The sequence below is a fragment of the Trachurus japonicus genome, chromosome 23, assembly GCF_045865225.1.
Source record: "Trachurus japonicus isolate A0001 chromosome 23, Traja_1.0".
Classification (NCBI taxonomy): domain Eukaryota; kingdom Metazoa; phylum Chordata; class Actinopteri; order Carangiformes; family Carangidae; genus Trachurus; species Trachurus japonicus.
In genome coordinates, this window is record NC_140929.1 from 435,001 (window position 1) to 875,000 (window position 440,000).

Genomic DNA, 440,000 nt, shown 5'->3' on the forward strand with positions numbered 1-440,000 from the left:
CGAGCCCCGGTCCTTCCCCGGAGAGTCTCCATCATCATCACATCCACAACAGATAACACACTGATCATTTACCTTTAAAGGGTTATTAAAGGGTCATTCCCCCACATTCTGCAGCAGCAGCACCGACGCGGAGCTCCGGTGATGCGGAGGCAGCGGCCGCATCACCGGAGCTCCGCGTCGGTGTCGCTGCATCCGCCGCAGTTCCCCGAGCCGAGCCGAGCCGAGCCGAGCTAACGCTTCAGTCTGTCGGATCAGAACCAGAACCAGGACCAGGACCTACCTGCCATCCTGGATGCGGTGCAGCGCGTCACGCCTCTCCACAGCCGCGCGGCGCGCTCCCTGCAGATCCACCTTCCTCCCCCTCTGTCCGCAGTCTTCCTCACTCCTCTTCCTCTCCTCCTCCTCTTCCTCCTCTCTCCTCCTCCTCCTCTTCCTCACCTCCTCCTGCTCCTGCTGGGCGCGGTGCTGATCCGGATCAGTCAGCGGTCTGGTGACGGTACCAGTCCGAACCGGCGCCGCGTGCTCAGCATCAGCATCACCGGGTCCAGATCTTCTTGTTGTCTCCCTCCGCGCGTGCGTACACACACACACACACACACACACACACACACACACACACGGACCGGGTCTGCAGGATGAGAGTCAGGACTGATCCGGTCCGTGAACAGAACCTGAACCTGAACTGAGGGTTCTGGTGGAGGGGCTGGTCCCAGGTCGGTTTGACTTTTCCTATTTTTTATCTCTTATATGATCACAATTAGTGCATATTTTATTCATAGGCTATTGTTATTTATAATGACGCGTCTCTATGTGTTGTATGTTTTTACCTTTATGTGATTCTATGAGCTGCAACACAAACTGCCCTTTGGGACAGGAAATACACTGAACTGACTCTGAGACACTGGACCTGAAACCAGAACCAGAACCAGAACCGGGAATTCATTCTAATTAAAGCTGCGACCAGAACACCTGAACATCAGGAACACGTTGTCATGGAGACAACCAGCATGTAGGACCCGGTTCTTCTGGACCCGGTTCTTCTGGTTCAGATACTAAACAAAGATGAATTCAGACAGAGACGTCGTTATGGACCAAAGAGATTTTTATTGAAGCTTCAGATCCAGAACCACAGATACACGTGTAAACCTCCAGATGTGGACCAGGTCTCCAGATGTGGACCAGGTCTCCAGATGTGGACCAGGTCTCCAGATGTGGACCAGGTCTCCAGCTGCTGGTCTGAACACTGCAAAAACTCAAAATCTTTCCAAGAATATTTGTCTTATTTCTTGTCAAAATGTCTCATTTCTAGTCAAAACTAATCTCTTTCCACTTAAAATAAGACTCATCACATTAAAAATTAACTTGTTTTTAGATCATTTTCACTTGTTTCAAACTAATTTTCACTTGAAATAAGTAGAAAAATCTGCCAGTGAAAGCAAGTTTTTTTGTGTTTGTAATAAGAAAGAAAAACTTGCTCCACTATCAGATTTTTCTACTTATTTCAAGTGAAAATTAGTTTGAAACAAGTGAAAATGATCTAAAAACAAGCTGCTTTTAATGTGATGAGTCTGATTTTAAGTAGAATGAGATTTGTTTTGACTAGAAATTAAATTTTGACTAGAAATAAAACAAATGTTCTCAGTAAGATATTTGAGTTTTTGCAGTGCAGCTGGCGTCTGTTTTTCAAATCTTCATATTTACATAATTAAAGATGGCGGAGTGATGAAGGTGGTCTGTCCGACCGTCAGACCAGGTGGTCTCCATCAGGTCTTCATCAGGTCTTCAGACTGAGGATGGACAGTGAGATATACTGTAGTCCAGGCAATTCTAGCTCAGTTTGGACCCAAAATAGAACTAATTGTAACAGAGTGTTTTTCACCATCCATCATTTCTATGAGGTGTCCAGAACAACATACTAAAAGTCCTAAGAAATCCTAGTTGGGGAAATATGTTCAATTCTCATCAATCCAACATTGATTTACTGTATAAAGTCTATGGTGCCAATAAGGCCAGACAACAACACACCACAATGGGGTGTTCATCAAATTTCAGATGAACTCGTGCCCCCCCCCCCCTTGACAAAACGTTTTTTCATTTTCAACACATCAAATCTGTTCAGCAACTTCAGACCTATCCATAAATATAACGTGTTTTATTAATTTTTGAAATGTTTTTATGCACTTTTTTAAGGAGAAAAAAACAAAGAAAATTCAATATTTACGAAAAATGAGGTGCAGAGTGGATCACTCCATATGAGGTTATTAGAGCTGTGAATATGTCAATAATTAATAAAAACATTGATTTTGAGGCATTATTATTTTTGGAGTAATTAGCATTTATTCAAAAAAGTTGCAATAAAAATCTCATATAGGCTAGGCTATGAATATTTTTTTTCACTTTCAACACATCAAATCTGTTCAGCAACTTCAGACCTACCCATAAATATAACATTTTTTTTTTATTATTATTCTTACTTTAAAAAAAAAAATGTTTTTATGCACTTTTTGTCAGATGAATCCCTGATTTTTTAAACAAAGTTACATAAAACACAACGTCTGTGAGACAGTTGGTTTGTTGAGAAGCAGCTGAAGATCAGACTGGCAGGTCGTTGCTGCCCCCTGCTGGACTTCACACTGAACTGCAGCCTGAAGACTGGAGCGAGGAGGAGACACATCTGGACACATCTGGTCCATCCAACAGGAGATACAGATTCCTTCTAGCCAGATAGACTGAGGAACTCTTTTATTCCTCAGTCTGTTAAAGGGATAGTTCAACATTTAGTCAAATTGGCCCATCACCATAATCCCTATCATAGCAGTAGGTTCGTTACCTTTAATTGTCGGTGCAAGCTATTTTTAGAACGGTGGAGCAGAGCCGTGAGCTGCTCAGAGCTACGCTACGGAGGCTCATTATGGGATGTCTTGGTTTCCCTCATCAAATACACAATCCAACAACTCCACAACGCTCTGGTGGACAAGTTGTGAGCTGCACATTCACCACGCTATGAGACAATAACACAACGTTACCACACAGAGTTGTTTTAGAGGGAAATACAGAGACTGTTGATGAAAAACTGTCCCTGAAGGCAACGTGCATCAGTGGTTTTACATGAATTTCCCTGACTATAGGGGTTATGGCAATGGGCCAATTTGGCTAAATGTTGAACTATCCCTTTAACATGTTGACTCAGTTGGGTTAGTGTCACACGCCTGACGTTTGTCTCCTGTTATATTTCTCTAATGTTTTTGTTATTGTCTGGTGTTTGTTTGGTGTCATATTGTGTTATATTTTATAATGTTTTTTTGTTATGAGAAATTTCAGAAGAGATTCTGACAAATAAAGTTCTCAACTCAACTCAACTCAGTCGCAGCCCGCAGTGTTTTACAATATTGTGTTTTATCATATTGCAGTATAATTGCAAATGTAATGACTCATTCATTATCCCTGTGTGCATGTGACACTTCACTCACCTTTTGTTTCAACGTCTACAGTTTTTTTCTCAGCTCGCTCCCCTCTTTAAAAACTCTGGCGCCCCCCAGTGGAAGGCGCCTTCACAGTTTGAAAAACGCTGCTTCAGACCCAAATGAATTTATTTTGATAATTTCATGCTGATATTGGAGATATTGATACAAAACCTATAAGGCCATCTTGAAAAATGGCCGCCATATTGAATGTTCTGAGTTTTCCAGAAGAGAGACATTTAGAAATTTAGAGTATTTGTACCAAATTTACTGCTTCACAAAGGAAACGATTCTTGCCATAATCATTAATCATTAATTCAGTATTGGAAAGATTAGGAAATATTTATTTATGATTCATTCCCAATGTATATACAGTATTTTGTAGGTAATTATCAGAGTACGGTTGAATATAAACTCCCATTGGCCATTTAGATGATATTTCTATTTTCTTAGATAAAAGATTCTCTTCAGTGATTGGTCGTTCCTATGGACTAATGGAAGTGACGCCTGATAACCGACCTTTAACTGCAGCTTCAGACCAGAAGTCGCTTCTTAGTGTCGTCAGGAGCGACTCTAAGAAACTGGAGGTCCAGGTGTGTTTCCTGTCAGTGACATCAGAGCAGAAACAGGAAGTGGACTCACCGTGGAACCTGCAGCTCTTCCTGATGAAGTGCAGACAGATGTCATCTGGGCATCTGGGTTGAGGCTAGATTTTTTTTTTCTTCAATGAAAATCTTTATTTCACAATTGAAAAAGTTCAAACGTAATATAATATATGTATTGTGTATGTAATAAAGCAAAAATAAATATATAGATAAGACACTTATTATTCTGGGGTAAGTAAGTGAAAATGAGTTCAAGTATTTATTTTTATGTATTTATTTAAAAGGGACAATACACATTAATGAACTTCAGTATGGGTGTTAGCTGCTGCTAATTTGCATCCACAGTCCCTCGGCAGGTAGAAAATACACCAAGAATTATACAGTGGCTCACATCAAAACATTCATATATATACTGTACATTAAGTGCATGTCAGCATGGGTTCTATAATGTGCCAGTTTTTAAAGTGCCAGTGCAAGTTTAAATAGATAAAGTGCATGTCTAAATGGATGAATCTAGATGTGTATAATAGTGTGCGTTCACTTTTCTTGTTTAGCATCAGTGACAAGGTTTTTATATAGACATTACAGTAATAAAGTATCTTTAACTAACTTTAACTTTATGTGAAGACATTAAAGTTAGGAAGGGACTTCCTGTGGTATTTTCCTTTTAAAATCATGAGGTTTATTATGAAGCAGTTTGATTTGTCATCATGCTCAAATGTTGAAACAATATCTACATAGAAAAAAATAAAACAGGACAAGGCAGTTAGAAATAAAAAGTTAGTCAGAGGTTTCAGGGAAAAACTTTATCATAATTACTTCTTGTTTAGAGATTTAAAGAGAGAATTTAGTTCTAGTAGAAAATGGGCAAATTTAGGAATCAAATTTGCAAATTTTCGTTTGTGAATAAAGAATTTTGCATAAATAATGATAAAGTTCATTAGGTGTTCAAGAACGCGATCTTTTGGATGAGCAAAATAGCAAATAATATCTTTAGTGTTAAGCGAATAGAACCAAGCCTATTTTTTAGGCCTTTTCTCAAAAATTGCATATCCATAATAAAATGAGAATATCTCTGCAACCACAAGGTCTAACTATTCCTGAACGTGTTCTTAGACTGCAGAACTGTTCACAGCTGAGTCTTATCATCATCATCATCATCATCATCATCATCTTTATATAGAAAAGGTAAAATCATTAAAATATTTGTAATTTCATATGTGAAATGGGAAAAACCCTGAGAAGCTCAAGAGCTTTTAAAAAGAGGTCCAGACACAGAAAATGACAGAAAGACATACACAAGAAGGAGACATACAAATATACACAGACATACACATAGCTACATAATACATTTTGCGTGAAATGAACCCAAAATATATTCCAAACACTCACACTCCAATACTCACATTCTCACGCCACAGGGTAATCTACATTTCCACTCACACACTCACATACAACCCATAACCCCCCCCCCCCCCCCCCAAAGGAAAAGAAAAGAAAAGAAAGGAGAGAAAAAAGAAAAAAAAAGAAAGAAAAAAAAGAAAAAGAACTCCTAATCCTAACAAGTACCAAGTAGCCTGGTCAACATCAGTCATCATAATTGTAAACATGAGAAAATGACATCACAATCATGCATATTTCATATTTCAGCAGCAGTTTCCTCTTCAATCTCTTTTTGAAAACAAGTGCAGTTGAAGATGTTTGTAGGTCTTTGTCATCATCGTTCCATAACTGCAGACCTTTACAAACTATACTGAAACTAGTACATTTGAGTTTCCGTTTTTTTCCCTTAATATGATACTTTTTCCTAGTCTGATAGGCCTGTGATGGAGAGGAAATTGGAATAAGGTCACAAAGTCTGTCATTAAGTATATTGACAACAGAATACATGGTGCAGACATTATGAAAAATGTTGAGTTCAGTAACTTTTAGAAGACCATATTGATGAAAGAGTGGATCAGAGGAGGCATCAAATTTGGACCAAGATATAATATGTATAATTTTCTTCTGTAGAATCAGCAATTTGCCCAGATAACTGGGAAATGTATTGCTCCAAATTATATTGCAGTAAGTAAGATGGGGTTCAAATAATGATCGATATAATGTTAGAAGTGCTTCATTGAATCATTGTTGAAAGCGTCTCCTCCTGAGTTGAGAGCGTGTGCTGTGATCCTGATTACCACCGCTCCTTCACCACGATGAGAGAGGTTCGTTTGCAACTCGAAAGGCAACGTGACATAAACGCATACCCTCTATAGGTGTACATCGATTAACGCACAATAGTGTACATCGGTTACACAAATCTCTCTCTGTCACACACAGTAGCGTGTGAGGACGACTCGTTGCTGCTCCAACCTGTTTGTTCTGACGGTTCGGCTCTGAAAGAATAAAGATCCTCTAAGCTGCTGGTTGTCATGGCGATCATCATCATCCAACCGCCCCCAGCCGACCTCACCCAGCTGCACAAGGCCTGGATAATGATGTGACATTTCATTTAGTAACAACAGACCAAATAAAAAACTGCTTCAGACTCAAATCAGTCACAGATAGTCATCAATTAAAGGGATAGTTCACCCAAAATTGAAATTGAGAAGTTTCAGAGTCCTCCGTGGCTTCTCTGAGTTACAGGGGGTCTCGGCGTAGCAGTGCATGTCCATATAACGGTCGCAAATGGATACCAACTGTCTTCGTAACAAAAAGACACACCAAAAAACATCCAGATACCTCCATGCTGCTCCATGCTGCTCGTCCAATTTGACGAACCGAGAAGAGAAGCTTCCGCTACAAACAAGCTTGAAATATAGACTCATTTAATTTTTTTCGGGACAACTTCTCATGTCGGGGCTTCAATACAAGACGGACATTACATACGAGCAGCATGGAGGTATCTGGATGTTTTTTGGTGTGTCTTTTTGTTATGAAGACAGTTGGTATCCATTTGCAACCGTCATATGGACATGCACTGCTACGCCGAGACCCCCTGTAACTCAGAGAAGCCACGGAGGACTCTGAAACTTCTCCCAGCCCTTAGTCCACATGAGGGGGGGGAGATCATGAGGGACATTTCAATTTTTGGTGAACTATAAATATATCAACAAAAGATGTTTTAGTTTTTTAGTAACTTGAACCTGAATGTCCTACAAAAACTATTAACAGCCTCTTTCAACAATGGTTCCATTCAACAATGGAACCAGCATGTGTGCCTTCATCTCCAGGCTGTAGACCTGCATCTGCACACTGAACCAGAACCAGAGACCAGACCAGCACAAATAAAAAAAGAAACAACAAGTACCTGCCTGGCGTGTCGGGACCTGGAGCTGGAGCTGCTGGTAGGTGTTTATAATGTTTGATACCAGACTGTTACACGTCTATAATGTTTGATACCAGACTTTTAGCTGCATGTGTCTATAATGTTTAGACTTGAGTTATTATATACAGGACAAAGGTTCAGCAGTACATTTACATCCTGATGTTGGTGTGATGGGTCTTATCTCCTAGACGGAGCGCCGTCCTGGAGGAACGACCGGACAACAGCAGGTGACCGCCTTATAAGGCCTGGAGCGCTGTCCCGTCGCTGCTGTCCCGTCGCTCCTCCAGGACAGCGCTCCAGCTGTGTGACATCCGATAGGGCGGCCTCGATAACATCAGCTGATACCGTTGAAACATGTAAATGTACTGCTCAACCCTTTTCTATGTCCATATAAGAACTCGTTTAATTAGAACACAGACACAATGAACCCCTTTGGACTGTTTATAATGTTGAATAACAGACTGTTGCACATTTTTTAATGTTTAATACCAGACTGCTACACATTTATAATGTTTAACAACAGATTGTTAACAGATTGTTACACATTTATAATGTTTAACAACAGACTGTTGCACATTTTTAATGTTTAATAACAGACTGTTACTTGAACATGCAAGGTTGTGAACTGGTCTTGCATTGTTGCAGCATCCCACCTCTCACCACTCAACCTCCACCCCGATTACATTATTGTTCTTCATAGCACTGAAGCACCTAAGGTTGCACAATTGATTGATTTGTTGTTGTTATTATTATGCTGTGATGGCTCTATCGCAATTTTGTTGTTGCAGGTGACAATGACAATAAAGTATTGAATTGAATTGAATTATAATGTTTAATACCAGAGTGTTGCAGATTAATAATGCTTAATACCAGACTGTTGCAGATTAATAATGTTTAATACCAGACTGTTGCACATTAATAATGTTTAATACCAGTTACACATCTGTTTAATAACAGACGTTTAGCTCCATGTGTTTATTTTATCTATTTATTTGTTTATTAATACACATGGCCGAAAGGGAAAGCGGGAGAAGCAAAAGCTTATCTAGTCCCGCCCCCGTTACCCACAGAATGAAATCTTCATCTTCTTCTGTTTATGTTTGAACTTGAGTTCTTATATGGACATAGAAGGTTCAGCAGTAGCCTACATTTACATGTTTCAACGGTATTCTTTCATCTTCTTCAGAAGTGCAACATGATGTTGGTGTGACGCCAGACGGGTCTTATCAGCTGATGTTATCGAGGCGTGACCGCCCTATCGGATGGAGCGCTGTCCTAGAGGAGCGACGGGACAGCAGCAGGCCTTATAAGGCGGTCACACCTGCTGCTGTCCGGTCGCTGCTGAGCGTCTGTCTCTGATTGGCTCCTCTGACGGGGCGTGGCCTCTGCAGACAGGTGGCTATATAACTGAGTCTCATCCTGCACAAGAATTGGGGACCTGGGTCGGACCGGACGTTCTCCCCTTTCAGCTTGTTGCCATGGTGATTGGTGAGTTGATTGACTTATGTGTAACAGTCTGTTATTATATTATTATATTATATTATGTTATTATAACATTATTGAACATTATAACAGTGTAAGTCTATACATATAATATGGAACACTTGCACAATGTAGTGTGATGTGCCTCCGCTTTACCAAGTTATATTCCGCTCACTTTATCAAAGCGCAAGCGCTTGCTGTATTACATAACACCTAACTTTCTCATTCTTCATAATTATTTTTGTACATGTTGTGAATATTATAGTCAGTTCAGTTTGTATTTTTATATATAGCCTAGCAGTCGAAGCATTTTTGATCATTTAATCATTGATGGCATCTTGCCGTTAACTTAGCCTGCTGGCTAAATAAAAATTAATGGATAAATAAAATTACAGACAAAACTTCCATTCTTCATTCATGTTTGTACATATTGTTACTATAGTGTAGTCTGTTCAGTTTGCATTTTTGTTTATAGTGGTCGAAGCGTTTGATGATTTAATCATTGATTGCATTTTGCCGAGTCACTCGGCTAACCTACTGGCTAAATAAAAAAACCCACTGTTGTGTTTATGAAGAGGGCAACCAGCTCTACGGAGTTTATAAGGACTTTGGGTTTTTCAGCCCCTCTTTGCTCTTCATGTCTTCGTTCTCCTCCGTGAGTTTTCACTCATTTTCGGCTGAAGTTCAGCTGAGAGCTTAGTGGCAGGTTAAGCTAACGCTACGAACTACTAGTAGATCGATGATTTAAAATAAATTCAGAACACTATGTAGGCCTACAAAACTGAACCGACTAACGTTATAACAATGTGTACAAAAATAATTAAAGTGTTGTATGTAATTTTATTTAGCCTCTAATTTTCATTTAGCCAGTAGGCTAAGTTAGCCGAGCGGTTAACGGCAAGATGCGATCAATGATTAAATGATAAAAAACGCTTCAACCACAATATAAAAAAACAAACTGAACCGACTATACTAAAAATAAAAACTAACCTATGAAGAATGAGAGAGTTAGACGTGATATGTAATTATAGCATAGACTGTATATAAAAATACAGCAAGTGCTATGATAAAGTTGACAGCCGGAAGTAAGCAGACCGTAACTTCGTAAAGCAGAAGTAGCCTATGTCACACTACATTGTGCAAGTCGTCCATTGTGTAACGCTCACAGTATAAACTTTGTGTTTTTAACTCTGAAACATCCTGGAAAGACATTACTATCCCATCACAGAGCGCCTGCTCTCCCCGCCACAGAAACTAACACTTTGTCCTTGTTGTGATGATTTCTTTACTAAAATAAATGGTGGAGCAGTGCAGTGGTAATGTCCATAATATCTCTGACCGGTTATTTTAGTAAAGAAATCATCACAACAAGGACAAAGTGTTAGTTTCTCTCTGTGATGGGATAGTAATGTCTTTCTGGGATGTTTAAGAGTTGGGCTATCTGAGGTGAGTGGCTACATGCAAAAACATAAAGTTTCTACTGTTTCTACTCTACACTATATGAGTTCAGTGGTCTCTTTAAGGATTCCAGTCATGTACCAGAGATATTTGATTGTTTTCTGAGTGTTTGTTGTGGTTGAAAGAATTGCCCCCATGGGTTAGCATTGTGGCTATCGCTAGCGCCGGGTGGCCATGGTAACTCCGGTTTGCCTGCATCCATTTTAGTTGTAGTTTTTTGCTCCCCCCAACACTGGGTGACCATCAGGACAACGATTTAGGCGTCAAAAATGGACGAAATTCTCCTTTAACCACCAATAAATGAAAATAATTACAGACTAAAAGGATTGTAAATTAACTGCTAATGCAGACCAGGCTAGAAAAGTCACATTTCTCTAATCACAATTTTGCCTCAGTGTCTTCTAGGGGTGTTCCAACAAGGGTACCTCATGATTCGATTTGATTTCGATTATGGGAGCTTCGATTCTTCGATTATAAAGATTGTCTATTTGATTTGATTATTGGTGCCACAATTCTTATACATACAAGATTGATTTTGTCTTCATCTGTGGCTATATTTGTAAGTAAATAGCCAATCAATTAATTAAGTTCCTCTAAAAGTACACTCATTAAGAAAATAACAAGGTTTTTTTAACATTTGACTTGTATTTCTCAAAGACACAAAATATTGTATTTTATGTAAACATTTGCACTTTGACCTACTTAACTTTGACGTTAGCTTAGCTACTGCCATTAGCTTAGCTACTACTGCCGTTAGCTGTCCCACAGCCACTGATGCTTTCTCTGGCATAAACTTTGTTTACATGTGTTACGTAAATTGGCAGGGCTAACTGTTACCTGTTTAACTCATGGACTGTATAACATTAATAGCTCAGTGGCCGCTCAGCTCCGTTTGTTGTGGTCCCACTCACTAAACAGTCTGGGCTACAAAGCATCAACGTTAATTAATCGTTGCCAAATCGTCACGTGACGCATCGCGATGCATCGCCACATCGATGAATTGCACCCACCTCTAGTGTCTTCTCCCATCTGCTAGAGTTTGTTGAAGTGTGTCTCCAGGTAGCCACATTGTTTCTCAAGTACAGCTTCCGCTATAGAGAGCCGAAGCGGAAGCAGGAAGTAACGGCGCCATGGGTCCTCAATTCGAAAAAAGTCTTCATACAAATGAACGGGAGTCCAAGTTTTATTTCGTGATCTGTTTGAATTGTGTCATGAGAAAAAAATCTGTCCTCTACCTGTTTAAAACATCACGTTTCATGAAGAGAAATCAGCAGTTTGTTGTAAAACTATTGTAGAATAAAATTCAGAAGAATCCGTAACCAGAAAGACTACAGGTCGCGTAGGTGACGTTACCAAATGCCGCCCTTTCCTGTGTCAGTTGGTGACATATTTTTAGTGGGACACAGATCTGTAGTCTGCAGAGCGTCGTCACACTAAATACATTCTTCTGTTGCCGTTTTACGATAAACTGCTGATTTCTCTGCATGAAACGTGATGTTTTAAACAGGTAGAGGTCATATTTTTTTCTCATGGCGCAATTCAATCGGATCACGAAATAAAACTTGGACTCCCGTTCATTTGTATGGAGACTTTTTTCGAATTGAGGTCCCATGGCGACGTTACTTCCTGCTTCTGCTTCGGCTCTCTATGGCCTCCATGTCGGACATCCCTCTCATCTTACAGCAAGGCCTGGCTCAATTCAATTCAATTGACCCTTCGCGTAAGCCCCGCCCCCTTGGTTACTGTTGCTACGCCGGGCAAGCTTTCACTCCCAGCCATGCTCCTGGCAATATTTGGTATCGATTTCAAAGGAAATATCAGCAATTTTCTGGATAAACTGTTCTGAGATAATAGAGAGAAGAAGTCACAAAGATCATTCAGAGTTTTCAGTGACGTGACTCGCGCAGGAGGATAAAACATCTGTTCAACCACACGACTGGACAATGTACAGAGCAGCAGTAAGGATCGGTCATTTTACCGTCTATCAACCCACCAAGACTTAGGTCATCTCACTGGTCATGAAACGTTGTCAAACTAAAAGTTTTTGGGCGATTGTGAACCACATACAGCTTTGGCTGCTGTTTTTTTTCTCCCACCGCTGTATCAGTCAGTGAAAGCAGTCCCTGCCTGGAGGATCCCTCGCCTGAAAGCCCAGGTAAAAGCCCTAAAAGCCCTAGAAGCCCAGGTAAAAGCCCTAACAGCCCAGGTAAAAGCCCTAAAAGCCCAGGTAAAAGCCCAGGTAAAAGCCCTAAAAGCCCAGGTAAAAGCCCTAAAAGTACAGCTGTCATTTCGGAGGTGAACATATGGTTTTCCCCATATTTACACTTGCTCAAGTCGAAAAAAAAGTCCGCTCGTATCTGAACATCTCTATATTGCTGCTGCCGCCGCCGCCACCGCCGTAGTAGCAGCAGCAACAACAACATCCTTCTCTACAAACAAATGTTTTTCGTCCTAGTCTCAAAATGTGTCCACAAAAGCAAACGTAATGACTCAACTGCGGAAAGCTTGCCAGGCCTATAGTTACGGTTGCTAACGTAGGATTGGACAATAGCCGTTTGTGGGAGAAGTTGGCGAAGGGTCAATTCAATTCAATTCAATTCAATTCAATTCAATTCAATTCAATACAATATACTTTAATTGTCCCCGTAGGGAAATTCGTTGTGGGCTTCACAGGTGGTCCGCAGTTTGACAATAAAAACAATCAAACAAACAAACAATAAAAATCGAGCGATCAGTAACCCGTACTGCTACAGTACACATCATCATAAAATATACATCAATCAATCAATCAATCAATCAATCAATCAATCAATCAATCAATCAATCAATCAATCAATCAATCAATCAATCAATCAATCAATCAATAACCTGTACTGATACAGTACACATGAAACAACTACGTTACCCATACCAACACAGCACACAGCAACAAAAAATGGCAGTTGGCAGTTGCCCAACCGTTAAAATACAGTACACAGTGTTTTATCAACTGTACAACTACATATGTGCATTCAGAATATTAACAGATGTTGGAATAAAAGAATGTTTGTAGCGGTTCAACCTGCTCCGGGGAACTCTAAATCTCCTCCCAGAAGGAAGCAGTTGGTACTCTGAATGGAGAATATAAGATTGATCAGACAAAATTTTGCATGCGTGTCTCAAGGTGGATTGTTCGTAAATGGATTGAAGAGAAACATGATCTTTAACGCCCATGATTTTCATGGCATGTTGTACCAGGCGATTAATTTGTGTCTTTAGTTGAACAGACAAGTTGCCATACCAGGCTGTAATTCCGTACCTTATGATACTCTCCAGTACGGCATGATAAAACAACAACATAAATTTCTGCTCAACACCAAAAACTCTCAATCTGCACAGAAAATACAGTCTCTGTTGCAGTTTGGAGCAGAGACTCTCCACATGTGCCCTCCAGCTGAGTGTGTCATCAATGTAGACTCCCAAGTACTTATAAGAAGAGACCTGAGCGATGGGTTCATTGTGGATGACCACCGGCCTCAGGTCGTCCACAGCTTTAACATGAACACCATCTCTTCAGTTTTCTTTACATTTAGCATCAGATAATTAGAGTCACACCACTGAACAAAATTACAGATCTCAGAATGGTAAGCTTCTGGACTGCCATTCTTGTGCAACAGCCCCAGAATGGCCGTGTCATCTGAAAATTTGATGATGTAGTTATCAGCTCACATTTCTTGCTCGAATCAGTCATGGTGTAGTAATAGTTGTCACAATGGTGAAAATCAATAAAAATAGCAATGCTGTGTTGAGCAGATTCGACCTAAGCCGCCATCTTCTCCAGCTGATCACGTGACTCCCCTGAAGGATGAGATTAACAACCCACCAACACCAACACACACACACACACACACACACACACACACACACACACACACACCCTCCCCTCAGCCCATCTAGAGCAGGTATCTCAGACAGCAGGTTTCACCTTGTTCTTGATTCTCTGTTTCAGTGTGACTGTCCCTGAACGCCTCACTCCACCACTGACGCACCAACGCCACAGGGTCCTGGTCCTTTTCCTGGTCCTGGTCCTGGTCCTGGTCCTGGTCCTGGTCCTGGTCCTGGTGGTCACAGGGTGATCAGAGCTCCAACATCTGACAAGACTGTGCAGTTCCTCTCCTGACCGCTAGAGTGAGTCTCCAACAGTGAGTCAGTCTACAATGTCCTTAAACTTTACAGCAGAAATAAACATGTTTACAGTCTGGTACAGAAAAGCTCTGGTCTCTATAGCGACTGTTTCTACAACTCACCTATTTGCACTTTATGAAACAATAAAGGTGTGGAGACTGTAACCTCAGTGTGTCTCCTACAAGCCATCAGTACACATTGCAATTTAACAACATTCTTACAATTCTTTCTTCTTCTTTAAATTCCTCATGTGCAATTAATTAAATTAATTAATCAATTAATTATGTTTTAATATTTTGGGGGCTTTTCTGCCTTTAATTGATAAGGCAAACAATTTCCCTTAGACCCTCACAGTAACTGAGGAAAAACTCCCAAGAAAATCCTTTTAATGGGGGAAAAACAGGTGAAATCTCAGGGTGAGCAACAGAGGAGAGATCCCTCACCCAGGATGGGCAGACATGTCTGCCTTTCTGACCCATGGAGAGAGCTGGTTCCACAGTAAAGGAGCCCGGTAACTGAAGGCTCTACCTCCCAGTCTGTTTTTAGAGATATAGTAGGGAGGTTAAGCGACATTTGACTTCAAGTCATGATGCAAAGGTCCCCTTTGGCATGGAAGTACCTTAGGGTCATACAAATAAATCTATCCAAAGACACAAGTGAGATCACACTTTGTATCCCAAATAAACACGTTTTTAAAATGCCTTTTTTTAATTGAGAAAACGCATGTTAAAAGCACATTCCATTTAGAATGTCCATAGAAACTACAATGTTTTCAGCTCCCGGATGTTATCTACAGCTTATTTGTGATGATTACAATATGTCAGGATTGTTTCTCAATTTGAATGATGAACAGGGATCTAATGCCTTTCAATCTGTAGGGTGGACTGACATAGGAAGCCTAAAGTCCAGTCATGACATTTCATTATGGCTCATTTGAAATAAGAAATAAAGATACTATAACATCATGAGATTGATAAGATGAGCATTAACAAGCATTCACAAAAGTAAAAATCTACCAAAATAATGAAGCTTACCAGTTTATCAACATTACTCTAAGAGAGGATCTTAGCCAGCTATACTGCGCAGGTGAAATAAGTCAGTCCTAATCATATGCTTTATGTGGGAGCTGCGAACCTAAACTTCCCTACATGTATATAAAAGCTGAACATGGCTTATTAAGGGCGTTCTACACTAAAATCTGTTAGTTTACTTTAGGAGCACAATGTAAAATGATTTCAGTGTCAGGTTATATAAGCCTTAAATAATGTACAGGGTCCAGTGTGACCCATTTTTACATTTGAGAACAGTAAAAACATTTTTCCTTTGACTTTAAGTTGACTTTCTAACATGACCCAGAATGGGTCATACATGTAAATTCAACTTTTTTAAATCAACATACACAAGCAGTAACTAGTTCTAGGTAGGCCTATATTTTGACCAACACAATATTCGGCTAATTGGTCTTTCCTGACACTACTGTGATATGAATTACATCTTATTATTTAATTACTTGTAGGCTATATTTGTTGCACTCCGTCTGATTTTTAACAAATCAGTATCAGTATAGTTTTATTAATGTTTTTACATTAATAAAGCCCAATATCCTGTCACACAAGCAGCTCCATGTTGTCTCAGAAGCTGTAGATCTCATCCAGGAGATGAAGGCATCAGGGGATCTGCCTGAGTTTATATGGACATTCTAAATGGAATGTGCTTTTAACATGCGTTTTCTCAATTAAAAAAAGGCATTTTAAAAACGTGTTTATTTGGGATACAAAGTGTGATCTCACTTGTGTCTTTGGATAGATTTATTTGTATGACCCTAAGGTACTTCCATGCCAAAGGGGACCTTCTCGTCATGACTTGAAGTCAAAGGCCTATTTTTTGGGCTTAACCTCCCTACTAATACCGGGAGTCACTAACCGACCTGCATTCTGGGAGCGGAGTGCTCTGGTAGGACAGTAAGGAATGATTAGTTCTTTCAGATAGGTTGGAGCTTTATCATTAAGAGCCTTATAAGTCAGCAGAAGGATTTTGAAGTCTATTCTAAATCCTACAGGAAGCCAGTGGAGAGAAGCTAAAGTGGGAGAGATGTGCTCTCTCTTCCTAACTCCTGTCAAAACCCTTGCTGCGGCATTCTGGACCAGCTGGAGACTCTTTAGAGAGTTTTTCGGACATCCTGACAGGAGAGAGTTGCAGTAGTCTAGCCTAGAAGTGATAAATGCATGCACCAGTTTCTCAGCATCACTCTGGGAGAGGATATTCCTAATCTTAGTGATACTGCGCAGATGGAAGAAGGCGGTCCTAGTCACGTGTTTTATGTGGGAGCTGAAGGAAAGGTCCTGGTCAAAAATGACTCCAAGGTTCCTCACAGTTGTACTTGAGTTCAGGATGATGCCATCCAGAAATCTGATAGGATAATAGTTCTAGAGGATGTGGAAGGCAAGGCATGGCAAGGCAATTTCATTTGTATAACCTGTTTTTACAAACCGTTTTTCTCAAAGGGCTTTACATGGCATCATAACAACATCCTCTGCCCTTAGACCCTCACATCGACTGAGGAAAAACTCCATGGAAAACCCTTTTAACAGGGAAAAATTGGAGTGTGCAATATCATGAGGTAGGCACGTGTTGACGTGGGGGAGGTTTCTGGCTCTGAATCAGTGCAAACACTCCAGTATGGTCTCACTTTCACATGTCACAGGTTGAGGGGAAGTTCATTATATGGCAATTCGCTCTGCCTGTCAGTGGTTACCTTGTTTTTTTTAGTTCAGCCTGTTTAACCTGGTTTAACTCCCAGTAGCTTCAGTTCCTCCCATCTGGTAATACAGTGACTGTTATGTCAAATGTAATATGTTTTTTTTTATGTTTCTCAGAAACAGGCTGAACGTAAGGGTCACTAAAGAAGTCAGCCACCATGGGGAATGCACCATCAGAGAGCAACATGGGCGACCGGCTCAGGTGCTACAGGTGTAACGTAGTCCTGCCCCCGTGCAAATCTTTCTCAGATCTCAACACTATATTCCATGAGGGGAGGGAAGTGTACACTTTCAATCAAGGACAGTACTACAGAGTAAAAGGTCGCCACAATGAGTACAAATGTCAGAGATGTTTTCATACGGAAAAGAGAGATAAAGAGAGGAGACAGGAGGAAATGCGGAGGAAAGAAAGACAAAGACGACAAAGAGAGGAAAGAGAAAGACGACAAAGAGAGGAAAGACAAAGACGACAAAGAGAGGAAAGACAAAGACGTCAAAGAGAGGAAAGACAAAGACGACGAAGAGAGGCCAAGAAGGCAATGGAAGAGAAACTTAAAGAGTCAGAACAGCAGGCGAAAGAGCAGCGAGAGGCTCGAGAGGAAGAGCAGATCCAAGCTGAACAGAGCAGGAGACGAGTCCTCGTCAGCCACCTGGACGAGGTCGATGAAGGACCAGATAAAGACCAGCTTCTGGAAACCATCTCATTGAAATGCAGCATCCCTGTGTCAGAGCTGAGTCTGGACCAGCTGACTGCCGACCAGCTGGGGAGCATCACAGGTGCACTGGAAGAGTTCCTGTTCAAGGATTGGCTCGATGATCCTCCATCACTCAGCACTCTGCAGCACACACAGGTGTTCATCACAGAGCTGTGTGTCATGTCCCTGGAGATCCCTGAGGGACTCTCCCTACAAACCATGTCCAACCATGTGCAGTCACTGGTGGAAACCATCAGCCAATCAGCATGCAATGTTTCTGAGACTCTCCTGCTGACTCAAGCCCTGTACCTGAACCTGTTGCACCTCCTCAACACCCACGACAGTGAAGACTCTGATGCAGTTCTCATCGCCAAACAATGGGCTGAGGGCGAACTCTCTGCTGATGACCTCTACGTGGTTGAGTTCCTCAGCACCCTCATGTCCTCGCTGCAGAGGGCAGTTGAAAGGGCCTCTGTGGTCATTTTGGATGCAGAGGTCCAGTGTTTGAAACTGCTGCTTTCCACACTCACATACCTGAATGGCAGAGAAAGCCATCTAGAACCCACGGAGATGCTTGTCCAACTGGTGGAATCGAACCATTGGACCTGCACAGAGGCAGTGACTCTGCTCAAAGCACTGTCAGAAAAATACCAAGATGATGCTCAAATAACAGAAGTGCTCATGATGATGCAAGTGTACAACATCTCACCAGAGTGGACAAACGACTCTGGACACTCCCTCATCCAGGCTCTTGACTCTATTGGCCCTGAGAGGTTCCTACCTGAATTTCTAAAGACTCTCAGGAAGCAAGATGAAAACAATCTGGATTCAATTCTAGAAGAACTCAAAAGAACAAAGAATCTGGACGATTCTGTTGTTCAAATGATGAAAAACATTGTCATTGGTGTCCTACGGTATTCAGAGAACGCCCCAAAAGATGAACCCTTCCAGAAACATTTATTCAAAGGTGCAAACATGGATGAAAATGACATTCAGAACTCTGCGAATCAGCTCTGCAAAGCAGTTTGTAACACCAAACACTGGTGGCCCACAGCAGAACAGATCCTGGCATGGTGTGGCTGGTTTCTCCCTGTAATAAATGGGCCGGTACAGCAAGTTGGCATTGACGAAGACCCATGTGTGATCGCAATGTCAGTGGCCTCACAGGTGTGCATGGGAAACAAAGTGGACATGGTACTGAACCCTGATGAAAACTCACATGAGAAAATAGAGGACTGGTCTGACTTCTACAAGCACCTTGGGATTTCTATCAAAGCAAACACAAAGAAAACAAATGCATCACGAAGAGATGTTTACAGTGCAGACATAGTGTACGGCACCATTGATGACTTTGTGTCTGATTACCTCCAATTTGGCTTAGAAGCCTTGGAAACTGGGAACTCACAGATCAGCCGGGAATTTATAATAGAAGAAGGAAGTCTCAGTGCATTCAACAATCTGGATCTGTCGAGGTTCAAGGAGAGCGATGCCTTGATGTGCACAGCAGAGATCCTGCAAAACCTTATGGGTAGTTTTCATAGGGAAGATGTGGAGCTGAGACACAGATTCATGAAGGCTCTTTTTCAAGCTCTCCACACTCAGCTCAACAAACACACAGACACTGGCAGTAACATCATAACCATCTTGAAAAGATGTACTGGAAAGGAACTGTCCACCAGCGAGGTCTACGCCTTGATGCTTCTGGAGAATCTTCTGACAGAGTTCACTGGAAAAGCAGAAGGTGAGAGAAACACAGAACTTCTGGGAGGCAGATTGTGTCTGGAGGGTTTACTTGACTGCACAGTGAAATTCCAGACCTCAACGGAGAAAACCAAAGACCTCTTCCAGATGATGTCCAATATTGTTCGAGAAGGGCTTTGGTCACCAGCAGAAGGTTTGAACCTGCTTGGAACATTAACCGATCACCATCACGATAGAGACTATGTCTCCATCATGAAGATTTTACATCTGATACAAACATATCAGGTAACTCCTCGGTGGACAGATGAGAAGAACCAGTCTCTCCTGATGCTTCTAACCACATCTGAAACTAAGAATCTGACTCAACATCTAGAGCAAAGTTTAAGAGATGAGGGAAAAAAAAGCATTGATTGTCTTTTTGATGAAATACGGCAGATGGAAAACATTGATGAGCAAACACTGCAGAAATCATACGCTGTGGTGACAGCTGTCATGAACCTGATTGAATCAGGGGAAATCAAAAACCACACTGATGTGGATGAGGCCAGGTCTTGCAGTCAAAGCATGGATACAGAGGATCTTCAGCGTGTCCTGGCAGTCTTATGCAACGCTGTGCACCTGAAAATAGGTAAAGAGAAGTGGTTTCCCAGAGCCACTCAGATGATAAGCTGGTGCTTCCTGGCCTTGTCTGACAATGGAAAGCTATTGGAGATGGGAACGGGGGAGGGGAAATCTTGTGTCATCGCAATGTTTGCGGCTCTGCGAGCACTCAAAGGTGAAAAAGTAGACGTGGTGTCCAGCTCTTCTGTGTTATGTCAACGAGACGCTAAGGAATGGGAGGAGTTCTACTCCTACTTTGACATCACTGTTGACACAAACACGAATAAAGTCGAAGATGAGGAGAGAAAAGAGTGCTACCAGAAGGACATTGTCTACGGGACGATCGAAGCCTTTGCAGCTGATCACCTCCGCCAAATATTTGAGATGAAGGATATAAGACCCGACCGAGTTTATCACTGCATCATTATCGACGAAGTGGACTCACTGCTTTTGGATCAGGGAGTGCAGCTGACCTACCTCTCCAGTCCCATGGTCGCCATGCAGCACCTGAATGCTCTCCTGGCCATGATCTGGGGCCACATCTGCCAGTACAGCTTCTTGTCCACAGGACACCAGACCTTTCTCCAGGGTCCCCCAGTTTCATTCTTCAAGGCCACCTTTGACTCTATTGAATCAGAGGAAATCAACGACCCCATGGATGTGCTGCATATTGCAGAGGATGCAAAGATTGTGCCAGAAGGATTTACAGATGACTTTTTTGAAAGCGCACAACAAGAACCTCTGAGTGCTCACACAAAACTGAAAACTGTGAGTCAGGATTCAATGGTACAGTTCTTTCATGAGATTGAGAACTATGTCCCCTATGGCTTCACTGTGTACACTATAGATGAGAATGGATCACTCTGCCTTACAAAATCCAGCCCATACGCAAATCAGGAAGCTCCAGAACTCACATTTCTTGTTTTGGGGGAAGGCTTGTGTTGTCCACTCTATGAGTCTGAAGACGGTCTTGTCAATCCCATTGCAGAGTTCCTCTCAGGGAAGATTCAATACACACCATGCACTAATGATGAAAAGAAAATCAGCATCCCTGGATTCCTGAAAACTCTGATAGAGAAGAAAATGTCCTTGTGGGTGGAGAACGCCTTCCTGGCCAGAACACTGAAGCAAGGGCAGGAGTATGTCATAGAAAACGACAACATCTGTCCCGTAGACTTCAAATCCACTGGTATTGTACAAAAGAACAAGAAGTGGGGTGATGGTCTGCAGCAGTTCCTTGAGCTCAAACACCAAATCAAACTGAGTACGATTTCAATAGTGACAAACTACATTTCTAACCTGTCCTTTTTTGGAAAATATGATGGGAAAATATATGGAACAACAGGGACGCTTGGGAGTGAAGCAGACATGCTGTTTCTGCAGGACATATATCCAACTCTCTCTGCCTGCAAAATGCCACCTTTCAACCGCAAGAAATTATTTGAGGTTCCTGGTGTTCTGAAGACGTCAGTTGAAGTGTGGAAATCTGAAATAAAAGATGTGGTCATGGCTGAAATTTCCCCAAATTCATACAGAGAGGGAAGAGCAGCCCTGGTGATCTGTGAAACCATCAACACAGCAAAAGAGCTCCATGAAGAACTGAAAACAATCGTCCCAGGTCAAACCATCCTCTACTGCCGCAGTGATAAAGACAGTCTGAGCAGAATAGATGAAACACTGAATCCTGGTGATGTCATTGTTGCCACAAACTTGGCTGGTCGTGGCACAAACATTAAAGTCTCTGACCAAGTGAACAACAATGGAGGATTATTTGTGATCCTCTCCTTCCTCTCTGACAACAGTAGAGTGGAACGTCAGGCATTTGGCCGAACTGCACGCAAAGGTAAACCTGGATCTGCACAGGTGATCACGACCACTAGTAAGATGCAGGACGTCTTCAGAACAGTGTCTACTCTGGATGAAGCAAAAGACACAAGGGACAAACATGCAGCAGACAGGATAAATGACATGATGAACAATATCACCGAGATGAAACTCCGGGAGGACCTGTTTTCAGAGTACTGTGACACCCTTCAGAGAATTTACCGGCACGTTCAGGACAATGACGATAAAGTTGATGTGGACATCATGAACGAGTACTGGGGGATTTGGTTGCAAACTAATTCAGAAGAAATTGTCCAGTTGAAGGATAGTTACTTGAAGAAGAACTTGAGATCTAATTTGGGGAATGCAAGAAAACTGGTTGAAGAACAGAAATCACCAAGTTCTAGCATTTACCATTACATCAAGTTTGGCAATATCGAAATGGGTGAAGAACACTGGAGTAAGGCCATGGCGCTGTTTGCCAGAGCTATGGAGCAAGATGGAAGTTGGGCAGCTATAGCTTATTACAGCCATGCATACTGCACCATAAAGAACCAAGAGGAAAATTACTTGGATGTTGCCATAAATGATCTTAAAGAAGCACAAAAGTCTCTGAAGTACCTCAGCGAGGAATGCATTATCTCCCTGCAGTTTTCAAAAATGTTCACTGTTGACCCCGACACCAAAGAACCAAACAGCCTTGAAAAGCAGTTAACAACCAAGTGCAACATGTTCAGTTACTTTGAGAAAAACATTGGTGAGGCTCTCCAAAAGCTGGAGGACATAAAAGCCAAGGACAGGGATGCAATTGCCAAAAGAGCAGCCATTATCACCCTGGTGTCGAGTGGAGATGATGATCTCCAAGCACAGGCCGACGATCTGTACAGTCGAGGTCTGCAATATGTCTTTTCTGTGGAGGAGGCACCTCGTTTCCCATGGGAAGCTCTGGTGGTGTTCTGTCTGGGAGTTTTGCAGATTGTTGCAGGGGCAGTGATCACTGCATTAACATGTGGAGCATTAGCCCAAGTTGGCATTGGGTTGATGGTGGAAGGAGTTTCAGACTGCTTCACTGGAGTGGAGTCAATGATAACAGGAGAGTTCAGTTGGAAAACATGGGCTATAGATAAAGCGATTTCCATTGCAGTGTCTCTCATTGGGTTTGGAGTTGGAAAGCTGCTTTCAAAGGGATACAAAGCCACTAAACTGTTGGTTAAGGGGTTAGGCAAACAACTGAAGGCATTGCCAAAGTTAGTGTCCAAAGGGACCAAAAATATTATTAGCAAGACTACAACGACAAGTTTGAAAAAGGGATTAAAAGAGTCTGCAAAACAGCTGGGAAAAACCATTGTTTTCAAGGGACTTGAAAGGGCAGAGAAGGCAATACTGGACGAAATCCTGAAAGCCCTCAAGGAACAGGTGAAAAGGGGAATTACAGAGAATGTGAAAGCCCAGCTGGAAGCAGAGCGCTTTGTCAGATCAGTCAACTCCATTGTGTTTGCACACATTAATGATGACCAAAAGATTTCTGATGTCCTGGATGAAAATGGAAAGAAAGGACTTCTGGCTATTTTCACAGAATTGAGCAAGTCTTCGTTAGAGCCTTTCTACACTGACCTCACCTGGCAGCAGAAACTCAACAAAGCTCTCTTGAATGTGATAGATAAAGTTAAAGGCGGGGGGGACAGGGGGGACTTTACACGTCAGGTTCTAGTAGCCATCAAAACGGTTCACCTGACAGTACTGGCAACAGATGCCGTCCATGCAGTGGTCACACTCTCAGACAAGTTTTATGAAAACTTCTATGATGAGTTGAGTGAATTTCAAGAGAAAATGCAAAGGCAGAAGGTGGTGAAGGTCGACGAGCTGTCCAATGAAGAGCGCAGGTTGCTGAAAGAATTCAGGCAGGAATTAGCCAACAGCCTCAGTGCTTTGGTAGCTGACGCCTTGGTGGAAGTGTTTCATCAAAAGTTCTCCACTCACATCGTTTCCATTGTCCAATCCAAAGCAAATGCTGTCATAGGCAAACATGTAACCAAACATGTACCCAAACTCAAGAACGCTGCCCAAACACTGAGAAAAAAAATCAAAGTTGGACCAAACGAGGGGCAGAAGCAGAATCTTGCAGTAAAGTTTGGAAAACGCTCAGAGTCGCATGCTGCAAAGATCAAGGACCCCAAAACAGCAGGCAGTGTGGTCGATCTCATGGTCCTGTCAGAAACCACCAACACTAAGATCGTCATCCTGAGAGAGAACGACAAAGGCAAGTTGAGCAAAATGCAGGAGATTAACACTAAAACTGCCAGTCTGACCGTGACCCTGGTCTACAGACCAAAGGGTGTGGAACACCCAGACGGCCATTATGATGTGCGAATCATTAACAAGATAGAGAGAGTATGGACTGACAGCAAGAGCAGCATGTTTCATGCATTGGCACGAGGCATGAGACCAGGAGCCAGTGATGCAGACGTCGCCTTGGAAGCACGCCGCCTCCGAACTGAGGAGGCCAACGCTCTGCGAAGGAACCCCAGGCGATGGGAGTTGCTCATCACCCGCAAACAATGGACAAACACACTCAGAGGAGGGAGCTGGTACAATGTAGAGGGAGGTGGCCCAAGAAATGTCATAAAAGAAAACAGACGTATGTTTGAGAGAAAAGTCAATGGAGAAGAATTCAGCAGAAAATGGATCAGACAAAAGAGAAATGATGACCCAGAGGAGTTCATCAAAGCAGACCAACAACCTCCACTGAACATCCTGGTGCTTGCTAAAAAGATGAACCAGAGCAGCAGATTAGCTGATGCCATGCTTGACAAGGCAATGGAATACAGGGAAACATACTTCCCTAAACTACCCATCACCTATGCACCAGGAAACAAATTGTTTTCCAGTTCACAAATGAAAAGCTTCAGCAACGTGCTGGCTTCCAGGATATGCCAGGATGACATTGTGGGCACAATTAAACTGGCCATTCTTGGTGCGATGCCCAGAATAAAGTTCAAGTGGCAGAAGAAAATGAAAGTGAGCGTGACCAGGTTTAAGAGTTTTGAAGAGTGTTTTTACCAAAGTGCAATAGAGATGTTGATGGAATGGGAGCGAATCCTGAGCCACATGGGCCTGATGGGAAGGGAGCATCGCCAAAACTTGGTCAAGTGGGTCAACAACCGCAGCTACGACGACAAGAAGGACCCACACAGGATGGAAGTCTCCAGACTGAAGTGACTCTCAGGTAACGACACAAGTCATTTTTATTAACAACTTTTTATTGTTTTGAAGTGTTAACAAGTACAGCAGTGAGACAGGTACATTGCAATCAAAAGAAAAAGAAAAAGTAAGTGATAGAGGGAAAAAAGGGAACCTCATGGCGACCCCTCATAAATCTCTTGCAGGACATGAGAGACAAAAAATGCAAATTAGTACCAGCTCCAGCACTGTGCATTCTCATAGCTCCATATTTATTATGTCAATGTAAGTGTTAAGCCATTGAGGCTTAGTTACTGTATGTGGAGGTTTACTGACCACATGAGTCTTGTACAACAGCAGGGTCCAGTTCTATAGAGTCAGTAATAAAGACACAGTGTGATCTGAGTGTGTTTTGTGTTTGCAGTGGAGCACCGACCCCTGAGGTAAACCAGAGATCCACCACCATGAGGATCACCTGGAGGCTCACCTGACTGGACTTTCTTTATTATCTCTGACATAAACAGCAGCAAAGATTGCGATGTCAAAGTTTCTACTTTACTTTTAATGTTTCCATTTGTACTTTTTATATATTCAGTCATTTTAATCTTTCTTTTTTGCTTGCTCAAACATATTTTAGCAAAAAAAACAGCTACTTAGCATAATTACTTCAGATGTTGGATACCTTCACTCCACCAGGGGGCGATGTTTTATTTTCTTTAATATTCAATACATGTTACTTTAATGTTTTTAATCATTTTGATTTTTCTTTGTTGCTTGCTCAGATATGTTCGCAAAACAACAGCATCAGTGACCACATGTCAATCAACTTTGTTAGATTAGATTAGAAAAACGGTATTGTATTTTTATTTTATTGCAAAAAATAATCTTTGGCGTGGCACATTAAAAGAAGACAGACATTCTTCAGACACGCTAAAAAAATGAAATAAAATCAGGCGTTCATACTGAAAAGAGGGGAAAACATACTGCATACTGCATATTGATTAAAGTGCTGACAAGGTGATCAGTTGTGTGGTGCTGGACAGATTCAATCACTGACTTGTATTGTAGGTCTTGCTGTGTCTTCTTGTGGATGGAGTCAACATGTTGGGAGAAAGTCAAGATGGTGTCAGATATCTGAACACCTCAACCTGCTCCACCTTATCTTGATGAGTTTGAACTTTTATTATCTTCACTTTTTTAACGACAGAAGAGTTTCCTCCTGATCTTTTTCTTTGTTGTTCAACTTTCAATCATTTTATGGCAGGATGTGAAATGTTTCAATCTTTGTATTTTACCCTTTGTATTTGTGCCGAATAAACCTAAGTAGATTCTATGATCTACTGAAAAGACAAATTCCCCTCCCTGTGTGTGTGTGTGTGTGTGTGTGTGTGTCTGTGTGTGATTCATTCCAAAAGCAGGTTGAGTCGTCCTCTCTCATTCGCCCTCAGCACTGGGAGAGCGGAGGGAAAGAGGGCGGGAAAGGAGTGGAAGAGATAAACTGAACGCACTTTGCCCTTGTTCATTAACAGCCCAGACAGTCACGGGACAACCACAAGTTGTAGGTGTAGCACTATACTACTGCCTCTTATAATAAGAAATACCTGCAGACAGTGATGGACTGAGCCACAGGACCAGAACGGCCGCCACTCCTCATCAGACCCTGTAACCATAGAAACAATCCTGATTAAAATACCTTATTAAACTACACATCACAGGCACCAACTGAGAATATATGAACATGAAACGTCAGATAAAAAGGCTCTTTTTTGTGATGGATAAGTTATTCTGTATTTGCAGTTAGACTAGTAAATTGTTTGCTCTGACATGTTGCCACTGCTGAAGTCTATTTGAGTATTTAATGGCTCCTTTCATTCATTTTCTCCTGTTTCGGTGGTGAACTCACTTTGGTTTCTGTGATGTGATTCAATAAGTTCCAGATAATGCAAATAGGCTAGTTGTACTAAAGTATGTGCTTGTGTAACCCTGGTAACAACTTGCTGCAGGTTCTGTGCTGTGTTCTTCTGTTCAATACAAACTTTGTTCACATTAAATATGGTTTAGATTTTACATCAAATCATCTTTTCTTTGTAGCTGAGGAGGCAAGGCAAGGCAAGGCAATTTTATTTGTATAGCCCGTTTTTACAAACAGTTTGTCTCAAAGGGCTTTACATCCCATCATAACAACATCCTCTGTCCTTAGACCCTCACATCCACTGAGGAAAAACTCCATGGAAACCCTTTTAACAGGGAAAAATCGGAGAAACCTCAGGGTGAGCAACAGAGGAGGGATCATCACCCAGGACAGACAGACGTGCAATAGATGTTGTTACAGACAAGAAAACAGTTTACATTTTGTCACAGAATGTGCGAAATATGGAAATGTAAATATCAACACACATGGTTGTTATGACAACTGGGACTGGAGACAGTGGTGGACTTGATCACGGTCTCGCGTTGGTTTGGTCTTGACTCGGTCTGGGGTTAGGTGGTCTTGACTACAACACTAATGTTAAACATCTGGTGTCAGTGTTAAGGTACACGTGTACATCAGTTACACAACAACACACACACACACACACACACACACAGAAACGTGTCAGGGCGAGTCTGTTTGTTCTCACAGTTCAGCTTTGAGAGATTAATGATCTTTGATGCTGCTGGTTGTCATGGCGATCATAAAGCTGTCACCACCACTCTGTTCACGGAGACTGGAGCCTCAGGCTGTAGACGACCTGCAGCTGCACACTGAACCAGAACCAGGACCAGAACCAGAACCAGAACCAGAACCAGAGACCACCTCACTGGAGTCTCTCTTCACAGCCTCCAGGTCCTGGTCCAGGTCCAGGTCCAGGTCCAGGTCCTGGTCCAGGTCCTGGTCCAGGTCCAGGTCCAGGTTCTGGTCCAGGTCCAGGTTCTGGTCCAGGTTCTGGTCCAGGTCCAGGTTCTGGTCCAGGTCCAGGTCCACAGTGGAGCTCTCAGCCTGTCTCTCTCCTGTCATCTGGATCTGGATGAGTGACAGAGAGGTGGAGTTGGTACCTGAACTGTACACAGGAGTGTGATTCCAGTGAAGTCGCTCTGTTATTGTAAAGCTGCCAGATGCTGATGTCAGCAAAAAATACATTGTTGCCAGTTTCTTTTCCTCCAGACTCTGCGTACGCGTTGGTCAGAGTTTGCTTAGGGCTGAACATATTCTCCCATCAAGTTTGTTTTTTATAGATCACGACCTTTGTTTGGAAAGTGACGTACGCCACTTTCAGGACCCGTTTTGTGTGTGCGCCACACAGATTTTAGATCAAATCATCTTTTCTTTGTAGCTGAGGGGGAATAATGTAAATATCAAGACACATGGTTGTTATGACGACTGGGACTGGAGACAGTGATGGTCTTGATCATGGTCTCGCATTGGTTTGGTCTTGGTCTTGACTCGGTCTGGGGTTAGGTGGTCTTGACTACAACACTAATAAACTCTGATAAACATCTGGTATCAGTTTTAAAGGGATAGTTCACCCTAGAATGATATTTCGCTCATTATCTACTCCCCCTCATGTGGACTAAGGGCTGGGAGAAGTTTCAGAGTCCTCCGTCCCTTCTCTGAGTTACAGGGGGTCTCGGCGTAGCAGTGCATGTCCATATAACGGTTGTAAAGGGACACCAGAGCTCTTCGTAAAAAAACACACACAAAAAAACATCCAAATACCTCCATGCTGCTCGTATGTAATGTCCGTCTTGTGCTGAAGCCCCAAATTGCGTAATTGTCCAAATCTCGCGTGATTTGCGCCGGCGTCAGTGCGGTTACTGCGAATCACGCGAGATTTGGACGGACCAGGAAGAGGAGCTTTGAGAAGCTTCCGCTACAAACAAGCTTAAAATATAGACTTTTTTTTTTTTTTTCGGGACAATTACGCAATTTGGGGCTTCAGCACAAGACGGACATTACATACGAGCATCATGGAGGTATTTGGATGTTTTTTTGTGTGTGTTTTTTTACGAAGAGCTCTGGTGTCCCTTTGCAACCGTTATATGGACATGCACTGCTACTCCAAGACCCCCTGTAACTCAGAGAAGCCACGGAGGACTCTGAAACTTCTCCCAGCCCTTAGTCCACATGAGGGGGAGGAGATCATGAGCGAAATATCATTCTAGGGTGAACTATCCCTTTAAGGTACATGTGTATAGGTCACACACAACAAGTGTAGGCCTACATCAGTTACACAACTCTCTCACACACACAGTAACGTGTCAGGACGACTCTTGTTCTCACGGTTCAGCTTTGAGAGAATAATGATCCTTGATGCTGCTGCATGCTGCTGGTTGTCATCATCATCACATCAATGTTGGTGCTGTCATGGCCCTGAGTTTGCCGAGTTGGCTCGGTTTTTAGTTGTTTTTGGTCTTTTGTCTCTTGTATTGATTCTGTTTTATTTTGAAGTTCTGTGTTGTCCTTTGTCATGGTCTGTGTATGTTGTTTCCTGTCAGGTTCCTGTTTTAGTTTGAAGTCCTTGTCCTGTCTTCCTGTGTGTCTCCCTGCCCTTGATTACCTCATGTGTCTCATCTGTGTCTGATTGCACCACCTATGTCTCGTTCCCTCGTGTGTATATAACCTTTTTGTTTCCATTGTCTCTTGTCACTTCATTGTCAACCCATGTCCACCTGAGTGTCAATCCAAGTGTTAAGATCCCGTGTTCGTCCTGGTTCCGTGTGTACCTGTCCTTCCTGTGATCACTTTGGTGTGAATAAAGATTTGTTTGGTTCATCCTGCTCCCGAGTCTGCATTTGGGTCCTCCTACTTCTCTCAAACCCTGACAGGTGCTGCAGCTGATAATTTCTTACGATTCAGCAAATGATTAATAAGGTTCCAGGTTGTCTTGATGTCATTAGAGGCCTGGATGAATTTATCTGCATAATACTTTTTTGTTTTTCTTAGAACAGCTGTAAACTTGTTTTTATATTTCTTATAGGTTTCAATATTATATAGGGGTGGGATTCGGCAAAGGTTTGATATACCAACTTGCTGATTGGCTGAATCGGTTGTCTGTCAACGCTACTACTCCCGCCCACCCCAAACGCTCACAGTGGGGATGAGGCCAGACTCCCCCTCAGAAATGAAATGAAATGCATTTCCCGGAGAAGCTGTTTTACGAGGCTACGTCAGTTAACCATGTTTCAGAAAAAGCTAAGACTGAAAAGGAGTGAGTCAGAGTTGATACATAAGATTTCTGGATCTGGATGAGTGACAGAGAGGTGGAGTTGTTACCTGAACCGTACACAGGTGTGTGATTCCAGGGAAGTCGCTCTGTTACTGTAAAGCTGCTAGACGCTGATGCAGCATAAATAAACAGCTTCCTGGCGTGTCGGGACCTGGATCTGGACTTGGACCTGGACCAGGACCTGGATGACCTTATTGTTTCAAGGGGGTGGTCCCTCCAGGCTACAGAGAGTCTGTTTCTGATTGGCTCCTGTGAATAAAAAGGGGCGGGGCCTCTGCAGACCGGTGGCTTTATAACTGAATGTCAAACGGCACAGGAACCGGGGACCTGGGTTGGACCAGACGATCTCCCCTCTCAGCTTGTTGCCATGGTGATTGGTGAGTTGATTGACTTATCAAACTTCATGGGGGGGGTCTGAACTTGGACTCACCTTGATGGTCAAAGAGTGAACACTACTAACCAGGGGTCTCATTTATAAATCTGTATAGGATCGTGTAATAGGCAACTATATACTGTTTTTACTTTTACCACTTTTTTTTCTTTTGAAATTTCACCACCAACTTTTACCAGTTTCTTCTAAAATTTCAAAAACTTCTTTTTTTTCAGAAATTTTACCTGATTTTTCCTAAAAATGTTTGAACCCTAACCCTAACTTTTTTCTAAAAATGTTTGAAGTTTTTTGTTTTGTTTTTTTTTTTGCGAGAATTTTTACCACTATTTTCTAGAAATGTTTCAACTTTTCTGTGAGAATTTGTACCACTTTTTTCCCAGAAATTTCTCTATAATCTTTCAAAAATGTGTGCCTAATTTAAATGTACATTGATTGTTTGTGTATTTCTGGTGTCCAATGGGGGTTCGTGGTCTAATTTGTGTCAATTTTGGGTCCTAGATATAAAAAAGTTTGAGAACCAGCGGTCTATGTGATACAAGTATGAACAGTTTACCACCTAAAAAGCAGAATACCCACTACACAACATTAGACTACACCACTGGACTGTGCCAAACTTCAGCTTCACAGAGTTAGTTAGCGTCAGGTCTGAACAGGTAGGACACACACACACACACACACACACACACACACCCCTCAGCCCATCTAGATCAGGTATCCCAGACAGCAGGTTTCAGCTTGTGCTTGATATAAGTAAAATAATGTTATATCAAAATGCAAAAAAAAAAAAAAAAAGAGGACAAAAAGCAAAAAGAAAAGATTATGATAAAGATTTTTATTTTTTATTTTTTATTCTGTGGGTAATGGGGGCGGGACTAGATAAGCTTTTGCATCTCCCGCTTTCCCTTTCGGCCATGTGTATTGTATTATTTGAACTAAGATGAAGTGTGATGATGATGATTTAAATTGACATGCCCGAAATAAACAAATTGATTGATTGATTGATTGATTCTCTGTTTCAGTGTGACTGTCCCTGAACGCCTCACTCTGCACCACTGTGACTCCGACGCCACAGGGTCCTGGTCCTGGTCCTGGTCCTGGTCCTGGTTCTGGTCCTGGTCCTGGTCCTGGTTCTGGTCCTGGTCCTGGTCCTGGTTCTGGTCCTGGTCCTGGTCCTGGTCCTGGCTTTGGTGGTCACAGGGTGATCAGAGCTCTAACATCTGACAAGACTGTGCAGTTCCTCTCCTGACCACTAGAGTGAGTCTCCAACAGTGAGTCTAAAATGTCCTTTACAGTTTGTTTTTTGACAATTGTTACTGTAAAACACAGATTTTTCACACTTCATTCACAAAACCTCTGGTTCTTTTTGCAAAACCAAACCATCACCTCAGAACAGTTTAACCTGTACTCAAAATTGAACAATGTTGTCAGATCTTGCACTAAGTGGTCAAAATAGAAACACTGCTGAGCTGTTATCACACACTACACTAGAAAATTTGTATTCGTCGTGTGACTGTGTGCACCGAACCGTGACCCCCGTACCGTGACGGCACGGGACGATTACATATACCGTTACACCCCTATTATTTTTTGATCCAGCCTGTTTAATTAGCTACATATAGCCTATCTACGAGGTTGCTGGTTTAACTCCCGGTAGATTCAATTCCTGCCACCTGGTAATACAGTGACTGTTATGTCAATTAAATTGAATCTTTTTCTTTATCTCTCTCAGAAACAGGCTGAACCTAAGTGTCACTAAAGAAGTCAGCCACCATGGGGAATGCACCATCAGAGAGCAACATGGGCGACCGGCTCAGGTGCTACAGGTGTGACACAGTCCTACCCCCGTGCACATCTTTCTCAGATCTCACCAGCTTCTACTATGAAGGGAGGGAAGTGTACATTTTCAATCAGGGACAGTACTACAGAGTAAAAGGTCGTGATACTGAGTACAAATGTGCAGACTGTTTTCATTCGGAAAAGAGAGATAAAGAGAAGAGACAGGGGAAAAAAAGGAAGGAAAAAAGACGAAGAGAGGCCAAGAAGACAATGGAAGAGAAACTTAAAGAGTCAGAACAGCAGGCGAAAGAGCAGCGAGAGGCTCGAGAGGAAGAGCAGATCCAAGCTGAACAGAGCAGGAGACGAGTCCTCGTCAGCCACCTGGACGAGGTCGATGAAGGACCAGATAAAGACCAGCTTCTGGAAACCATCTCATTGAAATGCAGCATCCCTGTGTCAGAGCTGAGTCTGGACCAGCTGACTGCCGACCAGCTGGAGAGCATCACAAGTGCACTGGAAGAGTTCCTGTTCAAGGATTGGCTCGATGATCCTCCATCACTCAGCACTCTGCAGCACACACAGGTGTTCATCACAGAGCTGTGTGTCATGTCCCTGGAGATCCCTGAGGGACTCTCCCTGCAAACCATGTCCAACCATGTGCAGTCACTGGTGGAAACCATCAGCCAATCAGCATGCAATGTTTCTGAGACTCTCCTGCTGACTCAAGCCCTGTACCTGAACCTGGTGCACCTCCTCAACACCCGCAACAGTGAAGACTCTGATGCAGTTCTCATCGCCAAACAATGGGCTGAGGGCGAACTCTCTGCTGATGACCTCTACGTGGTTGAGTTCCTCAGCACCCTCATGTCCTCGCTGCAGAGGGCAGTTGAAAGGGCCTCTGTGGTCATTTTGGATGCAGAGGTCCAGTGTTTGAAACTGCTGCTTTCCACACTCACATACCTGAATGGCAGAGAAAGCCATCTAGAACCCACGGAGATGCTTGTCCAACTGGTGGAATCGAACCATTGGACCTGCACAGAGGCAGTGACTCTGCTCAAAGCACTGTCAGAAAAATACCAAGATGATGCTCAAATAACAGAAGTGCTCATGATGATGCAAGTGTACAACATCTCACCAGAGTGGACAGACGACTCTGGACACTCCCTCATCCAGGCTCTTGACTCTATTGGCCCTGAGAGGTTCCTACCTGAATTTCTAAAGACTCTCAGGAAGCAAGATGAAAACAATCTGGATTCAATTCTAGAAGAACTAAAAATAACAAAGAATCTGGACGATTCTGTTGTTCAAATGATGAAAAACATTGTCATTGGTGTCCTACGGTATTCTGAAAATGCCCCAAAAGATGAACCCTTCCAGAAACATTCATTCAAAGGTGCAAACATGGATGAAAATGACATCCAGAACTCTGCGAATCAGCTCTGCAAAGCAGTTTGTAACACTAAACACTGGTGGCCCACAGCAGAACAGATCCTGGCATGGTGTGGCTGGTTTCTCCCTGTAATAAATGGGCCGGTACAGCAAGTTGGCATTGATGAAGACCCATGTGTGATTGCAATGTCAGTGGCCTCGCAGGTGTGCATGGGAAACAAAGTGGACATGGTACTGAACCCTGATGAAAACTCACATGAGAAAATAGAGGACTGGTCTGACTTCTATGAGCACCTTGGGATTTCTATCAAAGCAAACACAAAGAAAACAAATGCATCACAAAGAGATGTTTACAGTGCAGACATAGTGTACGGCACCATTGATGACTTTGTGTCTGATTACCTCCAATTTGGCTTAGAAGCCTTGGAAACTGGGAACTCACAGGGATTTATGATAGAAGAAGGAAGTCTCAGTGCATTCAACAATCTGGATCTGTCGAGGTTCAAGGAGAACGATGCCTTGATGTGCGCAGCAGAGATCCTGCAAAACCTTATGGGTAGTTTTCATAGGGAAGATGTGGAGCTGAGACACAGATTCATGAAGGCTCTTTTTCAAGCTCTCCACACTCAGCTCAACAAACACACAGACATGGGCAGTACCATCATAACCATCTTGAAAAGATGTACTGGAAAGGAACTGCCCACCAGCCAGGTCTACGTCCTGATGCTTCTGGAGAATCTTCTGACAGAGTTCACTGGAAAAGCAGAAGGTGAGAGAAACACAGCACTTCTGGGAGGCCGATTGTGTCTGGAGGGTTTACTTGACTGCACAGTGAAATTACAGACCTCAACGGAGCAAACCAAAGACCTCTTCCAGATGATGTCCAATATTGTTCGAGAAGGGCTTTGGTCACCAGCAGAAGGTTTAAACCTGCTTGGAACATTAACCGATCACCATCACGATAGAGACTGTGTCTCCATCATGAAGATTTTACATCTGATGCAAACATATCAGGTGTCTCCTCGGTGGACAGATGAGAAGAACCAGTCTCTCCTGATGCTTCTGACCACATCTGAAACTAAGAATCTGACTCAACATCTAGAGCAAAGTTTAAAAGGTGAGGAAGAAAAAAACATTGATTCTCTCTTTGTTGAAATACGGCAGATGAAAAACATTGATGAACAAACACTGCAGAAATCCGAGGCTGTGGTGACGGCTGTCAAGAACCTGATTGAATCAGGGGAGATCAAAAACCACACTGATGTGGATGAGGCCAGGTCTTGCAGTCAAAGCATGGATACAGAGGATCTTCAGCATGTCCTGGCAGTCTTATGCAACGCTGTGCACCTGAAAAATAAGTGGTTTCCCAGAGCCACTCAGATGATAAGCTGGTGCTTCCTGGCCTTGTCTGACAATGGAAAGCTATTGGAGATGGGAACGGGGGAGGGGAAATCTTGTGTCATTGCAATGTTTGCGGCTCTGCGAGCACTCAAAGGTGAAAAAGTAGACGTGGTGTCCAGCTCTTCCGTGTTATGTCAACGAGATGCTAAGGAATGGGAGGAGTTCTACTCCTACTTTGACATCACTGTCGACACAAACACGAATAAAATCGAAGACGAGGAGAGAAAAGAGTGCTACCAGAAGGACATTGTCTACGGGACGATCGAAGCCTTTGCAGCTGATCACCTCCGCCAAACATTTGAGATGAAGGACGTAAGACCTGGCCGAGGTTATCACTGCGTCATTATCGACGAAGTGGACTCACTGCTTTTGGATCAGGGAGTGCAGCTGACCTACCTCTCCAGTCCCATGGTCGCCATGCAGCACCTGAATACTCTCCTGGCCATGATCTGGGGCCACATCTGCCAGTACAGCTTTCTGTCCACAGGACACCAGACCTTTCTCCAGGGTCCCCCAGCTTCATTCTTCAAGGCCACCTTTGACTCTATTGAATCAGAGGAAATCAACGACCCCATGGATGTGCTGCATATTGCAGAGGATGCAAAGATTGTGCCAGAAGGATTTACAGATGACTTTTTTGAAAGCGCACAACAAGAACCTCTGAGTGCTCACACAAAACTGAAAACTGTGAGTCAGGATTCAATGGTACAGTTCTTTCATGAGATTGAGAACTATGTCCCCTATGGCTTCACTGTGTACACTATAGATGAGAATGGATCACTCTGCCTTACAAAATCCAGCCCATACACAAATCAGGAAGCTCCAGAACTCACATTTCTTGTTTTGGGGGAAGGCTTGTGTTGTCCTCTCTATGACTCTGAAGACGATCTTGTCAAGCCCATTGCAGAGTTCCTCTCAGGGAAGATTCAATACACACCATGCACTGACGATGAAAAGAAAATCAGCATCCCTGGATTCCTGAAAACTCTGATAGAGAAGAAAATGTCCTTGTGGGTGGAGAATGCCTTCCTGGCCAGTACACTGAAGCAAGGGCAGGAGTATGTCATAGAAAACGACAACATCTGTCCCGTAGACTTCAAATCCACTGGTATTGTACAAAGGAAGAAGAAGTGGGGTGATGGTCTGCAGCAGTTCCTTGAGCTCAAACACCAAATCAAACTGAGCACGATTTCAATAGTGACAAACTACATTTCTAACCTGTCCTTTTTTGGAAAATATGATGGGAAAATATATGGAACAACAGGGACGCTTGGGAGTGAAGCAGACATGCTGTTTCTGCAGGACATATATCCAACTCTCTCTGCCTGCAAAATGCCACCTTTCAACCGCAAGAAATTATTTGAGGTTCATGGTGTTCTGAAGACGTCAGTTGAAGAGTGGAAATCTGAAATGAAAGATGTGGTCATGGCTGAAATTTCCTCAAATTCATACAGAGAGGGAAGAGCAGCCCTGGTGATCTGTGAAACCATCAACACAGCAAAAGAGCTCCATGAAGAACTGAAAACAATCGTCCCAGGTCAAACCATCCTCTACTGCCGCAGTGATAAAGACAGTCTGAGCAGAATAGATGAAAAACTGAATCCTGGTGATGTCATTGTTGCTACAAACTTGGCTGGTCGTGGCACAAACATTAAAGTCTCTGACCAAGTGAACAACAATGGAGGATTATTTGTGATCCTCTCCTTCCTCTCTGACAACAGTAGAGTGGAACGTCAGGCATTTGGCCGAACTGCACGCCAAGGTAAACCTGGATCTGCACAGGTGATCACGACCACTAGTAAGATGCAGGACGTCTTCAGAACAGTGTCTACTCTGGATGAAGCAAAAGACACAAGGGACAAACTTTCAGCAGACAGGATAAATGACATGATGAACAATATCACTGAGATGAAACTCCGGGAGGACCTGTTTTCAGAGTACTGTGACACCCTTCAGAGAATTTACCGGCACATGGACAATGGCGAAACAGTTAATGTGGACATCATGAACGAGTACTGGGGTATTTGGTTACAAACCAATTCAGAAGAAATTGTGCAGTTGAAGGATAGTTACTTGAAGAATAACTTGAGATCTAATTTGGGGGATGCAAGAAGACTGGTTGAACAACAGAAATCACCAAGTTCTAGCATTTACCATTACATCAAGTTAGGCAATATCGAAATGGGTAAAAAACACTGGAGTAAGGCCATGGCGTTGTTTTCCAGAGCTATGGAACAAGATGGAAGTTGGGCAGCTATAGCTTATTACAGCCATGCATACTGCACTATAAAGAACAAAGGGGGAAATTACTTGGATGTTGCCATAAATGATCTTAAAGAAGCACAAAAGTCTCTGAAGTACCTCAGCGAGGAATGCATTATCTCCCTGCAGTTTTCAAAAATGTTCACTGTTGACTCAGCCGACAACAAAGAGCCAAACAGCCTTGAAAAGCAGTTAACAACCAAGTGCAACATGTTCAGTTACTTCGAGAAAAACATTTGTGAGGCTCTCCAAAAGCTGGAGGACATAAAAGCCAAAGACAGCGATGCAAGAGCCAATAGAGCAGCCATTATCACCCTGGTTTCGAGTGGAGATGATGATCTCCAAGCACAGGCCGACGATCTGTACAGTCGAGGTCTGCAATATGTCTATTCTGTGGAGGAGGAGCCTCGTTTCCCATGGGGGGCCCTGTCAGTGTTCTGTCTGGGAGTTTTGCAGATTGTTGCAGGGGCAGTGATCACTGCAGTAACATGTGGAGTATCAGCTCAAGTTGGCATTGGATTGATGGTGGAAGGAGTTTCAGACTGCTTCACTGGAGTGGAGTCAATGATAACAGGAGAGTTCAGTTGGAAAACATGGGCTATAGATAAAGCGATTTCCATTGCAGTGTCTGTCGTGTCGTTTGGAGTTGGAAAGGTGATTGCAAAGGGATACAAAGCCACTAAAGTTTTGGTTAAGGGGTTAGGCAAACAACTGAAGGCAATGCCAAAGTTAGTGTCCAAAGGGACCAAAAATATTATTAGCAAGACTACAACGGACAGTTTGAAAACTGGATTTAAAGAGTCTGCAAAAGAGCTGGGAAAAAACATTGTTTTCAAGGGACTTGAAAGGGCAGAGAAGGCAATACTGGACGAAATCCTGAAAGCCCTCAAGGAACAGGTGAAAAAGGGAATTACAGACAATGTGAAAGCCCAACTAGAAGCAGAGCGCTTTGTCAGATCAGTCAACTCTATTGTGTTCGCACACATTAATGATGACCAAAAGATCTCTGATGTCCTGGATGAAAAAGGAAAGAAAAGACTTCTGGCTATTTTCACAGAATTGAGCAAGTCTTCGTTAGAGCCGTTCTACACTGACCTCACCTGGCAACAGAAACTTAATGCAGCTCTCTTGAATGTGATAGATGAAGTTAAAGGTGGGACGTCAGACTTTACACGCCAGGTTCTAGTAGCCATCCAAACGTTTCACCTGACAGTACTGGCAACAGATGCCGTCCATGCAGTGGCCACACTCTCAGACAAGTTTTACGAAAACTTCTATGATGAGTTGAGTGAATTTCAAGAGGAAATGCCCTGGGAGAAGGAGGTGAAGGTCGACGAGCTGTCCAATGAAGAGCGCGAGTCACTGGAAGAATTCAGACAGGAATTAGCCAACAGCCTCAGTGCTTTGGTAGCTGACGCCTTGGTGGAAGTGTTTCATCAAAAGTTCTCCACTCACATTGTTTCCATTGTCCAATCCAAAGCAAATGATGTCATAGGCAAACATGTAACCAACCATGTAACCAAGCTCAAGAACACTGCCCAAACACTGAGAAAAGTCAAAGTTGGACCAAACGAGGGGCAGAAGCAGAATCTTGCTGCAGAGTCAGGAAAACGCTCAGAGTCGCATGCTGCAAAGATCAAGGACCCCAAAACAGCAGGCAGTGTGGTCGATCTCATGGTCTTGTCAGAATCCACCAACACTAAGATCGTCATCCTGAGAGAGAACGACAAAGGCAAGTTAAGCAAAATGCAGGAGATGAACTCAGACACTAAAGCTGCCAATCAGACCGTGACCCTGGTCTACAGACCAAAGGGTGTGGAACACCCAGACGGCCATTATGATGTGCGCATCAATAACAAGATAGTGAGAGTACAGACAGACAGCAAGAGCAGCATGTTTCATGCATTGGCACGAGGTATGAAACCAGGAGCCAGCGATGCAGACGTGGCCTTGGAAGCACGCCGCCTCCGAACTGAGGAGGCCAACGCTCTGCAAAAGAACCCCAGGCGATGGGAGTTGCTCATCAGGCGTAAACAGTGGACAAACACACTCAGAGGAGGGAGCTGGTACAATGTAGAGGGAGGTGGCCCAAGAAATGTCATAAAAGAAAACAGACGTATGTTTGAGAGAAAAGTCAATGGAGAAGAATTCAGCAGAAAATGGATCAGACAAAAGAGAAATGATGACCCAGAGAACACGCGAGTGACACTGAAGTGACTCTCAGGTAACGACACAAGTCCTTTTTTTAACAACTTTTTATTGTTTTGAAATGTTAACAATTACAGCAGTCAGACAACAATAATATACATTGCAATCAAAAAGAAAAGAAAAAGTAAGTGATAGAGGGAAAAAAGGGAACCTCATGGCGACCCCTCATAAATCTCTTGCAGGACATGAGAGACAAAAAATGAAAATTAGTACCAGCTCCAGCACTGTGCATTCTCATAGCTCCATATTTATTATGTCAATGTAAGTGTTAAGCCATTGAGGCTTAGTAACTGTATGTGGAGGTTTACTGACCACATGAGTCTTGTACAACAGCAGGGTCAGGTTGTATAGAGTCAGTAATAAAGACACAGTGTGATCTGAGTGTGTTTTGTGTTTGCAGTGGAGCACCAACCCCTGAGGTAAACCAGAGATCCACCACCATGAGGATCACCTGGAGGCTCACCTGACTGGACTTTCTTTATTATCTCTGACATAAACAGCAGCAAAGATTGTGATGTCAAAGTTTCTACTTTACTTTTAATGTTTCCATTTGTACTTTTTATATATTCAGTCATTTTAATCTTTCTTTTTTGCTTGCTCAAACATATTTTAGCAAAAAAAACAGCTACTTAGCATAATTACTTCAGATGTTGGATACCTTCACGGTCCACCAGGGGGCGATGTTTTATTTTCTTTAATATTCAATACATGTTACTTTAATGTTTTTAATCATTTGGTTTTTCTTTGTTGCTTGCTCAGATATGTTCGCAAAAAAACAGCATCAGTGACCACATGTCAATCAACTTTGTTAGATTAGATTAGAAAAACGGTATTGTATTTTTATTTTATTGCAAAAAATAATCTTTGGCGTGGCACATTAAAAGAAGACAGACATTCTTCAGACACGCTAAAAAAATGAAATAAAATCAGGCGTTCATACTGAAAAGAGGGGAAAACATACTCCATACTGCATATTGATTCAAGTGCTGACAAGGTGATCAGTTGTGTGGTGCTTTTGAATTGTTCAGTTTTTGTTGAGAAAGTTTATGGCTGTGGGAATAAATTAGTTCTTGTGAATGTTTTTCTCCTGATGGAGGAGCTGGAAGGACTCGTACGGGGGGTGGGCGGGGGCTTAGCTCTCTTTGTGACCACTTGGGTATGGAGTTCTGATAGTGGGGTTTGGGTTTGGCCTGTTATTTTACTTGCTTGTTTGATGATCTGAGAGAGCTTCGACTTGATTTTTACTGAGATGAGTGTGGACCAGGATGTGATGATGAAGGTCAGGACAGATTCAATCACTGACTTTGTTTTTCAGTAATTTTCTTCATCTTTGTATTTTACTATTTGTATTTGTGCAGAATAAACCTAAGTAGATCTACTATGATCTACTGAAAAGACAAATTCCCTTTCCTCTGTGTGTGTGTGTGATTCAAACTGACTGTGGTAGATTCAGACAGAAGTCTGATCCTCAGACTCTGTGGCTGCAGCTTCTAAGAAGATGAGACAGGTGACAGCAGGTAACATGATGACATCACCAATGGGTCAGGGTGGGGGGGTTATGCTGCGTTCGAGACAAGTCAGAACTCAGATCTTTCCCAGTTGAAAAGTTCGGGTTCTGACTTAAAAGCATTCGCTTTTAAGATGCACCACGCCAGAATAACCAAAAACATGGCGGACGGGGACAATGTTTGCATTCAAAGTGCTTCATGTAATCACATTTTAATGTATTTTTTAGCATTTAAATGCATTTGAATTTATGTTTTGGTGACGTGGTTCTGCAGGGCTGCAGATTGTTGTGTGACGTCAGACAACTGATTTTGGAAGAAGTCAGGGTAGATTTTTTTCTTCCACCTCGCCATGTATTTTTTAGCATTTAAATGCATTTTAATTTATGTGTTGTTATGTTTAGTTCAGTGTGCATAAAAAAAAGAGTCAACAAAGAGAAAGTAAACGTCTCATATGCACCTTTAAAATGTCGGATTAATGCTTCAGCATTAATGTATTTAGTGTGTCTGCCTTGATGCTAATTAGCACCGGGAGCTAGCGCTCCGACATTAGCTCGTATGCTAACGGTTAGCTCGTGTCGCTATTAGCATTAGCGATTTAGCATTTAACATTTAAAATCGGTTGCTCACCGATGCGTTTCTCCTCCAACTGCACTCACGCAGGTCCTGGTCATCCGGGGGATCTTCTCCAACTGTTTTCTCCGTGTTTTTTATTGTTTCACCGTCCAAAAGTGTGTTTTTCGTGACTCGTGTCGACTCGTGTTCAATGCAGCTTGCTCTCTTCCTTCTAGCAGCTTCAAGAGGAAGTGAACCTGCTCCGATCGGGTGGGAGCTTCTCCTCCGATTGGATGAAAGATCGGCTTCTCCACCCAGCTCTTTCAAACTAAAACTCCACGTAACTTTTTTGTTACAGTTCTATTTCTCTTTTTAAGTGAATATCTGTTTTTTTTTAATCATTAACCAAACATTATATTTAATTAATCTATTTTTCCACTATGAATTTCACTGTTTTTAATTCAAACATCTTGGTTTTTAATATACAATGAACTCATTTAGGCTACTGCTTTTAACTCAATTATGTCTGTTTTTTTTTATACACAATGAAATATTTTAATTACACATTTTTAACCTGGGTTACACTGACTGTGTTGTAAATTCCTAAAGTTAAGCAACAAGTGGGGGGTTTAGGGACACATCCGTTGAGTGTTGCAGCCTGATGGTTTTATTACCTCTGTGAGCTCATCTTATGGCTGGGACTGAAACAACCAGAGTATAAGAAGGAGCTGCATCCTCTGCTCAGTGGACACAAGGCTGAGCTACTGGACGGCCGTGTGGTTCTGTGTTGTGTCCCGTTCCTGCCTTATACCTCTCTATAGGGAATCAAATCAATGCACATTGAAAGTAGAGAGAAAGTAGTCCCCATAGAGAAACCCACTGAGGCAGGGGTGCCGATCCGATGTCAGGATTCGGGGGGACACAAAAGTGATTTCTTTTTTTTTTGGAAGTGACCAGATTTTAACCGCCAGTGGGCCGATTTTGATGGATTTCAAAATCTGGTCACTTCCGGTTTAGACAGCCATTTTGAATTTTGAAAATGTCAGAAATGGATTCAGCATCATCAATAACCCCTAAAACCACTCCAATATTGCCCAGATCAGCCAAGTCAATTTTGTTGAAATATTGCCCATATATGCAATTATGCTAATTTATGTTAATTATGTCAATTATGCTAATTGTCCAATATATATAAGTTAGCATCCGACAGTTTCTGAATACTAGGGACCCATACTATATATTTCTAACATAAAACTTTGGGGCACTCAACATTTCCGGGTACTCATTGTTGGCAATTTGCGTCGTAGTGGAGGAGACCAGAGATGGGATGTGGAGTCAGAAATATTTTTGTCAAATATTATTTGTTCCACCTGAAATGGTGGAACAAATAAAAAGTGTTTTTTATAGTATTTTCTGTGGTGGCCCTGAAGTGCAAAACACAACGGCAAATCACACAACAACGGCAAAAGAGAAAACACAACACAAACAGAGAAAACACAACGGCAAAAGAGAAAACACAACACAAACAGAGAAAACACAACGGCAAAAGAGAAAACACAACACAAAAAGAGAAAACACAACACAAAAAGAGAAAACACAACGGCAAAAGAGAAAACACAACACAAAAAGAGAAAACACAACGGCAAATCAGAAAACACAACCACAAATTACTAAACAACGGCAAATCAGAAAACACAAAAGCAAAAGAGAAAACACAACACAGAAAGAGAAAACACAACGACATTAACCAAACCGGAAAAGGTAGGTACCCTCGGGCTGGTTTAGGCAAAGACGGTTGGTTTAGGCGTGTGAAGGGAGTGGTTAAGGTTAGGGTAAGATGCAGGGATAGGCTTAGCCTTGCAGAGGCAGCCAATCAGAGGCAGAGTAAGGCGGGTCTTGGCGTGGCCATAGTAGGAAAAAAATGTATCGCAAGCGGGACTAGCACAGAGGCCGCTATGTATTGCCCAAAATGTTTGGCTTTTGTGTTTTCTCTTTTGCCGTTGTGTTCTCTCTTTTTGTGTTGTGTTTTCTCTTTTTGCGTTGTGTTTTCTCTTTTTGTGTTGTGTTTTCTCTTTTTGCGTTGTGTTTTCTCTTTTTGTGTTGTGTTTTCTCTTTTGCCGTTGTTGTCTGATTTGCCGTTGTGTTTTGCACTTCAGGGCCACCGTAATTTTCAGACTTCACATTCTTCACATCTAAAAAGAAATGATTGAAATATCATTTCTTTTTGTGAAGAATGTGAAGAATGTGAAGTCTGAAAATACATTTGTTAAATACATTTGTTAAATTTTGAATAGTTTGGGGTATTTTTATTGGGGGGGACAGTTCATGTTTTTCAGAAACTGGGATCTGCAGCCATGCAGTGAGGGGCGTGGCAGCAGGAACAGGTGTGTCCAATCACACCGTGAGTAAGTGCAGCCTCAGCAGCAGCACAGTGATCTCCATGAAGCTCAGACATGAGGCTGTGTGTGGTGTGTGTGCTGTCGCTGTGTGTGTCCACGCGTCCCACAGGTGAGACTCTTCCCTTCGTCCTCAGGTCTGATGTTCCACTTCCTGCTTTTCACTTCCTGCTCCTCACCTGTGGTTTGTGTCTGTGCAGCTGAACTGGAAACACCAAACTCCACGGCTGCTGCTGCTGCTGCTGCTGCTGCTGCTGCTGCTGTGGAAGGTACCAACACTTTGTCATTTCATTTCGATTTATTTCATTCATGGTTTACATTCTCACATGGTTGCACATATTTACATAATGTAGCTGTCACCATGAATGAAAAGGAGCAGGATGAAGAAAACTTATAGTAGCTGCCCCTCTCTGTTGTTAGAATTACATTGGCTTACTATCAACACCAATATTATACTCTGTTTCAAAATATTAAAGATGAAACATAGTAATGACAAGAAAACAAACAAAATAATGGTAGACACGGTCAGTGTATCTATCTTTTCTTTTTTCCCTTCTTTTTCTCTTTCTCCTTCTTCTTTTTTGTAGATGCTTATCTTTTATTTTTTAAACATTTTCTTAAAACTGAGACATACTTGTACAACTTTTCAGTTCCTTGCTTTGTGAATGCCATAGTTTTACACCTGCAACAGAAATACACATTTGTTTTAAGCTTAACCTTGCAAATGAATGTTTAAAACCAAGCTTCAGTCTGTTTTATCCTCTTCCTCCAATTTAAACAAGCTTTGTAAATGTTCTGGTAATGATCTGTTCTTTGCTTTAAACATTATTTTTAGGGTCTGTAATTCCATTATATCGGCCATTTTCAACAAACCTGCAGAAATAAAATAAAAAAATCTATTTGAGGGATCTCTATTACCTGCCTTGTGGATAACTCTTACTGCTCTTTTTTGTAGCAGAAACAGACTCACACTCAGCTGCTTCACACACTCTCAGGTTCACTTTCTGTGCTTTGTCTCCAGGAGGAAACGAGACTCTGAACGTGAGCGACGCTCTGCGGGAACATGGAACCTTCTCCGCCCGCTTTGGATTCTCTGGTTTGTCCATGAACGCATCACCTGACGTTACTGATCAGATCAATTTACAGACATTTAGCCGTGTCCACACTGTTCCTCAAAGGGCTGCGGCTGCTGGTTTTCAGTCTGTCAGTCAGAAAACTGTTTTATCTAGACATTAGAATACACAAATGGGTAACAAACAAAAGGAGTTCTAATACCTTGGGAGGAAAGCAGGGGTTGGGGACGTCTCAAGTGATTAAAACAAAGGAATATTCAAATTTACCATTACAAGTGCTGTCCTCTGACCTTGTTGACCTCTGTTGACCTCTGACCTCTGCTGGTGTCGGCTCAGATGTAGCCGGGGTTCGGTTCTTCGGTCCGGATGCGGAGGCGGAGGCCCGGATCATCGGAGGCCAGGAGGCCTGGGCTCACTCGTGGCCCTGGCAGGTCTCAGTCTGCCTGGCCTCCATGCCGGCCTGTGGGGGGGCCGTCATCAGCCCCCAGTGGGTCATCTCTGCTGCTCACTGCTTCAAAAGGTCAGAGGTCACAAGCTCAACCACACACACACACACACACACACACACACACACACACACACACATGCATGGTGAAGTAACTTGGCGTCTGGTAGAGCTCTGTAACAGAGAGTAGTGACAGCATTGGTCCAATGGCAGCGCCTCCTGGTGGAGGAATATGGGTTTTGAACTGACATCTCTGCATTGTTGGTGAATGAGCAGTGTGGTGTTTTCAATCATTTAAGGACATTTATAGATCACCCACGTTAATAGCAGCATTGAGGATCCTTTACAGATAAACATTAACACATAGGAGAGTAAAAAAAAACAGTTTTCTACATGAATGTTTCAATCTACATTTTATAATAAACAAATTCTAAGTATAATCTGATATGACCAAGACACCTAAAAACAAAAACACGACCGTTTTCATCAATTTACCAGCAAGTGGGCAACACACATACATTGGAGTGAATGGGTTTTCTGGGCGCTGTTGCAATACCCATATCCTGCCACTAGGGGGCAAAACCCTTAAACCCTTAAACCCTTAAACCCTTACCACGGGAGTCAATGGACGTGTCTTTACTCGTCTGGGTGCTGGTGGCCCTGCCTCCTTGATTGATTGATTGATTGATTGATTGATTGATTGATTGATTGATTGATTGATTGATTGATTGATTGATTGATTGATTGATTGATTGATTGATTGATTGATTGATTGATTTGGATCCCCATTAGCTATGGCAACACCAAAGCTATTCTTCCTGGGCTCCATACAACATATTTCCAATGTATCAATGCCGTTTTTTTTATGTCCCATACAACACAATCCATGTTCAAATACAACATAAAACACAAGGGAATACAAATACACAACACAACAATACACAGACAATACAAGCCAGCTCCCGAGGTCAGCAGTGGTACGTAGTAGAATTTACATATGTCTACATATATTATATATATTGGTCACACAATTAGAACTCCAGTTTCTACAGCCCATTGATCCAGTGCCATCGAAACTCAGTCCCAAACTCAGATTTGACAGAATTAAAGCAGATTTGACAGTATCCCCTGCTTTTGGTGTAGATCTCCAAGAACTGTTTCTGATGCACAAGATGTCATGCTTGTACTTACAATTATCCTAAATTAAATCTGAAATTTCTATGGCGAACAGGTGTTTCTTGACTAACTTATTAAAAATGAATTTACTATTTTCTTGTGTAATGTTGTCTGGTAGTTTGTTCCATTCTTGCATAGTTCTGTACATAACCATTAGTTTAACTGTGTTTGTTGTTGTCTGCAGGTACACCAGAGCTTCACTGTGGAAAGTTCTGGCTGGGAAACACAACTTGGATAATCAAAATGAAAACGGCCAACAGGTGAGACTCACTGTGTCTCAGTTCCCAGAGGAGACGGAGGAGGAGAATCTTCTTCCCATTTGAGATCCATTCCCTCCTTTCATTGTTTTAGGTCTTTATTCTCTCATGTCAGAATCACCTGTTCATGTTTTTAATTTGAGTGTAATTTAATTTATGTATAATATTCAGTGTATTCTCTTTTCTCCGTACACCATTTGAGGATAGGGGTTGTGGGTGGGAGGGGTGAGCTGAGTGCAAGCATATGTTTTACCTAACTGTTGTTCTTTTTGTTTGGTTTGTTTGGTTCTTTTTGTCTTTTACCATCTGTTTTGTATTATTGTGTGTTTGTATGTTTGTATGTATTGTACTTGGGACCCCCTTCCATCTCAAGGTGCTATCCCTCAATGAATTCAATTAAATTCTGTCCAGCTGGTGGGGGTGTCGGCCATCGTCCGTTACCACGGCTACAACACTCGCACCAAGGAGGGGGACTTGGCTCTGCTGAGGCTGCAGCGGCCGCTGGTCTTCGACCGCTCGGTCCGGCCCATCGACATCTGGATGAGTCCGCTGCCTCTCTTCAAGAGCTGCACCATCACCGGCTGGGGCTCCACCCGGGAGAGTGAGGAGCCAAACAGAGTTCTGGGGCCGTATTCACAGAGAGTCTTAGGGTTAAAAGTAGCTCCTAAGGGACGAATTTAGGAACGAGCAACTCCTAAAAAAAGTGGGCGTGTCAGTCTTAAATTTAGGACTCCTAGTTTTTTAAAATAAGAGTAATTCACAAAGTATTTTAGGCCTAAAAGTAGCTCCTAAGTCTGGGAGAGCTTAAAAGTCCTCGTGAGGACTCCTAACTCAGTAAGACCTATTCACAAAGAATTGGAAATGGCTGCACACTGCAAAACCTCAAAATCTTTCGTCTTATTTCTAGAATATTTGACTTATTTCTTGTCAAAATGTCTAAATTTTAGTCAAAACTAATCTCTTTCCATTTAAAATAAGACTCATCACCTAAAGATGAACTTGTTTTCAGATAATTTTCACTTGTTTCAAACTAATTTTCACTTGAAATAAGTAGAAAAATCTGCCAGAGAAAGCAAGTTTTTTGTGCTTGTAATAAGAAAGAAAAACTTGCTCCACTATCAGATTTTTCTACTTATTTAAAGTGGAAAATTTGCTTGAAAAAAGTCAAGTGTATAAAAATAAGCTGCTTTTTAAATGTAATGAGTCTTATTATAAGTATAATTAGATTTATTTTGACTAGAAATGACATTTTGACTAGAAATAAGACAAATATTCTTGGTAAGATTTTGAGTTTTTGCAGTGAGACTGTGGAACGTGGATCTGAACCGACCGGTGTCTTCTGTCCCCAGACGGCCCGCGGGTCCACCGGCTGCAGGAGGTGAACGTGACCATCCTTCCCTCCGAGGTCTGCAACCAGTTCTACTCCGGCAGGATCAGGTCCTCCATGTTCTGTGCTGGGAAGGACGAAGGAGGAGTCGACGCCTGTCAGGTCAGTCCTGGACGCAATGTTTTTTTTCCCAGGATGGTAGGGGAAGGTCCCGCCTTTTCTGCCTCTGATTGGCTAGATGAGCTCTCCTCCGACTGGTTGTTTCAGGGTTCCTACGCATGTATGGAAAGTATGAAAAAGTTTGGAATTTGATTTTATACATTTCCAGGTCTGGAAAAGTATGGAAAATGGAAACTATTGTATGGAAATATATTTATCTTAATACTCATCTGGGTTTGGTCTTATCTGAAGTTATTTGGGTTAATTATTTTGTATGTGCTATTATACCTAGCTACAATCTCCTGGAAATTACTTGGTTACATAATGGCATACACATTCAGAATAATGAAAACAAATGATTAATTGCATGCTTTTTTTTATATTATCCACATCTATTTACTCAAATATCACAAATAATTAGATTTTTCTTTACCGAGAAGTCTGGAAATTAGGGTCTGGAAAAAGTATGGAATCTGGAAATTTCAAATGTGTAGGAACCCTGTTGTTTGATTTGGCCGCGAAACATCATCTCAGTACTGCAAGTAAACTGAAATACGTACAAACCTAGGATGTTGTTGTCAGTGACGCCTTGGCGTAGTGGTTTGTGTTTTCGCCTGTGGTGCAGCAGACTTGAGTTCGATCCTCGTTGGTTTCACATTCCGATGAATTTATATTTTTAATTTATATTCCAGGTTACATTTTGAGTTTGAGAGAAGTGTAATTGTGCCATTGGTTGGGTTTAGGCAATGAAGAAAGGAGTTGGTTAAGTTTAGTAAAAAGACCAGGTAGAGGCTAGACAGGCCAGATAGATCGGGTTATGGCCTGGACCTGCATCTTGGGCCTAATCCCAACCATTCCCCCTGATCCTGGCAGATCCAGGCCCTTTGCCTACTGTTGCCTAACCGGTTTTCAACAAAATGACTGTCCAGAAAGTAGCTAGGAGCACATTTAAGGTGATTTGTGGTCCATCAATCTGACGGCGCACACTTCATCATCACAGATTGTAGATTGCTGACAGCCTGCCTGCATGAGAGAGCCCTTCCAGCCAATCAGAGGAGAGCCCTTCTAGCCAATCATAGGCGGAATAGGAGCTCTTCTAGCCAATCAGAGGCGAAGAAGGAGCTCATCTAGTCAATCAGAGGCGGAAAAGGAGCTCATCTAGCCAATCAGAGGCGAAGAAGGAGCTCATCTAGTCAATCAGAGGCGGAAAAGGAGCTCATCTAGCCAATCAGAGGCGAAGAAGGAGCTCATCTAGTCAATCAGAGGCGAAGAAGGAGCTCATCTAGCCAATCAGAGGCGAAGAAGGAGCTCATCTAGCCAATCAGAGGCGGAAAAGGAGCTCATCTAGCCAATCAGAGGTGAAGAAAGGCGCTCATCTAGCCAATCAGAGGCGGAATAGGAGCTCATCTAGCCAATCAGAGGCGGAAAAGGAGCTCATCTAGCCAATCAGAGGCGAAGAAAGGCGCTCATCTAGCCAATCAGAGGCGGAATAGGAGCTCATCTAGCCAATCAGAGGCGGAAAAGGAGCTCATCTAGCCAATCAGAGGCGGAATAGGAGCTCATCTAGCCAATCAGAGGCGAAGAAGGAGCTCATCTAGCCAATCAGAGGCGAAGAAGGAGCTCATCTAGTCAATCAGAGGCGGAATAGGAGCTCATCTAGCCAATCAGAGGCGGAATAGGAGCTCTTCTAGCCAATCAGAGGCGGAAAAGGAGCTCATCTAGCCAATCAGAGGCGGAATAGGAGCTCATCTAGCCAATCAGAGGCGAAGAAAGGCGCTCATCTAGCCAATCAGAGGCGGAAAAGGAGCTCTTCTAGCCAATCAGAGGCGGAAAAGGAGCTCATCTAGCCAATCAGAGGCGAAGAAAGGCGCTCATCTAGCCAATCAGAGGCGGAAAAGGAGCTCTTCTAGCCAATCAGAGGCGGAATAGGAGCTCTTCTAGCCAATCAGAGGCGGAATAGGAGCTCTTCTAGCCAATCAGAGGCGAAGAAAGGCGCTCATCTAGCCAATCAGAGGCGGAAAAGGAGCTCATCTAGCCAATCAGAGGCGGAATAGGAGCTCTTCTAGCCAATCAGAGGCGGAATAGGAGCTCATCTAGCCAATCAGAGGCGAAGAAGGAGCTCTTCTAGTCAATCAGAGGCGGAATAGGAGCTCATCTAGTCAATCAGAGGCGGAAAAGGAGCTCTTCTAGCCAATCAGAGGCGGAAAAGGAGCTCTTCTAGCCAATCAGAGGCAGATAGGAGCTCTTCTAGCCAATCAGAGGCGGAAAAGGCGTTACTTCCCCTACCATCCTGGGAAAAAAAATATTGCGTCCTGGACATAGACGGAGACCATAAGGTTCAGAATCTGGTCCCTGAGCATCAGAGGACACTGAGCACTGCTCCTGGTCTTCAGGGGGACTCTGGAGGTCCTCTGTCGTGTTTCACCGGCAGCCGGTTCGAGCTGGCCGGTCTGGTGAGCTGGGGCGTCGGCTGTGGCCGAGCCAGGAAGCCGGGAGTCTACACCGACCTGCAGCGGCACGCCGAGTGGATGTCTGACGTCATGAGTGAGTCACACACGTCCAACACCTGTAGTCCTGTCGTATTATACACACTCACATCACACTTTGATGTGGTTTAGGTTCGTACCAGCTCCCAATGTAATAGTCTCTTCAACAAGAAGATGCCGACCTTCAAACACGTCATATAAGTGAACTAATCCTCAATCTAATATTCTAACATTCAATAGACTTAGCAAAGTATGAACATTATATTTACTTGTTTGGATAAAAGGTGTCAGAGTTGTGCTGCAGTGAGAACAATGACACTCAGATGAAAAGCTGCACGTGTTGAGTTTGTCCCCATTGCTTTTAAATCTCCCAGCGCGCTTGGCCACTTCATACGTGTTTGCACTATATGGAAATGTACTTTCACTGAGCAAGACGTCACCAAAGTGTGTGCGTAACCAAGCGCACTCAGCAATAAAATCAAGAAAAAAGGCCACAGACACAACACACACACTACACAGCCACTACAGCCTACTGCCATCAGCACGCAGATACAGCTCACTCCCACTCCGGACAAAGAGAGCATCATCCAGTTTCATTCCCACCTCAATCCGACTTCTGAACACCCAACTCCCACCAGAACTTTTGTTTTTTTCTTTTCAATTAACCTGTTTTTAACTCACTTTTATCCTTGTATGTGCCCTTTTTTTAACCTTTGCTGCGAGTACTCGTACTTATGTGTGGCTGTAGGAATGTGTATTATTATTGTGTTGGGTATGTCTGTGGTATGTAGGGATGCGTGGATCGTTGTTTTGCACCTGCACTTAACGGAAGAATAAAGTACTTTTGATTTTGATTTGATTTGATTGAAGTGTGGAGGATGGGACAAGGTCTGAGTCTGGAACTGTAGTGGACGTGTCCTCGTGTTGTTTGTCTTCCAGGTGATGAGAACCGGGCGCATGGGGATGACACCAGCGATGGTAGGTGTCCTCTAGACAGGTGTCTTCTAGAGCTGAAGGACATTTCATTTTCTTTATTTATTGAATTGGGACAGTGCACATTCATCAACACTGACGCATTAAAGGGGCAACCAGGAGTTTCTATTCGGTTATAAAAAAGTCTGATATTAATGTGGATGAATCTCCGTTACCACTTGTTAATGGTCCATTTTAGATAAATCTATGGTTTTGTCTCTATGGTTATTTTGTTATTATTAGTGGTGGTGGAAATGCTGGGCGAGCCGACCAGCGTTTCTTTACTTTCGGTTTCGTGGCGAGTCATGAGAATAACGCCGCCGTATGAATCTCCGTTTATGGTGGGAACTACGACGGTATGTGATCGTCTTCCAACCTCTGACTTTAATTCTTGATGAATGAAAACATGAGTCTGTCTTGACCCGGTCAAAGAATTTCACGGTGCGGAGGCTCATAAATGTAGTGTGGAAACACTTCGCTTTAACAAAACTCCTGGTTGTCCCTTTAAGCATCAATGTAAATGTGCTGGACTTAGCACAGCTACTACATTTCAGCCGCAGTCCCAAGGTTGACGCTCTGCTCCTGTGTAACGGTGTTGTTACGTTGTGTAACGGTGTTGTTACGTTGTGTAACTGTGTTGTTACGTTGTGTAACGGTGCTGTCCACCTGGCCGACAGAGGACCGGTGCGGTCTGAGGACGAGTCCGGGCTGTGATGACGCTCCACGGCGCGGCGGTCTCTCCGTGTCCCCGGACGGCGGCGAGGTGTCGGTGGACAACGTCACCGAGTCCTGTCCCTCCTTCTGGCCCTGGCAGGTCAGCCTGCAGTCGGCCGGACGCCACTACTGCAGCGGAGCCCTGATCCACCGCCGCTGGGTCCTCGCCCCCAAGCACTGCAACGTCAGGTAAGGTCCAGTACTGAGGGTAAGGTCCAGTACTGAGGGTAAGGTCCTTTACTGAGGGTAAGGTCCAGTACTGAGGGTAAGGTCCAGTACTGAGGGTAAGGTCCAGTACTGAGGGTAAGGTCCAGTACTGAGGGTAAGGTCCAGTACTGAGGGTAAGGTCCATTACTGAGGGTAAGGTCCAGTACTGAGGGTAAGGTCCATTACTGAGGGTAAGGTCCAGTACTGAGGGTAAGGTCCAGTACTGAGGGTAAGGTCCATTACTGAGGGTAAGGTCCATTACTGAGGGTAAGGTCCATTACTGAGGGTAAGGTCCAGTACTGAGGGTAAGGAGTCGTGGTGCTGTAACGTCAGGTAAGGTCCAGTACTGAGGGTAAGACCCATTACTGAGGGTAAGGAGTCGTGGTGCTGTAACGTCAGGTAAGGTCCATTACTGAGGGTAAGGTCCATTACTGAGGGTAAGGTCCAGTACTGAGGGTAAGGTCCATTACTGAGGGTAAGGTCCATTACTGAGGGTAAGGTCCAGTACTGAGGGTAAGGTCCATTACTGAGGGTAAGGTCCAGTACTGAGGGTAAGGTCCATTACTGAGGGTAAGGTCCAGTACTGAGGGTAAGGTCCATTACTGAAGGTAAGGTCCATTACTGAGGGTAAGGTCCAGTACTGAGGGTAAGGTCCATTACTGAGGGTAAGGTGTCGTGGTGCTGCAACGTCAGGTAAGGTCCAGTACTGAGGGTAAGGTCCAGTACTGAGGGTAAGACCCATTACTGAGGGTAAGGAGTCGTGGTGCTGCAACGTCAGGTAAGGTCCTTTACTGAGGGTAAGGTCCATTACTGAGGGTAAGGTCCATTACTGAGGGTAAGGTCCTTTACTGAGGGTAAGGTCCATTACTGAGGGTAAGGTCCAGTACTGAGGGTAAGGTCCATTACTGAGGGTAAGGTCCAGTACTGAGGGTAAGGTCCAGTACTGAGGGTAAGGTCCATTACTGAGGGTAAGGTCCATTACTGAGGGTAAGGTCCAGTACTGAGGGTAAGGTCCATTACTGAGGGTAAGGTGTCGTGGTGCTGCAACGTCAGGTAAGGTCCAGTACTGAGGGTAAGGTCCAGTACTGAGGGTAAGGTCCAGTACTGAGGGTAAGGTCCATTACTGAGGGTAAGGTGTCGTGGTGCTGCAACGTCAGGTAAGGTCCAGTACTGAGGGTAAGGTCCAGTACTGAGGGTAAGGAGTCATGTTGCTGCAACGTCAGGTAAGGTCCATTACTGAGGGTAAGGTCCATTACTGAGGGTAAGGTCCTTTACTGAGGGTAAGGTCCATTACTGAGGGTAAGGTCCAGTACTGAGGGTAAGGTCCAGTACTGAGGGTAAGATCCATTACTGAGGGTAAGGTCCAGTACTGAGGGTAAGGTCCATTACTGAGGGTAAGGTCCAGTACTGAGGGTAAGGTCCAGTACTGAGGGTAAGGTCCATTACTGAGGGTAAGGTCCAGTACTGAGGGTAAGGTCCATTACTGAGGGTAAGGTCCATTACTGAGGGTAAGGTCCATTACTGAGGGTAAGGTCCAGTACTGAGGGTAAGGTCCATTACTGAGGGTAAGGTCCATTACTGAGGGTAAGGTCCATTACTGAGGGTAAGGTCCATTACTGAGGGTAAGGTCCATTACTGAGGGTAAGGTCCATTACTGAGGGTAAGGTGTCGTGGTGCTGCAACGTCAGGTAAGGTCCAGTACTGAGGGTAAGGTCCAGTACTGAGGGTAAGGTCCAGTACTGAGGGTAAGGTCCAGTACTGAGGGTAAGGTGTCGTGGTGCTGCAACGTCAGGTAAGGTCCAGTACTGAGGGTAAGGTGTCGTGTTGCTCTTACTTGAATACATTTCCAAGCCAAATATTAGTACTTTTACTGGAGTTAATTAGTAGGAAGGCTGAAAAGTACTGGTTACTTTCAGGTCTTTTTCTAAAATCCTATTGGACACAAGCTGTGTTTGTCTGTGAAGGAAACCCTGACCCCTAAAAGCAGCACATCAGTGCAGCTGAGCAGCAAAGAGTTCATTCTCAAGAGTTAAAAGCTCCTTACATTCATTTACAAACTATTAGAGTCATTCACTGATGTGAAGACATTTACTCTGACTCTTACCATCTACTCCTCCTCCCTCAGGCCTAACGTGGATGTAGTTGCTCTGGGACTCCATGACCTGCGCTTCCTTCCTGCTCAGACCGTCCCGGTGGACAAAGTCTTCCACTTCCCTCAGGACGGCAGCTTCCCCCCGAGGTCGGACTTGTCTCTGCTCCGCCTCGGCGTTCCCGCCAGACTCAGTAAGAACATAGACGACACTCAGCAAAATTAAAAAAAAAAACTGCACCTCTTCTTCCACGTGTGTCTTATTGACAGGTGGAGCCTATATGAATAATGATATAAATGCATAGTGAACGGTAAGAATGGAGAGTTGGACTCAGTAGTCGAGTTGAGGGGGGATGGGGGGGGATGGCATCCCCCCTGAAATAAAAACGATCAAAATCATCCCCCCTGTAAAAATGCCATCCCCCCTCTCCATCCCCTTTTTACATTAAATGTTGGACATAACTATAATTATATTAAGGCTGTCGCCTGGCCTGGGCATTCCCCCCGAACATTTCTTACATAGCCCAGGTCCAGGATGTTTTCTCAGACGGAGTTAAACAGAAGCGCACATTAACTGAGAAGGTAGTTTTGTAATTTCCCGGTCACAGTGAATGCAACACAGGCACGACGCCACGACCAATCAGAGAGAAGTGTTGTAGAAGCGAGAATCCTCCTAGGTGACAATCTGAACTCTAGCGATAGATAGCGTTCCGAGCGGTTCCGAATCACGGAAAAGGGGAGAAGTTTCTGCAGTTGTGGTGACTCGCGCCAGCAGGGGCAGACCGCCGGTGGGTCAGTGGACCGGCCCGGTCCGGTCCGGCGTGGTGCTGCAAGTGACCCACTGATGTTAGTGTGTTTACATTTTGTGTTTACATCAACATCTATGAGCGCGAGGAGTGACTATTCTCGGTCAGAGTTTTGTTTTTGCTCTCCAGCCACAGCTCCACACTAGACCAGTTCTGAGTTCACTTTCATACACTTAGCCATTATTGTCATTACAATGAAAGGAACCTTAGTCAGTAGGCCTACTAAATGGGCTTTTTTAAATGTTTTATCTGAAGCAATGTTGTCTTTTCCCTTTATTTCCTCCTCAGAGTACACCAGAATGCCTTATTTATGTGTTAAAAATCACAATTTTTTTCTGGGGGAGTGCCCCCAGACCCCCCCTACAGTGCTTTAGATAGATGTCAAATCAATTAAAGCCCAGCTGAGTTGGTACTAGTGGAGAAGCTCCATAATAATAATAAAATATATATATTTATATATAATTTATAATTTTATAATAATAAATTATATAATATAGTTTACATGAATTACACTGCCCCCCCCCCCTTTTTTTTAATAAGGTGAAAAAAATTGACCATCCCCCCTGAATTTTTTTTACAACTCGACTACTGGTTGGACTAATGCTAACTAGTTCAGTTCGAACTAATGAGGACCTCCCATTAGTTCCAACTTTCATTACTCCGATTGTCGGACCAATGGGAGTTTGAACCAATGGGAGTTCGAACTAATGGGAGGTCGGACCAGTGCCATGGACCCATGTGGTCTAAGGGCTGCTCCATGCTGCTCGTATGTAATGTCCGTCTTGTATTGAAGCCCTGAAATTCGAAATTGTCCCGAAAAAAATTAAATAAGTCTATATTTCAAGCTTGTTTTGTAGCGGAAGCTTCTCTTCCCACTTCGTCCAAATTTGGACCATTTCGGGGCTTCAATACAAGAGGGACATTACAGACGAGCAGCATGGAGGTATCTGGATGTTTTCTGGTGTGTCTTTTTGGACGAAGGAAAGTGAGCTCTGTTCTCAACCGTCATATGGACATGCAGTGCTGCACGGAGCCCCGCTGTAACTCAGAGAAGCCACGGAGGACTCTGAAACTTCTCCCAGCCCCCCAGTCTCCCAGAGAAATTTCAATTTTGGCTGAACTATCCCTAACTAACTAACGAACTAAAAATCTGCATGAGGTCCAGTTCCCCCTGTGTCCTGTGTCTTGTCCACTGGGTGAAACGTCCCGTGTCTCTGTCTCTAGGCTCCATCGTGTCCCCGGTCTGTGTCCCTGAGGAGGACGAGGAGTTGGACGACAGCTGGAGCTGCTTCAGCTGTGGCTGGGGCGCGGCGGCGGGCCGAGGTGACGCCTCTACGTCTCTATGTCTCTATGTCTCTACATCTCTTCACACTGCAAAAACTCAAAATCTTACCAAGAATATTTGTCTTATTTCTAGTCAAAATGTCATTTCTGGTCAATACAAATCTCATTCTACTTAAAATAAGACTCATATTAAAAGCAGCTTGTTTTTAGACACTTTTTACTTCTTTCAAGCAGATTTTCACTTGAAATAAGTAGAAAAATCTGATAGTGGAGCAAGTTTTTCTTTCTTATTGCAAACACAAAAAACTTGCTTTCACTGGCAGATTTTTCTACTTATTTCAAGTGAAAATTAGTTTGAAACAAGTGAAAATGATCTAAAAACAAGTTCATTTTTAGGTGATGAGTCTTGTTTTAAGTGGAAAGAGATTAGTTTTGACTAGAAATGAGACATTTTGACAAGAAATAAGACAAATATTCTTGGAAAGATTTTGAGTTTTTGCAGTGCAGGTAGAAGCAGAGATGCTGCAGCGACCTGACTGACCTTTAACGCACCGTTGTGTCTTTGTGACGTAGCGGACCTCGATCCGGATCGGCTGCACCACATCGGGGTGACGCTGGTGAACGGGACCGTCTGCAGGGAGAGGTGGGGGCGGGGCCTCATCAGCGACTCACACTTCTGTTCACACGCTGCCAGCTCCTCCTCCTGCATGGTAACCACCACAACGTCTTCCTTAAAGGGATAGTTCAACATTTAGTCAAACCGGCCCATCGCCATAATCCCTATAGTCATAGCAGTAGGTTCGTTACCTTTAATTGTCGGTGCAAGCTATTTTTAGAACGGCGGAGCAGAGCCGTGAGCTGCTCAGAGCTACGCTACGGAGGCTCATTATGGGATTTCTTGGTTTCCCTCATCATCAAACTCATCAAATACACAATCCAACAACTCCACAACGCTCTGGTGGACAAGTTGTGAGCTGCACATTCACCACGCTATGAGATAATAACACAACGTTACCACACAGAGTTGTTTTAGAGGGAAATATAGAGACTGTTGATGAAAAACTGTCCCTGAAGGCAACGTGCATCAGTGGTTTTACATGAATTTCCCTCTAAAACAACTCTGTGTGGTAACGTTGTGTTATTATCTCATAGCGTGGTGAATGTGCAGCTCACAACTTGTCCACCAGAGCGTTGTGGAGTTGTTGGATTGTGTATTTGATGAGTTTGATGATGAGGGAAACCAAGAAATCCCATAATGAGCCTCCGTAGCGTAGCTCTGAGCAGCTCACGGCTCTGCTCCGCCGTTCTAAAAACAGCTTGCACCGACAGTTAAAGGTAACGAACCTACTGCTATATGGCAATGGGCCAGTTTGACTAAATGTTGAACTATCCCTTTAAAGGCTCTGACCTTGTGTGCAGGGCGATGCCGGAGCGTCTCTCTACTGTCGTAAACGCGGCGCCTACTTCCTGTCTGGTGTGGTGACGTGGGGCAGTCGGCGCTGCGACGCCGACCGACCGGCCGTGTTCACCAGAGTGTCGGACTACAGCTCCTGGATCAGCCAGGTTACCGAGGACGACTGAAGAGCTGCAGTGGAAATAAAAAAATAAAAGTGTTTTGACTGAAGCTGTTTGTGACCTGACGCCATGTTTTCACTGAAGTGAAGAAAGAGCTAGCTCGGCTTAGCTAAATTATTCTAATAAAATAGGGTTTTACTGTTTCAGCTGTTCATGGAGTGGGAGACTGTGGGTTAAACACAGAGCCGGCTCAGGGTGTAGGTGAAGTAAGCACCTGCTTAGGGTCCCAGGACTACTGGCGATTAACTGCTTTAAATCTATAGTGCGTAACTTCTGTCGATCCTATAGAGAAATTCTGTGTAATAACACCTAAAATTGATGTTTCACATTGCTGTCGGAGTTTCTTTAAAACACAAAATAAAAAACAGATAAGGTGTTAAAGCAGAAGTCAGCGATCTGGTGGTTTTGGCTAACTTCCTGTCAGCAGATGGAGTTAGCAGCCCCCGCCCTCGTCATGGATCTATTGGTCCTCGTCCCTACGTCACCACATTCAGGCGCATCCCTTGGCTGCACACACAGAGAGGACTGCCCCTTTATGCCGTTCTCTCTCCTCATTGGATAAAGGTTGTAGGATACAAGGAAAGTTTTCTCCTGGGCTCAGAGCAGAGCAGAGTGACTGACAGACCCGTGTTTCAGACCAAACACTGCCGCCATCTTGCGGCGGCGCCATTGCTGCGGTGACATGTGTCAGTCATAGTGAACTGATTCTCTATGACAGCATCATAAATAGGCTGCATTGGTGATGTTTAGTGCCCCCCAGTAACTGATTAAGGTTTCTTACATGAATACCAATATTCATTTAGGAATTAATCATTTGTTTGAGCGATTAGCAGGAAAGATTAGAGTAACAGGGAGATAAGAGACTGTATCATAAACAATAACATACCGGTACGTTGTGCGTGCTGACGTTAGCAAGCCAGCAGCGGGATATTTAATCATATGGACAGGCTACATGAATAAAAACAACAACTTGTGCTTTGTTTTAGATATTCAAGAATATTTTATTGATCAGCTGGCCTCCGATGATCAGAAAAAACATCAATTACAGGACAGGTCTCTGATTGATGGTCAAAATGACCTGAGCTGCAGATGGGTCGGACATATTTTACACCGACTTAGACGACCATGATCACATCATATCGAAGAGATCAGTGAGACATTCTGACTGGGAGCTGTCACCGCAGTAATGGCGGCTGCTCGACTAACGGTTATTTCGCCGAATTCGTGTATAGAAGTGATTGCTGTCGGAAGATAGAACTATTTAAGACTTATATTAACACAAACATTCCACTTACTTCTGCTTTAACAGTAAATGCATTACCTATTGGTTTATTTTGTTACTTTAAGAGCAGGCCTAGATGACATTCAGTATCCCACTTTGTATTATATCACTTTGCATAATTCAGATTTTGCCAATAAACCTTGACAATTATTACACACTGCACCTTTAAGTGTAGATCAACCCCAGGCTGCACTTTTAGCTGAATCTGGTTCCATCTCTGATTAAAAACCATAGAAGGGTAAAAACATGATGATTCATAATGTTTGAATTCTTATGGACTCTAATGTTTTTTATTGTTTGGGTTAGCACTTTAAATATTATTATCATTAGCATAGCTTAGCTTAGCTTAGCTTAGCCTAGCCTCATTCACCACAAAGAAGGAGTCGATGCTGCAGTGAGGGAGGTTTCATCTTTCTGCCTTTTATTTATTTATTTAAACTCTGGAAAAAAAAACACACATTTTCAGACCAACAATGCGTAAAACGACGGCTGCAGAGATTTAAAGCGCCTGAACGCATCATCGACGTCTGTCTCTGGAGACGAGAGGGGGGAGGGGGAGGGGGAGGGGCTAGGAGGAATGATCCCTCCTCTTCTCTGGACCAATCAGAGGAGAGAAGAGCAGCGTGAAGCCGAGCAGCGAGGTTCAGTCGTCCTGCAGCAGGTCGTAGGCCCCGCCCCCCACCACCTGGTGGGCGTCGCCCTGAAACACACCATCATCATCACCATCATCATCATCATCATCATCATCATCATCATCATCATCACTATGGCAACAGGATTTAACATTTAAAAGCTAAGTTTGACTCTCCAGAATTAACATTGTAGATATCAACAACGTCTTTCTGACTGGTCCTAACTAGGCTACATTTTGATAGATAGATAGATAGATAGATAGATAGATAGATAGATAGATAGATAGATAGATAGATAGATAGATAGATAGATAGATAGATAGATAGATAGATAGATAGATAGATAGATAGATAGATAATTGGTCACATGCAAAGCTAAAACCAAGGTTGAAAAACAGTGTAGTGAAATGCAAAAAACCCAAGCTCTCCAATGAAACACAGAAGTAAATTTAAAAAAATATCATACGTTCACATACTCTCACACACGCACACACACACACACATTTTAAAATAAAACAATTGTAGAAACATTGCTCTAGATAAAAATAAATATATTAGTTGGATTTTTCATTCCAGATCTCTGTGATTCAGTTTTGCCTCTAGTCAAAAAGAACATTTTAGATCCACAACTCCGTTCTTCCTTCACTGTAACCATTCATGTGTATGGGGTTTGTTATTACAGATATCTACAGTTCAGTTGCAGATATCCACTATGTGAATTACAGATATCTGGAACTGAATTACCACTAGTACTAATTCTAGTTACAGATATCTACAACTTGATTCTGACTAGTTATAATTCCAGTTCTAGATATCTTTAATTCACCTCAATTACAGATATCTACATGTCCCTGTTCAGATATCTGTAATTAAGTTTTGACTAGGAGAAATGACGTTGTAGATATCTGTAACTGGAATTAGTACTAGTGGTAATTCAGTTCCAGATATCTGTAATTCACATAGTGGATATCTGCAACTGAACTGTAGATATCTGTAATGACAAACCCCATACACATGAATGGTTACAGTGAAGGAAGAACGTAGTTGTGGATCTGAAATGTTCTTTTTGACAAGAGGCAAAACTGAATTATAGAGATCTGGAATAAAAAATCCAACTATTTAAAATGTAGTTAGGACCAGTCAGAAAGACGTTGTTGATATCTACAATGTTCATTCTGGAGAGTCAAACTTAGCTTTTAAATGTTAAAACGGCTCGCCATACACACGTCAGCGGCTCGTCATCATCTGAACAGAAACATCAGCTCTGACTCACGGTGACGTTACTGGACTTGGACTCGGTGGGTTCGGGTGCGGCTTCATAAACCGGGTTACAGATGCTGCGGCTGCTGTCAGGGGGCGGAGCCACATCCTCCTCCTCCTCCTCGCCAACGTCCTCCTGTCACAGAGGTCAAAGGTCAGCACTGGGTCACAGAGGTCAAAGGTCAGCACTCAGAGCTGACGGTAAAGATGTTTTCATGCTTGAACCAACATTAACACACACACACACACGGCAAAAACTCAAAATCTTTCCAAGAATATTTGTCTTATTTCTTGTCAAAATGTCTCATTTCTAGTCAAAACTAATCTCTTTCCACTTAAAATCAGACTCATCACCTAAAAATGAACTTGTTTTTAGATCATTTTCACTTGTTTCAAACTAATTTTCACTTGAAATAAGTAGAAAAATCTGCCAGTGAAAGCAAGTTTTTTGTGTTTGTAATAAGAAAGAAAAACTTGCTCCACTATCAGATTTTTCTACTTATTTCAAGTGAAAATCTGCTTGAAAGAAGTAAAAAGTGTCTAAAAACAAGCTGCTTTTAATATGATGAGTCTGATTTTAGGTAGAATGAGATTTGTTTTGACTAGAAATAAGACAAATATTCTTGGTGAGATGTAGAGTTTTTGCAGTGCACACACACACACACACACACAGCAACGCACCCTGAAGTAGTGGAACCTGAAGGGTTTGGCGTTGCGGCGGTAGAAGTGATATCCCACCAACACGACGGCGGCCGTCAGCACCACCAGCAGCACCACGCCCACGCCGAGCCCCGCCCGGTGGGCCATGTGCATCTGCAGGGACCAGATCAGACCAGATCAGACCAGATCAGACCAGATCCACCGTTACCTTTCACTTCTCATTTAATTTCATTTATTAGTTTATTTGTAACGAGACTCTGCGTATTCATGAACATACAACATGTAAATAACCAGATTTAGCTCTAAGGCTAATTTCCATCTGCAGTTCACACAAAAACAACATTAGACAAGAACAAGAACAAAGCACAACATGGTACAAATACCATATCACAATTTATAAAAGGTAAAGGTGAAATCCTGCGATCTGATTGGTTGTTAGCCGTGGTATAATGAGCAGTTACCACGGCTACTATTCTAAAGCCTTATCACAGCGTAGGCTATCACTCCGCCTCAGGCACGTATGACTGGTATGAATGGAAGTTGTTGTCATGTATCCATGACAACGGACTGTTGCAGTCCGTAGCAACAGACAGCTGATGTTTTTACGATGTTAAAAATGTAGTAAAGTAGTGTAATTGACATGTTGAAGGTGAACTTTGACCTCCAGAGGGTTAACAACGGTAGAGGGGACTGAGCAGTGACAGAGCTACTTGGAGCTAACGTCTGGACAGCTGGGAACAGAAAACTACATGTCCTCTTTCATATTGTCATTATTGGTAACCGGTTTATAAAGTGCATCTGTAATAAAGTGCTGGTTTTTAAAGTGCAAGGAGTAAAGTCCCTACTATTTTTCGTAATCTAAGATAAGAGAACTACCTTAGTGTTCACAGAGCTGGTTATCAGTCAGCCGTGTTTTCAGCTGTTTTTTAAATGCTACATATGTTGAGTTTTCCCTTCTGACCAGCGGTAGCGTATTCCATGTTGAGCAGCCATAGATTGATAAAACCTTCTGTGTGAATGCTGTTCTCCTGAACTGAACCTCATAGCCCCCCCTGGTGGCTGCTCTTGTTATTGTGTTATATTGTGTTATTGTATTATTGTATTATTGTGTTATTGTATTATTGTGTTATTGTGTTATTGTATTGAACGAAGTGGTGGCGTTGCTCACCTCTTGGCGGGGGGGCGGGGCCTTCAGCGGTCCCTGGAGAACGTGAATGATCCCGTTGGCGGCCAGGACGTCGCCGCTGGTGACGAAGCGGTCGTTGACGTAGCGAGACGCCTGAGGAGACAGAACGCTGACGTCAGCCAATCACAGTCCAGGAGGACGGAGATATATAATCCCTATAGTCATAGCAGTAGGTTCGTAACCTTTTTTTTTTTTTTAATTTATTTGATTTAACCTTTATTTAACCAGGAATAATCCCATTGAGATTCAGAATCTCTTTTGCAAGGGGGTCCATCCTGGCCAAGAGAGCAGCACAGTACATCCACATGAAGTACACACTTAGACAACATCAACAAAACAAACATAAAAACAGCTGAAACAGTAACAGACATGTGCATTCAGCAGTCAAATAGTCCTTGATCCTCGCTTTAAAATCTTCCATACTTGGGAGATAATCCAATTTAAGATGACTGGCTGCTCTTGTTATTGTGTTATATTGTGTTTATACCTTTAATTGTCGGTGCAAGCTATTTTTAGAACGGTGGAGCAGAGCCGTGAGCTGCTCAGAGCTACGCTACGGAGGCTCATTATGGGATTTCTTGGTTTCCCTCATCATCAAACTCATCAAATACACAATCCAACAACTCCACAACGCTCTGGTGGACAAGTTGTGAGCTGCACATTCACCACGCTATGAGATAATAACACAACGTTACCACACAGAGTTGTTTTAGAGGGAAATACAGAGACTGATGATGAAAAACTGTCCCTGAAGGCAACGTGCATCAGTGGTTTTGCATGAATTTCCCTGTAAAACAACTCTGTGTGGTAACGTTGTGTTATTATCTCATAGCGTGGTGAATGTGCAGCTCACAACTTGTCCACCAGAGCGTTGTGGAGTTGTTATTCACCACGCTATGAGATAATAACACAACGTTACCACACAGAGTTGTTTTAGAGGGAAATTCATGCAAAACCGCAGGGACAGTTTTTCATCAACAGTCTCTGTATTTCCCTCTAAAACAATAGAGGCTAAGGCGATGCAGGGAGCAGGGAGATGGAGCTCCGGTGTGAGACACCGAGAGGCCAGACTACAGAGTTTGGTGAGGACTGACCAGGGCCGAGGGGTTGAGCAGGTCTGTGACTCCCAGCACCGTCAGAGTCCCGACCCGGGTCCTGATCTGGGAGCCGTTGTTGAGCTGGCTGAGCGACAGCGCCTGACCCTCGGCCAGGTGGAACTCCAAGTCCCTCTGAGACAGAGTCTGCAGGGACACGGGGACAGAGACAGAGACAGAGACAGACAGGTGAAAACCAGGGCAATCAGCACTGCAAAAACTCAAAATCTTTCCAAGAATATTTGTCTTATTTTTTGTCAAAATGTCTCACTTCTAGTCAAACTAATCTCTTTCCACTTAAAATAAGACTCATTACCTAAAAATTAACTTGTTTTTAGATCATTTTCACTTGTTTCAAACTAATTTTCACTTGAAATAAGTAGAAAAATCTGCCAGTGAAAGCTAGTTTTTTAATAAGAAAGAAAAACTTGCTCCACTATCAGATTTTTCTACTTATTTAAAGTGAATATCTGCTTGAAATAAGTAAAAAGTGTCTAAAAACAAGCTGCTTTTAATGTGATGAGTCTTATTTTATGTAGAATGAGATTTATTTTGACTAGAAATAAGACAAATATTCTTGGTAAGATTTTGAATTTTTGCAGTGAGCAGCATCTAGAATCATAGAATAAACTTTATTGTCCCACAGGGGAAATTTGTTACCACACTGCAAAAACTCAAATATCTTACCAAGAATATTTGTCTTATTTCTAGTCAAAATAAATCTCATTCTACTTAGAATAAGACTCATCACATTAAAAGCAGCTTGTTTTTAGACACTTTTTACTTTTTTCAAGCAGATTTTCACTTGAAATAAGTAGAAAAATCTGATAGTGGAGCAAGTTTTTCTTTCTTATTACAAGCACAAAAAACTTCCTTTCACTGGCAGATTTTTCTACTTATTTCAATTGAAAATTAGTTTGACTAAAATTGAGACATTGTGACAAGAAATAAGACAAATATTCTACGAAATAAGAAGAAAGATTTTGAGTTTTTGCAGTGCATGCACTTGAGTCCACAACAAATTTCCCCTGCAGGACAATAAAGTTTATTCCATTCTATTCTATTCTATCTGTTCTATCTGTGGCTATCTGTCACCTGGTTGCCGGGCAGGCCGTCGTTGTCGGGGACGAATAGCGTGGACCGGAGCGTCGGGTCGCTGAGACGCTTCACAAACTGTTTCCCCGACTCGGTCGACTCGGACAAGTTCAGGATTTGCTAAAAAAGAAAAGAAAACATGATGAGAAGTGACAGTGAGACGAGGCGACGGGGGCTCAGTGGGACTCAGGGCCGGCTCTAGGATTTTGGTGGCCCCCTAAACAAGGTTTTTGTTTGTGGCCCTGCACTCTAAGCACAAACACCAAATCACTGGTTAAAACTGAATACAGACGTGTTTATCCCTCTGAGGTCTGAGGACATTTTCTCAACTTTTACATATTTTCTTACATTGATCTTTTTAAGATACTTGCAGATGTAACAATACTCCAGTGTTTTATGTCTAAATATTAGAACCTCCGCTGTAAGCACACTAAGGCCAGTTTGTCCTAGAACACTGTAGAAAGAAATAATTTAGGACAAATGCTGGAAATTTGAGGTCTGCTTTTTGAAAAATGTCCAATCCCTTGTGAAAACACTCCTTCAGTCATGAGAATGAACTGTTTTGGTGCTTGAAATAGGATATGAATACAGTAATAGATACGTGTAGAAAACAAGTCTAAAATGACATTTTGTCAGATTGCTTTTTGAGCACAAATGTTGTCATTCTGCCGTTCTATTTTCACCAAATGTCTCAAATGTGAGATAAAAGAAGCTGAATATTGACTTCACATTCCATATAAAGCTCATAGCTGCACGTGCAGACCTCAGGATGTTTAAATGACTTGATGAACCCCGGTACCTTTCTGATCATGTGGCCCCCCACCTAACGGCTGTGGCCCTAAACAACCACATAGAGTGTTTATGCCAGCGGCCGGGCCTGACAGTGGGACTGGTCCGGGTTCGATGCTGTAAAAGCTCCAAAGGAAAGTAAAGTAACTCACGGTCAGGAAGTTGGAGAAAGTGGGCGTGGCTCTGAGCACATGCAGCAGGTTGCCCGTGCAGCTGAAGCCGTCGCCAACGAAGCCGGGACGACACTCACACTGGACCTCTGACACACACATCAACACACACATCAATACACACATCAATACACACATCACATCTGATCAATAAACACATCAGTCATAGCTACCTAGATATACGTATATTTTTTATAATTCAACGAACCATGTCAGACACATCTGTATAGATATATATATTTTTATATTTCAATGAATCATGTCAATTGCAACTTACTGTATAGATACATATATTTTTTTATAATTCAACGAATCATGTCAAGCACAACTGTATAGATTTATATTTTTATATTTCAATGAATCATGTTAATCGCAGCTATATAGATTATATATAGAATCATGTCCAACCCTGTAACTATGTAAATGTTATTTTCTTGTTATCTACGGGTCCTCTGTCTTTTTGGACTTTTCATGTTAACTGTTGTATTGTTTTGGGGACTACGGATGTAATTTAGCACATGTGCTAAATCCGGTGTATTTACTGTGGGTACTCTGGTACTCACTGTTCATTAATATGCACTGTCCCGACTAAATAAATTAATAAAGTAAAGTAAAGATCGATCATCGCGGCTCATTCAGGTGAAAGAAAACATCTGACATCTTGACCATTTTGTCCTCTACTGAATAGAATAGAATAGAATAGAATGCTTTATTGTCATTGTAAACAGTGAAACAACGAAATTAGTTTAAGATACCCAAACCATAGTGCAACAATATGACAAAATATAAGACAATAAATAGCCTATACATTTATATAAATCTAAAAGTACTGTCCCACACTTCAGTCCAGGAGGTGAAGGTAAGGCAGCTTCTAGTTGGTCGCCAACCACCAATAACTTATTGCTTCTTACTATTTATTATTGATATTTATATCCATTCGTTACAAATGCACTTTATTGCCGTGTCTTTGCTGCCTACATCGTGAACATCTTAAATGTTTTTACTGTGTGTGTCCTATGTTGTTTAAATGTGATGCCGAATGTCTGTTGCAACCAAATTGCCCTACAAGGGACATTTAATGTTACTTATGCTTTCCATTCATATCGCTGTTATTTCGAGCAAAAAAGAAAAGAAAAAATGTAACCCCCCCCCCCACCTTTCATCCTGTAGCAGAACGAGTCCCAGGTCTCGCTCAGGTTCTTGCGGACTCCGTAGTCCACGATGCCGACGTGTCCGAAGCCGCAGTTGGGGTTGGAGTAGGTGGTGGGGTAGGCCACCCGGGCCTGAGCCAACCAGCCGGCAGCACACATGTTCAGCCCCCCCTACAGGAAACACACAGCATTACACCTTTAAACACATGTTCAGCCCCCCTACAGGAAACACACAGCATTACACCTTTAAACACATGTTCAGCCCCCCCTACAGGAAACACACAGCATTACACCTTTAAACACATGTTCAGCCCCCCCTGCAGGAAACACACAGCATTACACCTTTAAACACATGTTCAGCCCCCCCTGCAGCAAAAACACAGCATTACACCTTTAAACACATGTTCAGCCCCCCCTGCAGCAAAAACACAGCATTACACCTTTAAACACACGTTCAGCCCCCCCTGCAGGAAACACACAGCATTACACCTTTAAACACATGTTCAGCCCCCCCTGCAGGAAACACACAGCATTACACCTTCATTGTAGCTACCAAATAAATGAAGTAGTGAATCTACCAAATAAATGAAGTAGTGAATCTACCAAATAAATGAAGTAGTGAATCTACCAAATAAATGAAGTAGTGAAGCTACCAAATAAATGCAGTAGTGACCGGTGTAGCTACCAAATAAATGAAGTAGTGAAGCTACCAAATAAATGAAGTAGTGAATCTACCAAATAAATGAAGTAGTGAAGCTACCAAATAAATGAAGTAGTGAAGCTACCAAATAAATGCAGTAGTGAATCTACCAAATAAATGAAGTAGTGAATCTACCAAATAAATGAAGTAGTGAAGCTACCAAATAAATGAAGTAGTGAATCTACCAAATAAATGCAGTAGTGAATCTACCAAATAAATGAAGTAGTGAATCTACCAAATAAATGAAGTAGTGAAGCTACCAAATAAATGAAGTAGTGAATCTACCAAATAAATGAAGTTGTGAATCTACCAAATAAATGAAGTAGTGAATCTACCAAATAAATGAAGTAGTGAAGCTACCAAATAAATGAAGTAGTGACCGGTGTAGCTACCAAATAAATGAAGTAGTGTAGCTACCAAATAAATGAAGTAGTGTAGCTACCAAATAAATGCAGTAGTGAATCTACCAAATAAATGAAGTAGTGAATCTACCAAATAAATGAAGTAGTGAAGCTACCAAATAAATGAAGTAGTGAATCTACCAAATAAATGCAGTAGTGAATCTACCAAATAAATGAAGTAGTGAATCTACCAAATAAATGAAGTAGTGAAGCTACCAAATAAATGAAGTAGTGAATCTACCAAATAAATGAAGTTGTGAATCTACCAAATAAATGAAGTAGTGAAGCTACCAAATAAATGAAGTAGTGAAGCTACCAAATAAATGAAGTAGTGAATCTACCAAATAAATGAAGTTGTGAATCTACCAAATAAATGAAGTAGTGAATCTACCAAATAAATGAAGTAGTGTAGCTACCAAATAAATGAAGTAGTGTAGCTACCAAATAAATGCAGTAGTGAATCTACCAAATAAATGAAGTAGTGAATCTACCAAATAAATGAAGTAGTGAAGCTACCAAATAAATGAAGTAGTGAATCTACCAAATAAATGCAGTAGTGAATCTACCAAATAAATGAAGTAGTGAAGCTACCAAATAAATGAAGTAGTGAATCTACCAAATAAATGAAGTAGTGAATCTACCAAATAAATGAAGTTGTGAATCTACCAAATAAATGAAGTAGTGAAGCTACCAAATAAATGAAGTAGTGAATCTACCAAATAAATGAAGTTGTGAATCTACCAAATAAATGAAGTAGTGAATCTACCAAATAAATGAAGTAGTGTAGCTACCAAATAAATGCAGTAGAGCAGCAGCCTCAATAAATGTGTCCGGTCGCGGCTTCTGGAAACGTTTTTTATTTGACCAGTGAGTCACTATATTGAATTCACTATATAGTGAGTAGGGAGGAGGGAATGAGGGAATGAGGGAGGGGTTTCAGACACAACCTCCGACTCTGACACGTAGGAGCCGCGGTGCGTTCACTGACCTGCTGAGCGTAGGACAGCTGAGTGTAGGAGGCCAAGCTGCCGCCCACGGCTGCACAGGCCAGCTGGGCCGAGGAGAAGTTCAGTCGGTACTGACCGAGGTCGGAGCGCAGGTGGAACACACCCAGAGTGGAGTCTACACACACACACACACACACACAGGAAATGAAGAGCAGAGGTTCAGTCGTTCATGTCTCTCTCTCTAACCATGTTTCCTTCCACAGGTCTTTATTCACATGAAGCAATATCAAATTAAAAACACCTGAATACGGTCGAGCTGTTTTATTTCTGGCTGTAGCGCTGCTGTTATTACGTCATTTTGTTAAGTTTTAATATGTTTTCATGTGAGAAAGTAGCTGTTTAGATCCCAATGTGCGGTGGGTTTATCCACATGAGGCTGTTTAGACGTTTGCGCCCATGTTTTTGGGAGAAGTGAAGCTCCACCTGTGGAGCAGATCAACGGCTCATCACGGAGACACCACCCGTCCAGAGAGCTGGTCAGCCGGCCAACCTCCGTCCTCATCCCGGGGGAGAAAACCATCGCTAATTAACTTTTTTAGAGGTTTACCACTGGGTAGTTACATTCTTTTTAGGAGATAAATGTTGGTCTCAGTGATGAAATCTAACAGCTGTATCAGTAGCATTAGTTAGTCTGAATGTAAAGTGAAGCTTCCTGTGTGTATTGGACAGAAGAGCAGCGCTGCCTCGAGGCTCTGGAGCCTACGGACACAAACCACCACATTTACATCAAGAAATACATGTTTTACTATCAACACATCAGTCTGCATTACATTTTATTTTATTTTATTAAGTTAACGTGGTTTTGAATACAGGATTTGTGGTAAAGCTCGTCACATCTGCTTATGTGAATGCTTATGTGAAAGCAGCAGAGATGACTGATGACGGATGTGACTGTTGAAGGGGCGTCCCAATTCGTAGGGGTTGACTTTCAACCTCTATGAATTGTAGCTCCGATTCAAGGGGCAAGGGTTAAGGGCTAGGGCTAGGGGTAGGGGTGAAAACTAGAATTGGAATTGGGCAAAAGATGAAAAACACAAACTATAAAATAATGAAATTCAATCTAAATCTCAGTCTCTTTCTACATTATGGCTCCTCCACCGACGTTATGCACATTCATGTTTTTATGAAAGTGAAGTGAAGTGAAGTGAAAGATGGAAACCCGGCGTCTCTCTCTCTCACCTTCGAAGTGCAGGTCGGTGCACCGGGCGTCCTGGTGACACTGTCCGTTGTCACGGAGACAGCGGCTGACGGGCAGCTGCTTGACATCACAGGTGAGTCCGTCTCCGACGAAGCCGTCCTTACAGCTGCACCTCCTCTTCCCCTTCACACACACACACACACACACACACACACACACACACACACACACACACACACACACACACACAGCTGTTACTCCAGTAAGAGTAAAAAAGTACATGCTTTTAAATGTACTTTAAGTAAAGATAAGAGTCAGAGTAAATGTCTTATTCTTCACATCAATGAATAACTCTAATATGGTAACACTTTACTGTAATAGGTATTGATCAGATTGACATAACAGCTGTCATAACCATCAATGAATACTTCTGACAGCTGTGGTTAAGTGTCATTCGGTAAGTTATGTCACTTTTGATGCAAAGTTGACATTGTTTGAGATGTTTTTGTTCTGACAACTTGACATCATTGTTAAAGTTTGTCCATTAGGTCTGCTATGACAGTTTAAATTGTCTTTATGTCAAGTTGTCAGAACAAAAACATCTCAAACAATGTCAACTTTGCATCAAAAGTGACATAACTTACTGAATGACACTTAACCACAGCTGTCAGAAGTATTCACTGATGGTTATGACAGCTGTTAAGTCAATCTGATGAACACCTATTACAGTAAAGTGTTACCATAATAGTTAGTAAATGAATGTAAGGAGCTTTTAACTCTTGTTAGTGAGAATGAACTCTTTGCTGCTCAGCTGCACTGATGTGCTGCTTTTAGGGGTTAGGGTTTCCTTCACAGACAAACACAGCTTGTGTCCAATAGGATTTTAGAAAAAGACCTGAAAGTAACCAGTACTTTTCAGCCTTCCTACTAATTAACTCCAGTAAAAGTAATTTGTATATTTGTATATGTATACATATATATATTTATTTTTCCCTGTCTCTGTTTAGTTTTTGTGTTGCTTTTTTTAAATTTTACTTTTGAAGAGTGTATATATGTTTGGGTACGTATAATCTCTTTTATTTCATTTTTTTATTTTCAAATGAATCCCCTTCATCCGTCTATTTTTCATCTTGAGATAAATAAGTTAATACAATTTAAATGACCCTTTAGATGTAAACATGTGCGTGTAAATGTGTAAATGTGTAAGATGTCTGTTGTGTCTGATGTGTTCTATTTTCAAAATGAGAAAAATCAATAAAAGAGAGTTGGAAAAAAATATTTGTCTTGTAAATGTCTTCAAGTAGAGTAATAAGTACCAAAGAAATCTAATACTCAAGTAAAGTACAAATCCTCTGGATATATAGGCTACTGAAGTACAGTACTTCCTCCTCACCGGCGCCGTCATGGTGCAGGCGGCGTGCTCGTGGCAGCCGCCGTTGTCCCCGGCGACGCAGGGGTCTATGGGATGGCAGCTGAAGCCGTCCCCGCTGTGTCCTCGGGGACAGACGCAGCTCACCGTCTCTCCGCTCTGGGAACATCTGGCCCCGCGGGCGCAGCCGCCGTTCCAGATGTTACACATGTCGGCCACTGAGGGGGCGGGGCCACAGCACAGTGACGTCATCGATTGATTTGATTGAAATTCTTTATTCAGTCACATCACACTATAGCAAACAGTATTGACAAAATAGTGACTGAAAAGGCAGAAGTATAATGCTGATATTAATGCCTGTCCTACATACCAATTTAAAGCAGAAGTAAGCGATCCGGTGGTTTTGGCTAATGCTGCGTTCCAGGCAGGCTTTTGAAACCGTAAATTACAGCTTCAAGTCACAACTTACGACTTTGTAGCGTTCCAGGCAACACACTCGTGTTTCTCCGACCTGTTTTACCGGTGAAAGTCACTATAACGGCCACTCGTAACTTCTGACCCGTGAACTCGTACCAGATCGAACTGGTACCACTTCACAGGTCGGAAAAACACCAGTTACGAGTTGCCTTGAACGCACCATAACAGTCCTCGTCCCTACGTCACCACATTCAGGCGCGTCCCTTGGCTGCACACACAGAGAGGACTGCCCCTTTATGCCGTTCTCTCTCCTCATTGGATAAAGGTTGTAGGATACAAGGAAAGTTTTCTCCTGGGCTCAGAGCAGAGCAGAGTGACTGACAGACCCGTGTTTCAGACCAAACACTCTATAGAAGTGATTGCTGTCGGAAGATACAACTATTTAAGACTTATATTAACACAAACATTCACCTCACTTCTGCTTTAAGAACAAAATTCTTATTTTCAAGTGCAGCCTGAAGGGGAAGGGGGAGGGGGAGGGGAGGGCTACAAGTGAAAACAAGGTTAATAAATTATACAGAAATTCTATATAATACGATACAATATAATACAATACAATAAAACAGTTGATCAACAGGGCAGGACAAGAGGCCTGTTAGCTATAAGAGCAGCAGTCGACTGTGATTTGTAGCAGATGTTGTTTGAAGACGGAGAGAGGTGAAGACAGAAAGTTTAAGGTGTTTTGTAAACTTTTGTGTGTGTGTGTTTACCTGTGCAGGTGAACCCGTCTCCCTCGTAGAAGGGACGACAGACGCAGGTGTTGTTGTCCTTGCAGACGGCTTTAGGAGAACAGGACGGAGAACACCTCAACACCTCACCTGGAGGGGGGGGGGGGGGGGGGGGGGGTCATAGCTGGGTTTCATTCTCAGGTTTCCTCAAAATAAAAGTGAAGTTTCTAAAAAGTCCAGTTTCTATTTGCAGCTGTTTCCACTGAAAGTTGTTTTGTGAATGAGCCGTAACTCTGGTAAAGTCCAGTCTCGTGATATCCCATAATTCTCTTATATTCCCGTCCCGCAAGACTTCACTTTGAGGAAGACGATCGTAAATGGTAAATGGTAAATGGTCTTGTATTTATATAGCGCTTTACTATACCTGAACGATACCCAAAGCGCTTTACAGTACATCACATTCACCCATTCACACACACATTCACACACTGATGGCGGAAGCTGCCATGCAAGGCGCGAACCACGACCCATCAGGAGCAAGGTGGGTAAGGTGTCTTGCCCAAGGACACTACGGCAGCAACCGGGACAGAGCGGGATTCGAACCGCCAACCCTCTGATCATTGGACGACCCGCTCTACCACCTGAGCCACTGCCGCCCCCAAGCGTCTTGTGTTTCCATGGTGATGGGACAGTGATCTCAGCTGCTGCTGTCATTGTTTTAACAGAAGACGAAGGAAAAGCCCTTATGTATATTATATAAAATATGAATTATTATCATTATATATTATTTACTATATATATTATTATCATATATACATATTTTATGTGTGGCAGTGATTTCTGGGAGAGGATGTGAACGAGGATTTCACAGACATCCATAACACCAACTCTCTCCCTGTTTTCAAAACAAAACTCAGAACCCACCCCAACATCCCATCATTTTTATTCATTGTTGTACATTTAATATTTGCTCTTTTTTATTTTTTATTTTTAATAAATGTATGTTTCTTGTGTTTGGATGTTGTTTATTGATGATTTTATCTGATGCACTCCTTTGTAAAGTGTCATTGAGCGGCTTTAAAGGCGCTTTCTAAATAAAATGGATACGTTCAATCCCGTGTGACGTTCTCCAACCTAAATAAGTGTTTCCATCACAACTTTTATATCGATACGTCTGAAAAAGAAACACCTCATGAGAGATTAAAATGTTTTAGTGATATTTGAGAGGTTTATTGAAATGTAGTAGTTTCAATTCGCAGGTTTTTATTGCGATATTTAAGTTAAGTTAAGTTAAGTTTATTGTTGTCATTGCATAAAACATATACAACGAAATTTCGTTCAGCTTTCAGCAAAGAACTTCAAACAACGACATAGTGCAAAGTGTCAGTGTATAATTGAGTATTTCACATATAAAGAGCAAAGTGTCATCGTCGTCAAAATAATAATTATGTATCAACATTAAAAACATTGCGTGTTACTCACTCAGCTGGACGTCGCAGCGCTCGCCGCCCCACCCGTCCTCACAGAGACACGCGCCGGTCCCTCGCCGCCCGTCGTCACATGACCCGTGTTCTGAGCAGTTACAGGCTGAGACAGGACGACACGGCGGCGGTGGTTAGCTCTTAGCTCCGCCCACAGGTCACATGACATCATGACATCACCACACAGAAACACACACTGCAAAAACTCTACATCTTTCCAAGAATATTTGTCTTATTTCTTGTCAAAATGTCTCATTTCTAGTCAAAACTAATCTCTTTCCACTTAAAATAAGACTCATCACCTAAAAATGAACTTGTATTTAGATAAATTTCACTTGTTTCAGACTAATTTTCACTTGAAATAAGTAGAAAAATCTGCCAGTGAAAGCAGGTTTTTTGTGTTTGTAATAAGAAAGAAAAACTTGCTCCACTATCAGATTTTTCTACTTATTTCAAGTGAAAATCTGCTTGAAAGAAGTAAAAAGTGTCTAAAAACAAGCTGCTTTTAAAGCAGAAGTAAGCGATATTTTTGTGTTAATCTAAGTCTTAAATAGTTGTATCTTCCGACAGCAATCACTTCTATAGAGTGTTTGGTCTGAAACACGGGTCTGTCAGTCACTCTGCTCTGCTCTGAGCCCAGGAGAAAACTTTCCTTGTATCCTACAACCTTTATCCAATGAGGAGAGAGAACGGCATAAAGGGGCAGTCCTCTCTGTGTGTGCAGCCAAGGGATGCGCCTGAATGTGGTGACGTCGGGACGAGGACTGTTATGGTGCGTTCAAGGCAACCCGTAACTGGTGTTTTTCCGACCTGTGAAGTGGTACCAGTTCGATCTGGTACGAGTTCACGGGTCAGAAGTTACGAGTGGCCGTTATAGTGACTTTCACAGGTAAAACAGGTCGGAGAAACACGAGTGTGTTGCCTGGAACGCTACAAAGTCGTAAGTCGTGACTTGAAGCTGTAATTTACGATTTCAAAAGCCTGACTGGAACGCAGCATTAGCCAAAACCACCGGATCACTTACTTCTGCTTTAATGTGATGAGTCTTATTTTAAGTAGAATGAGATTTGTTTTGACCAGAAGTGACATTTTGACTAAAAATAAGACAAATATTCTTGGTCAGACATTAGATTTTTTGCAGTGCAGACAGGAAGCAGCTTGTACCTTTACAGGTCGGTCCGTGGAAGCCGGCGCTGCAGAGCTCACAGGCCACGCCCCCGAAGCCCGCGGCGCAGCTGCAGGTGCCGTTGCCGAGGTGACCGTCATCGCATTTACCACGGTTACTGCAGGGAGCGCCGACGCCACCGGGGCACACTGGACACACACACACACACACACACACACACACACACAGGTGAACCAATCAGTGATGCCATAGTTGCACTGCAAAAACTCAAAATCTTTCCAAGAATATTTGTCTTATTTCTTGTCAAAATGTCTCATTTCTAGTCCAAACTAATCTCTTTCCACTTAAAATAAGACTCATCACCTAAAAATGAACTTGTTTTTAGATCATTTTCACTTGTTTCAAACTCATTTTCACTTGAAATAAGTAGAAAAATCTGCCAGTGAAAGCAAGTTTTTTGTGCTTGTAATAAGAAAGAAAAACTTGCCAATAAAGATGTCTATCTATCTATAGTGGAGCAACATACAAAGATGAGATTCAGATTTTTCTACTTATTTCAAGTGAAAATCTGCTTGAAAGAAGTAAAAAGTGTCTAAAAACAAGCTGCTTTTAATGTGATGAGTCTTGACTAGAAATAAGACAAATATTCTTGGTGAGATATTTCAGTTTTTTTTTCAGTGTGTGTGAGTCTCACCCAGACAGTCCCGTCCGTGGTAACCGTGGCAACACTTGGGCTGCCAGAAGTGGACGGCGCAGACGCTGCGACAGCCGGAGTTCTTAGCGACGAACATGGAGGGAAGGTCGCACTTCTGCATCTCCTGCACATACACACACACACACACACACACACACACACACACATGGTCACACCTGAGGAGGAAGAACGCGGCGATGACCTCACGGCGATGACCTCACCTTGAGCTTGGACCCTCGGGGACAACGAGACGCTGACGACGTGCACAGACCACAGCTCATCTACCACAGAGAAACAAACAGACACTGAAAAACTAAAGTCTGAGTTTTACACCAAAACCTCAATAACCTGTGTTCCCTGAACGCACCACAGTAGACAGGCTGTTTTCAAAACTGCATACTACTGTACTGTATACTACACACTGCATTAGTATGTACTGTATACTACATATTGAATGTAGGATTCAGTATACTACTTCAGCAGACTAACACCGTTCACACCGCAGTAACAGTATACAATAGGGGTGGGTATTGCCAAGGACCTCACGATACGATACACATCACAATACTTGAGTCACGATACGATATGATATTGCGATATCCACATTTTGCGATATATTGCGATATTCTACATAGTTCACTGAAAAATGTAAAAGGCATTATGCATCTTAAAATCTGAGCTGTATGTACATCAGATGATAGTGATAATTCATGGGACAAACTGAGTCAAAACAACGTAATTTAAATGATCCGTGCCATTTTATTGTAACTATACAAGCGCAAGTTACAACAACATGTTTGCATGAACAACAACACACTGTCTGAGGCAGCAGCACAGTGACACCTCGCGGAGCAGAGGTGCGGAAGTTGTACTGGATTTACGTCTGAAACATGATTTATTATTTGAAAAAATCGATATATCGAAATATCAATATATAGATATTCGAATTTTGAATATCGATATCGTATCACGATACAAAATATCGCGATATATTGCCGTATCGATATTTTGGCCCACCCCTAGTATACAAGTTTCCCAGAATGCATTTCACAGCAACCGGTAGCAGTATCTGTAAAACAGGCTAAAAGCTGTTTTATTTCCCGCTCTAGCGCTGTTATTATGTAACTTTATTAAGTTTTAATATGTTTTCATGTGAGAAAGTAACTGTTTAGATCCCAAATCTACGGCCAGTTGATCCAAACGACGGCTGTTTAGAAGTTTGCTCCGATGTTTTTCAGAGAAGTGAAGCTCTGCAGCGACCGGGACATCACAGAGGCAGCAGCCGGTCTGCAGAGCTGCTCGGCCGGCCAACCTCCGTCCTCATCCCGGGGGAGAAAACCATCGCTGATTAACTTACCCACAGGTTTTTAGAGGTTTACCACTGGCTGGTTAAGTTATTTCTAGGAGATAAATGTTGGTCTCAGTGATGAAATCTAACAGCTGTATCAGTAGCATTAGTTAGTCTGAATGTAAAGTGAAGCTTCCTGTGTGTATTGGACAGAAGAGCAGCGCTGCCTCGGGGCTCTGGAGCCTAACGTTACGTACAGAAATCACCACATTTACAAAAAATAAATAAATATTTTACAATGAACCGATCAGTCTGCATTAAGTTTTATTTTATTAAACGGTACACGGCTACACTACCGTCTTTGGTTACGGTTAGACGTCAGGGGAGCATTGCATTGTGGGATACAGGACACAATGTAGACTGGTCAGATACATTTCCCGAATCAGTACGACATCCAGGAAGTTTTCTCATACTGCAGATTTAGCTTTTGTTTGCATACTGCATACTTTATATTACATTTTGGCCAAATCAGTACGTACTAGCAGTATAGTATGCGGTTTAGAATACAGCCAGTATGGTTCTCTAATGTTCCCTGAACGCCTCACACAATATCAGTAGACAGATGGTTCACTAATTTTCCTCAGTACCTTCTGCAGTTGCGACAGCTTCAGCAGATGCTGGTATATATACTAGGGCTGGGCCGATATGCTTTTGTGCCGATTTGATTCTCTAACAATTTTTGGGTCCCGATTCGATTTAAATTGCGATTCTGATTAAACAAGTATTGCGATTCGATTTTACCAAGTATTGCGATTTTATATTTCAATTATTGTGATTTTCTGTCCTTAAACAAGAGCAGGTTGAACCAAACACTTGACAATACGAATATTTACAGAAAACAATACACACATCTACGGAAGCCGAGAACGGCCAGGTCCGTATACATTTTTTTTATTACCGTTTTCTCGTGATAACGACTTATTATTTCGTTATCTCGAGATAACAAAGTCTGTTTTCTCGTGATAACGAATTAATTTATTTCGTTATCTCGAGATAACAAAGACCGTTTTCTCGTGATAACGAAATAATCATAGAATGTGTCGTTGACATGGTTGCCTAGCAACAGAAGGCTACTGTTCAGCTCGAGCTTGGGGCAGTTAACTTTTCTACTCTAGCCTACTCACTGGTGTGATTATTGTCCACACCAGCTGTCAACAATAACTTACCAGTAAGTTACACGTTAGTTTGTATAACGTCACTGTGCTGGGTTTATTTAAGGGGCTACCGGCCGGTGGTCCCATCTATCCTGTTTCAGCTAAGCTAACGTTAGCTACTGGCTGCTGCTGCTGTCAGAAATCACAGCCTTATCTCGAACCATCAGACACCTGTTGCCTGCGACCACTGACATGTAGGCTAATGTTAATTTGGCAAGACAGCAGTGTTCATGAGCTTTATCTGAGCAGCAACTAGCTAACATTACCTTAGCTGAAGCTGCCATAACGTAGTCTACTCTCATGTGTTTATGCTAACCTGTAGCCCCTTAAATAAGCCCAGCTCAGTAAACAAACTAACGTTAAGTGTAACTTACCGGGTACTTCATTGTTGACAGCTCCTCAGAGCAGACTAACGTTAGTGGCAGCTCTTGAAGGCTGAAATCAGGATGATGTGATCACATTAATCAGCTCACTGATTTGAGTTCTACACATGGTTTTGGGCAATTATCCCACGAAAAACATCTCTTCTGTTACGTTAGATCTGTAGATGTGTAGTGTTTCCAACAGACTCGCTTTAGTAGCCTCCTCCTGCTACGAACATACAGCGGCTAACCAGCTGCTACCATGGATGTATTATATAAACCGTCTTTGATTATATTAACCCCGTAAACAGAAGCGATTGCACCGGGGAAACATGTTGCTAGGCAACCATGTCAACGACACATTCTATGATTATTTCGTTATCACGAGAAAACGGTCTTTGTTATCTCGAGATAACGAAATAAATTAATTCGTTATCACGAGAAAACGGACTTTGTTATCTCGAGATAACGAAATAATAAGTCGTTATCACGAGAAAACGATTATAAAAAAAATATTATGGACGTGGCCGTTCTCGGCTTCCGTACACATCACATCAGTTTGTCTGTTGTGTTCGTTTGTTCACATAGATATCTGTGAACAAACGAACACAACAGGCCGGTTTGACTTTGTCGAGTGTAATGGCACAGAAAGAATACATGATCGTACAATAAAGATTGGTCTTCCCAAAAAATAAAATAAAATAAAATAAAATAATTAAAATTGAAAAAAAATCGCAATTAACATAAAAATCGCAACCCTAATATAGTATATGAACAGCAGGGGGCGCTGTAGAGGGGCAGAGTGACGATCATTTACCTGGAGGTCAAAGGTCGTCTGTGTATCGCAGCGTCCTCCCAGACTGGGCGGAGTCAGCAGGCAGTCGATGCCGTAGGCGATGCCGCCGGTAAAGACCAGGTGTCTCTGAACGACTCGACACTTCCCTTCGTTCACGAAGATTTCTCCCTGTTCAAAGACAGCGTGTTAATCACAGCGTCGCCTCCTCGTCTCGCGCTCCGGCGTCTGAGTGTCGTACTCACGATGTCGTCGACGCCGCCGCAGCTGAAGGAGAGGGAGGAGCCCTGCAGCGTCCGAGCAGAGTCATGGTGGACGAGGCCTTCAGCGTAAATCTGAAAGTTCACAATCAACAGGACGTTCGTTTCAGTGTTTCCCAGGTTGCTCAAACACATTTCTTAAAACAACAAACAACAACAAAACTGTAAACAGCTGGTATTTAGACAAATTAACGACACACTGCTGATCTAAACGGCTACTTTCTCACCTAAACATGTTTGAAATGTGGATAAAGTGATATATTTACAGAGTTTAGAGCTAAAATGAAATCAGCTTCTGACTCGGGTAGGAGGCAGGCTAACACTACCCATACACTTCCAGTGTTTGAGCTAAGCTAATTAGCGACTTTAGGTAGGAGGCAGACTAACACTACCCATACACTTCCAGTGTTTGAGCTAAGCTAATTAGCGACTTTAGGTAGGAGGCAGGCTAACACTACCCATACACTTCCAGTGTTTGAGCTAAGCTAATTAGCGACTTTAGGTAGGAGGCAGGCTAACACTACCCATACACTTCCAGTGTTTGAGCTAAGCTAATTAGCGACTTTAGGTAGGAGGCAGGCTAACACTACCCATACACTTCCAGTGTTTGAGCTAAGCTAATTAGCGACTTTAGGTGGAGGCAGGCTAACACTACCTATACACTTCCAGTGTTTGAGCTAAGCTAATTACGGGCGATACGGCTCTATCTCCCTTGTTACTGCACGCACAGTGGAAAGGATGGTGTCTATCTGCTGGTCATGGACTCTGGAGTGAGGCAAGACATGAAAACATTTTTTTTGGCGTATCCCTTTAAGTGTTTTATCCACTGTAACATGATGAGCTCAGGTGAGGCTGCGTCACCTTCTGAGCCAGGATGACGTGGTACTTCAGGTATTCCAGCAGCTGAGCTCGGTTGTCCGGGTGGAACAGGAAGTCCTTCTGCTCCTGAGGCAGAGTCGCCATGGCGACGTCGGAGGGCAGGAAGACCGTCACCGGCTGGTGCATCCCATCATTCACCTGGTCCATCACACCTGTGTCCTGAAACACAGCAACACATCAGTGGGTCTGAGGGAACATCTGGAGGGAACATCTGGAGCACTGCAAAAACTCAAAATCTTACCAAGAATATTTGTCTTATTTCTTGTCAAAATGTCTCATTTCTAGTCAAAACTAATCTCTTTCCACTTAAAATAAGACTCATCACCTAAATATTAACTTGTTTTTAGATCATTTTCACTTGTTTCAAACTAATTTTCACTTGAAATAAGTAGAAAAATCTGCCAGTTTTTTGTGTTTGCGATAAGAAAGAAAAACTTGCTCCACTATCAGATTTTTCTACTTATTTCAAGTGAAAATCTGCTTGAAAGAAGTAAAAAGTGTCTAAAAACAAGCTACGTATTAATGTGATGAGTCTTATTTTAAGTAGAATTAGATTTGTTCTGGCTAGAAATGACATTTTGACTAGAAATAAGACAAATATTCTTGGTAAGATTTTGAGTTTTTTGCAGTGAGGGAACATCTTACCTGGAGGAGTTTGAAGAAGGTTTGGTATCCGTGACGTTTGGCCACATCAGTCAGGTTCATCTGGAGAAAACAAGTCAGGTCAGATCAATACACGATCAGGGATTAAACACCGATCAATCCACAGATGAGTCATTGTATCCAGGGTGCAAAATCCCAGTTTTTTGGAAATCAGACAGGGAGCGTTGTAAAAGGTTTGACAGCAGAACTTGAAGGATTAAAACCTGGGTGGACAACCTGGTCAACTAGCTGCTGGAAAGCTACAGGGGACAAAACCCCTTTCTGGGGTCATTCTGCTGGAGAAATGATGTAAATGCAAATATTTAGGTACTACAATGGCATAAATAGTCATACAACTATAACATTTGGCAGAGAGTATCTTGACACATAGGGGGAGGCAGGAAAAAAAGATTCTGGGGTTTGTTGCAACTCGATTTTAAGATATCACCCTCAACATCCCAAAAAAGACAAAAAAAAAGTACTGTTCGCCTGACAAATTCTCAAGAAAATTATTATTTTTCAGCACTTTATGGAGAATATCTATGCCTAACATGTATATAGAAAACTTCCTTAATTCATAAGCTTCCATTTGAGTCCCAGATAGCCTTTCTATCTCCAAAGCTCCACTTGCTGTGGCCAACGGTCTCCTCTATCGCTCTGTTAACATGGAGTTTTTCACAATAGGTGTTGCATTGTTTGGAGGCAGCCTGTAGCTTTCCAGTAGCTAGTAGAAAGGCTATCTGGGACTCAAATGGAAGCTTATGAATTAAGGAAGTTTTCTATATACATGTTAGGCATAGATATTCTCCATAAAGTGCTGAAAAATAATAATTTCCATGAGAATTTGTCAGGCGAACAGTACTTTTTTTTGGTCTTTTTTGGGATGTTGAGGGTGATATCTTAAAATCGAGTTACAACAAACCCCAGAATCTTTTTTTCCTGCCTCCCCCTATGTGTCAAGATACTCTCTGCCAAATGTTATAGTTGTATGACTATTTATGCCATTGTAGTACCTAAATATTTGCATTTACATCATTTCTCCAGCAGAATGACCCCAGAAAGGGGTTTTGTCCCCTGTAGCTTTCCAGCAGCTAGTTGACCGGGTTGTCCACCCAGGTTTTAATCCTTCAAGTTCTGCTGTCAAACCTTTTACAACGCTCCCTGTCTGATTTTTTGCTTTGCCCCCTGGGTATTGATGAGTCATTGATGAGTCGTTGATGAGTCATTGATGACTGACAGCGACTTCCGGCTCGTCCAGGTCTGGAGGAAGGAGGATCTGGTTGATTTCGTGGAAGATGCCGTTGCTGGCGACGTTGTGGCTGTAGGTCACGTTGGCCTCGTTGATGAAGATGTGGCCCTGAAAACAAAAAACAAAACAGTTTCACTCGTCACTTCGTTTACATCAACTTCTTCAACAACACAGTGAACGTCTGTGCTGTGATTGGTCACCTGGTTGGAGCTGGTCGTCAGGACGACCCCGGACAGAGCCGTGAGGTTTCGGGGTCGACTCAGGTCGGCGGGAAGCAGCGTGTGACACATCACGATGTGGTTGCGCATGATGGAGGCGAAGCGCTCTTTGCTTTTGTTCTTCCTCAGAGACTTCATCTGACGACACAAACAAACAGCAGCTGTGAGGAAACAACTAACACACCGGTGGTATAGTCTATGTGATACTCAGGTAGGCTATTATACTATATACTCTATATACCAGTGGTGTAGTCTGTGATACTCAGGTTTACTCAGTCTGCAAAAACTCAATATCTTACCAAGAATATTTGTCTTATTTCTAGTCAAAATGTCATTTCTAGTCCAAACAAATCAAATTATACTCAAAATAAGACTCATCACATAAACATTTGCTTGTTTTTAGACACTTTTTACTTCTTTCAAGCAGATTTTCACTTGAAATAAGTAGAAAAATCTGGAGTGGAGCAAGTTTTTCTTTCTTATTACAAGCACAAAAAACTTTTTGATTTTTCTACTTATTTCAAGTGAAAATTAGTTTGAAACAAGTGAAAATGATCTAAAAACAAGTTATTTTAAGTGGAAAGAGATTAGTTTTGACTAGAAATGTGACATTTTGACAAGAAATAAGACAAATATTCTTGGAAAGATTTTGAGTTTTTGCAGTGTGAATGTCAATGGTTCTCAAAGTGGGAGAGTTGACAGGGTTCAAGGCCGTCCACAACTTTTTATTGACATTTTACTACTTTTTCTAGAATTTCTTTGATAAATTTTACCAGTTTCTTCTAAAATTTTTAAAACCATTTTTTCTGAGAAATGTTGCCAGATTTTTCTAAAAAATAAAAAGCAACATTTTACCACTTTTTTCTAATAAATTTTAAACTTTTTTGTTTATTTTTTTGTGAGAATTTTTTTACCACTTTCGTCTAGAAATGTTTCAACTTTTTTGGAGAAATTGTACCACTTTTTTTTCCAGGAATTTCTCTATAATCTTTTAAAAATGTAGCTACGCCTAATTTAAACGTATATTGATTGTTTGTGTATTTCTGGTGTTTTGTCCAATGGGGGTCCGTGGTCTAGTTTGTGTCAATTTTGGGTCCTTGATGTAAAAAAGTTTGCGAACCAGCGTCTATGTGATACAAGTATGAACAGTTTACCACATAAAAAGCAGTTTACCCACTACACAACATTAGACTACACCACTGCGACACACTTCACCTTGGCGGCGGTGATGCTGTCGGGCTTGAAGGCGGCCATGGACGGGGCGAAGACGGTGAACGGGCCGCGTCCCTTCAGAGAAATGTCCACGATCTGAAACAGAGATTTAACATGTGTTACAGCTTTTATTAACTGTTAAGACACATTTCTTGAAACCTTCCATCCACTACATTCACAAAACCTCTGACTCTTCCTGCAAAACCAAAACAGTTAAAACTGGGGTCAAATCCAAACACTGACAGATCAGATCCCGAGTCAATCAAAATGAAAAACACCACTGAACCGTCTGAATACACACAACACAGAAAAAACACAATGATAGGATCATAAAGCTGTAGAAATAATCTTTAGTGTTCAGAATAGGGAAATGCTTTTTGCAAAACAAAACAAAACTGTTTAGCACTTGTAGTAAAAAATAAAAATCACATTACAACTACAAAAGTGCAGCATACAGTAAAAGCACAAATTCTATCGTCATGGTTTTCTGTATGTAAAGGGAAACGGGTGTTTTATTTTGTGAAAGTAACCGGAAGTGCGTTGGTCACAACGGCTAGCTTGAGTAGCGCCGAATTCGTCGGAACAAAATTGTAAACAGCTGGTATTTAGACAAATTAACGACACACTGCTGATCTAAACGGCTACTTTCTCACCTAAACATGTTTGAAATGTGGATAAAGTGATATATTTACAGAGTTTAGAGCTAAAATGAAATCAGCTTCTGACTCGGGTAGGAGGCAGGCTAACACTACCCATACACTTCCAGCGTTTGAGCTAAGCTAATTAGAGACTTTAGGTGGAGGCAGGCTAACACTACCCATACACTTCCAGCGTTTGAGCTAAGCTAATTAGCGACTTTAGGTGGAGGCAGGCTAACACTACCCATACACTTCCAGTGTTTGAGCTAAGCTAATTAGCGACTTTAGGTAGGAGGCAGGCTAACACTACCTATACACTTCCAGTGTTTGAGCTAAGCTAATTAGCGACTTTAGGTAGGAGGCAGGCTAACACTACCTATACACTTCCAGTGTTTGAGCTAAGCTAATTAGCAACTTTAGGTAGGAGGCAGGCTAACACTACCCATACACTTCCAGTGTTTGAGCTAAGCTAATTAACGACTTTAGGTGGAGGCAGGCTAACACTACCCATACACTTCCAGTGTTTGAGCTAAGCTAATTAGCGACTTTAGGTGGAGGCAGGCTAACACTACCCATACACTTCCAGTGTTTGAGCTAAGCTAATTAGCGACTTTAGGTGGAGGCAGGCTAACACTACCCATACACTTCCAGCGTTTGAGCTAAGCTAATTAGAGACTTTAGGTGGAGGCAGGCTAACACTACCCATACACTTCCAGCGTTTGAGCTAAGCTAATTAGAGACTTTAGGTGGAGGCAGGCTAACACTACCCATACACTTCCAGCGTTTGAGCTAAGCTAATTAGCGACTTTAGGTGGAGGCAGGCTAACACTACCTATACACTTCCAGTGTTTGAGCTAAGCTAATTAGCGACTTTAGGTGGAGGCAGGCTAACACTACCTATACACTTCCAGCGTTTGAGCTAAGCTAATTAGTGACTTTAGGTGGAGGCAGGCTAACACTACCTATACACTTCCAGTGTTTGAGCTAAGCTAATTAGCGACTTTAGGTGGAGGCAGGCTAACACTACCTATACACTTCCATTGTTTGAGCTAAGCTAATTAGTGACTTTAGGTAGGAGGCAGGCTAACACTACCTATACACTTCCAGCGTTTGAGCTAAGCTAATTAGCGACTTTAGGTAGGAGGCAGGCTAACACTACCCATACACTTCTAGTGTTTGAGCTAAGCTAATTAGCGACTTTAGGTGAAGGCAGGTTAACACTACCCATACACTTCCAGTGTTTGAGCTAAGCTAATTACGGCGATACGGCTCTATCTCCCTTGTTACTGCACGCACAGTGGAAAGGATGGTGTCTATCTGCTGGTCATGGACTCGGGAGTGAGGCAAGACACGAAAAAAAAAATATTGGCGTATCCCTTTAAGGTTCTGACAAAAGGGCGACCAATTCAATAAATGGGTTCTGACAGCAGGGTTCAGTGTTTTACTAGTTGAGAGAAACTGAACGGTGTTTGACCTTTGACCTGCAGGGGGCGACAGAGATGCCTCGTCACTCACCATCAGAGACAGGTAGAAGTCCCTCAGACTCCTGGTCAGCATCTCCTGCAGAGAGTGAGGTCAGAGGTCAGAGGTCAGTGGTCAGTGGTCGGACATACGTAGTGACGTAGTGTAGTCATGGTTACGGCTGCTCACCCTCGCCACGGTGCCTCGGCAGACGAGTCCGTCTCCCAGGAAGTCTTTGAAGCAGCTGCAGGTGCGAACGCCCGGGCCGGTCATGTTGCAGCGGGCGAACTGGTGGCAGCCGCCGTTCTTCTGCAAACACCCGGGGAAGAAGCTTCAGTTAGCTCTGTCAGCGCCCGATCCGTACCCGGAACACCATCCGTACCCGGAACACCATCCGTACCCGGAACACCATTGCGCCCTTCCCCCTTTCTTTAAAGAGGAACTAAACCCCTAAACCACTTTTTTCTGCTGAAAACAAATGTATTTGGGTGTGAAGTAGTGTTGTCGGTTGATTCTGGTCCAACTTTTGACATTTTAGTCAAAATATTGGTGTATTTTGTAGTAAAAATGTAGAGTGACTGCCCTCTATGGGTTGAAACACGGCTATTACAATCGAATGTTTCTATTGGCTGAGATGGAGGCAGATGACGGTTTGGAGGCAGCTTTCGTCACCGGCCACCAGCTCCCCGACCAATCAGCACCGGCTGCTGCCTGCCGCTAACGGTTGCTAGGCACTCTAGCTGCTCTGCTGCGGCTAACGGCTGCTAACAGCTGCCTGGATGGGAATCGTTAGTGCGGCCGGCGCTAACGAGCCGTTAACGAGCTAACGAGCCGTTAACGAGCTAACGAGCCGGCGGATCAGCTGTAGATGCTGTGTCACGGCTCTGGCGTCCTCTCCTAGTAGTGTCCGCGCTACTAGTGCTGTTAGAGTAGCTCGTTAGTAGCTCGTTAGCGCTAGCAGAAGTGTCGATATGTGTTTATTACTTTTTTTTTCTCTTTTGTGTGATTTCGCAGGTGTGAATGGGGTGCGGGGGGGGGGATCGGAGAGTGCTCCTGGAGTCCCGCCCATAATCAAGGCATTTTTTGAATTTCAAGCTTAGAGCACGTCATCCAAAACTGAGGAGTTTAGTTGCTCTTTAAGTTTACGGGGCAGACACGGCGGATATGCATGAAAACAGAGACGTTCTTTGGGAAAAACACAAGCACGTCGCAACAAATTTGCCTCTGTCTGTTCTATGGAAAAAATGAGGGGGGAGGGTGAGTGCTGCAGAGGCCAAGGGAAAAAAGGTGAAAAAAATGTGTAGAAGAGCTCAAGGTGCTCTTCAAGGGAAAATAAGTGACAATAAACTGAGGAAAAAACTGACTAACTGACTGTCTAAGGATGGTGGTGCAGTCAAAAAAACACACACCCCTGATGAAGACAGCGTCGAAACGCATTGGGTCCTTTTTTATTTATTATTAAAAAATCTCTGCTAAGCCATGAGTGCCTCAGGAAGCTCCTTTTTTTGACTGCACCACCCTCCTTAGACATTCAATTTATTCCCTCTGTTCTGTATCTGATTAAATTAAATGTAATGTGACCGATCAGTTAATTGTAAAACATTTATTTATTGATGTTAAATGTGGTGATTTCTGCTACTCTGACTAGCTCCTCCTGAAGCTTCACTTTTCATTTACACAAACTAATCAATGAGACCATAAATCAATCTGCTCCTTTCTCCACCAGCGTGACGACGTAGTCTGACCGGTCGATCACAGGTTCGATCCCCTCAGCCGGCCGGCTGCTGCCTCTGAGATGAGCCGAGCAGCGAGCTAACGTTAGCTCCCGGTAGCTGCTCCCTGTAGCTCTGCACTTCTCCCAAAACGTCGGAGCAAACTTCCAAACAGACGTCAGTTGGATAAACTGACCACAGATCAGGACTCTAAACTGTCACTCGCATAAAAAAATATTTATAATTAATAAAGTGACGTTTTAACAACGCTACGGCGACTTTTAGCTGCTCTACCGCTAGGCTAGCAGTTAGCATTGCTGCTAGGCTAGCAGTTAGCATTGGTGGCACATGCACAGAAGCGTCTGGAACGGATCTTGTTCCGGGTACGGATCGGGCACCGACAAGCACTTCACGCTACCGTCTTATACTGTCGCAGTGATGTCATCATCATCTTCAGGTGCCATCAGGCGTCATGTGACAGGAAGTAACCGCACTCACCTTGCGACACAAGTTGATCATCTCGCAGGTGTTTCCATCGCCTGAGTAACCATCACTGCAGGCACAGGACGTCTGCAAGGACAACAACCGTCAGCGCCAGGCGGGAACAGGTGGGAACAGGTAGGAACAGGTGGGAACAAGGCGGGAACAGGAGGGAACAGGTGGGAACAAGGCGGGAACAGGAGGGAACAGGTGGGAACAGGTGGGAACAGGTAGGAACGGGTGGGAACGGGTGAGAACAGGTGGGAACAGGTAGGAACAGGTGGGAATGGGTGGGAGCAGGAAGGAACAGGTGGGAACAAGGCGGGAACAGGAGGGAACAGGTGGGAATGGGTGGGAACAGGAGGGAACAGGAGGGAACAGGTGGGAATGGGCGGGAACAAGGCGGGAAGAGGAGGGAACAGGCGAGAAAAGGCGGGAACAAGGCAGGAACAAGGCGAGAAAAGGCGAGAAAAGGCGGGAACAAGGCGAGAAAAGGCGGGAACAAGGCAAGAAAAGGCGAGAAAAGGCGGGAACAAGGCGAGAAAAGGCGAGAAAAGGCGGGAATAAGGCGGGAACAGGCGAGAAAAGGCGGGAACAAGGCGAGAAAAGGCGGGAACAAGGCGAGAAAAGGCGGGAACAAGGCAAGAAAAGGCGAGAAAAGGCGGGAACAAGGCGAGAAAAGGCGGGAATAAGGCGGGAACAGGCGAGAAAAGGCGGGAACAAGGCGAGAACAGGCGAGAAAAGGCGGGAACAAGGCGGGAAAAGGCGAGAAAAGGCGGGAACAAGGCGGGAACAGGCGAGAAAAGGCGGGAACAAGGCGGGAACAAGGCGGGAAAAGGCGAGAAAAGGCGGGGACAAGGCGGGAAAAGGCGAGAACAAGGCGGGAACAAGGCGGGAACAAGGCAAGAAAAGGCGAGAAAAGGCGGGAACAAGGCGAGAAAATGCGGGAACAAGGCGAGAAAAGCCAGGGAACAAGGCGAGAAAAGGCGAGAAAAGGCGGGAACAAGGCGGGAACAGGCGAGAAAAGGCGAGAACAAGGCGGGAACAGGCGAGAAAAGGCGGGAACAAGGCGGGAAAAGGCGAGAAAAGGCGGGAACAAGGCGGGAAAAGGCGAGAAAAGGCGGGAACAAGGCGAGAAAAGACGAGAACAAGACGGGAACAGGCGAGAAAAGGCGGGAACAAGCGAGAAAAGGCGGGAACAAGGCGAGAAAAGCCAGGGAACAAGGCGAGAAAAGGCGAGAAAAGGCGGGAACAAGGCGGGAACAGGCGAGAAAAGGCGAGAACAAGGCGGGAAGAGGCGAGAAAAGGCGGGAACAAGGCGGGAAAAGGCGATAAAAGGCGGGAACAAGGCGGGAAAAGGCGAGAAAAGGCGGGAACAAGGCGAGAAAAGACGAGAACAAGGCGGGAACAGGCGAGAAAAGGCGGGAACAAGGCGGGTACAGGCGAGAAAAGGCGGGAACAAGGCGGGAACAAGCGAGAAAAGGCGGGAACAAGGCGGGAACAGGCGAGAAAGGAATGGAAACATTAGCTTTTACTTTGTTTGGTCCAACGTGGATGCACTCTGCGTTGGCATGGCAACCTCCGTTTCCCGTCAGACAGGGATTTATACCTGCGGTTGGGACACACCACTGATATTATGACTCTGTTGTTGTAATGATGTGTTGTGATGTGGTTGTGATGTTGCCGGGGCTGACCGTCACCACACTGAGACTGACTCAGGTTCACCTACCGACACACACGAGTCCGTCTCCGTGGTAACCGCTGTTACACACACACTCTCTGCGTCCGGGTAGAGTGCGTTTACACACAGCGTACAGGCTGCAGGACCCGTTGTCCTCCGCACACGCGTCCCTTGCTGCAGATGGCGACGACATCATCATCATCATCATCGACATCATCATCATCATCATCACCAGTTCATCAGGAAAATTAGAGAATTACATTTAAAAATACTGCATAACATATAGGGGAGAGCGGGGTAAGTAGTGCCAATTTTTACTTAAACTGCCTTTAAAGCAAGGGGATTATAATAATGCCCCCAGCTAATATATGTACATATAGTTTAGGATGTTGTGCATCACTGGGAACAATCACTTTGAATCTTAAATAAACTGATTCAGAAATATAGCTTTAGAAAAAAAAGTGGTTTTGTGGCACAACTTGCCCCCGGTGTGGGGTAAGTTGTGCCATTAGAGAGAATACACTGGGGTAAATTGTGCCATTGATAATTGAAGTAAAACAGATCATTTTAATCTCACAATGATAATGCTATATAAAAGCAAGACATTCAATACAAAATTAAGAAGCGGCGATGATCGGGTCCTCGCTTGTCCCCATGCAGTCGCGGAGACCTGAGCCACGCTGGGGGCTGTGGCGCAAAGAAACTCAATGTTTTGTTCATCCACCAGGCTACAAGCACAACCAGACTGGGCAGGTGTGTTCAGGGGCGGTCCCTCATCACACATGTTAAGTTTCAAGCAAATCAGTGCCACTGCCATGTTTCTCCTATACACAGACAGCACTGCCACTGGCACAACTTAACCCAGGCCCTTTGGCACAAATTACCCCAAGCCCAGCATTTTGAGAAAAAAGGATTCCCCAGTTGTTGACCTTGATCATAGAAATTTTACTTTGGAGGGCAAAAACTTGTGATTTGAACATAAATGTGCTTTCCTCTCAAGCCATGTGTCTCCCTTCTTGATAGGATGAGTGAAATGGATGCCCCTTCAAAAATATGTGATCACATGACCAACTTATTCTATGGTTTTCTAGATAACAGGGGTGGAACTACTTGCCCCATGGCACAAATTACCCCACTCTCCCCTACCCATCTAAAATGTATATTTCAAGATTCCTTGACATCGATAACAAATGTACCTTTTGTAAAATTGAACTTGAAAATGTAACCCATCTGTTTTATGGTTGTTCATATAGTAGTACATTTTGGAAAGAACTTGAGAATTATATATTGTGTAAAACAAAACACAAAATCAACATTGAGGGGAAGAACGTTATCACTTATTTTGATTTCACAAAAAAAAAACTATGTACTATAGTAAACCTTTATATTTTATTGGGGAAGTTCCATATTCATAAATGTAAATTTCAAAATTCTTCACCTTCATTTAAGTTGTTTTTGATTGAAGTTGATTATTATTTTAATTTAGTTACAAACCGGAAATGTATAGCAATAATGACCATACATTCAGAGATGTTTGGTGAATGATCTTGTCACAATGGCCATGATTGTGGTTTGCATGGGATACAAGGTCTGTCATTGTTTTCCTTTATTGTTAATTTGACTGTTTTTTATTTTTTTTTGTTTTTTTATTTTAATTTTATTTTACTCAACCTTTGTTGTGCTGTCATAATTGTAAATGTATTGTTGCTGTTGTAGCGAATGTGGGCTGGAAAGGCTGAAATGTTGTTATTGTTGTTGTTACAACTTGAAATAAAACTTCCTACCTTGACAGTGAGTCCCGTTTCCCTGGAAACCTGCTGCACACAGACACTTAGATCCCATCGGTCCGATCACACAGCTGAGGACAAACAGACAAACATCATCTGAGCTGCTGATGTCACAGCTGAATGTCAGGATTTAACATTTAAAAGCTAAGTTTGACTATCCGTCTTTCTGACTCGTCCTAACTACATTTTGAATAGTTGGACTTTTTATTCCAGATCTCTGTAATTCAGTTTTGCCTCTTGTCAAAAAGAACATTTCAGACAAATAACGTCACTGTAACCATAATAAGTGGATTTAACATTTAAAAGCTAAGTTTGACTCTCCAGAATTAACATTGTAGATATCAACAACGTCTTTCTGACTGGTCCTAACTACATTTTGAATAGTTGGATTTTTCATTCAAGAATTTCATTCTGTAATTCAGTTTTGCCTCTTGTCAAAAATAACATTTCAGATCCACAACTCCGTTCTTCCTTCACTGTAACCATTCATGTGTATGGGGTTTGTCATCACAGATATCTATAATTCAGTTGCAGATATCCACTATGTGAATTACAGATATCTGGAACTGAATTACCACTAGTACTAATTCCAGTTTGAGATATCTACAACTTGATTCTGACTAGTCATAATTCCCGTTCTAGATATCTTTAATTCACCTCAATTACAGATATCTACAACTTCATTTCGTCTAGTCAAAACTTAAGATATCTGAACAGGGACATGTAGATATCTGTAATTGAGGTGAATTATAGATATCTAGAACTGGAATTATGACTAGTCAGAATCAAGTTGTAGATATCTGTAACTGGAATTAGTACTAGTGGTAATTCAGTTCCAGATATCTGTAATTCACATAGTGGATATCTGCAACTGAACTGTAGATATCTGTAATGACAAACCCCATACACATGAATGGTTACAGTGAAGGAAGAACGTAGTTGTGGATCTCTGAAACAACAATTGTGGATAGGAAGAATGTAGTTGCAGATATAAGTGTGTGTGTGCACTGCAAAAACTCAAAATCTTTCCAAGAATATTTGTCTTATTTCTTGTCAAAATAGATAATTTCTAGTCAAAACTAAACTCTTTCCACTTAAAATAACTTGTTTTTAGATCATTTTCACTTGTTTCAAACAAATTTTCACTTGAAATAAGTAGAAAAATCTGCCAGTGAAAGCAAGTTTTTTGTGTTTGTAATAAGAAAGAAAAACTTGCTCCACTATCAGATTTTTCTACTTATTCCAAGTGAAAATCTGCTTGAAAGAAGTAAAAAGTGTCTAAAAACAAGCTGCTTTTAATGTGATGAGTCTGATTTTGAGTATAATTTGATTTGTTTGGACTAGAAGTGACATTTTGACTAGAAATAAGACAAATATTCTTGGTAAAATTTTAGATATCTGAAATATTCTTTTCGACAAGGCAAAACTGAGTTACAGATAACACATCCAGTCTGGTTTTTAAATGTTAAAATGGCTTGTTGACATATGAAGGAGGAGGAGTCTTACTTTGCACTGGTGTCACACCTGACGGAGCCACACAGGTCGTCGGCCGTCGACTCCACCTCTGTGAAAACACATCCACGCTAAAGTTATGTTGAACTTTAAAAACTTTATCCAGAAAGATTTTTTTACACGAGAACGATTTCTAAAAGAAGCTCTGAAGTGTTGATTGATTCATGAGTTGTTTCAAACTGTTGAACCTCCGTCGGCTCCCGTGTTCTTACTCTCGTCACAGACGACTCCTCTCCAGCCGGCGTCGCACTCACACGTCCCGTCACCCGACACACCTTCACTGCAGCGGCCATTTTGACACCTGCAGTCTGGAGGAGGAGGTCACAGCTCAACACATTTCATACTACACTGCAAAAACCCAAAATCTTATCAAGAATATTTGTCTTATTTCTAGTCAAAATGTCTCATTTCTAGTCAAAACAAATCTCATTCTACTTAAAATAAGACTCATCACATTAAAAGCAGCTTGTTTTTAGACACTTTTTACTTCTTTCAAGCAGATTTTCACTTGAAATAAGTAGAAAAATCTGATAGTGGAGCAAGTTTTTCTTTCTTATTACAAACACAAAAAACTGGCAGATTTTTCTACTTATTTCAATTGAAAGGGTTTGTTTGAAACAAGTGAAAATGATCTAAAAACAAGTTAATTTTTAGGTGATGAATCTTATTTTAAGTGGAAAGAGATTAGTTTGGACAAGAAATAAGACAAATATTCTTGGAAAGATTTTGAGTTTTGAGACTAAATTAGCCCCAGTGGAGCGGCGTGTATATCCATATAATGCGAGTACTCGGGGCACGCAATGCAGCCTCTAAATAACACATTATCTGCAGAGAAACTCCTTCATTTCACCAATATTTAGTTCTGATAGGCTAGTGCTATTCCCCTGGGTTAGTTGTTATCAACATCCGGGGTCTCAGAGATGACATCATCCAGGTCAGAGGTCAGTAGGTCAACCTACAGACCCCGGATGTTGATAACAGCTAACCCCGGACTCAGAGGGGAATAGCACTAGCCTATCAGAACTAAATATTGGTGAAATGAAGGAGTTTCTCTGCAGATAATGTGTTATTTAGACCCTGTAGACTCCATTATACGGATATACGCGCCTCTCGGCTGGAGCTCATTTCATCACAACCACTTGGAATTAGGGTTGGGCATCGTTTGGATTTTAACGATTCCAATTCTCTATTCGATTCCGGTTCTAAACGATTCTCGATTCCGATTCTTTGAGGTGCAGGTCAACAGGTCACAACTTATTTCACAGGATATTTTTTTATTTGACAAACTCTTCACACAGGCTGCATGCATGCTTGGACTTCAAACATACATCTTACACAGCTTGTAAGACCTCCAAAAGGCCTCCAAATATAGATTTTGCCAACTATGGTATTCAATTAAAAGGGAGGGTCCAACTGTAACTATAAAACTGAAACTTGGCAAGCAGTCTAACATACAAAGAGCTGCAGAACAGGTGAATGTATATGCAACAAAATAAAACAAACACTGGAGCAGTCATGATGACAAATCAAAACCAGGCTGAGGAGGTCTGTACACTACTTGGAATGACACCAAAGTTATCTGGGCGAGGAAATGATCGGAGTTTATGATAGAAATAAGGTCCAGATTGTAAAAAAAAACGGTATTTCTCCTTTAACTGCCTGCTAACTGACTGCAGGTCACCCACCCTGGTCACAGTGGACCCCGTATCTCCCGGTCTGGCAGCTCTCGCAGGCCGTCCCGTTGAAGCCCGCGTTGCACCGACAGACCCCGGTCCCGGTGGTCCCGTCCTCACACACTCCGTTCCCGTAGCACGGCTGAGCCTTCGGACCGGGACACGGCTCGCAGTGCTCCCCGAAGAACCCGCCGCAGCACCGCAGCACCTGGGAGCACAGCAGGAGGGCTTTTATTGTGAAGGCACTTCCTGTGTGTGTTGTCTTATTGCTCTAGAGCAGCGCTAGTCTTATTTTAGTCTAGTCTTAGTCTTTAGTCTAGTCTTATTTTTAGTCAAAATGTCTCATTTCTAGTCAAAACTAATCTCATTCTACTTAAAATTAGACAGCTTGTTTTCAGACACTTTTTACTTCTTTCAAACAGATTTTCACTTGAAATAATCTGATAGTGGAGCAAGTTTTTCTTTCTTATTACAAGCACAAAAAACTTGCTTTCACTGGCAGATTTTTCTACTTATTTCAAGTGAAAATTAGTTTGACACAAGTGAAAATGATCTAAAAACAAGTTCATTTTTAGGTGATGAGTCTTATTTTAAGTGGAAAGAGATTAGTTTTGACTAGAAATGAGACATTTTGACAAGAAATAAGACAAATATTCTTGGAAAGATTTTGAATTTTTGCAGTGTGGGGTCCAGTACATTTAAACATAGGCTACATCTACAATCACAACACGAAAAAGACAAGACAAGTCAACAAAAACTTACATTAAATCTTCACAATCGGATTGTCATCTACATCAAAGAGCATATCAAAGAATGTACAGTGGTTATAACATAAAATAAAATAAAAAAGGATAAAATAAAAGGGTAAAACAAATGAAGAGAGACCCTACTACCCCACATAAAACCCTGTATGTGTGTATGGGTGTGCATGTGTATGTGTGCATATGTTATTTTACAGATATGAAATTCCAAGATATTTTTTTATTTGCTTTTTTAATGTTAGTTTGTGTGTGAGTTTAGTTATTGACAGTGGTAAAGGAGGAGTTCCATGTTTTTATTGATCTATATTCTATTGTGTGCTTCAGAAAGTTGGTGTTTGGTTTGGGAAGCGTGAACCGGCCTCGTGTTGCCCGTCTGGTGGCTTGTGTACTGTAAATGAATCATGATTGTGTTTTGTGTGTGCACTGCAAAAACTCAAAATCTTTCCAAGAATATTTGTCTTATTTCTTGTCAAAATGTTTCATTTCTAGTCAAAACTAATCTCTTTCCACTTAAAATAACTTGTTTTTAGATCATTTTCACTTGTTTCAAACTCATTTTCACTTGAAATAAGTAGAAAAATCTGTCAGTGAAAGTAAGTTTTTTGTGTTTGTAATAAGAAAGAAAAACTTGCTCCACTATCAGATTTTTCTACTTATTTCAAGTGAAAATCTGCTTGAAAGAAGTAAAAAAGTGTCTAAAAACAAGCTGCTTTTTATGTGATGAGTCTTATTTTGAGTATAATTTGATTTGTTTGGACTAGAAGTGACATTTTGACTAGAAATAAGACAAATATTCTTGGTAAGATGTTGAGTTTTTGCAGTGTGTGTGTGTGTGTGTGTGCGTTGATGCAGTGGACGTACGATGTTCTTCTGGAGGCAGGTGGCTCTGCAGCCGACCGTCAGCAGCTGCTGCCCCTCAAACATCCGCGTGAACATGCACTTCCTGACCCGCGACGGCTTCTGCACAGACACAAGACACAAAAACAAACACAGACACAAACACAAACACAAACACAAACACAAACACAAACAAACACAAACACAGACACAAACACAACCAGGTGAAGACGATGATGAATCCACGTGCATCAACTCAACAGGAAGTGAACGGCGGCGGCGGTCAGGTCTTACCGCTGGGACGGAGGCGTTGGGGCAGATTTTGCCCTGAGGGAACAAACAGTCGACACAGTTTCCCTGTTGGGGGGTAAAGGGGGAGGGGGGGGGGGGGGGCAGCGTTAGTGTTGGTCAGCAGCTGAGTCAATCAATCAAATCATCAAAATAAACTTTAATGTCCCCGGAGGGAAAATTGTCTTGGACAATCAATGCTGTACATCAGGGGTCTCAAACTCAAATGAGCTGGGGGGCCACTGCTGGCCCTGTCATCTCAGTGGGGGGCCACTAAAGTTTTCAAGACGAGTATAAAAAAAAAAATCACAAATATTTCTGAAAACTGGGTTATTTTCAAATATTGTATGATAATTAGGGCTGTCAAACGATTCAAATTTTTAATCGCGATTAATCTCAAAATTTCCTGAGTTAATCACATATTTTTCTTTTTTGCTTGAAATACCAGCAAGAGGAATGGAAAGCATAAGAAACATCCAAATCTGGACGTTTATTATGCTTTCCAAATACCATTTGATGTGGCCCCCGGGCCGGGAGTTTGAGACCCCTGCTGTACATCCTGCAAAACAGATTTTAAAACCATACACCATCTGCCCCTCTGTTTCTGCTACAGAAAAAGAGCTGTAAGAGTTATCCACAAGGCAGGTAATAGAGATCCCTCAAATAGATTTTTTATTTCTGCAGGTTTGTTGAAAATGGCCGATATAATAGAATTACAGACCCTAAAAATAATGTTTAAAGCAAAGAACAGATCATTACCAGAACATTTACAAAGCTTGTTTAAATTGGAGGAAGAGGATAAAACAGACTGAAGCTTGGTTTTAAACATTCATTTGGAAGGCTATAAGCTTAAAACAAATGTGTATTTCTGTTGCAGGTGTAAAACTACGGCATTCACAAAGCAAGGAACTGAAAAGCTGTACAAGTATGTCTCAGTTTAAGAAAATGTTTAAAAAAGAAAAGATAAGCATCTACAAAAGAGAAGAAGGAGAAAGAGAAAAAGAAGGGAAAAGAGAAAAGATAGATAGACGAGTGGTGTCTACCGTTTTGTTAGTTTTCTTGTCACTACTATGTTTCATCATCTTTAATATTTTGAAACAGAGAATAATATTGGTGTTGATAGTAAGCCAATGTAATTCTAACAACAGAGAGGGGCAGCTACTATAAGTTTTCTTCATCCTGCTCCTTTTCATTCATGGTGACAATGTGTAGCTACATTATGTAAATATGTGCAACCATGTGAGAATGTAAACCATGAATGAAATAAATCTAAATGAAATGAAATGAAAAACATACTCACACACACAACCAACAGAGATCACAGTACGACTAAGTTCATAGTTCATACAAAGTAATAAATAATTATTGCACTTTCTACTGTAGCCTACACTGCAAAAACTCAAAATCTTCCCAAGAATATTTGTCTTATTTCTTGTCACAATGTCTCATTTCTAGTCAAAACTAATCTCTTTTCACTTAAAATAAGACTCATCACCTTAAAATTTACTTGTTTTTAGATCATTTCACTTGTTTCAAACTAATTTTCACTTGAAATAAGTAGAACAATCTGCCAGTGGAAGCAGTTTTTTGTGCTTGTAATAAGAAAGAAAATCTTGCTCCACTATCAGATTTTTCTACTTATTTCAAGTGAAAATCAGCTTGAAAGAAGTAAAAAGTGTCTAAAAACAAGCTGCTTTTTAATGTGATGAGTCTGATTTTAAGTAGAATGAGATTTGTTTTGACTAGAAATAAGACAAATATTCTTGGTAAGATTTAGAGTTTTTGCAGTGTATATATTGCATCTTGCCTCAGTGTTGCCACAGTCTCTGAGTCTAAATTGCACCATTGTGTACGTGTGGACTCGACCATCAGCATCAGTTTAGTGAGGTGATTATGGTCTGTAGCTGCAGGTGAGGGAGGCGTTACCGTGACGCTGGGGTAGGTGACCTCATCGCAGCGGTTCCTGTTGATCGGCAGGACGGCGGCGAGGCCGTGGACCACGCCGTCGCCGCTCAGCAGGTTGGACGTCGTCAGCTGGGCCTCGTTCACAAACAGCTGCAGACACACACACACACACACACACACAGACACACACACACACACACACACCGCGTTTACATCCACACGCTTTTATTCACATTAAACAATATGGAATCAGAAATGTCGGTAACTCTTTACTTGAATAGGTATTCATCAGATTGACGTAACAGCTGTCACACTGCAAAAACTCAAAATCTTACCAAGAATATTTGTCTTATTTCTAGTCAAAACAAATCTCATTCTACATCACATTAAAAAGCAGCTTGTTTTTAGACACTTTTTACTTCTTTCAAGCAGATTTTCACTTGAGATGAGTAGAAAAATCTGGTAGTGGAGCAAGTTTCTTATTACAAGCACAAAAAACTTGCTTTCACTGGCAGATTTTTCTACTTATTTCAATTGAAAATTATTGTGAATTATTGCAGAAGTGAAAATGATCTAAAAACAAGTTCATTTTTAGGTGATGAGTCTTATTTTAAGTGGAAAGAGATTAGTTTTGACTAGAAATGAGACATTTTGACAAGAAATAAGACAAATATTCTTGGAAAGATTTTGAGTTTTTGCAGTGCATAACCATCAATGAATACTTCTGACAGCTGTGGTTAAGTGTCATTCGGTAAGTTATGTCACTTTTGATGCAAAGTTGACATTGTTTGAGATGTTTTTGTTATGACAACTTGACATCATTGTTAAAGTTTGTCCATTAGGTCTGCTATGACAGTTTAAATTGTCTTTATGTCAAGTTGTCAGAACAAAAACATCCCAAACAATGTCAACTTTGCATCAAAAGTGACATAACTTACTGAATGACACTTAACCACAGCTGTCAGAAGTATTCATTGATGGTTATGACAGTGTTATGTCAATCTGATGAATACCTATTCAGGTAAAGTGTTACCAAAATGTCTTATGGAAACTGTAAAATTCGATTAAATGTCATGAATATCGATAAAAAGTTAATCTCATTGGATTTTCTCTTGATCGATACAAAGTTCAGGCAACAGATTCTGATGGAAACAGTTGTTTGTCTGATAAATGCGAGTTGTGATCACGTTTTATGTGGATTCGTCTACGTATTCCAGCTGTTAGAGTGAACACAGACAGATGCAGGTGAACAGGACAGACTGGCTTCATGTGGAGACTCTCCACACTGCAAAAACTCGTCTTTCCAAGAATATTTGTCTAATTTCTTGTCAAAATGTCTCATTTCTAGTCAAAACTAATCTCTTTCCACTTAAAATAAGACTCATCACCTAAAAATGAACTTGTTTTTAGATCATTTTCACTTGTTTCAAACAAATTTTCACTTGAAATAAGTGGAAAAATCTGCCAGTGAAAGCAAGTTTTTGGTGCTTGTAATAAGAAAGAAAAACTTATCATATGTTGCTACTTATCTAATAAGAATTTTGTTCTTAATTAGCTTGCCTGGGTAAATAAAGGTTAAATAAAAAATTAAATTTCAAGTAAAAATATGCTTGAAAGAAGTAAAACGTGTCTACTTTTTAATGTGATGAGTCTTATTTTAAGTAGAATGAGATTTGTTTTGATTAGAAATAAGACAAATATTCTTGGTAAGACTTTGAATTTTTGAATTAAGTAGAAAAATGAATGGAAACACCTTAAATTACTAGAAAACAATTCGATAGCCTACACCAATGTGATCGCAAAACAGCACATGACGTCATTACTCACGGCTTTTTTTTTTAATTCAAAGGTCTGAGATGGAAACGCACTTGAACCGGCGTTATTCGCATTAATATTTTTTATGGATCTTGAGATAATTAACTCAACGAGCCGATGGAAACACGTAGTTCTGGTTCTGACCTTCCCGTCTCGGGGGAAGAAGCCGAGCTGGAAGGAGAAGCCGAGCAGCGTGGGTCTGTATCCGCCGGGCTGCAGGTCGGTCTTCAGCAGCCGCTCCGACATCACCACGTGGTAACGAGTCGTGTTCACATCCTGTTTTCAAAATAAAAGCGAAAAGAGACTGTGACAAGCTGTCTGCTCTCAGCTCTCTCACTGCAAGAACTCAAATATCTTACCAAGAATATTTGTCTTACTTCTAGTCAAAATGTCACTTCTAGTCCAAACAAATCAAATTATACTCAAAATAAGACTCATCACATAAAAATTTGCTTGTTTTTAGACACTTTTTTTTTTACTTTTTTCAAGCAGATTTTCACTTGAAATAAGTAGAAAAATCTGATAGTGGAGCAAGTTCTTCTTTCTTATTACAAGCACAAAAAACTTGCTTTCACTGGCAGATTTTTCTACTTATTTCAAGTGAAAATTAGTTTGAAACAAGTGAAAATGATCTAAAAACAAGTTATTTTAAGTGGAAAGAGATTAGTTTTGACTAGAAATGAAACATTTTGACAAGAAATAAGACAAATATTCTTGGAAAGATTTTGAGTTTTTGCAGTGAGAGCACAGTTTTGTCTTATTTCTAGTCAAAACTAATCTCATTATACTTAAAATAACACTTATCACATAAAAAGCAGCTTGTTTTTAGACACTTTTTACTTCTTTCAAGCAGATTTTCACTTGAAATAAAATAAGTAGAAAAATCTGATAGTGGAGCAAGTTTTTCTTCCTTATTACAAGCACAAAAAACTTGCTTTAACTGGCAGATTTTTCTACTTATTTCAATTGAAAATTAGTTTGAAACAAGTGAAAATGATCTAAAAACAAGTTAATCTTTAGGTGATGAGTCTTATTTTAAGTGGAAAGAGATTAGTTTTGACTAAAATTGAGACATTTTGACAAGAAATAAGACAAATATTCTAGAAATAAGACGAAAGATGTTGAGTTTTTGCAGTGCAGGTGTTTGGCGAAGCAGCTGGACTCGTACCAGCGCCGTGGCGGCCATCTTCTTCAGGTAGTCGTTGATGGCGTCGTCCGTCGGAGCGAAGACGGTGAACTCGTTGGCCTGTTGGATCTCGTCTGTCAGGTTGTACTCCTGCACCGGAAAACAACAAACAACAAGTTGTCAACAACACCACGATGCAGACATACACTGCAAAAACTCAAATATCTTACCAAGAATATTTGTCTTACTTCTATCAATCAATCAATCAACTTTATCTATATACGTAGCACATTAAAAAAACCACAGGGGAAGCCAAAGTGCTTTACACTGGGACATAAAAAGATTGAGGTAAAAGACATAAACACACAGACTAGTCAAAATGTCATTTCTAGTCAAAACAAATCTAATTCCACTTAAAATAAGACTCATCACATTAAAAGCAGCTTGTTTTTAGACACTTTTTACTTCTTTCAAGCAGATTTTCACTTGAAATAAGTAAAAAAAAAATCTGATAGTGACACAAAGCACAAAAAACTTCCTTTAACTTGCAGATTTTTCTACTTATTTCAATTGAAAATTAGTTTGAAACAAGTGAAAATGATCCAAAAACAAGTTAATCATTAGGTGATGAGTCTGATTTTAAGTGGAAAGAGATTAGTTTTGACTAAAATTGAGACATTTTGACAAGAAATAAGACAAATATTCTAGAAATAAGACGAAAGATTTTGAGTTTGTGGCGTGCGGCTGCCGGTTGGCGGTCGGTGTTCGTACGATGAGGTGCGATCTGAAGAGAGAGAACTCCGGCCGGGTGGCGAGCGCCGCCAGCAGCCCCTCGCTCAGCTTCCGGTCCGGAACCAGAACCTGCAGGTCGACACAGACACAGAGACACAGAACCGTCAGAGTCAGAGTCAGTTTATTTGCCATTTGTGGAGGAAAACACATTGGAAAAGGGTTTGCGAGAGCTCAAAAAGAAACACTTAAGACAATAGAACAATAGACAACCAATAAGCAGATAAATACAGTTTTTCTTGATTGTTTACACACATTTTCTGAAAGCATGCCTCATACTCTCAGAACTCTACACACAAATCCAAAAACACACACACACACAATGGGCAAAACCCCTCACTGCTCCTGCAAAATGAAACTTTACATTCAAAACAATGTTATTTCTTCTCAAAATGCTGTTTTAGTCTCAAATGACACAAACCATCATATGACGAGACATTTATAAGAACCAGTTGAACACTGATGTGCTCAGTGTAAAACACGAGGATGAATGGAAAACACTTCTACTCCATTCATCATAATGACTTAGGTTTTGTTTTTACTGTAACTACAGACAGTACATATATATATATATATATAAATGTGTTGTAAAATTTTAGAATATTGTTTTGATACTCAGAACACTCAAATACACGGTAACAAATGAAATGTGTGAAGACGCGACCGAGGTGGTCTTGTGACTATGCAGCCGTGCTGATCTGACCACAAAAGAAAAAAAAAAAGAGTCAGTCGGGGTCAGCTGGTTCACGGCCAAACAATTTTGAAAGACTGAACACATAATTTTGACAGGATGAGACTGTAACATGTAGCTCTCCTAGTAGAGCATCAATGCATTTTCTTTTCTCCTCATCATTACAGTAAACAATCAATAAACAGATAGACAATAGATAAAACTAGAACATTTCCTCTGGGGAAATTTTGAAAGGGCCACGGGGCTACTGCCGGTTTTACCATCTCTGTCAACATGGGAATCAAACCCACGATCTTAAGGTCAAGACAGAGCTGATCAGACAGACACATGATCATCTTTCTATAAGCACTGATATGGAGGAGCTGTAACCACATTAGGTTAACTGTGTGTGTGTGTGTGTGTGTGTGTGTGTGTGTGTGTGTGTGTGTGTGTGTGTGTGTGCCAGGGTTCCTACAGCTTAAGCCAAGTTAAATTTAAGACTTTTTAAGACTTTTTTAAAGCCACTTGAAATGAAATTTAAGACTGACTTCATGATAAACACAAATGCAGAAAAAAAACACCACATCAATTACATACGTAGGGTTAGGGACAATTTGACCCACTTTCCTATGTGATCCAAGGTAAAGTGACTGCTACATGAACATTGGATTGTGTCTCTTTCCAGCTGTCCTTTCAAAATAAATGTCTCTTTCCAGCTGTCCTTTCTAAATAAATGCATAAAAAGTCCGAAAAAAAAAAAAAAACTGACTCTGGAGCTGGTGGCGGTGAGAAATTTAGCGTTGACAGCCGCCACTAACTTCTCTATGTCGGAATGTTACCAATTATTTTGAGATTTGAGACTAATTACAACCATAAAATACCACTCACCATGTGTTAACATTTTTAAGACTTTGAAAAATTGATTTAAAACATTTTAATGCCAATTAAGGCCTTGTTTTTAGATGAATGAATTCAATGCCTTTTAAGACTTTTTAAGGATCCGTAAGAACCCTGGTGTGTGTGTGTGTAAACATTTAAACGAGCGCCAGGTGGATTGTTTATGAAGTTAACGAGCTCTGGCCTGAGAATCAGACATTACCACGGCAACTCGAGGTGGTTACTACGGCGATAGGGCCCCCCCCCAGGCTGAGGCAGACAGAAACGTGGAGAAAAAGAGTGATTTTCTGCCTCTGCACCGGTCTCACATTTAGGCTTAGGGTGAGAAAACGGTAACTCCTATCAGAACAAAACACAGATCAACGTTGCTCTAAGGACTTACTGAAAATTTCGGTACGATTTGGTGTTTCTACAGTAAATATTTTGGAGACGCTGGCAGTTTTAAAACATCAGGCCGTTCTGCTCCTCTCAGAAAATATTTGTATTGGAGTCAATGAGGAGCAGAGACAGACGTGGCCGCACTCAGAGGCTGATAATTCTAATTCTGTAAGTCTCTCTGATATTTTGAGCACATGATGAGAAACAGAACAAGTTTGTCTTACAAATTCTGAAAAAATTATGTGTGTAGAGTGTAAATTGTGGCCGGGCCGAGTTTGGTCCCTACGGGATCAGTGCCCGGTGCGATGGCCCGTGGCCCTAATAAAATGGACAATTTGCCCCCATGGTCAGTCCGTCTGTACGGTTTTCCAGGTGCCGTTACCATCACCATGGCGACCTTCTCACCTTGTCGACGATGTGGATCACCCCATTGGTTGCGGCTAAATCCGGCGTGGTGATGGAGGCTCCGCCCACAGCCGTGACCTGAGAACAGACGGGTCAGAGTCAGAGGGAACGGACCTCGACTGCTCTGGCTGGTTTAGAGTCTAGAGTTTATTTATTTATTTAGCACACAAATTTCAATGGTGCAAGGAGGGAACGAAGCCGGTTGGCTGGTACATAGGCTCCACCCCTATAACAAATTACAACAAGACAAATTTCAATGGCTAACAAATAAACATAAAAAAAGAGATAAAGTGCTACATAATCAATGTTATATGAGCAAAAATGAACAGAAATGAGAAAAAAATAAAGAAATAAAGTGCAAAGTGATTCGGTATCAAATAAAGACAATAGAGATAATATACAAAAAATTAATTAATTGAACTCATAAAAGGACAGAGTAAGGATGCGGGATATGGAGAGAGCGAAAGAGAGAGAGAGAGGAAAGAGAGAAGTTGAGATGTATTTTTAACTGCTTTTTAAAAAGTGAGTAAGAAGAAATGGATCTTAATGAAGGAGGTATAGTCCATTCCAGAACATAGGACCTCTATAAATCAGATTAAACTGATGGTGTGATGTGTGGGTGAAGGGTAGATATAGAGTAAGATTATTACTGTGTCTAGTGGTGGCGGCCTCACACTGCAAAAAATCAAATATCTAACCAAGAATATTTGTCTAATTTCTAGTTTAAAATGTCATTTCTAGTCAAAACTAATCTCATTCTACTTAAAATACGACTCATCACATTAAAAAGCAGCTTGTTTTTCTACACTTTTTACTTCTTTCAAGCTGATTTTCACTTGGATTAATCTGACAGTGGGGCAAGTTTTTCTTCCTTATTACAAGCACAAAAAACTTGCTTTCACTGGCAGATTTTTCTACTTATTTCAAGTGAAAATTAGTTTGAAACAAGTGAAAATGATCTAAAAACAAGTTCATTTTTAGGTGATGAGTCTTATTTTAAGTAGAAAGGGATTGTTTTGACTACAAATTAGACATTTTGACAAGAAATAAGACAAATATTCTTGGAAAGATTTTGAGTTTTTGCAGTGCACCTCAGCCCCTGTGCTACTGCTCTCACCTCATTGGCTGTTGAAACAGGAAGTGCTGTCTGAAGCAGTGATGTCACCGAGGAGACGGCGCTCAGGCTGGACGACGGAAACCTCCCAGAGATCACGTGGTTCCTGTTTAAAACACGACACGAAGAGACACAACAGAGTCTGTTAACGCTCTGCACTGCAAAAACTCACATATCTTACCAAGAATATTTGTCTTATTTCTAGTCAAAATGTCATTTCTAGTCAAAACAAATCTCATTATACTTAAAATAAGACTCATCACATTAAAAAGCAGCTTGTTTTAAAGACATTTTTTACTTCTTTCAAACATATTTTCACTTGAAATAAGTAGAAAAATCTGATAGTGGAGCAAGTTTTTCTTTCTTATTACAAGCAGAAAAAACTTGCTTTCACTGGCAGATTTTTCTACTTATTTCAAGTGAAAATTTGTTTGAAACAAGTGAAAATGATCTAAAAACAAGTTCATTTTTAGGTGATGAGTCTTATTTTAAGTGGAAAGAGATTAGTTTAGACTAGAAATGAGACATTTTGACAAGAAATAAGACAAATATTCTTGGAAAGATTTTGAGTTTTTGCCGTGTGACTGGTCCAGGTCCAGACCACTAATACCTCTTTTCCACCAAACTGGTTCCAGTGCTGGTTCGGTGCTTAAAGGGATAGTATCATATTTTTTTAAAGTGGGGTTGTATGATCTCCAAATAGCCCCTAAGTAGTTTAATTGCAGTAGAAGACTCTCTGCACTCCTCCCGTTAGCAACGCCAGCCCATAATAGCCCTGCCCAGAGATTTACAACATACAGTGTTGTGAACAGAGCCAAAGAAACGGCCTATTTTCACGGCCTACACTGCAAAAACTCAACATCTTTCCAAGAATATTTGTCTTATTTCTTGTCAAAATGTCTCATTTCAAGTCAAAACTGATCTCTTTCCAATTAAAATAAGACTCATCACCTAAAAATTAACTTGTTTTTAGATCATTTTCACTTGTTTCAAACTAATTTTCACTTGAAATAAGTAGAAAAATCTGCCAGTGAAAGCAAGTTTTTTGTGTTTGTAATAAGAAAGAAAAACTTGCTCCACTATCAGATTTTTCTACTTATTTCAAGTGAAAATCTGCTTGAAAGAAGTAAAAAGTGTCTAAAAACAAGCTGCTTTTAATGTGATGAGTCTTATTTTAAGTAGAATGAGATTTATTTTGACTAGAAATAAGACAAATATTCTTGGTAAGATTTAGAGTTTTTGCAGTGTGGCTTCGAACCAGCACCAGAACCAGTTTGGTGGAACAGAGGTATTAACTGGTGCGTGTGTAAAAGTGAAAGCTCAGACGTCTTTAACCTGATGAGACTCGGCAAGTTTCCCTTCAAGGTCCAGAAGGTTTTGTCGTCCTGAGACATTTTAGCGACGGCAGCTGAGGACGGCACCAGGACGGTGATGTTCTGCTCCGACAGAGACCGGCTCAGACCAGAGTCCTGAGGAGACAGACAAAGGGTTAATTCCAATCCCCCCTCAGCCCTACAGTAGCCCTTGGTCCTAACTCTTCGTTTTGCGTGTTCACGTGAAGTGGTGTTGCCCTGGTTCTGGTCCAGACGAGGGTTATAGTCTACTTGCCAACAATGAGTACCCGGAAATGTTGAGTACCCCAAAGTTTTATGTTAGAAATATATAGTATGGGTCCCCAGTATTCAGAAACTGCCGGATGCTAACTTATATATATTGGTCAATTAGCATAACTGACATAATTAGCATAAATTAGCATAATTGCCTATGTGGGCAATATTTCAACAAAATTGACTTGGCTGATCTGGGCAATATTGGAGTGGTTTTAGGGGTTATTGATGATGCTGAATCCATTTCTGACATTTTCAAAATTCAAAATGGCTGATGATGAAACCGATGACCAGATTTTGAAATCCATCAAAATCGGCCCACTGGCGGTTAAAATCTGGTCACTTCCGGTTTAGACAGCCATTTTGAATGCAATTATGCTAATTTATGCTAATTATGTCAGTTATGCTAATTGCCCAATATATATATAAGTTAGCATCCGGCAGTTTCTGAATACTGGGGACCCATACTATCTATTTCTAACATAAAACTTTGGGGTACTCAACATTTCCGGGTTCACAATGGGGCCCTATGGGCTGGCAAGTAGACTATTAGGGGGAAGTGGTCTGGCTATCTGGACCTTCAAACAGAGATTTTTCAGAGGAACACTTCAAACCGAGGGCTATGACAAGTTTCCCAGAATGCATCTCGCGGCAACCGGCAGCTGTTTTATTTCTGGCTGTAGCGCTGCTGTTATTACGTCATTTTGTTAAGTTTTAATATGTTTTCATGTGAGAAAGTAGCTGTTTAGATCCCCAATGTGCGGTGGGTTTATCCACATGAGGCTGTTTAGACGTTTGCTCCCATGTTTTTGGGAGAAGTGAAGCTCCACCTGTGGAGCAGATCAACGTGTCGTCACAGAGACACCACCCGTCCAGAGAGCTGGTCAGCCGGCCAACCTCCGTCGTCATCCCGGGGGAGAAAACCATCGCTAATTAACTTTTTTAGAGGTTTACCACTGGGTAGTTACATTCTTTTTAGGAGATAAATGTTGGTCTCATTGATGAAATCTAACACCTGTATCAGTAGCATTAGTTAGTCTGAATGTAAAGTGAAGCTTCCTGTGTGTATTGGACAGAAGAGCAGCGCTGCCTCGGGGCTCTGGAGCCTACGGACACAAACCACCACATTTACATCAAGAAATACATGTTTTACTATCAACACATCAGTCTGCATTAAATTTTATTTTATTCTATTAAGTTAACGTGGTTTTGAATGCTTATGTGAATGCTTATGTGAAAGCCAGCAGAGACGACTGATGACGTATGTGACTGTTAAAGGGGCGTCCCAATTCGTAGGGGTTGACTTTCAACCTCTATGAATTGTAGCTCCGTTTCAAGGGGCAAGGATTAAGGGCTAGAGGTATAGTCTAGTTGCCAACAATGAGTACCCGGAAATGTTGAGAACCCCAAAGTTTTATGTTAGAAATAGATAGTATGGGTCCCCAGTATTCAGAAACTGCCGGATGCTAACTTATATATATTGGGCAATTAGCATAAGAGACATAATTAGCATAAATTAGCATAATTGCCTATAAGGGCAATATTTCAACAAAATTGACTTGGCTGATCTGGGCAATATTGGAGTGGTTTTAGGGGTTATTGATGATGCTGAATCCATTTCTGATTTTCAAAATTCAAAATGGCTGTCTAAACCGGAAGTGACCGGATTTTAACCGCCAGTGGGCCGATTTTGATGGACCAAAATCTGGTTACTTCCGGTTTAGACAGCCATTTTGAATTTCGAAAATGTCAGAAATGGATTCAGCATCATCAATAACCCCTAAAACCACTCCAATATTGCCCAGATCAGCCAAGTCAATTTTGTTGAAATATTGCCCATATAGGCAATTATGCTAATTTATGCTAATTATGTCTCTTATGCTAATTGCCCAATATATATAAGTTAGCATCCGGCAGTTTCTGAATACTGGGGACCCATACTATCTATTTCTAACATAAAACTTTGGGGTACTCAACATTTCCGGGTTCACAATGGGGCCCTATGGGCTGGCAAGTAGACTAGTAGGGGTAGGGAGGAAAAATAGAATTGGAATTGGGCAAAAGACTCAGTCCTCCTAGAACCAAACACAGATTCGGTGTGACCGGGTGTGACCGGGTGTGGGAAGCGACTCACCGTGGCCCAGCGGAGGAACTCGGAGGCGTCGGTCAGAAGCAGCAGCTCCTGGAAGGATCAAGGATCAGAAACAGACTCAGGTTTGGTGGAGAGAGGCTGAACTCACCTGGTCGTCACCACCACTCACCTGATCCACCGAGCCGAAGCAGATCTGCCCGTCTCCGGAAAACCCCTCGTCACAGACACACGTCCACCCAGAGGACAGCAGCTGGCAGCTGGCCTGAAGATACAACACACACACACACACAAACACACACCGAGGTCATGTGGGTCTCCTCCTTCCTTTACCGGTTCTAGGAGGACGCTGTAGTATATTATCCACCTTAACTTTCTTGCTTTAATATCTTGTATTACTGTACCTTATGTTCTTCTTTGTGTGTGTGATTTTTTCTGGAATTCAAGGAATGTGTGAATCGATGTCCTGCTTAGAAGTCATTTAATTTCATGGAGTCTGTCTGGATCAATGTGAATGACGGGTTCTTTTGTTTTCTCTTATGGCTAAGTGTTGTGGGAGACAGGACATGGTGTTTTCGTTGAGCCTAAAGGTTAAAGGGTAGGCCAAAGGTCATTCACCATTCTGATAGGGGCTCCTCTCAGAAAGGTATATAAGGTTAGAATTTTGGGCCAAGAAAGAGAACTTCTCACATTGGCACCAGAGATGCTCCAGGATTCGACATTTTTTGTACACTGTTCTTCTTCTTGTTAATAAACTCCTTTTTGAATACAAGTGAAGACGTGTCGGCCGTGATCCCTTCTTTTCATCAGCACATCAATACACCACAACGCACCTCACTGATCCTTCGTGGCCTCCCGTATCCCAAGATTCTTTGCTCGCCGTTATTAATAGCTACCTTGCATGCTAGCTATCGAACGTTGAGGGGGTTCTGCACAGCGAGGAGCTGATGTAAAAATAAAAGCCACTTTCAAATGTTTAACGTTAGAACTTAGATTACATTCGGACGGAACTAGGAAATGCTCCGAAGGCGAGACCGTTCACCTCACTTCCAACGGTTGATGCGGCGGTCGGAGGAGGAGGAGGAGGAGGAGGAGGAGCCTCCATGTAGACCGGGTCCTCTGAAGGCTCATGTACGACTCACTGAGGTCATGAGACCAGTGGTGTGTCTCAAATCGCATACTTCTCTTAGTGCACTGCCTTGTGCCTTGTGCCTTACAGTGCACTGCCTTGTGCCTTACAGTGCACTGCACAAGGCAGTGCACCGTAAAGGCCCATTTATACCCTACGGTAAAAACGGATATGGACACTTTCGTCCGTATCCGGAGGTTGTTTCATCCGTCAGTGGATCCGTTGCCTCTGAGCTTACGAGTCCGGAGTGCTCCGGATGAAACGGAGCAATACCACCAGTAACCGTGGTGGCAGTATTGAGTCAGAAGCAGAGAAAAGTCACTCCATTACAAAAATCGGCGAAGAAGAGAGTAGTTGCCAGAAATCCAAAGAAGGAGGAGAAGACGAGAGTAAATATTGAACATTTTAAAACGGTGCACAATTTGAAGAAGACATGTGAGTTGGTGAGAGGGAACATACATTTAATGTTGATGCTGTAATTAGACACACACTGCCGCCTAGAGGATAAGTTGCGTTACGTCCATAAAAACGGTGAAACCGGACGGAGGTATGAAGGCCAGTTACGGAGATAACGTTTGATACGGACGGATGAAATTCATCCGTATCCGGAGGTATAAACCAGCCTTAAGGCAGTGCACTGTAAGGCACAAGGCAGTGTACTGTAAGACAGTACACTGTAAGGCACAAGGCAGTGTACTGTAAGACAGTGTACTGTAAGGCACAAGGCAGTGCACTGTAAGGCAGTACACTGTGAAGCAGTCGCTGCCGTTTGAAAAGTAGTGACATGTTTCTGCTACGTCACTAAGATGACGGCTGTTGAGGGTGGAAAGTGTCCATTGATCCACACTCAATTTTCTGGCCCCTTGAGTGCACAAACGGCACAGCGCACTACATTTTCGCACACTGCTCAGTGTGAACGCACTTCTGTACTCAAAGTATTAAGTGTAAGTGCAGAAGTGCAGCGATTTGGGACACACAACAGGACTTACCAGGAAGTGACAGCCTCCGTTGGCGATGGCACACTGGTTGGCGGGTTCACAGTCTCCGCCCGTCCCCTTGAACCCGGGTTTACACCTGCAGACGCTCTGTTTGGTGCAGAACAGACCAGAACTTTAGGACTCGAGCAGGTTCAGAACCAGAACCACCACACGTGTGAATCCAGATGTGTGACCAGGTGTGAGGAGCTCACCTGTCCCGGGCCGATGTAGGTGCAGGTGGCGTTGGCGTGACAACCTCCTCTGTCGGCGCCGTCACAGTTGTTGATCGGTTGACACTCGTCTCCGTCCTCTCTCCATCCGCTCAGACACCGGCAGGTTCGAGTCCCCGGTCCCGTCCGCACACACTCAGCCTGCGGGGGGCGCCGAGCGGCCACGGGAACGGGGTTATACAATAACACCGCTACTTTGTTCAGTAACAGTAATCCAAAAAGTTCCTGCTTCCCCGTTATAACACACTGCAAAAACTCAAAATCTTTCCAAGAATATTTGTCTTATTTCTCATCAAAATGTCTCAATTTTAGTCCAAACTAATCTCTTTCCACTTAAAATAAGACTCATCACCTAAAAATTAACTTGTTTTTAGATCATTTTCACTTGTTTCAAACTAATTTTCAACCGAAATAAGTGGAAAAATCTGCCAGTGAAAGCAAGTTTTTTGTGTTTGTAATAAGAAAGAAAAACTTGCTCCACTATCAGATTTTTCTACTTATTTAAAGTGGAAAATTTGCTTGAAAAAAGTAAAAAGTGTCTAAAAACAAGCTGCTTTTTAATGTGATGAGTCTTATTCTAAGTATAATTAGATTTATTTTGACTAGAAATGACATTTTGACTAGAAATAAGACAAATATTCTTGGTAAGATTTTGATTTTTTGCAGTGCACCGTTGACTCAAAAACTAACCAACTCACTCAGTATCCCTCCACGCTGTGTGAGTTGGTTAGTTCCAGACAAACGACCAAATATTTGATATATTTGGTAAAAAAAAAAAAAAAAGGAACACAATGGTTACTTTTCCTGGTAATTAGTTACTTTTATAAAGTAGTAATTCAGTTACTAACTCAGTTACTTGTTGGGGAAGGTAATCTAGTAACAATAACTAATTACTTTTTTAAAATAACGGCCCAACACCGGTCAGGGGTCTGGACTAGAGCAGTGTAAAAGAGAGTAAGGACAGCATTGGTCCAATGGCAGCGCCTCCTGGTGGAGGAATATGGGTTTTGCAAAAGAACTGACATCTCTGCATTGTTGGTGAATGAGCAGTGTGGTGTTTTCAATCATTTAAGGACATTTATAGATCACCCACGTTAATAGCATCATTGAGGATCCTTTACAGATAAACATTAACACATAGGATAGTAAAAAACAAAACAAAAAACAGTTGTCTACATGAATGTTTCAATCTACATTTTATAATAAACAAATTCTAAGTATAATCTGATATGACCGAGACACCTAAAAACAAAAACACGGCCGTTTTCATCCATTTACAAGCCAGTGGGCAACACACATACATTGGAGTGAATGGGTTTTCTGGGCGCTTTTGCAATACCCATATCCTGCCACTAGGGGAACAAAACCCTTAAACCCTTAAACCCTTAAACCCTTAAACCCTTAAACCCTTAAACCCTTAAACCCTTACCACGGGAGTCAATGGTGGTGTTGTTACTCTCTTTTACAGCGCTCTAGTCTGGACCCTTTAGCCTCACATCACTCAGGTCATGTGACTTACGTTCTGGCTGCAGCCGCCGCGGTCGGGCGGAGCGCAGGGGTCGGACTCCACGCAGGTGATGCCGTCACCTTGGTAACCAGGTTTACACACACACCTGGAATGTACAGAGCACAGGTAATCAGATTACCAGGTAATGAGCTCTTCGCAAATCTGATTCTGTAGAAGCCGCTACAGGTGAACTCAGGGGCGTAGCACCAAATTCTGGGCCCTGTACAACTCGTAATGTCAGTGGGCCCCTGTCTCTATCCATCTATACTGGCTTTGCATTGGCTCGAAAACAACTCGTAACGTTCTGTTATTATCTCATATCACATCTCCGCCGTTCTAAAAACAGCTTGCACCGACAATTAAAGGTAACAGATCTACTCCTAAAACTATAGGGATTATGGCATTGGGCCAATTTGCCAAAAGTTGAAATATCCCTTTAACAGTTGCTTCCCCTAATTCTTCCTTCTTTCTTTTTCTTTCCACTTTTTCTTTTTCTGATACCCCGATTTATGTTTTATGGGTGGCATGCTGAAAGCTACTGTAGCCTCATTCAGTCATTGACGTTACACTTGTCGCCGGCAGCTGTCTATGGGCGGACTAAACCATTTTACACTTTGACACAGAGTTCATTCTCTCAGTTGATGTTATCAATATATTTGAAATAAATTATGACGCCAATTAATTGGGGGGGCCAATTCATTCAAAATAAAAACATCACACAAAAAAATTATAATTTCAGGATTTTCACACTGCAAAAACTCAACATCTTTCCAAGAATATTTGTCTTATTTCTTGTCAAAATGTCTCATTTCTAGTCGAAACTAAACTCTTTCCACTTAAAATAAGACTCATCACCTAAAAATGAACTTGTTTTTAGATCATTTTCACTTGTTTCAAACTAATTTTTATTTGAAATAAGTAGAAAAATCTTAGCCTGATGCATCAGCCGCTTATTTCATTACATTTCATATAGCGTCTGAACACCAGCCATAGGGATTCGTTTGCTTCCGGGAGGCGGTTGCTTACATTTGCTTCAACTAATCGCTGCTGCTTGGTGGTCACGTGTGCTATACACCGGTTAAGCTCATAGGTTAATCTTGAGCGCTTGAGTTCAACGTCATCGCCTTCACTTACCCGTCTGTTCGCTGATTGGTCTGTCCACTCTGGAAACGCATTGCTAGCTAAACCGAAACGCATTGCTAATGTCCTGACTACATGGTTGAGGCAAATGAAATTTGCCGGAACCAGTAGGCGGCGCTAGCCTGGCTAGAAAAATCTGCCAGTGGAAGCAGTTTTTTGTGTTTGTAATAAGAAAGAAAAACTTGCTCCACTATCAGATTTTTCTACTTATTCCAAGTGAAAATCTGCTTGAAAGAAGTAAAAAGTGTCTAAAAACAAGCTGCTTTTAATGTGATGAGTCTTATTTTAAGTAGAATGAGAATAGTTTTGACTAGAAATGAATTTTCTGACTAGAAATGAGACAAATATTCTTGGTAAGATTTTGAGTTTTTGCAGTGCATGGGCCCTCTCCCTACTCGGGCCCTGGGTAGTAAGTCCCCCTTTCCCCCACTACCACACCCATGGGTGAACTCACCTGGTGGTCCCCCGGCTGAAGTCACAGTCGGCGTGTGCGTGACAGAACTGAGCCTGAACGCCGCACGGCGCCGTCCGCCGCTCACAGAGACGCCCGGTGAAACCGCTCAGACACGAGTCCTGTTTGCAGCGGCCGTCTGAGTCCGGACGGTTGTCACACTGACCGTGCACACAGGGACAGTCTGGGGACGCACGGCACAGCGGGCCAGGTTACAACAACACAACAATAACAACAATACTCCGCTGCCGCCCCCACCCTCTGGAATTCACTCCCCCAACCCATCAGAGACTGTACAGACCCCCACACCTTCAAATCACTTTTAAAAACCCACCTTTTTAAACTGGCTTTTAATCTATAAATTAAACTTGTGTATTTTGTTCTTGTATTTTAACTGTGATCATTTTCTGCATTGTATTTTAAATTGTGTTTTTATGTAAGCGTCTTTGAGCACTTGAAAAAGCGCGTTACAAATAAAATGTATTATTATTAATACAAACTTTATTGTCCCTGCAGGGAAAGTTGTCATGGACAGTCATGTGCCGCAAGTAACTGCATTACATAAGTACACAAAACAGATTAAAAAAACGGTACATTTGACATTCCTCGCACAATTCTCACATACACACAGATACATATAAATATGGTAGATAAAAAGTACTGATGAGAACTATTAAAAACCCAAATAAAGTGCAGGAGTGTCTGGAGCATTAAAAAGATTTTTAAAAAATAAATAAATATGAACTGGAAAGAGGTAAAACCACCAACTATATAGGTCAATGCACTGCAAAAACTCAAAATCTCAGCAAGAATATTTGTCTTATTTCTAGTCAAAAATGTAATGTCTAGTCAAAACAAATCTCATTCTACTTAAAATAAGACTCATCACATAAAAAGCAGCTTGTTTTTAGACACTTTTTACTTCTTTCAAGCAGATTTTCACTTGAAATAAGTAGAAAAATCTGATAGTGGAGCAAGTTTTTCTTTCTCATTACAAGCACAAAAAACTGCTTCCACTGGCAGATTTTTCTACTTATTTCAAATAAAAATTAGTTTGAAACAAGTGAAAATGATCTAAACACACGTTAATTTTTAGGTGATGAGTCTTATTTTAAGTGGAAAGAGATTTAGTTTGTTTAGTTTTGACTAGAAATAAGACATTTTGACAAGAAATAAGACAAATATTCTTGGAAAGACTTAGAGTTTTTGCAGTGTGGACCCAGAGACTGAAAAATGTATATATGATGGAGCGAATGACAGCTACTCTCCAGCTCACAATGGCTCACACTTTCATGCAAAGATGGACTTGTATTTCAAGATACCTGGGTGTAGCTATAATAACGGGAATATGCGACGGAGTAATTTTGGGAGTTCCTCTTTGGAGAATCCTGCTCAGCTACTATCTGTAGATATCTGCTTTCCTACCTATTAATGTCAGGGTTGTTACTAATGTTTATATCATAACTATGTATATTTTCTCATTTACATTACCTTTCATTCTCTTGTACAGTCTAACACGCATTTTCAAAGTCATACAGTATGTCAGGACATGTTTTGTAAAATGTTTAAAATGTCTAAATAAAAGGTTCAAAAAACAAATAAATAAATAAATAAATAAATAAATAAATAAATAAATAAATAAATAAATAAATAAATAAATGAAAATCCCAGTCTCAAGAAAAAGAATGAAAAGTAGGGATGACAACCCAATTAAAATTTTGCTGGTTTGTTTAGAAGGGAAAAGGGATGTAGGGAGGAAGCTGAGTTTGTATCGGCTTGCTCTGTACCGTCTCCCTGAAGGCAACAGTTCATATTTAACTGAATACAGAATATGTGAGGGGTCATTTAGAGTTCTACACTGCAAAAACTCAAAAGCTTTCCAAGAATATATGTCTTATTTCTTGTCAAAATGTCTAATTTCTAGTCAAAACTAATCTCTTTCCACTTAAAATAAGACTCATCACCTTAAAGTTAACTTGTTTTTAGATAATTTTCACTTGTTCCAAACAAATTTTCACTTGAAATAAGTAGAAAAATCTGCCAGTGAAAGCAAGTTTTTTGTGTTTGTAATAAGGAAGAAAAACTTGTTCCACTGTCAGATTTTTCTACTTATTTCAAGTGAAAATCTGCTTGAAAGGAGTAAAAAAGTGTCTAAAAACAAGCTGCTTTTAATGTGATGAGTCTTATTTTAAGGAGAATGAGATTTGTTTTGACTAGAAATGACATTTTGACTAGAAATAAGACAAATATTCTTTGTAAAATATTTGAGTTTTTGCAGTGTATGTGCCAGGTTCACCACGATGCCTTCGTAAACTGACTGAAGGGTCGGGTCGTCTTTGTTGCCAATTATTTTCATGGCCATGGTTACGTCACTGTGATGTCACGCCTGTCTGTGTGATGTCATCAAGACGACTCATCAGACTCACCGGCGTCGCAGTTGGGTCCGTGTTTGTTGGAGGAGGAGCAGTACTGACAGCGAGAGCCTTGGAAGTTCGATTCACACGCACACAACCCGCTCCCTTCAATGCCGTCTGTGCACTGTAAAAAATACAACAACAACTCTTCACTCTTTTATTTACCTCTGTACACTGTAAAAAAAAAAAACTCTTCACCTTCCTTTATAGGACGAATCTCCTTGTTGTTTACAACTACTTCCTGGTAGAAAACCAGCATGAGAACAATAGTGACGGACGAGAGTTTCACTATATTTATCTAATTTCTCATGTCACTATATCACCGTTTAGACTAATCTGATGTTTGTAAAGTTTATAAAACCAATGATTGGACAAACATTACTATTTCTGTGTGCACATTTTTGTAATTAGTCATGGTTATCATAGATTAGCCGGGCTAACGGTTAGCTACCTGTTTAACTTTAATAACTCAGTGACTCAATAAACGCTCCATGAAAAAATATTTTCTCCAGCGGATATCTGAGTTCCAACATGACTGAGCTAACTGGAGTAGTTTCATGTCGTGTCCCACAACGGGAGGGTTTTAACAGCTGACGTCCTGCTGTTAGCTTAGCTACCGCCGTTAGCTTAGCTGCTGTTAGCTGTCCCTGTCAGCTGAGCCACTGATGCTTTCTAGACACTGTGATTCCCCCAAACTGAATAAATACAACACATAGCAACACAAAACACACACACAGAAATAGTAATGTTTCTTCAATCATTTCAGATTTGTCTAAACGGTGATAGGGCCTGAAAAATATGATATATAGCTAAACTCTCGTTCGTTACTATTGATCTCATTCACATTACAGCTGGTTTTCTACCAGGAAGTAGAATGTAAACAACAAGGAGATTCGGTCTATAAACCTCTGTACACTGTAAAAAGACAACTAGGTCTTGATAACGGTGTGTGTGCTGACAGTCTCACCTGACCGTGTCCCGAGCAGGGAGTCTGGAATCCTCCTGGACAGGGAGAACAGTCTGGACCGTAGAAGCCTTTACAACACGCGGGGGTCTAAACACACACACACACACACACACACACACAGGTAGACGTCAGGTAAACACACACTGCAAAAACTCAAATATCTTACAAAGAATATTTGTCTTATTTCTAGTCAAAATTTAATTTCTAGACAAAACAAATCTCATTCTGCTTAAAATAAGACTCATCACATTAAAAAGCAGCTTGTTTTTAGACACTTTTTACTTCTTTCAAGCAGATTTTCACTTGAAATAAGTAGAAAAATCTGATAGTGGAGCAAGTTTTTCTTTCTTATTACAAGCACAAAAAACTTACTTTCACTGGCAGATTTTTCTACTTATTTCAAGTGAAAATGAGTTTGAAACAAGTGAAAATGATCTAAAAACAAGTTCATTTTTAGGTGATGAGTCTTATTTAAAGTGGAAAGAGATTAGTTTTGACTAGAAACGAGACATTTTGACAAGAAATAAGACAAATATTCTTGGAAAGACTTGGAAAGAGGTAGTAACAACTGGTTTTGAATGGACCCAGACGTGAACAGACTGTGTGAATGGTGTTCGTTCGTTACCGTTACAGTTGCGTTGCAGAGCGGTGAACAGCCAGTGGAGCGGATACTGAACCCGTTGGAGAGGGGGCGAGAATAAACACATCCAAACATGGAGGAGACCTGATCACAGAGAGACGAGCAACACAGTGACTCACAGTCCACACAATAAACAAATAAATAATAAAGTCCCAGAGAGAAAGAGAAAGTGAAGCAGAGTGAGACGTCTCACCGCGAGACCTCCAGACGGACACGGGAACAGTCTGAGCGTGGAGCACGAGACACAGTCGCCCTGGGAGACAGAGAGCACGACGTCACAACAACACCTCAACAACACGTTAATGTGTTCCCATATAGTACTTGCCAGCCCATACACTGCAAAAACTCTAAATCTTACCAAGAATATTTGTCTTATTTCTAGTCAAAACAAATCTCATTCTACTTAAAATAAGACTCATCACATTAAAAGCAGCTTGTTTTTAGACACTTTTTACTTCTTTCAAGCAGATTTTCACTTGAAATAAGTAGAAAAATCTGATAGTGGAGCAAGTTTTTCTTTCTTATCACAAGAACAAAAAATCTGCTTTCACTGGCAGATTTTTCTACTTATTTCAATTGAAAATTTGTTTGAAACAAGTGAAAATTATCTAAAAACAAGTTGATTTTTAGGTGATGAGTCTTATTTTAAGTGAAAAGAGATTAGTTTTGACTAGAAATGAGACATTTTGACAAGAAATAAGACAAATATTCTTGGAAAGATTTTGAGTTTTTGCAGTGTAGGGCCCCATTGTGAACCCGGAAATGTTGAGTGCCCCAAAGTTTTATGTTAGAAATAGATAGTATGGGTCCCCAGTATTCAGAAACTGCCGGATGATAACTTATATATATTGGGCAATTAGCATAACTGACACAATTAGCATAAATTAGCATAATTGCCTATATGGGCAATATTTCAACAAAATTGACTTGGCTGATCTGGGCAATATTGGAGTGGTTTTAGGGGTTATTGATGATGCTGAATCCATTTCTGACATTTTCAAAATTCAAAATGGCTGTCTAAACCAGAAGTGACCAGATTTTGGTCCATCAAAATCGGCCCACTGGCGGTTAAAATCTGGTCACATCCGGTTTAGACAGCCATTTTGAATTTTGAAAATGTCAGAAATGGACTAAAACCACTCCAATATTGCCCAGATCAGCCAAGTCAATTTTGTTGAAATATTGCCCTTATATGCAATTATGCTAATTTATGCTAATTATGCCTGTTATGCTAATTGTCCAATATATATAAGTTAGCATCCGACAGTTTCTGAATACTGGGGACCCATACTATATATTTCTAACATAAAACTTTGGGGTACTCAACATTTCCGGGTACTCATTGTTGGCAAGTAGACTAATAGCCTATGTAGTAACTAGATAGTTAGTATAGGCATTGAGTATTCTGTCATGTATTTACTTATATGTAGTAACCAGATAGTTATAGTGATGTGTTTAATGAATCCTGTTCCTTAATACTATGTATTGCTGAAGCCCTGTGACGGCAGCACTAACAACTGATTATATTAGAGCACTAACGACCTTGTGCCACCGCAAACGTGTGTTATGGCCTCACAAATGTATATTTATTAATGTGTCTTTGGTATTTTACCTCATTGTTGCTTTTTTTAAAGGTTGCCTTTCATCATCAGGCAGAGGGACTGGTGATGAAAACTGTTTGTTTTTTTGCTAACTCGGGTGCATTTACATTTGTTTTTTACAATGTTTAACCGGGACAGTTCAACATTTAGTCAGATCCTCCTCTCACCATAACCCCTCTCTAGTCACAGCAGGAGGTTCATTCACCACGCTGTGAAATGATAACGTATAACTGAAAATTTGTTTGAAACAAGTGAAAATGATCTAAAAACAAGTTCATTGTAGGTAATGAGTCTTATTTAAAGTGGAAAGAGATTAGTTTTGACTTGAAACGAGACATTTTGACAAGAAATAAGACAAATATTCTTGGAAAGACTTGGAAAGAGGTAGTGACAACTGGTTTTGAATGGACCCTGTGAATACACTGCAAAAACTCAAAATCTTACCAAGAATATTTGTCTTATTTCTAGTCAAAACAAATCTCATTCTACTTAAAATCAGACTCATCACATTAAAAGCAGCTTGTTCTTAGACACTTTTTACTTCTTTCAAGCAGATTTTCACTTGAAATAAGTAGAAAAAATCTGATAGTGGAGCAAGTTTTTCTTTCTTATTACAAACACAAAAAACTTGCTTTCACTGGCAGATTTTTCTACTTATTTCAAGTGAAAATTTGTTTGAAACAAGTGAAAATGATCTAAAAACAAGTTCATCTTTAGGTGATGAGTCTTATTTTAAGAGAAAAGAGATTAGTTTTGACTAGAAATGAGACAAATATTCTTGGAAAGATGTAGAGTTTTTGCAGTGTAAAGGACAAGGTCTTGTTGTACGATGATGACGTCTGAATGTCACCTTGACGATCTTGGTCTCTGTGATGTCACAGCGATGAGGAAGCACCGGTTCGATGGAGGACGGAGTCAGAACTCTGTCGACCACGTAGAGACGTCCGTTCCTCGCCTCCACCGCCGCCTCCATCACCGCGGCGCCGCCCACCAGGACCTGACCCTGAGAAACCAAACAGAACCGACAGAGCAAAAACTCTAAATCTTTCCAAGAATATTTGTCTTATTTCTTGTCAAAATGTCTCATTTCTAGTCAAAACTAATCTCTTTCCAATTAAAATAACTAGTTTTTAGATCATTTTCACTTGTTTCAAACTAATTTTCATTTGAAATAATCTTTCTACTTATTTCAAGTGAAAATCTGCTTGAAAGATGTAAAAAGTGTCTAAAAACAAGCTGCTTTTTATGTGACGAGTCTTATTTTGAGTATAATTTGATTTGTTTGGACTAGAAGTGACATTTTGACTAGAAATAAGACAAATATTCTTGGTAAGATGAGGTACCTACAGACCGACAGACACAGGTGCACTGCAAAAACTCAAATATCTTACCAAGAATATTTGTCTTATTTTTAGTCAAAAAGTCATTTCTAGTCAAAACTAATCTCATTATACTTAAAAATAAGACACTTTTTACTTCTTTGAAGCACATTGTCACTTGAAATAAGTAGAAATATCTGATAGTGGAACAAGTTTTTCTTCCTTATAACAAGCACAGAAAACCTGCTCTCATTGGCAGATTTTTCTACTTATTTCAAGTGAAAATTAGTTTGAAACAAGTGAAAATGATCTAAAAACAAGTTAATTTTTAGGTGATGAGTCTTATTTTAAGTGAAAAGAGATTAGTTTTGACTAGAAATGAGACATTTTGACTAGAAATAAGACGAATATTCTTGGTAAGAGTTTGAGTTTTTGCAGTGAGGTAGCTACAGACCGACAGTACAGACACTAGGTGAGTAGTAGTCTAGACCACACTTACGTTCTCCGTCACGTTTATCGTCAGAACCTGATTGGCCATGGTCACGATCCGGGGGCTGGACGCCACGTTGAAGACCTCCAGCTGCACACGGGACAGTGACATCATCAGAGACAGGTCAACAGGAAGTAATGATAAGTAACAGGTGAGGTATGAGGGGAACTACTAAAAGGTAATGACCAATCCAAAGTGTAAAGGCATATTCTCTTCAATCTGGTAGAATTTGATATTGGTTCTGCTAAAATGTCCAGAGTTATTGAGCTGTTTTATTTTGCTGTCCATCCAAAAAAGCTCTGTGAAACCAAGGCAACGTGCAGTATCTGCAAAGAGTAACTGTACTAACTACATTCTATACTTTACTCTAGTTCCATTGGAGTAAAACCAAGGCAAAAGTGCAGTAAAATGGTCAAAATTGGTCAGAAAGACAAACTACAAACTACATTTAATTCAGTCCACCTTTATCTAATCAATGATAGACTTGGTAGTTATTCATCATTTGACGCTTAAATCTGACAATGAAAAACACAAACAGCTGTTTTTCTCAGTTTTACATTTTTACAGATACTTTGTGGGACAGAACAGGTGTGAACTCACGGCGGTGGACGGGACCACGTGGTTCCTCAGCAGCTCCACCAGCTTGTTGTGGCCCTGGGGTTCGAACAGTCGATCAGATCGGTTCAGTGAAATCAAAAACACTGCAAAAACTCAAAATCTTTCCAAGAATATTTGTCTTATTTCTTGTCAAAATGTCTCATTTCTAGTCAAAACTAATCTCTTTCCACTTAAAATAAGACTCATCACCTAAAAATGAACTTGTTTTTAGATCATTTTCACTTGTTTCAAACTAATTTTCACTTGAAATAAGTAGAAAAATCTGCCAGTGAAAGCAAGTTTTTTGTGTTTGTAATAAGAAAGAAAAACTTGCTCCATTATCAGATTTTTCTACTTATTTCAAGTGAAAATCTGCTTGAAAGAAGTAAAACGTGTCTAAAAACAAGCTGCTTTTAATATGATGAGTCTGATTTTAAGTAGAATGAGATTTGTTTTGACTGAAATGACATTTTGACTAGAGATAAGACAAATATTCTTGGTAAGATATTTGAGTTTTTGCAGTGAAGACATGTAGTAAAACCTGGTTTCTATGGTAACTGACAGGCCAGGCGTGTCTCACCTCGGCGCTGCTGAGGAAGGACAGGTGTCCGTCCGTCATGGCGTCGAAGGCCGCGGTGGTGGGAGCGAAGACGGTGACGGGACCGGGAAGGTTCAGCACCGAGGCCAGGTCCGTTTTCTAGAGGAGCAACGACAGGACAGGAAGTCTGGGAATGTTCTCATCTGTCCACGTCATCGTTGTCCCCAAAGAAGGTTAAATCAAACGCAACTGGACTTGGTTATTTGTCTAGGAAGACGTTTCACCTTCATCCAAGAGGCTTGTGCTCCATGTGCCAACGACAGTCGTTTGAGTGACTGTCTTTGGTGGGAAGTTGGTTTCGACTTTGTTAGTGCGCTATAGAACGAATCTCCTTGTTGTTTACAACTACCTCAGGGTAGAAAACCAGCATGAGAACAATAGTGATATATATCAAAATTTTTCATGTCACTATATCACCGTTTAGACTAATCTGATGTTTGTAAAGTCTATTAAACCAATGATTGGACAAACATTACTATTTCTGTGCACATTTTTGTAATTGAGTGTATGTAAAGTGATGAGCCCTGTCAAAGACAAATTTCTGCTACCCTTTGGGGCAGACAATAAATCTATCTATCTATCTATCTATCTATCTATCTATCTATCTATCTATCTATCTATCTATCTATCTATCTATCTATCTATCTATCTATCTATCTATCTATCTATCTATCTATCTATCTATCTATCTATCTATTAGTCATGGTTATCATAGATTAGCCGGGCTAACGGTTAGCTACCTGTTTAACTTTAATAACTCAGTGACTCAATAAACGCTCCATGAAAAAATATTTTCTCCAGCGGATATCTGAGTTCCAACATGACTGAGCTAACTGGAGTAGTTTCATGTGGTGTCCCACAACGGGAGGGTTTTAACAGCTGACGTCCTGCTGTTAGCTTAGCTACTGTTAGCTTAGCTACCGTTAGCTTAGCTACCGTTAGCTTAGCTACCGTTAGCTGTCCCTGTCAGCTGAGCCACTGATGCTTTCTAGACACTGTGATTCCCCCAAACTGAATAAATACAACACATAGCAACACAAAACACACACACAGAAATAGTAATGTTTCTTCAATCATTTCAGATTTGTCTAAACGGTGATAGGGCGTGAAAAATATGATATATAGCTAAACTCTCGTTGGTTACTATTGATCTCATTCACATTACAGCTGGTTTTCTACCAGGAAGTAGAATGTAAACAACAAGGAGATTCGGTCTATTGTGTAGACGTTGGAGTCACAGCAGACCGTTTGTGAACAGTTGTTCCAGTGACAGCATCACCCTTGTGAACGCCCTCCCAGAGGTTAAATACTGGGTCACCACACCAGATAGTTGGACCAGTCTCAGCCTGGTCAGATGCTACATGAACTGATGAAGGTGAAACGTCTTCTAGACAAATAACCAAGTCCAGTTGCTTTTGATTTAACTTCTTTGGGGACAACGACAGGAAGTGACTCATCACAGCAGGTCGACAGGTGTCAGGGTGTCAGGGTGTAGGTACAGGTACAGGTATAGGTACAGGTGTAGGTACAGGTGTAGGTGTAGGTACAGGTTGTTCCCTCTCACCTCCAACAGAGACTTGAACTTGTCAAATTTTCCGTAGTCAGAGATGATCTTCATCAGGTTCTCCTGAGAACGACAAGAAGAACCAGGAGGTAAACTCACAGTGTTGGAGAAGCTTCTGCTGGAGGAACTCGGTGAGGTTTTTCATAACCCCCAAAATAAAATCAAAACAAACAGGACACCAGACCCAATGCTGGAGACAATGTGGACAATTAATGGCAGACGATACTCATATTTCTTGGACCCGCACTGCAAAAACTCAAAATCTTACCAAGAATATTTGTCTTATTTCTAGTCAAAATGTCATTTCTAGTCAAAACTAATCTCATTCTACTTAAAATCAGACTCATCACATTAAAAGCAGCTTGTTTTTAGACACTTTTTACTTCTTTCAAGCAGATTTTCACTTGAAATAAGTAGAAAAATCTGATAGTGGAGCAAGTTTTTCTTTCTTATTACAAACACAACAAACTTGCTTTCACTGGCAGATTTTTCTACTTATTTCAAGTGAAAATTAGTTTGAAACAAGTGAAAATGATCTAAAAACAAGTTCATTTTTAGGTGATGAGTCTTATTTTAAATGAAAAGAGATTAGTTTTGACTAGAAATGAGACATTTTGACAAGAAATACGACAAATATTCTTATAAAGATTTTGAGTTTTTGCAGTGTAACCTCAGTTGACCTTAGTGTCGCTCTCCACAGTCGGTGAAACGCTGTCCATCAGCTTATTGATCAGGTGGATCATCCCGTTGGATGCCACAACATCTGATTGGACGATGGTTCCTCTCTTCCTGCTGCCATGGATACGGATGTAGGTCTGCAGGTCCTGGGAGGAGACAAACACAGAGTCACATGAGACCTGATGTGGAGATGGTTTTTAATATCTAAAATACTTCACATGTAGTTAGAGCCTATAAACCACTCATTATTATTCTGGGAATGTCATTTGGTGTTAAACAACTCCCAGCATTGTTTCCTCTCCTATAGTCTTATCATTGAGAAGGAGTTACTTCTCGTGCATCGGAAAAAGAAGGAAACTGGAGAAATTTGGTCAATCTGTGGTTTAAAAGTTGATTTTTCTTTTATCACGCTGTACTTGGGTAAAATCCCAGTTGGACTTATGGCTCAGGACAACAATCTATCTTTACAAAGTGCTCTTGGCTGCAAGAAGAAGGCCATTACACAGAAATGGCTGAAGACAAATTTGTCATCAAGGAACGACTGGATCACCATTGTCAATGAAATACAGTGCATGGAAAACCTGACCTTTGTCCTAAGACTACGAGCTGAACAGTTTACTAAGAACTGGGGAAAAGAAAAGTGGACTTCATATTCTATAACGTGTAACTCATTATCTGTGTGAATGATAAGCTGTTATGCCAAGCTGTCTGTTCTGTCTATTTTTATTCTTTCCGTGTTTGTCTTTATTGTTGAAAAAAAGAACTGAAAACTTAAGTAAAAATTAAAAGTTTCAAAAAAAAGAAAGAAAAAGAAAGGAGCACCCACCACAAAGATCTGGCTTAGTGACCCGACTAACACTCTCCACTGAGAAAGAATAAAATATACTCTTATGGATAAACTCTCCCTCTCATTCATTATCTCACTCCTCGCAGCAGAAATTACATTTTCCCCTTTACGCTAACAAAGTAGAGAATAGACGGAAGGGTAAGGCTGGGGAGGGTGGGGGGTGGAGGGGGCTTGTTGACATTTTAGTTAATTTTTTTTCTTCATTTGTGTTTTGTATCTTACATTTATATCAGTTCTTTCATCTACTATTGTTGTATGTTCTAGGACACCGTGACCTGACGGCTGGATGACCATCACACACATAGAGATGTGCAGCTGTAAACATGTAACTACAGTTACAACACCCTGTTCTAATAGAAACATTCGACCCTATTGGCTGGAGATGACCTCACCCCTCCCGTCGTGTCCGTCTCAGCTGATTTTCCCGTTAAGGTGTAAAACACGTCGCTCTTCTTCAGGGAGTCGAAGGGCATCACCCCGGCAACCAGGTGCATCTTACACAGGTACTTGGCCTTGGACGGGTCAGAGGTCAGAGTCCTCACCTGGACAAAACACACACACACACACACACACACACACACACACACACACGCTGTGACGATCAGCTACTTCCTGTTCACAGGCGATCGATCAGCTGTGTGTGATTCATAGATATATATAGCTACTGACTAGATGCTGCGTTCTCAGGCAACTCTATTGAGTGGAATACGTCAACACGGCGGCCATCTTGGTCAGGGGGAAGCCGTGTCTACTTCCTGCACTAGAGGTGTATCAACCATTAACATCACCACAACTCACTGAATATTCAACCGATTCTCAAGCCGTTTGGTTTATTATAAATGTCAGACAGATATTCATGATACAACAACAACAAAAAAATTTATAATTTTAGTTTTTATGTATTAAACATACATTTACATACTCAGACACACACCCACATGCATAAACACACTGAAATGTGTTCTACACTGCAAAAACTCAACATCTTACCAAGAATATTTGTCTTATTTCTAGTCAAAATGTCTCATTTCTAGTCAAAACAAATCTCATTCCACTTAAAATAAGACTCATCACAAAAAAAATAACTTGTTTTTAGACACTTTTTACTTCTTTCAAGCAGATTTTCACTTGAAATAAGTAGAAAAATCTGATAGTGGTTTCTGTCTTATTACCAGCACAAAAATCCTGCTTTCACTGGCAGATTTTTCTACTAATTTCAAGCGAAAATTAGTTTGAAACAAGTGAAAATGATCTAAAAACAAGTTAATTTTTAGGTGATGAGTCTTATTTTAAGTGGGAAGAGATTAGTTTTGACTAGAAATGAGACATTTTGACAAGAAATAAGACAAATATTCTTGGAAAGATTGTGAGTTTTTGCAGTGTACAGGGTCTGACTGCTGGTCAGACGTTTATATGTCTATGGTCAGAAACCCCGGACCAAGATGGCCGCCGTGTTGACGTACGCTGAGAAGCAGAAGGCGGTGTACATCTAGTCAGTATATATATCTATGTGTGTGGTTGATCCTCACCGAGGTTCCTCTGAAGCCTTTGTTGATGGGGACGAACACGGTGAAGGGGCCGAGGTTCTGCAGAGGCCACGACACCGAGCCTGGAACACACAACATGAACACACAACATGAACACACAACACAACACAACACTCCTCAGGGTCAGCTCCACAAATTCATCTTTTAAAGCACTTGTTAAAACATTTCTATCATATATAATAAGACCAGTTCTGACGGCTACAGTTTATAAGCATGCCATGATATTTTCACACATTTTCACACATTATTGCTTTACAACTTGGACACACACAACAGAAAGTAGGCTATATTATGTTAAAAACCACCAATGGCGTGAATTTGTGAAAATATTGTTAGAGAAATTTCTGGAAAAAAAAGTGGTACAATTTCTCCAAAAACGTTAAAACATTTCTAGAAAAAAGTGGTAAAAATCCTCAAAAAAAAAAAGTTTTTTTTTAAAAAAATCTAGAAAAAAGTAAGATTTCACAAAAATAAAATGAAATAATGTTAAAAAGTTTCTATAGAGAAAAGTGGTAAAATTTCTCTAAAAACGTTAAAACATTTCTAGAAAAAAGTGGTAAAATTAAATTTAAATTTAATAATATAATTAATTTAATTTAATAATAGTTGAATTATTATATTCTAGAAGAAACTGGTCAAATTCCTCAAAAAGTTTTAAAAAAATTCTAGAAAACGTGGTAAAAAAAAAAAAAAAATTCAAAACCACTGATGTTTAATGCACCAATGTGGATGGATGTGCATTGTCCCAATTCAATAAATAAATAGGCTAAATGAGGTCAAATCAATACTTAATCTATAATCTGAATTTCCTTCGGGATTAATAAAGTATCTATCTATCTATCTATCTATCTATCTATCTATCTATCTATCTATCTATCTATCTATCTATCTATCTATCTATCTATCTATCTATCTATCTATCTATCTATCTATCTATCTATCTATCTATCTATCTATAATCTATAATGGGGCCGGTACCAAACAGCGTGAGGGCGTTGCTCAGCTGCCCCGTCCACTGGCCTCCGGGCTCCGTGTTCAGCTCGTTCAGACGCTGCACGATGTTCCCGTAACACACCTTCCCGTTGCCAAGGTAACCCTGGAGACAGGTGCACCTGAGGGACAGAGGCACAGGTGACACACCCCCTCATCACCATGACAACCCCCAGTGGTGTAGTGGGGATTTTGACGCCATCGAAATACAAAATATGTGACGTCATTGAAACACCACACTGCAAAAACTCAAAATCTTACCAAGAATATTTGTCTCATTTCTAGTAAAAACAATCTCATTCTACTTAAAATAAGACTCATCACATTAAAAGCAGCTTGTTTTTAGACACTTTTTACTTCTTTCAAGCAGATTTTCACTTGAAATAAGTAGAAAAATCTGACAGTGGAGCAAGTTTTTCTTTCTTTCTTTCACTGGCAGATTTTTCTACTTATTTCAAGTGAAAATTAGTTTGAAACAAGTGAAAATGATCTAAAAACAAGTTCATTTTTAGGTGATGAGTCTTATTTTAAGTGGAAAGAGATTAGTTTTGACTAGAAATGAGACATTTTGACAAGAAATAAGACAAATATTCTTGGTAAGATAGTTGAGTTTTTGCAGTGCATCCACTGCCACAGAGAGTTTAGTGTGACTGAACAAGACTGTGATGTTTAATTGTTATCCAGCCTAATGCCACTGTCACTATCATTCACTCCAAAGTGTTGAAAGTCCAAGACAAAGTTTTATCATCTCTAGACCAGGGGAGTCAAACTCAGATACGCTGTGGGCAAAACTTTACAAATTGGTAGCTACAAGTCCCGGGGTAAGTAATTGTTTATTGAGAACATTTACTTTATTGAACCTAAAACTAACAAAGCCTGTAAGTTAAAGCAGAAGTAAGAATGTTTGTGTTAATCTAAGTCTTAAATAGTTGTATCTTCCGACAGCAATCACTTCTATAGAGCGTTTGGTCTGAAACACGGGTCTGTCAGTCACTCTGCTCTGCTCTGAGCCCAGGAGAAAACTTTCCTTGTATCCTACAACCTTTATCCAATGAGGAGAGAGAACGGCATAAAGGGGCAGTCCTCTCTGTGTGTGCAGCCAAGGGATGCGCCTGAATGTGGTGACGTAGGGACGAGGACCAATAGATCCATGACGAGGGCGGGGGCTGCTAACTCCATCTGCTGACAAGACGTTATGGTGCGTTCAAGGCAACTCGTAACTGGTGTTTTTCCGACCTGTGAAGTGGTACCAGTTCGATCTGGTACGAGTTCACGGGTCAGAAGTTACGAGTGGCCGTTATAGTGACTTTCACAGGTAAAACAGGTCGGAGAAACACGAGTGGGTTGCCTGGAACGCTACAAAGTCGTAAGTCGTGACTTGAAGCTGTAATTTACGGTTTCAAAAGCCTGCCTGGAACGCAGCATTAGCCAAAACCACCGGATCGCTCACTTCTGCTTTAACAACATCAAAATTAAATACATTTTAAAAGTCAGTTGCATTCATTCCTAATGGCTCTATCTATCTGCAGCTTTCCATGGTCATTTCTAGAGGGAAAAAACCCATTTCTATTCCGCTGTTTTGACACCGCTCCGCCTGGCCATGTGGATTTGTTTACAACGAAGCCGGTGAAAAATCAATAGGGAGCGGTGGATAACGTTACGATGTTACAACGTGTCCGTCACCATGACAACCCCCCCCCCCCCCCCCCCCCCAGAGAGAGAGATAAACACTGACTCTATCTGTCCCGGAGCCACGGTGCTGCAGTTGGCGTTGGGGTGACAGCTGTCTGGTCGACACCCGTCGGCGAGGCCGCAGCCGCCGCCGGCCAGCGAATCAAAACCAGGAAGACACTCACAGTGGGACTGAGGACACACACACACACACACACACACACACACACACACACACACACACACACACACACACACACACACGGGGTCACAGGTACAGCTGAGTCATCCTCATCCTGACTTCATCACACTGCAAAATCTCTAAATCTTACCAAGAATATTTGTCTTATTTCTAGTCAAAACAAATCTCATTCTACTTAAAATAAGACTCATCACATTAAAACGTATCTTGTTTTTAGACACTTTTTACTTCTTTCAAGCAGATTTTCACTTGAAATAAGTAGAAAAATCTGATAGTGGAGCAAGTTTTTCTTTCTTATTACAAGCACAAAAACCTGCTTCCACTGGCAGATTTTTCTACTTATTTTAAGTGAAAAATAGTTTGAAACAAGTGAAAATGATCTAAAAACAAGTTAATGTTTAGGTGATGAGTCTTATTTTAAGTGGAAAGAGATTAGTTTTGACTAGAAATGAGACATTTTGACAAGAAATAAGACAAATATTCTTGGAAAGATGTAGAGTTTTTGCAGTGTACTGATCCTGATCCTAATCACTCCCCACCACTGAATAAATTCATTCATAAAAAAAATAATGAAGGACGAAGAACCAGAGCCTTAACAAGAGGTGACTGTAATGTACCGAGGCGCAGAACAACATTTAGTCAAATGGTTGTTTCTGTAAGAGGAACTCAGTCCTGGAACAAGTTACTACAACACATCAAAAACTGTGAAAACTTCTTACTCTGTAAAAAAAAATCTCAAACATTGGTTAAAAACAAATCAGACATGTCCTCATATAGCTTAAATACTGTCTAATCTGATGTCTGTCCCGGGGCGTGTATGGTATATTGTTCTTTAACTGTGGGTTAAAGTTGTCTGTTCTTATTTGTTTTGCCTTGATATCGTCTGTCTGTGTTCTGTCTTGTAATTGTCCAGTGTATGACTTGTCATCACAAGGTTTTAAAGTCTTCTGTGTTTATGTCTTTTAGAAACCTGCCTTGGGACTGCGGCTGAAATTTAGCAGTTGTGCTAAATATAGTCCGGCACATTTACACTGATGCTGTAATGCGTCACACTGCAAAAACTTGAAATCTTTCCAAGAATATTTGTCTTATTTCTTGTCAAAATGTCTAATTTCTAGTCAAAACTAATCTCTTTCCACTTAAAATAAGACTCATCACCTAAAAATTTACTTGTTTTTAGATCATTTTCACTTGTTTCAAATTCATTTTCACTTAAAATAAGTAGAAAAATCTGCCAGTGAAAGCAGTTATTTTGTGTTTGTAATAAGAAAGAAAAACTTGCTCCACTATCAGATTTTTCTACTTATTTCAAGTGAAAATCTGCTTGAAAGAAGTAAAAAGTTTCTAAAAACAAGCTGCTTTTAATGTGATGAGTCTTATTTTAAGTAGAATGAGATTTGTTTTGACTGGAAATGACATTTTGACTAGAAATAAGACAAATATTCTTGGTAAGATGTAGAGTTTTTGCAGTGCAGTGTTGATGAATGTGCACTGTCCCAATTCAATAAAGAAATAAAGAAATGAAATGAAATGATCCTGATCCTGACCTTTCCCGGTCCGTCGTAGACGCATCTGGAGGAGCCGGGCACGCAGCCGCCATTTTGGCTCTGACAGGGGTCGACGGCGGCGCAGACGCGTCCGTCCCCGGTGTAACCTTGGTGACAGGCGCACAGGTGCTGGTTGGGACCGGTGTGGACGCAGGAGGCCTGGGCGTGGCAGACCGGCCGCACACACGGGTTAATGGCTGAGGGAGAAAAACAACACAATGTGATTAAGGAAGATTTCAATTTTGAGGAGTCAGGTCGTCTGGCCGTTTTTGGTCATTTTGTTTTGTTTGTGGGCCACACAGTTTCATCCAACATGGTTATTTGTATTAGGTTGTATGTTGTATAGACCAGTCTGCTGTCATCTTAATATGTGAAGCAGCAGGTTCTGTCAGGTTCAGATGGCCTGCAATGAAAATACTGATAATGGATAGATATCACGTGACGTCACACAGCGTTCGCAGCCGGTCACAGCGCCATCTTGGGTACCGACTTCCAAAGGCAGTCTATGGGCTGTGACCAAGGGGGCAGTTGTCAGTCTGAGAAGTGAAGCTCACTTCCGCGTTCAAAAAACTGCAATCCCCTCTTCTTCCTCTGGGGGCTGGTGTCAGAAAGCAGCATTCTCCATAGACCCCCATGTTAAAATCGCCGACTTTACATCCTCAGTAAACATGTTAAAAGCCTGGTGTCAGAACGTTTTTTCGTCTCAATCGATAGTTTCTACCCCCGCACACACTCTGAGGGGGGTGAATTTTTTTTTAACTCTATAGTTTTACTGTTATTAGGTTAAAACTCTGACCAATTAGGGCGCGGAAACATTGAGTGACAGGTCCGAGCAGCTCCGGAGACAGGCTGCTTCGAGGCCAGTGGGCGGGTTCTTGGCCGGCCAATCCAACATGGCGCTGTTCAGGCCGCCATATTTGAGTCACAAAAACGACTCCCCAAAACCAATGGGTGACGTCACGGACGCTACGTCCATTCTTTTTACAGTCTATGGCTGTGACCTAATACATCCATGGCTGTGACATCAAATCTCACAAAAATAGTGGATAAACCTTTTTTTATTACATGGCTCTATTGAATGTCGTATTCCGATAATTTATTGATATTTCTGATATTTATTTACATCTTGATTTTGCATTTAACAGTCTGTTATTCCTGTTTAACAGATCGTTGCTAAGTAAAATACACTAGGTAGGGACGCCGCTCTGATCAGCGCAGCACAGAAAAGAGAAACGATGCAGGATATTTACTTTCTGTTTCATTTTTTACCGTCATTAAACAGCTTGGGAGACATGTACGCCAAGGGAGGCTGCCTCACTCTACTGAGTGTGAGCAGCACGTACGTTCACGTTGCTTTCGTGAATTGTAAATACACAGACGCCCCCTCGGTTTTAGCGTCCAGCAGTTTAGCGGCTAATTCAACAGCAGTGATGGATAACTGTACCGGAGAGGCTCAACATGAGCTTCATTTGAGGAATAAACAGCAGCTTTTACCTGACGGGAGACCGACGCCTGAGCTACGGTAGCTAACAGCTAGCAGCTAGCAGGCTTTTACCTACTTTTCCTCTCTCCCTCCCTCCCCCCTCCTTTCTTATCGCACACACACGGCCCAGGTTGTCTGTCATATCTGTTGTAAACCTTGTAATAACAGCTTGTTGAGTACAGTTAACACTATTGTTGCTTCGGTTTGAGTGTGGATTATTAATTGTTAACGGTTTGTTTAATGTGAGTGGTGGTCATCGCGTCCTGATGAGTTGGGTTTTAATAACAGCTGATAACATAACTGTGTAGATGGTGTGGATTGTGATGAGAAGGTGTTGCGCATATTAAGACTTATTTGTGCAAACCATTGTGCAAAACCTGTTTGTTGTGACTTTTTGCGTGATAAGATGATTTGCCGAATTCTTCTTCCATTCCTGCAGCCTTTTGTCTCAATGTTAACGGTGGCAAAATGTCCAGATATTTTATTACTTTATGAAAATAAATGTCTGTGAGTTAAAAAGAAGTGGGCTACGCATTTCTGATTTGATTTGGCTTTTCGTGTATTTGGAGGAGAGACAGAGCGAGCGAGAGAGAGAGAGAGAGAGAGAGAGGTCCGCTGGGTGAGCTAGATTAACTTTTAACAGGAGAGAGAGCGGCGCACCGCGCTGTCAAAGATCGTCTCAGCAGAAATGGTGTGTGCTTTCAAGGCAAGGCCATCAAAATGAGAAATATCCATATCCAAACTACATCAGGCAGCAGTCATTTCTGGTCAGAGAGGATGTGGCTGCACTGAGCTGAATAGAGGTTAACTCAGTGTTCGGTACCCAGCATGGCGGCGGCCAGGTGGAACACACCGTGACGTCACCTACTGATAAGTATCTATAAGAAGAATAAAAAACTTCAACTGGTCTTGTTTCATGGCATTCTTAAATTGAGAAATTGTGCAAATGGTCTTACTCTTCAAATAAGGCAAATAATCTTGTTGCTCCACTGGGTTTTATTGTAAAACATTTTTATACTCTGTTTCTATTTCATTCTAGCTCAAAATTAGCTGGAATATCTTATCAAGAAAAAGTAAGCCACACTTTCTTAAAATGAGATAATTTTTCTAATGCAAAACATGCTTGACAAGATTAATATTCTTTTTGGACAAAAAATAAGACTTATTTCCTTGATACAAGGCTTTTTTTTTACTTTCTTGAAATTCCTTTTTTGCAGTGCAACAACTCAACCAATCAGAGATCACAACAGAGATACGACCTGCGAGACTTGAACTCCATGTAGTTGAACTACTACCAAGATCATCGGTTGCAGTAGACTCCCCTCACGTACATCACTTTACTCAACAAGACTCATCAGGAAGACCAATAAGATGATAGCAGATCACTCTCACCTGTACTGTACTGTCCTCCTTGTATATTGTATTGTATGGTATCGTGTGTAGCTACTATTTATTGTGGTGTATGTGGTGGGAGTATTGTATTGTATTGTTTCTCTGGGAGAGCAAAAAACCAAGACACATTCCTATCAACTTGTTTCTACTTGTTGACATGGCAATAAACTTTTGAATCTTGAATCTTGAATCTTGAATCTACAGAGCTTCACTACAACCTGCTGGTAGCTGGTCTGTCCTCTCTTCCTATGAACCAGTCTGCCATCCAGTCCTCCATTAAGCTGGTCTGTCCTCTATGAACCAGTCTGCCATCCAGTCCTCCATTAAGCTGGTCTGTCCTCTCTTCCTATGAACCAGTCTGCCATCCAGTCCTCCATTAAGCTGGTCTGTCCTCTATGAACCAGTCTGCCATCCAGTCCTCCATTAAGCTGGTCTGTCCTCTATGAACCAGTCTGCCATCCAGTCCTCCATTAAGCTGGTCTGTCCTCTATGAACCAGTCTGCCATCCAGTCCTCCATTAAGCTGGTCTGTCCTCTATGAACCAGTCTGCCATCCAGTCCTCCATTAAGCTGGTCTGCTCTCCCTTCCCATGAATTGTACGTTTACGTTTCCAATGGTTTTCAGTCGTTGTCATAGTTGCGGTAAACGCATGGATCTATTAACGCTGGCTTTTAACAATGGATGTCCATTTGTGTGATATCCATTGTTAAAAGGTGATGTGATGATCCATGCGTTTTACAGATTTTCATTGAAAAAAAAATCGGAAAAATGGTGGATAGGGGAGCTTCCCCAATACTAGAGCGCTGTAAAAGAGAGTAAGGACACCACCATTGACTCCCGTGGTAAGGGTTTAAGGGTTTAAGGGTTTAAGGGTTTAAGGGTTTAAGGGTTTAAGGGTTTAAGGGTTTTGCCCCCCTAGTGGCAGGATATGGGTATTGCAAAAGCGCCCAGAAAACCCATTCACTCCAATGTATGTGTGTTGCCCACTTGCTGGTAAATTGATGAAAACGGCCGTGTTTTTGTTTTTAGGTGTCTTGGTCATATTAAATTATATTTATAATTTGTTTATTACAAAATGTAGATTGAAACATTCATGTAGACAACTGTTTTTTTTACTCTCCTATGTGTTAATGTTTATCTGTAAAGGATCCTCAATGATGTTATTAACGTGGGTGATCTAGAAATGTCATGTCATGTCATGAATCAGGCCAATGCAATTAAACAAATTATAAAAAGAAACTGGGAAATTTTGAGAAGTGATGGCTTCCTTAGAGAAGTTCTCCCAGATGCTCCCACTGTCAGCTTCAGAAGAGCTCCTACCCTTAATGATAAACTGGTGAGGAGTCATCTTACTTCAGCTCCCCGTAAGACATGGCTGAATATGAGAACACTAGGGAATCACAAATGTGGCAATTGTAATCATTGTGATAACATGGTCAATGCTAACTCTTTCACAGACGTTACTTCAGGTTGCAAATATGATATCAAATCATTCATAAACTGTAACACTACGTTTGTTGTATACAGACTGGAATGCCCGTGTGGCCGGTTTTATGTTGGGAGAACGAAGCGTAAATTTACGGTACGACTAGCTGAGCATAAACATGCCAGTAGGACAGGGAACCCCCAATATCCTACGGCTCTACACTGTAACGAGGCCATGCAGCCACAGTTGTAATACCTTGAAGATCTCAGGTATAGAGCACATTGCCAGTTCAGTAAGGGGGGGAGGCAGGTTAAAACGGCTCTTACAGAGGGAATCCTTTTGGATATATACTCTGAAAGCTACACAGTATCCAGGCCTGAATGGTGAACTTGACTTCTCCCCTTTTCTTTGTCTAGGCAGGATCCAGCTCCTAATATGTGTCTTCCTTCAGCTTCCTGGATGAGAAACCCCTGTTTAGTTAATTAACCTGATGATTTATAATGTTAATTAACCTGATGATTTATAATGTTAATTAACCTGATTATTTATAATGTTTGAAATGTTCTCTATTGTTGATTGCTTGTATATTTTGTGTTATTCTCCTTTCATGTCTGATTGGATGTGGATGTATATTGTATTCTGCTGATTAACATCACATGTGCCTCTACCATGGGGCCCGCCCAGTCATGTGACCTCTCCCTATATATACAGGTTACATATGGGCGGCCATTTTATACCAGCCCTGATGAAGGCCTGTGGCCGCAACGCGTTGGCTTGGTTTTAATTTGTTTGGCCACGCTGCAATAAAGGCTTTTTAAAATCACCTTCCTACTCTGAGTGCCTCAGTTCCCGCTACCACCTGGTATCTGGATCCTCACACTGAAGAGCAGCAGAGGTAGAGACAAGAGACAAAGACAGCTGACACCCATGCAGCACTCCATGCAAGTTTTTTGATTGATCTATAAATGTCCTTAAATTATTGAAAACACCACACTGCTCATTCACCAACAATGCAGAGATGTCAGTTCTTTTGCAAAACCCATATTCCTCCACCAGGAGGCGCTGCCATTGGACCAATGCTGTCACTACTCTCTGTTACAGTGATATAACAAGTTATATCTATCGCTCTACCCAACACCGTCTACGTTGCTACGGTAACTCACACAGACACTGGTCCCCTGACTTCTGGTAACCAGGTAAACACTGACAGACCAGCCGACCGGTCAGCGCCTCCTCCATGCAGCGAGCGTTCTGCTGACAGCGCAGCGCCACGCAGTCCGCTGACTCTGCAACAGGGGAGGCACAGCAGGTAAAGGGTTAATACGTGATTATTGATCATAACTGATTATAACTGATTATCAGATCGGTAACACTTTACAATAAGGGTCCCTTAATTAACGTTAGCTAGTACATTATTAAGCATTAATTAACTGTTTACAGATATATTATAGATCATTATTATGTATTACTTAGGATTAGGAAACACATTAATTAATGTAGCCTATTAGTAAGCAGTTAATTAATCTTTACTACTCAAAGTTAGTTAATAAATGATTAAGTAATAATACAAGTTGAATAATGTAATTAGTTATCATTATGTACACTGCAAAAAATCTAATATCTTGACAAGAATATTTGTCTTATTTTTAGTCAAAATGTCTCATTTCTAGTCAAAACAAATCTCATTCTACTTAAAATAAGACTCATCACATTAAAAAGCAGCTTGTTTTTAGACACTTTTTACTTCTTTCAAGCAGATTTTCACTTAAAATAAGTAGAAAAATCTGATAGTGGAGCAAGTTTTTCTTTCTTATTACAAGCACAAAAAACTTGCTTTCACTGGCAGATTTTTCTACTTATTTCAAGTGAAAATTTGTTTGAAACAAGTGAAAATGATCTAAAAACAAGTTCATTTTTAGGTGATGAATCTTATTTTAAGTGGAAAGAGATTAGTTTTGACTAGAAATGAGACATTTTGACAAGAAATAAGACAAATATTCTTGGAAAGATTTTGAGTTTTTGCAGTGTATGCATTACTCAGCATTAATTAACACATTAGTTTATACATTAATGCTTAATAATGTACTAACTAATGTTAATTCCCAGCGGGTTATATGCAATATCTCTTTTTTTGGTGGACTAATGTTCCCAAATGCTTTTATATTGATATTTCATTATGTTTTTATAGGTTTTATGTTTTGTATTTATTCTGTCTTGTGTGTGTTGTGTGGTATCACAGCGGGGAAGCAACGTGAATTTCGTTGAATTCTTTTTTCAATGACAATAAAGGCTAATCTAATCTAATCTAATCTAATCTAATCTAATTAAGGGACCCTTATTGTAAACTGTTACCATCAGATATCGTATTAATAAACTGACCTTGATCACAGTTTGGACCTTTGTATCCAGAGAAACAGGTGCATCGACCGTCACCTGTCAACCCAGAGTCACACAGACCGTGCACACAGGTACACACTGCACACACACACACACACACACACACACACACACACACACACATGGAACAGATCAATAGCCTGAACATTTACAAAGCTTGTTTAAATTGGAGGAAGGGGACTGAAACAGATTGAAGCTTGATTTTAAACATTCATTTGCAAGGTTAAGCTTAAAACTAATGTGTATTTCTGTTGCAGGTGTAAAACTACGGCATTCACAAAGCAAGGAACTGAAAAGTTGTACAAGTATGTCTCAGTTTAAGAAAATGTTTAAAAAAGAAAAGATAAGTATCTACAAAAAAGAAGAAGGAGAAAGAGAAAAAGAAGGGAAAAAAGAAAAAGATACATTGTTTGTTTGTTTGTTTTTCTTGTCATTACTATGTTTCATCATCTTTAATATTTTGAAACAGAGACTAATACTGGTGTTGAAGTAAGCCAATGTAATTCTAACAACAGAGAGGGGCAGGTATTATAAGTCTTTTCTTCATCCTGCTCCTTTTTGTTCATGGTGAAAATGTGTACACAATGTATATGTGCAACTATGTGAGAATGTAAAACCATGAATGAAATAAATCAAAATGAAATGAAATGAAATGAAATGAAATAGGAGTGAACGTCTGTGAGTCGTTTTATTGAGAGTCAGTCAGAAGTTACCTGAGCTGCAGGTGGAACCGTAACGACCCGGTGCACAGTCCTCACACGCAGTACCTGCAAAGCCCACCTACACACACACACACACACACACACACTTTACTCATCATTGATAAGCACTAACTGTATTTATAAACTACATATGAACAAGTATTCATGTGTTAGAAATGAAGAATTCAGTATTTATTATTGGTTAACTAACACTCAAAGGGATAGTTCAACATTTAGTCAAATTGGCCCATTGCCATATTAATCCCTATAGTCATAGCAGTAGGTTCGTTACCTTTAATTGTCGGTGCAAGCTGTTTTTAGAACGGCGGAGCAGAGCCATGAGCTGCTCAGAGCTACGCTACGGAGGCTCATTATGGGATTTCTTTGGTTTCCCTCATCATCAAACTCATCAAATACACAATCCAACAACTCCACAACGCTCTGGTGGACAAGTTGTGAGCTGCACATTCACCACGCTATGAGATAATAACACAACGTTACCACACAGAGTTGTTTTAGAGGGAAATACAGAGACTGATGATGAAAAACTGTCCCTGAAGGCAACGTGCATCAGTGGTTTTACATGAATTTCCCTCTAAAACAACTCTGTGTGGTAACGTTGTGTTATTATCTCATAGCGTGGTGAATGTGCAGCTCACAACTTGTCCACCAGAGCGTTGTGGAGTTGTTGGATTGTGTATTTGATGAGTTTGATGAGGGAAACCAAAGAAATGAGGGAAACCAAAGAAATGAGCCTCCGTAGCGTAGCTCTGAGCAGCTCACGGCTCTGCTCCGCCGTTCTAAAAACAGCTTAAAGGTAACGAACCTACTGCTGTGACTATAGGGATTATGGCAATGGGCCAGTTTGACTAAATGTTGAACTATCCCTTTACTTGTGTCCAGGTGTGTTACCTGACAGCTGCAGGTGCCGTTCCCTCCCAGGCCGTCGGAGCAGACTCCTCGGCTGCTGCACGGTCTCTCTGGCTGCTCCGGACACTCTGACACACACAAGACAGGAAACAGCTTCATCCCTCCATGTGTGTGTGTGTGTGTGTGTGTGTGTGTGTGTGTGTGTGTGTGTGTGTGTGTGTGTATGTATGATGTACAGGGCCGTTGTATAGGGGAGAAAGGTGATGATAACTCTAGGGGCCCAGCGCCCAGTGGGGCCCATAAAAAACCCCAGTAGTCTAATCTTTGTATGACTGATTTATTCTGTGCAAGACCCTGACTAATACTCATAGTACACTGTAAAAACTCTACATCTTTCCAAGAATATTTGTCTTATTTCTTGTCCAAATGTCTCATTTCTAGTCAAAACTAATCTCTTTCCACTTAAAATAAGACTCATTACCTAAAAATTAACTTGTTTTTAGATCATTTTCACTTAAATTCACAATAAATAGAAAAATCTGCCAGTGAAAGCAAGATTTTGTGCTTGTAATAAGGAAGAAAAACTTGCTCCACTATCAGATTTTTCTACTTATTTCAAGTGAAAATCTGCTCGAAAGGAGTAAAAAGTGTCTAAAAACAAGCTGCTTTTAATATGATGAGTCTGATTTTAAGTAGAATGAGATTTGTTTTGACTAGAAATGACATTTTGACTAGAAATAAGACAAATACAAAACAATTGTAGCACTTTGAGATCGTGCCGATGAAAAGTGCATTACAAATTAAATTTATTATTATTATTATTATTATTTATTATTATTATTATTATTATTATTATTTATTATTATTATTATTATTAAATATTCTTGCTAAGACTGAGTTTTTGCAGTGTAATGCTGCATTAGCATAAAAACAAAGAAGGCTAAATAAAAAACAATAATACATACGTAGTCTAAGAAAAAAAAAAGGAAAAGTTAGGGGGAGGGGCCCACTTTAGTATTCTTTAAGGGGGCCCAGAATTCATAGCAACGGCCCTGTGTGTGTGTGTGTGTGTGTGCGTGTGTGTGTGTGTGTGTGTGTGTGTGTGTGTGTGTGTGTGTGTGTGTGTGTGTGTGTGTGTGTGTTGAAGTCAGTGTCAGCACATTTGATTTGATTCCTGGTGCCTCAGAGGAAGGAAGTCCAGGTCCTGCATCCTGCACCGAGCGCGGCGACATCATGTGACAGAGTTACACCGGTGTGTTCACATGTTGGGAAGCGGAGCTGGAATACCGACCCTAACCCTCCACTCAGATGCCCAATTCCAATTCTAGTTTTCATCCCTACCCCTACCCCTAGCCCTTAACCCTTGCCCCTTGAAACAGAGCTACAAGGAATTGGGACCCCCCTTCAACAGTCACATACAGTCCAGGCCAAAAGTTTGGACACACCTTCTCATTCAGTGTGTTTCCTTTATTCTTCTTCTGAAGGCACCAAAACTATGAATGAACACATGTGGAATTAACAAAAAAGTGCATGTGAAATAACTGAAAACACTTTTTCTTTTCTTCTTTGTCTTGTCTTTCTTCTTTTCTTCTTCCTCTCCTTCTTCCTCCACCTCCTCTATCTCTGCCCCCACCAGTTCTAGTTTCTTCAGAGTAGCCCCCCCTTTGCTCTGATTACTGCTTTGCACACTCTTGGCTTCTCTTGATGAGCTTCAAGAGGTGAACCTGACCTGAACATGGTTTTCACTTCACAGGTGGTGTTGCCTTGTCAGGTTCATTAGTGGAATTTCACTGAGAATCTACAATGTAAATAGTCATGAAAATAAAGGAAATGCATTGATTGTGTCCAAACTTTTGACCTGTACTGTATGTCATCAGTCTCTGCTGGCTTTCACATAAGCAAACGTGACGAGCCAGAACCAGAACCAGAACCAGAACGAGGGCTAGGGCTGAGGGGGGAACTGGACTTCACCCAGAGAGTTTCCAGGCCTGAAGCTCCAGTTTGTTTGATCAGCTCCGAGGCTCCACGTGTTCGTAGCATCAGAGTAATGCTGCGTTCACATGGAGTCCGGACGGAACGGTAAAAACAAACAAACTGTCGGACGGCACGGCAGCACAACGGCAAGACGCGTCACCATGCTGCTATGGCAACGCTATGGCAACGTCAACACACTCGTTGAGTTTACCGTCGCAGCAGACGGCAAAAGTGGGCGGCTGTGGCTCAGGAGGTACAGCGTGTCGTCCACTAACCGGCAGGTCGGTGGTTCGATTCCAGGCTCCTCTAGTGTCGACATGTCAAAGTGTCCTTGTAGTGGGGCGGATTAGCTAAACAATCGTTCACTTTGTGATAAAAGCATGAAATTTGGTGGATGTGTTGGTGAATATGTTTCAAACAAATCTGGATATCGGGCCACCTCAAAAGCGCCCCCTAGTGGCCGTGGCAGCCATTTGTTATGCGAATAAATGAATGATGAATATAAACTGCCCTTTTAATAATACCAACTGGTGATGTATTGTATATTGTTGGAAAGCCTGATTAGTCACCTTTACAACGAGGTACAGCTTGTAAGGATCGTGCGTTCATGGAATGACTAACGGGGCTAAACGTGTGGGTAGCGCCCCCCAACAATGTGCATCCCCTATGGGGCAGATTAGCTCAATAAATCACAAGAATTGTTTATTTAACAATTGTTTATTTTTGCTTGTTGCCCGGGTCAACTACAAGCAAAAATCTTAAGTAGACATCTTAAGGGTCCTTAAAAACCAAAAATGTTTGAAACATATCCACCAACACCTCCACCAAATGTTGTGCTTCTACCACAAAATAAACAATTCTTGTGATTTATTGAGCTAATCCGCCCCACAGGGGATGCACATTTTTGGGGTGCGCTACCCACACGTTTAGCCCCGTTACTCATTCCATGAATGCACGATCCTTACAAGCTGCACCTCGTTGTAAAGGTGACTAATCAGGCTTTCCAACAATATACAATACATCACCAGTTGGTATTATTAAAAGGGCAGTTTATATTCATCAGTCATTTATTCGCATAACAAATGGCTGCCACGGCCACTAGGGGGCGCTTTTGAGGTGGCCCAATATCCAGATTTGTTTGAAACATATTCACCAACACATCCACCAAATTTCATGCTTTTATCACAAAGTGAACGATTGGTGTAAAATATTGAGCTAATCCGCCCCACTATTGGGCAAGACACTGAACCCACACTTGCCCCTGTAAGAATGTGTGTGAATGCTTAGTTCCCTGCACTATGCCCAGTGCTGTATGTATGTGTGTGAAAGGGTAAAGTGCTTTGAGTGGTCCAAGAGACTAGAACAGCGCTATATAATTCCAAGTCCATTTAAAATATTTGAACTCGGGACCTCGTTGCCGGCGACGGTATTTTTTGCCGTGCTTCCCCAAGTTTTACCGTCATTCTCTCGTTCACTAACATGGAGTCCGGCGTGCCATCTGCCATTTACCGGACTCCATGGGTGAATTCCAGTCCCCCCTTAGCCCTAGAGCCCGTGGCCCTAACCCTTCGTTTTGCGCGTTCACATGAAGTGGTAGGGGTCCCAATTCTGGTTCAGACGAGGGTTAGGGGGAAGTGGTCTGGCTATCTCGCCCTCGAAACGGAGATTTTTCAGGGGCACACTACGGACCGAGGGCTATGGCAAGTTTCCCAGAATGCATCTTGCGGCAACCGGCAGCTGTTTTATTTCTGGCTGTAGCGCTGCTGTTATTACGTCATTTTGTTAAGTTTTAATATTTTTTCATGAGAGAAAGTAGCTGTTTAGATCCCAATGTGCGGTGGGTTTATCCACATGAGGCTGTTTAGACGTTTGCTCCGGTGTTTTTGGGAGAAGTGAAGCTCCACGTTGGAGCAGATCAACGTGTCGTCACAGAGACACCACCCGTCCAGAGAGCTGGTCAGCCGGCCAACCTCCGTCATCATCCCGGGGGAGAAAACCATCGCTAATTACCTTACCCACACGTTTATAGAGGTTTACCACCGGATGGTTACATTATTTTTAGGAGATAAATGTTGGTCTCATTGATGAAAATGTAACAATTGTGGCATTAATTTGTTTGAATTAAAAGTGAAGCTTCATGTGTGTATTGGACAGAAGAGCAGCGCTGCCTGGGGGCTCTGGAGCCTACATAAAGAAATCACCACGTTTACATCAATAAATAAATGTTTTACAATGAACCGATCAGTCTTCATTACATTTCATTTTATTTTATTAAGTTAAAGCAGATATCAGTGGAATGTTTTTGTTAATATAAGACCTAAATAGTCCTATTTTCCGTCAGCAATCACTTACATGAAGTATTTCAGCCTAAACACGAGTCTCTCCGTCACTCTGCTCTGCTGTAACCCGAGGAGAAAATTTTCCTTGTGGGATACAAGTGTTATCCAATGAGGGGAGAGAACGGCATGAAGGGCTGTGTGTGCAGCCAAGGGATGCGCGTGAATGTGGTGACGTAGCACGAGGACCAATTGATGCCTGACAAGGGCGGGGGCTGCTAACTCATGGTGCGTTCAAGGAAACTCGTACTTTGTGTTTTTCCTTCCTGTGAAGTCATACCAGTTCGATCTGGTACGAGTTCACGGGTCGGAAGTTACGAGTGGCCGTTATAGGGAACTTTCACAGACAACAGGACGGTAAAAACACAAGCTAGGGGTTACCTGGAACGCTACCAAGTCGTAGTTGTGACTTGAAGCTGTAACTTACGGTTTCAAAAGCCTGCCTTGAACACAGCATTAGCTGAAACGGCCGTGCCGATGATATCTGCTTTAACGTGGTTCTGAATAGAGGATTTGTGGTAAAAGCTCGTCACATCTGCTTATATGAAAGCCAGCAGAGACTGATGACGCATGTGATTGTTGAAGTGGTGTCCCAGTTCGTAGGGGTTGACCTTTAACCCTTGCCCCTTGTAGCTCCATTTCAAGGGCAAGGGTTAAGGGCTAGGGATGAAAAATAGAATTGGAATTGGGCACATGTGAACGCAGCTTTAGTCTGACTGTTATGTGGATAGGTGTGGACAGTGTGGACATTGTGGATAGGTGTTACGTAACAGATGTGGACAGATGTGGACAGATGTGGACAGATGTGGACAGGTGTGCGTCCTCACCGAGACAGTCCGGTCCCCAGTAGCCGGGGCAGCAGCTCTTGATCTCCAGCTGCCTGTAGCACTCTGAGGAGCAGCCGCCGATGGCCAGGGTGAGGCTGGCCGTCCTGATCTGGTACTCGCAGTCCTTGGCGGTCGACCCGGGGGTCAGTCTGTACCCGAACGGACACGGGATCAACAGGCTGACGCTGCAGGACCGGCACATGGTCCGAGTCCTCAGGACCGTCTGGTTGGAGCAGAAGTTCTGACAAAACACAACACAACAACAAACAACACACGACCCAGGTTAGGGTTAGGGGTTTTTAAAGGGATACACTGCAAAAAATCAAATATCATACCAAGAATATTTGTCTTATTTTTTGTCAAAATGTCATTTCTAGTCAAAACTAATCTCATTCTACTTAAAATAAGACTCATCACATTAAAAAGCAGCTTGTTTTTAGACACTTTTTCCTTCTTTCAAGCAGATTTTCACTTAAAATAATCTGATAGTGTCCTTATTACAAGCACAAAAAACCTGCTTTCACTGGCAGATTTTTCTACTTATTTACAGTAAAGTGAAAATGTGTTTGAAACAAGTGAAAATGATCTAAAAACAAGTTCATTTTTAGGTGATGAGTCTTATTTTAAGTGGAAAGAGATTAGTTTTGACTAGAAATGAGACATTTTGACAAGAAATAAGACAAATATTCTTGGAAATATTTTGAGTTTTTCCCTCATGATCTCCTCCCCCTCATGTGGACTAAGGGCTGGGAGAAGTTTCAGAGTCCTCCGTGGCTTCTCTGAGTTACAGGGGGTCTCGGCGTAGCAGTGCATGTCCATATAACGGTTGCAAATGGATACCAACTGTCTTCTTAACAAAAAGACACAACAAAAAACATCCAGATACCTCCATGCTGCTCGTATGTAATGTCCCTCTTGTATTGAAGCCCCGACATGAGAAATTGTCCCGAAAAAAATTAAATAAGTCTATATTTCAAACTTGTTTTGTAGCGGAAGCTTCTCGAAGCTCCTCTTCCTGGTCCGTCCAACTGGGAAGAGGAGCTTCGAGAAGCAAGCTTTGAGAGCTTCGAGAAGCAAGTGAAAATCTGCTTGAAAGAAGTAAAAAGTGTCTAAAAACAAGCTGCTTTTTAATGTGACAAGTCTTATTTTAGGTATAATGTGAATTGTTTTGACTTGAAATAAGATAAATATTCTTGGTAAGATTTATTGTTTTTGTGTGGGAGATAAAGTGCATAAGTGCTGGGTTAAAGTGACGAGTGCTGAAGTGCAGCAGTGCATAGCTACCAGGTTGTGTTGCACGATGCCCTATATGAATATAAGTGCTAGATAATACTGCATAAGGCCCTAAAGTGCACATCACACAAGCGGAAGCGGAAGCTTCTCGAAGCTCCTCTTAGCTTCCGCTACAAAACAAGCTTGAAACAGACTCATTTAATTTTTTTCGGGACAATTTCTCATGTCGGGGCTTCAATACCAGACGGACATTACATACGAGCAGCATGGAGGTATTTGGATGTTTTTTGGTGTGTCTTTTTGTTACGAAGACAGTTGGTATCCATTAGCAACCGTCATATGGACATGCACTGCTACGCCGAGACCCCCTGTAACTCAGAGAAGCCACGGAGGACTCTGAAACTTCTCCCAGCCCTTAGTCCACATGAGGGGGAGGAGATAATGAAGGAAATTTCAATTTTGGGTGAACTATTCTTTTAAAAAAGTAGTTAGTTATTGTTACTAGATTACCTTCCCCAAAAAGTAACTGAGTTAGTAACTGAATTACTACATTATAAAAGTAACTAATTACCAGGAAAAGTAACCATTGTGTTCCTTTTTTACCAAATATGTCAAATATTTGGTTGTTGTCTGGAACTAACCAACTCACTCCGTATCCCTCCACACAGCGCGGAGGGATAGATAGAGATAGAGAATACTTTATTTATTTATTCATCCCTAGCAGGGAAATTCAAGTTAGTCTAGGACACTGAGTGAGTTGGAGTCTCGGCTCGGACTCTGAACCATCAAAGTGTTTGTGTGTGTGTAAACAGGAAGTGGCTGATGGTCAAACTGTTATCAGCTGCATCTGAGCTGCAGGAAGCTGTCACACACACACACACACACACACACACACACACACACACCGGTCCTGGACCAACGTGGACCAACTCTGTCCTGAGACGTCCAGCAACTAACAGACTATTTAGTGTGAAACAGAGGATTGAAATCTCCATTCACAGCTGATCAATGAAGAAACCATTGATCACTGATCAGATCCATAACAAATGTGGTTTTGTTTCTGACATTAAAGGGGACATATCATGCAAAACTCACTTTTTCACTGCTTTAGTAGCCTATAATGTGTATTTGCGTATCCGGAGTGCCTCCTAGTTTAGTTTAGTTTATTTATTTAAAAAGGACAGTGTGCAGTGACATTAATTATTGAGACAATAAAAAGATGGCTGCACCAGATTTAGCGGAGCCGCTAATTTCCATCTGTAGTCCTGTCTTACGTAAGTAGCCACATAACAATTTGACAGACAAACGGTTGCGACAAACATGGCAATTAGTAATCCTACATAAGTAGGCTACATAACAACATGACAGTTTTAAAAGCCTAGCTGAAGTGCGCTAAGATGTTTCTAAGTAATTAAAGGAGTGAAGTATTCGAGTGAAATAAATAAGTAATCAAATGGCACTGAGGCGAAGGGGACATTATTCCATTGTATGTGGCAATGCAGTAAGATACAATCTTTTTGGGAAGAGGTTAAAAGAGCAATAGGAAAAATGATTTCAAAAAACATTCCAATGGATCCTACATTCTTTATCTTAGGTCTTTACCCAAAAGGTCATAAGTACAGTAAAAGTGAACGAATAATAATAGATATGTGTCTGTTACATTCATTTCATTTCATTTATTGTTTATTTGTGACGGGACTTTGCATATTAATGAACATTATAAAAAATGTAAATACACCAGATTTAGCTCAGGGCCAAAAGATCCATTGCAATGTTTTGGAAAAAGATCAGCAGACCAAGTGTTACGTATTGGGTGAAACAGATGCTGACAACCTTTCCTTTGGAGAGAGTGATATGGAAACCGTTTAATGTGTTTGTTAATTGTATCGATTTAGCAAATGACAATGAAGAGGAATAAGTAGTCATGTAAACCTTGTAACAGAATTAATGAGTTCAAATACGCGCAATTGTATTAAGCCCTTAAATTATGTACAAAATGTTTTATGGCTGAGAAGTGGATGTTTGTGATGTGTATGTAATGTTTGTTTGTTCGGTTTTGTTCTTTCTACAACACTTGTACCATAACAGGTGCCTTCATTAATGGAGCACAGATCTACATATTGATATAACTGCATATGTAATACAAGTGTATGTGTATGTAAGAAAATGTTAATAAATATATTGTTTAAAAAAAAAAAAAGTAATCAAATGCATGAGTTTTACATAAAGTGCGGAATATTCAAGTACATAGGATATCACAAAGTGCTTATTGATCAGTGCAATTACGATGCGAAGAAGAAGAAAGGAAGTTGAGCTCCTCGCCCCTTAAACGTCAGTTCTGACGACTACGTCAACATTTTGTAAACTGCCATAGTCAGAAAATGTGTCTCTTAACAAGCCGTTTTCATTTCACCCGGCTTATTACATCACAAGCCGGGTGATTTGAATATCCAAGCCCTCGCTACCATGGTTACCTCAGATACCAGAGCTAAGACTCTAAACCGAGCGTTTAGAGCAGGGCTGTGAAACTGGTGTGTAGAGAAACCTCAGTCTGTTGGTTTTTCTGACCGAAGCACGTTACTAACATGACTCTTAGACATCAAGGAGCAGAAATGAGCAGCTATAATACGTATGTTCCCTTTAACAACTGAAGATCAACTTCCTCCACTGATCTGATCCGTGATTGATCTGATCACATCAATCAGATCACTCAAATGGAAGCTGATGAATTAAGGAAGTTTTCTATATACATGTTAAGCATAGATATTCTCCATAAAGTGCTGAAAAATAAGAATTTCATGAGAATTTGTCAGGCGAACAGTACTTTTTTTTTTGTCTTTTTTGGGATGTTGAAGGTGATATCTTAAAATCGAGTTGCAACAAACCCCAGAATCTTTTTTTCCTGCCTCCCCCTATGTGTCAAGATACTCTCTGCCAAATGTTATAGTTGTATGACTATTTATGCCATTGTAGTAGCTAAATATTTACATTTACATCATTTCACCAGCAGAATGACCCCAGAAAGGGGTTTTGTCCCCTGTAGCTTTCCAGCAGCTAGTTGACCGGGTTGTCCACCCAGGTTTTAATCCTTCAAGTTCTGCTGTCAAACCTTTTACAACGCTCCATGTCTGTTGTTTTTTTTGCTTTGTCCCCTGGGTTCGAGTTCATAGTTTGTAAAGTCGGTCTTCATGCACTGCAAAAACTCAAAATCTTTCCAAGAATATTTGTCTTATTTCTTGTCAAAATGTCTAATTTCTAGTCAAAACTAATCTATTTCCGCTTAAAATAAGACTCATCACCTAAAAATTAACTTGTTTTTAGATCATTTTCACTTGTTTCAAACTAATTTTCACATGAAATAAGTAGAAAAATCTGCCAGTGAAAGCAGTTTTTTTGTGCTTGTAATAAGAAAGAAAAACTTGATCCACTGTCAGATTTTTCTACTTATTTAAAGTGGAAAATTTGCTTGAAAAAAGCAAAAAGTGTCTGAAAACAAGCTACTTTTTAAATGTGATGAGTCTTATTTTAAGTAGAATGAGATTTATTTTGACTAGAAACGACATTTTGACTAGAAATAAGGCAAATATTCTTGGTAAGATATTGAATGTTTGCAGTGTGAAGCAGTTTTGTCCGGTGACACTGAACCTTTAAGACCAACTGAACCTGAATCTTCATCTTACACAAACAAACATCAGCTTCAGAGCTGGGATGGATGTCATAAAATACAGGAACATCTGTCTGGTCTTTAAAACCCTGCATGGTTTAGCTCCTCCACCACTGAACTCATTCATAAACCAACACAACAACACTGGTCTGATCACTAGAAGCGCCACTCGTGGTGACTCAACAGTCCCATTCAGGAAAAGTACATTTGGCCAGCTATCATTTCCTGTTAAAGCATCACAACACTGGAACTCACTTCCCACCCATATTAAAGAAACACATACACTGCAAAAAACTGAAAATCTTACCAAGAATATTTGTCTTATTTCTTGTCAAAATGTCTCATTTCTGGTCTAAACTAAATTCTTTCACTTAAAATAAGACTCATCACCTAAAAATGAACTTGTTTTTAGATCATTTTCACTTGTTTCAACATATTTTCACTTGAAATAAGTAGAAAAATCTGATAGTGGAGCAAGTTTTTCTTTCTTATTACAAGCACAAAAAACCTGCTTTCACTGGCCGATTTTTCTACTTATTTCAAGTGAAAATTTGATTGAAACAAGTGAAAATGATCTAAAACCAAGTTCATTTTTTAGGTGATGAGTCTTATTTTGAGTGGAAAGAGATTAGTTTTGACTAGAAATGAGACATTTGGACAAGAAATAAGACAAATATTCTTGTAAAGATTTTGAGTTTTTGCAGTGTACATACTGTACATTTACATCCAAACTAAAAACATGGCTCGCTCATAACTACACCTGTACCCACTAAGATATTGTGCTATTTGCGTCATGATCATGCTGCCTGTCTGTGTTTTATCTGTCTATGTGATGTCTGCATGCAGCCCTGTCTGTCTGCATCCCAGAATGTGTAGTACAGTAGCTATGTGCTGATGTACAGTCACACTGCAAAAACTCTTCATCTTTCCAAGAATATTTGTCTTATTTCTCATCAAAATGTCTCATTTCTAGTCAAAACTAATCTCTTTCCACTTAAAATAAGACTCATCACCTAAAAATGAACTTGTTTTTAGATCATTTTCACTTGTTTCAAACTCATTTTCACTTGAAATAAGTAGAAAAATCTGCCAGTGAAAGCAAGTTTTTTGTGTTTGTAATAAGAAAGAAAAACTTGCTCCATTGTCAGATTTTTCTACTTATTTCAAGTGAAAATCTGCTTGAAAGAAGTAAAAAGTGTCTGAAAACAAGCTGCTTTTTATGTGATGAGTCTGATTTTAAGTAGAATGAGATTTGTTTTGACTAGAAATAAGACAAATATTCTTGGTAAGATTTTGAGTTTTTGCAGTGTAGCCTATTGTGTGTGATTACTGGTATGTTGCATGTGCTGCTCTTGTATGTTTCTATGTGCTGTCTCTGCATGGTTGTACTGATGCCTACCTGTTCTATCCTATCTGTAGTGATTCTTTTTAATCATTGTGTTGTAATATATTGTTATTTTTTAGGATGCCCATTGTCATGTGGCCGGGGACTACAGCAGGATATTAACCTGCTGGCTAAAGCTAAAGCCCTTTTTACTGTATCTGATGCAGTTGATTATAATTGGGACTGTCCACGCACAATAAAACAATAAAGTAAAGTAAAGTAAAGTAAAGAATCCACGTCTGAATGAATGAATGAATGAATGAATGAGTGACGTTACCTGTGACGCAGCTGAAGCCTTGGTCATCATCATCATCATCATCATGATGAGTGAAGCCAGCAGCAGCTTGGACCTGCAGCCGTCGTCCATGTCTCCTCCTCTGGTTCCTCTGGTTCCTCTGCTCTGTCCTCGTCTCTCTCTGTCCCACTCTTTTCACTGCCCCCCCCTTCCTCCCCCCCTCTCCCCCCTCCTCTTCCTCTTCCTCCTGTGTTTCCTGTGACCCCCCCCGCCCCCCAATTAAAACTGCTGACTCAGTTGTTCTTTTACTCCAGTTCAACATTTTTGTCAAACCGGCCCATTGCCATAATAACCCCTATAGTCATCGCAGTAAAGGTTCATTACCTTTAATTGTCGGTGCAAGCTGTTTTTAGAACGGCGGAGCAGAGCCGTGAGCTGCTCAGAGCTACGCTACGGAGGCTCATTATGGGATTTCTTGGTTTCCCTCATCAAATACACAATCCAACAACTCCAATAAACATTGTTTCAGAGGGAAATGCAGAGACTGATGATGAAAAACTGTCCCTGAAGGCAACGTGCATCAGTGGTTTTACATGAATTTCCCTCTGAAACAACTCTGTGTGGTAACGTTGTGTTATTATCTCATAGCGTGGTGAATGTGCAGCTCACAACTTGTCCACCAGAGCGTTGTGGAGTTGTTGGATTGTGTATTTGATGAGTTTGATGAGGGAAACCAACCGAGAAATCCCATAATGAGCCTCCGTAGCGTAGCTCTGAGCAGCTCACGGCTCTGCTCCGCCGTTCTAAAAACAGCTTGCACCGACAATTAAAGGTAACGAACCTACTGCTATGACTATAGGGATTTTTTAAATTTCTTTTATTTATGTGTTTATTTAGACGGGACAGTGCATATTAATGGACACTGAGTACATGAGTAGTACCCAGTGTAAATACACCGGACTTATCACTGCTGCTAAATTTCATCTGTAGTCCCCAAACAAGACAACAATGGACATAAAATTTTTATTTCTATTATTCTGAAACATGCATTTAATTTAATTTATCTTATTTTCTTATTTATTTGTTTACTATTATTATCTTTTTTATTCTATTTTAATTCACCCATTCTTTTCTCTATTTTATCCCACTACATCTGCTTATTTTTACCTAGTGTCTTTCTGGTCTTCTCTTTTTATCTATTTTACCTCATTTGATATAGTATCTCTCTTATCTTCTCATTCTATCTATCTTATTTCATTTTACCTAGTGTCTTTCTCGTCTTCTCAATTTTATTTATTTTACTTCATTTTATTTAGTGTTTTTCCCCACTGCAAATGAGTGAGTATTAGATAAAATCCAATGTTCTAAAATGATTGTGTGAATGTGTATGTGTTTGCGAATCTATGTTTGTCTCCCTAACATGTGTTCCCTATGTCTCCCAATATGTGTCCCCTATATTGCTTGTTTTTAACATGTAAAGCACTTTGAGCTGCCATGGGCATGAAAAGTGCTATACAAATAAAGCCTGATTGATTGATTGATTGATTGATAAAAAGTCCATAAAGACAGAGGACCGATAGATGACAAAACAAGTAGATTTAATGACTGCAGGAGGACTGGAAACACGCTGAGACTAGATACGCTGCTGTAACCAGACTGAGCATGGTTACATGTTGCACCCTGACTACACTATAGCACACGCACCGGCCATAGACAATAGACACACAACTGCACACACAAGAAAGACCCAGATTAAACACGTATGTGCGATCTATAAATCTCTACACGGCCCTGGAAGAGAATATAAAGAAACATCCAGATAGGAATATACAGTATAGAGGGAGCAGAGCTACCACAAGACGGGACTGTGAGGTACAATTTAGACGCACAACATTTTCTCTAAACGTGTTATCAATCCTAGGATGTTTAGAATGGAACAAGCTACACATTATTATTAGAGAGCGTCTGACTTTTAGGACTTTTAAAGCACAACTTACAGACTGGATATTAGACAAAGAAACTTGTGAGCACCTGTAGTCGTGTTTAATCTGGGTCTTTCTTGTGTGTGCAGGTGTATGTCTATTGTCTATGGCCGGTGCGTGTGCTATAGTGTAGTCAGGGTGCAATCATGACTACAGGTGCTCACAGGTTAGTTTGTCTAATATCCAGTCTGTGAGTTGTGCTTTAAAAGTCCTAAAAGTCGGACGCTCTCTAATATTAATGGGTAACTTGTTCCATTCTGAACATCCTAGGATTGATAACACGTTTTGGGAAAATGTTGTGCGTCTAAATTGTACCTCACAGTCCCGTTTTGTGGTAGCTCTACTCCCTATACTCTACTACTATACTATCTGTATGTTTTTATCTAGTCTTCCAGGGCCGTGTAGAGATTTATAGATCACACATACATGTTTAAAATACTTAAGATGGTCCAAACATGGCGATGGGCCAATATGACAACATGTTGAACTATCCCTTTAAACTTTATTTAAATTTAAATTTAACTTTATTAAATAAATAAATAAAAACCACATCATCACAAACTGAGTCGACTCAACACAGTAGAAATGACAACGAGTTTACAACAACACAGCTTCACTCTGTAATGACCTGCTGTGTGTGTGTGTGTGTGTGTGTGTGTGTGTGTGTGTGTGTGTGTGTCTGTGTGTGTGTGTGTGTGTGTGTGTGTGTGTGTGTGTGTGTGTGTGTGTGTGTGTGTGTGAATAGCAGGAAATCCTGGACTGTAAATAAGAATCTGTTGCTCTTTTCTCTTTCCTGAAACTTTCTGCTCTGTCATCACACACCGCTGATAAGACACACACACAGACACACACACACACACACACACACACACACACACACACACACACACACACACACACACACACAGACACACACACACAGCAGTTTGTGCTGACTGTCGGTGTGAACAGGAGTCGTCTTTGTTTTTTGTTCCAACCTTCTCATAAATCACATGTTCACCATCAGTCCAGACAGATGTGACACTGTTCAACATCTGGAAGATGAACCCACTCTGACTCGCATTAGAGCAGACACACACACACACACACACACACACACACACACATATATATACATATTACAGTTTTTCTCGATTGCTAAGACACATTTCTCGAAAGCTTCTCTCCTTTTCTCTAAACTGTGAACACAAACCCCAAATTTTCAAGCTACATTCACAAAACCTCAGACTCTTCTTGCAAAACCAAACTTTCACCTCAAAACAGTTCAATCTGGTGCCCAAAACTGAACTATGTTGTCAAATCAAAATTAAAACCACTACTGAGCAGCCACTAAACACTACATAGACAAATAGAAAACACAACGCTCAGCACATGAAGCTGTAGAAATAAATGTTTATTGTTCACTGTAGCTAAATGTTGCAAAACAAAAAACCTGCATTTACACTGTAGCACTTCTCTCCTTCCCTTTCTTTCACCCTCCTCCTTCCCTCCCCACGTCCATTTCATCCCCTTTTCCTTCCTTCTTTTTTCTTCCCACTTCATCCCTCCCTCCCTCCCTCCCTCATCCTTTCTTCCTTCACCCTGTCGCCTCTCATCTTCTCCTCTTGCAAAACAAAAAACCTGTGCATTTAGCACTTGTACATAGTAAAAAAAAAAAAGAAGTTCAAAAACAGAAATCTTGTGCATTTAGTACTTGTACACAGTAAGCCTACGTAAAAATAAAGTACAAAAATATAGAAATGAGAAGTGCACAACTCAGCCACAGCATCATTTCTCTGTACTGGATCAGGCCACAGGACTTCATCCTGAACTAGCTACAGTATATGTGCCCTCACATCATTGGACACAAGTGTTATCAATTTTGAGTTGTTGTGTTCAACCGGTGAAACTTGTGCTTTACTTGTGTTTGACTTTTGCCACCTGTGCTCAGCATTATGCAACACAGGTGCATCACAATGAAAATGTGTTGATAAGTTGTGTCTAAACAGGTGAAAAGTGCTGATGGTTTTGCCAAAAGAGACTGATTCAATCAGTGGGTTCAGGCAACTGAGAATTTGGTTCAGACAACAGGGTTTAGTGTTTTAGCAATTGAGAAAAACTGTAAACGTATTAAAAGAAATGATTCTCCAACAAAGTAAAGATAGATGGGCATCAGATATTTGGGGTAAACCAAAGCTGTGTACTTACTGTGAAATAAAACAGGTATTTATTTGACCCAGAAAACTATGTTTTGTATAATTTGTCTAAAAAGAAAAGATCCCTGTGTGCTCCATGTAGAGCTGTATTCTTGGGCCCAATCCCATTTCCCCCCTCGGCCCTACCACTTAACCCTACCCCTCCGTTTTGCACGTTCACGTGTAGGGGTAGGGGTGTCCCAATCCCCGTTAGGACAGAGGGGTAGGGGCAAGTGGTGGGGCTACATACCCCTCCAAACGGAGACTTTTCAGAGGCACACTCCAAACGGAGGGGTATGAAAAGTTTCCCAGAATGCATCTTGCGGCAGCCGGCAGCGGTGGCTGTAAAACAGGTGAAAAGCTGTTTTATTTCCTGCTCTAGCGCTGTTATTACGTCACTTTATTAAGTTTTAATATTTTTTCATGCGAGAAAGTAACTGTTTAGATCCCAAATATACGGCCAGTTGATCCAAATGACGGCTGGTTAGACGTTCTTTTCAGAGAAGTGAAGCTCCAGGAGGAAGCGGCTCCTCACAGAGGCAGCAGCCGGTCTGCAGAGCTGCTCGGCCGGCCAACCTCCGTCCTCATCCCGGGGGAGAAAACCATCGCTAATTAACTTACCCACAGGTTTTTAGAGGTTTACCACCGGCTGGTTAAATTCTTTTTAGCATTTAAATATTGGTCTCATTGATGAAATCTGACAATTGTGGCAGTAGCAGAATGAAAAGTGAAGCTTCATGTGTGTATCAGACAGAGGAGCAGGCAGCGCTGCCTCGGGGCTCTGTACGTACAGAAATCATCACATTTACATCAGTAAATAAATGTTTTACAATGAACCGATCAGCCTGCATTAAGTTTTATCTTATTTTATTAAGTTATATGGTACACGGCTATTTGATTTCTGGCAAAAGCTCGCCGCATCAGCTTACGTAAAAGCCAGTGAGACTACGTGATGATGTATGTGATTGTTGAAGGGCGTCCCAATTCGTAGGGGTTGACTTTCTACCCCTACCCCTTGTAGCTCCGTTTCAAGGGGCGAGGGGCAAGGGACAAAGAGAAATGGGATTGGGCCTTGGTCTTCATATGGAGACCAGAGGCAGATGTGTCGGCACAGCAGTAGACCATAGAGTTTGTAATTTATGTGACATCCAAGAGGTGGAGAATGAAATTCATTTAGTGTTCTACTGTCCTTTCTATGACTCTATAAGACACAAACTGTTTAGTAAAGTAGATCCAAATAATGAGTTTGTGTGGTTAGACGATGCTGAGAAGCTCAAACTTCTTTTTCATTTGAATATTTTTGCATTTTCTTTATTTCTTGGGCAACGAGACGAAGAGCGATATATAGTTGAGAACTGAAAGTAATGAAAGTGTTTATGTGTTGCACCTGTGTGGCAGTAACACCAACAGGAAGGACTGTCTTGGCTTTTTTCTTCTACTTGTCATTAAATGTGTCTTGTAATCCCATATGGGATGGACCATGGTGGTGGCATGACACGAAAATAAAAAAAAATGCATTCATTCATTCATATACATAATACTATTAATCAATTATAATATCTGACTTTTATAGCGATTTTTATCCTTTACAAATGTGAGCTGCTGTTGTTGTTGTAGTTATTAATGAAGCAGAAGAATGTGACAGTTATAACTGACCCTCTCTGTGTCTGGTGCTGTTCTCCCTCCGTCCACCAGGGGGCAGCAGAGTCTCAGAGTCTCAGACAGAAACATCTGGATTAAAAACTCAACACGCTGGTTTTCATATAAATTATGTTTATTGTTAAAAATAAAATACAAAACATTTACAGCTCGTCCTCTGCTGCAGCAGCCAATCACAGCTTGTCTGCTGCTGCAGCAGCCAATCGCAGCTCGTCCTCTGCAGCAGCCAATCACAGCTCATCCTCTGCTGCAGCCAATCACAGCTCGTCCTCCGCTGCAGCAGCCAATCGCAGCTCGTCCTCTGCTGCAGCAGCCAATAGGACGAATCTCCTTGTTGTTTACAACTACTTCCTGGTAGAAAACCAGCATGAGAACAATAGAGAGCCTAAGCGGAAGCAGGAAGTAACGTCACCATGGGACCTCAACTCTGAAAAACTCGCCATTCAAATGAATGAGACTGAAAATTTTATTTCGTGATCCGATTGAATTGCGCCATGAGAAAAAACTCTGTCCTCTACCTGTTTAAAACATCACGTTTCATCCCGAGAAATCAGCCGTTTATCATAAAACGGCAACAGAAGAATGTATTTTGTGTAAAGACGCTCCACGGACTACAGAGCTGTGTCCCACAGAAAATACGTCACCAACTGACACGGTAAAGGGCGGCATTTGGTCGCCATGGTGACGTCACCTACGCGATCTGTAGTCTTTCTGCTTACAGATTCTTCTGAATTTTATTTTACAATAGCTTTACAACAAACTGCTGATTTCTCGGGATGAAACGTGATGTTTTAAACAGGTAGAGGACAGATTTTTTTCTCATGGCACAATTCAATCGGATCACGAAATAAAATTTTCAGTCCCGTTCATTTGAATGGTGAGTTTTTCAGAGTTGAGGTCCCATGGTGACGTTACTTCCTGCTTCCGCTTAGGCTCTCTATAGTGACGGATGAGAGTTTCACTATATTTATCAAATTTTTCACGTCACTATATCACCGTTTAGACTAATCTGATGTTTGTAAAGTTTATAAAACCAATGATTGGACAAACATTACTATTTCTGTGTGCACATTTTTGTAATTAGTCATGGTTATCATAGATTAGCCGGGCTAACGGTTAGCTACCTGTTTAACTTTAATAACTCAGTGACTCAATAAACGCTCCATGAAAAAATATTTTCTCCAGCGGATATCTGAGTTCCAACATGACTGAGCTAACTGGAGTAGTTTCATGTCGTGTCCCACAACGGGAGGGTTTTAACAGCTGACGTCCTGCTGTTAGCTTAGCTGCTGCTGTTAGCTTAGCTGCCGCCGTTAGCTTAGCTACCGTTAGCTGTCCCTGTCAGCTGAGCCACTGATGCTTTCTAGACACTGTGATTCCCCCAAACTGAATAAATACAACACATAGCAACACAAAACACACACACAGAAATAGTAATGTTTCTTCAATCATTTCAGATTTGTCTAAACGGTGATAGGGCGTGAAAAATATGATATATGGCTAAACTCTCGTTCGTTACTATTGATCTCATTCACATTACAGCTGGTTTTCTACCAGGAAGTAGAATGTAAACAACAAGGAGATTCGGTCTATCACAGCTCGTCCTCTGCAGCAGCAGCCAATCACAGCTCGTCTGCTACACAGGTGAAAGGTGAACAGTTTCCACCTTCACTGTCTCATGGGTTTGTCTCTGCAAACGGTTTATAAACCCCGTCTGTCCTCAGGTGTCCTCTGTCTCTGTGTGTTTATTTACAGGTGTGCATGTCGTTCATGCTCTCGCAGCGCCGGCACTGGACGTAGCAGCACCAGACGAACTTGCACTCGCAGCGCTGGACGTGTCGGACCAGGTGTGTGTTGTATCCGCGGCCGCAGCAGAGCAGGTTGCAGCCGTCCGGCCCCGTGGACGCGCGGCTGCAGCGCCGGCCCCGCGTCCCCGCCACGCCGCGCCGCCGGTCCGCCACGCAGTAGTTGGGCGACTTGTGGAGGAAGACGAGCCGGTGTTTGTCCACGGGGGCGGGGACGGGGCCGCGGCGCCGCTGCTGCTGCTGCTGCTGCTTCTTCCTGCGGGAGCGGTCGGCCACGTGCACGCTGTGCTCGTAGCGCTCCTTCAGGTACACGCCCACGCGCTCGAACGACGCCATCGTCCTCCAACACGTCTTCACCGCGCACGAGCCGGACACGCCGTGACACCGACAGTCTGTGGACATCGTCCGGTCCACGGCCTGAGGGACATGAGGAGACGGTTGTTAAAGACGTGAACAAAAAGGTCGGTAACACTTTACTGTAATAGGTGTTCATCAGATTGACATAACAGCTGTCATAAACATCAATGAATACTTCTGACAGCTGTGGTTAAGTGTCATTCGGTAAGTTATGTCACTTTTGATGCAAAGTTGACATTGTTTGAGATGTTTTTGTTCTGACAACTTGACATAAAGACAATTTAGGTCGCTTTCACACCTGAAAGTCCGGACCACGGTCCGGACCAGAGGGAAGAAATGATACATTGTTGCAATGAAGTTTTGGTCCGGTCTGTGTTCACACTGTCCCTTGTCAAAACGCACCTTTTTTGTAAACAAATGACATGTGGTCTACAGGTCGTTCAGCTATTGGTCAGAACATTTGTGAGGGAAAATCACTTTCATCATGTCATTTTTTTCCTATTCATCAACAATGGGGAGCAGCAGCTTTGACAGTTCTCCTTTGCAAGGAGACTGTGGCAGGCTTTCACCGCCCTGCTGTCCTGCAAGCACACACTCTCTCTCTCTCTCTCTCTCTCTCTCTCTCTCTGTGTGTGTGAACGGCAATAACGGAGAAAGAGTGCTATGCGGACATGAATGAATGAAACGATATTGCGTTGGTCAAGCCAAAAGGCGAAAAATATACTCGTGGTTGACGCAATTCATTATGGGAAACACTGCTGTTTTGGTTTGCTTCCTGTATTTGGTCCTATTAAAAGTCCGATTACGTTCTCACCTGAAGCGAACCGGACCATGGTTCACTTCGAACCGGACCGAGTCCTGACTGTTTTGGGGGACCATGGTCCGCTTGTTTGGTCCGACAAAAGTCCGGACCGTGGTCCGGGGGAGTGTTCACACCTGAAATTTTGGTTCGGACCAAACTGAAAAGTCCTAAAGTCCGGACCAAAGGAGGCTAGTGTGAAAGCGACCTAAACTGTCATAGCAGAACTAATGGACAAACTTTAACAATGATGTCAAGTTGTCAGAACAAAAACATCTCAAACAATGTCAACTTTGCATCAAAAGTGACATAACTTACCGAATGACACTTAACCACAGCTGTCAGAAGTATTCATTGATGTTTATGACAGCTGTTATGTCAATCTGATGAATACATATTCACGTAAAGTGTTACCAAAGGTCCTGACTCACCGGGAACGTGACCAATAAACAACATGAAATCGCACAATATTTGGCGGCAAATATTTTGCCTCAAGACCGTTCACACCGGCTGTGATGCAAATATGTGACGCATGCAACAATTATAAACCAAAGTTTCTCTTTGTGTCAGGTGGTTCTTCTCCTCCACGTCAAGTCTTAAAGGAGAATTAGCGTTTTTTACAATCTCCTTTGAGATACTATGACCTGGACAAATGAGAATATGCACACAGGCTTATCAGAACTAAATATTGGTGAAATGAAGGAGTTTCTCTGCAGATAATGTGTTATTTAGAGGCTGCATTCTGCTGCCCTGTAGACTCCATTATACGGATATACGCGCCTCTCGGCTGGAGCTCATTTCATCACAACCACTTGTAAAGACACCAAAGTTATCTGGGGGAGGAAATGATCGGATTTTATGCTAGAATAACACTTTACAATAAGGGTCCCTTAATTAACACTAGTTAGTACATTATTTAGCATTAATTAACTGTTTAAAAATGTATTAACAATCATTATTATGTATTACTTTGCATTAGGAAACACATTAATTAATGTAGCCTATTAGTAAGCAGTTAAATAATGTTTACTACTCGAAGTTAGTTCATGAATTATAAAGCATAATGATGTGATTAGTTATCATTATGTATGCATTACTCAGCATTAATTATACATATTAATGCTTAATAATGTGTTAACTAATGTTAAAGGGATAGTTCACCCAAAATTCAAATTTCACTCATCATCAGTGTTGTGGGTAACGCGTTACAAAGTAACGCGTTAGAGTACTTTAATTACTTTTTTCGAGTAACGTGTAACGTAACGCGTTAGTTTCGTGAGTTGAGCAATCAGTAACTTAGTTATTTTTTTTAAAAAGTAATCCGTTACTTTTCGCCGGATAAGGAAATGAAAATCCCGACTGCAGCCTGCTTTTTGTCAGACAGACTACTGTGCAACCTGCGGATGTGTCAGCCGAGGCGCAGCGCTGTGATGCGTCTGTGTCCTGCCGACCTACGTTGCCTGTGTGTGTGCGTTTCAATTCGCCGGCGAAAAGGACAAGAACATAACGGTAAAAACACTCTGCGTTGGTGATAAGCTTCTATCGACCGCAAAAAAAATCCACATCCAATTTAAGGGCCCATTTACATGAATCAGCTCCACGTACGGACCTGCTTCTCCAGCAGCAACAAGCAGCCCGGGCCGGCTCTCAGTGCTTGCTGCTTTCAGCAGCTCCCTCTTGGCGAGCGGCAGCTCAGTTCTCCCCCGGTCCAGCCCGGATCTCTACTCCATAGCTGCCGTAGCAGCAGTGTGATACCAGTACAACTTTTATTACACACAAGGCAGGACGTTCACGTCTCGCCAGCCTCCCTCCTCTCCACACGTGAGTCCTCCATTCAAACTGACAGACAGATCGAGCAGTGAAGCCGCTGAGAGGGATTCACGGCAACTCCTGAATTTTGATCAGTTCTGCGATCAAAAAAAAAAAAAAAAACACGCTATGTTGCATATTTCTGACTGTCTTTCCTGTTATTGTTATCCTGTAGAGTTAATTTGGTTGGATGACTATTCGTCAGGACTCAGTGCATTTAAAAGAGGCTGTGTGTCTGTCTGTTAAGTTGCAGCATGTGCGAGGCGCTGCAAAGGGCTTTTAATTTTTGGTAACGCATGAGTACTCTAACGCGTTACTTTTATTCATAGGTAACGCAGTAACGTAACTGATTACTTTTAACTGATGGTAACGTTGTAACTTAATTAACTACTTTCAAAAGTAACTATACCCAACACTGCTCATCATCAATGGTTGTCAATGGATACCAACTTTCTTCGTCCAAAAAGACACACCAAAAAACATCCAGATACCTCCATGCTGCTCGTCTGTAATGTCCCTCTTGTATTGAAGCCCCGACATGAGAAATTGTTCCGAAAAAAATTAAATAAGTCTATATTTTAAGCTTGTTTGTAGCGGAAGCTCCCAGTGTCTCAGTTCACTGCTCTTCCTGTGTCAGTGCACTGACTGGCGGGACAATTTCTCATGTCGGGGCATCAATACAAGAGGGACATTACATACGAGCAGCATGGAGGTATTTGGATGTTTTTTGGTGTGTCTTTTTGTTACGAAGACAGTTGGTATCCATTTGCAACCGTCATATGGACATGCACTGCTACGCCGAGACCCCCTGTAACTCAGAGAAGACACGGAGGACTCTGAAACTTCTCCCAGCCCTTAGTCCACATGAGGGGGAGGAGATCATGAGTGACATTTCAATTTTGGGTGAACTATCCCTTTAATTAAGGGACCCTTATTGTAAAGTGTCACCTTTAACCTCTGCAGCTGTGTCTCACCTGGCGTCCGGCCTCGGCGTTGTGCTGGTTCATGGTGACCAGCGTGTAGCCGCCTCCTCTGCTCGCCGCCGCGGTCGTCGTCGTGTTCTTCACCGTGTTGTCGATGAACTTGCGGCTGAACCAGGTCCCGTACTGGATGTGGTCGGAGCAGCCGCCCCAGTGCCAGCCCTCGGCCGCCGCGCCGCCGCCCCCGCCGCCGCCGCCGCCGCCCTGCAGCCGCGTGTCGCAGCCGCACTCCGTCAGGTTGCCTTGACTACAGGACCGCGTGACGGCGTGAACCAGCCCCGCCGCCATCACCGCGTGGATAAACGCCGTTTCTTTGGTTCCTGTAGTGGACAGAGAAAGACAGAAACACATTGAAGATCATCAAGTCTTAAAGGCAAGGCATCTTTATTAAAGGGATACGCCAACATTTTTTATTTTTTCGTGTCTTGCCTCACTCCCGAGTCCGTGACCAGCAGATAGACACCATCCTTTCGACTGTGCGTGCAGTAACAAGGGAGATAGAGCCGTATCGCCGTAATTAGCTCAGCTCAAACACTGGAAGTGCATGGGTAGTGTTAGCCTGCCTCCTACCTAAAGTCGCTAATTAGCTTAGCTCAAACACTGGAAGTGTATAGGTGGTGTTAGCCTGCCTCCACCTAAAGTCGCTAACTAGCTTAGCTCAAACACTGGAAGTGTATGGGTAGTGTTAGCCTGCCTCCTACCTAAAGTCGCTAATTAGCTTAGCTCAAACACTGGAAGTGTATAGGTAGTGTTAGCCTGCCTCCACCTAAAGTCGCTAATTAGCTTAGCTCAAACACTGGAAGTGTATGGGTAGTGTTAGCCTGCCTCCACCTAAAGTCGCTAATTAGCTTAGCTCAAACACTGGAAGTGTATAGGTAGTGTTAGCCTGCCTCCTACCTAAAGTCGCTAATTAGCTTAGCTCAAACACTGGAAGTGTATAGGTAGTGTTAGCCTGCCTCCACCTAAAGTCGCTAATTAGCTTAGCTCAAACACTGGAAGTGTATGGGTAGTGTTAGCCTGCCTCCTACCCGAGCTGAAATCAGCAGTCAGAAGCTGATTTCATTTTAGCTCTAAACTCTGTAAATATATCACTTTATCCACATTTCAAACATGTTTAGGAGAGAAAGTAGCCGTTTAGATCAGCAGTGTGTCGTTAATTTGTCTAAATACCAGCTGTTTACTATTTTGTTCGGACGAATTTGGCGCTACTCAAGCTAGCCGTTGTGACCAACGCACTTCCGGTTACTTTCACAAAATAAAACACCCGTTGCCCTTTACATACAGAAAACTATGATGATAGAATTTGTGCTTTTACTTTGAAATAGGAAGCTAACCTACCCTCGATGTAGCTAGCTTGAACCAAAATAAAGCGTCTTTGCTTGAACCCTCCGTTTTGACCGATCTGGTCCCGTTAGCGGCATTTTACCGCTCAAGATGCCTTACCGGAGAGTTTTGTCAGCTCTGAGACCAAGATCGGCCCGCCAGTTTCCGTTTAGAGTTGCTGAAGAGTTTCTCTGATGACTTTAGGTGGAGGCAGGCTAACACTACCCATACACTTCCAGTGTTTGAGCTAAGCTAATTAGCAACTTTAGGTAGGAGGCAGGCTAACACTACCCATACACTTCCAGTGTTTGAGCTAAGCTAATTAGTGACTTTAGGTGGAGGCAGGCTAACACTACCCATACACTTCCAGTGTTTGAGCTAAGCTAATTAGTGACTTTAGGTGGAGGCAGGCTAACACTACCCATACACTTCCAGTGTTTGAGCTAAGCTAATTAGCGACTTTAGGTGGAGGCAGGCTAACACTACCTATACACTTCCAGTGTTTGAGCTAAGCTAATTAGTGACTTTAGGTGGGGGCAGGCTAACACTACCTATACACTTCCAGTGTTTGAGCTAAGCTAATTAGCGACTTTAGGTGGAGGCAGGCTAACACTACCCATACACTTCCAGTGTTTGAGCTAAGCTAATTAGCATCTTTAGGTGGGAGGCAGGCTAACGCTACCTATACACTTCCAGTGTTTGAGCTAAGCTAATTAGCGACTTTAGGTGGAGGCAGGCTAACGCTACCTATACACTTCCAGCGTTTGAGCTAAGCTAATTAGCGACTTTAGGTGGAGGCAGGCTAACACTACCTATACACTTCCAGTGTTTGAGCTAAGCTAATTACGGGCGATACGGCTCAATCTCCCTTGTTACTGCACGCACAGTCGAAAGGATGGTGTCTATCTGCTGGTCATGGACTCAGGAGTGAGGCAAGACACGGGGAAAAAAAATATTGGTGTATCCCTTTAAGATCAAGTCCAACAGGTCCAACACTAGAACCTGTCGTTTTATTTTGGCGGGGTGAGATTCTACATCCCACTCTTTCCTGTTTGTGTGTGTGAGTGTGAACAGACAAAGAGTGAACTGAGGAGAAAGTGTCCTCCATGTCCGTCCGTCTCGCCTCACGTGTCTCTAACATCCTGGTTTAAAACATGTGATCCTCTCAATTTAATTAACATACACATCCTCACATGTCCTCACATCTAATTCACATCTACTCACACATTAAACTGTGACACTAAAGACGAAGAGGGAAACTGAACTCACTCAGCCTCACAACACAAGGTCCCAAACATCCCATAAACATCCCTCAACCCCTCATGACAGCTGAGATGTGATGCTGCTGGTAGAAGGGCCGACTGAGGACTCACCTACCCGTTTAATGTCAGCAGGAAGATACAGTCTTGCTCTACGAGTCCTTTATTGAAAGAACTTTGACTTTCATTTTTCATTCATCTGTTGGTACAACAGCTTGTGTGTTAAAGGGATAGTTTAACATTTTTGCAAATTGACCTATGCCATAATCCCTATAGTCATAGCAGTAGGTTCGTTACCTTTAATTGTCGGTGCAAGCTGTTTTTAGAACGGTGGAGCAGAGCCGTGAGCTGCTCAGAGCTACGCTACGGAGGCTCATGGGATTGGATGGGAGGTAAATACAGAGACTGATGATGAAAAACTGTCCCTGAAGGCAACGTCCATCAGCGGTTTTACATGAATTTCCCTCTAAAACAACTCTGTGTGGTAACGTTGTGTTATTATCTCATAGCGTGGTGAATGTGCAGCTCACAACTTGTCCACCAGAGCGTTGTGGAGTTGTTGGATTGTGTATTTGATGAGTTTGATGAGGGAAACCAAGAAATCCCATAATGAGCCTCCGTAGCGTAGCTCTGAGCAGCTCACGGCTCTGCTCCGCCGTTCTAAAAACAGCTTGCACCGACAATTAAAGGTAACGAACCTACTGCTATGACTATAGGGATTATGGCAGTGGGACAATTTGCCAAAATGTTGAACTATCCCTTTAAAGACAAAACTTGTCTGAGCAACATAGTGAAGCTGTGCTCCATAATAATGGGGCAGCAGCAGCAGCAGGACCTGTGTTCCCTCTGGGATGGATGTGTGATGATGAATCAGAGCGACTACATCCTGGTGTCGTCTAATGGCGCTTTTCCACTACACTTTAACGGCACGGCTCGGCTCGGCTCGGCTCGGTAAAGGTGCCATAAGCTTAAAATAGCTTCTTGGGAGACCTGGCGCTTCACACATCTGCTTCTGTTCTTTTCTGCTCTGTCTACTAATATCATGTGTGTTGTGCGAAATAAAAATACTGAAAAAAAAAAAATAAAAAAAGGTGCTTTTCCACTACAGCTGAGTTCTTCTAGTTCCTCCTCAGTGGGGGCGGGGGCGGCGCGGGGGCGATCACCGAGGCGATCGAGGGGTCGCATCGTCCGTGTCTCTTGTTTCTCTGGTCTCGTCAGCTCCAAACTGACTGGTCTGCAGCTCGTTAACAGACCTCAGTGGTTTTACACAGCAACATTTAACTCAGGTGAAGGAACAACAACAGTCTGATACAGATCAGCTGCTGTTGCTGCTCTGTTTTTGAAATTTCCAGGTTTGATTCTCATGTTGGACGTAGTGCTGCACTCTTCCAGTGACGACGCTCTGTCCAATCAGTGGAAGGCAGTCGGCTGACGTCACGTTTTAGTATCGCTTCGGCTGCTTGGAACCAGGAGGAGGAACTAAAATAGTTCCTGGTACCAGGTACTAGGGCTAGTGGAAAAGAAAAAAAAGCGTGCCGTGCCGTGCCGCGCTAGAGGAAAAGCGCCATTAGAGCTCAACCACGGAAAACTAATCGCTATTCCAGATTATTCATCCTGTCTGCTGTCAGACTCTTAAATCTGGACACAAGATTATGGAAATTAATGTTTGACTTTTTCTTACAATTGATTAAGTTCTATTTATCAATGTATTTATCTGTTCATTCTGTCAGCTTATACACTGTGGACCAGATCTATTCATTAGTGTGCTCTTCTTGGCCTTAGGGTTTGCACGTCCTGTATGGGTGAGTGAGTGCACCTCCATTACTGTGCTGCAAAAATTCAAAATCTTACCAAGAATATTTGTCTTATTTCTTGTCAAAATGTCTCATTTCTAGTCCAAACTAATCTCTTTCCACTTAAAATAAGACTCATCACCTAAACATTAACTTGTTTTCAGATAATTTTCACTTGTTTCAAACTAATTTTCAATTGAAATAAGTAGAAGAATCTGCCAGTAGTTTTTTGTGTTTGTAATAAGAAAGAAAAACTTGCTCCACTATCAGATTTTTCTACTTATTTCAAGTGAAAATCTGCTTGAAAGAAGTAAAAAGTGTCTAAAACCAAGCTACGTTTTAATGTGATGAGTCTTATTTTAAGTAGAATTAGATTTGTTCTGACTAGAAATTACATTTTGACTTCTCTGTGGCTGCTCCCAGACTATGGAACAGCCTGCCATTACATGTTAGACATGCAGGATCCATGGAGAGGTTTAAGTGCGCCTTAAAAACGCACCTTTTCTCCTTGGCCTTCGGATCCATAAGGACTTCTGATCCTGGCTAGTTTTTTTTTTTGTTTAAATATCTATGTGCACTGTTGTCTATGACTACTGTAGCTGTGCACATTTGCATTTGCGTATGTGTATGTGTATGTATGCGCATATGTCCGTGTACGTATATGTACATACATCTGTGTGTGAGAATGTGTGATAGTACGCATGTCATTTTGTTTCTTGCACATGCATTTGTCTTTGTTTCTGTCTCTGCTCTGTGAAGCTCTTTGGACGACTGTCACAGGTCTTTTTAACTGTGCTATACAAATAAAAGTGAACTTGAACTTGAACTAGAAATAAGACAAATATTCTTGGTAAGATTTAGAGTTTTTGCAGTGTGTATTAGTCTCAGAGGGAGACACAGTGGACAGCAGAACAGAGCTGTCCTCTGGGATTAATAAAGTTGATCAAATCAAATCTAATCATATCCTCTGCGTCTCTGTGACCCGGGGTCGGGGTCGGGGGGTCGGGGGGTCGGGGCTCAGACAGGAAGTGGACTCACCGCTGGTCAGCTCGGGTCCGAACACGGCCGGCTCGGTGCTGGTGGAGCAGTTCCAGCGCTCGTGTCTGAACTGGCTGTGACACTGGGTGACGGCGAGCCGCGCTCCGTCCTGCAGGCTGGGCAGCAGCAGCGGCTTCTTCCTGCACAGCTCCCGCTGCCGGGGGCTCAGAGGGAGGTTGGAACAGCCCAGCTTCTCTGGAACGCCGTCCGCCGCCACTCCCAGCCACCTGGAGGAGGGAAACACACCGTTAATGCTGCTGTATAACAGAACTTCTCTAACGCTTTTACATCAACCACCCTAAACTCAAATAAATATTCAAATTCAAATCAACTTTTATTTGTCCCGGGAGGGAAATTTGTCATGGGCATAATATTACAGCTGCTTTGTACTTGCAAAAAACATACATAGGCTACACCATCAGGGCCGTTGCTAGGAATCCTGGGCCCCCTTAAAGAATACTAAAGTGGGCCCCTCCCCCTAACTTTTCCTTTTTTTTTTCTTAGACTACGTATGTATTATTGTTTTTTATTTAGCCTTCTTTGTTTTGATGCTAATGCAGCATTACACTGCAAAAACTCAAGTATCTGACCAAGAATATTTGTCTTATTTCTAGTCAAAACAAATCTCATTATACTTAAAATAAGACACATCATATTAAAAGCAGCTTGTTTTTAGACACTTTTTACTTCTTTCAAGCAGATTTTCACTTGGAATAAGTAGAAAAAATCTGATAGTGGAGCAAGTTTTTCTTCCTTATTACAAGCACAAAAAACTTACTTTCACTGGCAGATTTTTCTATCTATTGTGAATTTAAGTGAAAATGATCTAAAAACAAGTAAATTTTTAGGTGATGAGTCTTATTTTAAGTGGAAAGAGATTAGTTTTGACTAGAAATGAGACATTTTGACAAGAAATAAGACAAATATTCTTGGAAAGATGTTGAGTTTTTACAGTGTACTATGAGTATTAGTCAGGGTCTTACGCAGAATAAATCAGTCAAACAAAGATTAGACTACTGGGGTTTTTTATGGGCCCCACTGGGCACTGGGCCCCTAGAGTTATCACCACCTTTCTCCCCTATACAACGGCCCTGTACACCATACATACATTACAGTAGTAACACTGGCCCACATATCAAAGAGAGAAAAGAAAAAAGTGCAGGGAGTGCAATAAATAGTTTAAAATACTCGTAAGACAAGTTCAAATAAAAAACATACTAAAAAACACTGACACAAATTAGACCACGGACCGCAAATGTTGAAGCAAACACCAGAAATACACAAATATTTGTTCTGAGACTGTAGAATGTGACTTTTTTAGTCACTGCAGGCTACGTTCAAATTAGGACCAATGGCGTGAATTTGTGGAAATATTGTAGAGAAATTTCTGGAGAAAAGTGGTACAATTTCTCCAAAAAAACGTTTAAACATTTCTAGAAAAAAGTGGTAAAAATTATCCCCCCAAAAAAAGTTTTTTAAAGAAAATTCGAGAAAAAAGTGGTAATGTTTCTAAAAAAAATAAATAAAAACTGCCATTTGTGATTAAAAAAATTAAATAATCTTTAAAATCAATGGAAATATTTGGTCTAGATGACAAATAATCACTGAAATAATTCAAACATTTCCCCTGGAGGATTAATAACTGGTCCTTTATGTATAGATACTGAAAAGATTGTGTAGGCTATATAATAAATAATGTAAGTATATCTTGACTGTATTTGATTTTTACACATTCATACAGTACGTTTACATGGCCCTTTAAAAAAAACTAATTATGACCTTAATCCAACTGGACAACTGAAGTTCATGTAAACACATTAGTCCAACTAATAACACTAATAGACTTCTCCAGATCTGATTGATAATGTGTAAACTGCTTTTCTTCTGCACGTCAACGCCTCAATCTGACGCCAACTGGACGACGTGCGTGAGCTGCTGCAGAAACGACCCGAGTCATTTGTTTTGCATAGAAAACTCTGAGTTATTAACAGTAGTGGAGTTGAGGGGGGATGAGGGAGGATGAGGGGGGGTGGCATCCCCCCTGAAATAAAAACGATCAAAATCATCCCCCCTGAAAAAGTGCCATCCCCCCTCTCCATCCCTCCCCTTTTCACATTAAATGTTGGACATATAACTTGTAATTATCGGCTGTCAAATCAATTTTAACGGCGTCAATTTCTTTTTATCTATTGATAGTTGATTTCATTAAAAAACATTTGCACAAATCAAGCCTATCCACTTTTCCATGTTGATAAAAGTATTAAAATGATAATTCAAGGGACATTTAGGCGATAATAGATAAAAATGTGAGTTAAGTATGACATTCATGAGATTAATCGGGATTAAATATTTTAATAGATTGACAGCCCTAATTATTTCATCATTAGAGAGTTGAATAAAAGAAATAATAAAATCTGAGGGCACAAATAAAAAAATTCAAATAAACTTGGCTTGATTTGATTTGAGAGGATTAAGAAGTCTTATTTTCAGTGTTTTGTTTTGATATCGAATTTACATGAATTTCTGCCCCGTTTTTTTTAAGGTGAAAAAAATAGACCATCCCCCCTGAATTTTTTTTACAACTCGACTACTGGTTATTAATATCCAGTTATTTACTCAGTGACAGGACAGAGTCTGGATCAACCGGCTGAAACGAGACGGCGTCAGTCAGTAGACCTGGACCGGGACCAGAACTGGACCGAGCCGAGACTGAGACGGGAAATGAATTAATGCAGAATAATTATAATATAATAATAATAACAGAGTACTCGACCCCAGTAAGAGTACAAACACTACTGGTCAAATTTAAGTAAAAGTAGCTCAGTCGACAAAAACTACTTGCTTTTAAAGGTACTTAAGTATCCAAAAGTAACATCCACCCAAAGCCTCCTCCTGGATGAAGGACCTGATTCTATTCCTTAAGTTGGAAAAGATAAAGTATTGCGTTAGGGGGTCAACCCAAAAATTCTATGAAGCGTGGGCCCCTCTATTATCTTATTTTGAGAAACTTGCAGTTCTCCCACAAGATTAAAAAAAAAAAAAAGGGCAAATAGCCTATCTGTACTGTCTTGATGCCCACTTTTTCTCTTATTGATTTGTTTTTATTTGCTTTTTTATTTTTATTTCATTTATTTTTCTTTATCTTTATTTATTTTGTATTACAGTATTATTTTAACCTTGTATATATTTTCATACCTGTAACTCTTTGTATAACATTTGAGGTGTGCTTCTCACTCACCAGTTTATTTTAATTATATATTTAATTTATTTTTCCATATTGGCAGCACGATGGGGATGGGTGGGGGGAAAGAAAATAAGAAAAATGTTGTATGTTGAATATCTGATCATTGTTCATTTCTTCAAATAAAAACATGTTTAAAAAAAAAAGTATCCAAAAGTACATGCTTTTAAAGTTACTGTAAGTCAAAGTCAGAGTCAGAGTAAATGTCTTATTCCTCTAATAGTTTGTAAATGAATGTAAGGAGCTTTTAACTCTTGTTAGTGAGAATGAACTCTTTGCTGCTCAGCTGCACTGATGTGCTGCTTTTAGGGGTTAGGGTTTCCTTCACAGACAAACACAGCTTGTGTCCAATAGGATTTTAGAAAAAGACCTGAAAGTAACCAGTACTTTTCAGCCTTCCTACTAATTAACTCCAGTAAAAGTACTAATATTTGTCTTGGAAATGTATTCAAGTAAGAGTAATAAGTACCAAAGAAATCTAATACTCAAGTAAAGTACAAATCCTCTGGATATATAGGCTACTTAAGTAAATTTACTCCGTTATTGTCCACCACTGGGAATTATGATGATATTAATATCCTTGATTCTTTCTCTGACAGTTATGGCACCAAGACAATCACATCTATAACCGTGGGGGGGGGGGGGGGGGGGGGGGCTTCTAGCTTTGGGCCCCAGGCAGCTGCCCTGTTGCACCACCCCTGTGTGTGTCTGTGTGTGTCTGTGTTGGCCTAAACACACACACATGACATGTTGTCACCGCCTTGTTAAAATGTGTTGATGTGGATCAGAGCTGGTTTGTCTCTGGTTCAGGTCTGAGTCTAGATCTGGGTCTGGGTCCAGGTCCAGTTCCAGGTCCGGGTCTGGGTCCATGGTCCGGGTCTGGGACCGGGGGGCGAGGTCGAGCACGTGCGGCTGATTAGCGGAGGGATCTGTGGATGCGGCGGTGACGCGGTGATTAGATCTGAAGGTGAATCCGCCGCTCGGTCACATGATCACAGACATCCAGCTGCTGCCGCGGCGCCGCCCTGGTCCTGGTCCTGGTCCTGGTCCTGGTCCACATCTGGATCTACAGCTTCATGTTAAAGCAGCTTCGGTTCTGGTCCCAGTAAACCCTGATCCAGGTCCAGATGCTCCAGGTCCAGGTCCAGAGAAGCCGAATTAAAACTTTTTAAGTCCAGTTGTGATGTTTAAAGTGGTTCTGATCTCTAGGACCTGATACCTGGATCAGGAGTATTATGGGATGGATGGAACAGACGCGGTACCGGGAGCTGGTTTCATTGACTCCGTTGCGTAAAGACCGGATCAGACCCGGACCCAGTTCGACTATTAAACTATTAAAATCTGAACTAGAACTATTAAATCTGATCTGATAGTTCAGTATCTGATCTGGACCCGCGGCTCCGAGCAGCAGCAGCGGACTCTCCGTACCGGGTTCGAATCCGACGTTGCTGCGTAAAAACAGTCCAGTCCGGTTCCACATGAACCCGCAGAGACCGAACCGGGTCCGAGCCGCTGCTGCAGAGAGAGAGAGCGTGTGTGTGTGTGTGTGTGTGTGTGTGTGTGTGTGTGTGTGTGTGTGTGTGTGTGTGTGTCCGGTGGTTCCGTGGACTTACACCCAGGTGGCTCCGCAGCGCAGCGGCCACGCGCACACCACCACCAGCAGCAGCAGCGTCACCGTGCACGCGCGTCCCAGTCTCAGTCCGCAGGTCCGAGTCTCCATGGCTCCATCAGGTCCAAAAAACCCGGTCCCGTTAGTCCCGGTCCTGGTCCTGGTCCCGTTAGCCGGTCCTGGTCCCGTTAGTCCCGGTCTCAGTCCATGTCTGTCCCGGTCCCGGTTCGATCCCCGCTGTGAGCCGCTGCTGCTGCGTCCGACCCGTTTTATCCCGCGGACGGAGGATCCTCATTGGACGTCACAGCTGCGCTCCAATTGGACGGACGCGTCAGAGGGACATCTGACGTCATCGGGGTGTTTACCATATAGCATGTTGACACACACACACACACACTCATATCCATAAATGTAAATTTCAGAATTGGTGAGGTTGTTTTTGATTGAAGTTGATTATTATTCTAAGTCTCTTAATTTAATTACAAATAAGAAATGTATCACAATAATGACCACAGGCTACATTCAGAGATGTTTAAAGCAGAAGTAAGTGATATTTTTGTGTTAATCTAAGTCTTAAATAGTTGTATCTTCCGACAGCAATCACTTCTATAGAGTGTTTGGTCTGAAACACGGGTCTGTCAGTCACTCTGCTCTGCTCTGAGCCCAGGAGAAAACTTTCCTTGTATCCTACAACCTTTATCCAATGAGGAGAGAGAACGGCATAAAGGGGCAGTCCTCTCTGTGTGTGCAGCCAAGGGATGCGCCTGAATGTGGTGACGTAGGGACGAGGACCAATAGATCCATGACGAGGGCGGGGGCTGCTAACTCCATCTGCTGACAAGACGTTATGGTGCGTTCAAGGCAACTCGTAACTGGTGTTTTTCCGACCTGTGAAGTGGTACCAGTTCGATCTGGTACGAGTTCACGGGTCAGAAGTTACGAGTGGCCGTTATAGTGACTTTCACCGGTAAAACAGGTCGGAGAAACACGAGTGGGTTGCCTGGAACGCTACAAAGTCGTAAGTCGTGACTTGAAGCTGTAATTTACGGTTTCAAAAGCCTGCCTGGAACGCAGCATTAGACAAAACGACCGGATCGCTGCTTCTGCTTTAATGAATAATCTGTCACAATAACTATAATTATAATTTTCATGGGATACGAGGTCTGTCACCTAAATGTATTTTCCTTTATTGTTAACTTGATTGTTTTTTTTCTTTTGCTTAACCTTTGTTATACTGTCATAATTGCAACTTTATTGTTACTGTTGTAACGAATGTGAGCTGGAAAGACTGAAATGTTGTTGTTGCTACAACTTTAAATAAAGTTTGAAGAAAACAAAAACACAACAAACACTATGAACTAACACACACAAACACACAAACACACAACCAGACTCAACAGGTGAAAAGTTCTTTCACTTTATTAAAGTTCAAAGGTAGAAAACAGATTTAAAAAAACAGAATTTCACAGTCGGAGCCATAAAAAGATACAAACAGGAGCTGATAAATATTTATATATATTTATATTTATATATATTTATATACTATAGAGACTCTGAGTCCAGCATGTAAACATGTCCAGAGATAATAATAATCAATAATCAATAAACATCTGTAGAAAAATAAAGATCAGAGGATTAAAGACGAGACGGAGTGAGGTAAAACACATCGATGACATCATTGATCGATCTCTGACACGATCAATAGCTTAACGTTAACGATCAGATGTTAACTTTGGATCAGATGATGAAGATGAAGATGAAGAGGTAACACTACAATAAGGTACACAACATTGGAGTAGTTACAGAGGAAGTAGATGTCTCACTTTACTTTAGGTTACAAAAAGAGTAACTAATGATTAAGTAATAGTTAGTTCCTCAGTAATTTGATTTACTGAAGAACTCACCATTAACTAATAGTTCATCATTAGTTCCTCACTAACTACTCATTAGTTGGGGCCACGGGGCAAGCGCACCGAGCCCTATTGTTATACTGTGGATTTTTTCTTATCTTTACTCTTCTTCCGGACACAAGTTCGAATCGCTACTTTCACCTAGAGACTCCATTTAAACTTTAAACAGTAGACACAAGTCTTGTGTATTGGCGTATTAATCCACGTTTTGATAGGTCATATAGTTTTTGGTCAATCACTGTTCAATGACCATGATCCATTTTTGGAGAAATTATGAGATTATAATGGGTGTGTATTGTATGTGCGTGACATCATCGGTTAGAGTGAGAGAAAGCCCCCCAAAAAATTCAGATTTTTTTCTCTTTCCACACTCGGCCCGGCCACAATTTACACTCTACACACATGATTTTGTCCAAATTTGTAGACAAACTTGTTCTGTTTCTCACCATGTGCTCAAAATATCAGAGAGACTTACAGAATTTGAATTGTCAGCCTCTAAGTGCGGCCACGTCTGTCTCTGCTCCTCATTGACTCCAATACAAAGATTTTCTGAGAGAAGCAGAACGGACCGATGTTTTAAAATCGCACGTTTCTGCAAAATATTTACTGTAGAAACACCAAAATCACACCAAATCGTTCAGGAAGTCCTTACAGCGATGATGGTCTGTGTTTTGTTCTGATAGGAGTTACCGTTTTGTCAGAATAAGCCTAAATGCGAGACCAGTGCAGAGGCAGAAAATCGTTCTTTTTCCTCGACGATTCTGTCTGTCTCAGCCTGGGGGGGCCGCTATCGTCATTGGCAACCAGCTCAAGTTGCCATGGTAACGTCTGATTCTCAGGCCAGAGCCACAGTTCATCTTCCAGAGGAAATTTTCTAGTTACTAACTAGTTCCTAAGTAACGACTCTAATCTTGTGTCCCATATTGTAAAGTGTTACCGATGAGGATGATGAAGATGATGACACACACACTGGTTGTAGTTCTGGTCCTGGTTCTGGTCCTGGTCCTGGTTCTGGTTGTAGTCCTGGTCCTGGTCCTGGTTCTGGTCCTGGTTCTGGTCCTGGTCCTGGTTCTGGTTCTGGTTCTGGTCCTGGTTCAGGTTTTGGAGCAGGTTCAGGCTCTGGTTTTGGAGCAGAGGCGGCTCAGCAGGATCTCAGAGTACACCTGGTTGACCGGTCCTCTCACGTGATAGGTCCAGGAGTCCTTAGGCCCCGCCCCCTGCTCCGCCTCCGGCCCGGCTGATTGGCCGCTGCTGTTGCCTGGCGACGGCCTGGAGGACCAGAGCTTCTCCACCTGTGAACAACAACCACAGAAGAAGAAGAAGAGTTTGTAAACGAGGCCTCCTGATTGGCCCGTTGGTTTTCTCCCTGCTCGTCAATGATTGGCTCGTGGTTACCGTGGTTACCATGGTTACCGTGGTTACCTCGTGGAAGTGGCAGGCGCAGCGTCCCTGCAGGAACTCCTTGTAGCGACCCATCGTGATGCTGAACGTGTCGATCGCCTCGTACCCATGATGCTTTGCAGCGGCGATGATGTCGTCGTTCTCCTTGTCCAGATCCTGGATCTCACTCTGGAAACAGACACACACACACGGTTGAGGCTCCGCCCCCTCAGAGATGTATTTATTTATATATATATATTTATAACATTGTTGAGACAAAACACAAAACATTTGAGGCATTCAATGAACACATCAGAAATACAAATACTAAATAAATTCAGCCTTCAAACAGACAGTCATTTCTCTCTAAGGCGGCCATCTTGGTCCGGGGTTTCTGGCCATAGACATATAGTATACTGTGTCTAACCCGGTCAGACCCTTGTAGAACACATTTCAGTGTATTTATGCATGTGGGTGTGTGTCTGAGTATTTAAGTGTATGTTTACTACATAAAAAAAAATTATAACAACCCCCCCCCCAAAAAAAAAACATTTAAATATTAAAGCAGAAGTAAGTGATATATATATAATATATATATTTGTGTTAATCTAAGTCTTAAATAGTTGTATCTTCCGACAGCAATCACTTCTATAGAGTGTTTGGTCTGAAACACGGGTCTGTCAGTCCCTCTGCTCTGCTCTGAGCCCAGGAGAAAACTTTCCTTGTATCCTACAACCTTTATCCAATGAGGAGAGAGAACGGCATAAAGGGGCAGTCCTCTCTGTGTGTGCAGCCAAGGGATGCGCCTGAATGTGGTGACGTAGGGACGAGGGCGGGGACTGCTAACTCCATCTGCTGACAGGAAGTTAGACAAAACCACCGGATCGCTGACTTCTCCTTTAAATATACCGTTTAAATATGTGTCTGACATTTATAATAAACCAAACGGCTTGAAAATCGGTTGAACATTCAGTGAGTTATGGTGGTTTTTTCTCTTTCCACACTCCTCCCGGCCACAATTTACACTCTACACACATGATTTTTTCCAAATTTGTAGACAAACTTGTTCTGTCTCTCACCATGTGCTCAAAATATCAGAGAGACTTACAGAATTTGAATTGTCAGCCTCTGCCCCTGCTCCTCATTGACTCCAATACAAAGATTTTCTGAGAGAAGCAGAACGGACCCCTGTTTTAAAATCGCACGTTTCTGCAAAATATTTACTGTAGAAACACCAAAATCACACCAAATCGTTCAGGAAGTCCTTACAGTGATGATGGTCTGTGTTTTGTTCTGATAGGAGTTACCGTTTTCTCACCCTAAGCCTAAATGTGAGACCAGTGCAGAGGCAGAAAATCGCTCTTTTTCTCCACGTTTCTGTCTGCCTCAGCCTGGGGGGGCCCCTATCGTCATTGGCAACCACCTCAAGTTATGGTGGTTTTAGTGGTTGATAGACCTCTAATGCAGGAAGTAGACACGGCTTCCCCCTGACCAAGATGGCCGCCGCGTTGATGTATCGTTCCAATGTACAGCAGCATCAGAGACGGCATCTATCTATCTATCTATCTATCTATCTATCTATCTATCTATCTATCTATCTATCTATCTATCTATCTATCTATCTATCTATCTATCTATCTATCTATCTATCTATCTATCTATCTATCATCTATCTATCTATCTATCTATCTATCTATCTATCTATCTATCTATCTATCTATCTATCTATCTATCTATCATCTATCTATCTATCTATCTATCTATCTATCATCTATCTATCTATCTATCTATCTATCTATCTATCTATCTATCTATCTATCTATCTATCTATCTATCTATCATCTATCTATGCATGGACACAGAAGAAGGAGAAGTAGAAGTAGAACATGGTACCAGACTGAGGGAGCGGATCCCATCGACCTGCAGGTGGAAGCCCAGACCCAGAGACTTCACCACCACCATGACGTCGCCCAGAGACTCTCTGTGGGGGGAAGGGGAGGGGTCTGTTGTCATGTTGTCATAGTAACCACCGTCTGCATCATCCTGTCTTTGGTATTTTACCTCATTGTTGCTTGTTTTAAAGGTTGCCCTTTAACCTTTACCATCAGGCAGAGGGAACTAGCTTTTTTAGCTACGTAACCCGGGTGTATTTACATTTGTTTTTTACAATGTTTGTAATGTACATTGTCCTTCGTCAAATAAATTAAACTGAAACTGAATCATCCTCATCAACTCACCGGTCCAGCACCTCCCTCACCGTCCTCAGGTGCTCCGTGTTGAGCCACTGGACTCCTCCCACCACCAGCACCGTCCGCTCAGAGTTCACCAGAGGTCGCGACCTTTAGGAGCACAGGTCGAAAGTTAACCTCCAACCTCCAAAGTAACTACGCTACGTTGTTATCTCTAACCAGCCGGAGCTTTAGTGAGTCCAGGTTGAGGAGAGGAAGCCTGTGGAAGCTGAACTTCATCCAGCTGCTCATTTTGTTCTGACAAGTCAGAAACACACAGAAACAAACCGTAGCATTAGCGGTAGCAACAAGCTCAGAGATGACATCATCCAGATGTTGATAACAGCTAACAGTGTGTGTGTGTGTGTGTGTGTTTGTGTGCGTGCGTGCGTGTATGACTAGCGTGTATGTAGCTATTTGTTTGTGTGTGTGTGAGAGAGAGTGTAAAGTGGGTTTCTCCAAAATAGCCTATCTGCTAAATCTAGTGTGTGGGAACCAAAAATAAATATGTTGAGCAGCAACTTCCATGTCTGGAATGGATGTATTCTATAAGGTGACAATAATATAAAAATAAGATAACCATGTTTGAATTGTGAAATTGGTTTGACTAAAAGAAAAAATTGGTTTTGTCTATAGTTAGGCTACTATACAAGGTAATTATACTATATTAACTGGGTTGAATAGAATTACATTACTAGAACGAGATTAAAATAATTGACTAAAACTAGACGAAAATAGTCATGGGTTATTCTGACTAAAATAAGACTGAGATGCTGAACGTGGGTCTCTGCTCCCTGTCCAACCAGAACTGGGGGTAGTAGCTGTAGCTGACCTGCCCCCCCCCCCTCACCTGAGCAGCAGCTGCAGCAGCGCCTCTCTGAACGTGGGTCTCTGCTCCCTGTCCAGCCAGAACTGGGGGTAGTAGCTGTAGCTGACGAGGCTGCGGCCCCCGTTCAGGGCACCGTACACCTGCGTGTCGTGAGCTTTGCCCCAAACGTCCAGGCTGGAGTTGACCCGCTCCATCAGGAAGTACATCATCCCCCGATTGGTCGAGTCCCCGATGAACAGCACCTAAAATGTACATTTTGAGGAAAAATGTATGTTAGATGGTATTGATTTAACAGATAAAAAATGCACCAATAGTAGTAACAATAGAAACTTTCCCAAGAAATGAATACCCCAGCAGATAAACTGTTGTGGAACTCAAAATCTGTGGACATAGATATAAACTGGAACTCAGTATGGACTTCAAGTAACAAATACTGTGTCACGAACAAAATTAAGCACGTTTCTTTTAAAATTATACACTCAATTTACCCGGTCAATCAGGCCATCTCTAAATTTAAAAATATTAATATCCACTGTACTTTCTGTGAACAGGAGGAGGAAAATATTTGTCATCTGTTTTTTGAATGTCGTTATACTCATTTGTTTTGGATAGAACTAGAAAACATGTTTGAATGTTTGACAGGCATCAAGATTAAACTAAAAAAAAAAGATATAATTCTCACTTAAAACTTAAGGGAAAGGAATTGTTTTTGTTGAATCTTTTTATTTTACAAGGAAAATATTATATCCATAAATGTAAATGGTCATCTAAAAAAACACATTTGTATGAGTTTAAAATAGAAATCAGATATTATATGCAGCTATTACAAAATATGAAAGACAGAAAAGCTATAAAAACCTTAGAATATTATAAATTATTGCAAACAACTATTTAATAATACCTATAATATATAATAATATAGTGTTGGTACCCCTTTCAGTGTATATATGTATAGGCTACTGTATATTTTTTGTTTATCTGTTCATTGTATGTTTATTGTTTGAATATTTGTATGTTTGTATATATAAATGTTTAATTAAAAAAAAAAAAAATGAACAGCACCTGAGGGGGGGGGGGGGCTCACGCAGGTCAGTCACCGTGGTAACCAGACAGCTCACCTGTCGTCGATGGTCACATGACCTCTGACCTATTTTTCATCACTTGTATTGTACCTTTTTTTTTTTTTTTAATCCTTTTATTGCGCTAGACACTCCTGCACTTTACTTGAGTTTTTAACAGTCTCTCATCAGTATTTGTTATCTACTATATTTATATTTATCTGTGTGAATGTGAGAATCATGTGTATGTGAGAACTGTGTGAGGAATGTGGAATGTACTGGTTTTTATCTGTTTTGTGTATTATTCTGTTTTTGTGTAGCAACTTGTAGCACATGACTGTCCATGACTAATTTCCCTGCGGGGACAATAAATAAAGTTTATATTGATATTGAGCTCACCTTCCTGTCGGTCATACAGTCCTGCAGCAGGGGGCGGGGCACCGGCCGGTGGGAGCAGCCGTCTGGTTGCCAGGCAACCTCCCGCCAATCACACGTCCTGTTGTCAGAACAGCTGAGACATGGGACCACCCACCGCCCTGGGACAGGTGAGACAGACAGGTGAGACAGACAGGTGAGACAGGTGAGAGGACAGAGACAGACTTATATTTAGAATACTGGGAAAAGAAAAGAAAAGCTCAAAGCAGACTAAATTGTTATTTAATCTAAACAGAGAATATAAATTGGCCGAATACCTCCACTCTGTTAGAGACATAAAACAAAGACTGATCCTGACCAAGTACAGGCTGAGTGACCACCAGCTCGCTGTAGAGAAAGGACGACACCGACAGACATGGCTGCCCAGAGAGCAGCGGCTATGTGCTCACTGCTCCACAGGAGAGATAGAGACAGAGATGCACTTCCTGCTCCACTGTGAGAAATACTCTTTAATAAGAGACGCTCACTTTAAAGAAATAAGTAAGAAAATCACAAGATTCCACCTGCAAACACCAGAGGAGAAAATGTCAGTCCTGCTAGGAGAAGGGTCAGCAGCTCCTCTGGCAGCTAAATATGGAACTGCTTGCCACAACCTGAGGGACTCTTTAACATCTTAACTTTATACCAATAAAGCTGTTTGAACTGAATTGACAGACAGGTGAGACACAGACAGGTGAGAGGACAGACACCTGGGACGTGTCCTGAGCTGCAGGTCTGTTGTGGACTCTGAGTCCTGGTGAACGGCTGGAGACCACAGTCCTGACCGGGCCGGACCAGCAGTCCACAGTCCTAGAAACACAACACACACACACACACACACACACACACACACAGGGTTAGGTGCACTGTTTGGTCAGTGTATCGTATCGTTTGGTCCGTGCATCGTTTGGTCAGTGAATCGTTTGGTCAGTGAATCGTTTGGTCAATGAATCATTTGGTCCGTGCATCGTTTGGTCAGTGAATCGTTTGGTCAGTGAATCGTTTGGTCCGTGTATCGTTTGGTCAGTGAATCGTTTGGTTCGTGTATCGTTTGGTCAGTGAATCGTTTGGTCAGTGAATCATTTGGTCCGTGCATCGTTTGGTCAGTGAATCGTTTGGTTCGTGTATCGTTTGGTCAGTGAATCGTTTGGTCAGTGAATCATTTGGTCCGTGCATCGTTTGGTCAGTGAATCGTTTGGTCCGTGTATCGTTTGGTCAGCGAATCGTTTGGTCAGTGAATCATTTGGTCCGTGTATCGTTTGGTCCGTGTACCATTTGGTCAGTGAATCGTTTGGTCAGTGAATCGTTTGGTCAGTGCATCGTTTGGTCCGTATATCGTTTGGTCAGTGCATCGTTTGGTCAGTGAATCGTTTAGTTGTTGGATTTTCTTTTGACGAATGGGAATTAAAAAACAAAAATCATTGGTTTATTCAATTTTCATTTTGAAATACAGAAAATAAAATTGAAACACAAAGCGTTGTTGTTTCAATGCTGACATGGAGTCCGGCAGACGGTAAACATCAAACACCGCTGGACGGAACGGTGAAAACAAACAAACGGTCCGATGGCTGAATGGCAAGACGCCTCACCGTGTTGCTATGGCAACGCCAACATGCTCGTACTCGTACGTCACGGCAAAAGTTAAAGTATTTGAACTCTGGGCGGCAAACGGTGACGCCGCCCCTTCCCCAAGTTTTACTGTGGTTGTCTCGTCCACTAGAATGACATCCGGTCTGCCGTCTCCATGGCAACGCAGCATAAGGGTCAAAGAACAATTAACTACATTTTAAAAACAGTTTGATTTTCATGTTCTAGTTCACATAACGAAAAATAAAATAAAACCAGTCTCTCTACAGTCTCACCTTGTAAACGACGACTTCCAGGGTCAGAATATGAAACAAACCCTTTGTTTTCTAGTGATTTTATTTTTGTTACATGAACTAGAAGATGAAAATGAACATTAAATGTAGCTCATTGTTCTTTGACGCTCAGAAATAAAAACGCTTTGTGTTATTTTTTGTTTTTCAAAATGAAAAACCAATAAACCGATCGATCAGTTTTTGTTTTTTATTCCCATTCATCAAAATAAAATCCAACGACCAGAAGACAAACCGACCTCTGACCTCTGAGCTGAATATGTTTTAACCCACTGTCAGCTGGTATAACTGCTATTTCTTCATAAAATTCTGACTATAAACATAAAATAAATCTGGACTGAAATGTGGAATAAATGTAATTCACTTTTGCAATGCAACACTATTTTACAATATTTGTCACATATTATTTTGGAGAAAAGCTTTTTGTTTTTACTGCCCAGTGTCACTAAAATGCATTAAAATCAAATTATAGAAACACAGAAAAAATCTATTTCAATGTAATGTTTCCAGAAAAAAGTATATTTTTACAAGTACACTTATAAATCCACTGTAGGTGGATAAAATATTCAATCTTTATTATTCTTTTGTGGTTACAGAGGTTTCAGTCTTAAAAATGTCATTTCAAACGACATAAAACCAACATGAACCAACATGTACATTTCAACAAATCTGATGGTTTTGAAACACTTTTTTTTACTTATTAATTTTCATTTATTTACTGTAAAACTTTTTTTTTTTTTAATTTGTCACTGACCCTTTAGTTTGTCGTGTGAGATTGAAAAACTAAAAACTAAATAATCAGTGAAACAGAAGAACAGAGAATAGAAAGAAGGAACGAGTCACAGATTCAAACTGCACCAAGTAAAAACAACTGGTCGGCAGCGAAGCAGCTGAATTATTATGGGATGTCCTCCCCTACCCCCCCCCCCCTCCTCCCCCCTCCTCCTCTGTCGTCTCGTGGTCAGAGGTCAAAGGTCAAATAAACTGAACCAGCTCAGATCCTCATGAGAGACGAGTTCAGAGACGCCGCCGACACACACACACACACACACTCAGGTACGTGTGTGTGTGTGTGTGTGTGTGTGTGTGTGTGTGAGACTCCGCCCCCTGTCAGGACCAATAGCGGTGAAGCAGCGAGTCCAGTTCCTCTGGTCTCAGTCAGAACCAGGTCTGAGACTCAACAAACAAACTTTTCATAAACCTACAAACCTTAAAACTCAATGATATCGTGGACGATAAAACTGTTCAAACGATGTAAGAAGTCAATAATAATCTGGACTGGAGCCAGTAGATATGAACTAAGAGGGACCTATGTGTATATAAAAGCAAAGGTACGAACAAATGTGAAACAAAGATGTATTTTTTCTTTTTCTTTTCTTTATTAGGATCCCCATTAGCACCTGCCACAGCATCGGCTATTCTTCCTGGGGTCCGTATATCAATTAAAGGAGTCAATCAATGGAAAAATCTAGAATTAGAAATCAACTGTGCAACACACTTAAAGGGACAATAAGGAGTTTCTATTTGGTTATAAAACAGTCTGATATTAATGTGGATGAATCTCCGTTACCACTTGTTAATGGTCCATTTTAGATAAATCTATGGTTTTGTCTCTATGGTTATTTTGTTATTATTAGTGGTGGTGGAAATGCTGGGCGAGCCGACCAGCGTTTCTTTACTTTCGGTTTCGTGGCGAGTCATGAGAATAACGCCGCCGTATGAATCTCCGTTTATGGTGGGAACTACGACGGTATGTGATCGTCTTCCAACCTCTGACTTTAATTCTTGATGAATGAAAACATGAGTCTGTCTTGTACCGGTCAAAGAATTTCACCGTGCGGAGGCTCATAAATGTAGTGAGGAAACACTTCACTTTTACAAAACTCCTGGTTGTCCCTTTAACAGATTCAAAAAGTGTTGTTTAAAAATAATATTATTAATAAATATAAAACTGAATTATAAATAAATACCAGTGTGCTCATGAACTGCTGTATGGAGATTAGAATACGCAGGTTTTTTGTTCTGTCAAAGTGAATGAGTGAACGGAAAAAAGGTTCATTTACAGTAAAAAGGCAAAATAAGCCGCTGCTTATAGATAGCTTTTCGGTCAAAGTGTGTGTGTGTGTGTCATCTGGGCTGAGTTCAGACACACACACACACACACACACACACACACACACACACACACGCCCTCTGAGCTGCAGGTTTCTCTGGGCGCCGTCACATTCCTCACCGCGCCGTCGCTCCTGGCGACAAAGTGCGATGAGAAAACTTAACAGGGATTTTCTTGTTCGTACCTGAGCTCAGTGTAAAGCTCAAACACGCGGCGCTGGTCCGAGACCCGGTCCGAGACCTCAAACGGGCCGCCGCCGTCGCCGCCGGCAACCGCCTTTCATCCCCGCCCAGCGTCTGAGGCGCCGCCACGTAGGCAGAGGTGGACAGTAATGGAGTAAAGTTACTTTGAGTACTGTACTTATCTTACTGTACATATCCAGAGGATTTTATGTCAACTGTTATATTATTATTATTATTATTATTATTATTATTATTATTATTATTATTATTATCATTATTATTATTATTATTATTATTATTATTATTATTATTATTATTATTATTATTATCATTATTATTATTATTATTATTTATTTGGGTTTTATTATTATTTATTTGGGTATTATTAGGGTTGCAAAGGGGCGGAAAATTTCCAGTAAATTTCCGGTAAATTTCCAGAAACTTTCCATGGGAAGTTAAGCTGGGGAATTTTGAAAATATTCCAAATTGGATACTTTCCATGGGAATTATGGGAATTTATATAATTTAATATATAAAAAAGTCTCATATCAATGTGGATGAATCTACGTAACCAGACTTGTTAGATATGTAGTTTTGTCTTTATCGTTATTTTGTCATTATTATTTAGTGCTCAGCTCGCCCAGCATTTCCTAGTTTTGGTTTCGCGGACGCTGCCCGGCGGGTACGATACGATGGTATCTGACTGGCAAATGTTTTCGCTTTTGTCGTCTTGCGCCGGTCCAAGAATTTTACCGTGCACACCGAGGCTCATGGGAAATGTAGTAAAAACACTTTGCTTTCCATAGATATTCAAGTGTAGGTTACTTGCATTAAATCTGGTTGTTTTAGCCAAGATTATGCTACAATATGTATTTTTCACAACTATATTTAAGTTCCCTGTTGAGGGCCAACCTTCAATTTTGTAAATTTCTGATTTATTCCCATTTATTCCCGTTTATTCCCATATATTCCCGTAATTTCCCATATATTCCCGTTAATTCCCATGGAAAGTTTCCAACTTTGAAAATTCCCGAAATTTTGCAACCCTAGGTTTTATTTACCCACTTACTTTATTTGTTGCTCTGTTCATGTTACTTTCAGTTTGTCTTTGTATGTATGAACGTGTTTGTATATGTTTTTATATGTATATGACTATATAGAGAGATAAAGATTAGTAATCATATGTTAGAATAAATCTATATGTATATAAATATAATAATATATTAGAATAAATCCAGTTAAATAACTCATAAAGTAATTTATTGTATAGACTATAATGACTAGATAACTTGATAGATAATTTATGAATAAGGGGTGGGAGTAAATAAGTTTTACCTCTTCCCACTCCTTTTCGGATATGAAGAAAAAATCTTTATTTTCAATTTATTTATTTATTTTTTGTTCATATGTTGTCTTTGCAAAGTTTTTTATTTGTTATGTCTGTCCATTTCTGTATTATGTTTTATTTCTTTTAACATGTCCGAAATAAACTTAAACTAAACTAAACTAAACTAAAACTGTTAAAGATATTCTTCTGAAATACACAAAAAAAAACCAAATACAAAACGAAATTGACCCTGGTTTAATAGTAATCTCTGGGAGTTAATGAAAAAAAGAGATGCTTCACTCAAAAAGTTCTTGAAATCAAAATTAAGTACTGATCACCTGATTTTTAAAGGTCTCAGAAATAAAAAAAAGTCATTTTGATAAGAAATAAGACAAATATTCTTGGAAAGATGTAGAGTTTTTGCAGTGCAGGCGTCTTCCCACAATGCACCAGGGCAGCAGGACGCTCTGACCCCGGTCCTCTGAGGATCCTCCTCTGAGATCAAAGACTCAGCCGGACTCAGACCTGATCCGATCCGACTCCCGCTCCCTAATCCGGATCAGGACTCATCAGATCACATTCCCTCACCGAGCCAGAACCACCGGCCGGACCGAGGCCAGAGACCAGTTCAACATTTAGTCAAACTGCCCCATCACCATAACCCCTATAGTCATAGCAGTAGGTTCGTTACCTTTAATTGTCGGTGCAAGCTGTTTTTAGAACGGCGGAGCAGAGCCGTGAGCTGCTCAGAGCTACGCTACGGAGGCTCATTATGGGATTTCTTGGTTTCCCTCATCAAACTCATCAAATACACAATCCAACAACTCCACAACGCTCTGGTGGACAAGTTGTGAGCTGCACATTCACCACACTATGAGATAATAACACAACGTTACCACACAGAGGGCCGGATTTACTAAGATCCCAGATAGTGGGCGCTATATTGTTTGCGCCCGCTAAAATATTGCGTGTTTGGTTAGTGCACGCAAAACAGGTGATCTACTATGAGTAACCCGCTAAATGAAAACACGTGCAAACCGCAATATGTAAATGAGGGTTTTGTGCGTGGTAATCGTTTCCGCCATGGAGAGAGTGGACAGAGAGCTGGACGGACGAAGGGACAGAATGACATTTGATCCGATGCTACAATGACAGCATGTGTGTTCATCTCTCTCGCGCTCTGTTTAGATCAGGGGTCTCAAACTCCCGGCCCGGGGGCCACATCCGGCCCGCGGCCCCCCTACATCTGGCCCGCGTCTTGACGTGAAAAGTAGGAAAGGCTGTCAAAGTTAATGCCTTAATGCAAAATGCTTTTAACGGCCCTATTTTTTTTATGCGCAATTAATGCGCTAACCTCGGGCCGCTCGTAGTTTGGGGAAACAGAGAAGCTGCCTTCTCCAGACGTGATCACAGGTAGGCTGTGTGTGTGTCTGTGTGTGTGAGTTACTACGGTTAGCGCGACGCTCCCGTCCCCCGGATATTTCTGCAGCTGGATTCACATGATCCGGTCTGAGACATGTAACTCATGGACTGAGGAGTCGTCCTGCTGCTCTGCACGTCACACCGACCACCGTGCATTTGCACTGTGAGGAGTCGCTCTGCTCCGTGGTCCCGGTGTCTCGGTGTCTCATACACAAACACTGATAATCCACTGCAACATGTTGCTGTTGCTGTTGTTGTGGTTGTGTGCGACGTAGAGCGGCCGCTTCGACTAGCGAGTTGTTTTTTTTCCCCCAATCTCCCGTTCATTCAGCCTGGTGAGGGAGGGAGGGGTGGAGGGGGGTGGTGTGTGTGTGCGTGTGGGAGGGGGGGGAAAACCTGCATATGTTTTTTCTCCTCATGTTCCTACACTAGAGAACTTGTTCTTCTTGTCACCAAACGAGGCTGCTCTCTCTCTGACAGCTGATAATACCAAATACCATGAAAATGGTATTTGGAAGCATGGAAAGCATAAGAAACGTCCAGATCTGGATGTTTCTTATGCTTTCCATTCATCTTGCTGGTATTTCAAGCAAAAAAGAAAAATACTATGTGATTAACTCAGGAAATTAAAGGATTACAAATTTTAATCGTTTGACAGCCCTAATTATCGTACAATATTTGAAAATAGACCCCGTTTTCAGAAATATTTGTGATTTTTTTTTATATTCGTCTTGAAAACTTTAGTGGCCCTCCACTGAGATGACAGTGCCAGCAGTGGCCCCCAGCTCATTTGAGTTTGAGACCCCTGGTTTAGATAAATAAACACAAATCGCTACAGCTCACAACTTGTCCACCAGAGCGTTGTGGAGTTGTTGGATTGTGGATTTGATGAGTTATATATTTATTAGTTCTATTTATTTGTATGTAAATTAGCTCTCTCTTTAGCAACTAGAAAACATAGGAACTGGACTTCACCTCTATTGGTCCTGACAGGGGGAGGAGTGTGTGTGTGTGTGTGTGTGTGTCTGTGTGTGTGTGTGTGTGTGTGTGTGTGTGTGTGTGTGTGTGTGTGTGTGTGTCTCACCTGTACGAAGCTGCAGGTCACGTGGTCTCCGAACATCGGCAGACTCGGCCGGCTCTCGCGGGTCACGTGGACGGTGTAGATCGTCATGACGACGGGCTGCGGCCCCGCGTCGTCGTCCGTCACCAGGATGCTGATTCGGCTGTTGCCGAGGCCGACCGGGTAGTTCGCCATCCTGCATGAGGTCACAGAACGCCGCCGGTCAGGAGCCAATCAGGAGCCAGTCTGGTGGTCTTCACATTTTACCACTTTCTTCTGGAATTTGTAAACTTTTTTTTTGAGAATTTTTGACCACTTTTTCTGTAAACTTTTTTTTTTTTTTTACTTTTTTTTGAGAATTTTACAGAACAGGATTCGAGTCGCTGTGGAAAATAAGTGAGTTCTGACTTTTTTCTCTATTTTTCTCTCAATTCTGAGATTAAAGTCAGAACTCTTTTACCAAATTTTCTAGAATTTGTAAACTTTTTCTTGTTCTGAGAATTTTTTACCACTTTTTAAAAAAATTATTATTATTTTATTTTATTCTATTTTATTTTAATTAATTAATTTTTTTGGGGGGGGATTTTACCACTTTAGCCCGCTAGAATTTATTTTATTTTTTTTACTTTTTTCCCCCAGAATTTTTACCACTTTTTTCTAGAAATGTTTAAACTTTTTTTGGACAAATTGTACCAGTTTTCTTTTTTCAGAAATGTCTCTACAATATTTCCATAAATTCACCCCACTGGACCTAATTTGAACGTACATCAACTAAAGAAGTAACGTTCTTCAGTCTCAGAACAAATATTTGTGTATTTCTGGTGTTTGCTTCAACATTTTGTCCAAAGGGTCTGTGGTCTAATTTGGGTCAATTTAGGGTCCTTGATGTACCGTATTTTCGCACTTTTTTTTAGTAGTTTGGCTGGCCATGCGACCTATATTTAGAAGCAACTTATATATCAAAAATATACGCTATGTCATCCATGACGCCGTACAGTATGGCGACTTTCCAACCCCTCTTGGCGACTTATATATGTTTTTCCCTCTTCATGACGTATTTTTTGACCGATGCGACTAATACTCCGGTGCAACATATAGTCCGGAAAATACGGTAAAACAGATTTTTTTACCACTTTTTTTTTCTTTTTTTCTTTTGCCACTTTTTCTGTAATTCTTTTAAAAACTTTTTTTTTTTTGAGAATTTTACGGAACAAAATTCTAGTCGCTGTGGAAAAACAGTGAGTTCGGACTTTTTTCTCTATTTTTCTCTCAATTCTGAGATTAAAGTCAGAACTTTTTTACCACTTTTTTCTAGAATTTGTAAACTTTTTCTTGTTTTGAGAAATTTTTACCACAAAATTATTATTATTATTTTATTATTTTATTTTTTGGGGAAATTTTACCACTTTTACTCAAAAAAGATTTTTCCCAGAATTTCCGACACTTTTTTCTAAACAATTTTAAAAATCTTTTTTGGGAGAAATTGTACCAGTTTTTTCCAGAAAGTTCTCTACAATATTTCCACAAATTCACCCCAGTGGCCCTAATTTAAAAAAAGTAACGTTCTTCAGTCTCAGAACAAATATTTGTGTATTTCTGGTGTTTGCTTCAATGGGTCCGTGGTCTAATTTGGGTCAATTTAGGGTCCTTGTTGTAAAACAGTTTGGGAACCACTGGTCTGGGACCTGGTCCTGGTCCTGGTCTGACCTGGGTCCGTGGTGCTGGTCCAGGTGGACTCGGCAGGCGGCGCTGACCGGTTCTGGGCGGATGCGGACGGTGGCGGTGTCGAAGGTCACCTCGGCGTGGTACTCCTTCACCGCCGGGCTGAAGGGCGGCGAGAGGGGGAGGGGCGGCGAGGTGTAGATCTGCCGGAGCCGCGGCTCCACACACCCACCTGACACACACACACACACACACACACACACACACACACACATCAACCGACCAATCACAGGGCTGCACACTAGAGCCAAACAGAACAGAATCTAATTATTTTAACAATGAAACATCTGAAGGTGAAACTGAACAAAACTAAACACATTGATGAAACGAACTATGTTGTTGTAGTCCAGGAAAAATTGTGTTTAGTCCGACAGACTAATAGTAACAATGTTTTTCACCATCCATCATTTCTATGAGGTGTCCAGAACAACATACTAAAAGTCCTAATGAATCCTAGTTGGGGAAATATGTTTAATTCTCATCAATCCAACATTGATTTACTGTATAAAGTCTATGTTGCCATTACAATACACCACAATGGGGCTATTTTGTACCATAAGTCAATTAGTGTTGAGCTCATTTGCATATTTAAAATAAATTTTCCAAGAAACTTGAATACAGAAAATGTTACTTTTCATGTATACTTTCATTGTGTAAAGTTTCATTGTGGTAGGAGTAAAGGAAAAAAAACAAAACAAGCCTATTCGGGTGTATTTTGGGCATATTCCATTAGTATATTGCTCATTTGCATATTAAAATTAATTTTTTTTTAAAAACTTGTAATACAAAAAATGTTACTTTTCATGGATACTTTCATTGTGTAAAGTTTCATTGTGATAGCAGTAAAGGAAAAAAACAGCCCCATTGGGGTGTATTGTATTGGCACCATAGACTTTATAGTCCAGGCAAAATAGCGTTTAGTCCGACAGACTAATAGTAACAATGTTTTTCACCATCCATCATTTCTATGAGGTGTCCAGAACAACATACTAAAAGTCCTAAGAAATCCTAGTTGGGGAAATATGTTTAATTCTCATCAATCCAACATTGATTTACTGTATAAAGTCTATGGTGCCGATAAGGCCAGAAAACAATACACCACAATGGGGATGTTTTTTTCCTTTACTGCTATCACAATGAAACTTTACACAATGAAAGTATCCATGAAATGTAACATTTTTTGTATTACAAGTTTTTTATTTTTTTAATTAATTTGAATATGCAAATGAGCAATACACTAATGGAATATGCCCAAAATACACCCGAATGGGCTTAATTTTTTCTCCTTTACTCCTACCAGAATTAAACTTTACACAATGAAAGTATCTATTAAATGTAACATTTTTTGTATTACAAGTTTCTTTGAAAATTAATTTGAATATGCAAATGAGCCACACACTTATCAAATATGCCCAAAATACACCCAAATAGGCTTAATTTTTTTTCTTTACTCCTACAACAATGAAACTTTACACAATGAAAGTATACATGACAAGTAACATTTTTTGTGTCTTTTTTTGTTTTTTTTGTGTTTTTGTCGTCATGGAGACGGTGTCGACAGCAGCGTCTCACCTGCAGCTGTGGCTCCGCCCGGCGACGAGGAAACAGCCGGCTGCTGATTGGTCGAAGAAGCTCCAGCGTCATCGACTCTGTCACAGACAGGAAGTTTAAGGTTTAAGGTTTTTACGTCTGCTGAGTCGCCGCAGCAATGAATTATGGGATGTTTCCTGTTACCTGGAGCTCAGGTTCCTCTGGAGCTCGTAGTGACGGACGATGGAGACCAGGAGGTCGGACACACTCAGAGGAGAGGAGGAGGAGGAGGAGGAGGAGGAGGAGGAGGAAGAGGATGAAGAGGATGAAGAGGAGGAGGAGGAGGAGGAGGAAGAGGGGGGGTAGAGCTGCACAGAAACAATAAACAGCATCTTACTTTGTGTCTGTGTGTAGCAGCCTATGTGTGTTGGTGCAGCAGCTCCACCTGCTGGTTCTCAGCTGAAACTGCTGTGACTCCTCATGTTTCCATCCCTCAAAGCCACAGACAGCGTCAGGTGGAGACTCAAACATGCACCCACAAGTTTATTTACTTCAAGCTTCAAGTCCAGAGTTGATATTCCTGTGTTTATGACCCAAACGGGAGCTTCCCACTGCACCTGAACACACCGAGCGTCAACTTGGGTCTCGACTCCGCCAGACTTTGAATTAGATCTAGTTTTACAAACATGTCGGCTTGTTGAAGTAAATAAACTTCTGGCTGCATGTTTGAGTCTCCATCTGACGCTGTCTGTGGCTTTGAGGGATGGAAACAGCCTGAGCAGCAGAACTTCAATCCGCTCCCATTCATCGCTGCCGTGGCGACGCGGGGACAGACCATAACTACCACAAAACAGGAGACATTAAACTGAAAACCTTCAGATTCCTTCTGTTAGCAGGGTTCCTACGCAAGTATGGAAAGTATGGAATTTGATTTTATACATTTCCAGGTCTGGAAAAGTATGGAAAATGGAAACTATTGTATGGAAATAATAATAATCTTAATATATATCTGGGTTTGGTCTCATCTGAAGTTATTTGGGTTAATTATTTTGTATGCGCTATTGTACCTAGCTACAATCTCCAGGAAATTATTTGGTGTTTTAATGAAAACAAACGATAAATTGCATGCTTTTTTTTATATTATGCACATCTATTTACTCAAATATTACAAATAATTTGAATTTTTTTACCGGGAAGTCTGGAAAAAGTATGGAATTTGGAAATTTCAAATGTGTAGGAACCCTGTGTTAGACCTAAAATGTTAGGAACATACAGCCTGAGGTGAATTTGCCCGGAATTGTCCTTTAAACCCTGTTCAGGTTCTGAGACACAGTTTACTAAACTCATCTGCTCTTTTCTGCAAAACCTTCAACATGCAACACGTTCTCATTTCATTTCACACAGCGATACACACCTGTTGTGTTGTAAAACTGTGAACACAACTCCAACACACTGTCGTCTTTTACACACAACAAGTCAAACGTGAACACACACACAGATGTGTAACTTTGTGCTCAGAGCTCAGGTTGGACACTGAACCAGACACAACCAGACTGTTACTGAGGAAACAGACGATCACGGCGCGTTAAAGGCTGAATATGGAGAAAACAGCAGAACAGCTCCGTCTGCTGGTCACAGACTGGAACTACAACTACAGGATACTCAAGTGGGTTCACCACGCTATGAGATAATAACACAACGTTACCACACAGAGTTGTTTTAGAGGGAAATACAGAGACTGTTGATGAAAAACTGTCCCTGAAGGCAACGTGCATCAGAGGTTTTACATGAATTTCCCTCTAAAACAACTCTGTGTGGTAACGTTGTGTTATTATCTCATAGCGTGGTGAATGTGCAGCTCACAACTTGTCCACCAGAGCGTTGTGGAGTTGTTGGATTGTGTATTTGATGAGTTTGATGAGGGAAACCAATTAAGAAATCCCATAATGAGCCTCCGTAGCGTAGCTCTGAGCAGCTCACGGCTCTGCTCCGCCGTTCTAAAAATAGCTTGCACCAACAATTAAAGGTAACAAACCTACTGTCATGACTATAGGGATTATGGCAATGGGCCAGTTTGACTAAATTGAACTATCCCTTTTAAATAAGACTCATCACATTAAAAGCAACTTGTTTTTAGACACTTTTTACTTCTTTCAAGCAGATTTTCACTTGAAATAAGTAGAAAAATCTGATAGTGGAGCAAGTTTTTCTTTCTTATTACAAGCACAAAAAACTTGCTTTCACTGGCAGATTTTTCTACTTATTTCAAGTGAAAATTAGTTTGAAACAAGTGAAAATGATCTAAAAACAAGTTCATTTTTAGGTGATGAGTCTTATTTTAAGTGGAAAGAGATTAGTTTTACTATAGGGATTATGGTGATGGGCCAATTTGCCAAAATGTTGAACTGTCCTTTTAAAGTTTTCCTTTAATCCTCTTTTCTTCCTCTAACTCTTCTTTAAACTCTCTGAATGTAAAACATAAAACATGATCCCTGAATAAAGAGCGACGCCGTGTGGACGTCCGACCGGACAAAGACGCGTCTCACCAGCTGGAAGGACGATGACGTCATCACCTGGCGCCGAAACCGCAGCAGCAGAAGGAAGTCGTCGTCAGAGAGACACAGACTGTCTGTCCCTCTGCAGCCGCCGCCGCCGCCCGGTGTCGTCCTCTCTGTCCTCTCCGTCCTCTCTGTCCTCTCCGTCCCCTCCGTCGTCTCGGAGGACCGGTGAGGGAGCGTCCTCAGCAGGAAGTGCAGCGTGTCCTCCAGGATCAGGTCTCTGGTCACCTGTCCGTCAAACGTGTCTTCACTCAGAGCAGAGAACGTCAGGTCGGTGTCCACCTGGAGGAGACAGAGACAGAGACAGAGACAGGTGAGTGTCCACCTGTAGTCCAGTCTTTTTATGAAAAAAGGTTGAAGAAATTGCAACAGAATCAAACTCAACTGGTTTTGTATCCTCAACATGTCCTGAGTGATGGGAAAAAAACCCAGAAGAATCCCACTAGGGGAAAGTTTAGAAAAAGACTAAAATATAGTAGTGGGGCGGATTAGCTGAACAATCGTTCACTTTGTGATAAAAGCATGAAATTTGGTGGATGTGTTGGTGAATATGTTTCAGACAAATCTGGATATTGGGCCACCTCAAAAGCGCCCCCTAGTGGCCATGGCAGCCATTTGTTATGTGAATAAATGAATGATTAATATAAACTGCCCTTTTAATAATACCAACTATGTATTATAGTGTCATAATTATTGGAAAAGTGTGTTCATTTGTCTTTGTATGATGTCTGGTTTAGGAGTTATGAAAATTGGCGTTTTCGCCATTCGTGCGGACATAAATTCAAAATGGCCACCGAAAAAACCCCCATGGAACATTAGTTGACCCGGGCAACAAGCAAAAATCTTAAAGGGATAGTTCAACATTTTGGCAAATTGGCCCATTGCCATAATCGCTATAGTCATAGCAGTAGGTTCATTACCTTTAATTGTAGGTGTAAGCTATTTTCAGTACGGCGGAGCGCAGCAGCTGGCTGCTCAGAGCTACGCTATGGAGGCTAAGGGAATTTCTTGGTTTCCCTCATTAAACTCATCAAATTCAACATCCCAAAACTCCACAGCGCTTTTGTAGACAAGTTGTGAGCTGCACAACCACCACGCTATGAGATAATGATGGAACGATACGAAACGGAGCCGTTTTCGAGGTAAATACAGGGTAAATACGGAGACTGCTTGCTGAAAAACTGTCCCTGAACGCAACGCGCATCAGCGGTTTTGTATGAATTTACCTCGAAAACGGCTCCGTTTCGTATCGTTCCGTCATTATCTCATAGCGTGGTGGTTGTGCAGCTCACAACTTGTCTACAAAAGCGCTGTGGAGTTTTGGGATTTTGTATTTGATGAGTTTAATGAGGGAAACCAAGAAATTCCCTTAGCCTCCATAGCGTAGCTCTGAGCTGCCAGCTGCTGCGCTCCGCCGTACTGAAAATAGCTTACACCTACAATTAAAGGTAATGAACCTACTGCTATGACTATAGCAATTATGGCAATGGGCCAATTCGCCAAAATGTTGAACTATCCCTTTAAGTAGACATCTTAAGGGTCCTTACAAACCATGTTTCAAAAATGTATCCACCAACACCTCCACCAAATGTTGTGCTTCTGTCACAAAATAAACAATTGTTGTGATTTATTGAGCTAATCCGCCCCACAGGGGATGCACATTTTTGGGGTGCGCTACCCACACGTTTAGCCCCGTTACTCATTCCATGAACGCACGATCCTTACAAGCTGTACCTCGTTGTAAAGGTGACTAATCAGGCTTTCCAACAATATACAATACATCACCAGTTGGTATTCTTAAAAGGGCAGTTTATATTCATCATTCATTTATTCGCATAACAAATGGCTGCCACGGCCACTAGGGGGCGCTTTTGAGGTGGCCCAATATCCAGATTTGTTTGAAACATATTCACCAACACATCCACCAAATTTCATGCTTTTATCACAAAGTGAACGATTGGTGTAAAATATTGAGCTAATCCGCCCCACTATAGCCCATTCATACATCTATTATTTTTCTCATGTGAATAGGGTAACATTTTTAACCTTTAGATATCTCCATGAAAATTACTGAGTTGATTACTGACATTAAGACAAACAAAAAATGTATTACAAGTTTTTGAAAATTCTTTGTTAACATGAGCAAATTTGCATACATTTGCATAAATTCCACCATTTTGACGGCACATGTACTATATATGAAGGTGCTGTGGTGGTCAAAACGGTGGAATTTATACACATTTACAGTACAGTATATACAGTTTGATTCTGTTGCAATTTGTTCAACGTTGACCCCTTTTTTTTCCTAAAATGACTGGACTACTGGAGAGACAGAAACAGAGACAGAGACAGACAGGTGAGACAGAAACAGAGACAGACAGGTGTCCTCGGGGACGTGTCTTACCTGGAGGACGACAGGTGTGATGGAGCTGCTGAACATCAGAGTGAAGGTGAGCAGCTGGTAACACAACACACACCTGAAACACACAACACACACCGACCAATCAGCTGCCAGTACTCTACCAACAACCAATCAGCTGCCAGTACTCTACCAACAACCAATCAGCTGCCAGTACTCTACCAACAACCAATCAGCTGCCAGTACTCTACCAACAACCAATCAGCTGCCAGTACTCTACCAACAACCAATCAGCTGCCAGTCAGTACTCTACCAACAACCAATCAGCTGCCACTATCTATCAACAACCAATCAGCTGCCAGTAGGCTACTCTACCAACGACCAATCAGCTGCCAGTAGGCTACTCTACCAACAACCAATCAGCTGCCAGTACTCTACCAACAACCAATCAGCTGCCAGTAGGCTACTCTACCAACGACCAATCAGCTGCCAGTACTCTACCAACAACCAATCAGCTGCCAGTAGGCTACTCTACCAACAACCAATCAGTGATCAGATGATTGGTCGATCGTTTCACCTGTCGACCGTTCCTGTCGTCTGATTGGCCGATGCCGCTGCCTGCAGGACTTCACCAATCACCTTCTTCACCTGCCCCAAGGCATTCTGGGAGTCTGTCGGTCCCAGCTGCTGCAGCAGGAAGTCCCCGAGCTGAGGGGGCGGAGTCAATTAAAGGGACAGTTCAACCACACCTGTACAGGTAAACAGTCACTCCTCACTTTAATCTGAAAATCCTCCTCCAGTGCTTTTATTTTGAAGGGGCCTGGTTTCAGACATGACTGACCTTCGTGGGCCGTCCGCTCGCCTCCTGATTGGTCGTCACCACGCTGATGTCATGCAGGAACGATGTCAGTGGTCGGACCGAGGTCACCAGGACGTAAACGTTCACCATGGCAACCAGGCCAGGGGGCGGGGCTCTGGTCAGAAAGGAGGAACACGTACATTTTTGAAAGATTATAGAGACATTTCTGGAAAAAAAAGTGGTACAATTTCTCCAAAAAAGTTGAAACATTTCTAGAAAAAAGTGGTAAAAATTCTCACAAAAAATAAACAAAAAAGTTTAAAATCTTTAAGAAAAAAGTGGTAAAATGTTAAAAAAAAAAAAAAAATTTGAAAAATGTGGTAAAATTTCTAAACAAAAAAATTTTATTTTAGAAGAAACTGGTAAAACTTATCAAAGAAATTCAAGGAAAAGTGGTAAAATTAAAAAAAAGTCAAACAATAAAAAAAAAAGTGGTAAAAGCAAAAATAGTATATAGTAAAAAGTTGTTTGTTTTTTTTAATTGTGAAGAAACTGGTAAAATTACTCAAGAATTCTAGAAAAATGTGGTAAAATTTCTCAAAAAAAAGGGGGGGGGCAAACAATAAGACAAAAAGGAGTAACATTTCTTTGAAAAAAATAGTAAAAAGAAAACAGAAAAATTGAGAAGAAACTGGTAAAATATCTTGAAAAAATTCTAGGAAAAGAGGTAAAATTTCAAAATCAAAGAAAAAAAGAAAAGAAAAAAATTAAAACAATGATTAAAAAAGTGTTTCGTAATATTTGGCCACGTTTTGCCATGTTACATTTGGCAACGTTTTGCAACGTTTGGCCACGTTTGGCAGCGTTTGGCCACGTTTGACCACGTTTGACCAGGTTTTGCCCATTTGGCCACGTTTTGCCACATTTTGCCACGTTTTGCCACATTTTGCCACGTTTGGCAACGTTTTGCCACGTTTGGCAACGTTTTGCCACGTTTGGCCACATTTGGCAACGTTTGGCCACATTTGATAAATACTTTATTTATCCGTAAAAAGAAAACAGAAAAATTGAGAAGAAACTGGTAAAATTTCTCGAAAAAATTCTAGGAAAAGAGGTAAAATTTCAAAATCAAAGAAAAAAAGAAAAGAAAAAAATTAAAACAATGATTAAAAAAGTGAAGGAATTCTAGGAAAAAGTGGTAAAATGACATTTACTTTAGTTAGATAGTTTTGTTGTACTGGGTATACTTAAGTATTTATGCAGTACTACACCACTGGTCCACACACAGTTTGGTTGGTGACTCGACAGGTGAGCTGACTCTTACCTGTCCAACGACAGCGGCGGCCTCTGATTGGCCGAGCCGCAGGAGAACGGCCTTCTGGGTAAATCTGGAGACAGAGACAAGCGACAGACTCCTCCCCCCGTGTCGGAGAACGCCGCCATCAGCGCCGGGATGAGGTTTACCTGAGGGGGCGGGGCCACAGGCACAGTGAGGTCACACAGGGAGCTGTGCTGTGATTGGCTGAGCTTTGAACAGGTGAAGAGGTGAAGAGGTGAAGAGGTGAACAGGTGAAGAGGTGAAGAGGTGAACAGGTGAAGAGGTGAACAGGTGAACAGGTGAAGAGGTGAACAGGTGAACAGGTGAAGAGGTGAACAGGTGAAGAGGTGAACAGGTGAACAGGTAAACAGGTGAAGAGGTGAACAGGTGAAGAGGTGAACAGGTGAACAGGTGAAGAGGTGAACAGGTGAAGAGGTGAACAGGTGAACAGGTGAAGAGGTGAAGAGGTGAAGAGGTGAAGAGGTGAACAGGTGAAGAGGTGAAGAGGTGAAGAGGTGAACAGGTGAAGAGGTGAACAGGTGAACAGGTGAACAGGTGAACAGGTGAACAGGTGAAGAGGTGAACAGGTGAACAGGTGAACAGGTGAACAGGTTTGAGATCGTGCCGATGAAAAGTGCATTACAAATTAAATTTATTATTATTATTATTAACAGGTGAAGAGGTGAACAGGTGAAGAGGTGAACAGGTGAACAGGTGAAGAGGTGAAGAGGTGAAGAGGTGAACAGGTGAAGAGGTGAACAGGTGAAGAGGTGAAGAGGTGAAGAGGTGAACAGGTGAAGAGGTGAACAGGTGAACAGGTGAAGAGGTGAACAGGTGAACAGCTGAACAGGTGAACAGGTGAACAGGTGAAGAGGTGAACAGGTGAAGAGGTGAAGAGGTGAACAGGTGAACAGGTGAGCAGGTGAACAGGTGAACAGGTGAGCAGGTGAACAGGTGAACAGGTGAAGAGGTGAACAGGTGAACAGGTGAGCAGGTGAACAGGTGAGCAGGTGAACAGGTGAACAGGTGAAGAGGTGAACAGGTGAACAGGTGAACAGGTGAAGAGGTGAAGAGTCTCACCATCTGATGAGGATGCAGCCGGGAGAAAGAGACTCTCCTGAGGCAGCTCAGCTCGGCGCCGCTCAGACACAGCAACAGGCTCCACCCACTCACTCCTGTCGCCACGGAGACGCACACAGACGGACAGTTAGAAACAGACGTTTCACCTGGTGGGGACTCGAACCACTGGACCGGTTCAGACCAGACAGGTGAGACCAGCTGGGTTCACCTGAGACAAACCCAAACATCTGTCTCATATAAAAACTCATTATTTTTGTTTCCTCAAACTTCAAATTAAAGTTTGAAGAAACAAAAATAGTCTGTCTCATATAAAAACGACTATTTTTGTTTCTTCAAACTTTTAAAATAGTCAGTAAAATAGTCTCATATAAAAATAGATGATTTTTGTTTCTTCAAGCTTAAAAAATAGTCTGTAAAATAGTCTCTCATATAAAAAGGACTATTTTTGTTTCATCGTACTTTAAAAATAGTCCATCACACATAAAAACAGACTATTTTTGTTTCTTCGTAAAATAGTCTGTCTAATATAAAAACTGACTAATGTTCGAAGAAACAAAATAGTCTGTTTTTATATAAGACTTTTTCTTCTGAGGCCTTTTAGTTTGACGTCTGACAGGTTTTCCTGAGACCTTGTTCCTTTTCATCTCATGTCTGGGGGGCATGTGGGCTGGCCAATCAGATTACAGGAGGGAGGGAGGGGGGTGAGGGGGGGCTCATGGGCTGGCCAATCAGATTACAGGAGGGAGGGAGGGGGGTGAGGGGGGGCTCATGGGCTGGCCAATCAGATTACAGGAGGGAGGGAGGGGGGTGAGGGGGGGCTCATGGGCTGGTCCAATCAGATTACAGGAGGGGGATAGGGAGGGGGGGGGCACCAGACTAGAAACAGGTTTTATCTCAAACAGGAAACAGGAAATGGGTCGGAGCAGAAACAGGAAGTGGCTGAATAAACAGACTCTGATGTGGCTTCAAGGACCCGGCCCCCCCGACCCCCCCTCTACCCCCCTCTACCCCCCCTTCACTCCCCCCTCCCACCACATGTTTACCGCGGTGGGCTCGCAGCAGGCTGCTGGTCTCGGCGTATCTGGACTGGTGGACCTGGTAGTCCGTCTGCTGCAGCACCTGCTGGTACAGCTGCACCTCGGGGTCCGAGACCGGGAGTCGACCCGTCAGAACCACGGCCCCACGGGGGGAGCGGGGGGGCCGGACCTGGACCTGCACACAGACACAGAGAGATGGAGACATAAAGGGACTGTGCACGAAAAAACATATACAGAAATAGACATGATAACAATAAGAAAAACAACAACAAAAAACAACAACAAAAAGCAGACAAACATTTACATTGCAGTTGCGTAAAATGAAAAAGAAAAAGATTAGTACATTATGGTGGGCTATGTGGCAAATGTATACATGATGTTAAGTAGTAAAAGTCCATTACATCTGGGGTGCATTAAGAAAAGAGGAGAATTAAAGCCTATTTCTAATGTAGTCCATGGATGGCTTCGTTTCTCCTCTGATCCAAGAGGCTTCATCAGTTCCTACGCAACAAGTCCCACTAGTCCAACTAGCTGGACACTAGTGAGACTGTGAACTGATGAAGCCCCTTGGATCAGAGGAGAAACGTCTTCCCAGACAAATACAAGTCCAGTTGTCTACCATTCAATTTGCCCAGAAAAAAAAAAGAGTTTAGATGTGAATATTCTACATGAACATGGTTCCTTCATCTCTGGAGACAAAACCAGGACCAAGACCTGGTTCTGGACTCACACTCTCATTTGAGATGGTTAGAAGAAGAAGGACCAGGACCAGAGACCAGAGACCAGGACTGTGAGGTCGTCCTGAACTCTGTGTGTCGACAGACAAACTCACTAACGAGGTCTCATTCCACTGACTGATGAACCGTCACCACACACACACACACACACACACACAGGTCACATGACAGAGTCAGTCAGCTGATCAGAGCATCAGGAGGACAAACTGTCTGAGGAGACAGAGACCAGGACCACCTTACTCCTGTAGTGAGTGGATTCAGACAGTTGGGGGCGCTACACCGCTAGTTGGGTTATTTGGTGATTATTTGTTCCGCACCAGCAGTAAAACTTTGGAGCTACAGACCGCAGTCTGGTCCGCGTTCACAACCAAACCAACCAAAACTGGTCTGAATGACGTTTCCTCATCTTCCAGTAGAAATAAATGCTAGTTTGGACTTTCACAATGGAGACAAGTTCATACACTGTTGCCTTAATCTAGCATTGCTCAGGAGACCGGTCCTGGCCTTTCTCCCTCAACCGTTATATTTCACTATTCTTGTGGGTTGATGACAGCTGTTCACTAATGTGTTCATCCGACCAGACTTCAATGAGGGCTTGGATTTCTTGGTTAGCCCACGTTTGGCAACGTTTGGCCACGTTTGGTCACGTTTGGCCACGTTTGGCAACGTTTGGCCACGTTTGGTCACGTTTGGCAACGTTTGGCCACGTTTGGTCACGTTTGGCAACGTTTGGCCACGTTCATGTTTGGCCACGTTTGGCAACGTTTGGCCACGTTTGGCCACGTTATGGTAAATGGTAAATGGTCTTGTATTTATATAGCGCTTTACTATACCTGAACGATACCCAAAGCGCTTTACAGTACATCACATTCACCCATTCACACACACATTCACACACTGATGGCGGTAGCTGCCATGCAAGGCGCTGACCACGACCCATCAGGAGCAAGGTGGGTAAGGTGTCTTGCCCAAGGACGTTAGCCCACGTTTGGCCACGGTTTTGCCACATTTGGCAACGTTTGGCCACATTTGGCAACGTTTGGCCACGTTTTGCCACATTTGGCAACGTTTGGCCACGTTTGACCACGTTTGGCCACGTTAGCCCACGTTTGGCAACGTTTGGCCATGTTTTGCCACGTTTGGCCACGTTTGACCACGTTTGGCCACGTTAGCCCACGTTTGGCAACGTTTGGCCATGTTTTGCCACGTTTGGCCACGTTTGACCACGTTTGACCACATTTTCCCACATTTTGCCAGGTTTTGCCGCGTTTTGCCACGTTTGGCCACGTTTGGCCACATTTTGCCATGTTTTGCCACATTTTGCCACGTTTTGCCACGTTTGGCCACGTTCATGTTTGGCCACGTTTGGCAACGTTTGGCCACGGTTTTGCCACATTTGGCAACGTTTGGCCACGGTAGGCAATGTTTGGCCACGTTTTGCCACGTTTGGCAACGTTTGGCCACGGTTTTGCCACATTTGGCAACGTTTGGCCACGGTAGGCAATGTTTGGCCACGTTTTGCCACGTTTGGCAACATTTGACCACGTTAGCCCACGTTTGGCAACGTTTGGCCACGTTAGCCCACGTTTGGCAACGTTTGGCCACGTTTGGCCACGTTTTGCCACGTTTGGCTGGCAACGTTTGGCCACGTTTGGCAACATTTGGCCACGTTTTGCCACGTTTGGCTGGCAACGTTTGGCCATGTTTGGCCACATTTGGCCACGTTTGGCAACGTTTTGCCACGTTTGGCTGGCAACGTTTGGCCACATTTGGCCACGTTTGGCAACATTTGGCCACGTTTTGCCACGTTTGGCTGGCAACGTTTGGCCACGTTTGGCAACATTTGGCCACGTTTGGCAACATTTGGCCACGTTTTGCCACGTTTGGCTGGCAACGTTTGGCCACGTTTGGCAACATTTGGCCACGTTTTGCCACGTTTGGCTGGCAACGTTTGGCCATGTTTGGCCACGTTTGGCAACGTTTTGCCACGTTTGGCAACGTTTTGCCACGTTTGGCTGGCCACGTTTTGCCACGTTTGGCTGGCAACGTTTGGCCACATTTGGCCACATTTGGCAACGTTTTGCCACGTTTGGCTGGCAACGTTTGGCCACGTTTGGCAACATTTGGCCACGTTTTGCCACGTTTGGCTGGCAACGTTTGGCCATGTTTGGCCACATTTGGCCACGTTCGGCAACGTTTTGCCACGTTTGGCTGGCAACGTTTGGCCATGTTTGGCCACATTTGGCCACATTTTGCCACATTTGGCTGGCAACGTTTGGCCACGTTTGGCCACATTTGGCAACGTTTGGCCACGTTTTGCTACGTTTGGCCACGTTTGGCTGGCAACGTTTGGCCACATTTGGCCACGTTTTGCCACGTTTGGCCACGTTTTGCCACGTTTTGCCACGTTTTGCCACGTTTGGCAACGTATGGCCATGTTTCTCACCAGAGGGACCAGGTTGGCATTTGGTGCGGAATCAAGCAGACCGAGACCCCTAACCCCTTTTTTGAGGTCTGTTTTATTAGTGTGCGGTTGCTGTTTTGTTGTTTTCTAAGTTAAAAAGCCTCTGGTCCTGGACCCGGAGCAGCAGCTGAGACAACAGACAACAGAGTCGCCTGTGGAGCAGCTGTCAATCAAACACCGGTGTGATGACGTCACAGCTCTGAGTGACAGCTGCAGCTGAGATCGTCGGCCAATCAACTGTCAGCTCCTCCTGGACCTCCTGGACCTTCAGGACCTTCACTGAGGTCTGAGGACTCAGAACCGGGTCAGTCCAGTAGTCTGGGTCTGGACTGAGACCAGGTCCTGGTTCTGGTCCCTGGTCCTGGTCCCTGGTTCCAACATGGCCGCTCCCACAGAAAGGTTTTACTGCTGCAATAAAACGTCACTGATGGTGAAACCAGCTGACACACACACACACACTGACAGGCTGTCAGCGTGTGCGGGGGCTTAACGCTGTCTGTGTGTGTGTGTGTGTGTGTGTGTGAGTGTGTGTGTGTGTGTGTGTCTGTCAGCTGCCACTTCACACTCTGTTATCCGTCAGGAACTGGATCCTCAGCTGATTCATGACCCTCAGGTATTTAGAGTGTGTGTGTGTGTGTGTGTGTGTGTGTGTGTGTGTGTGTGTGTGTGTGTGTGTGTGTGTGTGTGTGTGTGTGTGTGTCTTAAAATACACTCTGGCTCCTGATTGGTCCAAGCAGCTGTCAATCATCCTGCTGTGAAGAGTAAAAACTAAACAATGTATAGTAATGTATAGTTGGTCGGTTGTTATGGAGGAATAAACCCCGACAGGTTGTATGGAACCCCGATAACGACGGTCATTATACAGAAATAACGGACCGTTATTTTGTTTATTTTGTTATTATTAGTGGTGGTGGAAATGCTGGGCGAGCCGACCAGCGTTTCTTTACTTTCGGTTTCGTGGCGAGTCATGAGAATAACGCCGCCGTATGAATCTCCGTTTATGGTGGGAACTACGACGGTATGTGATCGTCTTCCAACCTCTGACTTTAATTCTTGATGAATGAAAACATGAGTCTGTCTTGACCCGGTCAAAGAATTTCACGGTGCGGAGGCTCATAAATGTAGTGTGGAAACACTTCACTTTAACAAAACTCCTCGTTGTCCCTTTAAATGAACAATGTTAATTTAGTAATTTAATAAACTGAAGCTCCAGCTTTTAGGTCAGTGTGCTTTGTGTTGCTTTGTTGTGTTGTGTATCTAAACTTTTATAGTTTGTCTCTTGGACTTGTCTTTACAAGACTGAAATAAACCCACTGAATAAAATAAAACCTAATTATTGATTCATTACAAAAGAAAAAGACAAACATCTGAAGAAACAAACACACACACCTGAGGGTAACTAAAGAGGTTTAGTGTGAAAGTTCAACATCGGCTGAAGCAGCAGCAGAAATGTGAACATTAACTTCTCTCAAGTCTTTGTCAATACAGCACTTTACTAATGTTTAATGTTAAATTTAACTTGTAGCTGTGTTTATTTATTCATGGTACCTATTCACTGTATTATCCACTGTATCTGTATCATTGCATTTATTGTATTCAGTAGGCTACATTTGATCCTATTCTACAGCCTGACCAGGGACAAAGACTGCACATTATAGCTGAACATAGACGTCTTTATGCATCTGTTGTACTGTCCCTGTTAAATAAACATTAAAATAAAATATTAGACTTGTTTTTACAAGACCGAGATAAACCCTCTGAATAAAATAAAATAAATATTGATTATTGATTCATTAAAAAAGAAAAGAACTGTTGAACTGACCTGAGGGTCGGTCTTCTCCAGGACGGAGATCAGCTTCCTTGTTTCCGTCATCAGGAACTCATCCCAACTCTCTCTGCTCCGGACCGGGACCGGGATTCGAACCTGGTCCTGGTCCTGGGCTGGAGGCTTGGGTCCGGTGCGGTCCAGCATCAGCATCAGGGTCTGGTAGCAGAGGCAGAGCGCCACGCCGAGCAGCAGCAGCACCGGACCGGAGCAGCAGCGGCGCCGCAGCAGCAGCAGCAGGGTCCCGGTTCGAATCCCGGCTCCCCGCAGCAGGACGCCGAGGCCCGGGGGGCGGGGCATCACTGGACCGGCACCGGTACCATCCGCTTCATCTTCACCATCCTGATGCTGGGTGCTGCTCGGTCCGGGACCGGGACCAGGACCAGAGCTCTGCACGGAAAAAACTCACAATCTAGTCAAAACAATCTCATTATACTTAAAGGGATAGTTCAACATTTTGTCAAATTGGCCCATTGCCATAATCCCTATAGTCATAGCAGTAGGTTTGTTACCTTTAATTGTCGGTGCAAGCTGTTTTTAGAACGGCGGAGCAGAGCCGTGAGCTGCTCAGAGCTACGCTACGGAGGCTCATTATGGGATTTCTTGGTTTCCCTCATCAAACTCATCAAATACACAATCCAACAACTCCACAACGCTCTGGTGGACAAGTTGTGAGCTGCACATTCACCACGCTATGAGATAATAACACAACGTTACCACACAGAGTTGTTTTAGAGGGAAATACAGAGACTGATGATGAAAAACTGTCCCTGAAGGCAACGTGCATCAGCGGTTTTGCATGAATTTCCCTCTAAAACAACTCTGTGTGGTAACGTTGTGTTATTATCTCATAGCGTGGTGAATGTGCAGCTCACAACTTGTCCACCAGAGCGTTGTGGAGTTGTTGGATTGTGTATTTGATGAGTTTGATGATGAGGGAAACCAAGAAATCCCATAATGAGCCTCCATACGTAGCGTAGCTCTGAGCAGCTCACGGCTCTGCTCCACCGTTCTAAAAACAGCTTGCACCGACAATTAAAGGTAACAAACCTACTGCTATGACTATAGGGATTATGGTGATGGGTCAATTTGACAAAATATTGAACTATCCCTTTAAAATCAGACTCATCACATTAAAAAGCAGCTTGTTTTTAGACACTTTTTACTTCTTTCAAGCAGATTTTCACTTGAAATAAGTAGAAAAATCTGATAGTGGAGCAAGTTTTTCTTTCTTATTACAAGCACAAAAAGATTTTTCTACTTATTTCAAGTGAAAATTAGTTTGAAACAAATGAAAATGATCTAAAAACAAGTTCATTTTTAGGTGAGGAGTCTTAGTTTAAGTGGAAAGAGATTAGTTTTGACTAGAAATGAGACAAATATTCTTGGATAGATGTAGAGTTTTTTCAGTGTGTGTGTGTGTGTGTGTGTGTGTGTGTGTGTGTGTGTGTGTGTGTGTGTGTGTGTGTGTGTGTGTGTGTGTGTGTGTGTGTCTAACCTGGAGGAAACTTCACTTCGGGTTGTTGCGACTTCACTGACGGAAACACACGAGTCTCAAAGTGTTTTGGACTCGAGTTAAAAAAAAAAAGGAAGAAAAAGAAAGAAACTACGCAGAAGAAGTTTAAATAAATCCAGACGGACTCTTTAAACGGAGCTGGTTCTGGTTCTGGACGGGGTCTGGTTCTCTCCTCCTCCTCCTCCTCCTCGGTCACGAGCTGCACACACACACACACACACACACACACACACACACACACACACACACACACACCGACTCACTTCAAAGAGAAAAACAGCGTCTCCTCCGTTAGTTGGTTATTATCCTCTGACACGTGAACGCACCACGGACCAACTAACTCCGACTCTTCTGCTGCTTCTAGTATCTGGTAAAAGGTACTAATGCAAATGAGAAAATAAACATAGTTATGATCTAAACATTAGTACCAACCCTGACATGAACATGAACAGGTAGGAAAGCAGATATATAGACAGTAGCTGAGCAGGATTCTCCAGAGAGGAGAGGAACTCCCTAAATGACTCCGTCGCATATTCCCGTTATTATAATACAAGTCCATCTCTGCATCAAAGTGTGAGCCACTGTTGAGCTGCAGAGTCGCTGTCATTCGCTCCATCATATAAACATGTTTCAGTCTGTGGGTCCATTGACCTGTAGGTTAGTTAGTTGGTGGTTTTACCTCTTTCCACTTCACTGTAGTAGGGTTAGTAGGTGACCGTTTCCTTCGCTGCCAGTGAGAGAATCCTCAGTGTATCGGTGCTCTGCAGTGTGTATAGGCTGTAGCCACGTATCTGTGGGTTTTGTAGCTCCCAGCAAAAATAACATAAGTAACATCTATATCCAGGATAGTAGGCTACCGGCTCAGTCCGTCCAGTTCGGTTCGGTTCTGGTCCAGAGAGAGAAGAGTCTGGTCTGGTGGTCTGACAGAAGAGACTCTGAGGCGCTGAGGAAGAGGAGGAGGAGGAAGAGGTCCAACATCTGGACCCACTTAGACCTCAGGAGGAGGAGGAGGAGGAGGAGGAGGAGGAGAGACCGTTTCCTGTCCGGCCTCCTCCTCCAGAACCAGAACCAGGACCAGGACCAGAACCAGGACCAGAACCAGAACCAGGACCAGGACCAGGACTTCACCTCTTCCTCTTTTCCTTCTGTTCGTTTTTCTCCTCTAAGTTTCTTCTCTTTCTTCTTGTTGCAGTTCAACAGTTGGACAGAACTTCTTCCTCCTCCTCCTCCTCCTCCTCCTCCTGCTGCTGGTAAACCACCGCTCTGGAGTTATTTCTGGAGCGCACACACATGCACGCGCACTCACTCACACATGCATGCACGCGCACACACACACATACACACACAGAAACACACACACACACGCTGCAGCCACTCAGCTATAAACAAACTTTAAAACGTCCTTGTTCTGACTGAGTGCAGTCTGGTGCCGACCCCCCACCACACACACATAAACACACACACACACACACACACACACACACACACACATATAAACATAAACCCTCTCTCTCTCACACACACACACAGTCTTGTGTTAGTTTTCTGCTCCATCTATGGTGTTCGGGTTTTAAATCAGCTGTAAATAAACCAAAAAAAAATTTTTTCATCCATTTTGGTTTTCTGTTCTTCTCTAGGCTTCTTTATCCATGAAAATATTGGTTTTAATATTTTTTGCTGTGGGCCCCTTGGCCTTTTTTATGTCAGTAAACCCCTTGTCTTCAACTGAACCTTCCTCTTGTAGCTTTCTGCTCCATCTATGGTGTTAAATAAGTCTTCAACCAGCTGTAAAACACAAAAACTATTATTTATCATCCCATTCCCATTAGTTTCTCATCTCTTGGTCACGTTGTTAGACTTCTTTGTCCATGAAAAGGTTGGTTTTGTACTTATGATTTCACTTTGAACTCTCATTACTGTTCTTATCGTTATAACCGGGTCAAAATTGACCCTAAAAACACAAATGTCATAATGTTTTTATAGAGGTTCCTGACAAAGTCAAAAAGCCTTGATGCTATAAACACATTTATATGGTACTTGTACGCATTTAAAAGCTGAAAACGGCTCAGTGGAGACCAGAGGAAGGTTAAACCATGAGTTCAGTCTTTAAGCTGAGACACCACAGGTGAATAGGGTAAAACATTTAACTAACAGATTTCACCATGAAACTTCCCAAGTTTATCATTCACATTAAGACAAATATCTTTTGTATTACAAGTTTTGTCAAATTTTATGTTTAAATGTGTAAATGAGGCTATATCTAATGAAATATGTGCTAATTTGCATATATTTCCAGAACAGAAATCTGACCAATGGATAAAGCTGCTTTGTTTTATCTTGTTGACATATTAGAGTCTTTAGTTTTTCCAGAGGAGGATTCTGGATATCTCTTTTTATCACTCTGTAAAAGAGAAAATACTGTCACCAGCCCTTTAAAACATCTAATGTCTCCATGTTTGTAGTAATAAAATGTTGTATAAATGAGGCTGTGAATGATATATCAACAATCCCCTCTGTAAAAACCTTCAGAATGTAGAAAGGGGTCAAAGTGGAAGGTTTGGTGTCTTAGGAGAAATCTACCGACGAAAGAGACAAAATGAGGTAAAATAAAAACCTTAATGTGGATTTTCTATTATTTCTTTTAGATTTTTCTGAAGGAATACATGTTAAGGAAGAGAAATAGCCCAAAATCTCAAAATTGAACAGTGCATGAAAGTATCTGGCCTTAAATAAACAGTCTGGACCCTCGTGTAGTTGTGTAGTTGTGTAGTTGTGTAAACCTCTGGTCACATGACACAGATCACAGATCAAGTGATCGATCAGCTGAAAATCTATAAATAACATGAGATGAGTCACGGGATTATTTTGTTGTTCAGGAGGAAAAATATGAAACAAGTTCAATCACAGAACTGAAGCTTTTATTGGACCTTAAAGGAACAGTTCACCAAAAAAAATGAAATTCAGTGATTATTGACTTGGGAGGTTCGTAGTCCCACAAAATCTTTATATCAATAGGGCCCGACACAAAAACCTCCATAAAACTACACAACAACCCTTTAATATTCCTCCACACTGCTCGTCCACTGCAATCCAAGTGTCCTGAAGGGAGATAGTCCAGAGTTTACTGGAAACTACCTCATTTAGGACATTTTTACAGCCTCAACCGTCCTGTAGTGAATTTGACACAATGCAAAGAATCATGTCTAACCCTGTAACCTGTTATCTACTAGTCCTCCGTCTTTTTGGCCTTTTTATGTTAATAGTTGTATTGTTTTGGGGACTACGGATGTAATTTAGCACATGTGCCTAATCCAGTGTATTTACTGTGGGTACTCTAGTACTCACTGTCCACTAATATGCATTGTCGCAACCAAATAAACTAATAAAGTAAAGTGAAAGGTGACTGGACTTGCCTAAATGAGGTAGTTTCCAGTAAACTCTGGACTATCTCCCTTCAGGACACTTGGATTGCAGTGGACGAGCAGTGTGGAGGAATATTAAAGGGTTGTTGTGTAGTTTTATGGACGTTTTTGTGTCGGTCCCTATTGATCTAAGGATTTTGTTGGACTACGAACCGGCCTCCCCAGTCAATAATGACTGAATGTCATTTTTTGGTGAACTGTTCCTTTAAACATCTCTCACACACAGTTCATTAAACCATGAGAGCAGGGCCGTTGTCTAGGGGAGAAAGGTGATGATAACTCTAGGGGCCCAGCGCCCAGTGGGGCCCATGAAAAACCCCAGTAGTCTAATCTTTGTATGACTGATTTATTCTGCGTAAGACCCTGACTAATACTCATAGTACACTGTAAAAACTCTACATCTTTCCAAGAATATTTGTCTTATTTCTTGTCCAAATGTCTCATTTCTAGTCAAAACTAATCTCTTTCCACTTAAAATAAGACTCATTACCTAAAAATGAACTTGTTTTTAGATCATTTTCACTTAAATTCACAATAAATAGAAAAATCTGCCAGTGAAAGTAAGTTTTTTGTGCTTGTAATAAGGAAGAAAAACTTGCTCCACTATCAGATTTTTCTACTTATTTCAAGTGAAAATCTGCTTGAAAGAAGTAAAAAGTGTCTAAAAACAAGCTGCTTTTAATATGATGTGTCTTATTTTAAGTATAATGAGATTTGTTTTGCCTAGAAATGACATTTTGACTAGAAATTAGACAAATATTCTTGCTAAGATACTTGAGTTTTTGCAGTGTAATGCTGCATTAGCATCAAAACAAGGTAAGCTAAATAAAAAATGATAATACATACGTAGTCTAAGAAAAAAAAAGGAGAAGTTAGGGGGAGGGGCCCACTTTAGTATTCTTTAAGGGGGCCCAGAATTCCTAGCAACGGCCCTGCTAATACTCATAGTACACTGTAAAAATTTAACATCTTTCCAAGAATATTTGTCTTATTTCTTGTCCAAATGTCTCATTTCTAGTCAAAACTAATCTCTTTACACTTAAAATAAGACTCATTACCTAAAAATTAACTTGTTTTTAGATCATTTTCACTTAAATTCACAATAAAATCTGCCAGTGAAAGTAAGTTTTTTGTGCTTGTAATAAGGAAGAAAAACTTGCTCCACTATCAGATTTTTTCTACTTATTCCAAGTGAAAATCTGCTTGAAAGAAGTAAAAAGTGTCTAAAAACAAGCTGCTTTTAATATGAGTCTTATTTTAAGTAGAATGAGATTCGTTTTGACTAGAAATGACATTTTGACTAGAAATAAGACAAATATTCTTGCTAAGATACTAGAGTTTTTGCAGTGTAATGCTGCATTAGCATCAAAACAACGAAGGCTAAATAAAAAACGATAATACATAGTCTAAGAAAAAAAAAGGAAAAGTTAGGGGGAGGGGCCCACTTTAGTATTCTTTAAGGGGGCCCAGAATTCCTAGCAACGGCCCTGCATGAGAGTTCAGTCTTTATAGAAACAGTTGGGATCATTGTGTTGTGTTGTTGTGTTGTGTAGTTGTGTAAACCTCTGATAACATCGATCAGCTGAAAATCTACTGATCGGTAGAAACAAAAAACCAAAATGAGGAGCTGAGTCATGAGATTATTTTGTTGTTCAGGAGGAAAAATATGAAACAAGTTTAATGACAGAGTTACAAACAACTGAAGCTTTTTATTGGACCTTAAACATCTCACACACACATTAACACACACACACACTCCGTCACACACACACACACACACACTTTGTTCTGTACAACGTCATCAGAGATCCCAGTTGTAGTCCACAGCCTCCATTTGTAGTTCTTCTTCCTCTTCCTGTTCCTCTCAGGAGGCAACAACCAATCAGAGCAGAGCATCAGAGGGTTCGACAGATTTTCACAATAAAAGTCTCAAAACGTTAAACCAGAATTCATCATCTAAATCTGTCGATAAATCAATCAATCAATCACCGGATCAATTAAGTCCAAGTGGAGTTTTTTCTTTTTTCTTTCTTTTTTTTTTTTTTTAAACTGTATTGAATCGTTCAGACTCCGCCTCCTCCAATCAGACGCCACGTTGAGACGACGACATCCTGGAGTGTGTGTGTGTGTGTGTGTGTGTGTGTGTGTGTGTGTGTGTGAGGGGGCGGAGTCAGTCCAGAAAAAACAAAAAGAAAAAGAAAAAGACAAAAAAAGTTCATGTTTTAAATCTCAGTTTAGTGTCGAGACGTGTGTGTGTGTGTGTGTGTGTGTGTGTGTGTGTGTGTGTGTGTGTGCGTCCCCGTCCGTCTGCGTCGGTTCATGTGGCTTCTTCTTTTTTTTTCTGTTTTATTTTTTTTTAGTTTTTTTTCCGAGGACGATCAGGAGGTTCGATTCCAGCGCGGCGGCGGCGGTGGACGTTGCAGCTGCTGGTGGTGTTGAGTCTATTTGTGGCGGCTGCCTCTCCTCTTCATGGCGGCCGTGCACTGAGGGCAGTACCACTTCCCCTTGGGCGCCTCCGTCAGCCCCACGCAGCCGTAGTGGAACCACTCGATGGGACACTGACGAGGAAACACCGATGATCAATGATCAATAATCAATGATCAATACGTCACATACAGACCATTTGGTAACTAAACGATAACATGGTTTTTTGGATACTCACGTCTGTGTTGTCACATCCGACCATCTCGCCGTACGACACCTGCAACACAACACAGTCACCTGTTACCACCTGTTACCATCCTGTGAGTCTCTTAGAGCTGCAACAATTAATCGATCAATCCAACAATAATCGATTATTAAATTAATCGTCAACTATTCTGATAATCTAATAATCAGTTTGAGTCGTTTTTTTAAAGAACAAAAGTCCAAATTCTCTGATTCCAGCTTCTTAAATGTGAAACTTTAGAAAAAAGATGTAAAATTTCTAAAATAAATAAAGTTAAAAAGTATATAGAAAAAAGTGTTAAAATTTCTCAACAGTAAAAACATTAATCTGGTAAAAAGAAAAAAAAAAAAAAAGGAAAATGATAATTTAAAAAATGGGCAAAAATTTCTCAAAATTAAAAATATTCTAAAAGAAACTGGTACAATTTCTCAAAAAAGTAAAAAAAAAAAATATTCTAGAAAAAAAAGTGGTAAAGATTACTCAAGATTTAAGAAAAATTCCCAAAGAAACTGGTACAATTTCTCAAAAAAGTAAAAAAAAAAAAAATCTAGAAAAAAGTGGTAAAAAAATTCTCAAAGTAAAAAAAATTCTAATAGAAACTGGTACAATTTCTCAAAAAAGTAAAAAATAAGAAATATTCTAGAAAAAAGTGGCAAAAATCTCTCAATGTATAAAAATCTAAAAGAAACTGGTACAATTTCTCAAAAAAGTAGAAAAAAAATCTAGAAAAAAGTGGTAAAAATTTCTCAAAATTAGAAAGATTCTAATAGAAACTGGTACAATTTCTCAAAAAAGGAAAATAATAATAATAATTCTAGAAAAAAGGGGTAAAAATTTCTCAAAATTTAAAAAAGTCTAAAAGAAACTGGTACAATTTCTCAAAAAAGTAGAAAAAAAATCTAGAAAAAAGTGGTAAAAATTTCTCAAAATTTAAAAAATTCTAAGAAACTGGTACAATTTGTCTGGTACCTGGTTGCAGATGCAGTAGCGCGGCTCGTTGGGGTCTGTGTGTGTCTCAGTGTGTATCTGTGTGTGTGTGTGTCTCTATGTGTGTGTCTGTGTGTGTCTGTGTGTGTGTACCTGGTTGCAGATGCAGTAGCGCGGCTCGTTGGGGTCATAGGTCCAGTCCACCTGGCTGTTGGCCTCGGCCTCGGGGAGAGCCGACGCCTGCTGGGACAGTTCCTGAGCCAGGGCCGAGGAGGAGGAGCAGGAGGACAGGGAGGAGGAGGAGGAGGAGGAAGACGACTGGTGGTTGGACGACTTGATGCTGCTCCTGGAGGAGGAGGAGAGAGGGGGAGAGAAGAGGAGGAGGAGGAGGAGGAGAGAGGAGGAGAGAGGAGGAGGAGAGAAGAGGAGGAGAGAGGAGGAGGAGGAGGAGGAGGAGAGAAGAGAGGAGGAGGAGGAGAGAGGAGGAGAGGAGAGGAGGAGAGGAGAGGAGGAGGAGAGAGGAGGAGGAGGAGGAGGAGGAGGAATACCGTTACTTTCCAAAACAGATCATGTCTGAACCATATCGGCAGATCAGGTACGTAAGGATCAACATAACATTGAATAGGTTGGTTAAATGTTAGCATGTCATTGTAAAAAATATATATTAAAATAAACTAATATTTGGTCTAGAAATCTCTCAAAATGTATAAAAATCTGAAAGAAACTGGTACAATTTCTCAAAAAAGTAAAAAAAAAAAAATCTAGAAAAAAGGGGTAAAAATTTCTCAAAATTTTAAAAATTCTAAAAGAAACTGGTATAATTTCTCAAAAAAGTACAAAAAGTAAAATAAAATTCTAAAAAAAAAGGGGTACATTTTCTTTTTGAAAGTTCTAAAAGAAACTGGTACAATTTCTCAAAAAAGTAAAAAAAAAATATAAAACTCTAGAAAAAAGTGGTAAAAATTTCTCAAAATTAAAACAAAATTCTAAAAGAAACTGGTACAATTTCTCAAAAAAGTAAAAAAAAATAAAATAAAATTCTAGAAAAAAAGTGGTAAAATTTTTTTTTTTAATTCTAAAAGAAACTGGTACAATTTGATCAAAAAAGTAAAAAAAAAATAAAATAAAATTCTATAAAAAAGTGGAACATTTTTTTAAACAATTCTAGAAGAAATTGGTACAATTTCTCAAAAAAGTAAGAAAAAAAAAAAAGAGAAAAAAAAAAATCTAGAAAAAAGTGGTAAAAATTTCTCAAAAAAACTTTAAAAACTCCAGAAGAAAGTGGTAAAATTTCAATAAAAAGTTGAGGACCCCCTTGCGGACCGCACTTTGAGAACCACTGGTTTAAATAATCGACAGATTAATCGATAATGAAAATACTTGTTAGTTGCAGCCCCTAGTATCTCTGTGTGTGTGTGTGTGTCTCACTTGGACTTGGATTTTGTAACTATAATTGATTTTCACACCTTCATAGTGTTGTGACATTAACTAATTAATTAATTAATGCATAAAAAAAATTTCTAGAAAAAAGTGGCAAAAATTTCTCAAAATTCTAAAAGAAACTCGTACAGTTTCTCAAAAAAGTAAAAAAAAAGTCTAGAAAAAAGTATCAGTATGTGTGTGTCTGTCTGTGATTTTTTTAAATTTTGAGAAATTTTTACCACTTTTTTCTAGATTTTTTTTTTTTTTTACTTTTTTGAGAAATTGTACCAGTTTCTTCTAGAACTTTTCAAAAGCTTTTTTTTATTTTGTCTTAGAAATGTTAACACTTTTTTCTATAAACGTTTTAACTATTTATTTTAAAAATTTTATGTCTTTTTTCTAAAATTTCTAAAAAAAAAAACTTTAAAAACTCTAGAAAAAAGTGGTAGAAATTTCTCAAAAAAACTTTAAAAACTCTAGAAAAAAGTGGTAAAAAATTCTCAAAAAAACTTTAAAAACTCTAGAAAAAAGTGGTAAAAATTTCTCAAAAAACTTTAAAAACTCTAGAAAAAAGTGGTAAAAATTTCTCAAAAAACTTTAAAAACTCTAGAAAAAAGTGGTAAAAATTTCTCAAAAGAAGTTTGAACTAGAAAAAAACTAAAGAAAGTGCAGCCCTAGTATCTGTGTGTGTGTGTCTCTCTGTGTCTCACTTGGACTTGCGGCCGCGGCTGTCGGATGCGGCGGCGGCCGGGGTGAAGGTCTGTGTGAGCGTGTTGGCGAGGGCCGAGGTCGAGTACCCGGCGGCGGCGGCCGCGGCGGCGGCCGTTGCCGTGGCAGCGTTGTCCCGCGACACAGAGAACTCTCTGCTCAGCTGGAAGTCGTTGTTCTTGATCGCCTCGTAGCTCGCCTTCAGACTGGACGTCCTGCGGCCCTCCTTCATCTACACACACACACAGGGTTACCATGACAACGCCACGCTCCACACTGAGGCAGCGGGTTACCATGACAACGCCACTCTGAGGCAGCGCTGAAGTTTCCTACGACGCCTGAAGGGAACACCACACTTTGTCCTCGTTTCTTCTTCCTTCCTTGTTTGATCCAATTGACCCGATCTGTTCCCTCCCTCCTTCCATCCCTCTTTCCATCCTTTTTCCTTTCCTTTCCTTCTTTCCCTTCGTCCTTACTTCTTCCTTCCTTTTTGACCCAATCTGTTCCCTCCCTCCTTCTATCTTTCCTTCCTCTTTCCTCCCATCTTTCCCTTTGTCCTTCCTTCTTTCCCTTCATCCTTCCTTCCTTCTTTCCCTTCGTCCTTCCTTCATCCTTCATCCTTCTTTCTTTCTTTCCTTCCTTCCTTCTTTCCCTTCATCCTTCCTTCCTTCCTTCCCTTCATCCTTCCTTCCTTCTTTCCCTTCATCATTCCTTCCTTCTTTCTTTCCTTTTCTCTTTCCTCCCTTCTTTCCCTTCATCCTTCCTTCCTTCCCTCTTTCCTTCCTTCCTTCCCTTCGTCCTTCCTTCCTTCTTTCCCTTTGTCCTTCCTTCCTTCCCTTCGCCCTCCCTTCCTCTTTCCTCCCATCTTTCCCTTTGTTCTTCCTTCTCTCCCTTCATCCTTCCTTCTTTCCTTCCTTCCCTCTTTCTTTCCTTCCTTCCTTCCCTTCGTCCTTCTTTCCTTCCCTTCGTCCTCCCTTGCTCTTTCCTCCCATCTTTCCCTTCATCCTTCCTTCCTTCTTTCCTTCCTTCCCTTCGTCCTTCCTTCTTTCCCTTCGTCCGTCCTTCCTTCCCTTCGTCCTCCCTTCCTCTTTCCTCCCATCTTTCCCTTTGTCCTTCCTTCTTTCCCTATGTCATTCCTTCTTTCCCGTCGTCATTCCGTCTTTCCCTTCGTCCTTCCTTCCTTCCCTCTTTCCTTCCTTCCTTCCTTCCCTTCGTCCTTCCTTCCTTCTTTCCCTTCATCCTTCCTTCCTTCCCTCTTTCCTTCCTTCCTTCCCTTCGTCCTTCCTTCCTTCTTTCCCTTCATCTTTCCTTCCTTCCCTCTTTCCTTCCTTCCTTTCCTTCATCCTTCCTTCCTTCTTTCCCTTCATCCTTCCTTCCTTCCTTCCTTTCCTTCCTTCCTTCTTTCTTTTCTTCCTTCCTTCCCTTTGTCCCTCTGTAAAAACTTCTGTCTCTAACATGTCAACAATATAAAACAAAGTAGTTTTATCCATTGCTCAGATTTCTATTCTGGAAATATATGCAAATTAGCGCATATTTAATTAGATATTGCCTCATTTACATAATTTAAACATAAAATCTGATTAAACTTGTAATACAAAAAATATTTGTCTTAATGTGAGTGATAAAGTTGAAGTTTCATGGTGAAATCTGTTAGTTAAAATCTTTACCCTGTTCACCTGTAGAGTGTGTGTGTGTCTCAGTGTGTGTGTGTGTGTGTGTCTGACCTGTGTGTGTGTGTGTGTGTGTCTGACCTGTGTGTGTGTGTGTGTGTGTGTGTCTGACCTGTGTGTGTCTCAGTGTGTGTGTGTGTGTGTCTGACCTGTGCCGTGGCCTGCACGGCCTGAGCTGCTGCCATGGTGATGGCCCCGGCCCCGGCCCCCGGTCCGGCCGGCAGAGAGCTCAGGTTGTAGGAGGGAAGAGGCTGAGACGAGTTCACGCTGTACACGTTGTTGGTGGACGAGGACGTGCTGTTGGCACGGCAACCTGCAGGGGAAACACGGGAGAGGAGAGGCTGCTGTGATTGGCCGATATCGACTGATGGTGCGTTTCTTTGCCAATAAAACATTAGTGAGACGTTTAGAGCTCGTTATCAACTCCAGTCGATCAGAGGTTTATAAACTGTTTAAAGGCTGTAAACCCTGAAGAGCAGCAGGTTAATACGCTGTGTTATTGAATCGAAACCCCAGACTTAAAGGGATAGTTCAACATTTAGTTAGATTGTCCCATTGCCATAATCGCTATAGTCATAGCAGTAGGTTCGTTACCTTTAATTGTCGGTGCAAGCTGTTTTTAGAACGGCGGAGCAGAGCCGTGAGCTGCTCAGAGCTACGCTACGGAGGCTCATTATGGGATTTCTCATTGGATGAGAGTTGTTTTAGAGGGAAATGCAGAGACTGCTTGATGAAAAACTGTCCCTGAAGGCAACGTGCATCAGTGGTTTTGCATGAATTTCCCTCTAAAACAACTCTGTGTGGTAACGTTGTGTTATTATCTCATAGTGTGGTGAATGTGCAGCTCACAACTTGTCCACCAGAGCGTTGTGGAGTTGTTGGATTGTGTATTTGATGAGTTTGATGATGAGGGAAACCAAGAAATCCCATAATGAGCCTCCGTAGCGTAGCTCTGAGCAGCTCACGGCTCTGCTCCGCCGTTCTAAAAACAGCTTGCACCGACAATTAAAGGTAACGAACCTACTGCTATGACTATAGGGATTATGGTGATGGGCCAGTTTGACTAAATGTTGAACTATCCCTTTAAGAAACCAGACCCAGGTGTAGTTGAGGTTGTGTTGTAGTTGTGTAGTAGTTGTGTAGTGGTTGTGTTACCCGGTGTGTTCTCCTTGGAGGCGTCTGACGTGAGCGTGGACAACAGAGCTTCAGACTTGAACTTCTTCTCGGGGACGTGCTCGGTGGTGTGGTGGGCCGGGGCGCTGTACTTCCTCTCTACACACACACACACACACACACACACACACAGGGACACACACACACACAGGGACACACAAACACACCTGGTCATCCACAGCTCAGACCGACCGACCAATCAGCGATCAGATCACTCAGCTCTACTTACTCTCGGCGGCGGTGTGAGAGTGGACGTGGTGGTTGTTGACGGGCTGAGACGGACTGTCCATCTCCAGAGAACCTGGAAATGTTTTGAAAATGGCTTCACTGTCTTTCCATTTACCAAAGTTAGACAGTACTACATCATTAATCTTCTTATCCTTTTATCCAAATGGCACATTCATAAATGTAGATACACAAATCAAAATCCCTTTTTTTCTTACATTTAAGAACGAAGTCAAGCAGTAGCTATATTAAAACCATTGAAAAATCTAGTAACACAAAAGCTATAAGACCTTGAACCTGTTTCTCTCTACAACATCTTTTCTATAATGCTTTTTATAATCTGTAAAAGCAAAAATCTTCACACATCTATTTCTTTGGCAGGTGCGTCGGAGGGTGACAATTAAGTCCAAATTAGAAAAGAAGAGTTCCCGCACACATGGCCAACTTGCAAAGTTTATTGCATTGCAACGTTTCAGTACCAGACCTTTTTCAAGCAAAACTTGAAAAAATTTGCTTGAAAAAGGTCTAGTACCGAAACGTTGCAATGCAATAAACTTTGCAAGTTGGCCATGTGTGCGGGAACTCTTCTTTTCTATAATGCAAATCTGTAAAAAATGCCTTCATGTATGTATGTATATGTAGGTAGTCTTTGTTGCTGTGTTGAATTGTTTTGTTTTGCACAATTCTTGATAAAGTTGTGGGGAAAAAAAGGAGGAGGACAGGAAGTGGTGTCAGCTGTGCTATACTTAATTGTTGCCCTTTTTTTGGCTTTTAGGCTGCCTTTAACATCTGGCCAGGGACAACGGAGGAAAACTAGCCTTGTTGGCTAACTCTGGCCCACTTACAGTTTTCTTTTAACTCTGTTGATTAGTGGTGCACTGTCCCTATGAAATAAACTAATAAATGAAAAATTAAAAAATTAAAAATGTGACTCACGTCTCTCCAGGATCTCCGTGATGCCGGCGTTGTCGGCCTCCAGCTCCATCTTGAACTTGGCCAGTTCCTGGTCCAGTTTCCTCAGGTGACGGTCCACCTGTAGAGGGGAGGGGGGGGGGGGTGAAGAGGGGGGGGTGAAGAGGGGGGTTAGGGGGTTATGCTGCGTTCAAGACAACTCGGAAGTCTGAAAAAAAACGAGCTCCGAGTTCTCAAAAACTAATTGAACGAACGGCGTCGAACTCGGAAATTACAGGTCAGAAACATGGCAAAACATGGCGTCATGCCCTCGTCTTAAACGGTTGGAATTTAGACATTTTAAGTTATTTGTTGAGGTTTTAATGCGTAGTTTTTGTGTATTATTGCAGTATATGAAATACGTTTATATTAATTAACCCTCCCTCCAATCTGTTTCCTTCCTCCATCCTTCCTTCTTTCCTTCCTTTCTTCCTTCTTTCCACAATCCTTTTCCCCTTCCTTCCTTCCTTCCCTTCGTCCTTACTTCTTCCTTCCTCTTTTGATCCAATTGACCTGATGTGTTCCCTCCATCTTTCTTTCCTTCCCTTTTCCCTTCCTTCTGCACAATTCTGCACAACTCCTGCACAATGTTTAATTTGACAATTTTCATGGTTTATACAGGTTTTATAATGTGCAAATAAAAACTAACTAACTAACTTTCCACAATCCTTTCCCCTTCCTTCCCTCCCTTCGTCCTTACTTCTTCTTTCTTCCTTTTTGACCCAATCTGTTCACTCCCTCCTTCTATCTTTCCTTCCTTCTTTCCTCCCATCTTTCCCTTTCTCCTTCCTTCCTTCCTTCCTTCCTTCCTTCCTTGACCCAGGAGGACAACAGGAGGGTTAAGCTGTGATTGTTGTATTGTGTGGAATTGTGTTTCCTCGTATGTGACGGAAATAATGTTTAACGGTTATCTAGGCTATAATGTTATATGTGCACTTGTCTCCTCTTCTCTTCATTCACCTCCAAAATAAACATCATTTACTGCTGCATTGATTTTTCATATTCAGCTCTGAGCCACAATACGACAAACTTCCTTCAGGTATCCAAGTTTTTTCTCCTCCGAGTTCCTGCAGCGTGAAGTCGGAAATATTCGAGATGGGAACTCCGACCTCCGAGTTGTTTTGAACGCAGCATGACACACACAGACACACACAGACAAACACACACACACACACACACACACACACACACACACAGACACCATGTGACTCACCAGGTCGTAGATCTGATTGGCCAGCTGAACCTTCTCGTCTGCATCTTCCAGAGCTTTGTAATAATCCTGTTCACACAAAACCAATCAGTCAATCAATAATCAATAACACAGATCAACAACCATCCATTGTTTTTTTTTTTTAAAAATACACATACACACACAAACACTTATACACATATATACAGAGTTCCTACACATTGAAAATGTCCAAATTCCAGACGTCTCAGTAAATATTTTGTGATGTTAGAGTACATAGTTGTGTATCATGTAAATGAATCATTCTGAATGTGTAGAGGTCGTAGCTCGGAACAAAATAATATGAACCCAAATAACTTCAGATGAGACCAAACCCAGAGAAGTGTTATTATAAATATATTTCCATATAATAGTTCCCATTTTCCAGACCAACTAGAATAAAATCAAATTCCATATTTTTCATACGTGTAGAGTTTTTACAGCTCTGTCTTTCATGTGTTTGGTGCAAGGAAAGGCTGATTTCTATTTAGAATTGATGAAAACTTGGTTTCTTTGGCTCCTTTTACATGTGTGGATGTAGTATTTTATTTTCTTTGCAAAATTAAAAAGATTGAACAAAACCTGTTCTTTGCGCTTAAGCTTTTTTCTTCATCAAAGGAGAGAATTATATCTTTTTTAAAGGTATAAAGTTGAAGCTTCATGCCTGTTCAGGTTTAATTAATCAAATTAATCCTTCTTTATTGTCCACAACATGGAAATAAAGAAATTAATTAATTGTTTTTAGATTTGTTAATTAGAAGATGAGGGATGTTTCCCTGCTCCTGTTCACAGAAAGTTTAACATTTAACATTAACATCTTTAAATCTGGAGATTAACAGGATCAATTAAATGTTTAATCTAGGGCTGCGACTAACGATCATTTTCATTATCGATTAATCTTTTGATTATTTAAACGATTAATCGATTAGTTGTTTGGTCAATAAAATGTTAGAAAATGTTAAAAACATCAACCAGTGTTTCTCAAACCACCAGACGACATCGTCCTCAAATGTCTTGTTTTGTCCACAAACCAAAGAGAGACTCAGTTTATTGTCATAAAGGAACAAAGAAACCAGAAATATTCACATTGAAGAAGCTGCAATCAGAGAATTTTGACTTTCTTTTCTTAAAAACTACTCAAACCGATTATTCTATTCGATTATCAAAATAGTTGACGATTAATTTAATAATCGATTAAAGGACAATTCCAGGCGAATTCAACTCGGGGGTGTATTTTCATATCATTTTAGGTCTAAAAGAATGAATCTGAAGGTTTTCAGTTTAATGTCTCCTGTTTTGCGGTAGCTGCGTCTGTCCCCGCGTCGCCACGGCAGCAATGAATGGGAGTGGATGTAAGTTCTGCTGTTTAGGCTGTTTACATCCCTCAAAGCCACAGACAGCGTCAGATGGAGACTCAAACATGCACCGAGAAGTTTATTTACTTCAACAAGCCAACATGTTTGTAAAACTAGATCTAATTCAAAGTCTCCCGGAGTCTCGCGCGAGACCCAGTTGCCGTGCTCGGTGTGTTCAGGTGCAGTGGGAAAAGCTACCGTTTGTGTCATAAACACAGGAATATCAACTCTTTACTTGCTTCAAGTAAAAAAAACTTCTCGGCGCATCTTTGAGTCGCCACCTGACGCTGTCTGTGGAAAAAAATGTAGACTTGAAGCAAGTTAAGAGTTGATATTCCTGTGTTTATGACACAAACGGGAGCTTTTCCCACTGCACCTGAACACACCAGCACTGCAACTTGGGTCTCGCGCTAGACTCCGCCAGACTTTGAATTAGATCTAGTTTTACAAACATGTCGGCTTGTTGAAGTAAATAAACTTCTGGCTGCATGTTTGAGTCTCCATCTGACGCTGTCTGTGGCTTTGAGGGATGGAAACAGCCTAAACAGCAGAACTTACATCCACTCCCATTCATTGCTGCCGTGGCGATGCGGGGACAGACCATAACTACCGCAAAACAGGAGACATTAAACTGAAAATCTTCAGATTCCTTCTTTTAGACCTAAAATGATATGAAAATACACCCCCGAGTTGAATTCGCCTGGAATTGTCCTTTAATTGTTGCAGCTCTAGTTTAATCCTAAAATAAACCTCCTTTATCTAATCGCCCACTGATGACATCATAGCTGTGACATCATAGCTGTGACATCACGGCGCTCTGACCTTCTTGATGACCTCCATCTGCTCCTCCCTCCACTCGGGTTTGTTCTTCTTGGCGTTGACGAAGAACTCGATGACTTTCTGCTCCAGCTGATCGGTGGCGTCTGACACAAAAAATTTAAATTAGTGATGTAATTACCTGTTACCTGTTCTCACAATTAATCGGGGCATTAAACGACTGTTTAAAAGTTACAAAAATAAGAAAAGTTTGGTGTGTGTGTGTGTGTTAAACGTGACTGTGGTCAGTGGGTGTGTTTACGTACTCTGAACCTGCAGGTCCATCTCCCTCATTTCCGTGAATCTGTCTCGCAGATCCATGGGAAGCTGCTCGATCACTGCAGAGGAGGGAAACAAGAAGTAACGCGTTACATAGATAGATAGATAGATAGATAGATAGATATACTTTATTGATCCCAAGCTGGGAAATTACAGTGCAGCAGAATCACACTGAAGATCGACTCAGATTCTTCTTTAGATTGGAACAATAATGTACTTTTTGGTGTCCACGATGTTAATAAAAGTAAGAAACAGAAAGAACTCTATGTCATAAACTTGATAATAATATTAGGGAAATATAATATCACATACACAAAGCTAAATGTAGTCACTCTAAACCAGGGGTGTCAAACATGCGGCCCGTGGGCCAGAACCGGCCCTGCAGAGGGTCCAGTCTGGCCCTCAGGATGAATTTGTCAAGTGTGAAATTTGAAATTGCACATATTTTTATCAAGAAATTTCAGGTGGTTCATAATATGTTTTATAAAAGGATAGTTCAGTAACTGTAAACATCTTATTAATGTACTAAAACAGAGGAAAATGTCTATATTTTAAATATATTTAAAGGTTATTATGCTATTATTTTACTGGTCCGACCCACTTGAGAATAAATTGTGCTGTTGGTGGCCCCTGAACTAAATTGAGTTTGACATCCCTGCTCTAAACCCTGTTTTGTGGCATCCCAAAGGGAAACGGAACAGTACATGCAAAGTATAGTGACTCGAATAATAATAAGAAAGCTATGAAAACATCTGATTTCTGCTCTTTATTCTCTGTATTTATATTAAAGCAGCAGGGAGAAGAGACCAAAATAAATGAAAAACATCTTCAGGGTGTCCTACACAGAAAGAGCAGTTTAAATCTATATCTTTTTAAAATCGTTGTAAAAAAAAAAAAAATTTAAGATGGGTAAATTCTGTGAATTATTTTAAAAGATACTTATTTTACCTTATTATTAACTATATATCTAGCAGGTAAATGTTTGTTGTCGTGTTGAATTGTATTGTTTTGCACAATTTTTAATAAAGTTTTGGAAAAAAAAAAAAAAAAAAGGACGAGAGGAGGAGGAAGAGGAAGAGGGAGAGGAGGAGGAGGAGGGAGAGGAAGAGGGGGGAGGGGAGGAAGAGGGTTAGCATGGCTAGGCTAACAGGCCGGTAAATGAGACTCTTTCCCCCCGGTAACCGGCTCGGTAACCCCCCCCCCCCCCGCGGCGCCGCAGCCCCCTACTCACTCTCCAGGTAATCCTCCAGGTACAACATGGCGCCGCCGCGAAGCTTCAACGCGATAAAAACCGAAAGATTTTCTTCTCTTTTTCAATATGGCGCCGTCAGCCGCTCGTCTCTCTCCGCAGAAAAAAAATACCGACTGACTGCTGAGGTCAGCGGGGGTGACGTCAGCGGCTGGCTGCGCTCTGATTGGCTGAGCAGGCTGGCAGCGGCGGGAGGGGGAGGGGGGAGGGGGGAGGGGGGTTGTTGTTGACTTGCGTCGATTTGCGTCTCCAGACGAGAAGCATCATGGGAGTTGTAGTTCAAACCGCGTTTCTCCTGTTTCTGTCCCCAGATGTTTTTATTTTACGTATCGATTTATCACATTGTGACTCTAAATGTTTTTATTTTGACAAATAGACATAAAATAAAAGAAATAAATATTAATAAATTAATATAATATAATATAATATTTAGATTAATATGTATTCATATATATGTATATTGATTGATTGATTGATTGATTGATTGATTGATTGATTGATTGATTGATTGATATCTTTATTTCAATCATGTAAACGACAATGTAAAAAAAATAATAAGATAAAATAATGAATGAATGAATGAATGAATGAATGAATGAATGAGTGTTTATTTCGATCACAGCATCAAAATTTCAACAAAACAAATTCAAGGTAGTAACAAATACTATACAGCTGGTCGAAAAAAAAAATATATATATAAAATATATTATATAATAATATAATAAGGAAATAAGTGAACAGCAAAAATGTATACACAAAAAAAGTAACATCTCATAAGCAACGCAGTTTACATGAGTGAAAAGGAGTAGGAAGAAGTATAAACTTATCTAATCCTACCCCTATAATTTTAACTAGGCTACCATATATGTTCTAATTAAACATTTTACACATTACACATTTTAATCCAAATAGTAAGTAAGCATACATATATGTGAATAAATATGAACATATATTAATTTATTCATATTTATTTAGTTTATTTGTCAAAATAGAAACATTTAGAGTCACAATGTGATAAATCAGTTTATATATTTGAAGAGTTATTGATCTGACACATTAAAAATTGAGTGATGTAATTGGAGGTGGGTGAAGGTATGTATGTTCGTTCTACATGGTTTGGAGCAGGAGCATTATGTCCCAGTGGTTATATATGTGTGTTAATATGTATGGAAATAAATAAAGATATATTTGGGGGGGGGGGATCAATTATTTACACCAGGTGACATCAGTCAAACCAAAGTTGAGTGTCTTTGACCAAGGAGATGAGATGTACAAAAACAGTTGTAACTCAAAAAAATAAAGCTTTATTGAAAACAACACTCTGTAAAGAATAATTCAAAAGCATTAGCTCTTTTTTTTTCAAAATGGCACTTATCTGCTTTTGCAAATGAACTCTTCATATAGCCTACACATATACTGTATGTGAATACATATATTAATTTATTCATATTTATTTAGTTTATTTGATATTTGAAGAGTTATTGATCTGACACATTAAAAACTGAGTGATGTAATCGGAGGTGGGTGAAGGTATGTTCGTTCTACATGGTTTGGAGCAGGAACATTATGTCCCAATGGTTATATATGTCCAGTGTTTATATATGTGTGTTAATATGTATGGAAATAAATAAAGATATTGTTGGGGGGAAAAATGATGAGGTGAAAAGGATCAGAGATATGATAATAATAGTAATACATTTATTACGCCTTTCTGTCACTCAATTAATAAAAGAAAGTACAAAATAAACAATAAAAATCATAGAAGTATACAAAATGAAAAACAGGTTAAGATTAGATTAGTGCAATTGAATCATTTAAAGGGAAAAGGCAAATAAATTATCTTAGTGTTAAACCACCAGGATGTGATGAGATCTTCACCTCTGTTAATTTATTCCTCTCTTTTTATTCACATTTGATTCAGAAATGAAACGTGTCGGTTGTTGATTTTCATTTATTGTCGTCGTTATGTTTCGTTATTTCACGTTATATAGTTTCTGAGAAGAAGGTCACAGCATCACCAACAGTGTGTTGTCGACTGTTGTTGTTGGTCATTTTAATGACAGTGACATCAGAACATGTGCTGAACATCTGCTGCTTTTTAACGACAAACACAGCTGCTCTGGAAACATCTGCACATTCCTCACACTCTGTTATTCAGAGGAATGACAGATAAGATATGATATGATATGATATGATATGATATGATATGATATGATATGATATGATATGACATGATATTACATTATTAGGGCCACGGGGCAATCGCACCGAGCACTGGACTACTACACTGCAAAAACTCAAAATCTTTCCAAGAATATTTGTCTTATTTCTTGTCAAAATGTCTCATTTCTAGTCAAAACTAATCTCTTTCCACTTAAAATAAGACTCATCACCTAAAAATGTACTTATTTTTAGATCATTTTCACTTGTTTCAAACTAATTTTCACTTGAAATAAGTAGAAAAATCTGCCAGTGAAAGCAAGTTGTTTGTGCTTGTAATAAGAAAGAAAACTTGATCCACTGTCAGATTTTTCTACTTATTTCAAGTGAAAATCTGCTTGAAAGAAGTAAAAAGTGTCTAAAAACAAGCTACTAAGTCTTATTTTAAGTAGAATGAGATTTGTTTTGACTAGAAATTAGACATTTTGACTGGAAATGAGACAAATATTCCTGGTAAGATTTTGAGTTTTTGCAGTGTAGCGCTCGGGGGATTCGCTACTTCTTATATATCGATACGTTATCAAAACGTGCGGTTCGATCGGGATCGGTGTGCTCTGTCTTTTCGCTAAAGAATATGAATTTTTCACAACGTAAGTTTAAAATTTTGCATTGAAGTCAATGGGACGGGGGGAGAAAAAACAAGCGAAAAAGAACAATAATTGGAGTTTTTCAAACGTCTTCTTCTCAGGCATACTTTCACCTAGAGACTTCATTTAAACTTTAAACAGTAGACACAAGTCTTGTGTATTGGCATATTACTCCACGTTTTGATAGGTCATATAGTTTTTGATCAATCCCTGATCAATGACCATGATCAGTTTTGGAGAAATTATGAGTCAGAGTGCGTGACATCATCAGTTAGAGTGGGAGAAGTTGTCTGAAATCTTCTGAAACTTTTCTCTTTCCACACTCCTCCTGGACACAATTTACACGATTTTTTTCCAAATTTGTAGACAAACTTGTTCTGTCTCTCACCATGTGCTCAGAATATCAGAGAGACTTACAGAATTTGAATTGTCAGCCTCTAAGTGCGGCCACGTCTGTCTCTGCTCCTCATTTTCAGTGATGTCACTTATGAACTGGTTCACTTTATCAGAATTTATCCATTAAATAACAATATGAGACGAGTCCAGTCTGTTTTACATTACATTATATTAAATTACATTATATTATGTTATATTACATTACATTACATCATATTATATTATAGTATATTATGTTATATCACATATTAGATTACATAAAATTATATTATGTTATATTACATTACGTTACATTATGTTAGTTTACATATTACGTTACATTATGTTAGATTACATGATTTTACATTATGTTATATATCATTATATAAAAGACGGTTTATTAATATATATACATATATATATGTATATTGAATATCTTTGATTATATTCCATATTACATGCTGCCTGGCTCTGTGTCCTGTGCTGGCCTCTGCTGTTTGAACTATGAAGCTTCTTAACAGATGATAAGTTGTTTTTATTTTTTATTCAAAACTTTGTTTCACAATACAAAAACAGTTTTTCATGGTAAAATGCAATTAATAAAGCACATTTATATTATACGCCAGGGGGAATTTATAAGTTTTCACATAGGCTATATTGATAGTCTTAATCGCTTTCTGGTTGTTTGAAAATTTGATGGAGGTTATGTATTGCTATATCATATATTATTCATATATTGTTATGTATTGCTATATCACAGATGATAAGTCTCGGTTTTCATTTCCGAGCCGCTGCCTCATGTTTTTACCGTAATGACGTAATGACGGAGAGCTCTCACTCTGACGCACAGTCACACGCTGTCACTCTTTAATCTTATAAATAAAGTTTCATGGAAGTTTTATTCACATTTCCAACATTTCCAACTTCAACTGTTGGGATAAATTAATGTAATTAGTTGCATAGACATGTATGTATGTCTATGATTAGTTGATTAGTGTTTGATGAGTGCGCTCAGTTCGTCTCTACTCGGGGTTTTACGGTAACGCAGCTTCTGGTTCTGGCCACGCCCCCCTCGGTGTGACGCCGCCGCTGATTGGTCGGCGGCTGTCACGTGACGCAGACGCAGACCGGAAGAGAAGCACTGGGCCGCGGAAAGAAGGTGAGGAAATAAACAAAACTCAACATGAAGCCGTTTTTAACCGTTTAAACCGTAAAAACGGCGTCTTTTCTCCGGTACCGACCCAACTCCCGGACCTGTTCTCCACCGGACCCGGTTGGGCTCGTGCGCTGCGGCGGGTTTCAACGGGTTTTAACGGTTTTAACGGATCGTGTTTCTGACGGACTGAAAGTGAAAACACTGCGGGTTCGATTCCGCACCGGAAAAAATCACCGCAGTTTCCCGGTAGAACCAGAAACCAGAACCCCCGGTACCGACAGAGGTTCGACTGTGTTGACACGGACTGGACCGGCCCGGTTCTCAGGTTCGAGTCCCTGTTAGTGGTGGAGGTCTGTGCCGTCATTTGGCTCAGCGGTTCTGGTCTCGAACTCTGGCAGTTCTCTCTCCTCTTCCTCCGGTAGAACCGAACCGGGACCGACCGTACGGGACCAGAACCAGAACCAGAAGCTGCCGAGGCTCCGTGACGTCACGGTGAGTCTGCTTTGCTGCTCGCGGCTCGAGGCCTAAAATTAAAAAAACGGGAATTTCCCACCGGTGACGTCACAGCGCCGAGGTTAAAAAAAACTTTATTTACAACCGACACTTCCGGGTTCACACCGACTCTCTGATATAATAGATATAATAGATAGATATATAATCAATAATCAATAATAACAGCAGCGTGTGGGCGGAGCTTCAGCTGTGACCTCAGACCTCAGGTCAGATCAGTGATAACACCACTCACTGTTTGTTTGGGCTCCCTTACCTGAAGAAAAAAAAACAAGGAAAAAGCGACATAACATAACCTTTATTATCAACCTTATTATTTTAATGGCAAAATTTCATATTCACAAATGTAAGTTCATTAAAAAAAAACCTTCCTTTACTGCTTTTAACGGTGAGCTCAAGCAAAAGGCTACATAACCTCCATAAAATTTTCAAACCACCAGAAAGCGATTAAGACTATCAATATATGTGAAAACTTGAAAAAAAATTTGTAAACTTATAAATTCCCCCTGGCGTATAATATAAATGTGCTTTATAAATTGCATTTTACCATGAAAAAATACACAGTTTTTATTTGGACCTAACCAACTCACGTATCCCTCCGCCCAGGGTTAGCGCCCGCCAATCAGCAGTTGGTTAGGTCCAAATAAAAACTGTGTTTTTCCTGAAAAAATTATATTATAGTGAACAATGGAACTGTGTATTTATTTTTCAGGTAAAACCTCTTTTAGGCCGTGAAAATAGGCCGTTTCTTTGGGTCTGTTCACAACACTGTATGTTGTAAATCTCTGGGCAGGGCTATTATGGGCTGGCGTTGCTAACGGGAGGAGTGCAGAGAGTCTTCTACTGCAATTAAAGTACTTAGGGGCTATTTGGAGATCATACAACCCCACTTTAAAAAATGATACTATCCCTTTAACCCATTGATCAGTATTGATGGATATTGATCTGTATATTGATCGGTATTGTTCAGTATTGATAGGCATTGATGGGTATTGATACATATTGATGGGTATTGACAGTGTTGGGAAAGTTCACTTTCTACATGAACTAGTTCAAAGTTCAGTTCACAAATTTTAAAATGAACTAGTTCAGTTCATAGTTCATTATTCAAAATTTTGAACTAAGTTCACGGTTCCAAAACTGAACTAGTTCATAGTTCTTTTTTCTTTTCTTTTTTTTTTTTCCAATATGTTTCTACAAGCTATTATTTTTCAAAATTATTGCCTCAGCCCATATCGAACCAGACAGCTATTATTTTAGCAGTTTTAACCAGTATTAGTTATAGTTACTACTTTACCCAAAAAGTAACTGAGTTAGATGTGTCTAATGTGTGTACGTTTGTAGCCTATTTGTGTTTATTAATCTAAAAACAGAGCGTGAGAGAGAAACACACACACACACACACACAGCTGAGGGGCAGAAGCGCTTCTCGACCGCGCGGAGAAGCGTCTGATGTGAACAGGAGGACCACGGCGCGTCCGGTGTGGCCCCAGCGTAACCCCCGTTTATCTTTTACAAAAGACGGTTTATAAAATAAATAGAGTATCTTTGCTTTTACTAACCAACTGGGTCAGTATTCCTCCAGACAGACAGACGGCTCCGCGACACGCTGTATCACTCCGCCTCTTCCATGCGCCGCTGATCCAAACAGCTGATAGGTGTTGCCAGATTGGGTGGTTTTTCCGCTACATATTAAGGCCTGTTTACAGTGTGTTTTAGCTGGGTTTTCTATGGAAATCTGGCTCACTCCTGAACGGAGTCGAGAGCGGCGTTCACAAACGCCAGAATGAACGCGTTCACAATAACGTTCATCAAGCAGAAATACCCACGTTCAGTTCACGTTCAACCAAAATATGAACGAGTTCATGAACGATCGTTCATTGAACGCGTTCAGGCACAACACTGGGTATTGATGGGTATTGATCAGTATTGATGGGTATATTGATGGGTATTTATCGGTATATTGATGGGTATTGATCAGTATATTGATGGGTTTTTATCGGTATATTGATGGGTTTTTATCGGTATATTGATGGGTTTTTATCGGTATATTGATGGGTTTTTATCGGTATATTGATGGGTTTTTATCGGTATATTGATGGGTATTTATCGGTATATTGATGGGTATACGCATTGATGGGTATTGATGGGTTTTTATCGGTATATTGATGGGTTTTTATCGGTATATTGATGGGTTTTTATCGGTATATTGATGGGTTTTTATCGGTATATTGATGGGTATTTATCGGTATATTGATGGGTATTGATAGGTATATTGATGGGTATACGCATTGATGGGTATTGATGGGTTTTTATCGGTATATTGATGGGTTTTTATCGGTATATTGATGGGTTTTTATCGGTATATTGATGGGTTTTTATCGGTATATTGATGGGTTTTTATCGGTATATTGATGGGTTTTTATCGGTATATTGATGGGTATTGATAGGTATATTGATGGGTATACGCATTGATGGGTATTGATGGGTTTTTATCGGTATATTGATGGGTTTTTATCGGTATATTGATGGGTTTTTATCGGTATATTGTTCAGTATTGATGGGTATTGATCAGTATTGATGGGTATATTGATGGGTATTGATGGGTATTTTTCAGTATTGATACTTGTATTGATCGTATTGATGTTCTGTGTGTTCAGGACCAGTGGCCGTCAGGATGCAGAGCACCACCAACTACCTGTGGCTGATCTCAGACCTGCTGGGTCAGGGCGCCACGGCCAACGTCTACCGAGGCCGACACAAGGTGGGTCAGAGGTCAGAGGTCAGAGAGCCAATCACAGGGCGCCGCGGGGTCGCATCGCCATGGAAACAGCCTTTCACCTGTCCATCTGTGTGTGTGTGTGTGTAGAAAACGGGCGACCTGTACGCGGTGAAGGTCTTCAACAACCTGAGCTTCCTGCGGCCGCTCGACGTCCAGATGAGAGAGTTCGAGGTTCTGAAGAAACTGAACCACAAGAACATCGTCAAGCTGTTCGCCGTGGAGGAGGAGGTGGGTCACATTTCATTTCATTTTTCTTTTTCCTTTATTTGTTCGAGAGGGACAGTGTACATTAATGAACATTTTAAAAAGATAAAATGTAAATGCACTCAATTATAGCCAATAGGCTAACTTCCGTTGGCAGTCCCCCTGCCGGATGGAGCACGGCAATGAGACCTGTAATAAAGGAGCAAATTACATTAAGACAAATAGCACAATATCTACAACAGCAACATTACACTTTAACCCCCCCACCCCTCCCACCCATACGCACACATGCACAAACACTATCCAATCCACAACCAGTAGCCTACTCCCTTTACCCCTCAACCACACAGGAATGTAGACATCCTCCATTCAGACAGGGGAATATTCATATCAACAACAAGAACAACAAGTACATGTCAAATTACACTTAATTAATGAAGCCATGTACTACAGGGGATTCAGGGACTAGTGTTCACAGATTTGGTTTTCTATTAACCATTTCTTTAGATTGGCTTTAAATGCACCGTATGAAATGGACTCTCTTATGTTTTGTGGTATTGTATTCCACTCTTTGCCTGACCTACAGGAAAACACTGACTGACCAAATAAAGTTTTTCTAAATGGGATCTCGCAATCTCCTCTAGCCGCCGCTCTAGTACCACTTGTTGCAGGTGATCTGAATTGTATAAAGCCAGTCACACATGACCAGTCACATGACCAGCTGGATGGGGGAGGGGGGGGGGTCTATGGCAAAACATTTTAACATTTAGAAGCCAGACTGGATGTGTTGCAGATCTCTGTAATTCAGTTTTGCTGAGTCAAAAAGAATATTCCCGATATCTACAACTCCGTTCTTCCTTCACTGTAACCATTCATGTGTATGGGGTTTGTCATTACAGATATCTACAGTTCAGCTGCAGATATCCACTATGTGAATTACAGATATCTGGAACTGAATTACCACTAGTACTAATTCCAGTTACAGATATCTACAACTTGATTCTGACTAGTCATAATTCCAGTTCTAGATATCTTTAATTCACCTCAGTTACAGATATCGACATGTCCCTGTTCAGATATCTGTAATTAAGTTTTGACTAGGAGAAATGAAGTTGTAGATATCTGTAACTGGAATCAGTACTAGTGGTAATTCAGTTCCAGATATCTGTAATTCACATAGTGGATATCTGCAACTGAACTGTAGATATCTGTAATGACAAACCCCATACACATGAATGGTTACAGTGAAGGAAGAACGTAGTTGTGGATCTGAAATGTTCTTTGTGACGAGAGGCAAAACTGAATTACAGAGATCTGGAATAAAAAATCCAACTATTCAAAATGTAGTTAGGACCAGTCAGAAAGACGTTGTTGATATCTACAATGTTAAGTCCGGAGAGTCAAACTGAGCTTTTAAATGTTAAATCCGTTCACTGGGGGTGAGTGGTGTGGTCACATGTCTGACTTCCTCCTGAGGGGGAGTTGTGGATTCTCCAAGTGAAGACCACTTCCACGTTCAAAAAGCTGCAGTTCCTCGGCTGGGACCAGAAGAGACCAGTTCTCCATTGACCGCCATGGTAAAATAGACTTTACAGCTTAAAGGGATAGTTCATCCGAAATTTAAGTTTCAGAGTCCTCCGTGGCTTCTCTGAGTTACAGCGGGGCTCCGTGCAGCACTGCATGTCCATATGACGGTTGAGAACGGAGCTCACTTTTCTTCGTCCAGAAAGACACACCAAAAAACATCCAGATACCTCCATGCTGCTCGTCTGTAATGTCCCTCTGGTATTGAAGCCCCGACATGAGAAATTGTTCCGAAAAAAATTAAATAAGTCTATATTTTAAGCTTGTTTGTGGCGGAAGCTCCCAGTACTGCTCTTCCTGGTCCGTCCAAATCTCGCGTGATTTGCATTGACCCCCAGTTCACGGCTCTGCAGAGCAACACTGGGAGCTTCCGCTACAAAACAAGCTTAAAATATAGACTTATTAAAATTTTTTCGGAACAATTTCTCATGTCGGGGCTTCAATACAAGAGGGACATTACATACGAGCAGCATGGAGGTATCTGGATGTTTTTTGGTGTGTCTTTTTGTTACGAAGACAGTTGGTATCCATTTGCAACCGTCATATGGACATGCACTGCTACGCCGAGACCCCCTGTAACTCAGAGAAGCCACGGAGGACTCTGAAACTTCTCCCAGCCCTTAGTCCACATGAGGGGGAGGAGATAATGAGAAATGAGTGAACTATCCCTGTAATGCTGCCTGTTATTGTTGGGATGCTGCTGCCCAACTCCTGCTCCTCAGGCAAACGGAGCGAAGGCAAATACGTCTGAGGAGTTTACTGTAATAACCTAAAGAAATCGTAACTAATTAGCTTGCTCGTCTTCTTCCCTCCTCTCTCTCTCCCCCCCCATCCAGTCCAACACGCGTCACAAGGTGCTGGTGATGGAGTACTGTCCCTGTGGGAGTCTCTACACCGTCCTGGAGGAGTCGTCCAACGCCTACGGTCTCCCCGAGGACGAGTTCCTCATCGTGCTGCACGACGTCGGTGAGCAGCAACACGTCTGTCTGTCCTCTGTCTCTCAACTTTCTCAACTAGTTCTCAACTAGTCTCACTCTGGGTCATTAAGTCGTGACCCACTTTTATAGAATTCAAACCAAGAATCCATTTTTTTTAAAGCCTTTAAAAACTCATTTATCTCTTTATTGAGCAAAGTGCATTTCAGAGCACATGAATGAAACTGAGGAGTTACCATGACAACTGCATGTACGGAAGTGAATAAAAATAATATCAAACTGCACAAAACGGAGACCAACAAAACGATATATTTGACTTCTAATGCATCTCTGCATTCAGAGCATGTTCACTAAAGTGAATAAATATCAAATTGCACAAAATAAAGACCCACAAAACAAAACCAGATTCACTGCATTCAGGCCACATTAAAGGTGTACAGAAATGGCCGTTTGTCCTGTTTGTCGCGCCGAGCTGTCACGAGCTGCAACACGAGTTTACCCGAGTAAGGAAAATGAATTTGATTGGTCGTTATCGAGCGGGCGGGATATTCAAAGTTTGGGGCGAGCCCGAGCTCCGTGTGTGTGTGCGTGTCTCAGACGTTTGAATGACGGATGACGGATCCAATATCAGTGGCTAGTGAATCGTGTACAGGCTGACGTATAATCCGTGCGCCTGCATTATCTAATACGAAAAAAAAACTACACTAAAATACACACTTTCATCACGGATTTACTCAAAAATAGAATTTTGCACAAAGTTTGGCCTACATCGTCTGATAGATGAGTTATTACACTAATTTTATGACCCAGAGTGGGCTCAAATTCAATTTTCTTTTCTGTACACCTTTAATAAGAAACTGATATCTTTGCATTCAAAGCAAATGGAGCAAATAATAAGAAAGTGTCTCGTCTGCCTTTCAAAATAAGTTATTTTTCAAAATAAAAGACATGTCCAACATCAGATGTGCATTAAATATTAGGGCTGGGCCAAAACATTTATTTTTATATTAATCGCGATTTTTTTTCTGGCGATTTTTAAAAATCGATTCTCATATTTTTTTAATTTATTTTTGGTGGGGGGGCGACCAATCTTAATTGTACGATCATGTATTCTTTCTGTGCCATTACACTCGACAAAGTCAAACCGGCCTGTTGTTGTGTTGGTTTGTTCACAGATATCTACGTGAACAAACGAACACAACAGACAAACTGATGTGATGTGTGTATTGTTTTTTGTAAATATGACGTATGATGTATTGTCAAGTGTTTGGTTCAACCTGCTCTTGTTTAAGGAAAGAAAATCACAATAAATGAAATATAAAATTGCAATACTTGGTAAAATCGAATCAATGCAATACTTGTTTAATCAGAATCACAATTTAAATTGAATCGGGACCCAAAAATCATTAGAGAATCGAATCGGCACAAAAGCATATCGGCCCTGCCCTATGAATGAATGAATGAATGTTTTATTTTCGTGTCATGCCACCACTGTGGTCCATCCCATACGAGATTACAAGACACAATAACAAATACAAAAAACAAAAACTAGACAGTCCTTCCTGTTGGTGTTACCTGCCACACAGGTGTGACATAAATAAACAACTTAAGATTACTTTCAGTTCTCAACTATACATCGCTCTTCGTCTCGTTGCCCAAGCCTTTTCAAGAAATAAAGAAAATGCAAAAATATTCAAATGAAAAAGAAGTTTTAGCTTCTCAGCATCATCTAACCACACAAACTCGTTATTTGGATCTACTTTACTGAACAGTTTGTGTCTTATAGAGTCATAGAAAGGACAGTTGAACACAAAATTAATTTCATTCTCCACCTCTTGGATGTCACATAAATTACAAACTCTATCGTCTTCTGCTGTGCCGACGTATCTGCCTCTGGTCTCCATATGAAGACCAAAAATACCCTATTAAATATTATTTACTTTTTTGACCAGTGGTCCGCGACCCATCCAGAACTTTTGGGTCCCGACCCACCAGTTGAGATTGAACCACTGTGTTAGTGTGTGTGTGCTGCTCTCTGATTGGCTGCTGCCCCCCCCATCCCCTCCACAGTGGCCGGTATGAACCACCTGAGGGAGTACGGCATCGTGCACCGAGACATCAAACCAGGAAACATCATGCGTGTGATCGGAGAGGACGGCTGCTCCGTCTACAAACTCACAGACTTCGGCGCCGCCAGAGAACTGGAGGACGACGAGCAGTTCGTCTCTCTGTACGGGACCGAGGAGTATCTGGTAACCACCGATCAATAATCAATAACCAATAACCAGTAGAGAGGAGGAGGAGGAGGAGGAGAAAGGAGGGAGGGAGGAGTATCTGGTAACAATCAATAATCAATAACCAATAACCAGTAGAGAGGAGGAGGAGAGGGAGAAAGGAGAGAAAGGAAAGGGAGAAGGAGAGAGAGGAGGAGGGAGATGGAGAGGGAGGAGGAGAGGGAGGAGGAGGGAGAAAGGAGAGAGAGAAGGAGAGGGAGAAAGGAGAGAGAGAAGGAGAAAGGAGAGAGAGAAGGAGAGGGAGAAAGGAGAGAAAGGAGAGGGAGAAGGAGGGAGAAGGAGAGGGAGAAATGAAAGGAAGGAGGAGGGAGAAAGGAAAGGGATGAGGAGGGAGAAAGGAGAGAGAGAAGGAGAGGGAGAAAGGAGAGAGAGAAGGAGAAGGAGAAAGGAGAGAGAGAAGGAGAGGGAGAAAGGAGAGAAAGGAGAGGGAGAAGGAGGGAGAAGGAGAGGGAGAAATGAAAGGAAGGAGGAGGGAGAAAGGAAAGGGATGAGGAGGGAGAAAGGAGAGAGAGAAGGAGAGGGAGAAAGGAGAGAGAGAAGGAGAGAAAGGAGAGGGAGAAGGAGAGAGAGAAGGAGAGGGAGAAAGGAGAGGGAGAAATGAGAAGGAGGAGGAGGGAGATGGAGAGGGAGGAGGAGGGAGAAAGGAAAGGGAGAAGGAGAGAGAGGAGGAGGGAGATGGAGAGGGAGGAGGAGGAGGAGGAGAGAGAAGGAGGAGGGAGATGGAGAGGGAGGAGGAGGGAGATGGAGAGGGAGGAGGAGGAGAGAGAAGGAGGAGGGAGATGGAGAGGGAGGAGGAGGAGAGAGAAGGAGGAGGGAGATGGAGAGGGAGGAGGAGGAGAGGGAGGAGGAGGGAGATGGAGAGGGAGGAGGAGGGAGATGGAGAGGGAGGAGGAGGAGAGAGAAGGAGGAGGGAGATGGAGAGGGAGGAGGAGGAGAGAGAAGGAGGAGGGAGATGGAGAGGGAGGAGGAGGAGAGGGAGGAGGAGGGAGATGGAGAGGGAGGAGGAGGGAGATGGAGGAGAGAGAAGGAGGAGGGAGATGGAGAGGGAGAAATGAGAAGGAGGAGGAGGGAGAAGGAGCGGGAGATTTAGCTTCAGCATTTAGCTTCTGTTTACCTGTGTGGATGTGGGCGGAGCCTGCTGTGACATCATCATCATGGTGTGTGTGTGTGTGTGTGTGTGTGTGTGTGTGTGTGTGTGTGTGTGTGTGTGTGTGTGTGTGTGTGTGTGTGTGTGTGTGTGTGTGTGTGTGTGTGTGTGTGTGTGTGTGTGTGTGTGTGTGTGTGTGTGTGTGTGTGGTGTGTGTGTGTGTGTGTGTGTGTGTGTGTGGTGTGTGTGTGTGTGTGTGTGTGTGTGTGTGTGTGTGTGTGTGTGTGTGTGTGTGTGCAGCACCCAGACATGTATGAGCGCGCCGTGCTGAGGAAGGATCACCAGAAGAAGTACGGCGCCACCGTGGACCTGTGGAGCATCGGAGTCACCTTCTACCACGCCGCCACGGGAAGTCTTCCCTTCAGACCGTTTGAAGGACCGAGGAGGAACAAGGAAGTCATGTGAGGAGGGGGGGGAGGGGAGGAAAGAGGGGGAGAGGAAGAGGAGGGAGAAAAGAGAGAGAGGAGGAGGGAGGAGAAAGGAGTGGTAGGAGGAGGGAGGAGGAGAAAGGAGAGGGAGGAGGAAAGGGAGAAAGGGATGAGAAGAAAGGAGAGGGAGGAGGAGAAAGGAGAGAGAGGAGGAGAGGGAGGAGGAAAGGGAGAAAGGGATGAGGAGAAAGGAGAGGGAGGAGGAGAGGGAGAAAGGGAGGAGGAGAAAGGAGAGAGAGGAGGAGAGGGAGAAAGGAAAGGGAGGAGGAGAGGGAGAAAGGGAGAAAGGAAAGGGAGGAGGAGAGGGAGAAAGAGAGAAAGGAGAGGGAGAAAAGAGAGAGAGGAGGAGGGAGAAGGGAGAGGAAGGAGGAGAGGGAGAAAGGGAAGGGAGGAGGAGAAAGGAGAGGGAGGAGGAAAGGGAGAAAGGGATGAGGAGAAAGGAGAGGGAGGAGGAGAAAGGAGAGAGAGGAGGAGAGGGAGGAGGAAAGGGAGAAAGGGATGAGGAGAAAGGAGAGGGAGGAGGAGAGGGAGAAAGGGAGGAGGAGAAAGGAGAGAGAGGAGGAGAGGGAGAAAGGAAAGGGAGGAGGAGAGGGAGAAAGGGAGAAAGGAAAGGGAGGAGGAGAGGGAGAAAGAGAGAAAGGAGAGGGAGAAAGGAGAGAGAGGAGGAGGGAGAAAGGAAAGGGAGGAGGAGAGGGAGAAAGGGAGAAAGGAAAGGGAGGAGGAGAGGGAGAAAGAGAGAAAGGAGAGGGAGAAAAGAGAGAGAGGAGGAGGGAGAAGGGAGAGGAAGGAGGAGAGGGAGAAAGGGAAGGGAGGAGGAGAAAGGAGAGGGAGGAGGAAAGGGAGAAAGGGATGAGGAGAAAGGAGAGGGAGGAGGAGAAAGGAGAGAGAGGAGGAGAGGGAGGAGGAAAGGGAGAAAGGGATGAGGAGAAAGGAGAGGGAGGAGGAGAGGGAGAAAGGGAGGAGGAGAAAGGAGAGAGAGGAGGAGGGAGATGGAGAGGGAGGAGGAGAGGGAGAAAGGGAGAAAGGAAAGGGAGGAGGAGAGGGAGAAAGAGAGAAAGGAGAGGGAGAAATGAGAGAGAGGAGGAGGGAGAAAGGAAAGGGAGGAGGAGAGGGAGAAAGGGAGAAAGGAAAGGGAGGAGGAGAGGGAGAAAGAGAGAAAGGAGAGGGAGAAAGGAGAGAGAGGAGGAGGGAGAAGGGAGAGGAAGGAGGAGAGGGAGAAAGGGAAGGGAGGAGGAGAAAGGAGAGAGAGGAGGAGAGGGAGAAAGGAAAGGGAGGAGGAGAGGGAGAAAGGAGAGAGAGGAGAAAGGAGAGAGAGGAGGAGGGAGAAGGGAGAGGAAGGAGGAGAAAGGAGAGGGAGGAGAGGGAGAAAGGGAAGGGAGGAGGAGAAAGGAGAGAGAGGAGGAGAGGGAGAAAGGAAAGGGAGGAGGAGAGGGAGAAAGGAGAGAGAGGAGAAAGGAGAGAGAGGAGGAGGGAGAAGGGAGAGGGAGGAGGAGAAAGGAGAGAGAGGAGGAGAGGGAGAAAAGAAAGGGAGGAGGAGAAAGGAGAGAGAGGAGGAGAGGGAGAAAGGAAAGGGAGGAGGAGGAGAGGGAGAAAGGGAAGGGAGGAGGAGAAAGGAGAGAGAGGAGGAAAGGGAGGAGGAGAGGGAGAAAGGAGAGAGAGGAGGAGGGAGAAAGGGAAGGGAGGAGGAGAAAGGAGAGAGAGGAGGAGAGGGAGAAAGGGAAGGGAGGAGAAGAAAGGAGAGAGAGGAGGAGAAAGGAGAGAGAGGAGGAGGAGGAGGAGGAGGTGTACATCAGACTGACCCTCTCCCTCTCTCTCTCTCCCAGGTATAAGATCATCACGGAGAAACCTTCTGGAACGATCTCCGGACACCAGAAGTGTGAGAACGGGAAGATCGAGTGGAGCACGGAGATGCCGGTGTCCTGCAGCCTGTCCAAGTAGGAGGCCCCGCCCCCTGGCTATGACATCACCACCATCACCTCCTTTTAGTCTCTTTTCTAGCTTTTTGTACAACAAATTTACAAACATCACGCAAATTATATTTTGACTCGATTGATTGAGAAAAACCTTTGTACACAGACAGGGAGTAACTTTATATATATTTCTTTATTTCAGACTCTGGGTCCATAGCAAAAAAACAACACAAGACGTAATACAACACAACAACAGACAATAAAAAAGCTAAAACATAGAAACAGAAATTTACACCACTGATATCAAAAATAGAATTACTATAAAGTTAAAAAGAGGCAACTGCACCAGTGTCTCCAGAACAGAGATTGATACCTGATGGAGCTACAGTTGATGTGGGTCAGACTGTTGATTATCTGGTTTTCTGAGGCATCAAGCTGACACATACATCTATACATCATACCCAGGGGGCAAAATCCCAGCTTTTTGAAAAACGGACAGGGAGCGTTGTAAAAGGTTCAACAGCAGAAATGATCTCTAGGAACTTGAAGGATTAAAACCTGGGTGGACAACCCGGTCAACTAGCTGCTGGAAAGCTACAGGGACCAAAACCCCTTTACTGGGTCATTTTGCTGGAGAAATGATGTAAATGCAAATATTTAGGTACTACAATGGCATAAATAGTCATACAACTATAACATTTGGCAGAGAGTATCTTGACACATAGGGGGAGGCAGGAAAAAAACATTCTGGGGTTTGTTGCAACTCGATTTTAAGATATCACCCTCAACATCCCAAAAAAGACCAAAAAAAGTACTGTTCGCCTGACAAATTCTAATGAAAATTATTATTTATATAAAATATCTATGCTTAACATGTATATAGAAAATTCCCTTAATTCATAAGCTTCCATTTGAGTCTAAGATAGCCTTTCTACTAGCTACTGGAAAGCTACAGGCTGTCTCCAAACAATGCAACACCTGTTGTGAAAAACTACATGTTAACTGGCCTGATCAGAAACCATTCTGTTTCTGGTTTCCCCAAAGTGAACAGATAGATAGAGGAGACCGTTGGCCACAGCAAGTGGAGCTTTTGAGATAGAAAGGCTATCTTGGACTCAAATGGAAGCTGATGAATTAAGGAAGTTTTCTATATACATGTTAGGCATAGATATTCTCCATAAAGTGCTGAAAAATAATAATTTTCATGAGAATTTGTCAGGCGAACAGTACTTTTTTTGGTCTTTTTTGGGATGTTGAGGGTGATATCTTAAAATTGAGTTGCAACAAACCCCAGAATCTTTTTTTCCTGCCTCCCCCTATGTGTCAAGATACTCTCTGCCAAATGTTATAGTTGTATGACTATTTATGCCATTGTAGTAGCTAAATATTTGCATTTACATCATTTCTCCAGCAGAATGACCCCAGAAAGGGGTTTTGTCCCCTGTAGCTTTCCAGCAGCTAGTTGACCAGGTTGTCCACCCAGGTTTTAATCCTTCAAGGTCCTAGATGTCATTTCTGGTGTCAAACCTTTTACAACGCTCCGTGTCCGTTTTTTTGCTTTGCCCCCTGGGTATCAGGTTTCTGATACAGCATTAAAGGTGTTGACACGTGCATTTACAAACATTTCACTTGCACTTAACCATCGAGGTCTTTTAAGTAGGATTCTTAATGCATCATTATACGCAACCTGTAACTTTTTCATGCTTGCTGTCTTGTAGTTAACCCACAGGTATGCGGTGTACAGTGTAATTTAGCTTTAGATACATTATTTGCATTGTTTTATAATAAACCTTATCATTAAATCGCCGTGGTTACAGGGGCCTGCAGAGCCTGCTGACCCCGGTGCTGGCCAACATCCTGGAGGCCGACCAGGAGAAGTGTTGGGGCTTCGACCAGTTCTTCGCCGAGACCAACGACATCCTGCACCGCGCCGTGGTCTACGTGTTCAGCCTGCAGCAGGCCACGCTGCACCACGTCTACATCCACGAGTACAACACGTGAGCACGCCGCACGCCGCCGTCACCATGACTACCACCGCTACTTCCTCCTCTGACATCCCCCATAGCCGCTGTTGTCTGTGTTTCCTCTGAGGCCTAAACTGTCCTACAAAGGCAAAGTGCAGTATCTGTAAAAATGCCTAAAAACTGAGAAAAACAGCTTTTTACCAAGTCTATAATTGATTAGATAAAGGTGGACTGAATTAAATGTATTTTGTAGTTGGCATGGTATGGCAAAGTGGCAGATACTGCACTTTGTCTTGGTTTTACTCGAATGGAACTAGAGTTAATTATAGGATGTAGGAAATACAGTTACTCTTTGCAGATACTGCACGTTACCTTGGTTTCACAGTGCTTTTTTTTGGATGGACAGCAAAATAAAAAGCCCAGTAACTCTGGAAATTTTAGCAGAACCAATATCAGATTCTACCAGATTGAAGAGAATATGCCTTTACACTTTGGATTGGTCAAAAAAAAAAAAAAATTGAAAAAATGCAGATACTGCACTTTGCCTTTGTAGGGGAGTAAAGTCCTAAAGAGGAGGTTACGATGCAAATGACTAAATGTCGCCCACGAGTCTTAAAACTACACTACAACAACAAATATTTCTTCTCAAACATTATTTTGATGATGCACGGTGAACAACAATGGTGGCGTTTCCACTGCAGCAGGAACTTCAGAGCAGTTTCACGAGGCCGAGGCCGTTGGTGTGTTTCTCCACTAGAGCCGTTAGAATGAACTTCACTGTTCAAACAGAATTCAAATTGTTATAACAATGAGAACATTTGAAGGAGGAAACTGACGGAACTTCCAACGTGTTCTTTACGCAACAACGCAGATTTAACGTTGTGCATCGTGACATTCAGGTAATATTTTAATCAATCGATCTGTGGATCATTTGTTGCCGATCACAGATCAACTGTGATCTGTTGCTCCACTACTTATAATATTTAGATTTCCCCTCCTGAAGTTGTATATTGAGTTGGTAAAACTGATGTAAAAGTGGATGAGGGATGTAATAATAAACTGCTATAGGTTTATATATAATGAGATAAAAAAAAACATTAAATGTTCTAATATAATTGAATATTTAACATAAGAAGCGTTAGAAATTTGAATCTGAAGACTGAGACAGCCCTTGTCTCCACTGCAGGCTGCAAAGCTGCAAAAAAGCATCTACACGGCCGGAAAAAAGTTAGTTAGTTAGTTAGAAATCAATAGGCGATCGGGTGATTACGCAACGATCGAAACGACTATTTTTGATCAAGGTATTTATTATTATTAAGTTATAGTTTACAATTTAACATAAGTCCAACAGAACACACAGGGGGGGGAAAAAACCCAACCGTAAATCCCATCCACCCCCCACAAATACCAGACATACAGAGTTCACAGTATGAAATACATAGTTCAATATACAGAACTCACATAGCCAGATAACAAAAAAAGAAATACAATAATAAAGATGACTGAGGACAACAACAGAGGTTTACAGTGATATATTGTCTGCCTCCATATCTTCAACAAACATTAAGAAAGGCTGCCATATGTTATAACATTTTCTAGTAGACTCCCTGATTGTGTATCTTATCTTCTCCAACTTGATATGGTGCATGATTTCCCGAACCCAATGACTGTATGTTGGAGGTGCTGGGTCTTTCCATTTCAATAATATCAGTCTCCTAGCTAGGAGAGAGCAGAAAGCCACCATTATTCTTTCCCACATCTCCAGATGGGAGTCTATCTGAGCTACACCAAAAAGTGCAATGAATGGATTATCATTATTCGTTTCTTTTCTTTTCTTTATTATTATTACTGTCACTATTATCATATTATATACCACATTGTATATAAGTAATAGCACTCCATTAAAGGGATAGTTCAACATTTTGGCAAATTGGCTCATTGCCATAATCGCTATAGTCATAGCAGTAGGTTCGTTACCTTTAATTGTCGGTGTAAGCTGTTTTTAGAACGGAGGTGCGGAGCTGTGAGCTGCTCAGAGCTACGCTATGGAGGCTAAGGGAATTTCTTGGTTTTCCTCATCAAATACACAACCCAACAACTCCAAAAGGCTGTCGTGGACAAGTTGTGACCTGCACAATCACCACGCTATGAGATAATAATGGAACGTTACGAGATGGAGCTGTTTTAGAGGTAAATTCATGCAAAACCGCTGATGCGCGTTGCGTTCAGGGACAGTTTTTCAGCAAGCAGACTCTGTATTTACCTCGAAAACGGCTCTGTTTCGTAACGTTCCATTATTATCTCATAGTGTGGTTATTGTGCAGGTCACAACTTGTCCACGAAAGCGTTTTGGAGTTTTGGGATTGTGTATTTGATGAGTTTGATGAGGGAAACCAAGAAATTCCCTTAGCCTCCATAGCGTAGCTCCGAGCAGCCTGACGCTCCGCTCCTCCGTTCTAAAAATAGCTTACACTGACAAATAAAGGTAACGAACCTACTGCTATGACTATAGCGATTATGGCAGTGGGCCAATTTGCCAAAATGTTGAACTATCCCTTTAACCTCTCATCCACGCACACACACGCACACACACATACACCTAACACTACATTTATGTATCAACGTGGCATGTCTTTTCCTGTTGTTGTCTGTACTTATGTCAATTGTTCGTATGTTTGTCTATGTGGTTGTATGTGCTTATAACGTTTTTTTGTCACGTCACCTTGTCTATCACTTTATCACCAATAAAAAGAAAAAAAAAGTGCAATGAATGGAGACGGTGCAAACCTTTTGAAACGACAATTTAAAAGCCTAGTTTTATTAGAAAACGTCGGTCTATACTGCTGGAAAAAACAACGACTGCACGATGATCTAAACTGTCCTTGTCCTCGTCGTCCTCCTCGTGGCGTCCACAGGGCGGCGCTGTTCCAGGAGCTTCTGTCCCGGCGCTCCAGCATCCCGCTGCACCACCAGGAGCTGCTGTACGAGGGCCGGCGGCTGGCGCTGGACCCAAACCGCCAGGCCAAGACCTTCCCCAAGACCTCCAGAGACAACCCCATCATGCTGGTCAGCCGCGAGTCCGTCGCCACCGTCGGCCTCATCTTCGAAGACCGTACGTCGTTTCATTTCATTTCATTTCTTTATTTATTTATTGAATTGGGACAGTGCACATTCATTCAATCAACACTGCACTGCAAAAACTCTAAATCTAACCAAGAATATTTGTCTAATTTCTAGTCAAAATGTTATTTCCAGTCAAAATAAATCTCATTCTACTTAAAATAAGACTCATCACATTAAAGAGCAGCTTGTTTTTAGACACTTTTTACTTCTTTCAAGCAGATTTTCACTTGAAATAAGTAGAAAAATCTGATAGTGGAGCAAGTTTTTCTTTCTTATTACAAACACAAAAAACTTACTTTCACTGGCAGATTTTTCTATTTATTTCAAGTGAAAATTAGTTTGAAACAAGTGAAAATGATCTAAAAACAAGTTCATTTTTAGGTGATGAATCTTATTTTAAGTGGAAAGAGATTAGTTTTGACTAGAAATGAGACATTTTGACAAGAAATAAGACAAATATTCTTGGAAAGATTTCGCACGACGACCACAACGTTATATACACTGTGTTTCCCTCCACAGCCAGTCCTCCCAAAGTTCAGCCGCGCTACGACCTCGACCTCGACGCCAGCTACGCTAAGGTAACGCTGCCGTGTGATTGGCTGCTGGCTCTGTGTGTGTATAACAAGCCATTTTAACATTTAAAAGCCAGACTGGATGTGTGTTGCAGATCTCTGTAATTCAGTTTTGCCTCTTGTCAAAAAGAACATTTCCGATATCCACAACTACGTTCTTCCTTCACTGTAACCATTCATGTGTATGGGGTTTGTCATTACAGATATCTACAGTTCAGTTGCAGATATCCACTATGTGAATTACAGATATCTGGAACTGAATTACCACTAGTACTAATTCCAGTTACAGATATCTACAATTAGATTCTGACTAGTCATAATTCCAGTTCAAGATATCTTTAATTCACCTCAATTACAGATATCTACATGTCCCTGTTCAGATATCTGGAATTAAGTTTTTACTAGGCGAAATGAAGTTAAAGATATCTGTAAATGGAACTATGACTAGTCAGAATCAAATTGTAGATATCTGTAACTGGAATTAGTACTAGTGGTAATTCAGTTACAGATATCTGTAATTCACATAGTGGATATCTGCAACTGAACTGTAGATATCTGTAATGACAAACCCCATACACATGAATGGTTACAGTGAAGGAAGAACGTAGTTGTGGATCTGAAATGTTCTTTTTGACAAGAGGAAAAACTGAATTACAGAGATCTGGAATGAAAAATCCAACTATTCAAAATGTAGTTATGACCAGTCAGAAAGACGTTGTTGATATCTAATCTACAATGTTAATTCTGGAGAGTCAAACTTAGCTTTTAAATGCAGGGTTCCTACGCAAGTATGGAAAGTATGGAATTTGATTTTATACATTTCCAGGTCTGGAAAAGTATGGAAAATGGAAACTATTGTATGGAAATAATAATAATCTTAATATATATCTGGGTTTGGTCTCATCTGAAGTTATTTGGGTTAATTATTTTGTATGCGCTATTGCACCTAGCTACAATCTCCAGGAAATTATTTGGTGTTTTAATGAAAACAAACGATAAATTGCATGCTTTTTTTTATATTATGCACATCTATTTACTCAAATATTACAAATAATTTGATTTTTTTTTACCAGGAAGTCTGGAAAAAGTATGGAATTTGGAAATTTCAAATGTGTAGGAACCCTGTAAATGTTAAATCCTCTGGCCATAGTGTGTGTGTGCAGGTGTGTGCAGGTGCAGCAGCTGTGTCACTTCCTGTTTCCTGTTGTTCAGACTTTTGCAGGCGACGTGGGACATTTATGGAAAACCTCCGAGTCTCTGCTGGTTTATCAGGAGCTGGTGAGGAAGGGAGTCCGCGGCCTCATGTAAGTCTGTCTGTGTGTGTGTGTGTGTGTGTGTGTGTGTGTCTATGAGCCGAGCGGCTATTTTTCTAAAAGGTGGAGTGGGGCCTTATCTACCCAGAATGCATCTGTGCACCAGCGTGCTGTGGAGTTTACTGAGTAGACTCCTTCAGAATAGAAACAGAGAAGTCATTTAGTTTTGTATTTTCATGACGGTGCAGGACAGGCGTCGTCTCAGGGCGCTTTCACACCGCTAGTTCCATTATTTGCTCTGGTCCGCGTTCACACAGGCAAACCAACCAAAACTGGTCTGAACGACGTTTCCTCATCTTCCGGTAGAAATAAGCGGCAATTTGGACTTTAACAATGGAGACAACACTGTACAACACTGTACAATTAGCGCAATACAGCTCATAGATGTAGCCTACCGTTTATTAGTGGCCAAGCACGACCTCCCTCCCTCTCTCTCTCTCTCTCTCTCTCTCTCAAAAATTAGACCACGGACCCTCATTGGACAACATTTTGAAGCAAACACCAGAAATATGCAAATATTTGCACTTTTTCTAGTCAATGTACATTCAAATTACTGAATTACTGAGAAATTGGAAAGGATTGATGACAGTTTGGGGAGCCGGTCTGCTCCGTTTTGTCTCTTGGTTCAAAAATAAAACATTTTAAATGAATAACTTCTGGTCTCACTGTGTTAAAAACTAAACCTTAGCCTTATTGTCTTTGTTGAGTTGGGTTGTTGTGTCTTTTTAAAGGGATAGTTCACCCAAAATTCAAATTTCCATGCAGCAGTGCATGTCCATATAACGGTTGAGAACGGAGCTCACTTTTCTTCGTCCAAAAAGACACACCAAAAAACATCCAAATACCTCCATGCTGCTCGTATGTAATGTCCCTCTGGTATTGAAGCCCCGACATGAGAAATTGTTCTGGAAAAAATTAAATAAGTCAATATTTTAAGCTTGTTTGTAGCGGAAGCTCCCAGTGTCTCAGTTCACTGCTCTTCCTGTGTCTGTGCAAATCAATTCAATACCAGAGGCACATTACATACGAGCAGCATGGAGGTATCTGGATGTTTTTTGGTGTGTCTTTTTGTTACGAAGACAGTTGGTGTCCCTTTGCAACCGTCATATGGACATGCACTGCTACGCCGAGACCCCCTGTAACTCAGAGAAGCCACGGAGGACTCTGAAACTTCTCCCAGCCCTTAGTCCACATGAGGGGGAGGAGATAATGACGGAAATTTGAATTTTGGGTGAACTATCCCTTTAAATTAAATTAAATGAATGAAATGAATCTGTATTTATGAATGAGCAACTCTTGATTGTAAACCTGTCTGTGTGTGTGGTGTGTGTGTGTCTCTATGTGTGTGTGTGTGTGTGTCTGTCACTGTGTGTGTGTGTGTGTGTGTGTGTGTGTTGCAGAGAGCTGATGAAGGAGGACTACAGTGAGATTCAGCACAAGAAGTCAGAGGTTTTCCACCTGTGTAACTACTGCACTCAGATCCTGGAGAGAACCGAGCAGCTGTGAGACTCACACACACACACACAGACACACTGACACTCACACACACACACACACACACTCACACACACACACACACACACACACACACACACACACACACAGTGACAGACAATGTGAGCTGTGTGTGTGTGTTTCTGCTGCAGGTTCGAGGTGCTGATGCAGGGCAACATGCTGTCGACTGAGTACGACGAGATCTGTGACATGCACAAGAAGATCCTCAGAGTGAGTCCTGCTGCTGCTTAAAGGAACAGTTCACCAAAAAATAGGAAATCCAGTCATTAGTGCATCTGGAGACCCGGGAGGCCGGTTCCTAGTCCAACCAAAACTTTATATGAGAGTAATAATAGGGCCCGACACAACGAAAACGTCCATAAAACTACACAACAACCATGTAATATTCCTCCACACTGCTCGTCCGCTGCAATCCAAGTGTCCTGAAGGGAGATAGTCCAGAGTTGACTGGAAACTACGACATTTAACCCATCTCTTTAATCTGGTTTTTATGTTATAGTCTCATAGTTATTTTATTCTTCTATTTTATTATGGTACTTTCCTCTGTCTTATTATCTTTTGAGTTTTTTTATACTTTGTCATATTTCTATCCTGCATTTTATTCTATTTTATTAAAAAAAAAAAAAAAAATATATATATATATATATATATATATATTTTTTTTTTTTAATATTTTATCATATTTTATTGTGTTTTTATTTTATTTTTTACTATTGCTATATTTTATTGTTTTTGTTTCACTTCTTTTTCAATCAAAATGTAAAGCACTTTGAACGGAATTATTTGATTGATTTAGGACATTATTACAGCCTAAACAGTCCTGTATTGCACTTTGACGTTCACGCATCCCAGGCAAATTCAATCCAGGACTGTTGAGGCTGTAAAAATGTCCTAAATGTCGTAGTTTCCAGTAAACTCTGGACTATCTCCCTTCAGGACACTCTCTAACTCCTTTCCCACTGGTCAAAAAACCTGTTTAAACCCGCTAACAATCGGCTTTTGGTGTCAGTGGGAAAGGCACCGACCCAGGTCAAACGACTCGGCAAGCGACGCGGGTTAAAATCGGCTCCGATCGGCTCTCAGTGGGAACGCCAGACCCGGGTCAACCCGCTAATTCGAGACTGGGATCAAACATGGATCTATTACATCCATGGGATCAAAACATCAAACAACACCGACCAAAAACGATTGAAAAACAAAAAGAAGCGACCGTCTGTTTAACTGACGTGTTGTGATGTCGTTGCGGCCGCGGCAGACTCTCTGTCCTCCGCGGTCCTGGTGCTCCAGGTCAGCCAGACGCCTCATCTGACTCAGAGTGGACAGACCTCAACACTCCGCGGCGGCGGCTGTGGCAGGACACGGTGTTTCTTGCACCGCGGATGAGAGCGGAGCGACTGGTTTATGGTCTGTCCGATCCTCCAGCGGATTTTGGTCAATGGGAAAGGGGCCAAATGCCGATTGTTAGCCCACGTCGACCCGCTAATTGGTTGGACTAGGAACCGGCCTCCCGGGTCTCCAGATGCACTTTGAGGAATAAAAAACTACTCTGGAGTATTCATCAGCATGAGGGGGAGGCAATTTCATTTTTTGGTGAACTATTCCTTTAAGTGAACCCTGTGATTACTTTAATTGTTTCTGAAGATGAACTTGTGCTGTGATCTCAATAGACAAATAACCAAGTCCAGTTGCATTCGATTGAAACCTCCTTTGAGATACTATGACCTGGACAAATGAGAATAAGCAGAGGCTTATGCTGCGTTCATTACAACTCGGAGGTCGGGATTCCCAACTTGGAAATTTCCGACTTCCGACATCATTGCGTTCACGCTGCAGGAACTCGGGAGAAAAAAACCATGGATACCTGAAGGAAGTTTGGCATATTGTGGCTCATCGCTGAATATGAAAAATCAATGCAGCAGTAAATGATGTTTATTCTGGAGGAGAGGAGACGCTGCAGATGAGTGCACATATAATGTTACAGCCTTGATAACAGTTAAACCTTATTTCATCACATACGAGGAAACACAATTTCACATCATACAACAATCACAGCTTCATATAAACGTATTTCATACAGGCTACTGCAATAATACACAAAAATATGCATTAAAGGGATAGTTCACCCTAGAATGATATTTCGCTCATTATCTACTCACCCTCATGTTGACTAAGGGCTGGAAGAAGTCTCAGAGTCCTCCGTCCCTTCTCTGAGTTACAGGGGGTCTCGGCGTAGCAGTGCATGTCCATATAACGGTTGTAAAGGGGCACCGGAGCTCTTCGTAAAAAAACACACACAAAAAAACATCCAAATACCTCCATGATGCTCGTATGTAATGTCCGTCTTGTGCTGAAGCCCCAAATTGCGTAATTGTCCCGAAAAAAATTAAATAAGTCTATATTTTAAGCTTGTTTGTAGCGGAAGCTTCTCGAAGCTCCTCTTCCTGGTCCGTCCAAATCTCGCGTGATTTGCGCCGGCGTCAGCATGCGTCAGTGCGGTTACTGCAAATCACGCGAGATTTGGACGGACCAGGAAGAGGAGCTTCGAGAAGCTTCCGCTACAAACAAGCTTAAAATATAGACTTATTTAATTTTTTTCGGGACAATTACGCAATTTGGGGCTTCAGCACAAGACGGACATTACATACGAGCATCATGGAGGTATTTGGATGTTTTTTTGTGTGTGTTTTTTTACGAAGAGCTCTGGTGTCCCTTTGCAACCGTTATATGGACATGCACTGCTATGCCGAGACCCCCTGTAACTCAGAGAAGGGACGGAGGAATCTGAAACTTCTTCCAGCCCTTAGTCAACATGAGGGGGAGGAGATAAGGAGCGAAATATCATTCTAGGGTGAACTATCCCTTTAAAACCTCAACAAATAACTTCAAATGTCTAAATTCTAACCGTTTCAGACGAGGGCATGACGCCATGTTGTGATGTTGTCGTGACGTCAAGTCAGAAAGTCGGGGCTCTGATATGATACCCCGAGTTCCCGACCTGTAATTTCCGAGTTCGACGCCGTTCAATTCGTTTTTTACAACTCGGAGCTCGTTTTTTCCCGACTTCCGGGTTGTCTTGAACGCAGCATATGACCTGGACAAATGAGAATCTGCACCGGCTTATTGTGCTGTGATGTCATGATGACGTCATGATGATGTCATGATGACGTCATGCTGTGACGTCACAGATCTCCGGGTCCCTGGAGCCGATGGAGAGGACGAGTCAGGACGTGAAGAGTAAGTTCCTGCAGGGGGGGCTGCTGACGGACAGCTGGACGCAGCAAGTAGGGACACACCCCAAGGACAGGAAGTAAGGCTCTCTGTGTGTGTGTGTGTGTGTGTGTGTGTGTGTGTGTGTGTGTGTGTGTGTGTGTGTGTGTAAGTGTGTGTTGACAGACTGTGAACCTTCTGTGTGTGTGTGTGTGTGTGTGTAACAACTAGGGATTTGAACGACACGGGATTTGGAAAATCGATTGTCGAGGCCCATGTGTCGACTTTTTGTCGAATTGTCGGCCCTTTTTTTTTTCTTTTTTTTTTTCGACTTTTTATTTATCTACATCAGGGGTGTCAAACATGCGGCCCGCGGACCAAAACCGGCCCGGCAGAGGGTCCAAGCCGGCCCTCAGGATGAATTTGTCAAGTGGAAAAATTTGAAATTGCACATATCTTTATCAAGAAATTTCAGGATGTTCATAAATGTTTTGCAACAGGATGGTTCGTTAACTGTAAACTTCTCAATAATGTATTAAAACTATTTTTATTTATAGACTATCAAGTTATTATTTTACTGGTCCGGCCCACTTGAGATCAATTTGTGCCGTTTGTGGCCCCTGAACTAAAATGAGTTTGAGACCCCTGATCTACATGAACAAAGAACATGAGATCATCATGGGTGGTCCAGTTAAAATTAAAATATTCTATTACACATACATACATACACATACATACGCATACATCATAGTCAAATGTCACACTATTCAAGGTGCATATTCGATCCATTTTTCCCAGCGTTCCATACATTTCTCCAACTGAAGTCTTAAAACAAAAGTAAAAGTCTCTTCATACAGTGAATTTCGTGAATGATCCCGTGCCACTGGATCAGTGTTGGAGGATCTAGTTGCAACCACCTTCTGGTTATGGCTTTAATTCCTACCACCAGCCAGAAGAATCTTCAACAAGTACCTGTCCTTATTATGCAAGACTGTTTTCTGAATTTTACCGAGATATAAAATAACAAAAGAAAAATCTAAATCCACCCCTATTACTTTATTTATCTCAGTTGAAACCTCCTTCTAAAATAACTGGATTTTTGGACAGGCCCAAAAAACATGATCGGCCCTTTTTTTTTAACAGCAGCAGCAGCAGATATGCGGGGGTGGGGGGGGGTGGGGGGGGGGGGGCTGCACGTGCTTTTGTTGTGGTTTATTGTGGTTTCAGTAGAATGAGGGTCAAGTAGCTAGCCTATCCCATTTAGAAAAAGTGGATTTGTTTTATTTAAAATATTGTATTTCATCAGGGGAAAAGTGGCACTTTCTGCTGTTTATTTGAATAGGAAATATTATAAAGACAAAATGCAGTTTACACATGGAAATCCCACAAGCCCCTCAAGCCCCCTCCACATGTCAACACTCTGGTTTTTTTTGTCAAGGGGAGCGTGTGTCGAATGTCGGTCGTTTTGTCGACAAAAAGTCCCATCCTAGTAACAACTGTTGTGTGTGTGTGTGTGTGTGCAGTGTGGAGAAGATCAAAGTTCTGCTGGACGCCATCACGGCCATTTACCAACAGTTCAAGAAGGACAAAGCAGAGAGACGTGAGTCACACACACACACACACACACACACACACACACACACACACACACACACACACACACACACGGTTCATGTCACTGTGTTTCAGTCTCAGCTCAGCGTCTCCTTCTCAACACCAGGAGATGGGAGTCGTTCAGTCGATGAGTCTCGTTGTGAAGACACGTTTGTTGAAACCTTCCATCCTTTTCTTCTAAACTCTAAACACAAAACACAATTTTCAAAGTACATTCATAAAACCTCTGACTCTTCCTGCAAAAACCAAAACAGTTCAAACTGCTCCAAACCGACACACAACACTGTTGTCAGATCAGACCCCGATCAGACCCCGAGTCATTACGCAATGATAGGATCATAAAGCTGTAGAAATAATCTTTAGTGTTCAGAACAGGGAAATGCTTTTTGCAAAACAAAACTGTTTAGCACTTGTAGTAAAAAATAAAAATCACATTACAACTACAAAAGTGCATCATACAGTATCTACGGTTCAATTATTCATCTCCAGCATCTTGGGTCAAGACACAGGACCTCATACTGGTTTCTACACATCATTAACCTGAAGTGTGATCAGTTGTGAGCTGCTGTGTTGAAGTTCAGACTCCTGTGCTTTAACTGAGTTTCTCTTTTGCTAGACCAAGCTGGTTTTATTCCGGGCCGCCTAGCTGCTAACAATATGCGCAGGCTTTTTCATGTTTTGCTGGGCGCTGATTCTCTTAATGAGCCTGCAATAGCTGCATCACTTGATGCAGAGAAGGCCTTCGACAGAATTGAATGGCCTTACCTTTTTTATTCTTTTGAAAAGTTTGGTTTTGGTCCGAGGTTTATCAGTTGGGTTAAGGCCCTTTATTGTAATCCAATCTCAGCTGTCAAAATGAATGGCCTTATTTCTGATTTTTTCCCCCTGCAACGTGGAGTGAGGCAGGGATGTCCGGTCAGCCCTCTTCTTTTTGTCATTTCCCTGGAACCCCTGGCCTGTGCAATTCGCGCTTGTTCAGACATACATGGTGTTAATTTATTTGATTATGATTATAAACTGGGCTTGTACGCTGATGATATTCTACTGACATTGTGCAGACCAAGGTCTTCCTTACCTGCTGTTTTAAACTTGGTTAATACTTTTGGTGGTTTTTCAGGGTACAAAATAAATTGGAAAAAAAGTGAGGTGATACCTCTTAATTCTAACACATTCAAGTCTGATCTTGGGGATGTACCGTTTTTGTGGCAGTTAAAAGGAATGAAATATTTAGGAATTACTATTAAAGCCCCAGTTACAGAGATATTTAGTTTGAATGGCCCATCTGTCCTGCGTACAGTAAAAGATGACCTTGAGAGATGGTCCAGCTTACCACTGTCTTTATGGGGCAGGGCTGAACTTTTGAAAATGAATGTTTTGCCTAGACTTACATATATAATCTCTTACATCCCTCTTAAATTCCCTGATTCTTGGTTTATAGAGTTTCTCTTTTGCTGCCTGTGCTTTACTATTAGCTATGCAACACAAGTGCATCACAGTGCACAGTGTGTTTTAGTGTCTAACGAGGTGAAAAGTGCTTAAGGTTCTGACAAAAGGGTTCAGTTTAATAAATGAGTTCAGGCACTGAGCGTTTGGTTCTGACAGTATGATTCAGTGTTTTACAACTGAGGAAAACTGTTATACAGACTCTTGTCCTGTTGACTTTTCTGTCACTGAGTAAATAACTTAGAGTTCTCAGCTTTCATGCAGAAGAAAACCAGTTTCCAATTGGACTGGCACCTTTAGATGAACTTCAGTCGTCCAGTTAGAGACGGATTAAAGACATAATTATTTTTATTCCTCTGTCGTGTGAACGTCCTGACTGTCTCTCCTCGTTCCTCCTGGTTCAGGTCTTCCCTACAACGAGGAGCAGATCCACAAGTTTGACAAGTGAGTCGACGGATCAGAGGATTTCACTGTTTCTACTGGACTTTTATTCTTTCTTTTATACACACAACATACACATACACATTTCACATATATACATAAGAAACACCGACCCCTAATAATGAACAAACCACAGAAAAACATCTGACAGACATTTAACAGACAACACAGACAGACGTCACCATGTCTCTACTCAGATTCCATTCAATGCTTCAATACCTTGAGTAGCTACAACCGCAAAGTAAATGAATAAAAATAAATAGATCAGGGATGTCACGATTACTTGTTTTCACAATTAATCGCAGTATTAAACGCCACAATTAATTGATCGTACAGATTCCTATATACTGTCACTATGTCTGAAGCGTATCAGCAGATGTGGCGCCAAAGTAAAGGAAAATGTAAGAAATACTGGTCCATTTACCTAACATAACATACGATTGGTAGGAATTTAAATGTTAGCCAGTAATTTGTTAAACTTTTGGTTTATTTCACTTCCCCTGGAGGATTAATAATTGGTTAATGGTTATATATTAATAGCAGAGACTTCAAATATTTAGTATAAATAATTAGTATTGTAATTATATTTTACACATTCATTGATGTAAATGAATTAATGCAGAATAATCGTGATAATCGTAATACCGTGATTATTTCTCCGACAATAATCGTACAAAGAAAATCTATAATCGTGACATCCCTAGTCTGAAGCGTATCAGCAGATGTGGCGCCAAAGTAAAGGAAAATGCACAGATACTGGTCCATTTATCTAACGTAAAACTGAATTGGTGAGAATTTAAATGTTAGCGTGTGATTAAAATAAACATTTGGTGAAGATGACAATGACTTAAATATTTCAAACACTTCCTCCGGGGGGATTGATAACTGGTCCTATATTATATTAAGACATTAGTAATGTCATTATATTTTGACTATATTTGATTTTACACATTCATGGTGTTGTGAAATGTATTGATGCATAATAATCGTGATAATACCGTGATTATTTCTCTGACAATAATCGTACCAAGAAAATCTATAATCGTGACATCGCTAAAATGGATCATATAATAAGCATCGACTGTCTGAAGTAGTTTAGTTCAGTGTGTTTATTTCGGTCTCATAAAAACAAATACAATAGGCAAATATAAAGGTATAAATACAAAACAAAACAAATCAGAACAAAAACACAACAAGCAAAACAATTTACTTTGACCGAAAAGGTGTAAGAGGCTGAAGCATCAGCTTATTTTGCCTTTACCCTTCTTAAATTAACATTTTCTGTTCACTCAATTTAAACATTTTTTACAGAGCAACAACAAAAAGAAAAGAAACAAAACCCTGCATATTCTACATACAGCAGTTTATAAGCACACTGGTATTTATAAATCAGTTTTATATTTATTAATAATATTATTTTTAAATAACTTTTTGAATCTATTAACTGTGTTGCACAGTTTGATTTCTAATTCTAGATTATTCCATTGATTGACTCCTGTAATTGATTAATACATCTCTGTTTCACATTTGTTCGTACTTTTGCTTTTGTAAACACATGAGTCCCTCTTAGTTCATATCTACTGGTTCGGGTCTGAAACATCCTCTGGAAGCAGATTATTATTATTTACTTTATACATAATTTGAGCAGTTTTATAGTCCACAAGATCATTAAATTTCAAGATCTGTAGGTTTATGAAAAATTTGTTTGTTGAGTCTCGATAATCGGCCCTGTTGATTATCCTTATTGCTCTGTTTTGTAATATGAAAATTGGTTTTGTAATTGTTTTATACGCATGCCCCCAGACCTCTATGCAATAAGTCAGTGGTTCCCAAACCTTTTGTGGCCAAGGCACACCAAAGGACAAGTAAAAATCTCAAGGCACACCTATTGTTCAAAATAGCCTTCATAACACGTGTTATCACTTATATCATGTAAAATATCTGTAAATGTGCATAATTATTTAATAATGCCAAATAAAATGTGACAAAGAAAACTAGGCTACATTACTCACAAAATCATATTTATTAACGAAATATTTCAAAGATTAATTTGAAACTTTATCAAATTAGGCTTCATCAAAGCAGCAATACAACCATTTAAACCACACAGGTCACAATAACCGTCCATGGTCCTACAGATTGATCAGCATTGAAACATATTGTGCGAAATATGGGGTTCTCTCTGAGGATTTTTTTTTTAAGAATTGTTTTTAGGTATAGAGTTTGCCTCTGTATTATGAAATGAGCGCATACAAAGTACTGATAGTAAATTAAAAATAATTATTTTTTTGTGTAGTTGTATATTGCAATAATAATGTATGGTTGTCACAAAATCCCACGGCACACCTGGACTTGCCTCACGGCACACCAGTGTGCCGCGGCACACCGTTTGGGAACCACTGCAATAAGTAATAGTAACTGCGACCATGCACTTCAGCTACTCTATGCCAACTTTTATTCTGAAATCCTGACTTCCTGTGTGTGTGTGTGTGTCTCTGTGTGTGTGTGTGTGTCTCTGTGTGTGTGTGTGTCTCTGTGTGTGTGTGTGTGCGTGTGCGTGTGCGTGTGCGTGTGCGAGGCAGACAGAAGCTGGTCCTTCACGCCAGTAAAGCTCGCTCTCTGTTCACCGAGGAATGCGCCATGAAGTATCGTCTGTTCATCTCCAAGAGCGAAGAGTGGATGAGGTGAAGCCTTCATCATCTTCTTCATCATCTTCTTCATCTTCTTCAGACTGCTGTTGCTAGGCGACGGTGTGACCAGTGTGTGTGTGTGTGTGTGTGTGTGTGTGTGTGTGTGTGCAGGAAGGTGCACCACGTGAGGAAGCAGCTGCTCAACCTGTCGGCTCAGCTCATCAGCATCGAGAAGGACGTCACCATGTTGATGGAGCGAGCCATCAAGGTTACCCACAATCCTCTCTTTCTAACTTTATTGTCAATTCAAACACTTACAAAGGCTCAATAGGAATGTATATTGCATTCTTTTTTTTTTTTCTTACAAGGCATTGATTTCCATAAATCGTCACCCTATTAAACTACACCCTAAAAGTCATTTTTTCAAGTTTTTGGGAAAACACAAAAAACTTCACCAAATTCAGAGCATATGATATTTATTAATCGTTACAATCAAAAAGGCCTTGACAGTGGATGACTGTTGACATACATAGAACGTTGTGTGTTAATCATGTGACATTAAAGAATAAAGTGACTTAGGCCATTTTCCAAACATTTTCGGGTGACTTAGGCAACTTTAAACCTGGCTTAAACTGCCCTAACATTCCATAGTACAAACTCAAAACTGAAATTACCCTGAGTTAAATTAAATTGCCTAAGTCAGACATTTTATCCTAAAAAATCTAAACATTTTGACTTAGGCCAAGAATAAAATGGCCTAAGTCACCCTCTTGACATAGGCCATTGTCTTATAGGGCATAAAAAGCATGATCCTCTCAACTAAGGATTAAGATTTTTTTTACGAGAGGTGGCCAGCATTATCAGGAGATGATTGAGGCCAAAAACTAATTTTCGTCAAAAAATGACATAGGCCATTATTTTAATAGGGCGACAAAATAAAAGTTACAAGGCTTATACAGAATTTAAAAAAATATATATATACAGTATATAAGAAATAAAAGAATAAAATAAAAAGTAAACACAAATCCAAGGCACTTTAACTCAACTTAAGCAGTTTCCACCATTTTCATTAATTTTCTCGTGTTCATGTGCTGATAATGTTAAAGAACTGAAGTGTTTGTTTAGCTCAGTGGTTCTCAAAGTGGGGTCTGGACCCCCCCACTGTTTCTCAAATTTTTACCACCTTTTTCTAGAATTTTTAAAACCTTTGTTCGAGAAATTCTTTTACAACTTTTCTCTAGAAATTATATGATGTTTTTTTCCAGAAATGTTAAAAAACGTTTTCCAAAAATGTCTTCAAAATCTTTCGGAAAATTCACGCCATTGGCCCTAATTTAAATGTACATTGACTAAGAAAGTAACGTTCTTCTGTCTCGTAACTAATATTTATATATATCTCTCTCTGGTGTTTGTTTCAACATTTTGACAAATGTGGGTCCGTGGTCTAGTTTGTGTTAGTTTCGGGTCCTTGATGTAAAACTGGTTTAGCTCATTGTTAAACCAGTGTTGAGGGAGATTTATTCTTCCATTTGCAGAAGTGAATATGGTATTTGCCCAGAATTATAACTATATTTATCCGATAGGCGTGTGACGAGATTAAACTCAACGATATTTCTCGTCACGTTAAAAATCTGTCTCGTGAGATTTTTTTTTTTTTGCCACTACTTAAAAAAAATCCTAGAGGAAGCACTGCAAATAACATTGTTTGCACTTAAAAAAAATAAAGGAATATTTAATTGTAGGCTATTCATTTTTTTCACACATTAAAACTTTTATAAGTTTTAGTTTTAGTTTCAATTTGTGGAAGAAGACATTTATTTAAAGCTCATGCTGACATCACGCATGTAAAGAGTTATAATAAAACATTTCCAAATGCACGTGCAGCTCGGTTAAATAAAAGTCTGTTGGTCCAGTCAGAGATTTAGTCGTTGTAGTTTTATTAAAATCTCGTCTCGTTCTCGTGAGCTGAGTGTATCATCACACCCCTATTATCAGATTTAACATTTTTTGGGGACGTTACCTGTTGAATAGAAGAATTAGTTCTTTATTAAAGGGTGTTACAGATGTTTTCATGTTTTCATGTTGTGTCCAGCTGCAGGAACATCTGCCTCAGAAGGTTCTTCCTCTGGTGTCCAGTGGGATGAAGCCTCAGGCCTACCTGAGCCAGAACACGCTGGTGGAGATGACGCTGGGGTCAGTCTCTTTTACTTATTCATTTATTTATTTATTTATTTATTTAAGGAGGACAATGCACATTAATGAACATAATAAATGTAAAGGTGCCAGTGTTTCAGGCTGTAGTCCTCCTGGTGAGGTGGTAAAAGCTGTTAAAATAAACACAAGGACATGACAACATGATTCATAAAACAGGAAAAACACACACATAAACCAACAGACATAAAAACTACAGAGAGAGACAATTAACATGACAGTAGGGATGTCCCGATTATACATTTTCTTGGTACAATATGAATGTGTAAAATCAAATATAGTCAAAATATAACTACATTACTCATTGTTTACACAAAATATTTCAAGTATCTATTAATATATGACCAATTATTAATCCCCAGGGGAAGTGTTTGAAATATTCAGGTCATAAATTGTCATCTAGACCAAATGTTTGCGTTTATTTTAATCGTTTTTTGTTTTGTTTTGCTTTTTTTTTTCCAATTAAAAATGACACACTAACATTTAAATTCCTACTAATTCACTGTTACGTTAGTTAAATGGACCAGAATCTGAGCATTTACCTTTAGTTTTGCGCCACATCTGCCGATAAGGTTCCAACATCAAATTTTTGTGAAAGTGACGGTATTTAGGAATCTTTACGATTAAATAATTGTGGCGTTTAATACCGCGATTAATTGTGAAAACAAGTAATCGTGACATCCCTACATGACACTATTATAAAACAAAAACAGAAACAAGGAGTAAAGTGCAATTTAGTAGATTTAGGTGAGATGGACTGTTTATGATGGATAAAATGGATGAAGATGCAACAATGCAAAGACCAGAACAGAGTTTCTTAATGAAGTTGTGCTATTAACACAACAAAACCACATATAATACAGTGTAATAAAGTGCTACAGTGCTCAATAAAAAACTGTCAGGGATGGATGGATGAGATGGAGGTGCAGCAACACAAGAACCAGAGTCTGTGATGAGGATTTATTATAAAAACACACAGTTTATAGACTAGATACAACGTGTCACAGATGTGCAGGAGAAACCAAACTAACCCCAGAGGGCTCTGGTCTGCTAGAGACAAACACTTAACATAAAAATAATGGGAAAACATTAAAGGGATAGTTCAATATTTGGTCAAATTGGCCCATTACCTTAATCCCTATAGTCATAGCAGTAGGTTCGTTACCTTTAATTGTCGGTGCATATTGTTGTAAAGTAAAGAAGCAGTTGAGCTTGTTCTTGTAAATACTCGTCCAAATAATACTACAGTCTGAAATGAGAGGATAAATCTCCAGTACTTTTAGTTTGATAATGGTCACTTTACATCACAATGTTCTTATAGAATAGAATGGAATAGAATAGAATAGAATAGAATAGAATAAAACTTTATTAATCCCCCATGCACACCTGCAGTAGTAGTATTTATATTATTTATACTTACAGTATATTTATATCATTGTCACTTACGTTGCAATATTTTTACACCATACAGTAGTCACTTTACATATCAGTACTTTTATATCAGGCTATATCCTCAGTACTTGTTTTGCACATTGCCTGGTTGAAGGTTGATTTGTTTTATTGTTTTATTGTTTTATTGTTTTATTGTGTCTATATTTTCTGACTGTTGAGCTGTGTTGTGTTTGTCTTTTTGTTTTTTGTTTTTTAGCCCTCTCTACTTTCTTTCTTTCTTTTTTAACTTGGCCGATGTAGCAACTAAAATTCCTCATTGTGGGATGAATAAAGTTCTTCTAATCTAATCTAAATGAGTGTAATATGACTGATGATGATGGGTCTGTGTTGGTCTCCAGGATGAAGAAGCTGAAGGAGGAGATGGAGGGTGTGGTCAAGGAGCTGGCAGAGAACAACCACTTCCTGGAGAGGTCAGAGGTCACGGGGTTCAGTCTCTCTAGTGGAGATGTGTTGTGTTGATGTTGAAGCTGAAGCTCATCTCAGAACAACGTCTGCAGAGCTGCTCAACAGGAGCTGTCCTCCACCAACCAGCTTCTCTCTGAACGCTCCGTAACCACGTCTCTAAAACCCCTTTCCCACTGGTCAAAAAACCTGTTTAAACCCGCTAACAATCGTCTTTTGGTGGCAGTGTGAAATAGGGCTGGGTAAAAATATCGATTCAGCAATGCATTGCAATTCTTTTCTCTGCAATTCAATATCGATTCAGCAATCTTCTGAATCGATTCAAGCCCCTGGCCAGTGGGGGCGCTGCGAGCAACACCCTCGTGTGATTCGCGCTGTACGGACGGGGGCCGCACTAGACCAAACCATAACAATATGGGAGTGAGTAGCAGCAGCAGCAGCGTTAAGCCAGCACCTTCAAACCTGAAAGCAGACGTGTGGATTCATTTTGTATTTATAGGCGCCGATTCCGTGGGTGCTCCGGTGCTCAAGCAATTGCAATTGTGTGCGGGGGTAGAAACTATCGGTTGAGACCAAAAAACGTAATGGTACCAGGCTTTGATCATGTTTATTGAGGACGTAAAGTCAGCGATTTTAACATGGGGGTCTATGAAGAATTCTGCTTTCTGGTACCAGCCACCAGAGGAATTCGAGGGGATTGCAGTTTGTTGAACGCGGAAGTGAGCTTCACTTCTCAGACCGACAACTGCCCCCTTGTGATAAGCACACGTTGTTATTGATATTGTAGCGTCAGACCCGACGACAAGTCAACCACATAACACAAACTTATCTGACAGCTGCTCTCACTTCTTCCCCTGCTCCTCCTCACTCACTCACCTACACACAGACAGGACTCTGTCTTCCTCACACTCACCCCAGCCCCTCAGTTTCTCATCCCACCTGCCCGTACCATACACATTGACAGTCAGTCAGAAATCACAGAACTTAAACATCATAACAAGAACATTACTGCGGGGTCGCTACAATATTTTCAGTTGTGCAGTCAACTATTATTAATAATATTGTTTTGTATTGTTTTATTACTCAAAATGTTATGAGTTATTTTCCAAGAGGAAAGTATCACATAGCCTAATTTAAATTTAGCTGCACTGTAGTTCAGTGTTAAAGCAGTGTCATATTTTGTTATGCTATGAGTTATACTATGGCTGTTCATAAGGCATGAAACTAAACAAATAATTATTAAAAAAAAAAAAATCTGGTACTCTTATTTGTGTATTTCTGCTTGATACTGAATCGATATCGAAGCATTTCAATCAATATCGAATCGAATCGATATCGAATCGAATCGTGACCTAATGAATCGAAATCGAATCGAATCGTGAGATTCTCAACAATACCCAGCCCTAGTGTGAACGGCACCGAGCCGTGTCGACGCGGGTCAAACGTCTCGACAAGCGACAGGTTAAAATCGCCTTCAATCGGCTCGGCTCCGATCGGCTTGCAGTGGGAACGCCAGACCCGCGTCAACCCGCTAATTTTTTATTTTTATTTTTATTTTTTATTGTGAAACACAAGACAAACAACATAACGGACATACAGCAATGGATACACAAGATGTGCGTGTGTAGTTCGAGGACGATGTGGCCAAAGCTTCAAGAATCAATGAAACAAAACAAATACAACTCACAGAATCAAATATATATATAAACAGGGTTCTTACGGATCCTTAAAAAGTCTTAAAAGGCATTGAATTCATTCATCTAAAAACAAGGCCTTAATTGGCATTAAAATGTCTTAAATCAATTTCTCAAAAGTCTTAAAAATGTTAACACTTGGTTAGTGGTATTTTATGGTTGTAATTAGTCTCAAATCTCAAAATAATTGTTAACATTTCGACATAGAGAAGTTAGTGGCGGCTGTCAACGCTAAATCTCCCGAGTCAGTGTTTTTTTTTTTTTTCCAGACTTTTTATGCATTTATTTTGAAAGGACAGCTGGAAAGAGACATTTATTTTGAAAGGACAGCTGGAAAGAGACACAATCCAATGTTCATGTAGCAGTCACTTTACCTTGGATCACATAGGAAAGTGGGTCAAATTGTCCCTATAACCCTATGTAATAGATTTATTATGAAGTCGGTCTTAAATTTCATTTCAAGTGGCTTTAAAAAAGTCTTTAAAACAGGGTTCCTACGCATGTATGGAAAGTATGAAAAAGTTTGGAATTTGTTTTTATAAATTTCCAGGTCTGGAAAAGTATGGAAAATAGAAACTATTGTATGGAAATATATTTATCTTAATACTTATCTGGGTTTGGTCTCATCTGAAGTTATTTGGGTTCATTATTTTGTATGTGCTATTATACCTATAGCTACAATCTCCAGGAAATGACTTGGTTACATAATGGCATACACGTTCAGAAACAAATGATTAATTGCATGCTTTTTTTGTATTATGCACATCTATTTCCTCAAATATCACAAATAATTTGATTTTTTTTAACCGAGAAGTCTGGAAATTAGGGTCTGGAAAAAGTATGGAATCTGGAAATTTCAAATGTGTAGGAACCCTGTTAAAAGTCTTAAATTTAACTTGGCTTAAGCTGTAGGAACCCTGTATACAAATAAAATGAAAATATAAAGTATATTTACTCTCTCCCCCCCCCCCCCAGGTTTGGGACCCTGACCCTGGAGGGGGGTCTGAGGGGCTGAAGGTCTGAGGGGCTGAAGTCTCCGCTGCTCCGCTGTGTTTGTACAGACGCTGTGTAAATACTGAGGTGTGATGAACTCAACGACGTCACTCAGCTTTAACTCCTCCTCCCACCTGGTCGCCACGACGACCACGATCCATCCCACCGGTCCCACTGACTCCTCCTCCTCTTCCTCCTCCTCCTCCTCCACCGGGTGTTTGGTCGTCAGTCCGAGGCCTTGATGAGGAAGTTATTTATCAGTCAGTAATATCAGTAATATTATCAATATTTGTCCCCAGATCGATGAGAAACGACAGATTTATTTACTTTTAAAGGGATAAAAACGTAAAATGTATAAAAGAAAACATCAGTTCTGTGTTTGTTCACCGATAATGAATCAATAACTGATCAGTTTTTAATGAGTTAAAACTCCCTCAGACTCGTTAACTGATTTAAAAACAAGCGTATGGAGCTACGTTTCCCTCTTTATTATTCAATTAAAAAAAAAAAAAAAGTTGATTTAAACAAAAAATATATTTTCAATCAAAACAAACTTCACTTCAATCAAAAAAAAGTGTTTGATCCCTTTTTTCTTTGATTGAAAAGGTTTTTTTTTTGTGATTAAAGTGAGTTATTATTTGATTGAAAATATATTTTTTGTTTAAAGCAGAAGTAAGCGATATATTTGTGTTAATCTAAGTCTTAAATAGTTGTATCTTCCGACAGCAATCACTTCTATAGAGTGTTTGGTCTGAAACACGGGTCTGTCAGTCACTCTGCTCTGCTCTGAGCCCAGGAGAAAACTTTCCTTGTATCCTACAACCTTTATCCAATGAGGAGAGAGAACGGCATAAAGGGGCAGTCCTCTCTGTGTGTGCAGCCAAGGGATGCGCCTGAATGTGGTGACGTAGGGACGAGGACCAATAGATCCATGACGAGGGCGGGGGCTGCTAACTCCATCGGCTGACAGGAAGTTAGACAAAACCACCGGATCGCTGACTTCTGCTTTTTTTTGATTGAATAATAAAGACACAAATACCCATAATATGGCCCAAATACAAAAAAGACTAATGACTTTAATCCAAAAATATATATTTTCAAGCAAGTAATAACTCACCGCAATCAAAAAAAAAACCTTTTCAATCAAATAAAAAAAGTGTTCGAATACATTTTTCATTTTTTTTTGCATTCGAGCTCTTTTTTTTCTTTGATTGAAATGTTTTTTTTGTTTTGTTTTGTTTTTTTTTAGTATATTTTTTTCCTTTTTTATTTGATAGCACATAGTGAGATAGAGACAGGAAAGGGGGAGGCAGGGAGAGGGGGAATGACATGCAGGAAAGGTCCGCCCGGCGCGGGATTCGAACCGGGGACGCCTGCGTTGAGGACTGCAGCCTCTACATGGGGCGGCCGCTCTAACCACTGCGCCACGCACCGCCCCTGAAATGTTTTTTTTTAATTAAAGTGAAGTAAATTGAATAATAAAGACACAAATGTACAGTAGCTCCATACGAGGGACTCGTTAACGTCTCCATGACGACGTGTGTTTAATTAATTAAAGGTCAGATCGAGGCCCGTTTCAGTGTTTTGAGTTAATTAACGTTGATTAAAGGACCGACTTTATTTATTGTTCTGTTTTAGTACCAATCAATAATCAATATATCAGCTCTTCTTCTTCTTTACGTCGTCATAGCAACAAGCATCTTCCTCTTCAGATGGTGAAGTTTTTTTGTTCATGTTTCGTTTTGTTTTGTCAATAATCAGCATCAAAACGCCCCGACTGTTTGGAAAACTGTAAATAAATAAACAAATAAACAAACAAACAAACATTGTGTATCTGTGTGGTTCCACCTTAAAAACACAAACAAACATTAATCAATGTTAATTAAAGGGATAGTTCACGCAAAAAATTCAAATTTGAAATTGAAGTGAAATTTCAATTTTGGGTGAACTATCCCTTTAATTATAATTTGATCAGAAATAATAAAACCACTGATTTGTTTCTGTTATTGATTTATTGATTCACATTGACGTCATCATGATTAATCACAGTAACGACTTCCTTTTAACGTCTTTAATCTTTAGATAAGAAACACACACACACTCTCCTCCTCCTCCTCCTCCCTCCCTCCCATCCATCCCATCCATCCATCAGCACCATTGTTGGTTTCCCATGGCAACCAACCGGCCTGTTGGAAAATCACCCGTCTCCTCAGCTGTGGTTGCCACGGCGACGCGCTGCTGCTGCGACATCATCAGCCCCGTCAGCATCAGAGCAGGAGGAGAGAGAGACACACACACACACACACCTCACTTCTTTTTTTAACTTCTTTTTTTAATATATATATATTTAATTTATTTATTTATTTATTTTTTTACTTATTTATTCTATATTATTACTAATTAATTAACTATATGTATTTGTATCGCTGCCCCAATGCTTTGGCAATATTGTACATCACAGTCGTGCCAATAAAGTTTATTGAAATTGAAATTGAATTGAATTGAGAGAGAAACATCTAATAAGTGTTTTATATCATAATTTAATTATATTACATTATCACATTACATCATTAATATATCATTAATATTCTATAGGCTGCACATCTTCCTCCTGCTGCCTCCTCTTCATCACTCTGACAGGTGTCATGGCCGCTCGGACTTCCTCCTCCTCCTCTTCTTCTCCCTCAGTTTCAATTTCAATAAGCTTTATTGGCACGACTGTGATGTACAATATTGATATACAAAGCATTATGGGAAAACAAATACATTTATACATAGTTAATTAATTAGTAATAATATAGAATAAATAAGTTAAAAAATATATATATATAGAAAAAAAAACTTCTTCTCCCTCCCTCCTTCCTTCTCTCCCTCCTCCCTCCTCTTCTTCCTCACTCCTCTCCCTCCCTCCCTTTTCTCCCCCCTCCCCTTCCTTCTCTCCCTCCCTCCCTCCTCTTCTCCCTCCTCCCCCTCCCTCACTCCTCTCCCCTTCCTCCCCTCCCCTCCTCCCTCCCTCCCTTCTCTCCCTCCTCCTCCTCTCCCTTTTCTTCCTCCCTCCTCTTCTTCCTCTTCTCCCTCCCTCCTCCTCTTCCTCCTCCCCCTCCTCCTCTTCTTCTCCCCTCCTCTTCTTCTCCCTCCCTCCCTCCTTCCTTCTCTTTCTCCCCCCTCCCTCCCTCCTTCTCTCCCTCCCTCCCTCCTCTCCCCTCCCCTCCCTCCCTCCTTCCTTCTCTTTCTCCCCCCTCCTCTCCCTCCCTCCCTCCTCTTCCTCCTCCCTCCCTCCCTCCTCCTCTGAATCACGGTATCCCTCCATCATCATGAAGCAGCGGCGGCTTCTCGTCGCTTCTTCTCCGCCGGTGAGTTTCCGTCTAAAAACGGCGCCGTTTCCCCCCAAAAGACTCTCGGTCTGGGTCCGAATCCCGGACCCAGACCTAGACCAGGTCCTGGTCCAGGTCTAGGTCCGGTTCGATCCGGATCAGCAGGTTTGTGGTCCAGTTTCCCGTCGCAGGCCGGATCAGGATGCAGCTGCTTCTGTTTCTATCTGGTTGATCAGGGATCGATGATGATGACGTCATGAAAGGGTTAATTTATCAGTGATCATTAATAATAATAATAATAATCATCTGCAGCAGCTCGGTGTGTGTGTGTGTGTGTGTGTTGTTTTTGCTGCTGTTGTTGTTGTTGTTGTGCAGCATCAACAACAACACAACAACGGTGTAGGCTATCGACAGACAGTGACGTCACGGTGACGTCGATCGGATCGATTGAACGTTTTAATTTCCTGATTAATTTAATTTAAAAAAAAAACCCACCAAATAATCACGAAGCCTCGACAACAACAAACTGAAACTGTGTGGTGATTGGCTGCTGCGTGTGACGTCATTTACCTGGGTAGCGCGTCACACCGGTGGATGACTGAAACAGCTGATCGTTAACAACACGGATCAATGAGTCTCATCAATAATTTATAGTTGATCAAAGTTCAGATTTTAACAAACAAAACGATAAATTGATGAAATCATCGATTAAATATAAATGTTTAAAGATTGAATGAACTATTCTCTATTCTATTAAACTGATCGATCGATCACAAGATTTAGATTTCTAACTTTAAACTGTAGGTGAAGTCAGGTAAAATGGGCCACTTTTTGGTAAACGATTAATAAGACCATCAAAAACGCTATGCATGAAATCCATTGATATTTTTAAAAATCGACATATAGGCTAGGTCTCTTAAATGTTTCTGTGTGAAAAATAAATTAAAAAGTATAATTATTTTGGAATTATGAGAGTTAAAGTATCGGGATATTCCCTCTCGAGGTACGATGAAGGTTCAGGTAAATTGGGCCAAGAGAGAACAACACAGTCATTTTAGCAGAAATCATTTAAATTTTAATAATTAATTGACACTACTACTAAACTACAACACTAAACTTAAAGGGATAGTTCAACATTTTGGCAAATTGGCCCATTGCCATAATCGCTATAGTCATAGCAGTAGGTTCATTACCTTTAATTGTAGGTGTAAGCTATTTTCAGTACGGCGGAGCGCAGCAGCTGGCTGCTCAGAGCTACGCTATGGAGGCTAAGGGAATTTCTTGGTTTCCCTCATTAAACTCATCAAATTCAACACCCCAAAACTCCACAGCGCTTTTGTAGACAAGTTGTGACCTGCACAACCACCACGCTATGAGATAATGACGGAACGATACGAAACGGAGCCGTTTTCGAGGTAAATACAGGGTAAATACGGAGTCTGCTTGCTGAAAAACTGTCCCTGAACGCAACGCGCATCAGCGGTTTTGTATGAATTTACCTCGAAAACGGCTCCGTTTCGTATCGTTCCGTCATTATCTCATAGCGTGGTGGTTGTGCAGCTCACAACTTGTCTACAAAAGCGCTGTGGAGTTTTGGGATGTTGAATTTGATGAGTTTAATGAGGGAAACCAAGAAATTCCATTAGCCTCCATAGCATAGCTCTGAGCAGCCAGCTGCTGCGCTCCGCCGTACTGAAAATAGCTTACACCGACAATTAAAGGTAATGAACCTACTGCTATGACTATAGCGATTATGGCAATGGGCCAATTTGCCAAAATGTTGAACTATCCCTTTAACATTAACAGTGAATACATAAGAGGTTGAAGGTCTTAATTAATCCTTTTGATGAAAAAGTTGTAGCTATAACCTTTAAACTCTGATTATAGAATAAAATAGAATAAAACTTTATTAACCCTTTGCAGGAAATCAGTGAGTCAAAGCAGCTCCAGTAGAATAAAAACACAGACTCTAGCGATGATAATGATAATAAAGGATGTGTTATTGATCGGTGATCGAAGTCGTTATATATGATGATGATATGAAGTCGCTGCTCAGAGGAAACTCGGTCCCTCAGGAGTTCCTCTGAGCGTTAACGAGCTCGAGGCCTCGGGGGGCGGAGCCTCAGGGGGCGGAGCCTCAGGGGACCGAACCATGTGACTCGTTAATGAAATTAACCCCGAGCAGCCTGGGAACCGTGACGTCACGTCACTGTGTTGGTGTGAAGACGAGTCGATGACTGGTGATAGGTGAGACTCGTCCTCGTTAGCTGAGACTTTATTCATTAGAGATGTTTTAAAGGAATAGTTCACCAAAAAAATGAAATTCATCAGTCATTGTTGCCTCCCCCTCATGCTGATGAATACTCCGGAGTAAGATAAGATTAGATAAGATTACACTTTATTGTCAGATCACTCTGAAATTTGTCTTGCGTCCCATGACGTCCGAGGTTTCACACAAATAATAACAAAATACCAAAAACAGACATTTACAAAAAAGCATAAATGTTACCCTCAAACATTGTTGTAGTTTGCCACTTGTTTACATAGAGGCTTGTTTATGCCGTTTCGTGCAGCGGCTGTCGTCCGTCTGCCGTCTGCCCAATTTCACGGGAATGCAGCATGAAAAATACGATTGGGTTGCTTGAGATATACAACCACAACGCTAGATGGGAGGAATTCCTACACAATGGACCTTTAAGGTGGAATGATAATAATCATCTGAGACTTAAAGTAATAGTTCACAAAAAAATGAAATTCATCAGTTGTTGTTGCCTCCCCCTCATGCTGATGTTTTTTATTCCTCAAAGTCATCTGGAGACCCGGGAGGCCGGTTCGTAGTCCAACCAAAACTTTATATGAGAGTAATAGGGCCCGACACAAAAACATCCATAAAACTACACAACAGCCCTTTAATATTCCTCCACACTGCTCGTCCACTGCAATCCAAGTGTCCTGAAGGGAGATAGTCCAGAGTTTACTGGAAACTACCTCCTTTAGGACATTTTTACAGCCTAAACAGTCCAAACTCCGGACTATCTCCCTTATATATTATATATATTTATCTAAAATGGGCCCATTAACAAGTGTGGGTAGCGTAGATTCATCCACATTAATATCAGACTTTTTTATTGTCACGGAATTTTTCGTTTTGCCGATGGAGAAACTCCTCGTTGTCCCTTTAATAAAAAGCTCAAATATGTCAAATTACTCAATCCCCCAAACCTCCTGTTGATCTGAAACTAACTCTGGTTTTCAGTTTTCTTCCTCACCTGGACAGATTAACGTCCAATAGGATTTTATAAAAAGACCTGAAAGTAACCAGTACTTTTCAGCCTTCCTAGGAATTAACTCCAGTAAAAGTACTAATATTTGTCTTGGAAATGTATTCAAGTAAGAGTAATAAGTACCAAAGAAATCTAATACTCAAGTAAAGTACAAATCCTCTGGATATGTACTTAAGTACAGTACTCAAGTAAATTTACTCCGTTACTGTCCACCACTGGTGATGAGACATTTTGAGTCAAGTAACTGAGAGTTTTATGGTGCCTTCATGTGCTATGGTAATTATGGTAAATACCAAAAGACGAGGTGAAAAGTTTCACATGAACACCCTCTCATGTGTTCATATTTTCCACTGGGAAACTCGTAGAATGTTTTGATGCCCGAGCTGCCGAGATGAAAATAACCTCTGACCTTTTCAACATGGCGGCGAGCAATTAATGCAAGATTTGTTAATGGTAAACAAGGCAAGCCTTTAGAAAACAGTTAGCAGCTATTCACCTTATGTATGCCTGCATGTACAGTAAAAAAAAACTCTTTCAAAAAGCTAGCCAAATAGCCAGTGCTACATCTCCATGAATATTAAAGCAGAAGTAAGCGATCCGGTGGTTTTGGCTAATGCTGCGTTCCAGGCAGGCTTTTGAAACCGTAAATTACAGCTTCAAGTCACAACTTACGACTTTGTAGCGTTCCAGGCAACCCACTCGTGTTTCTCCGACCTGTTTTACCTGTGAAAGTCACTATAACGGCCACTCGTAACTTCTGACCCGTGAACTCGTACCAGATCGAACTGGTACGAGTTCACAGGTCGAAAAAACACCAGTTACGAGTTGCCTTGAACGCACCATAACGTCTTGTCAGCAGATGGAGTTAGCAGCCCCCGCCCTCGTCATGGATCTATTGGTCCTCGTCCCTACGTCACCACATTCAGGCGCATCCCTTGGCTGCACACACAGAGAGGACTGCCCCTTTATGCCGTTCTCTCTCCTCATTGGATAAAGGTTGTAGGATACAAGGAAAGTTTTCTCCTGGGCTCAGAGCAGAGCAGAGTGACTGACAGACCCGTGTTTCAGACCAAACACTCTATAGAAGTGATTGCTGTCGGAAGATACAACTATTTAAGACTTAGATTAACACACACATTCACCTGACTTCTGCTTTAGCTCAGTCATGTTGGAACTCAGATATCCGCTGGAGAAAATATTTTTTCATGGAGCGTTTATTGAGTCACTGAGTTATTAAAGTTAAACAGGTAGCTAACCGTTAGCCCGGCTAATCTATGATAACCATGACTAATTACAAAAATGTGCACACAGAAATAGTAATGTTTGTCCAATCATTGGTTTTATAAACTTTACAAACATCAGATTAGTCTAAACGGTGATATAGTGACATGAAAAATTAGATAAATATAGTGAAACTCTCGTCTGTCACTATTGTTCTCATGCTGGTTTTCTACCAGGAAGAAGTGTAAACAACAAGGCGAACGTTCTAAATAACTACACTATTATTTAGTGGTGAAACGTTTTGATAGTTTTTATTACTGTCAGTATCAGTAACGACGTTGTGTTTCCTCCCCAGCTCGTCCCCCCCGGCGCCGCAGCGTAGCGATGGTTTACGCCCAGCAGTCGAACACCGTTGGAGTCGCCCCCTCCCTCCTCTCTCCGTGCTACTTCTATTACATGTCCTTCAACTTCTCCCAGAGGGAAAACTCCACTGAGGCCCCGCCCCCCACCGCCACGGCCACGCCCCCCACCGCCGCGCCCAACGCCACCGCCACCACCGCCGCCGCCGCCTCCTATGAGCTGACTGCGGGCGAAGTCGCCGCGCTGGGATTGGTGTTCGCGCTGCTGTGGCTGGTCTCCATCCTGGGCAATGCTCTGGTCTGTCTGGTCATCCACCGCAGCCGCCGCACGCAGTCCACCACCAACTACTTCGTGGTGAGTTGTGGTGGAAATTTCCTTTAAAGGGATTTTTTCCGTGTCTTGCCTCACTCCCGAGTCCATGACCAGCAGATAGACACCATCCTTTCCACTGTGCGTGCAGTAACCATGGAGATAGAGCCGTATCGCCGTAATTAGCTTAGCTCAAACGCTGGAAGTGTATAGGTAGTGTTAACCTGCCTCCACCTAAAGTCGCTAATTAGCTTAGCTCAAACGCTGGAAGTGTATGGGTAGTGTTAGCCTGCCTCCACCTAAAGTCGCTAATTAGCTTAGCTCAAACACTGGAAGTGTATGGGTAGTGTTAGCCTGCCTCCACCTAAAGACGCTAATTAGCTTAGCTCAAACACTGGAAGTGTATGGGTAGTGTTAGCCTGCCTCCTACCCGAGCTGAAATCAGCAGTCAGAAGCTGATTTCATTTTAGCTCTAAAGTTCTAAACTCTGTAAATATATCACTTTATCCACATTTCAAACATGTTTAGGTGAGAAAGTAGCCGTTTAGATCAGCAGTGTGTCGTTAATTTGTCTAAATACCAGCTGTTTAATATTTTGTTGGGACGAATTTGGCGCTACTCAAGCTAGCCGTTGTGACCAACGCACTTCCGGTTACTTTCACAAAATAAAACACCCGCTGCCCTTTACATACAGAAAACCATGACGATAGAATTTGTGCTTTTACTTTGAAACAGGAAGCTAACCTACCCTCGATGTAGCTAGCTTGAACCAAAATAAAGCGTCTTTGCTTGAACCCTCCGTTTTGACCGATCTGGTCCCGTTAGCGGCATTTGACCGCTCAAGATGCCTTACCGGAGAGTTTTGTCAGCTCTGAGACGAAGATCGGCCCGCCGGTTTCCGTTTATAGTTGCTGAAGAGTTTCTCTGATGACTTTAGGTGGAGGCAGGCTAACACTACCCATACACTTCCAGTGTTTGAGCTAAGCTAATTAGCAACTTTAGGTAGGAGGCAGGCTAACACTACCTATACACTTCCAGCATTTGAGCTAAGCTAATTAGCGACTTTAGGTGGAGGCAGGCTAACACTACCCATACACTTCCAGCGTTTGAGCTAAGCTAATTAGCGACTTTAGATGGAGGCAGGCTAACACTACCCATACACTTCCAGTGTTTGAGCTAAGCTAATTAGCGACTTTAGATGGAGGCAGGCTAACACTACCCATACACTTCCAGTGTTTGAGCTAAGCTAATTACGGCGATACGGCTCTATCTCCCTTGTTACTGCACACACAGTTGAAAGGATGGTGTCTATCTGCTGGTCATGGACTCAGGAGTAAGGCAAGACATGTAAAAAAATGTTGGCGTATCCCCTTAAGCGTAATCATCACAAAATAACACAGCAGAACAGGTGCAACTTGCACTTTCTCCGAAGTTCACCTAAAGTTCATACGTCTTGAAAGTTCAGTCGAGGGTTGTAGGTAAATAAACATCATCGTTTCCGTTGCAGGTGTCGATGGCGTGCGCCGACCTGCTGCTGAGCGTGGGCGGCGCTCCCTTCGTGCTGCTGCAGGTGGCGTGGGGCGGCTGGCCGCTGGGCGCCGCCGCCTGCAGGGCCGTGCGCTTCCTGCAGCACCTGTGTCCCGGCGTGCAGGTGTGCGTGCTGCTGTCCATCGCCGTCGACCGCTTCTACACCATCGTGCATCCGCTCAGCTTCAAGGTGTTTTATCCCTGTATACTGTTGAATTTGTCTTGTTACTGTGTTCAGGGTTCCTACAGCTTAAGCCAAGTTAAATTTAAGACTTTTAAAGACTTTTTTAAAGCCACTTGAAACAAAATTTAATACCGAATTCATAATAAACACAAATGCAGAAACCCCCCCCCACAAAAAAAAAAACCACCACATCAATTACATAGGGTTACAGGGACAATTTTAGCCAGTTTCCTATGTGATCCAAGGTAAAGTGACTGCTACATGAACATTGGATTGTGTCTCTTTCCAGCTGTCCTTTCAAAATAAATGTCTCTTTCCAGCTGTCCTTTCAAAATAAATGCATAAAAAGTCCGAAAAACAAAACAAAACAACCACTGACTCTGGAGCTGGTGGCGGTGAGAAATTTAGCGTTGACGGCCGCCACTAACTTCTCTATGTCAGAATGTTACCAATTATTTTGAGATTTGAGACTAATTACAACCATAAAATACCACTTACCATGTGTTAACATTTTTAAGACTTTTGAAAAATTGATTTAAGACATTTGAATGCCAATTAAGGCCTTTTTAGATTAATGAATTCAATGCCTTTTAAGACTTTTTAAGGATCCGTAAGAACCCTGTGTTTTGTATTTTTGTGACCTGCCAAGGGACTACAGATGCAAATTAGCTTAAAGCTACAATCTGGTATAGTGCATCAAATGGCAACATTTATGTTTTAACTGTACACTGTCCCTTTTAAATAAATTAAAATTGAATTGAATTGAAGGCTAAAATACAGTGTTTCATTTAGATACTTGAAAATATCAGAGAGTGAAGTTTAAAATGGCACCTATAATTACTGTCAAGGAAATAATACCATATTCCAGACAATTGGTACCCTGAATGTGCATGCCACTGTTACTATAGTGCTTATTATGATCCAGAAAACACTTTCGGCACACCTTGATTTCCATCTACCGTCCCTGAGCCAGGCATATTTGGGGAGTAATTCTTCCATCAGCTTACTCAAACCATCTTGCTCTGCCAGAAAGTCCAAAAGCTCCATTTGAGCGAGATTCATTGAGATTAATTTCCATTTTTCACAATCAATAAAGGTGTCGCGGGAGAAGGCCAAGAAGATGATCGTGGCGTCGTGGCTGTCGGCCGCCGCCTTCGTCTCGCCGTGCCTCTTCCTCTACGGGTCGGGTGGCGACCACGGCGACTGTGACTTCTTCCTCCCGGCCGGCAGCTGGGGCGGCGTGGCCTTCGCCGCGGTCCACTTCCTGCTGGGCTTCGCGGTGCCGGCGGCGCTGGTGGCGGCGTTCTACCGGCGCGTGGTCCGCCACATCTGGAGGATCGGCGCCGACGGCCACGCGGTGCGGCGCACCACCAACATCGTCCCGCGGACTAAAGTCAAGACCATCAAGATGTTCCTCATGCTGAACTCCGTCTTCTTCCTCACGTGGACGCCGTTCTTCGCCGCGCAGCTGTGGCGGCCCGGCGGCGGCGGCGGCGGCGGCGAGGCGGCGGACGGGCCCGACCGGCGGCGCTCGCTGCTCTTCTTCGCCGCCGTGGCCTTCGTGTCCTTCAGCTCGGCGGCGTCCAAGCCGACGCTCTACTCCGTCTACAACGCCAACTTCCGGCGCGGCATGCGGGAGACCTTCTGCATGTCGTCCATGAAGTGTTACCGTAGCAACGCCTACACCATCACGGCGAGCTCGCGCATGGCCAAGAGGAACTACGTGGGCGTGGTGGACGTCCCCGCCAAGACGGTCGCCAAGGACGCCGCCGTCTACGAGGCGTTCGACCGCGACGCCAAGGAGAAGAAGGTGGCGTGGCTGACCAGCGCCAACCCGCCCAACACCTTCGTCTAGAAACTCTGAACGATAAAAAAACTTTATTCAACTCACAGAAACAGAATGTGTTCAGTTTGTACAAAGGGCTTCTTCTTCTTCTTCTTCTTCTTCTTCTTCTTCTTCGTGTCCCGGCCGGCGGCCATCTTGGAAGTTCTCAGCTCGCCAGTTTTCTACTTCAGATTTGAACTCTAGTTTCTTTCTGTGCCGTGTTTTGACTATAACGTCCGGCTGCAGCCTGTAGGACACGGCCAGACGGCCAGGTGCTGTCACGTGACCTCGTCCCTCCACTTGCCACGCCCACAAACTGCCATTGGTTGGGTTTAGGCAATGAAGAAAGGAGTTGGTTAAGTTCAGTAAAAAGACGCGGTAGAGGCTAGACAGGCCAGATAGAGAGAGAGAGTCCAGTAGGAAACTTGGAATATAAATTTAAAAACTAAATTTTTTCGGAATGTGAAACCAGCGGGGATCGAACATGGATTCACCACACCACAGGCGAAAATGCAAACCGCTTCACTATGGCACCAAAATACACTTAAACTGTCAGTTTGTTCGTATTTTAGGTTACTAGCCAATCAGAGGGGGGAAAGGTGGGACTTTCCCGGACCTATCCTACGAAAACCCCCCCCCGAAGAATTACGATGGCAAGTTAAGTCGTCAAAATGTACCGGAACGTTTACTAAAGTTCAAATAATAATAATGTTCAATCAATAAATATTCAGTCCTACAGGCTGCAGCCAGACATTACTCTGTTTTGATGTGACTGCGTCGCCATGAACGCATCAGAGTCTGTGTTTTGTTTTGGTAGCTTGTTGGCTAGCTTGTTGGCTATAGCTTGTTGGCTAGCTGACCGTAGCGTGTCAGTGCAGCGCTGCAGTGGTCGATGCATGTGGTAGAAGCTAAGCTAAGCTAACGCCGGTAGCCGTTCGTCAACACCGACATCATCTGCTTCGCTACATTGAGTCTCGTGGTGAGTTGGCGAGCTAACGAAGCGCTAACGAGGCGCTAACGGGACGGTTTGTCCTGGTTTTAACAAAACTTATCAAACTGACGACAGATTGTTGATGAAAAACCTCCAGATAAAACACTGGAGAGGAAACCGTCTGCAGGGACACGGGCGCTGCGCCGCCATTGGTCCAATCCAAACAGGAAGTCGCAACAGGAAGTCGGTCTTTTTCATGTGTCTTGTTACTTATTCGGTGCTACAATTGGATTTAAGGATAAATGTCTTACTAATCCTTTAGCCAAATTCTTTATTCACAAAACCAAATATCTAAAAACTCCACCCATCTTCACATACTTTTTAAATGAATTCCATCTCCATATTAAGTCCCTAAAATGTATTAAGTCCAAACCAAACATGCCAAAGACCTCTACTCAATGTTCAAAAATGATCTGACTAATGTAGCGTAACAATTGTTTAATCCTGGATGATTTAATGTATGTTTTTATTTTTTCTCTTCCCTTCTATTTGATATGAGTTTGTTTTGTTTTTTACTCACTTATCTTAACTTTTGTTATTCTTAATTCTTATCTTTGAAACATGATTTGGTCGTTTTGGCTAATGCTGCGTTCGAGGCAGGCTTTTGAAATCGTAAATTACAGCTTCAAGTCACGACTTACGACTTTGTAGCGTTCCAGGCAACCCACTCGTGTTTCTCCGACCTGTTTTACCTGTGAAAGTCACTATAACGGCCACTCGTAACTTCTGACCCGTGAACTCGTACCAGATCGAACTGGTACGACTTCACAGGTCGGAAAAACACCAGTTACGAGTTGCCCTGAACACACCATAACGTCTTGTCAGCAGATGGAGTTAGCAGCCCCCGCCCTCGTCATGGATCTATTGGTCCTCGTCCCTACGTCACCACATTCAGGCGCATCCCTTGGCTGCACACACAGAGAGGACTGCCCCTTTATGCCGTTCTCTCTCCTCATTGGATAAAGGTTGTAGGATACAAGGAAAGTTTTCTCCTGGGCTCAGAGCAGAGCAGAGTGACTGACAGACCCGTGTTTCAGACCAAACACTCTATAGAAGTGATTGCTGTCGGAAGATACAACTATTTAAGACTTAGATTAACACAAAAATATCACTTACTTCTGCTTTAACTATAAATCATGCAGTTACGGTAAATATGTAACTGCAAAATAAAAAATATATATAGAAAATGAAACATATGGAGCGGTGAATGGTGAATAATCTACACGAAAGAAGGCCAACTTCTGGTTGTGGCTTCTGGTACGGACCTATGTCGGCCATCTTCCCTGCAGACGGTTAAATCCTCTCTGGTCCTGTTGGAGGTTTCACACCTGCAGAGTTCTGGTTCTGGTTCTGGTTCTGGTTCTGGTTCTGGTTGCTCAACCCAATGCTGATGTGATTTAAATGAATGTAGTAATATCTCCAGTCTGGTCGGACCGGTGAGTCCAGACCAGACTAGACTGGAGGACTCAGAGTCACAGATCAACTCTGAGGTTTCACTTTCACTTCACCACAACAACAAACTTTGGTCTTTTTCTACTTTTTTTCAAGATTTTTTGAGGTTTGTGTTCTTGTCAAACTCACTGCAGCACCAGATGTCGTCAATGAACCCGAGATAGAACAACAAATGTCCTAAATCAGCCACCATACTTTAAACTTTGGGATAGTTCAGCCAAAATTCAAATTTCTCAACTCATTATCTACTACTCCCCCCTCATGTGGACTAAGGGCTGGGAGAAGTTTCAGAGTCCTCCGTGGCTTCTCTGAGTTACAGGGGGTCTCGCTGAGCAGTGCATGTCCATATGACGGTTGAGAACGGAGTACAGGATGACATTTTCTCGGGATTCAATTTATTTTGAATCACGTGATCGGGACGTGACGGGAAAAAATGTAAACGGGAGTGAACGGGACCAGGAGTCAAAGCGCAACATTCAAAGAAGCACAAGCCAGGCAGTAGCTACGGATGGTGCGCTCAAAACGGTCCACAAGTTCAGTGTGTGGACCGATGCAGCTACACTTCACCCTCAGTGATCACTGCCGTGGCTACGTAGCAGAGTATAACCTGTGTAAATCAACATACCGATAGGCAATTAAACGTTTTCCGCCAGTCAGAGGAGTGAGCTGATGCGGCGGCGGCGTAATCTCCACCTCGCATTAAACAGGTGATGCTAACAAGCAAAAAATAAAGAAAGAAAAAGAGAGAGAGGGAGAGAGAAAGGACGAGGAGGGCGTTCATTATCGCTAATTGTTATCATTCAGCCTGCAGTGTGCTGAGGGGGGGGGGGGGGATCTGTGTCTGTCAACACAATCGTTTATGACGACTGTGTTCTAAAATAGAAAAAAACGGGAACAGGACAGGTTCGGGAGTGATTTATTCGGGATTTGAACGGGACAGGATTTTTTTTTAACTTTGTCACGGGACCGGGATGGGACGGGAATTATTTTGCGGGACGGGACGGGATTGAAAAAACACTCCCGTGTCAGCCTCTAGAACGGAGCTCACTTTTCTTCGTCCAAAAAGACACACCAAAAAACATCCAAATACCTCCATGCTGCTCGTCTGTAATGTCCCTCTTGTATTGAAGCCCCGACATGAGAAATTGTGTCCGACAAAGCAGTGAACTGAGACACTGGGAGCTTCCGCTACAAACAAGCTTAAAATATAGACTTCTTTAATTATTTTCGGAACAATTTCGCATGTCGGGGCTTCAATACCAGAGGGACATTACATACGAGCAGCATGGAGGTATCTGGATGTTTTTTGGTGTGTCTTTTTGTTACGAAGACAGTTGGTATCCATTAGCAACCGTCATATGGACATGCACTGCTGTATCTCAACCCAGGTGTCTGGGCTGTTCTTCTATGTTAAGAAGGTCACTGAATAGTTCAAGTCTATTTCTGCCATCCCTGAACTAAGTAAGTCTAAAAGATCTTAGTTATTAGAACGTCTCTGGTTATATGGTAAGTTTCACTGGGCGCTATTCAAAAATTGAATTGAGTATAAAGTATGAAATTGAGTATCATGTTATTATACCTCTGAATACTTCAACCCAGGCATCTGGGCTGTTCTTCTATGTTAAGAAGGTCACTGAGTGGTTTTAATAATCTATATCTATACCATCACTGAACTAAGACTGATTCCAGATTTCTTAACAACAGAATTGATTCTTAAAATGTTTATATTTTAAATGATTGATTAACTTTTAATTCCACCAATATTTAAAGTAAAGTTATTTTTAAATGGAGTCAGATTAAACGAGTATTTACTTTTTAACTTTATTTTGAAAACCTCATCTTAACACCGGAAAGACAAGACGCGTATTGGGGAGATATTGTTTAATATTGATGAATATTTCCTCCCCTACAGGAGCCCCGCTGTAACTCAGAGAAGCCACGGAGGAAAATTTGAATTTTGGGGTGAACTATCCCTTTAACTTGTTTGAATCAGCTTAATTGAAATTAAGATCAATTAAGTGAAACAGCTGATGACATCATCTCTGCTTTAACCTGCTTGTACAAAACACTTCAACATTTTGTGATGAAACTTTTTGTGAAACATCTTTGAGACTTTCTGTCAGAGTTAAAGGTCCAGTCCGTGCTTTATACTTCTGTTTAAACTCTCTCTCACACACACACACACACACACACATGTGGTTCTGATGTTTTGAAGCTTGTGTGTAGACGATGTGTGTTTCTCTGTTGTACAAATAAATTATTTATTTATTTTATCATTTTAATTAAATATATTTAGTAAAAGCAGCAAAAAACACAACCGGCCTCAGTTTGTTCATGTTTCTGTTCAATAATCAATAATCAATCATGATGTCGTTGACTGTGTTTCCTCCTCAGTGGGATGTTATTGATCGCTGTCGTGAACATTTAAAGGTGCAGTGTGTGAAATGAGGGGAAAACAGTGACATCTAGTATTCTGTATCTATCATTTATCTATTAAAGGGATAGTTCAACATTTAGTCAAACTGGCCCATTGCCATAACCCCTATAGTCATAGCAGTAGGTTCGTTACCTTTAATTGTCGGTGCAAGCTGCTCAGAGCTACGCTACGGAGGCTCATTATGGGATTTCTTGGTTTCCCTCATCAAATACAAAATCCCAAAACTCCACAACGCTCTGGTGGACAAGTTGTGAGCTGCACATTCACCACGCTATGAGATAATAACACAACGTTACCACACAGAGTTGTTGTAGAGGGAAATACAGAGACTGTTGATGAAAAACTGTCCGTGAAGGCAACGTGCATCAGTGGTTTTGCATGAATTTCCCTCTAAAACAACTCTGTGTGGTAACGTTGTGTTATTATCTCATAGCGTGGTGAATGTGCAGCTCACAACTTGTCCACCAGAGCGTTGTGGAGTTGTTGGATTGTGTATTTGATGAGTTTGATGATGAGGGAAACCAAGAAATCCCATAATGAGCCTCCGTAGCGTAGCTCTGAGCAGCTCACGGCTCTGCTCCGCCGTTCTAAAAACAGCTTGCACCGACAATTAAAGGTAACGAACCTACTGCTATGACTATAGGGATTATGGTGATGGGCCAGTCTGACTAAATGTTGAACTATCCCTTTAAGTACATATCCAGAGGATGTGTATTTTACTTGAGTATTCGATTTCTTTGGTACTTAATTATTACTCTTACTTGAATACATTTATAAAAATTGAACCATTAAGTTTGATGTTTGAATGTTTTCAACATACTCTTTTTTTTTTTTATTACAAATATTCATATTTCATAGACAAGGAGACAGAGTATAAATTTACAGAGTTCATGATCTGAGGAGGAGGAGAAGTACCCAGGGGGCAAAATCCCAGTTTTTTGGAAATCAGACAGGGAGCGTTGTAAAAGGTTTGACAGCAGAACTTGAAGGATTAAAACCTGGGTGGACAACCCGGTCAACTAGCTGCTGGAAAGCTACAGGGGACAAAACCCCTTTCTGGGGTCATTCTGCTGGTGAAATGATGTAAATGCAAATATTTAGGTACTACAATGGCATAAATAGTCATACAACTATAACATTTGGCAGAGAGTATCTTGACACATAGGGGGAGGCAGGAAAAAAAGATTCTGGGGTTTGTTGCAACTCGATTTTAAGATATCACCTTCAACATCCCAAAAAAGACAAAAAAAAAAGTACTGTTCGCCTGACAAATTCTCATGAAAATGATTATTTTTCAGCACTTTATGGAGAATATCTATGCCTAACATGTATATAGAAAACTTCCTTAATTCATCAGCTTCCATTTGAGTCCCAGATAGCCTTTCTACTAGCTACTGGAAAGCTACAGGCCGTCTCCAAACAATGCAACACCTGTTGTGAAAAACTCCATGTTAACAGATAGATAGAGAAGACCGTTGGCCACAGCAAGTGGGGCTTTGGAGATAGAAAGGCTATCTGGGACTCAAATGGAAGCTTATGAATTAAGGAAGTTTTCTATATACATGTTAGGCATAGATATTCTCCATAAAGTGCTGAAAAATAATAATTTTCATGAGAATTTGTCAGGCGAACAGTACTTTTTTTTGTCTTTTTTGGGATGTTGAGGGTGATATCTTAAAATCGAGTTGCAACAAACCCCAGAATCTTTTTTTCCTGCCTCCCCCTATGTGTCAAGATACTCTCTGCCAAATGTTATAGTTGTATGACTATTTATGCCATTGTAGTACCTAAATATTTGCATTTACATCATTTCACCAGCAGAATGACCCCAGAAAGGGGTTTTGTCCCCTGTAGCTTTCCAGCAGCTAGTTGACCGGGTTGTCCACCCAGGTTTTAATCCTTCAAGTTCCTACAGATCATTTCTGCTGTCAAACCTTTTTTTGCCCCCTGGGTAAAGAGAGGAAAAGGTCAGAGTGAGGCAGCGTGAGGCGTTCAGGGACCTCAGCTCAGCGTGAGGCGTTCAGGGACACTCGTCATGGTCTTGAAGCGGTCGGTGGCCCTGTCGGTGCTGAGCAGCGTCAGACCCATCGAGTCCACGCTCCGCTCCAGAGCCTCCACGCTGTCGATCTCCACCGTGTAGTCGTTGGCCTGGCAACGCAACACACACACACACACACACAAAAACACAAAAACACACACACACATGGTCACATGTCACGGCATAAAAAAAAAGCTTCAAAACCACTAAAACTCTCCGTCTTCCTGGTCTAGTTTCTTCATGCACTGATCAATTTTGAGATTTTGGGCTGTTTTTCTTCTTTAACACGTCTTCTTTCAGAAAAGTGGAAAGAAATGATAGAAAATCCACTTTAAAGGGACAGTTCAACATTTTGTCAAATTGGCCCATTGCCATAATCGCTATAGTCATAGCAGTAGGTTCGTTACCTTTAATTGTTGGTGTAAGCTATTTTTAGAACGGAGGAGCGGAGCGGCAGGCTGCTCAGAGCTACGCTACGGAGGCTAAGGGAATTTCTTGGTTTTCCTCATCAAACTCATCAAATACACAACCCAACAACTCCAAAAGGCTGTCGTGGACAAGTTGTGAGCTGCACATTCACCACACTATGAGATAATAACACAACGTTACGAAACTGAGCTGTTTTAGAGGTAAATTCATGCAAAACCGCTGATGCGCGTTGCGTTCAGGGACAGTTTTTCAGCAAGCAGACTCTGTATTTACCCTGTATTTACCTCGAAAACGGCTCCGTTTCGTAATGTTCCATTATTATCTCATAGCGTGGTGAATGTGCAGGTCACAACTTGTCCACAAAAGCGTTTTGGAGTTTTGGGATTTTGTATTTGATGAGTTTGATGAGGGAAACCAAGAAATTCCTTTAGCCTCCATAGCGTAGCTCTGAGCAGCTCACGGCTCCGCTCCTCCGTTCTAAAAACAGCTTGCACCGACAATTAAAGGTAACGAACCTACTGCTATGACTATAGCGATTATGGCAATGGGCCAATTTGCCAAAATGTTGAACTATCCCTTTAAAGGGACAACGAGGAGTTTCTATTTGGTTATAAAAAAGTCTCACGTTAATGTGGATGAATCTACGTTACCACTTGTTAAAGGGACAACGAGGAGTTTTGTTAAAGCGAAGTGTTTCCACACTACATTTATGAGCCTCCGCACCGTGAAATTCTTTGACCGGCGCAAGACAGACTCATGTTTTCATTCATCAAGAATTAAAGTCAGAGGTTGGAAGACGATCACATACCGTCGTAGTTCCCACCATAAACGGAGATTCATACGGCGGCGTTATTCTCATGACTCGCCACGAAACCGAAAGTAAAGAAACGCAGCCCCTATTAATTGTATTAAAAATGACGCTAGTGAATTGTGCACACTTCCCTCTGATATTAATCATGTTTTTACACGTTTCTGTAAATTATATACATCAGAAGCTCCAGACGATCATCAAGAAATTGAGTCTTTTTTGGACTCTTTAAATTTTCCTACTCTCTCCGATTCACATTTCTCTCTATTAGAAGCCCTGATTACTTTAAAAGAGGTTGAAAATGCCTTGGCCTCAATGCCAAAAGGGCTTAGATGGAAAACCCCCCGAATTACTTTTAGCCTTGTGGCAGTTCGATAGATTTATCTAAAATGGAGCCATTAACAAGTGTGGGTAGCGTAGATTCATCCACATTAACGTGAGACTTTTTTATAACCAAATAGAAACTCCTCGTTGTCCCTTTAATGGCTCCATTTTAGATAAATCTATGGTTTTGTCTCTATGGTTATTTTGTTATTATTAGTGGTGGTGGAAATGCTGGGCGAGCCGACCAGCGTTTCTTTACTTTCGGTTTCGTGGCGAGTCATGAGAATAACGCCGCCGAATCTCCGTTTATGGTGGGAACTACGACGGTATGTGATCGTCTTCCAACCTCTGACTTTAATTCTTGATGAATGAAAACATGAGTCTGTCTTGACCCGGTCAAAGAATTTCACGGTGCGGAGGCTCATAAAAGTAGTGAGGAAACACTTCGCTTTAACAAAACTCCTCGTTGTCCCTTTAAGGTTTTTATTTTACTTCATTTCGTCAGTAAATTTCTCCTAAACTCTCCAGGAGTTAGTCTGAGCCATATCATGTCAGGTGTCGTTGTAAAGTTCTCTCTCTCCTGAACAATGATGTCATTTCCTTTGTATCATAGCAACAAATCATAAAAGTAGGATTGACAATAACAATGGGCCTCATTCACGAACCGTTCTTAAGAACAAATTTGTTCTTAAGTCCTACTTACGAAGTTTTTACGAAGATTGTGGCATTCATGAATGTTTTCTTATCCAGAATTTGTTCTTAACTAAGAACAAAATCTACGAACAGTCAGGAGTATACTTACGCACTTTTAAGTGCTGAGACTTCTGCAAAAATAACCGATTATAGAGTTTTCTTTTGTTCTGCAGTTGTATGATATTATATGATTTGAATAAGAATTATTTTCTTATCTTTTATGATGTTTTTAATAATCATATATATTAATAATAATAATTGACAAATCATTTCAGTCTCTTAAAAAACATTATAGACACTTAATTCATATCATTTTTTTCCCCCCTTTTCTTTGGGGGGGGGGGGATACAGCTGCTGATATGATTTTTTTTTTCCTAATTGCGGGCTGTAACAGTGCACTTACTGTAAGTGTTCACACTACACACAACTGTATTTTTTTTCATATGTGATAATATGATGATATTTATGATGGCACACGTGAGAGTGTGGTCTCTCTGATAACAACCGAAGAGCTGCATCCACGGCTGACGCTACTAAATATAAATATAAAAATATAAACTAAATATAGGCTAAGTCTTTTGTTTGTTTCTTTGTTTCATTCCTGCCGCAGTAGCGCCACTTCACTACTTAAGTTCTTTTTACGTTTGGAGTCTGGTGCTCCCTCCCAGATTTTCATTTGAGCATTTCAACTTTCTTTCTCACTTCACCTTCTCTGCTCAGTGCCTGTGGGTGCTGTGTGCACACGGCCCTGCAGTCTCATGCCCTTTTACGGGCATTGATGGGGCGGTTACCTATGCTAATCCTATGTTAATTAGACTCACCTGGCACACGCCCTCAACTTATGAGGAGATGGCATTCATCAAGTAGGAACACAGCTGCCAACAATTCTGAGGCTTACGAACGCGTTGATGAATCTGACGTAGGGTTTTCTTAAGGAACTTCTTAAGAACAACTTAAGAAAGAATCTAAGAAGATTCTTAAGAAGATATTGGTGAATGAGGCCCATTCTCTGTAGTTTTACAGTCCAAGTCTTTAAAGGCCGTTTCCTCAGAAAGAGTTTTTCAGACTCAGACTCCTCTCTAGAAATCTCCACTTCAGCAGCTTCCAGACACCAAACCTTCCACTTTGATCCCTTTCTATATTCTGAAGGTTTTTACAGAGGGGATTGTTGATATATCATTCACAGCCTCATTTATACAACATTTTATTACTAAAAACATGGAGACATTAGATGTTTTAAAGGGCTGGTGACAGTATTTTCTCTTTTACAGAGTGATAAAAAGAGAAATCCACAATCCTCCTCTGGAAAAACTAAAGATTCTAATATGTCAACAAGATAAAACAAAGCAGCTTTACCCATTGTTCAGGTTTCTGTTCTGATATATATGCAAATTAGCGAGACTAAACTGAACGGTCAGCCTGTGTGTGTGTGTGTAGTTCAGGGAGCGTGGGATTTACCAGCTGCAGCGAGGCCAGCAGATACTTGCAGGCTTCAAAGTTGTCCAGCCCGTGAACGATGGAGGAGAAGGAGCGACGCTGCCCGACGCCGCGCAGCGCTCCGACGATCCGGTCGCCGTAGTCGTGGATGTCGAACACCGGGCGCTCCTCCTGGAAAACAAAACAAAACAATTTTTAATTCTGTTAATGCGTCACTTTCAGGGCTTGAAATTAGCAGTCGCCACTCGCCATTTGCGACCCAGATTTCTCTGTGGCGAGACAGATTTTTAACTGTCTCGCCACTTGGCGAGCTAGAAAAAAAGAGACTCCCAATCTGTTTCCAGGGTTTCCCCCAGTGTATTATAAGCTTATAGTCACCTGACAACGTCACAACGTAGTCGCGTATAACGGGACACGTGACGGACATCATGCTCATCAGACCGCTGCTTCACAGCTGACCGAGAGCAACGCACCGAGCCCAGTTAACGTGAGCCGAGCCGCGGCTCCAGAGGCTCAGTCAGCTGCTGTAGCACAGCTGTTAGCTGGTAGCTGTTAGCTGTTAGCACGCCGGAGTCGGTGGTCGGACTATCCAACGGACGGACGGACGGACGGGGTGGTATTTGAACACTGTACAATCAGCGCGATATAGCGTATTTACGAGCGGCAAAGTGCCAACTGTCCATGTGCCCGTGTCTGTGTGTGTATGTGCGTGCGCGCGCGCGCGTGTGTGTGTGTGCGTGCGTGCGTGCGTGCGTGCGTGCGTGCGTGCGAGAGAGAGAGACGGCAGGTGGACTGACTGGCAGAGATGAGAGTTGGTGAAGCGCTGTTTAAAAATGATTATTATACTGTTCTTCTTTGAGTGGGGTGGGATTGTGGGAGGGATAAAAAACTGGGGAAAAAACGGAAGAATGGAAGTCTTCTCTGTCACGTTGTACTGTCATGTTGCTACCTGTGAAATTGCTTCCATTAAAGAAAGTCATCAAAAAAAAAAAAAAAAAAAAAATATATATATATATATTTTTTTTTTTCTTTTTTTCTGTGAGAGCCTGTGGCAGGCCGCCACACATAAACTACTGTTATTCCAGAAAAGTTGAAAGGTCATCGTCTACAGAGCACAACTGATTGAGAAGAACAGGATGACTGTTATATGGTACTACTATGACTGCTATATAACTAGTGACGTTGAAATACAATAGTGAAGCAACTTGTTGGTTTTGGCTAGTAAAAAATCTGTCTGGCGAGTAACTTTTTTGACCTACTAGCCACTTGGCTAGTAGGTCAAAAAGTTAATTTCAAACCCTGGTCACTTTATTAAAGTCTCCCTAAACCAAAAATAGATTTAAAAAATATATATATGAAGAGTTCTTTTCCAAAACGCTATAAATCCATTTTAATAGTTTTCCAGAAAATGACATTTTTTACCTAGACCCACCCATTTTGTTAATATTCAATTTATCCTGTTAAAATGATTGTTGGCTCAGTCTGAACATGTTGAACAATGATTATTAAATCAAACAACAATATTGTTGATTAAAAACTCAAAGTTTATTTTATTTTTTCTCAAAACGCTATAAATCCACATTTAGAAAAACAAAAATTGATGGTTTCTGTCTTGAAAAACCAACCAACATGACATGAGAACATCACTAAGGTGCTGCGTGTCTCTCTCTCTCTCTGTGTGTGTGTGTGTGTGTGTGCGCGCGCACGTCGGGGGGAGGGAGGGGGGCGGTAATGATGTCTGTCTCTTTACATGTTAAACAAAGAGAACTATGGACTATGGAAGTTTTAATAGTCAAAATACAGACGCTATCATGACGTGAGCACATGTTGCTGTAAACAAAACTACGTCTTTGCTGTTAAAAAAAAAACAAAAAAAAACGATCGTTGATTCGGAGGACACCCGGCGTTACAGGCGGGGGGGGGGGGCTACGGTATGCGGGGGCTGTGGGGGTATACTTAACGGCACAGTGTCCACCACATAAACAGATACAGTAATTAACACAGAACCCAGAAACTACTGAGTGAATGACTGAAAACAGACCGTTCAGAGCACCGCCATGTTGGACTGCATGGAGCTGCTCATAGAATTCTGAGGAGAGGGAGGAGATGTCGCGTTTTGGCTAAAAATAGACTTGGCGCTTATCGCGGTTTGGAGGGAAACTGCATCTTGCGGTGCCTTTTAAACAGGGAAATGTAGCGATTTGACGTGATACGTTGATGGAGCAGTGAATAGGCTCAGTACACAGCAAAATGGCGTGACAAACTCATTTTTTTAAAATTTGGCGTTTATCGCGTTTTGGAAAAGAGCTCTTCATATATATATTATTGAAAATGTTGGATTCAGTTTTTCATCACCCAGTCGGGTTTAATACGTCCGAATCCCTAGAAACCAAAACCCTTGATAAGAGGGAATGCTGATTCAGCATTCATTAGTGTGAATGCTGATTCAGCATTCATTAGAGTGAATGCTGATTCAGCATTCATTAGTGTGAATACTGATTCATACGACGGAGTATTAGGGCCACATTGACAAATAAAAAATTCACAAACTTCGAGAATAAAGTCGTAAATTTACGATTTTATTCTTGCAAATTTACGACTTTATTCAAGTAAATTTACAACTTTATTCTCGTAAATTTACAACTTTATACTTGTAATGTTATTACTTTTTTCCTCGTAGGAAATGTACAACTTTATTCTCGTAAATTTACAACTTTATTCTCGTAAATTTACGACTTTATTCTCGTAATGTTATGACTTTTTTCCTCGTAGGAAATGTACGACTTTATTCTCGTAAATTTACGACTTTATTCTCGTAATGTTATGACTTTTTTCCTCGCAGGAAATTTACGACTTTATTCTCGTAATGTTATGACTTTTTTCCTCGTAGGAAATGTACGACTTTATTCTCGTAAATTTACGACTATTCTCGTAATGTTATGACTTTTTTCCTCGTAGGAAATTTACGACTTTATTCTCGTAAATGTACGACTTTATTCTTGTAAATTTACGACTTTATTCTCGTAATGTTATGACTTTTTTCCTTGTAGGAAATTTACGACTTTATTCTCGTAAATTTACGACTTTATTCTCGTAATGTTATGACTTTTTTCCTCGTAGGAAATTTACGATTTTATTCTCAGAAATTTACGATTTTATTCTCGTAAATTTACGACTAACGTCACCTGCATGTCGAGCTCAGGACGGATCATCTCCTCCCACTCTTTGACCCGTCGGGACAGCGCCGTCTCCTGAGTGTAGCCCTGGCTGTTCACCACCAGCTGCTCCTGCACACACACACACACACACACACACACAGGAAGTCACACCACCTTTCACAATAAGAGCCACCACCTTTCACAATAAGAGCACAGCACAGGTGAAGTGTGTTTGTGTGTGTTGAGGACGAACCACTCGCAGCTTCACGAGGTCCTCGTAGTTCAGCTCGTCTCTCTGGTCATCTGCACAAACACACACAGACACACACACACACAGACACACAAACGTCATTATTCATCATCTCACCTGTGTAGCTTTGATCCGTGAACTCACCTGTCGCAGCCTCAGGTGAGTTACAACAGATCAACAGAACAGAACTCCATAGAGAATGAATGGGAGGAGGTCAGAAAACGAACAAATCATTGGACTGTTCATACTGTCTACTGCTCAGGCATACTTTCACCTAGAGACTCCATTTAAACTTTAGACAGTAGACACAAGTCTTGTGTATTGGTGTATTAATCCACGTTTTGATAGGTCATATAGTTTTTGATCAATCCCTGATCAATGACCATGATCACTTTTGGAGAAATTATGAGATTATAATGGGTGTGTATTGGACGGAATGTTCGTGTCAGAGTGCGTGACATCATCGGTTAGAGTGAGAGAGAGCCCAGAAAAATTCCAGATTTTTCCTCTTTCCACACTCGGCCCGGCCACAATTTACACTCTACACACATAATTTTTTCCTAAGTTGTAGACAAACTTGTTCTGTTTCTCACCATGTGCTCGAAATATCAGAGAGACTTACAGAATTTTAATTATCAGCCTCTTAAGTGCGGCCACGTCTGTCTCTGCTCCTCATTGACTCCAATACAAAGATTTTCTGACAGAAGCAGAGCGAACCGATGTTTTAAACTTGCACGTTTCTGCAAAATTTTTACTGTAGAAACACCAAATCACACCAAATCGTTCAGGAAGTCCTTAGAGCAACGTTGATCTGTGTTTTGTTCTGATAGGAGTTACCGTTTTCTCACCCTAAGCCTAAATGTGAGGCCGGTGCAGAGGCAGAAAATCGCTCTTTTTCTCCACGTTTCTGTCTGTCTCAGCCTGGGGGGGGCCTCTATCGTCGTTGGCAACCACCTCAAGTTGCTGTGGTAACGTCTGATTCTCAGGCCAGAGCTCGTTAACTTCATAAACAATCCACCTGGCGCTCGTTAACATGTTTCTAAACACACACACACACATCTATCTATCCATCCATCCCACCTGCTTGTATGACGTCTCCACCACCGAACTCTGCTGGGATGTCGTCAGGAAACGCTTCGTGGTCGTTGTCCGAGTCGTCGTCTCCGCCTTTAAAAGACAAAATTTAAACTTTACTCAACGTCAAGAAGTTCCAGTTCACAAACACTAAGAGTCTGAGGCTCCTTTTGTCCCCAATAAAGTTAAAGAAATACATATTAAAGGACAATTCCAGGCGAATTCAACTCGGGGGTGTATTTTCCTAACATTTTAGGTCTAAAAGAAGGAATCTGAAGATTTTCAGTTTAATGTCTCCTGTTTTGCGGTAGTTGTGTCTGTCCCCGCGTCGCCACGGCAGCAATGAATGGGAGCGGATTGAAGTTGTGCTGCTTAGGCTGTTTCCATCCCTCTAAGCCACAGACAGCGTCAGATGGAGACTCAAACATGCACCCAGAAGTTTATTTACTTCAACAAGCCGACATGTTTGTAAAACTAGATCTAATTCAAAGTCTGGCGGAGTCGAGACCCAAGTTGGCGCTCGATGTGTTCAGGTGCAGTGGGAAAAGCTACCGTTTGTGTCATAAACACAGGAATATCAACTCTGGACTTGCTGCAAGTAAATAAAACTTCTCGGCGCATGTTTGAGTCGCCACCTGACGCTGTCTGTGGAAAAAAATGTACACTTGAAGCAAGTAAAGAGTTGATATTCCTGTGTTTATGACACAAACGGTAGCTTTTCCTACTGCACCTGAACACACCGAGCGTCAACTTGGGTCTCGACTCCGCCAGACTTTGAATTAGATCTAGTTTTACAAACATGTCGGCTTGTTGAAGTAAATAAACTTCTGGGTGCATGTTTGAGTCTCCATCTGACGCTGTCTGTGGCTTTGAGGGATGGAAACAGCCTAAACAGCAGAACTTACATCCACTCCCATTCATTGCTGCCGTGGCGATGCGGGGACAGACCATAACTACCGCAAAACAGGAGACATTAAACTGAAAATCTTCAGATTCCTTCTTTTAGACCTAAAATGTTACGAACATACAGCCCCGAGTTGAATTCGCCTGGAATTGTCCTTTAAAGTCTTACATAGATATTATCCCTGTAATGAATTCATTAATAGATTTAGATCTAATGTTCGCTCCCCTTCATGTTCCTTCTGCAAAAAAGAGGTTGAGTCTTTCTCTCATTTGTTTTATGGATGTCCCTATGCTACTGATTTTTGGACTCAAATGTCTTTATTGATTTGGGAATCTCATAAAGTTTTCATCACTATTACTAAAATTATGGTCTTATTCTTAAGTTAATAACGTAATAAAACTGCTGTGTCTGTTGGGTAAATTCCACATACACAAAGACACAGATTTCTCCAGGCTACGCCAAATGAAACTTTATCTTAGGTGGAACTTAAATCTTTTTATGACTCTGTCTGTAACATTTGTAAAAACAAGAAAGCTTTGAAGGCATCCAGACTTATGGAAAAGATTATGGTCCATATTACTAGATAAAATCTCTACTGTTTTTTTGTTTTGTTTCCAATTTTTGCATATATTTATATCTGACTCTTTATTGTTCATAATCATTCTTATGCATCCGGACTCATTATTTTTGTCAAGCTCTGCTATATGTATTACTGTACTTCAGTGTTGTTTCATGTCAGTATGATGTCATGTTTGTATAATGTTTCAAATATGATAATAATAAAGTTTGTTGAAAAACTGAGATGTTTTATTATTTTACCCAGAAGCCCCGGGTGTCTGAATCCCTCCACAGGCTCCTCCCCCTGCTGCTCCGGCTGCAGGAACGTCGTCCTCAGCTCCTCGTCAGAGACCAGCACGCCCTGGTGACAGCATCAGCATCATCATCAACATACAATAAATAGTTACTACGGTAATTGATGATGACTATTATGGTCTGGATCTGACACAGACACAGGCTGTGTTGTAAATCTCCCCTATCACGGATGTAGTGCACTATATAGTGTGTTCGCCATTTTGTAGTGTTGTTCGAATTCTTTGCGATTAATTTAATCCACTATGTAGTGGACGACAAAACACCCACAATGCACCACAAAATTGAGTGAACAAGCGATGTACACTACTTTCTACTCCCGTATCCCACAATGCAATGCGGTCGTGTTTTGCCAGAGAAGAAGAGGAAGCTAATTAGCATGTTAGCTACGATTTATTTAGGTTATTTAGCAGTAAACTCCTCAGACGTATTTGCCTTCGCTCCGTCTGCCTGAGCAGCAGGAGTTGGGCAGCAGCATCCCAACATTAACAGGCAGCATTAAATCAATCTGATTAAGAAACTGTAGTAGAATATGGAGGAAATACGAGCTAACAAGCTAAGCTAATAGCCACAGCTAACGAGCTAAGCTAATAGCCACAGCTAACGAGCTAAGCTAATAGCCACAGCTAACGAGCTAAGCTAATAGCCACAGCTCACGGTCGAGACACACAACAGTAGTTTATCAAACCAAGCTTCTGATATTTCAACAGTTTATTGTAGAGTAACACAACCACACAGAATCACATCCTAAAATGTTCCCGCAAGTGTCCGGTTTTTATTATTTTATTTTTTATGTGTCCGGTTTGTTTCATACATCCATGGTTTGTTTACATGATTCTCGGCGCGTCTGCTTCCGTCACAGCAGTAGGCTAACACGCTAACACGCTAACACCTGGCGCATCTGCTGACTCAACCACGTCCAGAAAATGACCGTGTAGCATCTGAATTCTCCTCCCGTCGTTCGCTACATCGTGTACATGATGTAGTGGAGAGGGAGTGAGTGAGTGAGTGGGTGATTTCGAACACAGCCACAGACAGACAGACACACACACACACTCACCTGCTTCCTGTAGATCCTCTTCTTCGTCTTCAGCCGGTTCTTCATCGTGCTCAGATAGATGTAGTTCAGGTCTGTGAACACAGGAAGCTGCCGGTTCATTTCATTTCACACTGCGCTACAAACAAGCTTAAAATATAGACTTATTTAAACAATAGAGGAAATGTGAGTGCTGCCCTGGGTGAGGGTGGATGAACCGCTCAGGTGCTCTTCAAGGACACAGGATTGAGGAAAAACTGAAGATGAAACAGCACGCAGATCGTCCTGGTGCAAATAGTGGTAAAGAGTAAAAGGCGGTCTAAAACCGATGGGTCCGAGCCGAGGCACTCTGAGGTGTAGTTAAAAATCCTTTATTTTACAGGGATCAACGCGTTTCGACTGAATTGAATTTGACTCATCAGGATCTGATCTCAATGGACTTGAATATATAAAGTTGGACAAAAACCTTTGAGTGGGACGTCAAAAGATAAACCAGCAATAAATGAGTAGATTGATATAATCTATAGTAAATACTGTATAGATGATAGAGAGAATTACAGTCAAACTAAAGGATCAAACTGGTCAGAACGGTTCAGTTCAGAATAGACTTATTTAATTTTTGTCGGAACAATTTCTCATGTCAGGGCTTCAATACAAGAGGGACATTACATAGGAGCAGCATGGAGGTATCTGGATGTTTTTTGGTGTGTCTTTTTGTTACGAAGACAGTTGGTATCCATTTGCAACCGTTATATGGACATGCACTGCTACGCCGAGACCCCCTGTAACTCAGAGAAGCCACGGAGGACTCTGAAACTTCTCCCAGCCCTTAGTCCACATGAGGGGGAGGAGATCATGAGTTGAGAAATTAAAATTTTGGTTTTAATATGGTTGTATTGTTGAATTCATTAATAAATGAGCATGTAGCAGCCTGAAAGATGGATTTAAAATGCATCCTGCTATTGTTCAGGAAATTTCAGTTCAAGTTCAAACATGTGGAACAAACCTGCGAACTTGGGTCCGTTCTTCAGCTTGTGCACAGGAGGGTCATCTACAACACAACAACAACACATCATCATCATCATCATCATCATCAGTGTGTGTCTGTGTGTGTGTGTGTTTGTGTGTGTGTGTGTGTTAGGGCTTTGACATTTGCCCAAAAAATCATATTCAAACTTTGTTTGTTTATTAATATTAATATTCAAATATATTCGAATATTTATTGATATTGATATGATATGATATTTTCGACCCCCCCCCCCACCCCACCCCCCCCCCCCCCCCCCCCCCCCCCCCCCCCGTTTAGTTTAGTTTAGCTTTTACTGCTGTCGCGCTTCTCTCTCTGTGTGTGTGTGTGTGTGTGTGTGTGTGTGTGTATATGTGTGTGTGTGTGTGTGTATATGTGTGTGTGTGTGTGTGTGTGTGTGTGTGTGTGTGTGTGTGTGTGTGTGTGTGTGTGTGTGTGTGTGTGTGTGTGTGTCCTCACAGGCCCCAGTGAACCAGCTCCTGAACTCCTGCAGAGCCGCCGGTCGTTTCCTCTTCCTCCTCCCTGCGTCCTCCAGCCCGTCAGGAAGCTTGTGACATTTCCCTGAACACACACACACAACAACAACAACAACATCAACATCAACATCAACACTGAGTCCAGGCGCCTCCTCTCTCCATCCACCCGACGCTCACCTGGTTTTAAGGGTTTGTCCTCCTCGAGGACGGAGTAGGCGTCGTGCAGCTTCCACACGTCCACCTGGGACACAGAGACCAGTCACAGCCTTTAACTCTTTGACTGCCAGCCATTCTCACAGCAGCTTCCTCCAGCTTGCCAGGCATTTTCCAGCTTTTTGACTGATTTCCGTAGACCCACCATATATTATGTACTGTTACTACATACACATTCAACCCATCAAAGGAAAGATGAGGGTCTCTAGTTTCCAGCAAAAAAACCTGTTTGTTTCTATCTTGTTTCAGTCTTGTGAAATTGGCGGTTGAATATAGGTTAGTTTAGCCCAAAATGCCATTTTGGCACCAAAATCTTGAGAAAAAGAGGTTTTTGTGTCGGCCGTCATTCTCAGGTGAACCAGTACAATTGGCTCCTTTATATTTTGCTTTAGTGACGCCTCAACATCTGTACAGTTGTTTTCTTGTAAACAACAACTAAATCAACACTGACAAATGACTTTTGATGACAAAAGACAAAACATTTAGCTACTGACACACACTACTGCAGCCTTTTTAATCTCCGTTTATGGTGGGAACTACGACGGTATGTGATCGTCTTCCAACCTCTGACTTTAATTCTTGATGAATGAAAACATGAGTCTGTCTTGCGCGTCTTGGTCAGCCCTAGTTTAGAGTTGTTTTAGAGGGAAATACATGCAAAACCGCTGATGCGTGTTGCCTTCAGGGACAGTTTTTCATCAACAGTCTCTGTATTTCCCTCTAAAACAACTCTGTGTGGTAACGTTGTGTTATTATCTCATAGCGTGGTGAATGTGCAGCTCACAACTTGTCCACCAGAGCGTTGTGGAGTTGTTGGATTGTGTATTTGATGAGGGAAACCAAGAAATCCCATAATGAGCCTCCGTAGCGTAGCTCTGAGCAGCTCACGGCTCTGCTCCGCCGTTCTAAAAACAGCTTGCAACCGACAATTACAGGTAACAAACCTACTGCTATGACTATAGGGATTATGGCAATGGGCCAGTTTGCCAAAATGTTGAACTATCCCTTTAAATAAAGTTATTTCTAAAGAGAATAAATGGTGAATGTGGTGTGAAGACGTACGATGGGCCGAGCCTCGTCCTCCCTCCTCTGCTTCTCCACCTGTCGTCTCTCTCGGATCATCCGGCCTTCGCCTGCAGCCTGAGACAAACACACACACACACAGCGTTAACACAACATGGAAACACACTGAAGACAGACTTCCTCTACCGGCTCAGACCGGTTCAGACCGGTTAAGTTGAGAAGATTTAGAGTTTTAAAGGATAATTTCCGTTTTTTACAACCTGGACCTTATTTCTAGCATAAAATACGATCATTTCCTCCCCCAGATAACTTTGGTGTAATTTGGAGTCGTTTTGACGAAATTAGCCCCAGTGGAGCGGCGCGTATATCCGTATGATGCGAGTACTCGGGGCAATGCAGCCTCTAAATAACACATTATCTGCAGAGAAACTCCTTCATTTCACCAATATTTAGTTCTGATAGGCTAGTGCTATTCCCCTCTGAGTTTATCTCAACTAGCCGGAGCTTTAGTGAGTCCAGGTTGAGGAGAGGAAGCCTGTGGAAGCTGAACTTCATCCAGCTGCTCATTTTGTTCTGACAAGTCAGAAACACGCAGAAACCAACCGTAGCATTAGCGCTAGCAACAAGCTCAGAGATGACATCATCCAGGTCAGAGGTCAGTAGGTCAACCTACAGACCCCGGATGTTGATAACAGCTAACCCCGGACTCAGAGGGGAATAGCACTAGCCTATCAGAACTAAATCTTGGTGAAATGAACGAGTTTCTCTGCAGATAATGTGTTATTTAGAGGCTGCATTCTGCTGCCCTGTAGACTCCATTATACAGATATACGCGCCTCTCGGCTGGAGCTCATTTCATCAAAACGACTCCAAATGACACCAAAGTTATCTGGGGGAGGAAATGATCTTATTTTATGCTAGAAATAAGGTCCAGGTTGTAAAAAACGGAAATTATCCTTTAGGTTGACCTCAGTTTAAGTTATTAGGGCCCTCATTTAGAGTGATTATTTTCCTAATTTTTGTATTTTAATTATTATACTTTTGATGTTGTTCTTTTGAATTGACTTTGTTAATAAATTAACATCTTTTTGGACATTTACACCTTGAGTTCTCTAGTCTTTGCTGTTTGGTCCCTGACATTTGACTTCAGACCGGTTCAGACCTGCTGTCTGTCGATGTGTTCCTCCGGCTGCTGGTCCACGTCCATGTTGTTGTCGTCCAGCGGCAGGAAGTTCTCTGCAGCGTCGTCGTCTTCGTCTCCAGGGGGCGGAGCCGCTAAAACAACCAGATGACATCATCACATCAACGTGTGGGCTTTGTTTTTATTATTTTCACCCGGTGTTCTTGTGTATTTTTAGGTTTTTAAATGTCTTTAAAGAGGAACTAAACCCCTAAACCACTTTTTTCTGCTGAAAACAAATGTATTTGGGTATAAAGTAGTGTTGTCAGTAGAGTTGCACGATACCCACGGTAGCCACGGTACCCCGCGGTGCCAAAACGTAACGGTTCCTACTATACTAGAAATTCTACACGACGGTACTACCGTGGAATACGGTGCCAGTTTCCGCTACATAGCGGCCGCCTCTCCTCTCCTCTCCTCCCGGCTTCTCACTGAATGCTACTCCCTTGTAAACAAAACCCACATGCACCCACTGCAACCTAACTACACAGCTGCTGAATGATTGGCTGTTTGCCTGTTACTGGTGATGTCCGGGGATATGATAGGCTGTTTCTGCACGCTGGGTCCGCCCGTCTGTTATCTGATTGGCTGTTCGTGGTTCATGCCGGCAAGAACGGACTCCATGAAGACAGCTGAGACAGCTCCGCTTCGATAGAAACTCGCTTCAAAACAAACAACGAGCTAAAGTTCTGTCTCGCCAGACGCGCACATGGCTTCACAAACACGAGACAACACACTGACCACGGCTGAAGCACCGGGCGCGAGCGGCGAGTCTGCTGCGTCGTCGTCGTCAGTGGCACTTAATTAATTTAGCTCTGTTTATTTTCTCATTGGCTAATATCAGGCTATATGCTCCGTGTACAGGCTGAGGAATAAAGAGTTAAAGGATGTCCAAGTATAAAGCACCTAGAAAATGCATAAAAATATAGTTTTCACAGGGAATCAGTTCCTGTTCATTGTATTTTGTCCTCTATGGTTTATTATGTTGGAGAAGAAGCATTATTGTCAAATAGATTTTTTTAAAAGACTGGATTTGTTTTTATCCTAAGTTGATTATTTATATTTGTTAAACATAAATTAATGTGCAAGAGACTGAATGGTTATTTATTTTCAACCATATAAATTCTAACTTCATTTATTTGTTTTTTATTGCTTATTTAAAAATATTTGTTCTAATTCCTACTTCACCAGTATTATGTTTATCATGCACCAAACAACATTATAAGTAGCCTAATTAATAAGTATTTATAACTTGTACAAATACATTGCAGTTCATAAAAATAATAATAATAAAAAAAGGTTGCAGTATCGTGATATTACCCGGAACCTGTCTGGTATAGTACCGTGGTTACTCATTTTGGTATCGTGACAACTCTAGTTGTCAGTTGATTCTGGTCCAACTTTTGACATTTTAGTCAAAATATTTCAATGTGGTGTATTTTGTAGAATGTTTTGGAGGCAGCTTTCGTCACCGGCCACCAGCTCCCCGACCAATCAGCACCGGCTGCTGCCTGCCGCTAACGGTTGCTAGGCACTCTAGCTGCTCTGCTGCGGCTAACGGCTGCTAACAGCTGCCTGGATGGGAATCGTTAGTGCGGCCGGCGCTAACGAGCCGTTAACGAGTTAAAGCAGAAGTAAGCGATCCGGTGGTTTTGGCTAATGCTGCGTTCCAGGCAGGCTTTTGAAACCGTAAATTACAGCTTCAAGTCACAACTTACGACTTTGTAGCGTTCCAGGCAACCCACTCGTGTTTCTCCGACCTGTTTTACCTGTGAAAGTCACTATAACGGCCACTCGTAACTTCTGACCCGTGAACTCGTACCAGATCGAACTGGTACCACTTCACGGTCGGAAAAATACGAGTTTCCTTGAACGCACCATAACAGTCCTCGTCCCTACGTCACCACATTCAGGCGCATCCCTTGGCTGCACACACAGAGAGGACTGCCCCTTTATGCCGTTCTCTCTCCTCATTGGATAAAGGTTGTAGGATACAAGGAATGTTTTCTCCTGGGCTCAGAGCAGAGCAGAGTGACTGACAGACCCGTGTTTCAGACCAAACACTCTATAGAAGTGATTGCTGTCGGAAGATACAACTATTTAAGACTTAGATTAACACAAAAATATCACTTACTTCTGCTTTAACGAGCCGGCGGATCAGCTGTAGATGCTGTGTCACGGCTCTGGCGTCCTCTCCTAGTATCGTCTGTGCTACTAGTGCTGTTAGAGTCGCTCGTTAGCGCTATAGCAGAAGTGTCGATGTGTGTTTATTACTTTTTTTTCTCCTTTGTGTGATTTCCAAGGGGGCAGTTGTTGTGGGTCTGAGAAGTGAAGTCACTTCCGCGTTCAAAAAACTGCAATCCCCTCTTCTTCCTCTGGGGGCTGGTGTCAGAAGGGAGCAACTCCAACTGAGCCCCATGTTAAAATCACCCACTTTACAGCTTAAAAAAACATATTTACAGCCTGGTACATTTCATTTTTTTGGTCTCAATCGATAGTTTCTACCCCCGCACACACTCTGAGGGGGGTGAATTTTTTTTAAACTCTACCGTTTTACTGTTATTAGGTTTAAAGTTCTGGCCAATTAGGGCGTAGAACCGTTGAGTGACAGGTCTGGAGACCGCTGCTACGAGGCCAGTGGGCGGGTTCTCGGCCGGCTAACGGCCGCACCGCTCCAAATATGGCAGTAGAATCCAACATGGCGCCGTTCAAACCCCCGTAGTAGCGGCACAAAACAGACTCCCCCAAACCAATGGGTGACGTCACGGTGCTACGGCCGTTCTCTTTACAGTCTATGGTGATTTCGCGGGTGTGAATGGGGCGCAGGGGGGAGGGGGGGTCGGAGAGTGCTCCTGGAGCTCCGCCCATAATCAAGGCATTTTTTGAATTTCCAGCTTAGAGCACGTCATCCAAAACTGAGGGGTTTAGTTGCTCTTTAAATGTGTTGAGCCCACGATAGATCGACAGATTTCTGTTACTCTTTGGTTTCAGACAAATAAAGTTTCTATTCTATTCTATAAAACCTACGAAACCTAAGGAGATAAAGACTCCAGCAGCTCACCTTGACCTTCACCTTGACCTTCACCGTGACCTTGACCTTCCCCGTGACCTTGGGCCTCGTGCTGCTGCAGAGCGTCGGTGGGCTCCAGCAGGAATCTGGTCCCTGATCCCAGCGTGAGGAGGATCAGGTCCTCGTCTCCGGGGATGAACACGTTGATCCTGAAGTCCTTCAGACTGCCGAGCACCTCGCCCTTCAGGCTGACACACACACACACACACACACACACACACACACACACACACACACACACACACACAGTTTATCAAACACTTCCTGCGTAGACTGATCGATGCTGGGCCTTTATTTTGAAAGGGTTAGACTTGTTTCCACTGCAGGAACTTCGGGGTAACTTTACGGGGTCGGGGCCGTTGGTGTGTGACTCCTCTGCAGGAAGTTTCTACGAGTCCCTGCTTCGGGGCAGAGACTCAGATCGGCCCCCAGATGAGAAGCATTTTAAAAACCCAGCGTTATTTTTTTTAAAAGAGTGTCTAGACCAGTGGTTCGGGGGGCAGTCTGGTCCGGGTAGTAACGCTCTTCAGTCTCAGAACAAATACTGGTGTACCGTAGATGACCATTTAGTAGCCCGGGTGTTTAATATGTTAAATCCACTTGGACCCCCGGCGTTTATAAGAACCAGGCGCGTATTTGCAACAGGCTACAATTTATTTTTGCAATGAGCAGCACCAGACCATCATGCAAAGAACAAGGAGGTCACCATAGCACCACTGGAACAAAACTACTTTTTTCCAGACACATAACTATATCTTTATTGACATCAGACAATAAATACAAAGACAGTTTGTCTGTGTTAAGGGGAGCTGATCAGAGCAGCCAATCAGATCAGTGTTATGAACGATAGCGGGATGTGGAAGGGGGGAGAAGTGGGGGGGGGGGCGGTCGATCGTGGTAATTTCAACACTGTACATTAGCGCATTTATCTATTTGTCTTTGTCTATTACTGTAGTAGTCCAGCGCGACCTGTCCCGCTATCGCACCTGTGTTTCTCTGTGTGTGTGTGTGTGCGCCTGCATGCGAGAGAGAGAGCGGGAGGAGGGGCTGACTGACAGAAGAGGTGAGAGTCGGTGTTAAAAAAAACTTTTTTTTGTGTGTGCAAGACTGGTAAACACTTAATCGCCCGGGCGTTTAATTGAACCGGCGTTTATTTTGCCAAATGAGCTCGGACCCCGGCGGCTGTTAGAGCACAGGCGCGTATTTGCGCGTGGGCGACTATTTGGTCATCTACGGTATTTCTGTTTGCTTGTGGTCTAATTTGTGTCAGTTTAGGGTCCTTGATGTAAAACAGTTTGAGAACCACCGGTCTAGACGGCCAGAAGAAAAGAGAATAAAGCAATAACAGACGTGTGATTAGTGGACAGACAACTACGTGATCACACGATTACGCAACGATCAAAACAACATTTTTACAACCCGGTATTATCAGAAAGTTTCTGCCATAAAAACAACAACAACTACTAGAGTGAAAGAACTGCCGCACAACAATTGTGTGATGATGGAAACTGATGCACGTTGTCTCGTCTCAAGAGTCTGAAGGTCCTGCACTGTAACGCCCCCCCCCCCTCCTTCACCAGGACCTCCTGCAGTGGGAACGCGGCGGACGACGGATTCTGACCTGATGAGAGGAAGTTTCTGCTTCTCGAAGGTTTCAGGAGGCATCAGAGACTCTGGAGGGAGAGGAGCCACGCTCACCGTCTGCAGCAACACACACACACAGTAAACTACACACACAGTAAACTACACACACAGTAAAGGGATAGTTCACCCAAAATTGAAATTTGTGGACTAAGGGCTGGGAGAAGTTTCAGAGTCCTCCGTGGCTTCTCTGAGTTACAGGGGGTCTCGGCGTAGCAGTGCATGTCCATATGACGGTTGCTAATGGATACCAACTGTCTTCGTAACAAAAAGACACACCAAAAAACATCCAGATACCTCCATGCTGCTCGTATGTAATGTCCGTCTTGTATTGAAGCCCCGACATGAGAAACTGTTCCGCCCGTCAGTGCACTGACACAGGCAGAGCAGTGAACTGAGACACTGGGAGCTTCCGCTACAAACAAGCTTGAAATATAGACTTATTTAATTTTTTTTGGAACAATTTCTCATGTTGGGGCTTCAATACCAGAGGGACATTACAGACGAGCAGCATGGAGGTATCTGGATGTTTTTTGGTGTGTCTTTTTGTTACGAAGAAAAGTGAGCTCCGTTCTCAACCGTCATATGGACATGCAGTGCTGCACGGAGCCCCGCTGTAGATCCTCTGGGTCCTGTTTGAAGTCGTGTACCTGTGTGATCTCAGTGGACTTGAATATATTATAAAGTTGGACAAAAACCTTTTGAGGGTTTTGTTAGTGGGATGTAAACAGGTGAGGTGACTGACCGTGGAGGATTCTTCTCTCTGTGAGCGGTCGGACACGTCCACGTCCAGACACGAGAACTGAAACACAGAAACACAGAGTCAGAGTCAGTCTGGTGGTCCTGGTTATTAGGAATAACTTGACCCCAGAATCGGCTAATCCAGGGCTTCTCAACTAGTCTCACTCTGGGTCATTAAGTCACGACCCACTTTTATAGAATTCAAACCAAGATTTTTTTTTTTTTAAGCCTTTAAAAACTCATTTAGCTCTTTATTGAGCAAAGTGCATTTCAGAGCACATGAATGAAACTGAGGAGTTACCATGACAACTGCATGTACGGAAGTGAATACAAAAATATCAAACTGCACAAAATGGAGACCAACAAAACGATATATTTGACTTCTAATGCATCTCTGCATTCAGAGCATGTTCACTAAAGTGAATAAATATCAAACTGCACAAAATAAAGACCCACAAAACAAAACAAGATTCACTGCATCAGGCCACATTAATAAGAAACTGATATCTTTACATTCAGAGCAAATGGAACAAATAATCAGAAAGTGAGGAGGAGCATTACAACTGCATGTGTTCACGTGTCTCGTGCCTTTCAAAATTTATTATTTTTCAAAATAAAAGACATGTCCAACATCAGATGTGCATTAAATATTATTTACTTTTTTGACCAGCTGTCCGCGACCCATCCAGAACGGGTCTAGACCCACCAGCTGAGAACCACTGGGCTAAGCTCTATTTTGATGCAATGATTATGCCACACATGTTGTATTGTATAACTAGCTGGGCAACAGCCTGTAAAACAACTCTAAAGCCGATTGAAACAACCTATAAACAAACAGGCCCTAAAAGTCCTTGATAGAAAACTGAACTTGCATCATCACTGTCTGATACCGAAGAAACTTGAGCGACTACATTTTTCTTTTTTCTTTCCTTTTCTGTATTGTGTATACATAAACATTTGTATCTCAATTTCATACAATGGTGTGTACATAATACATTTATGTATACAAACTTTGTGCAATATTGGACACACATCTGCATGTGCAGTCGTGTGCTATGGGATAGTGCAGTTTAAGTCGATCCTGCACTTTATTGGGGCATCGTGCAATTAAATTAAATTCAATCTTGCACTTATGCACTCGTCACTTTAGCACATAGCACTTTAACTAGCACTGTAGCTCTTTAACTAGCACTGTAGCTCTTTAACTAGCACTGTAGCACTTTAACTAGCACTGTAGCTCTTTAACTAGCACTGTAGCTCTTTAACTAGCACTGTAGCTCTTTAACTAGCACTGTAGCTCTTTAACTAGCACTGTAGCTCTTTAACTAGCACTGTAGCACTTTAACTAGCACTGTAGCACTTTATAACTTCTCAGTAACCTGTTGGTCCCCTTACCCACTCTTTTAACCGTCTATGGTCAGTTAACTTGTGCTTTATGTTTTGTGTAAGATGTCAAGGTGGTTTTTTTTAGGCCTTTTCTCGCATATCCATAATAAAATGAGTATCTCTCTGCAACCACAAGGTATATTTGAATACTTTTGGTGTCATAGTAAAGGGGAAAAATTGAGGAATTGCTGAGATGTGTAAATTTCAGTATATCTGTTACTGGTGAAGAGTAAATGAAGATGACACACAGAAAAAAAATTAATAAAATTAATATTCGCCTAAAAAAAAAACATATTTTTGATGAGTGCCCTTTAGAATAATGCTAATGAAGCTCAAACTCTCTATAAAATCATTGTACAACATGTGAACATTGTCTCTGCAGTGGTTGATTCTGATTAATTGAAGCAGGACAAAATTATTGAGATTTTACTACAAAATATTCAGGCGAACTTTCCAAAATGTCCATTTTTGGCCACAGCTTGGAACCACCTGCTACTATAAACTATTGTTTAATCTTTATTTTCACACAATTTGCATAAACTAACTGAAAATAAATCTACCAGGACTGAATAAGAATTGCATTCCTAACATCAACCTGCCAATGGGACTGGGGATGGAAATGAGCCACTTGGCTACAACCCAACAGATTTACATGTCAATGTCCATCAATATGTAGCTACTGTTCCCATTTTTAATAAAATAAATAAATCTGAATCTGAATTAAAAAATAAATAAATCTGAATCTGAATTAAAAAATAAATAAATCTGAATCTGAATCTGAATCTGGTCCTGACCTCGTCCTTGGCGCCGCGGTCGCTCTCCGCTGCGTCTGCGTCTCCGTCCTGAACCTGAGCCGCCGCTTTGTTACGTCTGTCAGAAATGAAATTACATCATTATCATCATCATTACATATTAATCATTATACTAATTAATTATTATTATTATTGATTATTAGGGATGGGCAATGGTTTTTGAATATTCAAATAGTCGTTCAATTTAAAAATAAATCTAAGAGTTTATGAGACTATGGTCTGTAAATGTTTCCTTTTTACTGTGGCAGAAAGAGAAACATGGAGAGACTCTGGAAATAAAAAACTAATAAAACTGAGGAGCAGCTCAAGCTCCAATATTCAATAAATATAGATGAGATTTGTTCCCGGTGATTATTTATCGTGAAGCCCATCGCTATTAACCAGAACCAGACTGCTCCTACTTCTTGTTCTTCTCGTTGATGTTCTCCAGAGTTTGGAAAACCAGACTGTGCAGCAGCTCCACCTGGAACGAACACACACACACACACACAGACAAATAACAGTTTGCACTAGGGATGTCACAATTACTTGTTTTCACAATTAATCGCGGTATTAAACGCAACAATTAATTAATCGTAAAGATTCTTAAATACCGTCACTTTCCAAAAAAAGATTATTTTGGAAACACAGAGGCAGATTTGCACAAAAATAAAGGTAAATGTAAGAAATATTGGTCCATTTACCTTTAACGTAACATGGTAGAAATTTAAATGTTAGCGTCACATTTGTGATAAAAAACAAACAATTAAAATAAACTTAAACATTTGGTATAGATGACAGTTAATGATTTGAATATTTAAAACACTTACCCTGGAGGATTAATAATTGGTTACATATGAATAGTAGATACTTAAAATATTTAGTGTAAAAATTTGTAATGTAATTATATTTTGACTGTATTTGATTTTTTTACACATTCATATGTTGTGAAATTAATTAATGCATAATAATCGTGATAATCGTACACCGTGATTATTTCTCTGACAATAATCGCGTAAAGAAAATCTATAATCGTGACATCCCTAGTTTGCACTTTATTATTTCACCACCTTTTTCTTTCCTCCTACTGATGCAACCATTGTGTGATGTAATTTTGTATTTGTACTATACTTGATATTTGTTTTGTTTTACTGTGGTTTTATCTGTGATGGAAGAACAGATGGAGAACTGTCTCCAGAGCTGAATCTGGTTTAGTTACAACAAGTTGTTTTGTCTGAATCGTACTACAAATACACAAATAAATAAATATACATCTCTGGAAAAAATATCTAATAAATACCCTTGAGATGAGACACTGGTGAGGTCATCACCTGAACCACATCTGGTTTTATAGGAAGATTATAAATAAAAACCACTGCTGGGATTAAACATCGACATTATCCCACTAAAACTGGTTTATAAACTCTTCCTGAGTTCAAATATTCTAATAAATATGAACATGTTTTCTTTGCATTATTATTATTATTCAAGGTCTGAAAAGACTTGATCTTTTGTTATTTAGACTAGAGAAATGTTAGAGAGAAATGTTGTTGGTAGTTGATAGAATAAAAGAAAAAAATTGTAATTTAATTTTACTCAAACACATACCTATAAATAGTAAAACCAGAGAAACTCATTTCTAATTTTGGGAGTGGTCTCTTAGTTTTTTCCAGAGCTGTATATATATATATATATAAATGAATGAATGAGTGTGTTGTGGCTCAGTGTTTGTACCTTCTTGCTGTAGATGCAGGCCGAGCCCTGGATCAGCAGCGCTGCTTCTGCAAAGTTCAGTCTGGTGTCTCCATCGAACGTGATGCACATCTCGTCCAGCTGCACAAACACACAAACACACAGACACAAGGAGCTCACTGCACAGCGGAAACATCTAGACACACAACGCAACCGCACTCTCTAACAATATATTCAGTTTAATACGTCTATTTGTTTCAGGGACAATGTATGAACTAAATAACATTAGTTACTAGCTACAGCTTCAAGTAAAAAAACTTCTCGGCGCATGTTTGAGTCGCCATCTGACGCTGTCTGTGGAAAAAATGTACACTTGAACTTGAAGCAAGTCCAGAGTTGATATTCCTGTGTTTATGACACCAACGGGAGCTTCCCACTGCACCTGAACACACCGAGCGTCAACTTGGGTCTCGACTCCGCCAGACTTTGAATTAGATCTAGTTTTACAAACATGTCGACTTGCTTGAAGTAAGGAAAATACAGGGCAGCTGAGTTGAATTTGCCCGGAATTCTCCTTTAAATGTCTATATATCAAGATAAACCAGATACAACCAGGGTGTGTGTGTGTGTGTGTGTGTGTGTGTGTGTGTGTGTGTGTGTGTGTGTGTGTGTCACCTCCTCTAAGTAGTCGTTGAGCTCCGAGGCCACGTCGATCTCCCAGTTCTTGGTGAGCTCTCTGATTGGCTGCAGCAGGTGAGCGTACCTGCTCTCTGTCGACTCCATCGCTCGTCACTGTGGACCAATCACAAGGCCACAACCAGATGCATTACATAATAATAATAATAATAATTAATACAGAGATAACATAATAATAATTATTAAAGTGTTGCACATCTGCACTTCGTACATTACACTGCACAGTTATTCACCGTGCACCGAGTAGCTACTACTAGTTGGGCAAATAATACAACAAGACGTCATATTTCAGAGATGAAACCATGAATAAAATTTAAAAAACATAAAATATCAAATAAATGAGGATTAAATAACTGTTACGATTCTTTAGTAAATTCATTGTTTCATTGAACACTGAATAGATCTTTGGTAAGTTTAATGTCTCAACAAAATAAAACAATGTAGTTTTATCCATTGTTCAGATTTCTGTTCTGGAAATGTATGAAAATTAGTGGATATTTAATTAGATATTGCCTAATTTACATATCTAAACGTAAAATTGGACAAAACTTGTTGAGCACTGCTTCCCCCTCCTGAGGCGCCGGATGCTTTGCCAGAATTTCCTCGAGGCAGAACGATGGAGTTCGTTCTGCTGGGACATAATTTTCAAAGAAAGTAATATGTTTATTGACTATTCTGACATTTTTGCTCTCTGCAAACCGCCCCAGTGCATGCTGAAGGTCCTGGCTCGAGGGAGCCAACAAGACCACATCATCCGCAAAAAGCAGAGATGAAATCAAGTGGCTCTCGAACCGTACCCCCTCCGGCACTTGGCTGCGCCTAGAAATTCTGTCCATAAAAATAACGAACAGAACCGGTGACAAAGGGCAGCCCTGCCGGAGTCCAACACGCACCGGGAACAGGTCTGACTTACTGCCGGCAATGCGAACCAAGCTCCTGCTCCGGTCATACAGGGACCGTACAGCCCTCAGCAGAGGGCCTCCGACCCCATACTCTCGGAGCACCTCCCACAGGATGCCACGTGGGACACGGTCGAAAGCCTTCTCCAAGTCCACAAAACACATGTGGACTGGTTGGGCAAACTTCCATGCACCCTCGAGCACCCTGCGGAGGGTGTAGAGCTGGTCCAGTGTTCCACGGCCAGGACGAAAACCGCATTGTTCCTCCTGAATCCGAGGTTCGACTACCGCCCGAATTCTCCTCTCCAGCACCCTGGAATAGACTTTCCCCGGGAGGCTGAGGAGTGTGATCCCCCGGTAGTTGGAACACACCCTCCGGTCCCCCTTTTTGAAGAGAGGGACCACCACCCCGGTCTGCCAGTCCAGAGGCACTGTCCCCGACTGCCACGCGATGCTGCAGAGGCGTGTCAGCCACGACAGCCCCGCAACATCCAGAGACTTGAGGTACTCAGGGCGGATCTCATCCACCCCCGGTGCCTTGCCACTGAGGAGCTTCTGAACTACCTCAGTGACCTCAGCTTGGGTGATGAATGAATCGACCTCTGGGTCCTCAGCCTCTGCTTCCTCGACGGAAGGTGTGTCAGTGGGATTGAGGAGATCCTCGAAGTATTCCTTCCACCGTCCGACGATATCCCCAGTCGAGGTCAACAGCTCCCCTCCTCCACTGTAAACAGTGTTGGCGGAGCACTGCTTCCCCCTCCTGAGGCGTCGGATGGTTTGCCAGAATTTCCTCGAGGCCGACCGGTAGTCCTCCTCCATGGCCTCCCCGAACTTTTCCCAGACCCGAGTTTTTGCTTCCGCGACCGCCCGGGCTGCCGTCCGCTTGGCCTGCCGGTACCCGTCAGCTGCCTCGGGAGTCCCCCGAGCTAGCCAGGCTCGGTAGGACTCCTTCTTCAGCTTGACGGCATCCCTTACTTCCGGTGTCCACCACCGGGATTGCCGCTGCGACAGGCACCGGAGACCTTACGGCCACAGCTCCGGACGGCCGCGTCAACAATGGAAGTGGAGAACATGGTCCATTCGGACTCAATGTCTCCGGCCTCCCTCGGAATCCTGTCAAAGCTGGTCAAAGCTCTCCCGGAGGTGGGAGTTGAAGACCTCCCTGACAGGGGATTCTGCCAGACGTTCCCAGCAGACCCTCACGATACGCTTGGGTCTTCCAGGTCTGACCAGCTTCCTCCCCTGCCAGCGGATCCAACTCACCACCAGGTGGTGATCAGTTGACAGCTCAGCCCCTCTCTTCACCCGAGTGTCCAAGACATACGGCCGGAGGTCAGATGACACGACTACAAAGTCGATCATTGACCTCCGGCCTAGGGTGTCCTGGTGCCACGTGCACTGATGGACCCTTATGCCTGAACATGGTGTTTGTTATGGACAAACTGTGGCTAGCACAGAAGTCCAATAACAGAACACCGCTCGGGTTCAGATCGGGGAGGCCGTTCCTCCCAATCACACCTCTCCAGGTAACACTGTCGCTGCCCACGTGAGCGTTGAAGTCCCCCAGCAGAACGATGGAGTCCCCAGTTGGGGCACTTTCCAGCACCCCTCCCAGGGCCTCCAGGAAGGCCGGGTACTCTGCACTGCCGTTTGGCCCGTAGGCCGAGACAACAGTGAGAGACCTATCCCCGACCCGAAGGCACAGGGAAGCGACCCTCTCGTTGAGTGGGGAGAACTCCAACACATGGCGGCTGAGCTGGGGAGCTATGAGCAAGCCCACACCAGCTCGCCGCCTCTCACCATGGGCAACTCCAGAGTGGAAGAGAGTCCAACCTCTCTCAAGGAGTTGGGTTCCAGAGCCCAGGCTGTGCGTGGAGGTGAGCCCGACTATCTCTAGCCGGTACCTCTCAGCCTCCCGCACAAGCTCAGGCTCTTTCCCCCCAGCGAGGTGACATTCCATGTCCCTAAAGCCAGAGTTGTCATCCGGGGATTGGGTCGCCGGGGCCCCCGCCCACGGCTGCCACCCTTTTCACACGGCACCTGCCCCTTATGTACCCTCCCGCGGGTGGTGGGCCTACGGGAGGGCGGGCCCACGTCGCTCGTTCGGGCTGCGCCCGGCCGGGTCCCGTGGGCCAAGACCCGGCCACCAGACGCTCGCCTGCGAGCCCCAACCCCAGGCCTGGCTCCAGGGTGGGGCCCCGGTAACGCCAGTCCGGGCGACGTACACGTCCTTGCTGTTACTTTTTTCATAAGGGGGCTTTGAACCGCTTTTTGTCTGACCCGTCGCCTAGGACCTGTTTGCCTTGGGAGACCCTACCAGGGGCATTAAGTCCCGGACAACATAGCTCCTAGGATCATTCGGGTGCTCAAACCCCTCCACCACGGTAAGGTGGCGGTTCAAGGAGGGGCGTCTGGAGGATGTTTCTCTTATTTAACCTCGAGCGAGTCTGTAGCACACAGAGATCACAGAAGATCAAACATCAAAACAGCACAATGAAATACAGTTATGAAAACAAGAGTAGTAAAATCGCTAACTGAAGCGAGTGCACGTCTGAGTCTGAGCCCCCAAAACCGTGGTGAGAAGTAGGTTTTTGAAAGCCTCAAGTGAGATAAGTCTATCGATTTTCTGTGAGTTTTGTAATTTATTCCATCGGTGTGGGGCGTAGAAGGAGAAGGCAGTTTGTCCTCGTTCTGAGTCTGTGTGAGGGAGGTGGAGTCTGATGTGGGACTGTCTGTCTGTGGTTTCCTCCTCTGGAACTCTGACCAGCTGGGCAGTCTGTCTCCGATCGTCTGTCACTAACTTTTATCTTCACAGCGCCACTAGTGTCGTCACTCTGAGGAGAAACTCTCAGAGTGACGTCACTAGTGGCGCTTTTCCACTACACTTTAACGGCACTGCTCGGCTCTACATGGCACAACTCAGCTCGGGCCTACATGGCGCGGCTCGGCACTGCATGGCGCGGCTTTGCATGGCTCGGCACTGCTCGGCACTACATGGCACAAAGGCTCTGCATGGCGCGGCGTGGCTCGGCACTGCTCGGCACTGTATGGCGCAGCTCGGCATGGCACGGCACTGCTAGGGCACTAATTGGCGCAGCGTGGCTCGGCACTGCTCGGCTCTGCATGGCGCGGCACGGCTCCACATGGCGCGGCGCGGCTCGGCACAGCTCGGCTCTGCATGGCGCGGTACGGCTCGGCACAGCTCGGCTCTGCATGACGCGGCGCGGCTCGGCACAGCTCGGCTCTGCATGACGCGGCACGGCTCGGCACTGCTCGGCACTGCTCGGCACTAATTGGCGCGGCGTGGCTCGTCACTGCTCGGCACTAATTGGCACGGCGCGTCACTGCTAGGCTCCGCATGGCACGGCACGGCCCGGCACTGCTAGGCTCCGCATGGCACGGCACGGCCCGGCACTGCTAGGCTCCGCATGGCACGGCACGGCTCAGTACTAAAAATGGTACCTGGTACTATTTCAGTGCCTGGTACCAGGGACTAGGGCTAGTGGAAAAGCAGTTTCCGGGCTCGTGGCTGTGAGCACCCAACTCAATAGGGTTTGAATGGAAAGTAGACGCCCAGAGCGCTGACACAGGGTTCCTACAGCCTAAGCCAAGTTAAATTTAAGACTTTTTAAGACTTTTTTAAAGCCACTTGAAATTAAATTTAAGACTGACTTCATGATAAACACAAATGCAGAAAAAAGAAAAGAAAAAACACCACGTCAATTACATACGTAGGGTTAGGGACAATTTTACCCACTTTCCTATGTGATCCAAGGTAAAGTGACTGCTACATGAACATTGGATTGTGTCTCTTTCCAGCTGTCCTTTCAAAATAAATGCATAAAAAGTCTGGGAAAAAAAACAAACACTGACTCTGGAGCTGGTGGCGGTGAGAAATTTAGCGTTGACGGCCGCCACTAACTTCTCTATGTCGGAATGTTATCAATTACTTTGAGATTTGAGACTAATTACAACCATAAAATACCACTTACCATGTGTTAACATTTTTAAGACCTTTGAAAATTTGATTTAAGACATTTTAATGCCAATTAAGGCCTTGTTTTTGGATTAATGAATTCAATGCCTTTTAAGACTTTTTAAGGATCCGTAAGAACCCTGTGAAAACGCGCCTGGTGGACACGGCCCCTAAGACTGTAGACCACTTACAACAGAATTCAAAACAGGCTGGGATAATAAATCAAAGGAAAAGTTTTTCAAAAAAGAAATATTGCTCAACTCCCCAAAAACAAAAACTACAGTCTGGACAGACAGTCATGACATGATGTGCCTCAGCTCATTTGATTTTGTTTCTAGTAGAGCTGCAGCCGATATCCGAGCACTCCAGTACCGAGCGCCGTTTCCCTACTCGGATTCCTTCAAAATTTAAGACTTTATAAAGTCGTGAAAAGACTTTTTTTGTGTATCTGTTGGTATTTCCTTGTGTTTTATGTTGTATTTGAACATGGATTGTAAAGTATGGGACGTAAATTGCATTGATACACTGTAAATATGTTGTATGGACCCCAGGAAGAATAGCTTTGGCATTGCCATAGATAATGAGGATCTGAATCAATCAATCAATCAATCAATCAATCTGTCTCCATGGGAACCAGCTACTGAGGATGAGGATGATGAAGCACTGACCTGCAGCAGAAGATCCTGTCGTGGATGGGAGTCAGTTTGTCTGTGACTCTGTTGGCGATGTACGCGCTGATGGACGGAGAGAAGACGGAGAGAGAGAAAGACAGAGGTTAGGGTTATCGTTCTGTTGTTACTATTATTATTATTAATTAATAATCTATGTATTCTGGTTCTGTTGCCCTAATGCTTTGGTAATAATGTACACCACAGTCCTGACAATAAAGCTTGTTGAATTGACTTTGAATATTTTTTTAAATTGAGAGAGAAGGAGGGAGAGAGACAGATGGAGGGAGAGAGGAAGAGAGGAAGAGAGAAAGATGGAGAGAGGGAGAGAAGAGAGAATGTGTAGTACTGTAGTAGTTTCTACTAGTCTCTACTAGTCAGTGATTAAGCAATATCACAGTAGAGGGAGTGCTGTTGTACTGTATATCAGCACGGCTGTGATTCGGTCAGATAATCCCACCGTGCTGATCTACAGTACAACAGCACGACCTCAGTGTGATATTGCTTTTATACAACAGTGCTACGAGCGCATTTTAGAACAGTAATAAACTACAAGAGATTATGATTTGTTTGTTTATTTAAAGGGGACATATTATGCAAAACTCACATTTTCATTGCTTTAGTAGCTGTGTGTATTTGCCTCCTCACCCCTTAAACGTAAGTTTTGACAACTACGTCAACATTTTGTAAAATACCATAGTCAGAAAATGTGTCTCTTAACAAGCCGTTTTAATTTCACCCGGCTTATTACATCACAAGCCGGGTGGCAAATTTTTTTTTCCTGCTATGGCCAGGCAAAGCCCCGCCTTACTAGGCCTCTGATTGGCTTATCACGATGCCCTCGACTCTGACGGTTAGGTTTAGGCAAAGACGGTTGGTTTAGGCGTGTGAAGGGAGTGGTTAAGGTTAGGGTAATATGCAGGGATAGGCTTAGCCTTGCAGAGGCAGCCAATCAGAGGTGGAGTAAGGCGGGTCTTGGCGCGGCCATAGGTGGCCATAGTAGGAAAAAAAATATCGCAGCCGGGTGATGTGAACATTCAAGCCCTCACTCCCATGGTTACCATGGTTACCTCAGCTACCAGAGCGAAGACTCTAAACCGACCGTTTAGAGCAGGGCTGTGAAACTGGTGTGTAGAGAACCCAGCTGTGCTCAATCTGTTGGTTTTTCTGGCCAAAGCATGTTACTAACATTACTTTTAGACATCAAGGCACCATGTCAAGAAGCAGAAATGAGCATAATATGTCCCCTTTAATCATTTATTTAGCTCAGCCAAGGGAGACGAGGCTGTTGCCAGGCAACACATAAACATTTCATACTAGCTTGCTACTAGCTACAAGCTTCTCCACCGAGCTGCTTCCAGTGCTGGTTCTGGTTCTGAGCCCGTGTCTGATCAGCACCGGAGCAACAGGACCAGCGTGAAGACACAGAGACGTTATCGATACCGTATTACATTTGTTTATCTGCTATGTAATCAATATAAACACAGCTGAAGCTAAGTAGCTGAGCTACGTGGCTAACAACAGCTAACGCTAATATCAAAACACATCGCCGTCAAAACGTAGTTGCCCCGGCTGTAGTAGCAGCAGAGAGATGGGGCAGCTCCTGTATGGGGAGCGTAACTCTGACTTAGCTCCTGTCCAGCTGAACAGCGGAGTGATAATGTCTGTTTCCAGTGCTCTAGTCGGAACTAACTGTTGTATAATCAGCGTTAAAGTCTAATAACAAAGACCTGAGTGGTGTTTTATTCTCCGTGGATTCACCGACAGACGCAGCTGTCACAACAACACAACAACACGACGGAAAACATCTCCCGCCTTCAATAAACTAGTTTGTAACAGTAACAAGTAACGTTAAACCGTCGGTAACGTCGAGTTGTAACGTTGTTCTACGGTAACGGGGGGTATAAGCGTTAATATAACCCATAATAACTCACCTTTAGCGTCTCCACAGTCCAGCGGCTAGATGTCCAGTAGCGGTTAGCAGCAGCAGACAGTCGAACTACCCGCGCAGTCAAGAGTCTCTGCCGGTTTGTTTTGGTTCACTTCCGGTCCGGTGTTGCCCCCTGTCGGCCTGAGTGGTCGACGCGGCCGCCATCTTGGTGAGGGCGAAGCCGCGTCTACTTCCTGCATTAGTCAACAGAGGCAGGGCTCTATCAACCATTAAAATCGCCATAACGCACTGAATATTCAACCGATTTTCAAGCCGTTTGGTTTATTATAAATGTCAGACAGATATTTATGATACAACAACAAAACATTTTTTTCATATTTTTATTTTTTATTGTATTAAATAAAATAAACATACACTATGTCTATGGTCAGAAACCCCGACCCAAGATGGCGCCATCTAGTCAGTAACACACATGGATGTATTATATTAACGGGTAACACACGGTAACACAGGCCGCTGCTGCCCGGTAGGTGGCGGGAATCACTAACGGTTCATTTAATCAAATCAGAGTTTTGTTTCTGTTTTGTTTTTTTCAATAATCTTTATTGAAAATGATTTGTACAAACAAATGTACAGAGAACATCAGACAAAGTTTCTCATCTAGACAGAATTACTTTATTGTCCCATAGAGGAATTTCATTTTCCCCGGTGGACAATGGATGGATGGACATCTAATGTCAGAGAAAAATAATAATCAATATATTATGCATTAAGGATATTAGCAGTAGGCTATTACAGAGTATCTTTGGAATTAACAATATTAGAAAACATAATAATATAATAATAATAATAATTAGCCACTTTTTTTCTCTTTTCTTTATTAAAGGGACAACGAGGAGTTTCTATTTGGTTATAAAAAAGTCTCATATTAATGTGGATGAATCTACGTTACCACTTGTTAATGGTCCATTTTAGATAAATCTATGGTTTTGTCTCTATGGTTATTTTGTTATTATTAGTGGTGGTGGAAATGCTGGGCGAGCCGACCAGCGTTTCTTTACTTTCGGTTTCGTGGCGAGTCATGAGAATAACGCCGCCGTATGAATCTCCGTTTATGGTGGGAACTACGACGGTATGTGATCGTCTTCCAACCTCTGACTTTAATTCTTGATGAATGAAAACATGAGTCTGTCTTGCGCCGGTCAAAGAATTTCACGGTGCGGAGGCTCATAAATGTAGTGTGGAAACACTTCGCTTTTACAAAACTCCTCGTTGTCCCTTTAACTATTATATACAGAACAAAACAATCAGAACAACATCATAAAAATAATATAGAGTAGGAAAAAAAAGAATAATAATGAAAAATGTACATATTAATTAAATAAAAATGTTGCCAGAATATAGTTTGTCTTTAATGCCTTTGGGATGTCTAGTCCGTTGATAGTGGGGCTGTAGCTGCTCATAGAGTTCCTGCAACAACAACAAAAGTGTGATGTTTGATTTGGAGTCAGTTAATTTATTTATTTAAGGTTTTTTTTTTTTTAATTTATGATCAGAATAAACAGTGATAAACAAACGTAATAATGATACATTTTCTTGTTTTAATGGGGGGGGGGGGCTTGCATGTTTTTTTTTCTTTTCGCCCCTGCTCTTCGAAAACTCTGTGCACGCCACTGGGAGTGGGACCGTAACCATGGCGACGAGCCGAGGTCTGGTATGTAGCCATGAAGCACGCAGCAGCTACCTTAGCCCCGCCCACAGGTCAAGGTGCTGCATGACGTCATTAAACATCTGTAAACTGAACACACACACGTAGTTAGTTGTACCTGTGTGTAGGACAAGTGTGTGTGTGTGTGTGTGTGTGTGTGTGTACTCTGTGACCCTGACTGAGTACACACACACACACACACACTAGCTACACACAAAAACAACAACACACAGACAGACACACATTCGACAGCTCCAGTGAATCAACCATAGACCTTTTCTTTTTTTTTCTTTTTTGTTTAACAACTTTATTTTTGTTTTACAAAATACATAAACAATGCATAAAACCATATGAGCATCGTATTAATAACATTTGGATAACAAATAGACGTGACAATAAAATAAAAACATACATAAATAGAAATAAATAATAGTAAAAAATAAATAAATAAATAAAATAAAATAAAAAGGAGAAGAAAAAAAAGTAAGACACCAGGGGATATGAGCAATGGAAATTAAATTGAATTAAAGATATTAAAGTGGGATAATCAACCATAGACCGAGGCTACTATATGAGACTGTGTCATTTAAATACAGTGTGTGTTTCTGTGTGTGTGTGTGTGTGTGTGTGTGTGTGTGTGTGTGTGTGTATGTGTGTGTGTGTGTGTGTGTGTGTGTAGGCTACTGTGTGTCAGTCAGTCCACCTTAAATCGCGGCTCTGTGCACCACGTGACCCGATTCCTGGAAAGTTCCTGGAAACCTCCTCTCTCTCTCTCTCTCTCACACACACACACACACACACACACACACACACACACACACACACACACACACACACACACACACACACACACACACCTCTCTCTCTCTCTCTGTGTGTGTGTGTTTATGCTCATATTCTGTTCCGGTGTTGAGACACCGGAGGAACCGATCGAGGCTCGTGCACCGCGGGAAAACAGCAGCTTTAACGCGGGAAACAGGAGACTCTACTACCTGACCCGGACTCGGACTCGAACCTGGACCGTCGCTGCTCCACCACCGCCACCGACATGAAGGAACCGGAGACGGCTCGGTCCGGTACCGGCTGACGTCACCCAGGTAGGACAGAGACAGAGACAAAAACACCTGAGATGAGGTGTTCACGTGTCGCTGGGAAATCTAAAACAACCTGTCTCTCCTCTGCAGACTGATCATATTTATTTATTTATTTATTTATTTATTTATTTATTTATTTATTTATTTAAAAGGACAGTGTAGCCTACATTAATAACATCAGTTCTTTTCTCCTTTTAGCCTAAGGAAGAGAAGGCAAGGCAATTTTATCTGTATAGCCCGTTTTTACCAGCAGTTAGTCTCAAAGGGCTTTATTACATCCCATCATAACAACATCCTCTGTCCTCAGGGATGTCAAACATGCGGCCCGTGGGCCAAAACTGGCCCACCAGAGGGTCCAATCCGGCCCGCAGGATGAATTTGCCATATGTGAAAATTACATTAAAGACAGAAGAGGCATAATATTGTTGAAATTGCATGTGTTTTTCTTGTGAAATTTCAGGTTGCTCATAACATGTTTTGTAAAAGGACAGTTCATTTAAGGCAGGGATGTCAAACTCATTTTACTTCAGGGGCCACATTCACCGCAATTTGATCTCAAGTGGGCCAGACCGGTAAAATAAGAGCAAAATAATCTATAAGTAATGAGAACTCTAATTGTTTCTCTTTATTTTAGTGCAAATAAGTACATTATTAAGATGTTTACATTAAATGAACTGTCCTTTTACAAAACATGTTATGAGCAACCTGAAATTTCACAAGAAAAACACATGCAATTTCAACAATATTATGCCTCTTCTGTCTTTAATGTAATTTTCACATATGGCAAATTCATCCTGCGGGCCGGATTGGACCCTCTGGTGGGCCAGTTTTGGCCCACGGGCCGCATGTTTGACATCCCTGATTTAATGTAAACATCTTAATAATGTACTTATTTGCACTAAAATAAAGAGAAACAATTAGAGTTCTCATTACTTATAGATTATTTTGCTCTTATTTTACCGGTCTGGCCCACTTGAGATCAAATTGCGGTGAATGTGGCCCCTGAAGTAAAATGAGTTTGACATCCTCTGTCCTTAGACCCTCACATCCACTGAGGAAAAACTCCATGGAAAACCCTTTTAACAGGGAAAACCAGGAGAAAGCTCAGGGTGAGCAACAGAGGAGGGATCATCACCCAGGACAGAGATGTTGTTACAGACAAGAAAACACTTTATAGTTTATGTCACAGAAATGTGCGAAATATGGAGAAAAAAAAAGAGGAAGCCCAATAACGTAAATGTAGCTACCACCGCCTCAGTCCTCTGGCAGTTTACATAAAAAAAGATTTCATAACAATTAGACAGACACAGGTCAGGTAGCCTATAACAGGACAGACATAGAATCAGACACAATACTGACAGGTGAAATAAGACAAACAGTAGCTACAATAAGAACTCCACAGAGCAACAGGGCCGGAGAAAAGTGATGATAACTCTAGGGGCCCAGCGCCCAGTGGGGCCCATAAAAAACCCCAGTAGTCTAATCTTTGTATGACTGATTTATTCTGCGTAAGACCCTGACTAATACTCATAGTACACTGTAAAAACTCAACATCTTTCCAAGAATATTTGTCTTATTTCTTGTCCAAATGTCTCATTTCTAGTCAAAACTAATCTCTTTCCACTTAAAATAAGACTCATCACCTAAAAATCAACTTGTTTTTAGATCATTTTCACTTAAATTCACAATAAATAGAAAAATCTGCCAGTGAAAGTAAGTTTTTTCTGCTTGTAATAAGGGAGATACTTGAGTTTTTGCAGTGTAATGCTGCATTAGCATCAAAACAAAGAAGGCTAAATAAAAAACGATAATACATACGTAGTCTAAGAAAAAAAAAAAGGAAAAGTTAGGGGGAGGGGCCCACTTTAGTATTCTTTAAGGGGGCCCAGAATTCCTAGCAACGGCCCTGCAGAGCAAAACACAGGGATCAGAGGTACAAAGAAGTTCTAACAAACATTTAAAACAGGCGACAAGAACAAGAACCTGACATACAAGACAAAACACAGACACCGAGAGGTAGAATAAAGTGCTATAGTGGCCAGGCTTTACACTGTAAAGTAGTTTATATTGATGTTATATAATATCAGTGTTGGTTAAACGATAGTTGATCTAAAACTCCTTTAATTGATTTAATCCATAAATGTTTTATAGAGATGTGAGGAAAAACAGAAAACATGTTGAGTATTTCACTTCCTCTCTGAGCAGACAAAGACAAAGAAAACCTGAATGTTTCTTTATCATAAATAAATTCATCAAAACCAGATAAAAGAACAAAGTAGAGACAAATAAATAATAATATATAGGCTATATAATCAATAACTAATAACCTGTAAAGCTAATCAATAACTAATAATAATCAGCTGTGGTTCAGTGGTTTAGATTCAAACAGTCAGTGAGTTCATCTCTGTCTCTGTTTCCTGGTGAACTGAACACGTGAACACCGTGTTAATGTGTGTGTGTGTGTGTGTGTGTGTGTGTGTGTGTGTGTGTGTGTGTGTGTAGTTGTGTAGTGTTGTGTTGGGGAAACTCCATGTAGTTGAGCCTGACAGTCGTTTTACTATTTACATTAGTCAAACTGCAGCTAGAAGAAGCAGCTTTATCAACTACTTCTACTCACTTAACTCAGAGTTAAATAAATCAACATGAAACTAAATATAACGTCTACATTACAAAACATCGACTCAGTTTGACTAGTTTACATTGTTGGTGGACATCCTGTAGGTTCACTATAATGTTGGGTCGTCTATAGACAAACAAAGACAGAGAATAGAAATAAGGTACAAAAAATTCATTAATTGAAGTCATAAAAAGACAGAGTAAAGATGTGGGATGTGGAGAGAGCGGGGAAATTCAAGAGAAGTTGAGATGTATTTTAACACACCATCATTCACACAAACAGCAAAACTACATGTTTAGTTCAGTTTAGTTTATTGGTTTAAATCTACAGAGACTGAGACATTAATAAACTTTTCTGTGAACACGTCGGTTCAGTCAGGTTGGCTGGTTTTCAGCACTACAATAATTAAAATACATTAAAAAACAGTAGTAGTATGCCTACTTATAAAATACAATGCATACAATTAATACATTACAATGCAATATGTTACAGTCCATATACAATAAAATACAAATACATAACAGTTTCAGAGCAGATGGTCACAGACCTGACCTTCCCTCAACCATAGTTGAGAGAAGCAACCTGTAGTAGCCGATTGTCAAACAAATAAAAGTATCAAATCAAACTTCAAATTATACTAATCAAAGGGCCACTGTTGCACCATGGGTTGTGGTGTACGCGGATGGGAAAAGCATAATGTCCAAACAGATGTACAGTTTCAACAAAAAGCGTGGTTTATTTAACCAAAAAGCGAGCAAACAAAGAACAAAGAAAATTCCTGTGCCTCTCCCGCTCCGGTAAAAAACCATTTGCCCACCCAGGTGCATGCTGGTCCCTTACCGACAGCCTACCTATATGACTTCAGGTGCCCTCCTACCGTGCCCAAATGAAACAAAACACAAATAATAAACAAGAAACACCTAAAGTAAACAAATAATAAACTAGAATACTAATAGAAATCTAATCATAAGAATAGAATTAGAATAGAATAGCTACTTTATTGTCATTCAAAATACACAGTGTGCATAGAACGAAATTTCGTTTCACTGACTCTTGGTACAAACAGAAATATATGTGTAAAAATAAATTAAAAAACATTTACTTAATGAAATCAAGTAAATTGATTGAGAATAACCAAAACTAAATACTCACTAAACAAAATAATAAACTAAACAGCACTAAATACTACAAATAGCTCCAACACAACCGTTGTTGAGAGCAGGAAATTCAAGAGAAGTTGAGATGTATTTTTAGCTGCTTTTTAAAAAGTGGATAGGAAGAAATGGATCTTAGTGAAGGAGGAAGTCCATTCCACAACATGGTCTCATAATGTTCCCACTAACTAGAATTCCCGGTCCCTCCCTGTGTGTCAGAACTCCGGTCCATGTCTGAGCTCTGGTTCTGATCCGGTCCGATGACCTGCCAGTCCTCCGAGTCCATCGAGAGCGACCGACGAGCCGACGACGACTCGGGAGCAGTGGAACCAGACGAGAGGCGCATCGCTGTGGCCATGAAGGACCTGAGGAACACCGGTGAGTCTTTAAAGGGACAGTTCAACATTTAGTCAAACTGGCCCATCGCCATAATCCCTATAGTCATAGCAGTAGGTTCGTTACCTTTAAGCTGTTTATATATTTGAAGAGTTCTTTTCCAAAACGCTATAAATCCATTTTAATAGTTTTCCAGAAAATGACATTTTTTACCTAGACCCACCCATTTTGTTAATATTCAATTTATCCCGTTAAAATGATTGTTGGCTCAGTCTGGACATGTTGAACAATGATTATTAAATCAAACAACAATATTGTTGATTAAAAACTCAAAGTTTATTTTATTTTTTCTCAAAACGCTATAAATCCACATTTAAAAAAACAAAAATGTATGGTTTCTGTCTTGAAAAACCAACCAACATGACATGAGAACATCACTGAGGTGCTGCGTGTCTCCTCTCTCTCTCTCTGTGTGTGTGTGTGTGTGTGTGTGTGTGTGTGTGTGCGTGCGCACGTCGGGGGGAGGGAGGGGGGCGGTAATGATGTCTGTCTCTTTACATGTTAAACAAAGAGAACTATGGACTATGGAAGTTTTAATAGTCAAAATACAGACGCTATCATGATGTGAGCACATGTTGCTGTAAACAAAACTACGTCTTTGCTGTAAAAAAAAAAAAAAAAAAGATCGATCGTTGATACGGAGGACACCCGGCGTTACAGGCGGGGGCGGGGCTCGTACGGTATGCGGGGGCTGTGGGGGTATACTTAACGGCACAGTGTCCACCACATAAACAGATACAGTAATTAACACAGAACCCAGAAACTACTGAATGAATGACTGAAAACAGACCTGGGTTCAGGGCACCGCCATGTTGGACTGCATGGAGCTGCTCCATGGATGTATTATATTAACGAGCTGCTCATAGAATTCTGAAGAGAGGGAGGAGATGTCGCGTTTTGGCTAAAAATAGACTCGGCGCTTATCGCGGTTTGGAGGGAAACTGCATCTTGCGGTGCCTTTTAAACAGGGAAATGTAGCGATTTCACGTGATACGTTGATGGAGCAGTGAATAGGCTCAGTACACAGCAAAATGGCGTGACAAACTCATTTTTTTAAAATTTGGCGTTTATCGCGTTTTGGAAAAGAGCTCTTCATTTCTTGGTTTCCCTCATCAAACTCATCAAATACACAATCCAACAACTCCACAACGCTCTGGTGGACAAGTTGTGAGCTGCACATTCACCACACTATGAGATAATAACACAACGTTACCACACAGAGTTGTTGTAGAGGGAAATTCAGAGACTGTTGATGAAAAACTGTCCCTGAAGGCAACGTGCATCAATGGTTTTACATGAATTTCCCTCTAAAACAACTCTGTGTGGTAACGTTGTGTTATTATCTCATAGCGTGGTGAATGTGCAGCTCACAACTTGTCCACCAGAGCGTTGTGGAGTTGTTGGATTGTGTATTTGATGAGTTTGATGAGGGAAACCAAGAAATCCCATAATGAGCCTCCGTAGCGTAGCTCTGAGCAGCTCACGGCTCTGCTCCACCGTTCTAAAAACAGCTTGCACCGACAATTAAAGGTAACGAACCTACTGCTATGACTATAGGGATTATGGCAATGGGCCAATTTGACTAAATGTTGAACTATCCCTTAAACAGTTCGGCTGTATCTGCTCTGAGTCAAATCCAGACCATAATAGTCATCACAGTTACTATAGTGATTATTTATTGATTCATTATCTGGTTCATAAAACCAGTTGTTTCTCCTGATTAGAACCAGATGTTTCAGGATCAGATTTGATTCGTCCCAGAAGGAAAATCATAACGGTCGTCATGACGACACGAGGAGATAATAAAACACGAACCGGTGGTATTAAACGGTCAGAGTTAATGTTATTGGTTAACGGTTAAACTGTTAATCATGTGCATCTCTGAATGAAGCTTAACGCTCGCTGCGTGTTCACACACCTCATGATCAGATTATGGGATGTTGTGCCCATATTAACACTGGATTTGGATTTTCCATTCTCTAAAGTTTTTAATCTGGTTAAGACGTTTTGCGCACGTAAACACAACTAGTGATGATGATTGTTATTGATTAGGACCGAGGCTGTTCTTTAGAGCTGCAACAATTAATCAATTAATCCAACAATTATTGATTATTAAATTAATGGCCAACTATTCTGATAATCTAATAATCAGTTTGAGTCGTTTTTTAAAGTAAAAAAAGTCCAGATTCTCTGATTGCAGCTTCTTCAATGTGAATATTTCTGGTTTCTTTGTTCCTTTATGACGATAAACTGAGTCTCTCTTTGGTTTGTGGACAAAACAAGACATTTGAGGACGATGTCGTCTGGTGGTTTGAGAAACACTGACTGATGTTTTACAACATTTTATTGACCAAACAACTAATGGATTAATTGTTTAATAATCTACAGATTAATCAATAATGACTATAATAGTTAGTTGCAGCTCTACTGTTCTTATCCTGAAGCAGTGACACAGTAAAACACTGTAGCAGTGTATCCACAGGGTCTTGAAAAGTATTAAAAGGTGATAAATCAATTTTGGGAAAATTAAGATCCTTAAAAAGTATTAAAAACGTCTTTTCACGACTTTATAAAGAGTTTGAGTCCTAAAAAAATTGTAAAAGTGTGTGAATTTATTCATTTTATTAAAAAAACAAAGATGAACCGGTACATAAAAAAGAAAAGAAGATTGTTGTTGTTGGTTTTTTTTTAATAAACTTTGCCTTTAATTTATTATCCTAGCCTATTTTGAATTCTGGTGTATCATAGTGGTCTATAGTCTTTATTTATTAAGTTAAAAGTGTCACTGATCAACTTCAACTTCAAACAACTTTATTAATCCCACCAGGGGCAATTGATTTCAGCAGCTTGCACAGTCCAAAAAAACAAGTACACACAATAAATAGATATAAAAGATAAGGTAGATAAATAGAATAGGATGCCAAGGATACAGTGTTGTCAAAGATCAGTTGAATGAGTGAATAAATACACAAGTTGCAACATGTTTGACCAATAAAATGTGCATGGTAAGAGGAATAGAATGTAAATGGTTACAGCTTGAGGTGGCGGTGAGGTTTTGAAAAATATTGAGAAGGTCTTGAAAAAGTCTTAAAATTAGTATTAAAATTAGGTTTTAGAATAGACCGAATCTCCTTGTTGTTTACATTCTACTTCCTGGTAGAAAACCAGCTGTAATGTGAATGAGATCAATAGTGACGAACGAGAGTTTAGCTATATATCATATTTTTCACGCCCTATCACCGTTTAGACAAATCTGAAATGATTGAAGAAACATTACTATTTCTGTGTGTGTGTGTTTTGTGTTGCTATGTGTTGTATTTATTCAGTTTGGGGGAATCACAGTGTCTAGAAAGCATCAGTGGCTCAGCTGACAGGGACAGCTAACGGTAGCTAAGCTAACGGTAGCTAAGCTAACGTAGTAGCTAAGCTAACGGCGGTAGCTAAGCTAACGGTAGCTAAGCTGACGGTAGCTAAGCTAACAGTAGCTAAGCTAACAGTAGCTAAGCTAACAGCAGGACGTCAGCTGTTAAAACCCTCCCGTTGTGGGACACCACATGAAACTACTCCAGTTAGCTCAGTCATGTTGGAACTCAGATATCCGCTGGAGAAAATATTTGTTCATGGAGCGTTTATTGAGTCACTGAGCTATTAAAGTTAAACAGGTAGCTAACCGTTAGCCCGGCTAATCTATGATAACCATGACTAATTACAAAAACGTGCACACATAAATAGTAATGTTTGTCCAATCATTGGTTTTATAAACTTTACAAACATCAGATTAGTCTAAACGGTGATATAGTGACATGAAAAATGAGATAAATATAGTGAAACTCTCGTCCGTCACTATTGTTCTCATGCTGGTTTTCTACCAGGAAGTAGTTGTAAACAACAAGGAGATTCGTCCTATTAACTTCAATATTCCTGTATATACCTGTAACCATGGTGATGATGTCCCCCTCCCCCCCTCCAGGTTGGTACTGGGGCGGTCTGACGGCCACCGAGGCCAAGCGCATCCTGCAGGACGCCCCTGAAGGCAGCTTCCTGCTGCGCGACAGCTCGCAGACGGATTACCTGTTCACCATCTCGGCCATGACGGCGGCCGGCCCCACCAACCTGCGCATCCAGTTCAAACACGGGAAGTTCAAGCTGGACTCGGTGGTTCTGGTGCGGCCGCGGCTCAGGCAGTTCGACAGCGTGGTCCACCTGGTGCAGCACTACGTCACGCTGTCCCGCACCACCGACAAGGCCACCGCTACCGCTACCACCGCTACCACCACGCCGGCGGCTACAGCGGCGACGAACTCTGCGGCGGCGGCGGCGAACGGCACGGTGCAGCTGCTGCTGACGCGGCCGGTCTACGCGGCCACGCCCACTCTGCAGCATCTCTGCCGCATCAGCATCAACAGGAGGACGCGGCGAGTCGAGGAGCTGCCGCTGCCCAACCGGCTGAAGGAATACCTGAACGACTACACCTACCACGTGTAGGGGGCGGGGCCAATGCTCTGACTCACACCACCACCGACCAATCAGAGGCCTGGTCTGGATCCTCAGGTCCTGAATCTGACCACAGGAAGTGGATTTTATTATAAGGGATACACCAACTTTTTTTTTTTTTCGTGTCTTGCCTCACTTCTGAGTCCATGACCAGCAGATAGACACCATCCTTTCCACTGTGCGTGCAGTAACAAGGGAGATAGAGCCGTATCGCCGTAATTAGCTTAGCTCAAACACTGGAAGTGTATAGGTAGTGTTAGCCTGCCTCCACCTAAAGTCGCTAATTAGCTTAGCTCAAACGCTGGAAGTGTATAGGTAGTGTTAGCCTGCCTCCTACCTAAAGTCGCTAATTAGCTTAGCTCAAACGCTGGAAGTGTATGGGTAGTGTTAGCCTGCCTCCTACCTAAAGTCGCTAATTAGCTTAGCTCAAACGCTGGAAGTGTAAGGGTAGTGTTAGCCTGCCTCCTCCTCAAGTCGCTAATTAGCTTAGCTCAAACACTGGAAGTGTATGGGTAGTGTTAGCCTGCCTCCTACCTAAAGTCGCTAATTAGCTTAGCTCAAACGCTGGAAGTGTATGGGTAGTGTTAGCCTGCCTCCTACCTAAAGTCGCTAATTAGCTTAGCTCAAACGCTGGAAGTGTAAGGGTAGTGTTAGCCTGCCTCCTCCTAAAGTCGCTAATTAGCTTAGCTCAAACACTGGAAGTGTATGGGTAGTGTTAGCCTGCCTCCTACCTAAAGTCGCTAATTAGCTTAGCTCAAACGCTGGAAGTGTAAGGGTAGTGTTAGCCTGCCTCCTACCTAAAGTCGCTAATTAGCTTAGCTCAAAAACTGGAAGTGTATGGGTAGTGTTAGCCTGCCTCCTACCTAAAGTCATCAGAGAAACTCTTCAGCAACTCTAAACAGAAACCGGCGGCCGATCTTCATCTCAGAGCTGACAAAACTCTCCGGTAAGGCATCTTGAGCGGTCAAATGCCGCTAACGGGACCAGATCGGTCAAAACGGAGGGTTCAAGCAAAGACGCTTTATTTTGGTTCAAGCTAGCTATGTCGAGGGTAGCTTAGCTTCCTATTTCAAAGTAAAAGCACAAATTCTATCGTCATGGTTTCTGTATGTAAAGGGCAACGGGTGTTTTATTTTGTGAAAGTAACCGGAAGTGCGTTGGTCACAACGGCTAGCTTGAGTAGCGCCGAATTCGTCCCAACAAAATAGTAAACAGCTGGTATTTAGACAAATTAACGACACACTGCTGATCTAAACGGCTACTTTCTCTCCTAAACATGTTTGAAATGTGGATAAAGTGATATATTTACAGAGTTTAGAGCTAAAATGAAATCAGCTTCTGACTGCATTTGAGCTAAACTAATTAGCGACTTTAAGTGGGCAGGCTAACACTACCTATACACTTCCAGTGTTTGAGCTAAGCTAATTAGCGACTTTAGGTGGAGGCAGGCTAACACTACCTATACACTTCCAGTGTTTGAGCTAAGCTAATTAGCGACTTTAGGTGGAGGCAGGCTAACACTACCTATACACTTCCAGTGTTTGAGCTAAGCTAATTACGGGCGATACGGCTCTATCTCCCTTGTTACTGCACGCACAGTCAAAAGGATGGTGTCTATCTGCTGGTCATGGACTCGGGAGTGAGGCAAGACACGAAAAAAATGTTGGCGTATCCCTTTAAAGAGACACTGCAGGGGGGGCTGAGGTACACAGACACACACACACACACTTCCTGGTTTCCTTTCAGACTCTGTTTTTTAAAGCACTCTGATTTCCCATGGTGCAGGCGTCTTTAAACGCCTCCAAACACAGACAGGAAGTGACATCAGAGCTGGAATAAACTTTATTTACACAGGACTGATTATCAGTTATTGATTAAGAAAAAAACTGAATGTGCTGCTGCTCATTATTCAAATCGAGTTAAACTTTATTTATACAGCACATTTGTCGCAGACACTAAAACAAACGGTAACCCTTTAATTTACAGGCCGTTGATTACGTCATAATGTCTAGAAATAAGAAATAACGGTCAATTTCATAGTAATGTAGAGAAATTATAGCCTAGAAATATCGGTCAATTGCAACGACTTGGTGGAGAAAAAATTCAAAGCATGTGTAATCTATTACCTTTATGAAAAACATGAGATTACTATGACATTGACCGTTATTTATGGGCTGTTTCTAGACTTCATGACATAATTAATTGTTATTTCTTGACATTATGATGTAATTAAAGGCCTGTAAATTAAAGAGTTACCAAACAGTCAAAGAACAGAGGATGTGATGGTCAGTATTGATATTGATCGGTTTATTCAGTGTCATTTTCCCAGAATCGATTAAAAGCGTTGAAGCCTTCGTTACTTCACTTCACTTCCTGTCGTTCCCGCCTGTCAACGGGCAGACGAAGCCGTGTGATTGGCCGGAGCGAAGCAGCAGCAGCAGCAGATCGAGCCGTGTGATTGGCCGGAGCGAAGCAGCAGCAGCAGCAGCAGCAGAGGAGGAGGAGGGAGAGGTCACCTGTGGTCAAACGTCCGTCAGGGTGAAAAACAAAACAAACAAACACTGAACTCACTTCGACTTTGTACCTGCTGGATGTAGCGCCGTCGCTGTCGACCAATCAGAGCGCAGGAAAACACACACACACACACACACACACTGACGAGGTCATGTGACAGCGGGTCACTCAGGTAAACAGGACGTTGTGGTTGTTGTTGCACACGTTTGGTTCGATGTGTGTGTTTTGGATCGCCCTCATAAGCCCCGCCCCCTTTCTACTTTTCTACGGCGTTGTGGGAGGAGCTTAACCCCGGGTGGGAGGGGCTTGTTTTCCCCGGCGATGGACGAGTGTCTGAAGGCGTCTTCGTCTTGGTCTTCGTCTGCATGACAAATGAGTAAATGTTGAGACGACGAGGACGACGACTGTACGATACGATCGACTACTGCTTCTCTACCGACGCTTTGACTTTAATATTTATTGATGTGTCACACTGTTTCCTGGTACAGTTCAGACTCTGAGCATGTTGGGTAATAAAGTTTTATATGGTGCTTCACTCCGTTTCTCCCTCTTCTTTCTAAATACATAACACCATCACATTACTGTTATTATAACCTTAATTTATTCTCAAAGACCATTGAGGAGGGTCCTCATTTACAATAGAGAATACAGAGTTTACGTAAAATAAAATATCTGAAACCAGGTGAAAACAGTGAACACAGTCAAACAACTATTATGAAGTACAAATCAATTACAGTCCAGTGAAACCAGGTTTGAGACCAGGATTTGAGATTCTAACTTTAAGAGTTTCTGTGGGAGACATTTTACCCAGCTCAGTTCTGACAAATAGAATATAAAGCAGGCCTATTATTATTATTATTATTAGTTTATTTGGGAGGGACAATGCATGCTAATGAACATTTCTTCACTAGGAATAAGATGTAAGCAAGCCGGAGTGTAGCCAAAGGCTAATTTAGTCCTATTAATATTTAATAGTCTTCAGGTCGGTCTCTGGTGTTGAGTCCACATCTTCAAGGTCTTGGTCTTAACCACCAATGTCCCTGTCTCACTTTGGTTTCTGTGTAATCATGGTAACAACTTGTAGCTGAGGAGGAATAATGTAGACACATGGTTATTATAATGAGGACTGGGACTGGAGACAGTGGTGGTCTATCTATCTAATCTGGACTACAACACGTTTTACTCTTACAAGTTCATGTCATTAGGTCATTAGATCTGTTTAATTAGCCTACTGAACAAGGTGAGAACCGACTGTGGATCAGTAGAACCAGACAGATGAACCGGTTCTGACCGGTTCTGGAGGTTCTGCATCAGAAATCTGAGCGTTTTTTTTGTTTGTTTTTTCAACTTTATTAATAATTATATAGCTACATAACAAAAACTGTCGAGCCAGGGGAAGAGAGAAAATAAATAAAGGTATAAATATACAAAGAGAGAGAAAGAGAAGAAAAAAAAACATAGTAATTAAATAAAAATTTCTGCAAAATAGAGTTTGTTTTTAAAGCTTTGATAAAGTGCCTGCAAAAAAAGTGTAAAATTTGGTTTGCTGTTAGTCCATTTCTTTGTGTGTATGTGAAATTTACCTAAATATAAAATAAGTTGTACAAAAAAAATAAAACAATTTTCCATTTTCAAAGTAAAACAAAATGTCTTTTTCACGTAGTTGTAGTGAATGTCCAGTTTTGTTTTCAATACAATTTTGTACATTTAACCAAAACATTTGACAATATAAACAATGAAAAAATAAATGTGTTATAGATTCATCAAACAAAATCACAGGAATATTCAATATCAAGTTTAAATCTTTTGCTGGATATATTTTATGTATAATTTTGTAAGATACTTCCTTGATCTTATTAATCAGACAAAATTTATTACTAATCAACCACTTTTTTTTTTTTTTAGAAATCTGAGCGTTGGTTCCGCCTCGTGTTTCCCGTCGGACACAATAACAGTGAGCACAGCGCAGTCTTCCTGGCGGGCTGGTGCCTGCATAGAGCCTCCTCCATGATGGTTTAGTCCGGGTTAGTCCGGGTTAGTCAGGCTCGGCTCGGTTGGGCTCGTTAGTCCGGCTCTGTGTGGCCCGGTTTGGCCCGGTTTGACCCGGTTCATGGAGCCGGTCCACCGAGCGCTGCTCCGGAAGCACCGGGTGTTCCTGTCCGGGGAGCTGCTGGTCTGCGACGCCATCGTTCCGTTCCTGTTCCAGGCAATTATATAGAATACTATAATACTATACTATACTTATATACTATATAGCATCTTTTTTTATACAGTCTACCCAGGGGGCAAAGCAAAAAATCAGACAGGGAGCGTTGTAAAAGGTTTGACAGCAGAACTTGAAGGATTAAAACCTGGGTGGACAACCCGGTCAACTAGCTGCTGGAAAGCTACAGGGGACAAAACCCCTTTCTGGGGTAGTTTTGCTGGCGAAATGATGTAAATGCAAATATTTAGGTACTACAATGGCATAAATAGTCATACAACTATAACATTTGGCAGAGAGTATCTTGACACATAGGGGGAGGCAGGAAAAAAAGATTCTGGGGTTTGTTGCAACTCGATTTTAAGATATCACCCTCAACATCCCAAAAAAGACAAAAAAAAATACTGTTCGCCTGACAAATTCTCATGAAATTATGATTTTTCAGCACTTTATGGAGAATATCTATGCCTAACATGTATATAGAAAACTTCCTTAATTCATAAGCTTCCATTTGAGTCCCAGATAGCCTTTCTACCAGCTACTGGAAAGCTACAGGCTGCCTCCAAACAATGCAACACCTATTGTGAAAAACTCCATGTTAACAGAGAGATAGAGGAGACCGTTGGCCACAGCAAGTGGAGCTTTGGAGATAGAAAGGCTATCTGGGACTCAAATGGAAGCTTATGAATTAAGGAAGTTTTCTATATAGCAGCAGTGAGTCATCTAGTCTTCTGTATCTGTGGTTCTAGGAGCAGGTTCTGACTCAGGACCAGGTCCAGCAGGTGGAGGCTCAGACCACCGACCGGCTCAAGGCCCTGAAGCTGCTGGACCTGCTGCCGGGCCGCGGGCCCCGGGCCTTCCCCTGCTTCCTGCAGGCCCTGGAGGACTTCAGCTGGGTCCGGGACCGGCTGCTGCTGGACCTGCAGAGTCCAGCAGCAGCCGGTCCACCTGGACCTGGACCTGGACCCGGGACTGTGGGGGAGAGTCCGGCAGGTATAGTCCAGCCATTTTAAGCCAAAAAAGGGGTCAACGTTTAACAAACTGCAACAGAATCAAACTCAACTGGTTTTGTTTCCTCAACATGTCCTGAGTGAGGGAAAAAAGCCCAGAAGAATCCCACTAGGAGAAAGTTTAGAGAAAGACCCAAATATAGCCCATAATACGCCTATTCATTATTGTTCTCATGTGAATAGGGTAAACATTTTTAACCTTTAGATATCTCCATGAAGATTACTGAGTTGATTACTGACATTAAGACAAACAAAAAATGTATTACAAGTTTTTTGAAATTCTTTGTTAACATGAGCAAATTTGCATAAATTTGCATAAATTCCACAGTTTTAACAGCACATGTATATATAAAGGTGCTGTGGTGGCACCAGCATGAAAACTGGAAGTTGTTGACTCCATCAGTCAACCGACAAGAAACCACTTTAAATTTCAAGATGACTGCAATTTTTCAAGAATCCGTTGCTGCGGGAAGCACTCGTTTTACATGGTAGCCTAGCAACCTATCTCATTAAAGCTACAGTTGGTAAGTTCACGAAAGTGAAAGTAAACACAGCGACTTGGTCCGAAATTTCAAGACAATACACAGGTCCCTTTAGGAACCTCTGGAGTCAACTCAGTCCAGTTTTCATGCCGGTACCACAGCACCTTCAGCCTATACATGTGCCGTCAAAACAGTGGAATTTACGCAAATTTATGCAAATTTATGCAAATTTGCTCATGTTAACAAAGTATTTCAAAAAACTTGTAATACATTTTTTGTTTGTCTTAATGTAAGTAATCAACTCAGTCATTTTCATGGAGATATCTAAAGGTTAAAAATTGTACCCTATTCACGTGAGAAAAATAATAAATAGGCGTATGAATGGGATATATTTGGGTCTTTCAAAATAAAAGCCCTGCTGCGTGTGACTGGCAGGTTCGGTTTAACCAGTAACCACCTAAAAAAACCAGGTCGGCTCAGCGGTTGCCGTGGTTACGGGATCAGTCACATGGCCGACAGACTCCATGTGGGTCTGAGGTGGATTCTGGGAACCGGTCCCAGTTTTGTTTTTCCAGGAAACGACACAAAGCTTCAGAGTTTAGACTGAAAGACTTTTATTTTGAAATGTGAGGAAAAACACTGAGACTGAGAGATAAAAAAAATAAAAACACTTTGATCAGCAGATTAATAATCAGATTTAGTTCAGAGACAAATTCACTGAAAGAAGAAAAAAAAAACAGAAAACTGTTTGAGGAAAGTTTGAAATTCCAGGAATTTTCCATGAATTTTCCAGGACTTCAAACAGACGAACAAAGAACAAAGAGATTCCTGGAAACAAGTTGGTTCAGAGGAAGAAAAGAGGAGGAGGAGGAGGAGGAGGAGAAGAGAGGAGGAGGAGGAGTAGAGAGGAGGAGGAGAGGAGGAGGAGGAAGAAAAGGAGGAGGAGAGGAGAAGAGGAGGAGGAGGAGAGGAGGAAAAGGAGAGAAAGAAGAGGAGGAGGAGAGGAGGAAAAGGAGGAGGAGGAGGAGGAGGAGAAAAGAGGAGGAAGAGGAGAGGACAGGGAGGAGGAGGAGAAAAGGGGAGGAAGAGGAAGAGGAGAAAAGGAGAGGAGGAGGAGGAGGAGGAGGAGAAAAGGAGAGGAAGAAAAGGAGAAGAGGAGGAGGAGAGGAGGAGGAGGAGGAGAAAAGGAGAGGAAGAGGAGGAGGAGGAAGAAAAGGAGAGGAAGAGGAGGAGGAGGAGGAGAGGGAGAAAGCTCCTCCTCCTCTTCCTCTCCTTTTCTCCTCCTCCTCTTCTCCACCGTCCTCCTCTTCTCCTTTTCTTCCCCTCCTTTTCTTCCTTCTCTCCTCCTCTTCCCCTCCTCTTCCTCCTCTCATTTTCTCCTTTTCTTCCTCCTCTCCTTTTCTCCTCCTCTCCTTTTCTTCCTCCTCCTCTCCTTTTCTTCCTCCTTTCCCTTTCTCCTCTTCCTCCTCTCCTCCTCCTCTACTTCCTCTCCTCCTCCTCCTCCTCCTCTCCTTTTCTCCTCTCTTCCTCCTCTCCTCCTTTTCTTCCTCCCCCCCTCCTCCTTCTTTCCAGGAACTTCTCCGTCAGTCTCAGTTGAAGCTGATGAACATCACATGACCGGTGTGTGTGTGTGTGTGTGTGTGTGTGTGTGACAGACAGAGAGCGAGGTTACCGCGGCGACAGCAGCACTTCCTATGTCACAGTGACCTCATAGGGAGAGAGAGTTGTTTTTGTTGATGCCGTCGACCAATCAGAGCGCAGCGAGCGGCGCAGCCCCCACCGTCACCGTCACCGTGTCAATAAAGATTCTTAATCAAACACAACACTGGGTTATACAGTAACCATGGAGACGAGAACAGCGATGATGTTGTCAATAAAGTTTTGAAATAGAAGAGGAGGAGAGAGCTCTTCCTCCTCTCCTTCCTCCTTCTTCCTCTTCTTCCTCTCCTCCTCTCCTTTCCCTCCTCTTCACCTCCTCTTCTTCCTCTCCTCCTCTCCTTTCCCTCCTTCCTCTCCTCCTCTTCTTCCTCTCCTCCTCTCCTTTCCCTCCTCTTCACCTCCTCTTCTTCCTCTCCTCCTCTCCTTTCCCTCCTTCCTCTCCTCCTCTTCTTCCTCTCCTCCTCTCCTTTCCCTCCTTCCTCTCCTCCTCTTCTTCCTCTCCTCCTCTCCTTTCCCTCCTCTTCACCTCCTCTTCTTCCTCTCCTCCTCTCCTTTCCCTCCTTCCTCTCCTCCTCTTCTTCCTCTCCTCCTCTCCTTTCCCTCCTCTTCACCTCCTCTTCTTCCTCTCCTCCTCTCCTTTCCCTCCTTCCTCTCCTCCTCTTCTTCCTCTCCTCCTCTCCTTTCCCTCCTCTTCCTCTCCTCCTCTCCTTTTCTTCCTTCTCTCCTCCTCTTCTTCCTCTCCTCCTCTACTCCTCCTCCTCTCCTTCTCCTCCTCCTCTTCTCCTCCTCCTCTTCCTCTCCTATCTTCCTCCTCCTCTCCTTTTCTTCCTTCTCTCCTCCTCTTCTCCTCTTCTTTCCCTCCTCTTCTTCCTCTCCTCCTCTCCTTTTCTTCCTCCTCCTTTCCTCCTCCTCCTCTTCTTCCTCTCCTTCTCTCCTTTTCTTCCTCCTCCTCCTCTTCTTCCTCTCCTCCTCTCCTTTTCTTCTCTCCTCCTCTTCATCCTCCTCCTCTTCTTCCTCTCCTCCTTTTCTTCTCTCCTCCTCTTCCTCCTCCTCTTCTTCTTCTCCTCCTCCAATAATAACAGTGATGATCCTGTTGTCAATAAAGTTTTGAAATAAATTTCTGTTTTTTAGTTGAAATCAAAATCCAGATGTTTCTGAATCAGTTTGAGGTGTTTACAACGAATCTCCTTGTTGTTTACAACTACTTCCTGGTAGAAAACCAGCATGAGAACAATAGTGACGGACGAGAGTTTCACTATATTTATCTCATTTTTCATGTCACTATATCACCGTTTAGACTAATCTGATGTTTGTAAAGTTTATAAAACCAATGATTGGACAAACATTACTATTTACGTGATTAGCAGCTAAGCTAACGGTAGCTAAGCTAACGGTAGCTAAGCTAACGGCGGTAGCTAAGCTAACGGTAGCTAAGCTAACAGCAGTAGCTAAGCTAACGGCGGTAGCTAAGCTAACAGCAGGACGTCAGCTGTTAAAACCCTCCCGTTGTGGGACACCACATGAAACTACTCCAGTTAGCTCAGTCATGTTGGAACTCAGATATCCGCTGGAGAAAATATTTGTTCATGGAGCGTTTATTGAGTCACTGAGTTATTAAAGTTAAACAGGTAGCTAACCGTTAGCCCAGCTAATCTATGATAACCATGACTAATTACAAAAATGTGCACACGTAAATAGTAATGTTTGTCCAATCATTGGTTTTATAAACTTTACAAACATCAGATTAGTCTAAACGGTGATATAGTGACATGAACAAGTAGATAAATATAGTGAAACTCTCGTCCGTCACTATTGTTCTCATGCTGGTTTTCTACCAGGAAGTAGTTGTAAACAACAAGGAGATTCGGTCTATTTATTTATTTATATATTTATTTATGTATTTATGTATTTATGTATTTATTTATGTGTTTCTTTGTGTTGCCAGCCTCTTGGCGGCTGCCGGCCGCGGTCTTGGCGCGGCGGCCCTCGGACCGGGAGCTGTCCCGGCTGGCGGAGCGGCTCGGCGCGCGGTGGGAGGACGTCCTGATGGACCTGGGTCTGAGCGCCGAGGCCGTGTTCCGTTGCCGCGCCGACCACGGGCTGAGCGCGCGGGCGGCGGCGCTGGACGGCCTGGTGCGGTGGCGGCGCAGCGAGGGCCGCGGCGCCACCGTGGAGCGGCTGCTGCAGAGTCTGCAGGCCGCAGACCTGCACCCGGACACGCTGCTCCAAGTCCTGCTGTGATGTCACCACCTCCCAGCTGTGATGTCACCACCTCCCAGCATGCAACAGCAACACAGACAGTTCTTCCATGTTTACATCAAACATCCAATGGTTTACAACGACTGTAATGGTAAATCTTAATATTCCTTTGTTTTAATCACTTGAGACGTTCCTACACCCTACGTACTTTCCCAGACTTCCTTCTGCAATTGTAAATTCAAGTTCCTTTACCATTAAAGCAGAAGTAAGTGGTCCGGTGGTTTTCGCTAATGCTGCGTTCCAGGCAGGCTTTTGAAATCGTAAATTACAGCTTCAAGTCACAACTTACGACTTTGTAGCGTTCCAGGCAACCCACTCGTGTTTCTCCGACCTGTTTTACCTGTGAAAGTCACTATAACGGCCACTCGTAACTTCTGACCCGTGAACTCGTACCAGATCGAACTGGTACTACTTCACGGTCGGAAAAATACGAGTTTCCTTGAACGCACCATAACAGTCCTCGTCCCTACGTCGCCACATTCACGGCGTCCCTTGGCTGCACACACAGAGAGGACTGCCCCTTTATGCCGTTCTCTCTCCTCATTGGATAAAGGTTGTAGGATACAAGGAAAGTTTTCTCCTGGGCTCAGAGCAGAGCAGAGTGACTGACAGACCCGTGTTTCAGACCAAACACTCTATAGAAGTGATTGCTGTCGGAAGATACAACTATTTAAGACTTATATTAACACAAATATATCACTTACTTCTGCTTTAACCATCTGTAGCCATGTTTCCATCTAAAGTGATTCGAATTACTGGGCAATGCGCATTAAAAGAAATTCGAATCCTGTGTGTTTCCATCTACGGACTTTGCACCGCCCCCCGGCCGGACGGACGGACGGACGGTCTGATTTGAACACATTAGCGCGATTTAGCGCATATGTTTATTACCGTCATAACGCGACCTGTCTGTGTGTGTGTGGGAGAGAGAGACTTTATTAATGATAAACTCTGGATGCGCTGGTTGATAAGTTTGGTTTTTACTGAGGAGGAACTAGGGGTGGGCGATATGGCAAAAATATCATATCACGATTTTTTAAAAATGAAGTCACGATTTCGATTTCATCACGATCTTAAATCGAAAAAAGAAAAACAGACAATTTAGGCCAAAGAACCTTTCTGAACAGATTTTAATCTAAATTGTTGCAGTTTTGCCAACATGTGCAAACAACGTAAACATAGTAAAAGGTAAACAACAACACTCTGATAAAGTGCACTCTTGCAACATAAAAGGTAGCTTTCAATAAACATGAAAGTAAAATATCAATGAAGACATTACTGTTTGTTTTATTCATCACAGTCATTTTAACAGGATTTTAAGTATCAAACACTAAATAGCTGATTGAAAAGGGCCAAATAAAGATACAAACTAAAGTAATTGTTGTTTTCTCTCTTAGATAAACTTTGTAAATGTCCTTTGTTTGCGCTTTGCAGCATAGAACTGCAGTTTATAGAATGAGCCCCAGACGATCCTACGATCTCTGCACTTTGGCAGATCGTCTACACGCTCTAATCCTTCACCATCTAATATCGCCATATCGCCCAGCCCTAGGAGGAACTATGAAGAACTGTGCAGTAGCCTAATCACATATGAAGGTGTGTGGGGGCTTTTATTTTGCCGTGGCGATGCGCCACAATTAATTAATTGTTGTGTGACAGCGGAAACCCTGATGTTGTCTTGTGAGTGAACTGCAACACGGGAGCAGACGGGGTGAAAGTGGCTACGTCACACTTGATTTGCATACAGCTGTTTCCATCTCATTTGAATCAACCAAAACCCGGCCATAGCAGCGTATTTCAGTTTGTGCGAATCAGGGGATTTTAATGCGAATCACGGCGTTTCCATCATCATTTTCCGATGCGATACATCTAGATGCATCTAAACAGCTGATGGAAACACACCTTGTGATGCCCAACTTCCCACTTCCTAATTCACACTCAAACCCCTTTGTATTTTAAATTGTATCTCTTAACTCCATTATACCTGGGGAGACCGGTGATGATGCCTTCAAAGGTGAAGGTGTGAAAAGACAACCAGGGAAGGGGCCGGCCAAAGGACACAAACACACCCCAGAAGTGGACCTTCCCTCAGCTAGAAATGTTTAGGTTTTCCCATTGTCTTTGTCTTTTCTTTACCATCACCCACTTGGGTCGAACTGACCTTTCCTCCTTGCAAGGAAATAAAATCATGATGGCCGGCGAGTCTCTATTTCATTTTCCACCAGCAGCAGCAACAGAAAATTTCCACGACACGACCAACCAACATCTCGCAGCAAATCTCACACAGCCACTGGGAGCTGCTGCTACAACAAGGATAAAAACAGACATCACATTAATGTTTTCTGAACAACTTTTCCATGTGGCGGCTTCAGGACACGTGGGTCAGTACAGACGAGCAGTATGGAGCTATCTGGATGTTTCATAGTTGTGTGTTTTGGACCAATCAAAAGTGAACTCTATCCGACCGGTGCCATTATATGAAAACCCGTCATGTTCTCCAAACCCTTCATCGGCATGACGGTGAGGAGATGATGATTGATTGGTGAATTATAGATTTTGGGTGAAATATCCCTTTAAGGGTCAGAGGATGAAACTTGATGTGAAACTGTAAAATAAAATTCAAAGAATCTGATTTCTTTTTTTAAATTAAAACTTTGTAAAAAGAAAAAAACTTTTTTAGGTCAAAACTTTGAGATAAAAATGAATCAATTGATTAAATCTTTTATAAACTGGAGGTTGTTAATTTTATTGACTTTATTTCCTCTTCCAGTGTCTGTGTGTGTGTTTCTGTGTGTGTGTGTGTGTGTGTGTGTGTGTGTGTGTGTGTGCGTGTGGTTGTGTGTCTGTGGTTGTGTTACTTTTCTCTCTGAACAAAGTTTCAGTTGAATTCCAGGAAAAGGTTGAAAATCAGCTCAGAAACAATAAACACACACACACACACACGTACACACACACACACACACACAGACACACACACGCACACGCACACACACACACACACACACACTCTCTCCCTGCTCTTCATTAATTCCTCAACAGCCTCAGACTTCCAGACTTCCTGCTGAGGATCAACTCTCTGGACCGAGACTCTTAAGGTGGAACTGAAGAGATGCTGTTCGTCAACGGCCCCGCTGTCAATAAAGTTTAGTTTAGGGGAGACTGCATGGGGACAGTTGCAACACTTTTTTCAACAATTTTTCTCAGTTACTCTGAGACTATTTGGACTAAAGGCTCACCAAACTTTTATAGATTAAACATACATGTGTCAGCTAATTAGTCACACCATTTAAAGATGGTTACATATGACACATCAATCACAATGTTCATCTGAATGGAAGAATCCAGACGTTGCAACTGACCCCAAACGTGGGGACGGTTGCAACACGGATCAGGGACGGTTGCAACATATTAAACATACATTAAAGCAGAAGTAAGGTGAATATTTGTGTTAATCTAAGTCTTAAATAGTTGTATCTTCCGACAGCAATCACTTCTATAGAGTGTTTGGTCTGAAACACGGGTCTGTCAGTCACTCTGCTCTGCTCTGAGCCCAGGAGAAAACTTTCCTTGTATCCTACAACCTTTATCCAATGAGGAGAGAGAACGGCAAACATATTAACACAAACATTCTCCTTACTTCTGCTTTAATTTGTTCCCTCATTCTGGGGAAGACGTAGCTGACTGGTGTGGGCGGAGTTGTGTTTTGGTGGGGATGTGGTTTGATTTGGTATCGATGACAATTAATGACTTCAATATTACCTCAATTATTTAGTGTAAATAATAAGTAGTGTAATTATATTCATACATCATCAACCCCCCACATCATCAATTCATAAAATCTGTTCCAATCAATCTGCCAAGGGTTTGGTCTCCAACCTGTATGCTTTCATGTGCAAAGCAGCAGAATCGCCTCTGCTCATTAAAACCTGTTGGAGTTATGACCTCTCTGTTTCCTCCTCAGCAGTAGATTGGAACATGGTGTGGTCAAATATTCTGTTATCAATCCCAATCATCAAATGATACATTATAATTTTGTACATAGACTTTATTGCACTCCTCGGAAATTATTTCAGATGAAACGTGCTCCAAATCCAGACCGTCAACTCTGCTCCCCGAGCACGTTTTTTCACATGGAATTGTCCTCCAGTAGGGGAGACCGGGGTTGGTTGTCACAGTGCTTATTACAGCCACACTACAGGCGCTGTGACATGATGTTGATATTAAATTTGAGCCCTGCCCCTGACTTCCTGTTCATTTTGCAATAGTCATTGAATGCACACTAAACATTGAGGTGAGGATATATTTTATCATTTTTATGGGTCAGAGTAATTTTTCATGTTTGTGTTATTTTTGTAATAACAGCTCACACGTTACTAGTCATTTCACAATAAAACACTCATTAACAAAACAAAAGTGGTAGTTTTTGTTGTAGTCATCTTTTAGCCAGCAAGCTAAAGCTATGTGGTAGTTAGCTTAACATGTTTGTTAAATGGTCAGTTGGGGTTGTTTGTCTCACTGCTCTGGGGGTTGGTTGTCACACATGTGACAATGGCTTTCACAATGAAATAATTTTATAGCACTGCAAGTTCTTCCATTTTACTTCTCATTAGATAATTCAGAGAACTGATCACCTGCCTCAGTCTTATTATAATATTGGACATGTAGGCTATCTGCTGTTTGTTGTTGCCAAATGAGGTAACTTATTCATAATGATTTGATAATTTGATCGTTTTCGGGGCGCTGGTGATTATTACAGAGGTGATATTCATTTCAAAAGTTATTTGGTGTGCCTAGCTTAAAAAACAAGAAAGTTACACATCTTCTTTTAAAATCCTAATATATGACTGAAACCCTATTGAACCTCCACAGGGACAACCAACCCCATACCCTGTGAGATGGGGTTGGTTGTCACATTGTGTCAGAGTGTCTTTCATGGTGAATTACTTCTTGTTGCAATATGTTCTAAAGACAAAAAGGATACCAGTTTCAACTAAGACCTTAAGCTTTCATTTAACGTAAGAATTACTGTTCAAAGTTTTTTTGAAGATGAGCAATTCGTACAGGAGTAAAAAGTGTGACAACCAACCCCGGTCTCCCATACTATCCTTTTGGAAAATTGTTGTAAGAAGACTGTCTGTTATGCTGAATGTTGTAATCCCATGTTCTCCAGTCACTTTGTTGTTGAATGATTTTTCTGGTCTGAATTTGTCCATTAGACAACGCCGGTGCCTTCTGCTCATTGCCCAGAGATGGAAGGCCCCACACACTTTGTCCTATGACCAATGGGCATGCTCAGTAGTGGACTTGGCAAATCTTGAAATGTCTGTAGCACGTATGCATGCATGGTGCGAAGGAAGATAATGTTATTTTTTGGTCCAAGTTTGCACATACAGTACATGTAAATTCAATCTCTACAGTTTAAATTGGATCTATTCGTTTTTTGTTTTGTTTTTTGTATTGTTTTGTTGTTGTTGTTTTAAGGAGGTTGACCTGGGGGGATGGAGGGGGGGTATATATTTAGATGTCTGTATATATTGAATTTATGTTTTGTTTCTGTTATTTTTTGTTTTTTTTTGTTTGTTAGGGGTATTTTCATTCTTTATTTTTCTTCTTTTCTAGGTGTGTGTTTGTTTGTTTGTTTGTTTTTTATTATATCTTTGTTGTTCTACTGGATTGAAATAGATAAATATTAATAAAAAAAATTGATCACAAAAAAAAAAATCAACCCCCGCATCATCAACCCCCTCATCGTTACCCTCATCCTCCTCATCACCCCCTTCTTCATCGACAACTTCCACTTCCTGATTCTTCAGTTCAGATGGTCGGACAATACAGTCTGAACCAAACCCCACTGAACCTGGACTGTCAGAGAAGTTGATTTATTTTATTTTATTTGTGATATTATTATTTTTTGTGCTATTCATTAGCCTACTGTTACAACTAGAAATAAATTAGACAATTAAAATAACTAAATTAGCACTAAACTAAGAATTAGACATCAAATTATACTTTACCTGACAGGTGGATTTGTAAGGGAAAAGAGGGAATAGTTTGTGTATTTAGATTTTGTCTTATGTGTTATAGTTGTGATTCTGAAAGAAAGAGATAAGAAAGAGAAAGAAAAGAAGAAGAGAATCGATTCACATTGAAATAAATTTGATTATTTACTTTTTTTTTAAACATTTAACAGTGACCTCTTGTTTGTTTTCTTTTCTACTCACACCCATGAGTAGGTGATCTCATTGGAAAACTGTAAAATACACAATCAAATACAGGTACAAATAGATGGTGTAAATATTGAAAGAGTAAATGAAAATAAATTCCTGGGAGTGATAATAGATGACAAAATTTGCTGTAAACCTCACATTAAACATATCAAATCTAAACTGTCTCGCAGCATTTCAGTTTTGGTAAAAGCAAAGCATGTAGATCATAAATCCCTCTATATTCTGTACAACTCACTGATTCTTCCTTATTTAGAGTACTGTACAGAGACATGGGGAAACACATACAAAACTGCACTTCAGCCACTTTTCATACTGCAAAAAAGAGCAATGAGAATTATTCACAGGGTTGATTATGGGGCACACACCAATGACTTATTTTGGAAATCTAAAACTCTAAAATTGTTTGATTTGGTGGAGCATAAAACAGTCCAGGTATTATATAAAGCAAGGAACTATCTGCTACCAAGAAACATTCAGAGAATGTTTCACGAAAGAGAGCAAGGTTATGATTTAAGAGAGAAATCAAATCTAAAGGTTGGCAGAGCACAACAAAGAAAAGTTTCTGTATCACCATTTGTGGAGTAAAACTGTGGAATAATATGAGTAACTAGAAAATTTCCTCTCGGGAAATTTTGAATGGGCCACGGGAGCTACTGCGGGTTGTGCCATCTCTGTCAACATGGGAATCAAACCCACGATCTTAAGGTCAAGACAGAGCTGATCAGACAGACACATGATCATCTTTCGATAAGCACTGATGTGGAGGAGCTGTAACCACATTAGGTTACCTGTGTGTGTGTGTGTGTGTGTGTGTGTGTGTGTGTGTGTGTGTGTGTGTGTGTGTGACTGTAATCACATGAAGCTGGCTCTAGAGTCTGTGTGTGTGTGTGTGACTGACTTGACACATAGTTAGTTAGTAGCTGCATCCTGTGTCAGTCTGATTTAGCTGTGTCTGTGTTTATAAACATTTAAACGAGCGCCAGGTGGATTGTTTATGAAGTTAACGAGCTCTGGCCTGAGGATCAAAGAGGTTACCACGGCGATAGGGGCCCCCGCAGGCTGAGACAGACAGAAACGTGGAGAAAAACAGCCATTTTCTGCCTCTAAACCGGCCTCACAATTAGGCTTAGCATGACAAAACGGTAACTCCTATCAGAACAAAACACAGATCAACGTTGCTCTAAGGACTTACTGAAAATTTCGGTACGATTTGGTGTTCCTACAGTAAATATTTTGGAGACGCTGGCAGTTTTAAAACATCAGGCCGTTCTGCTCCTCTCAGAAAATATTTGTATTGGACTCAATGAGGAGCAGGGACAGACGTGGCCGCACTCAGAGGCTGATTCTGTAAGTTCTGTAAGTCTCTCTGATATTTTGAGCACATGACATGAGAGATAACAAGTTTGTCTTACAAATTCTGAAAAAATTATGTCTGTAGAGTGTAAATTGTGGCCGTGGTGGCAATTTATCCAGAAAAAATACAGAATGTTTCTTCACTCTCTCCCACTCTAACCGATGATGTCACGCACTCTGACACGAACATTCCATGCAATACACACCCATTATAAACTCATAATTTCTCCAAAAATGATCATGGTCATTGATCAGGGATTGATCAAAAACTATATGACCTATCAAAACGTGGAGTAATACGACAATACACAAGACTTGTGTCTACTGTTTAAAGTTTAAATGGAGTCTCTAGGTGAAAGTATGCCTGAGCAGTAGACTTTTGTTAAACTCCAATGATTGGTCTTTTTCGGTCTTTTTTTTTCGCCCGTCCCATTGACTTACATGCAAAATTTTTGCGCAGTTTTTCGCGACTACGTCGCGAAAAATTCGTACACTGTTGAGAAAAGTAATAGCACACCGATCCCGATCAAGACGCACGTTTTGATATATAATTTGTCCTGCAACTCTTCGAGTTGCAGGACTAGTAGCGAACCGAAAAAGCGTCCGGAAGATGAAGGAGAAGAATAATAAGAAAAAATCCACACAATAACAGTAGTGCCCGGGCTTCGCCCGGGCACTGGTCCCTGCAGCTATTTCATAGCTGTTGGGACCAGTGCCCGGTGCGATTGCCCGTGGCCCTAACTACTGAAATTAAAAACATTTAGAGTGTAATCATGTTTAAAAAGAGACATAAAGAAATGATTCTCCAGAGGTACATTGAATAATTCACACAAGGTGTTTGCTTACTTACTATTTGGATTAAAATGTGTAAAATGTTTAATTAGAACATATAGTTAAAATCAAAGGGGTAGGATTAGATAAATTTATACTTCTTCCTACTCCTTTTCGCTCATGTAAACTGCGTTGCTTATGAGATGTTGTGTATACATTTTTCTGTTCACTTATTATATTATTATTTTATCTTATTTTTTTAATGTCTTTTACACTGTCGTTTACATGATCGAAATAAAGATATCAATCAATCAATCAATCAATCAATCAATCAATCTGTTGGTTGTGTGTGTGAGTATGTGAAATGGTGTATGGTTTTAAATTCTGTATGCAGGATGTACAGCATTGATAAGTTTCCCTCTGGGGACATTAAAGTTTATTTTGATATTTTGATTGATTTTTGATTTTGATTTCTCCAGAGTGAATCTAATCTTCTGAGCACTGGCCCACATCTAAGTTTTCATTTTTATTTACTTTACATTAATAACTGGTTCTTCCTTTTAACCAGGTGTTACATACCAGTTACCAGTTACTGTGTGTGTGTGTGTGTGTGTGTGTGTGTGTGTGTGTGTGTGTGTGTGTGTGTGTGTGTGTGTGTGTGTGTGTGTGTGTGTGTGTGTTGCAGCTGTGACCAGCAGAGGGCGCCACACTCTCATGAATTGTCCTGAACAAACAGAGACACGTGAACGCAGCATCGATGGGAAACAACGTGTCAATAGAGACAAAACCAGACCATAATAAACAGCAAAAGTGTTAGTGTTTATTAATGTTTATTAATGCTTATTAATGTTCATTCATGTTTATTTGTATTTTCTGTGTATAAATCTAAATCATCACGTGTTCATAACATCGTGTTGCGTTCATGTGTGTAGGAATTTGTGATTATCTGACACTTTTTTACATTTTACTCAGAGTTTTATTGACTCTGGTTGTTTCTCTTTCTATAAAACAGTGAATTTCTGGTGTTTGCCTCAAAATGTTTTGTCCAATGGGGGTCCGTGGTCTAATTTGTGTCAGTTTTAGGGTCCTTGATATAAAAATTCTCACCACAAACTAAAACATTTTAGAAAAAAGTGGCAAAATTTCAAAAAAAAAAAAAAAAAAAAAAAACTGTTAAATTTGTTTTAGAAGGAAACTGGTAAAAATTCCTCAAAGAGAATCTAAGAAAAGTGGTAAAATTAAAAAAAAGAAAAAAAAAGAAAAGTCAAACAATAATTTTAAAAAAAGGTGGTAAGTAAAAATAGTAGCCTATATAGGTATTAAATAGTCAAAAGTTTTTTTTTAAATTGAGAAGAAACTGGAAACAATAATACCATTTTTGTTTGTGAGAATTCTTACCACTATTTTCTAGAAATGTTTAAACTTTTTTTGAGAAATGTTACCACTTTTTTTCCCCAGGAATTTCTCTATAATCTTTCAAAAATGTAGCTACGCCTAATTTAAACGTCCATTGATTGTTTCTGGTGTTGGCTTCAAAATGTTTTGTCCAATGGGGGTCCGTGGTCTAATTTGTGTCAGTTTTAGGTCCTTGATATAAAAAAAGTTTGAGAACCAGCGTCTATGTGAAACAAGTATGAAGGGTTTACCCAGGGCCGTTGTATCGGGGAGAAAGGTGATGATAACTCTAGGGGCCCAGCGCCCAGTGGGGCCCATAAAAAACCCCAGTAGTCTAATCTTTGTATTACTGATTTATTCTGCTTAAGACCCTGACTAATACTCATAGTAATGCTGCATTAGCATCAAAACAAAGTAGGCAAAATAAAAAATGATAATACATATGAAAAAAAGTGGGAAAGTCAGGGGGCTGGGGCCCACTTTAGTATTCTTTCAGGGGGCCCAGAATTCCTAGCAACGGCCCTGAGTTTACCACCTAAAAAGCAGTTTACCCACTACAAAACATTAGACGACACCACATGCTGTAATGCTGATGAAGGCAGGGCCGGCCGCTGGTATAAACCCTCTATGTGGTTGTTCAGGGCCACAGGCGTTAGGTGGGGGGCCACATGATCAGAAAGGTACCGGGGTTCATCAAGTCATTTAAACATCCTGAGGTCTGCACGTGCAGCTATGAGCTTTATATGTAATGTGAAGTCAATATTCAGCTTCTTTTATCTCACATTTGAGACATTTGGTGAAAATAGAACGGCAGAATGACAACATTTGTGCTCAAAAAGCAATCTGACAAAATGTCATTTTAGACTTGTTTTCTACACGTATCTATTACTGTATTCATATCCTATTTCAAGCACCAAAACAGTTCATTCTCATGACTGAAGGAGTGTTTTCACAAGGGATTTGACATTTTTCAAAAAGCAGACCTCAAATTTCCAGCATTTGTCCTAAATTATTTCTTTCTACAGTGTTCTAGGACAAACTGGCCTCAGTGTGCTTACAGCGGAGCTTCTAATATTTAGACATAAAACACTTGAGTATTGTTACATCTGCAAGTATCTTAAAAAGATACATTTAAGAAAATATGTAAAAGTTGAGAAAATGTCCTCAAACCTCAGAGGGAGTAAACATGTCTGTATTCAGTTTTAACCAGTGATTTGGTGTTTGTGCTTAGAGTGCAGGGCCACAAACAAAACAAGCAGCAGCAGCTTTTCTAGAAATGTTTCAACTTTTTTTCCCACTTTTTTTTTCCAGTTTCTAAAATTAAAAAAAATATTATTATCTTTAGAAATTTTACGACTTTTTCTGAGAAATTTAACCAGATTTTTCTAAAAAAAATAAAAAATTGCAAAATTTTACCTCTTTTCAAAAATTTTTTTTTACTGTTTTGTTTATGTTTTTGTGAGAATTTTTACCACTTTTTTCTAGAAATGTTTCAACTTTTTGGGAGAATTTTTACCACTTTTTCCCCAGAAATTTCTCTATAATCTTTTCTAAAATGTAGCTACGCCTAATTTAAACATATAGGCTATTGATAGTTTGTGTATTTCTGGTGTTTTGTCCAATGGGGGTCCGTGGTCTCATTTGTGTCAGTTTTCGGTCCTTGATATAAAAAAGTTTGAGGACCAGCGTCTATGTGATAAGAGTATGATATTTGGGGGGAAATTTCACCACTTTTCCTAGAATTTCTTTGAGAAATTTTTTACCAGTTTCTTGTAAAATTTTAATCTTTTTTCTTTTTTTCTTTAGAAATGTTTCCACTTTTTCTGAGATATTTTTACTATTTCTAGCAACGGCCCTGAGTTTACCACCTAAAAAGCAGTTTACCCACTACAGAACATTAGACTACACCACTATGGAGCTAGTTTTTACTATATACTATTTTTACTTTTACCACTTTCTTTTATTATTGTTTGACTTTTTTGGGGGGAAATTTCACCACTTTTCCTAGAATTTCTTTGAGAAATTTTGACCAGTTTCTTCTAAAATTTGAATCTTTTAATTTTTTTATTTAGAAATGTTAGGCTACCACTTTCTCTGAGAAATTTTACCAGATTTTTCTAAAAAAAAAAAATTGCTTAAGTTTACCACTTCTTTCTAAAAATTTGTTTTAACTTTTTGGGAGAAATTGTACCACTTTTTTTTCCAGTTTCTTCTAAAAATTATTATCATTTTAGAAATTTTACCACTTTTTCTGAGAAATGTTAGGCTACTAGATTTTTGTAAAAAAAAAAAAAAAGAAATTGCAAAATTTTACCTCTTTTTTCAATTTTTTTTTTTATTTTCCTAGAATTTCTTTGAGAAATTTTTTACCAGTTTCTTGTAAAATTGTAATCTTTTTTATTTTTTTATTTAGAAATGTTACCACTTTTTCTGAGAAATTTTTACTATTTCTAGCAACGGTCCTGAGTTTACCACCTAAAAAGCAGTTTACCCACTACAAAACATTAGACTACACCACTATGGAGCTAGTTTTTACTATATACTATTTTTTACTTTTACCACTTTCTTTTATTATTGTTTGACTTTTTGGGGGGAAATTTCACCACTTTTCCTAGAATTTCTTTGAGAAATTTTGACCAGTTTCTTCTAAAATTTGAATCTTTTTATTTTTTTATTTAGAAATGTTAGGCTACCACTTTTTCTGAGAAATTTTACCAGATTTAAAAAAAAAAAAAACATTGCTAAATTTTACCACTTCTTTCTAAAATTTTGTTTTAACTTTTTGGGAGAAATTGTAGCCTACCACTTTTTTTCCAGTTTCTTCTAAAAATTATTATCATTTTAGAAATTTTACCACTTTTTCTGAGAAATGTTACTAGATTTTTCTAAAAAAAAAAAGAAATTGCAAAATTTTACCTCTTTTTTCAATTTTTTTTTATTTTCCTAGAATTTCTTTGAGAAATTTTTTACCAGTTTCTTGTAAAATTGTAATCTTTTTTATTTTTTTATTTTTTTTTTAGAAATGTTACCACTTTTTCTGAGAAATTTTTACTATTTCTAGCAACGGCCCTGAGTTTACCACCTAAAAAGCAGTTTACCCACTACTGAACATTAGATTACACCACTATGGAGCTATTTCCCTGACATTAAAAGTTGGCATTGAAAACAGAATTTGGCATTGTAATAAAAGTTGTATTGACACTGAAACAAGTATCGGCATTGAAAAATGTTGGAACACAGGCATAAAAAATACAATATTTAATTTAGCCCCTCCCCTCAGACCCTCCCCTCCACGCCAAAACCCTGACAGTAACTTGGCATTGAAAAAAAGAACATTGAAACAGAAAAAACAACAACTGAAAACCAGTGAGACTGGGGGGGAAAATGCAGTGTAAAAAAACACACTGAAAAAGATGGACATAAAGAAGAAATCTGAAGACTGACATTGAAAACTACATGATAATATCTCTTTTTTAAAAATCCAAATTAAATATTGTATTTTTTATGCCTGTGTTCCAACATTTTTCAATGCCGATACTTGTTTCAGTGTCAATACAACGTTTATTACAATGCCAAATTTTATTTTCAATGCCAAAAATTGTTATTACAATGCCACATTCTGCAAAATGCAAACTTTTAATGTCAGGGAAATGGCTCCATACACCACATGCTGTAATGCTGATGAAGATGAGGATGAAGACGGGGGGAGGGGGAGCTGCAGGGCGGGGCTAGCAGCAGCAGCAGCAGCAGCAGCAGCAGCAGCAGCTTTAACAGCAGCCTGAGCAGCAGCAGCAGCAGCAGCTTCATCTCAGCTCGTCAGGCCGCGCCATGGCCCCCGCAGCTCGGCCTCTTCCCTCGCAGCGCGGCCGCGTCGAGCTGCGGTAACCACACGGTGCTGATGAAGACGAAGATGAAGCAGATGAAGATGATGGAGCGGCGTTAGAGCAGCGGAACAGACGCAGACGGAGAGGAGCGGAGAGGAGGAGAGAGGAGAGGAGGAGAGGAGAGAGGAGGAGAGGAGGAGTGATGCTGCAGAGGAGGAGGAGGAGGAGGAGAAGGCGCCATTGTTTGGATGCGCCGCCGCGGACCGAGAGCAGAAAGCAGCCGGAGCTCCGAGCCTCACCCAGACCCAGACCCAGACCCAGACCCAGACCCAGCAGCAGCAGCAGCATGTCCCCCTGCTTCCCCTTCCCCCCGCGGCTGCTGCTGCTGCTCCCCGCGCTCTGCCTGCTCGGCCTGGCCCAGGTAAGGAGCTCCGACCCGGGGTAGTGTTGCTCTAACGCCGCTTCATGTCGCTCCGCTGCTGCGTCTTTGTTCAGACTGAACTAACCATCCAATCACAGCACACACATCTCTACATTTATACATACTTTATTGTCATTGTGTAGGCTACTTTGTGTGTACAACGGAATTCAAAATGCACAGTCAGATAGATAGAATAGAATAAATAAATAGATAAATAGGCCTAAATACTAAAACATCCTTCACTCTCTGATCCACATTCTGAAGCATCACGCAACTTCCATTTCAGTTCGATATTAGTCACGGTGGAGACAGAGTGTGTGTTTGTGTTTGTGCATGTGTAGGCAATGTGTGTGTGTGTGTGTGTGTGTGTGTGTGTGTGTGTGTGTGTGTGTGTGTGTGTGTGTGTGTGTGTGTGTGACGGTCGCAGGCAGCGAGCAGCTCGTCCTGTCCCGGGTGAAAGTGGGTCAGTCGGCGGCTTCAGAGGCTCCGGCTGCAGCTGCACGCGCGTCTGTCAGCATCACCGAGCATCACACACACACACACACACACACACACACACACACACACACACAAACAGCGGTGACACACAGTGAGGAAGAGGAAGAGGAGGAGGAAGAGGAGAAGGCTGCTCTTCCTCGTGGTGTTTTACCTGCTCAGGTGTGACGTCCTGCTCCACGTCACAGGTTCTGCTGCTGTGACGTCACGTGGTTTCGGTTCACACAGAGCAGCTGGATGATGATCGACACGTGTGTTGGCTGTCAAAATAAAACAAAATTAAAGCCCCAGTTGTTGTTTTACAGAAGGAAACCTGCTTCCTGTTATTGATTCATAGATTATTGATCGATTTTTTTTTTTATAAGAGATAGAAATCCTAAATATTTTTCTCTTTTTGTTTTTGAGAGCTGGAAATATTTAGTTCTGTTCATTTGAAATATCACAGATGATGATGAATCTTTAGCTGCTCGGTTTCTGCAGGTTTCACCAACTCAGATTTAAGACTTTAAAGTAGAAGTAAGTGATATATTTGTGTTAAAGGGATAGTTCACCCTAGAATGATATTTCGCTCATTATCTACTCACCCTCATGTTGACTAAGGGCTGGAAGAAGTTTCAGAGTCCACCGTCCCTTCTCTGAGTTACAGGGGGTCTCGGCGTAGCAGTGCATGTCCATATAACGGTTGCAAAGGGACACCGGAGCTCTTCGTAAAAAAACACACACAAAAAAACATCCAAATACCTCCATGCTGCTCGTATGTAATGTCCGTCTTGTGCTGAAGCCCCAAATTGCGTAATTGTCCCGAAAAAAATTAAATAAGTCTATATTTTAAGCTTGTTTGTAGCGGAAGCTTCTCGAAGCTCCTCTTCCTGGTCCGTCCAAATCTCGCGTGATTTGCGCCGGCGTCAGCATGCGTCAGTGCGGTTACTGCGAATCACGCGAGATTTGGACGGACCAGGAAGAGGAGCTTCGAGAAGCTTCCGCTACAAACAAGCTTAAAATATAGACTTATTTAATTTTTTTCGGGACAATTACGCAATTTGGGGCTTCAGCACAAGACGGACATTACATACGAGCATCATGGAGGTATTTGGATGTTTTTTTGTGTGTGTTTTTTTACGAAGAGCTCTGGTGTCCCTTTGCAACCGTCATATGGACATGCACTGCTACACCGAGACCCCCTGTAACTCAGAGAAGCCACGGAGGAATCTGAAACTTCTTCCAGCCCTTAGTCAACATGAGGGTGAGTAGATAATGAGCGAAATATCATTCTAGGGTGAACTATCCCTTTAATATAAGTCTTAAATAGTTGTATCTTCCGACAGCAATCACTTCTATAGAGTGTTTGGTCTGAAACACGGGTCTGTCAGTCACTCTGCTCTGCTCTGAGCCCAGGAGAAAACTTTCCTTGTATCCTACAACCTTTATCCAATGAGGAGAGAGAACGGCATAAAGGGGCAGTCCTCTCTGTGTGTGCAGCCAAGGGATGCGCCTGAATGTGGCGACGTAGGGACGAGGACCAATAGATCCATGACGAGGGCGGGGGCTGCTAACTCCATCTGCTGACAAGACGTTATGGTGCGTTCAGGGCAACTCGTAACTCGTATTTTTCCGACCTGTGAAGTGGTACCAGTTCGATCTGGTACGAGTTCACGGGTCAGAAGTTACGAGTGGCCGTTATAGTGACTTTCACAGGTAAAACAGGTCGGAGAAACACGAGTGGGTTGTCTGGAACGCTACAAAGTCGTAAGTCGTGACTTGAAGCTGTAATTTACGGTTTCAAAAGCCTGCCTGGAACGCAGCATTAGCCAAAACCACCGGATCGCTTACTTCTGCTTTAAGACCGTACAAAGCGTACAAAAGAAATGCAGAGTCACAAAATGACTTGCAAAGTGAACTGGCTGAAATAGGCGAAGTTGTAGTTGTAGTAAAGCAGATAAAGCAGAATGAAGTGTCGCGGGAGCATCTTATTTAGCATTTGAGGTAGAAAATTAAGACCTGTTTAAAACAGTTGAGGCTCCCAGTTTAAGGGATAGTTCACCCAAAATTGAAATGTCCCTCATTATCTCCTCCCCCTCATGTGGACTAAGGTGCTGGGAGAAGTTTCAGAGTCCTCCGTGGCTTCTCTGAGTTACAGGGGGTCTCGGCGTAGCAGTGCATGTCCATATGACGGTTGAGAATGGATACCAACTGTCTTCGTAACAAAAAGACACACCAAAAAACATCCAAATACCTCCATGCTGCTCGTATGTAATGTCCGTCTTGTATTGAAACCCCCGAAATGAGAAATTGTTCCGAAAAAAATTAAATAAGTCTATACGAAGACAGCTGGTATCCGTTTGCAACCGTCATATTGACATGCACTGCTACGCCGAGACCCCCTGTAACTCAGAGAAGCCACGGAGGACTCTGAAACTTCTCCCAGCCCTTAGTCCACATGAGGGGGAGGAGATAATGAGTGAAATTTGAATTTTGGGTCAACTATCCCTGTAAGTATTGTGTTCAAGTCTTAATTTTCTACCTCAAATGCTCAATAAGATGCTCCCGCGACACTTCATTCTGCTTTATCTGCTTTACTACAACTACAAACCAGCCCAACACACAACTTCTCCTATTTCAGCCAGTTCACTTTACAAGTCATTTTGTGACGCTTTGTACGGTCTTAAATTTCATTCATAATGGTCTTATAAAGGTCTTAAAGTCTTAAATCTGAGTTGGTGAAACCTGCAGAAACCGAGCAGCTAAAGATTCATCATCATCATCATCATCATCTGTGATACTGCAAATGAACAGAACTAAATATTTTCAGCTCCCAAAAACAAAAAGAGAAAATGATGAGATGATGAGTGAAATTTGAATTTTGGGTGAACTATCCCTAAGACTTTTTAAGGCCTAAAATCTTGATTTTCTAATTCTGGGGTTTGTTGAAACCGTGTGAAACAGTCCAGGTGTGGCGGTGTGTTCAGGTGCAGCAGAGCAGCTGGTTTATTCCAGCGTCAGAGCAGCGTGGTGGTGAAGCAGCAGCTGCTCTGACTCATCTCATCTCGTCTCATCTGGGTTTCAGTGAATCTCAGGTGAGTTTCCTGTCGGATATGAACCAGCTGCAGGTCTCATCTTCTGTTTCCTGTGTGGAGCTTTTATCTGATCCAGGTCCAGTTTCTAATTTCCTGTTTGGGAGGAGAGAGATGAGCTGGCTGGTCTGAGATCTGAGGTTATTGATCTGATCGGTAGCTTATAGCTTCACGTCGTCGCTCTGAGTCTGAGACAAACACAGTTAATGAGTCTGAGAGACAGAGACACAGAGACTTTAGCAGCAGCTTTTCTCTCTTATCGTTAAACTCAACTCAGAGATGATGTTTTCTTATTACATTTATTTATTTAGTAAAGGAGATTTACAACATACAGTGTTGTGAACAGACCCAAAGAAACGGCCTATTTTCACGGCCTAAAAGAGGTTTTACCTGAAAAATAATACACAGTTTAGTGTTGTGACGTTCACGAACGAACCGATTCTATTGAACGGCTCGTTAACATGAACGATGGGAACCGACTCGCAGCTGGGAACCGTTCTTTTTTTTCTTTTTTACATCTCTGTGTGTTCATAGCAGTCAATTGAAGCTGCTCCACCGGCCACGTAAGTGGCGCGCACCCGTGCGGGCGTTGTTGTTTTGCACAGCTGGTCTATTTTATTTCCTCAATGCGCCGCTATGCAGCCCTCCAACAGGTAAAAACTACATAGAACAGCGGTCTTAATATTTACAATGAATCCATTTCAGACGTTAAAATTTAGTCCACACATATCAAATGAGGTTATAATCAATATTTCAGAATAATTCAAACTCAGATATTAGTGGGATATCTAATTTTATATTATTGAGTAACCACCAGGCTGGCTTCTTAAAACTTAATAAATATAAAAATCAGTCAAATGAGCCAGTTTTTTGAACGGCTCTTTGAAAGGAACGGCTCACCAAGATCCGGCTCCCCTCAAAGAGCCATAAATCCCATCTCTAACACAGTTCCATTGTTCACTATAATATAATTTTTTCCAGCCCTTCAAAGTGCAGGAAAAACACAGTTTTTATTTGGACCTAACCAACTGCTGATCGGCGGGTGCGGGTTGTATCTCCTAAAGACATAACAGATGACACATTCACTTTACATTTTTAATAATATATCTCTCTCTCTTATCGTTAAACTCAACAGTCAGATTTACTCAGAGATGATGTTTTCTTATTACATTTATTTATTTAGTAAAGGAGATAGTGTCATGCAAAAATGTGTCCCCCCCCGGTCCAAATGTCTGTTAAAGGGATAGTATCATTTCTTTAAAAGTGGGGTTGTATGATCTCCAAATACTTTAATTGCAGTAGAAGACTCTCTACACTCCTCCCGTTAGCAACGCCAGCCCATAATAGCCCTGCCCAGAGATTTACAACATACAGTGTTGTGAACAGACCCAAAGAAACGGCCTATTTTCACGGCCTAAAAGAGGTTTTACCTGTAAAAAAATACACAGTTGCATTGTTCAGGTAAAACCTCTTTTAGGCCGTGAAAATAGGCCGTTTCTTTGGGTATTTGTAGATCATACAACCCCACTTTAAAAAATGATACTATCCCTTTAATGTGAACAGTTCATCAGGTGGAAGATGAAATGATCTCCTAAAGACATAACAGATGACACATTCACTTTACATTTTTAACAATATATTTCCATCTTTTCCATGTCATACATATCTTGTCTTGTTATCTGACGTATCTGGTAAACTCGACAACGCGCTCCAGTGTGTTGAATGAACTGCAGCAACAGTTTTGGCCACAATAACCTTGTTTCCAACTTTCCAACTATTCTTCTAACTTGTCTGTTTTGGACACAGCAGTGAATCAATTCATTGACATGTGACAGTGAAGTTTTGCTGTGAAATGAGATGAAAACAGCAGAAGAAGCTTTTCCTTTTCCTTCTCCTACCGACCTCCATTAACTCGTCCATTACAACATAAAACACAAAGGTTGCAGGGTCAGACCCACTTCCCTTTAATGCATCGCCTTCAAGCTTTTCCACCGTTTCTTTATCTGGTTGACAGTCCGGTTGAATCCGGCTTCCCTTAACTTTTCATAGGTTACACCTGTTTAAACTGTTCATTTCCTTTCGGACATCGAGACGTTCAACGATCCTATGTTCTTTTAAAATGACCTAGTTCTGCTGCTGCTCCCTCCATGTTTCTGTCCTTTATGGAAAACCGTAAACTCGTCACGTTGCATGGGACTCACATGGACAGTAAGGCGAGGCAAGGCAGTTTTATTTGTAGGCTATAGCTCGTTTTTACGAACAGTTTGTGTCAAAGGGCTTCACATGGCATCATAACAACATCCTCCTAGTAGGACTACTGTGATTAACCGTTTACAGAGATAAATCGGAAAGAAACTTCTTTCTAAATGAACCTGTTTGGATTAAAATTTTCCAGTCGACGTGTTCACATGACGCAGTTTTATTCAGATCGACATTTATTCCTATTTTATTCAGATTATTTGAGTCCATGTGAACATGTCCACTCTGACCTACAGCTCCTTTAAGAAACATTGATCCTGTTGAATCTGTGTCGCCTTTAGCTGCTGAGCTAATGTGACATTAGCTTAGGCTACTTTAGCCACATTACATAAACATCATATAAGTTTTAGCTAAAGTTAGCCTACATTAGCTTAATGTAGGTAGGCGTAGCTATAGCCAAAGACAGTTTATAAATAATAGAGTATCTTTGCTATAGCCTACGCGCACTGTAGCTGACACACATTAATCAGTGTTAGCTTAGTTCAGCTGCTCTAATATTAGCTTACTTCAGCCAAGGTTATAAACATCCATTAGCTTCACTGTTGTGTTACTTTACTTAATCTGTATCTTACTAAATCACCTTACTTCTGCTTTTACGTTAGGCTAGCTTTAGGCTAGCTTTAGCACTGCCCAAAAAACCTGTTTAAACCCGCTAGCGATCGGTTTCTGGCGGCGGCGGGAACGTGTCACCGACCCGCGTCAAACCACTCTGCAAGGTTTTAATCGGCTCGGCTCCGTCCGATCGACTTGCAGAGGGAACGTTAGACGTAGGTCAGTCGTTAACTCGTCATGCTCGCCAGCTAACAGCTAACAGCTAGCAGCTAACAGCTAACAGCTAACACTGAGTTAGTAGCTGTAACTGTGCGTTCACACCAAAAGCTTCCAAAGCGTCAAAAACCCTCGAGGGTTAGGCTACTTAGCTTCAGACAAGACAGCTTCCAAAACGGCGAATATTTTCAGCCACTTTGGACTCGCTCGTCACGTGACTGACGACAAAGTTCGATCACGCTGGTCATTGGGGAGCTGAAATACAAAAAAAAAAGAAGAAAAAGGAGCCGAAGGCCGTCTCTATTCTGACTGGTTGCTGCCGAACCGCGTCATAGCTGATTACCAGTTGCCAGTTGAGGCTTTGGTCGCTCAGTGTCAGCGGCTCTCATTGAAAATGAATTGAGTTCCGGCGTTTTGACGCTTTGGAAGCTTTTGGTGTGAATTTCAAAGGAGGTTAAATTGAAAGCAACTGGACTTTTATTATTTATTATTTGTTAGTTATTTGTCTAGGAAGACGTTTCACCTTCATCCAAGAGGCTTCATCAGTTCATGTTCATCTGACCAGGTTGGGACTGGTCCAACTATCTGGTGTGGAGACTCACTATTTACCCTCTTGTGTGGGCGTTCACAAGGGTGATGATGTCACTGGTTCCCTTTTGTGCTCCAAGTGCCAACGACAGTCATTTGAGTGACTGTCTTTGATGGACGGTTGGTTTCGACTTCGTTAGTGCCCTATGTTGTTATAACGACAGTCGTTGGAGTCACTTGCCACTTTTCACAAGTGGCAAGTGCCTCCAACGACTGTCGTTGGCACTTGGAGCACAAAAGGGAACCAGTGACATCATCACCCTTGTGAACGCCCACACAAGAGGGTAAATAGTGAGTCTCCACACCAGATAGTTGGACCAGTCCCAGCCTGGTCAGATGCTACATGAACTGATGAAGGTGAAACGTCTTCTAGACAAATAACTAAGTCCAGTTGCTTTTGATTTAACCTCCTTTGAAATACTATGACCTGGACAAATGAGAATATGCACCGGCTTTTGGTGTGAACGCAGCAGTCAGACGTTCTTCATTCTGCTGAGTGAAGCTGCGTGTCGTCTGACAGACGGACTGAAGCCAAACACTCTGATTAAAGTCTCATTAACTCATGTTGTTGACCAGACAGAGACAGAGGTGAATCTCAGCAGCTGTCGCTCACACACACACACACACACACACACACACACACACACACACAGGAAGTGACATCAGTGTGTGTGTGTGTGTGTGTGTGTGTGATTTGTGACGCTGCTTCACATGTTTCCTTCAACACAAAGAGACGAGTGTGTGTCAGTGTGTGTGTGTGTGTGTGTGTGTGTGTGTGTGTGTGTGTGTGTGTGTGATCTGTGCTGCCGCTGGTTTTCATGCTGATTAGTGATAATGATCTGATTAGCACCATGTGAGCTCATTAAAGGGATAGTTCACCCAAAATTCAAATTGCACTCATTATCTACTCCCCCTCATGTCGTGTGCAGGGCCGTCGTATAGGGGAGAAAGGTGATGATAACTCTAGGGGCCCAACGCCGAGTAGGGCCCACAAAAACCCCAGTAGTCTAATCTTTGTATGAATTATTCTGCATAAGACCCTGACTAATACTCATAGTAATGCTGCATTAGCATCAAAACAAAGTAGGCTAAATAAAAAATGATAATACATACGTAGACTAAGAAAAAAAGTGGAAAAATCAGGGGCCCACTTTAGTATTCTTTCAGGGGCCCAGAATTCCTAGTAACGGCCCTGGTCGTGTGAGTAGATAATGAGTGCAATTAGAATTTTGGGTGAACTATCCCTTTAAGGCTTCGGCTGCTGCAGGGAAACGTATGGAGACAGAGACAGAAACAGTCGTGAAGCAGCAGCACCGAGGGGATTAAACCTGACGAGTCCAGACGCTGGAAACCAGGTTAAACAAACAGGAACAGCAGGTGTGGCCGTCGCCATGGAGACGTGATGCTGCTTCGTGGCGTAAAACTGTTGTAGAGGGTTAACGGTTGTTTATGGAGCTACATTTGTGTCTTTATTTATTCAATCCCAAAAAATTTCACTTCAATGAAAAACTAAAAAAAACATTTAAATCAAAGAAAAAAAGATGATTTGAATGCAAAAAAAAAATATTGAGACCCAAAAATTGCATTCGAGCACTTTTTTCCTTTGATTGAAAAAGTTTTTCTTTGATTTAGTTGAGTTAGCTATTAGTTGATTGAAAATACTTTTTTGGATTAAAGTCATTTTTTTTGTATCTGGGCCATATTATGGGTAGGATATTGGTGTCTTTATTATTCAATGCAAAAACCTTTTCAATCAAAGAAAAAAAGGGTTCAAACACAATTAAAAAAAAAAAATTGAAGTGAAGTTTGTTTTGATTGAAAATATCTTTTTGGGTTAAATCAACTTTTTTTTGATTGAATAATAAAGACAGAAGGGTCATTCCGCCAAAAGAGTGCCATTTGCTCATTGTAACTCTTAAAAATTAAACTTCATTTTTCATTCCATTTCAGTATAGAATTTTTTAATATACACATTTACTCATTCAAAATGAGTACTGGTCAATCTCAGGCTACTTTATTTAATTTATTGCTGCTTTTATCATTGCATTTTTGAAGAAAAAGTAACAGCAATGAGGGTAACAGCAATGAGTTTTTAGCATAAAATCAGCAATTGTGTGAAATCTAGCCAAATAGCATCTATACTAATAGCCTGAGCACACAGAGCACATTCTGAGGATTTAACTGAATATTTTACTTTTGATATCAACAAACACTGTCTAGAGATAATGTAGGTAACAGGAATGAGTTTTAAGAGTGACGGACCCTGACATAGCTACAATATCATTCAATTTCAGGAAAAATAAATTACAGAATTTAATGTTGGTCTTCCCATGACTTTCAAAAGACCTAAATGATGTCACTTCCTGCTGAACATGTCACTGGTGGAATGTTCCAAAACTTTTAGAGTGTAGAATGTGTTTGGGTAAAACAGCACTGAGTGAAAACCTGGGGACGGGACTAAAATGTGAATTTTAACCAAAATATAATTAGGTTTTAATTTAAAAAATGTTATATAAGTGTAGATATAATATAAAGTCACACTAATATGCAAAAAAAATGAGATTTTAGAAGGATTTTATTCATTATGCATTGTGGTAAACTATAGCGTTTGGCTCTGGGGACATGCAACAAAGGCTGTTTCAGTGCTTTGAAAGCCTTTTTATAGTAATTAAAAATTATATATCTTTAATTTCTACAGTGATTCATGTGTATGGTGCTTTGTTTATTAATTAAATGCAATTTATATTATATTATTACATGTTTTTATACATTTAATATGCTGGGGACAGAAATGGCACTCTTTTGGTGGAATCGCCCAGAAATGTAACTCCATAATTGCTCAGCTCGCTCATGTTCATCTCTTCAGCTTGGCAACAGCAGCTGTCAGACAGGAAGTGGGAGGAGCCAGAGGCGCTTTGGATGCAGCTGGAATCCACTGAGAACAACCCGTTCTTTCACAGATGTCTGTATTAAAGGAGAATTCCGGTCATTTTTGACCCCTAAATCGTTGTCCTGATGGTCACCCAGTGTTGGTTGGAGCAAAAAATGCGACTAAAATTGCTGCAGGCAAACCAGAGTTGCCATGGCTACCCGGCGCTAGCGATATTAGCCACAACACTAACCCATGGGGGCAATTCTTTCAACCACAACAAAGACTCAGAAAACAATCAGATATCTGTGGTACATGACTGGAATCCTTAGAGACACCACTGAACTCATATAGTGGAGAGTAGAAACAGTAGAAACTTTGTGTTTCTGCATGTAGCCTCTCACCTCAGATAGCCCAACTCTGAAACATCCCAGAAAGACATTACTATCCCATCACAAATAGTGGGGCGGATTAGCTGAACAATCGTTCACTTTGTGATAAAAGCATGAAATTTGGTGGATGTGTTGGTGAATATGTTTCAAACAAATCTGGATATTGGGCCACCTCAAAAGCGCCCCCTAGTGGCCGTGGCAGCCATTTGTTACGCGAATAAATGAATGATTAATATAAACTGCCCTTTCAATAATACCAACTGGTGATGTATTGTATATTGTTGGAAAGCCTGATTAGTCACCTTTACAACGAGGTACAGCTTGTAAGGATCGTGCATTCATGGAATGAGCAACGGGGCTAAACGTGTGGGTAGCGCCCCCCAACAATGTGCATCCCCTATGGGGCGGATTAGCTCAATAAATCACAAGAATTGTTTATTTAACAATTGTTTATTTTTGCTTGTTGCCCGGGTCAACTACAAGCAAAAATCTTAAGTAGACATCTTAAGGGTCCTTAAAAACCAAAAATGTTTGAAACATATCCACCAACACATCCACCAAATTTCATGCTTTTATCACAAAGTGAACGATTGGTGTAAAATATTGAGCTAATCCGCCCCACTAAGAGAGAAACTAACACTTTGTCCTTGTTGTGATGATTTCTTTACTAAATAAACGGTGGAGCAGAGCAGTGGTGATGTCCAAAATATCTCTGACCGTTTATTGTTGTAAAGAAATCATCACAACAAGGACAAAGTGTTAGTTTCTCTCTGTGATGGGATAGTAATGTCTTTCTGGGATGTTTCAGAGTGGGGGAAAACAAACCGTTTTTCCCATACACACTCATGCAAAAAGGCGGCATTTTAAACCTTTGTCAAACGCTTGTTCGCCGTCCTGTCTTAGTTTTAATCACATGTATATGCTGACAGAGAGCTATATTTTTAGAAACTCATCACGATCTGGGTCGATTGCTGTCCGTACATCTTAAAATATAAAGTTTTCACAGCCATAGCCTACACCGAGTCAGCAGGGTCGGCAACCTTCACTTCCGGTCAGAGCGTTACACGTTTGGAGAAGATGAGCGAAGTTCCGATATAAAAGTTCAGGTTGTGGTTTTTGAATTTATTTGCGGTGCAAAATAATACACAATAACTCAGGCAGTGTCTACGAGTGTCTAGAGCCGGCCGGCGGCGACTAAGAGAGCGTCAGAGCCGTGGGGGAAGACAAATATGACTGACTGTGAAATACCTAATATTTTTAAATGTACGGACAACAATCGACCCAGATCGTGATGAGTTTTCTAATATATAGCTCTCTGTCAGCATATACATGTGATTAAAACTAAGACAGGACGGCGAAAAAGCCTTTGACAAAGGTTTAAAATGCCGCGTTTTTGCATGAGTGTGTATGGGGGACACGGTTTGTTTTCCCCCACGGCCCTAACCGGAAGTGACGTTTCCTTGCTTGCCGACTGTGTCTATACCAGTCATACGTGCCTGAGGCGGAGTGATAGCCTACGCTGTGATAAGGCTTTAGAATAGTAGCCGTGGTATATGCTCATTATACCACGGTTAACAGCCAATCAGATCGCAGGATTTCACCTTTCCGTTTTATAAATAATAATATAATAATAATAATAATAGAGCAGCATCGTCAGACTGAACCATGTTTATATGAGATAAATAATCAGAGTTTGATCTCAGTCTTTAATCAATCAACTTAAAAACCTCCTTCAGTCTGACAGAGTGAAGCAACTGAACCGGTTTCTAACGCTGCTCTGAAGTTATTGATCAGCTCCTGACTTCCTGTCTGTGTGTGTGTGTGTGTGTCTCTGTGTGTGTGTGTGTGTGTGTGTGTGTTCAACCTGCAGAAACTGAATGTTCAGCTTCACCTTCTGCACCGATCGATCAGTGATCAGTGATAGTATTGATCACTGTTTCCAAACATCTGCACAGTAGCTAAATACAGTGTTGTGAAAACACCAAGAGATAGAGAGACGTCCTGCTGTTTGTTATTCAGTGTGTGTGTGTGTGTGTGTGTGTGTGTGTGTTTCTGTGTGTGTGTGTGTGTGTGTGTGTAGCGTCTGTCAGTGATTACACTCTCAGATTAGCAGCTCTGTCACATATGGAGATTAACACGACACTGATCTGATCCACAGCTGCTGCTTCATGTCTGACACACACACCTGGAACACACACACACACCTGGAACACACACACACACACACACACACACACATATATTCAATGTTTGGGGCGAGACTGAGCTTGGTGTGTGTGTGTGTTTCGCTAATGTAGCTAACTGTTAGCTCGTAGGCTAGCTACGTTCGGGAGCGTACCGATGTTCCCTGCTGTTGCCGGTCCATGGACTCTCTCTCAGGGCCGTAACCAAGGTGATGAAACTAGCGAGGTAGCCTACAAACCGTGCGAGCAAAAACTATTTGAGCACTTATTTATGAATAAAAAGTTAAATAAATAGTGTTTTAAACTGTGCAATTAGCCTACACAAATACACAATCACATAATGTTGTTACCTTTGGCTGTTGGCTGTTGCTTTAAGATTATTTTGTGTCAATCAAATTCACGTAGCCTAAAAGCTGGCTATAGGAAATATAGCTACTCAACAAAAATATTAGGCCTAACACTTTTTTGCTCCTCTTTTTCATGATCTGAACTCAAAGATCTAAAACAAAACAAAATCCTATATTTTTATAAAAAATCCCAGGAAATAGTAACCGACGTATTATTATCTGTATTATCTGGACTCTCTCTATCTGGCCTATCTAGTCTCTACCGGGTCTTTGTACTAAACTTAAAGCAGAAGTCAGCGATCCGGTGGTTTTGGCTAATGCTGCGTTCCAGGCAGGCTTTTGAAACCGTAAATTACAGCTTCAAGTCACAACTTACGACTTTGTAGCGTTCCAGGCAACCCACTCATGTTTCTCCGACCTGTTTTACCTGTGAAAGTCACTATAACGGCCACTCGTAACTTCCGACCCGTGAACTCGTACCAGATCAAACTGGTACGACTTCACAGGTCGGAAAAACACGAGTTACGGGCTGCCTTGAACGCACCATAACAGTCCTCGTCCCTACGTCACCACATTCAGGCGCATCCCTTGGCTGCACACACAGAGAGGACTGCCCCTTTATGCCGTTCTCTCTCCTCATTGGATAAAGGTTGTAGGATACAAGGAAAGTTTTCTCCTGGGCTCAGAGCAGAGCAGAGTGACTGACAGACCCGTGTTTCAGACCAAACACTCTATAGAAGTGATTGCTGTCGGAAGATACAACTATTTAAGACTTAGATTAACACAAAAATATCACTTACTTCTGCTTTAAACATACATTTCCAAATATTAGTACTTTTACTGGAGTTAATTCCTAGGAAGGCTGAAAAGTACTGGTTACTTTCAGGTCTTTTTCTAAAATCCTATTGGACAGCAGCTGTGTTTGTCTGTGAAGGAAACCCTAACCCCTAAAAGCAGCACATCAGTGCAGCTGAGCAGCAAAGAGTTCATTCTCACTAACAAGAGTTAAAAGCTCCTTACATTCATTTACAAACTATTAGAGTCATTCATTGATGTGGAGAATAAGACATTTACTCTGACTCTGACTTTGACTTACAGTACATTTAAAGGGATAGTTCAACATTTTTACTTGTAACAGAGTACATTTTGACCAGTAGTATTTGTACTCTTACTCAAGTACTGGGGTGGAGTACTCTGTCCATCTCTGCACACACACACACACACACACACACACACACACACACACACACACACACACACACACACACACACACACACACACACACAGGCCTGTTTCAGTAGAGCTGCTGATGAATGGAGGGTCTGACCCTGTGAATGAGAGCTGAACAGGGGTGTGTGTGTGTGTGTGTGTGTGTGTGTGTGTGTGTGTGTGTGATTGTGTGTGTGAGGGTGGGGGGTCAGGGGGCGTGGCCTTCAGGCAGCTGCCAACATTATTATGTAAACTCTAGTTTTTGTTTGTCTTTGTGTAGGTGTGTGTGTGTGTGTGTGTGTGTGTGTGTGTGTGTGTGTGTGTGTGTGTGTGTGTGTGTGTAGCAGTGAGGGGCCTTTGACAGCTCCAACCGGGGGGCGGGGGGGGGTGAGGGGGGGTTCAGAGTCCATTAGACTATGAATGAGGCTGATGAGGTCGACACACTGACTGGGCACAACACAACAGCTCTCTGTCCTCACACACACACACACACACGCTGAGGTCACAGTCGACCGTTGAGTCCTTCAGACTTTTATTCTGAAATAAAGTGTTTTGGGAAGTTTACACATTAAAACGTCTTGTGGTTATTCTGTATTAGATGTTTTGGGGGCGTGGCCCATAGAGAGATACACGTAGATGTCAGGCACGTCAACACGGCCGCCATCTTGGGCAGGGGTTTCATTCTGACCATAGACATAGTATATACGGGTTTCTGTGCAACGTCATGGCAGATGTGCGCGCGCAGCCAGGGGGCAGAAAGCCGGACATTTCTCATTGTTTACAAGCGGAGCAGAAAACGAAAAGGACAAGGAGCTGTTGTGCTGTTAACTGCACAAACCGGCAAAAGGATGGATGGAAACTGTAGAATAAACCGAGGGGATCTCATCCGTTTGCCAAAAAAAGAAGAAGATTTATGGCCTAACCCTAACCCAGGCCAGTCTTTTGCCCCCTGGTTGCGCGCGCACGTAGTATTGTTTGTACACAAGAAACCTGTCTATACGTCTGACCAGCAGTCAGACCCAGTCTTTGTAGAACACAAATCTATGTTGTATCATAAATATATGTCTGACATTTATAATAAACCTAACGGCTTGAAAATCGGTTGAATATTCAGTGAGTTGTGGTGATGTTAATGGTTGATAGACCTCTGATGCAGGAAGTAGACACGGCTTCCCCCTGACCAAGATGGCCGCCGCGTTGACGCATCGTTCCAATGGACAGCGCGTCAGAGGCGACATCTACGTGTAGCTATATATCTATGGCGTGGCCTTTGGTGTTGTCGTTATGGTTTTGGGGGCGTGGCCTGTGGTGTTGTTTTTAGGGGGCGTGGCCTGTGAAGTTGATGTTTTTGGGGCGTGGCCTGTGGTGTTGTTGTTAGGGGGCGTGGCCTATGAAGTTCATAGATATATATAGGCTACTGCTAGATGCTGCGTTCTGCTTCTCAGCGTACATCAATAGCGCCGCCATATAAACGTCTGACCAGCAGTCAGACCCTGTAGAACACATTTCAGTGTATTTATGCATGTGGGTGTGTGTCTGAGTATCTAAGTGTATGTTTAATACATAAAAACAAAAATTATAAAAAAGATCAAAAAAAATGTTTTGTTGTTGTATCATAAATATCTGTCTGACATTTATAATAAACCAAACGGCTTGAAAATCGGTTGAATATTCGGTGAGTTATGGTGATTTTAATGGTTGATAGACCTCTAGTGCAGGAAGTAGACACGGCTTCCCCCTGACCAAGATGGCCGCCGTGTTGACGTATTCCACTCAATAGAGCTGCCTGGGAACATCTAGTCAGTATATATATCTATGTATGAAGTTGTTGTTAGGGGGCGTGGCCTGTGGTGCTGTTGTTAGGGGGCGTGGCCTGTGGTGTTGTTGTTAGGGGGCGTGGTCTGTGATGTTGTTGTTAGGGGGCGTGGCCTGTGGTGTTGTTGTTAGGAGGTGTGGCCTGTGGTGTTGTTGTTAGGGGGCGTGGCCTTTGGTGTTGTTGTTAGGGGGCGTGGCCTGTGCTGTTGTTGTTAGGGGGCGTGGCCTGTGGTGTTGTTGTGGTACTTCCTGGAGGTTTCTTGTTCTGCATCATCAGCTGTTCCCACGGTTACTGTCGTGTCACGTATAGCGGCTCCTGTTGCCTAGCAACCTCAACAACACATCACTGTCATCTCTCTCTCTCTCTCTCTTCGTCCCTCAGGGTCGAGTTCTGTCTGTTACAGAACTCACCAGATGACTCATCAGGTTCATCATCACCACCTTCCTCCTCCTCCTCTTCCTCTTCTTTCTCTTTCTCCTCCTCCTCCTCTTCTTCCTCCTCTTCCTTCTTCTCCTCCTCTTCTTCCTCTTACTCTTCCTCTTTCTCCTCCTCTTTCTCTTCCTCCTCCCCCTCCTCTTCTTCCTCCTCCTCTTTCTCTTTCTCCTCCTCCTCCATCTCCCCCTCTTCCTTCTCCTCTTGCTCCTCTTCTTTCTCCTCCTCATCTTCCTTCTCCTCTTCCTCCTCTCCACCTCTTCCTCTTCCTCCTCCCCCTCCTCTTCTTCCTCCTCCTCTTTCTCTTTCTCCTCCTCCTCCATCTCCCCCTCTTCCTTCTCCTCTTGCTCCTCTTCTTTCTCCTCCTCATCTTCCTTCTCCTCTTCCTCCTCTCCACCTCTTCCTCTTCCTCCTCCCCCTCCTCTTCTTTCTCCTCCTCTTTCTCTTCCTCCTCCTCCTCTTTCTCTTTCTCCCCCTCTTTCTCCTCCTCCTCCACCTCCCCCTCTTCCTTCTCCTCTTGCTCCTCTTCTTTCTCCTCCTCATCTTCCTTCTCCTCCTCCTCCTCCTCCACCACCTCTTCCTCCTTCTCCTCCTCCTCTTTCTCTTCCTTTTCCTTCTTCTCCTCCTCTTTCTCCCCTCTTCCTCCTCCTCCTCTTCCTCTTTCTCCCCCTCTTTCTCTTCCTCCTCTTTCTCCTCCTCCTTCTCCTCCTCTTCCTCTTCTTTCTCCTCCTCCTCTTCCTCTTTCTCTTCCTCCTCCACCTCCCCCTCTTCCTTCTCCTCTTGCTCCTCTTCTTTCTCCTCCTCCTCTTCCTTATCTCTGTGTGTTGTTGTGTTCTCTGCTCTCTGTAACCGTGGCGATCCTGAGCTCAGGCTCCTCCCCCTCCCACCCCAAAATGTGTGTCTGGCCTGGCCTTTCATCTCTGTTACCGTGGCAACAGCCGAGCACCAATGAGCTGAATGAATGGATGTGGGTCTGGTGTTGCCACGGAGACGACGGCTCACAGAGCGTTTATAGAGGACCTGACCTTTGACCTCGTGGTTCAGAGGTGTGAACAGGAAGTAGCCCCTCCCCCTCCCCCTCCTCCTCCTTCTTACCCACAATGCTTCACTCCCACTCCTCCGTCTGTGGGCGAGCGTCAATCACCTCATTTAGAGAGAGAGAGAATGAATTTATTGTCCAGTGACCTCACACACAGAGAGCTGTGACCTCACTGGAGACAGACACACACACACACACACACACACACACACACACACACACACACACACACACACACACACACACACACACACACACACACACACACACACACACACACACACACACACACACACAGTGATGACTACATTTCCCATGATCCTCAGCCGCCAGACTGACTGGAAAACAGATCATAATTAAACTGATCAATAAAACTCAATCAATGAAATAATAACAACTAGATAAAGTAGCATTTCCTGATGGAAATGGTGTGACTGCTGAAAGCAGCTGAACGTTGTTGCAGAATCAGCAAATAGTGCAAGCAGTGATCACCATACAAATGTTTGACCGAGGTAGGAATCAAACCCACAACCTCATGGTCAGTAGACTTTCACTCTGCCTCTAGGCCACAGTGTACACACAATTACAGAGACTGTTGTCTGTTGATGAGCTGCACTCTGTCTCACTCTGAAGTTAACGAGCCCAAAGCTGCACCTGTTGGAAACACACTGTGTCAACACCAAGAAAGCTTGAGAGTCAAGCTTGAATGACTTAGAATTAAAATTTCTGTGAATTTCACGCTGAGAGCAGCAGTTTCAAGTTCTCAGAAGTCAACAGAGGACGACTGGGAAAATAATTCACTATAATTGTTGTTGAGGCAGGATTTGAACCAGCAACCTTCAGGTCTTCAGCCCAGTGATCTAACCACTTCACCATAGTTACAGTCAATGAGAGAAGGGTAAAATAAATCCCTGTATATCCCTGAATTAGCAGAATAAATTGACAAAGACATGCAAGAAACATGTCCAAGGAAGGAATTGAACCCACAACTTCATGAGTGGTAACCTAACACACTAACCACATGGCCACCGAGGACCTGAGTTACAATCAGCTTTATACTGTGAGGAATCAAAGACTGTCCAGTGACAGCTGAATAGTTGGAATCAGTCAAGTAAAGTCAAGCAATGACATGACTGAGGCAGGAATCGAACCCATGATCTTATGATCACTAAACCTTTACTCTGCCGCTTCGCCACAGAGAGCACACTGTTTCCTAGACTGTTGTCATTCATTGTAATGTGATGATGTGGTACAAATAATCAATGAGATAACGAACACCTGTAACCAATTGAAGGCGGGGGGAGGGGAGGTGAATTCTGCCAGTGAAGTCCCATAGTGGGCAGCGCAGGACAAGAAATGATGGATACAAATCATTCAAGAGCTTTAAGCCTGTGCATATTCAAGAGCTTTGCTTTTCTCTGCTGCATTCTTGGTTTTCCTTAGCTACTGTTAGCTTAGCTACTGTTAGCTTAGCTACCGTTAGCTGTCCCTGTCAGCTGAGCCACTGATGCTTTCTAGACACCATGATTCCCCCAAACTGAATAAATACAACACACAGCAACACAAAACACACACACAGAAATAGTAATGTTTCTTCAATCATTTCAGATTTGTCTAAACGGTGATAGGGCGTGAAAAATATGAAATATAGCTAAACTCTCGTTCGTTACTATTGATCTCATTCAAATTACAGCTGGTTTTCTACCCGGAAGTAGAATGTAAACAACAAGGAGATTCGGTCTATAGGGACCGACACAAAAACCTCCATAAAACTACACACTTCCTCCACACTGCTCGTCCACTGCAATCCAAGAGTCCTGAAGTTTAGACTGTAAAAATGTCCTAAATGAGGTAGTTTCCAGTAAACTCTGGACTATCTCCCTTCAGGACACTTGGACTGCAGTGGACGAGCAGTGTGGAGGAATATTAAAGGGTTGTTGTGTAGTTTTATGGAGGTTTTTGTGTCGGGTTAGGGTTAAGAACAGGAACCAATCGGTGATCAGTGGCCAATAATCAGATGTAACTGTGATGTGATTATTATTTCTTTACTGTGCTTCAATTATCTGTTAGATCAAGGTGAGGTCATGTATGTTAGAAGCCTTTCGGGTTTCAGACCTCACCTGCACATTTCTTTTATCGTATCTTTCTCACTAGTAAGAGAGAGAAGTAAATGTTTTGTCTTATTTTTTATGTGCAAATAAATAATAAAAAATAAATAAAGTCTAAGACGAGCCTCTCTTCTCTCTCTCTCTCCTCCTCAGGTGTCCTGGTCGTTCCGGGTGTCGGTCAACGAGGACGGTCGTATCGCGGCGTTCCTGGAGCGCTCCGACCTGCGAGCGGACGCGGCGGCCTATGCGGTCCAGGTGTCGGGGGAACCGGGTCTGAGTCCGGTGCCGGAGCCGGTCCGGTTCGTGAACGCCAGCGAGCCGCTGCTGTTCAACACGTCGCTGCACGGCCGCTGCTACAGCGTCAGCCTGCTGCTGCTGTTGCCGGGGGCAACGGGGCAGAGCCACAGCTGGTCCCGACCCGTCAGCACGCTGCCCGTGCTCACCAGTGAGTCACGCCTCGAACACGTCACACGTCACCATGGCAACCGCTTCAATCTGCCTCGAACACACATGTCACCATGACAACTGCTTTAATCCGCCTCCGATTACCAATTTCTTCTAGAATTTTTTTTTTTGAGAAACCTTTACCACTTTTTGATCACTATTTTTTCTTTTTTTTTTGAGAAATTTTACGAATTTTTTCTCTTTTTTTTTTACTTTTTTTGAGAATTTTTTTTTCTAGAATAAAAAAAAACACTTTTGGATTATAATTTTTTTTCTTAATGTCTTTTTGAGACATTTTACCAATTTCTTCTAGAATTAAAAAAAAAGAAAAATAAATTGTGGTAAAATGTTTGAGAAATTTTACCACTTTTTTCTAGAATTTTAATTTTTTTTTTTTTTGAAAAAAACAACACTTTTTGATTATATTTTTTAAATCTCTTTTTGAGAAATTTTACCAATTTCTTATAGATTTTTTTTTTTACTTTTTTTTTTTGAGGAATTTTTACCACTTTTTTTCTAGATTTCCCCCTACAATATTTCCAAAAATTCACGTTTTTTAGCTGCCGCCTTGGCGACCACTAATCTTCCTGCGGTCCATAAAATAAAAAACATATACATTGACTAAAAAAGTAACGTTCTTCAGTCTCAGAACAAATATTTGTGTATTTCTGTTGTTTGCTTTATAATCTTGTCCAATGGGTCCGTGGTCTAATTTGTGTCAATGAAGGTCCTTGATGTAAAACAGTTTGAGAACCACTGACTTAAAGAATTTAACACCTTAGGTTTTTAACTGTACTCAGATGTGACCAGTGTGTGTGTGTGTGTTGTGTGTGTGTGTGTGTGTGTGTGTGTGTGTGTGTGTGTCCTCAGAGCCGCTCCCCGTGCGCAGCGTCCAGATCTCCGACTACAGAGACTCACCGGAGACCGGCGTGGTGTTCGAGATCGAGCCTCCGGCGGGAAACGTCTTCAGCAGAGTGAACATCAGCTTCACCGAGGGACAGGAGCGCCGCAGCATGCTGTACAAAGGTCACACAGACACACAACACACACACAACAGACACACAACACAGACACACAACAGACCTGTACGTTCCTGTGGAATGAGGACAGATATTAGTGAAATGCTGCACTGCAAAAACTCACAATCTTTCCAAGAATATTTGTCTTATTTCTTGTCAAAATGTCTCATTTCTAGTCAAAACTAAACTCTTTCCACTTAAAATAAGACTCATCACCTAAAAATTAACTTGTTTTTAGATCATTTTCACTTGTTTCAAACTAATTTTCACTTGAAATAAGTAGAAAAATCTGCCAGTGAAAGCAAGTTTTTTGTGTTTGTAATAAGAAAGAAAAACTTGCTCCACTATCAGATTTTTCTACTTATTTCAAGTGAAAATCTGCTTGAAAGAAGTAAAAAGTGTCTAAAAACAAGCTGCTTTAATGTGATGAGACTTATTTTAAGTAGAATGAGATTTGTTTAGACTAGAAATAAGACAAATATTCTTGGTAAGATATTTGAGTTTTTGCAGTGTGCCGGTCCTTTCTCAACGGACAGTAATATACAGAGCTATGAAGGAGTGGATGTTACACAAATGGCAGCTTTTAAAATTGAACCAAGAGATTAATATTGAACTCATCATTTCAACTATTAGTGCAAAGTTGCAACCAGGTTGTAAATAATGAAGCATTAGTTAAGCATTACTAAATACTGAATTCTTCATTTATAATAGGCCTACATGAATACTCATTAGTATTTTATGTCTCAATGTAAAGCACTTTGGTTTCCCCTGTGGTTTTTTAAATGTGCTATACAAATAAAGTTGATTGATTGATAGTATGTAGTTTATAAACACAGTTAGTGCTGATCAATGTGAGTAAAACGTTTTAACTGTGTTTATAAACTACTTACTAATGAGTATTCGTGTATTTTAAATGATGAATTCAGTATTTAATGCTTAATTAATGCTTAATAGTGTGTACCTATTATAAAGTGTTACAGTACCTGAATAAATGGGGGGGTAGAGTAGCGACAGCATTGGTCAAGTGGAAACGCCGCCTGGTGGAGGGATATGGGTTTTGCAAATGCGCCCAAGAGCTGGCATCTCTGCAGTGTTGGTGAATGAGTAAGTGCGGTATTTTCAATAATTTAAGGACATTTATAGATCACCCACGTTAATAGCATCATCGTGGACCCTTTTACAGATAAATATTAACATATGGGCGATTCCACCAAAAGAGTGCCATTTCTGTCCCCAGCATATTAAATGTATAAAAACATGTAATAATATAATATAAATTGCATTTAATGAATAAACAAAGCACCATACACATGAATCACTGTAGAAATTAAAGATATATAATTTTTAATTACTATAAAAAGGCTTTCAAAGCACTGAAACAGCCTTTGTTGCATGTCCCCAGAGCCAAACGCTATAGTTTACCACAATGCATAATGAATAAAATCCTTCTAAAATCTCATTTTTTTTGCATATTAGTGTGACTTTATATTATATCTACACTTATATAACATTTTTTAAATTAAAACCTAATTATATTTTGGTTAAAATTCACATTTTTTTCACAAATCCTAAGAATGTGCTCTGTGTGCTCAAGCTATTAGTATAGATGTTATTTGGCTGGATTTCACACAATTGCTGATTTTATGCTAAAAACTCATTGCTGTTACCCTCATTGCTGTTACTTTTTCTTCAAAAATGCAATGATAAAAGCAGCAATAAAGTAAATAAAGTAGCCTGAGATTGACCAGTACTCATTTTGAATGAGTAAATGTGTATATTAAAAAATTCTATACTGAAATGGAATGAAAAATGAAGTTTAATTTTTAAGAGTTACAATGAGCAAATGGCACTCTTTTGGCGGAATGACCCATATAGCGGCCATTAATTGTTGTGTCACGAATGCTTGCTGTTTTAAATGATAAAGATAAAGTCCACTAAAGGGTCATACTGTAAGTTTGCGCGCTAAATTCAACTGTGTTAGCTAACTGTTCGCCACTTAAGCCTGTGTTTTCTTTAGTTTGTTTGTTTGTTTTGGTCAAGCAAGTTATTGTGCTGCTGGCTTTTATTTTATTTCCATGCCAGGTTTTTTATGTTATTTATTTTGACAGCTGGTGGTTGCTTATGTAGCGGATGTGCACTCACTCCACCCATAAAAAACGTGCTAACCAACCCGCCAAGTGGTTGTCAACCTGTTGGCGAAGAGGTTAGCATTGTCGCCTCCGGTGCGGGAGGTCGTGGGATCGAACCCCACCTAGGGCAGAGGGCCGTGAGAAACACAACGCAGAGGGCCAGATATGACATCGGCTACACTTAGCAACGGTAAAGCGTTCGCTCGTCCCCTTCTGTGTTTGTCCGCTGTGACTGTGACTGGTACGTACTGTAAACAGCTCCGTGTGTTTTTATTAATTATCTTTTTTTTAATCAAAATTGGAGGAAAAACTTAACATAATACGTTTTGGGTTTGATTAGAAATAGGAAGTAGTGGAGCTGTGCATAGAGCCTATACATCAAATTCAATATAGGACGAATCGCCTTGTTGTTTACAACTACTTCCGGGTAGAAAACCAGCATTCGAACAATAGTGACGGAAAGATGATGATGATGATAGTTTCACTATATTTATCTACTTTTTCATGTTACTATATCACCGTTTAGACTAATCTGATGTTTGTTAAATCTATAAAACCAATGATTGGACAAACATTACTATTTATGTGTGCACATTTTTGTAATTAGTCATGGTTATCATAGATTAGCCGGGCTAACGGTTAGCTACCTGTTTAACTTTAATAACTCAGTGACTCAATAAACGCTCCATGAAAAAATATTTTCTCCAGCGGATATCTGAGTTCCAACATGACTGAGCTAACTGGAGTAGTTTCATGTGGTGTCCCACAACGGGAGGGTTTTAACAGCTGACGTCCTGCTGTTAGCTTAGCTACCGCCGTTAGCTTAGCTACCGTTAGCTGTCCCTGTCAGCTGCAGCCACTGATGCTTTCTAGACACTGTGATTCCCCCAAACTGAATAAATACAACACATAGCAACACAAAACACACACACAGAAATAGTAATGTTTCTTCAATCATTTCAGATTTGTCTAAACGGTGATAGGGCGTGAAAAATATGAAATATAGCTAAACTCTCGTTCGTTACTATTGATCTCATTCAAATTACAGCTGGTTTTCTACCAGGAAGTAGAATGTAAACAACAAGGAGATTCGGTCTATAGCCGGGCCAATAAAAAAAAACAAAAAAAAAACAGTTGTTCACATTAATGTTACAATTTAAATTTTGAAATAAATAAATTATAAGCATAACTTAATATGACCAAGGCACCTAAAAGCAAAAACACAGCAGTTTTCATCAATTTACAAGCAAGTTGGCAACACACATACATTGGAGTGAATGGGTTTCTTGGGCGGATTTGCAACACCCACATCCTGCCACTAGGGGGAGAATAAAGTGACCATGGTGGTGTCGCTACTCTCTTTTACAGTGCTCTAGTGTTACCTAATATGTTGTACACGCTCAAGGCTGTGGTTTAGGTGGAGCAGTAAAATCGTCCTCTACTTTGGAAAGTGATACATTTTTCTGTGAGGTTCAGTACGCCACTGTTAGACTTTGTTCTTTACATTTACTTCCTTTAACAAGTGTAATGGATGCTTCATATGTGACCCGATCCATCAAAATGAGTCACAGTGACCCAAATTTCAAAGTTGAGATTTTGGTATCAATGGAAAGATTAGAAAATAAGCTTTAAAATGATTCCCTAGTCAGAGTCAGACATTTGATGGTTTTCTAGATGTGGCCATTTGAATTACGATCTCCTACTCTCTTATTCTGTTCTAAAACCTGAGAAAACTGCAGTTAAAGTTTTTGCCAGTGACCTGGCATCTGTTCCTGTACCACGTGATTACACACAACCTACACGGTCCCTTGTTATAGATGCAGCATTCAATGACCCTCGGAAAGCAGAGAATCTCACAATTCAGATGCTTTTTACAGCTCGTTTCTGTCATAAACGGTTCAGAAGTTGTCATGTTTTGTTGACATTTTGTAAAACATGTGCAAGTTGTGTACGTTCGGTTTAGCCGGGCCAATAAAAACAAAAACAAAAAAAAACAGTTGTTCAATTTAAATTTTGAAATAAATAAATTATAAGCATAACTTAATATGACCAAGGCACCTAAAAGCAAAAACACAGCAGTTTTCATCAATTTACAAGCAAGTTGGCAACACACATACATTGGAGTGAATGGGTTTCTTGGGCGGATTTGCAATACCCACATCCTGCCACTAGGGGGAGAATAAAGTGACCACGGGAGTCTATGGTGGTGTCGCCAAAGACGGTTTATAAACCAAGACCTTTCATGACGAGTCAGCTTCCTGTATGCATGTCACGTGGGCTTCTGCACGGCCACGCCCCTTTAGAGAGACCAGAGGCAGCTTGGAGTGTATTGATTCCTATGGGACAATTTAATGTGAACACCGATTATGGTCTGTCCTTTCTCCCCACGGTCACTGAAGCAAATTTTGGACTCATTTTTCACAAGCCACATCTCTTCTGAACAGTTTGACACCAAAATGGTAATTTTCAGACGGAGAGATCCGGAGAAAATCCACTTTGTTCCAGACCTGTCTCTGTCTCTACGACACACTCTCGCGAGATTTGGCACCGATCTCCTAGGCAACGTCAAACAAATGGCCGCGAACTCCCGTGAAAATGATTTAAATTATTTTTGGCATGCTAAATATTACTGTTAGTAGTGTAAATATTTAATGTTATCATAAGAAAATATAAATATCTCACTTTCATCTACCTAAAAATTGTATAAATCCACACACACGTTCACAGACGAGGTGGGGTGACGGTTGGCCACGCCCACTTAGAGAGACAGGAAGTGAAACCATTTCATATCATTGGAGCAGCCGCTCATGGAGTATCTTTCCATTTATTGAATATCTTTGGTGTCGCTACTCTCTTTTCCAGTGCTCTAGTTGGGGGGGCGGGGCCTGTTGAGTCATGTGACTGACGCTCTTGTGTGTGTGTGTGTGTGTGTGTGTGTGTGTGTGTGTGTGTAGATTTCTACAAAGGGAAGACGGTGTTCAAACACTGGTTGCCGGGGGTGTGTTACCGCAACATCACCTTCCAGCTCATCTCCGAGGCAACCGTCTACCAGACCGCGCTGATCGCACGCAGTGACATCACGCACACGCCCGTTCACCACAGGACAGGTAACCATGGCGATATACGTATATCCATTCCTCAGCTAAACGATGCAGACAACAGGCAGTCAGTCAGTCAGTCGGACTTCCCGTTTCCCCTGAAGGCATCACGAAGCTGCTGCACACACACACACACACTGAATAATACGAGACCTTTGGTTGCTATGGAAACAACTTGTCTGGTTCAGGCTCATGGTGGTGGATGTTTGTGAATGTATTAATGACATCACCCCCCCCCTCCTCCTTTTATTCCTTGTGTCGTTTTATTTATTATTATATTGTGTTTTTTGCACTTCAGTCGACTGAGGTTGTTTTTAAAGGGCCAGTTCAACATTTATTCAGATCCTCCTCTCACCATAATAATCCCTATAGTCGTAGCAGCAGGTTCATCTCCTTTAAAGGACAATTCCAGGCGAATTCAACTCTGGGGTGTATTTTCATATCATTTTAGGTCTAAAAGAAGGAATCTGAAGATTTTCAGTTTAATGTCTCCTGTTTTGCGGTAGTTGTGTCTGTCCCCGCGTCGCCACGGCAGCAATGAATGGGAGTGGATGTAAGTTCTGCTGTTTAGGCTGTTTCCATCCCTCAAAGCCACAGACAGCATCAGATGGAGACTCAAACATGCACCGAGAAGTTTATTTACTTCAACAAGCCGACATGTTTGTAAAACTAGATCTAATTCAAAGTCTCCCGGAGTCTCGCGCGAGACCCAGTTGCCGTGCTCGGTGTGTTCAGGTGCAGTGGGAAAAGCTACCGTTTGTGTCATAAACACAGGAATATCAACTCTTTACTTGCTTCAAGTAAAAAAAACTTCTCGGCGCATCTTTGAGTAGCCACCTGACGCTGTCTGTGGAAAAAAATGTACACTTGAAGCAAGTAAAGAGTTGATATTCCTGTGTTTATGACACAAGCGGTAGCTCCGACTGCACCTGAACACACCAACACTGCAACTTCGGGCTCGCGCGAGACTCCGGGAGACTTTGAATTAGATCTAGTTTTACAAACATGTCGGCTTGCTTGAAGTAAATAAACTTCTCGGTGCATGTTTGAGTCTCCATCTGACGCTGTCTGTGGAAAAAAATTGCGGCTTTGAGGGATGGAAACAGCCTAAACAGCAGAACTTACATCCACTCCCATTCATTGCTGCCGTGGCGATGCGCGGACAGACACAACTACCGCAAAACAGGAGACATTAAACTGAAAATCTTCAGATTCATTCTGTTAGACCTAAAATGATATGAAAATACACCCCCGAGTTGAATTCGCCTGGAATTGTCCTTTAATTACCGGTGCATGTTGTTTTGAGATCGGCGGAGCAGAGACGTGAGCTGCTAAAAAATGACATGGCTATGAAATAATAACGTATGATTATGTGACATTACGACACGTGAAGCAAATCCTCTGAACTACTTTCTCTTCTGAAATCCCTCCGCCCAGCAGCAGCCGTGTCTGGAAAGTAGTTCCGGCTGCGTTTCCCTCTAAAACAACTCTCTAATGTTCTAATGTTACATGATGATCTCATAGCGTTTAGCAGCTCACGTCTCTGCCCCGCCGGATAAATGTTGAACTGTCCCTTTAACCCTCCTGTCGTCCTTCTGGGTCAAATTGACCCAATCTGTTCACTTCCTCCATCCTTCCTTCCTTCCTTCCTTCCTTTCTCCCTTCCTTCTTTCCACAGTCCTTTTTCCATTCCTTCCTTCCTTCCTTCCTTCCTTCCTTCCTTCCTTCCTTCCTTCCTTCCTTCCTTCCTTCCTTCCTTCCTTCCCTTCGTCCTTACTTCTTCCTTCCTTTTTGACCCAATATGTTCCCTCCCTCCATCTATCTTTCCTACCTTTTTCCCCTTCCTTCTTTCCTCCCATCGTTCACTTGTCCTTCCTTCTTTCTTTCCCTTCGTCCTTCCTGCCTTCCTTCCTTCCTTCTATCCCTTTATCCTTCCTTCCCTCCTTCTTTCCCTTTGTCCATCCTTCCTTCCTTCCTTCTTTCCCTTTGTCCATCCTTCCTTCCTTCCTTCTTTCCTTCTTTCCTTCTTTCCTTCTTTCCTTCTTTCCCTTCGTCCTTCCTGCCTGCCTTCCTTCCTTCTTTCTAAGAACGCAGATCACGTCATGATGTCATGAATCGTGATTGGTTTGAGTTGGGAAAGTCGGAGGAAACCATGGAAACATGAAATGTTTGTACTGATGAAGTTCGGCTTGTGGCTACACGGAGCTAATGCTAACACAGACACACACACACCATGGATCTTTTATAAGATAATGTAATACATCATGACACACACACACACACACACACACACACACATGTACGCCTTCGCATTTTGGAACCTTTATTCATGTGTGTCTGTGTCTGTGTGGCCGTGTTAGCGTTAGCTCCGTGTTAGCGTTAGCTCCGTGTTAGCGTTAGCTCCGTGTTAGCACTCATAGATATACTGACTAGATGCCGCGTTCCTCGGCAACTCTATCGAATGGAATGCGTCAACGCGGCGGCCATCTTGGTCAGGTGAAGCCGTGTCTACTTCCTGCATTAGTCAACAGAGGCAGACGTCTATCAACCATTAAAATCACCATAACTCACCGAATATTCAACCGATTCTCAAGCCGTTTGGTTTATTATAAATGTCAGACAGATATTTATGATACAACAACAACAAAAACGTTTTTGAAATTTTTTTATAATTTCTTTTTTAATGTAGTTATTAAACATACACTTAGGCCTACATACTCCCACATGCATAAATACACTGAAATGTGTTCTACAAGGGTCTGACTGGTCTGACTGCTGGTCAGACGTTTATGTGTCTATGGTCAGAAGGAACCCCGGACCAAGATGGCGGCGCTATTGACGTATGCTGAGAAGCAGAAGGCGCCATCTAGTCAGTATATCTATGCGTGTTAGCGTTAGCTCCGTGTTAGCACTAGCTCCGTGTTAGCACTAGTTCCGTGTTAGCGTTAGCTCCGTGTTAGCACTAGCTCCGTGTTAGCGTTAGCTCCGTGTTAGCACTAGCTCCGTGTTAGCACTAGCTCCGTGTTAGCACTAGCTCCGTGTTAGCAGGGCTTAGCAAACACCCCTCTCTACCTTCAACAGCTTCCTTGTAAACACAAGCATGTGTAGGGGTGGAGGTTTTTTTTTTTTTACGACAGTGACATGTGGCTCCCAGAACTGTGGGGGAGCTCCGGAGAGGGAAAAAAAGAGAAACCAACGAAGGAGCGAGCTATTTCCGGCCGACTTGCATAGTTCTGCTTTAAAATGTTCTTAATAAATAAACTGTGACTTCACTGTTGTGTAGTAGGCTAGTGTGTGTTCAGTTGCTGTGGTAACCATCCTCCCCGCTGCTCAAGAGAGCGATATAAACATTCATTCATACCCACTGCAATACAGCTCGTCAATCTGATGAATTAATTCAGTCACCATAAGCATCCTGGACCCAGCACTTCTTTAACTTCTTAACTTTTTAACCTTCTACACGCATCTCGTATTCATATATTTATTTCTTTTTTATTCTGTGTTTTAATACACTATGTGTTTTTATGTCTTCATGTATTTTTACTCAGTGTTTGTGATCTGTGTTGGTGTCTGTATTGTCTTGCTGCTGCTCTGTGACGGTGGCGGTGACGTGCTGCCCACCACGCTGCCCCATTTTGAATTTCCCCTCGGGGATTAAATAAAGTATTTCTAATTCTAATTCTAATAATCTAATAATCCCGCCCCCACAGTGCCCTACCCCCCCCTCAACGTCTCCCACAAGGTCGTCCACCTGAGCCGGGGGGCGGAGCCTGAGCCGAGCAGCCAGGAGAGTGGGCGGAGCCAGAGCTCCAGCTCGCGGCGAGCGCGCGACGTCCCGCTGATGGAGGAGCAGGAGGCGGAGCTACGGGGCGGCGAGGAGGCGGAGCTACGAGGCGAGGAGGAGGAGGAAGTGGGCCGAGCTTCCACCCCTCCCCCCTCCCCCCCCCGACTCAACGTCACCGACACCGCCCCCGACTGGACCACGGAGGCGGCGCCGCAGAGCGACTGGCCGGACGCCACCGACCCCTCCCCCTCTGACGCCGACGGCGACGAGGAGTTCGTCAACGCCGTGGTGACGGAGTACGAGGACTCCAACGAGCCGGGCTCGGCCATGGGCCTCGGCGCCGACGGTGACGGTGACGGTGACGGTGACGTGCTGCCCACCACGCTGCCCCCCCTCCTCCTGGAGCTGCGCTGGCTGCCCCCCCGCCCCCCCACCAGCTACGACGGCTTCAACGTCTACATCTACAGAGACGGTAGGAGCAGGAAGTGGAGCCAAGACTTTCACAATAAAAGTTGTCAACCTCTAAAAACCTGCGGGTAAGTTAATTAGCGATGGTTTTCTCCCCCGGGATGAGGACGGAGGTTGGCCGGCCGAGCAGCTCTGCAGACCGGCTGCTGCCTCTGTGATGTCCCGGTCGCTGCAGAGCTTCACTTCTCTGAAAAACATCGGAGCAAACTTCTAAACAGCCGTCGTTTGGATCAACTGGCCGTAGATTTGGGATCTACACAGTTACTTTCTCACATGAAAACATATTAAAACTTAAAGGGACAACGAGGAGTTTCTCCGTCGGCAGAACGAAAAAAGTTTTGTCTCTATGGTTATTTTGTTATTATTAGTGGTGGTGGAAATGCTGGGCGAGCCGACCAGCGTTTCTTTACTTTCGGTTTCGTGGCGAGTCATGAGAATAACGCCGCCGAATCTCCGTTTATGGTGGGAACTACGACGGTATGTGATCGTCTTCCAACCTCTGACTTTAATTCTTGATGAATGAAAACATGAGTCTGTCTTGCGCCGGTCAAAGAATTTCACGGTGCGGAGGCTCATAAATGTAGTGAGGAAACACTTCACTTTTACAAAACTCCTCGTTGTCCCTTTAACCTTTTGGTTTTTTTAGGACTTAAAAGCAGAAACAAACACATCGAATGCAACTGGACTTAGTTATTTGTCTAGGAAGACATTTAAGTCCAGTTGCATTTTCCTTGATATAACTATGACCTGGACAAATGAGAATATTCACAGGCTTAGAAACTAACACAAAACAAACCAAAAGGACGAAAAAAAGCAGAACAAGATGTAACAGGACAATATAAAGCAACAAACAACTGTAAAACAGGTGAACAGCTGTTTTATTTCCCGCTCTAGCCTGTTATTATGTAACTTTATTAAGTTTTAATATGTTTTCGTGAGAGAAAGTAACTGTTTAGATCCCAAATCTACGGCCAGTTGATCCAAACGACGGCTGTTTAGAAGTTTGCTCCGATGTTTTTCAGAGAAGTGAAGCTCTGCAGCGACCGGGACATCACAGAGACAGCAGCCGGTCTGCAGAGCTGCTCGGCCGGCCAACCTCCGTCCTCATCCCGGGGGAGAAAACCATCGCTAATTAACTTACCCGCAGGTTTTTAGAGGTTTACCACCGGCTGGTTAAATTATTTTGCAGGGGATAGTATCCAACTGAAAATACAAAAAACAAAAACAAAACAAAACAAAAACTAAAAGTACATGTGCAGACACTGAGAAAAACTAAAACTAAAACATGGGGATCCTCAGACACAGCTTGACTCAGCATTGATGGCTATGTTAGCTTAACTTCCTCTCCACCCCCCAGCTTCAATAAACTTTCTCCATCTTTCCATACGATACTGCTCGTCGGAAAGATAGATAGATAGATAGATAGATAGATAGATAGATAGATAGATAGATAGATAGATAGATAGATAGATAGATAGATAGATAAATACTTTATTTATCCCGAAGGAAATTCAGTTTCTCAGCTGTACAATAAACAAACAGTCATTCAACAGCAAGACATAAAATAAGTGCATTGAGAATAGAATAAATAAATAAAATGCAGGATTGCAGTAGGAAATGAAACCCTCCAAGATAAATTGATGTTTAACAAAACTTTTAAATCTATGTATGTACATTAAGGAACTCAGTATTGGGTGCGTTATAAATTAAACTTTTTCCCAATATAATTCTTTTTGTCCCTGACTTCCCCCAGCATTATAGAAAACAAATCTAGTTCCAAAAAGCAGACACAACAGGACGATACCAGAACAAATGAACCGACTCCTTTCACGATAAAATACACTATGATGATGATGATGATGATGATGGTGATGATGATGAAGGTGCCTCTCACTGTTTCCCAGGCAACTCGACTGAGACAGCGACGGTGGACGAGAACACTCACGAGTTCTTCACGGAGCTGACGGAGTCGGGAACGTACCGCGTCCTGGTCACCACGCTGAGCTCGGCCGGCGACTGCGAGGCGAGAGAGAGCTCCGCCCACACGGGCTTCACCTTCTACCTGGGTGAGACGCTAGGCCACGCCCACTTGTTTGATTGTTTATTTTCACTTATCAAAAACTTAAAAAAAGATATAACATATAAAATCCAAGACGATGTGAAGGGGAAATGCCAAAAAAAACAACCTCCAGGGGCTTGTAGGGCGGCGTTCTCCAACTACAGCGCTAAGCTAATGAGCAAACATCTGTGAGGTACAAAAACTGTTCATACAGAATAAATACAAACATGGTTTAACATGATTTAACATTGTACAATGCAATAGACCGAATCTCCTTGTTGTTTACATTCTACTTCCTGGTAGAAAACCAGCTGTAATTTGAACGAGATCAATAGTAACGAACGAGAGTTTAGCTATATATCATATTTTTCACGTCCTATCACCGTTTAGACAAATCTGAAATGATGGAAGAAACATTACTATTTCTGTGTGTGTGTTTTGTGTTGCTATGTGTTGTATTTATTCAGTTTGGGGGAATCACAGTGTCTAGAAAGCATCAGTGGTTCAGCTGACAGGGACAGCTAACGGTAGCTAAGCTAACAGCAGCTAAGCTAACGCCGGTAGCTAAGCTAACGGCGGTAGCTAAGCTAACAGTAGCTAAGCTAACAGCAGGACGTCAGCTGTTAAAACCCTCCCGTTGTGGGACACGACATGAAACTACTCCAGTTAGCTCAGTCATGTTGGAACTCAGATATCCGCTGGAGAAAATATTTTTTCATGGAGCGTTTATTGAGTCACTGAGTTATTAAAGTTAAACAGGTAGCTAACCGTTAGCCCGGCTAATCTCTGATAACCATGACTAATTACAAAAATGTGCACACAGAAATAGTAATGTTTGTCCAATCATTGGTTTTATAAACTTTACAAACATCAGATTAGTCTAAACGGTGAAACAGTAAATAAACATGAAAAAGTAGATAAATATAGTGAAACTCTGGTCCGTCACTATTGTTCTCATGCTGGTTTTCTACCAGGAAGTAGTTGTAAACAACAAGGAGATTCGTTCTATACAAAAGCTTGATAAACATATGATAAAAATCTAAAGTAATCCTAGTTTAGACTGACTTCATGTCAGTGTGTTTGCTATGAGCTGATTGGATGTTCCTCTCCTGTCTAGGTGCGGGTGGTGTTTGCTATGAGCTGATTGGATGTTGTTCTCCTGTCTAGGTGCGGGTGGTGTTTGCTATGAGCTGATTGGATGTTGCTCTCCTGTCTAGGTGCGGGTGGTGTTTGCTATGAGCTGATTGGATGTTGTTCTCCTGTCTAGGTGTGGGTGGTGTTTGCTATGAGCTGATTGGATGTTGCTCTCCTGTCTAGGTGCGGGTGGTGTTTGCTATGAGCTGATTGGATGTTGTTCTCCTGTCTAGGTGTGGGTGGTGTTTGCTATGAGCTGATTGGATGTTGCTCTCCTGTCTAGGTTCTGGCGGTGAGCTGCTGGAGGAGCTGAGGGAGCGGCCGCGGGGCGTCAGCGTGCGGCTGCTGGACTCGAGCACGGCCGCCGTGTCCTGGGCTCAGTCCTCCGAGGACCACAACGGTAGTCTGGTGTCGGTGCTGTCCACCACCTGCAGCCGGCCCAGTCTGAGCCAGAGGATGGAGAACGCCTACTGCAGCGAGGTATCAGGATGTACTGTTGATCAGCTGATCAGCCGTTCACACCGCAGTAACAGTATATAAGTTTCCCAGAATGCATTTCACAGCAACCGGTAGCGGCAGCTGTAAAACAGGAGAAAAGCTGTTTTATTTCCCGCTCTAGCGCTGTTATTATGTAACTTAATGGCGCGTTTCCACTAGCTCGGCTCGGCTCGGTACGGCTCGGCTCGGCGCGCTATTTGCGTGTTTCCACTAGCACGCAGTACCTGCAACCAGGTACTTTTGGTATCACCTCAGCCCTGGTTCCAAGCAGCCGAAGCGTTACTAAAACGTGACGTCAGCCGACTGCCTTCCACTGATTGGCCGATGAGTGTCGTCACTGGAAGCGTCATAACCACTCGACGACCGACAACAGAAATGTTCCTGCTGAAGCCTGTTATTACCTACGTGACTTTATTAAGTTTTAATATTTTTTCATGCGAGAAAGTAACTGTTTAGATCCCCAATGTGCGGTTAGTTTATCCAAACGACGGCTGTTTAGAAGTTTGCTCCGATGTTTTTCAGGTCCGAGCAGCGACCGCGACATCATAGAGGCAGCAGCCGCTCTGCTGAGCTGCTCCGCCGGCCAGCCTACGAGCCTCGCCCCGGTGGAGAAAACCACCGCTAATTAACTTCCCCGATGGCTTTTAGAGGTTTACCACCGGTTGTTTAAACTCTTTTTAGGGGATAAATGTTGGTCTCATTGATGAAATCTAACAATTGTGGCTGTAGCAGCAGTTTGTTTGTGGTTAGACAAGAGCAGCACTGCCTTGGGGTCTGAACGCACAGAAAACACCACATTTACATCAATAAATAAATGTTTTACAATGAACCAGGCCGATCTCAGAGCTGGTAGACTCTCCGGTAAGGCATATTGAACGGTTAAATGCCGTTAACGGGACGAGAGCAGTCAAAACGGCGGTTTAAAGCTAGCTACAGCGAGGGTAGGTTCACTTCCTGTTTACAAAGTAAAAGCACCAGTTCTATCGTAATGGCTTTCCTTATGATAAAAGGCAACGGGTGTTTTATTTTGTGAAAATAACCGGAAGTGCGTTGCTCACTACGGCTAGCTTTAGTGATGCCGACTTCGTTGAAACAAAATTGTAAACAGCTGGTATTTAGTCAGATTTTCAACACGTTGGGGATCTAAACGACTACTTTCTCGCCTGAAAATGTTTCAAATGTTGCTAAAGTTATATATTTACAGAGTTTAGAGCGTTGCTCGGCGCCGTGTAAATGACGTCACGGCGGCACTAGTGATACTCAGTTGTAATGGAAACACAACCAAACCAAACCGAGCCGAGCCGAGCCGTGCCGAGCCGAGCCGTGCCGAGCCGTGCCGTGCCGAGCCGTGCCGAGCCGTGCCGAGCCGAGCCGTGCTAGTGGAAATGCGCCATAACAGTACGCAATGTAGACTGATGTAGTCAGATACTGGAGATATTTATGAATCAGTACGACATCCGGGAGTTTTTCGCATACTGCAGATTTAGCTTTTGTTTGCATACTACATACTACATGCTACATTTTGGCCAAATCGGTACGTTTGATTACAGCTTCTTCTTTTTTTTTTATATTAATATTTTATTGGGGGATATGATTGATTACAGCTTCTTCTTAATGTTTCCTCAGGAGAACTCGACCAGCGACATCGTGTCCAACCTGACGCCCGGCGCCCAGTACCGCGTGCTGGTGTTCCACACCAACGGGCCGCTGCTCAGCCCGCCGTCCGAGCCCGTCATCATCGACATCGGTGAGGTCACGCTCTCTCGCTCTCTCTCTCTCTCTGTCTCTGTCTCGCCAGCTCAGGTGTGTGTGATGTCAGGCCTGTGTTCTCGGCGCTGATTTTATTTTATTTTATTTTATTTTATTAAGATCCCCACAAGCTGCTACACCTGGTAGCAGCTACTCTTCCTGGGGTCCATTAAAAGCCACATAAAATAATCAAACACACATGAAAAGACTAAACTTCCAAACAATATGAAAAGCTGCATAGTACAACAATAATTATGAAGATGATAGTAGTAATAATAATAATAATAATAAGTAGTAATAGTAACAATTTCAAACAAAACAATAACAAATCAATACAATAACATACCAACAACAACAAAAACAAATTTGACAAAATCAGTTATGACAAGACATAAACTCTAAAATAACCTTAGACAGACTGAGATCAATCAGATGTTAAAAATCTCTGCTATCTGCCTGTCAGGCATTGTCTTTTAAGACATTTTTTAAAACCAGTAATCGTATCTATACTTGTAGCATTATCAGGTAGTTTGTTCCAACAAGATATGGCTCTGTATAGGACTGTTTTTTGCATTGAGCTTGATTTCACAAAAGGTACAGTACAACAAATAAGCCTTTTGCAACCTGTCGTGTGTGATGGTTGTGAACATCTTGAATATGATGGATTCTAGAAAAGAAACACATGGGCTTAGTTAGTTAGTTAGTTAGTTAGTTAGTTTTATTTGTCCACGATGTGGAAATTTGTTTTTGGTCTCATAAAAAACAACAGGCAGGACAATAACAACAACAACAAGCAGGACAACAACAAAAACAACAACAACACTTACACACAGACATCTTCATGGCAAAAAGCAGGACAGCAGTGGCAGTTACATTACAACACATCATCGCATCAACACATCAACATGGTGTTCAGTGCCCCAATTGCATTAGGAATAAAGGAATTTTTAAAAATATTAGGATTTGCCCTTGGTACTTTGTAACGTCTACCAGAGGGAAGAAGTTCAAACTCCCTATTGAGAGGATGAGACGGATCGTTTGCTATTTTGACAGCTTTTTTCCTTAGCACTTCCTCGTAAATACAACTTAATTGTTTCTGTCTTGTCCCTATGATTTTTGAGGCAAGGTTTACTATTCTCTGCAACTTGCTTCTTCCTTTAATATTTAGATTACCATAGCTACCACATTGCCATGTTGAAAGTTAGAATGCCCTCTATCAGGTTCTTATAAACTGTTTCCATAATGTGCTGCTCACTCTAAAGGAGTTGAGCTTGCGCAGTAGATGGAGACGTTGGTTACAGGTTTTAAAAATATGGTCTGTATTTTCACTGAAATTTAGGTTACAATCAATATATGTACCTAGATATTTGAACTTGTTTACGACCTCTACAATTTGTCCCCTAATTCTAAGGGGCTGCACAGGGTCCTTCTCATGAAAGACATATTTATTTAGGCTTATTTAAAATAACAACTTTGTGGAAAAAGAAGAAGATTGCAGTACAGCCTATTGATGTGTGTGTTGTGTTGTGTTGTGTTGTCAGAGCCGACCGGCGTGCGGGACTTGGCCGTGTACCCGCTGGGCCCCACCGCCGTCATCCTGAGCTGGCAGCGGCCGTACCACGTGGCCTTCAGGAAGTACGTGCTGCAGACCTTCTTCTTCAACCCCGTCACGCTGGCGTCCGAGTGGACCACCTACTACGAGATCGCCGCCACCGCCTCCATCATCGCCTCCGTGGTAACGCAACAACACAACACGCAACACGCAACACGCCTCGTCTTCCTTTGGCCTTTCCCGCCTCTGATTGGCTAGATGAGCTCTCCTCTGATTGGTTGTTCGATTTGGCCGTTCAACGTCATCTCACAACAGTACTCCACACTGCAAAAACTCTAAATCTTTCCAAGAATATTTGTCTTATTTCTTGTCCAAATGTCTCATTTCTAGTCAAAACTAATCTCTTTCCACTTAAAATAAGACTCATCACCTAAAAATGAACTTGTTTTTAGATCATTTTCACTTGTTTCAAACTAATTTTTACTTGAAATAAGTAGAAAAATCTGCCAGTGAAAGCAAGTTTTTTTTGTGTTTGTAATAAGAAAGAAAAACTTGCTCCACTATCAGATTTTTCTACTTATTTCAAGTGAAAATCTGCTTGAAAGAAGTAAAAAGTGTCTAAAAACAAGCTGCTTTTTAATGTGATGAGTCTGATTTTAAGTAGAATGAGATTTATTTTGACTAGAAATAAAACAAATATTCTTGGTAAGATTCAGAGTTTTTGCAGTGCAGTAAACTAAAATAGCACTAACTGAAACCTTTAGTGTGTTCTGACCAGTGGTGGACAGTAATGGAGTAAATTTAGTTTTTAAATTTATATTCCAAGTTTACATTTTGAGTTTGAGTGAGAAGTGTAATTGTGCCATTGGTTGGGTTTAGGCAATGAAGAAAGGAGTTGGTTAAAGGTGCAATATGTAAGAATGTGGCCAAAAACGGTTACTGCAGTCAAATTCAAAACACAGTGATCTGGTTTTTCCTCCCAGTCGTAGCAGCAGCTCAGTGGAAGCAGCAGGGTTAGTATAGGGTTAAACTGAGGCTGAAACGCCACTGACGCCGCCGTGACTAGGAGAGAGCGCTAGGTGGCGCAACATGCCAATAGTAAAATCAAAACATAAACATGATTTGCAGTCTGCAAAAAAAGATTTTTAATGTGAATACTCTGGCTGTACTATTGTTGTTGGTGAGTTCATCATGTTGTATGAACATTATTCCTGAGTCTCTGTGACATATTAGGAGGATTTTACAGCCAGTTGCTTTAGATTTCTTACATACTGTACCTTTAAATTCAGTAAAAAGAGCAGGTGGAGGCTAGACAGAACAGATAAGTAGAGAGAGTCCAAGTTTACATTCTAGTGAGAAGTGTGAGTCCAGAGAGTCTGTAGATCTATGCACTTATCACCATGCATGTATTAAATCATCATGCAGCTTATCACACTAGATTGACGACAGCCTGCGTTTCACAGCCAAAACAAACAACCAATCAGGCGAGAGCTCTTCTAGCCAATCACAGGCGGGAAAGGAGCCCATCTAGCCAATCAGAAAACAATATGGCTGTTCCTCTGACCTCTGACCCTGGTTGTGTTTCCTGTCAGAGGGTCACCGACCTGCTTCCCGCCTGGTACTACAACTTCCGTGTTTCCATGGTGACGTGGGGCGATCCGCCACTCAGCTGCTGCGACGGCTCCACGGTCAGCTTCACCACAGGTACCGACCAATCTGTTCCCTTCCTCCATCCTTCCTTTCTCCCTTCCCTTCCTTCTTTCCTTCCTTCCTCCCTCCCTTCCTTCCTCCCTCCCTTCCTTCCTTCCTTCCTCCTTCCTTCCTTCCTTCCTTCCTTCCTTCCTTCCTTCCTTCCTTCCTTCCTTCCTTCCTTCCTCCCTCCCTCCCTTCCTTCCTTCCTCTCTTCCTCCTTCCTTCCTTCCTTCCTCCCTTCCTTCCTTCCTTCCTATTTTCCCTTTGTCCTTCTTTCCTTCCTTCCTTCCTCCCTCCCTCCCTTCCTTCCTCTCTTCCTCCTTCCTTCCTTCCTTCCTTCCTTCCTTCCTCCCTCCCTTCCTTCCTTCCTTCCTTCCATCCTTCCTTCTTCCCTTCCTTCCTTCCATTCTCCCTTCCTTCTTTCCACAATCCTTTTTCCCTTCCTTCTTCCCTTCTTTCCCTTCATCCATCCTTCCGCTTCTTTCCTTGACCCAATCTGTTCCCTCCTTCCATCTTTATTTCCTTCCTTTTTCCCCTCCTTCCTTCCTTCCTTCATTTCCTTCATCCTTAATTCTTCCTTCCTTTTTGATCCAATTAACCCAATTTGTTTCCTCCCTCATCCGTCTTTCCTTCGTTTTTCAGTTCCTTCTTGCTCTCAATTCTTCCTTCCTTCCTTCCTTCCTTCCTTCCTTCCTTCCTTCCTTCCTTCCTTCCTTCCTTCTTTCCCTTCATCCATCCTTCTGCTTCCTTCCTTGGCCTAATCTGTTCCCTCCCTCCATCTTTCTTTCCTTCCTTTTTCCCTTCCTTCTTTCCACAATCCTTTTCCCATCCATCCATCCTTCCTTCCTTCCTTCTTCCTTCCTTTTTGTCCCAATTTGTTCCCTCCCTCGTCCTTCTTTCCTTCTTTCCTCCCTTCTTTCTCTTCGTCCTTCCTTCCTTCCTTCCTTCTTTCCTCCCTTCTTTCTCTTTGTCCTTCCTTCCTTCCTTCCTTCCTCCCTTCTTTCTCTTCGTCCTTCCTTCCTTCCTTACTTCCTTCCTTCCTCCCTTCTCTTTGTCCTTCCTTCCTTCCTTCCTTCCTTCCTTCCTTCCTTCCTTCCTTCCTTCCCTGACCCAGGAGAACAACATGAGGGTTAAATCTTTATTGACAAATTATTGCAACAACAAAAACTAATAGAAACAAGCTAAAGCAGAAAGCTTCCTGGGTTCATAATGTTCTTATCGTCTTGCTGATTGGCCGGTCCAGTTTCATCATTTAGAGTCTTGTTGGGTCCATTATTTCCAATTTTCTGCCCAGTTGTGCTTCCTGTAGCCTCAGAATGAGTCTGTTTTCCGTTAAAAAGAGTTCTTCTACAGTTGTGTCCATCACTAGTGATAACAGTCTCTCACTTCCTGTGTATTTCAGATTAAAAGCCTACTAGTAGCTCCTGTGTGGGGGCTTTTAATGTGAAACTCGTGCAGGAAGTGAAGGTGAAACTAGAAGTAGTGGAAAATAAAAATAATGATCAGTGAGACAGAAGAAAACTAAAGTCAAAAACACAATGTGTTGATGAAAATTTTACCACTTTTTTTCTATAATTAAAACAATTTTTTTTTTTGAGAAACCTTTACCACTTTTTGATTATATATTTTTTTTAATCTTTTTTTGAGAAATTCTACCACTTTTTTCTAGAATTTTTAAACTTTTTTTTTTTTTTTTTTTTTGAGAAACCTTTACCAGTTTTTGATCATTATTTTTTCTAATCTTTTTTTTGAGAAATTTTACCAATTTCTTCTAGAATTTTTTTAAAAACTTTTTTTGAGAAATTTTACCACTTTCTTTCTAGAATTTTTTTTTAGGGTCCAGTATCATCATTTAGAGTCTTGTTGGGTGCATTATTTCCATTTTCTGCCCAGTTGTGCTTCCTGTAGCCTCAGAATGAGTCTGTTTTCCGTTAAAAAGAGTTCTTCTACAGTTGTTATCTTATCTGTTATCTTATCATTGATCTTTCGTTGGTTTTGTTGGTTTTGTTGGTTTCGTTTCGTTTCCTCAGTTCTTGCTAACGTCTTTCTTGCCCGTCAACAGCAGCATTTTAATCAAGTGTCCATCACTAGTGATAAAACAGTCTCTTCTGAGAATCTGCATAGATAAAGCACCCAACCTCCATATCTGAATCTTAATCTGCTGTAGCTCCTTACATGACATTTCCCAAAATACAGTTATATTTTGACATTTCCACAAACTGTGAGAGTGGTCTACATTTAGAGATCCACATCCTCATAAACATTTATTTTGGCTTTGCAGCTGCTTACTTTTAATTTTCAATGTCATAAAAAAAACCCAATCAGATTCTTCCATGTGGATGAGTGCTGTTCTTCCTCCCGTTTCACCGTGAATGTTTGTTGTTCGTATTCAATCCTTGATATAGGCTACTTCCTGTGTATTTCAGATTAAAAGCCTACTAGTAGCTCCTGTGTGGGGGCTTTTAATGTGAAACTCGTGCAGGAAGTGAAGGTGAAACTAGAAGTAGTGGAAATAGAAATAATGATCAGTGAGACAGAAGAAAACTAAAGTCAAAAACACAATGTGTTGATGATCAGCATCATCTTAATGTCTTTTTAACCAATGTCTTCTAGAATTTTTTTTAAAACTTTGTTTTTGAGAAATTTTACCACTTTTCTTTCTAGAATTAAATTTTTTTTTTTTTGAGAAACCTTTACCACTTTTTGATTATATATTTTTTTTAATCTCTTTTTGAGAAATTTTACCACTTTTTTCTAGAATTTTTAACCTTTTCTTTTCTTTTTTTGAGAAACTTTTACCAGTTTTTGATCATTATTTTTTCTAATCTTTTTTTAGAGAAACTTTACCAATTTCTTCTAGAATTTTTTTTAAAACTTTTTTTGAGAAATGTTACCACTTTCTTTTTAGAATTTTTTTTTTTTTTAGAAACCTTTACCACTTTTTGATTATATTTTTTTTAATCTCTTTTTGAGAAATTTTACCAATTTCTTTTTTAAAACTTTTTTTTTTTGAGGAATTTTTACCACTTTTTTCTAGAATTTTGAAACTTTTTTTTTTTTTTTGAGAAACCTTTACCAGTTTTTGATCATTATTTTTTCTAATCTTTTTTTGAGAAATTTTACCAATTTCTTCTAGAATTTTTTTTTACTTCTTTTTTTTGAGAAACCTTTACCACTTTTTGATTATATTGTTTTAAATCTCTTTTTGAGAAATTTTACCAATTTCTTCCAGAATTTTTTTAAAACTATTTTTTTTTGAGAAATTTTGCCACTTTTTGATTATATATTTTTTAAAATCTCTTTTTGAGAAATTTTACCACTTTTTTCTAGAATTTAAAAACTTTTTTTTGAGAAACCTTTACCAGTTTTTGATCATTCATTTTTCTAATCTTTTTTTGAGAAATTTTACCACTTTCTTCTAAAAAATATTTTTTTAACTTTTTTTGAGAAATTTTACCACTTTCTTTCTAGAATTTTTTTTAGAAACCTTTACCACTTTTTGATTATATTGTTTTAAATCTCTTTTTGAGAAATTTTACCAATTTCTTCTAGAATTTTTTAAAAACTTTTTTTTTTTGAGGAATTTTTACCACTTTTTTCTAAAAAAATTTCCCCCCCAGAAATGTCTCTACAATATTTCCAAAAATTCACACCATTTGGCCCTAATTTGAACATATACATTGACTCTATGACTCAAATATTTGTGTTTTCTGGTGTTACATGACACGTTTTCCAACTGTACTCAGATGTGACCAGTGTGTGTGTGTGTGTGTGTGTGTGTGTGTGTGTGTGTGTGTGTGTGTCTCTGTGTGTGTGTGTGCGTGCAGCCCCCGAGGCCCCCCACATCTCCTCGGTGGACTACTCCCAGGGCGTTCTCTACGTGCGCTGGACCTACGGGGAACTCTTCATCGACCTGTCCCACTCCCGCATGCTGCACTGGCAGCTGGTCGCCGTGGCGAAGAAGGGCCCGGAGAGGAGCTACTCCATCCACGTACGTCTGCTGTTCATGTGTTCATCTGTTCATGTGTTCATCTGTTCACCTGTTCATCTGTTCACCTGTTCATCTGTTCATGTGTTCATCTGTTCATCCCTTCATCTCTTCATCCATCCATCCATGTGTTCATCTCTTCATCTGTTCATCTCTTCATCCCTTCATCCATCTGTTCATTCAGCTATCCCTCTATTTGTTCATCTGTTCACCTGTTCATCTGTTCACCTCTTCATCTGTTCATCCGTTCATCCGTTCATCTGTTCATCTGTTCACCTGTTCATCTGTTCACCTCTTCATCTGTTCATCCGTTCATCCCTTCATCTGTTCATCTGTTCACCTGTTCATCTGTTCATCTCTTCATCTGTTCATTCAGCTATCCCTCTATTTGTTCATCTCTTCATCCCTTCATCTGTTCATCCCTTCATCTGTTCATCTATTCATCTGTTCACCTGTTCATCTGTTCATCCATCCATCTATCCCTCTATTTTATCATTTTTTCATCTATCCCTACCATTGTTCATCTGTTCCTCCATCCATCCATCTATCCCTCTATTTGTTCATGTGTTCATCCATCCATCCATCCGTCCATCCATCCATCCATCCATCCATCCAGTTATCTATCTATCTATCTATCTATCTATCTATCTATCTATCTATCTATCTATCTATCTATCTATCTATCTATCTATCTATCCATCCATCCATCCATCCATCCATCCATCCATCCATCCATCCATCCATCCATCCATCCATCCATCCATCCATCCATCCATCCATCCATCCATCCATCCATCCATCCGTCCATCCGTTCTGGTTTCACTGTTTTTACCGTCTTTTTCTTTCCACCACAGGAAGTAGGCTACATGACACCAGTTTTCAAAATAAAAGTCTGTCTTATCAAAAAAACAAACAGGAAACAGACCATCAAGATACGGCTGATCAATCAATCACAGCCTGGTTATTATTATTGATCTCATTAATCGTCATGGCGACTGTGTGTGTGTGTGTGTCAGGTGACCCGTAACGTGATGCGAGCCAGCCTGCCGCTGCCGCCCGGCGACATCTACAACCTGACGGTGACGGCGTGCACCGAGCGCAGCCGCAACACGTCTGTACCCAACATCATCAAGCTCGGTCAGCACGCACACACACACACATCTACACACACACACACACACACACACACACACACACACACTAGAGCTGCACAATTAATCGAATTTTAATCACGATCACGATTTTGGCTGCCAAGATTAAAGGATAATTTCCGTTTTTTACAACCTGGACATTATTTCTAGCATAAAATAAGATCATTTTACTCCCCCAGATAACTTTGGTGTCATTTGGAGTTGTTTTGACGAAATTATCCCCAGTGGAGCGGCGCGTATATCCGTATACAGTTTTTTACGATTGAATAAACACTAAAATCTAAAGTTTTGCCCAATTATCAAAACCTTACACTCAAGGAGCAAAACTTGGCCCCAGATTTGCACCACTGTAAGCACAATGAGTCCGTTCACACTTTGTGCAAAACAATACACACCGTGATTTGAAACACTAACACACACACGTCTATGCATTAGACACAGAAGTATATCAAGATGACACTTCCTTGCAATTCTAAAGCACTGACTGTCAAATGACCACACCTATGAGCCAGTTGATTGAACACTGCCATCAGGTGTGCAAACACAAGATTGCTTAATTGTAGACACACCAATCAGGTTTAAGCACTATAAAAATGCAGCAGGTGAGTTCACCAAGCTTAACCAAAATGGAAGGAAGAGGAAGAGGAAGAGTGAGGATGAGAGGGGGAATCGGAGAAAGAGGAGAAGAAGGAGGCAGAGGCCGTGGCCGAGGAAGAGGAAGAGGAAGACCTCAAGCAGGAGTAGGTGAAGCTCAAAGGAGAAGAGGTCCAACTTTAAGCAATGAAATTCGCAAAAAGTGTGAGCAGACATTGTGTTTACAGTTGTGCAAATCCGAGCGATGTTTTGCAAATTCACTGTGTGCTTCACCCATACTACTCTATGCACTTAGAAGCAGAATTAGCCGAAAGTGTTTAAGGTTTTCAACAGCAGAGTGTAACTGGTGCAAACAGAGTTAAGTCATATGCAACGTGTGTGTTTCATATGGTAAAAAAATATGGTTTTGATAAGTTAGTGTATAGTTTTTACAAGAGTGGTTCATTTTGCAAAGGAGTTAAGGTGTTTTGCTAATTGGGTATGTGGTTGTGCTATTCGTGTGTTGGGTTTTGCTAAACAAAACAAAACAATCAAAATTGTGTTTATTCAATCGTAAAAAACTGTAATGGAGTCTACAGGGCAGCAGAATGCAGCCTCTAAATAACACATTATCTGCAGAGAAACTCCTTCATTTCACCAATATTTAGTTCTGATAGGCTAGTGCTATTCCCCTCTGAGTCCGGGGTTAGCTGTTATCAACATCCGGGGTCTGTAGGTTGACCTACTGACCTCTGACCTGGATGATGTCATGTCATGTCATCTCTTGTTGCTACCGCTAATGCTACGGTTGGTTTCTGCGTGTTTGTGACTTGTCAGAACAAAATGAGCAGCTGGATGAAGTTCAGCTTCCACAGGCTTCCTCTCCTCAACCTGGACTCACTAAAGCTCCGGCTAGTTGAGATAAAAATGGACCCGAATGCCGAAGCAGAATGATTATTATCAGAATGAGATGACATCATCCAGGTCAGAGGTCAGTAGGTCAACCTACAGACCCCGGATGTTGATAACAGCTAACCCCGGACTCAGAGGGGAATAGCACTAGCCTATCACAACTAAATATTGGTGAAATGAAGGAGTTTCTCTGCAGATAATGTGTTATTTAGACCCTGTAGACTCCATTATACAGATATACGCACCGCTCCACTGGGGCTAATTTCGTCAAAACGACTCCAAATGACACCAAAGTTATCTGGGGGAGGAAATGATCGTATTTTATGCTAGAAATAAGGTCCAGGTTGGAAAAAACGGAAAGTATCCTTTAAATTAAGATGATCATCTGCGATAATATTAACATATATAAAAACGAGCTGTGCTGCATCAAATCAAGAACTTTCTCAACCAACAGTCAGCCAACCACTTTTATCTGTTAATTTAATGTTTTTAATTCGTTGCAAATGGCTGCTGAATATAGGCTACTACTTGATAGGCTACTTCCTGTGTATTTCAGATTAAAAGCCTACTAGTAGCTCCTGTGTGGGGGCTTTTAATGTGAAACTCGTGCAGGAAGTGAAGGTGAAACTAGAAGTAGTGGAAATAAAAATAATGATCGGTGAGACAGAAGAAAACTAAAGTCAAAAACACAATGTGTTGATGATCAGCATCATCTTAATGTCTCTTTAACCAATTTCTTCTAGAATTGTTTTTAAAAACTTTTTTTTGAGAAATTTTACCACTTTTTTTTCTAGAATTAATTTTTTTTTTTTTTTTGAGAAACCTTCACCACTTTTTGATTATATATTTTTTAAAATCTCTTTTTGAGAAATTTTACCACTTTTTTCTAGAATTTTTAAACTTTTTTTTTTTTTTTTTTGAGAAACCTTTACCAGTTTTTGATCATTATTTTTTCTAATCTTGCGTCCATGCTGGACAGACTCTTGCCCACATCTCTGTGTATCAGTGATGGCAAAAATTAATTTTTACTTTTACTTTGAAGTTACATTTCAGAGCCTGTACTTTCTTACTTTTATTTGAGTTAAGGAGTTGAATCAGCAGCTTCTACCAGATTTATTTTTTATTTTTTTGTTTTTTACACAAGTATCTGTACGCTACTGTACAGAATGACACCTCTGCACTCTGCAATGGCATTTATTTTTCACTATAGCCCTTTGTCTTGGGTAGATTTGATTTTATTATTATTTATTTTTATTTTAAGTTTCATTTTGAACTGAAAGCCTTGTTCACATAGCCTATTGTTAGTTTCACATAGAAAGTGCAATAAAAACATGTTTTATCTAACATAATGTATAATCGTGATTAAAGCAGAAGTAAGGTGAATGTTTGTGTTAATCTAAGTCTTAAATAGTTGTATCTTCCGACAGCAATCACTTCTATAGAGTGTTTGGACCGAAACAACACTTTTTGATTATATTTTTTTAAATCTCTTTTTGAGAAATTTTACCAATTTCTTCTAGAATTTTTTTTAAACTTTTTTTTTTTTGAGGGATTTTTACCACTTTTTTCTTTATCCCCCCCCCCCCCCCCCCCCAGAAATTTCTCTACAATACAAGTACTTTATTACTTTTATTTGAGTAAAAGAGTTGAATCAGCAGCTTCTACCAGATTTATTTTTTTATTTTTTTGTTTTTTACACAAGTATCTGTACGGTACTGTACAGAATGACACCTCTGCACTCTGCAATGGTATTTATATTTATTTTTCGCTATAGCCCTTTGTCTTGGGTAGATTTGATTTTATTATTTATTATTTATTTTTATTTTAAGTTTCATTTTGAACTGAAAGCCTTGTTCACATAGCCTGTTGTTTGTTTGTTTCACATAGAAAGTGCAATAAAAACATGTTTTATCTAACATAATGTATAATATTATAATCCTGATCAATAATTGTGATTTCAATATTGATAAAAAATAATCGTGATTATCATGTTGGCCATAATCGTGCAGCCCTAACACACACACACACACACACACACACACACACACACACACACACACACACACACATATATACACACACACACACACACACACACACACACACACACACACACACACACACACACACACACACACACACCCTCCTCTGAATCTCACAGTGAATATGAAACTTAATGTTTTCCACTTCCTCTTTGAGCTGCTGGTATTTTGGTGGTTGAGGAAGTGTTAGTGTGTCGCCGTCTCCGCCTTCACACACTCTCACACACACACCCACACACACACACACTCTCACACACACACACACACACACACACTAACACTAACACTAACACTAACACACACTCACTCTCTGTGTTTCAGAGCCGGCTCCTCCCCGGGCGCTGTACGCCGTCAACGCCACGCACTCGTCCGTCACTCTGCTGTGGAGCGAGGAGGGAGTGGTGGACTACTACCAGGTCCTGTGTCGACCCAGCAAGACCAGCAAGGACTTCAAGGTAACTTCAATTTCAATTCCAATTTCAATTTATTCAGGATCGCCCCTTGAGATGCAGCAGGAATATGGGGAAGTAAGGAATCATCCAGGGTGAATGCTTTTCAAAGTCGAGCTATTCGTTGTTTTCTAGGTTATGGAGCTATTTCCCTAGCTGACATTAAAAGTTGGCATTGAAAACAGAATTTGTAGCTGAACAATTGTTCACTTTGTGATAAAAGCATGAAATTTGGTGGATGTGTTAGTGAATATGTTTCAGACAAATCTGGATATTGGGCCACCTCAAAAGCGCCCCCTAGTGGCCGTGGCAGCTATTTGTTATGCGAATAAATGAATGATGAATAAAAACTGCCCTTTTAATAATACCAACTATGTATTATAGTGTCATAATTATTGGAAAAAGTGTGTTCATTTGTCTTTCTATGATGTCTGGTTTAGGAGTTTTGAAAATAGGTGTTTTCGCCATTCGTGGGGACATAAATTCAAAATGGCCACCGAAAAAACTCCCATGGAACATTAGTTGACCCGGGCAACAAGCAAAAATCCTTAAAAACCATGTTTCAAAAATGTATCCAGCAACACATCCACCAAATGTTGTGCTTCTGTCACAAAATAAACAATTCTTGTGATTTATTGAGCTAATCTGCCCCACAGGGATGCACATATTTGGGGGTGCGCTACCCACACGTTTAGCCCCGTTGCTCCTTCCATGAACGCACAATCCTTACAAGCTGTACCTCGTTGTAAAGGTGACTAATCAGGCTTTCCAACAATATACAATACATCACCAGTTGGTATTATTAAAAGGGCAGTTTATATTCATCATTCATTTATTAGCATAACAAATGGCTGCCATGGCCACTAGGGGGCGCTTTTGAGGTGGCCTAATATCCAGATTTGTTTGAAACATATTCACCAACACATCCACCAAATTTCATGCTTTTATCACCAAGTGAACGATTGGTGTAAAATATTGAGCTAATCCGCCCCACTACTGACATTAAAAGTTGGCATTGAAAACAGAATTTGGCATTGTAATAAAAGTTGTATTGACACTGAAACAAGTATCGGCATTGAAAAATGTTGGAACACAGGCATAAAAAATACAATATTTAATTTAGCCCCTCCCCTCAGACCCTCCCCTCCACGCCAAAACCCTGACAGTAACTTGGCATTGAAAAAAAGAACATTGAAACAGAAAAAAAAACAACTGAAAACCAGTGAGACTGGGGGGGAAAATGCAGTGTAAAAAAACACACTGAAAAAGATGGACATAAAGAAGAAATCTGAAGACTGACATTGAAAACTACATGATAATATCTCTTTTTTAAAAATCCAAATTAAATATTGTATTTTTTATGCCTGTGTTCCAACATTTTTCAATGCCAATACTTGTTTCAGTGTCAATACAACTTTTATTACAATGCCAAATTCTGTTTTCAATGTCAAAAATTGTTATTACAATGCCACATTCTGTTTTCAATGCAAACTTTTAATGTCAGGGAAATGGCTCCATACTAGGTGTGCATAAATGTACTCCTGCTCTGGCTCTCCAGGGTGACATGGGCTGGGATTGGAACCCTGTCTGATTAATCAGAAAGGGGAAATGCTTCGGCTTTGGAATCGCTTGTCTTCTATGCCAGAAGATAGAAGACAAAAAAGTCTTTAACTGGGATAAAACACACAACTATCCTTGGTATCGTGACATGAAAGCTATTTTTAGCGAGGCTGATCAACAGCATATTTTCACTAGTGGTTTGCGTTGTAATGTTAATTCTGTGAAACATAAGTTATTTCTTGAGTATAAAGAAAAATGGGCTAATGATATCTGGTTTAAACCAAAGCTCAGAACCTGTTGCCAGTTGAAAAATGTATATTGTTCAGAACCCGATGTGACTTTGCCTTTGGATAGATCCAAGAGATGTTTATGTGATTCTCCCTCTGGCAGTAGAAGTAGGTCGGTTTAACTCAGACTATGCACATTATGTAATCTAAATGTAATCGAGGATGAACTGCATTTTGTGTTTCATTGTCCGTTATATGACGAAGCCAGAACAGGCAGTTTTTGTTTCAGAAAATGCAAAATGTGAAACCGGAGTAGTTTTGGGTTGATGATGATGATGAGGTAAAGTTGGAATGGTTCTTCAGAAAAGAAGTCTTTACTAGAGCTACTTTCATAAAAAGTGCCTGGTCAAAAAGAAAAAGTGAATTATTGATGTGAATTCCATGTGGTTTCTGTTTCTGTTTGGTTTTGTCAGTGCTCTGATGATTTTGTTTGGTGTCTAAATATGATGATAATGTGTCTTGTATAAGCCCTTATAGGCTGCATGGGCGCCTTAAAGGGATAGTTCAACATTTTGGCAAATTGGCCCATTGCCAAGGTTCGTTACCTTTAATTGTAGGTGTAACCTATTTTCAGTACGGCGGAGCGCAGCAGCTGGCTGCTCAGAGCTACGCTATGGAGGCTAAGGGAATTTCTTGGTTTCCCTCATTAAACTCATCAAATTCAACATCCCAAAACTCCACAGCGCTTTTGTAGACAAGTTGTGACCTGCACAACCACCACGCTATGAGATAATGACGGAACGATGCGAAACGGAGCCGTTTTCGAGGTAAATACAGGGTAAATACGGAGACTGCTTGCTGAAAAACTGTCCCTGAACGCAACGCGCATCAGCGGTTTTGTATGAATTTACCTTGAAAACGGCTCCGTTTCGTATTGTTCCGTCATTATCTCATAGCGTGGTGGTTGTGCAGCTCACAACTTGTCTACAAAAGCGCTGTGGAGTTTTGGGATTTTGTATTTGATGAGTTTAATGAGGGAAACCAAGAAATTCCCTTAGCCTCCATAGCGTAGCTCTGAGCAGCCAGCTGCTGCGCTCCGCCGTACTAAAAATAGCTTACACCTACAATTAAAGGTAATGAACCTACTGCTATGACTATAGCAATTATGGCAATGGGCCAATTTGCCAAAATGTTGAACTATCCCTTTAATTGGTGCACGACACGTAAATAAATATAAATTCATTCAATTCAATTCAATTCAGTTTCAATTTATTTAGGATCGCCCCTTGAGATGCAGTATCTCGTTTTCGAGGGGGGGTCCCTACATACCAAAATAACACAAAGACATACAACTACAATGATACACAACAGACACAAAGCACACTGCTCTCCCACAGGGCCGTTGCTAGGAATTCTGGGCCCCCTTAAAGAATACTAAAGTGGGCCCCTCCCCCTAACTTTTCCTTTTTTTTTTCTTAGACTACGTATGTATTATCGTTTTTTATTTAGCCTTCTTTGTTTTGATGCTAATGCAGCATTACACTGCAAAAACTCAAGTATCTTAGCAAGAATATTTGTCTCATTTCTAGTCAAAATGTCATTTCTAGTCAAAACAAATCTCATTCTACTTAAAATAAGACTCATCATATTAAAAGCAGCTTGTTTTTAGACACTTTTTACTTCTTTCAAGCTGATTTTCACTTGGAATAAGTAGAAAAAATCTGATAGTGGAGCAAGTTTTTCTTCCTTATTACAAGCACATAAAACTTACTTTCACTGGCAGATTTTTCTATTTATTGTGAATTTCAGTGAAAATGATCTAAAAACAAGTTAATTTTTAGGTGATGAGTCTTATTTTAAGTGGAAAGAGATTAGTTTTGACTAGAAATTGGACGTTTGGACAAGAAATAAGACAAATATTCTTGGAAAGATGTAGAGTTTTTACAGTGTACTATGAGTATTAGTCAGGGTCTTACGCAGAATAAATCAGTCATACAAAGATTAGACTACTGGGGTTTTTTATGGGCCCCACTGGGCGCTGGGCCCCTAGAGTTATCATCACCTTTCTCCCCTATACAACGGCCCTGGTACGCCCACTTCAACAGCCCAACAAACCCCACCCACCTTATCCCAGACTCACAGGAAGTTGGATTACAAATACATACTGTAAATGCACGCGTACCTACATATAAATGTAACTGTAAATGTAAGTGTAAGTGCTCACATACACATAAGCAAATACACATAACAATACAACATCATACTCACAACACAACACAACATCAGGAGCAACAGAGTAACAGAGTGCCACTGCATCAGAAACATGAGTAGCTTGTTCTTAAGTGAAGTAATCGGATGGAGCTTTGTGCACTGCAAAAACTCAAAATCTTTCCAAGAATATTTGTCTTATTTCTTGTCAAAATGTCTCATTTCTAGTCAAAACTAATCTCTTTACACTTAAAATAAGACTCATCACCTAAAAATGAACTTGTTTTTAGATCATTTTCACTTGAAATAAGTAGAAAAATCTGCCAGTGGAAGCAGGTTTTTTGTGTTTGTAATAAGAAAGAAAAACTTGCTCCACTATCAGATTTTTCTACTTATTTCAAGTAAAAATCTGCTTGAAAGAAGTAAAAAGTGTCTAAAAACAAGCTACTTTTTACTGTGATGAGTCTTATTTGAGGTATAATGAGATTTGTTTTGACTAGAAATAAGACATATATTCTTGGTAAGATTTTGAGTTTTTGCAGTGTACTTGAATGACCTGCGGCCTATTTCTGTATGAATTTTGGGCACTGTGATTGGATGAATTTGCCATACTGTATGTCTGAGAGGATAAGGAGATGTATAAAGGACCAGTAACTGTTTTAAGTTTGGTGGAACATCTGAGTGAATACATACATTTATAAAGAAACAAGAACCAGTGAAACTGACGCCTGGGTTTCGGATAGGGATGTGACGATTATACATTTTCTTGGTACGATTATTGTCAGAGTAATAATCACGGTGTTACGATTATCACGATTATTATGCATTAATTAATTTCACAACACTATGAATGTGTAAAATCAAATTCAGTCAAAATATAATTTACATTACTCATTGTTTACACAAAATATTTCAAGTATCTATTAATATATGACCAATTCTTAGTCTCCAGGGGAAGTGTTTGAAATATTCAGGTCATAAATTGTTATCTATACCAAATGTTAAACATTTATTTTAATCATTTTTTGTTTTGTTTTGCTTTTTTTTAAAATTAAAAACGACACACTAACATTTAAATTCCTACCAATTCATTGTTACGTTAGTTAAAGCAGAAGTAAGTGATATATTTGTGTTAATCTAAGTCTTAAATAGTTGTATCTTCCGACAGCAATCACTTCTATAGAGTGTTTGGTCTGAAACACGGGTCTGTCAGTCACTCTGCTCTGCTCTGAGTCGAGGAGAAAACATTTATCGTATCCTACAGTTTTTATCCAATGAGGAGAGAGAACGGCATGCAGGGCTGTGTGTGCAGCCAAGGAACGCCATGAATGTGGTGACGTAGCGACGAGGACTGTTATGGTGCGTTCAAGGAAACTCGTATTTTTCCGACCGTGAAGTGGTACCAGTTCGATCTGGTACGAGTTCACGGGTCAGAAGTTACGAGTGGCCGTTATAGTGACTTTCACCGGTAAAACAGGTCGGAGAAACACGAGTGGGTTGCCTGAAACGCTACAAAGTCGTAAGTTGTGACTTGAAGCTGTAATTTACGATTTCAAAAGCCTGCCTGGAACGCAGCATTAGCGAAAACGACCGGACCACTTACTTCTGCTTTAAGTGGACCAGTATCTGAGCATTTACCTTTATTTTTGCGCCACATCTGCCGATATAGATCCAACATAATCTTTTTTGTGAAAGTAACGGTATTTAGGAACCTTTACGATTAATTAATTGTGGCGTTTAATATCACGATTAATTGTGAAAACAAGTAATTGTGACATCCCTAGTTTCGGATGAAGCCACTTGAGTGCATCGTACATAACACAGTCTGGACCAGACCGGACCGGACCAGACTGGACTAGTCTCATATGACTCAAACTGAGAATCCTTGTGTCTGTGTTTGTCTCCGCTTGTGTTGCTGATAAAGTTTGATGCTGGTTCGATCATCATCGTCATCGTCCTCTCAGATGAAGAGCAGCAGCTGTTTGTTTTGTTTTAGTCGTGTTGAAAAGATTGAAACCTGAGCCGAGAGCAGAGCCGCGACGGTATCTGTCTCTGCACTGCAAAAACTCAAAAATCTTACCAAGAATATTTGTCTTATTTCTAGTCAAAATGTCATTTCTAGTCAAAACAAATCTCATTCTACTTAAAATAAGACTCATCATATTAAAAGCAGCTTGTTTTTAGACACTTTTTACTTCTTTCAAGCAGATTTTCACTTGAATTAAGTAGAAAAATCTGATAGTGGAGCAAGTTTTTCTTTCTCATTACAAACACAAAAAACTTGCTTTCACTGGCAGATTTTTCTACTTATTTCAAGTGAGAATTAGTTTGAAACAAGTGAAAATGATCTAAAAACAAGTTCATTTTTAGGTGATGAGTCTTATTTTAAGTGGAAAGAGGTTAGTTTTGACTAGAAATGAGACATTTTGACAAGAAATAAGACAAATATTCTTGGAAAGATTTAGAGTTTTTGCAGTGTGAGGTGGTTTTCACACCCGACCCACCCGACCCACCCGACCCGGTTCCATTCAGATGAAAGTTGTAACATTGTTCTGCTTTCACGCTGAAGCAGCAAACTTTCTGAATAACGCTGGTCGATGGAGCAGCGTGTCACGTCAGCTGTTTTATTTCAGGCGTGTTGACCGTCATCCATTGAACCACAGTTACCTCCAGAATTACCCTCTTTGGGGATTTTTTAAACTTATCACATAATGGTGGCTCAGCAGCAACAGTTTAATATGAGCATCGGGTCAGACAGCGAGGCAGAGAACATTTCACTCTCACGACAAACGACAAAAAAAAACAAAAAAAAACGGTAAATCCGGTCGATGGCGGACTGTGTATAGATGCACTGTGTGTTACGACACTTTTTACATCTGGTCCTGTGTTTGGTCCAGTGAGCGTTCACACTGCAAGTGAACATTGGTTTTCAGGCGGACCAGGGTTCACTTGTTCGGTCGCTCCACAGATCAGATGAGCTTTCACACCGGCATAAACAAGGAACTACCCCAAGAAACAAACCCTGGTCCGTTTAAAGCGAAACCAAACAGCTCTGGTGTGAAAGCTATTTTGGCATCTGTTAACATCTGGTCAATGTTTTGGTTCTGTTGGTCTGATCTGATCTGGTCTGATCTTTGTTCTGTTGGTCTGGTCTTGTTCTGTTGGTCTGGTCTGGTCTGGTCTGGTCTGATCTTTGTTCTGTTGGTCTGGTCTGGTCTGGTCTGGTCTGATCTTTGTTCTGTTGCTCTGGTCTGGTCTGGTCTGATCTTTGTTCTGTTGGTCTGGTCTGGTCTGGTCTGATCTTTGTTCTGTTGGTCTGGTCTGGTCTGGTCTAATCTTTGTTCTGTTGGTCTGGTCTGGTCTGGTCTGATCTTTGTTCTGTTGGTCTGGTCTGGTCTGGTCTGATCTTTGTTCTGTTGGTCTGGTCTGGTCTGATCTTTGTTCTGTTGGTCTGGTCTGGTCTGGTCTGATCTTTGTTCTGTTGGTCTGGTCTGGTCTGGTCTAATCTTTGTTCTGTTGGTCTGGTCTGGTCTGGTCTGATCTTTGTTCTGTTGGTCTGGTCTGGTCTAATCTTTGTTCTGTTGGTCTGGTCTGGTCTAATCTTTGTTCTGTTGGTCTGGTCTGGTCTGATCTTTGTTCTGTTGGTCTGGTCTGGTCTGATCTTTGTTCTGTTGGTCTGGTCTGGTCTAATCTGATCTTTGTTCTGTTGGTCTGGTCTGGTCTGGTCTGATCTGTGTTCTGTTGGTCTGGTCTAATCTGATCTTTGTTCTGTTGGTCTGGTCTGGTCTGATCTAATCTTTGTTCTGTTGGTCTGGTCTAATCTGATCTTTGTTCTGTTGGTCTGGTCTAATCTGATCTTTGTTCTGTTGGTCTGGTCTGGTCTGGTCTGATCTGTGTTCTGTTGGTCTGGTCTAATCTGATCTTTGTTCTGTTGCTCTGGTCTGGTCTGGTCTAATCTGATCTTTGTTCTGTTGGTCTGGTCTGGTCTGATCTAATCTTTGTTCTGTTGGTCTGGTCTAATCTAATCTTTGTTCTGTTGGTCTGGTCTGGTCTGATCTTTGTTCTGTTGGTCTGGTCTGGTCTGATCTTTGTTCTGTTGGTCTGGTCTGGTCTAATCTGATCTTTGTTCTGTTGGTCTGGTCTGGTCTGGTCTAATCTGTGTTCTGTTGGTCTGGTCTAATCTGATCTTTGTTCTGTTGGTCTGGTCTGGTCTGATCTAATCTTTGTTCTGTTGGTCTGGTCTAATCTGATCTTTGTTCTGTTGGTCTGGTCTAATCTGATCTTTGTTCTGTTGGTCTGGTCTGGTCTGGTCTGATCTAATCTGATCTTTGTTCTGTTGGTCTGGTCTGGTCTGATCTAATCTTTGTTCTGTTGGTCTGGTCTAATCTGATCTTTGTTCTGTTGGTCTGGTCTAATCTGATCTTTGTTCTGTTGGTCTGGTCTAATCTGATCTTTGTTCTGTTGCTCTGGTCTGGTCTGGTCTAATCTGATCTTTGTTCTGTTGCTCTGGTCTAGGCCCGGGAGCCTCAGGTGTCCAGTTCTCATGTGGTGACGGTTTCTGGTCTGGCGCCGTCGTCGAGCTACAACTGCACCGTGACCAGTTTCAGCTACAGCACGCCGAGCCGAGCGGCGCACATCCGCATCACCACCACAGGTAACACACACGTGTTACACACCTGTTACACACCTGTCACACAATAACACACCTGACACACACCTTTAAAGGGATACGCCAACTTTTTTTTTTTCTTTCTCTCCACTGTCAGATTTTTGTACTTATTTTAAGTGGAAAATTTGTTTGAAAAATTTTTAAAAAGTGTCTAAAAACAAGCTGCGTTTTAAATGTGATGAGTCTCATTTTAAGTGGAAAAAGATTTATTTTGACTAGAAATAAGACAAATATTCTTGGTAAGATTTTAAAATTTTTGCAGTGTTCCTGTTGGTGTTTCACAGTAAAAGCCTCGATCCTCTCTCAGCCCCCCTGAAAGGCTTTTAATGTGAAACACCAACAGGGAGTGTTGGGCTTAAAGGGATAGTAGCATTTTTTTTAAAGTGGGGTTGTATGATCTACAAATAGCCCCTAAGTACTTTAATTGCAGTAGAAGACTCTCTGCACTCCTCCTGTTAGCAACGCCAGCCCATAATAGCCCTGCCCAGAGATTTACAACATACAGTGTTGTGAACAGACCCAAAGAAACGGCCTATTTTCACGGCCTAAAAGACGTTTTACCTGAAAAATAATACACAGTTCCATTGTTCGCTATAATATAATTTTTTCCAGCCCTTCAAAGTGCAGGAAAAACACAGTTTTTATTTGGACCTAACCAACTGCTGATCGGCGGGCGCTAACCCTGGGCGGAGGGATACGTGAGTTGGTTCGGTCCAAATAAAAACTGTGTTTTTCCTGCACTTTGAAGGGCTGGAAAAAATTATATTATAGTGAACAATGGAACTGTGTATTATTTTTCAGGTAAAACCTCTTTTAGGCCGTGAAAATAGGCCGTTTCTTTGGGTCTGTTCACAACACTGTATGTTGTAAATCTCTGGGCAGGGCTATTATGGGCTGGCGTTGCTAACGGGAGGAGTGCAGAGAGTCTTCTACTGCAATTAAAGTACTTAGGGGCTATTTGGAGATCATACAACCACACTTTAAAAAAAAATGATACTATCCCTTTAAAACATGACATCATGGGTCTGACTGTGACTTCCTGTGCGTGCAGCTAAGGAGATGAACCCCAGCGTGGCGGCCATCTCGGCCCTGGCCGTGCTCAGCGTCCTGCTGCTCAGTCTGCTCGTCCTCTTCCTGCTCGTCCTGCGCAAGAAGCACCTGCAGATGACCAGGTAGGCCCGCCTTCATCATCACCATCATCATCATCATCATCACCACCACCACCGCCAGACCTCTGTCTCCATGACAACCTGAGGTCTGGCTTCACCTCCGACCTTCTTCAGTTGAATTAACCCTCTGATGGCGTGGGATCAGGGCCGGCCCCAGGATGTTGGTGGCCCCCTAAACACCAAATCACTGGTTAAAACTGAAAACAGTTATCTTAGTAATTCTCAGATATCTTTCATGTAGCCTCCAGTCTTTACTTGTATACCCACTTTACTATTTGTTTGATTTTATTTTCTACAATTATCATCACTAATTACCAGTTTATTTTATATTATTTTACTCTTTCTTTTATTTCCATTACATTTGACCCTGCTTTTGAGATATGGGATCTCTTAAGGTAATAAGTTACAATGTTAAAGGTCTCCACAGCCCAATCAAGAGAAAGAAAATTATTAATCAGTTAAAGAGAAATAGCCAATAGTATAAAGCTGCAGTACCGGAGTAACCGTAGCTCTAGGACCGCAGCTGTAGGACCCGTTCGATTTACGTCACAGCGCCCCGACACCCCCAACGTTAGGAAGTTGCTGCGTTACTATGGAAACGGTCACCGCTTTGACCGTTATATTATTCCGCTTTGAATTTTATATTACAAGTTCACATTTTGAGTTTGAGTTAGGTAACGAAGAAAGGAGTTGGTTAAGTTTAGTAAAAAGATCAGGTGTGTAGTGTGTGTAGAGTGTAGACGATCAGTTTAAGTGAGAAGTGTAATTGTGTTTAGGCAATGAATAAAGGAGCTGATTAAACAACAGAAAAATAATTCCAGCAGTCGATTTCCAGACCGTTGCTAGGTAAAACAGGCCGTTGCTCTGATCAGAGGACAGCAGAGGAGGAGAACTATGGATATTTACCTTATGTTTCATATTTACCGTGATTTAACAGCATAATAAATGACTTGTAGATTGTTACAGGGACAGTGGAGGCTATCTGCCATCTTCCACACCGCTGCTGAAAACCAAACCTGCGCTCAGAGCCTCAGAGCCTCCCCTGTCACCGCTTGTCTCGGTGAAAAAAAAAAAAAAAAAGGAGCTCGGTGGAAGTCCGCGACAGTAAACGTGTTTATGACAGATAAGACTACACAAATATACCCATCCTATGATAATATATATAATATTATTTTTGAAAATGTTTTAATAAATATTCTACATTATTCAAGCTTTAATTTTAGTAAAAAGACCAGTAGAGTGTAGAATAGAGAGAGTCCAATGTCCAGAAAGTAGTTAGGAGCACGTTTGAGGTGATTTGTAGTCGATAAATCTGACGGCAGTAACTTCAGACGAGATTAAAAATGATCAGCAGGCAGAGGCGATTTTAGAGTCTGCTGGGGCCCTAAGCAAAAATCCCCAGGGGGCCCTCCAACCAGTGTTTATCACCATAATATTATAAATAATCGAACACCAACAAAAAATGTATGAAATTTAAACTTTTTTTATTCCAAATGTCCAGTTATGGTGTAAGCTGGTGACATGTTGTCTTCATGATGGGCAGGTGTTGCTGTCTCACTGGAGGTGCACGTTCAACTGATATGACAAAAAAACAAAAGACAGTTTTACTTTAATTGATAACATATGCCATCATGCCCTCTAAAGATTCTTTATGACAATACACTTACAGTTTTCACTGTCAGCACTGGGAGGGGGCACTTTGTCCTTCTGTTATGCTGTTGTCAGAAACCTAAATAATAATCCTGAGGAGAGATAAGAGAGTGATTTTTAAATGTTTTCCTTGGGCATAGCTTTCATAGCACCAATATATTACACTTTCATATTATTATAATAATAATAGGCTACTCACTTCAATACTGTAACATAGCTTTACTATGTCACCCTGCTAGCTAGCAAGTTAATAGTGTTGTTACTTGCTGCCAAGGAGGCCAGCAGATAACGTTAAGTTAACCTTGCTCTTTTTCTTTTTTTTTGTCACTTAACGACTGTAACCGAGTGGAGCACCAGAACCGCACGCACCGAGTCCCTCAGTCAGGTGCAGTCCCACTCGCTAACTGGTCACCACTGGTCTGAAGCTAACATTAGACTATTAGCATTTGTTCAACAGTTATTTACTGTTCACGTTACACTCTGCTCCACTTACCACCACTGTCTTGCATTCATTTTTACTTCAGCCTCTTTTTTCTTCACGTCTTGCTCCCAGGTGGACTCTTCTTTTCCCCTCGGCTTCATTAGAAACTCCCAGTGATAAGGTGCATCATACAGGTTGACGTTAGCTGGGATCAGGTCCGGAGAATGACATGGGGCCCCGTTAGGGGGGTTTCCTACTGCGATGTCATTGCAAATCGACGCTATACGACGATACGGGGAGGGGGGTGCGGTCACTGCGGGTAGCGCATTTTGAGATATTTCTGTCGATAAAACTGCCCTCGGGCCCCGACCCTCGGGGGCCCCCTAATGGCTCGGGGCCCCAAGCAGTTGCCTGCCTTGCCTGTTCACAAGTAGCGCCTCTGTCAGCAGGTAACGGCAGTCTCCACTTGGTAGGAAGCCATAGATATATATACGTTTATATATCTATGGGTAGGAAGCGCTGTGACGTAAATCGAACGGGTCCTACAGCTGCGGTCCTAGAGCTGCGGTTACTCCGGTACTGCAGCTTCACCCTACTCGAAATAGCTGCCAGATTGCATTCCTGCAAGAAACTCACCTTTCAGATAAGGAACACGAAAAATTAAAGAAGTCCTGGGCAGATAAGGTATTTTACTCATCACACTCATCTGGTCGGAAAAGAGGTGTAGCTATTTTGATACACAGACAGGTCAATTTTACATCAACCAAAATTCATAAAGACTCGACAGGGAGATTTATAATGATAAATGGATTGATTGACGGAGTGGAAGTTTGTCTTATGAATATATATGCTCCAAACGAGGATGAGCCTAGCTTTATTCGTACAATCTTCTCCATAATATTACAGCATAGCTCTGGTATTTTATTGTTAGGAGGAGATTTTAATTGCGTCATGTCCCAACATTTAGATTTGTTCAACCTATGTCTCGCACTTCTACTTCTAGGATGAGCAATATGCTTAGGCATTTATCGACAGAATCTGGCCTGGTGGACATTTGGAGAAACAAACACCCTAAAGGCAAAGACTTTACCTTTTTCTCGCATAGGCACTCCTCATACTCCAGAATAGACCTCTTTTTTACCCCCAAGGCAGAATCTTATAGAGTAGTTGACATAAAGATCCTCCCAATTACATTATCCGATCACGCTCCTCTCGTATTGTCATGGAACAATGATAGAGAATTCATTGCATTTATAAAAACTGAACTAAAAAATTATCTTGACACTAATACTTCACCTGAAATATCACCCCTTACTCTATGGGACTGTGCAAAGGCATATATTAGAGGCCGAATCATTTCCTTTACAAGTGCCAGAAAAAGAAAAAGGGAAGAAAAACAGCGAGAGCTAGAAGACAAAATAAGGCAGCTCGAACAGCAACACAAAAGAAACACAACTTCAAGCTTATTAAATAATTTGAAAGAGGCACGCAGAGACCTAAACAGCTTAATTAATGAAAAAAATAGAAGGCAATTTAAGATTCACTAACCAAAAATACTACGAAAATGGCAATAGGGCAAGTAGGCTACTAGCATTTAGACTTAAAAAACAACAATCATCAAACATAGTTCAGAAATTAAAGGAGAATAATTCAACTCTCACAAAGCCGGATGAAATATCCCAGTCCTTTGCAGAATTTTACAAGAATCTGTACAAAAATACAGACACCTGCACAAATGATGAGGAATTGGCACAATTTTTAAAAGACATCAAATTGAAAGAGTTACCTGAATCTATGGCAAGAGAACTGGATGAGCCTATTAAGGACCTGGAAATACGTCAGATAATCTCCACACTGAAAAATAATAAAAGCCCTGGCCCGGACGGGTATATTAACGAATTTTATAAAGCCTTCATAGAGATTTTATCACCTTTATTGCTACACGCTTACCATCATGCATTAAAATCTGGAACCATGGCCCCCTCTTGGAGAGAGGCTACTATAGTAGTGATAGGGTGGATTCGCCTAATGTGGGACACTTAAGCTTAAATGGGTGTAGGTCTTCCTATAGCAAAAGAAAGTTAATGTAAATGTGGTCTCACACAAGCTGTGATATTGCATTATCAAAATCACATGACATCTCAAATGTCCAATCATAGGTTTAGGAGGGAGAACCTTCAAACCGGAGGCACCCTGTGTGAAGACCACCAAAATGCTAGGTACTTAGGGTTTGGACAAAGTTAGTGTTAAGGCCATAATTTATTAAAAAAAACAAAATTATTGCAATTTTTTGTCAAAATGTGTTTATAATATGTTGATGCATTAAAATATATCTTAATATGCTGTAACCATTCTCAATATTTAGGATTTTGATCAACATTTCTACTGTCCCACTTTAGGAAACATGCTTTCCTAAAGCGGGACAGGTGGTTGTTCCTAATGTGGGACAGGGCTTTTCCAGGTAAAACTAATAGGTTGAACAATAACAATGGTTGTTTACATGGCTTTATTGTTATAATGCATTGTTTTGAATATTTTACAACAAAAGAAAATTATATATATTAACTGGAAGTGGTCATAATACTGTTAAAGGAGTAAATGGCTCTGCATTTTTTTCTTTCTTGTTTCTAAATCTTGTCTTTTTTGATAATGTTCATGAAAAATGTTGTGTTTAGAAGTAATCAAAGGATAGCACATTACTGATTAATTAAATGGAATGTATTTCAGAATCACAGTGGCAAAAAAGAGTAAGGCAATGAGACAAAACCAGGGAAAGAAAACATGGGAAAAGAAAGGAAAATAATCAAGCAAGAGAACTCAACCAGTGGAAAAAAGACAGGATGAGGGGAGACATTAGTGAATATAGGGAGATCACTGAGGATGGTGGTGTCCCACAATTGAGGTTGTTGACCAGGGCTGGGAATGACCCTAAGTCCACTCTCTAGCGCACGGTAAAAGGTCACATCCACCACACAATTGGTAGAAAACCATTAACACTATAGAAGATGAAGCAGAACTTGGACAATAAGTGATATTATTGAACACTGGTTTGCAATCTAGCATTTATCATGTAAATTAAGATGACTTTTAAACAGACTTTTTAGTGTCCCACATTAGGAGCATGACTGTCTCACATTAGGGAACAGAAGTTGCCGCAAAAAACTTTGCAATAAGAGTTGAAATATGTAGCCTATGGTATTTCTTTTAGGAGTGTGATATCAGAATTTTCTCTTTGGATTCCATTAGATCACAACCTAAGGATTTCAGAATGGTACAGGATGTAGATTGAAAGTGTTTGCTTCATATCACAATATACACCAGAAGTCTAAATTGCAAAAAATGTCCCACATTAGGCGAATTCACCCTACCTAAAGATGGCAAAGATCCCACCAAATGCCAATCATACAGACCGATCTCACTATTGAATACAGATCTACGAATCCTAACAGCTATTCTACATTACTACAGAAATGATCCATCCCGACCAGACAGGGTTTATAAAGGGGAGCTACTATGGAGACAACATCAGAAGGTTGTTAAATTTAATGACACACCCAAAAGTTAAAGAAGAGGAGTCAATGATATTATCCCTAGATGCCATGAAAGCATTCGACCGAGTATCCTGGCAATACCTTATTCAAACTCTGAAACGATTCCAATTTGGCCCGAACTTCATCAAATGGATCCAAACCTTGTATTCGGATCCACAATCTGCAGTTAAGGTGAACGGATTTCTCTCAGACCGCTTCACTCTGGAGCGTGGGTGTAGACAAGGTTGTTCACTATCTCCTTTGTTATTTGATATCAGTATTGAACCATTAGCACAGTTGATTAGGGATAATGATAATAGAAGGGGAGTTACCAGGGGTGCAGATCTGATGTCAGGATTGGGGGGGACACAAAAGTGATTTTTTTTCTTTTTCTTTTTTGCCTGTATGCAGCTCATAACATGCCACCATAAATCACAACTTGGTAGAGGCTCACCATATCATTCAAAAAGTACTGCACAGGGAATCATTTATTGGGCTTATACCTTTCTTGTTTATTTGTCCTAAACAGCCAACAGCCGTATCACTGCTGTTATATTAGTAAATTATAATTTTAAAGGTCTCTGACATATAATATCTACTCACATTCTTATCTTTCGCCTCCCACTGACCTTCCCGGATCCCCAATTCTTCTCACCATCTTCCATTTCTCCCAGGGTATGGGACTACTTTATGCATGATTTGGATGAATATCAAAATATAAATCCTAAGATTGAGGGTGTCATTTTTTTTTTATTTAAAGGGATAGTTCAACATTTTGGCAAATTGGCCCATTGCCATAATCGCTATAGTGATAGCAGTAGGTTCATTACCTTTAATTGTAGGTGTAAGCTATTTTCAGTACGGCGGAGCGCAGCAGCTGGCTGCTCAGAGCTACGTTATGGAGGCTAAGGGAATTTCTTGGTTTCCCTCATTAAACTCATCAAATACAAAATCCTAAAACTCCACAGCGCTTTTGTAGACAAGTTGTGAGCTGCACAACCACCACGCTATGAGATAATGACGGAACGATACGAAACGGAGCCGTTTTCGAGGTAAATACAGGGTAAATACGGAGACTGCTTGCTGAAAAACTGTCCCTGAACGCAACGCGCATCAGCGGTTTTGTATGAATTTACCTCGAAAACGGCTCTGTTTCGTATCGTTCCGTCATTATCTCATAGCGTGGTGGTTGTGCAGCTCACAACTTGTCTACAAAAGCGCTGTGGAGTTTTGGGATTTTGAATTTGATGAGTTTAATGAGGGAAACCAAGAAATTCCCTTAGCCTCCATAGCGTAGCTCTGAGCAGCGAGCTGCTGCGCTCCGCCGTACTGAAAATAGCTTACACCTACAATTAAAGGTAACGAACCTACTGCTATGACTATAGCAATTATGGCAATGGGCCAATTTGCCAAAATGTTGAACTATCCCTTTAAAGCCTGCTGATGTCATCAGTGTCTGTGTAAGATTTCGGCTCTGGTTATTTGTTCTACCATTTCAATCATTTCTTTTTAGATGTGAATCTAAAATGTGAAGAATGTGAAGTCTGAAAATACATTTGTTCAATTTTGAATAATTTAGGGTATTTTTATTGGGGGGGACAATTCATGTTTTTCAGAAATTGTCCCCCCCGGGATCTGCACCCATGGGAGTTACGATAAACAGAGAACAGCATAAAATCTCAATGTATGCTGACGATGTTTTGTTGTACCTTACAAAACCTGTAACAACAATACCGTGTTTAAAGGATATCATTTTAACTTATGGATACTTCTCGGGCTACAAATTAAACGTGGACAAAACAATGGCCATGGATATAGGCGGCAACATCTCAGATACAACTAAACTGCAGAGTGGGTTCAATTGGCCAAAAAATGGCATCAAATATTTAGGAATTCATATACCACCGTCATTAGAAAGACTATATGATTTCAATTACAAAAGTCTAATTCATAACATCAGTAAAGACCCCTATCTCTGCTGGGCCGCATTGAGAGTGTCCGTATGAATGTGCTGCCTAAATTACTATATTTGTTTCAAATGTTACCTCTTGACATCCCCAAAACTACATTTGACAAATTGGACAAACTAATTTAAATATTTATCTGGCAGAGAAAGCGACCAAGAATTAGACTAAAAGTGTTACAGTTATCTAAAGCAAAGGGAGGGCTCAAACTACCTCATTTGAGATACTACTTCTGGGCTGCGCAACTAAAACCGCTAATAATATAATATGGCTTCAGGACTTATCATACACACGCTGGCTCCATATTGAAAAGAGTTTATGTGAAAGACCTCTACAGGCCTTGCCATTCTTAGATGTCCATCCAAGTAAAATAAGTATGGGTGATTGGACCAAAATTACATTAAAAATATGGAAGACAATAAAATCTACATTTGGGCTACCTAAAACAATTTCAGCACTTACAAATATTGGATATATGAATGATTTTGTGCCCTCTAAATTAGATACAGGCTTCAGGAAATGGTCTGAGTATGGACTCACCAATTTACATCAACTCCACAATGCTGGCAATTTTAAATCATTTACACAGCTGTCGGAGGAATTTAAGACACCAAGCACAGTTTTCTTCAGATACTTACAGTTAAGGGATTTCTTATTAAAACACAAAGACTGGGACAAAGTTACTAAACCAACGCTAATTGAAGAGTTATTGATTAAAGTACAAACAAAAAAATGGGATAAGAAAATAATAAGCTATTGTTACCAAATATTCCTAAGTATGAATTTGAATAATACTGCACAGGCTAAGGAGAGATGGGAAATTGAAATTAATTCCAACATATCACATGATATGTGGGAAGAAATTTGTACTGAAGTACATATGGTAACTAATTCAAATGTATGGAGAGAATTTAAATGGAAGGTAGTCATGAGATTCTTTCGGACACCTGAAATTACAGCTAAATTTAGCACCACACACTCAAATAAATGCTGGAGAAACTGTGGGCCACACGTTGGTAATCAGACCCACATACTCTGGCTATGCCCAAAACTGGAAGCATTCTGGAAGGAAGTGTTTGAAACACTTAATAAAATATTTGGTGGAAATATTACAATGGACCCAATGGTAACTAACCCTACTAGGTCTATTACCAAGAGGGATGGAAGGAAGAGCCAAGAAATATCTCTTACAGATACTACTAGCAACAGCAATTAAATGTATCACAGTAAGGTGGTTGAAGCCTTGTACCCTCCAACACACAATATGTGGACTGAAAAAATAAAAGGAATATATCAAATGGAACAAATAACATATTCCCTGAGGCTCCAAAAACATATATTCACTAAAAGGTGGAGCCTTGCTATGGGTATACTGATATAGGGGAGAGCGGGGTAAGTAGTGCCAATTTTTACTTAAATTGCCTTGGGGATTATAATAATGCCCCCAACTAATATATGTACATATAGTTTAGGATGTTGTGCATCCCTGGGAACAATCACTTTGAATCTTAAATAAACTGATTCAGAAATATAGCTTTAGAAAAAAAAGTGGTTTTGTGGCACAACTTGCCCCCGGTGCGGGGTAAGTTGTGCCATTAGAGAGAATACACTGGGGTAAATTGTGCCATTGATAATTGAAGTAAATCAGATCATTTTAATCTCACAAATGTTAATGCTATAAAAGCAAGACATTCAATACAAAATTAAAGCCAGAAGCGGCGATGATCGGGCCCTCGCTTGTCCCCATGTAGTCGCGGAGGCCTGAGGCACGCTGGGGGCTGTGGCGCAAAGAAACGCAATGTTTTGTTCATCCACCAGGTGGCGCTACGAGCACAACCAGACTGGGCAGGTGTGTTCAGGGGCGGTCCCTCATCACACATGTTAAGTTTCAAGCAAATCCGTGCCCACTGCCATGTTTCTCCTATACACAGACAGCACTGCCACTGGCACAACTTAACCCAGGCCCTTTGGCACAAATTACCCCAAGCCCAGCATTTTGAGAAAAAAGGATTCCCCAGCTGTTTTGAGCTGGCATCATGCTAACTGTATAGACTCATGGTGTAGCTTAATAAAGCACTAAAACATGTGTGAACTGTTTTCAAAGTTATCTATAATTGTTCAAACATGGCAATCAAAAATCCTTGATCATAGAAATGTTACTTTGGAGGGCAAAAACTTGTTTTTTGAACATAAATGTGCTTTCCTCTCAAGCCATGTGTCTCCCTTCTTGATAGGATGAGTGAAATGGATGCCCCTTCAAAAATATGTGGTCACATGACCAACTTATTCTATGGTTTTCTAGATAACAGGGGTGGAACTACTTGCCCCATGGCACAAATTACCCCACTCTCCCCTAATTTTATTTCTTTTATTCCATCTTGTTTTACTCTATTCTATTTTATTTTACATTTTTCTTTGTCACTGTAGTCTCCGTCTCCTTTGTTGTACCATAACTGTTACCTTGTGTATGAAACAGCAGATATGATGATTATGATTCTGTACATGATTTTGTATGAAACTTAAATAAAAATTAAGTTCAAAAAAAAAAAAAAACTGAATACAGACGTGTTTATCCCTCTGAGGTTTGAGGCCATTTTCTCGACTTTAACATATTTTCTTACATTTATCTTTTTAAGATACTTGCAGATGTAACAATACTCCAGTGTTTTATGTCTAAATATTAGAACCTCCGCTGTAAGCACACTGAGGCCAGTTTGTCCTAGAACACTGTAGAAAGAAATAATTTAGGCCAAATGCTGGAAATTTGAGGTCTGCTTTTTGAAAAATGTCCAATCCCTTGTGAAAACACTCCTTCAGTCATGAGAATGAACTGTTTTGGTGCTTGAAATAGGATATGAATACAGTAATAGATACATGTAGAAAACAAGTCTAAAATGACATTTTGTCAGATTGCTTTTTGAGCACAAATGTTGTCATTCTGCCGTTCTATTTTCACCAAATGTCTCAAATGTGAGATAAAAGAAGCTGAATATTGACTTCACATTACATATAAAGCTCATAGCTGCACGTGCAGACCTCAGGATGTTTAAATGACTTGATGAACCCCGGTACCTTTCTGATCATGTGGCCCCCCCCCCCACCTAACGGCTGTGGCCCTAAACAACCACATAGAGGGTTTATGCCAGGGGCCGGCCCTGCGTGGGATTGTTTTACTCTTTCACGTCTATCTCCAAAACGCAGAATGACAACGACGTAATTCCTGTTTTTATTGAAAGCGGGAAACTTCAACCCATCAATCAACCAATCATATCAGTTACATCCGGTTTGCCCGTCCACCTGCTGGCTTATACCAACATCCCTTGCACTTTCTTTTAGTTTTTAGTATGTTTTTATTTGAACTTGTATTATAAGTATTTTAATCTATTTATTGCACCCCACACTTTCTTTCTTTCTCTTCTCGTGGATGTGTTTGCACTGCAAAAACTCAAAATCTTTCCAAGAATATTTGTCTTATTTCTTGTCAAAATGTTTAATTTCTAGTTAAAACGAATCTCTTTCCACTTAAAATAAGACTCATCACCTAAAAATGAACTTGTTTTTAGATCATTCTCACTTGTTTCAAACTAATTTTCACTTGAAATAAGTAGAAAAATCTGCCAGTGAAAGCAAGTTTTTTGTGTTTGTAATAAGAAAGAAAAACTTGTTCCACTGTCAGATTTTTCTACTTATTTCAAGTGAAAATCTGCTTGAAAGAAGTAAAAAGTGTCTAAAAACAAGCTACTTTTTTATGTGAGGAGTCTTATTTTAAGTAGAATGAGATTGTTTTGACCAGAAATGAGACATTTTGACTAGAAATAAGACAAATATTCTTGGTAAGATTTTGAGTTTTTGCGTTTGCCTTTGTTACTGTTTTATTGTATATTATGCACTGTGTATGGATGTTTTACATGTACATGGCAGCTGTCACAACTCCCTTGCTCAAGACAAATGTCCCCTGGTGGGACAAATAAAGTTTATTTGATTGATTTGAGGACACTTCAGCCTTTACACAGAGTCTCTGGTGAGTCTGTAGCTCAACCAGAAGCAGAGTCGTCCAATAGGAGACCTGTTCGCCAAAGAGAGTTCATTTACATCCAGATGGTTGATGCTCTGTTGTTGCCTTGTGTGATCAGGATCATCTGAAAACCAGCTGTAAATGTAATAGATGAAGCCTAGATTAACATTAATGCATTTTAGCAAAGCTGAGACCAAGACATGGGATCATCATATGGAGGGAGAAAGGGTTAGCTTAGGCTATCATGTAGAACGAGAAATCTTGAAAAATTGCAGTCATCTTGAAATTTAGACTGGTTTCTTGTCGGTTGACCGATGGAGTCAACTCATTCCAGTTTTCATGCTGGTACCACCACAGCACCTTTATATATAGCCTACACATGCTGTCAAAACAGTGGAATTTATGCAAATTTGCTCATGTTAACAAAGAATTTCAAAAGACTTGTAATACATTTTTTGTTTGTCTTAATGTCAGTAATCAACTCAGTAATTTTCACGGAGATATCTAAAGGTTAAAAATTTTACCCTATTCACGTGAGAAAAATAATGATTAGGCGTATGAATGGGATATATTTGGGTCTTTTTCTTTAAACTTTCCCCTAATGGGATTCTTCTGGGCTTTTTTTCCCCTCACTCAGGACATGTTGAGGATACAAAACCAGTTGAGTTTGTTCAACGTTGACCCCCTTTTTGGCCTAAAATGACTGGACTAGAGTGGTTTATGATCATTTCTGTTTCCGTTATTTTTTAATTCCCCTTTCTTTTTCTGATCATATATCTGTTTCTACGTCCATACGACACCACTAACCTACAGAACGGATATTCAGAAAGGTTACGCATCACAGGGCTGAAGTTTAATCCACAAGGAGACCAGCAGAGAGAGAGAGAACGCCATAGAGACTCTTCACATTTGAACTCATTCCTATTCAGAATTAAAGGTTAACAACCAGCTTCAGTTGGACGTGAGCGTGTGCGTGTCAGGATCAGTTTCTGGTTTCATCTGGTTATTTCCAGCTCGGCTGTGGTGGCGCTAGCGCTAACGCTAACGCTAACCTCAGCTCTGTGGCTTCCAGTCTGTTCTGGTTTCTGGACCTGAACCACTTCCTCCTGGCTGCAGGCAGCACCCACTGAGGCATCATGGGAAATTTTACTGAGTGTGTTCATTCAGCACTTAATTGGGTCTATTATAGGATATATAATAATAATCAATCCAGGGCTCTCAAGTTTTGAAGTGAGTTCAGAGTGAGATTTTACCAGTTTTACCATTCAAACAAAAATATTTATGACTTATGACTGGAATAAGTTAACCAGGGGCGTCATGCAACCCAAAATTGGAGGGGGCACAGTGAATGCGAATGTGCTATTGGGGAGGATGCCCTCAAATCACTTATTTTGGGCACTTATACTCTACACTAGTATTTGTTAGTTTATTTTTAGAGCACAGCACAATGAAAAATGTTTAAGTAACACATTATTTAACCTTTAAATAATGTTGAGGGTCCAATGTGACCCATTTTTACATTTAGGAACGGTGAAAACACCCTAAACATTTTTCCTCAAGTTGAACTTGTTCAACACAATATTTGATACAGATGCAATGGTCTTTCCTGCCACTACACTATAATTACTGTATAAATCACAGTAGCATTGACTGATTAGTTGAACGCAGCCTGATGTAAACATTAATAAAACTCAGTAACCAATCACACAGCTCCATCTTGTCCATGTGTGATGTTCAGGGACGGTCAGGACAGGTCTGAAGACAGAGCTCTGAGGGTGAAGTCTATAATAATGAGATGAGATGAGAGACACCTGTGACTGTGACCGGTCTACTCTGTAGCTTCGTCTTGACCACATGTCAGCTGATCAGCCGCAGCAGAGGAAACTACGCTGTTTTTTTTTAAATTAAAGCAGAAGTAAGTGATATATTTGTGTTAATCTAAGTCTTAAATAGTTGTATCTTCCGACAGCAATCACTTCTATAGAGTGTTTGGTCTGAAACACGGGTCTGTCAGTCACTCTGCTCTGCTCTGAGCCCAGGAGAAAACTTTCCTTGTATCCTACAACCTTTATCCAATGAGGAGAGAGAACGGCATAAAGGGGCAGTCCTCTCTGTGTGTGCAGCCAAGGGATGCGCCTGAATGTGGTGACGTAGGGACGAGGACTGTTATGGTGCATTCAAGGCAACTCGTAACTTGTGTTTTTCCGACCTGTGAAGTGGTACCAGTTCGATCTGGTACGAGTTCACGGGTCAGAAGTTACGAGTGGCCGTTATAGTGACTTTCACAGGTAAAACAGGTCAGAGAAACACGAGTGGGTTGCCTGGAACGCTACAAAGTCGTAAGTCGTGACTTGAAGCTGTAATTTACGGTTTCAAAAGCCTGCCTGGAACGCAGCATTAGCCAAAACCACCGGATCGCTTACTTCTGCTTTAAGCTCCTACTGTAAACTGGCGCGGCTCCGGTGTGCTTATCAAAGCTTGGTCGCCGTGCTGAGGCACCGGGTCGGTTTGAGCTGCGTTCATGAAGTTAAGAGGCTGCTTTCAAACTCCTCAGGCAGTGATCAGTGTCGGCGGCTTTTTGACTCGTTACTCACTGGTCGTGGGTGTTTCAGCGATGGTCCAGGCTGAGGCCAGTAGGCTACAACAGGTAACAGTGTTGTTGTCTCATGAGGCCAGTAGGCTACAACAGGTAACAGTGTTGTTGTCTCTTCACCTCTCTCTGTGATCAGTGCGCCCTCAAATCTGTCCCACTGTTAAAGCGACTGGTGGACGTCACTGTGGTTTAAATGCGTGAGAAATACAACGTGTGGCGTGTGAGCGTGTGAACGGGTGGGAATGTCAAATGCGTGAGACTTGAGAGCCCTGTCAATCATACAGTAATAGGCTACATCCATGGTTCAGCAGCACTGAGGGACGTTAGCATCTTAGCATGTTAGCATCTGGCATCATGGTTCTAACACTTTCACGTATTGCAAAAAAAGTATTTGGTATTTTTTGTTCAAACTAATGGATCAACCTCCTCAAGACTATCATGTTAACATTTAAAAAAAAAGTTTGTGTATATATCCTTCCAAAAAAACACAGAGGCAGAGATTTTGTAGCGTCAAAATATTACATCAATTTACCCCAAAATCTGTTCTCCGGTTTAAAATGATTTCAATGCTAAATAAATTTTAGCAATGCCGCTACGATCCAAGGAAAGAGCTGAGATGATAATTGTCGCCATATAGTATAGAAGTGTGAAGGTTTTACAGCCAAAGAACAGTTGTTTAGTTTGGACCGAGTCTAAATGTAGACTCTTATCGGTTCAGTTGAAGCTTGAATAGTTACGTAACTTCTCTGGACTCTGAGCTGCTTCTCACCTCCTGCTGAAGGTTTCCACTCATGCATGTTCCTCATCACAGCTTTCTAATGTTAGGACCTGCACCACTGACACTGTTCTTCATTTAGTTTTTCATTTCTGTTCACACACTGAACCACAGGAAGATGCTTCAGTATTGGAACATGCACAATAATAAACTGACATAGATGCATGTTTCTGTGGTTTGGTCTCAGCTTTTAGTTTTTAATCTCACTGACTGTTCCGACCTTGTAACAGTGGTACTCCTTTGCATTTGACACCAAATAGTGAATTCTGTGATAGTTTGAAAAGTTTAAGGTGTTGGTATTTGTAGAGGACTAATGAGGTTTTGACTGTGTCATAATGTGAGAGTCCTACCATGAACAGTCTGCAGGTTACAACCGTCTCCCCTAGATTCTGTTTATTCTCATGGACGATCGTTAAAATAACGATTACCGGAGTAAAACTAAGAGATTTAAGAGATTTAAGTTCCTTTTGCAACCAGCAAATCCTCTGAAAAGCAGAGAGCCTTTCCCTCTGCACTCAGACTTTTAAATTCCTCATAGGATTTTTTATTTTTTATTTTTTATTCCATTCTATATTTCTTAAAAGCTTTTTTATATTATTATCCATTCCAAGCTCCATGTTGTCTGATGTGTGTTGTATTGACTATTCTATTTATTGTGGGCCATGTAGGCCATGACAACCTGCTGCTCAAAATGAATCGCCCCTTGTGGGATTAATAAAGTTGTTTTGAATTTGAATTTGAATTTGAAAAAACAGATAAACTCATTTGTTTTTCTTGATAATAAAAAAGTCGGTAAAACTTTACAATAAGGGTCCCTTAATTAATGTTAGTTAGTACATTATTAAGCATTAATATATAAACTAATGTGTTAATTAATGCTGAGTAGCCTAATGCATACATAATGATAACTAATTACATTATTCAACTCTTAAATGTATTGACTAACTTTGAGTAGTAAACATTAATTAACTACTTACTAATAGGCTACATTAATTAATGTGTTTCCTAATCCTAAGTAATACATAATAATGATTGTTAATATATCTGTAAACAGTTAATTAACGCTTAATAATGTAACGAACGTTAATTAAGGGACCCTAATTGTAAAGTGTTACCAAAAAGTTTAAAAAACAGACAAAATTTAGTCCAAAATGACAAATATTTGAATGAACTTTATGTTTAATTATTGTGACAGTGACAAGTCTTTATGATCTCAGAGTTGAATTAAATCAGAGATTTTCTTCTTCTTTTTCTGTTTTTATTTCTGTCTCTGAAAGTGACGTCGTCGTTTCCTGTGAAACCGTCGAGCTGAACTGACCAGTCGCAGTTTTCTCGCTTCACTTCCTGTTTTTTTCTCTTTTTTTGGTTGTTTTTTGTCCTGATGACTCATCAGATTTCTCTGACTTCCTCTTAACGACGACTCGGACGTTTCTCACCACCACGTCTCTTTCTCTTTCTCCTTCTGTTGTTTCAGGGAGTGTGGAGCCGAGACCTTCGTCAACTTCGCCTCCTTCGAACGAGACGGGAAGCTTCCTTACAACTGGTAGGCCACGCCCCCTCCCCAGCCCCGCCCCCTCGTAAGCCCCGCCCCCTCTGTCACGCCCCCAGCCCCTCTGCCCCTCCCCCCTCCCCAGCCACGCCCCCAGCCCCTCCCCCCCCCCCCCCTCTGTTGGTTTGTTCATGTTAATTCACTGTGTAAAATATGAGCTGTGGTTGGTCGACCTTTGGTGTGGATGTCGACGCCCACACAGAGATAACCACCGTGGTCTGAACATGTAGCTCCTGACTGTAGCCGATCTGTGATGTCAGACAGTAACGATGATGATGATGATGATGCTGTGTTGGGACCAGCTGATTGGACGATGAAGACGAAGTTCAGGATTTAATTTGTTTCAACTAGTGATGTCACGATTATACATTTTCTTGGTTATTATTGTCAGAAATAATCACGGTGTTACGATTACTTACTTTAACACTATGACACTATCTATACCAAATTTTTGTGTTTATTTTAAAGGGCTACGCCAACATTTTTTTTCGTGTCTTGCCTCACTCCCGAGTCCATGACCAGCAGATAGACACCATCCTTTCCACTGTGCGTGCAGTAACAAGGGAGATAGAGCCGTATCGCCGTAATTAGCTTAGCTCAAACACTGGAAGTGTATAGGTAGTGTTAGCCTGCCTCCACCTAAAGTCGCTAATTAGCTTAGCTCAAACGCTGGAAGTGTATAGGTAGTGTTAGCCTGCCTCCACCTAAAGTCACTTTTTTTATTCCTTTTGTTTTATTCTGTTTTTCTCTCTTATTCTGTTGCTATTTGTTGCTGCTGCTGCACAAATGTAAATTTCCCCACTGTGGGACAAATAAAGGAATCTTAATCTTAATCTTAATCTAGCTTAGCTCAAACGCTGGAAGTGTATAGGTAGTGTTAGCCTGCCTCCACCTAAAGTCGCTAATTAGCTTAGCTCAAACGCTGGAAGTGTATAGGTAGTGTTAGCCTGCCTCCTACCTAAAGTCGCTAATTAGCTTAGCTCAAACGCTGGAAGTGTATAGGTAGTGTTAGCCTGCCTCCACCTAAAGTCGCTAATTAGCTTAGCTCAAACGCTGGAAGTGTATAGGTAGTGTTAGCCTGCCTCCACCTAAAGTCGCTAATTATCTTAGCTCAAACACTGTAAGTGTATAGGTAGTGTTAGCCTGCCTCCACCTTAAGTCGCTAATTAGCTTAGCTCAAACACTGTAAGTGTATAGGTAGTGTTAGCCTGCCTCCACCTAAAGTCGCTAATTAGCTTAGCTCAAACACTGGAAGTGTATGGGTAGTGTTAGCCTGCCTCCTATCCGAGCCGAAACCATCAGTCAGAAGCTGATTTCATTTTAGCTCTAAACTCTGTAAATATTTCACTTTATCCACATTTCAAACATGTTTAGGTGAGAAAGTAGCCGTTTATATCAGCAGTGTGTCGTTAATTTGTCTAAATACCAGCTGTTTGCAATTTTGTTCGGACGAATTTGGCGCTACTCAAGCTAGCCGTTGTGACCAACGCACTTCCGGTTACTTTCACAAAATAAAACACCCGTTGCCCTTTACATACAGAAAACCATGACGATAGAATTTGTGCTTTTACTTTGAAATAGGAAGCTAACCTACCCTCGATGTAGCTAGCTTGAACCAAAATAAAGCGTCTTTGCTTGAACCCTCCGTTTTGACTGATCTGGTCCCGTTAGCGCATTTGACCGCTCAAGATGCCTTACCGGAGAGTTTTGTCAGCTCTGAGACGAAGATCGGCCCGCCGGTTTCCCTTTAGAGTTGCTGAAGAGTTTCTCTGATGACTTTAGGTGGAGGCAGGCTAACACTACCCATACACTTCCAGCGTTTGAGCTAAGCTAATTAGTGACTTTAGGTGGAGGCAGGCTAACACTACCCATACACTTCCAGTGTTTGAGCTAAGCTAATTACGGCGATACGGCTCTATCTCCCTTGTTACTGCACGCACAGTGGAAAGGATGGTGTCTATCTGCTGGTCATGGACTCAGGAGTGAAGCAAGACACGAAAAAAAAAAATGTGGGCGTATCCCTTTAATCTTTTTTGTTTTGTTTTGCTTTTTTTAAATTAAAAATGACACGCTAACATTTAAAGTCCTACCAATTCAATGTTACCTTAGTTAATGGACCAGTATCTGAGCATTTACCTTTTATTTTTGCACCAAATCTGCCGATACGGTTCCAAAATCATCTTTTTTGTGAAAGTGACGGTATTTAGGAATCTTTACGATTTAATTGTGGCGTTTAATAGCGCGACTAATTGTGAAAACAAGTAATCGTGACATCCCTGAGTTTCAAATTCAACAAAACGAGAAAAACGACTCGTTGTTTAAACCTAAAGAGGAGGAGGAGAGGAAGAAGAGCTGCTCCTCCTCCTGATGATGATGATGATGAAGATGAAGATGTGGCTGTCGACCACTCAGACTGATTGATTGATTGATTGATTGATTGATTGATTGATTGATTGATTGATTGATTGATTGATTGATTGATTGATCGATTGATTGATCGGTGATTGATTGGGGATTAATATAAGGGCTGAAAGACGGTCAGTTAAGGCAGAAACCTCGGCTTCCATCTGCTCTTGTTGCCGTGTCCATCACTAAACGCTGCTGTCCATCAGAGTCTCTGCATGTCAGCTGACCGCCAAGGCCCCGCCCCCACAGGCCCCGCCCCCTCAGGCCCCGCCCCCAGTTTTGGCTCAAACTGCAGAAAATAAAAACATTGAAGGGACAGTTCAACATTTAGTCAAACTGGCCCATTGCCATAATCCCTATAGTCATAGCAGTAGGTTCGTTACCTTTAATTGTCGGTGCAAGCTGTTTTTAGAACGGCGGAGCAGAGCCGTGAGCTGCTCAGAGCTACGCTACGGAGGCTCATTATGGGATTTCTTCATTGTTTTCCCTCATCAAACTCATCAAATACACAATCCAACAACTCCACAACGCTCTGGTGGATAAGTTGTGAGCTGCACATTCACCACGCTATGAGATAATAACACAACGTTACCACACAGAGTTGTTTTAGAGGGAAAACCGCTGATGCGTGTTGCCTTCAGGGACAGTTTTTCATCAACAGTCTCTGTATTTCCCTCTAAAACAACTCTGTGTGGTAACGTTGTGTTATTATCTCATAGCGTGGTGAATGTGCAGCTCACAACTTGTCCACCAGAGCGTTGTGGAGTTGTTGGATTGTGTATTTGATGAGTTTGATGAGGGAAACCAAAGAAATCCCATAATGAGCCTCCGTAGCGTAGCTCTGAGCAGCTCACGGCTCTGCTCCACCGTTCTAAAAACAGCTTGCACCGACAATTAAAGGTAACGAACCTACTGCTGCTATGACTATAGGGGTTATGGCAATGGGCCAGTTTGACAAAATGTTGAACTATCCCTTTAAAAACTTCACAAATATGAAAATATTAAAAAGGTTTGTAGTGAAATCCTGAAGGGGGGGTTGAAGGGGGGTGTTGGCTCTCTCCGTGGTTTCTGTTTCCAAGTTTTAGATGTGACGTGGTGATTCTGCAGCAGATGAGTCCGTTTCTCTTTCCGTGTTTAAATCTTCTGTTTCACCGACGGAGACGAGTTTGAGTCCCTGCAGCAAGAAACTGTCAATAACTGAGTCATAAGTGAGTAATGAGTGAGGTTCAGTCCCAGGTTCACAGAGTCTGAGCTGCAGCTTCAGAACAAACAGGAACGTGAAACAGAAAGTGAAGAATCAACAGATTTAACAACATGAACATGAGAAAAGACTTTAACTGTTTGATCACAGCTCAGGTCTGTTTTATCTAGTATAAAGACAATAAAGATACTCAACTCTACACTGGAGGTCAGAAGTTAAAAGAGTTCTTTATTCATTTGTTTCTTTGTTTAAATGGACGGAGACTGAAGTTTAAAACTCAGGTTAAAGTTTGATTTAAATCAGAGTTAAAGGTTGAGTCTGGAGTTTTGTGCCCAAAAATAAACATTAGACTTGGACAAATGAAATCCGTCTTAATCATAGACTGTAAAAAGAATGGACGTAGCGTCCGTGACGTCCCCCATTGGTTTTGGGGAGTTGTTTTTGTGACTCAAACATGGCGGCCTGAACAGCGCCATGTTGGATTGGCCGGCCGAGAACCCGCCCACTGGCCTCGAAGCAGCTGTCCACGGAGCTGCTCGGACCTGTCACTCAACGTTTCCGCGCCCTAATTGGCCAGAGTTTTAACCTAATAACAGTAAAACGGTAGAGTTAAAAAAAAATTCACCCCCCTCAGAGTGTGTGCGGGGGTAGAAACTATCGATTGAGACGAAAAAACGTGCTGACACCAGGCTTTTAACATGTTTACTGAGGATGTAAAGTGGGTGATTTTAACATGGGGGTCTATGGGGAATGCTGCTTTCTGACACCAGCCCCCAGAGGAAGAAGAGGGGATTGCAGTTTTTTGAACGCGGAAGTGACTTCACTTCTCAGACCGACAACTGCCCCCTTGGTCTTAATCCAGCCAATGACGGAGCTCAGGTGAAGCTACGTGCAGCAGAGTAGTAGCTCAGGGCTGCTAGCTAGCTGCACTAGCTGTCTCTGATGCTAACGAGTGCTAGCAGCTAGCACGTCTCTCTCTCAGCAGCAGCAGCAGTCGTCATGACAACAAAGTAAAATAAATCCAGTCTGAGTGAAGCGCTGGAGCCGCGGACCGTTTCCCCACCGCCACCGACACTGGTAACAAGTATGAGGGCCGTTGTAGTGAGCTAGAGCTAGCTCGATGCTAACTTCGGCTAGCTGTCGGAACGTTTTACGTAATTACACAACGTAATACGTCAGACATTAACTGTGCGGCGGAGTAGTGTCCGAAAGTGTTTTTTATTTGACCAGTGAGTCACTATATTGAATTCACTATATAGTGAGGAGGGAGGAGGGAATGAGGGAGGGGTTTCGGACACAGCCCAGGTGTGACCTATCCACCTTTTTCCGAACGTCAAAAACGTAGCCTGTTTTGCCGGTTTTGCTCTTCCGGTGGAATTTTATGTTTACGTTTCCATGGTTTCGGTAGTTGCGGTAAATGCATGGATTTTTTTTTTTTTTTTCCCCAATGAAAATGTGTAAAACGCATGGATCATCACAGCAGCTTTTAACAGTGGATATTATCACACAGACTGACATCCGTGATAAAAGCCAGCGTTAGTAGCCTAGATCCATGCGTTTACCGTAACTATGACAACGACTGAAAACCATGGAAACGTAAACGTACAATTCCACCAAACCGGCAAACCTGGCTTCCGGTTTTGACCAGAGATGACGTTCGGAAACTTGTGGATAGGTCCAGGTGTCAGGTGTGAGGTCCAGGTTTTGGTCCAGGTTTGGTCCAGGACTGGTGCATTGTGGGAAACGGGGGCGGGAGGAGGAGGACTCAGTGATGTCACAGTGGAGACGGGCCAGAGCGGCGGCGGCGGCGGCCGTGGCGGCGTTGTCGTTGTTGTTGTTGAGCGGCTGCATGATGCATTCACTGTGTGTGGGGCACTAATGTGTCGCTGTGTGAACTAATGAAGCGCCATGTTGTGTCAGTGTCGCCCCCTGCTGTCTCTTCTTCCTCATTTGTTTCCTGTTTTTATTTGAACCTTCAGGCGAAGAAGCCTCTTTGCCTTCCTTACCCTACTGCCATCCTGCCTTTGGACTGACTATCTTTTGGCTTTTTATATTAATCCGTGGTAAGTAACGCATCTGCTGGCCTCAAACACTGCACCTCAGGTGGCATGACGATGACGATGATGATGATGATGAAGATGACAGAGTATTGATCGGCCGATCGATTGATCGGTCGGTCGGTCACAACCAGGGGTCTGGTTTTATTCTGCTTCTCTCTGCTCCGCAACAAATCCCATCAAGCCCAACACCTTCCTGTAGGAGCTCCTCATTGGCTCCTCATTGGCTCCTCATTGGCTCCTCATTGGCTCCTCATAGAGCACTGTAAAAGAGAGTAAGGACACCACCATTGACTCCCGTGGTAAGGGTTTAAGGGTTTAAGGGTTTAAGGGTTTAAGGGTTTAAGGGTTTAAGGGTTTAAGGGTTTTGCGCCCCTAGTGGCAGGATATGGGTATTGCAAAAGCGCCCAGAAAACCCATTCACTCCAATGTATGTGTGTTGCCCACTTGCTGGTAAATTGATGAAAACGGCCGTGTTTTTGTTTTTAGGTGTCTTGGTCATATCAAATTAGCCTCGTAAACCAGCCTCTCGCGGAAATGCATTTCATTTCATTTCATTTCATTTCATGTCTCAGAGAGTCTGGCCTCATCCCCCCTGCAAGCGTTTGGGGTGGGCGGGAGCTGGGCGGGAGTAGTAGCAAAGACGGTTTAATATCTTTGGTAGTAGCGTTGACAGACAACCCCATTCAGCCAATCAGCAAGTTGGTGTAGTGACGGGGCTTTGCACCAGTCGGTCCCTGATTGGCCAACGTGTGTCAATCACAGCGGGCGACGCTGATTGGCTCTTAGGCCTTCTGAGGGTTTCAGTCCAAACGCTTAGAATGGGGATGAGGCCAGACTCTCCCTCAGAATGAAATGAAATGCACTTAGAGAGGCTGGTTTACGAGGCTAATATCAAATTACACTTAGCCTATAATTAGTTTATTATAAAATGTAAATTGAAAAATTCATGTAGAAAACTGTTTTTGTATTTTTTTTACTGGCCTATGTGTTAAAGCAGATATCAGTGGAATGTTTTTGTTAATATAAGTCCTAAATAGTCCTATTTTCCGTCAGCAATCACTTACATGAAGTATTTCAGCCTAAACACGAGTCTCTCCGTCACTCTGCTCTGCTGTAACCCGAGGAGAAAATTTTCCTTGTGGGATACAAGTGTTATCCAATGAGGGGAGAGAACGGCATGAAGGGCTGTGTGTGCAGCCAAGGGATGCGCGTGAATGTGGTGACGTAGCACGAGGACCAATTGATGCCTGACAAGGGCGGGGGCTGCTAACTCATGGTGCGTTCAAGGAAACTCGTACTTTGTGTTTTTCCTTCCTGTGAAGTCATACCAGTTCGATCTGGTCCGAGTTCACGGGTCGGAAGTTACGAGTGGCCGTTATAGGGAACTTTCACAGACAACAGGACGGTAAAAACACGAGCTACGGGTTACCTGGAACGCTACCAAGTCGTAGTTGTGACTTGAAGCTGTAACTTACGGTTTCAAAAGCCTGCCTTGAACACGGCATTAGCCGAAACGGCCGTGCCACTGATATCTGCTTTAATGTTTATCTGTAAAGGATCCTCAATGATGCTATTAACGTGGGTGATCTATAAATGTCCTTAAATTATTGAAAACACCACACTGCTCATTCACCAACAATGCAGAGATGTCAGTTCTTTGGCGCTTTTGCAAAACCCATATTCCTCCACCAGGAGGCGCTGCCATTGGACCAATGCTGTCCTTACTCTCTTTTACACTGCTCTAGTTCCCCATTGGTTCCCAATTGGTTCCCCATTGGTTTCCCATTGGTTCTTCATTGGTTCCTTGGTTCATAACGCCACATTTTGAAATAAAAGACTTGAACGAAATATGTGATAAACTTTGCCGCAGTTTGTAATAAGTTGTTACATAGGCTAATGCACCAAATCGCTACAAAATGCGGCTGTTGGATTTTTATTATGAAGAAAATGTGATAATTTGGTGCGTTATCTAACAACTTATTACAAATTCGTTCAAGAATTTTAGGTAACACTTTATAATAAGTACACACTTTACTAGCTTTAAATACTGAATTCATCATTTATAACACATGAATACTCATTAGTATGTAGTTTATAAACAGTTAAAAATGTTTTACTCACATTGATAAGCACTGACTGTATTTATAAACTACATACTAATGAGTATTTGTGTGTTATAAATGAAGAATTCAGTATTTATTAATGCTTAATTAAAGCTTATGTGGCAGATTATTACATAATGTGGCGTCCATGTTTACATCCATTCATTTATTGATAGATGAACCTGTCGACACGGAGATCAATACACATTCTTTACTGCTGAGGAACTCAGCATGAATTAAAATTAAGTCTAAAGTCATTACATTTAATCATAAAATCAACAAAATAAAAATAAACTATGAACTGTCAGATCTGGTTTTAGAATTGTATACCTTTTATAAACACTGTTATAACATAAAATCATCATATTAATTTAAATATTTAGTGACTGAGACTCAAACTGTTTCTGTTGGACAGCGCTCACAATTCCTACGACCAGCAGAGGGCACTGAACGCCACTATTCGATTGATGCTGATTGGCTCGTTAACAAACTACAGTTCATATTTATCTAACCCTGAAATGAACCCTCATAATTATCCATTAACATCAAAGCTTAATATTTGTAATAATAATAATAATATTCATAAAAATAACATAAAATCGTAAAAAATATTAAATAACAAAGTGTCGTACAGAAAGTCTGGAGTCCCACAGGGCTCAGTGTTAGAGCCCCTGTGTGTGTGTGTGTGTGTGTGCGTTGATTGGGGATTTGTTGTTAACGAGGAGGAAACTGGAGAATAAAACCAGACTTTTATTTTGACACTTTAAACGTGCGGTTTGAGTTTGAGTGTCGGGGAAACAGGAAGTCAGCTGATGATGATGATGCTGTGTGTGTGTGTACTAACGTGTTGTTGGCTGTAGCATGATGCTAACTGTAGCATGACGCTAACTGTAGCATGATGCTAACTGTAGCATGACGCTAACCGTAGCATGACGCTAGCCGTAGCATGACGCTAACCGTAGCCTGCTGCTCCCGCCAGGTGTCTGCATGCCGCCCGGCTCTTCACTTCCTGGTTCGTCACCGTCGTCGTTAGCATGTAGCTTAGCATCGGCTGTAGCCCGTAGCGACTGTGTGTGTCATGTGACATGATGACGACTTCAGTGCATGTTTGTTTGTAGTTTTTTAGCGGTTCTTAGAGTTTCTGTCGAAGGTTTAAATCTCGTCGTTTCGTTGAGAGGAAACAAAGACGATTTAAAACCAAACAGTGAAAATAAAATCTGCATGTGAGTGAGTTTGTGTAGAAAAAAATGCAGCTTCAGACGGAGGAGGGAGAGTCTTTCTGAGCA

At 41.6% G+C, this 440,000-nt stretch overlaps 13 protein-coding genes and 1 long non-coding RNA gene across 15 annotated transcripts in view; 9 read left to right on the top strand and 5 right to left on the bottom strand.

Annotated features, from left to right (window-relative positions):
• The first annotated feature begins 17,397 nt into the window (after positions 1-17,397).
• On the top strand, positions 17,398-25,792 carry LOC146962224 (uncharacterized). The gene is made up of 2 exons (XM_085769563.1): positions 17,398-25,285; positions 25,664-25,792. The coding sequence occupies exon 1, from the start codon at positions 17,398-17,400 to the stop codon at positions 25,276-25,278; it is 7,881 nt and encodes a 2,626-aa protein (XP_085625689.1). The 3' UTR covers positions 25,279-25,285; positions 25,664-25,792.
• A 6,761-nt stretch (positions 25,793-32,553) lies between these two features.
• Positions 32,554-39,882, top strand: LOC146962225 (uncharacterized). The gene has a single exon (XM_085769913.1). The coding sequence runs from the start codon at positions 32,608-32,610 to the stop codon at positions 39,880-39,882; it is 7,275 nt and encodes a 2,424-aa protein (XP_085626039.1). The 5' UTR covers positions 32,554-32,607.
• Positions 39,883-44,386: 4,504 nt separating this feature from the next.
• On the top strand, positions 44,387-58,920 carry ovch1 (ovochymase 1). Its single transcript, XM_085769914.1, has 14 exons — positions 44,387-44,441; positions 44,530-44,598; positions 45,351-45,425; positions 45,739-45,922; positions 47,208-47,283; positions 47,692-47,881; positions 48,630-48,769; positions 51,160-51,337; positions 52,491-52,499; positions 52,902-53,127; positions 55,271-55,428; positions 57,265-57,363; positions 57,898-58,034; positions 58,744-58,920. The coding sequence occupies exons 1-14, from the start codon at positions 44,387-44,389 to the stop codon at positions 58,903-58,905; spliced, it is 1,758 nt and encodes a 585-aa protein (XP_085626040.1). The 3' UTR covers positions 58,906-58,920.
• A 1,526-nt stretch (positions 58,921-60,446) lies between these two features.
• stab2 (stabilin 2) lies at positions 60,447-154,214 on the bottom strand. Its single transcript, XM_085769422.1, has 68 exons — positions 154,092-154,214; positions 147,534-147,774; positions 142,439-142,524; positions 141,539-141,605; positions 140,808-140,903; positions 139,592-139,714; positions 134,128-134,324; positions 132,443-132,570; positions 130,696-130,829; positions 129,700-129,779; positions 128,563-128,712; positions 127,326-127,469; positions 126,646-126,708; positions 125,064-125,180; positions 124,487-124,540; positions 123,896-123,976; positions 122,928-123,080; positions 120,670-120,729; positions 120,462-120,560; positions 119,837-119,923; positions 118,882-118,993; positions 116,459-116,639; positions 114,877-114,970; positions 113,340-113,498; positions 113,140-113,235; positions 111,194-111,286; positions 111,067-111,114; positions 108,661-108,794; positions 107,329-107,431; positions 106,212-106,289; positions 103,844-103,933; positions 103,115-103,222; positions 102,091-102,222; positions 100,153-100,281; positions 98,233-98,295; positions 97,963-98,061; positions 96,353-96,548; positions 94,880-94,975; positions 94,662-94,719; positions 93,153-93,226; positions 91,417-91,542; positions 91,223-91,296; positions 89,706-89,777; positions 87,685-87,804; positions 87,550-87,594; positions 85,400-85,492; positions 84,167-84,322; positions 83,955-84,074; positions 82,721-82,780; positions 82,058-82,234; positions 81,182-81,271; positions 80,961-81,107; positions 77,501-77,560; positions 77,280-77,403; positions 76,624-76,773; positions 75,461-75,565; positions 74,021-74,128; positions 72,858-73,051; positions 71,506-71,647; positions 70,308-70,441; positions 68,224-68,389; positions 67,050-67,156; positions 66,109-66,228; positions 65,014-65,160; positions 63,902-64,012; positions 62,755-62,886; positions 62,087-62,209; positions 60,447-60,881 (listed from the first exon to the last, which is right to left on the bottom strand). Exons 1-68 carry the CDS (start codon positions 154,179-154,181, stop codon positions 60,825-60,827), a joined length of 7,653 nt encoding a protein of 2,550 aa, XP_085625548.1. The 5' UTR covers positions 154,182-154,214; the 3' UTR covers positions 60,447-60,824.
• Positions 154,215-161,583: 7,369 nt separating this feature from the next.
• wnt16 (wingless-type MMTV integration site family, member 16) lies at positions 161,584-175,988 on the bottom strand. Its single transcript, XM_085768890.1, has 4 exons — positions 175,882-175,988; positions 171,028-171,254; positions 165,609-165,934; positions 161,584-162,086 (listed from the first exon to the last, which is right to left on the bottom strand). The coding sequence occupies exons 1-4, from the start codon at positions 175,986-175,988 to the stop codon at positions 161,610-161,612; spliced, it is 1,137 nt and encodes a 378-aa protein (XP_085625016.1). The 3' UTR covers positions 161,584-161,609.
• A 1,989-nt stretch (positions 175,989-177,977) lies between these two features.
• cped1 (cadherin-like and PC-esterase domain containing 1) lies at positions 177,978-209,259 on the bottom strand. The gene is made up of 20 exons (XM_085769915.1): positions 209,104-209,259; positions 207,460-207,642; positions 204,087-204,255; positions 203,044-203,138; positions 201,970-202,109; positions 200,688-200,820; positions 200,424-200,554; positions 199,892-199,964; positions 197,476-197,769; positions 195,134-195,297; positions 194,972-195,048; positions 193,385-193,571; positions 191,702-191,873; positions 184,407-184,506; positions 183,682-183,818; positions 182,246-182,466; positions 181,405-181,506; positions 181,061-181,148; positions 179,210-179,356; positions 177,978-179,079 (listed from the first exon to the last, which is right to left on the bottom strand). The coding sequence occupies exons 1-20, from the start codon at positions 209,257-209,259 to the stop codon at positions 178,900-178,902; spliced, it is 2,949 nt and encodes a 982-aa protein (XP_085626041.1). The 3' UTR covers positions 177,978-178,899.
• Positions 209,260-216,388: 7,129 nt separating this feature from the next.
• Positions 216,389-228,847, bottom strand: ing3 (inhibitor of growth family, member 3). The gene is made up of 12 exons (XM_085769342.1): positions 228,698-228,847; positions 227,454-227,525; positions 227,194-227,294; positions 225,002-225,067; positions 223,774-223,870; positions 222,842-222,913; positions 222,595-222,711; positions 221,589-221,752; positions 219,772-220,001; positions 217,793-217,985; positions 216,707-216,745; positions 216,389-216,602 (listed from the first exon to the last, which is right to left on the bottom strand). Exons 1-12 carry the CDS (start codon positions 228,723-228,725, stop codon positions 216,486-216,488), a joined length of 1,296 nt encoding a protein of 431 aa, XP_085625468.1. The 5' UTR covers positions 228,726-228,847; the 3' UTR covers positions 216,389-216,485.
• A 4,187-nt stretch (positions 228,848-233,034) lies between these two features.
• Positions 233,035-269,885, top strand: tbk1 (TANK-binding kinase 1). 2 transcript variants are annotated; one of them, XM_085769420.1, is made up of 21 exons: positions 233,035-233,056; positions 236,224-236,327; positions 236,433-236,573; positions 238,970-239,099; positions 241,139-241,320; positions 242,750-242,910; positions 244,761-244,871; positions 246,665-246,844; positions 249,727-249,923; positions 250,454-250,512; positions 251,719-251,810; positions 253,220-253,321; positions 253,466-253,544; positions 256,520-256,641; positions 258,065-258,141; positions 260,003-260,042; positions 262,622-262,723; positions 262,841-262,937; positions 264,762-264,862; positions 266,671-266,742; positions 269,404-269,885. In XM_085769420.1, exons 2-21 carry the CDS (start codon positions 236,241-236,243, stop codon positions 269,441-269,443), a joined length of 2,172 nt encoding a protein of 723 aa, XP_085625546.1. In that variant the 5' UTR covers positions 233,035-233,056; positions 236,224-236,240; the 3' UTR covers positions 269,444-269,885. The 2 variants fall into 2 exon arrangements, with proteins under 2 accessions (XP_085625546.1, XP_085625547.1); XM_085769421.1 differs by lacking the exon at positions 233,035-233,056 and adding an exon at positions 233,512-233,545.
• Positions 269,886-272,737: 2,852 nt separating this feature from the next.
• On the top strand, positions 272,738-281,558 carry gpr19 (G protein-coupled receptor 19). The gene is made up of 4 exons (XM_085769278.1): positions 272,738-272,774; positions 277,596-277,954; positions 279,417-279,626; positions 280,717-281,558. Exons 2-4 carry the CDS (start codon positions 277,625-277,627, stop codon positions 281,473-281,475), a joined length of 1,299 nt encoding a protein of 432 aa, XP_085625404.1. The 5' UTR covers positions 272,738-272,774; positions 277,596-277,624; the 3' UTR covers positions 281,476-281,558.
• Positions 281,559-288,326: 6,768 nt separating this feature from the next.
• Positions 288,327-313,386, bottom strand: ncaph2 (non-SMC condensin II complex, subunit H2). Its single transcript, XM_085769917.1, has 19 exons — positions 313,262-313,386; positions 312,629-312,727; positions 311,317-311,378; positions 310,898-310,973; positions 308,722-308,778; positions 307,957-308,036; positions 306,357-306,523; positions 303,248-303,360; positions 302,125-302,202; positions 301,027-301,090; positions 300,833-300,934; positions 300,353-300,397; positions 299,371-299,441; positions 298,260-298,359; positions 296,543-296,629; positions 295,466-295,515; positions 295,240-295,341; positions 292,076-292,225; positions 288,327-288,473 (listed from the first exon to the last, which is right to left on the bottom strand). Exons 1-19 carry the CDS (start codon positions 313,367-313,369, stop codon positions 288,327-288,329), a joined length of 1,758 nt encoding a protein of 585 aa, XP_085626043.1. The 5' UTR covers positions 313,370-313,386.
• Positions 313,387-323,334: 9,948 nt separating this feature from the next.
• On the top strand, positions 323,335-332,291 carry socs2 (suppressor of cytokine signaling 2). The gene is made up of 3 exons (XM_085768927.1): positions 323,335-323,521; positions 327,509-327,667; positions 331,656-332,291. The coding sequence occupies exons 2-3, from the start codon at positions 327,550-327,552 to the stop codon at positions 332,168-332,170; spliced, it is 633 nt and encodes a 210-aa protein (XP_085625053.1). The 5' UTR covers positions 323,335-323,521; positions 327,509-327,549; the 3' UTR covers positions 332,171-332,291.
• A 1,295-nt stretch (positions 332,292-333,586) lies between these two features.
• LOC146962235 (uncharacterized) lies at positions 333,587-335,228 on the top strand. Its single transcript, XR_015035055.1, has 2 exons — positions 333,587-334,567; positions 334,612-335,228. It is a non-coding gene; the product is annotated as an uncharacterized LOC146962235 (long non-coding RNA).
• A 1,451-nt stretch (positions 335,229-336,679) lies between these two features.
• On the top strand, positions 336,680-342,330 carry cradd (CARD and death domain containing adaptor protein). The gene is made up of 3 exons (XM_085769339.1): positions 336,680-336,899; positions 337,646-337,859; positions 341,978-342,330. Exons 1-3 carry the CDS (start codon positions 336,804-336,806, stop codon positions 342,286-342,288), a joined length of 621 nt encoding a protein of 206 aa, XP_085625465.1. The 5' UTR covers positions 336,680-336,803; the 3' UTR covers positions 342,289-342,330.
• Positions 342,331-356,222: 13,892 nt separating this feature from the next.
• Positions 356,223-440,000, top strand: part of ptpro (protein tyrosine phosphatase receptor type O) — a 98,475-nt gene continuing 14,697 nt past the window's right edge. Inside the window, exons 1-17 of the mRNA XM_085769918.1 lie at positions 356,223-356,297; positions 376,028-376,319; positions 377,189-377,344; positions 382,421-382,573; positions 386,275-386,820; positions 388,721-388,882; positions 390,293-390,489; positions 392,134-392,254; positions 393,798-393,991; positions 395,401-395,512; positions 399,328-399,491; positions 400,505-400,625; positions 404,488-404,621; positions 413,126-413,264; positions 414,331-414,451; positions 430,871-430,939; positions 436,532-436,615. Coding sequence (XP_085626044.1) covers positions 356,223-356,297; positions 376,028-376,319; positions 377,189-377,344; positions 382,421-382,573; positions 386,275-386,820; positions 388,721-388,882; positions 390,293-390,489; positions 392,134-392,254; positions 393,798-393,991; positions 395,401-395,512; positions 399,328-399,491; positions 400,505-400,625; positions 404,488-404,621; positions 413,126-413,264; positions 414,331-414,451; positions 430,871-430,939; positions 436,532-436,615 — 2,840 coding nt within the window. The remainder of the gene's footprint in view (positions 356,298-376,027; positions 376,320-377,188; positions 377,345-382,420; positions 382,574-386,274; positions 386,821-388,720; positions 388,883-390,292; positions 390,490-392,133; positions 392,255-393,797; positions 393,992-395,400; positions 395,513-399,327; positions 399,492-400,504; positions 400,626-404,487; positions 404,622-413,125; positions 413,265-414,330; positions 414,452-430,870; positions 430,940-436,531; positions 436,616-440,000) is intronic.

Bases quoted from the DNA above. Each gene is read 5' to 3' on its own strand.
- LOC146962224 (XM_085769563.1), top strand. From the start codon at position 17,398: ATGGGGAATGCACCATCAGAGAGCAACATGGGCGACCGGCTCAGGTGC.
- LOC146962225 (XM_085769913.1), top strand. From the start codon at position 32,608: ATGGGGAATGCACCATCAGAGAGCAACATGGGCGACCGGCTCAGGTGC.
- ovch1 (XM_085769914.1), top strand. From the start codon at position 44,387: ATGAGGCTGTGTGTGGTGTGTGTGCTGTCGCTGTGTGTGTCCACGCGT. The intron at 47,882-48,629 runs GTGAGGAGCCAA...TTCTGTCCCCAG, and splicing joins CTGGGGCTCCACCCGGGAGA to ACGGCCCGCGGGTCCACCGG. The intron at 53,128-55,270 runs GTAAGGTCCAGT...CTCCTCCCTCAG, and splicing joins CCCAAGCACTGCAACGTCAG to GCCTAACGTGGATGTAGTTG.
- stab2 (XM_085769422.1), bottom strand. From the start codon at position 154,181: ATGGACGACGGCTGCAGGTCCAAGCTGCTGCTGGCTTCACTCATCATG. The intron at 84,323-85,399 runs GTGAAGTGTGTC...TTGTGTCGTCAG, and splicing joins ACAGCATCACCGCCGCCAAG to ATGAAGTCTCTGAGGAAGAA. The intron at 81,108-81,181 runs GTGAGTACGACA...GTCTTTGAACAG, and splicing joins GCGGCGGCGTCGACGACATC to GGAGAAATCTTCGTGAACGA.
- wnt16 (XM_085768890.1), bottom strand. From the start codon at position 175,988: ATGGAGACTCGGACCTGCGGACTGAGACTGGGACGCGCGTGCACGGTG. The intron at 165,935-171,027 runs GTGAGTCCACTT...TGTCCACTACAG, and splicing joins CGGACCCGAGCTGACCAGCG to GAACCAAAGAAACGGCGTTT. The intron at 162,087-165,608 runs GTGAGACACAGC...CATGTCCCTCAG, and splicing joins ACGCCGAGGCCGGACGCCAG to GCCGTGGACCGGACGATGTC.
- cped1 (XM_085769915.1), bottom strand. From the start codon at position 209,259: ATGCTGATGCTGGACCGCACCGGACCCAAGCCTCCAGCCCAGGACCAG. The intron at 197,770-199,891 runs GTAAGACACGTC...TGTCTCCTCCAG, and splicing joins TCACACCTGTCGTCCTCCAG to GTGGACACCGACCTGACGTT. The intron at 179,357-181,060 runs GTACCATGTTCT...GTCTGTTTCCAG, and splicing joins GGATCCGCTCCCTCAGTCTG to AGTGAGATCCAGGATCTGGA.
- ing3 (XM_085769342.1), bottom strand. From the start codon at position 228,725: ATGTTGTACCTGGAGGATTACCTGGAGA. The intron at 223,871-225,001 runs GTGAGTCACATG...TCCCCTCTACAG, and splicing joins CCAATCAGATCTACGACCTG to GTGGACCGTCACCTGAGGAA. The intron at 216,603-216,706 runs GTGAGTATCCAA...TTTCCTCGTCAG, and splicing joins TCGGATGTGACAACACAGAC to TGTCCCATCGAGTGGTTCCA.
- tbk1 (XM_085769420.1), top strand. From the start codon at position 236,241: ATGCAGAGCACCACCAACTACCTGTGGCTGATCTCAGACCTGCTGGGT. The intron at 242,911-244,760 runs GTGAGGAGGGGG...TCTCTCTCCCAG, and splicing joins AGGAGGAACAAGGAAGTCAT to GTATAAGATCATCACGGAGA. The intron at 264,863-266,670 runs GTCAGTCTCTTT...GTTGGTCTCCAG, and splicing joins CTGGTGGAGATGACGCTGGG to GATGAAGAAGCTGAAGGAGG.
- gpr19 (XM_085769278.1), top strand. From the start codon at position 277,625: ATGGTTTACGCCCAGCAGTCGAACACCGTTGGAGTCGCCCCCTCCCTC. The intron at 277,955-279,416 runs GTGAGTTGTGGT...TTTCCGTTGCAG, and splicing joins CCACCACCAACTACTTCGTG to GTGTCGATGGCGTGCGCCGA. The intron at 279,627-280,716 runs GTGTTTTATCCC...CAATCAATAAAG, and splicing joins TGCATCCGCTCAGCTTCAAG to GTGTCGCGGGAGAAGGCCAA.
- ncaph2 (XM_085769917.1), bottom strand. From the start codon at position 313,369: ATGGAGTCGACAGAGAGCAGGTACGCTCACCTGCTGCAGCCAATCAGA. The intron at 306,524-307,956 runs GTCAGAATCCGT...TGTGTGTGTCAG, and splicing joins CAGAAACTTCCTCTCATCAG to CCTGAAGGGCGAGGTGCTCG. The intron at 295,516-296,542 runs GTGGGATGGATG...GTGTTTGTGCAG, and splicing joins TGGAGACGTCATACAAGCAG to ATGACCAGAGAGACGAGCTG.
- socs2 (XM_085768927.1), top strand. From the start codon at position 327,550: ATGACCTGCCAGTCCTCCGAGTCCATCGAGAGCGACCGACGAGCCGAC. The intron at 327,668-331,655 runs GTGAGTCTTTAA...CCCCCCCTCCAG, and splicing joins GAAGGACCTGAGGAACACCG to GTTGGTACTGGGGCGGTCTG.
- cradd (XM_085769339.1), top strand. From the start codon at position 336,804: ATGGAGCCGGTCCACCGAGCGCTGCTCCGGAAGCACCGGGTGTTCCTG. The intron at 336,900-337,645 runs GCAATTATATAG...CTGTGGTTCTAG, and splicing joins TCGTTCCGTTCCTGTTCCAG to GAGCAGGTTCTGACTCAGGA. The intron at 337,860-341,977 runs GACCCGGGACTG...TATTTATGTGTT, and splicing joins TCCACCTGGACCTGGACCTG to TCTTTGTGTTGCCAGCCTCT.